We start from the raw sequence: 576,716 nt of genomic DNA on the forward strand, positions 1-576,716 counted from the left end.
CACAAGCACAGAGACTCACACACAAGCACAGAGACACACACAAACACAGAGACACACAAGCACAGAGACACACACAAACACAGAGACGCACAAGCACAGAGACACACACACACACAAGCACAGAGACTCACACACAAGCACAGAGACAGACACACACACACGCACAGACACACACACGCACAGACACACACACGCACAGACACACACGCACAGACACACACACGCACAGAGACAGAGACAAGCACAGAGACAGAGACACACACAAGCACAGAGACACACACAAGCACAGAGACACACACAAGCACAGAGACACACACACACACACACAAGCACAGAGACACACAAACACAGACACACCCACACAAGCACAGAGACACACAAGCACAGAGACACACAAGCACAGAGACACACAAGCACGCACGCGCACAGAGACACACACACGCGCACAGAGACACACACACGCGCACAGAGACACACACGCGCGCACAGACACACACGCGCGCACAGACACACGCGCACAGACACACGCGCACAGACACACGCGCACAGACACGCGCGCACAGACACGCGCGCACAGACACGCACACACAGACACGCACACACAGACACGCACACACAGACACGCACACACAGACACGCACACACAGACACGCACAGAGACAGAGACACACACACAAGCACAGAGATACACACACACAAGCACAGAGACACACACACACAAGCACAGAGACAGAGACACACAAGCACAGAAACACACACACAAGCACAGAGACAGAGACAAGCACAGAGACAGAGACAAGCACAGAGACAAGCACAAGCACAGAAACACACACACAAGCACAGAGACAGAGACAAGCACAGAGACAAGCACAGAGACAAGCACAGAGACAAGCACAGAAACACGCGCACACACACACACAAGCACAGACACACACACAAGCACAGACACACACACAAGCACAGACACACACACAAGCACAGACACACAAGCACAGAGACAGAGACACACACAAACACAGAAACACACCCACACGCGCACAGAGACACACGCGCACAGAGACACATGCACATGCGCACAGAGACACGCACGCACAGAGACAGAGACACACACACAGACACACACACAGAGACACACACCCAAGCACAGAGACACACAAGCACGCACGCGCACAGAGACGCACACACACACGCGCGCACACACACGCGCACACACAGACACGCACACACAGACACGCACAGAGACACACACAAGCACAGAGACACACACACAAGCACAGAGACAAGCACAGAGACAGAAACACACACACAAGCACAGAGACACACACAAGCACAGAGACAAGCACAGAGACAGAGACAAGCACAGAAACACACACACACACAAGCACAGAGACACACACAAGCACAGAGACACACACAAGCACAGAGACACACACGCGCACAGAGACACACGCGCACAGAGACACACGCGCACAGAGACACACGCGCACAGAGACACACGCACATGCGCACAGAGACACGCACGCACAGAGACAGAGACACACACACAAGCACAGAGACAAGCGCAGAGACACAAGCGCAGAGACACACACACAGACACACACACACAGACACACACACACAGACACACAGACACAAGCACAGAGACAGAGACACACACACAAGCACAGAGACACACAAGCACAGAGTCAAGCACAGAGACAGAAACACACACACAAGCACAGAGACAGAGACAAGCACAGAGACACAAGCGCAGAGACACACACACAGACACACACACAGACAAGCACAGAGACGCACAGAGACACACACAGACACACACACACACACAGACACAAGCACAGACAAGCACAGAGACGCACAGAGACACACACGCGCACAGACACACACGCGCGCACAGACACGCGCACACAGACACGCGCACACAGACACGCGCACACAGACACGCGCACACAGACACGCGCACACAGACACGCGCACACAGACACGCACACACAGACACGCACACACAGACACGCACACACAGACACGCACACACAGACACGCACAGAGACAGAGACACACACACAAGCACAGAGACACACACAAGCACAGAGTCAAGCACAGAGACAGAAACACACACACAAGCACAGAGACAGAGACAAGCACAGAGACACAAGCGCAGAGACACAAGCGCAGAGACACAAGCGCAGAGACACACACACACACACACAGACACACAGACACAAGCACACACACACAGACACAAGCACAGACAAGCACAGAGACAGAAACACACACACACAAGCACAGAAACATACACACACAAGCGCAGAGACACAAGCGCAGAGACACACACGCAGACACACACACACACACACACAAGCACAGACACACACACACAAGCACAGACACACACACACAAGCACAGACACACACACACAAGCACAGACACACACACACAAGCACAGACACACACACACACCCACTAGAACACCAATAAACATAGAGGTGTGAAAGGTGTGTTAATGCACAGTCACTGAAAGACAAAGGTCACCTGTAAAGGTTTCTGTACAAGGGTTGATTCCTGCTAGTCTTTTAGATGTTCCAAAATCAGATATCTTGAGTACGCCACTGTAGGTGTTGATCAGGACATTATCACCCTGGTGGGAAGAGAAAAGCAAGAGCAATTGAAGAGGAATCAAACGTAATATGTTTAATGCATTACGTAGATGTTCTCACTCTTAGCATGAACCCAAATGTACCTTGATATCTCTGTGAACTATCTGGTTATCATGGAGGTATTTCAGTCCTTCTAGAATCTGCTTGGTGTAGAAGACAATGGTGGGCTCGTTGTCTTTAAGAGGACCCCACTTTGACCTTAAGAGTGAGGACAAGCTTCCTGTGAAAACAATGAAAAGTGGCTTGTTTTTCTTTTTTGGTTACAGCTCTGTCTGCTCGTGTGTGCACATGTTGCATTCTTACAGACAAACATTCCCTGTACTGCAAAGAGCAATGTGCCAAAGGCACTTCGTGGCAGACAGAAATCCTCCCACACGCACACAGACACTTCAAGAATTTCCGGCCGACCATAAATGTCTGAATTTCCACACACAATGTTAGTGACGTTATTAGAGAGAATAGGGTGGAGCAGCTTTACCGCCTGGCACCTCCTCCATGAAAATCTTGATGAAGCCATCCTCGCTGAGAGAGCCCAGGTACTGCACAATGTTGCGATGCTTCAGTCTCTTGTGCAAGGCGATCTCTTCGTGGAGAGGCTGAGAGTAACTGGCAAACACAAATAGATGCAAAAGTGCATGGAGAGAGAAAAAAACGTAGTTCTAATAGTATTTGCTAGTTGAAAGTAATAACGCTTGATAAACACTTTTAAAAAGTTTAAACAGGCTTCAAACTCTCATGCAGGAAATGAGCAAGCCCTTGAGAACACAAGGTCAAATCTTTTTCCATTTAAACACAAGTGCTGGATAAAAACAAAACAAAACCGTAGATTATATCTAGTCAGTTTAATCAAGCATGCTGCACGATAAAAATGGCAAAAATGATAAACTGAGCATGACCATACGTGCGGTCTTTCTCTGGGATCTCCTTGATGGCGATGCGCACTTGATTACTCAAGTCTCGTCCAGCATACACCACTCCAAACGTTCCTCTCCCCAGCACCACCTTCTCTCCGTTTTCTCCTTTCTCATACATGTACTGGGAGAAATACAGCATCGGAGGTTAAAATGGAAGCTGATATTTTTGTCACAAGATGTTGAGCAGAGACTGGAAACTTTGACATGCATGCTGTGACTGGTCACATAGTGAAACCTGTTCATTGGGAACCTGTCATTTAACGTACCATGATAAATAAATGTTAGCTAATCATCACAGTCATTTCTTTAATTACTTAAGCATGAAATAACATGACAGACCATGAAGGCTGTGTGAAACAACCCTACGTGAAGTGGATTATTTTTGTATAATTACACGTTTTTCCACTTATACAACAATTACAATATGTATTAATGACACACATCATGCATTGTAATTATTTATAGTTACATTTAAATTTTATGGAACATCACTAGAAGTTAGTTGCTATTATTGATATGCTACAGCAGTTATAAACACTCGTCCCCTGGTGAGCCTCCCTTTTTCCCCCTCTCTCTCATTCTCACGCTCTCTCTCAAAAAAATAATAAGACAATACAAGAAGAACTCAATTGCCTCCGCTACCAATTTGTATGCCTGGAATACCTTTAAAATATAATTCAAACAGAAAAGAAGCTATTGAGGAAAACCTATTGTAGACATTTGCCCTTGACCCGGTTTGGATCAATTCCAAAATCGAATCAGTCCATCTGCTGGTTACAGAGATAATTCCACATAAAGCATTAAACCATTTGTTCTTGAAACATCATGCTAACAATAATCTCGGACAGACGGACGATCAACCTGAAAACATAACGCCTCCACCACCTAGTGACGGAGACATAAAAAAAAAACGCAGCTTCGTGTGTTACCGAGAAACTAGACCAGACTCCACAGTCCTGCAGACTTCCTGTTTCAGGAAACTTACTGACTTTTACAAAGCATGGACACACGAGACTCCTTCCATAAATGCAAAATAAACATCTACTCGTGGAAAACACATTTTCTTTGTTGAACAAAACCAAGTTTTTTTTAAAAATATCCATTAATTATTAAGCTTAAATTATGTACAGCATCCGGCATACAAGTCCCTGTGTGTGAGCTGTTACTATAGAAACAAGGACATATTAGAAAGAGCGCATTAACATAAACCTTCGTTCATGTTACAGTCAGAACTACTGTCAGAACCGTCCAGTTGCATAAAAGTAGCCCACACCTTCTGACCAATCTGATTTAAGAATTCAACCTTGCCGTGGCACAATTATGGAAAATCTGGATGAACTGATCATCAGACATCAGATATGTACAAATCTGTATATACACACATTACCCATTCTATTTAATGTATAAAATATCTACTACTATAAACCAGATATTAGTGTTGCCACAATACTGGAATTTCTAACTTCGATACATTGAAAAATATGGATACTCGATACCATTGGACACCATGGGGAACTATTAAGGGCATAAAACATTTGATTTTTATTAAAAGATAAATATAGCAAGGCAATAACATGACAACAAGGTATATTTTTACATTAATAAAAACTTCTTGAGGATGTGCACTTGTTCAAAAGCCTCTGAGATCGTCACATTTAAAAGCCAATAAAGTGCAAGGATAAAACAAAACGATGCAATCTTATGTATTTTCAAATAAAAATGAATATCTTTCACAGAGTATTTTAGGCGCTGTTACCAACCATGTCCTTCAGGTGCTTTGCTAAATTAGCGTTGTTAACACCTTCTGTTAGCACTGCTCTGTAGCAACTCCTGTATATTTGCTTGCTTGTGTCATTCGGCTTTCCGTGTTCATTTGCCTCAAATCTTGAAATATTTCCAAATAGCACTACTGCTGTGCCATCTTTCTAATAGCATAACTAAATGCTATTCAACCAGAGCGAATGAGACGAGAAGACAGCACTGTGAGTGAGTGATAGGAAGCGGGTCTATGTGGGCACTGCGGTGTTGGGTTGAAGAGAGATCGAGAAAGCGCAGTTGGTATCAGTGTATCGATACTGCGGAAAATATTCAGAATTGATGTGTACTGAAAAAAATCTATATTTTTGACAACTCTACCAGCTACATTGTTCACTGCTTCAACTGTAAGGAGATAATGAAATGTTATGAAGGTAGTACTGACCTCCAACAGACCTTCACTCTCCAAGCTGGAGTCGTCCCCTGCACCTTCTCCGTGACTGATCAGAGAGCTCACCAGTTCACAGAATCTGAGTAAAGAAAGTCATACTCGCATGTGCACAATAGAAACCCAAAAAGAGGCATTTAAAAGAAATTACTCATTAACATGATTTACCATGGAAACAACCCTTTTCTAGTTATTGTTTAAATAAGCCAAAAAAGGCTAACACATTTCCATTGAGTTGCACGAGACAGTCAGTGCGTTTACATGGACAACAATAATCCACTATTAACCCGATTAAGACAATACTCTGATTAAGAAACTATCATGTAAACGGCAATTTTTAATTACCTTAATCCGACTAAAGTCATGCTCGAAGTAAACACAAATCGAATTAAGTCATGTGGAGTACTTCTGTTTTAGTCACATTATCGACGTGTATTACAGACATGTAAACACCTTAATCACACTATTAACATCGTGTGAGAGTTTTCACTGCATTTTGCAACAGGACACGACCACACACGGCAGTGCTCAACCGTTTTACGGCGAACAAGAGAGCACGGCTTCATCCCAAACCACATACTTGCCTACTATAGGCCAGTAGTAGACGAAATACATGTATCTCGGCTACTATATAGTAGGTAAGCACACGGTTTGGGACGCAGCCCACGGCTTCAAGCAGTCGTCTATTAGCACGTACAGCATGAAAAATAATTAACCGTTCGTAAAAATTTAAAATAAAAACACACAAAACTGTATACACGGTACCATAACGAAGACGAACTGTATGTTAATACGTGAAATTCTGGAGGGACGTCGGATGGCGTGGCGCGGTGACGTGTGCCTTTAATGACGTGTGCCTTTAATCTAATTATGTGTTATAACACGTAACACGGGTACATGAAATGAGTATTCTAAAAGCGACTCATGTAAACACTTTAATCACATTATTATCTTAGTCAGAGTAAGGTCAATAATTAGATTACTGCTGTCCATGTAAACGTAGTCATTGAAATGAAATCAGGCCAAAGAACACTTTCTAAGAAGAAAGTCTCTTATCACCAAGACATGGCCAAAGTTACAAAGAACAATGCTGGGTGGAATTTTCCTGTTTGATATATTTTGGCTCAATCTTAGAAACAAATTCAACTTTACAGTACAGATCTTGGCCTAAACATACAAGAACAACATTACAGTCTCGACTTGCAGCTTTCTTTGGCACTCACCCTTTGCAGTGCAGATCGCTTGGGAAGCACAGCTGGAAATCATCGGAGTTGTAAAGCACATACAGGAAACAGCTCCGCTCATCAAATTTAGAGACACTAAAAGTGAAACATGACAGATCATGTAATTATATATAATATTACATATTATATATATAAAAAAAAAATTTTTTTTTTTACATTTTTTTTGGTAAATGGCGCACTTATATAGCGCTTTTATCCAAAGCGCTTTACACTGTCTCATTCACCCATTCACACACACACACACACACACACACACACTCACACACCAATGGTAGTAGAGCTGCCATGCAAGGCGCTAACTTGCCATTGGGAGCAACTTGGGGTTCAGAGTCTTGCCCAAGGACACTTCGGCATGTGGAGTCATGCGGGCCGGGAGTTGAACCGCCAACCCTACGATTAATGGACAACTCGCTCTACCACCTGAGCCACAGCCACCCATATATATATATATATTGTATATATGTTGCAAACATGTAGCTAGAAAGAAAGCCACCTACTGCTCTGAATGCTGTTTGGAAAAAAAAAACCCCAAGAGGAATGTACACAATGATGTTGACCTGTAGCCAACATGACTGTCATGCCCCAGTCACAAAAAGGAAACTACAGAAATAGCCAAAAAAAAAAAAAAAAGAAAGAAAGAAAAGAAAGAAGGAAAGAAATCAGGAAATGAACAGTAACCATCTGGGGGAATAAAACAGAGAGAGATTCAGACAGACAGAAACAGGGAGAGAGAGACAGAAAAAGGAAAGAAACAGAGAAAGAGAGACAGAAAAAAAGAGACAGACAGACACACAGACAGAAACAGGAAAGAGAGAGAGAGAGTCAGAGAATGTGCACATGAAAAAATGAATCAGACAGAGAAAGAAAGAAAGAGGCAGAAACAAAAAGGAGAGAGAGAGAGACCCAGGTGTCCATACCTCACTCCACGAATTGCTGATGCAGGGAATGTCCACTCATGTAGGCCTTTCTAAATGTGGCAAGAAATAATTGAACACGAACGAATGAACGCACATGCACTTGCGAATGAACACACACACACCAGCATGCATGCTTACACACATGGTATCTAGTGAGACAGACAATGCAAAGTGTACAAAGCATTTGATATGTATGGCATAATATGGCAGCATGGTGAAACATATTCTAGTCACATAATGAACAAAAGTGTACAATTTCTGAGATGATACAGCCGGTTTATGATTGCTGTCTTGTTCTTGCTTAAGTAACACCCAATAGCATACAATATTCATGTTCAACAACCTATACACAGTGCTGTTCCAGCCTGTTGGGTGTAAACTTCACACTAATGTGTCACGTTACAAACAGTCTAACTAAACCCCAGCTGTGCTAACTGCGATAATCAGGTATACTTTACACACTGACAAGTAAAACCCTCCTCCTTCGATTTCTTAAATTATTTAAACATCCTTTTAATAATTCAGTATTACTGCCAGTGCCGTTCAGATGGAACTGAGGGGAAGTTTAGCAGAGCAGACAAGCGCATGCAGCATGGTGTGTACCTGTAGTGGTGTAACGTGTCTCAGCTGCACGGTGCGGCTCTTGTCCTCCTCACACACGCTCAATAAGCTGGGCTGGAAGATTTTAGTGGGCTCTAGGATCAGTACCTGCAATGACAGCCATTACAGAACTCATTGTCTTTTTTTTTCTTACTGAAGTTGCTGTTCAAGCTTGAGTGGAGAAGAGATCTCGACAAACTTCTGGAACACTTCTCGCCCTACGACTTTGCCTGATTCATCCTGATACATTACTTCTGCTCCAAGCTTCCACGCTCACGATTCGCTTTATGTGATGGTCCCACATAGATACCTTAAAGATGCGAACTTCCCAAATAAACTTCATGGCCAAATCTCACCATTGATTTAATGGATAATCTCTCCATATACTGTAGACTTGTACCTAGGACCTGCTGCTGTAATTAGAAAGACTGTCCTCTGCTCATCCCAGGACTCCTATTAACAATATGTTCAGACTGAACATCTTTTGAACACAATCTGGGGTCTCCCAGAAGAGGGTGAGTTCCCTTTTGGTTCTGGTTCCTCTTCTGGTTTCTTCCTCATGTTGTCTCAGAGTTTTTGCTGCTAGCTTGTACATTGGGGATCTAAATATAAATCTACATCCGGATTTCTGTGAAGCTGCTTTGTGACAATGCATATTGTTAAAAGGACAATACAAATAAATACGATTTAAATGAAGAGATTGAACTCGTACAGGGCAACGTGCTGTAGAAAGAGTAGGTTTGCATGCTTGCACATGAAGCTCCATCCAGAAGTCGACAATTTCCTGTTTTGGGTGTTTCACCTCTGGCGGTTTGGCAAACTGTTTGTATAGAATGTATGTCTCCATGACTGATCCAACATACCTGTAATAAAATCCAGAAAGTACACACCAAGGCAAAAGAGTACACACACGTTAATCCCTGGATGAATGAGTGATAAAGTATTAACTGGACAGGAGTTGTGGCACTCACCACATTGGTGCTTTGAGACGGTAGAGTTTCTCTGAGGCTTCGATTACTTTCTTGTGTTCATTGGCCAGAATACCAGCCCCAAGGTAGAAACCTACATCCCAGTAATCATGCATCTTCTCCAAACTGCCCTTCCTACCGAGCAAACTGCTGAGAGTGACGCCTTTCCCCCGGAACAAAGGAAGTAGGCACAACGTTACACAACAGCTTCAGTTTCAGAGAAATCAGATACCTTTTATGCACAAAATCTGTTATAGTGTCAAAAACCCAAGTGAAGTTTAGAACTAAAAACAATCTTAAACAAGTACACAAACAAGGGAAACGACATCAGGTCAACCGAAACTTTACGGCTTCTCTAAATGGACAAGTTATACATACATGTTATATACAAGCTATATATATATATATATATATATATATATATATATATATATATATATATATATATATATACACACACACACACACGTTACAGACATACCGATCTTTCTCAGCTCAACAGAAGAATCAAATTCATGGCCGGCAGCCATGAGAAGCACCACGTTGTTAATGCCCGAGTGCAGTGAGGGCTCCATTTCAAACGCCTTACCATACCTTGGAATAAACATGTGGACATAAAGAATCAGACAAGACTGAGTTATAACAGCCTTCTGAAGAACAGAGCAGTGTCACAAGATTAGACTACTAACTCATTATGTGCACCATCATTTTCATCACCAACAGAAGGGTCACCAATACTCTGAGATAAGGCTCTCTCCAAACACTTCTACACCTTATCTTAATCAAAGGATGGCTGTCTCCCAAAAAAAAAAAAAAAAAAAAAAAAAACCACCACGCATGCACATGAACAACATGGTGAGCCAAATTATTGTGTTAATTGGTAGGCTCAGTAACACTATCATTTTCCATTCATTTGAGCCGAGAGAAAATTAAAGATTGTAGTCTAACTTATATCGGCAGGGGTCATCAGCTGGAAGACGGTGATCCAGATGTGGACCTGGCAAAGTATTTCAGAGGACCGAACTGAATCCTTGGGAAAACAATACTGTAGTAGAGCTGATAAACATATGAAAAACTGATGGTGGGACCAGAAAGGGCTCATGGGACCAGAGAGTAGCTAAAGGACTGAGGTCATTAGTACAGAAAGGGGAGAGTTTTCATAGACTTCATTAGATTTTACATTATATTTCATTTAAGCGCTCTGGTCTGATTAGCAAACTGACAACATGGCTTGTTTAAAAAGGTTCATGACAAAAACAATATTTAAACATGAGTGGACAGAGTGTGTTTATTCTGTGTATTTAAGCCTGTGTTTATTCTCCCCACATCAAATTCTAAATATATGTGTCGAATGTTGCTAGTAAAAACTGGTAAATTATGCCACCGCTACAAACCACTCATTAATGGTTATGAATTCAAAGCTAGCGGTTTTCACCATTCACTCATGTTAGTTGCTTAATCTGACTTTTGTATAAAAGGAATTTTACAAATTTGAGTTAAACACCCCTGATGTAGGGAGTACAGATGTGAGGCAGATTATGGATAGGGACTGGGTGCAGTTTCTCACCAGTAGCAGGCCTGATCACGGCAGTGTACATCCTTGAGGCCGGAACTCAGGAACATGTCCTTATATATGCGTCCACAGAGACAGTATACGTCTGAGGCCACTGGCTCTCCTGACTGTAGTACGGGCAGAATGACTGATAGGGCTTTCTCACGGTCACCCTGGCGATTCCTCCTGAACAGATTAGTCAAAAGTACATGTTTGATTTAAAAATAGTCCAGATTATGAGTCGTGATTATGACTTCCTAGTGTCACGAGTAAATACAAAGGCTTACCTATTCAGAGCAAATATGTACTGAAACTTGATATTTGGTTGTGTAGCCACTGCACACATGGGCAAGTCATTCAGGGTTTCCACCAGATTGATTATGGACTCGTAATCCTGTAAAGGAGTCCAATATTAAATTACAATCTGCCAGTCACTCATTTTACAAACGGCTGTCACAGTGATTGATTTGTTTGCCAATTACAGGACATAATACAATTTCATTATTTTGCGACACAACTTCATGCATCATTTACTCAGAATCTTGACTTCCAGTTTTATAGCATTAATCCAGAATAGGAAGAATACTGTCTTAGAGTGCTACAATGGGATTAGACGTTAAATATTTTAATCTGTGTGGTGACACTTTATGTTGTGGATGCATGGTTTGTTTACTGACACAGTACCCATCTGGCACATAAAAACAAGACACACAAAATCTTAAAGCAGGCCACCATCACACATATTGGAAACACTTGGCAACAAAAACTTTTAATGGGTACTGGCTGATACTCAGAGCTCTGATATTGATTTTAATATCTAAAAGAGGGACCAGTCCATGCAAAATACAGTAACAAAACCAGGAGTGATGGAAAAAAATATCTTAATATGGTCCAGTCCTCACCAAGCATTTGTAAGCAAGAGAGAGGGGACACAACACATCATAACCAGACTGTAAACCATTTAATATGGTAACAGAGAAAATTAGCACTATATTTCCAGGCACGCACGCACACAGAATTCATGCTTGACCATAGTGTAAAGCCTGACCTGGATATCACGATAAGACAGCAGTAGATTCATCACTATATCAGGGCTAAGCAGCTCCACAGTGTCCAGGCGTTTCTGGATTCGGTTCAGCTCCTGGCTCAGCGATTCCCCACTGAAACGCTCACGTGCCATTCGGATCTCCCGCCGGATTGATTCGTGCACATACTCACTACAAAACAGTTTAAGTGAGTAATTTTATCAGCACTCCAGGATAAAAAGATTGAAAAGAATAAGCAACATGACAAGTAGACTAACAGAGACCTACACTATATGGCCAACAGTTTGTGGACACCTGACAATAGCACTGATATGTGGGACTTTCCCAGACTGTTGCTACAAAGTGGGAAGCACACAATTGTATAGAATGTCTTCGTATGCTGTAATATTACAATTTCCCTTCACTGGAACTAAGAGGACCAAACATGTTCCAGCATGACCATACATCTGTGCAAAAAGTGAGGCTCATGAAGACATGGGTTGCAAAGGTTGGACTGGAAGAACTCGAGCAGCCCTGACCTCAACCCCACTGAACACTTCTGGAACACCAACTGCACCCCATGTCTCCTCATCTAACATCAGTACTCTCAGTGTAGCTGAATGGGCACAAATCCCAAGAGCAACATTCCAAAATCTAGTACAAAGCCCTTTGGAGATTGTTATAGCACCAAAGGGGGAACCAACTCCATATTAAGGGCCATGGTTTTGTAATGGGAAGCTCAACAAACATGTGGGTGTGATAGTCAGGTGTCCACATACTTTCATCCACAGGATCCACAGTATCAACTGCACAGAGAACTACTAATTAGAAGCACATATGGTGTGCTAAGTAAACGGTGGTAAAAAGGTATATAATTTATGATGATGAAGATGACATTGTTTAATAAGAAAATTCTTTTTTTTTGCGTTGCTTTGAATAACTGCTGAGGGCTATGAGTGATCCTATTAACAAAATTATTAAAATCCTATTAAATTTAAAAAAAAAAAACACAACTTGTTACAATACTGTGCAAAAGTCTCGTAACAAAAATGCCATAAAGCAAAGATGCATTCGAATATAATAAGATTAAACATTTTCTAGCTTTCTAACTTTCAAACTTCTATAAAGAGCAGTAAACAGCACTAAATTATGTCAATATTTGTTGTGAAAACTGTTAGCATCAGTAGTCTCGGGTAGATTTTGTGCAGTTTTATAAGGAAATTGGCTAGGAAATTGGCTTTTTGTAAGCATTTTGGAAAATTTGCTACAGTTCATCATGAAACTTTGACTGTCACACAATCAGCATTCTTTTTTTTTGTCTGAAAAGTGGTGTATTACAGAATACGTTCCCTTCTTTACTGACATACAAACAGGTTTTCTGTAACGTTTCATTTTAGCTGGAAAAGTAATGCTTGAATCTAAAATGGGGTTTTTACTGATCTAATAACACAGAAGTCATCAAAGAAACGTCGAAGACAAAATTAACATCGTTAAGTGGTTAAGACTTCTGCACAGTACTGTAGATGAGTTATAACAGTTGTATTGTCACTACAACAGTGTTATGTGGCATTAAATGCAATCGCTGTTGAAAATGCGACATCAGCAGACTGTATCGCGGCAGATGAGCTTAATTAGAATATATAATACAAGCAGGCAACATACAGAGACTTACCCTAAAAATTCATTAAGATAAATGGTACTGTTAATTCTGTGACTTCTTATTCCATAGGAATTATCACAGTTTTGAAAACATCCAGGTCAATTAATGTCACATCACAACATAATTCTTTCACCTGGTCAAGTCCTACTACCCACCTTGCATGGACGTGCACATTATCAAACAGCTTCACCAGCTGCTCCACTAAAGGGGTCAGGAGAGGCTCGATGGTAAAGCTAGGCTGCAGGATCTCGGTGATTCCCCGCATTAGAGTCGCATCACAGGCGAACACCTTTCCTTGAGGTGACACCATGTAAGCAATGAAGGTGTAGCTCCCACACTGCTCCTGTGTAAGACATATGCAATCAATTGATCAATCAATAATGGAATTAATTCATTCGTAAACTTTTGGAATGGAATTTTCATAAACAACTGATCACAATGAATATACCAAAACACTTAATATATGCACTTTCACTCACTGGGTGCACTCAGGTGCTGTTTTATTAGATAAACCAACCATACAGGCAACATTACTGAAAGCAGCCCATCTGTTCCCATACTGCTCCTGAATACGTTGTCCATCGATGGAAGGAGACCATCTGAGGACCATCAATGGCCAGATATTATTTGAGGGCTGTTCACAGAACAGTAGTGACCAACCAAATAGTTTCGAACCAAAAAAAAATCTCCAGTCAACAACGTGAAGGGCTAAAGGACGATTAACAGCGATATGTACATGGAGACAATGAGCTGTTGTGTGCTAAACTAACTCTAACATGGCAAGAGGTGCACAAAATTAAGAAAGGGGGGGAAAAAACAGCTTGTACCAGCAGCACACACTACCATGTCAATGCTGTGCTGAGAATAACTGCCTGGTACTCCTATGCCGAGTCCTTAGCACGGAAACATTCATTTTCAGGAACAGCTTCGGGTTAGAGTCGTGGTGGATCTGAAGCATGTCCCAAACATTTGGCTTGAGTAAAGCAGGAATACATAACGGCCCGGACACCAGTCCATCACAGGTCAACACACACACTCACACCAACGTTAATGTAGCTAATTCTCTTACATGCATGTTATTTTTTGGAGAGTGTGGAGAGTAAAACCAGGAGGAAACTCACACAGACACGGGGAGAGCGAACAAATCTCCACACTCAGAATTAAAAGCATCGAGTTTTGTCGTGAGACAAAGCAGCACTACCTGCACCACCTTACCAGTGATGGATGGAAAATAGGGTCTGAATGGCTAAGGACACATGTTGACTGCAGCCACAATAAGTCACTGTACACCTACAAAGTGAATCTGCAGGGTAGGGGGATCTTACATGAACAGAAAATAATGGCTCCTGCATATACACTAATACATAGCTGAATGTCATTTTTCTCTCCCAGTGCCAAAAAGTTTCACTGAGCCACCCACCGTGAGAAGCTGCAGGTCAGTCTCTTGCTTGTTGCAGTACAATATGATGTTATTGGTCATGCTGAAGCTCTCTCGAACACCCAGGTGATAGAAGAGAGAGGGCTGGCTGAGAGAATCAGTCATCTCAACTATGGCAACATCTGCAGCAACAAGAAAACAGCAGAAAGCAAATAACAGTTTAGTATTTTAGCAATCTTGCGGAATAATGTCAGAAGGCTGTCTGTGTTACAGATAGTGCTATACATTTACACTGAGCACTCATTCTCACACAGCTTTCTGGAAGTTTCTAGTTGTTGAAGCGTGTCTGCACTTGCCTGCGTTGTAGAAAGTATCCAGTGTGTTGGCTGTGGCGTGTGCAATAGACTCAAACGGGACGGTTTGGAGCTCGGCATGGGAATCCGCACACGCTTCCCGAACACACCGCAGAGAAAGATTTTCCTCGCTTTGCTCCACTGAAGCGTCTTCTACCACAACATAGACCACAGACAGCGCGCGGCTGCGGCTCCGCGGTGACGTAACGCTCTTGTTAGCGCTGAGCTCCAGCGCCAGAGCGTCCTGCCATAAACTCCCAGCCGAAACCTGAACAGAGTTTCTCCTTTTCACCTCGTGCAGGCTCATGCGCCTGCGCTCGCTCGTGTACATCGTTTCCTGCGTGTCTCCTACCACGTTAATAGTTCAATCCCATGATTTCCGACGACTTCGCAATTGCATACCTGAACTCCAGCGCGACGCTGTCGGGTAATTACGCAGGTGGTATAGAGTGGGCGTGGCTTCTATGCTCAACTTCGCCTGACGCATGTCTTTCCCCGCCTACTTTCGCTATCGCGTTACTCCAGATGTGGGAGCGCCATCTTTAGTCAATATTTCACTGGAAATTCATTCTGTGACCAAAATACTCGAGAACTCCGGGGTTTTGCAGTACTTGCAGTACACCCACAGAGCTTAGACTGCCGTTTTGGGACACGGTTTGACGAGTTTTCAAGTACTGAGTCTTAGCCTAGAATAAATTGTACAGCTGGTGCAAGGGATTTTACCATTATCTGTCCTTAATGATATCCACTAGACATAACATGCCAACAGTAAGAAGCAACAGTTTACCAGTAGACATCCAGAGGGACCATTACAGTTTCCATTAAAACCAATACAATTCCCATTATAACCATTATAAATTCTTTGTGGTTTCTAAATGGTAAATGGTCTGCACTTATATAGTGCCTTTTAACCTTAGAGGTTCTACAATGTGCTGTTTCTCATTCATACACACACACACACACACCAACCAACAGAGCTGCCATGCAAGGCACTACTAGCCTGCTATCAGGAGCAACTTGGGGTTCAGTGTCTTGCCCAAGGACACTTCGGCATGTGGGCCGGGAATCGAACCAGCAACCCTGTGATTAGTGGAGCGAGAGAGAGAGAGAGAGAGAGAGAGAGAAGCTTTGACACTATCTGGCACCAATGATTATTTTATAAACTTATTGAATGTGACATAGGGGGAAAAATCTATGACCTTATTAAGTCAGCGTACACTGAAAGTAAATACAGAATAAAAATTAACAACAAGTGAACAAAATATCTTCCTCAGGAGCGCAGAGAGAGACAGGGCTGCTGCCCAACATTATTCAACATTTACATAAACGAACTGCCGAGCAATCTGGAGCGATCAGCTGCCCCTGGTCTCACTCTGCAGCTCAAAAATCAAATACCTGCTCTACGCAGATGACCTGGTCCTGCTCTCTCCCGGTGAAAAGGGCCTTCAGCAGAACCTGGACCCACTGGAACAGTACTGCCAGACATGCGCCCTGGCAGGAAACCTCAAAAAGACTTAAATCATGACCTTTCAGAAAATATCCAGATCCCAGGGAACACAACACACATTCACATTCGGAAATAAAATTAGGAAATCTAGGACTAAAAATCATTTCCACAGGCAACTTCAACTCTGCAGTGAATGAACTGAGAGATCAAGCCCACAGGGTGTTTTATGCCATCAAAAGACAATATCCTTTAGAGATTACTGTTAGAATTTGGCTGAAATATAATAATTATAATATAATTATAATTAATATATTAAAATATAATTAAAATATAATAATTATAATCAGTAATTGAGCCAATTGCCCTCTATGGCAGTGAGGTGTGGGTCCAATAACAAATCAAGAATTCACCAAATGGAAAAAACATCCAGTTGAAACCCTGCATACAGAATTCGGATAAAAAATATCCTACAAGTACATCAGCACACAACAAAAAATGCATGCAGGGCAGAATTAGGCAAATATCCACTAACTATAAAAATACAGAAATAAGCAATCAAATTCTGGAAACACCAAAAACTCAGTGACTCCCAATCATATCATCACAAAGCCCTGCAATACCAAGAGCTGATCAAAGCAAACAGCCCCCTCTCTCAGCTGGTCAGAAGCTTTAGCCCTGAAGGATCACCAACAACTACTAACCCCCATACACTGACACTTCAGACCAAAACAACAAAGTCAAACACATCAGATTAGACCAAATTACAATATAAATGAAACAAAACTATGTCACCTTTTTGGAAACCCAAACACAACAACAGAGTAAAATGCAATACTATTTGGCCCTGAAAAAACAGTACACCGTGGCAGACAGTATACAGTGACAGATAAAAAACTGAGAAGCACCTTGACAAGGTACAGAGTGGACACGCCCTAGCAATAGAAACAGGCAGACAGAGGAAAACATGGCTCCCACAGGAAGAAAGGTTGTGCCCACATTGTAACCAAAACACAACAGAGACAGAGCTGCACTTCCTAACAGAAGCCACAAAATACACACACATCTGAGAAATATTCTTCCCCAAATTAAAACACACACAACAAACATTTGACAGTCTACCAAACAGTGAAAAACTCCCCCTCCTACTAGGAGAAGCTAAAGACTGCTGTATATTAGCAGCACAATATATCTCGGCCTGCCACAATATTAGAGACAGTGAGTGATCTGCCTTGCCCTTATGTGTCCTGTAATTGTTGTGATTACTCTTCTTTATTATTATTGTTTTGTATATTTTTTCTTACCTTTATTAGTAAATTCACTTTTACCCTGTAATTTTACACATTTGGTCCTTCTTTTTCACTAATTCTGTATATAGTAAATTTATTTGGTCCTTAATTTGTACATATATGTACATTGTTTGCACTATTTTCTATTTATTTTTTATTTAATCTATTAGTATTTTATTCAGTTTCATTTAATTTTGTTTTGTCTTTTATGTTATTTCTCTTGTGTTTACACTACCCTTCCCTTGTACTTGCTTTGGCAGTACAAATGTACAATTGTTTGTCATGCCAATAAAGCACATAAAAACTGAAAACTGAGAGAGAGAGAGAGAGAGAGAGAGAGAGAGAGAGAGAGAGAATCCAACTGAGCAGCTGAGGGTTAAGAGTCTGTCTAAATGACCCAAGATTTGAAAACACAATCAGCCCAGATCCTTAATCATTGATCCACCACTTCCTCAGGGTAACCGTGTGGTCCTCTGGTGAACCCTCTTTGACATTTTCTCTGTGACATGGGACAAGAGGAATTCTTTTAGGAAGCTAAGATCACTTTTTTTTTTTTTTAAACAACTCTTTCTAAGGGAGGTTGTTTCAGGCTAGAGTCATACAAGTGCCACAAAATTCATAAAAAATGTTGTTGCTGTAAGCTACAGTGATAAGTATAAAGTATGCTTCACTTTTTACGCGTACATTAGTAACAGCGTACAGTACGTGACGCAAATTATGTAATCAGCAGAGTACACGCATACTGTACTCGACGCCCGATTTTTCTAACTGCGTGTACTTTGTATGCGCAGGTCGCACATGTGCATTTAATTATTTTGCTATATTTATTTGTTCCACAAGGTGGCAACAGTGACCCAGGGCTGTTGATTCTCAAGGTAATTGAAGAAAAAACAGAATAAACGGAAGAGACGGAATGAGTGCAGGTTAGAAAGTACACACATTGTATAATTCTAGCCTTAAAGAGTATAAGGATTTGTATATGGGTGCAAATCATGGCAAGAGATTAACCGAGCATTGTTCTTTGTGTTGTTATGATTCTTCTTTCATAACAACAGACCTGTTTTACTGCTCTGTACTGACTCAAGGCCAGGAGGGACAGTGCAAGTTGTCGTAATGCGGATGCGTCAACCATCTGTGTACGCATACATGTCAAATGGAGTATACTGTGAAAGGCTATGCGTGCGACTATGTGCACGCGTGAAAAAACAAAGCATACCAGAGGCTATATATACGGATTGGGCATTCTGTCAATAATACTGGAGGAATGGTGACAAAATCCTGATAACATGAGCCCACATAAACTCAAACAAGGAGACAACAATAAGAATACATCCATGGTTATGTTGAATTTGTTTTTTGTTTTATTTATCAAAGTCTTATCAGTAACCATTTTAAGACATTTAAGAACACAATACATATATATATATATATATATATATATATATATATATATATATGTATATATATATGTATGTATATATAGTAAAGCAAAAAAAAGGTGTTATTTACAATACATATACAGTACATTTTTGGCAGATGTGCCAACTACCTCAATATTTTCTGCCACTCTGAAAAGTAAACTCTTCGTTGTGTGCAATTACATGTGTTTCTCCATAGGTCATAGGTCATTTTAGTCATATTGATACATTCTGAACTACCTCACATATCACATACACACATGCTATTTTTTTTTCAGTCAGATCTGGTAAAAAGGGACTGTTTAAATACATCACAGCTGGGTAACAAGTTGTTTATTTTGTTATCTGTACTTTTTAAAAGTTTACTTAATAGCCTATCAGGTGATTGTTCTTCTTCTTCTTCTTCTTCTTTTTATTATTATTATTATATAACTGTTCCAATGAGCTGGCCATCCTTTTACATGTCCTTGACTGGCCTAATCAGAGTCAGGTTGTGATCTCTGGTGAAAGACTGAAAACTCTTCCTGTGCTCCTCCATAAATCCAATGAAAGAATCACTGGCACAAACCTGCCCTCTCTCCAGGACCTTTACTGTTCCTGAGTGGGAAAATGTAGACACCTCAACACCCAGACCCTTCATATTTGAACTTCTTCCTTGTGTCAAAATAACCAGACACAACAACAGTTTCTTCCCAGTGACGATCATAGTCACTAATGGACATGGGTCTTAAATGACATTTTCAATCTTTAATATGGAATCACTAAAATCACTAAGCAATAAAAGTTAACCTAGTTGTGTGTTCAGGCATACTTGGCCAAGAACACTGAGTCTGATCTCATGATGTATTTATTTATTTATTCATTTATTTATTTTTGTTCCTGGGCAGTATGTGTTATTTCCTAACTGCTTATATGGCTTTTGTTCCCTGCAAACTATGCTTTTGTGACCAGGACATTGGTATTTTAAAATTAACCTATTTATATATTCATTTTATATCGTAATAATCAAAATGAACATGTATTATTCAAAATCTATACAAAAATGACCACAAAAGATTTAGCTGTGAGTAGTTTTTCGAGGTTTACAATTATATTGTAAATCACTTTCACAAAGCAGCCCCCAAATGTAGTCTTCCATCATGTTCTTGCTATAGTGCTGTGAAAAAGTATTTCTTGTTTTTTTGTCTATATCTCATACTAAATAGTTTTAGATCTTCAAATGAAATACAACATAAAACATTTCCAAAGACAATATTTTTGTCCTTGGAAGTGTTTTATGTTGTATTTAATTTGAAGTGGCATTCAAAGTATCGTATATCCTGGTATGCTAGCCTTGCTCCTCTGAGTATGCTCCCATGTTCTCCTTGAATTTATCAAGATGAGCATCAAGGATATGGACTTTTAGAGACATCCTGCAGACTAATGTGTTGTAGTTCTTCACCAGAGTCTCAACCAGCTCCATATAGTTGTTGGCTTTGTGACTGCCCAGGAAGTCCCGAACCACTGTGACAATGCTGTTCCAAGCCACTCCCTCCTTCCTAGTGAGCTCCTTGGGGAATTTCTTGCACTCCAGGACCTTCTTTATCTGTGGGCCGTTGAGGACACCGACTTTGACTTTTGCCTAAGACAACTTAGGAAAGGCTAAATTTCAAAATACCAATGTCCTGGTCACAAAAGTAAATTTTGAGCAGATTAATAGCCATTTCATAAAGGTTTGAGGCATGAGTAATTAGAAAATAACATGTACTTCTGTGGGAAAATACATTTAAGAATTAGTTTGTTTTTTATAATGTGTGTATCAGACTTGGTAGTTTAGATAGGCAACAGTGTCAGCTGTATTACACTGTTAAACAGAGTTGCTAAGTGGAGGTCTCTGCCAGATCCTGTTCACCTTTTTGTGTATCAAACAAGAATGGCTTACTGAAGCTATCACCTTTGGTGTGTGTTGGGTCTTGGTGCCTCGGTACCAGTCATTGAATTGATGATCGTCGTTCATGATTTATTCATTGTCTGAGTCAAATGTAAATATAATGGCTTAGGTGTGGACCTTCTTTTATCCCTATGATAATGAAGTAGTCTGAGTGATATTTACATTTACGGCATTTGGCAGCCGCCATTATCCAGAGCGACTTACATTTGTCTCATTTATACAACTGAGGTTTAAGGGCCTTGCTCAAGGGCCCAGTGGTGGCAGCTTGGCAGTGCTGTGATTTGAACTCATGTCCTTCCAAGCAGTTATCCAACATCTTATCCACTAAGCTACCACTGCCCACTGATATAATAATGTTGATTGGATTAAGGGCTGGTGAAACTCCAGGGTCTGGGGAGGGTTCCTACAACTGCTTACTTACTTTGTACACTTTGTTTACAGTCATCAACTGGGTGCTTTATCTTCTCATGGAAGGACAGCCGCCTAAATATCTTTAAAACTACAATGTATAGCTCATTGTTTTAGACTTGATGACTGCAGCGCAAGACAGCATGTTCTGACCTGTAGACTGATGCTCCTGATGTTCTACAATAAAGAACCCTGCTGAAGCTTTACCCGAGTCTCCTGGTCTTCGCTTCTGAGTTTCCAACACTACCCAGGAACAAAAATTGTGTACCTGGTGTTATCATTAAATTTAAATTTTAAATCTATAATACATTTCAATTATTAATTGTGAATAATAAAAATAACATATGATGAGTTAAGGTTCTATCAGGGGTGCCATTAGCAGGAGGAAAAAAACAGAATCTTAATGTCTTTATGCAAATGAGATAACAAGACCAAGCAAAAGGGATTTTACATTTATTAAACATAACCAGCAAACACACACAAACTTTGGATCAAAATTTACTAGTGATCATGACTTAATACAGATTATATGTTCAGGAAAGATGTGCTCTTGGTATGGCTCACTGAAAAATGCAAAGAGGAGGAATGTGTGTGGGTTATGTATGTAAGTTAGTCAAGAGGAAAGATGGAAAGAATTGGGAAGATTTTAAAGTCCCACGCAGCACAGTCTGTCCTCCCAAGTGCGAAAATATGCAGTCATTTCAGTAAACAAAATATTAAACTCATATGGAAATCATGGAGGTAAAGTGGTAAATGGAGTGATTAGTGTGGAAAAGATCACACACAAGAGACACAGATATCCCATGAGTCAGGGGAGAGTTCACAGCAATACACTAGAATTTCTTTATCTAATCAGTTAACTGATTTAAAGATTTCAACTCGGTGTACTGAACAGTGAGGTTTTATTAGTGCAAGTTGGAGGTGCATCTCACAGCCTCAATTGGTTAAGAAGGTGATGGAGCAAAGCTCAGATGAAATTGCTAAGTGTGATCCGAGGAATGATCCGTCCTTCACGTGGCATTATACGCTCATGCCCACAGTATTATCAACTCCCCATGATCCGCTTCCTGCCCAAAATAGGGTGCTTTCTAAATGTCAACTGAATGAGAACTGGAATATTGTTTTTAAGTACATACAGTGCCCTCCACTAATATTGGCACCCTTGGTAAATATGAGCAAAGAAGACTATAAAAAATGTATCTTTATTGTTTAACCTTTTGATCTTTTGTTAAAAAATACACAAAAATACTCTGCTCTCATGGATATCAAACAAAACACAGGTTTATCCAAAGAAATTATATTTGTTAAATATAGGTACACAACAATTATTGGCACCCTTTTAGTCAATACTTGTGTTCTCCCAGACTTCCATCTACTTATGGAAATACAACATTCTGGGCAAACTTTAAGGAATTATCAGATTACAATAGGAAATTATGATTATCACTTTGATTAACAGCATTTAAATGGAATTTAAACATGAGCCTAATCTCTGTTTGCTGTTTCAAATGAGGAAATAATCACTGATTCATTCAGTTAGTTTTGTTTTGTTGACTATATTTCTCATTGTTAATACAATCTAGGTAAAATATACTGTATATAAATTAAACTATGTCGAGCATAATACACAAGTGTCCAGAGCTTAGAAAGATTATGAAGTGGCATCATGAAATTAATTAATTTCAGGCAGCAGAAAATTTCATACGTTTAAAGGCTTCTTTTTTTTTTTTTTACTGAATCATTTAAGGCATGATCTACTGTCAACCAATCTTTCCATGTTAATAACGCAGATATAAAATACCTTTATGACAGGTTCCACTGGAAAATCATTTAAATAAGATGCTAGTAATATGGGAAATTGGTATTTTATCTTACAAAACCTGATCTAACCGTCTTTTTCTCCTCCTGTAGGAGACCTCCAGTATGTCACAGGCTGTCACCTAAATATCCCTCAGCTGAGAGTGGAGTGAGCTGGCTTTCAAACAGAAATGGGAAAATCAATCAATCCTAATTGGTTGATCCTGTTTTTCACCATAGTTACCGCACAAAAAAATATCTGTCATTCAGTTACATTGTGTGCAATAATTGCACTGTAATACTCACAAAATGTACTATATACAGTATATTATAGTACATCAGCTGTGCTGCGTGTTGTGTTCTGCATTCAAGGTGAAGTTACAACTTGTAATTCCCCACCTGTAACCAGTAAAACCACTGAAAACACCCCCTCAATCTGCAATGTCAACTCTTGTCAAGACTAACTTGGGGTAGTCTTTTCAACTACCAGTTCTTTCCCTGTTTATGGAGTGACATCAAATCAACATGGCCGTGCACTCTGTGAACAGTGTTATTTCAAATTAGTTAATTGGCTTTAGATCAGTTAATATACAGACACAGTACTTGGTTAAATCTATAACATTGACTACACCAATTGCTGTTTTTAGAAGGTTGTCATCAACATTAGAGATATCACTAAAGTTTGCTGGCTAGCTTGTTACTAATGCTACTTGCTATTGTCTGCTGTTGTTGCTGTACTGCACTTTCAGTCCAAAATGGTGCATGAATGTTTATATTAGAAGAGAACCAGTAGCCATTCAAGCCAGTAATTGTAAAAGTGTAGTTAAAGTAACTTTTTATGTGCTTTACATGCTCTGACAGAGCAAAAAAAAAAAAACAATTTTATGGAAGTATTGATTCCAAGACACCCCCCCCCACCACCACTTTTTTTATGTTCTGGGGGGTATTCCAGAAAGAGTTAATGCGTGTGCACAGCGGTTACATAAAGACATTATCAATGGATCACCGATTTCAGGAGTCACCATGGAAACCCAGGGCGAAAAAAAGTGAGCTGCATACATCAGCTATGCAGAGTTAGAGGTTTTAATGCATGTTTGGAGGAATATAAGTCATTTATAAAAGTAACTGCTGCTTCGGACAGAGAGTTGCCGTGGAAAAAAGTAACGGATCGAGTAAATGCGTGAATTTATAAGTTCATACATTTCTGAAATGTTTCCTTTCATTATGATGCTAAATTAAACATTGATCTTATTAGATCCATGCCTTAACATTTAATAGATATGACTTTACGTTTAGCCCTCCATCAATTTCTTAACATTGTACGTAGTACTAATAACATAAAAGGATTTATATTTTATCAGGTGTAATCCTTCTGGACCCAGAAGAACTTGGACCCAAGTCAAAATGAAACACAAAAAAAGATATTTCATAAACTTCCTAAATTGTAACCTCACTACATCTTCAAAGGCAAATTAGAAAAAGTGACATGAAGATGGACATTCTACACGTTCAAAGGCCAGGCTTGAAACTGAATTGCTGAAGCATTGGTTAAAGGTAGACAAAGTATTTGTCTACTGATTATTATTATTCTGTCAATTATTGTTGAATGGTAAAGCAATGAATTCAAATGTCTTTTACAGTTACAGAAAATAAAGAAACAGTGAACCTCAACTGTTCACTCTGTGCATTATTCATTTAATTAGAAATTATTACCACATCTTGTAAGACCCTGCAATCTCTTTGGTTCACGGGGATTCCTCTTGCCATCTTCATCAATGGTTCATCATGGTTCATAGCCAGGGAACGGCACAAAATTGTGTAGGAACCGTTTGAGTGCAAGGCATACTGTATGAACCCTACACACCGTTGCCTTTTCCACATGCTCTGTACCACCCAGGTGGAATATTTTGTACAATAATTAAGCTTTACTTCATGCAAAAACACAAAATGTTCCCCATGCTTGGGTTATTTTTGTAATTTAGGATAGTCTCTGGATCCTACGTGACCCTGACCAGGATACAGTGGTTACTGAAGATGGATGAACAGATGAATGGATTAATGAACAAACGAATAAACTTTGCCAAACGTTTGTTTACCTTTTTCCATCTACGTATTTCTGACTAATAAATAAAAGCCCTTTACAAGTATGTTTTCAGCCCTACACGCCTCTCAACGTTTTTTTTTTCTTTTTGGTTAATTTTATTATGCGCAGTGCAAAACTAAACCTAAACAAATAGCAAACAAATAAAAAGAATTCGGATTTAAACTTGCCAAATGGATTAATCGGTAACCACATTTACATTCACGTTAAATTCCGTTTAAGGTATATAATTCGTGCTGCAGCCATATTCTGAATACAATGTTTATATGCGCACAGGCATTGGAATATTCTTGTATACATGGCTGTTGTAAGTATGCCCGAGTTGCCATTCTTAAATACCTAGCCTACAGCTAAGCATCTGTTAGCACCCATTTCAGTGGATTTTCTGAATATGATGTTTACTAGTGATGTGTCGTTCATGAATAATTCGTTCATATTGAACAAATCTATAATGACTCGGGAACAATGAGTTGTCTTAGAGAGTGATTCATTTCTGGACACACACACACACACACAGAGAGAGAGAGAGAGAGAGAGAGAGAGAGATAGATAGATTTGAATTATGTTCTGCTTTCATTTCGTTCATCAGATTCATTCATTTTGCTGAACAAGATTCAAAGATCCGAGTCAGTAAAATGATCCGAACTTCCCATCACTAATGTTTACATGCGACAAATTTCTGATTAAAACAGACATATTCCAGGGGTGGGAATTAGAATTGGATTGCGGTGATTACGTGACTCAATACTAATCAGAATATTGCCAAAACCCCATTAATATCCGAATACTGATGTGCATGTAAACATATTCAATGTCAAAGTGTCTTTAGGGTCTTGTCCATTTGAACAGAACCCTGTGTTCAAATTGTTTTGGTCCCCTTTGGTTTGGGCAGGTGAGAACACATCAATTACAATCAACTTCAGAACTAAATTCATGCATAGTTCGACTTGCTTTTGGTTCATTTAATTATGTGCAATGTGAAATAAAACTAAACAGACAGCAAACACACACGTTTCGCTCTGATACGGGCTAATACATGTAAAAGCGCTCTTATTATCGGTACATGTACAGGGGTCTCATTCTCTCTCTCCCGCCCTCCCTCTCCTGCAGGCGACCCCGCTCTCCCCTCCTTCACTCCAAACCCACTGCACGCGCACTACAAAATATGGCGGATTAACGTCACATTTGAGGTATTAGCCAAGTTCAAACGAGGTAACTTGCCACGTTTACCTACCCACCTTACTATTATTACAATATTTACAATGTGTAAACATGGCTTTACTACGTTCTCGAGGAAAAATCTCTAAAACGCTAGCTATATGAGTAAACTGGGGATGCTCTAGGTTTGCTAAGCTAGAGCATATATGCATTGCTATTGTTGTTAGCCTAGCTAGGCATCTGTTTTTAGCTAGGCTAGCTCATAGACATTCCCGTTGTTGTTGTTGTTAGCCTAGCTAGCCTACCATCGCTGGTGGACTGGTTTTTGTTAGCCTAGCGCTTAGCTAGCTCATAGAAACGGTTGTTGTTGTTAGCCTAGCCTAGATAAGCGAGATTGTCCTCGAGCGTGTGACGTACCAGCATATATTACTGATGCGCACTGCTCACTGAACCGGATACTTCTGGGTTGCCTAAGGATGTCTTATAAACAGTGTCTCAGTGCAGCGAAAATAATATATATGTAGATATTTTATGGTGTAATTATTTAGTTTGGTAGCCCTGACTGACGAGGTTTAAATCAAACTTACGAGACACGTGACGCTAATAACGTTAGCTGTCTCTTTGGTGCGTGTAGTTCCCATGACTATTTGCGATATGAACGTTTACAATTTTTCCGGGTTTTGATTGTCTTTCCACTATTATCGATTTTTAAACCAATTAATTTGTTTAACTGTTCGTAATAAAAACAGCCAACAAAACGGTTCTTTACTAACAGCTCCTGGGTGCTTGCCCTTTATTGGAGCCAGTCCTGTTAGGTCGACTCCCAAATTGCTCCCTACTCCGTATAATAGTGCACTACACTCGCGTATGAAATAATGCCCCTCGATCCCTATGTAGTGCCCTATGTGTGAAGAGGGCGTCGTTTATGATTTAGCCTTAGTTTAGCTTGCCGCGTCCCAGCAAAATAACGTTGCCGTCTTTCATTTTCTTGGCGGGGAGAGAGAGAAGGAAGGGAAGGGAAGGGAAGTGGAGAGAGAGTGAGCTGGGGAAGGAGGGAGGGAGGGAGGAACTCCGGGCGCCTGTATTTGGACGCCATCCTCAAAAAAGGCGCCCTTCTTTTGAAAGGAAGAGAAAACGGAACTGCAGTGAAGGCACCGTGTTCCTACACACTAATGCAGGACTAAGGTATCGGTGTTCATGTTATTATTGTTTACTACCGGTTATAAGCACATGGTTCTGAACTGTGTCTCATTAGCCATATTAGTTTATGCGATGTATAACGTTTAGACCCTTCACTTGTACTAGCTAGATATTGGATTGACATCATAATTATAGCTCCAACATCATATAATAAAACAAGTGTGCTGTGAATATTGTTCTATTGAGTCAATCTCTGGACTTTTTGGTCCCTTGGCCTTTGCCTGACCCTACACTCTTTACTTCACTTAAATCTAATTCATTATAAAAGGTAGTAGTCTTGGACACACAAATAAGATAATCCTGAACGTTCATCATAAGAAGTCTTGCTTCTGCATGTGATTGATTTCAAGATTATTTCACGTCTGATGTCTTTTTTGTATGTGTGAAACAGGACAATCCAGATATAACTGAATCATGAAAAAACCGGTGCCAGCAAAAGGTAAGGTGTTATGTTTTTTTTAAAAAAAAAATTTTGATTGTGTTTTTTTATACAGAGATGCACCAGTCCCACCCGTTCCATCCTACGCTCACGTTAGAGGTCTGTTTGATTTCTTTAACCCCATGTCCAGTTGCTCGTGCAACTATTATCGTTCGCACCTGTACGTGGTATTTTCCGATGAGATAATTCGGCACTGCTTGTTCAAAACATATACAAGTTTAATCATTTAATCCACTGCGGCCCTGAGCAGACTGAAGCAGTAACTGTGCAATCGAGTCCTCCTGGGAGGTTCGTATTTAATATATAGGAAGTCGTAATTATGACATCCGGTACGTTCGAGTCACCGAGTCACCAGTACCTTCTCTTAATTAACTACAAAAAATACAGCAAGGTTTTTTTTTTTAACTCTCCTTCTAGAAAATGAAGAACGAAGAATGCGCATCAGGTGTGTGTTGCTTTTTTTATGTTTTCAATCAATTTATGAAGCCACTGTCAACTTCAACGTAAACTTTATTGTAAATTTAAAAAAAAACCTGACAGACACATACCCATAAGTAGTGTGGTTTATATTTTACTTTTATTACAAGTAAACATTCAATTTCAACAAATTTACCATCAACTACAGACGTTGTGTTCATTGATTCCACCGTATTTTCTTACTGACACGGCCCCAACTCGAAAATTGGAGTTGAAAGAAAATCCGGAGTTTACCACTCGTAATTATGACTTTGCGGTGGCGTTCCTGCATGTTCAACTCGTAAATACAATCTTTCCGACATGACTTGAACGCACCATAACTGAGGATTAGTGAAGGAATGTCATGTTAAAGAACATGGTCCTTCTTTGTCCCGTGAGATTCATATCTGACCACCAACTCCAGTTCTGCAAGAAAGTAAAAAAAAACAAAAACCAACACCAGCCATTCCTACGACTTCTATTGCCGTGTCCTGCAGGATCCTAGTCCTAATGCACACCTTTAGGTCACATGCAAAAACAAAACAGATCCCGACAGCATAAAATATATAAATGGATTGGATTAGAAAACATTTAGAATCTGATCTGATGTGATCGACTTGATACTGGTGCTCAGTATCAATTCAGTACATCACTAGCCTTTTATACTGTGTACAGTTCAAGAAATCATATAATCATGTGTGTTGGTGTGTTAGACTGAAATATGTCTGATTGTGACTTTTGTCTTTATTAGTTATCGAGTGGAAAGATGGAAGACGGATCAAGCATTCCCGCAGTGGGCGGCCCTCACGGGTTCCCTCACAGTATCAAGGTACCTCAATCATCACAGATTTGCATTTGCTTTAAACTCCATGTCTCCATCAGCTTTATTTCTTTTCTTTCTGCCGTTTTTTTTTACTGACAGCTACCTTATCATAGCTTTATTCTACCAATCAAAAAGACCAGCCGATTTCAGAATTTCTGCTCAAGAATGATGATTGACTCCCATTTGATTTTCAGTTTTAAACTTTACTACCCATGTCTCAGCAATGTAGATTACTTTCTCCACTCCCAGAGCCTCAGCTGAAAGGTATGAGACAGGTCTCAATGCAGTAACATCGAAAACACAGAGTTAGGCTTCTAAGGTTGAAATGTTTTCTGTATTGCTCCTCCTTAGGCCACTTCAGTTGGGATAAGTATTTGAAAGAGACAGGTGCTATAGCTGCTCCGCCCCACTGTTTCAAACAGGTGAGTGTTCTTGCCTTATTCCCAAACAGTTCTAGAGCAGGCTTCAGTATACCAAGTCTAGCAGTTTTGCTGAGAAGTATTTATAGATAGACATCACAGAGCATGCGCATTTAATTATTATTATGTGAAAGCTTGAGGAGTAATGTTGTTGCAGAGAGACTAAGGCAGCGTGTTAATGTTGTGTGCCCTCGCCACAGAGCACTACACCCCCAGTCAATGAGTTCAAGGCAGGAATGAAGCTGGAAGCTCAGGATCCCAGGAACACCACTTCTACTTGCATCGCTACAGTGGTGGGGCTGACCGGCTCACGTCTTCGGCTGCGCCTCGATGGAAGTGACAACAAAAACGACTTCTGGCGCCTGGTGGACTCGTCTGAGATCCAGCCCATCGGTAGCTGCGAGAAGAATGGAGGCATGCTGCAGCCACCCCTGGGTGAGCAGGACCCCTATATTCTCACATGATTATTTATAGATTCAACATTACCAACATTACTTATTTGATATAAGAAATATCCTGTGTTATAAGAAATGGGACTGCACTTTTAAACCATTGCTTGAAGTCAGTGAAATACCATTTGAGTTTTTACTATGAAGGGGTCGAGATCATTAATGTCCACAGCAATTGGGCTAAACTAAACTATAAACTAAAAATAGCAATTGGGCTAAACTAAACAAAACTCGCACCCAACCGAATTAGCAGTACATTGATATGATGCCCCTAGGATAGGCTAGTGTCTACACATAGTAGAGTCTTATTAAGATTAAGATATTTGCAGCTCTAGTACATTTAATAGTTTTATTAAGCATTTTGTCATCTGAAGTATTTGGTGTCCTCTAGATGTCACTACGAACTAAGAATCCAGATCAGGAGTAAAATGCTGGTACACTTTTACCACTGAAAGTGTTCTTTTGGCATTTGTAGCACCAGTACATGTCTGCACAGCATTTCTCATTCATTCATTTAAACATCAATCACCCTTGGGATTTCTGTAAATCATTTTCTGTGTGTGAATGCTTTCTCCAGGGTTCCGTCTGAATGCGTCATCCTGGCCCATGTTCTTACTGAAGACACTCAACGGTGCCGAGATGGCACCAGCACGCATCTTTCACAAGGTATCTGTCTGATCCCATACAACACACACGTTTCTGCTGGTAGGAGAGCCGTATTCTCCTTCTTATAACAGACTGTAAATGTCTTCATAAACTTGTAAAACAAAACCTGTAACAGCATTTGAGCCTGAGGTGTCGATTTACTATTCACTGTTGCACTTAATGTAATATATAATAAGTGCAGATCATTTAATATAGGCAAAGTAGAGAAGACAGTCCTCCTCGTTACAGGCTTTGTACAGATGCTAGAAAATATTTTGATTTTTAGAGTTGTGTTTTCAGAGATTGAAATGTGAAATGGACCAAAAAAGATAGAAAACAACAGCATTTCATTATTTCATGACTATCCTTTTCATAACGTTAAGTTGTTATGATGTTGACTGTAATGTTGGTAGTTAACTTATTGAATCTGATCTTAGCACTGGGTGTAATGCAATTGATAGGCGTCTTCCATATGTTTTAAATTATTACCCTAAATTGTCTTTCCTTGGCTAGACCAGGGACTCTCAAACGTTTTGCAGGCAGGTAGCCCTTTAACTGTTTCTGCAGCAAAGATTTTTTTAATACACATAATCCAACTATCAAATTATTAGGCTTATTATTTAAATGCGTGTATCTTTGGTAATATAGAAGCCATAGAGGAGGAGGAGTTGTTGTTGTTTTTATTCCTGAACATTCCACTGACAGAATACAGTAGTTCTAAGTGGACAGTATTTATAGACCTAGTTGTTTTTGAGTTGTCAGTGTTTGGATTAAATTCAAGTGACAAATGAGACTGGCTAATAACTATAAACACTCAATAGTAAATCAAATGAATAACTATAACAGCACTGCTAATGGTGGGTTGTGAGTTCCACCACCGTAACAGCAAAATAATGTGCATCACTGACCCCAGGCTGTGCATCACAGACCCCTGCGGCGCTAGATAATAAAAGTTACAGAGCAAGGTCTCCCATCACCTACAACTGACTACCCTGTTGAAATTCAGTGAATTAATTATAAGTATTCTCCCATTCTCTCACAGTGGCAGTTGCACTTACACATCGGGATACACACATCTTAAAAAGCTTTACCAAAGTACACACACTTAAGAGAAAGTGATGCCAAACAAAAGTTTGTTTAACCTGGTTCAGATTCCTTGGATGTGCAGCATATTAAGCATGTTGGTTTGTTGTCATACTGGAAAGAGTCTGATTGAAAGTGATGGAAAATACGTTTGATTTTCACTTCAGAACAGATGTACAAATGCAGACTTAACCATTCTGTTTTCTTTTTTCCTCCATAATGATTTTCTTTCTGTCTTTGTCTCTGTTTCCCTGACCCTCTCAGCAGGAACCTGCTTCTCCAGAGCAGAATCATTTCCAGGTGGGGATGAAGCTGGAGGCGGTGGACAGGAAGAACCCTCATTTTATCTGTCCTGCCACAGTGGGGGCACTACGAGGAGTGGAGGTGCTGGTCACCTTCGATGGCTGGAGGGGAGCTTTTGACTATTACTGCCGTTACGACTCCAGAGACATTTTTCCTGTAGGCTGGTGCACTCTCACTGGAGACAACCTTCAGCCGCCTGGCACTAAAGGTCTCCTTTTTATCTATTTCTGTGTGAAAGCAAACCACACACCGATTACATCACTTGCCCACCGTGGCACCGCCCCCACCGTCGTTTTGCCTTTTTATAGTAATAAAAATCATTTAGTTCAGTTAGAGAACAGACGCTGCAATTAAAAACTGAACGCATCTGCTCAATTCAGCATGAGCTGAATGAGTCGCAGCACAGATCAGCAGGAGTCAGATTTCATTTATCACGTGACGAGAGTGAGGCTAGCTGACCGACAACACAATGGCGGAAGATTCGGTTTCAAAAGTTCCATGTTTAATATAAGCGAGTTTGTTATTATACTGTTTTGTAGTTGTTATGGTTTTCATTAATAATAATAATAATAATAATATATTCAAGCAATTGCCACCAGCAAATTGGCGCTAATTCGAAAGCAAAAGTGAAACGCGCACAGCCGCACGGGCATTCAGAAGCAAGGGGGAAACGGATCATAGGATCAGAGCATAGGGTCAGCTATTATATGGCACAACTGGAGCAGATAGGGTTAAGGACCTTGCTCAAGGGTCTAACAGTGGCAGCTTGGCAGTGCTGGGGCTTGAACCCCCAACCTTCTGATCAGTAACCAAGAGCCTTAACCATTGCGCCACCACTGCCCTAGTTCTCATCCTATTTTTCATGGCGGATTGCTTAATTATTCAGCTGGATACGTACCGTAGAAGGAACTGACGGAGTTATGGAAGTTGAATTCAACAATTAGAAACAGCTTCATATTGAAAAGGTTACAGGAGGTGAAACATATGTAACTGGTTTGCTACTGAGCAAAATGACTGAAGCAACAATGGTCAAGGGTTTGTGCAGGCGTTATTGCTTTATGAGCTCTTGGCACCTGCCCAGCTGGCACTGAGGAGCGGCGCTCGGTGCCCAGCAGTGGGCCTCAGGTTGGCGCCTGCTCGCAGAGCGAAGTGAAAAAGTAGGGAAGAGTGAGAGGTTTACTGTTTCATGTGGGTGTAGTTTGCCTTGTCAGAGATGGGAGGAAGAGCAGGAGTGGTCCAGCTCTATGGGTGGGACTGTGGATAAGAGGGTGAAAGGCAGGACACAGGGGGCACTGAGTTCTACCCAGGAGAAAGACAGAGACTCGCGGTTCATGACAAGCAGTGAAAAAAGGAGCTCAGATAAATCTGGGACACTAGCTCATTTTGTGGTAAGTTCTGTGTTTTGTTGGGTGAAAGAGAAAGTGACAGTATATGACAATGTATCAATGCTTCTTTTTTATTTTTTAATTTAACACCTTGGAACGTTGTGCATTTGTGTGTAATAGATAGACATACAATGTGTACTCATACCTCACAGGCCAAGGCAAGCATGGGCCACTCCTACAGTTATAAATCTGACTGGGATAAGTCCAGAACAAACACTGTTATATGTTGCGTGTGTTTATGTGCAGGGTCTTTCCTATGCCTTCTAAGTTTTCAGTCTCAAGTGGGTGTAATCATATAGGTGTCAACGCTGTACACTCAGCGTGGCTGACGTATGCAAATGGTGTTTTGTGTATGTGTGAGAGTGAAAGGGGCCCACGTAAAGGGTTAGAAAGTGGAAAAGGACTGCGAGAGGTTGAAAACTGCAGTATTTTGCCAGCACCAGCGCATGCTCTGTGTCCCTGTGCTGGCACACGGTTGGCACAGGTGTGGTGTGTATACAAGTGTCTCAGCACTCCTGAATTCCATCGCTTGGAAGCGGGGCATCACTTTCTCCTGGCGTTGTTTTGCAAGGGCTTTGTGAAGATCTTGAAACTGAAGGGCAGGAAGGAAGTGTGGGGCCTGTAACACCCTAATCACACACACGCGCTTGCACCTACACAGCAGACCATAGTGCAGACAGCGTATCTCTCTTTTAGTCTGGCTTGTGAACTGGGCTGTCTGTGAAGCTCTCGAGTGCTCCTCAGCTTGTTGTGAACTGCAAAACTGGCTGCCTGCACAGGTGTGTACAAATCTAGCTCCACAGAAGATGAAAGATGTGTGTGGGTTTTTGTGTTGCATTTTTGACCAGCTGTCTTGCTTTTCAGGATTGGATGTTTGTTTATTTATTATTATTATTATTGTTTTAATTTACTGTGCTTTTCATGTAGCACAATAACATTTTATTGTTAATTTCCTTCACAGTAGACACCATTACACTGAATTCTCTCTCTCTCTCTCTCTCTCTCCCCCCCCCCTCTCTTACACACACACTCTCACACACACACTCTCATTCTCTCACACACACACATGCACACACAGTGTGTGTAAGGGGCCATCAGCAACAGGACTATGTTTTTGTTCAGTGGCGTAAACCAAAATGGGTCACCATGGCTCCGAAAACAAAAGCCTTGCCATGTGTATGTTGAACAATGCCTCAGGAGCAGCTGCAACAGTGATTCACTACTATATATTTACCAGGCATGCAGATGGTGTTTATGGACAAAACTTTATATTTAGCTCTCATCAGATCACAGCACATGATTTCTGATTGTAGTTCCAAAATATTTCTGACTTTTTTTTGTATGTTGATCAGTCTACAGTTTTCTGCTGTGAATGTATGTGATGCTGACTGACATGACACAACTTGTCTTAAAACCTGCTGACATTTAATATCTATATATGTACCTGTATATTTAATATCCATATGTACCTGTATATTTAATATCTATTACCTCACTTGTGAATGGCAACAACCAGCTTTCTCTTTGGTGTTCAGAAAGAGATTTTACATATGTGAGAAACAGGAAATGGTCATTATCAGCAATCAGTTCCTGGAAATAGAGCATTTGCAATTTGCAATTCATTTTAGTGGTTCAATGGGATGACAGCAATCTTGATATTTACATTTTCAAGGGAAATTTCTTATCAGAAGGAATTAATAGTTGTTGTTGTTGTTGTTGTTGTTGTTGTTTGTTTGGTAGAGAAAAGCTAAGTTGTTTTTATTGTGCATAGTTGGGAGTTACTTGTGTTTAATGGATTAAAAAAACCCCAGCAACAATACAGTGGTTATTTTATAATATATCCAAATTTTTTCATGACATTTTTAGTAAATAAGAATTCCCACCCACTAGCTAGAACTCCCCTATCACCTGACAGTAACCAACCAGCACGTGGTTCCTTTGTGATACCGCATTAGGCAAGTCACAGCATCTGTTCGAATAGCTGCTCATGCTACATCATAGAGCAGCTGAACTCGCCGAATAAAGTGCTAACTTAATAAGATTAAATGAATGATATTAAATCTACCTCTCCACTTGATAAAACATTTCATAGCACCTAGTCATTCTGGTTATAACATGATTCTTCTCATCTCCTCTTCTCAGTGGGTTTGCCAAGGCCACTGGGTGCTTCAGGTGTGCTACCTGACAGCAGTGTGGAGGGCACAGACATGCACATGCCCCCGGCGCCCATCAGGCCTCCTGCCCAGAAGCGCCGTAAACCTGGACGCAAGAAAAGCAAGCCATCCAGCTCCTGGGCTCAGAAAGATAGCACCTCTACTGAGGTACCCCACACAGATCAGCCTGGAAATGGACCGGAACCTGTGAAAATCCCGAAGAAGAGAGGGCCCAAGCCTGGGAGTAAGGTACTCTAACGACCTTTTAGGATGGAATAATTGCTTTTACTGCTTAACTATAAGAGTTTTCATTCTTAATGCTAATTATTAATTAATTGAGGTCTATCTCTTGTATGGTCACTCCCCAAGTTATGTCAAACACCTCTTTGTGTGTGTCGTAGATGGGTTGGGTTAAGCATGCTGCATGGTTGGAAGGGGCAATGGCAGGTCCTGGCAGACCCAGAGGCCGAACATCAGCTAACTGGACTCAGAAACCGCATCAACAGAATGAGATAGAATCTATCAAGATCCCAAAGAAGAGAGGCCCCAAACCTGGCACCAAGGTTTCAGTCTCACAATTTTCCTTAATGCAGCCCTTTATCACATCAGTTTAAAGAAACAGTTTGTTGTTTTTAGAGACCTCTGCTGCAAGGCAAATTGCAACTTACAATGAAAACTTTGGAAAGAACATTCCTGTTTTACCATACCATCCTGCCCCATCTGTTGAAACTATAAATACTTTGTGACAATATTTGGAACTGAAGTTGTTGTTTTTTTTTGGTTTTTTTTAGGTATCTTACTTACTGTACCTTTAATGGACATTTTGACTATTCGTGTCATGTGAGAATAAGTTCAATATAAATCTGTCAGTAATTGTATTTTGGCATGCATGTGTGCGATCATTTCCATAAACAGAGAAAACAGCGTGTGGCATCTGACCCAGTGCCGACATCCCCCACCAGTAGCACTCCAGAGCCTGACACCAGCTCAGTGCCTCTGGATAACGCCACCATCCCCAGCGCTGCCATGCAGGCTCCAACAGGTACTGACATCCTGCTCAGTCTGACATGTGCCCTGTACTAAAAGTGAATCGATTCCATAGATTCATATCTTTCAGAATTCACTCAAGTACATTTTACACACACAGTACGCTTTCGAGTTAAACAGCGTGGACATTTACACCTGAAGTGTGCACAGTTCAGTTTGTAGCACTACAGTAACCATGTTCCCTCTGGTGTTTGTTCAAATTGAAACTATGTGAAAGTTTTTATTTCCACAGAATGTAGGAGTGAAAATCTTATTTGATTAATGAACTTATCATATACAGTGATCATGCATGCTTTATTATGATGCAGTGGTTAGTACAGATATTTGCACTTTTTCATTTACTAAACCACGTCAAGGAAGCACGGAAGTGAACGCATGGCTCCCCATGTACTTGATGTGGCGAGTGTAAACTGAGAAGCATCACAGAGTGGTTGCTTCTGGTCTAAAATGGGCTTCATATCCAGCTGTTTAGCAGCAGGCATGTATGTAATGTGGAATGTTCTGTCTTACGGCTCTTCCTCTCATTCTGGCTTTGTATGTATGTGTTCCAGTATGTGTGTATCTGAACAAACAGGGGAAGGTGGGTCCTCACTTGGACGCACGGCGCGTGCAGACTCTGCCAGATCACTTTGGGCCTGGACGGGCGTCCTCAGTGCTGCAGCAGTGTGTTCAGGCCTGTGTGGACTGCGCACATAATCAGAGGGTTGTCTTCTCCTGTCTCAAACCAGGTCATGGAGGAGAGCTCATCTCGGGTCAGCACGCACATAAAACTTGATTATGACTTAGATATATAATCATCTTCTGGATGCCTTTCACTCTGCCTCTGTAGGTACTAAGTAATAGTAACTTGCTGACTGACCCCTGACCTCTGCTCTGTTTCCCTGCAGCCCACTTTGAGCAGAAGCAGCACACTCTTACGTTGCCAGCAGTGAACAGTGTGACATATGTGTTGCGCTTCCTGGAGAAGCTCTGCCACAATCTGCGCTGTGAACCACTATTCGGCAACCAGCCAGTGCCCCTGGGAGGAGGTCACTACGACAGCCACAACTACACAGGTCTGCACAGGGCACACAAAATGTCTTTCATTAATAAGAGAATATTTCACAGTGAATGTGCTACTTGTCTATCTGTGTATTTATATACACTACCAATCAAATGTTTAGACACACTCATTTTTCACACTCATTTTATTATGATAAAAATTTTGTATTTTAGCATCTTAAAAGTAGACCCCCTTTTTGCCTAGAATTTCCAGAAATGTATTCTTGGCATTTTCTCAACCAATTTCTTGAGGAATCCCCCTGAGATGATTTTTAAACAGTATTAAAGGAGTTCCCACCTACGCTGGACTCTTATTGGCTGCTTGTCGGAATATTTCGCTCCAAGTCATCCATTTATAAATTATATTTCTTTGTAAATAAAAGGTTAATTTTCTACTGAAAGATATGAATATGTTGGCACAATTATATTTCTGTCTACAAACACCTTCAGATCAAAAGATTTTTAAGCTCATGAGAAACATTTCAGTCGAGTGTCTCCAAACTTTTGACCGGTAGTGTACGTCTTTTCTCGTATGCTACGTGTCAGAGAGGAGGAGCTTTTCAGAGTGTCTCAGTTCAGGACCAGGTCGAGGGGCAAAGAGATTTCTGTCAGACTCCTGCAGCAGCAGCTCCCTGCCACACAAAATGGCTAAAAGCCACTGCCTCTCATCTGAAGGTACTACACTTATTAGGCTGCCTAATCAGGTGCCCTAGGCATGATTCACTAATTGAAAACGTGTGACTTTAAAGATAAAGATTTATTTAATGAAACTTGTTCATTAAAATGCTTTCAAAAAGCTTTTTTTTATTCATTTGGATAATCAAAGATAATCGAAATCCTCCCCATAGCACCCAGAAGATTTTAACTGCTCAGTTTATTATAAACAAAACACTCCTCTTTTGTTGGCTCTCTACTAGCAAACCTGAATATCAAGCGAGATAGTTATGCATCCTGAAAATAGTTATTGTGATGTTGATGTGTGTGTGCAGAGTCTTTTCTGGTGGAGAATGGAGGCGCGGAAAACTTGGAGAAAATGCAACTGTCCCCCAGTAAGCCTCTGAGTTTGCATCTTCACTCCCAGAGCACCATCTCTCCTGGTCAGCTATGTCGCCTTGGCTCTGCAGGTATGAACACACACGTTATGTGTCCCCTTGTTTGCTGTGTAGTAAGTTTGAATCATCCAAACCACAACCCTTATTTAGGATTTAAGATTATAATAATAATAATAATAATAATAATAATAATGATGATTATTTTAAGATACATAATTTAGGTATTTTGTTTCGAAATGATTTGTTTCATCATAGGATTATGCAGATTACATGAGCAATGCACTTTTCAGAGTTTCTGATGATTGCTTCTGAACAGAATGTCTAGTAAAAAAACTTAACTCTGCTGAGGAATAGTGAAGATAGTGCAAACAAATATATGCGTACCTAATCGATGTACTGTATGTGTTTTGGGTACAGGTTCAGAGCGTTTCCTGAACTCCAGAGAGAGCCCTCGGCCCAGTGGGCAGGATCCAAACCTGTGGACGGTGGAGGACGTCATGCACTTCATCAGAGAGCTGGACCCTCAGTTGGGCCCACATGCAGAGCTTTTCCGCAAACATGTATGTATCGCGTTTAGGCACCAGTGTGTTTGTACGTCAATGTGGTTTGAATGTGTTGATTTTGAGTCTCTCCGTTGCATTTGGCCTGTTTCAGGAGATTGACGGAAAGGCTCTGCTTTTACTGCGAAGTGACATGATGATGAAGTACATGGGCCTGAAGCTCGGTCCCGCCCTCAAACTCACCTTCCACATCGATAAGCTGAAACAGGGTCGCTAAGCATGAGAGGCTGACCTTTAACGCCTTCTCTACTCCACCAAGCACATAGCATCGTGGAAACTTAGTCCACTGAAGCTTACTGAAGCATTACTGTCATTACAGTGGTCATTTCTGAGTGTGTGTCATTTTTTTTTTTTTTTTTTTTGTCTGTTACCTGTTTGTGTCTCTTTGTTCTTATTTGTTTTGGTGCCCATTACATGTAGCCCGACCCCCCCTTGTCATGATAGGGTCAGTAAATTAACGCACATCTCTCTCCACAACGTTCAGTGTGTTGCTGTTTTTGCCAGGTCTTGAGCTATGCAGGATCAGAGCAGCATGGACAGTAGGCAGGCCATTTTTAGGCCTCCGTTTTTTTAATACTTTCTTATTTTTATCCTCAGTAGCTGCAATCAAAAAGGGCTTGGATATTTTTTCCTACAGTATTCTTTTAACAGAGATCACACAAACACTAGATCTGTCCCACTGAACTTTGGGACTGGTTCTAATTCATGTCTCACTCTGAGGCACTTTCATATCTAATACTGTACTTTATACATACCTATACACCTAACCTGCAATTAATGCCATGATGAACTGCATCTCGTTTGTATGTGTCTGTGGTTAAATTGTATTTTTTTTTTTTTTTACACATTTTTATACTATATTGTTAGAGTTCATACATTGTGATAAGACTGAAATAAAAATATGAAGTCGTTTGACAGATTTTAAAACTGTGTTCTTGCATCTTGTTTGGTGTTTTGTTCAAGAATGCCATTTCATGACCTGCAGGAAGACTTGAGTACGAGCATATTCAATTCACCATTTTGAAGATGCTCAGCAGTATCACCTATACGTTTAGAGCCAACACAAGGGGGCAGCAAAGCCTTTGTAGTTTCTCAGGATTTCTTTGTCTATCTCAGTGCATAAAATCCCTCACACATTTTCTGCATTAAAGAGCAGCTTTACCAGCCTGTATGCATGTTCCCATGCTAGGTGAACCACAGAAAGACACGTTCCAAAAGAATGCTTCCTTGCAGGCAGAAAACAGGGATGAATTGAATCATTCTGACAGCTCAGGTATATGAAGCTGTTTATAGTGTTTTACTACCTGAACAATACAGGTAACTTAAGTCTGAACCTGTATAGTCCATATACAGATATTTACAAGGTAAATATCTCAGTAGACAATGTTTGTTTTTCCTTTTTGAAGTAATTTTGTTGCCATAGTATTGACTCCACACAGTATAGCATGGTTCTGAAATCTTTACCAAATACACTCTTGTGTAACGCATCTGTTAATGTCATTAGGAATACATAAAACCTTTTTCAGTTTATTTATTTACTAGGCATACTGAAATTACTGCATTTTTATACTAGACTGTTTCCTTTCTGTTGTTGCATGTGTATATAACATTGGGGCAAGTTATGTTACCGCACTTGAATTTTCCTGGAAATTAGTTAATTAATGTAACATTTGTTTTCCGTATCATTCTGCTGGGATGTTCAACTTTTGTTCTGTTAGTTTTGCTGTGATTCAGTGCTGTGCTTTTTTCCCCCCTTCCTTCCTTTTCTTAAACGTCTGTAAGTCTGTAAATACACCCAAAGAACACCATGTAATAAATGTTGGTTAAACTTTGTAATTTTACTTTATAAGTAGCTTCAGATTGTTTGATCACTAACACATTAATACTAATTTCCACAGGGATAACAGGCCCATGTAACTAAGGCAGCCAAAAAAAAAAACCCTCAAACTTTGCCCCTCGCAAATTCTATACATTGCCACATCAATTGCAAAACATCTCAAACCTTTCTATTTAACACATTTGTATTTAAAACGTCCCTAAATAATTATTTCACAGAGGCCCTAAAATGGTCTTGTATTATTAGCTATATTATCAAAAATGCATTTATTCAGTATTTACATTTCAATTCATATTTATCTACCGTACTTACATTATTCTGTTTCTCTGGATTCACCCGATAATTCACTACATCTAATCCTAACCATGACATATGCATGTGTTATTGTCTGTGCATCTACTGTTACCTTTTAAATTCAGCTTACCTACTTAACCTTGAAGAAGATTAATATAATTATTCTAATATATGCTAAATGCCCAACCTCCCAACCTACAGAGCAAAAAAATTATTAATTACGGTGGCAGTTCAAAACACATAAAATCCCATTGCTATGTACACTGCTTCACTGTGAGCGTTCATGAAACTGCGGAACTAATGACCCAATTACCACATCAGTGCAGACGCATTGCTAGATCATATCTTATTTTGACAAACTATTCATGAGAACTGTGTAGTTGGCTTTAACAAGATACATGTAAACAGCCCTCAGATGCTGGATTAGAGAGATAGAAAATACTGTAAATCTCACAACATCCTCACAACAAGAAGGAAGAAACAACTGACAGTTTAACTACTAGCCTAACCCACACAATATACTGTATGTGTGCTCCATAGCATAGTAAATCATGTGCATGAGTGTCACATGATTCATTATTAAGTGCTGGACACACTGCGAGCCTCCTCTGATCAGAAATGTACCACAGTATCCCTGCATCAGAAACTGAGATACAAGGCTGCATATTGTTCTGCCAACATAGCTGTCAAATGTGATTAGCAGAAGAACAAAAGTGAATCATGTCCGAGCTAGGACTGAGACCTGAAGAGACGGAATCAATTAAGTACAGAGAATAATAATAATAATAATAATAATAATAATAATAATAATAATAAAAGGGAAGTCATAAGAAACATGTTGTTGCATGGAGTTACATGTGTTAAGATTAGACGTGGCCCAGTGCAGTGATTAGTATCATGCATTGTCTATAATATATCCGAGTTCCATTTCTCAGATTGAACTAATTGAAGTCCAGCCAAGTCCAGTCTCAAACTCAAACCAACATGTTAATGTCCATATTTTCATCATGTTGAACAGTATTGGGGCAATCCTGCTTTCGTAACATCTGAACATCCACATTTTTTTGCACAAGATGCCCCTGCTAACGTCAGACAAATGTGTTATGCAGTTGTAGAAATGCTGATGATGCTGCACATCACGTCAGTGTTACAGTAATCTCCAGCAGGTGAGACATTAAACCTGCTCAGTCTGGACCGCATTTGTAATTTGGCCACAGTACTCACAAAACATTTGGATTGTGTGTGTATAAAACCTGCTGATCTGCTTTTTCCTAATAGTAAAAAAAAAGTAAAGGTGGCTTGTAATAGTTGAGGAGCTCACTCTTTCTAGCCATGAATGTGTCAGTCAAATTAAGCCACATAGGAGTTTAAAGCCAGTTCCATGGAGACACAGCAGGGTGACACACACTCACACACAACCGCACAAGCAAACAAACCGTGCCACTCCCGCCTCAACCTGTTCTAGCTGGCCAGGCAGAGGTCTGCACTTCACACAGGCAACTGAATAATTTACACATTGCCCTTAACATGAAAGGCGGGCAGCAATAAATGCACAAGTCATAGGGGGGCTAGAATTCAGGCCACGGCACAGGAAGGGGGTGTGAAGGCCTGAATTTAAGCCCCCCTACCAACCTGCGCATTTACTGCTGCCATATGCATTCTGGTCCACACATAAATGACATGGAGACATAAACATTTAAACTGAAAAGATAGTCGTAGGCTTAGCAGTGCTTGTATTGATTATGTGCTGTATCTTATCACTTAGGAAGAGTTACTGGAACATGATGGAAGTTTTTTTCAACAAGATTTGGACGTGATGAGTTTCAGTGATCCATATAACCAATGACGCACGAAAAGATCAGGAAGTCTGGATCTTTCTAAACTCCACACATCAATGTGTGAAATCCCAGTGCGTTGCCAATGCCTAGCACATTTTCATAGAGCAAATGAAGAGCATGTTGATACATGTAGCTAATCCATGCCTAAACATGTATTCTAATAGCAGACACTTTTCTTATGGGAATGTCAAGCTCTTCAGCTGCACTACGAGTTCTCCGACTTGTTTTGCATTGCTAGTTGTAGATACTGACATTTCTATTAAACAATGAAAACAACTGTGACCTTTCGGTGTGGATAATGCGGCAAAAATATCACACTCATGTATTTTCACGATACCCGATTTACACCATAGGTTTTCTAAGCGTGCCAGCAAAACAGTGGGAAAGGCTGTGTAAATACTGTGAAAAGCTCTAAGTACAAGACTATTTATAATTAACAACTACAAAAATAAAAGAAGAAAATGAATTGATAAATACAAAATCATTGATTCTTTTGAAGTAATTGATCATGATGATGATTTTCTATTGTTATATCCACCAGGTCAGTTAAATTAAATCGACAACACTGACGAGATAAAACCTATAAATGCCCATTTATGTTTATTTCCATACAGATTAAGGTCTCTATAGAAAGACTAGAAATGTTTAATGAACGCAAAACAAGACTTTTCTAAAAACTGAAGAAATTGATAGACGTGGAAATCCAAACAGTCAAATTGGTTCCACAGGAAATCATGTTTAAATGCTCTAAACGATTTGCTCATTTATTGATTGCAAAGGCTTGTGCTACTGATGATCACATCAGGCTGAATCATTGGAAGCCATCATATAGCTTATGTAAACAGCAGTGGTTTTATCATTCATTGATTATACCATTAAAATAATCAGTGGTGCTATTAAAATAGTTTTATTTAGTAGTAATTTATACTCAGAGATGCAACCTTGTGGAGTGTCTGGAAATGGCTGTGTTGAGGTATATTAATTTACAGAATAGTAGTCCTTATCTCATTTTACTTATCGAGAAAAGTAGGCGGACGGGGACACCGGGTGACTCAGATGAGATGTACCGCGTACTGCCTGGAAATCAAGCCCTGTGAGACTGCCTGTAAAACCAGAGTGCCATTTGAGGGGTCCCCTATCTGGGATTATGTTCAACTCTGGGTTTAACCCCATGGTGAAATCCCCAGACCATGACCAAAACAAGACCTTCTGAACTTTGTCATTTGTGATCGCACTTTTATTTTTCTGGTTGTTCTGTAACTCTGTCAAGACCTCAGTGTTTCACTGTGGTGGGTTTTCGGTTGTTGATTTAGACTGAGAACGTTGTAAGCACTCACAGGAAGCGTGTATAGCGGTTGTTGTGGGTGGCCCAAGAGAGGCAGGAGAAAGAGAAAAACAGTCACCAGTTAACTGTAAATATGTGCCGTCACACCCTGCAGAGTCTATGTCTAGTCTGGCTCCCATGTCGAAAACCGACACGTGCAAACGTGAACACGAACTATTTCAAGGATAACGATCATGACTATGAACGATCATGATGCACAATAATTACAGCCACTGAAAGCACGGTTGTCTAAGCAATATTACCCAAGCATTACACTGGGCTAAGACAAATGCAGTGTGTAATAAATGTTCACACCCATTTCCTATCTAGCAGACCATTTGTGGCTTGGGTGGGAAGCGGTCATCTAAGATTCTGGATCAACTTGGAGTGGAAAGGCAAGAGCCATTACATAGCCCAGGCAAGCCTTCTCCTAATTCACACACAATCTTGTCTGCAAGTTTCAAATTGCAGTGAGAGGCAAGAATGGCAGCTGAATTCCCCAAAGGTGCAGAAATTGGTGATGCAGCTTTGTACAGAAAACCCCTACCATTCATTCAATTCAAAAGATCAACTCGGGATATTCATTTCTAAACTTCACGCTTTGATTTTAAATGCTTGACCAGAAAGCAATTAACAAATATGTAATAATCAAAGCTCTCAGTCTGAACAATAACCACACATCAGCCAGAGGGTTTTGTTCCATAAATAAAATAGTTTATTATTGCTTAAAATAAATACATTTTCTTCAGACAAAAGCAAGAGAAAAGGCAAAGGACCAGTTGTATCCACCCTGATATCTAGGCAGCCATGAGTGAGGGTCAGCTTGGCTTCCAATTGCCATTCCAGAAAATAAAATGTCAAGCCAGGAAAAGTCAATTATACATAGTAAGACTACTGTATATTTATAGTGTGACAGCATTATAGTTCACGCCTCAAGCACAACACAAATTGGCTGACCTGGGCAGAATAAACATGTTCTAGGGTACTTGATCCAGAAACTGAAAGTTCTATTAAATTAGCTTCAACTTGCCTGCATGTTCTCCTTAGAGAAGCATGTTCATTATAGGCATCTACATAACCTCTGTCCTGCTGTACCCTCACCCCCTTTGAGAAGCAGGAAATGACAAAGGAGCGTTAACGACTTGCCGTTGCAACCCCCTCCAGAAGGTTGAGCAGGACGTGGCCATAAATGGAGCCTGTGGCCATAAACGAAGAGCCTGTGTAATTAAGGTAAGTACAGATTAACCTGGACTGTTCTCACAGACCACCCCACCCCCCACCAAACAAAACACACATACACCATTCGTTGAAAAGTAAAAACATACTACATTATGTGGTAATCTGCTTGGCTATGGGTCACAAAGTCAAGATACACACCCAATGGATCACGTTTGATCAATAGAACAGATAAGTGGGTAGAATGAACAAGATTTAAACCTTTAAAATATGACTAGCATGCGAGAGGATCAGTGCACACTAGAGGCTACCATTTGGTGTCAAGCAGAAGCAGAAGAAGACAGACAATATGGCTTGTGCCTACTTTTTTGTAGATACATCACTCTTGAAATCATGCCTGGACTGAAAAATAAGGAGAAGCTCATTGTTAAAGCCTCTACTACAAAAGGACACAAGATGGAAACTCATGGCCTATTTATTGATTTCAGCAGCATTCTCTGTTATTCCAGTAAATTCAGAGAAGAACATAAAATTAGGCCACAGATAAAGCTTGGCCATCTTTATTAACAAAAGGAGCAAAGCCAAATGTTTAACCCCTCTTACCCTCAAAAGGTCAATGAAACAAATAAATAAAAACTGTGTTGTTTAAGGCAGTTCTACATTTATGATGGCAAAATCCACAGTAGATACTGGAATATATCTATATGGGTTTGCTTGGTACATCTAATGGAGCACATATATAGCTGATCAATCCAGTTAATACTGTTGGTGACCAGTTCATTACAAATAAGAACCTCCCAGTTCAACACCAAACCATAAGACTACAGAGCCTGAAGTTACACATTTTAGAAACCCAAACCCCATCCCCCAATCAAAACTGCAACACAACATCCTGCACAGAACTTCCTCAGCAAAGCTTTGCAATCTACGTTGGTACTGAGTGAACATAAATAAGTTACATGTGAATGCAAAACTGCTAGGAAAACTAGGAGCGCTTCACACTGCACCAAGCTCATAGTTCAGCAATGCTGTTACATTCATGTCTGGAAGGGCAAGAGTATTATTTACTACCCCATCCCAAAAGGGATACAGCTCTGGCTGGAGCTCCACCACTCTTGCCAGTAGTGAACCAGAGAAACATCTGCCCGTTCTTCTCTACTTTGCAGAGACAGTTCTCTCCAAGACTACGAACAGGGTAATTATCACCTCTTACTGCATCGTTCACCCTTTCAGTGTCTCATCCTATACGCCTCAGCAGCTGACAGTGCTGGGCTGCTGTTTGCTGACAAAGTCTGGTAGGAAATCAAACTCGTTCTGTCCCAGAAATAGTTCTGGCAGCTCCTGCACTCTATCCAGTCCCAGCTCCATGACTAACGCTGTGAGAACCTCTTCATCAATCAGGTCAGCATCCATGCCGCTGAGGCCCAGTGCAGGACCACCCATGTGCTGCACGTTGGCCAGCTGAGTCGGACCCATGCGAAACTGAGCTCCGTTTGGCACATGGTGCCCATTCGTAGCACCGAGTGGGTGCCCGTGGTACTGGGTGTTCAGTTTCTGCAGGTGCATGCTGGCCATGAGTTGCTGGGAGTTGAGGCCTCCGGACATGTACTGCTGCTGCTGCTGCTGTTGTTGCTGCTGTTGTCCTTGATGGTGCTGCTGGTGAATATGATGCTGTTGATGCTGCTGACCCTGGTTGTTGTACATCATGTTGGATGACTGCATTTGGTGATGACCCATCGCGCCTCCATTCATCTGCCCATTCATCACCATGTTGGGCCGCTGCATGGCACCCTGATGCCCATAATGCATCATCTGTCCATTGGGCATGGCTCTTAGGCCGGGCTGGGGAGCATGTTGCTGGCCGTTCATGCCCATTCGGTAGCCATGCAGGTTGCCGTTCGCCTGGCCGTGGCTCATGGGCATCATCATGTGCTCTGCGATGGCTTCTCCCTTGCTTGAAACAGAACACAATGTTACATTTTAAAAATGGAATTGTGTCAACAACAATGTAAACAGGAATAGTTGAGGCGTGACTACCACCAACTACTAGTCAACAACAGCAGTAATTAAATGACCAAAGAGAGAGAGGGAGAGTTAATGCATTAAAACACCAGAAACAAACCAAGCACATACTAAAGTGCACTTCCATTGGTGCATACCCAAGAAGACTTAGCCATTGAACAACAAAAGCAAGACTTAACCAGGTGTTGGACAAGGACAATACCAAAACTACAGTGTAGAGACGGATAAACCTGAGCTGTCTTAATAGTCAGAACATTGGTTAACCAACGTAATCCTCTAAGACACTTGATTGTAACAACACACAGATCTGCTAGCTGGCTCCTCAATGTGTGCACCTTTCCCACTGCAGAATAACCAAGGTGTCTCTCTCCTTCTCCAGCTGGCTACCCATGGCTGCTTCTCAAATACAACCTCTCAAAATACCAGCGATGCAAATCCAAACCACTCACACGGACTGATTTTTTTTTTTTAAAAGTAACACTCTTATGGACACGTCTCCTGGTACATTTAGAAGACATAAAGGAACAAGGCAACAAAAGAGAGCAGTTATCTCACTTGGCCTGAGTCCCAGACAAAGAAATGCTTCTCTCTCTCAAATGTGCACGATCGCATGAAAGATCCAAACTCAATAAGAAAATTATATAGGCTTGTGAACGTCAAAATGCAACCCCGTGGTGTGCAGTGAAGAAAGTGAGCACTGGAGCGAACAATAGAGCTGCGTGCTCGTGTCCTTATTCAGCTCTGTGTCTCACAGCCATCAGAAATCTGCTTACCTTTTAAAATACACAAATTTCCCAGCAGCACTGCAAACGAGCCCTGGTTTAGCAAAGCGTAGCCAAACTCCTCGGGATCAGCTTTTATATTCCGAAAAGATTGAGCTTCATAGTCGTCCACGAAGTGAGCGAGTGTGAGTGTGTGTGTGTGTGTGTATATATATATATATATGTCTTTAGTGGGTCGGCTCGAGAATTATATGCGCTTGAGCAACTCGGAGGCAGGCTGAAGCGAAAGGGGCGGGGCCTCTATGTGTCCTTTGTTCCTATTGGCCGTGCTGCAGTGTTATTGTGCGAAGAGTGTTTCAGTGTTTCTTATGAGAAAGCGATTTAGTACTGTAGTACTGACATTTCAGTGTTACTGTTTAAAGTTTTTTTGTTTGTTTGTTTGTTTGTTTTTTACCAGTCACTTAAAAACTTAAAAATCGTTAATTGTGCTAATGGAGGAACATTTGTGAAATCTAACACACTTCAAATAAATTCGTGTATAACAAATTAGTTTGTCTACTCCATGTTGTTCTAAGGGAACTGCAAACTTTCGACTCAACACACAGACAGATAGATAGATAAATAGATAGGTAGATACATAGATACATAGATAGATAGATAAATATGTAGACAGATAGATAGATACATACATATATATATATATATATATATATATATATATATATATATATACACACACACACACACACACATATATATAGATAGATAGATAGACAGACAGATAGACACAGATACATATGTAGACAGATAGATAGATACATAGATAAATATATAGACAGATAGATAGATAGATTGATTGATCGATCTTTTAAAAAGCTTATAGAATCCTATAAAAAGTTTCCAGCGTGTCCCTCTGCATTAACTGTTTAAAGTTATATGAAGAATCCCAAAACTTATTGTTTTGTTAGGAGGTTCGACATATGAGTATGCAGAAGATCTCTTTACCGAAACTTTTGTGAATCTGGCAGGAACTTGTAGCTTGGTTTGGCCTACAAAACCATGTACACACAACTCTACAATAAGATTGCTAAATAGCTACATGCAAAACTGCCACCCCAGTTCTCAGCTATCTCTGACAAGTTTATTATTCCTGTGCAATTCACTGATAATGAAACATATTTAGCTCATGCTGACTGAAATGAACGTTGTAGTGTTGTGGACATTTTGACCAAATTGCTTGAGAAAGTACTTACTTATACTTCTTACCAATACAGAAGTATATGACTCACTATCAGCACCAAAAACAGATGAGATACTCTACAAGCACAACCTTGGCCAATACATAATTAGGTGATACCACCACATGCCTTCAAACCAGGACGTGCCACTAAATCAGTAAATCAGTAGCCAATTCCAATAAGATAACACAAGAGTAAACAGCACAGTTATGTTGCATTCTGAGTTATGTAATGTATATAGATCAGCTGCTATATTCAGTACCATATGCTGCATTTTTGCTTACCTTTTCCTTCAGCAGGAATGCACATGTGTGTGTGCATGTGTGTGAGAGAGAGAGATTGAGAGAGAGAGAGAGAGAGAGAGAGAGAGAGAGAGAGAGAGAATTTAGCAGCTCAGTGGAAGTCAGTGTGACCCACTGGTTTGTGTAGTTTTTGTGAAGTGGGAAAGAGATGTGTGTGTGTGTGTGTGTGTGTGTGTGTGTGTGTGTGTGTGTGTGATTGTGTGTGTGTGTGTGTGTGTGTGTGTGTGTGTGTGTGATTGTGTGTGTGTGTGTGTGTGTGTGTGTGTGTGTGTGTTTGGGAGGTGCTGGTGCTATTCTAGGCCACCGGCTGCAGGAGCAGGACTGACCACTCTCAGACAGTGGCCTCTTCCAACCTTCATAATATGACATACAAACAAAAAATAGTTGCTAGCATTGTTTGAAGGAATGCAGAATAAAGTAAGTAGCTGCTGCGCTTACATGTGATGTCGACTGGTGGCGTTTATCAATTTTATCACACTGACCTTTAAAAAATTGTTGGGGTTTTCTGTCTCATAGATCATGGAATCAACATCCTGGTGTGAGCTTAAAGGCTGACTGTTTACCCAAAGCTCAACATTGGTTAAAAGAGTGACACCCACCTCCAAGGTGCAGTATCTCTCACACACATTAGCATCTGCATTGTGCAGACTTGTGCCATAATTTGCATGACAATCTGTTCAGCCTCTGGTGAAAACCCGGTCGTACAGCAGGGTGTCAATACATGTTCCAACCCATTAAGATTCCAGCATATGTAATCTCATCATATCATGTGTTAGTCTTTTAAACAGAGTTCACAGGCTTAATATCAACTAGATCAAGTTAACTAGCCCTTATGCAGAGGCATGCTAAAGCATGTTAACTGGATACCTCAGCTGTGATAAAGGTAGCTGTAATCAATAAATCCATAAAGCTACAGTTGAATAAATGTGACATGTTACGGTGTGATTCATTTGACCTTTTCCCAAAGAGAAACAGTAAGCAGTGTTCAGTAGCTAGCTCTATAGTATATAGTAACGCTGCGAGCTTAACTACATTTTAGTAGCGTGGCGGTAAAAAGTCTCACCAGGTACTAGCAACAAAACTAGCTAGCTAGATATTTCGATGGATAAGAATAGAACCAAGAACAATATCTGTTGCTTTTTTGATGATTGTTGATAAATGTTAACTGCTTCTTTTCATACAGTTTTGCACTTTAACTGCTTCTTACTAAGAGAAAAAAGGAAAATTGTTTGTGTAATCACTTAGCTGCACAATAAAATGAAAATGTTAGTTGATCTTCATCAGTTTGACAAAGTAACTTTAGTGTATTTACCTTTTTTTAGTAGCTTGTAATGTAAGTAGCTACTTTATCGAAAGCTTACTTTGGTTGTAGCAATTTTAAATCATGAGTAGCTTGTAGCTTGACAAGTTACAAGTGCAAATTAACTTCCCCCAACAATGCTAATAAGTTTAGCCATTTGATTTCTGCTCAGAAAAAATGTTTGGCATTTCTGCAGTGAGCGTACATGAAGAACGTTCTAAGGTCTGGTCCATGGAAAACTAAACAATGGGATATAATTCTTTATTTATCTAGTATTGCAGTCCCCTCCAGGGATTTAAACATAGGCTTACTCTCTATTGACATTTAAATAATATCAACATATGATTATCTAATGAAAAAGGCACTTTTATATCTAACAACATCACACCTTCCCAATGTAACATGTTTATTTTTCAGAGACTGCATGCATGTGTTTGCATTTTGCTTGTTGTGCCATTGACTCTTCTTTAACCCTTTCGACATGCAGTTACACAGAGCAGTACTTGCTCTTTCCCAAGGCTCTCTTTCTTCCTCCCCCACACCTGATTAACAAAGATACCAGAGCGTGGAGGAGGGGCAGACCAACTGCCAACAGGAGCTGCTCAGCACAGCAGACAGGGATAGAACATTCTCTCTCTCTCTTTCTCTCTCTCGCTGGGTGTTTTCATTCTCTATTTCTTTGTGCCACTTTTAATGAAATCTCACTCTCATCTCCACAAACAATAACCCCCAGGTATTAGATTTAGTGTTCATGAATGTCCTTGTCTCACATTTGCATGGGTATGTCTTGTCCTTGACCTACACATCTGTTCTCAGAATCATCCATTGCTACAGTAAATTAAAGTGCAGTCCTGTCACTCTGTGGTTTTAATTCAGTTGAGGAGAAACACTTCTTTCCCATCCCCCGTTTACTGATCTCATTACCCCGGGTTTGTCCACGTAGTTACCTCACACATGACCTCATGGACTCTCTCAGTTGTCCCCCGTTCTAGCATGTTATTGTGAAACGGAGTAGCTCAGCAGAATAGTGCTGGAATGCTGTCGGCTCATGCAGCCATGTTTATGGTAGAGCTAGGAGTAATGGCCCATATTTGTGTTCCTTTCCCTGTTTGGAATGCAGGCATTTCTTTGGCATGTGTCACTACCAGCTGGCCAATAGCATAGAAAGAAAGGAGCAGCAGTACAGGTCACATTGGATTAGGATGGTTCAGTCTGTCGCCAATTCTATCTTTGAATTCCAACTGTATCATTGTTTAGTATCTGCTTTCCATTTGTGTAAATTTGACTTGCATCCATTGCATGTATTGGTTTGTTTGAAGTAATCAGTGTATTGATATAAACATATACAGTGGCAAGAAAAAGTATGTGAACCTTTTGGAATTTCATGGTTTTCCTATATAAATTTGTCATAAAATGTGATCTGATCTTCATCTAAGTCAATGGTATTGACAAATATAATGTGTCTAAAATAATAACACAAAAAAAATTCTGATCTTTCATGTCTTTATTGAGAACAACCAAAAAAAACTTGTGGAAAAAGTATGTGAACTCTTGAGTTACTGACCTAAAAAAAGCTAATTGGAGTCAGGTTTTAGCACACCTGGAGTCTCGTTAATAAAATGAGTTTGGAGGTGTGGACTACAGCTACTTTGACCGATAAAAACCCCTCAAACTTTTGGAGTTTGCTCTGCACAAGAAGCACATGCTTATGTGAGCCATGTCTTGCCAAAAAGAACTTTCAGAGGATCTATGATCAATAATTATTGATTTACATAAAGCTGGCAAGGGTCACAAAGTGATTTCAAAGACTTTAGAAATTCACCAGTCTACAGTTAGGCAAACATTCTACAAATGGAGACACTTTGGGACTGTTGCTACTCTACTAAGAAGTGGGCGCCCAGTTAAAATGACACCAAGAGCACAACAAAGACTTGTCAATGAGGTAAAGAAACAACCCTGAATGACAGACAAAGATTTGAAGGCATCATTGGAACTGGCTAACATCTCTGTTCATGAGTCTACAATATGTAAAACATTGAACAAGCAAGGTATCTACGGCGAAAGAAGCCACTGCTTACTAAAAAGAACATTGCTGCACACCTGAAGTTTGCAAAAGAGCACATTGACACTCCAAAGCGGTATTGGCAAAATGTTTTGTGGACTGATGAAACTAAGATTGAACTATTTGGAAAAACCACACAGCACTACATCTGGCATAGAAAGGGCATGGCATATCATCATGAAAACATCATCCCAACTGTAAAGTATGGTGGAGGAAACATCATGGTTTGGGCCTGCTTTGCTGCATCAGGGCCTGGCCAGCTTGCAGTCATTGAGGGGAAGATGAATTCCCAAGTACATCAGACAATTCTTCAGGATAATGTGAGAATGTCTGTACATCAGCTGAAACTGTGTAGAAGTTGGGTGATGCAACAGGACAACGACCTAAAACACCAGAGCAAGTCCACAACAGAATGGCTTCAGAAAAACAAAATCCGCCTTTTGGAGTGGCCAAGTCAGAGCCCAGACCTCAACCCAATAGAGATGCTATGGAATGACTTGAAGAGAGCCGTACACATGAGACGTCCAAAGAATATGACCGAGCTAAAGCAGTTCTGCCAGGAAGAATGGGCTAAAATTCCTCCTGAACGATGTGCAGGTCTGATCCACAGCTACAGGAAGTGCCTGGTTGAGGTTATTGCTGCCAAGGGGTGTCAACCATTTATTAATTCTAAGGGTTCACTTACTTTTTCCACTGCCATTTTGAATGTTGAATGAGTGTGTTCAATGAAGACATGAGGGATCAGAATTTATTTTGTTTTTATTTTAGACACATTATATTTGTCAATACCCTTGACTTAGATGAAGATCAGATCACATTTTAGGACATATTTATGCAGAAAACCATGAAATTCCAAAAGGTTCACATACTTTTTCTTGCCACTGTAATTAAATTTAGGCATTGCTTTGGTTATGGTATTATTGGTCAACCCATCATGTCCTGCTTCCTCAACATCTCATACTATAGGGTTTGGGAATGTGACATCATGGCACAATCTTATGGGTGATCCCCATTTTGGAATGGATACTCAATCATCTAGTCAGATGACTAGCCTAGCAAGTTGATACAATCCTTTGATTAGCTTTAAAGCAAGATCTAAAAGACAAGTCTGAAAATCCACAATAAAACAGCAATCTCCTTAAGCTCTCACAGTGTACGTGAAAATGTTTGTAGCCTGTAAACAAAGAACTAGCTCTATGAATGATCCCCTAATGCAGCTCAACATGATGTCAGTTGCCGATCGCACGTTTGAGGAACAAGGTACTTTTGCCAAGGATTAGAAACCACCTTGGTCACTCCACCCGTTTCTCGTCTCCTCTCCAAAACTCTTTCCTTTCTGTTATGCAAACATTCACTGACATTACCACCTTCAGATTGTTGTCTACTCCTACACCATGATTCATTAGAAATATCCAGTAGCATCAAGGGAAAACCCCTCAAATTTTATAAAGGTGTCATCATCTTCCTGAAAACATATGCCACTGAAACTATGCTGTAATCTATTAACCATGATTTACTTGAATTACAGTGTAGCATAAATATTGAACAAAAGTGTTGACCTAATTGTAAGAACAGAGTGTTTCTCATGTCTCAATGAAACAACAGCACACCTGCTGAATGTCAGTGAGGTTTCACTCCCCTCTCCCCAATCGGTCAAAACTTTACACAGCCTGGTGCCTTGTGTTGTACTTGTGTTTTATGCCAGTGATAAAGCTTACATAGCCTCTTCATTACAAAATGTAGAACATTACAAAATGTAGTAGAGTACAAAACAGAAAATAAATTCTGGCAAATGCTTTAAAACTGAGTACTTGAATGAAGGTTTCACCCTTATTTCCAGAATATCGTCATCTTGCGTAGCTTGCATTTTCGCTTCCTATAAGTATGTTTTGAGAATGTACTTTTACTTTAACAAACTGCATCACAGCTCGCAAGTGAGCCTACACGCTGGTAAACTGATGATGTTATAGCATTAACCTGATGCTAGAGCTGGACGTAGCTTTACTGCATGATGACTGATGTTGTCGCAGATAAATAGGGTTTATAAATGGTCATGTTACTATGGTTTTTAGAATTCAAGCCCATTCCTACTCCATTATATTATTATTATTATTATTATTATGATTATGATGATGATGGTGATTATTATTATTATTATGTTTTGCCCTCGATAAACACAACCATATTTCTGATGATCAGAGAATGATTTAAGAATCCCTGAGGTAAACCACAGGGCATGTGTCTCAAGGCAGAGACTGTTGGGGAAGGTTGGGTTGGGGTTAGAGGACTCAAAACTACATGACCCACTGGACCTTTTTGCTCAAACATTGTGTAACCCCTCACTTTAACACTACCAGTCAAACGTTTCTGAACACATGGGGTTCAGTATTATTGCCAGAGGCCAGTGAGTCATCAGTGAGCACAGCACATTATGTATTTACTGTAAAACCATCAATTTATAATGAAACTGTCAACTAATGACCAAAGAATTATTTCATGATTCATGATTTCGTGCTTTTTATGATCTAAGACAGCAAAATTGGACCAAAAATCGTACAGCATAAAGCTGGCTTTAGACTGATAAAGATAAAAAATAATTTATCGATGATAAAAGTCATCAAGCTTGTTCCATTAAAAATCATTTATAATATTTCTCCTTTAACTAAACATTCTGTAATAAAATAAACATTACATAGATTATTTAATATGGGCTCATTTATAACCAAAATATAGGTGTTCAGAAACTTTTGAGTGGCAGTGTATATAAACACCTTCTCTTGTGGTTTATCCTGCATTCAGCTGTAAACTCGTAAAGTCACATTGCTTTATCAAATAAACACATTTCTATGTGTTTCTCACACCACCTGCTCCTGCTGCGTTTGTTCTGTGTTTCATCTCCAGCAAATTGCACCACTTCTGCATGATCTTTGCCCTCCTATAGTGCGGATGACAACCACAGCTGTGCAGCCAGTGCGAAGTGGGACGATCCTATGAAGCCGGTGCTTACCTGATATTTACAGTGAAAGTAGATTAATCAGGATGCCTGCTGGGTGACCATGAACCTCAGTGTAAGACAATCTCTCATTCATCCAGGGCATAGTGCCAACAATACTTGAGGTGTGGGATGGGAAAAATTAGTCACAGCACTGTATAGAACAGTGTTATAGTATATTGGTGTGAACTCATAAGCACTGAGAGTGTAAACAGTACATGACTTTAGTTGGGCCAGAATTATGGGAAGCAATATGCGTTGTATAAATAAGACAGAAAGTTAAGACTCAAAACATCGTGTTAAGACACAAAGAGTTTTCACATCACTGGGGCACCAAGGGCACTGACACACCAAGTGTGTACCTTCTATGAAAAATTGTCCTTTAGCACACAGCATAAACTACAGTTGATAGCTGAAAGGTATGTACAGTACATTGTAAATACAGTGCCCTCCACTAATATTGACACCCTTAGTTAATATGAGCAAAGAAGGCTGTGAAAATGGTCTGTATTGTTTAACCTTTTGATCTTTTGTTAAAAAATTTAACGAAAATACTCTGCTCTCATGAATATCAAACAATTGCAAACAAAAACACAGGTTTATAAAAAAATATCTTTGTTAAATATAGGTGTGCAACAATTATTGGCACCCTTGTAGTCAATACTTTGTGCTACCTCCCTTTGCCAAGATAACAGGTCTGAGTCTTCTATTATAATGCCTGATGGGGTTGGAGAATACATGGCAAGAGATCTGAGACAATTCCTCCACACAGAATCTCTCCAGATCCTTCAAATTTTAAGGTCCATGCTGGTGGAATCTCTTCTTCAGTTCACTCCACAGGTTTTCTTTGGGTTTCAAGGCAGGGGACTGGGATGACCATGGCAAGACCTTGATTTTGTGTTCAGTAAAACATTTTTGTGTTGATTTTGATGTATGTTTTGGATCATTGTCCTGCTGCAAGATCCAACCATGGCCCACTTTCAGGCATTCAAGTTTTCATTTAATATCTGTTGATATTTGATAGAGTCCATGATGCCATGTATCCTAACAAAATGTCCAGGTCCTCTGGCAGAAAAACAGCCCCAAAACATTAAAGGGTACTTTTCCATATAGCTACCTCTCTGTGTGCGCCAAAACTACCTCTGCTGTTTATTGCCACAAAGCTCTATTTTGGTTTCATCTGACCATACAACTCCATCCCATTTGAAGTTCCAGTAGTGTCTGGCAAACTGAAGACTCTTGAGTTGTTTTTAGATGAGAGTAGAGGCTTTTTTCTTGAAACCCTTCCAAACAAATTGTGGTGATGTAGGTGACTTCGGATTGTAGTTTTGGAGAGTTTCTGACCCCAGCTAACTTCTGCAATTCTCCAGTTGTGATCCTTGGAGATTTTTGGTCACTCGAACCATCCTCTTCACAGTGCGTTGAGACAATATAGACCCACGTCCAATTCCATTTTGATTCATAACATTTCCATTTGACTGGAACTTCTTAATTATTGCCCTGATGATGGAAATGGGCATTTTCAGTGCTTGTGCTATTTTCTTATAGCCACTTCCCATTTAGTGAAGAACCAACAACCGCACATCACAGCTATATTCCTTGGTCTTACCCATTGTTATGAATGATGAAGGGAATTTGGCCTATGTGTTACCTCATATTTTTACCCCTGTGAAACAGGAAGTCATGGTTGAACAATTTCCTGTTCCCAGTCACCCAGGTGTACTACAATTTTTTAAAATATCAATGGGAATATACTTCAAATATATTTTCTCATATAAATTCATAGGGGTGCCAATAATTGTTGCACACCTATATTTAACAAAGATTTTTTTTTAATATAAACCTATGTTTTGTTTGCAATTGTTTGATATAGATGAGAGCAGGGTATTTTTGTGATTTTTTTTAAACAAAAGATCCAAGGGTTAAACAATAAAGACAATTTTTTTTCACAGCCTTCTTTGTACATATTTACCAAGGGTGCCAATATTAGCGGAGGGCACTGTAACTCTCCATAACAGCAATGGCAGTAGCCTGTATTAGTAATCATAAAAATCATACTGTGACAATACCTTAAAAATTAACTAAATTAAGAAAATTGGCCTGATACTGTCTCTGGTTGATTTGCCATTTTTTCTGGCAAATCTACAGTTTGGTATTTTGCTGATATGTTCTATATCAGTGGATTAAAATCGACCTGATACCGTCTCTGTTTGATATGTTCCATATCAGTACCTGGGCAGTAAGGGAAACCAAATTCAGCACTGAATTCGGGTATTTTGAATTCTAATTCAGGGATCATGATCAAAGCACCATGTGATGGGAAAGTGCTATACTCCTAAACTGGCTTCCTAAGCAGAACAGCCAATCAGAGAACTCTCTCTCGCTGCTGGACTTGGATTCAAAATGTGCAATTAGCTGAAAGGATGCTGACAAGGGCAACCTAATGCCAGTGGTGGAGACACAACCAAAAAAGTACAAGTGATGGCTCCTGACAGATGCTTGGTATGTCAGGGCCCTTGGCCTCACAAAACAGAGATTATCTGAAATATCTTTCTGTTTTCCCCAAATAAATGTCAAAGAGAAACCACCCAATTCCATGTTAGTTGTAAAACCACACTGCAGCTATACTCTGTAATACTGTAACCTTATGTACATTCCATTGAGTTTTACTGAAACTAGAGTATGACTTACATGTTTTCTTCTGTTTTTTTTTGGGGGGGGGGGGGGGGGTTGGTGCATTGTTCAGGCAAATGAGAGTTTCTATAAATAAACTGAGGACTTCCTCTTAGTAAAGCAAAGAACCAGTGACAGGGAAGTGGATGCTGCTGGATGTTCATGTCAGGGGCAGGGGGAGAGTTAAGTGGGAGGAAGAGAGACTTGAGTCTTCATATGGGGATTTTTGCAGTACATTGAGAACGGCAGTTGCTGTTCTCGAAAGTAATCAGTTTTCTTTCTGTTTTTGTTCCTATTTCTCACTTGAATGGACTAAGATGACCAGCATCAAGTTTCAAAGCATTGTGATGTCACTGCTGAAGGCTACTAATGTGATATAACCAAAGAGGAAAATACTGTATAATGAAATATTAAGAAAAATCATATTCATTCAATTACTAAAATAGCCACATATACTATATGTACCCCACACCATGCTTCAGTCCATTCCAAACAGCTGAAAGTTTCATTGAAAGGTCACTTTGTACTATTACCTCAAATTGTCAGATTATATCAACAGCTATCTCAGGACACGGTGACTTTCACTTACAGTTTATAGCTTAGACTTCTCAGTTACTAAACCATACCAAGCTTGCATCAAGTTGAGCACTATGTTTCCCCGCACTCCACGTTGAGGTGATGGAGGTCCCCTTTATTTATGGATTTTGGAGACAGGGCCATCAATCACCCTCTCTCAGTGGCTGCAGGGCAGGAGCCAGTGGATCAATACCCCACCCCCTTGCTGTCAGAAAAGATTTAGTCTTTATCCCAAACTGGCCCAGAATACTGACGGAATCACAAAAAACCTCACAGAAATTCACAGTGCTGTAGAACATCTGAGTGCCAAACTTGCAAACTTATCAATCAGTCACTTCAGTAAAACACAGAGTGTGACATTGTGGTGTGACAACATCTTGTGATTTAGACATATAAAACGATTTTTGGAGTTCATAGTTATACAATTTACTGTTTAAACTATTGTTTAAAACAGAGAACAAGCAGTACTGAGGAAATCGCTAGAGTCAGTCATAAAAACAAAAGTTTAACTTGCTTTCCAGTAAGAATTAGAAAGTAGACAACTGCTTACGGCCTCCACAGCCTGTGACATCGTGAGGATTTTGCTGTTTCGATGAGACTAAGTGGTTTTTCAAAGAATATATTCACTTATGGTTTGCTTAACACAGTAATTTTACTGCAAGCTTTCTAAGTGCTGACATTTGGAAACAAGAAAAGAATATTTCTAGCTTCCCTTAAGATATATTTTTTTGGCCAACGTTTGAAGTAACGCTATCTAACTGAACTGAAACCTGTTGGTTTTGTTCATCTCTGACATGTGTTTTTTTGTGTGTGATGTGTGCCATCGTACAGTTTAATGGCTCAGTGTTCTTCTCTCTGCGTATTTTCCCACTTATGTGAGTTTGTTGACATTAGCATTAAAGAGTTGGAAGTTGGAAGGGTTGGCTGAGAGTGGAGCTGTGCATGAATCTTTTATCATCTCAGCCTAGTTAATAATGAGGTGGCTGCTTTTACTTAATTGGTACTGAGACTGAAGCATAGTCTACAGCATATTGAAGAGCGAGAATGAGACACGAACTGTGAGAGAGTGAGAGAGAGAAAAAAAGAGTGTGAGAAAGAAAACAAAAGATTGATTGTAATGGAGACTGTAATTGTATGTAATCTTCAACCTTGATTTGCTGTGTATTTACTGCAGAATTTTTCATGGTGCAGTCATTCTATGCATGAAACAAGGCCATAACTAGTAGAAGGGGCATTCACTTTTCATTCTTTTATTCATTCAGTCATCTTCTATAACTGTGGGTCAGGATAGAAATGTATACAATGCTTGCCCTGGAACACTGTCCGCAAGGTGAGAATACACACTGAATGGAAATCCTATTCATTGTAGGGCACCATGGGCACATATTTACACACTCACACACATTTACACTCTCATTCACACCTAGGGGCAATTTAGTATGTACATTCCACCTTTAATGGCATTTTCTGCACAGTGGGAGGAAACCCACGCAGACGAGAAGAGAACATGTGAAACTCCATACAGACAGTAACTAAAGCTAAAGATCAAACCAGGAACCCTGGAGCTGTGAGGGAGCAAAACTATATATTGTACCACCATGATGCCAGTAGATAGAAATTGACAGAGAAAATTTGATCAGTACCTTCATACATGCTAAAACGTAAAGATAACTAATTATACTTTTCCTTGTTGTTGGGATGGTACCATCAAGGGTACTCAAGGGTAACATTCAGGCTTTTCACACTTGAAATAGTTAACCATGGGTCATTTGAAATACTGGGTAAATGGAATCCTGGATTATCTTGTTTCATGTTTCAAACTGCTCATAGTTTACCCAGGGTTAACAATTAATCCTGGGTATTCATAATCTGACGTTTCAAACTGTACATTCCTAAACCCTGGTTTAACGTTCTTATTTGCATATTTGCTGTGTCAACAGCCATGACTGAATGAATACAGTGCGTGACTGGTTTAAATAACGTAAAACTTTAAACTTTTGTAATAACCATAATTGTAAAAATAAAACTGTCTCCTTTTCACTCCAACTAACATGTTTTCCGTTATCATTTGTCGTTCCCCCCCCCCCCCCCCCTCAAACGCTGTAACTATTGTTTACACAGCAATCTGGGTTTCTGTGACTGTAGAAAGCACGTGATATGAGGCATGCACTGTTCAATTTCTGATTGGATGTCTGTTGCTAAGCATCTAACCATAACACTTTAACACTTCATCATTTCACATTGCACATGTTTGGCACAGCAATGCAGGGTTAACACCATAAAAGGGCTTCTAACCCTGATTCGGAGCACAGTTTCAAAACCCCAAGTGAAAAGCTGTGCTAACCCAACTTTTAAATTACATGTATGAAACGTTCCTCTACCCGGGGTTAAAACCGGGGTTTAGAACAACTTATTAACAAACTAATTAAATTTACTCATGCACCCTCCTAAAAAAGGGTATCTTAAAGGTACAAAAGATGTATCTCTTGATAGTACCACCTAAGTGACAAGAAAATATACAGTTTAGATTATCTTTGTTTCTGAGAACACCTATACCTGATATATATGGTACCATTGAAGCTAGCAACTAATAATAATTCTCCAGATATACAGTATTGGTATGTATGACTTTTTTATGTTTGTTGCTCCTAATACCTATGGTATTTCTAAACTGGAGTCTTTTTCTCTTTTAACCCCTTAAATTATCTAATTGTATTATTTGTTTATTAATTTAAAGTTATTTCTCAGTGACAACTATACACTGTTTAGTAACTACAGTGAAACTAATAGGAAAGACATATAGTTGAAAGTCCTAGATATAAAGAATAAAGTCTTGATATTGTCAAATCCTGGGAGTGTTAGCCATGCTGCCAAGCTAGCTAGCAAAATAATGTTTTGATGAATATTTGGACCAGACACAGGACTCTGGTGTTAAATGATATTATTCTGTATGTAAACCCATCAATCCATCCATTTTCTATACTGCTTATCCTACACAGGGTCACGGGGAGCCTGGAGCCAATCCCAGGGGACTCAGGGCATAAGGTGGGGGACATCCTGGATGGGGTGCCAACTAATCGCATACACATTCACACACCTATTCACACACCCGTTCACACACTACGGACAATTTAGAGTTGCCAATCAGCCTACAATACTTGTCTTTGGACTGGGGGAGGAAAACTGAGTACCCGGAGGAAACCCCCTAAGCATGGAGAGAACATGCAGACTCTGAGCACACAGGGTGGAGGTGGAAATTGAACCCCCAACCCTGGAGCTGCAAGGCAAACATGCTAAAATGGCAGAAAAATATTTAATATTTCAAATAAAATACCACAATAAACATCACTTAATATGTCCTCTTACTTGATGGAGTAGTTTATGGGGGCATAGCAGGGATATTAGATCAAGCCCTGGCCTGAAATGTTGTTGCCTGTGCCTGTTTGTGAGTTGTGACTCGGGTGTGACCTGAAATCAACGAGGAGCTGCCTCACACACCTGACAGGCTTTTGTCACATAAACACTGCACAAAAGAACAAACCTAGAACTACACTCTTGTGACCCCTCCCACTTCCCTCCTCCCCCAATAACAAAAACTACCGGCCTGCTCTCACGTAAACACATGTAAACACACGTAACGTGGTGTACTGCCTGTGCCATGTGCTTACCTCGTCCATTGTTTTTGTGTGTGTGTGTGTGTGTGTGTGTGCGTGTGTGTGTGTGTGTATATATGTGTGTGTCTGTGTCTTGTGGGGTTGGAAGGCATGCTAGTGAGTGCTTGGCTTCACTTGGCTCCTTCTGACATCTGTGAGTCAATTAGCTGACTAGAAAGAAAACATCCATCCCCCACATCAATCTCTCTCTCTCTCTCTCTCTCTCTCTCTCTCTCTCTCGCTCTCTTTCTCTCTCAGGCTTTTTTCATATCAGGCTTTTTCATTAAAATTAGTATATACCATTAGAGCATTAGTATATAACATAGAGTTTTATACAGTGGGCACACACACACACACAGACACACACGGTCAGTAAGTAGCTACATTCCATGCTCTGTATTCACTCAAAGCTTGTATAAAGTAAAAGCCTTCATAAATGATTATCACCAACAACATAAGGCTTTGGTGCCAATTTATAGTTTGTGGATGCAAACAAAATGGACCATGGTTTGTCTTTCCCACAGAGACACACTCTCCTAATTAGGATGGTTAATTAAATGGGTCCTTCACTGACGCATGGACAACAGCATGAATAAAAACCAGAACCTGCTGTCTGTTCTGTCGCTTCAGGGCTGGCTCTCTGTGTTAGGTCCATATTCATCTTTAAAAATCATGGCATTTTTTTTCTCCTCATGTCTTTTAACCAATGTGTTCATAGTGTATATGTGATTACCATGGACAAGAATGTCTGTGTAGTGAACAGGAAAAGAACAGAAATAAACAACAACGTAAAACTCACGAATAACAAAAGCCTAATGGTAATTCACATATGGGATGTGTTTCTGAAGCATTTTTTTCTGACCCAAGTGAGAGGCAGAGAAAATGTATGACTATATGACATGACTTTTAAAGTACAACACTTCCAATCTACCAGAAAGGTTCAAGTCCTCCTTGGAAGTTTGTATTTATAAGTTAGGAAGTGCATCAGGTGCATCACTTTGTCACTTTGGTCGGAGCAAGATGGCGGTGTACCTTTTCTTAATTAACTACAAAAAATACAGTGTTTTTTAAACTCTACTTTTAGAAAATGAAGAACAAAGAATGCAGCTCATGTGTGTTTTGCTTTTTTTATGTTTTTAATCAGTTTATGAAGCCACTGTCAACTTTATCATTACATATTATATCACAATTGTACAATGATATCATATTTTGTGCAGGAAATTAGCTGTTTCATTGTAAATTAAAAAAAAAAGCCTGACAAAGACATGTTAACCAATTTGACTTTATTTCAATAACTTGCTACTGACACACCCCCAACTCACCGAAAATCGAGTTTCCCACTCATACAGTGAGGGAAAAAAGTATTTGATCCCCTGCTGATTTTGTATGTTTGCCCACTGACAAAGAAATGATCAGTCTATAATTTTAATGGTAGATTTATTTGAACAGTGAGAGAAAGAATAACAACAAAAAAATCCAGAAAAACGCATGTCAAAAATGTTATAAATTGATTTGCATTTTAATGAGGGAAATATGTATTTGACCCCTCTGCAAAACATGACTTAGTACTTGGTGGCAAAACCCTTGTCTGACCTCTGTGATTGCCAACGTTTCTTGTAGTTGGCCACCAGGTTTGCACACATCTCAGGAGGGATTTTGTCCCACTCCTCTTTGCAGATCTTCTCCAAGTCATTAAGGTTTTGAGGCTCCCTCCACAGATTTTCTATGGGATTAAGGTCTGGAGACTGGCTAGGCCACTCCAGGACCTTAACGTGCTTCTTCTTGAGCCACTCCTTTGTTGCCTTGGCCGTGTGTTTTGGGTCATTGTCATGCTGGAATACCCATCCACGACCCATTTTCAATGCCCTGGCTGAGGGAAGGAGGTTCTCATCCAAGATTTGACGGTACATGGCCCCGTCCATCATCCCTTTGATGCGGTGAAGTTGTCCTGTCCCCTTAGCAGAAAAACACCCCCAAAACATAATGTTTCCACCTCCATGTTTGACGGTGGGGATGGTGTTCTTGGGGTCATAGGCAGCATTCCTCCTCCTCCAAACACGGCAAGTTGAGTTGATGCCAAAGAGCTCCATTTTGGTCTCATCTGACCACAACACTTTCACCCAGTTGTCCTCTGAATCATTCAGATGTTCATTGGCAAACTTCAGACGGGCATGTATATGTGCTTTCTTGAGCAGGGGGATCTTGCGGGCGCTGCAGGATTTCAGTCCTTCACGGCGTAGTGTGTTACCAATTGTTTTCTTGGTGACTATGGTCCCAGCTGCCTTGAGATCATTGACAAGATCCTCCCGTGTAGTTCTGGGCTGATTCCTCACTGTTCTCATGATCATTGCAACTCCACGAGGTGAGAACTTGCATGGAGCCCCAGGCCGAGGGAGATTGACAGTTCTTTTGTGTTTCTTCCATTTGCGAATAATCGCACCAACTGTTGTCACCTTCTCACCAAGCTGCTTGGCAATGGTCTTGCAGCCCATTCCAGACTTGTGTAGGTCTACAGTCTTGTCCCTGACATCCTTGGAGAGCTCTTTGGTCTTGGCCATGGTGGAGAGTTTGGAATCTGATTGATTGATTGCTTCTGTGGACAGGTGTCTTTTATACAGGTAACAAGCTGAGATTAGGAGCACTCCCTTTAAGAGTGTGCTCCTAATCTCAGCTCGTTACCTGTATAAAAGACACCTGGGAGCCAGAAATCTTTCTGATTGAGAGGGGGTCAAATACTTATTTCCCTCATTAAAATGCAAATCAATTTATAACATTTTTGACATGCGTTTTTCTGGATTTTCTTGTTGTTATTCTATCTCTCACTGTTCAAATAAACCTACCATTAAAATTACAGACTGATAATTTCTTTGTCAGTGGGCAAACGTACAAAATCAGCAGGGGATCAAATACTTTTTTCCCCTCACTGTAAATACGACTTGTGTGGTGGCGTTCATGTGTGTTCAACTCGTAAATACGATCTTTCTGTTGTGACTTGAATGCACCATTAGAATGGAACAAGGAAATGTCTCACAAAAGCTGTTCATGTGTAGTTTTATTTGTCCAGCACTCAAGCAATATAGTAAAATGGAATTGTTTCCAGTGGGAAAACGTGTCTTATCTCCAAAAAATGAAGATGATTAGAGTTCACTTTAATAATACCATTGAAGAATTCACAAACGCATTCTACATAAATGTGTTTTGCGTAAATGTTTGACTGCCACAACAATTGCCCTTCGAGTTTTTTGTAGTCCTGGGAAATTCTTGTCTGTAGTAATCTTATGTACACTAGAGACGGGGTGGTAAAAAAAAAAGTGTGAGTGTACCTTTTAATGTCTTAAAAGCCAGTTTAAATACACCAATATGAAATATGAATCTTGTATATTAAAAGAAGGCATAATTGTTGTGTTCCATAAGGAGAGGTCACACCAAGATATAATGAGCACCGTTACAACTTCAGGAACATGTTTTCTTTGTGTGTGTGTGTGTGTGTGTGTGTGTGTGTGTGTGTGTGTGAGTGAGTGACCACATGCGCTATATTGAGTAACGCTCCCCCGCTGCAGAGTAGCAGCTCAGGGTGAACACACAGCAGGACCAGGCCACTGCCCACCAGAACACAGGCTGCATCCTGTTTTTTTGCTTCCCCACACCCTGTTGTCATCCTCACTAGGAAACTGTGGGGGAGACTCAATGCAGACAACATGCTGTGACTGCCAAAAGAGTGAGAGGAGGATGCAGAGCAGATTAATGCAATGAAGCTCTTATATTAAACCACCATACTACAGCAGCCATCCAATTTCCCCATCACTCAATAGTGGGCAGGGTTTTTTGTTTTCTTTTTCATGATGTCATAACATCTTGGTCAACAGATGACAGATAAGAAGCAAAAGTTACAACGACAACGCTTTTGTGCTTGATGCTAATCCTCAGCTCAGAGAAGGGATGAAGTATGAGGCAGCGAGATGTTCTGTTATGCTTATTTTCCCTTTCGTTTTAACACCCTCTTTCTGTTCCTCATTTCGACTGCTGTTCAGTGTTGTGTGTTGAGGGTGTGTTTATTTACACAGGAAAAGTATATGGCAGACGGTCAGTGTGGAGAGAATGGACAGGAACAAGAGCAAAGTTATCATCATTTGACTACCATGCTGCACTATCAGGGACACTTCATTAACATTCATTCCTGTGTGCACAATAATGACATTATCACCAGAATGGGCTTCTGCTGCTGATGGCCTTTCCTCCAGCTTCAGGGAACAGCTCGCCCTTGATAACTCACTCAGACTCGTATGCAACGCAACTGAATCAACAGAGAAATTTCCAGGTCTCTGTGTTGTTGTTTTTTTTGTGTGTGTGTGCACTGCGTGCAGTTGTTGCTTCCTGCGATGTTGGTAAATTAGTCATTCGAGTACAAGAGCTAAATGAACATTTCGAGGTCAAAATGAGTTGCACTTGTTGATGCACTTGTTTGTGGGATGAATTGCAGAGGTTTCAAGATTCACAAACACTGACAGGAACCGACCAGCAAGTGACAAAACATTTAACAGTTACACTGCTGTCATCTCAGGATTTGTTAAAACGAGAGAAGACAGAGAACGGTTCCTTGTCTGGGTATTCACGCCCAGAAATAGTTCTGACGCCACATCATGCATGACATGTTTTCTGGATGAAAAATGGAAAGTATAACTCTATTTTATGATTTAGAAATGTACACATTGAAATGAAGTGTAGATTTATTCTGCAACAAGATGACAATCCACAACATATGGCAAAAAAACCCAACTTACTCTGGCTCTTACACCTCTACTCTGCACACTTTGCTTCTCTAGAGCTCAATTATAAATCGTGCATGGTAGTACTACTTGTATTGTTCTCCGCTTGATATATCACTTTGCTTGTATTTCCTCATTTGCAAGTTGCTTTGGATAAAAGCGTCTGCAAAATGAATAAATGTGTTTGATTGTAATGATGTAAATGTAATGATTTGCACTGACTCTGTCACTCTCCCATGACCTGATTTGAAGATGAAAGTGTATTACACCTGACACAATTATGCCAACAATAATGGGGGGAATGGGCAAACTTTTGAAGTGATATAATTTATTATATTATTTATTTATTATTTATTATATTTATTTATTAATATTTATTATATGTATTATATTATATATGCTTTCTTTCTTTCTTTCTTTCTTTATTTATTTATATTATTATTATTATTATTATTATTATTATTATTATTATTATTATTATTATTTGCCTTATGTCTTAACATACACTCTTTGACATATACAAAACCTAACACAATCAATGTCCTATCGCTATAATCTTATTTATTTGTCTTAGGGGTATGTATGCTTTTCCACTTAACTGTATCTACAGGGTGTCCCAAAAGTCTCCATACCTAGGGGACTATGTTTGCCAGCACTATGTCAGTTGTGCCTTTGTCAGAGAATGTTCGTGGCCATCCACTCTTCTCAGTCTTTTTGAATTTGTTAATAAGTTTGGCAACAGTGTTGTGTGTGATGTGCTTTCCATGTTTCTTGTTAAAGGCTTTCTTAAAGGCTATCTGAAAGAAATAATAATAATATAAGCTAAGTATGAAAAATTTTGGAAGACATTTTACTAAAAAAAAAAGTGTTAATTTCCCCTATATATATATATATATATATATATATATATATATATATATATATATATATATATATATATATATATGGAGAGTTTTGGGACACCCTGTATATATTGTACTGACAAGACAAAATTCAGAAAGATCCGTAGGTTAAGGAGCCTCAGACTTCTTGTTTGTGAAGAATGAATTGTCTAGCTTGTAATGCTACATTAACATGTGCACACTTTTGGCGAGTTTGAGATGTCACTCCTGTCTCCCCCTACTTCAGAAGTCTGGATTGGGGAATGAATATTTTGAGTCACATGTTTTTCCCAGGTTGACCGTTGTACATTTGTGTTGGACAGTGTGGAGAATTAGCTTTCTGCAGCCCACATGGACTTTCCTCTTTCTTCACATTACAAATGCTTGTTTGTTCATATTTACAAGAGCTTAACCCTGACTCACGCTGTCGCTGAAAGCCCAGCTTCCCGGTGGCATTTAGGCAGGTTAAATCAACACTGTACGGGGTTAAGCAGCATTGTTATGACCTTTTGGGTCTGTTCCTGCTTTGCCATGTAACACAAACGTCAGCATAATTATTTACTGTCTTGAGACCACAGAATAGCAGAAAGGTGTTTTCTGCTTTCCACAAAATAGCATGAATGATGTCAGATGTACATCTCTGAACCTTGCGATGAATGTGCTAAAGACAAAGCATTGAAGTTGTATGTGAAACAACTATAGGGTTGAGAAAATCATGAACTCTATCTATGTGTTGGCTGTCACTTGTCTGGACAGTGATTTTCATATCAATATTTGAGTAGAAACAAATAATTTATAGACTCAGTGATGAAAGTGAAAGATGCCTGTAGTGTGCCATGCTGCCATTCTCAGCCCTCCAGTGTGTGTGTGTGTGTGTGTGTCAGAGAAAGAGAGAGATTGTTCATCGGTCAGTGTTCATTGTTGATGGGTCGGTCTTCTCTCAGAGCGCTCTCTATCAGATGGGTCCAGGACGTGAGAGTTGTGTAGAAAGAGACATCTGCTGTTTGAAAGAAAGCTCTTATTATTTATGACCATTAAAGCATTGAGAATTTACTGTGTGCAACATATGTATATATGTGTGTGTGTGTGTAGCACATATCACACTTATGTTTTACACCTCCTCAGTCTGTGTGTGCAAAGTATTCACGCAGGAAAAGTCTTTCTTTCTTCCTTATGTCTGTCTGTCATATTTATTATTATACAAGCATTATTATTATACGAGTTGTCTGAGAGGCAGCACGCAGACTACATGAAGCCTCATCATCACCAACATCACCACCAATGTTGTCACCATCGTCATCATCATCGTTATCATCATTTACATCATCATCATCATCATCATCATCATTGTCATCAGTATCATCACCATCATCATCATCACCATCAACACCATCATCGTCGTCGTCATCATCACAATCATCATCACCATCATCATCATCACAATCATCATCATCATCATCACCATCATCATCATCATCATCACAATCATCACCATCACCATCATCATTGTCATCATCACCATCGTCGTCATCATTGTCGTCATCATCATCACCATCAATACAATCATCCTCATCATCATAACCATTGTCATCGTCGTCATCATCACAGATATATAGAGAATTTAGGGAATACTGTATATAGAGAATGTTAAGATTCTAACTGACTAACTGTATTTGCAAAATGTCAGCTAGAACCTTTTTGGTTTGGTTTGAGCATTTAGAGCACTTCTAAATGACACACGCAATACACCATTCTCTGGCAATGCAAAAATGTCTAGAGCACTGATAAGTCATACATAAGCCTGAATTTAGTAATTAATTATGTATGGTAATGTGAATTAATACACAAGTAAAATCTGTGCAGTAATAGCACTGGAAGGGCCACAAAAGGTTTAAGAAGCCCTGACTGACACTGTCAGAGTTGTCTTTGATAAATGTAATATGAAGCATACATTTATTTATTCCCCTGTATTCTGAGCAAGTGTGGCCTTTCTCACATCCTTTACAAATTAACCTGGTCCAGGGATCAATAACACGTTAGCAAATTGGTCAGTAAGATGCATATAATAGCTTAGTGACAATCAGGACTGTTTAGCCAACAGATTAACAGCTTCCTGCCCCACTGACCTTTTAGTCATATACAATATAGTTCTCCCCTTGTTCTTTCAACTCTCTCCCTCTGCCCTCCCCTCCGCTTCTGCCTCCTCCTCCTCTTTTTGTTTCTGACTCATCTGGTTATCTACCAGGTACTCCCTAGAACAGCTTTGGGTCAGAAACACTGCTCATGGTTATCTTCTTACAACCATTTACACATTATAAACAGTAGGCTACAATGGAATAGCCTCCAAAATCCCAAACTCAGAGCCGTCACATCAAAAAAATTCCTCAAGACATTAAAGCAGGCATTCAGAGAAGATAATCAATAGCAACTTATAACATTATATATTCTAATTTGTAAGTGTGTATCCACATCAATGGATAGATATTGATTAATCCATCCATCTATTTTCTATACTGCTTATCCTTCAGGGTCGCAGGGAACCTGGAGCTTATCCCAGGGAGCATTGGGCACAAGGCGGGGTACACCCTGGACAGGGTGCCAATCCATCACAGGGCACAATCACACTCACACACCCATTCATACACTACAGACACTTTGGACATGCCAATCAGCCTACCATTCATGTCTTTGGACTGGGGGAGGAAACCGGAGTACCCGGAGGAAACCCCCGCAGCACGGGGAGAACATGTAAATGCCACATACAAAGGGCAGAGGTGGGAATCAAACCACCAACCCTGGAGGTGTGAGGTGAACGTGCTAACCACTATCTATCTATCTATCTATCTATCTATCTATGTTTTTGTGGCATCACAAGGCATCATAGGCTTACACATACTATGTGTATGTATATGAAATTACCTAAATGTAATAAGAATTGTCTACATCGAATCCTAAATCTATCATTAACCTCAACTTCAGGAATCATACAGAAATGGTTTTATCTTATCTTTAAAAAAAAAAAGAGAAGCAAATGGATTTATAAAAAGCACTTTACAATGTCAGGATTATCTTGCTGGTTCTGACATTGTAGGTTACATCTGTTTTTTCCCCTAAAAAGGACAGGTCATTTTCACCCTTACAATCACACACACACACACACACACACACACACACACACACACACACACACACACACACTTTTGTTTTCCTGCATTTGTTTTCTGTTTATTCTTCAAACAAGAGGAGAAAGAGTGGGAAGGACTGGTGTTAACCTCACAAGCTACAGCCAGGCTTACTTTCAGTTCCACCTGCTGTGGTAAAAACACTGAACTCAAGAGAAAGCCTCAAAGAAAAAACACTGGAGAAAAGACTGAAAGCAGTTGTCCTTTTAAAACTCTTTCAGCGGAGACAAGGGTCACCTCGCTCTGTCTACAGTAACTGAGATAAAAGCTGGTGTCCATCTGTTGCTCTGCTCAGCCTTTTTCTGTCTTTATTGGAAGGTTATATCTGTCACATACCTTACACACCACTAATATTGGCAGCCTTGGTAAATATGAGCAAAGAAGGCTGTGATTAACCTTTTGATCTTTTGTTAAAAAAATTCACAAAAAATGTTCTGCTCTCATGGATATCAAACAATTGCAAACAAACCATAGGTTTATCGAAAAAACTTTGTTAAATATAGGTATATAACAATTATTGGCACCCCTATGAATTCATTTGAGAAAAAATATATTCAAAGTATAGTCCCATTGATATTTTACATTTTATTTGTACACCTGCCAAGTTCCAAAACATAGGCCAAATTCCCTTAGTCATTCATGTTACAATTGGTAAGACCAAGGAATATAGCTGTGATGTGTGGTAAAAAGTTGTTGAGCTTCACAAAATGGGAAGTGGCTATAAGAAATTAGCAAAAGCGTTTAAATTTACCATCAGGGCAATAATTAAGAAGTTCCAGTCAACTGGAAATGTTATGAATCAATATCGAATTGGACGTGGGTGTATATTGTCTCAACACTCTGTGAAGAGGATGGTTCGAGTGGCCAAAAACTCTCCATGGATCACAGCTGGAGAATTGCAGAAGCTAGTTGCGTCTTGGGGTCAGAAAGCCTCTACAACTACAATCCGAAGTCTCCTACATCACCACAAGTTGTTTGGAAGGGTTTCAAGAAAAAAGTCTCTACTCACATCCAAAAACAAACTCAAGCATCTTCAATTTGCCAGACACTACTGGAACTTCAAATGGGATTGGGTTTTATGGTCAGATGAAACCAAAATAGAGCTTTTTGGCAATAAACACCAGAGGTGATTTTGGCGCCCACAGAGAGGTAGCCATGTGGAAAAGTACATGGCTCATGTCCACGGTTAAATATGGTGGTGGCTCTTTAATGTTTTGGGGCTGTTTTTGTGTCAGAGGAACTGGACATTTTGTTAGGATACATGGCATCATGGACTCCATCAAATATCGACAGATATTAAATGAAAACCTGACTGCCTCTGCCAGAAAGCTGGATCTTGGTTGGATCTTCCAGCAGGACAATGATCCAAAACATACATCAAAATCAACACAAAAATGGTTTACTGACCACAAAATCAAGGTCCTGCCATGACCATCCCAGTCCCCTGACTTGAAACCCATAGAAAACCTGTGGGGTGAACTGAAGATATTTGAAGGATCTGGAGAGATTCTGTATGGAGGAAGGGTCTCAGATCCCTTGCCATGTATTCTCCAACCTCATCAGGCATTATAGGAGAAGACTCAGAGCTGTTATCTTGGCAATGGGAGGTAGCACAAAGTATTGACTAAATGGATGCCAGTAATTGTTGCACACCTATATTTATATACACCTATATATATTTTTGATAAACCTGTGTTATGTTTGCAATTGTTTGATATCCATGAGAGCCTTTTTGTAAATATATATATACATATATATATATATATATATATATATATATATATATATATATATATATACAGTCATGTGAAAAAATATTGGCTTTTTAAAAATATTTGGACAAGAAAACATTTGATCCTCTTTGAAACAGTGCCTATTAATAAAGTAGATGCACTCAAATGGCACATAAAATGACACAAAAAACAGATCAGTCACATGGAAAAAGTAAGTACACACCAACATTTATCATACTTTCAAATCGATAAAATTAGAATCAGGTGCCAGTGATAACAACCTGCTTAGGGAGTGCAGGTGGAACCTGTTTTATTTATACTTCTCTCATATCTAGTGTCTGGTGTTCCCTTTGCTATTGAGGTGTGGTGTCATCATGCCAAGATCTAAAGAGTTCTGAAAGCCCTTCAGAAAAAAAAGGCCTTGTTGTGGATGCCTATGCATCTGGCAAGGGATATAAAAAGATCTCCAAATTATTTGAAATACATCATTCCACTGTAAGGAAAACAATCTACAAATGGTGTAGATTTCAAATGACTGTTAATTTGTCCAGGACTGGCCGTTATAGCAAATTCAGTCCAAGAGCAGACCTTGAGCCTTAAACTGTGGCATGGTTGTTGGTGCCAGATGGGCTGGTTTGAGTTTTTCAGAAACTGCTGATCTCCTGGGAGTTTCACATACAACAGTCTCTAGAGTTTACACAGAATGGTGTGAAAAACAAAATACATTGAGTGAGCGACAGTTCTGTCGATAGAAACACCTTGCTCATAAGAGACCTCTCTAATTTCTCTCAGAGGAAAAATGGCCAGATTGGTTCGAGCTGCCAGGAAGGATATAGTTATACAAATAATCAGTCTTTACAACCACACTCTTTCCAAAACATAAAACTTCGACTTGGATGAGCTACAACAACAGAAGACCAAATTGGGTTAAACTCCTGTCAGCCAAGAACAGGAATCTGAGGCTATAATGGGCACAGACTCATCAACACTGGACAGTTGAAGGTTAAATGTTATATTAGGTCTGTCATAGTTAATGTTTAATGTGTAATAAGACTTTTTTTTGTAATTAATGCATGTTCCTAGCCTTGTCCTTCTAGGCTTGTTGCTTTTGCACAGCAGCATGTTATGATTAAATGATGAAGAAAGCTAGACATTGGTGAGTAACCTTAATTACCACATGGTTACAGTGCATTATACTGATGAACACTGGAAAGTGCTAGCTCAAATGTACACACAGATGACATATTACAGTACAAAACAGTTGCTATTTTGCTATGGTTGGCATATCGCTGGCATGATTTTGGTCCACTTGTCCCCTTAGTGGGAACAGTCTCTACAAAACAATACAAATTTATTCTGATTATCACCTTTAGCCTGTAATGAAATATTTCTATCCTGATGGCAGTGGTCGGCAATGCCCCCATTCAGACCATGCCAGGACACAAGGGATCAGGGTATGATTTGAGTATGAAAATCTTTTAAATCATATGCTATGACCTTCAAAGTCATCAGCTCTCAACCAAGCTGAATACCTATGGGAGATTTTAGAATGAAGTTTTAGATAGCACCGTCCATCATCTTAATCAAAACACAAACTGAGGGTACATATGTGGAAGAATGGTACACATGTAGAGTCTATGCCAAGGTGCATTGATGCTGTTCTGAAGATTGTTTATTTTGATTTTTACTTTAATTTGTCATTCGTCTGTCTGTACAAGTATGTCTGAGATCACTGATTACATCCTGATTAAATCCTTGGAAATGTAATTATTCTTACGTGCACTCTGGTTTTCTTCTTCACCATCTTATTTTCTGTTTACTTCACTGACTCACAATTATCATCTAAATCATATAATTCAGCATCAGGTTTTCTTGAGTAGGGTCCTTTTCAGGCAAGTGCATTTCAGTTCAGGTAACTCAGAAAATGCTGTAGCAAGCACTTTAAAATGTTCATTTCATTTTCTGTGTACTTAATCAATCACTTTTGATGTCCCATTTTTATTAATGGCCAAAGCAATAATACTTTGTAGTTTTCATTGAGACTCCTAGACATTTGGAAATGTTATATAGAATGGTATATAGAGTACAAGAGAGTATAAAATGGTTATAATGAACAGACTTTAAATTCATTTATCACAATTAATTCAGTTCATTTCTCTGTAGGATATAGTTATGCAAAATGAAAAAAGCAAACAAACAAACAAACAAACAATTATTGACCTGTCACTGCAGATAACTGATTTTGGGAAACATTCTCTAAAAGGACAGTGAGTAGTTTCATAGCTGTTCATTTTCAGTAAACCATGTCGAAGCAATTTCCCTCAATCTGTTTACATGACCCTCCAGTTCTCTGTTGCCAGACGGCCTGTTGCACTTTGAACCCTAAACCTTGTGCATACACTGCCTGATGTTTGTTTGCTCCTTCAAAACAGCACAGAATAGACGTATTGAAAGTGCAGGCGAGTGCAGCTGAAACGAGGGCCAATATGATTGGCTGGAACAGTGAATCTCCACTTTGTCTTTGCTCCTGCTACACATCCGTCTGATAAGACACAAGAGAAACCAAACACGATTAGAGGCCTGGGTGTTCCTCTGTTAGGGACAGAGGAGAAAAGTGTGTGTGTGTGTGTGTGTGTGTGTGTGTGTGTGTGTGTGTGTGTGTGCGTGTGTGTGCGTGTGTGTGTGCGTGTGTGTGTACTGGAGCCAGTGTTCTTTGTTTTCATAATTCGTTTAGGCAAGGAGGTGCAATTTGCCTACGCACACTGTCCAGTCCATCATAATGGTGGGCAGAATACACTTCAGTCCAGCAGCTCATCTGCTTTTTTACCCTACTGGACATTTGGGTTTGACTATCATGGATTATAGAAATACACCAAGAGCATTCTAACATAAATTATCCAACCCAAATCTTTACAATAACCCCCAGTTTTATAATAAGGGCTGGAGTTCATATCATTGGTCTCTTTGATTATATCTGATTCTAATTTGGCCTAACCACCTACAGTATGTGCTGCATTTGCATATGCATGAACAGTGAAATGAATACATTTCATGGGTTTATATTAGACCTAAAGCTAGTATACAATTACAGACTGGTGACAAATTATAGGACGACCAACATAAAATGTCTTGATGTATTGGGCCCCAATCTCCCAAAGGTGTTATTTGGTTTGAGATCTGGTGACTGTGAAGGCCATAGCATATGATTTACATTATTTTTTTATGCTCATCAAGGATAAAGATGATCAGTTAAATTAACTTTGTACTGATTTTTCTCCCCTCTAAGGAAATAAGTACATTTAAATAGGGAACTAGAATCTTGATTACATAAAATATATAAAAGATATTGAACATTTACTTTCTTTTTTTAATATTTCAAAATTCTAAAAAAACAAAAACAAAAAAAAACCTTCTATTTATTTCCAATTTTAAATGGGGGGAAAATATAACTCTATATATTAAATACTGCATAACTTCAGCCCAGAGAAGAGTTATTCAAACAACAAGTATACAAGATACTGGTTACTTGTTAACTTGTTAACTTGTGTACTACATGGATAATTTCACATCAAAAAATAACAAGCCTCTGTTTGTTCTTGTTCTCTGTTTAACTGTAAGAAGTTCTTATAATGTAAATTGTCATTAAAATACAGGAAAAAATCAGAATCATTTTGCTTTAATTTTCATCCATCATTATATCCTTGTGTTATTATCAGGGCTGGAAATAAGGGTGGGTAGGTCCGATGAGTGAATTTCAAGGGGGGTCGGAGCTCCAGTTAAAACTGATTTCATGAATGTTGTTCATTGACCTTTCATGTGCCTGTCTTGATACTCAAGAAAGCATGTTGTTTTTAGGAGAAATTACATAAGTGTAATGTTATTATATATTATAGAACAAAAACCAAACTCCCCAACTAGAGTCCCCAGTGTATCTCAGCCATTTTCACCACTGGTTATTATATTACTGGTTATATAGGATTAAACAAACTTTTAGAAATAGCTGTTATTTTAATATTATATACTCCTGATATAATGTATTACAGTTCAAACTCATATGGGTTTTCCTGAATACTAGCTTATTCTCTCGTATTTCTGCTGTCGCTATCATATATGATATCCCAATAATCAAAACTGTTATTTTCATTAATTATTACGGCATTACACAACAAAATGTAATTGTTGGAATTCTGATTGTACATATGGCCAACACCATATCTAAATGCAAATGTCATAAATGCAACATGTTATATGTATTGAGTTTACAAGAAGTTAGAAGCTAGACCGCTGAATGCATATGGAACTACAAAATGTCAGCACATGACAAAATGATGGCTATTTATGGTGAACAAAATGAACAGACTCAATATGGACCCTTTGTGTTTAAGACACTACCAGGCTTGAGTTGGGATGACTACTTCATATAAGAAGCTGCTTCTCAGAGAACAGAGAACAGCTTTCCTTGTGTGCAGGCATAACAGCATGACCTGTAGTTGTCAGCTCTGAACTCTCACAAAAAAAATCCAGCATGGAGGTCATTTGACCGCCTTCTTCTCAGAAGCATGGGTATAAACACAGTCTTTGTTCGCAAAACCGATCTGATGGTCATGTGATGGTAGCTTGAGAAGCCAACAGCAGGCCATAGAGACACAGCGGCTATATTTCCACATCCTCTGGAGCTTATTGTGATATCTCACCACCTGGCTATGCAAACACTGTTATTAGGAATGAGCTGCCTGGACAGATGACATCATGATGAGCTACAATGCAGTGCAGGGTCAGAGGAGGTCATCCAGGTGTGATGTCACATAAACACCAGTACGGTACTTTCCCCCTTTGTTATACAGCACCCATGGTACATCATTGCTTAAAAAAAAACAGCTTAGATCAGTGTGGATTTCATACTGGTGTAAGCTGGTTTATGGTGGGTAGTGCTGGTCTGGTCATGGTTTAGCTGATCAAGCAACATGGTCATGCTTGTTCACTAGCAAAACCTAACTAAACTAACTAGTAAAGCTAGTCTTGCTGACTGCTTGCATTATTCCAGTTAGTTAATATAAGCATTTTTTTTTCTAGCAGGGAATTCAAATGTAGTCTTAAGGTTGTTTTACACAGGATTTATCTTAGCTCTAATGTACAAGATGTTCTCAATAATGCCTTGGGCATATTATCTATATAACATATGATGACCTGTCATGCAATAAGATGTCATATTATACAATGAAGATGATCCAACAGTAGACCTGTGATTAAAGCCAATTATGTTTTGCTTGCATCATCAATCAGCGCAATCTGGTCTCATGCGGAAAATGTTTTATATGGATATTTTTTTCTGTCCATTAACATGTTTTGCTTTTGTTTTGCCATTGCCACTACTGTATTTTAGCTCTCCCATGAGTTTTGTGGCTTTCAGACAAGCGTCATAGCAGTGGTTACACTCTGACATTTTGCAACAGAAAAACATTTCTGACACTACCAGAAATTTGTTGCCTTTGTTTTTGATTGCAGCGACACTAAATCAGCCACCTTTTATAACATCACGCATAAAAAGAAACAAAGAATTCTTTTACAATGTGGCATTTTTGTGTGCGACAGCATTTCTTTAAACTTGAAATGCTCCAGATCGTATTCCAAATCCAGCAGAATGAAGTCAAAGGGCATCTCTATCTAGCAATATTGATTTTTTGGGGATAAGTATGACTCTAGACAGTTCATTTCTTTTCATTTGAATTACAGACGATAATAGTATTAATAGTGTAACTGCAGCTTTTACTTCATTTTGGAGAAAACAAGTGACATTTGCTTGGTTCTTATCATTATCAAACTCTAGATTCTCTTACAGATGAAAAAAATTGTCCTGTTTCAACTGTTTTTGACACATTTGACACAACACCTCTGTTTCAAAACCTGACAAATCATATTCAGACACATTTGCAGCAGCACAACTCTGTTGCAAGTGACTAATCAGTTCAATTTCACTTCAAGAGAACCTTGCATAATGTTCAGAGGTGCAGTAATGGCCCATGATGGCTGTCACATTTTTCACTTGCACAGCAGCATTAAGTAGAGAAGGTGGGAACATTGCATGTAGTCACATTAACTGTTCACTGTAAATGAGCTAACGAACTGCCTTCAGCCTTCAGTTCTTTTTTGGGTTCACATTTTAACTGATGTTTCAAATGGGAGATGATGGATATATAAAGCGGATAATATACAGGCTCGTGGCCCACATCCCGCCTCTCAGAGGCCCATGTCGTTTAATCACTTCCCCACATTGTGTGCCAGAGGAAACGGATGGGAAGCGATCCTTTCACATTTCAAAAACAGCCTGTTTGTTTATTTCACTGAATGGCTCCCATGGACATGTAGGTTTTTCTTTGTGTCGAGTTTGTTGTTGTTTTTCTTGCTTTTGAAAGATGTAGAGTGCTATGTGGTGCAGGTTGGGGAATTGATGTCAGTTGTCAACAAGCTACTGATGTATCACAAAATTACAGTGTGTTCTTATTGATTATTTTTAGTGGGTCCTGAGACATATTTTATAGTCACAATCTGTACATATGCAGTCACTTAAAGAAGAAGTGGAATAGAGAATCCTCCGAGAAAGAGGTGTAAGTAATAGGATGTGTAGGATTATTGATCGATGCCATTGATTGTGAGAGCTAAACCCAATAGAAGCAATTTGCCAAGACAGAAACAAAGAGAGTTCAATTGGAAGGAAATCTAAGTCATTACAAGGACTTTGCATAAATATTATGTCTGGGTGGAACTCTTTGCTCAGTGCTTAATCGGGTGAAAGGTGAGGGTAATTGTTTTGACACTGCGGGTCCTATCCAGCTGTAATTCATCCATCAAATCTTATCCTGTACTTTGCTCATGAGACAGAGAGAGAGATCAAATGCTTTTTAGCTTTCTGCTTGTTTAATCTGAATTTGGATAAACGAGTGAATGAAGGGTTTTAGGGTTGGTCCACAAGACCTTTCTTGAATTAACAGATACAAATACTCACATATTCAAATAGTCATGCTGTTTTTTGAATAGATTATATTTAATGATGGGTAGACAAACAGACAGAGGAATTAATAAATGTAAATATAATAGCAATACTCCTCACCCTCATGACCCTGCAGCCTAATCGTTAATCATTACCTATTCACTGACCAGAGACGACAGAATGAGGGAAAAAACAGGTGTGTATGTGTGTGTGTTTGTGCTCTATATATGTCTGTGTGGTGTATGTGTGTATGTGTGCTGGAGTGGTCAAAGTCTGCCTCCTCATCATATCCTATTTCTACCCAAACAAAGGGTTTGTTCAGCTGAGAGAGGGGGTGCGGTGCCTCAGTGGAAGCGCCACAGAGAGAGAGAGAGAGAGAGAGAGGCTGATTTTTTTTTTCTCAAAATTTTTGTATAGTTCAATCAACTTGGAATTTTATTGCTATGACTTTGTATAAATATCCAGCACAAAATTCTCTCTCTCTCTCTCTCTCTCTCTCTCTCTCACACACACACACACACACACACACACACACACACACACACACACACACACTGTATATTGCTTATTTCGTACGTTGCCTGTTGCCCTTCTGGACCTTGATATCATATTTGCACATATGAGTTACTCGTGGAAATTACTCAAGGTGTTATGCCCATCAGAAGTGTAAACACATTCAGATCAGAAAGGGAAAGAGGTCAGAAGTAGAGAATACTGGTTAAAAATAGCAGACAGGCAAACACAAACATATTAATCAGAGATAGTGATGCTCCTGCCCTGTGTCTTAATCCCCAGCAAGTGTGCTCCTGAAACACTTATAATCTGAAAATGTCAGCTTTAAAATTAAGGGATATTTTTTTAATTAAAGCAGTGAATCAATTTAACCCTGAATTATTAATGTCAACCAGGCCCTGTGAAATTACCTGCGAATGTCGAATCTCATTTACTGTGATGTGTTATTAAAGGCAGACATTTTTTTTATGCAGTATGTATTACTAAAGAGGGAGTGTGGTGTAGGTGTAGTATAATTGAGATCTATTGAGATGGTTAACACTTACAGGGCAGAACTGGGTAAACACAGGAAGAGCTTGATTGTGGAGGGACAGAAAGAGTGGCTAAGAAGAAAGGGAGAGAAGGTCGAATGGGACAGGGGCAGGGCATGGCTGTTACTTCTCTACTTGATAGAAGAGAAGTGCTTCAGGCAGGTCACAGCCATGTGTCTATTGTATCAGAGACACAGTCCATGGAGATGCTCCAGACCCAAAAACACAAAACCATATCAGAGCATAGGGCATCTTCCCTGACTCTTTACTGCCAAACTACAAGGGTCTAAACAGCAAGCTAGGTCTACAGGGAGACTCACAATTTTTTCTACAAATACAAAGCCACTTAAAAAAACAAAAAAAAAACAAACAATATACCCAATAGCACAAATGGAAGCACAATAATCATAATTGTTGCCTATGTCTTTTTGTTGTTGAGGTCCAATTACATTAAATTCCTTGCTACAGTGTAAACCCTAATGTGGTCTTTACTTAAACAATCAAGTAGTCATGACTAAACATTACTTAAAATATTGCCTTTTGGACCCCAAAATAAAAAATCTAAGTTTGTTTAAGATTTCAAGTGTTGAATTCAATATCATAATTTATTAAAATAGCTCACTCTGGTCTTTCTTTGATGTGATTGGCCATGCAAGGAATTCCGCCTGGCAACAAGAGAACTAATGTACTGATTGGATAATTGGAAAAGACGGTCCTCTTCGTCTCATCTGTTGCAGGTACAGGTGTAGTGAAGTTCGAAGGTTCATCATGAGTGACTCTGTGTGGGTTTACAAAGAAATGGTAATCATGTAGAGGATGTTTTCCAAATAAAGTTACTTTTTGCTGAAAAGTGTTAATTTCCCCATGTATGGAGACTTTTGGGACACCCTGTATTTCAGTACACTTGAAATGAACACCAGGTTTAGTGAACTTAATTATTTAAGCACACAGGTTCCCTGGTGGACTAGTGGCTAGCATGCAGTGCTCTCACTGCCACAACCCAAGTTCGTTTCCTCTTCAGTAAACTATAAAGTACACTATATCAACGTTAAGTGAACTTAATTATTTACGTACACCATATAAACGCCAAGTTAAGTCAACTTAACGATTTAAGTACAGTCTACATAAGCACTAAATTAAGTTAACTTAATATACAAGGTTTGTGAGACCTCATTACTCAGTCAATTAAGTACAATCAACTTGTTAGGGTTTTCAGTGTAAAATTCCTACAAAGGTCTGGACATGACTATATGGTGACACTAGTTGCCTTTTACTGATTAGTTTATGGCTGCAGTGGTTACGTTTTTTTCCCTAGTGGTGCTTCATGTTACCACTTTGGACTAGCGCCACAAACTCTGAACTGATGAGACACATCTATTTAGAATTTTCCACAGTGAGAATAAATGCATGCTTCTTTGTCCATTTGTCTTTAAACATTCTGTTTTTGTTGTCAATTTTTCTTTGCACAAGCCATGTCAGCAATTTGCTAATCACACTAGAGAGGGTAAATAAACAGAAAAAAAAAGGTTTATGAAAACTCTCCCCTTCCTGAGCTAGTGCCGTAGTTTGTCTATGGTCCAATGAGCTGCCTTCAGCTAAATAATTTATATAATTCATGTTGATTTGATAAGCTACAACAGAGTATGTGCTACAGGAGCTGTGCTGTTTCATGTTTAGAGTCACTGGACAATTTTTCATATAATGATCAGCTCAGCTACAGTGTCTTTTCAAGTGCAGGGTACAGTCCTTTGAAATACTTTGCTGGGTTAGCATCCAGACAGTAGTCCAATATTAATGACCCCTGTCCTAGACACTCAACCATAATCATTTGTATGTATTTTCCTGATGATGAGTCCTTCAAAACATCCTCACGACTTTCCAATGAGTGTATATAAGTGGGACAGTAATGACAGGCTGTACTGCTGTCCTTCTCCCCTTCAGCTATCAGTACCATGATACGATCTCAGTGATCCTAGGCACAGCAATGTGTGTTCAGGTGACGAGTGTGTGACTTACGGCAGCTAGAGGCTAACTTGGCAGTAAGTTTCCCCAGAACCCAAGCTTGAATGATGCCTAATGACTAAACACACAAAGGGAGATAAAAGAAACACCATCCCTGTGAACTATGGGTGTTTCCCCAATACACATTCAAAGACAAGAACTTGCCCAAACAGGAACCAACAAAAGTTTTTGGGGTTTTAGTTATAATTACAGTGTGCAATGATGTGGTTGTCAAGTCCAAGATGGAAGAATTGGTTTGATTAATATTGTTTGCTTAATGGCTAACCATTTTAGATTAGAGGCAATAAAATTTCAGTTAGGCTCATCGACAAAGGGTTATTTCATTGATGACAATGGCCAGACCCCACGATGAAGTGAAAACAACCCAAATTGAAAAAATTGTTGACAAATATATGATGGAAATGAAATAAGAACAAAAGGACAGTAGAGCTCAATTTATTCAGCTGAATATGAATGGATTTGTTGGTAAATTGTTTACAGGCTCATTTACATGATCAGTGTAATGTGGTATTCATGAAAATCCAGTTAGTTGGGAAAAACATTCATATTGCATAAGAGCTTCTGTTTATGTTAATTTTACATGCAAAGTGACTCACTAATGTGAATCATGATTGATAGATTTCAAATTGTATAATGGACACACAACTTTACTAAATAATTGAAAAATGAAACTTATTATGAGCATTTATATTTTTGTCATAAAATCATTGCTTTTGTGAAATTCTGAACTCAACTAAAAATCTCGTATTGTAGCACTACTTGTATTCGTCTCTGCTTGATATGTCGCTTTGCTTGTATTTCCTTGTTTGTAAGTCACTTTGGATAAAAATGCTAAGTGAATAAATTAATACATATAAATGGTTTGTGCAGGTTATGAATTAAAACAACATAAAATTTTTTGACAAGACAAACAGAACCAATATACCAAATTATTCTGTTTGATTTATTGTTTTTCATTCAATCTTTATCTGAGTTTATGATGTACCATTAGTTCCTAATGCAATAAATCTTGAGAAGATACCAAAAACCAAACAAGTGGTACCGGTGATACCACATGACCAATGGAAAAAGCATTGTTCTAATGGTGCCGACAGTTTTAGATCATTTATGTCATGAAGAAACCCAAAAATAAGTAGAAAAATGTAGGTCAAGTGTGTGCATGGTGTCTCATGGTGTTTTGACAAAACATAAGTGATCAGTAGGGTTTGATCATGCTTGACATGGCAGACTAGTGATGATGCAACCATGGTATCTTTTTTCCAAAAACAATGCCCAGCACCTCCCCCACCAGTGTCTGGCTTTCCTGTGTGCCAGCATTGTCAGCTGGGTGTGTCCATTGATGCCGGATTGGTAAAGCAGGTCTGAATGAGGATCGTTGAGCTGCTCCATTGTAAGAGACAGCTGCTTCTCTTGTTGCCGCCCTTCTCTCTGGGGGGAGCAAAGGGCACCGACTGCCAGAAGATTAGGTTTCCTTTTGCATTCAGCCACACTGACACGCTCTCTCCCTCTGGCTGTTGTGTTTCTCAGAATAACATGCTGTTAGAGTAGATGACAAGGCATTAGACTTTGGATTATGAAATTCATAGTGGATTTTTTACTGCAAGGCTCAAACACCAGTGTGCTGGTCTTATTCTGAGTGTGGACTAGTGTAGAGTTTGTGGTATTAGTGTTGGTTTTTGGAGTGACCTTCAAAAAAATCCTCTAGGCCTTGTGTTTTTTGCTATGACAGCTTGGGTCTCCTCAGTCAGAACTAGATGAAGTGGAATAGCACAAGTGGCCAAATTGGGGTATTAGAGCTATTTTAAGACGTGTGTGTCTCTCAGCTCAGATACCAAATATAGATCGCCTACATCACTGTGGCAAACCGAGCACCAATTCTCTGGCCTCAAAATCCACTTATATACATTGTAGAGCAACTCTGTCTGTTTCTTTCAGAAAGGAATTGTTCTGTACTGACATAAGCATTTATTTATACCTCTGTAATTGTGCCTGATAGAATTGTTTATATTAAGGGTGTTTTGGGAACCAGATGTGTAGAAAACTGGTTTATAGGTGGAGTAAAATTCTGTGGAAAACAAGCTGGGTTCTTCTCCAAAGTTATTCACTACTTCCTGTCATTTTGAGCACAATGGACCAGGAGGAAGTGGAAAGGCTCACTGGAGCTTTTCTATCAGTGATGTTTTAGTCGATCAACAGTTCCACCCGAACAACACTGAAAGATTTACTGAAGACAGTACAGTTTCTGGCTGGTCACAATAAGTGATAATATTAGCAGCACATTATTTGTTTTTGTGACATCTGAAAAGCAATCTAACAGTTAAACCGTCTTCGAGTCCTAAACACTATTATTTGGAAACACATCTGAAATACTTAAAATCCATTTCATATTATGCAAGTGGTTTGGCTTCAATGTTATTTCTTAAACATTCCAGTGTGAAGCATTTATTTTGGTATTTATTTTTCTCTTGCAATATACAGTTGCAATCATAATTATTCAACCCCCATTGCCAGTCAGGTTTATTGTCAAAATTTACAGACTTTCAGCTGTTTGTTTGCAGTGAACAAATCAAACAAAAGCAATTGCTTCAAGTGGTTTCCTCAAATTCAACTGAAAATGCAAATTATAATGATTTCTACAGTTTCCAACTTATTCAACCCTCTGAATAGAATCCCTCACAACAGCACAAATATGCAAAACAGGTGTTGTCTCAAGCACACTTGATGCAACTAATCAAGGGCTTCACACATGAAATACCTGAATTGGCTAGGGGTAGAAAATCTATGAAATACCTGGACGGGGCAGAGAAAGGAAGCTATCAACCAGATTTCTGAGAAGGCAGGTTGTGAAAAACTCTCGAGTGACTGCAAAAGACCTGCAGCAAGACTTGGTGGCAATAGGCACTGAGGTTTCAGTGAGCACAGTAAGGCACGTACTAAACACAGAAGGTTTCCATGCTAGAACTCCAAGATGTACACCACTACTGACCCAAATGCACAATAAAAGTTGGCTCAAAATTCATATAAATAAGCCACAGAAGTTATGGGATTCTGTTCTGTGGAGCGATGAAACAAAACTGGAACTTTTCAGCAGGATGGATCAGCAGTACGTCTGGAGGAAGAAGTATGAAGAAAGAACACTCCACAGAAAGTCCACAGTCAAGCATGGTGGTGGCTCTGGGGCTGCTTTGCATCCTCTGGCACTGGGACCTGCAGTGTGTGGAAGGCAAGATGGATTCATTGAAGTATCAAGAAATCATAGGAGAAAACCTCATGGCGTCTGTGAGGAAGCTGAAGCTTGGGCATCATTGGACCTTCCAACAGGACAATGATCCCAAGCATACCTCTAATTCCAGCAAGGCTTGGTTGCAGAAGAAGTCCTGGAAGATTCTACAGGGCCATCACAGTCACCTGAATTGAACCCCGTAGAAAATCTCAGTTAAAAACCCCATATCAACGTATTAAAGATGTTTGCCATGAAGGGGTTGAATAATTGTGAAACTGGAGAAGTCATTAGAAGTTGCATTTTCAGTTGAATTTGGGGAAACCACTTGAAGCATTTGTTGTGTTGAACTATTTCAATTGCTTTTGTTTGATTTGTTCATTGCAAACAGCTGACATTCTGTAAATTTTGACAATAAACCTGATTTACAATGGGGGTTGAATAATTTTGATTGCAACTGTATAGCTGTTATTCGCTCTATAATGAATATCTATATTTTTCTGATTATGAAATCTGTTCATAATTTCTCTAAATTGAGAATTCCTGGTACTGAGATGTGTCCGTGATTAGATTCGAGGCACAACCAGATGTTGATGGCCAGGTGCGAATGCTTCAAAACACATTTAAATGCAGCCATTAACAGGTCTGAGAAATCATCTCCTAATGTTCAGAAATGTGTCTCATTCCTGTGTTGTCGTGTTGATGGTTGTAGCTGTCAACCCTTTCTTAGGCAGAAAAAACATCTGAATACATTGTAAACATCTGGGATGCCAGCTGTAAAGGCAGAAGAAGTAGCTGGTCTTATCTGAATACTGTTGTTAAATACATGTATATACCTTTTAATACTTTGGAAATGAATCTAAGCTCAATGTTGACAACCACTGAAATGTACAACTGGCAGTGTATGATGCATTTATTTTATTAATATGCTGTATATTAGTTCATGTGTCTACACATATGGCATGAGTTTGGAGTTTCCATGAAAGAAAATTAGTGTAAATGGATGAAACTACATCTGGAATGTGGTAAATAAATAAATAAATAAATAAATAAATAAACACACACACACACACACACACACACACACACACACACACAGAGTGCTGAAAATTTGTGAACAATTTTCTGTATTTTTGCATACATTTAACTTGAAATGTGATCAACTCCTAAAACTAGATAAAGAGAATTAAACAAAGAAAGAAATGATAGTTTTTACATTTATTTATTGGGAAAAAAAAGATCCAGGGTCAGGCATTTCAATGAATGGGATGGCAATCAGGCATGAACTTTGTTTCAAAACCGTAAACTCTGGTCTTCACCACGCAGGTTTATGGACGTATGCCATGCCTTGATCAGAGGAGATTCCTGAGGACCTCGGAAAAAGAGTTATTGATGCTCACTAGGCTAGAAAAGGTTACACAACCATTTCTAAAGAGTTTGGTCCCCACCAATCCACTGTGAGGCTGATAATATACAAATGGAGGAAATTCAGCACTACTGTTACTCACCCAAGGAGTGGTCATCCAGCTAAAATCACTTCGAGGGCACAGTGATTCATATTACAGGAAGTCACAAAGAACCCCAGAGTAACATCCAAGAACCTACAGGCCACTCTTGCACTGGGTAATGTCAATGTTATTGAGTCTACCATCAGGCAAACACTGAACAAGAATGGTGTGCATGGCATGATAGCAAAGAGGAAGCCACTACTCTCCAAAAAAACACTGTTGCCCAACTAAAGTTTGCTCAAGACCATGTGGATAAGTCAGAAGACTATTGGAACAATGTTCTATGGACAGATTAATCCAGAATGGAACTTTTTGGTTTAAATGAAAAGCGTTATGTTTAGCAAAAACCAAACATTGCATTCCAACATAAGAACCTCATCTCAACCATGAAGCATGGGAGTGGCAGTATCATGTTTGGGGCTGCTTTGCTGCCTCAGGGTCCAGGATGACTTGCCATTATTGATGGACCTATGAATTCTGGATTGTACCAGCAAATTATACAGGAGAATGTCAGGGTGTCTATCTGTGAAGTCAAGTTTAGCCATAAGTAGGTCATGTAGCCAGACAATGGCCCTAAGCACACAACTGTTCTACAAAGAATGGTTAAAGCAGAAGAAATGTAACATTTTGACATGGCCAAGTCAAAGTGCATAACCCAACGTTGTGAAAGACCTAAAAAGAGCAGTTCATGCAGGGAAACCCACCAATATCAAATATATATATATATATATATATATATATATATATATATATATATATATATATATACGTATAGCATACAGCCTTATTAGTCTTTGTCCTCTTATAGCAGAGTGTGTGTGTATGTTTCAGACATATGGTTAGTCTGCCATGGTGCTCATCAGTGTCGCCTCCGCATTGTGACGCAGCAGTTCTGAGGAGCAGCTGGACTCAGAGAGGAAGAGTGCTTAAACAGGCACCTTTTGTGGATCAGCTGTCTCTGTTGTGGCTTTGTCATTTCATTCGCTCCTCCCAACTCTCAGTGAGGACCACAGACTGGTTTTGACATGCTAATACCAGAATACCAGGACTGTTCCATTCAGCCCAGCTGAAGAGCTGCATGCTTTACATGTGGTGGAGGAGAATGAGGAAGGGAGTGGAAGTGAGAGAACAAAGTGGACAGACAGCAGTCTGAAGTGTGCCACACGGTCAGAGATTATGAAAAAGATCCAGTGTGTTTTTAGCTCATCTCCTTCTGTCTAAAGTCATAGGAATGATTGGTTCAACCTTTTCAAGTGCAGGATTTTAAAACAGGCAGCCTTCCATGTAGCAAATGTCTATTCTGCTAAATGTCACACTAATGGTTTTAAGCAAAATTTCATTCATTACAGTTGATTAGGGCACTTTTGTGAGTAAAGCACATAAGCTCAGTATATTATTAGTCACGCTTGCCTTTATCCATGAGGGGAACAGGAACACTAAAGGACCACCATTTATCTGATATTATTTTGGTGGGGGATTATTCTCACTACAGCATCATGACAGTGTGTATGTAGTTCTGGCAGGAATGTATCTGGTACAGCAGTGTTGCTGGGGTTCTGTATAACCTCAATATCACTGCTTGGTTGAGAACAGACCAGCAATGAAATAATGTGGTGGTCTTGTGCAACAGATGGGCTAAAGTCAGTAATTATATACCTACTACGTGGTTTAATAAATAAGGAATAAAACACACTGGGATGTGTTGTTATAGGAAAATAATCCATGACAGGGTGGTATAATGCCCCACGTGTATTGTTTTTCCTATAGGAGAACATCTCTAAGTGTGTTATTCCTCTTATATTCCACAGTGATTTACCAAAGATTGCAATTTGGCAAATCAAGACTCATTCTATTAAGGCTAAATAATTGTTCTTACTTCCCCATATTAATAATGATATGATTGTCTTTGTTATATAACATGCTTTTACGCTGCTGAAAAAAAAACAAACAAACAATAGAATCCCTCATAGAATGTAATTGTAATGGTTTTAATGGAAACTGCAATGGTCCCTGTGGGTTTTTACTAGTAATTTGTTGCCTACTATTGGTGGCATGTTATGTCTAGTGGATACCATTAAGGACCAATAATGGTAATGGTAATGGCTTTACTGGTTTGATGGCTTGTAATGGTATTAGTAGTGGAAACCATTAGAATTTCTTTGATGGTTTCTATAGATTTTTTTCCAGCAGGGTAATCTCTATATTATTAGATTTAGATTATGCAGATCATCCATCATACACGTCTCTATGAACAAGTTGCTAATGATATCATATTAGAATAATCATTTAAATTACAGACAGCACTATTGTCAGAGATGATGTTATGGAAAATTAATCACCATCTGGCCAATCAGATTCAAGAAATCAACAGCGCTGTGGTATGAAATAGCCATCAATGCACAGATTATTATGAAAAGAAACCAGTGATGTTTAATACGCTCTGGCATCACCTTTTTTGCTGCTTCAATTGTCAAAAGACATTGTGCTAATCAACACTGTTAAATTGCTGTTCAGATGCCTGTCTATCCTAGGGGTAGGTAATTAAGAATTTGTAGGAAAATGATGGAAAGCAAGCTTGACAGTGCCAAATCGCTCTCTGTGGTATGTTTCCAATACGCATACAGTAAATTCACAGCAGGATCTTATTCTTCATAGAAAAAAAAGTCACTATAATTCTTGAAGCACTTTGTAATATTACAGTTATCATGAACAATATAGAACTTAATCAAGCACTCCTGTCTTCTGCTTAGAACTGATAGTGCTTTCATAAAGCTACTCCCTGTACAAATTTAGGTCAAAAGTGCTGCAACTGTTTGAACTTTATTTATTTATTTATTTATTTTTAATCTTTGTTATTTTATTTTGTTATTTTTGGCAGCAGTGAGGTGCTCACAAATACAAATCACACAACCATCTGCCATGTATAAAGCAGAATCCCCAATGTTGAATTAACACCTATAGTGTTTATATAAGTCAGGCTGGACATAGCTTAACGTTGTACTGCAGCTCCTTCTCACTATTCCTCCCTCGTGCTGGTGGCATCTGCTTCTGGGTTACTGCAGGATTAGAGCTTGACAAGAAGGGCGGATGAAACACTGACAGCATGCCGACTTCTCCAGGCCCAGATGGTCGGTCCAGTCATTCTGCGGTTCAAATATCCACCCACACACCCACACACGCACATACAATAGCACAGACACACGTGTATGCTTTGAAAATAACACACAGTGGACTTTATCAGAGTGAATGTGGTATTAGTTAGTTGTTCCCACTTGTCCTTTTGATAGATTTGTGAATCACTCACTCCTACTGAGTACCTGATGGAAAGAAATAATGGGACCCAGGAGCTGCTGCTGATTGATACGAATGGATAGATGAAATGATATTTCATTCTAACAGTAGGTTGCGTTAGTATACTGCTGTAAAATGGTGTAGTAAGATCACTGTGAGAAGAGACGTGCTGGGATGCTTGCGACTGAGAGAAATGTGGGTTGTTTTCCCTGGCTGTGACTCCTACCCGAGCTGAACCGGTCTCTTGGACTTGCACCTGGGCGACAGGTGGTGAGTCAGCAGTGATCCACGGCTCATACTGTTTACAATGTAACTCTGTGTGTGGTGTGGTGTGTGTGTGTGTGTGTGTGTGTGTGTGTGTGTGTGTGTCAGGGTCAGAGAGAGAGCGAGAGAGAGAGAGAGAGAGAGAGAGAGAAAGAGAGTCTTTTGAATACTCAACATAACATCTTTTTTTAAGATACATTTTTGTCTGTAAATATTATCTTGATAATGGTTTAAATTAACAATTTGTAATGCGCTTGCTTTTTTTTTTGGTCATTGTTATGTATTTCAGTATTCAGGGTTTTTTTTAAACAGGATTACAATATTTAGACAAAAACAACATTAGCCTTTTTAACTTGGCAGGACCCTCCACATTCTGGACTATCATAACTGCTCACAATTCATTATTAGCCAGTAAATATTTCATTGTAAAATATGCTTTAAGCCTGATAACTAAATAATAAATGAAAATTTTCATGAGTTTTACCCTTAGATTTCGCAAGACGATACAGCTTTGCCGTTGAAAACAGTCTGTTAGCTGTTGGTAGAAGTGGAAATGAGTTGTGAAATATCCAGGATATCCTTCACACTAACCGTGCCACAACGTCTGTTTATTTGAAGAAAGAAAAACATGAACATGTACATGGTACAGTTTGTTCAGAGCATAAAATGTTGTATTTAAAGAACAACGATAGTGACAAAGAGCCTCTTGTCCAGTAGCTCTCCACCTGAATTGAGTATGGTATGTACTCTAGACATTTTCTGTCACACGACAGAACTGCAGTATATTCACCTGTCTTCATATGTGTCCTTCATAAAATGCGGTGTGAACGGCCACATAAAAAAGTTCTCATTAGGATCAGATCACAAGGCCAAAGGGCACCAGACTACAGCAATCCCCGCTGGACTGATTGCTGATAGTAAATTTTATGTACAAGGCCTCAAATACCCCAATTAACCAATCTCTCTCTCTCTCTCTCTCTCTCTCTCTCTCTCTCACACACACACACACACACACACACACACACAGCAGGACTCCCTTCTACCTATTGAGGCACATGAAAGCCTGGCTTTGCTCACCATCATAATGAACGCAGGGTTTTGTTAGGGCACACAGTACAAACAAGCACCCACATGTTTTCATTTAATTACACAGTTAAATTTGCACAATATTTCCTTTCAATAGACCCTCCACAGCTTTCATAGAGGGGTCTATGTCAGCAAAGAAAAGCGCATTCTTTTGATAATTGTGGGGGGAAAACCAGAGGCACTGCTGAACAGTTTAGGAAACAAAAGACAAAACTGTATTAACTGCTAAATTAAATATAGATATTAATATCATGTAGGAGATTGAGCTTTTGAGGCTATAAATGGACAGATGAAGCTCTCAGCATGATCCAGTGTACTCTTGCTCTCTCTCTCTCTCTCCCTCTCTCTCTCTCTCTCTCTCCCTCTCTCCCTCGTTACCCGCCCCCATAATCAAATTAGGCTTATCCAGGCACAGGGAGGATGCTGGCTGTGCATGGACACACAGTAGACTACACCCTCCAACTGCTGTATTGTTTTCCTAGAAAAGGATGTTGTGGGTGGTGTCTGAGTGCACGGCACTGTACCACTGAATTTTTTCCTTGACAGGTCATTTTTATTTGATTTTAAGTTATATTTATTCCTATATACTGCACTGTTTTGCCATATGTTTTCATACCATACTCATAGCTAAACTGCACATGTTATTATGAGGTATGATGCATAAGCACCAGTCATATACTCAAATAACATACTTTAAAATATCAGTTTATCTATAATCATTAGTTCCTTGTGGTTACGTAATTCCTGTGCAACACAAACCATACTGAGGAGCCATAAGGTCTGAGCACAATGAAACAACAGGAAGTGGGAAGATCAGTTTAATACCAGGTTAAACATCCAGCTAAATCTGAAATTTTGCATGACTCATGGTGCAAGCTCTTTTGATTAGTTATTTTAAGTGATTTTTTTTTTTTTTTGGTTAGAAATATAAGCAATGTCTTCCTATATTACTATGAAATAAACGCATAAAATACATTGAAGTACATTTAGCAAACAAACATACAGTAAGTCTTATAAGCATTTATATCCTACATGTTTGGGCATATAACAACTGGAAGGATATGATTCCGACCCCCAAGACAATCTGTTTCAAGAAAGGACTGATCGTTTTAAAAGTAATGTTTAAAAGCACTCAGTAGTAAAAACAGTGTATTATGCATTTTTAAGGCTTATGCTGGAAACCCGAATTACACCATACAAGATCGTTCTGAACTTTTACATCCCAAATTATACAGGTTAAGAAATGTGAAATCTAAGGGTTGATGATTATTAGCAGATACTTAATAGTAAAAGTTATTAAAAAAATCTGTAAACAGCATGTACAGAATGTCAGTACCAGTTCTGCTTTTGGATAAGGTTAAAGCACCATCTAGCGGACAGACCTGTCATGGTCATCACAGTTGAATATAATAATTTCAGGTCTGGCTATTTTCAATATTATGACTTTATTATAATTGTATTATTACTAGTAACAATGTACAAAATCTACAAATGTATGAACAGCACATAATGGTAGGTAAGTTTACAGTTCTACATGCTTTTTTTGTTGCTTTATCCCATTGAACATGTAATAAATAGAACATGCTGAATATACATATGGAGTACTGCTGGAAAAAAACAACAATAGAATCCATCACAGAAATTCTAATGGTTTCCACTACAAATACCATTATAAACCATAAGTTAATCATTACCATTACCATTATTGGTCCTCAATGGTATCCACTAGACATAACATGCCACCAGTAGAAGGCAACAAATGACCAGTAAAGACTCACAGGGACCATTACAGTTTCCATTAAAACCAATACAATTCACATTATAACCATGAAAATCATTACTATGAGGTTTCTATTTTTTCATATCATATCATACATCCATTTTCTATACCGCTTATCCTACAGGGTCGCAGGGAACCTGGAACCTATCCCAGGGAGCATCGGGCACAAGGCAGGTTACACCCTGGATGGGGTGCCAATCCATCATGGATCAACAATCACATTCACACACCCATTCATACACTATGGACAATTTGGACATGCAAATCAGCCTACCATGCATGTCCTCGATGTCACGTATCATGACGTAACGGAGATAAGGTAGGATGCAAACACAGTGTGAACAGTTTTATTGAGAGACACACAGGCAGTCCATAGTTTCATGTTTCATGTTTAGATTCATAGTCATAGTTCATGTCATGTTTCATGTTTAGGTTCGTTTGTTAAGTTCATGCTGGTTTCTCCGCTACCAGTCCCTCGCTGTTGTTTATGTTTCATGTTTGGTATATCGACCCTGTATCCCGTGACCACGACTTTGATTCCTGCCTTGCCTCGTTTATGCCTGTTTGCCGATCGTCTGAACTTTGCATGTTACTGGATTACGTTTTTGGATCACGTTCTGGATTTACCTGTCTGTGTGTCTCTCAATAAAACTGTTCACACTGCGCTTGCATCCTACCTTATCTCCGTTACGTCACGATACATGACACTCGAGGGAGGAAACAGGAGTACCCAGAGGAAACCGCTGCAGCATGGGGAGAACATGCAAGCTCCGCACACACAGAGCAGGGGCAGGAATCGAACCCCCGACCCTGGAGGTGTGAGGCAAACGTACTAACCACTAAGCCACCATGCGCCCGTATCATATCATCTATTCTATTCTTGTCGTTATTATTATGTTAGTTTGTAGTTATAATACCTAAAAGCTACCTTTGGCGAAAACATTATAGGAATGTTCCTGGTTTGGCAGACTTCCATGACAGAACATTATAGAACATTTTCGGGAAGTTAGTTTGTAGTTGCTAAAAAATACTATAAAAATAACTTTTGTTGAAACTTAAAAGAAAAAAAAAATCACTTATCAAATAACTATAAGAGAATTGTCTGTATTTTAAAGTCATATAAGGTCACCAGAATGTTTCAGGACCAGCACTGACCTTGTTAACCAAAATAGAATGTTCCCAGAACATTATGAAACAGTTTCCAAAAAGAACACACACACACACACACACACACACACACACACACATACACACACACACACACACACACACATACACATAGAGGAGAACCAACAGGCAAGCGTCCTGTGTTTGCTGGGTTTTCTGGTATTAGTGCACCTATTATGCTTCTTCAAATATTACCTTTCATGTAGTGTTATAGAGCTGTTTGTGAACGTAAAAAAGTCTGCAAAGTTTAAAAAATCAAAAAACAAACAGAGTTATTGACTCCCAAAAGAAGGAACCGATTCTGAACAGCTGAAACGAGTCCTTAGTAATTCCAGATCGACTTCCTGTACTAACCTACGTAGGTTTGTAACAAAAAACTCGGATCTGGTCTTCATCCGCCGAGACCAGTCGAGCTGAATCTCGTTATGGTAGTGGGTGTTTCCTTTTTGAAACACGCTGACAGGTAGACCAATCACAACAGATTGGGACATCTGACCAATCAGAGCAGAGTATGCTCTCTGAAAGGAGTTTAGAATGAATCCTTTGGAATGGATCATTTAACGAGTCGTTTGTGACACTGGGGAAGAAAAGGTAATGCTGCAGTTTAAATTATGAGCACATTAAAGTGCTTTTTGACCTTGCATGCATGTAATTCTATTGTATGAGACCTTTAAAACAAAATTAGGCACGTTTCAAAACCATAATAGATGCGCTATATTATTATATAAATTCTATATAATAATATAATATATAATGGGTGAAGCTATGTTTATGTTAATTAAAAAAAAAACCTGCTTCAAAAGTTACATTGTATGAAAAAAAAATACCAGTCCCAAAATTACTGAAATTTATTTATGTTTATTCTTGAATGAGTATTTAAATAACTAACCCCGCGTCAATCATCGTGTTTACGAGTTTGTGTGTGGTCCTCGCGCATGGGCCGTGCTAATATCTTATCTGTATCGCTCCAGTTTTAGTAACAAAAAGGGGCGGAGCTCAGACGTCAAAGGCTGGACCGGAAGTTCATTATGACTGCTGATCTTTAAACACTGTGAATAGGCGTTAACTGATTTGAGCAGTCGATCACTCTCGGTAGAGATTTGTGTATGCATGGATGGCTTTCCTCGGATTACAGTGCACGTGCTGCGGGTCTGTTTCACCTTGCAGGAGAGAGTGATGATGATCTGCTTGTGAAGTGACGCACAGGAACTTTACACAGATATTTATATATATCTATATATCTATATATCTATATATATATATATATATATATATATATATATATATTTGCTCAGGTATAAGGTAAGATCATGGTTATCCCTGCGGTATTGTGCTGTTTTGTTATATAAAGTACAGGTCAGGAGTGCTGCAGTGTTATGCAATCAACAGAAGATCATATGGCATTGATCTGCTGAGCGACTGACAGCGCATCTAGCTGCTCATCGTCAAATGCCTGCGAAGAAGGAGTTAAAGTGGTGGTCCAGGGTTTAAAGATATTTGTTATTTTAACGTCTTATGGGAGATAGAAATGGGAATACCTGGAGGTCTCAGTGTCTTGTGCGTTGTGTAAAGTTGTGATGTAGCGGTGGCCCTTGTGCAGGGGAAATTAGATCATGCTTAAAAGGTCACCAGATGACGAAATTTGCATGCTCGTTGAATCGCCATGATTGTTTGTATACAAAGATGTGTTATACAAACAAGGAAGATTTTCTGAAGAATGGAATAGTAATATGTTTTAATCACAAAAGAATAGAAAATCATATTACAATAGAATATAACAGAATTTTTATCATAATAGAATATAACAGAATGAAGTTTTACCATGATAGAATATAACAGAATAAAGTTTTATCACAGTAGAATAAAATACAGTGGAGTTTTATCACAATAGAATAGAATAGAAGATAATACATTCTAACATTTATTTATTTATTTATTTATTTATGGTTTTTTGTTTGTTTGGTTGTTTTTAGAATGAAGTAATCTTTGGGTACAGCACCGCAAGCTATTTACTTATTTGCCAACTACTATCATTTCTATGAAGAACAAAAGAACAAAAGAAACAAAAACAAGTAAATGGTTTTTGGAAGGAATGACTCTGTTTTTTTATTTAAGGGATAATCCATGGCCGGGTGTGCATTAGACGATTTTAATATACAATGTGGAGGAAAAGAAGCACTCGACACAAAGTGGAGTAGGGATGTGCACTACGACTGATTTCATTGGCGTTTAAACAGAAATTGCGTAACAGACTAGTCAACTGGTCTAAAAGAAAGAAACGCCCAGAAGACGGTCAAAAAACACTATGGGGATCTATCCATTTGAGATCCTTAATTTACGAAACCGAACAGTCAAATCTCATACTGAATGCCACTGAAAAATAGGTCATATATATGCGATGTGGTTGCCTTGCATTATGGTCATTGTACATTAGGCTGTCATCAAAAAAAAAAAAACAAGCATTCACTTAATCAACGTTTGCCAATATAGACATATTTATTCAAATCAACTGAATCAATAGGCAGTGGAATTGTTATATGTTAGTTTGACATAGCATAGCCTACACAAAACTTTTCCATTTTCTTCTGTCAAAATACTCCCACACCTTGCTCGTCTTTCCAGTGGACATGTCTCTAAGCCATGAGTGACCGGGAGAAAACGCATGCAAGGTCTGAGGTGAAATTAAATTTTTTTCGTTTTTCGCTCCAGATAGCACTTTTCAAAATAATGTATTACTTTTCAAATGTGACGTTAATGTGACAGTAATTTGAACGTAGCCTTTGTAAAAATATAAAGCAAAACATAAATGTGTAAAAAAAATAAAAAAATGTATGTAACCGACTAGTATTTCCAATGTCAACTAGCAGCAGCAGAACCGTTTAGTCGACTAGTCTCGCACATCGCTACTGCAGACTGCATTAAAATTGTGTAATGTACACAAATTTACATTGTGATTTTGATTATTACATTTGATTATCCTGCTTATACCGTGGTCACTTGCCAGCGTTGACAAGTTAAAGCTGCCACTGATGATACAACCTGCAAAACCCTGACAGCTTATACACAAAACTGCCTTAACATGAGTGAGAATTCCTTCTGATATATTTATTAAAATAAACATAGATATAGTAATATCACAAGGTTTTTAAAAGGTTGTTGTCTTGCATCACTCTTTCTCATTACATATACAGAAGAAGCTCTAGATGTCATATGTGAAATCAACTGTTTTCTTTCTGTCCAGGTTTTGCCTGAATTATGAAGTACATCTTGGTCACTGGTGGTGTTATATCTGGAATTGGTAAAGGTATTATTGCCAGCAGTGTGGGAACAATCCTCAAATCCTGCGGCCTCCATGTCACCGCCATCAAGATCGATCCTTACATTAATATTGACGCAGGCACATTCTCTCCCTATGAGCACGGTGAGTTTATCTGCACGCAGTCGAGTCAAGCGTTGCCTTACTTTGTGTACTGCCTTTCAGCATCACACACAATGTTGTTGTCTTTCAGGTGAAGTGTTTGTGCTGGATGATGGTGGTGAAGTTGATCTGGATTTGGGAAACTACGAACGCTTTCTGGATATCCGGCTAACCAAAGACAACAACCTGACTACTGGGAAGATTTATCAGTCTGTTATTACGAAAGAGAGGAGAGGGGATTATCTTGGCAAAACTGTGCAAGGTGTGTCTCATTAATAGTTCACATGGTGTTATTCTTGTCTTTCCAGTATAGAAACATCAGTAGAAAGCATGCAATGCAAGCAGGAAATTATTGTTGTGTATATATTTTTGTTGTTGTTGTCGTTTGTTTGTTTAAGCCTATCTAGTTTGGAGCAGTAATTTTCTTCTCTTGCCTTCAAATATTATGAGCATTCTGCTCTCTGAGACTCTCTGCTGAAGTTCAATTATACAGTACATAGTAGTTAAGGAACAAATAAAACATTATGGGCATGCTGTTAAAGGAAAGACATGGTGCTGTGGTGCTTTTACTATCCTGCAGTCGATTATGGTCCAATATCAACACATCCCGAAGTGTTTTATTCCTCTTATACCACAGCAGTTTGCCAACGATGCCACTTTTGAAACCATTTTAATGAACAACACATTGTGCTTCTTTAACTGTCTGTAGTTGCATTTAATGTTGTGGGATGCCAGTGACACAATTTAGTTCCTGTCATCACTTACTTTATAACAGCTATAAACAGTCATCCCCTCATCAGCCTCTGTCTTGAAGTTCATAAGACAAATAAAGATGCAGATGTTCATGTTCCCAACAAACTGGAACGTGCAAAGTTGTCCATCCTGAAGGAAAACTTACCGACCGTTACATAGAGCTGTCAGATGAGACGCTATATGTCTTCTATACATGTTAAATAAACTTCTTATATAAAGCTTCAACATATTCAATTCATTTTTATAAAATATCAGTGATTAAACTTTTTTCTTTGCTAAATAATAAGACCATTTTTAAACAATATTTTTTTATTAGCCTTAGATTATGTGGAGCATCTGCCATACAATTACTGTGAATGAACTGTTAGTATAGAAATGATATATGTGGTATAATCCGTGGAACAGCATATTAAATTTTTACAGAAGTCCTAAGAGGCCATGCATTTTTATTTTTACCTTTTTACATTTTTATTTGTTGTTTTCTCGTGATCTTGACATAACAAAAAGCATTTTTTTTCACGACATAATTTTATCATGGGGAAATCTTGCATCTTGCACATGCATGTTGACCTGACAGCCTCCTTTTCAAGTGTCGGACACTAATCGTCAATCACTGTCAGACATAGAGCTATATCAGCTTGAGTGAGTCCCCGATCAAAGCAAAAACTAATTTGTCCATCCATGACGCTGTGCGATTGTGCTAAACTTTTGCTGCCTCCAGAACTATAAAATCAACATGTTGTTGTGTCGAGCGCACAGATAAAAGTAAGTCGAGATCACGAGGAAACAAGAAAGAAAAATAATAATAATGCATGACCTCTTAGGGCTTCCGTAAAATACTGCATTTCTATGGATTTGTTTTTCTTAAGGATTGCTTCCTTTTGGATTATAGAAATAAAATAAATATTGCTTTTGCAGTCTTGTGATTAAGACACAGCCAGGTTGCAAAAAGTCACATGAATCAAACAGGTTTTTTCAGTGTTCCCTTCAGCAGTATTCAAATAAATATTCTAACAATCAAACGAGTTTGATGTACTGCAGAGATGCCTGAGTGAGAGTTCAGTGAGGGTGATGCAAATCACATGCAATGATGTACACGAATATAAATGTTCAAAAAGCAAAAACTTTTCAAGGATTTCTCATAACTGTGCCGTTGGATTGTAGTGGTTTGACCTGTGCTGTTTCTCCCAGTGGTACCACACATCACCGATGCCATTCAGGAATGGGTTATGCAGCAAGCCAAAGTGTCAGTGGACGATGATGGGGTTGAGCCACAAGTCTGTGTCATAGAGGTGCAACTCTTACAGCCATGTTGACTAAATTCATAATGATGCTAGTTTATCTTTGTGCTGTTTACCTTGAACAGGTATTTGCTTGTGTGTCACAGTTAGGAGGCACCGTTGGAGACATTGAAAGCATGCCTTTCATAGAAGCATTCAGGCAGTTCCAGTTCAAAGTGAAACGTGAGAACTTCTGCAACATTCATGTCAGTCTTGTTCCACAGGTAGGAGACAACCCACACAACAGTCATGCCATTTATTTACCTGCATGCTTTGCAGCATTTACATTCACAGTGTTTTGCTCACTGATGTTTCAATGAAACTGTTGATGTTGCTTAAATATTAATAATAATAATAATAATAATAATAATAATAATAGGTTTATCTTTTTTCAGCCCAGTACTACAGGAGAGCAGAAGACTAAACCCACACAAAACAGTGTGCGAGAGCTCCGTGGTCTGGGCCTGTCACCTGATCTGGTTAGGCAAATCTGGTCTCTTTATTTGTTATGAACAAATCCCAACATTTGCATATAGAGTCCTATCCTAAAGTATTGGAATACAAAGGCCGATTCTTTTGTTTTCACTATACACTGAAGACATTTGGGTTTGAGCTCAGAAGATAAATATGAGATGATAGATCAGAATTTCAGCTTTTATTTTCTGATATTAATATCTAGATGTGTTAAACAGCTTAGAGCGTGGCACCTTTGGTGGCAGACCACCCAATTTTTAGGTGAGCAAAGTCTGATCCATTGGCTCATATTCATCTTTTGATCGTGAACCCATATATACATATATATATATATGAAGGCACCAATGATAAAACAATCAGAGTCACATTGTGCTTGAATTCCAGAATTTGAATATAAAAGTTCAAAACCTTCTTATGTCATAATAGTTGAGAACAGAGAATACTTGATGATATGTTCACTATACCCATTCATAGTCTTTATGAAGACACCAAAAGTTATCAGCCATTATTGTTTACATTGTGTTCATTGAAGCATGAAAAAATGCTTGTGCGGACTCTGATCTTTCTTTCGTGGGTATTCACAGTAATACAGTGATGAACTTATACTAATTTATTCAACTGAACATCATCAACATCACGTGAATACTGAAAACTCACAGAATATACATTATACATCAATCTCAACTTGAACATTATCCACAATTCTGTGATTTACAGGGAGTTCTTTTTCTGCCTTACTTCCATGTGTCTGTCTCTTCTTTGGTTTATCAGTCTGTTGAGGATACTCATCCATGTTGTTTGATCTAGTACTGAAGTTTGCGGAGAGCAATTACTAATGAGATATGTTGAAGAAATTCGACAGTAAGTTGAAATTCACTCAACTGGGCGTCCGCCATTACTCAAAGCCTATTGGCTGATTTCAGTCATGTGACTGGACTGTGATCATTTTCTCACAGTAGGCTATAGACTCTGATCATTTTTCCATAGCATGGCTTTATTTTAAATGGAAAATTCTGTGACCCTGATCTTTCTAACATACAAGTACAATTATGAGATCATTCTTCAATGCTCAATCAACAGCCGTGGATGCACAGCTCCAAAAATACTGTTTTGTGACTCTGAACGTTTTTTCATTGTGTTCTTCATATATTATATATCGCAAACCCATTATATCTATATCATATTATGTATATGGGGCCGTGCTGTTCAAATACTTTTGGAGGGGACTGTATTAATTTGCAAATGGTTGCTTTATAATAATGTGGGGATTTATATACTATTAATTCAGGAAGACATTCTATGCAAAAGGTTATGCTGTTATAGGAAAAACATCAATGACTGCATATAAAAGTGCGTACAGACTTCAGTGTCGTCCAGTCAGAGACTTGAGTTACAACATCATGTCAAGATTTTATGTACTTGATTGAATATACCAGAGCTACATTTTTGCCACTGTCTAATCGGGATTATTACCACTCCTTTGCTAATACGCTTCTATTTCTTTAGATCGTTTGCCGATGTTCTACACCCCTGGAAGCTGCAGTGAAAGAGAAGATCTCTATGTTTTGTCATGTAGAGCCAGAGCAGGTACCTGCACATGACTAACAGTGAGCTACAATTGAGAAATATTACTAATCTGAGATCACGTTGACTATTTTATCGACTCACATCTACGCAGAAAGCGATAAACACCCCTAATCTATATCCTCTACCTTCGTTTACTTTTAGGTCATCTGCATACATGATGTGTCCTCAGTCTATAAAGTTCCACTACTCATGGAGGATCAGGGAATGGTGGATTTTTTTTGCAGATGGCTGAACCTGCCCATTGAGACAAAACCCCGCAGGATGCTCACCAAATGGAAAGAAATGTCAGATAGGTCAGGATCTCTGCTTCTCCTTCATGTTATTCTCTAAAGCCACAAAAAATTACTTCAGGAAATTTTTAACATTTGATGTGTGTTCTGTTGAATTGGTATGTTTTTGACAGAACTAACCGCCTTTTGGAAAGCACATCGATCGCATTAGTTGGAAAGTACACCAAATTTTCAGACTCCTACGCATCAGTGATTAAAGCACTGGAACATTCAGCCCTTGCAATCAACTACAAGCTAGAGGTGAAAGTAAGATGTGCTCTTGATTAATGACTCCACTTACAGTATGATTAATTTATGCCCGTCAATGCTGCTATGGATATTTCATTTAGATATATACTGCTATCTAGCTTGGCCACATGTTTCCCTGTGAAGATATTTTTTACACTCCTGGGCAAAAAAAAAACGGGCCAATGGTCTTAACGACAAACCATTGGTCAGAAAATGAGCAAGAATTAAATAAAGGCACTCCTGAGACCTCTTGTGCCACCATTTACTTTTTGCTGCAGTGAAATGTTTGGGGGGGTGAAGCTAAAACAGGGAAAGTCACTTATACAGTCTTCTTGTACGCAAAGGTAAAATCATGATAATGATTAAAATGTTTGATGTAAAATTCAAACTAATACATGTCTGAGTGTACAATGTAAAAAAAAATGACATTAATAAAATGAAATTTAAAAAAAAAATAATAATAAAAAGCTGTCCGCAAGTTTACCCACAAAGCTTAAACTTTTAAAGAATTCTAAGGGAAAAGCTATCTCATACTAAGTGGGAAACTTTATCCATCCATCCATCCATCCATCTTCTACCGCTTACTCCTTCAGGGTCGCGGGGGAACCTGGAGCCAATCCCAGGGAGCATCGGGCACAAGGTGGGGTACACCCTGGACAGGGTGCCAATCCATCGCAGGGCACATGGGAAACTTTATCTGTTTGTTTAATTCTTGCTAATTTCCTGACCTATGATTTGTTGTTAAGACCAAGAAAAGTGTAATAATTTGCCAGTTTGGGCTTGGCCCATTTTTTTTTGCCCAGGAGTGCATATATTTACTTTCTTTGTTCTAGTACATTTCAGAAATGTTCCTCTGTTTCAGTACATAGACTCTGCATATCTGGAGCAGAGCACAGAGCAGGAAGACCCGGTGAAGTATCACGAGGCCTGGCAGAAGCTCTGCAGTGCTGAGTGAGCGCAGTGACAACTAACACATGGTTGTACACAAGTGGTCCAACCCTGTTCCTGGGGACCTACCTCAGTGAAGATTTTAGCTCCAACCATAATCGTGTCCACCTGACCATCTTAACATTACCGTAAGATGTTCTTGTTCAGCTAAAAAAGGTGTGTTAGATTTTGGTTGGGGATGAAACCTGCAGGAAGGTAGAGCTCAAGGAAGAGGGTTAGTGACCACTGCTATACACCCTGTTGTCACTGTATAATATCAATGATTTGTAGTGCAGCTCTAGCTGTGGCACAGGGCTGTACAGTCTTGTACTGAAAAGGCCAGTGTGAGTACAGGATTTCATTCCTACCAAGCAGAAGTCACACCTGGTTGTGTTAAACAGGCGGAATCAAGTGTGAAAATCTGATTCTACACCCTTGCTGTAGCAGATATGAAGATATGAATTAAGTTATACAGCTTGATTGGGAAAATGCTGTAAGTACTGTAAAAGATATTTCACAGATGAATAATTTGCCACTACACTTTTTACATCTGAATTTCTACAGGATGTCCAAAAAGTGTCCATACATAGGGGAAATTAACAATTTTTAGCTAAATGTAATTTTATTTACAAAATATCCTCTACATGATTGCCAATTCAGTGTAAACACACACAGAGTCGTCTCCCCACTCATGATGAACTCGTGTTAACATTTCTGGTGTTATGCATGTAATTGCATGTCCATCACAACCTTGTGACAGCTTCCTGATTCAGCCATGAGAATGATCCATATGTTCTTCTTTTGTCAAAGGCATTCTTAAAGGCTATCTGAAAAACATATCTAATATGAACTAAGTATGAAAAATTGTGGAAGACATTTTGCTAAAAAAGTGTTCATTTCCCTTATGTATGGAGACTTTAGGGACCCCCTGTTTAGCAGGATTTCCTGTTTTGAACAGAACACCAAAATCATTTATATGCCATTGCCTATGAAGCAGAAAATAGTTCTACATTATTGTTTTCACTTCTATGTTGGAAAAACACCATTCTTTTATTGGATGTTCTTCAATGCATTTAACTGGCCTAATTATAGACTGTTTAAATATGTCTAATTCTAACATTGCTTTTGACTGTTTATTTCCTCTTCCAGTGGTGTTTTGGTACCAGGAGGCTTTGGGGTACGAGGCACTGAGGGAAAGATTCATGCTATTAACTGGGCAAGGAAACAGAAAAAGCCCTTTTTAGGTAAAAGGACAGGAGTTTAGATTGCCTTATTTCAGTATGGCATTTATTCTAAAGCTTGTGTCCCACAATGTTTTTAATATGTGGTTTGCAGGTGTTTGTCTGGGCATGCAGCTCGCTGTCTGTGAATTTGCTCGCAATGTACTTGGCTGGAAAGGTAAGCTGCATGAGAGGTTCTCTGTAACTGTTTTAAACCAGTTTGGGGTTATTCTTTGTCAGTTCTCATTCATATTGTGTCTTTGTACAGATGCCAACTCTACTGAATTCGATCCTGACACAAAGTACCCTGTAGTAAGCAACCTTTTGATAAACATTTTGTGATGAAATATATAGTAATACATTGCTGTGTTATTACAATACTGGCCCTAAAGTGCTTAGTGTTGTTAATAAGGATACTGACTGTGCATCTCTAAAGAATCCCTCTGACATGTTCATGTAGGTGATTGAAATGCCAGAACATAATCCGGGACAAATGGGTGGCACTATGAGATTGGGGAAAAGGCGAACCATCTTCAAAGGCACCTCAAGTATTCTCAGTACGTTACTGGGGATGATTTGTCATAAAGTACTGAACTGTTTTAATGCTGTCTTTACAGTGTTTGGTTATTACAAAAATGATTATTGAACAATATTCAGTGATGCTGTTGATTTAAATAAATTTCCAGTCTTTTGACATTGTAGGAAAATTGTATGGAGATGTTGAATATGTTGAGGAACGACACAGACATCGTTTTGAGGTAGGTATTTATATAAATACAATGAAATGTATCATCCATTTGTGCTTGGACAGTCTGTTATTTGCTTACATTTGTTCTTGGGCACTTTTTGCTTCAGGTGAATCCAGAGCTAAAACACCATTTGGAGGAAAAAGGCCTCCGTTTTGTGGGCCAGGACCAGGAGGGTGAACGAATGGAAATCATTGAAATGGCAGGTTGGTGATGGTACAATATTTTATCTCCTCTGAAAGATATAAGTTTGGATTACATCTTCGTCTTTTGTCTTGGCAGATCATGCTTACTTTGTGGGAGTGCAGTACCATCCGGAGTTCACCTCTCGCCCCATTAAGCCTTCCCCACCCTACTTTGGCCTGCTTTTAGCAGCTGCAGGAAAACTACAGAACTACCTGCTCAAAGGGTGCAGACTTTCACCACGGTAAACCCAACCACTGACATCTTGTATTTAATTCATTCAACTGTCTGTTGAGAACTTTCATCAAACAGCCGTCCTTTAGGTGCAACGAACAAATAAATGGAAACTGATGTGCAGAATGTGTTGCTGTTTGAACGATTTTCTGAGAAATTTTCTCCTCTCTCTTGTCTCAGAGACACATACAGTGACCACAGTGGCAGTAGTTCTCCTGATTTGGAGCTCTCTGAACTCAAATTCCCATCACTCGCATAGAAGGGATATGCTCACACACAGTGGACAAGCACAAAGGGAAATGAAAAGCTTTTTACTTTTATCTTTACCTGAAGACAAATCCTGTCATCATGTCAGCATTATTATTTATACTGATTGTACTATTGATCATTTTGTATGAGAGTCGAAGAGACCTATTACCGTTTAATGGCGTTAATGTTTTATGCAATCACTACAGCAGAACACAAAATGAATAAATGAACTCAAATACAAGATTTAAATGACCATTTATAGAGTGTTGGGGTCTAGAGAAATATTTATATGTGTAGAAAAGTATTTTGCATGTGGAAAGATAACATAAACTGTCAGGGATTAATAATACATGTTGCATCTTTAAATAAACAATACAAAATGTTTATATTGCCATAATAAACTAGAAATGGTGCTATAAGTCCTATTTAAAAGCCTATTTCTGTATCACTCATTAGTGCATCATTTACCCCTTTTTTATTATACGATTCCGTGCTCAATTTTAAAGGACTAATCTATATACAAAAGAAAATGTCTGCATAGTATCAAAAGCACATATTTGCACACATCTGTATGAGGTACCATTTTTAAAGCTTGGAAGCTTGTCAGTACTTACTGTTAGAATGACTTCATTTACACTCACCAGCCATAACATTTACATCACCTGCCTAATATTGTGTAGGTCCCCCTTGTGAAGCCAAAACAGCTCTGATCCATCGTGGCATGGACTCCACAAGACCTCTGAAGGTGTGCTGTGGTATCAGACACCAATACGTTAGCAGCAGATCCTTTAAGTCTTGTAAGATGCGAGGTAGGGCCTCCATGGAGCTGACTTGTTTGTCCAGTACATCCCACAGATGGTCAATCAAATTGAGATCTGGGGAATTTGGAGGCCAAGTCAACACCTTGGACTCTGTCATGCTCCTCAAACCACAGCATGGTTTGGCCATGGCTGATTGGTGTATATGTTGCAGAACACTGAAAAGGCTAAGTGCTGCCTGGTGAAATTAGAGCTCTGGAAATCTGGGAGTTACTGAAACGTACTAGAGCTTATATCTTTTATTAATAAGTAAACTCTCGTAGGAGAATTTAAAAATATAAGGAAATATAGCAGATATTGGGTTGCTCAATAAACTATTTACAGATCTTGAAAATCATTCACTTTGTTAATTTTTTTTTGTATTCTTTAGTCATTTACTGGTTGCTGCTATGTTAATACATCTATAAAATACAATATATGTACGGACTACTGTTCAATTGAATAAAAATTTTATTTGTAAAGAGCTTGTAACAATAGACACTTGCGTTTACATGGACAACAATAATCCACTCTTAATCCGATTAAGACCATATTTTGATTAAGATACTACCATGTAAACAGCCATTTTTACTTACCTTAATCTAATTAAGGTCATAATAGAAGTAAGCAATAATCGAATTAAGACAGGTGGAGTACTCCTCTTTTAGTCGCATTATGGACGTGTATTACAGACATGTAAACACGTTAATCACATTATGAAACTCGTGTGAGAGTTTTCACCGCATTTTGCGACAGGAAACGATCACACACACGGCAGTTTTACGTTTTACGGCGAACAAGAGAGTTCGGCCGCGTCCCAAATCGCATACTTGCCTACTATAGGCCTGCAGTGGGGAAAAATACATGTATCTCGGCTACTATATAGATGGTAATTACGCGATTTGGGACGCAGGCCACGGCTTCAAGCAGTTGTCTGTTTGCACGTATAGCATGACAAATAATTAACTGCACTTAAAGCGTTCGTAAAAAATAAAATAAAAACACCCAAAACTGTATACGGTACCATAACGTAGACGAACTGTATGTTGATACGTGAAATTCTTGATGGACGTCGGACGGCGTGGCGCGGTGACGTAATGACGCGGGCTGTTAATCTAAGTATGTTCTAAAACATGTAGAACGGGAACATGACAGGGGTATTATAAAAGCGAAATACACCTTAATGTAAACACCTTAATCACATTATTATCTTAATCAGAGTAAGGTAAATAATTAAATAAATAAATAATGCTGTCTATGTAAACGTAGTCAGAAGTGTCACAAAGCAGCTGTAGAGAAATCTGGATGCAAATTTAGATCCCTAATGAACAAACTGCTTGAGGAGACATGAAACCTTTAGAGGAACCAGACTCAAAAGGGAATCTGTCCTCTTCTGGGTGAGGACAGATAGTGGGGATAATTATGAATCATGCCTATATAACAAATGCCAAACTAAGCCTGTTAAAGGATGTGAGTCCTGGGATGAGCACAGGACAGTCTTTATCATTACAGCAGCAGTGGGATTACACAAACGTGAAATTGGGGTGTAAACTGTTTTTGGGACATTAGAAATAATATGCAAGTTTTAAAAAAATGCAAACATGGTGTGTATCAGTGTCCAAAATAAGCACATAGTGCATACAAGCGTTACTAATGATAGCATGATTTTTGTTGTCGATAATAAAACCCATGATAAATAGAGTAAGCACTAGTACTCATAAACATAATAATAAAGGGAAAACATATATTCCAGTCGTCAGTGTTTATGTTTATGTAATGACAATGCATGTTTCTTATAATGGAACTTGTTCAGTTTGTTTCTCGTCCAGAGACTTTTATGTTGTAATGTCACATTTCCGCTGATCAGTCTCTTGTCACTGTGTTTAATACCGCCTTGATTAGCTGCATAGCTAATGGGGGGGCTCTATATTTGCTAGACCTTATTTTGGACCATTTAATAGTACAGTTCCACAGAAGATGGAGAAATAATACCAGGCTTTTAATATAAGGTAAAGTATTTATACGATATTGCATTTAAAACATATCCTGCGCGCTGTATACAACATTAGCAACATTAGCTGTTGGCGAAATGCTGTTGTTTAGCTAGCTAGGTTCAAAGTGGACTAGCACACAGGCTAATATTTAGGCAAACGTAAACATGGAGAAAGTGTCGAAGAATATATATGTACAGTAACTTGTAAGAGCTGTAGACATGGACAGAAACGTTAGCTCGTGGTAATATTGGCCATTGGTCTGTACTGCTAGACGTCTAGATATCTGGTCGGAAAATATTATCTAACGGTGCTTAATGTAGACGCGGTGACCTGAGCTGCTAGAGGAAATTTGGATGCTGTGAGTTACGTTTTATATATATTGTTTTAGTTAAGTGGAAATTAATTAGCTATCGTTTTACAAATGATGATAACCTAGCGGTTGTTCGCCATTTGTGAGTTAATTATGTCCATTTTAATTGAGGAGATTAAAATTGATAGGCATTTCTATATTATGCTTTGCCACACTTGGTAACGTGAAGCCAGACCTTGTAGCAAACAGTGGCTACTACTGTAGTTAGAAACTGGTAAATGATAACATTTCTGTTTGTTCGTGGCTGCAGTATTCCTCAATCCCATGATGCCCTGCGCGCTACATTTCCAGTGAGGAGTAAACAGTTGACAGAAACATGACGAGATATAAAACATAGAGACTGCGTCCGAAATCGCATACTGTGACAGTACGTACTAATGAGTGTGTGTGTGTGTGTATATGTATATTATGACTACAATCCAGGACATACTAGATCCGCCATGTTAGCGTTGTCATGTGACGTCATCATAAACACACAAATCTTAAACAAGTTCACAATTTATTCGAGTATTGTTAATCAAGTTCTGTTTAATTAAGATTTAATACTTAAAAAGAGCCGACGCTGCCTTTTTTTCCTGAGCTCGTCCGCACCAGTCCCGTTGCTTTGTGGGATTGTTTGACTCGCATAGTGCCCATCGGTTGCATACTGCAAATTCTCACCAGAAGCAGTACACCATCCGGGTATTTCTCACCTACTGTTTCTCACATACTTTTCACCTACTATATAGTAGGTAAGTATGCGGTTTCGGACGCAGCCATCGTTAAAAAGAGGTAACATTGTCAAACACTCTACCGCTGAAAGGCGGAAGGATAGGAAAACGTACAAAAGCGGTCCAAGGCCAAAAGTATGTAGACACCTGACCATCTCACACACACGTGTAGGTGTTCCCCAAACTTTTGACACAAAGCTGGAAGCACACAGTTGTATAGGATGACTTTTTATGCTGTAGCTTTTTCATTTCCCTTCACTGGAACTAATGGCGCTTTTCCACTGCGTGGTACGATTCGACTCTGCTCTGCTTGCTTTTTGGGGGATTTCCACTGTGGATAGTACCTGGTACTATCTACAACTCGGTCAGGGTTTCAAGCAAGCCAAGCCGATACTAAATGTGACGTCAAAACCCTGCAGGTCTCCGATTGGTCAGAGAGAATAGTCACTATCAGTGTCACTGGATTTGCGACACCCAACATCGAACCCGCTAGTTTTAAAGTTAGTTAGCGACAGCGATGGCAGTATCATTTGTTCACACGACTTTCGAATTGTAAAAACAGAAATGGCTGTGCTCAAAACCACGCTGTGGTCAATAAGCGAGGTGCAGACATTCCTCTGGTTAGGAGCCGAGGAGAGGATCCAGCGAGAGCTAGATGGAGCGATGCAAAACTAAAAAAGTCGATCAGGAAGTATTTCAGCTCTTGGCCGCACACGGCTACCACCGGACCTACCAACAGTGTAGGGAAAAGTAAAAAAAATTTTTAAAAATCTTAAAAGTGACTACAGAACCATCAAGGACCACAACAGCCGGAGTGATTCAAACAGAAGAAATTGGAAGTGGTTCAACTAAATGGACGCTACCTATGGCGATAGATGATATGGCGAGCAATGGGAGGCAGATTGCCCTGGACTTGGCCACGGTGTTGTTGGAGTCCGTGATGGAGGATGGTACGTTTTGTTACGGCAGAAACTAGTTCCAGCAGGACTGTTCTCCTGCAAACATGGTGAGGTCCATGAAAACCTGGTTTACCAAAGTTGGTGTAGCACAACTCTAGTAGCCTGCACCGAGCCTTAACCTAAACCCCACTGAAAACCTTTCGGATGAACTGCGATGGTGACTGTATGCCAGGGTTCCTCGCTGGATCTCACTAATGCAACTGGATGGCAAATCCCCACAATCTAGTGGAAGGCCTTCATAGAAGAGTGGATGCTGTTAGCAATTTTAACCAGCTTTGAAATGGGATGCTCAACAAGCACGTATGGGTCTGATGGTCAGGTGTCCACATACTTTTGGCCACATGGTGTACCACAGTTGCAAAGTTAGATGGCTTCTGATACAGACATTGGACCGTTATATTTATGGCCAAAGCCTGAAGTGTCCGTCCTACCAAACAGCTATATACAGGAGCTCCAGACCTACTGTAATACGCTCTTGCTGTGCACTCATATTTACACTCAATCCAGGACTTAATTTGGAAAACATGATGCACCAGAACACCAACTGAGAGATGATCCAACAAGAGGACAGGGAGGGAAATGTTCAGAACAGCAGGTCTTACCAAAGTACGTTATGACACGAACAACATAACGCAACTATAACAACCTGAGATCAATGACAAAAAAAAAGACCTTGCCCAATAACCCAGATTACTCCACAACACAGTGCTGTCATCTGTGCAATTTAGAAATCCAAACATGCCCATATGGCACACGGTTGAATTTTGTGAGTAGTAGGCCAACAGAAATGACAACATAGTCAGCTGCCTTCTTTAGCTATGTGCATGATGTGTGATCAAATGAGACCATGTCACTGAAACATGAGCATGCCATGATTACTATCTTCCAGTTGGAAATGAGCAGATTGTATTTTTGGAAGGGCGTTAAGACTTAATGGATTATTGATTGTTCATTTTTCAAAAAGAATATAGTATTCTTACTAAGGGGAAAAAAATCTGCAGAGGTGCCTGATCAATGTAAAATAAGTTTGGGAAAGCAAGCACTCCAAATTTGAGAGGGACCAGAATGTGATCTGGCGCAAATTACTGACAGTACTTCGTCTTATAAAAATTGACACCATGACACCTAAATGTTATAGACCTATTAAGACATTGATGTTTTGCTGTATGCTCCACTGACACTTACGGGAGATTAATAGAGAGGGCATTGGCACTGTGCTTCCTTAAGCGGTTTAAAATCATAAATACACAAGTGTCGTTTCACTCTAGCTCATTCCCAGAAGTCCTCAGTGACATCTAGTGGAAAACAAAACCCAACTAAAACCATCCACACTTCTGTGACTCCATGAGAAGTTCTGCACACATGAACATGTTGAGCTATGATTTGTAATCACATCTCCTTGCTATTACAGACAGCTTGTAAAGAATCAGTGATGCTGCTTTACAGTGTGTTATTTCAGGTTGTTAGATTGGAATAATTCCTACTCCTTCATGTCAACACAGTAATCATTATGTGTTTATTTATTTATTTTTAATTATTATTATATATTTTTAACAGTTTTAAACACAGCCTGACAGGAGGCTCCTGACTGATAGCCTTTCCTCAGCACAGAATGAATCAATATCAACAGCAGCCTGGCCGGTCCAACCTTTACAGCGCTGTGAAAACTGAGAGCTCGTCAACTCCGCCCCTCGCCACCAACATGGCCAATAACACTGCCGTTCCAGGGAAAGGCCTAGGAACCCCAGGGCCTGCTGGGAGAGTGAGTCCTGAGGGAACTCAGGTGAGGCTGTCCACACCCCAGAAAACCACGAAGACAGTTTTGTAATGTCGCAGTTCCAGTTGTTCCTGCCACTCTTATATTTCATTTGTCTCTAAAGGTCACGGCAGGTCTACATCAATAGAGCTGCTGATTTTATATGATTTTTTTTTCTCTTCCAATGTGTCTACCCTCATAATAGACTCAAACATTTCGCTGCTTATTGGAGGCTAAATGATGTGTGTGTGTAGTCACTCGTGCATGGGTCAGTTCTTTAGTGTTCCCAAACCCATGGACCACAATTAATCATTGCATGACTTCGTCTCATAAAAATTGTGATGAGATATGGGGAATTCTGTATGAGTAAGCAAAGTGTGAGTTGTAAATGGTCTGCACTTATATGGAGCCTTTTAACCTTAGCGGTTCTACAAAGTGCTTTACACTGTTTCTCATTCTCTCTCTCTCAAACACACACACACCAGTGCAAGGTGCTAGCCTGCCATATGGAGCAACTTGGAGTTCAGTGTCTTGCCCAAGGGCACTTCGGCATGTGGAGTAGACAACCCGCTCTACCACTTGATCCACAGCCACCTTGATTGTGATTTCATTGTCCAAATAATAGACAATCTTGGAAAAACATGAACTGTAAAAATACGTGAACTTTATTTAGGTTCCAGCTTTAGTTTCCAATCTGTTTTACTTTAAGAAAAGTTCTGGCTCATACAAAAAGCTTACATCTCACCACATTTCAGTATGAGCCTGATCCAGATGTATAACTACTCTGTGCTTTGCAGGTGCTCAGTAAGAAAAAACTGCAGGACCTTGTGCGGGAAATTGACCCCAATGAGCAGCTCGATGAAGATGTTGAGGAGGTAATTCATCACTCTACTCCCTAGATGAGTATTCTGCACCTAGGTCTCTTCGATCATCAAATCAGTTACTTCTGTCTGTTCCTTGTTCGTGCGTCTGTAGTTGCGGCCCCCAGGTTGTGGAACGCACTTCCATTTGTTGTTGGGTCTTCCTCATTGGCCATATTTAAATCTAGATTGAAGACACAATGTTGTTTGAGATGTATAGGGGTTTTTATTTGTATGTTTTACAATGTTTTATTAGTTTGTTCTTTTAACACTTTGAAAATTCTATTTAATTCTGGTATTAATGCATTTTTATTTTTTTTATTGTACAGCACTTTGGTTACAACATTTGTTGTTTTTGAATTTGCTTTATAAATAAACGTGAAGTAGTTTAAACTGAATAGACAGGCTTATGTGAATGGAGAGGAGATGCATTTGTGGTGTTGTTTATTTTAGTTTATTTTCATATAAATAGAAATCTTTTTAGAAATCTGTGTACAAAAAGTGGCTTTGTACAATATATTGAAATACCAATCTAAAATTTTTACTGCTTCATGTCAGGTGTTCAGATTGTACCATTGTCACAAGTATATTTTCCTACATGACCTTTCAATAAGGCTTGTTGATTTGGGACACAATCCTCTCCCTTTGTCTTTTCTCTCAGATGTTGCTACAAGTTGCTGATGATTTTATAGAGAGTGTCGTGACCGCGGCCTGTCAGCTTGCCCGCCACCGCAAGTCTAACACTCTAGAAGTAAAGGATGTGCAGTTGCACCTTGGTGAGTCCTTTAAAAAAAAATTATTTATTTTAACAACGTTGCTCTTTTTTTGTGACTCATGCTTCCAAATCTTGGATATATGAAATATTTCTAATCTGTTCAAATCATGTCTGAGAGTCTTCATTTAGTTCTTAGTTTTTCTACACCATTTAGTTATTACACAACATCTCGAAACAAAATCTTCTGTTTGACATCAACATGCATATTTAGGTCATAAATAAATGAAAGGAATAGGCTGTTAATACTGTAGTGAAAAAAAAAACCTTTGTAATTGGGTAATATTTTTGACTGCAGTGAATCTGACTTAGATTTTCAAAAGGACAATTTCAGTCTTTTGAGTGAAATAATAGAGTAATTAAGCAAAGTTCAGCATGTGTTGTGTCATGGCTTTATTGGTGTGTATTTGAGGGAAGTGCATTTTGCAGTGTTCTACCATACGGACAGCACTGACAATGAGCAATGTGTGCAGGCAACATATGACTGAAACCAAAAGTACAATAGGAGCAGTCTGAAAACTAAAATGGAATCACAACTAGAGTAAAGAAATTGATTGCCATGGATACCCAGTCTTTCTCTGTTGTTTAGGATGTCACATTGAGCATATAGCTTTTGGTTATGAAAGCTTACTGCAAGTTACTTCCAGCTTCTTTAATTGGCATTAAATCAATTTAAAGAATGTTTGGTGTCTTCCAGTAGATAAGTGTCGTGGAATCCAAACTCGGCATCAGCTGATCATGCTTAATAGCTTTCAGCAATCGGTTTTGACTCGCAGAACTCTGGTGTTTCTCCAGTGTTGGAGATTGTGGTTGGTTCTAAACTTGTGCTGCATAAGCACAAAGTAAACACAGAATGTAATCCACAATAGCTGTGATTGTGAGGTTTACACTGCTTAAGCACTGTTTCTGTGCTGTGACTCTACAGAGCGTCAGTGGAACATGTGGATCCCTGGCTTTGGCTCCGATGAAATCCGACCGTACAAAAAGGCGTGTACTACAGAAGCACACAAACAGGTCAGTCTTCATGCTTTCAGATCTTCCACGCAGAATACAGATCTTGAACAAATTGGTAATTTTGCATAATGTCTTTTGTTCTTCTAGAGAATGGCACTGATCCGCAAGACGACCAAAAAATAGGAAGAATGCAGAAGATTGACATTTCTCTTGCTCTTTTTTTTTGCTCTGTGGGTTTTGACTCTGAGGATATTTTTTTTTTTTTTTTTGAAAATCAGGCTGATAGATGTGCTGGTATCAGCCAACTGCTTCTAGTGTTTCACCTTTTTCAGATGTCAGAATCACTTGCCCAAACTGTTAACTGTAACTTGTGTTTCGTTCTTTGTCTGATGCTGATGATGATTACTATACTGTCATAAGCCTAAATGTTATAATGGATCTCAAATGCTGCATAAAACATGATTACTGGATCAGCCCACTGTCGCCATTCATTCCACTATGAAGGTGTGTAGTGGTAAAGAGTGCTTCTGGGCACATGGTTAACTATTTAACTATTCCCAAGTTAAATGTCTGTGATGTGTCCAGAGATCATTTATTAATTTGGTCATTGTTTAGAAAGGAAACATAATGAAGGTGGTGGCAGAAGAAGAATAATTATGCACAGTTAACATAGTGATTGCTTGCTTCAGGTATTTTTGACTTTGAAATTTTTGCTACGTGTGTGATTACTTATCCGCCCTCTTAACGGCTCACTAAGTATGTCAAATTAAGGTGCTATTATCTGCTTCTTCAGTAAATCCAGTTAGATTTTAATTGTCCAATGCAGTAATTCTGTAACAACAAAACATGTTCAGTTGAACAGATACTCGAGTAGCCTTTTGCAATATGTGGGTTGCATTGCAATTTAAATTCTATCAAAAATTGCTATTAAGTTCTAGCTAACTTAGCTAGGTTTTCATCATGGCTATTATTATCATTATTATTAAATATAACATTTTAGTTTGCTTGGGCAAGTGAATGTTAATATGCATTACTGCAGTATAGGTTGCAAAGATGCTTATTATTTGATTGATGGTAGTTGTGCTTGTCATGGTGGTGTATAGAGGCTTTCTGTATTGGAGCTGTATTATGTTCCTTCAGGGACTTCACATATGCAGTACTTTTCTTAGTACTTAAGTAACATTTGGTCTTTTGCAGTTTTGCCCATTAGAGTAATTGTTCTACACATTTGATTTGCTTTGTTGAGAAAAGTACCCACCCAGGGCATGTAGTCACACATGGCATGTGTTTTTTGCAGTGTTTGTAGTATGTAGTCCTAATGTAGGATTTGTTTCACAGTACTGCAGTCATAGTGTAGCCAAACATTATCACAGAATTGTCCGAAGCCTTATGTTAATGGGGTTGGGATGGGTTTTTTTGTTTGTTTTTTGTTTTTTTTTTGTTTGTTTTTTTGTTTTTTGGGGGGGGGGGGGGGGGTTTGTGTGGTTTGTCTGTTTTTGTTTTTCCAAAAAAAAAAATAAAATTATTTGATTATCTACACATTTCCCATACATGCATGACAAAGCTATATATATATATATATATATATATATATATAATATAAATATGACGTTTTAACCTTTTGGAAAAATGTGATATTAGCAAAGACATATCTAGTCCTACACATGGTTGGGATACATGTAAGTCATCTATTGTCTATTGTGTAAATTTTATAAAAACTGAAACTAGTACACTTGAAATTAATATTAGTATTATATTGTTTTGCAAAGCAAAAAGGGGTAAAATGGAAATTCAAGAGCAGAGAGAGATTGAAGCAAAGATGCTGTGTTGACAAGTGACTAAACACATGAGTGAAGCAAGTTTTCAGTGATATACATTGAGCAAGAACACATCTGGACATCATAAGCAGGAAGGAACAGGTGTGTGTGTGATGAAGATGCATAAATCATGTTGGATGCACAAAAACAAATTGAGTTAATGTAACTCAATTCATTCATGTGGAACCAATGTACACATCTGAGTAAATTTAGTAAGCTTTTTTTCATTGTAGATGTAGTTTAAATTAGGCCCCAAATTGGTTCTGATATAAAAATATGGGGAATAAATAACAAGTGTGGGTAAGAGATTTTTGTTTGGAGCTGGAATATAGAACAATGTGATTTACTTTATATCATCACTTAGTGAATCGAAGTTCACAGCAGGTTTTTAATAGAATAGATTCTTTTTCAGTCACAAATTTGGATTATGCAAATTCTAACACTAATTTCTCAGTTTAAGCTATTGTCTTGGTAAAATCCATTAAAACACAATTATACACAGAGAAGGAAGTAAAAATATCAGGAAGTATGTGCAACACATTACATTGCCATATCACAGCTCCAGCTTGGATCCTGAGCTCAAGTTCCTTGTGTGGAGTTTCCCAGGTTCTTCCCATGTCCGTGTGAGTTTCCCCTCCAGATTCTTTGGTTTTCTCCCACCTCCCAAAAACTTGCTGCTATATGGACTGGTTACCCTAATTTGCCTTAGGTGTGAATGAGTGTGTGAATGTGTGGCTGTCTTGTCCTTCAATGGACTGGTGTCTCATTCAGGGTGTATCTTACGCCCAGGCCCTGGATCCACCACAACCCTGACCATGATAAAGCAGTTTACTGAAGATGAATGAATGAGTTTATACTGTAGTTATTGGGTTAATAAAATGCTTAATGTGAGACCTTGAATGTGTGACCATAAGTAAAAGATTATTTTGTAGCTATGATGAGTTTAAATTTGAGTTATGTGAAGGAGAAGCCGACTGTAAAACAAGAAATAGCAGTAAAGCCATTGTAAGAGCAAACACAATATAATCCAGGATTTGTGAAGATTGCATTATGATGTTTGTCACTGCTTCCTTTGTTTGTATGGTGAGATTGTGAGCCATCGCCTAGCAATGACACAATTAACTCAGTCCTCAAATTAACTGCCAGCAAATGCTGATATTTTTATGAATAATGCAATACAAATCAGCATGTTGATCTACAGCTTTTGCCAATATGAATCTTGATTCAATAACTGCAATTTTAGCAACAAAAGATGACTAGTTCGGTGATACAGGACAGGTTAGATTTGCTGTTGGTACATCTAATGTGCTACATATCCATGAGTTCATAATTTCATGTGACGTCCAATGATTTTCATTGTTTTGTACATGAAAAGAAAAAAAATCTTCACTGAATATACTGAAAATACTGGAGCTCCCTGTTTAGGTGTTTTCCATGGAACTCCCTTTAGCATGGGCGTCCGTCTTCATAATTGAAGTCCATAATTTAAATAATAAAATCTTTATTCATAATAAGTGTACATGTGTATACCTCTAGATAGGTATCACCTTTTTCACAAACAGGGCCATAGTTTTTTGCAACATTCGTACAGTCAGTAAATAATCACCTAGACACACCCACCCTCTTACAACTGCCCAACCAGTATAACAGCAATGGCTTTTACAGTGACTGCTGCCATCAATAACTGTTAAAACAACAGTGCAACATGTAACCTGTGACCTTTTGAATGATGATATACTTGACAGAGTCCTGTAGTGTCTCTGAGTGTGTCTCAAGCAGTTCCCTAGTTCAGTACATCGTGAATCAGTATATCGTGTACATGAGTTTGGGCACTGGTAAGGACCCTGGCTCACTACACACTGGGACACTGATAACTGCATTTCTGGGGACATGATTACGTACTTGTGTTGTAAAACGTCACCAAAAATGTCAAACTTACAAATATTTAAGTTTTATATGTAGAGTCATCAAGCAGAATTATTGACAAGCTAGTGGATTTTTTTTTTTTTTAATTATTAAACACTTAAAAGTCGTTAGACTCAAACAAACCATTTACAGAACATCAAATAAAGTTAAAAATCGTTAACATAAGTAATCATTTGAGAGCTCCATCAACGATACTTACATTTGTAGACGGAAGTTGGCTGAGAGTTTGTCCCCCATCTTTTTCGAGCTGAGAAGCAGGAACATAGTGAGAGTCGATTCTCCATGGTTTTTGTTGTGCATTGAGACATTTTTTAGGAAGTTCCAGTGCACCGGAACGTTTTTGCAGTTGAAACTGCTCTTAAAATGGCCGACTGCCTGATCAGTGCCGTGACTAGTGAACTAGGGAGCTGGTTGAGATGCACTGTGTCCTCTGTGTTTGAAATGTAAAAAAAAAATAAAAGGCAAGGTTCATGGCTTTTAACTGTGAGAATGGAGTTTTCAATTTGTACAGGCTTTCACATTAGACAGACTTTTAAATTAATGATCCTTGGACTGACATGACTCCACTGCACACAGTTTAAGGAGGCAATCAGCCAGTAATAATATCTTCTACCAACTCTTTGCCCATCTGTCTGTATGTGTGTGCCAGATTTTCAAAATGTAAACCCTCCTAAAGAGTTCTCATCTCTTTAGCACGTCTGTGACTTGCATGAATTGTTTTAAATGGTTGCACTATTTTACTTTTGAGGAAGTCAACAGAGGAAGAGGGAACAAAAAGAAGTGGAAAAAGGAAGCAGGAAGTTAACTAATGGATGTAAGGCAAAAAGCAATGTAATAGATCACCAACTTCATTATTTATTTTTGGCAAGATAGCCTTATATAGGAGTCAGTGTTTGGGTTGGAGCATAAAATAAATATTCTATCACCCTTTTCTGCAGTTAGCTTGTCCTTCTAATATTACGTAAATTATTTCATTCATTTATTCAGTAATATTTATTCATTTATTCTGAACAGGGTTGTGGTGGATCTGGTGTCTCTCACAGGAACACTAGTCATGAGGTGGAAATATGGCAAATTGTGCACACCCACACACTCATGGACATTTAGGGATAATTTAGAACCACCAAATCCAGTACCTTGTAGTAATTCAGTACTACATCCATCCTTTTTCTATACCGCTTATCCTGCACAGGGTCACAGGGAGCCTGGAGCCTATCCCAGGGGACTCGGGCACAGTCGCCCACACACACACACACACCCATTATATATTTAAGATTTTGACCTAAATTTACGAATAACTTTTATCTATTTTTACCAGTTAAGACTGGACACCAGAAAAATGTGGCTGATACACTATATGGCCATAAGTATGTGGATGCCTAACCAAGACCCCCATGTTGCCCACATGATTGTACAGAATGTCTTTCCATGCTGTAGTATTAGGATTTCCCTTCACTGGAACTAAGGGACCTGTTCCAGCATGACACATACTTTTGGCCATATAGTTAATATTAGAGTGCTTGAGGTAATATACGTTACTAATAACTTTTTGCTTCTATCTGTAGTGATTAGCAAATAAAATGCCTCAAACAAACACTCCCTTTGCTGATCACTACAAATAGAAGTATTCTATTCTATAGAATAGAATAGTAGTGTCCATAACAAAGAAAATAAAATGTAAGGGACCTACATTTAATATAATGTAATGTGAAAGAACCATATAAGCCAAATTTGATAAGGCAAGAGTTGATCACCTCCAGATCAACTCTGAAGGCAAGAAACAATTACGTCAAAAGTGGGATGGATCTGAAGCACACAGAGTCTGATTGAATAATTTATCATTCTTATTATTACGATTCAGAAATATCTTGGTTAGATATAAAATACATTTTTAAAAAATCTATTCTTAAGCAGAAACATTATGCAAATGCACTGAGGAAAAACGCTGAGCTGAGATTTGTCTTTTGGAATTTTTATTGTAAGATATACAGTATGTATCCCAAAGTGTCTTACCAAAATATGAAAAGGACAATGCTAATATGGCTGTAATGCAGCAGAGAGACAATGCAACAGCTGTGTACCCTGAAACAGAGTCTGGACAACACCCCAGTTAAATAACTAATTACCCAAAATGAGACCTAGGAATTATAGGCTTCTATTTGACAATTATGTGATTTTAAGATACTGAGCCATGTTTTGATTTTCAATAAAGCCAAAGTAGATACAACTTTACAACCATATATTTTTATACTTAAATATTTTCATGTAATGCCTCTCCGTATATATGACATATTTATAACATTATCTCAGATATGCTTCACGATCTAGTATCAGGTAAACTTCTATCTTGTAAACTTCCTATATCTAAATCAAGCAAAGAAAATGCACATCCATCTGTAAAAAGTATAAAACATATAATAAAAAAAAGGAAATTCTGCTTTTTTAAGGGTAAATTTTGCTCCACATTGCTATTGTAATTTTAAGGAATTTTCTGTTCCTGCTAGAAATATGTCAAAACAGCAGATTTCATAGCTCCTGTAAGATCTCATTCCTTCAGAAAGGAAATCAAACTGGTGAAATCAGGTGTTTAGGGAATAATGCTTGATGGTGATACTTAGTAAGTATCAGCATCAGGTCACCATATTGATAATAGTCTCTTAGAGGAATCTTTAGACATTGGACATCAATGATGCAATGTTCCCTTTATAGTATAATTAATAGACAGTTTGTAAGGGGCTAACAGCAGCGTTTTTTCTCCTTTGTTTGCTCACTTTCTTGGAGACTCTGTAATTGTTGTGCTTGTAGGGCTGAACTCTTTATTCCATCCCAGCCCTCTCTCAGCTTCACCTCTCCACTTTGCAGCCCCTGGTAGATTCGCCGTGTCAGTACCTCAAAGCACATTTGGATATTCTGGCCCGTTTTGGCCGAAGCTTCTACATATGTTGTTCCGAGCTGAGCAGCCAGCTTCTCAGCCTCCTCTTTGGAAACAGTGCGCTCTCCGTCCAACTCACGGTCGCTCTTATGGCCCACCAGCACGAAGATCATGGCATGAGGCATGACATGCTCGCACACTTCTGCATACCAGTCTCTCACATGCTCAAACGAGGCGCGGTTCCCTATGTCGAACACCAACAGGCCTCCAACTGAGTTCCGGTAGTAGGAGCGTGTCACTGACCTACAACAGGAATAGTGGTAATGTAATAGCAGATACTGTACATTAGTTATATTTTGAGTGTATGAGGGCTTTAAAACCTCTTGTAACATTTGCTATCTCTTGTAACATTTGCTTGTGTTCCCCTGGAAATACCACTGGTTTGTAACATTCTTTTTTCTTTTTCCCTCATAATTACAGTAAGACAGAAGTTAATTACAGTCAGAACAGCACCCTTAAGCAATTATACAGTTGCAAAAATGCACTTGGTAATCTTTGGTAATTATCTGGTTTTCTGCATAAATACACTGTATTGCCAAAAGTATGTGAACACTTGACCAATCATGGTCGTATGTTCTTGTTGAACATCCCATTATAGATTTAGTCTCCCTTTGCAGCTATAATAACATCCACTTTTCTGAGAGGGCTTTCCACTAGATTTTGGTCAGGTGCCACTAGAGTTCTTCCACACCAGCCTTGGCAAACCATGTTTTCATAACCCTTGCTTTGTGCACAGGGGCATTGTCATGCTGGAACATGTTTGGGCCTCTTAATTCCAGTAGAAAGACATTCTAGACAATTGTGCTTTAAATTTTGTGGAAGCAGCTATGTAAGAAGTTGGGGAAGAACAGTTGGGGAAGAAGGTCATGGTTAGGTTTCTACATACCTTTGGTCATATAGTGTATCTCCTAAAATGTGATCTCACTCAATAAAAAGAAATGTCTTATTTAATAAGAAATATGCATCATAGGATTCACAAGCAACTGTAGTTTTTCAAAATTTTTTGGGTAAAGAGTTGATTTTCTCAGGTAGTATTAGTTTCCTATAATCAGGTCCTTTTTTGTATATAAATCTCGACATGTAAAAGGTCTGCGCTTTGCACATACAGTACTTATTTATCTTGGGTGTTGAGATGATTGAGGCGTTTAGATTAAATGTCCCATTTGTGGAACATTAGCATTATATTATGACACAAATATGCTTGCAGATCAGTATCTTGATGCTCTTAATACACTTACCTTCACTGACCACATTAATAGGTGTACATGTACCCTTTCTTATTCATACAGTTATCCAATTAGTTATTCATGTGGCAGCAGAACAATGGCAGATATAGGTCTAGAGCTTCAGTTAATGTTCACATCAAACATCAGAATGGGGAACAAATGTGATCTCAGTGACCATGGAATGGATGTTTGTCGCCACCATTCTGTGTAAACTCCCATCAGCCAGCTCTACCCATCTTTCATACAACAGCTACCAACCAAGGAGTGTGAACGCTAACATGTGCTTCAAGCCAATGACATCTTTCTGAACTGCTGCATCACTGTGATTGACAGGAGAGAGAGTATGCCATCCCTCCCACCAAGACAGCATGGTCAGTAGTGGCCCCTGATCACTAATGGCTTTGGCATTTTGACTAAAGCTTTTGACCTGCATGATTGCATATTGCGCTGCTGCCACATGATTGGCTGATTGGATAATTGCATGAATGTACAGGTGTAAATGTGTTCCTAATAAAGTGAATGGTAAATGTATTTTGGTGTGGTTTAAACTATGACACAAAATTAACTCAGTAGCTTGAGTGTAAAATGGAATTGTAAGCAAAAAGCACAAAACATATATTATGAATGTACATGTTTCCAAATGTTTGTAACTGGAATTGGAGTATTGTGTGAGCCGAAAGAAAAACTGCATCATTTGCATTTCTGCTGTCTCACAAACATGGGGTTAGGCAAATGTGGCCAGTTTTGATCTTTGTACTGTTAGTGCATCTGGTCTTTAAAAATGTATGTTTTTTCTGCAACTAATCTAAGAAACTGCTTTGCTACCTCCCTTAAAACCATAAATCAATAAGATTAACATTCCAACATTCCAAGTCTGGGCCAAGACTGCACAAGTAGAACATTTAGAAAAGGAAATAATTCACGAACAGGATAGCAAGAATCCCCAGAATATCAATTAACAATAAAATACATTAATCGTCACTGTGCTATACCTGAACCTCTCCTGTCCAGCTGTGTCCCAGAATTGGAGTTTGATCATCATACCAGGCTCCACCTCCAGGAAATGCACGTAGAAGTCCACTCCAACCGTCTCGTTAATACACTCCAGGAACTGGTCCTCCGTGTAACGCTTCAGCATGGATGACTTGCCCACCGTAGAGTCGCCAAGCATGATGATGCGGAACTGATACTGCCACAGTGTCAGATCCATGACTTCTGTAGGCCTAAGAAGATCTTATCACAGCAGACCTCCACAGCCAAGACTCACAAATTCAACAGTCTCAGTACTAAGTTGCAGGATAGTGTTTCTGCTGGAAGTCCAATGAAGCTTTCACGTTACACATTATCAGTCCAAAGACTGAAGTCCATAGCTATCGCGAGAGCTAACTCCTGACTCTCTTAAAGTCAGGTTTGAGTAATAATGCCGTGTAGAGTAGCTGAGCCGGTGCAGGGGAGGAACCTCCCTGTTCTGATGTGCTTTATCATTGTTGCTTGCTCATACTTGTTAGAGGGAGTGGTTTGGGAGAGAAGCAGAGTTTCTTTAGTGTGCCAGAGGGAAGGACCAAGTAATTTCATATCAGGACATGCCCAGTATTTCCTGTTGAGTCCTGCTCATTACATTACTCATACTCATTACTCATGTAGGCATGGAGAGAAATGATCTCGATTTAGAGTAGTGCTCAGCAGTAATAAAATGTTTACTCCCACTCCCATTCAGGTAATGTTATTGTGCTGTCTAATACATTTTGAGGTTGTTAAACTACATAATTCTTTTACTCCCCCCTTTAATTTGTGCTCAAATGAAGCATTCCAAACAGGAGTTGGACTTCAACTGCACTCCCTCCCTTAGGACACAAACAGGAGGGACTTGCAACAAAATTAAAGTGTTACACTTTGTTCATTGTTATTCTCAGATTCTTCTGTAGTACACATGGGGTCAGAAAAGGACGTGTGCTGAGTTTTGCCAGTGTAAATAATTTACATCAGCTTATAAGCACCAGTGAAGCAGCAAAACATTACCTGTGAAACAAATAGGAAGTCGGGATATCAGTAAACTCAGAGCGTTGACAGTTTTATGGAAGAAAGCTCGGACAGATTTGCAACAACTATTCATACTTTTTCAAAAGGCTCACCATTTGTTACTTCCTATCCTTCAAAAAGCTTTGGCAGTTCTTGACCCCATCCCCCTCCCAAAACCTGCCACAGCTCTAATATTAAACAGTATAAACATTGTACAGAGGCACAAATAAGGTTGGCGCAACAAACACAGAGAACAATAAGTGCTTTTAGGAGGTTAACAGCGACCATACAGAAGCACAGAGCTTTTAAAGTAAACACTGGACATCATCAATAAAGGTTTAATCCAAAACCTAAATAGTTGTAGAGCAATAGGGGTTTCCTACCAAGGAGGTTTTCTTTATGAAGCTAAAATGTATGCAAAAAATTATATATATATATATATATATATATATATATATATATATATATATATATATATATATATATATATATATATATATATATGAAAAATAAAAACCCTTGTACAACCTTCTTTCCCAAAGCTGGGTAATATGATAAGGTGGGCACAGTGAAAAAAATAATAATCTTTTCATTCTGAGTCTAAACGAACCTACAACTATGTCTACATGTCTGCATGAAGTCCAGGAAACTCAGTGAACCCAACTACAGATGGAGCCATGCCAAGAGCTGATATGAGGTAATATTATAGCATCTTTTTGGTAGGCCGGAGGTGGATAAAGTATTACAGTAAATAATATAATTACTCATATTCTTTTAATTAGACTACTATTTTACTTGGGTGGCAGGCACAGTAGACTCCGGTACAGTAGACACTTCACTTCTGGAGTGAATTCTCTCGCTTTTGCCCAGTGTTCCTGGGATAGGCTCCAGATCCATCATGACCCTGACCAAAATTCAGCATGGTTACTAAAGACATATGAATGTATGAATGAATGAATGAATGTTGGTCTAGTTATTAGTATGATTTGCTTTATTTTAATGCAAAAATATACATCTATTTAAATATTTACGAACTGTTTTTATTTAGTGTACTGTTTATGTTCTAAAATATATCCAATGCAAAATTAAGACAGCAAATAAATTTTTCTTGTTACATAATCAGACTTCATTTAGTGGCTATTTTTCATAACATCCACAGGGTGGAGGCACATCTCTATTCCTCACTAAGTCTATCTGTTATGTGTGGTTGATTTGAAATCTGTGCAATTCTTAATAGATAAGAAGTAGTACCTTTTACATATACTATATTAATAACATCTGAATTTGGGGCTACACTGCATTCAGGGATTCTTAGTAATAGGTTTTGTTTTCCTCTTATTTGTGAGCTATAGTTTGTGATATACAGTATAGTTACATATAGGAGGAACTGGTTCTTTCCTTCATTCCAAGTTCAGTCTAAGTACAGCAGTGTTATGGGTGAGGTAACTAAGCACAGATCTAATAATATAGCTGATGACCAGTGGTGGTCAATATACTTAGAAATTATACTTAAATGAAAGCAAAAATAATTAGTCAAAATCTTAATTAAAAGTATCCATCCAAAAAAGTTGTAACATTTAAATGTACTTGTCACGTCAGGGATTTGAAACGGATGCAAATGCAGACTACAAGTGAAACGTTTAATAAAGTATCCAACAAAGCACAACACAAGATGTATAAGATGAGCATAACGTGATGGGGACTCTATATATATATATATATACATATATACACACCCACACACACCCCAGTGCTAATGAGCTAAATATATGATGGGAAACGTAGTGTTTAGTCCTTCTCCAATTTTACATGACAGTACTCAAGTATGCAAAAGGTAGAAAATAAATGTTTTTAAACTGATGAAATTAAGTTAAAGTCATGTTTTTTGTGAAAAGTAACTTTTTTTACTTGACTAAAACTGTTAGATGATTTTTCATTTTAAAGCAGCTACACCATTTTGCTTGAAAACATCATTCACATCTCTATAAGTTCATCATGCAATCTCTGGAATATTTACCATTAGCTTGAATTTGACTTGCTGTCTAGCCAATTACCCTAGCTACTGGAATCAATGCTAGTCTAACTTGCTATTAACAAAAAAAAAAAAAAAAAAACCCAAATTAACTTAGTTAGCTAATGTTAACAACTTAGCTAAACCTACCTCAGCATCCATCCATCCAGTTTCTGTACTGCTTATCATACACGGAGACGCTGGGAGCCTGGCGCCTATCCCAGGGAACTCGGGGCACAAGGTGGAGGACACCCTGGATGGGGTGCCAACCCATCACAGGACACAATCGCACATACACTCACACACTACGGACAATTTGGATATGCCAACCAGCCTACACCACGTGTTTAAACTGGGGGAGTTTCATCCTCAACTTCCACACTGAAATCTGGTGGATTATCCCTCATTAAAACACACACAATTAGCTACAGTGTTAACTATGTTGCATAGGTCACCACAGATGACAAATTGGCACAGGTTTTTTTTTTCTTTTTTCATTTATTTATGAACCTGATTGGATGCTAAATGAAGTTGGCTGGATGAGAGAAGAAGAGACCTTTGAAATTTGTAACAAGTACTTTGAAGGCCTACATGTAAGGAGTAAAAAGTAATGTTTTTTTCTTGGAAATGTAATTAAGTAAGCGTGCAAGTAGTCAATTTAAATCATTCTTAATTAAAGCATAAATGCGGCCAACACTACACGATTCGAAGTAAGTTCCACCCCTGCTGATGAACAAATCCATTTTCACTCCTTTGAGTATCACGATAAATAAGGCAGATACTGTTCTCTATAAAAAGTACTATAACTTTATTTTTTCAACAGTAAAACAGCTGCTTTGTACCTCAGCATACTGGTGTACCATAAGCACATACAGTATGCACTTTCTGTATATTAATATTAGCCTCTATTAAAAAAATCACTCATATAAATACACAAAAAAGGTCAGTGGTCCATCATAGAATCCAAATCCTTAATTTCATATAAAACAGTCATTAATCAATAACAAATACAGTGGTACTGCACCCATAATACAAAAATCTAGTTCACTGTTATACAATTTATCATTTTAACATATCATTAAAGGTGCTTTGGATATACAACGCTGCTTTTTCAGGCTGAATTAATCAAATATTTAAAACTGACCAAAAATCCATAACAGGTAAAAACTGTAGTTACAGTGCATGGCACTGACTGTATTCCTCTACAGCTATGTCTCTTATACCCTCATAGTCATTAATAAACTATAAGGCATTATAGAGAGGTGCTTGTGGTAGGAATGAAGGAGAAATGAATCCATAGACTGGGTCACTGTGCACCTCCATCTAACAAAGTTGTATAAAAAAAATGAAGATTTATTTTGTTCATTTCTAAATGATAACAATAATAATAAATACAGTATATACTTGTGCATGGTCCAACTGACTATATCTGCATCTCACAGGAGCCAACAGTGGATTTATTTATGTCTCACAGTAGCCTGGAAACGTTTAAAATTTACAGTTGAAAACTGCAAACATGACCTTCACTGATAAGATTTACAGCTGAGTGTTCAGCGCTCAAAGGGGCTCGTGATACGTATGCTGCACTACCGAATCTACAGGCTGGGGTTGTGTGTAGTTTGCTGTGCAATTGATTAAAGGAATGCAATATCCGTTGGAAAGGCGTCGGTGAGCAGGGCAATCGTATTGTAAAGCACTAGGAGCTGTGTGAAGGTGAGAGAGGTTCTGCAGAGTCTTTAGATGTGTGATGATGGAGGGATTGAGGACTGGCTCGTTGAATGGTGTGGCGTATTCTGGCTCGAGCCGCAGGGGCTCAGCGTATTCAGGAAGTTGATTTGGTGTGTCATAATGGTTAATGGAAAAGGGAACAGTGTAGCCCTCATCCAGAGGTGGTCGGAAGGTGACACCCACTTTCTGTCCACCTGCGAGAACATCAGGCTCAGCATAGTCTGGCAAAAAAATAATGTAAGTATTGTGGTCTTACAGAGAAATGTGCAGTTCTTAAATTACTGGGGTGCAACATCATGAAAACCATTTGAATATTAATTTTAATTATTAAACTTAATTAGTGTCAAATATACTGTATATTCTGATAGAATCAATGTATATGTATGCAAAAGTATACACATAATTATTTGGGTCTAGTAGAAAGACCATAAACAGAAGGCAACTGGACTTACGTTACAATCTGGAAGCAGTTTCATGTCATAGGAAAGGCTTTATTAGCACGACCTTAATTGATCGAGTGATGAGTGACTTATTACTACTAGACATTTCAAATCACCTGAATGACAGTGACTGTTCATACAAGTGCTCTGTGTTAACAGTTTATAAGGTACACATACACTACCAGTCAAAGGTTTGGACACAATAGATACTACAGTGAGGGAAAAAAGTATTTGATCCCCTGCTGATTTTGTATGTTTGCCCACTGACAAAGAAATGATCATTCTATAATTTTAATGGTAGATTTATTTGAACAGTGAGAGACAGAATAACAACAAAAAAAATCAGAAAAACACGTGTCAAAAATGTTATAAATTGATTTGCATTTTAATGAGGGAAATAAGTATTGGACCCCTCTGCAAAACATGACTTAGTACTTGGTGGCAAAACCCTTGTTGGCAATCAGAGAGGTCAGACGTTTCTTGTAGTTGGCCACCAGGTTTGCACACATCTCAGGAGGGATTTTGTCCCACTCCTCTTTGCAGATCTTCTCCAAGTCATTAAGGTTTCGAGGCTGACGTTTGGCAACTCGAACCTTCAGCTCCCTCCACAGATTTTCTATGGGATTAAGGTCTGGAGACTGGCTAGGCCACTCCAGGACCTTAATGTGCTTCTTCTTGAGCCACTCCTTTGTTGCCTTGGCCGTGTGTTTTGGGTCACTGTCATGCTGGAATACCCATCCACGACCCATTTTCAATGCCCTGGCTGAGGGAAGGAGGTTCTCACCCAAGATTTGACGGTACATGGCCCCGTCCATCGTCCCTTTGATGCGGTGAAGTTGTCCTGTCCCCTTAGCAGAAAAACACCCCCAAAGCATATTGTTTCCACCTCAGTATTTGATGGTGGGGATGGTGTTCTTGGGGTCATAGGCAGCATTCCTCCTCCTCCAAACACGGCGAGTTGAGTTGATGCCAAAGAGCTCCATTTTGGTCTCATCTGACCACAATACTTTCACCCAGTTGTCCTCTGAATCATTCAGATGTTCACTGGCAAACTTCAGACGGACATGTATATGTGCTTTCTTGAGCAGGGGGACCTTGCGGGCGCTGCAGGATTTCAGTCCTTCACGGCGTAGTGTGTTACCAATTGTTTTCTTGGTGACTATGGTCCCAGCTGCCTTGAGATCATTGACAAGATCCTCCCGTGTAGTTCTGGGCTGATTCCTCACTGTTCTCATGATCATTGCAACTCCACGAAGTGAGATCTGGCATCATCTTGCATGATCTTCCAGGCCGAGGGAGATTGACAGTTCTTTTGTGTTTCTTCCATTTGCGAATAATCGCACCAACTGTTGTCACCTTCTCAACAAGCTGCTTGGCAATGGTCTTGTAGCCCATTCCAGACTTGTGTAGGTCTACAATCTTGTCCTTGACATCCTTGGAGAGCTCTTTGGTCTTGGCCATGGTGGAGAGTTTGGAATCTGATTGATTGATTGCTTCTGTGGACAGGTGTCTTTTATACAGGTAACAAACTGAGATTAGGAGCACTCCCTTTAAGAGTGTGCTCCTAATCTCAGCTTGTTACCTGTATAAAAGACACCTGGGAGCCAGAAATCTTTCTGATTGAGAGGGGGTCAAATACTTATTTCCCTCATTAAAATGCAAATCAATTTATAACATTTTTGACATGTGTTTTTATGGATTTTCTTGTTGTTATTCTGTCTCTCACTGTTCAAATAAATCTACCATTAAAATTATAGACTGATCATTTCTTTGTCAGTGGGCAAATAGACAGGGGGCTATAACGCTGCTAGCCTAGCCCATTTATACCAGCCACCCTGGTCCCTATGCATGTCTTAATCTCTATTATTCAGTACACTGGAGGAATTCCAATTGGGTGAATCTGCTTTAATTAGAATGACTGTAAAGGGAGTCTGATTGTCTTGACCCTCTGTCCTATTTGTGACTGAAGGCCTCACTGTAGAGTTCTTTAGCCTGAGGGAGTGGGGTGGTGGTGGTGGACATGAGCACTGCTCTAGCATAAGTGCCCCTCATTTGGGCACAAATTACAGAGACCCTTTCACAGAGGCTCAGCAGACTAAAGAAAGGCACATTTATGCTGCTTTTGGGTGACTGAAAGGGAGGGTAAGAGAGAGAAAGAGTGAAAGAGCGAAAGAGAAGAATGCACTCTGGCCTTCTCTTGAGTTTGTCTGGCTGAAAGGAACAGAAGGGTCATGCTCACTCCCTGACCTGCTGCTGCTGCAGCCACCCTGAACTTACTCTTTCATCATACTGTGTCGTGTGGAAGAACTTTTGTGCCCTACAGCTTCAGCTTAACAATCATTGTCAAGCATTTTATTGATCCATGTTATCTCTATGAATTACTACATTAATACTTTAGTGGATCTTTTCCCTGGAGTATGGAAGGCAATAAATCACACTGGCTGACTTTTATTGCAAATCAGATGTCGTTAGTTCTACATTTATGAGAATAATCCATGCCTCAGATAAGTGTTTAATATGCTAACAAGTTAAATTACTAGCAAACGTGTTTTTGTCACATGACTGTTCACAGACTGATCTTAAATGTTTAGAGAAGCTTCTAATTCTGAGGCAAAAGCAATCTTAAGCTCATCTGAAAACACTAGTGCATCTCACCATTGAGAGGAGGGTTAGGCAGGCTGTCATGGATGCTCCTAGCCAGAGGGCAGGACACAAGCTCTGATTCTGTATATGGCAGTTTTTTCCCATGGACATCCTGACAGCCTGACAATCACAAGAGTCAAAAGCACTTAACTAGAAAATACAGCCGCATGAAAACAAGCCTGGCATGTCAAGCATACATTATCAAACACTGTATCCAGGGCCCACCTGTGTCAAGGCAACACTTCTTCATGTGCACACCCTTTTTCCTGAAAACAAGAGTTTTAATTGAAAAACTGGTGTTAATTAACTGAAAATGAGTTGTTATAAATGACAGTTCTGCACATCCTATATTGTGAGACAAACACATTTTGAAACGTACCTTCTCCTCCACAACATTCCTGCCAACAGACACCACACACACAGTGCCACACCTAGAACCACACCCACCACCAATATCACTGGATGGTTGGAAGCTATAAGGAAAAAGACTTGTTTGTGATTTTCATCTTTACAGATCTTCATAATAATGTAATAATAATACAACATAATAAGCAGAATGAAGAACATAACAACAGGAGCTCTGCTTGCCTTTCTTCATGTTTAACAAATAACTCCGCTTACTGATTCTGTCACAACGGTTAGATACACTAAGGAGACATTAAATGTTGGACAAAATAGGTGTAACAGGACTGATCTGAATGCAGTGACCATGATACTCTGTTATACCATTTATATCAGCCTTGTAAATTCCACTGAAATACAAATGAACCCTTTTGAGTGACCAACGATTGAAATGTTTTTTTTTTGCTATTTGACAGATATAAGCCGATGTTCCACTGATTTGCTTACCTTTCTAGATGTTGTGTAATCATGGGGCAGCTCTTCCTCTGTGCCAATTAACTCCACAGAGTTATTATTACACTAAGTGGTCAAAAATTGGAACTGAAACAGGCACTAAAAGAGCCACAATGGGGCAGGAATCATGGGGCGGATCCTGTCATGGGCGAGATGGGTCCTGAGTTGCCCAGGGCAGGGGCATGGGGCACCCACACAATAATGTACTGACATGAATGCACAGTCACTCTTCTATTGCTCATCTGCACACCAGTGATGTATCTGTATCAGGCATTTCACTCTGTTAGCATGGATGTCCTGTACTGCCTTCCTCATTGTCAGGTGGATTTAATTTTGTGTGTCCACTGCTTTAAAATCCCAGAAACTGATGGTAAGTGCAGATTTCCATTCTTCATTCTTGTAACTACATACTTTGCCTATTATTTTCACTGCAGTTACTCAATAATTCATAGCTGGGAGTTTAAGGAATTAAGATCTATTGTGCATACTTAATTACTTGTTAACTGCCTTTTATGCCTATTACTGACGTTTAAAAATGCCATGTCAATGCAGTAGGAATCAGGAAGTGTTTAAACTTACTTTGGCTTGAGCTTATGACCACAGGACTCTCGGTGGAGAACTCATTCAGCAGCATGGTTTCTGTGGGAACTGGCTTCACCATGCTGGATCCTGAGGAGAGGATTGACTGAACTAATAAGTATGGCATTCAGGAAACTAAGCAGACTCAATGGAATGCTGTACACCATGTAATTATCAGCTCTGAAAGAAATCTGTTTTAAAATTCCTAGGCCTTATTGCCTTTGTGCTGTACTCATATAGAAGAAACTCAGACAAGTAATTTGTAAACAGCTTCATGAAGAAGAAACACAAAGCAAAGGCTAGGTGTGAGTAGAGAGATGGTGCCTCACCACCTGCGTTGGATCGGGGTCGAAACCCAGATAATGGACAGCCAAGCACTTGCATCTGTACAGAGACTCTGCCGTGCCATCTCTGGGGCCAGATCTGGAGGTAACGGGCTGTTATTGGGGGAAACAGGCTGTTGAGAGCTATTGTGTGGCCATCAGAAGAGGCTTCAAACACCTGCACACAAAGAAGAAAAAAGTCCAGTAGTACACTTTGATTAAAAAATAAAGAATGTACAACTGATATTGTGTGTTTTCATGGTACAGAATGTAAAATTGGTATTTTATATGAAGGTACCTTTTTCTCTTTGCTGGTTGCTTCCTTGTATATTTTCCATGTTTTGTGGTCTTTGCTATACTTGATTGTGTAAGTCTCAATGAAAGAGTTTGACAGCCCCTCTGTTATTATTCCTGGAAAAATCATTTATACCATCAACCCAGTGCCCAACAGACAGGTATTACTGGTTCATCTTAACATTCTGTAGTTCAGCCTATTGTATGTCCACAAGTCAAAGAGAGACCTACTGACAAAAGAGACAACTCAATGACATACACTCAAAAGGCATTTAAAGGAAGACGGATATACGAGAATACATTGCTTCTTGCCTCCTGACCTGTGATGCTGCTCCGATTAAAGAGCTCCAGCTCTAGCCATGGCTGCTGATCCTCAGTGCTGGTGTGCCACTTTACAAACTGGCCTCTCGAGTCCCCATTTTCTGGAATCCAGTTCAGTCTGTCCACATCCACCGACATGGAGGACGCATTAAAGGGCATAACTGCTAACAGGCTGTCACATGCTATTACATGGAGCATGGGAGGGAAATTTACTTAGCAAAACAAGCTGTCATTTCTCACATTATGAGTCAATGAATAAGTAAACAGTGCAGATGTGTGCACACCATGTTTATACACTGAAAATGTACAATTGTCTCATGGGTAATGATGATACATACTATGTAAGTATCAAACAGTATTTGTAACTACATATTAGTTACCCTATAATTATGTATATAGTGTTATGTCATTGGTCATACTACTACTCCCACTGGCATAGAAGTGAATTTTCCCACACAAACCTGTGGTGATTAAACCAGTGATGTTTATTAAAGGTGTAGCTATTCACAGCATCAGTATTACATACTTCTAATAACTGCATGCAGCACTGGATTTACCTTTGAGGAAGACTAGTCTCTTATCTGACAATGACCCTCTGTGAGGAAAGAAGAGATTTTCTGGATGAGAGAGGGATTTTCACATTGCTCAAATTGTACACTCAAACAGCTGAGCAACTATACATTCGCTACCACAGCGGTGAAATGATAATAAGTATGGATGGAAATTTGCTTGCATGGTGGGTACTTTTAGCAGGTCTCCTGCAGGGAGTGTCTGTGTGCTTAGTTGACAGAGTGGCACACTCACGTTCTGGACAGAACTCCATTAGCAAAACTTGATTCATACAGTGTGATGCCTCTCTGCTGGGTCACATTAATTATGCCTCCCAGGCTGTCTGATATGACCCCCGCATGGACTGCAGCTTTGCACAGCACGGATGTCTACAAAACACACAACACAGGAATTACATTATACATAGGCCTGTGATCATGACGAAAGCACCAAAATATAGCATAAGTTTCAGCATAATATATATGGTATTTCTGGCATTTTTCATCTGGCAGCCCAAAATGGTGTTTTGATGCTAGGCTCAGCAAAGGCTATTCTTCCTATGGCAGCTGAAAAAAATTAAATCTCCCACAGGCACTACTGGTCCAATTCTACACAGCTAGTCCATCCTGACCTCTGTCATAATTGTCTGCTTTGGTGCTGCTTCTGCTCAGTTCAAGGGCAAACTTCAGCACAAAATTCTTCTTCCCACAGGCAGTAGCTCTCATTAACAGCTCTGAATATGACCTCTCTGCCACACTTGTGTATTTTCACTGTAAAATTGGGAAATTCTTTTAATAGTGCACACATAGTTTTATATACCTCATATATTTAGTTAGTTCAGGGCATTTGTACACCCACTGTCCACTTTAATAGGAACAACTGTGCACCTGTTCTTTCATGCAATTAGCAAATCAAGTGGCAGCAACACAATGCATAAAATCGTACAGCTAAATTGTCAAGGGCTTTACATAATGTTCACTTCAAATAGAAGAATGAGGAAAAATGTGTCTCAGTGATTTCGACCATGTCATAATTTTTGGTGCTAGGGCTGGGTGATATGACAAAAGATATCATATTGTGATACTTGAGGACATTTCTACAATATGCAATGCCTATCACAGTATATAATCTGGCTAACAAACTGTCTGCAAAACAGCATTAAAATACACACAAATAAACCCCCAAAAAACGTTAAACTGAGTTTGACGATATTTTTCTTTAATGGCTACAAAGACAAAAAAGATTAAGTAAAACAAAAAACATTATGTCAAATCAATGGCATCCATTCAGTACCATTTAATTTATAATTATGAAAAACATAAAAAATACATCACCATACCAACGATATCATTGAAAACTCTATTGCATAATCATTTATCATTTATCATATATCGATATTATATCGATATATTGCCCAGCCCTGGTTGGTCTCTAGGATTTTTATACACAACAGTCTCTAGACCACAAAATGGTACAAAAACCATAAAAACACCCAGTGAGCTGCAGTTTTGCTGGTGGAAAAATCTTGTTGGTGAAAGAGGTCAGAGGAGAATGGCCAGACTGGTTTGAGCTGACAGGAAGGCTACAGTAACTCAAATAACCTCTCTTTACATGAACTGTGAGGTGGATGGGCATCAGGCTCCACTCCTGTCAGCCACAAACAGGAATTTGAGGCTACAGTGGCCACAGGTTCTCCAAAATTAGACAGTTGAAGATTGTAAAAACATTGACTGGGTGCTTAACTTACATCCATGTACTGTACCTCCATCCTTGTAAAAGCTCCCATTCTCCATAAAAATTTATGCATGCTCTGATGGCTCGATGCAGTGACAATTTGATAATGACATGTGATTAGTTTTCACTGAGGTAACATAACCATCTGGCTGGAAAAAAACCCAAATGTGTTTTCATTCTACTCCAGCTCCTTGTCTCAATAAGTCTGTTATTTAATTAGTTTTGTTATAGATTTTATTGATTCTGTCTACGGTTTGTTCTTATTTGCTACAGATAAAATGTCAGCTGTATTTGTTTGGCTGGGTGACATAGCATATTTATGTTAAATTGGCAGACAACCAGGGAACTAGAACGGGATTTATTTTGCATTTGAAGTAAAAAAACAACAATTTGGCATTGTGTCTGTGCTTATAGGAGACCTCAGCAAGCAGTAACACAAGCACCGAATTTTGGACCAAAGTGGGTTTGAAAATACAACCACTCCTGTGGATTTCAAATTCCGCCCCCCCGCTGAGCTGCAACATTCGCAACGGCACAAGTATTGCAATTTCTCAACATGAAAATAAAAACTGAATACAAATATGCGAAAAATGCGAAAAAATATCTTATACCCTAACAAATTATAATAACACACCAACATTATACCAGAACTTTAGCCGATACTCTAGTTAGTAAAATCCAGTCATCGCTCACTTATTGTAGTGCTCAAGGATTGTCATCACACAATATCTTAATAATGATTTTGCCCATACAGGTGATAAGGTTTAACAAATAGAGGGCTTACATCTCTGTAGCCTTGCCCATGCTGACCCCAGATTTCCCCTGCCACATCCTTGCAGCCCCCAGGACAAAACACACTGGAAAACAGGTGGGATATGTTTAGTACAAAAAAACATGTGCATGTGCACATCTGCAATCATTGCACATCTATAAATAAATAATGTAAATAATACTAAGGAACAGAATTCTAAAAGGATCAGTTTATGCTGTTTGTAGACAGAATGTGAAAGCCAAAGACATATATGATAGAGCTGGTATGTTTTTTGTTTTATTTTGGGTTTTTTAAATCGCTTCTAAGAAAGACAGAAAAAAGGAAAGAAAAGAAGAAAACTTTAAATAAATAAAATTTTTTAAAAAGACAGGGGAGAGAAAATAAAAAATTATGGGAGAATAAAAAAAAAAGACAAATTTGAAATTTTGAAAAGTGTGGAACGGCCTCCTACCTGATCTGCAGGGAGGTGAAGTGGCTTCCTCTGTGAAGACATGATATGAGGTCTGGGGAAAAGGAAATGGAAGCTGCATCAATCACAGAGCCACAGAATAAATCTGCTTAAATGTAAACAAAATATCCCACATGCTTACTCATATATACAAACTCCCTCAATTTGTGCTGATGATTGTGTACACTTGTGTAATGATTAGGGTGTAAGCATGTGATCTCTGTATACAGACTTAAAGGCATTTATGTGGGTGTGAGTGTGAGCCCAGTGTCTGAACACAGTGTGACGCAGTCAATCGGCGCTGTCTGGGTTATGGCCTTGGCTCCAGATGTGATTTAAACAAACAAACAATTAACAGGAAGTCATGTGCTCATGTCACAGAACACAGAGTGCTCTACACTTTTTTCTGTGTGTAAACATTATTGGTTCTGTCCTTGGACACCTGACCATTTTTGACTGAAGATGTGAGTTTGATGTTTAACTGAATGTAAAACAACTTTGGGAATTAGCTGCAAACTAATTTTCATTTCATAGAACTATGGGGAATAACTGATAAACTGAGCTATCTGTCATGTCAGTGTGGCGATGTGATGGTTAACCTGCCATGCTGTGTGCACTGCAGAAGAGGAAGAAGTGGAGGAGGAGGGGAACATTACTATTCCCCAGTTCCCCATGTGTGGCCACTTTCAAAGGCCTGTGTCTCTCTATTCAGGTTAGGAGAGGAGGCCTGCTGGTCTGCTTACAGAGCAAACAATCTTTAGCTCAGCAAAGCAGGACAGCCACATTCCAATATGTTAACCTCACTCTCACACACACAAAGACGCATATATCTGTGCCTCACAGATCGTTTTACAGCCTCATAGTGTTAGCCTACTCGACCATAAGCATTTTGCACCTTTTTAGCCCAGCATGCAGTTGTAATGTTATAGTATAGTATTCTTTTGGCAATATGTCCCTAAGGAAGGATGAATGACAAGACATTATATACATTGAAAGAAGTAACACTCTAAACATCTCAAGTATTCATGAATTTGAATTGTATCATAAAACTGTCCATAAAACATTAGGCAACACTTTCATATTCCATTTTGTGATGAAACTTTCTGTGAGATAACATTTAGATGTTTAATCTACTTCAGACAGCCTGGTTCCAATATCTGAAGAGTTCTGACTCAGGATGTTTTGCAAATTCTCAATTATCCTGTTACTTATGTCTTAACAAGAGTATTATCCACAAACCACCAAAAAAACATCTGTAAACCAAAATAAATGATATGTTGGGATTGAATGAAAAATTCAGAATAAAAAAATCTTCAGAAACATACTGAAATATAATAAAAAGCAAACAGCAACAAGTTTTTCTTTGTTTCTCTGTAGACCATTCATCTGACCGTAGCTCTAGTTTAGTGTGGAATACAGGCAGCTGGAAAGAAGCAAGCACAGTGTCTATTCTAGTCCTATACACAATATGCAGTACATATTCTTGTATATTTCTCATACATAATGATCAGACATGAAAAAAAACTTTCAATCCATCCCTTGGATGAAAATGACTCAAAATGAAATAAATAATATAAAATCTAATTAAAAAATCCAAAACTCTAACCTTATTCATTCACTTATCCTAAGTTACCACATATACCAGGATAATTGGCTACAAATGAAACTTATGTATTATTTAAAAACGTTTTAAAAAGATTTAAAAACCATAAAAACAATGTGATACTCCACTCCAATATGCAACTGGATGACCTCATAAAAATGATTAAAAAAGGGAGGGAGGTCATTTTGTGGGACAAAAATCACACTAACTTTGTTAAAAATTAACCTCCTGCCTATGGAATCACATAGGCAGCCTAAAGATCACCATGACATTACTGTGGCTGGTACCACATAGAAACCACAAGGATGGCTGGGAATGTTCATCCTTGCATAGCCTTGGGACTGCAATTGCTAAGAATAGTTTGCACACAAGTTTCCATCACTGAGTAGTTAATAATTTCAGGTCAATACAATAGACATTAAGTTATAACTATAATGAATTCAGAAATGACTATATAATATACAGTTATAGAAGAGAAATTATTTATAATCACACTATCTGGTCTCACCCAGATGAAGATGGGTTCCCTTTTGAGTCTGGTTGCTCTCAAAGTTTTTCCTCATGTCGTCTCAGGGAGTTTTTCCTTGCCACTGTCGCCTCTGGCTCACTCATTAGGGATACATTTATAAATGTATAATCTATATCCGTAATTTATATATTTCTGTAAAGCTACTTTGTGACAATGTCAATTGTTACAAGTGCTATACAAATACAATTTAACTGAATTAACTTAGCATCTTCCTGATTATCTGAGAAAGGATGGCTTTCATCTCTCTTTCATCTCATGTTTAGGGTAAAATGGCTCACAGAATATCTGACATCATTTGTACGCTTTTCCATCTACAAGCTTTAGAATCTTGATGGTTGAAATCCGGTATCCACACTTCTGTGTATACATGCATATGTTTCTGACAGCAAAGCAAACTTATAAACACTGTAGCACAATGCATCTACTGAAAAAGGTCACAGTATTGCATCTTAAAAAGTTATTTGAATATTTAATCATCAAATTTTGTTTGGCCATTTGCAGTGTCATGCAAACAGTCTCTTCATACGAAAGCAGGATGTTTTTGTCCATATTTGGTAACAAAAAGTGCCAGGTAAACATCTGGCTTATAATATTTGGGTAAAAGGTTTCTGGCTATTGCTGTAAACCAGTAAGAGAACATTACTTCAGATCCACTGTAGAACACTGTTGTAAAACATTGACATTTAATATTTACACTGTGAAATATTAACTGTGTGGTTCTGAGAGTGGTTATAAAGTATGTGAGAAGATTATGACGATCACAGCTTGCAGAAAAGTTCAGCGTGTGGTACCTGGGTGTTGGTTGGTTGAGTAGGACAGCAGGAAGCCTCGTCCGGACCGGTGAGTGCTGGACACAAAGTGCACTGTCACTTCACTACTGTTCACCAACATGTTCTTGTCTGAGGCAGCCAGCTGCCCACACAGAGGTCCTGTATAACACACACAAACACACACACACACACACACAAGCATGAACAACTGTTTTTCAGAATGCTTACCAATTAGTTACACACACACACACTTGCAAATACACATCTCAGCTAATCCACTGTATCAGGCAACTTCAAAAACACAAAACATAGGGTTGTGAGGAATGCATTTCAGAGAGAAGCTGGCATAATTACTGACTCATACTAACAGTGCTAACAGAACATGTCTCTCAGTACTTGAATCACACAGAAACATACAAGCCTCAGGGCTTCCTAGACCTGCACAATCACATACTCCAGTGCTGCTAAAAATGGCACAGACTGTTTCACACGCAAATGCATATCCTGAAGTACCTCTGAGAGATATAGTAGGCCCCAGGGAGCCTGGATTCCTCATGCAAAATCTCATCACTTGCCCCTGCGCAATGTATGTGTGTGTGAGTGTACTTGTAAAGAGAGTCACTATCGTGTATCTTCTGTTGAGAGGTATGCGAGCTGCTTGTGTAGGCACAGGGCTTGGCTGGAGCTGGAGAGCACCACAAGAAAGGCCGCCTGGAATTTGCCAATAACAACAACACAATAAGTGGTATAACTATAGAGTACTAGCACCTCAGTACCTGTGGTGAACAAACTGGACTTTAGCTTATCCTCAGGCTGAGAACTTATCTGAAGGAATGTGTATGCCATATCCGTAAACTGTTTTCATGCCCAAACATGATCACTGTGGATTAATTTTATTCAGCTGCATGGATATCTTTTAACCATGATTAATGAGTGTGGAAGCATTCAGGTATTTCTCATTAGGCCTCATTTGTCAAGCTGGATACGAACACATTTATTTGTAAATCATTCACGGAAGCACTGACACAAAATAATATGGTGTTAATGAAAATCCAGTTACTTCAGAAAAACTCTTGAGTTTGTGAAAAATTTCCATGTAAGGAGACTCACTAGCATGAATCCCGATTTAAGACTTAAAATTTTATCACTGGTGTGAGTTACTGCAATTTTATATACGGATTAATCTGACAAGTTTCAATAACTTCACTTGCACACAATGTCAATTTCATGTCATTTCATATTAATGACCTAAACGCAAACAATCCAAAACAAATGAATCCATCCATCCATCCATTTTCTGTACTGCTTATCCTGCACAGGGTCATAGGGGAGCCTGGAGCCTATCCCAGGGAACTCAGGTCACAAGGCGAGGGACACCCTGGACGGTGTCAACCTATCGCAGGGTACAATCGCACACACACTCACACACAATGGACAATTTGGAAATGCCAATCAGCCTACAACGCATGTCTTTGGACTGGGGGAGGAAACCGGAGTACCTGGAGGAAAACCCGAAGCAGGCGGAGAACATGAAAACTGAAACCCCCAACTGAGGGGGTTCAAGGCAAACTTGCTAACAACAATGCCCGGAGTTTGCATGTTCTCCCTGTGCTTCGGGGGTTTCCTCTGGGTACTCTTTAAAACACATTTAAACCCAACTTTACTAAAACATTGATAAATGAGGCCCATTGCATGTAGACAAACTTAGTTAGCTGTAGGTAGAGCAGTAAGCATCAGAGAAATTCTAACATACATGGAACCTCCTGCAAAAGTGGAACCTAATAGTTCTGCATTTAATTTTGCTCCAGTGCATTGCGGATGCTGCTGTATAAAAATGAGAACATGAACTCCTTACCCAAGTTGATGCCTTTATTTTTGTCGGTGATGGTAAGAGAGCCAGCTTTGCAGTCCTTGCTCCACTCCAGGTCAAAATCCCCAAAGGTAAGGTGCAATGTGTATCTTGTCGGCACGTTCAGGCTCCACACACACTGCGTGTGGTTGGGGTAAGTGCCGGGGTAGTTCCGTGAGGCCACGGTGCCACTCATGGGACTCAGGCTTGTGTGTCCACACCCATCACCTGCAGTGGAAACAACAGTCAAAACTAAATAGTGCTGGGAAAATACGTTCACTCCTCTTTTGCATTTTAAACTCATTTTTTCCCTTATTCAATACATATTGGCTTAATTACAAGACATAATTACAGCACGACTAGTGCCGCAAAAAAATTGGACAAACAAAAAGCAGTCTTGTGGAACAGATGCTTTCAAAATGCTAATAACTTGAACTTGTAGAGGTCTTGTTTATTCAATTTGAATGATCATTCATTTATAAACAATAGCCATGAATATCAATAATATAAATGTTACAGATGTCTCTATTTTGTTTTCTGTGGTGGAAAGATATACTTTCATCTAGTATTTATTCCCGAAGTAGTGCTATTTATATCTCTCACCAAACTACCAGTAAGAGGTGGATATAGTGTAGTGGCAGTGTTAATAACACACTGTTAGTAATGCTCAGGTGGTAGGTTTCATCCATAGCATTGCATTGATGGGCTGGCATAAGAACTGTGAAAATGGCTGGGCATTGCAAGCATGACAGCTGACTCCTGTGTGGAACCAGAGTCTGCCAAGTTCCCTTGAGTTTGTCACACTCCAGGGGGTTTTCGGTTTACATTTCTATTAAAACGATAATTACAGTGAGTCCTTGTTAATGATAGCGTTTGCTTGAAGGTGAATAGGGAGTTCCAGCAAGCAAACTTTTTCAGGGCAAATCCTAGGAACTATGTGTGTATGTGTGTGTGAATTGTGCATGTTTATTACTTAAGTGTATATACAAATGTGGAGTTCCAAGCTTATTATATGAAATGCTAATTCCTTCACCAAGTCTCAAACAGGACAAGTCTCTTTTACAGTTTTCATTCTTCAACCCACGCTGATATTCCCACATGGCTTTATGACTACACAGGGTAGGTTCCAGTGACCCATTGCATTCTAAGTTTGATGTAAGCATCATTAGAAACCCTTTGTTGCTATGAATAAGTCTATATCATTGGCACAGGAAAACAAACACACATTTGTGGTCAGACAGTTAATGTCCCTCATTTCAAGTAGTTCAGCAGTCTAAGAGTGTGATTCACCGTGGCCAAAGGGCCGAACGTATGGTTTGGCTCAGAGTCTCATACAATGGACCTGGATGGTATATTTTTAGACCTTTTTTTTCCACGATGAAGGTCCATGATGAGGTGAGCTTGTGTGTTAAAGTTCCGTTTCCACATCCCACCATTGACTCTATCTTAAACGGTTAGCCACTCATTTGTTTTTCCCTTCCCACAAACCTCCCCTGAGATTCCCTGGAAATACCAGTGCCATGGGCTGTGGTCATGGAGTGGTTATATTTTCCACCAACCAAGTGAAAGATGAGGAATTCCGATTGTTGTAGATCTTTAGAAGTTTTAGAAGATCTTTGTGTTGCTGTAGTTTACAAAGTTCTCAAGTTATATGTTCTTTTTCTTCCTGGTCTGTCTCTAGCATCATAGTCTCATTATGAAGATTACTCTTCCTGTTATAAAGCAGTGGGGAACTGGGAACAGCTGGGACTTGAACTTTCTGCTGTAATTACTTCTAGGAACCCCAGGCATGCTGAGATAAGTTTGTGTGTGTTTCAGTTTGCGGTGCTTCCTTGCCTTTAACGTAGATTAATATTAGCAATTTCAAGAAATTAAACCGTTTGCTATATCAGTGTTTTTTTATGTTAATGAAGCAAAATGTTTTATGCCTTTTTTTTCATCATCATCATCATCATCATCACCATAATGAATGAGATGACTCATATAAAAGCTGCAATGGATTAAATGGGCCATGCACATTTCTCCAGATAAATGAATCTCATATTTTTCAAAGAAATCACTTCAAAGTCAAGTCAAAGGCTAACCAAAACAGGAACACTAAATTTCAGTAGGGCATCACACGCTGTCAGGGAACATGTCATTTTTATTTTCACCTTAGTGTTGTGGGCACGTCCGCGCAGGCCTGTCAGGATATTCAGCTGTTTAGGCTGTCACCTTCATAATACCTTTCTGTCCATCATGTTGTGACAGCAAATTCACCTCAGGAGTTGGTCTTTTCTGTTCTTTATGTTGCCTAATTCTAATGACTCGTAAAATCTCTGTGGCTTGTTAGAACATATGAGTCATGTAAATTAATAACCCTAGCATCAGTCAGCTTCCTCTGTGATGATGATGCTGGAATCCAGAGGTTTGCTCCCTGCTGTGTAGACACAGTACACAGAGACCTGGCGAGTGAGTGTGTTTATCCAATAATCCTTAACTCCTCAGCCTGTGGATGTGACCACAGTGATTCACTGACCCCACTCATGTTGAGACAAACTGGTGTGTGTGAGGGATGATTCTCATCTCACAGATGAGACCGAAGTTCAGACGATCCATTACAAACCTGAATGAGTTTCACGTCACAGAATCATCGCTAGATGATAGAGCAAGCATTATAATGAACACTCTCTCACTCTAACGGTTATTAATCTTACTGCAGATGCTTTTGGGAAACTGGGGTGTGATGTGTCTGTGATGGCCTACTGACCTCTAAAGATCATGTTCACACTCTGTGTTACTTGCAGTCAGACTGAATATACAAATAACTCATTTATAACATGGGTGGGGATTTTAGAAAGCAAACTAAAAACAAGAAATGGGTGTTCAAATGCATTATTCGCTGATCTCACAAGATGCACCAAGATGCAGAAAAAAACCCAAAGAAACATGCAGAAAAGAAAAAAAGACCTTCACGTAGGCTACAGGGAAAAAAAAAACCCTCACATGCAGAAAAGTGAAACAAGGTTTGCACTCTGCATAGTTCTTTATGTCACACACATTCCTGATCCTATTTCATGGAGAAGCTTTCTTTCCAAATTATGTCAACTCTGCTGGAAATAAAACAACAACCCCAAACACTAGAAACCATCACAGTTCCACTACAAATACCATTAAATATCTGCAAATAACCATTAAAACCATTACCCTTATTGGTCCTTAATGGTATCCACTAGACATAACATGCCACTAATAGGAGGCAACAGATTACCAGTACTGAGCCACAGGGATCATTACAGTTCCCATGAAAACCAATACAATTCAGATTATAACCAAATAATTATATGAGGGTTTCTGTTGTTTGTTTTCAGCAGGGAATGCACTGATGACGTATCGAAATATTAATTCGGAATATTAATAAATATCTGTACAATATTTTGTGGGTAATATAAGGTGAATGAACATACCTTCCTGACCGTAGACCAGCAAAACCGTGTGAACGCTGAACACAGACCAAAGTGCAGTAAACACTCGGGCAGCATCCCAGATGAATCCCAGCTTTGCCTTCATGGTTTTCTCACATTGTACGGAAACTTTCACACTCCAAAAATTCTGTCATCCCTCGGTAACGGATCTAAAAATTATAAACTGCTGCAGTATTTCTCACTTCCTCTGACTGTGTGTGTGTGTGTGTGTGTGTGTGTGTGTGAGAGAGAGAGAGAGAGAGAGAGAGAGAGAACAGTATGGGTTGGGCATGAAGAACAGAGCTCACTGTTAACTCTCTCACTGGCTTCAAGAAGTGTCACCTACACTGATTATTAGACATCCCCAAATGATGGCAAACCCTAACAGTTTTTTTTTTCTTTCACTTTTAAATTAATAAAATAGAATGGCGTAGAAACTACTTAACTTAGCCTACTTAAATTTTATTGTGTATGGAGAAGTAGCACACAGAGGTTTAACATACAGCAGCTGCGAACTAAACTGGGAGATCAGCCATATTATTACAGGAGAAAGATCAAAACATGGTTATTTATAGTTATTATTTGCGTTTCTCCATCCAAACCCACCTTGAGCAGCGATTTAGATCATAGCAAATAAAACAGGAAGTGGTTATATACAGGAACAGACTTATTCAAACACAAAGTTTCACGTTTCTGTGTAAAACAAACACAGAAGATGATACACCGCCATCCGCCGGTGTAATATGCAAACATGGAAGCTTCGATGCACATAAAACACCGGAGCCTATTAATACAACACACAATGTTTATAGAATTAATTTCTGCTTTATTTAGCATCATGGGATTTACATTATTGCGTCACGTTTTGTTTTGTACGGGTTAGTTAGTACTGCAGAAAATAAATAAATAAATAAATAAATAACTGCGAGTTACGCAAGTAGCGTAAGTGCAGCCAAACGCTTGCGCTAGTATATACCAGTGGGTTTTCAAAGTGGGGGCCGCCAGGGGGCGCCCGGGGGCCCTCAACAATTTGGTGTGAAAAATAAATACATGATTTGTTATATATATGCATTACTATAACATGTTATTTGTAACAATACATATCAAAATCACATTTGCTATACCTAACTTTCTAATTGCTAAACAGACAAAACATCAACGTAAAAAAGGGGGATATATTCAGAAGTCTGTATTTTTAATGTGTTTTGAAGTCATCTTGCAAAAGGGGGCCTCGGTCAAATGTTAATACCATTTGGGGGGCCTTGCCCTGGAAAAGTTTGGGAACCCCTGGTATATACATATATACACAATACTGTACAAAAGTGTTAGGCACATGCAAAGAAATGCTGTTGAGAAAAGATGCCTTCAAAATAATGAAATTAAATGTTTCTACATTTAAAAAAAATACCGTAAAGAGCAGTAAACAGTAGTAAATGAAACAAAGTCAATATTTGGTGTGACAAAAAAATAAAAATAAAAATAGTAGTCTCTGGTTCAATTAGTGCAGTTTTATAAGGAAATGAGCTGTAAGTTTTATTGAGCATCTTGCAGAACCAGACACAGTTCTTCTGGAGACTTTGACTGTCACACTGGCTTCTTATTTTTGCAGCAAAACCCAGCACCCTTCATTGTGTTTTTTGTCTGAAAAATGTCTCATACGTAATACACTGCTTTCTTTACTGACATACAAACATTTTTCTGTAGCATTTATAACGTTTGGAAATCTAAAATGCTTTTTTGTGTTAACAATGTAGAAGTCATAAAATAAAAATCTATACCAAAGTTTGTAGTAAAAACAACAGGCTGCCTAAGACTTTTGCACAGTACCACAGTATATATAAAACATATCATTAAAACTACCTGTATAATATTGAGTAGGTCCCTCTTGTGCCACCAAAACAGCTCTGATCTGTCAAGGCATGGACTCCACAAGACCTCTGAAGGTGTGCTGTGGATTCTGGCACGAAGACAACAGATCCTTTAAAGTGATAGTTCACCCAAAAATTGAAATTCTGTCATCAATTACTCACCAATCACTCACTCGAGAACTGAGAAACAAGGTCAAAAACATGAAACAAAACGAGAAACAAGGAACAACTGCTGCGTAAAGAGAATACACTCAATACTACGCACTGTGCAAAGAGACACGAGGGGTTTAAATGACAAACGTAATCAGAGGTGAAACACAGGACAGCTGAAACCAATGATACACACCTATGGGAAAAGACCAATGACAAGACAGTGGCGGAGACGGGACAAAAACCATAACAAAAGCACATGTAAAAAGTAAACGAAGTCAATATCACTGAAGACCCAAAAGTGTGCATTCGCTAAGAGCTCACGCATCGTCTCATGCTTCGAGCTCACGCATCGAACTTTAATGATTTAAATTCAGTTTGAATTAAATTGAATTAAATTCAGTTTAAATTAAATTAAAGATTTCACCTCCTTAAGGGGCTGCAATTGCCCTGGTAATGTTCTAGTTACAGAGTGTCTGTTTTGGAAATTCCCAGTACAAATGAAGTTGCATGAACTGTACTGTACATGTGGCCTTTCTCTAAAATGACAAATTAATAGGGTAATTCTATGGTGCTGTGACACATTTGTAACATAAATCTGGTTGGAAATGCACATTATTGAGGTGCATCTCACATGACTAGTTTTTAATCTATTATTAACCTATGTTGCCCTCTATAGGGCAAATGAAAACATTTGTTGACGCAAGTGTAGAATTACTGAAGCACTTCTGGCTTTCCCAATTCCTTTAATTGCTAAAATAATATTATTAATAATATATAGATAAACAAATGAATAAATCTACAAACTTGAATATTGAACTTTACATTTTATATTTTATGTTTTATTTGATATTCTTTCAAATCGACATTAACCTATAAGTGATCCAGATATTTTTGTGTACTGCTATTTCAGAGAGGTCCTCGGAGAGTCCTCACTGTGTCATCTGAAAACAAGGATGCATAGCACTCTCATTCAGAAAAGACTAACACACTAACAATTTTCCATGTACACACTGACATTCTGGATAATGGTGACATTCAGGCTCTTGTTTTAGTATATCATTGTAATCAACACATATTCTCTGTTTGGGTGTAAAGTCACAGGGCATGTCACACTGCTTAAAATTTCAGTACCTACAATATAAAATGCTTCCGATGTCCCTGTCTTCATGTCAGATGGGGACATTATCATCCTGGAAGAGATCTGTTCATGTTTCATCATAGTAGAAAGGTGAGACAGGGTCTGTGGACGTGGAATAAAGGAGAATGTCATCTGCGGCATACTCAGGGCAATCATACAGTATGTCATTGCTGACCAAATCAAACATTGTGCTGAGACATAAAATATTAAACACACTTCTAACTAACAAAAGTCTATCTGTTTTGAGTTTATCATTTTTCTGCAGGAAGCACTGGAATGGGAAATGAGAAACTGGATAATTTTGGTCATTTAAAGGTCAGATACCAGACTGAGTGAATATAAATCATATTCTGCATGTTGAACAGATGAGCCATTCGGAGAAGTTATGAACTGAATTATTTGATAAAGATATTTGTTGAATATTCTAGCTTCCAGTATAGGGTTGAAAATGGCTTCAGTGAGAGCAGAATAAGAAGATGAAGACATATTTCAAAAAATGAGATTTTGCTCCATGTTTCATAAACAAAAAAATGAAAGAAAGGAGAGAGGTTAGTTGCTTCATATATTGCAATGTGCATTTCCCAAAATCATCATGGCCATAAAATAAACAGATAGAGACAGCATCATCTTTCTACTTCCCTGTAATGATTCAGAGAAACTCAGCAAATGTTGATTCATCATCATATAAAGTTTGTCCATATAAATGACTACACACAAATAAAGTATATAGGTATCATTCAATTTCTGTAAATCGAATTATTTCATTTTGAAATACAGACAAAGCAAGAGTACCTGAGGATCACTACTTGAAACCAGATGACTCAATTCTAATCCATTTGCAAGATACACAAACAACCTGGGACTAACTGATACAGTGCTGTGAAAAAGAATTTAAAATTCTGATTTCTTCTCTTTTTGTGTATATCTCATACTGAATTGTTTCATAAATTAAAATAAAATCTAAGATAAAACAAAGGCAACCTGAGTAAACACAAAATACAGTTTTTAAATGCTAATGTTATTTATCGAAGCAAAACAATTATCCAATACCATCTGGGCCTGTGTGAAAATGTATTTGCCCCCGTAGTTACTAATTCCCCAAATCTATGAAACTGCATTCATAATGTTGTTCAGCTGGACAAGACGCAATCAGGCCTGATTACTGCAAACCCTGTTCAATCAAATCAACACTTAAAAAGAACTTTTTCAACAGCATACAGTTGGCTAAAAGGTCTTACCCAGTAACACACTATGCCAAAATTGAAAGACTTTCCAGAAATGATGAAGAAGAAGGTGATTGAAATACATCAGTCTGGGAAGGGTTACAAAGCTATTTCAAAGGCTCTGGGCCCCAAAGAACCACAATGAGAGCCATTATCTTTTACAATAGTACAGTTTTACATCACTATTACAGTAATGAACCTTCCCAGAAGTGGCTGTCCTTCCAAAATTCCTGTTCATGACTCCATTATCAAAAAATCACTGGGAAAAAATGGCACCCATGGAAGAGTGGCGAGGTGATAACCACTGCTAACCCATAAGAACATTAAGGCTTGTCTGAATTTTGCCAAAACACACCTTTTGGGAGAATGCTCTGGCATAAACAAAACACAGAATTTCACAAAAAGAACATCATACCTATGGTCAAGCATGGTGTTGGCAGTGTGATGGTGTGGGGATGCTTTGCTCCTTTAGGGCCTGGGCAACTTGCAATAATTGACGGAAACATGAATTCTGCTCTCTACCAGAAAATCCTAAAGGAGAATGTCCGGTCTTTAGTCCGTAAGTTGAAACTCAAGCGCAACTGGATTATGCAGCAAGACAATGATCCAAAGCATAGGCGTAAGTCCACCTCTGAATGGCTCAAAAAAAGTACAATTAAAGTTTTGGAGTAGCCTAGTCAAAGTCCTGACTTTAAGGCAGGACCTTAAACGAGCAGTTCATGCTCGAAAACCTTCTAGTGTCCCTGAAGTAAAGCAGTTCTGCAAAGAAGAGTGGGCCAAAATTCCACCACATTGCTGTGAAAGGCTGATCTCCAGTTATCAGAAGCATTTGGTTGCAGTTATTGGTGCTAAATGTGGCACAACCAGTTCTTAAGTTTGAGGATGCAATTAGTTTTTCACATGGGTGATAGGTGTTGGATAACTTTTTTTTTGCTTTAATAACAACAATAAAAATAAAAAAGTATATTGTGTGTTTACTCAGGTTTCCTTTGTTTTATGTTGTATTTTGTCAGAAGAAATCAAATACTTTTTCACAGCACTGTACATAGGACTAGATAAAAAGCACATGATATTGTGGGAAAAGTGCTGGACAATGTGAATCATAAATTGGTTGTTAACATAAGCTACTGAATATTCGACTCTAAATGTAAGCTAACAATACACTACCCTAAAAATGCACTAAAATATACATAAAATACTATGTTGTTGCTTTATGCACTATTAGTCATCACTTAGTGAAGTAACAAAAAAATGGAAAGACATAAGCACTGACAGCACTTAAAAAAAGATTTTAATATAATGGAGGTAGTGAAGATAAGATGTTAGTGTACCATAGCACATTTAAAATTTATTCTCAGACACTGATTCAGAAACATCCTTAACAGAAGCTTCTTTTTCTTCTCAGGTGTTCTCTTTCAGAAAAAAAGAATTAATTATACATTGATTATATGCATGACATGGTTTACATTTTCTCTAGCTTTCACTCTAAAACCCTTGTCATACCTTGTTTTTATTACTGATGACTCTAAGGCTGTTTACAAAATGACACGCTGCATACAAGTCATCTGTAAGTAACAAAACTGAGCTTCACTAACTAGTAAACAAGATAAATATAACAAACATTAGACTAGTCGAGTTGGAAGTAACAAGTATAAGCCAAGCTCTGTTACAAACAAACTACACTACTTTTTATTTCACTTACATATACTTACACCTTACACCAATATTTTTAAGAGAATGGAAGATGGACCTTTTTTGGCACCCAATTCAAAGGGGTATTAGGAAACATGATAAAATGACTTGCACATTAAACCGTACATCTCAAGTGACTCATACTGCAACCAGCAGAGAGGTAACAATAGACACTGAAGGTACATCGGATCAAACAACAAAGCACTGCCTTGGTTTGAATTTCAAAAAATCAATATTAAAGTGTAAAACCTAATGGACTACAAGTACTCCACAAAAGCAGTGTGTCTTATACAAGGACAAACCTACATTTTTAATTTAGGAAAGTAATCCAAGTTAAAAGCTGTATACTGGGATTTTAAAATATCTGATCTCTATGCACTGCATCTGTAGTGCAACTGCAACTGCCACATACAATAATTGCAACATGTTTGCCTGTACTGAGAAAAGAACAGAAAACATTACATACTTGAGTTTACTTAAAACTCTTACAAGAGCTGTTAGTATCGAGTTTTTTTCCCCCAACACTCCAATCATGGATTAATGGACAAAGTACTAAGAAATTCTACATGAGTGACACACAATCTTACTCAATTCATAGTGGAAGATTAAAATTTACTTAAGTAATTGTTAAAAAAAGGTGCTATTTTAAAATGTACTCAAAAATTAAAAAGCAAAAAGTAAACGTTTTTAAATGATCAAATTAGATTAATGTCATGTTTTCATGTGAAAAGTAACATTTATTACTTTTCTAAAACTCTTAGAAGATCCAAAACCATGGGCATTAATATGGAGTTAGTTCCCCCTTCGCTGTTATAATAACCTCCATAACTTGGTCTGGGCATTAGGGGCTGTAGCCATGAAGATTTTCTCCTCAGCCATGAATAATTCTCCACTTGGAGTGGTTTGTCACTACATAACTGAACATCAGTAAAAGAAGACGGCAGTGTTGTGATTTTTACCAATAAAGAGATGGAAACTGAAACACTAACATCCTCTCATGCCGAGCAGGACAACAAGGTGTGTAAATGAGTTCCAGTTTACGTGAACATGATATGAGCAGAGCATAAGGACAGCTAACATACTCTGCATGGCACTGTAGCAGCTAAACCTATACAATGATAGCTTAGTTGTGCCTCTCCTTGGATAGAAACACCAAACTAGCCTAGTCCCGAGTTAGATAGCCAAAACGTTTTATATTTTATCAGTCTGGTAGTCCTGCACAAAGTGATCGCTACCTGAGGCAAGTTTTATGATATATCCAACATTTTGTCCAATTTTCAAATTTTAAGCAATTAGCCCTCACATGCAAGAAAAAAAAATCTGCATGGAAACAGTCTATTAAAAATTAGTCTATTTTAAAAGATATATTTTCATTTTCAAAAAGGTTTTGATGGAGAAGAACGTCTGGGTTACACATGTAACCCTGTTCCCTGAGAAGGGAATGAGATGTTGCGTTTAGTATAACACTATAACACTGGGTCACGCGTGAGAGGCGCTTCCCAAAGTGTTATGCTAAACGCAACATCGAAGTTCCCTTTGAAAGGGAACGTCTGGGTTACGCATGTAACTCTGTTCCCTGAGAAGGGAACTTCGAAGTTGCGTTTAGCATAACACTATGGGAAGCGCCTCTCGCGCGTGACCCATAGTGTTATGCTAAACGCAACGTCGAAGTTCCCTTTGAAAGGGAATCTGGGCTCATCCCTGTATAATTAACATTCCAGCTAATGCCACTGATAACCAACATTTTTTTAGGAAGGCTTTCCACTAGATTTTGGAGCATGGCTGTGGGGATTTGCTCATTCAGCCACAAGAGCATTAGTGAGGTCAAGCACTGATGTCAGGAGAGGAGGCCTGGCATGAAGGTGGTTTTCCAGTTAATCTCAAAGGTGTTCAGTGGTGTTGAGGTCAGTGCTCTGCGCAGGCCACTTGAGTGCTTCCAAACCAAACTTGGCAAACCATGTCATCATAAACCTCACTTTGTTCTCAGGGGCATGGTCATGCTGGAACAGATTTAGGCCTCTTAGCTCCAGTGAAGTGAAATATTAATGCTACCGAATACAAAGACATTCTAGACAATTGTTTGTTTCCAAGTTTGTGGCCACAGATTGGTGAAGATCCACATATGTGTGTTATGGTCAGGTGTCCACATACTTTTGGCCACATTTTCCACTCCTGGCTGTATGTGTGTCATCCTGGTTGTATGTGTGTATATCCATTCCTCCACTGGCCTATGCTGCTCTGGCTCTCCTTAAGCAGAGCTACTATGATATGCTTTATAGAACAGTAGTTCCAAAACTGCAGGCCGTGAAGCATAGCCAGTATGTCTATTTTTCGTATTTTGTTATAGTAGTGGAAATCGCATCCCAACATTATCAAAGTTGTTATATTCATTATTGTTTATATTATTGTTTATTATTATGTTATTATTGTATTATAGTTTTTATAGTTATTAGTCAGTTTGTCTGTTCATGTGAATTGGGTTCAAAACAAACTTCAATAACTCAAAACAAGCAGCCCTATAAATAATGCCAACTTAGACCAGTTCAAGAATAAAAAGCTCTCTAGCTCTAGTAAACAGCCTTGTTATTATTGTCCACATTGTATAATAAGTTTAATATATGAATAGTTGGATTACGAGGGTTTTGTGAAATGTAATTTTACAGTTAAATTGTCCCAGGCTGCAAAACAAGTTTGAGAACCGCTGCTATAGAGGAACAATGACATTTACATTCCAACCTGTAGGTGATGATGGCACATAAGGAGGGAATAGGTAGATGATGTACATTATCTGCCACATGCAAAAAAAAGTCTTTCTTTGTCTACTGAGCTTGATGATCAATTTTGACCTATTTGTGACTTGCTTTGCCTTAGTTTCATTAGTATTATTTTCTCTGCATTAATTATGATAATACAGTATGCCATGATTTACTATAAGGATGGATAAGCAACAACAACATCTTGGAGCAACGTTAACACTGTATTTTTAAACACATGCTAAGCTATTTATACTCCTCAGTAACCTTGTGTGTTTGTCTCTTCTCTCAAGTGCACACATACACACAATATTGAATTTGAGGTGCAAGGTTGCTCAACATAATCCTTGCCTTTTTCAAATCGAATAAAATTGAGTGCACTCCGACGACCATTTATCTTGTCTGGATAAATAAGTTAATCTGTAATCGGGAGTCCCACAGCAGAGCTCAAATGTATTTCTGCAAGAGAGTGCATCTGTCTCTCTCTCTGTTTAATGTGATACAGACACCCCAGTGGTCACAAGAGTAACCTAAACGAATGATGAACCACAGTACAGTACTTCACAAAAGTGGTGATTGAATTGGCTGTCTGTGTGAATGTTGGCTGGGGTGATATCTTAATTTCTGCAGCCTTGCTCCATGACCTGCTGAAATAATGTATTTGCATAACACTGCAGTGTCAGCAAAGTAAAAGCATGCATCTCTGTAACCCTGTTCCTCAAAAATAGAAAAGTGTTGTTGTTTTTTAAATATAGTTTTCTTTATATAGTTACAAATGTACAGCTCTGCCAATGGACTGTTTCAAGATATTTTTGGTGAAACTTCTAAATGTTTAATGGGGATAACACAAACAGAGACCAGTACAAACATCAATGTTTGTATATTATTTGACTGTTATTTGGTTGCCTCCATGTGACTTGCCTTGACTTATTTGGGGTGGGGGTGGGGTGGGGGGTATATGGGATATGTGACACTTGTACAAATGGCCGTGGCATCGTTGGGGTCTCCTTGTAACTTCTGATAGCCTGATGAAAGGGCGAATGCTTCTTTTGTTGTGCCCCATGAGCCCCTGAATATCTGACCGTTTTTTTTTTTACCTCGTGAGGACATTTGCCTGGTCCCGAAAAGTAGGTCAGGCCAGGGGATATTTGAGGAAAAAACTGTTCAGCACAAGGTAAAATTAAATTAATATCAGAAATGTGAACGTATTAGTGCTGGACTATCTGCAGTTGCCGTCCTGGCTGTAGGGCATGACTGTACAATAGGTGGCTGAGTTCACATTCAAATCAGCTGCAGGTGCCTATTCAGGAATCAGAAGGTAGCCTCCTGTGTGCTATATTCTAAAAAGATTAGCCTAAACCCAGGCCACCTTTGACCATGTGTAAAAATGTTAATATTTCCTCACTTCTGAACTGGCTGTTTAAAAGCTTCTCAATAAAGGTCTGATAACGGAACAAGATGAACTGTGATCTTGTACAGAGGCAGGTGCTTGGCTGGGTGATAACTTCATTGTCCTTAAACTCACAACATGGCATTCAAAAGGGTAAGTCATGGCACCACATTGTTTAGGGAATGCAGAATACCTTTTTATTTTAATTCCTTGGTTTTTAATCAACTGGCATTTCTATAGTGGCTTTATCGTTGCTCTAGTTCCTAATACTCAAGGGATTTGGTGAAAAACAATTCCATGCCTACAATAGTATAGTGAATATTAAATCATATATTGTAAGCTAGATAGATGACACGGTGGCTTCGTGGTTAGCACGTTTGCCTCACACCTCTGGGGTTGGGGGTTGGAATCCCACTTCCGCCCTGTGTGCGCAGTTTGCATGTTCTCCCTGTGCTTCAGGGGGCTTCCTCCGGGTACTCTGGTTTCCTCCCCCAGTCTAAATACATGCATTGTAGGCCGATTGGCATTTCCAAATTGTCTGTAGTGTATGAATGTGTATGTGATTGTACCCCCCATCCAGGGTATCCCCAGCCTTGTGCCCCAAGTTCCCTGGGATAGTCTCCAGGCTCCCTGCGACCCTGTGTATGATAAGAGGTACAGAATATGGATTGATGGATGGATAGGCTAGATACTTCCAAAATGGTTCTTCAAGGTTTCTTTTGATAGCTAAGGGTTTTTCGCTTCATAAATGTTTCCTACTCAGAACACTCGCTGAATGGGAAACAACTAAGGACTTCATTAGAGGGACGAACTGAAGAATGTTTAGATGTAACTTTTTAACTGCTGGAATCTTCATATACTATGTACACTATGGCATGTTAATATGTTTTGGGGCAGCATGGTGGCACAGTGCATAGCGTTGCTGCCTTACAGCTCCTGGGTCCTCGGTTTGATCCAGAGCTTGGATTACAGTTAGTAGTGCTTCCCAGTTTCTTTCCTCCCACATCACAAAAAACATGCCAGTTCATTCATCAAGAACAGCTTCATCCTCGTCAGGGTCACCGCGAATTCGTCGTCCTATCTGAGAACACTAGGTGTGAGGCAGAGAGTCAATCACAGGGGACGATTCACACACACATTCACACTTCCAGGCAATTTACCAAAGCTAATCCTCCTACATGCATGGGAAAGCAGCAGAACCTGGAGGAAACCAATGAGGAGAACATTCAGAGCTCAGTGGAGAAAACCTTTCAATGAGGAATTAGTAACGGTGTGTACCTTTACTTTTAATTGAATTTTTCCACACACCATTGCTTGAGCATCTTGAGTTCTGTTTAAGGATTGCCACATGCCATGTATCCCAGTTTTTATAAGACATCACTAGCCTGTGTGATAAAAATGCACTCCTTTTCCTTCTGACTAAAGAGTCATGTTTGATGTTGGCAGAGGTCTTGTGCAGACGGTTATAATAAATTCTCCAGTGCGCCACACGGAGGCGTTAATGGCCTGCCTCATGCCGCACATACCGAGACGGCAGAAAGTCCGCTGGCGGAGAAACAGTCCAGGTTTGAACTGTTTATGCGGACGCCAGTCTTAACGCGCTCACTTGGTGCGACTCTGCGCTCAGCTTCGCTCTGAAACTCGTGGATCGATGGCCGGGAGTCTGCAGCCGACACATCAGCTCTACCGGACCTTCTCGCATGATCTGCGCCTGTTTCCCGAACTGGACTAAAAATAAAGAAGCGGAAAATGAAGGCGTGTGCGATTATCCTGATTCTGGTCGTGCACATTCACGCCGACAGCGTAGAGGGACCTACAGGTAAAGTCCCGGCTGTGGACTGCGCACTTTCGAAAAGTTGCTCTTCTGTTTGCAGGTGAAGGAGCCAGAGCAGTACAGTGGTCCTCCATTTAGTCCCACAATGCTTTGGGTTGTTTTCAACATTGTGCCGAACTTTTGGGGGCAGCCTGGGGGAAGTGAAGTCAGTCTGCAGTCAGAGTGTAGAGGTGTGTGATTAAAAAATCCTTGCGGATACAGAATTCCTCGCGTGCGCTGTTGTTGTTGTTGTTGTTGTTGTTGTTTTGTTCGGTAAAATTAAGATTTTTTTAAGGTAGTGGCATGTAATAAAGGTGCACTATATCAGCGGCAATGGACGAGGGTGATACCAGTCGGAATCTCTCTCTCTCTCTCTGTCTCTCTGTCTCTCTATTTATTTATTTATTTTTTAAGCTAGCCTACAGAAGTCCTTACGTGAAAAAAACGGAGACTTTTTTCTATTTCCGTGTCAGCTTTTAATGTGTTATTAGTTCTCATTTGGTGTTGTGGACTGGCTCATGTTCTAGATTATTATTATTATTATTATTATTATTATTATTATTAATGTATACTGAGTAAAATGGTTTATACGATTTGCTATAGTGATCCCCCCCCCAATAATTCCAAATATATCAGGATAAACTTTGTTGAACTTGAACTTTATACAGTTTATTATAACAGTGTTTAATTCGCATTGTTGTTTCACGCAAAACATTTTCTAAAGCGAAATGAACGACTCTCGGTCTTCCGTGTAAAACCTGGAGAATTCAAGGTTACTGCTCCAGTACCGGACGTTATTTCTGTGCTAGTGTGCAAATGTTGTGCTTTATTATGGCTCAGATTGTCCTGTTTGTCTTTCTGTATAAAGTGTAGCTGCTCAGTTGTGCTTAAACAGCTGTGGAATTGAAACCCTTGGCGCGTGACGCCAAAACTGATTAACGCGCTAAGTCGGAAATAGCTATCAAAATTATAAGTCTCAATTATAGCTCTAGTAAGAGCTATTACTACAGGTTTACTCATTTGGCTGACGTTTTTTATCCAAAGCGACTTATAATTGAGGCAGGATACAACTGAGCTGTTGAGGGATGAAAGGTTTTGCTTGGCAATGCTGGGATTTGAGCTCACAACCTTACTATCAGTATCCTGTTAACCAGTGAGCTAGCCTTCTCAACTAACAGGTGAGCTCCGAGATATAGATGCTACACAGACTGAGTGAAAAGTGAGCTGTTCATTAATCCCGCAAAATAATGTAACCAACTAATTAACTAAACAAACAAATAAATAAACCAATAAATAAACAATGTCTCCCATAGAATTCGGAATCTGCTCAGTTCAGCTTCTCAAAATTGTGGAAACCACAAACAAAATGTAAAATGGTCTGCACTTATATAGCACTTTTATCCAAAGCACTTTACATTGTGTCTCATTCACCCATTCTCACACACACACACACACACACACACACACACACACACACACACCAATGGTAGCAGAGCTGCCATGCAAGGCGCTATCTTGCCATCGGGAGCAACTTGGGGTTCAGTGTCTTGCCCAAGGACACTTTGGCATGTGGAGTCATGTAGGCTGGGAAACAAACCGCCAACCCTACGATTAGTGGACAACCTGCTCTACCACCTGAGCCACAGCCGCCCTGCTCTCACAGCCGCTCTAATAAAATGTCTGCATGTTATTAGATGTTTGTAGCTGCTCGCAACACTTTTGGCCTCCTTTACACCTACAGTAGTTGTGTCTTGCATTAAATTATATATTGATTATTCACATAAAATGCAGCTGTAAATTCACCCAACACTTTTCAAACATTTCAATCTGAATCCAAAACCACTTCACAAGGTCTGAGACACATTTTAATCCATATTCATGTAAATGCTTTGATAATCAAACTCCTTCCATTGAATACATTACATAATTACACACATGGACCATGGCGTTAAACATTTTAAAAACACCACAGAAAAGTGTGCTTTTTTCCCCATGCAGTACAAAACAACTGTAAACAAGGGGCCACACAGGAAATTGATGCTTGAGAGTAATGAGCTGATTTGCATATTAATGCATAATACAGCACTGGGATTTCAATCTAGTGAACCAGAGAGGTTTTTGACTACTAGTGTTAATGCATTTTATTAAACTCTTATTAGGCTCCAGGCCAGGCGCAGGACTATTGTGAATAGGTGCAAAGGAAACACAAAACATCCCTGGATGTTTTCTGAGAATATGTTTACTTTATAGCTACACCAAGCTACATTAGTACAGACCTTTGTGTGCTATCTCTAGAGAGAAGTGCTGTACAGCTCATAACACGTTTCCCACTTGGCCACAAAGCTTATAGTTGGTCTCGCCTGAGCAACTTGACAAACAGTCATGATTCGTCTGAGGAGGTTATCGATTTTCAGTTAGCAAAATGGCTTCCATTTAGCAAGCTGTCAAACCTCAGTGGTCTGTGTGTGTGTGTGTGTGTGTGTGTTGCTGGGTGGGACTGTTCCGATTGTAATTTGAACATCCTATCCTATTAACATCTCTAACACCCAGATCCTCACTTGTTGCTTTGTTATGGTGTAATCCACTTGTACTGTATGCGCTTGCTATTTCTGTCTAGGTGTTTTGTGTGGTCTGTGCTAACATGATCTCAAATTAGGCTGATACTGTCATTTGTCTCTCTCGTCAACATACTCCCTGAAGACCAGTGATAATTCCATCTAAGATTTAGTATCATAATGAATTGAATCTTCCTGATCATACTTCTGTAAGTTGCTCTGGATAAGGGTGTCTGCCAAATGACATAAATGTAAATAACTCTATTGTTATTAGGTTCATGTTCAACTATTACGATGTAATGACTGCAGTGACCCTTGAGCAATGATAAATGAAAATGCTTTATATATAAAAAGAAAAAACAGAAAAGAAAAATATGAAGAGAAAAGAAAAAAATGAAAAAAACTTTTTGTCTTCCACAGTTTTCATGATGGACAATCTGATATATGTTTGAAATATAAAGAAAGCACTTTTTGCACTAATAGGTAGCCCACTAAAATGCTTTTACACAGCGTTTTTCTGTAAATTCTGAATTTCAGTGGGATCACAAATTACCCCACTCATCTTCTTCTGGTATGAAGGACTTTTTATTCATCCACAATTCTCCTCACTGTGGCCAAAGATGCTGGCGTAATCCTCTTCGTCATACAACAATACAAAATCATCTGGGTGAACGTGGGCTGTAATGAGGGGAATGAACCACATCATTAAGATGAATAATGTGAATTATGAAAATAATTAAAACCCATGAAGATAATTAAAAGCATTTGGATGGAACAGTGAGACAGTGCATGGGCCATGCAAGCACTGTCTGAGGTTTGCACGACAAGGGGTCTTTTTAATCTGCTTTTGTGACAGCAGCATATGAACAAACACTTTGCATCTGTGAAAGTCTATTATGATTAGCTGAGTCTCACCTGTCATCAGTCTGAAATCTCAGGAAAAAAATAGTAAACAGTATTTTGCCGAGTGAAAATTATGGACCTCAGAATTGCACGGTTATTGTTTCAATTCCTGCAGGCTTATGCGTAAAATCTTTTATAAGTTATTAACTTTTATCTGTATATAACTTTTAAAGTTTTAAAACAGTTAATTTTCTCCCTTAGGCAGTTGAATGTTGTGTTATCCATCATCAGACTCATGTTATATTGTTGTTTCCAGAGGGGACTTCATTTAGTTGTAGTCTTAAATCTGTGGTTTATTTGATGTTGTATTTGTCATCGTGTGGTACGCTTTTCAGGATCTGTTTTGTATATTCAAGGATAAAATTATGAAAATTCTAGAGGGAGCAGATGGATGGCTCAAGGACATGAAAGAAAACTGTTTGCATACTTCTTAAATTTGGTTGTCCCAATCCTCAGAAGGAACAACATGCACACCCACAGGCCATCTGTCCTTCTCAATACAAGGTCACATTTTTCAAATGGTATTGTAAGTGGAAGTGTGACATCACGTGATTCGTTAAGGGAAAGGCATCCTGTGGTTGTTTGCTCAGGAGGCTGCTGTTGCACCGTCTACATGCAGGCACATGTACAGAGAAAAAGCTTTGTGTGAATGGCCATGGGACAAAGCTGGTGGGATTTCCTGGATGGATGACATGATGCCAACTCTGCATGTCTAAACCTCTACACAGACAGAATGACGCCCAGGGGTGGAGTAGGATTCCATGGGCCGGCTTAGAAGTTAACACCAAAGGCATAAAGATGTCACATGAAAAGCAGAGCCATCTGTCTGATGTCACATGCAGCTTCTTTTTCTAATTGTAGAGTACCTTTAGAAAGAGTGATAAGTGCAGGGTGATTTGTATTGTTTTCGCCTTTAATCTTTAATAACTGCCTGTTATTGTTACCTCTGAATTTCCCTGCACAGGGTGAGCTGTGATGACCTTACTTTTGTTTATCTTCTAGCATTCATACCTGCTGTTGCTGCCAGAGTAACAAATGAGCAGTGTCAGAAAGAGTTTGAAAGCAGCAGCTGAGAAAGGCTGCACTATAACATCTGAAGGAGTCCATCTCCTGCCGACAGTGTTTTCTTTGGACTGCTCTTGGGAGGGGAACGGGGACAGCCAGAGGGCTGTTGTTTTTTTTCTCCCAAATAGCAGTTCAACACTGAGTCACCTCTGATGGGAAAGGAGTGAAAATTACATGAGTGACCGGGACCTGGCCTTTCTTTATTGTCTGCGGAACGATTGGTTAATTCCTCTGTGATTTATTGATGGTTTTGAAAAGCAGTTCCGTTTTGAGAGGCCCTTATGGAAAACCGTTTCAGAGGGTTGCACGAGAGGAATGAAGGCTGCTGCTTGGATGAAGACATTGAATTTTTTTTTTTGCTCACAGTAGACCAACATGACATTTGGAGTGTTTTGCTTGCTCTGAAATCCTCAAAACCCAGAGCACTTTATTATAGCAGGAGAGCTGAGGTGGACTAGGCTGTGTACACTGACTTTTTTCTCAGCTCAGATCAATGTTAATGTGCAGCACCGTGGAGTTCTACCAGTTCCCGGCTGTGTTCAAAGAGCAGCTTTAAATCAAACATTACCATTTGTGCTTTAGAAATTGGATTCCTCTCCATTATTTATGATTTGAATGCTGCTTGCCACAGGTCTGCTGGGTTTTTTTGTGTGGCTATTTTCCATTCTTGTTTAACTATTGCTTAGTTAGCTTACCTATTTACCTTAACACAATTTGGACTATTTACATAGTATTTGCTGAAATGCTGAGTAAATCTGTACAGTAGAAATTGAAAGTAAAGATTGAAATAAATTCAAATGAATGTTTGCAAAGTAGGTTTTGGCCATATGACCAAATTATTATATGACTATATTTTTCACATTATTGAAGGCATTAATTTCCCAAAACAACTTACATGAAAAATGATTGACATAAGGACAGAAACTCTGGTTGTAGCTTCAGGTGAGGCACAAGCCACTAACATCTGCCTTTTCAAATATTCTCCAGATAATAAATCTTGTCTGTCTGCTGTGGGATTTTTTTCTCACTGGTTTCGCATGATGTCTTTTTCATACGCACTATCTGCCTGTTACCTCAGTTCTTCCTCCCCAAAAAGTGATTTGTTAAACTAATAAGACAACATGCCAGTGTTTTTCTTTATTTAAAGTTGACCTTTTCTGCTTTCTCTTGCTTGCACACACATAGTCCCAAGCTGGATAGAAGCGTCTGCTAAATTAATAAAATGTAAAATGTAAGTTTAACGTTCCAGATTCACCAAAGTAAATCTAAAGCACAACAAGAAGATCATTATGGTTTTAATAACTCTAAATATGTAGTAAAGTGTTACACACAGGGGAACACACACAGTCTCATTAATCATGAAGCTATCATTGTGGGGAGAACAGTTTATGAACATAGACTTTAATGGCCAATTTGAAGCATAACAGTGTTTAATAAAATACAGATTTGCTAAAATCAACAAATATGACATGATGGACATCTTTTCTCAAAATTCATTCTGTCTTTTTTAATATTTTGTTAAATAACTGGTATAATACTGTTGTACCATTGCACCACTACTGGGGTTATTGACCCAGAAGTTCTTTGTTGCTGTGACATAACACTGATTTGGTCTGTTAGTGTACAACTATATTGGGCTATGAATTTGTTCACATTAAGTTTTCATAGCAAATTCTTTGACAGTTTTGCAAAGAGCAATTTTTAATATGTAATGGAAAAATACTGTTGCATTGGAGAAATGCATAGCTTTATGTGAGTCAATAGTGGTCTATAATGTATACTGGTATGCCTTGTCTGTGTTCTGCTACCAGAAGCATGAGGGTATGAGGGCCAGCAGCAACAAGTGCTGTGCTGCAGGTTTTTTATGCTTCTTCAGCCATTGTTCCTAGCCTGGTCTTTCATGTAGACAGCATATCATTTCGCAAAACAAGTATGAGGGTCTGTAAGAAAATCCTTTGAGGGTTATGAGATAATTGCAAATTATATGCTTCGTTGTATTGCGGTCTCCTCAATGGTAACCAGGGAATAGTAAAAGAACAGCCTCTCAACCCTCTCAAGCTCTCAGTCCAGAGAAGTGTATATCTTTAAAAAAAAAAAAAACCCTTTGTTTCTCTATTAAAAAATGAAAACAAATATTAAAATATAATTTCTTTTAGTAGGTTATTTTTAGTTGCATGGCTTGCAACTTAAAGGCCCTTTCACACTTAGCGCAACGTGATAAAGTGAAGTAAATCTCAGACGAACGGTGCTTTCACACCGAGCGCAAAACGATTGATCGCCTTTAGCTAATTCATGCCTGCAAGATAGGTGGTGCTGACAGAGAATGCATTTAACGCCTGCACACTAGTTGGTGCAACCCACTATTCAGCAGATCGGCCTAAATTCTTTGACCACCAAGAAGAAGAATCACTTAATTGTTGGTGTATAGCACCACAGCACAAACTGTTAAGAAGCTGTTAGAAGCACAGAAACTAACATTTCTTATTTTATGTGTATTCTACCCAGAAAGGGAGGCAGAAAGTTTTTTGTGTTTTTTGAACACACCACCAAGATGATTTTAGTATGAATGAAATAAAGTGAAATATAATGCAATAACACAGTAGTGGGACAAAACCCATTTATTTGTGTAAGGTAAATAAAAAAATAAAAATAAAATAAAAGTTTTTAAAATCTAAAAGTATAAAATATAAGATATATGTATATATAGATGAAAGAACAATAAAAGTAAGAATTATAAGAATAAAGGGGATTACACTTATACACTATATCTAAAAAAAAAACCCTTTTTCCTCATGTTTTTGTAGTCATTGTGACTTTTATCAAAAAGTTCTCTGCTCTTAGACACCAATGATAACAAGAACTCAATATCCATTCTTGTCTCTCTTCCAGAATACTTTTCTTCGGTTTCTGTGCAGAAACCTTTTGTGCAGCAGCGGCTCCGGGCACGTGATCTAAAGCTCAAATCTAATTGGATGACCCGTTTGGACACACTGGTCGAAATAAAATCTTGCTTTGTTGCTCCGTGACTGATTGTGCCTGGTGTGAATAGCTCCATAGGGATCTGTTGTTTCGATTAAAGAGCGTCATCGCGTCATATATACTTTTTCTGTGGTGTTTCCATGGTCATAAAGTGTAGCCTTTGTGTCTCCTTTGACTATATATAGTATATTTGTGCAGTTATTTATGATTAAGGTCATTCTTTTTAAATGAGTAAGTACCAGAGCCTAGAGAGGAACAAGGATCATATTCTTATTTATCCTATTTCATATATAGTATGTAGCACAGTCACCCGTTCCCCCCTCCAGTGAAACTCATCCTGGTCCAATGCTTGAAATCAGTTATAATTTTCCTTGTTTGTTTTTGAGTCCGTGAATTAGATGAATAATTTTTGACCAAATAACTGCTTGGGCATGAAAGGCCTGTCTATTGAGAGTACTTTAATGCACAGTGAAGTGTTCCTGAGCCTTTCTCTCACTGGGCTGTATATAACTGTTATGGGTGTTCACATAAAGTTCAATTTATGACTGAATGAATTTGCTAACCTGCATCACCCTGACCTTTCAGATCCTGTTTTATGGCTACGCAAAATGGAAAAAGGTCTTTATGGAGTCAAGGGTTAGCATTGTGTGTAGGTGTGCAACAGGGATCTCAAGAGTGTGACTTTGTGTGTGTGTGTGTGTGTGTGTGTGTGTGTGTGCGTGTGTGCCTTGTAATGGATAGAAGAGTACAGAAATCATGCATGTGAACTCACTGGCCATGGATATGTCATGCATGTTGTATTTATGGTCCCTGGGGGCCCAAGGGAGTGTTAAACGTACTGTCTGCCCATTCTGCCACCATCAGGTTGGAGGATTTACAGCATTCCTGACCTCATCTTCTACCCCTCTGTGGCCTCATAGTCTATCTCTCACTGCTCCAAGCTCAGCAGAGATTAATGTCTTATATTGATCCCTTCACCCTGGGGAATCCATTCCAGTAAGATTTCATCAAACCTGTGTCCGCTTTGAGCAATGCCTCCTTGATATAAGAGCGGCAATACAGGGCATCTGAGAAGGTCAGTTCTAATCTCACTGTCAACTGTGAGAAACAGACAAGACAAGCTACATTGTGCTTTGGGGCAAAATACACTTTGTCAAAAGTTTTACAAAATGTTCAAAATGCAAAAAATCTACAGAATTAATCAGAGTTATTTTAATGGAAACAATGTCCCATAAGCATACAGTATTTGTAACAATAACCAAAAAACATGTAAACTACATTTATTCATTCATCTTCAGTAACTTCTTTATCTGGATCTGGAACCTATCCCAGGAACACTGTGTGTGAGGCAGGAATACACCCTAGGTGAGTTGCCAGTCTAACACAAGGCACCATGCACATGCATTCATATGCTCCTTCACACCTGGGGCAACATAACATAGCCAATCCACCTACTAGCATGTTGTTGTTTTTTTATTTTACAGTGGGAGGAAACCTAGAGAATGCCCACATGAACATGCACAGAAACACCAGGCAGACAGAAACCCAAGCTCAGGATGAATTTAAACTGGAGCATTTAAACTCAATGTTCATTTTACAGGCACTTTTCAGAGATCCACTTTTCAATCCAAATTCTCCCAGGGAATTTGATTGGGCTTGGGTTGGGTGACTAGGCAGGCAATTCTGTAGGCAGCACTGCTCTGAAAACAGCTTTGAGCTGTCTTTCAGATCATTACTTTAAAACCTCTCCCCAAAAAAGGCAAGGGTCCCTAAACATGTAGAGACAATAGTACATTTTGCAACGTTTCATTGTCAACATAGTGACATGCAGCAGTCAATTTGTTTCTTTTTAAAATCTTTTTCAAGCCTTTAGAAATCTGGGCCCCCATCCCCAAGCTAGTCCCCTGGTAGGGATCCACATGGTAACCAGTGACAGCTCTTTCAACACTTTTGTCAGAATACCAGCCACTCTTTTTTGTCCGACTCAGACGCCCACATTCCTGTTTGCTGAAGAATTGCTACTTCTCTTTTCTCTTACAAGAAGCAATAACAAAGAAGTCATAAGGTATGAATAAACCATTCTGAATATTTGTGAGAAAGGATCTGGTTCAAACATCTATGACTAGATCACATTACATCAAATGGTTGTCATTATTTAGTTGAAAGTTTTAGTTACAGTTTAGCAGTACATGTCACTCACTGGAGTGCGATGGGAGTTTCACACAGCCACTCGGAAAAGGTAATTAACATTAAAGCGCACCTATTATGGTTTTGAAACGTGTCTAATTTTATTTTAAAGGTCTCATACAATAGATTTACATGCATCCAAGGTCAAAAAGCACTTTAATGTGCTCATAATTTAAATCGTAGCATTACCTTTTCTTCCCCAGTGTCACAAACGATTCGTTCAATGATCTGTTCTAAACGATTCATTCTAAAACTCCTCCTTTCAGAGAGCATACTCTGCTCTGATTGGTCAGATGTCCCAGTCTGTTGTGATTGGTCTACCTCTGTCAGTATCTTTCAAAAAGGAAACACCCAATACCATAACGAGCTTCAGCTCAGTCTGTTTGCAAGCAGCCGATGAAGACCAGATCCGGGTTTTTTGTTACAAACCTACATGGGTTAGTACAGGAAGTAAGTCTAGAATTACTAACGACTTGATTCAGCTGTTCAAAATCGGTTTCTTCTTTTGGAAGTCAATAACCCCATTTGTCGTGCACTTTGATTTTTGAATCTTTGATGACTTTTTTACATTCACAAACAGCTCTATAACACACTTCATGAAAGGTAATATTTGAAAAACCATAATAGGTGCATTTTAAGAAGCCTTAAAGGCCCAATAACATAAATAAATTGAGACATTGATTTTGTAAAACCATGCACTGGATTTTAATGTGACCTTCGGGGAATAAATTCAAGAATGAATATACAATTTGGGACATTTAACATATCACACTAAAATCCCTTGGGGATACATGAGGTGGGGTGGTGTGAATACACTTATCTGGAAATCTGCTCAGCGGTACAGTAGGTTTACAGATCCACCTGAGTCATTCTCACCCCCTGAAGCTTGGACGGGAGTCTGGAGTTGTGCCAAAGCTCCCAGCTTTCTCTTAATGCAGCAGATGAGTCATTTCCGAACCCAAACCCCCAGAAGCTCCTATTCCCTAATCAGAGTGGAAAGCAGCCACTGACTCTACAAGCAGAAAGTGAGTCTGCAAGACAGATGCTCTGGGACGTACTTCTCACCTTATAGTTGGACGGCTGTTCTCACACATGGTTTATTTTTAGCCCATTTAACTGCTAGCTTCTTTGTACCTCTGGATCTGCTGATATATTCTACATATTGGTGCATTGTTAAAATATCATGGGAGACTTCACTGTGCCTCTGGTAAGCTTAAATATTTCTCTGTTAACAGAAAGGGAAGGTCAGCACAGGTCTTCCCCAGTGATTCCAGCACAGTGTTTGAAAACCAGAATTTGGTTCCAATCCTAATCTTATGTGCCTTATACAAATGAGCAGTCTACTTGCTTAGATTAGAGTTTTATTACAAGATCGATCTGCACAAGCAGGCCTGGTGATCACTGCACTTGGTTCTGAGACCATGTGCTTGCGTCAGCTGTTTGACTTGTTGGACACAATGATACAAAAAACACTTCATGAGCCATAATAGCTTCTCTTCTCTTCACATCAAATCAATGCTTATGCGTTTTTTTCCACGTCAGTGGATATATGGAATGGTAAGCTGGGCTAGCTGCTTCATTAGGCAAATGTCCTCTAGGCGGCTGGGCATCATTCAACCCGTTATCACATCACTTTCATTAAGACATTACGAGCAAGTGAGGAAGCCAGAGGTGTGTAGCACTGCTCTCAGCCTTGTAACTCATTAAATGAATTATAGCTACCTGTTTCTGCAGCCTATTTCAACGGATTCCCACACAACGCTTGAAATTTACTGTTTCTTCTTCCACTTATTTTCCATCCCTCTGCCATTTTTATATCTCATGTCAGACGAATAGGTCTAATCTGCCGATTACTTTCTCTCTTCCAATCTCATTCTCTCACTCTTTTCTCTCTTGTCACTCTTGTATCATTCTCTTTCTTTTTGTCCCTTGAATCCTCACTTGCTTTCACCTTTCTTCTCACTTCTCTTTCTCTCTCTGTGTGTGGGTGACTTTGGGCTGGAATGACAGCTGCTCTTGACAGGTTATGGCATGACTGCACCAGGTGTCAGCTGGGAGTATTTTGCTCCAGCACACCTCTTCTTCACACCTGCCTGTTCTACCTGAGCTGCTCTCTCTTGTCATCTAACTGTCTGTGTGAGGATAGTGGAGTGACCCCTTTCTCCATGCACCTGTGGGATCTTTCTCTTAAAAGGGCTTTTCATGTAGATTTGGTACTCCTGTGTGTTCAGGGACATACTGTGAAACTGTACAGCTATATATTAATCACAGCATTAATCACTATATATGAACTAAGAAGCTAAGCTTCTTTTTTTTTCTTCTTATTTGCCACTACTCCTCTGTAACCTTGACTCCATTGTGAAGTAGGAGACTCTTTTTGAATGAGCAACAGTGTACTATATTGTACAGTCCAATTTATATTTTCTGAAAAACAAATAGCCAGTTCCTTGTTGTTTGCACAGAAAACTTATGTGCAATGTATGTATGTGCAATACCATAGGTGAAGGTGCCTCCATTCTAAGCAGTGGTCACCAACCCTCTTAATGGTTGAAACCTTTCTGCAGGTTTCATCAGCCAAAAGCTAACACACCTGTTTTACTTGATCAAGAACTTCTTAAGGCAATGATTAGATGGTCAGGTTGGCATGATTATGGTTGGAGCTATAGTTTTCAGGAAGGTAGATCTCCAGGAAGAGTGTTGGCGACCTCTGACTTAAAGTATATTTGCTCAGTATGTGTGCTGTTTAGACCATTTAATACATGATATAATGTGAAACGTCATTAGGTGCACATAATCTGTAGTTCCACTAGGGCTGGGCGGTACAGCTAAAAAATGTATCACGATATAATGTTTCATATCAATCGGTATTGATAATTATTGATCAATTTGAATCTTTTTTAAACAAAGACCAATGGAAAAAAAATATTGAATTTAACCACTGTATTTTTAATTTACCCACTTCTTAAGGCAAACAAATCATTTTAGTTTTAACAGTCAAAAACGATTTAGAAATTAAACAAATATCTCATATCTTTATATCTTATATGAAGATGAAATAAATAAGTGTTAAAAAAACTCTTGAACTTAATAAATAAAATGTTACAAAATGTGTGCAATGTAAAAGTGTAAACTTAGAACAATCAAGGCAAACTTTAAGGGAGATCAACATCGCATTATAGCACAGAATGTGACTCCTGGTGCTCTTGTTTGTGCGCAGCCTGTTAGCATACTTAGCCTAGCCTCGTATAAAACTTCCACTTCAATACTTACTTTCAGATAACACTGTGCTGAGGTCCATGTCTGACGAGTCGAACTCCTGCTCTGAGGACACTCACTGTCCTCCCCAGAGCCGACATTTCAACAGAAAATACAAAAAGCGGCAAAATGTCACATTTCTTCCTTGCCTGCTGTTCAGAGTCACACGCACTGCACATGTGCGGAGCACTGCACATGTGCACTACAAGTGTCTCACAGCTTGTTTATCCGTACTTGGCTGGGAAGTTTTTTTGTTTTTTTTTTTGCAAATAAACTGTTCTGATGTTGGTTAGACAAAAAGAACCCAAAACAAAAACTGCCCCACTGGTGAGCTGACATGTCTTTTTTTATTCACAATCTCTTCTGAAGGCACGGAACTCATTTTCACATGTATTCGTGTGTTCTGATGTCACATGACGATAACGCAACTGAACCCCACAGATTCGCAACTTGTTATTGGCTGTTTGCTTGTCACTCTTATCACACTCCTTTATCAAGGCATATGATAGGCTGCTTATGATCCAGGGACGGCGCATGCTTGTGGGTCATTCATGCAAACAAACTTCGTGTCTGTTTACATTTTATCGAGCATTATACCGAACATTTTTTCAATCGTTACTGGTAAAGGTGTACCATCGATAAATACCAATACTATTTTATCTCCCAGCCCTAGGTTCCACTTAAATCTTGCCCTAGCATATCCATCACATATGCTAACATGACCTGTAGAAAGTCCATTAATTAATCATCTGCCATATTTAGGCCTGCACAGATAAAAGAGGTTGTTGATTATATATTGAATAATGGCTGAGGTTGTGCTTGAAATCCAGTATTCCTCATCATTCTCTCACTCTTTGACTCTTAATGCCTCTTCACTCCTACTTCATTCTTAATTCTGTGCATGCTTCTGTTAGTGATCTCTCCCACATACCTTCCAAATGACATCGATGGAAAGTCTGCCAACACTTACTTGGCACACTAGGTAGACATTGACCAAGAAATCAAAACCTGACATGAAGGATTAGATGTGTTGGGTCTAAGTTACATAAATCCAATAATTGAAAGACTTAGGTGATTGTGAATTGCACAAGCTTAGGTGTTGGCAGACAGAGAGCAGCAGGCTATTGATCTGAATACTACAGCTTCTCAGAAAGAGCTTATTGCTTCCTTCAGAGTTTCACTCCCTCAATTCCAAGGTCCTAGTAGGTCTCTCCTCCCTTTTTCATCATCTGTGCAAATCAGCTGGAGAGACCCTTTCTTCTCTGTTGTGTTATTTTCGCCCCCTTTTCACAGTTTTATTCTAGTGGCCTCCATGCGCATAGGGCTGCAACAAATGTTTCTAATAAAATGGACAAATTTGATAATGAAACTAATTTAAAAATGGTAACGGCATCATGGTGGTTCAGTGTGTAACATTTCCGCCTCAAAACTACTGGGTCCTTGGTTTGATCGTGAGCTTAGGTTACTATCTATGTGGAGTTTCCTCTGGGTACTTCAGTTTCCTCTCACCTCCCAATAACATGTTGGTAAGTGGATTATTTCTGCAAAATTGGTTGTTGGTTATAACACCGTAATTCAATAATCATTTAGGATTTGTTTGTTACCTTTGTGACATTTTATGATTTAATCAAGCATTTAGTCTGTCTTATCTATTGTTTGGCATGAGTAATTTGTTATACAGTCTGCTGTAAACAAGTTCATTGTTTGAACAGCTTGATTAAGGATATGATTTAGGCCCTTTATTTAGATGTAACGGGGTGATGTCCCACAGAAGAGCCTTTAATATCATCAGTATTCGACTGCTGGTTTTCTTTTATTAACAAATCAGTAAAATAAACTATGTTGTACTATAAAGCCTTGAGCTTTTCTTATCCTTACAGAATATTCAAGTATTCAGGCCATTTATTCAGAAACCCAAATAATCGATAGTTGCAGCTTTAATGCTCCACTACACTGCTGCTGTCAGCACACAGTATTTGGCAGACATCCATAATGCATATGCATTCAGTGAGATCCTTTCTTTCTTTCCCTCTCTGGATCTGGGAAGCACTCAGTTCTAATCAGGATGAAGACTGGTAGGCAATCCTGGACTTTTTTCTCTCTACCTGCACTAATGCAGCAATTCTCAGAGAGTGTTTCACCCTATTCACTCATCTTTTACAACAGAGACATGTGTAAACTCTGCCCTCCAGCATTTTAGATCAGTGGCTGCTCAGTTTTGGTCTCTTAAGGATCAAGTTTGATTTTTTTTTTCCCTCTATTATTGTAGCATCTGGCTGTCTCTGCATTTCACCCAGCAGTGTGGAAGGATGAATGAGCATAAAGTAGGACTGTAGCTACAGGAATGTTTAAGGGGCACAACTCCAAATGGTTCTTGATTTGAGCCAAAAAAAGAACAGATCTGTGGCATATGCCACTGTAATGCAAAGCATAATTGAAAAGATCTTATTAGTAAAATGTAATTTGTCTTGCCATCAAGTGTAGCTGCTCCATACTTTCAAGCAACTGACCGTAGCAAGTTAGCTCAGGGTATTAGTTCTTTTATAACATAGTACCTCGCTACCTAGCATAATAACTAACAAGTAGTCATGGCGAGCAGTTTAATTTGGTGTTGTTTAAAAAAAAAGGCCACAAAAGGGAAAGCAATTAGCAAATATGGACAGACATTTACTAAAATAATTGCAAATTTTAGCAGTCAAAATAGACCTATATGCCTAGTGCTGCACAAGGTATGTCTATGCAGTTAAATGCAAGGACAGTAAAGCAATCATGTTGTAAGTAAAATGTAAAGCTGTTTTTATTGTACTTGTCATCTTCACCATATTGAGGTCTCTGAGACAGAATGCCTGTTAGATGCTTTCCTGTTTATAACCAGCACGCCTCTTAACATTTAATCCATGCCACTAGTGTGAAAACAAAAAAGAAATTTCTTTGGCTTAATAGGTTGTGAAGTGCGAAAGCTCGAGTGTGGCTCTTGGTACTTCCCACAGCAAATCTGGAGAAGAGCCAGTTTTTCTTATTCCTGTGCCTGGTGGTGAGGCAATAACTTATTAGTGGCTCATCTTAACAAAAATCCATATGAATGTGCAGCACCCTGGTAAGACACACTGAGCAAAATTTTTTTTAGCAAGGATTAAAGACTGTACTTTCGGTTGCCCTTTTGTAGGCATCTGTTTATCTGCCTAAAATATTATATGGTTTCAGACTTTAATTTGGTGCTAAATACAAAAGGATTCTGTGGAGCCCAATCTAGAAGGAGCAGCGATTGCTAAATGGTTAGTTGTGAAAGCATAAAATAAACTCTTGTGAAACTTCTGTAGTCTGTGCAAAGCAATGTATAGGTAGTCTATATCCTGAGCCAGCTTATCTCTTTTATAATACATTAGCTGGTCATCCTGTCTAATTAAGAATGGACTTAAGCCAGAATTAGGTGGGGAAATAGGCAGTTGAGAAGCAAAAGGGTAAGGCATTACTGAGAGACTGGTATTTGTATTCTTAGAGCGTTTCCAGACCTGTAGATCTGTGCTTTGTTCCGAAATGGGGACATAAATTGTTGCAATGTTAAATTTTCTCCTTGTAAGTAAACTGTCCTCTCATTGGTCAGACTGCACCTGTTTATGTTCCGGGGTTCTGCTCAAAGCGGTGTAGGGATTTTAGCCAGCGGTGGGCGGAGCACAGACACACAGGAGGCTGTTTCAAGGTTATGGGAGATTTATTGAAGGGAATCGGTGAGCGGGGGTGCGCGTGTGGGTGCATGTGTGGGTGTGGGTGTGTGGGTTGAAGGGCGATCGGGTGGTGAAGGGTCTCAGCCGTCGGCGGTTACAGCCAAGGGGGCGGGGCGGAGCCGTCACTCGCGTCGGAGTCACCTGAAACCCGAAAAAACACACAACAGTGGTTAGCAAACAGGCACGCGTCGGCAAAGCTGCATAAACATGCCAGAGAATTGCGCACATGCTCGGAGATACTTCTCTCTCTCTGCGAGTGGAATATCGCCCTTTTATACTCTCCCCTCGCTTGCTGGATGGTGGAATTCTTCCATACGGTGCACCATTCACGAGCCGTGGGTGTGTCGGCGGCCCCGCCCTGCCGCCACGTGCTCTCTGGATGTCCAAAACATTTGGTGGCGCTGAAGCGGAACTGTCTCTTCTGCGCCACTGTGGCAGTCGCGCGAGGAGCGATCTTTGTTTCCTGTGTGCCGGCTACCGGCCTGGCGCCACAGTACAACCCCCCCCCCCCCCAGCTCCGAGCCTGCTGCTGCCGCGTGTCGGGCCCACAGGGCGTCCCGTCTTGAGAGGCCATCTGCATTTCTGTGTTGGGTCCCTGCCCGGTGCTCGACCTGGAATGAGAAATCTTGTAGGTCTGTGAGAGGACCGCGCCCAGCCCGGTTTCTGACGCATCTGTGTGCACGGCGAACGGGAGGGCGAAGTCCGGGTTACGTAGTACAGGGGCGCTGGTGAGGGCTTCCTTCAGGTCCTGGAATGCTCGCTCTGCGTCTGCAGACCATTTCACCTGGTCCGGCTGGCCCTTCTTTGTGAGATCTGACAGGGGGGAGGCTAGAGAGGCACGTACCTGTTTTTTTGTCGAAGGTCGAGGATAACCCTTTACTGCCTCAATTTTCTTCGCTTGTGGCTTGAGTAAGCCCCGGCCAATACGGTACCTGAGGTACTGTGCCTCAGTCAGCCCCAAGTGGCACTTTTTGGGGTTGGCTGTCAGCCCGGCCTTCCGGAGCTCCTTCAGGACTTCCCCCAGGTGGAACAGGTGGTCCGACCAGGTGGAGGAGTGAATAACCACATCGTTCAGGTAGGCGGCTGCAAAGGCGCGGTGGGGTCGCAGGACAATGTCCATCAGCCTCTGGAATGTCTCAGGAGCTCCATGTAGACCAAAGGGGAGGACCCGGTATTGCCAGTGGCCATTCGCCGTGCTGAAGGCTGTTTTCGGTCTCGCCTCTGGGGCCAGCGCCACTTGCCAGTACCCCTTTGTTAGGTCCAGGGTGGAGATGAAATGAGCCCTCCCCAATCGCTCCACTAGGTCGTCCACCTGGGGGAGAGGATAACTGTCAAACTCCAAGACCTGGTTTAGCTTCCGAAAGTCATTACAGAGGCGCATACTTCCATCGGGCTTTGGTATGACTACGATAGGGCTGGACCAGGGACTGTTGGACTCCTCTATGATGTTGTCCCGCAGCATCCGGCTGACCTCCTCCTCGATAGCCCTATGGCGGGCCTCCGGGACCTGATAGGGCCGCTGCCGCACCACCACTCCCGGCTGAGTCTTGATTTCATGCTGCACCAGCTGCGTCATGCCTGGGGAGGTAGAAAAAACATCGGTAAATTGCCCTACTAACTCTGTCAGCTCCTGCTTCTGGGCAGGGGTGAGTTCTTCGCCCAGTTGGTCTAAGTTGCCTTGGTCGTGATCTGTGTCTAGGGCCGCAAACGCAGACAGTACCGGTTCTGGCTCTATCCACCTTTTCAGCAGGTTTATGTGGTACGTTTGTGTGTCTGCTCGCTTACCGGGCTGCTGCAGGCGATAATTCATGGTACCTCTCCTCTCAAGGACCGTATATGGGCCCCGCCAGCGAGCAAGGAATTTGCAGGAGCTGCTGGGCACTAGCAGGTGTACCCGATCACCAGGTTGGAACTCATGGGGTTGCGTTGGACGGTTGTACACTCGTTTCTGTTCCTCCTGGGTGGCTCTCATATGTTCCTGGACGATCGGGGCCACTCGGTCGATCTTCGAATCGGTGAGCGGGGGTGCGCGTGTGGGTGCCTGTGTGGGTGTGTGTGTGTGGGTTGAAGGGCGATCGGGTGGTGAAGGGTCTCAGCCGTCGGCGGTTACAGCCAAGGGGGCGGGGCGGAGCCGTCACTCGCGTCAGAGTCACCTGAAACCCGAAAAAACACACAACAGTGGTTAGCAAACAGGCACGCGTCGGCAAAGCTGCATAAACACGCCAGTGAATTGCGCACATGCTCGGAGATACTTCTCTCTCTCTGCGAGTGGAATATCGCCCTTTTATACTCTCCCCTCGCTTGCTGGATGGTGGAATTCTTCCGTACGGTGCACCATTCATGAGCCGTGGGTGTGTCGGTGGCCCCGCCCCGCCACCACGTGCTCTCTGGATGTCCAAAACATTTGGTGGCGCTGAAGCGGAACTGTCTCTTCTGCGCCACTGTGGCAGTTGCGCGAGGAGTGATCTTTGTTTCCTGTGCGCCGGCTACCGGCCTGGCGCCACAGCGGTCATCCATCAAGATGGATCGACAGCAGCTCCGCAAGCTTATTGTGGCTTTCTTTATGGCTGTGGTTATTATAATTAATCAGTTTGATTAGGAATTTATGTTCCACTTGAGACACTGGCTAAACACCTTCTAAACCTCTGTGTTTTTATGCGTTTTTGAAAGTTGTTCAGAAATATGTTAGTCAGACCAAATTTAAACTTTTACCTCATCTTTGTTCCAAGTTAAACCATGATTCATGTTATGAGCCATTGGTATAACAAACATGCTTTTTACCTAACGCAGTTCCCAACATGCATTGCTATACAGGTTTGTTGATCCCTTGGGTTGGATTGCTTTCTCACCACTACAGAGTTTTGGTGTGGATCTCAGCGTGCTTACCGTGTTCACATATTTTTAAACGAACTGAATCAAGGGAGATTATGCACCTTAGATACAGGTACATGACATTATTGGACATTACAACTGAGCAAAATAAAGCCCTGTGTACCAAGACAGTGAGCTCAGAAGCATGAAGAAAGGAGCTTATGTTCTCCAGCAACGTTTGTTTTCTTTCTAATCATCTAAGCTTCTTTCCTTATTTGCTATTTGTCTGCAAACTTGCAAATGCCATTCAGTTAAACTGAGCTATATGTACATTTTATTGTATGTACATGTACATTTTATTATATGCAACGAGGAAGACACACCCACACCGAGGAAGACACACCCACACATACTATAGTTTAGGCTGTGAAGTACTTAATATCTTCATTAATTTGTGAATGGTGGTGGAGCTCTGGGGTTTCTGGATCTCCTGGTTGAAGCAGACTGAAAACGTTGAGCTCAACAGACTATGTGACATCAGAAATCCTCTTTCGTCTTTTCCCAAGGCCTTTTTTTCTATCTCACATTGACAGTGCCGAGGTCAAACTCAGACACTCAGTCTTAGCTGAGCTCTTTGTTCCCCTGTCATGTATCCTTTAAGAAAACAGTTGCCAAGGTCAGCTGTGCTCAAGCTTATAAATGTTCCCTATCCTCTCTGCAGTTGTTTTCATTTTTAAAATAAGTGCAACATAATACCCATGACCAGTGTGCAGTATATATTTCTTTCCACTGAAACACCTATGTAGGTTTGACAGCAAGTATCAACCAATATCAAATTCAAAATTCCTAAAAAGCAAGGAGTCATTTATAGTGTCATGTTAAAATAATAATATTACAGGATGAGAATTATAAGAAAGATACAGAGAGAATTAAATATATTTTTAATAAAATGGTAAAACAGTTTGGCCCAGATTTACTACTATGCATGTTGCAGGTGATTTACCAAGAATAAATGCATGAATAAAATTATGTACAGTATATAATAGAGGGAAAGAAACAATATGTAAATGAGGTTTACATCTTTTCAAAGGTTTAAATGCTGTTAATTGCTCCCAATTATGTCTATTTATAGTCTAAATATAAATTTACATTACTGTAAGAAATAATGGCTCTCATGCAAGAGGAGAAACTGCTGATCGGGCTAGAGAGTTACTGCTATATTTGTTTCTGTGTTCATCTGTTGTAAATGACAGATCATATTGCATGAGGATCTTTGGTAGAACAGTTGGTGGCTGAAAGAACGTTCAAAGTGTTGCCACGTATCATTGCAAAAAGAAATAGATATTGATTTGAATGACTTTTGTCTATCTTTGGCATTCTGTTGCTTGAAAATACGTTGCCTGACTATATTAAAGTAGTTTATTCCAAATAATTGAACGGTGGAGCAGCATGTGCTATACACTCAATAATTACTAATGAGTGAGAGAAAATGTTTTTTTTAAATACATCAGTTCAGTAATTCAGTCCATCTTAGTGTTTTATAAGCAACCTTATTTTATTTCAGCAGACTATCGTCTTTGTTGGTGATGGTTGGATATTGTCTTGTGCTCTGTACTGTTGCCATACAGTGTGCAAATATTAAGAAATGCTATGACAGACTGAACCTGTACTTTTAATTCACCTGAGCTGACTACTAATGCAACAGTTTGTTGGCTTTAATGTTACTAATAGCGAGCAAACTCATAGAATAATTAGCATTCAAGAATTCAAAGGAAAAGAAGATATTTTACCAGCTTTATCAAGCTTATTTCTCTCATTCATTTGTTACTGTTGCTGTGCCACTCCCCTTCTGTGTTTTCTCTCTCTCTCTCTCTCTCTCTCTCTCTCTCTCTCTCTCTCTCTCTCTCCCTTCCCCTGAGCCTCAGCTGTGTTCATACCACAGTCAAATTAGAAACTAGGCATGCTAATTTCTGGGGAATAAATAAATAAATAAATAAAAATGATTTATTTTTTAATTGGGATGAAATGTACTGTATTTTCGGTTGTGAAATACCTTGGCGCAGTGTGAAAGTATTATTGGTTTTGCTTGGGTTTGACACACATATTTTTAATAAATCTAATTAGTCCTTTGTGTAGTTAACCCTTTCTCCCAGTACGCTGGCGTTCCATTGTTCCGGCGGAATGGAAATCGGCTTATCTGTCATTTTCAGTCAGGATAAACAAATTAATTATTTTATTACTGCAAGTCTGTTATAAGATTAGTCATGAGAGTGTTGGGTTTCTGTATGTAGAGTATCGTGATTGGGTTTAGCTGCTGGTGAGCAGGGTGATGGAAAAGGGGAGAGGTGTGAGTGCCTTGATGGGCAAACAATTCACACTTCTCCATAATAACATTGGTACAGAGATAAAACAGACAGCACAGTTAAAGCTTTGTTGATAGTAAAACACTGTATGCAACTGCCATAACAACATTTTAACATTTGAACCTAGTAGACTAGGTTAAAAAGAAATACGTATGAAAAGCTGCACATTCTTAAAGCCCTGAGTGTTTACTTTCATATGGGCCATTAACCACAGCTGTCGGATCTGATATCTCAAATAAATTCACTGCTGAACACAGACACATCCAAAACATGTGGAAATTCCATTTTTTAGCCTCTTGTAAAGAGTTAAACTTGAGTTTTCCTGAGAGTGTAGCTTTATGGAGCTAAGGATCTCTCTGAAGAAAATGTGTGACAGTGAGAGTTTTTTTTCTTTCCAGAGAACTTTCTTTTGCTGAAAGCTTTCTATTGGTTTGACCTCCAGGAAACTATCACACGGTGGCACTATTTTTAAGCACAGAAAAGCAAAGTTGATTATACTCATGCTTAATAATAGAATTGCAGGTTTAGTGTTGAGACCTTTACAAACAATATTCAGACTGTGAAAATTTCAGAAAGGCTTTAGTCCTGTCATCACTGAGGCACCATTAAACTGAACATGTCCGCACAGGAAGCAAATGGATGCATACTCCATTGGCCCTGGATTTGTGCAGGTTTATACTACAGGGTTAGGGTGTCGGTGAGAGGTTCTTATTCAGTGGTGAGGCCTTGGGGCTTGGGATTATTCTGGTCCAGTGAACCCGTGCGGCCTGAGGATTTTAGACAGGGTTCCGGTGCCTAGCATTCACCATATAAATAGAGAGCAGAAGACCACATAATCCCTTCATTATGCATGTGAGATTGAGAGTGTGTGAGGTGAGGAGGCCTGCCCACATTTTTTCATGTGCATGTCTCTTTGATGAAAAAAAATGTGTAAGTGTATTTTGTTTTGTCTCTGCCATAGCTCTTGCAGTGCCACACATGACATCATTATTCAGCTGCACACCTCTGCCTCTAGGCAGTTTTTAGAGATGTATGAGTGCGTGGATTTGTGTGTGTGTTTACCTCTGGCAGACAGGTTCCCAGGTTGATAATTTAGGTCCTCAGAAAACAGATAGTATAAGAGTTGTAGTTGTCTGCCATAGGGACAGAGAAAGCCTGCAGAGTGTGTGCGAGGCCTGGTGCAGAAATTTCATAGCACTCCTAGGAGCAGGCACAGGGTATAACTTCATTAGCAAGCTGAAGCCTCACATTAACTTGATTGCACTAATAAATTTATTGTGCCGGTGACATAGGTTCCCTGAACATTTCTCATATTGACTGTTTTTTTAAAAATTCTATTTGCATATCTTCAGGTGCAATCTATGTTTTTGAGAAAGATTTAAATAGCTTTTGGCAGGTATTTTTTTTAATAATAAGATGTGGTATGCATGGTGCATGTAGATGACAGGGTCTCCAGGGGCTTAAGTGCATTGCTGTATTATACAGGAAGGAATCTAAAATAGCGTACCGCAATTTGATTGAATTAATTAAATTATTTATTTTATTTCTCTTTGTGTGCGCACTCATTTTTTTATAGAGATAATGTATCACTGATAAACATAAGCAGGAAATAAACATAGATACAAACCACAGACATTTTAAGCTTTCCACTATATGGAGAAGAATAATGTGTGGATGATTTTTTATTTTATTTTAAGAGATTATGACTGGGATTATAAAGAAGGCTGAACACCTTTTAATGTAGTTCAGGATTATGTATTGTATGCAGTGTGTGTGTGTGTGTGTGTGTGTTTATGCACATGTGCATGGGTTGGGACGCAGCCTGTCTGGAACATCTGATACCTGTAATCGGTAAAGCTGGAGATTTCAAGTAATATAAGTAATGAACACCTATATGTGAACATTTGAATTTCTACTTCCACACTTCCCCACCCCACAGGCTTTTTTGGCATTTCCTGTAGCCAATCCTCTCCAGTCAGAGCAGATAGATGTATATTAGCTGAGATTTCCTTTGTAAATGCTTCAATGACTAGTGTTTATTAACTGGTACAGCAAAATGGGACTGAGGTCACTTTTATCATGTTGTACATTTGCACTGTTCTTGTACTATCTTAATAACAAGGTCATATTATAAGCAATTCTCTAGTGACTTCATCAGTTAAAACATATCCTTTAAGATGAGTTTAAACCGCATCAGCAGTCATGTTCACTACTTGACCTTGGCCTTGAGGATGAGCTGCATATTAATGAATGGACCTTGTGTTTGGTCCACATATTTCTCCAGTATAATCTTTGTTTTCTCCCTGTTTCTTCTTTTAGCTGCTACAAGGTGATGCAAGTTTACTACATCCACCTACCCTGAACTGTACAGTATCTAGACACATTGTCCATTTGATCAGTTATGCCAACTGTTGCATGTATATAATTGCTGGATGTATCTGTTTCTACCTTGTCTACAAATTGTAAGGGACCAGAACATGACCGGCACTAATCAGATTTTATTTCGGTCGGGGATGATTCTTAGAACAGCAGTGACACTGACATAGCATTTTTTTTATTGGGCTTTGGTATATTATGACAGCAGGTTCACCAGTGGACTATTGGCTAGCATGCGGTGGTCTCACCCGGGACACCCAGGAGTCCCAATCAGGGAAACAATCCTAGCCACTGGAGGTTTGCACAATCTGGTGTGCTCTCAGTGCTGGTCCCAAGCCCAGAAAATGGGGAGGGTTTCATCAGGAAGGGCATCCAGCAGAAAACAAGTGCCAGAATCAAAATATATGGATGGGTGATCCACTGTGGCGACCCCAAAAGGGAGCAGCTGAAAGAGGGGAAAAAAGGAATTTTATGACAGCATACAAAGTCCTCCCTTATACAGAATATAGATCCTTGTTTATAAGAAAAGGGAGTCTTATATGATAATATCTGATAATAGTAATGGCATATTATGCATGTGGTGCTACATTTGTATCATAGACAGAAATTTTAACACTGCATATACTTATTTGCTGTTATATAAGACTCATAAAGACTATAGCTTTTTTCATGCATGACTTGTGGTAGTCATCTAGTTGACTAGTTTCTGACTGCTGTTGGCTGGAGACTTTTGATTGGAAGTCTGTTCTCAAGTTAGCAGTAACATTGAGGTGTTTTGAAACCCCAGCAGAGCTGAATACACTCTTACCAGCACAACACACTACCATGTTAGTGCTATTATCAGGGCAGCAGTGGTCCTTTTACATTGGAGAGAGTATAGGAGGATGAGATTTAGTTACAACTGGCTACAGTCTACTTACAAAGTGTACCTATATATTAGACATTACTTTACATTACATGTACATTACATTACATTACATACAGGAAACTCAGAGTGTGTAGAATACAGTGGGGAAAATATGTATTGGACGCGTCAACATTTTTTTCAGTAAATAGATTTCCAATGAGGTTATTCATATGAAATTTTCAACAGACATCAGTATTAACTCAAGAAATCCGGAAATATAAAGAATTCACAACATTAAAGTAAATAAATAAAGGTATGTGTAGTAAAGTGGAATGACACAGGAAAGAAGTATTGAACACGCTAAGAAAAAGCAGTTCTCCAAGGCAAGGTAAGGCAAGGAACCAACTGAAATCCATAAGTAGTTAGAAAGTAATTATACTTTCTATTTTTGTGCAAATTAATATCAGCTGGGTCAGTAAATTGATGGTCTATAAAAAGGCTTTACCAAGGTGTCACACAAGAAACATCTCATGATGGGTAAAACCAAAGAGCTCTCCCAAGTTCTTCGCAACCTTATTGTTGCCAAACATACTGATGGAATCAGATACAGATGTATTTCAAAGCTTCTGAATCTTCCAGTAAGCACCATTAGGGACATTATCCGCAAGTGAAAGCAACATCACTCCGTCATCAACTGGCCATGCACAGAAGCTCCTCGCAAGATTTCTGACCAGGGAGTCAGAAGAATAGTCAGAAGAGTAGCCCAAGAGCCAAGGACCACTCGGAAAGAGCTCCAGAAACACTTGGAGGCAGCAGGTGCCATCGTCACAGAGAAAACTATAGCCAATGCACTCCAGTGCTCATGCTCACCCCGCAAGACTCCATTACTAAAGAAAAGGCATGTCAAAGATTGCTACAACTCATTTAGACAAGCCTATGAAATACTGGGAGAGTGTAGTCTGGTCAGATGAGAGCAAAATTAAACTTTTTGGCTGTCATACTATGCACCATGTTTGGAGAAGAAATGGCACTGCACATCACCCTAAAAACACTATACCAGAGTGAAGTTTGGAGGTGGAAGCTGTAAGGCTGTTTTTCATCGCATGGTAGTGGCAGACTTCATATAATTGTAGGAACGATGAGTGGATCCCTTTACTGGGAGATTCTTGAGAAGAATCTGCTGCCATCCACCAGGATGATGAAGATGAGAGGTGGGTGGACCTTCCAGCAGGACAGCAATCCAATGCATACAGCAAAGGAAACTCTCAATTGGTTTCAGAGAAAAAAAAAATCAAAGTGTTAGAATGGCCCAGTCAACCACCTGACTTAAATCCAATTGAACAAGATTTAAAGACAATATCTTTAGAAGAATGGGCCAAAATCACACCTGAATACTGCGGCCGATTAATTTCTTCATACAGGAAGCGTCTTGAAGCTGTCATTTCAAACAAAGGCTTCTCCACTAAGTATTAAATAAATTTCAGTTAGCGTGTTCAATACTTTTTTCCTGTGTCATTCTGCTTTATTACACATGACTTAATTTATGGACTTTAATGTTATGAATTCTTTATATTTCCAGATTTCTTGAGTTAATACTGATGTCTGGTGAAAATTTCATGTGAATAGCCTCATTGGAAATATATTTACTGAAAAAAATCTTGAAGCGTTCAATACATATTTCCCCCACTGTATATGAATGAACCCATTGGCCCAAGGTGCTTACTTAAATGCTTGCCAGACTGTAAATGAAGTGATATTGTGAAGTGATAGTGACCTCCAAAACACCCACACCATCACACCTCTACCAGTTCTCCTCCATTCAGTGTCCTCCTCATTCTAGTCCTGATGAAAGGTCAGCGAAAAGGAATTGCAGTCAGTCTGACAGAAGTAGCAAAATTAACAATAAAGCAGGCAAAAACAGTAGAGGACATAATGACGAAGTTATTCTAGATGATTTCTGAGCCATGCAGCTAATAGACTTGTTGACTGTCATGGCTGTTCTAGCCTCTATTTTTAAGTCTAAACCAGACTAAACCTAATGCAAACCAAGTTGCCTGGCAACACTCTCTGGAAGACACATAGCTGGAGCCCTTGATCTGTCCAGTGTCTCCCCGGGAGGTCTGAGCTGACATTAAACATGTGCTTAATTATTATCTTCTGCCAAGGAGATGGAACCATTCCTTCAGTGCAAACGTTTGGCTATGGCCATCTAACTCATGCTGGCTCATAGCAACAGGCATGGATTTAACATTAACAGAGGCAGATGTACATTTCCTGTATGAGTAATTGTCAAATTCTGGACTTTTTCTAGATTGACTGGAATGGTGGAAGGTATATTAGCACAAAGGAGACACTAGTACATATTTCTAATATTCTGTTGCGCAACAACGACAAAGGATGTATTTGCGTTTAAATTTCACTTGTTGCAAAACTGCTGCTCATACAGCTGTGGAGTTGCAGTGAGTGGGTGTTCAGACAGTTTTAAGGCTGGTTTATCCTTCCATCATAAATTTGACTGAACAGAGCACGGCCTCTGCGATCAAAAGGGTAGTTATAAAAATTTTCATGTGCATGTCACAATAATTGATTTTTACTGTGCAGCACTTATGCAAATGTAGCTCTGACAAACAGAAATTAGGCTTCACATAGAGCTACTATAATACCACATGCAAAATGAAGACAATGGGCTGGTGAGGATATAGTATATTTGAAGTTGTATGGTCTATTCAATATGATATTAAGAACATGAAGTATTTTTTTGGAATAGCATCTCTTTATCGCTCATTATAAAGGTACATTTGTCCTCTGGTGTGTCTAATTGAAGTTTAAGTTTATGACGGTTTATGACTGCACTCACCAACACACACCTGCTTTCTGTTTAGGATGGGGAAGCTGATACTGAATTACACACATTTATTCACATTACATGTAATCGCACATAGCTATCTATTTGGCATAATTAAAAAAAAAAAAAACAATACAAGTGAAATGAAATAAAGCACACAGTGAGAGCTGGAAGGAGCAGTTGAAATCATGGTGGTGTGTGGCTCACTGTTCAGTGTCAGTGCACAGGAACCCTTCACTGTAGCAGCGTGTCATTGGAAGAGCTTGGTTATGGCACGGTGGACCTCAAGCAGCAGTGAGCAGATCACAGACAGACCTTCCTTTCTGCCTATATCTTTTTGTATTTCTCACATTCCTTTGAACATTTTAGTAATCAAATATTCAGTACTGTTGCATCATCTGTTTATAAATCCTGTCTTTTTAACAATTTAGATTACAGAACAAACACATAAAACATGTCTGACAATCACATAAAGGTTTTGTTGCACTTTAAATTTTTGACAGCTACATTTGTCAAGGGTTTTAAATTCAATATAAATCCTGAATTTCTGAATGCTCAAAGCAATATGCACAGTTGTGCTTTCCCTGGATTAACACACCTGATTCAACATTAAACTCATTAGCCAACTTTTCAAGAGTTGTAGTGAGGGCCAGATGCATTAAGGTGTTTTGACTAGTCATTGATTGCAATTTATCTCCATTCTTTGCAAAAAAAAAAAAAAAGGTGTGGTTTATGCAAAACTAAAAGTGTACCATGCATGTGGCAGTGCTGAGGAGATTTAGAACCTGAGCGACACCCCTCATTTTCATTCATTCATTCATCTTCAGTAGCCACTTTATACTGGTCAAGTTTGCAGTGGATCTGGTGTGTATTCTGGGAACACTGAGTGTAAGGCTGGAATACACCCTTGATGGGACGCCAGACTATCACAGGACACACATTAATACACTCATTCACAACTAAGGGCATTTTAGAGTCACCGGTCTACCTACTGGACCCAGAAGAAACCCACATGGACATGGGGAGAGCATGTAAAACTCCACACGGACAGTTACCCGAGCTCAGGATCAAACTAGAGACCCAGAGCTTTAAGTATTCTCACTGCAATCATGCCATCTTAGCAAGTGAAAATATCTTGCATATAGCAGCATAGCTAAAAATGCTTGATTTCTGCTGCTGCTTTTTTCAAAATGTTGCTTTTTTGCAGACTACTACTTGAATTGGCGAAATTACAATTGCACAACATTGTTTTGCACGGTCTTTCGCAATGATGTTTGTTGGTAAATGTGACCTTTTAGCTATAAGCTTGTTCGACACACGTGAATGAAAGAGGGGCTTTGGCTGAATGTGCATAACATGTCTTGGCCCAAATCTGTGAAAAATCTGTGGTAATTAAAAAAAATTTTTAATGCTCTTCTGAATATTGCAGAGTTTGCTTGATTTTGCGTTCATTTCTGCGATCGCATAATAATTATAAGCATTTATTTATTCTAATTTTAAGAATTTCTTTCTAGAAAGAAGCAGCGTTATCTGAAAATGTAAAGCTTGAAATCAGTAAAAGCATGTAAAAACAAGCTGAATAATCTTATAATTGACTATATAATCATAAAAATAATTATAATCATTATATAATAATCTCATAACAAGAAATATTAGATAACCACCTATATTCAAAATATTTTCACTTGCTAAGATATCACTTTTTTTTCCAGGTGTAAGAAGTAGTAAAACCTTAATAATTAAGTATGAGATAGAATAAGTATGATGCTAAATTTCAAATTCACTACCTAAAGCTATGAAGTCAGTATTAGGAATGATAAGGCATCATGCAGTCAGCAGGATATATTATGAACCTGTGAGTTATCCAGTAATCTTTGGGTTTATTTTAAGCTAGCAATCATTTACTTTACATTCAGCTGAGTGCGACATTAATTTGGACAGGTTATCTAAGTAATGCATGTATCTAGGTGTATCATATACCCTGCTGGCCTGCAAATATACTGAGCAGAATCATTTTCATCCAGCTGTGATAAATGCATGTAATTTCTTTTTTTTTTCAGGCCCCTCATGTCAAGAAATTTGATCTAGATCTGTGTCCATGAATATTGAATATTTGCCTATTCCAATGTCAGCGGTTAGTCCTATGAAATGTATTTGCTCAGCAAGTCTATTTTTCTTTTATAATATACTGGAAAAGTGGAATGTAATTGAAAACAGAAATATTAAACTACAGCACCAGTCTTTAGCTACAGTATCTCACAAAAGTGAGTACACCCCTCACATTTTTGTAAATATTTGATTATAACTTTTAATGTGACAACACTGAAGAAATGACACTTTGCTACAATGTAAAGTAGTGAGTGTACAGCTTGTGTAACAGTGTAAATTTGCTGTCCCCTCAAAATAACTCAACACACAGCCATTAATGTCTAAACCGCTGGCAACAAAAGTGAGTACACCCCTAAGTGAAAATGTCCAAATTGGGCCCAAAGTGTCAATATTTTGTGTGGCCACCATTATTTTCCAGCACTGCCTTAACCCTCTTGGGCATGGAGTTCACCAGAGCTTCACAGGTTGCCACTGGAGTCCTCTTCCACTCCTCCATGATGACATCACGGAGCTGGTGGATGTTAGAGACCTTGTGCTCCTCCACCTTCCGTTTGAGGATGCCCCACAGATGCTCAATAGGGTTTAGGTCTGGAGACATGCTTGGCCAGTCCATCACCTTCACCCTCAGCTTCTTTAGCAAGGCAGTGGTCGTCATGGAGGTGTGTTTGGGGTCGTTATCATGCTGGAATACTGCATACTGATCATGCTCTGCTTCAGTATGTCACAGTACATGTTGGCATTCATGGTTCCCTCAATGAACTGTAACTCCCCAGTGCTGGCAGCACTCATGCAGCCCCAGACCATGACACTCCCACCACCATGCTTGACTGTAGGCAATACACACTTGTCTTTGTACTCCTCACCTGGTTACCGCCAGACACGCTTGACACCATCTGAACCAAATAAGTTTATCTTGGTCTCATCAGACCACAGGACATGGTTCCAGTAATCCATGTCCTTAGTCTGCTTGTCTTCAGCAAACTGTTTGCGGGCTTTCTTGTGCATCATCTTTAGAAGAGGCTTCGTTCTGGGACGACAGCCATGCAGACCAATTTGATGCAGTGTGCGGCGTATGGTCTGAGCACTGACAGGCTGAGCCCCCACCCCTTCAACCTCTGCAGCAATGCTGGCAGCACTCATATGTCTATTTCCCAAAGACAACCTCTGGATATGATGCTAAGCATGTGCACTCAACTTCTTTGGTCGACCATGGCGAGGCCTGTTCTTGATTGGAACCTGTCCTGTTAAACTGCTGTATGGTCTTGGCCACCATGCTGCAGCCCAGTGTCAGGGTCTTGGCAATCTTCTTATAGCCTAGGCCATCTTTATGTAGAGCAACAATTCTTTTTTTCAGATCCTCAGAGAGTTCTTTGCCATGGGGTGCCATGTTGAACTTCCAGTGACCAGTATGAGGGAGTGTGAGAGCGATGACACCAAATTTAACACACCTGCTCCCCATTCACACCCGAGACCTTGTAACACTAACAAGTCACATGACACCGGGGAGGGAAAATGGCTAATTGGGCCCAATTTGGACATTTTCGCTTAGGGGTGTACTCAATTTTGTTGCCAACAGTTTAGACATTAATGGCTGTGTGTTGAGTTATTTTGAGGGGACAGCAAATTTACACTGTTACACAAGCTGTACACTCACTACTTTACATTGTAGAAAAGTGTCATTTCTTCAGTGTTGTCACATGAAAAGATATAATCAAATATTTACAAAAATGTGAGGGTTGTACCCACTTTTGTGAGATACTGTACATACAGTAATTAGCCTACAACAGTGAGGTAGAGAGACACAGAGCGTACTCTCATGTTGATACTTTTATTAATTAATTATAATCATTTTGTGCAGCATAATTTTAACATCACTCCATACATTTTTCATTTACTCTGCAAAAAAACTGTCCGCTGGCATATTAAATCATTTGTCTCCCCTCCTCCTGCATGTCTTCACTCCTCCCTTGTGCTTACTTTCCTGGAATCATCTTTCTGGCCTCTGGGTCTGGCGTCTGTTGTCATCATTTCTAGATGAATGACAGAGTGCCTACAGGAAAAGGCATATGGCTGTACAGCAGTGACTGATTAGCTGCCTCCTATATTGTCTACCATGGCAAGGTATGTGTAAGTGTGTTAAGACTAAGATGCTTCCTACTTATTATTTTGAAACATCACTCTTGCGTTATCTGTCTTGACAGAGCTTGTTTGTCATGGCAAGACCTGCTGGAAACCACCCCCCTCCCCTGAAGCAGGTCCAATCAGCCCTCAGTAGAGTGGCATGGCCATCAGAGCTCAGTGTGTCTCCACCCAGCAGGGCATCAATCAACAGCAGTTCGACACGTGCCACTGCTGTGGGCATTGAGGTTACCAGCTCAATTCTTATTCACATGTCTCTGATGGAGCTTGAGCTTTCATCAGTCCTCATCACACAACTACATGTGTTTAGCAACTAAAAAAATGCTGTGCAATGTAGAAAACATGACAAATAGGAAGATCAGATAATATAAAGAAAGTTCCAATCCAAACGATGGCATGGCCATCAGTGACTGAGAGTCCAAGAAAGCATAAATGACCGTGTTGTGTGGGTGTATAGGACGTTCCTGTTTCAGTTTTTTGCTTATCACAGCACTTGCCATTGGTAGGTGTATTTGAGCAAGCACATATTAGGTCTCATCCTGAAAGATTTAGTAGCTGTTGTATGATTATGAGAGAAAATATGGGAATAGTGGAGACTCACTGAGCAGGTGGGAATTGATTATAAATAATTTAGGAGGAAAAAGGGTAAATACATAAAAAAAATGTAAAGGGCATTTAACATGTACAATGGTAAGTAAAACCTTTCTTTTTGCAGCCAGTGACCCCTCACACAGTGAACAAAACCCTTTTATCACAGTTCAGATTCAATTTGTTTGAAAAAATAATAGAGGAAATGTGTATCATTAAATATAAAAATGTTTGATATATATATATATATATATATATATATATATATATATATTTTTTTTTTTAAGCTTTCTGGTAGAGGCAGACAGGTTTTCATTTAATATCTGTTGATATTTGATAGTGTCCATGATGCCATGTATCCTAACAAAATGTCCAGGTCCTCTGGCAGAAAAACAGCCCCAAAACATTAAAGAGCCACCACCATATTTAACCGTGGACATGAGGTACTTTTCCATATGGCTACCTCTCTGCGTGCGCCATAACCACCACTTTTATTGTGTTTATTGTTTATTGGTTTCATCTGACCATAGAACCTGATCCCATTTGAAGTTACAGTAGTGTTTCGCAAACTGAAGATGCTTGAGTTTATTTTTGGATGAGAGTAGAGGCTTTTTTCTTGAAACCTTTCCAAACAACTTGTGGTGATGTAGGACTCTTCGGATTGTAGTTTTGGAGACTTTCTGACCCCAAGACGCAACTCACTTCTGCAATTCTCCAGCTGTGATCCTTGGAGATTTTTTGGCCACTCGAACCATCCTCTTCACAGTGCGTTGAGACAATATAGACACACGTCCAATTCCAGGTTCATTCATAACATTTCCATTTGACTGGAACTTCTTAATTATTGCCCTGATAATGGAAATGGGCATTTTCAATGCTTTTGCTATTTTCTTATAGCCACTTCCCATTTTGTGAAGCTCAGCAACCTTTTGCCACACATCACAGCGATATTCCTTGGCCTTACCCATTGTTATAAATGACTAAGGGAATTTGGCCTATGTGTTACCTCATATTTATATAAGTCATGCTTGAACAATTTCCTGTTCCTAGTCACCCAGGTGTACTAAAAAAAGTAAAATATCAATGGGAATATACTTCAAATATATTTTTCTCATATAAACTCAGGGGTGCCAATAATTGTGGCTCACATATATATATATATATATATATATATATATATATATATATATATATATAGTTTAAAAGTTAAACAATAATTTGTTAAACAAAAAATTTCCACAGCCTTCTTTGCTCATATTTACCAAAGTTGCCAATATTAGTTGGGGGCACTGTATGCATATACATTAGATATAGTAGATATATCTATCTACTATCCTTTTAGTATAGGTTGTTATGGATGTTATTTAGTAATCCTAGGTGTAAGCCTAATTGACTAGTCACTGAAATTAAACTGGATAAGTATAATTAAGTGTAAATAGATAGATTACTCTTAAGGGATTTGTTTTGGTGCATTATTAACAGTTTTTTGTGTAGGATTTTTTTACACTGAGAAGATTCACATCAGTGACAGCTTTAAGTTATCTTCTGCCCTCTGACCACAGTCTGTCTTAGGAAGTTGTATTTCTGCAGCTTGTGGAATGAATCAGATGAGTCAATATCATTCTCACCATGTTGCAGCTCTGCAGAACACCAGGGAGTCCTCCACATGCACAGCCTCTATCATTGGCTTATTAAGAGAGGCGCTTGTCTCCTATTGATCCACCAGGCTGCTGCATCACTCTGTGTTATTACCTTCATGCCTCTTGTCCTTCACTGCCTCCCACCCTGCTCACCCAAACATCCAGTGCGCTGGCGCTGATTCAGGAAATTAACTGAACACGCATAGTAAAGTTTGTAGATACAATTTACCATGTCATTTTAAGAACTGTTCACTCAAGAGTATCTCAGAATACAGAAGGAATTTATGAATTTCTTCACTAAAATCAGTACCTGACTATTCTGAGGTGTTTTAAGATGGTGAAGGATGCCCACAGGTACCTGTTTGTCACATCAGCTCCGTCATCATGGAAAATGCTGCTTAATGGGAGATGATATAAATTGATGTAATAGGCCTGCCCTCCTGCTTGTATCTCTCAGGATCACTATGTGTGATTGACAGGTGGGAAAAGTCTGCCAAGTGCTCAGTGGCTCCTCATGGACTTTGATAGAGCTGTCTTGGGTGAGAACAGCTTTCTTTTATTTAACAGGGCCATCTTGGTGAGAGAGATATGGCCTATGGTCCTCTTTAGCACTGTGGATGGACATCTCAAATCATAAAAGCTGTCTGCCACGGTATTTCATGTTCTTTTGGGATATGACTTTTTTGCTGTTTTGGGCCAGTGGCTGATGTTTTTTTGTGTTTTGGGTTCTATGGCTATTGTTTATTTTGTTTTGTTTTGGCCCCGTGACTGATCTTTTTTATTGTTTTGGGTTTATGGCTAATATTTGTTTTTGTTGTTTTGGCCCTATGGATAATGTTCTTGCTGTTGTTTTGACCCTAAAGCTCCTGTTTTTTGTTGTTGTTTTGGCCCTATAGATGATGTTTTTGTTTTGTGGTTGTTGGTTTAGGCCTACAACACATTTGTTTTGCTGTTTTGGCCCTATGGCTGTTTTTGTTTGTTTGTTTTGGGTTTACAGCTCTTTTTTTGGCCCTATGGATGATGTTTTTGGATATTGTTGATGTTTTGGGCCTATGGCTAAAGTTGTTTGTTATTTTGCCCCTATTTGGCTCATTTCCGTCTTTTTTTTTTTATTTAACTGTTTTAGATGAATATCTCACTTATCAGATATGCCCTTTCTCAAATTTGATTAATAGGACATGATGGTGTTGTGTCTTAAAAATGCATCTAGCAAAAGTGTGTTCTGCCTCACTACTCCCTTTTATGCTCTGTAAAGTGTTTGCTTTAATTGTCTTTTAGAACTGACTGCATTTGGGTTTTTTTCCCCTGCCGTTTAATTAATGGGATGTTAGGGTGTTAGAGCAACGTGTGGAAGTTGAACATCTCCTTGGTGTGACTTACAATGACACTCACAGCTGGGTGAAAGTGGATTAGGGCCCGTTTACACGACAACGTTTTCAACTAAAAAATGTAAACCTTTTATGCATTTTGGCTCTTTGATTACATGACAACAGTGTTTTGGGGTGGGTTTCAAAGTGCACGTTTTTGAAAACAATGCCATTATCGCCTCCATGTAAACATACAAAAACTAGACTGTCATGACGATGACGTCATGCGCACATGTATTACGTGTTCAGTCTGTAGGCATGCGTGCGAGTAGTTCAAAACAACGCGTGAGACATTTAAAACTACAGGACTCTGTGCTGCTCAGGATTTTGAGTTTATTAATGCTTCTCCAGCAAACTTGTAGTTTGCCCTCAAATGTCATGGTAGGTGGTATCATGGAGTGCTTCGTTTAAAAGGAAAAGTAAACCTTTGAATGAGTGTGTGGTGTAGTAGGAGTGGAAGAATGAGTACCCTGATGCTGAGCTGTGTTTGCTGGCCTAATAATTCTCAAAGTACACAACTTGCAACCGAAGTATCAGTTCTTGTGACATCCCTAGCTACAGCATACAAAGACATTCTAGACAATTGTGTGCTTACAACTTTAGTAGTAAGGTGTCCACAAACCTTTGGCCTTATAGAATATGTTATATGCTTACTGCATTAACATTTGTTTTGTTTGGCCAGGTGTTTTTCATGTTTATTGATTATTTTTCAAATTCACCACCCTTAGAATTATGGATTTTGCCTGCCCAAATTTGTTGTGATGTGATAATAAAAGTATAAATCAAATTCTAAAACCATACATACCGTAATGTGAACAAGTATTTACCCTCATCCTGATTTCTTCTGTTTTTGTGTGTCTGTGTGTGTGTGTGTATATATATATATATATATATATATATATATATATATATATATATATAACAAATAAAACAAAATCTGACATAAAACAAAGACAATCTCAATAAACACAGTTTTTAAATGATAATGTTATTTATTGAAGCAAAATAAGTATCCAATACCAACTGGGCCTGTGTAAAAATGTATTTGCCCTCGTAGTTACTAATTCCCCAAATTTATGAAACTACATTCATAATGTGGTTCAGCTGGAGTAGACGCAACCAGGCCTGAATACTGCAAACCCTGTTCAATCAAATCAACACTTAAATAGAACTTTTTCAACAGCATGAAGTTGGTTAAAAGGTCTTACCCAGTAACACACTATGCCAAAATTGAATGGAATTCCAGAAATGATGAGGAATAAGTTACATAGTATGGGAAGGGTTATAAAGCTATTACAGATGCTCTGAGACTCCAAAGAAACACAATGAGAGCCATTATCTCCAGATAGAAAAGCTTGGCACAGAAGAACATTAAGCCTTGTCTGAATTTTGCCAAAACACAACTTGTTGATCCTCAAACCTTTTGGGAGAATGCTCTATGGACTGATGAGTCGAAAAATGGACGATAGGGGACCCGTTACTTCTAGCATAAACCAAACACAGAATTCCACAAAAAGAACATCATACCAATGGTCAAGCATGGTGGTGGCAGTGTGATGCTTCGCTGCTTCAGGGCCCGGGTAACCTGAAATATTTGAGGGAAACATGAATTCTGCTCTCTACCAGAAAATTATAAAGGAGAATGTCTGGTCTTTAGTCCGTAAATTGAAACTCAAGAGCATCTGGATTATGCAGCAAGACAATGATTCGAAGCATAGGCGTAAGTTTTAGTCCTAGAAGTAAGTGGAAGACTGATCTCCAGTTATCAGAAGCGTTTAGTTGATAGTTGCAGTTATTACTGCTAAAGGTGGCACAAGCAGATTTTAAGTTTAAGGGGGCAATTACCATTTCACATGGGTGATTGGTGTTGGATAACTTTTTTTGCTTCAAAAAAAAAATTAAAATAAATAAAAACTGTGTGTTTATTCAGGTTGCCTTTTTTATGTTGTATTTTGTTTGAGGATCTAAAACATATGGGTTACGCATGTAACCCTGTTCCATGAGAAGGGAACGAGACGTTGAGTTTAGCATAACACTATGGGAAGCGCCTCTCGTGTGTGACCGGTATTTGAAGCTTGTGTAAAATCATGCCTATTTATAGGCCTGCCATGATCAGGTGACGTGGCAATTGAGCGTGTCGCGTGATATAAATATGGTACCTGTGAACCGCGCCATCAGCCTCTATTATCTGAAGCGATGACGCAATTCACAGGCCTGCCCTGATTTGACAAAGCTACGCAATGTCTCGTTCCCTTCTCAGGGAACAGGGTTACATGCGTAACCCAGACGTTCCCTTTCAAAGGGAACTTCGACGTTGCGTTTAGCATAACACTATGGGAATGAGAATACCCACTCCGTCATACCGAGGGTACGGCCTGTTCAAAAAGACCCAAGCCCGAGGGTCACTGCAAGACACTCAAGCCTGGGGTGGAATGAACATCCAGGCGGTAATAATGAATGAATATGTGTGGCGTAGACCACCCTGCAGCAGCACACACATCCTGTAAGGATACCCCTTTGGACAAAGCCTTCACGGAGGCGACCGCCCTAGTGGAATGAGCCCTTATGCCCAGAGGCGTAGCGAGACTGCGCGCCTCATAAGCAATCGAGATTGCTTCCACTATCCAATTAGAGATGCGGTGCTTTGACACAGCATCACCCCTACTGTCGCCGCCAAAGCAGACCAGCGGCTGCTCCAACTTACGACACTGGCCGGAGCTGTGGACGTAAGTACAGAGAGTCCTTACTGGACACAGCAGGTGCATTCTCTCTTGTTCCAGTGTGGGGAATGGAGGAGGGCAGAAAACCTGCAACACCACAGGGTGGGCAGCTGATGTAGGCACCTTAGGAATATAATCCGGCATAGGATACAGGGAGGCCTTGGCTAATCCAGGGGCAAAGTCAAGGCAGGAAGGGGCAACAGAGAGAGCTTGTAGGTCTCCTACTCGCTTGAGAGATGTCAGGGCCAGCAGAAGAGCTACCTTTAGAGTCAGAAACTTCTCAGAGGCTGACCCTAAGGGCTCAAATGGGGTCCCTGACAGACCTTCCAGGACCACAGAAAGGTCCCAGGAAGGTATGCGCGGTCTGCAGATGGGCCTCAGCCATCTGACACCACACATGAACCTCGAAGTTAGAGGATGTTGCCCCACAGAGGCTCCATCAACAGGGGCATGGCTGACTGAAATGGCAGCCACATAAACCCTGATTGTAGAAGGAGCCCACCCCGCTGAGAAATGTTCTTGTAAGAACTCCAGCACTGTAGCTATTGCGCAGTTCACTGGGTCTACAGTGGAGCCCTGCGGATGGGAATCTCCCAAGGAGTGCCATCTCACAGGGATATTATCTCTCAGATCCAAATTCGAGCTGGGCAATAAGGTGCTACTAGCAGCAGACATAGACTGTCTTGGCGAACTCTCGCTAGAACTTGTGGGAGCAGAGCAATGGGGAGAACAGCGTACAGATGTGACCTCGGCCACATATGCACCATGGCGTCCAGCCCTAATTGTGCGGGAGGAGTGAGGGCGAACCACAGCGGGCCGTGTCGTGTGTTGTCTCCTCGGAGGCAAACACATGCAATCCCGCTTGGCCAAACCTCGCCATATGGACTCTACCACTTGTGGATGGAGCCACCCTGCTCCAGATGAGGGCCACACCAGAGACCATGAGCTGGACAGCTGTCTAAGACTGCGCTCCAACCCGTGAGGGAGGTGTCTGTCATTACCGTCTTGCACTAAGGAAACACCCCTAGAGTGTGACCCAAGGCTAGAACCTGGGACACTCAAATTCTCAGATCACGAAGGCATCGCCGCGTGACACTGATTACTCTCAGAGGTTTTGTCCTTGGACGAAACCCCCAACTTCTCAGCCACCACTGAACGGTCTCCTGTGCAATAGGCCCATAAGCGCCAATAGTCACCCAAGATCCAGCTTTATCTTGTTCAGTGTTGATAGGATTGATCCTACGCTTGTTGGGGATAGAAACGCCCTCATCGTAGTAGAATCCTTATAACCCCTAGAAAAGTTGTCCTCTGCACTGGGGAAAGCATACTTTTCTGAAATTCAACCTGAGCCCCCAGCTCTTCATGTGGGTGAGAACAGCATCTCGATGTTGAACCGCCAGTTCCCTGGATCGCGCTAGAATTAACCAGTTGTCCAGGTAGTTTAGTACACGGATGCCCTGGAGTCACAATTGAGCCAGAGTGACATCCATGCACTTTGTGAAGGTGCGAGGGGATAAAGCTAGCGATATTTCTATGTGGAAATATGCACCTTTTAGATCTATCGTCACAAACCAGTCCTCAAACTGAATCTGTGGAACGATAAGTTTGGGTGTCAGCATCTTGAACCTGTATGTCCGAAGAGTACAGTTCAGATGACGCAGATCTAAAATTGGCCGCATACTCCTATTTTTTGCGGACCAGGAAATAACGGCTGTAAAAACCTCCCTCCCTCAGGGAACGGGGTACATGTTCTATGGCCCCTTTGTCCAAGAGGGATCTTACTTCCTGCGCTAACGTCGGGCTCTGGTCTGTGCTGACTACTGTGGTGAGCACACCTCTGAACCGGGGGGGTCGCGCTATAAACTGGACCCGGTAACCCTTTTCTACGGTAGACAGAACCCATGGAGACACATTTGGCAGTAGTTTCCACGCTGCCAGATGGTCTTTTAGTGATGTTAACTATTCCACATTCTATTGGAGGGAAAGCATCAGATTTTCGTTGCCCTGTGACAGCTTGCTGACCAGAGAACACTGAAAACTTGGGGACTGCCTTGGCTAGGGGAGGCCCTATAGTAGCACTGGGGGCTACCTGTCCTAACAACCTCATGTCCCCTGATACGTCCCTCCATGGCCCCTCAGGACCGCTCTTCTTTGCCTGCTTGGTCTTTATGACCATTCTCAGATCAGGCCTAGTAGCAGACCGTGACCATTGCAGCCCGGTTCCCCTGGCTGTCTGCAGGGGTTGGCCGGCTGCCATACTCGCTTTCTTGGTCTCCCTCACACTAGTACTGGCCCGGGCTCCACTCGTGGATGCCCGGGTGAGCTCAAGACAACAGGGAAGGAACTGGCTTAATGCCGCCATATGTCGAGCTCACTCAGCAGGTCTGCTTGGTAGGTCTGCAACACTGTCATTGTCTTCAGTGACCCACAAGCAAGACTACTACTGCATAGGCCTTGCCCACCAATGCCACGGTGGCCTTACACGGTGGTTTAGATGGCAAAGCCGGCCCCCCTAATTACCTGGCGTCGATGGAGAGAGGTAGCTCTCAAGCGCCTCCTCCATCTTCAGCATAGCTAAATAGCCATGCCGTTCATTCCCCACAATGGCCGAATTATCCAACATCATGGGATTATAAATACGGCTTATGCATGGTTTTCCCCCAGAAGCCTGATATTTTGTCATGCACTTCTGGAAGAAAGGGGAGTTTCTGCAGTGTGAGGGATTTACTTTCACTTGGGAGAAAAAGGCTCATCTAGCCTTAGTAATCACTTCACACAGCTCTTTATATGCTGCTCTCAGTTTTTAGCACATCCTTCTGGCTCCTCGGAGTCAGAGAGGAATTATTACTATTACTTTTGTGTGTGTGTTTTTTTCCACTGTTTTTTTTTTTTTTTGGTTTTCCATAGCGGAAGGAGGAGTCACGACGCGAACTCCAGAATCCCGCGGACAGCCGAACCCGGAAGACAGAGCAAGAGATAGAGCAGCGCTCGTCTCCGGCTCCTCTTCCGGATCCATAAGAGATCCCCCAATCCTGAGATGGCTAGCTGCTTTGGCAGCAGCCGGCCCAAATCCGCAGGCTCTGAAACCCAACTCGCTTCGGCTTCCGAGAAGAGCGCGAGTCGTGAGCCGAGCTGCTTAATGTAGGCATTACCATGCGCAGCCTCTCGAGGCTGCCATCGCATGCTACACTCTAAACACTTGACCCAAAAAGTGTGTACTAGTCCCCGTGATGAAACTAGAGCAAGCCGTAGCACACTTCCTGAATTCTCTCATTCATATTTTTCTCTCTCGCTCATTCCTTTTTTTTCTCTTTTTTTAAAGGGATAGAAAAGTTCTGAGATTTGAGAAAAGATAGCGAGGAAATGAAGCGTCTTTTTGTTTCTTTACACAAACAACTGACATGCAGTCTTTCGCTGAAGATAATAAAGGCTGATGGCACGGTTCACAGGTGCCATATTTATATCATGTGACACGCTTAATTGCCACGTCACCTGATCATGGCAGGCCTATAAATAGGCATGATTTTACACAAGCTTCACATACCGGTCATGTGCGAGAGGCGCTTCCCATAGTGTTATGCTAAACACAACGTCGAAGTTCCCTTTGAAAGGAAACTATTTAATGTGAGATATACACAAAAACAGAAGAAATCAAAAATACTTTTTTTTACAGCACTGTACATAACTTACAAACTACCAAGAGTTCTCAACTATCAGCAGTTTGTTTCAACATGCTGTACAGTGCTATCCGGATGCTCATCTCTCTTCCCATCGACTCGGTTTCTTTAGGCCTTTGTTCCTCCTCACAGCCCATACTGGTGGTAGACGTCCCTATAAATAGAGACGGGCTCATTTTTCTTCCTCTCAATCTGCAGTGTTTCAGTTTTGTATTTCATTCCCCTGGCCACCGTCTTGCATGCAGCTTAAAAAAGAGGATTAATACTGTGTAATTTTAATCAGGAAGCACAAGTGCTGCTAACGAATGCAGCTTGAGAGTAGAGCAGCAATTTTGGCTTGTTTTCCTTTTCTTAGATTTAGAGCGTCGGACTGAAATGCATCTCGTTCTATTCATGCATGAAGACGTGTTATACCCCGCCACCCCTTTCACCCCCCAAAGTCATCTGCAAATCATTTATAAATAAATGAAAAGACGTGATTAATTACTTGGCTTTTCTGCTCACAAATATTTTGGCTTTCCCAACAGCGTTTCGCTTTTTGAATATTTGTCTATGATTGCAAGTGCTCTTGAAGATTTATGCTTATAGCTAGCAGCCTTGTTTATGCTACATTGATTAATACTACTGCTGCATTTGACTTAAAAGAAGTAACCTCAGCTTTATTTCTCTTTTTTTATCAACATACACATTCTTTTAGATTCTTTGCGAGGGGATTTCATATTAAGCTTCAGACATTAGACTTGCAAAGAAGCAGAACAGAACTTTGATCAGGTATCAGATATATTTTACAAATGCCAGAAAGTCTTCTTTTCCTTCCTTACAAAACTTTCTTTCATAGGCTAAGGGAGCCACTTATATGGCGCAGTGACAGAGGATAGTCGTTGTTTGTGAGGCTTTCACCAGGACTTGAGTTAAACCATGATGTCCCAAGTTGGCTAAGAGAGTGCTGATATAAACAGGTCTAGACAAACACCTGGAAATATATCATATTACAGCCGTCATCCCTTTCTGTTAGGCTTTCTGTTAGGCAAACATAAACCTGCCAAGTCACTGTTTTTTCCATGGGCTATAACTATGTATTCATAACCTTTGCTTCTTTATAGTATAAACATGGTTGGAGACAGTTAGTAGAAGGGAAGTAATCAGATATTCCCAGGTTATTTGGACTGTAAATCAGATATTATAATCACTTCTGAAACTGTTAGGTAAAAGAGAAATTTAGAGCAATATCTATATCCAAGACATTAGGCCTATTCAGATTGTTTTTCATAGAGTGTCTCTGGGAATTTAGTCCCATGCATGTTTGTCATGTCAGTCATTTTTATGGACTGTGGGTGCATGTGATGTATTTTACTTTTCTGTAAAATATTCCATATAATACAGTCCCCTCTGAAACTATTGGAATGGCAAGGTCAATTCATTTCTTTGTTCTATACACCAAAGACATTTGGGCTTGAGATCAAAAGATGGATATGAGAGGAGAGTTTAGGATTTTAGCATTTATTTCCTGGTATTTACATCTAGGTGTGTTAAACAACATAAAACATTTTCCCAATTTTAGGGGATCAAATGTTTAAGAACAGATAAGTGTAAGAACAGATAAGTCTTGAAGTAAATTTAAGTAAATAAGACTTAATATTTGGTTGCACATCCCTTGCTTGCAATAACTTCATTAAGCCTGTGACTCACTGACATCCCCAAACTGTTAAATTCTTCTTTTGTGATGCTTTTCAAGGCATTTATAGCAGCCTTTCTCCCTTCAGTCTCCTCTTCAGGAAGTGAAATGTTGCTCAATTGGGTTAAGGTCTGGTGATTGACTTTGTCAAAGTTAAACTTTCCACTTTCCCCCAGATCAAGTCCTTTGTTGAGTTGGCAGTGTGTTTTGGATCATTGTCTTGCTGTATGATAAAGTTATTCCCAATTAATTTGGACCCATTTCTCTGTGGATTGGCAGACAAAATGTTCCTGTAAACTTCTGAATGAATTCTGCTGCTACAATCATGAGTTACATCATCGATAAAGATTAGTGAGCTTTTTCCAGAAGCAGCCATGCAAGCCCAAGCCATTACACTAGCTCCACCAGGTTTCACAGATGAGCTTGTTTGTTTTGGATCATAAGCAGATATTCTTTCTCCACACTTTGTCCTTTCCATTACTTTGGTAGAGGTTAAACTTGGTTCCAAGACTTTTGCGGCTTGTCTGTATTTCTTTGAGAACTCTAATCTGGCTTTCTGATTCTTACTGCTGATGAGTGGTTTGCATCTTGTGGTATGGCCTCTTTATATTTTTGCTCTATAATTTTGTGGATTGTGATACCTTCACCCCTGCCCTGTGGAGGATGTTGGTGATGTCACTGACTCTTGTTTTGGGTTTTTTTTTTTTTCCACAGCTCTCACAATGTTTCTGTCATCAGCTGTTGTTATTTTCCTGTGCCCACCCATTTGGTGTCTGTTTCTCAGTATACCAGTGGTTTCTTTCTTTTTCAAGACATTCCAAATTCTTTGTGTAATGCCTCTAATTGATTTTTTTCTTTTCTTCCCAGCTTAAAAATGGCTTGCTTTTCTCCCATAGACAGCTCACTGATCTCCATATTGGCTTATCTGTTTTAACACCAATTCCAATCTTCACAGGTGAAACTAAAGGCTAAAACTAAGAGTAGATGTTCAGCACTATTTGTTGTTTAGATAATCCATCTAACAGTACACACCTGGGTAACAAGAAATGCCTGTCAGTCAATTGTTCCAATATTTTTGCTTGCCTACAAATTGGGAGGTCTGATACAAAGTATGCTATGTACTATGTCATTTAACACATCTATATATAAATACCAGAAATCTGACATTCTAAACTGTCGTCTTATATTCATCATTTGCTCTCAAACCTAAATGTCTTCAGTCTACAGCAAAAAGAAAATGCATTGACCTTGCTGTTCCAATAGTTTTGGAGAGGTCTGTATATTTTCTGTCCGAAATGATGTCTGTAAAGACTCCATTATATACTGTGGGAAAATACAGTAGGTCTTGTGCTTTTTCTCAGTATAAACACACTTCAGGAAGTGTTCTTTTCTGTCACTTCCCAGCAAAACCAAAATAAAACCAAGTACTGGCCGATTTTATGAGCTGACATTTCAGGAGGTTTTAGGTAAGTTTCGAACACAGGTAAAGTCATGTTATGGTCATGTGGCCTACTAATGATCAATGATTATGATGCTACTTGACAAGTGGTTATAATAAAGGTCAAAACAACCAGTTTGTATTAAAATTAGGTGTATACACTATAGTTTGGCTTGTCACTGTCATGTTTGTGATTTATACAGAGATTGCTTATCCATGCGAATCTATCATAATCGTTGAAATTTTATTCTTTATGTATTTATTTATGTACATGCACTTGTTTTTAAATGAATATGATTCCTTGAACCCACATTTTTAGATGTGGATCAGGCATGCCATTGATATACTGTACGCATAACTAATTAATTATATAAAATAAGAGTGTAAGAAATTGACTTTTTCAGGCCTTTTGACACTTGGTCTAAATATGCAGGAATGGTCAATGTATTATGAAAATTGTTTTTCATAATCAGACTGTTGCAAAAATGGGTAGGAGGATAAAACCGATCAAACATAGAACACAGATTCAAACACAGAATGCCAAGTTCACCATTTTAACTTTCTAATGTTTGCACATCGTCTCAGTAATTTAATTAGATGAGACATTTAGAAATAGTATTAACTTTAGCCAGTTAGTGATAACGCAATGGACATCACATAGTAGCTAAAATAACAGTTTCCTTGCTGTGAAATGTTTTTTATTATAGATAACTTTCCATCAGATTTGCTGGTAGGAATAAAAAAAGCCTATATGTGTGAATATAAACACATTCATACTAAAGCCATCTGACATTTGACTGTGGACAAAGAGCAGTGAATGTAGCTTGTTTGGGTTATCAGATTAACCTGCTTCCTGTTTTCATGTGAGATAAGACATGGTGAATATTTGCCCAGGATCACATATTTTTGTTGTTGTTTTCACTTTTTCTCATGTACTGCTCCGTAGAGCTCTGTGCCATCTGTTGTTGTGTAGCTTCTGTAAAAGAGGCTAGTGGCGGGGTGACAGGGACACCTGGGGTTCTTGTAAAGTATCCAGGCCTTTTCCGGGGGGTAGTCACTAGCACAGTGTAGCCACTGTCAGGCCCCTTTCCTGTTCTGGCATGCAGGCCAAAGTCACCCTTTATCTAGAGGTGACCCCCTCTTGCAGAAGTTATGAATCACCCTCTTAATCTGGCCAGACAGAGAGTCCTTCCACAGTCGGAGAGGTGGACTCCTGCGCCGTGTCATCCACTAACAGATGGCATAAATCTTACTCTTAAATGGCGCATTAAGTATTAATCATTCTCAGCCGTGTTGCTGTCACGCTAGCCTGCGAAAAAAGCTGTGGGTGTGCAAAGTGTGATTAATGGACTCAGAGCTCTGCAGAGCCATGCTCTTGGCCCCCTACTCCCACAACAATGGTCCAAAGAGGAAGCTGACCTCTGAGAGGTAGACAGATGGATCATACTGGGTAATTAGCCATGCGAACTTTCTCCTGTTCGTTCTGAGATGGGCTCCTGGAGTTAGATGCAGTCATGTTGCAAACAAGACGGCTCTCCCGAGTATGACTAGAGAGAATAGAGAGGCTCTGAAATTAGAGTTTTTAATGCTTGTGAGTCACTGAAATTCATTGATGATTTGTATAACAAAAGTGCCTTTTATTGTTTCACACATTGATTCTGTTTTATTTTATTATTATTATTTTTTCTTTTTTCACATATTGCTGCTAAGTGATGTACAGTGTGAAAAGAACCCCCCAGTGGTTTCCCTGCTGTTAGGTAATTAATTAATGGTAGGATGTCTCCAGTCATGGCTGGACATGCAGACCATTTTGGCACTACTTATCAGCTTACTGTTAGAGTCTAGCTACGTTGAGTTTTCCACAAAGTAATTTGTGTTGATGAACAAAGAAGTGGCTTTCTTCCCTAAAGCATGTGAAAGGCACAAGGATGAAGTTGAAAATGTTTTTCCTTAGATAAATAAAAACAAGGTTTACACTTGCTCACAACTCTGTGACAGAATTGGCTAATTATTGCATGATGGGTTAGAATGTTTCATTCCTGTATGTACAGTTAACATTATATTAAATAAAGATCAACAAACATTTACAGACATGGACCATGAATAAACAAGCTGTGTTTATAACATCTTTATGGCTGTCTAGTTGGATAATCACTCTATCTTTTAAAGAGTTATGGGGTGGTTGGGATGGCTTTGTTATCAACTGGCAGTGGTCGTTTGGGCTCTGCACTACTGATCAGAAGGTTGTGAGTTTGAATCCTGGTACTGCCAAGCTGTCACTACACGTTACCCTCATTGATTCAAGCAAAACTGGTAGGAACTTACTGAAACCTTGTAGTGTTCAAAACATTTGCTCAAGGAATTGGTGTATGCTGTACGGGACATCTCAGGGAACAGGTGCATTCTTGTTACAGACAGATATGGGTCACTTGCGGTTACAAATGTGAACCGTCATGATCCAATCTGAGCAAAAAATCGGAAATGCGCAAAGAAGCTTGTAATGTGACTGTAGCCTCTGTTACTTTCCAAACCAGTGTGTGTTTGTGTGTGTTTGTGTGTATGGCCTATGCCTATGCTCTGATGTTAATTTGAGATGAGTGGGCAGTGTGGCTCTGCCATCCTCAGCATGTCCCTTAGCCCTGTGCCTCCTTAGACAATGTGATGAAAACCACCAGACATAATTATGTTGTCTGAGTGAATCAGCAGAGAGACGCCTTCATCCCCATCGAAGCGCCACGGCCAGACCACTACACATTTCCTCCCGAGCGCCATTATTGAAATCAAGCCATGCTCTGTCAGATCCACTGTTGGTGGATGTGTTGGTGCTTGTGATCCATTAAAAAAGTTGAAGCCTTTTTTGCGATTCTTTTTGTCTTTTTTTTTTTTTTGCCCAGGAATTGCTTATGACATTTTGCCTACTAAAAATTTATTACAGAAATCTAAGATTGTTCTCAGTTCAGACAGTGTTTCTTTCAGTGTTGCTCAGGGGAAGCCTTGATACATTTTTATTAAGCCTTATGATTTCATGCTAGACTGAATAATCCTTTCTGGGTGCACTCATAGTAGGTTTGAGTTCAAATTACTTTTTTGACATCCATTTTTTTTTAGACAGCCAAGAGTGAATTAATGGATATAGAATGTAAGCATAATAAGCATACTGAGTTAAAATAAGATAATAATAATGTAATATAATGGTTATTACAATTGTTTTGATAATCAAAACTCACTCAAGGAAACCATATAACATTTTAAGCTTAGGTGGTTTGACACTTCTTTACATGGCTTCTTGCTTAAACACATGGAGCTGAATTTATAATAGGCATTAATAGTGAGAATAATAAGCTTTAAATATAAACTTCCTTTTAAGGCAGGGCGCATTCCAGAAAGAAAGTTTGAAAAAGCATAATTCTGAAGGGAATTCAAATTCGACGTTCAAATTCATCTGGAATAAGCTGCAACACCATGTGTGGTTGTGGAGAGCTTTGGTAAGGTAACAAATTTATTGGAATGTTTCATTTGCTTGATAGTTTGTATTTTCTGATCACCATAGATTTCATGCTGAGTAATTATGTTTTAGTTCCAGTTTGTAGGCAACAGGAATAAAGCACAGGTGAAATTATGGAGGGGCAACCTACCACTTAGCTCACACATTCTTTGGAAATATTTCATGTTTCCAATAATGGCCGATTTATTTTCTTAGCAAGGAAGAAATATCTGGGGGGGGGGAACCCCCAACATCAAACAACACTAATGGCTGCCATTTTTTTCTTCATGCCTTAGCATATATTGTCAGTGAAAAACGTAAAATAAATAAATAAATAAATAAATAAATAAGGATTATTTTTTTAGGTTTCATGATCTGTGTTAATGATGCTAGATGCATTTCTGAAACTTACTGGAACAGCTGATAAATACTAATCAAGACAAAGCATCTAAATTCCCAGCCTGCAGCTACATATGTAATAATTAGTATGTGTGTATCCCTGTTTTCACTGATGTATTGAGCATCTCTCAGGGGAGCAATGAGTTATATACAGATCCTCAGCCGAGGTAATGACAGCCTCTTCCTCTTTACTTGTTGCACATGCTGCTAATTGTCTCTCAACATAGGGTGAAATATTTATGAAGGGGTGAAAAGAACAAGCAGTCCTATAATTTAGATACATCCTAACAGTATCCGCAACATTTTCCCTATAAGAAACTCTGATTGTGTTTGATTTAACTGTAGGATGCTGAGGGTCAGATTGGACCCATGTACTGTCATGTGCTGTGCCTGTTTTAATGAAATGGGCAGTTCATGACTAGGTCTGATGCTGATGAAGGGAGTTGCTTTTATGTAGAAATGGCCTAACGCAGGGCATGTGATGGCATTGGGTTTAATGCACAGCGACAGGTTTGAGAGCATGCTGTAATAGCCAGAGAAATTCAGATTCCATCTGAATTCACCTTAGGTATGTGGGATGAGGTTAGAAACCACTGCCATGCTGTAATTGGATAAAATAGATTGTAGGGGGTTCTCAAGTCATGTCTGATTAGGGAGTTTGATTTGAACTGTTAAGTACCTGTTAAATAATGTCTAGGCCTGACTTTACAGATCTATTGAGTACCCAGAGAGAATTATTAGAATTATTAGTTTAGTATCTTGAATGAGGAGAAAGAAATATTGATGTGAAAGTACATTGGAACAGAACTTTCCGTGTTTACCTGATCAAGGCTTTCTGCCTAGAGGTGATTTTTAGGCAGAAAGCCTTGATCAGGTAAACACCGATAGTTCTCTTCCAATGTACAACAAGTGCAATGAATTTTCCAGGCATACAGCAAATATTCAAGAGCCCAAGGTCAGTCATAAATGTCTTTTCGTATAGAGAGGCCCTCTATAAATGAGTGTATTTCCATGACCTTCCATTGACAGAGCAGTGAAGGAGTGTTATTAATTCTTACAGCAGTGTACTTTCAGACACCTGTCTAGAAAACTTACAATCAACAGAATAAAGACTCATTCCCTATTAACTAGATGTGATAAAAAAATAAAAAAAAAAGATAACAGTGTCATGAGGAAAGGAAAAAGCGCTAGTGTACTCTCATTTGACCTAATATAATAAGGCCTCAGGGCCTGTTAAACCAATTTACTCTTCAACTCACATTAACAGCAAGTGGCTTAATCTGTAGTACAATTTCCAAGTCTAAGTGGTGATCCAAGTCTTAACATACCTCTTTTAAGAATGTTCAGTGGTCTAGTACAAAAGCAAAACATTTATAGCTAAAAGTCTTCTCAACAATTGTAACTATCTATTTCCCATTACTTTCACATCAATATTTCTTTCTCCTTATTCAAGATACTATGGGGCGGCTGTGGCTCAGGTGGTAGAGCAGGTTGTCCATTAATCGTAGGGTTGGCAGTTCAATTCCCGGCCCACATGACTCCACATGCCGAAGTGTCCTTGGGCAAGACACTGAACCCCAAGTTGCTCCCGATCGCAAGTTAGTGCCTTGCACGGCAGCTCTGCTACCATTGGTGTGTGAATGGGTGAATGAGACACAGTGTAAAGCGCTTTGGATAAAAGCGCTATATAAGTGCGCCATTTACCATTTAGATGATAGTGGACTGAAAGCTATTCAATTCTATCTTCTTACAATAACTTGTGCCATCACTTTATTTTTTTATTTTATTATATATTTTTTGCAATCTGCTAGTCTAAAAGATTATTCTTGTGATGAAAATTTCATTAAAGATTTTCTTCCACCAGAGAATAAAACTAAAATCGGGTGCAGTTATGATAAATGACTGGGCTTAACACTAACTAGGATAGGAGTATTTGAGATATTTCATTACTGCTCAGACTGTACATAATTCCTGCTCAATTAAAAATGGCAACGTAATTAAACTATCTGCCTCACGGCTCCCAATAGGAAGTGACTTTTATTATCTCCATGGCAAGCCATTGCTAATTTTGCTTGCGTTTAAAAGCCCAGCACATGCTCTACTGCAGTCTAAAGCCATCAATGAGGATGCAAAGAAAGATGAATTATCTGGGGATTGGAAAAGAAAAGGAACATGCAATCTATTTGTCACTTTGTAGCTAATAACACTCTGCATCTATTGCTGCTCTCTTCTTGTGTCTCAGAGGACGGCTGTAGGAGAAAAAGCTGCAAGGTGCAGAAAGAGGTCCAGTCTTTTAACTGTCTGTGTAAATCCCAACATTCAGCATACAAGAAGCCAGACTGTTTCCTGCTGTGAAGAAATCCCAGGGAACAGCGCAATGAAGAAAAGACTGGCTTTGGAGAAAGGGAGAGTTAAGTGGGGGCTAAGGGTGATTAGTCATGTCCTTGATGGAATGTCTTGAGTCTGGCTGAGGTTGACTGGGACAGCTCCCTGCTAGGATAGGAATGCACAGTTCAGTTCTGTTAAAACAGTTATTTAGTTAGAAACCAGCTGTAAAGCACAAGGTAGACTCATTAGCAGATAAAGCAGCTCAGATCACTGGGCCAACAGGGTTTTGTGTCATTTTTGCTTTCAGACCTATGCCACCAGTTAACCCCATGGCTGAAACAAACAGACAGTGGTGGATTTGCTAACGCCTTAATAAATCCTCTGAGGTGATATCTACACATCTGTACATGGAATATGATTTATGTGACGTACAGGGAAACTGTAGAAAATATGGTAAGTGATCAAAGGTCTTTTTGTGTTACGAGCCACTGGAGACATTTTACCCTTAATATATTCAAAGGCATTGACTTTGGGATAAAAATAAAACAGTAAGTGTCTACCATTAGAACAATGATTTCAGTAACAGATGGCAAAGAGCACTTACAGGATGTGCTCACCTGTTCCCAGTCAAGGTTTAGTTACCGAGTCACAGTCAGTAACATGGAGCATATGGCCACTCTTCATACTTTAATTACCCAATAAAACCCCCAAAATAAAAGCTCTAGCACACCACACTGCTCATGCCGGACCTCTTGGTTTATTGCCTTGGCTGTGCTGATGTAGAATTTGTTTTCTGCCATATAAACAGCTCCAAGGCTTCTGTGGCTGAGGTCTCAATGGCCTGCTGGCATCTCTGAACATGACCTTGACTGCTCTGATAGAAATGAGAGAAAGAAAGGGTCTGATAAAAGTAAACCATAAGGGAGGGACCAGCTTTGCTGCACTGTTTGTCAACATCAATGCAAAGCTGACTCTCCAACGAGGCTCCTTTGAAGTGGGGAAGTATGTCCTGGAGTGAGCCCACACCCTAGGTGTTTCTGCTCTCACCAGAGGCGCTTCTAATTAGCTTTTGAATTGTGGGTGGCACTGCATTTCACCCTTTGCACTTTCTATGGCAGGCACAGCAGACCTCAAACACTGCCACCTGCTGGCTGCATGACATTAAGCAGCTGTATCTGCTCTTGCTATGTCACTCTTTTCTTTTCACTATTTTCTTGTGCTTCATTTTTTTTTTCTACCTACTGCTCTTTCACTTCACCTGCCTAATTTAACCACATTCAGTCTCTCTCTGTAGCCTGACTGGCATATCAAAATGTGTGACAGAGCTGGCTTACCTCGTTGTGTTGGCAGGGAGGAATGCCTGAACCTTAATCGGCAGACTGTTGTGGCGTATTAGTGCCACCTTTCTTCCTCATTACTATGCAGATGACATCTTTCCACTATTCAAGCTCATTTCCTAACGAGTCTCTTTTTATATAAATATTGTGCATGCAAATTTAGATGTGTACCAAAGCTCTATCTAGGAGCAAATGCACTATCATTAGTGGTTAGCTATAAAATATGTCTAGTGATTCATGGCACATTTTTCTATTTTCTGTGCTGTGCTGATTATTAGGAGAATTTCTCTAAATAGTGTAATAAAGCGACTTATTTCAAGGGACATAAACCAGAGAAGCACACAAAATGTATCATGTCCAAGCAAATATCCCCCTATTGCACATGAATTGTACATTAAACATAGTGAAATGCTTAATAGGTCCTAACCCATAAAAGTGAGAAATTTCTCTCTCTTTAATATCTTTTCAAATGAACATTTCCAACAAATTGAGGTTGTAGGTACCTCTCTCTTTCTCCTCTCTCATAATGAATTAGGAGTGTTGGAAATGGCTCTTCAAAAAGATGTGAGTGCTTGTGTGGCAAAATGCATTAAAATATCCTTTTTGGTAAGTGTACAGCACTCAACTTCACATGGCTGCTATAGTCCTTCTGTCTATTCCACTGACTCATGGGTGGCATTTAGCTGCATCCTTCACAGCCTCTGTCTCTTTTAGGGACCTTTAAGTAGCTATTCCAGTGAAGCTTCTTGAGAACAAATACTTATTTTCCTCTCTTTTTGTCAATTAACTTTTATTTTACCAATACGAACCTGGCCAAGGAGCAGATATTTACAGGTGCATCTCAAAAAATTAAAATATTGTGGAAAAGTTATTATTTTTTTTCCGAAATTTAATTAAAAACGTGGAACTTTCATTATATTCTAGATTCATTACACATAAAGTGAAATATTTCAAACCTTTTTATGTTTTAATCTTGATGATTACATCTTACAGTTCATGGAAATCAAAAATCCAGTAACACAAAATATTAGGATAAAGAATTTATAATACAGAAATTTCCACCTTCTGAAAAGTATGTTAATTTATGCACTCAATATTTGTTCGGGACTCTTTTTTGATTCCGCATGATTTATTGGATCAGTGCGGCGTGGTATGGAGGCGATCAGCCTGTGGCACTGCTGAGGTGTTATGGAAGCCCAGGATGCTTTGATAGCGGCCTTCGGCTCGTCTGTATTGTTGGGTCTGGTGCCTCTCATAGATTCCCTATGGGGTTCAGGTCAGACGAGTTGGCTGGCCAATCAAGCACAGTAATACCATGGTCAGCAAACCAGTTACTAGTAGTTTTGGCACTGTGGGCAGGTGCCAAGTCCTGCTGGAAAAGGAAATCAGCATCTCCATAAAGCTTGTCAGCAGATGGAAGCATGAAGTGCTCGAAAATCTCCTGGTAGACGCTGTATTTACTCTCGACTTGAGAAAACATAGTGGACCAACACCAGCAGATGACATGGCACCCCAAATCATCACTGACTGTGAAAACCTCACACTGGACTTCAAGCAACTTGGATTCTGTTCCTCTCCACTCTTCATCCAGACTCTGGGTCCTTGATGTCCCAATTAAATGCAAAATTTACTTTCATCTGAAAATTGATTGTGGTTGTGTGTACTGAACCAGACTGACAGATTAAAGGCTCAAAAAACCTTTGCAGGTGTTTTGAGTTAATTTGCTGATTAGAGCTCTTCTCAAGTTGACATTTCTGTATTGTAAATTCTTTATTCTAATATTTTGAGATAATGGATTTTTGATTTCCACAAGCTTCAAAAAGTCTTGAAATATTTCACTTTATGTGTAATGAACCTAGAATATATGAAAGTTCCACTTTTTGAATTAATTTACGGGAAAAAATTTTACTTTTCGATATTCTAATTTTTGAGATGCACCTATATACAGGGGCAGTAAGCTGAATAATAGTCATATTGTGTAGGCTAAGTTCACTTCCAGGATATGTCTAGCATAGCATCTAAAGCTAGTGGCAATGCTTTGCATAACAGTGACTACCTATCACTGTACTTTGGCATTCTCTCCCTCTCTGCAGTCTCCTTTTATTTCTTTCACATTTCCAGCTCTACCCATGTCTCTGTCTTTGTTATACCTTGTGTTGCTGTGAGGTTTCAGAGCAAGTCTGGAGTTTGGAGACGGAGCAAGTGGATGTGATGTGTGCATATATTGCTGAAGGCTGCTTATTTGGTTTCACTTTGACTGCTTCTGAGCTGACAGAGCATATGCAAACAGATACGTGTGATTTCAGAGCGCTTGCTCTCATCTCTCCAGCTGTCCATCTCAGGGGTTCTGTTTGGAAATCTAAGGGTGCTTTTAGTCGCCTCTGCTGAGAATTGCTCACAATGCTTGCATTTGAAGTAAGAAGAAGCACAGTCGCAACATATAGGGAATGCACACACAGACACAAACATGCACTAAATACAAACTAGAATTGTGATGTGCAGTGTTAATACATACAGAGCATGAAATAGCTGTAAACCTGGATTCATATAATATATCATCATGTTCAAAATACATAGCATGAGTACACTTGCATTCCTTCCTTTGTAGACAGCATTTTAGAGAGCATTCACATACTCAAAAAACAAAAGTTCTCATTTGGAAGAGTCTTGAGGGCTACATGTACAAATGTTTGTGCATGTATTTCTCAAGCTAGCTAATGTAAAATGCATAGTTATATTAACCTAATTCTAGCTATACTAGTAAGCTGTGCTACTAAAGGGAGCATATTTACAGTATGTTCCCAGGGTCCTATGATCTCCAGATTTCTATGGTATATAATGAACTCATGGAGATTTAAAGCTGGAGTTAGGCTTCAGCATAAGTGAGAGTTGGGTCACGTTCATACTTTTACGACCTTTTACTGTGTTGTATAGGCTACAGTTGTCACGTATCGAGGTTGAGCCAGAAGCAAGTGCAGTTAATGACATTTATTGAAACAAACGTACTAAGAAACAAAGACAGTAAGACAACGTGGAATAACACTGTGGCATGAAACAAAACACCAAGACATAAACAACCAGAGTCTAGGACAACGAAAGCCAAGCAAACAGTGCAGACAAGGACCACACACACACACACACACACACACACACACACACACACACACACACACACGTGCTCATTAACCAAACGTGAGTCAGGTGCAGGTGGTCATGTGACAGCTAGTGCAGTGGCTGATGGGAAGTGGAGTCCAGAGTTTCTTGATACATGACAGAACCCTCCCCCAAGGGCGCTACTCCCGGAGCGCCCAAAATTATACGTCCTCCATCTGGTGGTCCTGGTCCCCTGGGCAAAATGTCCCCAGCAGAACCAGGAGGCCGAGCGGCTTCCACAACGGCACAGGGAGGCTGAGATACTTCCTCAGCTGAACAGGGAGGCTGAGCGACAACCACAGCTGAACAGGGAGGCTGAGCGACAACCACAGCTGAACAGGGAGGCTGAGGCTCTGAGGTCACCAGGTGAACCTTGGTCATGGGCGGAGCTTGGGTGGCCATGTCAGCAGGCTGGGGCGTGAGCAGAACTTGGCTGTGCGTGTCAGCAGGCTGGGGCGTGAGCAGAACTTGGCTGTGCGTGTCAGCAGGCTGGGGCGTGAGCAGAACTTGGCTGTGCGTGTCAGCAGGCTGGGGCGTGAGCAGAACTTGGCTGTGCGTGTCAGCAGGCTGGGGCGTGAGCAGAACTTGGCTGTGCGTGTCAGCAGGCTGGGGCGTGAGCAGAACTTGGCTGTGCGTGTCAGCAGGCTGGGGCGTGAGCAGAACTTGGCTGTGCGTGTCAGCAGGCTGGGGCGTGAGCAGAACTTGGCTGTGCGTGTCAGCAGGCTGGGGCGTGAGCAGAACTTGGTGGGTCAGGTCATCAGACGGGAACATGAGCAGAGCTTGGTTGTTTGTTTCAGCAAACTCTGGCTTTGGCAGAACTTGTGTGGTCGTGTCGGTAGTCTTGGGCATGGGCTGAACTTGGGCGACCGGGTCGGTAGACTTGGGCGTGGACAGAACTTGGTCGTTAGGCTTGGGCATGGGCTGAACTTGGGCGACCGGGTCGGTAGACTTGGGCGTGGACAGAACTTGGTCGTTAGGCTTAGATATTAGCGGAGCTTGGTCACCTGGATCAGCAGGCTTGGACGTGACCTCAGAGACTGGAGACTTGACTTGGACCTCAGAGACTGGAGACTTGACTCGGACCTCAGCCGGGCAGGGAGGCAGAGCGACGACCTCGGCCGGGCAGGCGGGCTGAGCGACGTCCTCGGCCGGACAGGGGGGCTGAGCGACGTCCTCGGCCGGACAGGGGGGCTGAGCGACGTCCTCGGCCGGACAGGGGGGCTGAGCGACGTCCTCGGCCGGACAGGGGGGCTGAGCGACGTCCTCGGCCGGACAGGGGGGCTGAGCGACGTCCTCGGCCGGACAGGGGGGCTGAGCGACGTCCTCGGCCGGACAGGGGGGCTGAGCGACGTCCTCGGCCGGACAGGGGGGCTGAGCGACGTCCTCGGCCGGACAGGGGGGCTGAGCGACGTCCTCGGCCGGACAGGGGGGCTGAGCGACGTCCACGGCCGAACAGGGGGGCTGAGCGACGTCCACGGCTGAACAGGGGGCTAAATGACGACCTCAGCTGAACAGGAAGGCTGAGCGAGAGCCATAATAGGGGAGAGAGGGTGGGAGTTGGTCTCCGCCCTGACCACAGACTCCTCCTCCTGTCAGCATGGCATGGTGTAGTCCTTAATGAACGCCGGGTGTGGCCTGGTGCATGGTCTGTCCAGCTGCGGCAGGCCTAGCATGCGGTTATTCTGGGCGAGGAGTTCATCTGTCCTTCTTCCCTGCTCCAATAGTCCTCTATACCACTCCGCATATGCTGCAAACCAGGCGTCCATCTTGGCGATCTGCTGCTTCTGATAGTGGGTCTTTCGTTCTGTCACGTATCGAGGTTGAGCCAGAAGCAAGTGCAGTTAATGACATTTATTGAAACAAACGTACTAAGAAACAAAGACACTAAGACAACATGGAATAACACTGTGGCATGAAACAAAACACCAAGACATAAACAACCAGAGTCTAGGACAACGAAAGCCAAGCAAACAGTGCAGACAAGGACTATATATACACACACGAGTGCTTATTAACCAAACGTGAGTCAGGTGCAGGTGGTCATGTGACAGCTAGTGCAGTGCAGTGGCTGATGGGAAGTGGAGTCCAGAGTTTCTTGATACATGACAACAGTATGGTACAGTATTTCTTCAGTTTAGTGTATACATTTCACTATTTTTCATGCATAGAGTTGAACTGTATGAATATAGCTATTTTTTACAGCCGCACGAATAAGGGTTCAACATGTGCAAGCTGGTTAATTTTCCAAGTTCATAACTTTCATAAATTTCATGTTGTTATTCATTTAAATGTATATTTGGTGTTTAACGTTAAAATGTAATAAAGTTAATAGGGCCCTGGGAAAATGAGTCCTGACTACATAAATCCTTTGGAAAAGTGTACTTATTGTGTTTTAACAGAATATTGAACTGCAGAACATAGGACCCTGGGAACATAGTAATGACCCTTTTTCACATGCTTTCACAAGGAATATCAAGCATCTCCAACCTATCACAGCACTTGCTAGCTTTGAAAATAACAACATGAAATCAGTCACTGCTGATTTTTTATTTGACAAAATAACAAAAATAATATAACAATGTTACATTTTTATTACTATTAACTTATTCCGTTATTTTATCTCCTTGTCACACTTTCGCTTGTTTTGAAAACCGTCCCTTTGTGCCACTTGGTGGTAATTTTACATGTCTCATGACTTTCACATGTAACTAGTTTGTTTTTGCCGCCGTGGCCTTGCGGCGGTGGTACAGTACATGTGATGGTAATAGACATTCTGGTTGACTACCTACTGTAGGACCCTGGGAACATAGGAATAACCCCGTGTTAAATACCTAGCTAGCTGACTAACATAGCTAAGATAATATAACTTTACATGTTACATCAGCTAGCTCGAGGACTACATGTACAAATGTAAGTGAACCATTTGTAATGTGTTTTCAAGCTAGCTAACATAACATGCATGGTTATCTTATCCTAATATTAGCTATGTTAGTTACCCAGCTAGGCATTCAGTAGCATAGCCTTTCCCTTGTCTCCTACATGAGATATTTGTGCATGATTGAACATTCCTCAACACAGTGCCGTGGATATGAGCCATTAACATTCATCATGAGCAGTCTTTGTCCCTTCGACACAGAAAAGTGTAGAAATGTGTACGTGTATGCAAATGTGCATGTTGTGTGAATGTGTAGGCTGCGTCACCTGCGGGCTAACTGGCTTCTGTAATTCCAACTCATCAAGTAAATCTGTTTCCATGCTGATAGCGGATTGGCCCTCCACCGCTGGAGCACCACTTAACTGCAGGGCTCATAGAGGAAGAGAGGAAGCTAATTAAAACAGATTCGGTCTGGACATATTTTTACTGGAGGCAGTCAAACATCCATGCCAAATATGTCAAGCGTGAAATTCTGGGCTAGGTGGCCCATTTGAGTAAAGACAGGCAACAGTAGTGCTGTGAACATTTTGATCCAGATGTTTTTAGTTTCATATAAAATGAGGTACTAGCTGATCAGCTGTAGTACAGATTATTTATTTATTTATTTATTTATTTGTCAGATATTAGTGCTATAAACTGTCCAATCTGCACCACCAGACTTGCTGCTGAATTCTGCTCCACTGCATTTATACTCTTCTCTTGAAGAGTGAGGTGATATGGGATGAGCTGTTGTTTCAGCTCCATTGCACCACCACAAATTTTCTTTTCCACAGTGACTTTAATTAGCTTCATTTGAGGGTGAAAGAACATGAGGCGTTCTCTGTTCTACAGGCTGGTGCTGCCATGGCTGTTGCTCACACTCGAGTGCTGATTGCTGTAGTGTTCTGCCCCTGCTGCTAATACAAATAACCCCCCCCCCACACACACACAAAATGCAAACTTACACAAAGCGTTAACAAATTTTACATTGTGAAGTTTTCTCTTCTTTCATCTATAGGCAGATTGTTATTACATGTCACTTATACCACAGCACTGCTAAAAGCTCGATTCAGATTGGTCAAAAGGTGTTGTTCTAATAAGTTATCGTTTCCAAAGCAATGGTTTCCTGGATGCTCCATATAGATGCATTAAAAATGCTGTAATTGTTCATGTGGTGAAGCTTTCTCTGATGAGAAGTTTAACATTTTTGGAAGGACTACCCAGTGTCAGTACTTTGTAAGAGTCAAAGGTAAAGCTGTAACTTTAAGTTTCCCAACACAGGAATGACTTCAGGACTGTGGGCTTTGTTGTTTCTTGGTAGCTGCATTTTTTAATGTCTTATTATCTTCAAGTTAGAGCAATTTCCACAACACGTATGTAAATGTAATAAGAAGTGTGAAGTGTTGTTCATTAATTAATTAAAGACTTATATATGTTGGTAAATTGCTGTGGTAGAAGAGGGATAATGTTGTGTTCACGCCATGTTGTAATTACTAGATGACAACCCAGACATTCTACTCAGAGCTGTTCACGTCCTCGGACTTGGAATTCTGGGTTTCTAAAAACGGCAAAAAATCCAACTCTGTGCTAGCTAGATGAAATGGTATTGTAAGTCTTTCATTTATTTTCATTTTCATATCTTGCATTTTAAGACATTAATAATAGTCAGTTATACTAATTAGCACACTGAGATATTACAAGATAACTACTTAACTACATTTTACTGCTGAAGCTGGTGCCATTTTGAGTGTTTCCAGTTTATAAGTTGTAGGTACAAGTTTTACGACTATGTGAATGATTTTTACAAGTCGGAATCTCATTATTACGACATGGCATAAATGCAGCTTAAAACACTTCAGGACAGTCTGTTATTTGAAAGTACACAACTTTGGCCCACATTACACCACCCCGTTCATTATTATTCTATAACAGTAAGCCCCATCATGTTATATTCCTTACATAATAAGCATTATGTAATCTAATGCATTTGATTGCTTTGCAAAACAACATGCATGATATTAAACTAATAGCTATAAACTTCCCTTATTTGATAGCAGTATGTCTTGGCTGATCGACTATATATAGGGTCAGTTTATATATATGGGTTTTTTGCCCAAAACTACTTCTTGCAACATTGGACAACATTAAGTCTTTAAAGTGGGAAGATAAATTTTCATATAGAAAGTGATATGCTGGATACATGCAGGGTATACATACAAGGGTTTTCACATGATTAATACTATTTCCTACTTAGTATAATAATAGTGAAGGCACCAATGCAAAAATTATGTATTGATCAAAAAGCATTGAGCAACTCAAAACCTAGTAGCCTTGATGATGGACAAATATAAAATATAGAATAAAAAGAGCTTAGCTAGACAAACTTACAAAAGTTGTATATGACTTTTGACTATTTAAGAGTACAACAGATGGCAGATGATGGTTGATAGTGAAGGCTAATGTGAGTGCCACTAATGTATTAAGGGAAGACATAAGGGAAGAGTGCAAGTTAACACTGTGCTATTCTGAAAATAGATAGATCAGTGCTTCCCTGACATTAGGATGACTTGCTATCAAGCCTAATTGCCTTGGTAGGAAACACTGAGGCACCGAAGCACAGCACAAGTGTTTTAGTTTATTACTGAAAGTGCAGTTTTATTTAGCCAAAATGTCATGCAAAGCATAGAGGTTATTGGCCATAATGACTAGAAATTTATTAAGTGTCTGCCTTTCTGCTACTGCTTCCAATGAATCCTACTATAGATGGGTTTATTGAGATTTTTTGTGGCACCTTGCTAATGCTTTTACTCCAATACACCCCGCATGGATTAGCTATGACAGAAAAAACGTAGAATAAATGTGCACCAAAAGACATTAATCTCTTTAAAAGATGGAGGTGGTTCTGGTACATTCTCTACCATATCATTGTTATTCAAGTGCACCTCTATATCCATGCCCTCGCCATAAACCTCCTGAATTCAACATCACCTCCTTAAGCTGGATTTACACTACATGATTTTTCAGCCTGATTTTACTGTCACACACAAAAATCACGCATCATAAAAGAATTCTTTATTCATGAGTCTTAGAACACGAAATGTGGTGTACCATTGTGTCTAGCAGTCTCAGAAAGGTTTTCTTAAAATCTCACTGTGTGACCAGTTCTAGAAAGCACGTGACTGATAGGAGGACAACATAGGATGACAAAATAATCAAAATGCTAAATGAAATTTGAGCAAGCAATCATTTAAAATACTGACTTGCAAAGCTACCATGTATGGTAATACCCAGCCAGCTCCATCAAACCCCTTCAGGTGATTCAGAATGGAGCAGCATGTCTTGTTTTCAACCAGCCCAAAAGGACCCATGTCACAGCCTCTTTGTCTCTCTCCACTGGCTTCCTGTAGCTGCCTACATCAAATTCAAGACCTTGTCTGGAACAGCACCCCTAACTCAACACTCTCCTTCAGGCTTATGGTCCCTCCTGCAATATGTGATCAGTTAACGGCTGGTGCTTGATAGTGCCTACTTAGCGAGACCCTTTCCTTCAGTTGTAGAATGAACTTCCAACTTCAATCTGGACAGCAGAATCCATCAACATCTTCAAAAAGTATTTTCAAAAAGGGCTAAAGACCCGCCTCTTACATAAACACTTAACTAACCCCTAACTTAACTAACACCCCCCCCCCCCCCGCCACCCTAGCACTCAATTAAAATTCTTGTATGGTAGCACTACAGTACATGTATTGTTCTCTGCTTGATATATCGTTTTGCGATGAAAAAGTATTTGCCCCATCCTGATTTTTTCAGGTTTTTTTTTGTATATTTCATACTACATTGTTTCAGAAATTAAAACAAAATCTCAGCTAAAACAAAGGCAACCTGAGTAAACTCAAAATACAGTTTTTAAATGATAATGTTATTTATTGAAGCAAAAAATTTAGCCAGTACTAACTGGGCCTGTGTGAAAATGTATTTGCCCCCATAGTTACTAATTCCCCAAATCTATGAAACTGCAAACCCTATTATCTCCAAATGGAAAAACTCGGCACAGCACCTACTCATCCAGGAAGTCATAAAAGACCCAAGGACAACATCAAAGGACCTACAGGCCTCTCTTGCATCAATAAAGAAAGTCACTGGGCAAAAATGGCATTTATGGAAGAGTGGCGAGGTGAAAACCATTGCTAACCCAGAAGAACATTAAGGCTCACCTGTATTTTTCCAAAACACACCTTGATGAGCCTCAAACCCTATGGGAGAATGTTCTGTGGACTGATGAGTCGAAAGTTGAACTGATCGCCAGACAGGGGTCCCGTTACATTTGGTGTAAACCAAACACAGAATTCCACAAAAAGAACATCATACTGTCAAGCATGATGGTGGATGTGTGATAGTGTGGGGATGCTTTGCTGCTTCAGGGCCTGGGCAACTTGCAATAATTGAGGGAAACGTGTTCTGCTCTCTACCAGAAAATCCTAAAGGAGAATGTCCGGTCTTCACTCCGTAAGTTGAATCTCAAGCGCAACTAGATTATGCAGCAAGACAGTGATCCAAAGCGTAGGAGTAAATCTTAGTCCTAGAAATAAGTGAAAGACTGATCTCCAGTTATCGGAAGTGTTTAGTTGCAGTTATTGCTGCTAAAGGTGTCACAATCACCTTAAGTTTAAGTGTTTTTCTCATGGGTGATAGGTGTTGGATAACTGTTTTTGCTTCAATAAAAAAATATCATAAAAACTGTATTGTGTGTTTACTCAGGTTGCCTTTGTTTTATGTTGTATTTTGTTTGAAGATCTAAAACTATTTTGTATGAGATATACACAAAAACAGGAAATCAGGGAAATACTTTTTCAAAGCACTGTATTAACTCATTTGTATGTTTCTTTGGATAAAAGCATCTGCTAAGTGAATAAATGTAAAATGTAAATGTAATAGACAAAAAAAAATCCTTAAAATGTTTAAAAACTTTCCATGTTGTCCTCTTTTATCCAGCCACAAATGACTCCAAACTCTTCTTCTTGACCCTTTAATACATGTTTTCTGTAGGCATAACATTGCTACTTTTATACCAAGGGCTTGCTTTCTGTTTATGTGAACCCATGTTATCACACAGTCTGTTATAGATTTTATTGCCATCATCTCATACAGTGTGACATGTAATAATTATAAAAAAACTGCTAAAATCACTTAGTTTAAAACAGGCTTTACTTTAACTGTGGCTGGTTCAATTTCTACCACTTAATAAGTCTTTCACAAGACCCCAGAGTCATACTGTATTTCAAACTGTCAGAAATTTCTGCATATGACATGAATCAAACTTTAATCTAAAATTGACAGTAGACAGTTTGGTTTCCTTGGCTCACAGCTATGCCACAAATTCACACAAATTCATGATATGATAGATTCACCCTCTGGAATTAGCCATAGCTGATAAAGCAACATAGGTTACACAATGTTGATTTCATTGGGGAAGTTAAGTAACATACTCCTCACAGTGCTACCTATTTTTTTCTCAAATGGGTGTCCATCTTTTCAGCACATAGATAACAGCATTGTCCACTTTAATGCCATCAAGTGACCATCTAGACCATCCAGATTCCTTTATGTATGGTGCTGGAGCCACTGATAAAATGTCATTCAAGGCTTTTGTTGGCCGTTTCTTGGGGGCTTCAATCACACAAGAAATTTTCCACATGACATATGACAGCAGAAGTACACAACTTCAGCACCTTTGGATTATCGGCATTAGGGCCTGCAGCTTTGCCTTGTCTGAGTGTTTTTAGCTCCTTACTCACTTAGTGTATGAAGTGTGTTAGTCTGGAGTGGCAAAGATAGACATAGGCTCTTGATACCAGTATATTTAAGCAAATGCACTGGTGGCTTATCACATGTTAATATGTGCTAGGAAATTGGGAGTGTAACATCAAGTGTTAGGAACTCTCATCAAGTGTTAGGAACTGAGTCAGTGATTGCATCAAGGGAGGATGAGGTAGCTTAGCATATCCATGCACATATAGTCATGACCAGAAGATGATGAGTGGACAGGGAGCCTCTGTGAAAGCTGGTTTAACTCATTTGTCCATGTACAGCTGTATCTACTGATTTGTGACTGGGCTGGGTATAACCAGTGATGTTCTTCAGGCCCCTCCACATTTCCCTGGTGTTTACTTTTAACAGCTTTCTATAATCCTGCATGGCCTGACTTTATTTATCCTGACTTTAAACCTGCTTAATTTCCTACTTATTGATTTCCTTTATTTCCCCTAAATTAAAACTACCTTTTGGGAGGACATTGAAATTCATGTTTTGTTTGTTTTGGAAATAAAATAATAGGTTATTTATAACTTTCTTAGAAACACAGTTTAGTCATGAAGCATAAGGTTTCATTTCAAAATGTCTTTAAAATCATTAAAAACATATTCACTAAGATTCACTACAGTATGCATTCATTAACCTGTCATCTATATTATAAAGCAATGTTCCCTCCGTATATAAGGAGAGTGAGGTTTTTTAAACTTAAGATTTGCATTAACATTAATTAATATTAATTTACAGTATGCTTTTACTTAATTTTTATTTATTTATGTTGGTCTGAAAGCCTGAAAATGGCCAAATGTCACACTGAAGTGTATCAAAGTACAATAAATTACATAAATCATTTTGGGTGATGATGAGAATTAGAAATGATTTATTTTTCTCTCCTACAGTTATAATAAACACGATATTTAAATGGCTCCAGCAGTTTGATCCCTGTTGCCAGAGTAGGCAGGATAACTATTGACTATTGTAATCATTTTGGGCTGTTCAAATGGCTTTATAGTTTCTAATAGATGTAATTCGTTACAGTCACATTTCTGGGCTGAATTGCCGTAAACTGTGGTGGGGTCTAAACAACAATTTGGACATTCAGTCTGGCAACTCTGAAGCATTTTCACCCATGCATGCATTCTATTTTCTGGCACTGACCGGTTCCTTTTTAGAGCATTATTACTTTAGATTAAAGCATACCTTATGTTGGTTGTTTCTGATGCAGTCTCCATAGGCTTAGAAGCTAAAAGCCAGGGAAAGGTTCCTGGGCCCTGCACAGCAGTGCAAACTTGAGCTCCAGCAGCAGGTGTGTTGGAGAGCTTGCCTCTCTCTGGACTTGAGCCGCTATCTTTTCAGCCTCACATCCTCTCACTTAGTATTCCAGCAACCTGCCTGCATGCTGACTGCTGTTCTTCCCCAAAACCCAAACAGCCTTTTCATACAGGGATGCACTCTCCTGGGCTACTCCAGTTTCTCCCTCGCGTGTTGCTTACCTTCACTCAAAACTAGCAAGGTGAATACAGCACAGCTCATTTTTTTGTAATGGCTTTGTTTAACATTGCAGTGGTACCCACTTGGCATGTTTTGAAAGAGGAACCTGTATGATGAGGAGAGAACAGTGAGACACACTCATCCCAGAGCTAACAGAGTTCGTCTGTGTGCGACTCTTGGCTCGGCCTGTGTGCAGCAATTCTAATGAGACACGTTCAGGTGCTATCCAAAGTCTGAGCAATGTCACTTCCTTCCAGCTGTAGTAATGTGTGATTGCACTAGGAACTAAAAGAAATGGAGAAAAGAAATAGGATTGTGTAGGTATCCTGCTCAACCCTCGCATTATTCTGGTGCAAGTGGAATGTTCTCGCAGTTTATTTCCTCCTTGTCTCTCAGACACTGTAATTTATTCAATCATGAATTATTATGAGTCAGGTTTTAAAAAAATAGCCTCTCAGTCTGATGGGAGCAGGTGATCTCAGCAAGAGAGCTATTATAGGGGGCTTAATAATAAGAAACCATTCACATGCTTTTGAGGTCTTTTTTTTATGAGCAGCAGCACTTGTAACCCTTATATGCATATTAAGTGTAGTAGTGAAAATGAAAATTAACAAGGTGTTAATGTTGGGAGTGTATGTGCATGTAAGGAATAGGAAATCAGCATATAATAACTCAGAGGTGCTGCACTAGGTTTTGCAAGCGTCCTTCCCCATAGTGAAGTGCTTATTTGAAGAAAGTTTATGGAATAACATACCACTGAGCTGAAGAAAGGTGAATAAATCCTATGTAAATCTGGGATTATCAGGGATTCGCTAACAATGCTGAATATAAATCGCAGCGTTCAATGCAAGCGCTCAATTAAATGCCAAAGCAAAAGTAAATCTTTTTGGGAGCACAAATTAATTTGAGGAGCCACATTTTGCGGAAAACTGTCTCTGTAATGAAGGCAGTAATAGCCCAAGATAAAACATGAAATAGGAGATACGTATATTTGGACACACTTTAAACATCTCTTGGCAAGGTAGAAATAACCCAGAGCTGTTTGACAAATCACCACCTTTCATGCTACCTCAGCAGATGATTCATACTTTTGATTCTCAGACAACTTTTTACTTATCTCATGCTGCTCCTCTCTTACTATTCCTGCCCTGCCAGCTTTGCTGGCCTATCTATAAGACCACAGAATTTATTTTGCTGGCTGTATTTTGTGCTCTAGATTTATTTAACAGACGATTCCCAGCAGAGGCATGGACATGCTCTTAAATGTGTATCTTAGCTTGTGGATTCAGGGTTCAGTTTTCAAAATTTTAGATATGTGGCTTAGTGGTTAGCACATTTGCCTCACACCTCCAGGGTTGCGGGTTTGAATCCCAGCTCCGCCATGTGTGCATGGAGTTTGCGTGTTCTCCCCATGCTTTGGGGGTTTCCTCTGGGTGCAACTGTTTCCTCCCCCAGTCCAAAGATATGCGCCGTAGGCTGACTGAAATCTCTAAATTGTCGTTAGTGTGCGATTGTGTCATGCGATGTCCAGGGTGTCTTCTGTCCCGAGTCACCTGGGATGGACTCTAGGCTCCCTCATGACCCTGTGTAGGATAAGCGGTACAGAAAATGGATGGAAAATTTATTTTTCTTAAAAAATTATTTTTCTTAAATTATGTTTTATTCGTTGATACCTACATAGTCTGAGTTACTAGATTACTATGTGTTAAGCTGGCAACTCTGTATAAAATTGTCTTTACCCAAACAGTATGAAGTCTGTTATGGCAAAATGAATAAACATAAGCTGGACGAAAGGGCACATATTTATCTATATGTTCCTGATGTAGTTTGATATTAAAGTCAAGAAAAAAGGCCAAAATATTAAACTAACTGTATTTTACTTTAATAATAATCCAGAAATGAACTGCACGAACTGGCAGAATCTCAAATCTGATGTTGCACCTTGAACTCTATTGTACATAGCTGAGCGAAATTAAAATGTAATTATTTCTTGGAGAGGGTCATGCCTGACATCAGGGACTGTTAGACAAGACAACGTTGAAGATGAAGCATTGGCTGCATTCCTGTTCATGTTGCCTGGACCCTGATTAGTGGTAAAAAGATTGCTTTTTTTATTAAAAAGATTGCCTTGTTAGGACATAGAGAAGCATGTCTTAGTTATGTATTCCTGGAATGGATTTATATCCCACTCTTTGTATCTGTGTTTGTTATCATTTAAACACATTCCCCGTGCTGGTTAACACCTGATCTTTGACATCTCTGCGGTGCATTTATGTAACAACACCATAGAGAAGGTCATGAATTGAACTTACAGGTACAGGTCATTCTCTATATATCTCTTTCACACACATACACGTTTGTCTTACTATCCTTGTGAAGACTTCCTTTGACGTAATTAATAATGAAGTTAATTAATGCTATGCCTACACCTAAATCTATTCTTAGCCTTAACCTTAGTAACCAAAAAGAAACGTTCTTGCTCTTTTAGTTTTTGGCTTTTTTAGAGGACGAGAAAAATGTCTCCACAAGTTCAAAACTGTCAGATATTCCTATCCTTGTGGACTCATTGCCAATTATATGATTTGAAGCTAATCATTAGTGAACTCATAATGAAGTTTATACATAAATTTAAACAAACTCTGGAGCTCTCATAGGATATGAACATTTTTCAGAATTAATAGGATTTTCATGATTGCAAAATTTACTGTGTAAATGCTTCTGCAGATGATTTACAAATACAATTGTTTGTATCAAGAATGGCAAATGAGGCCCAATGTTGGTAAAATTAATTCCACATATGTATAGAACAGGACAGATTTTACTCCTTGCAATTAAAATGCATAAATTCTTGGACCCAGTCCCATTCTTTATAGGTATGGCAACCCAAATGTATAAATATCAAACAATGATGTTGCAGCACAGTGGCATAAAGGAGAATGTTGCTGTCTCATAACTCCAAGGTCCCTGGTTTGAGCCTGAGCTTGGGTAACACTCTGTGTTTTTTCCATTTCCTCTCCATGTTTTTCTTTTGATTTGTGACTCTAATTTGCCCCAGGTGTGAATGTGTGTGTGTGTGTGTGTGTGTGTGTGTGTGCGAGCATGAGCATGATGCCCTTTGATGGGCTGGTTTTCCATCCATTGTGTATTCATGCCTTGCCCTGTGTTCCTTTGACAGACCAGTATGTAGCAGTTATGGAACAGGAATGAATGAATTAATGATCATTTAAGGGGTAACTAGTGGATTTGAAGGGTAACTGCTTGTGGTTTGAAGAGGAAAACATAGGTGCATGAGGGTACTGATGAAGCTCTTCTATCTGAAGTGCAAAAAGAGCTATTTTTGAAAGTGTACATTGGTGAGAAACGGTTAACAGCCATATAAAAAAAATACACAGATTTTTGGTTTGTGGTGTGAAATACACATAACAGTGGGTTTCATTGGTTTTGAATCGAAATATACATGGCATATTTATGTAGAAGGAACTGAAGTAACTTGACAGTCTGTTTTAGTGATGGATGGAGAAAATGATTAAGAAGCGTTGAAACACTCTGTTTATGTTGAATGTAGTGTTAAACTCAGTCTGACGTGAAGCGATTTCTCAGTGGCACTAGTTGTCTATCAAAAAGCTTAGCTAAAATTGCTATTACAGTAATCTAATGTAAAGGATTTCATATGGTGGCAATAATCAGATAGTCAGCAGTGAGGGTCTTGATGTTATGATTGTGGGAATGATCATACTTTAAAATTGCCTTAAAAAGTGATAAAATGTCTGTTAGCTGGTTTATACTGCAGATTACTATGACATATAGTGGGGGCCAAAAGTCTGAGAACAGAGAAATTTTGTTGTTAATGTTTTTTAAAATGTTAAAAACTTTAAACTATTCAAAATTAAAACAATGAAAAAGAAACATTCAGTATTCAAGAATTGTTAGTCATTGTTTAAATTTAAGCAAATTTGTGACATTTGTAACTCCTTTGTACAAAATATCAGATATTCCTTGAGATTTATCTCTCCTACTGAGTAATGTGTTCAAACGACACTCCCATGGTTTTGCTCTAACACAAGGTTTCCATAATCAGGTGCAATTGTGTTCCATCATCGGGTTTGATACAAAATTGGTGAGTCCATGCCAGCTCGAGTGCAAACTGCTATTATAGCAAAAGGGAGACATACCAAATACTAAGAAATTTCCAAATTCATATAAAATATTCTATTAACTTTTCACTGGTTACTGCTGATAATATAATTTGTAATTAAACATTTTGTATTAAATTTGTATAAAGCATGCAATTTAGAAGCATTTCCACTATAGTGGTCTCAGACTTTTGGCCCCTACTGTACATGTTAATACATAAACATAAAAACATACTTAAATGTAATTAAATGTAATTATACCACAGTGCTATTGAATTCTTGAATCTGATTGGTCCAAAGGTGTTAAAAAACCAAAATAGAGCTTTTTGGCAATGAACACTGGAGGTGGTTTTGGCGCACACAGAGAGGTAGCTATATGGAAAAGTACTTCATGTCCATGGTTAATTATGATGGTGGCTCTTTAATGTTTTGGGGCTGTCCAGAGGACCTGGACATTTTGTTAGGATACATGACATCATGGACTCTATCAAATATCAACAGATATTAAATGAAAACCTGATTGCCTTTGACAGAAAGCATAAAATGGGCCATGGTTGGATCTTCCAGCAGGACAATGATCCAAAAAATACATCAAAATCAACAAAAAACTGGTTTACTGACCGCATAATCAAGGTCCTGCCATGGCCATCCCAGTCCCCTGACATGAAAACCATTGAAATCCTGTGGGGTGAACTGAAGAGAAGAGTCCACCAGCATGGACCTTGAAATTTGAAGGATCTGGAGAGATTCTTTATGGAGGAATGGTCTCAGATCCCTTGCCATGTATTCTCCAACCTCATCAGGCATTATAGGATAAGACTCAGAGCTGTTAACTTGGCAAAGGGAGCACAAAGTATGACTAAAAGGGTGCCAATAATTGTTGCATACTTATATTTAACATTTAAGACTTTTTTTTTTGATAAACCTGTGTTGTGTTTGCAATTGTTTGATATCCATGAGTGCAGAGTATTTTTGTGAATTTTTTTAACAAAAGATCCAAAGGTTAAACAATAAAGACAATTTTTCACAGCCTTCTTTGTTCATATTTATCAAGGGTGCCAAAATTAGTGGAGAGCACTGTATGAATAAATGGCATTGTACAGTTTGTGTGTTGGGAGCTGCATAGCTCCTGTGCCCGCCCTCACTTGGGTGAGTTGAAGTGCAGGAGCGTACACGATGCAGTGGGCTGTGGAGGAAGCTGAGTGTACGGTTACTTTCATGCCCTGAGGTCAGATGTGCGTACGATTATCAACAGAAATAAGCTATTTGCTGTACTTTAGCAGCTCTTAGTGTATTACAGTTTTAATACTCTGGTAGATTTGTGTGTGTGGGTATTCTAAAGAGACATGTTAATCTTCATTATATCTGATATAATCAGAGTACATCAGATTATATTTGACAATACCAACTTCACACTAAATTAGCATATTACCTCACATAATGCCTCTGGACAATAGGTTTTATATTTCCTATTTTTATGTCATATAGTTATCTTTTTTCAATATGGCACACTGCTTAAACATTGTTGTTAATTTATTTATTATTTATCCTTTATTTTCTACTGAGGTAGAAAGTGCAAACTAAGAATTTCATTGTACAAGGAAATAAAGTTCTTGACAATAAAGTTTTTGAATCTGAATGTTGAATTCAGCCTGCCACCTCTTGTACTGCAGCCACAGAGTAACGTCAAAGGTATAGTCTGATGAAATCTAATCCAAAATAAGACACATATTGCTGCTGAATTTGTCTTCTGTGCTGCCGACCTGCAGTAAGACAGATTCTCATAAGAATGTCCTTTGTGTTGTTGTGCACATTCTGTACACAAGAAATTCTTGGTGAAATGAAAACCAAATGAATAATAATTACCTTGAAACAGTCTTGGCTGAATAAAAAGTTTAATGGCATGAGGTAGAAACCTCACGCATGAAGTAGTGTTCCCACTATTTATGAATTTATTTAACAACTGTGGATCCTCGATGGAGACTAATAGTCGCTCTCTCTCTCTCTCTCTCTCTCTCTCTCTAGCAGCAGGCTGTACGTTTGATGAGGACTCTGACCCCAGCCTGTGTGAGTTCAGCCAGGGAGAGGAGGATGATTTTGATTGGCAGCTTTTCCGCACCCACACCTTACTTCACAGCACCCCTGATCTCCTGCATGGTAAGTTTATTCCACCATTCAGTACCCCCCCTTCCCCCCAATTTTTATGTGCTTTTTTGGCATGACAAACAATTGTACACTTGTATTGCCAAAGCAAGTACAAGGGAAGGGTAGTGTAAACACAAGAGAAATAAAATAAAACTGAATAAAACACTAATAGATTAAATAATTTTAAAAAATAGTGCAAACAATGTAGAGCTGCAACAACTAATCAATAAAATCGATAATAATCTATTATGAAAATCATTGTCAACGAATCTCATTATCGATTAGTTGGTCTGCGTGCGGTATGGGGCACATTTACACATTACGTTACTTCTGTTCCGAAAACACGCTTCGGAGAGTAAATACTAAAGTTGTGTCCCAGATGACGCACTATACACTTATACTGTGTACTCCACCCTCTAGTGTATGAATTTTAGAAAGGTAATATCGTCTCAAAAGGAAAACAACCGCTTTCTAGTCAATGGCGCATGACATGATACGCATGTAATGTGACTCCACTAGCAAACACCCAGAGTCACGATGACTTTCTTCAGTTTACTGTTTATGTAAACGTTGCCTTTTATAAAAAGTATTGCATAAATACTATTATATAATATAAACTTACATATTAGTTTATATTATATATAAGTATTTATGCATTATTTTTATGGATGCACAAAAAGTACTGAATTAAACTAAAGTCCTAAATTAATAATATATATTCTGGTGTGTGTCTGTGTGCATTGGGTTCTTTTCAGTCTTATATAATTGGACAAACAGTTGTGTAAAATTTTAGTCTGAAGTTTATATTTGTAACACTCCGTTTGTGGATTTTATTTTAAATAAACTGGAAAAATGGTACTGTAAGTCTGCCCCCCCATTCCGATTAAGCGAAAAATAATCGGCCAACTAATCGATTATGAACATAATTGTTAGTTGCAGCCCTAAAACAATATACATAATTATACAAATTAAGGGCAAAATAAATTTACTATAGAAAGAATAATTGAAAAAAAGAAGGACAAAATGTGTAAAATTACAGGATAAAAGTGAATTTACTAATAAAGGTAAGAAAAAATATAAAACAATAACACTTAAGAAGAGTAATCAAAACAATTACAGGACACATAAGGGCAAGGCAGATCACTCACTTTCTCTAATATTGTGGCAGGCTGAGATATATTGTGCTGCTAATATACAGCAGTCTTTATCTTCTCCTAGTAGGAGGGGGAGTTTTTCACTGTTTGATAGATTGTCAAATGTTTGGTGTGTGTGTTTCATTTTGGGGAAGAAAAAAAATTCTCATTCTAATTCTACCAGTCTGTTTCACACTGCGTGGCTCCATCTGTGTGAGCGGATGAGCTGGAACTTGTGTCTGATTCAGACCTTTCTTAGTTTTGCCACACTTGCAGACTGTTTAAACTCAGCTTTTGCTTTAGATTATAGATTACAGGCTACTGATAGCATGCACCCATTAAGAGGCAGCATATGTGTTGTTCACTTGTGTTTGTTTTCCCACAACATGGGGTATTCTGGGAGCATGCAGCTCTGTAGAGAAGTGCTGCTGTCAAAATGGACAGAGTTCCACTGGCATGGGAACGGGCACCTCATTAGGAATGTACGACTCCATGCAAATCAACCTTGGGATGCCTGTCGTGCATAATTCATCAGCCGTAATCAAGCAAGCAGCTTCCAGTTCCTGTTTGCATTTCCACATACATATGTTCACCAAATCTGTAAGGCCGCAGAGTGTACTGATACTAGATGCACACAAACGCACACCTACACACTAGTGCACATACACACACTAATACACACCACAGGTCCTGAAAACAAGCTTGGGGAGTAATGGAATACATGTAAAGGCATTACGTAATCAGGATACAAAAAACTGGTAACTGTAATCCGTTATAGTTACTGTAAAAAAAACCAAAGTAATCAGATTACAGGTACATTTTGTAAAAATGGGAATACTATCAGGATTATAATTTTTTTCATTTAAAACCAAAGAAATTAATCTTTTGAAATGAAATATAGACAGCTGCCTGATTATAGTTCTGCTTCTCTCTTGCCAGTCATGGCTCATATGAGCAACTTCCTGGTGCATGCAAAAATAAATTTTGTGCAAAGTTATTTTGGAATTAACACAAATTGTTCTCTGAAATGCTTTGGTTAGGGTGACCACAGGGTGACTCTTTTTCCTGGACATGTCCTCTTTTTCGGACCTTAAAAAAACGTCTAAATTTGAGAAAATGTCCGGGATTCGGCTTTCGAGTCATTATGACTTGCTTTTGGTCTAATACTGTAACGTGTGCGCGTGTTTGCATTGCTTTAACCCCTCTCTGTAATTCCCGTCTTCTTGTACACCAATTGGTCGATTGTAAAAGGCTTGCAGGAACTATTGGCCAAATTCTTCCTCTCAACCATTAGCCTTCTCTCAGCGAACGCATGAAGATGAAGCGCTGTTGTATATAGCATCAACATAGCAGCAAATGACAGCTGTCCTGAGTCAAAACAATGCCCATGGCCGTATAAGGTAATTTTTAATTTTATGTTATCACATTGCTTCGTATTACATGGACATTCAAATGTGTAAATGATGGCAGAAGGTCTACTCGTGGCATCTAATATTTGATTTTATTTCATGGACTTTCAAAAGACTGTAGGAAAAATGTAAAATGTGGGCAGAGTGAAACCAATTTAATGTGTGTGTGTGTGTGTGTGTATATATATATATATACACACATACACACACAAACACACACACACACACACACACACACATATATATATATACATAAAATATATATGTACATATATAAATATTTGATTATATCTTTTCATGTGACACCACTGAAGAAATTACACTTTGCTACAATGTAAAGTAGCGAATGTACTGCTTGTGTAACAGTGTAAATTTTCTGTCCCCTCAAAATAACTCAACACACAGCCATTAATGTCTAAACCGCTGGCAACAAAAGTGAGTACACCCCTAAGTGAAAATGTATAAATTGGGCCCAATTAGCCATTTTCCTCCCCGGTGTCACGTGGCTTCTTAGTGTTAGAATGTCTCAGGTGTCAATGGTGAGCAGGTGTGTTAAATTTGGTGTCATCGCTCTCACGCTCCCTCATACTGGTCACTGGAAGTTCAACATGGCACCTCATGGCAAAGAACTCTCTGAGAATCTGAAAAAAAGAATTGTTGCTCTACATAGAGATGGCCTAGGCTATAAGAAGACCATACAGTGGTTTAACAGGACAGGTTCCACTCAGAACAGGCCTTACCATGGTTGACCAAAGAAGTTGAGTGCACATGCTCAGCGTCATATCCAGAGGTTGTGTTTGGAAAACAGACGTATGAGTGCTGTCAGCATTGCTCGCAGAGGTTGAAGGGGTGGGTGGTCAGCCTGACAGTGCTCAGACCATATGCCGCACACTGCATTAAATTGGTCTGCATGGCTGTCATCCCAGAAGGAAGCCTCTTCTAAAGATGATGCACAAGAAAGCCCGCAAACAGTTTGCTGAAGACAAGCAGACTAATGACATGGATTACTGGATTCATGTCCTGTGGTCTGATGAGACCAAGATAAACTTATTTGGTTCAGATGGTGTCAAGCGTGTGTGGCGGCAACCAGGTGAGGAGTACAAAGACAAGTGTGTCTTGCCTACATTCAAGCATGGTGGTGGGAGTGTCATGGTCTGGGGCTGCATGAGTGCTGCCGGCAGTGGGGAGCTACAGTTCATTGAAGGAAACATGAATGCCAACATGTACTGTGACATACTGAAGCAGAGCATGATCCCCTCCCTTCGGAGACTGGGCCGCAGGGCAGTATTCCAGCATGATGACCTTGCTAAAGAAGCTGAGGGTGAAGGTGATGGACTGGCCAAGCATGTCTCCAGACCTAAACCCTATTGAGCATCTGTGGGGCATCGTCAAACGGAAGGTGGAGGAGCACAAGGTCTCTAACGTCCACCAGCTCCGTGATGTCGTCATGGAGCAGTGGAAGAGGACTCCAGTGGCAACCTGTGAAGCTCTGGTGAACTCCATGCCCAAGAGGGTTTAGGCAGTGCTGGAAAATAATGGTGGCCACACAAAATATTGACACTTTGGGCCCAATTTGGACATTTTCACTTAGGGGTGTACTCACTTTTGTTGCCATCGGTTTAGACATTAATGGCTGTGTGTTGAGTTATTTTGAGGGGACAGCAAATTTACACTGTTATACAAGCTGTATACTCACTACTTTACATTGTATCAAAGTGTCATTTCTTCAGTGTTGTCACATGAAAAGATATAATCAGATATTTACAAAAATGTGCGAAGTGTACTCACTTTTGTGAGATACTGTGTGTGTGTGTGTGTGTGTGTGTGTATATATATATATATATATATATATATATATATATATATATAAAAAGGGGCGCATGGTGGCTTAGTGGTTAGCATGTTCGCCTCACATGTCCGGGGTTCGAGTCCCTCCGGGGCCACGTGTGTGCGGAGTTTGCATGTTCTCCCCGTGCTGCGGGGGTTTCCTCCGGGTACTCTGGTTTCCTCCCCCAGTCCAAAGACATGCATGGTAGGCTGATTGGCGTGTCTAAAGTGTCCGTAGTGTATGAATGGATGTGTGAGTGTGTATGTGATTGTTGCCCTGCGATGGACTGGCACCCTGTCCAGGGTGTACCCCGCCTTGTGCCCGATGCTTCCTGGGATAGGCTCCAGGTTCCCCGTGACCCTGAAGAAGGAGTAAGCGGTAGAAGATGGATGGATGGATGGATGGAGATATATATATGATGCTAATAGTGTGTCTTTTTCAGTGTATCTGCATTCATAATAACACTGTTTTGAACACTATTATTTTAGATCATTTTGCCTTTTTCTTGACATTATTTATGTATGTGGCCTTGAAGTAATACAAAAGTAATCAGGTTACATTACTTTCATATTGTGATACTTAGATCATGTTACTGATTAAATTTTTTATGAAATAATCTGTAACTGTAACGGAATAAAATTTTAAAAGCAACCCTCTCGACCCTGCCTGAAAAAACATCTATTACACTACATGTTCTCATCATGGGCACCTCTTGAGCCTTTGAGAGCCCAATGTTAGACAGCATTTATTAGAAAGCTGGTCTTTACCTTGACAAATTAATGTGCTGCTCAAAGAGTTTGGCTTTACCCAGAAGGAGGCATGATGCTGAGAGACGTGAGTGATGTTCTTAGAGCCACTTGTAACGAGAAACACTCTTAATCTGATGCACCTGCTTGGAATTGCAAAATCAAAACAAAGTGGTGAGTGCGTAATTGTGATTATGTGGTAGTCAGTCATACATTATTTAGAGGAAGAAAAGAAAAGAGATGATTAGAGATTGAATGCTAATGAGACTTTGACAAGATAGATAATGAGATAGATAAACAAGCACATAAGGTTTTCAGCAGTAAAACATGACACACTGCAGTTAGATACAGAGGCTCGCTGAAAAAAAAGCCTGCCTTCTGGGAATTGAGAATCAAAACACCATTACACGAAAGGTCAATTACTATGAAAGGCAATAGCAGGAGAGGCTGAAAGGGTACTTCTGTTTAAATAAAGCCCAGTGCTTAGGAAGACGTGGGACTAATGCTGTCTCTGTATGTATACACACACACGTACACGCACAGATGAAATATTCTGCCTCAAACTTGCAAAATGATTCGGATATGTAAAAAGGACTGTCTGAATATATGCTAGTGCTCCATAACCATGCTAATAATAATCATGCTCCTCACACAGATCCCTATCCACTGTCATAGTAGCTGTGCAGTAATGAATATTTTTCCCATTGGGTTTAATTAAAGCCAGTGGCCCCTGACAGTCTCCATGTTTGGAAACCACTGATACGCGGTTTATCATGAAGCAGCGAATTAGGATATGATAGCAGGGAATGGCAAGTACTATCAGACAGAATGTGAATACAAATAGAAATTGATATCCCCCTTTTTCCTCCTGTTCAGTTCTGCCAAGAGTGATCTAGAACATTGTTCTGTTTTTTTCATTTGCAGTGCCTTCAGCTGTGTCATTCCATTATGCACATTGTAATTAAGAAAGCATATTGCACTTCATATTTATGTGCAATATGCTTATTTACTTATTTACAATGTACAATAAGACAGGCCCTTGTACTTATCACTTGCTGCTGTGTTGTTCTGACACTGATGCTTACTTACAGTTTGATTACAGAGTGCAGTAGGCCAATTTCATGCTACTTATCAGTTGTGTTACTCACTGCTGTCACATTGCAGCATTATGATACCTTATCTTTGGTGTGTTTTTGTGTGTGTGTGTGTGTGTGTGTGTGTGTGGATTGCACTTTTTGTATAGACATCATTAACGAGTATGTGACATCATATTGCTAGGATGTGTTCTATTATATGTCGTATGTTATATAGAGGCACAGTGACACCTCACAGCTCCATGGTTCCTGCTTCGACCTTGCGCTCAGATTACTGCCTGTGCTGACTTTCACAGTTCTCACTGTCTCCGTGTGGGTTTTCTCTTGTCTCCCAAAAACATGCTGTTAGGTTAGGATTGGCAATGCTAAATTGCCCCGAGGTGTGAATGAGAGTGTGAATGAGTGGCACAGGCAGCCCATTCAGAGAGTATTCCCACCTGCTGTCCAGGAGGCTCCATATACACCATAACCATAATCAGGATAAAGAGGTTACTTTGGATGAATGTTGTTGTATGTATGTTGAAGGTTCATATGTGGTTCATAAAAGGTTCAAAAAGTGGTTTTGCAAAGGCCTGCCTTTGCCAGCAGCATGTGCTTATTTTCTAGCTTTATATTGTGCTTATTTTCTAGCTTTAGCTAGCTTATAACTTATAGCTTATTCACACCACACTTCCCATGTCATACCTTGCTGCCTTCTTATGCCCCTGGGATATCTACTATAGTCCTATCAGTTAAATACCAGGCGATTATGAGTAAATAATGCTTACTGGATAAGGCTGTTTGTAGTAGGACTGTTTTAACTGCTTAGCTTATGCCCTGTGAAGAGGCAAACCTTGAAACGATAGCCTGAGTATGTCTCTAGAGAGAATTTAAGATTTGTTATCTGAGGGAGCAAGAGAGCTAGCAGGAAAGCGGAGAATTTAATAGGATTTTTGAGCATTAGGCACCCTCTGTTTACAGTCCCTTCAATTTCCCTTCTGAAATGAGCATGGTTCCCAGGGCAGGCAGGAATGAGCCGATCTGGAGAGCGGGGGTTAAATGGTAAACACAGCTCAGATCCTGCTCTTGAGCTGTGTGTCTGTGGTGAGTTGAGTAATCTACAAAATTTGTAAGGGTGTCCCTCTGGTGGGACAGAGAAAATAACATGTTACTTTGTCCTGAATCTCAGGTGGCCATGGCACTGAACACATGCAGAGCCGCTAATAATGGTCTGGAAATGTCGAGGCATGCTGAATGAGAGCTGATGAAATGCAGGATTCTCTGCTTACCGCAAAGGGTTTCCTTGTAGAATTTATTTTGCAACTATGTTTGTCTGCTTTCAGATCTCGGGTGCATAATTGATTTGATATGCTTGTCCGAACTGATTTGCACATCACTTTACCCTGAAGTGAGCCTTGCTGTATGTGAACAGTCTGTGAGTAAAACTGTTGGATAACTAATAGAAAATTAACATTTCACTGTGAGGCAGAAGAGATGCACAAATCTGCTCAAATCAAATAGCTTGGTCTTAATTGGTCATGCCCTTGCTGAAGAAGGCCCCTGGGCGAGCCACTGATCTCTTTGCTAATCTTTCTCATACATAACGAGATTCTCAAAGTTATGACACCCAAGGCCATAGTATTCTACAGGCATGTTCTCTTATAAGTGTCCTCTGTCTGAGGAACTGGTGGGAGTTGTGCAGGTCTTTATTACCTGGCTCATACCAAACAGCAGCTCTGTGCCCCAGCTGTACATTAACTGCACATCGGTGCTCCAGCATCATTCATCTCTAACACAAGAGAGCCAAAGAGCCAATAAGATGGAGGAAGACTACAGTAAGGCACATCTGGTGGAGTTCTAGGGTCATTACCAAATATATCCTGAAGAGAGATCCAGGTTGCAACTGCCTGCCTTGGTCTGCCTTTTTCAGTTTCTGGTCTCTCCTAAATTGATAATCTTTTGGCTAATTTGTGAATAGGGTTTGGAATAGGGTTCACCCATTTTTAGTGGCTAATGTTAATCCGGTTTAGGTTGTTGTTAAAAAGACAGGTATTTAACACGTAATTTAGCTGTCATAGAAATAAGGCTGGGAATGAAGAGCCTGAACTGGCGATACAGAGGATTTACCTCTGTAATTCTGTAACAAATGGATCTACACAACGTGTAGAGCCTGGCCAGATAAGCCCTCATTATGTGAAATGATTGTTCTACAGGCTCCATAATTATACATCCTGTTCATTTGAACCTCACATTACTGGGGACAATCCAGGGAAATAAATAAACCCATTCAGGCAATGAAAAATCCTCTGGTAATGAATTAAAGGAGTCAGTAATCTTATGTAAGAGAGCAACAATTCATTTGATAATCAGCAGAGAGTGCTGAGAATAAAAAGTACAAAATCAAAAGCAATGTCACTATCTGTATCTGTATTTGTTTAATGCTATAAATATCTTTATCTGTATTCGGAGTACAACCTGAAATGGGTGTGGTGTAAAGCTGATTTTTTTTTATATGACCCCCTACAGCTATGCCCCTGGAAACACTGGAAAAACCCCAGAGGTAGAAATGCCAACACTGTCAGCATGGTCTGTGAATTTTAGATATAGCAGTTCCTCAACTTCATATCACTCAAGAGAGTGCGTGGGGGTGTTTTTAATATAGCTTATGGGGTTATTATTTTTGTTTGAACCTGCCTGTGATATTGTTTCTATTCCCCAAAATATGAACATACTAGTAGCCTAATTAAAACCATCAACCAATGACCAGGCAGCTAATAAGGATGAATGAATGAATGAACGTTGTACATTCATGTTAATGAGTGTGGGCTTTGTTTGTCCCCTCAGCTTCATATTTGAACACTCACTTGCATTACCATGAAAATAAAAATCTACTTTTTGCGCAACATTTTGTTGCATCCTGTGGGATCCCAATCCCGATTCACATTTCTACACTCAAACAGATGCCCTGTGAAGTTTTCCAACAAGCAAAAGAAAAATAAAACAATGTAAATATGTGTAATTGTCATTCTCTGAGACTACATTTTTCAGTAGTAAAGGTTTCCTACATTTGACCCTAGTGGCACATCAGCTTTATGCAAGTGAGTGTATTCAGTTGCCATAGTGGTGGGTCCCAATTGATAGCATCGAACTCAGCCAAATCAATTTCTCCAACATGCAAGCTGTGGCATGTCACCCTACTCACACTGAAAATGATTAATCAATTATACTTCTTTCACATCCAGTCTTGCAGAAATTGGATTAAAACTGTAAGCTTCTTCTTCTCTTTGATCCTTTCATCTGATCTATAGTAAATTTGATTTGTCATCACTGTCCTTGCCCCAGAGGTCTTTAGCCCGTACATCTCTTTTACATAATGGAATCTGTACTTCACATTGGCATTACAGAAAACCGTATGACTTATATCTGTATTGTGGAGCATGAAACCCACTGATTAAAGCCTGTATAAGATCAAAGTCTATCCAGTATTGTTATTAAATATACAGTGCTCTCCACTAATATTGACACCCTTGGTAAATATGAGCAAAGAAGACTGTGAGAAATTGTCTTTTTTGTTTAACCTTTTGATCTTCTGTTTAAAAAATCACAAAAAATACTCTGCTCTCATAGATATCAAACAATTGCAAACAAAATAATAATTTTTTGTTAAATATAGGTGTGCAACAATTATTGGCACCCTTGTAGTCCATACTTTGTGCTCCCTTTGCCAAGATAACAGCTCTGAGACTTCTCCTATAATGCCTGATGAGGTTGGAGAATACATGGCAAGGGATCTGAGACCATTCCTCCATACAGAATCTCTCCAGATCCTTCAAATTTTGAGGTCCATGCTGGTGGACTCTTCTCTTCAGTTCACCCCACAGGATTTCAATGGTTTTCAAGTCAGGGGACTGGGATGGTCATGGCAGGACCTTGATTTTGTGGTCAGTAAACCATTTTTGTGTTGATTTTGATGTATGTTTTGGATCATTGTCCTACTGGAAGATCCAACCACAACCCATTTTAAGCTTTCTGGCAGAGGCAGTCAGGTTTTCATTTAATATCTGTTGATATTTGCTAGAGTCCATGATGCCATGTATCCTAACAAAATGTCCAGGTCCTCTGGCAGAAAAACAGCCCCAAAAGATTACACAACACAAAAACCACCACATATTTAACTGTGGGCATGAGGTACTTTTCCACATGGCTACTTCTCTGTGTGCACCAAAACCACCTCCTGTGTTTATTGCCAAAAAGCTCTTGTCATGAAATCAGTAAGGGAACACTGAACTACAGTTCCCAACAGCCATTGCACCAGTCACATGATCACCTGCACCTGATTCACGTTCCTGGTAATTAGCACTCTTGTATATAGTCGCAGTTTGCATTGCACTCTTTGTCTCACGTTAGTCTTTCTTTGTCTATCTATTTTGCTGCCATGTCAGTTTGTCTGTTGCACTTTGTTTGTTTGTTTGTTTGTTTGTTTGTTTGTTAAAACTGTAAATTCTGCATTTGCATCTGTCTCTATCTTGAAATGTGATAGCTCTATTTTGGTTTCATATGACCATAGAACCTGATCCTATTTGAAGTTCCAGTAGTGTCTGGCAAATTGAAGACACTTGAGTTTGTTTTTGGATGAGAGTAGAGGCTTTTTTCTTGAAACCCTTCCAAACAAATTGTGGTGAATAGGTTGCTTCAGATTATAGTTTTGGAGACTTTCCGACCTCAATATACAACTAAAATATGCAATTTTCCAGCTGTGATCGTTGGAGATTTTTTGGCCACTCAAACCATCCTCTTCAGTGTGTTGAGAGAATATAGACTCGCATCCAATTCTTGGTTAATTTTTGTCCAGTTGACTGGAACTTCTTAATTATTGCCCTGATAATGGAAATGTTAATTTTCAATGCTTGTTCTATTTTAGTATAGCCACTTCCCATTTTGTGAGGCTCAACAACCTTTTGCTGCACATCACAGCTGTATTCCTTGGTCTTAGCCATTGTTATAAATGACTAAGGGAATTTTCCCTATGTGTTACCTCATATTTATATCCCTGTGAAACAGGAAGTCATGGTTGAACAATTTCCTGTTCCTAGTCACCCAGGTGTACAAATTTTTTAAAAATATCATTGGGAATATACTTTTCTCATATGATTTCATAGGGGTGCCAATAATTGTTGCACACCTGTATTTAACAAAGATTTTTTTTTTACCAAAATTTACCAAGGGTGCCAATATTAGTGGAGGGCAATATATGTGTATCTAGCTAAAGATCCAGTGTTCTGGTGTCTTTTCTGAATTCACAGAGATGGATAGAATGATATGTGTTTTGGTGCAAAACCAGAAAGCACAGAATAGTCTGTCCATCTGCAACCTGAGGGAACATGATGCAGCTCTCATTTCCATCACATCTTCCTCCTTGCCTGGAGTACACTGTAAATAACAGATAAAAAGATTAATGATCACTGTTTTTAGTCTGCCTGGCTATACAGGGTACACATTGTTTTCCCCCTGCAAAGAAATGTAATATAAAGCCAGCTTGTTTGTCCTGCAAAGAACTTGGTGAGATAAAAACTGACATGGATGTAAATTTTTGGAGTGCCATAGGGATGCTGAGTGAAATGAGGAAGTAAGTGGCTGTGTAAATCCAGCTGGCCAGAGCAGATCCAAAGCTAATGGAAGGTAGCAAGCATGAAGTACAGTAAGGGGAAAAAAGTATTTGATGCCCTGCTGATTTTGTACGTTTGCCCACTGACAAAGAAATGATCAGTCTATAATTTTAATGGTAGATTTATTTGAACAGTGAGAGACAGAATAACAACAAGAAAATCCAGTAAAAACGCATGTCAAAAATGTTATAAATTGATTTGCATTTTAATGAGGGAAATAAGTATTTGACCCCCTCTCAGTCAGAAAGATTTCTGGCTCCCAGGTGTCTTTTGTACAGGTAACGAGCTGAGATTAGGAGCACACTCTTAAAGGGAGTGCTTCTAATCTCAGCTTGTTACCTGTATAAAAGACACCTGTCCACAGAAGCAATCAATCAATCAGATTCCAAACTCTCCACCATGGCCAAGACCAAAGAGCTCTCCAAGGATGTCAGGGACAAGATTGTAGACCTACACAAGTCTGGAATGGGCTACAAGACCATTGCCAAGTGAGAAGGTGACAACAGTTGGTGCGATTATTCGCAAATGGAAGAAACACAAAAGAACTGTCAATCTCCCTCGGCCTGGGGCTCCATGCAAGATCTCACCTCGTGGAGTTGCAATGATCATGAGAACAGTGAGGAATCAGCCCAGAACTACACGGGAGGATCTTGTCAATGATCTCAAGGCAGCTGGGACCATAGTCACCAAGAAAACAATTGGTAACACACTACGCCGTGAAGGACTGAAATCCTGCAGCGCCCGCAAGGTCCCTCTGCTCAAGAAAGCACATATACATGCCCGTCTGAAGTTTGCCAATGAACATCTGAATGATTCAGAGGACAACTGGGTGAAAGTGTTGTGGTCAGATGAGACCAAAATGGAGCTCTTTGGCATCAACTCAACTCGCCGTGTTTGGAGGAGGAGGAATGCTGCCTATGATCCCAAGAACACCATCCCCACCGTCAAATATGGAGGTGGAAATATTATGCTTTGGGGGTGTTTTTCTGCTAAGGGGACAGGACAACTTCACCGCATCAAAGGGACGATGGACGGGGCCATGTACCGTCAAATCTTGGGTGAGAACCTCCTTCCCTCAGCCAGGGCATTGAAAATGGGTCGTGGATGGGTATTCCAGCATGACAATGACCCAAAACACACGGCCAAGGCAACAAAGGAGTGGCTCAAGAAGAAGCACATTAAGGTCCTGGAGTGGCCTAGCCAGTCTCCAGACCTTAATCCCATAGAAAATCTGTGGAGGGAGCTGAAGGTTCGAGTTGGCAAACGTCAGCCTCGAAACCTTAATGACTTGGAGAAGATCTGCAAAGAGGAGTGGGACAAAATCCCTCCTGAGATGTGTGCAAACCTGGTGGCCAACTACAAGAAACGTCTGACCTCTGTGATTGCCAACAAGGGTTTTGCCACCAAGTACTAAGTCATGTTTTGCAGAGGGGTCAAATACATATTTCCCTCATTAAAATGCAAATCAATTTATAACATTTTTGACATGCATTTTTCTGGATTTTTTTTGTTGTTATTCTGTCTCTCACTGTTCAAATAAATCTACCATTAAAATTATAGAATGATCATTTCTTTGTCAGTGGGCAAACGTACAAAATCAGCAGGGGATCAAATACTTTTTTCCCTCACTGTAACATGCTAAGGTTGGACAACTGCTTAATTGCAGAAGTTCATATATACACAGCGTGTGGTGCTTTAAATAAATAAGCAGTAAGATAATAGAAGAAACTACAGATAGTAATACAACTGTTGGTGCCACGGTGGTGCAGTGGGTAGTGTTGCTGCCTCACAATTCCAGGGTCCACAGTTAAAACTTGTTTTCTGTGTGATATTTTGCGGTTCATCCCATGTCCAGGTGGGTTTTCTCTGTGTTCTCCGGTTTTCTCCTACCAACCAAAATACGCTATTAGGTGGATTGGTGACTCTGAATTGGCCCATGTGTGTGTGTGTGTGTGTGTGTGTGTGTGTGTGTGTGTGTGTGGTGCCCTGTGATGGGCTGGACATCCCACCCAGGGTGTATTTCCCAGTGTTCTGTGGATAATCTCTGGGATTTACCATGATCTTGACCAGAAAAACGTGGTTACCAAACGTGAGTGAGCACTCATTTTATTTGCTTGTAAAGACAAATACCACACTTGAGGTTAAAATAAAATCTGATAAATTAGACAATTACCCCTTGTTGCCTGGAAACAAAGCTGTACATAAATAAGATTATTTTATTCCATTAGCCTGACCAGATTTTAATTTTATATTTGTTTTTTACTGTTTGCCACAGTAAAATATTGATATATTGAAATGATTAAAATTTTGAAGCACAAATTGGTAGTCCAAAAGCAATTGTTGATCAGCCTGTGTGCAAAATGCTAGATTGTATTCCATTTTGTTTCGATCCTGTTTTTGCTTTGCTCATTAATAAGTTATAATAAGTCAAAATATCATTAGAACATTTTATTAGACATATTAGAGTGTGAAATTAAAGATAATGCAATTTTCTTTTGCTGAGTGAAACTAACTGCGTTGCTTATATGATGTATCGCTCTGGTCAGATCATTAAAAAGCCACACTGGTCAGTTTATTAGAACTGAAATAAAAGCAATACTTGTAAAGAGCAGCAATTTATCTGTATTGTAGGTTCTGACATTGTCATGTAGGAGTGTGTAATCTTGTCACTGTGTCAGCATGGGAGAGTGGGGCAAGGGCTGAGGTGTAGTTGCTTGTTGTAGCTCTTTTTAATCTGGTTCTTGAATTCACTGAGCTTCTTTATTGTGACTGACTCATTTTTTAATACTGTTTGAAGTTAAAACAGGAAAAAAGACCCCACAGAGGCGTGACATTAGGCAAGTGGGCACAATGCTAATGCCGGCTTTCTCTGGCAGCAGCTCCGTGTAATTAACATCCCTTTGGGCTGGTAATGAAAGTTCTTTATGAATGAGTTTGTCTGTTTAACAAGAAAATTACAAACTTTATGTGCTGGGCCTTCTGGGTCACCTTGACCACAGCACAAGTCATCACAGACAGACGGTTTATTGTGATGGGAGAGGAATGGCAGAAAAAGATGAAAGTAAGAGAATTCATGTTTATGGCTTTGCTTCATTGCTGAGCTTTATCCTCAGGAAAAATGGCTGTGGCCCATGTTTGTGTTGTCATGCTAGCTTAGCTGCTCAGTGAGCCAGGGGACGCTGGATAACCCCAGTATTTTCCCCCTCTCTTTTGCTTCATCTCTCTCTCTCTCTTTCTCTTCTTTATAAAGCTTGCAAGCTCTTGCAGTGATGCAGAACAGATCACAAAGCCATCACCAGATCTGAAATTCTACCAGCAGACAATGTGCTGTGTTAAGTCTCTGGCCCCAGAGCTGGGAGAAGCTGGATGTAATTGATTTCTCACATGAATTCTCAGCATATATATATTTTGGAATACTCAGAAACAACATGAAGCAAAACATGAAATGTTGGTTGTTAGATTTGTAGGAAGCACTGTATGCATATTATGTATTTTGTAATTAAACAGAAATGTCTTGGCAAAGCGCAGCAATTTCATGTTACCGTCCCCTCTGAAACTATTGTGACAGATCATTTGTTTGCGCTATACACTAAAGAACTTTGGGTTTAAGATCAAAAGATGGATATGAGAAGAGAGTTTAGGATTTCAGCTTTTATTTCCTGGTATTTACATGTAATAATAATAATGAGTCTTTATTTATATCATATACATATGCACAGTGAAATTATATTCTTCGCATACTCCAGCATGTCAGGAAGTTTCGGTCAGAGCGCAGGGTCAGCCATGATACAGCGCCCCTGGAGCAGAGAGGGTTAAGGGCCTTGCTCAAGGGCCCAACAGTGGCAGCTTTGCAGTGCTGGGGCTTGAACCCCTGATCTTCTGATCAGTAACCCAGAGCTTTAACCATCAATCTACCACTGCCCCCCAGTAGGTGTTGGTGTGTTAAACAACATAAAACATAGAACATTTTGTATCAGACCACCCAATTTTTAGGTGAGCAAAAGTATAGGAACACATAAATCCTGAAGTAAATTAAAGTAAATAACATTTAATATTTGGTTGTATATCCCTTGCTAACTGCATCAAGCCTGTCACTTATTGACGTCACCAAATTGTTGTTTTCCACTTTTGTACCGCAGCCTCTCTCAGTTGTTGTTTGTTGTGGGGGGTTCCTCCCTTCAGTCTCCTCTTCAGGAGGTTAAATGCTGCTCAATTGGGTTAAGGTCTGGTGATTGATTTGGCCAGTCTAAAACCTTCCATTTTTCCCCCAGATGACGTGCTTTGTTGAGTTGGCAGTATGTTTTGGATCATTGTCTTGCTGTATGATAAAGTTCCTGACTATTGATTTGGATGAATTTCTCTGTAAATTGACAGACAGAATGTTCCTGAAAACTTCTGAATTCATTCTGCTGCTACAGTTATGAGTTACATCATCAATAAAGATTAGTGAGCTTGTTGCAGAAGTAGTCATGCAAGCCCAAGTCATGACACTACCTCCACCATGTTTCACAGATGAGCTTGATTGTGTTGGGTCATGAGTAGATCCTTTCTTTCTCCACACTTTGTCCTTTGCATCACTTTGGTAGAGGTTAATCTTGGTTCCAGAACTTTTATGACTCATCTCTATATTTCTTGGCGAATTCCAATCTGGCTTTCCAATTGTTACTGCTGATGAGTGGTTTGCATCTTGTGCTATGGCTTCTTTATATTTCTACTCTTGAAGTCTTCTTCGAATGGTGGATTGTGACATACCTTCACCCCTGCCCTGTGGAGGTTGTTAGTGATGTCACTGACTGTTGTTTTTAGGTTTTTCTTAACAGTTCTCACAATGTTTTTGTCATCGCCTGTTGTTGTTATTCTTGGCCAACCCATTTGGTGTCTGTTGCTCAGAACACCAGTGGTATATTTCTTTTTCAAGACATTCCAAATTGTTGTACTGGCTATGCCCAATGTTTGTGCAATGCCTCTGATTTTCCCTCTTTTCTCAGCTTCAAAATGGCTTGCTTTTATCCCATAGACAGCTCTCTGATCTTCATGTTGGCCTATCCTTTTTAACAAGTACAGTCTTCACAGGTGAAACTGAAGGCTAAAACCTTTGTTCAGAGCTATTTATTTTTTAAATAATCAATCTAACAGGGCACACCTGGGTAACAAGAAACACCTGCCAGTCACATGTTCCAATATTTTTGCTCAAATATAGGTGGTCTGATACAAAATGTGCTACGCTCTGTGTTGTTTAACACATTTACATAAAAATACCAGGACATAATAGCTGAAATTTTATACTCTCTTCCCATATTCATTGTTTGTTCTCGAACCCAAATGTCTCAAATATCTACAGCACAAATCAATAAATTTGCCTTGCCATTCGAGTAGTTTCAGATGGAACTGTACATCATGGCTATTATTTACAGTAGTCATGCATGCTTTGAAGTTTAACTATGTTTATGAGTCCTTATAGAATCCTATAAAATCAGTAGTAGATATGAAAACTTTGATGAAAAAGCAATGATTTTAGCTGCAGTTGAAATAAGGGCAACCATTCTAGGAACTGCTGACTTGGCTGTGTTTAGTCAGTGAAAATGATGTTGCTTTACAGCTCCAAGGCTGGGTTTTTAATCAGAGGTCGAGCTGTTTGCTCTGGGGCTTTGTTGCTGTGACCGCTCGCAGTGGGGCTACAGCTCCATCCATTTAGAGCCCATGCCATCTGTGCTGTGATTCAGTGTCCTGCTTCAACCCGCAGCTCAGGCACACAGCACGCTCAGATACTGCATATAGGCTGTAGGCAGTGAGCCACTTAGTATAGATCTCAAACACACCCACACAAACCTCCCAGACTATTTGTATATAACATTATTACATGACATTTATTAAGTTAGAGGTTGAAAAAACAGACTTCTCAATTCAGTGGCAGCACCAGGAATACTGTTTTTTTTAGCTTTAGATTATTTGGATTACATAACATATTAGTGTGAAACACATATTGGAAAAACAGTTGCAATAAAGCCTATCTGTGATCCTAATCACCCATTATTGATAATATATCAACTGACAGTTTCTGACAAAAAATGAACTGATTGACAGTGTTTTTGGTTCTGATTGATTTCCACCAGCCAAAAATGTGCTGCAAATATGTCGACATTTCATTTCTCAGAGCAACACTAGACCAAACTCTTGCTTTTTATTTAACTGGTTTAATATATATTTTTTAAATTAGGCTAAGGTGGCATGGTGACAGAGTGGGTAGCATTGCTGCCTCATAGCTCCTGGGTCCCCAGTTTGATTCTGATCTTGGGGTGTGCTTTGCATATTCTTCCATATCTGTGTGAGCTTCCTCTGGGTTCACCCTTTTCCCCGCTTGCCTTCCATAAACATGCTGATAAGGGAATTGGTGTCTCTAAATTGTCCCTAGGTGTGAATGAGGGTGTGAATATGTGTGTATGGTGCTGACCAGGTGTATGGTGCTTTAACCTGGTCAACCCTCACCAGGTTAAAGCACTTACTGACGATGAATTAAGTTTTTGAATTCACCTTTAAAGATGTGTTTAAATTAATTTAATAGGACTTTTACAATTCAGGGATGCTATGGGAGCATAATCCAGGGCTAGCACCAGTGAACCTGCTTGGGGCTGCCAGTGCCCCAGAGGGATCTGAGATTAAATTCACATTACCTGGAATCTACATTGGGCATTTTGTCAAGGTATGTAGTATAAAAAGTCTATAAGGAATGCTGAATTTAAGAGCAAACGCCATCTTGCCCATCAGCTATTTCCAGTGCTTCCTGCTTGAAGACATCTCTCATGTGTCATGATTCCAAAAGGAACCATTCAACTGCAGAGCAATTAGCTCTTTTTCATTCCCTCATTACCAAATCAAGATAAGAAGAAGGCCAAATTGTGCTGGCATGAGGCAGTACAGGATCAAGGATTGATAAAGTACATTTTCCAGCCTTTCTTGGGGGTGGACTTGCTGTCTTTTGCTGATTTGCACTGTTTCTCCTGGCTTCTCATGTGTTCATTGTTCTTCTCAGGTGCAATCTATTTGCTTAGGAATTACCTTAATATCCCAGGTTGCACTCGACTTGCTGTCACCGTAATTGATATATACACATGGCTGCTGTGTGGGGTCATTTGCATATAATTGCATTAACTGATATGATAATGAATGTGGTGGGCCTAATGCAAAGCAAAAGCCCGACTGCAGATGGATGACTGTTCAGAAGAATCACAGTCAAGCAATCCATTATAGCTTGGAGAGATTTTCTGCTGTATGCACTGGTGCCCAGCACACCTGAGGACATTTTACAGAGGCAGTAACATAAACACTGTCCCTTCCGTTTATATAGCCTTTTTCTGATTTTAATTACTGGGCCAATATCCATAATGTCTGGGGGCACGGTGGCTTAGTGGTTAGCACGATTGCCTCACACCTCCTGGGTTGGGGGTTCAAATCCTGCCTCCATCCTGTGTGTGGGGAGTTTGCATATTCTCCCTGTGCTTCAGGGGGGTTTCCTCCCCAATCCAAAGACAAGTGTTGTAGGCTGCTTGGCATTTCCAAATTGTCTGTAGTGTGTGCGTGTGTCCTGAGTATGTGTGTGTCCCATGATTTGGTTGGCACCTTGGTTGGCCTTGTTCCCTGAGTTTCCTGGAATAGTTGTCCAGGCTCCCTGTGACCCTCTGTAGAATAAGTGGTACAGAAAATGGATGGATGGATTTATGACCACCTGAAAATTTTTCTTCATCTTATGCAACTACCAAATAATTAAAACACACTGCAACACTCTTTATTTCTTAAATCTGATTGGTCAGAAGGTCTGACAATAGTGCCAGCTATAATTCAAACAATTTACATTTTCTATCTATTGGGGGGCAGTGGTGGCTTAGGGGTTAAGGCTCTGGGTTACTGATCGCAAGGTCGGGGGTCAGGGTTCAAGCCCCGATGCTGCCAAGCTACCACTGTTGGACCCTTGAGCAAGGCCCTTAACCCTCTCTGCTCCAGGGATGCTGTATCATGGCTGACCCTGCATTCCCGCCCCCAGCTTCCTGGCATGGTGGGGTATGCAAAGAAAAGAATTACACTGTGTTGTAATGTATATGTGACCAATAAAGACTCATTATCATAACATGTAGTTTCTATAGCAACAGCTCATATAATCCCACATAATCTAAGCCTAATAATAAATTAATAACTAAATTCTAAGAAAAATATTAAAATAAAAGTTTTCTGTAAGGAGAGCATTTATGGAAGGAGTCTCTAGTGTTGTAATGATCTGTAGGTTCCCTTTCAAAGGGAACTTCAACGTTATGTTTAGCATAACACTATCGGGAGCGCCTCTTGTGTGCGACCAGCATCTGAAGCTTGTGTAAAATCATGCCTATTTACAGTGCATCCGGAAAGTATTCACGGTGCTTCACTTTTCCCACATTTTGTGATGTTACAGCGTTATTCCAAAATGGATTAAATTCATTATTTTCCTCAAAATTCTACAAACAATACCCCATAATGACAACATGAAAGAAGTTTGTTTGAAATCTTTGCAAATTTATTAAAAATAAAAAACAAAAAAAGCACATTAACATAAGTATTCATAGCCTTTGCCATGACACTCAAAATTGAGCTCAGGTGCATCCTGTTTCCACTGATCATTCTTGAGATGTTTCTACAACTCGATTGGAGTCCACCTGTGGTAAACTCAGTTGATTGGACATGAGTTGGAAAGGCACCCACCTGTCTATATAAGGTCCCACAGTTAACAATGCATGTCAGAGCACAAACCAAGCCATGAAGTCCAAGGAATTGTCTGCAGACCTCTGAGACAGGATTGTGTTGAGGCAAAGATCTGGGGAAGGGTACAGAAACATTTCTGCTTCATTGAAGGTCCCAATGAGCAAAGTGGCCTCCATCATCCGTAAATGGAAGAAGTCTGGAACCAGCAGGACCCTTCCTAGAGCTGGCTGCCTGGCCAAACTGAGCGATCGGGGGAGAAGGGCCTTAGTTGGGGAGATGACCAAAAACCCGATGGTCACTCTGACAGAGCTCCAGCGTGTCTCTGTGGAGAGAGGAGAACCTTCCAGAAGAACAAGCATCTCTGCAGAACTCCATCAATCAGGCCTGAATGGTAGAGTGGCCAGATGGAAGCCACTACTCAGTAAAAGGCACATGACAGCCCACTTGGAGTTTGCCAAAAGGCACCTGATTGAACTCTTTGGCCTGAATGGCAAGCGTCATGTCTGGAGGAAACCAGGCACCACTCATCACCTGGCCAATACCATCCCTACAGTGAAGCATGGTGGTGGCAGCATCATGCTGTGGGGATGTTTTTCAGTGGCAGGAACTGGGAGACTAGTCAGCATTGAGGAAAAAAATAATGCAGCAATGTACAGAGACATCCTTGATGAAAACCTGCTCCAGAGCGCTCTGGACCTCAGACTGGGGCGAAGGTTCATCTTCCAACAGGACAACAACCCTAAGCACACAGCCAAGATAACAAAGGAGTGGCTACAGGACAACTCTGTGAATGTCCTTGAGTGGCCCAGCCAGAGCCCAGACTTGAACCCAACTGAATATCTCTGGAGAGATCTGAAAATGGCTGTGCACTGACGCTCCCCATCCAACCTGATGGAGCTTGAGAGGTCCTGCAAAGAAGAATGGGAGAAACTGCCCAAAAATAGGTGTGCCAAGCTTGTAACATCATTCTCAAAAAGACTTGAGGATGTAATTGGTGCCAAAGGTGCTTTAACAAAGTATTGAGCAAAGGCTGTGAATACTTATGTACATGTGCTTTTTTTGTTGTTTTTTTATTTTTAATAAATTGCAAAGATATCAAACAAACTTCTTTCATGTTGTCATTATGGGGTATTGTTTGTAGAATTTTGAGGAAAATAATGAATTTAATCCATTTTGGAATAAGGCTGTAACGTCATAAAACGTGGGAAAAGTGAAGCGCTGTGAGTACTTTCCGGATGCACTGTATAGGTCTGCCATGATCAGGCGATGTGGCAATTAAGCACGTCGTGTGATATAAATATGGCACCTGTGAACCGCGCCATCAGCCTTTATTATCTTCAGCAAAAGACTTCATATCAGTTGTTTGTATAAAGAAGCGAAAAGACGCTTAATTTCCTTGTTATCTTTTCTCAAAATCTCAGAACTTTTCTATCCCTTTAAAAAAAGAGAAGAAAAAAAAGGAATGAGCGAGAGAGAAAAATGAGTGAGTATTCAGGAAGTGTGTTATGGCTTGCTCCCGTTTCATTACGGGGAATAGTGCACACTTTCTGGGTGAAGTGTCTAGGGGTGTAGCATGTGATGGCAGCCTTGAGAGGCTGCGCATGGTAATGCCTACATTAAGCAGCTTGGCTTGTGACTCGCGCTCTTCCCAGAAGCCGAAGCGAGTTGGGTTTCAGAGTCTCGAGGATCTGGGCCGGCCGCTGCCAAGGCAGCTAGCTGTCTCAGGTTCGGGGGATCTCTTATGGATCCGGAAGAGGAGCCGGAGATGAGCGCTGCTCTATCTCTTGCTCTGTCTTCTGGGTTTGGCTCTCCGCTGGATTTTGGAGCTCGCGTCACGACTCATCCTTCTGCTATGGAAAGCCAAAAGGGGGGAAAAAAACACACTCAAAAATAATAGTAATAATTCCTCTCTGACTCCTCTCTGAGGAGCCAGGGGGATATGCTAAAAACTGAGGGCAGCATATAAAGAGCTGCTTGAAGTGATTACTAAGGCTGGATGAGCCTTTTTCTCCCCAGTGAAAGTAAATCCCTCACACTGCAGAAACTCCCCTTTCTTCCAGAAGTGCATGACAAAATATCAGGCTTCTGGGGGAAAACCATGCATAAGCCGAATTTATAACCCCACGATGTTGGATTATTCGGCCTTTGTGGGGAATGAACGGCATGGCTATTTAGCTATGCTGAAGGTGGAGGAGGCTTTTGCGAGCTACCTCTCTCCATCGACGGCAGGTAATTAGGGGGACCGGCTTTGCCATCCAAGCCACCGTGTAAGGCCAGTGTGGCATTGGTGGGCAAGGCCTATGTGGTAGTAGTCTTGCTTTTGGGTCACTGCAGACAATGACAGGGTTGCAGGCCTACCAAGCAGACCTTCTGAGTGAGCTCGACATATGGCGGCATTCAGCCAGTTCCTTCCCTGTTGTCTCGAGTTTGCCCGGGCGTCCATGAGTGGAGCCCGGGCCAGCACTAGTGCGAGTGATACCCAGAGGGTGAGTATGGCAGCCTGTCAACCCCCGCAGACAGCCAGGGGAACTGGGCGGCCACAGTCGCGGTCTGCTACTAGGCCTGATCTGAGAATGGTCATAAAGGCCAAGCAGGCAAAGAAGAGCGGTCCTCAGGGGCCATGCAGGGACGTATTAGGGGACATGAGGTTGCTAGGTCAGGTAGCCCCCAGTGCTACTGTAGGGCCTCCCCTAGCCAAGGCGGTCCCCAAGTTTTCAGTGTTCTCTGGTCGGCGAGCTGTCACAGGGCAATGAAAATCTGATGCTTTCCCTCCAATAGAATGTGTCATAGTTAATGTCACTAAAAGACCATCTGGCAGCGTGGAAACTACTGCAAAATGTGACTCCATGGGTTCTGTCTACCATAGAAAAGGTTTACCAGGTCCAGTTTATAGCTCAACCCCCCCGGTTCAGAGGTGTGCTCACCACAGTAGTCAGCACAGACCAGAGCCCGATGTTAGCGCAGGAATTAAGATCCCTCTTGGACAAAGGGGCCATAGAACATGTACCCCGTTCCCTGAGGGAGGGAGGTTTTTACAGCTGTTATTTCCTGGTCCGCAAAAAATAGGAGTATGCGGCCAATTTTAGATCTGCGTCATCTGAACTGTACTCTTCGGACATAAAGGTTCAAGAGCTGACACCCAAACTTATTGTTCCACAGATTCAGTTTGAGGACTGGTTTGTGACAATAGATCTAAAAGGTGCATATTTCCACATAGAAATATCACTAGCTTTATCCCCTTGCCCCTTAATAAAGTGCATGGATATCACTCTGGCTCCATTGTGACTCCAGGGCATCTGTGTACTAAACTACCTGGATGACTGGTTAATTCTAGCATGATCCAGGGAACTGGCGGTTCAACATCGAGATGTTGTTCTCACCCATATGAAGAGCTTGGGGCTCAGGTTGAACCTCAGAAAAGTATGCTTTCTTGAGTGTAGTGGACAACTTTTCTAGGGGTTATAAGGATTCTACTACGATGAGGGCGTTTCTATCCCCAACATGCGTAGGGTCAATCCTATCAACACTGAGCAAGATGAAGCTGGATCTTGGGAGACTATTGGCGCTTATGGGCCTATTGCACAGGAGACTGTTCAGTGGTGGCTGAGAAGTTGGGGGTTTCATCCCAGGACGAAACCTTTGAGAATAATCAGTGTCACGCGGCGAAGCCTACGTGCTCTGAGAATTTTATGTGTCCCCGGTTTCTAGCCTTGGGTCACACTCTAGGGGTGTCTCCTTAGCGCAAGACAGTAATGACAAACCTCCCTCACGGGCTGGAGCACAGTCTTAGACAGCTGTCCAGATCACAGTCTCTGGTTCGGCCCTCATCTGGAGCGGCATATAAATTGCCTAGAAATGTGGGTCATATTTCTAGCACTGAAATTCCTTCTTCCTCAATTGATCGGTCACCATGTGTTTACAGACAACACACCGGTGGTCTCATATATTGACGACCGGAGAGGATTATGTCCATGCCCCCTGTTCAGGCAGGCGCAACTAATTCTTCTCTGGGCAGAAGAAAGTTTGTCAGTGAGTGCAACGTACATTAAAGCTCCCACAAGTTCTAGCGAGAGTTCGCCATGACAGTCTATGTCTGCTGCTAGTAGCACCTTATTGGCCAGCTCGTATATGGTTCTCAGAGATAATATCCCTGCTAGATGGCACTCCTTGGGAGATTCCCATCTGCAGGGATCCACTGTAGACCCAGTGAACTGCGCAATAGCTACAGTGCTGGAGTTCTTACAAGAACATTTCTCAGCGGGGTGGGCTCCATCTACAATCAGGGTTTACGTGGCCGCCATTTCGGCCAGCCATGCCCCTGTTGATGGAGCCTCTGTGGGGCAACATCCTCTAACCTCGAGGTTCATGCATGGTGTCAGGTGGCTGAGGCCGGTCTGCAGGACGCGCATACCTTCCTGGAACCTTTCTGTGGTCCTGGAAGGTCTGTCAGGGGCCCCATTTGAGCCCTTAGAGTCAGCCTCTGGGAAGCTTCTGACTCTAAAGGTAGCTCTTCTGCTGGCCTTGACATCTCTCAAGCGAGTAGGAGATCTACAAGCTCTCTCTGTTGCCCCTTCCTGCCTTGACTTTGCCCCTGGATTAGCCAAGGCCTTCCTGTATCCAATGCCGGATTATATTCCTAAGGTGCCTACATCGGCTGCCCACCCTGTGGTGTTGCAGGCTTTTTGCCCTTCTCCATTCCCCACACTGGAATAAGAGAGAATGCACCTGCTGTGTCCAGTAAGGGCTCTCTGTACTTACGTCCACCGCTCCAGCCAGTGGCGTAAGTTGGAGCAGCTGCTGGTCTGCTTTGGCGGCAACAGTAGAGGTGATGCTGTGTCAAAGCAGCGCATCTCTAATTGGGTAGTGAAGGCAATCTCTATTGCTTATGAGGTGCGCGGTCTTGCTACGCCCCTGGGCGTAAGGGCTCATTCCACTAGGGCGGTCGCCTCCGCAAAGGCTTTGTCCAAAGGGGTATCCTTACAGGATGGTCTATGCCACACACATTCATTTGTTATTACAGCCTAGGTATTCATTCCACCCCAGGCTCGAGTGTCTTGCAGTGACCCTCGGGCTTGGGTCTTTTTGAACAGGCCGTACCCTCGGTATGACAGAGTGGGTATTCTCGTTCCCATAGTGTTATGCTAAATGCAACATCGAAGTTCCCTTTGAAATGGAACGTCTGGGTTACGCATGTAACCCTGTTCCCTGAGAAGGGAACGAGACATTGCATAGCTTTGTTATACCAGAGCAGGCCTGTGAATTGCGTCTTCGCTTCAGATAATAGAGGCTGATGGCGCAGTTCACAGGTGCCATATTTATATCACTTGACGCGCTTGATTGCCACGTCACCTGATCATGGCAGGCCTATAAATAGGCATGATTTTACACAAGTTTCAGATGCCAGTCGGGTGCGAGAGGCGCTCCCCATGTTATGCTAAACGCACCGTTTCGTTCCCTTCTCAGGGAACAGGGTTACATGTGTAACCCAGACGTTTTCCATCACAGGAAAGTCCTCAGGATATAGGCGTTTGCACTTTCCAGTTTCTTGGTAACATGACAAGCTTTTTTGTTTTATTAACTTCCAGCGCAAGAAAAAAGAGAGGCTAGTGAGGAAACAACTGTTTATAGCTGTTATAACATAATTGATAATGTCACGTAATTTGAGGTTGAGACGGATGCAAGTGCAGATAAAGCTTTATTGAAGAGAGGCAGGAAGAAAAATCCAAAACGTGAAACGTAGCGTGGTCAAAAACAGGCAATTGGTCAGACGATCGGCAAATGGGCATAAACAAGGCTAAACAGGAATTGAGAAACAAGAACAAGAACAGGATAAAAACCACGAAACAAAGGACGAGGATCAAAGGCTTGGTACATTACTGAATGCAAACGATACTTCGCGATGAACAAAGACTCAATGCCACTGAGCTCGAGCTTCGAGCTTGTGCTTCAGGTTTCAGAGTGCACTGCGTTCTACAGCGCTATTAACTTGTCCTACGGATGTTCCACGACATTAAGTGTAACTAAAAACAGCTGAAAAGCACATGTCTTTTATTAATTAGCAAATTGTAATCTTTTGCAAATTGCTGTGGTATAAGTGGAAGAAAACACTTCAGAATATGCTTTTATTGGAAAACAATCCAAAATAATCACAGTACCCTATTGTGGATCATTTTCCTATAACAGCATGACCCATGTTTTATTTCTTACTTACAAAATGGCTGCTGAAGGACTGTTGGGAATATACAGTATGCACTCATTCTACATCAGTCCATGATGTCACTAATATATGTAAGTAATTAGTTGCTGTGTAAAACTCACTTTAACAGGAGTGATATGTCTGCTTCTATAGAGTTTAATACTATTTCTGCTCACTTAGCATGCTTGCTTGATCTTGCTTATATAAACAAAACTTTCTATTAAAGAGCAATCAAAGCCATTTATGCAGTAGACCTGCTGCATTTTCATTCTGGCTTTTCAGTAATGTAAGCTCTGCTCGCTCCATGGCACGAGTGAACGTGTGAAAGATTAATTTGAGAGATGCAGAGTAGTATTTGACACACCTGCACTTTCTCAAAAACATACAGAAGTTTGAACTAAAGGAGCTGAAACAGCAGTGCAGAGCGTGTTGAAAATGTAGTGAGAAATCGGAGGGTGGATCAGGGGAGACGAACAAAAAGAGGAAATGAAAATTCCGATACACATCCAGTTTTTAAATAGACCTCAAACATTAGTTCATTTACATTTGCATTTATGTTTAAGTCATTCAGCAGGCTCTCTATTCCATGACCAATTGCAAAAACTGTGCGTGATCCATTACAAAATGTTTTGATTTTCTGCTCCCATTTGTAATCACTGATTATATCCATGAGTAGTCTTTAATGCACAAAAGTCAACCTGTCATGTCTAACAAAGTAAAGCCAGGATGTGATGGGTATGCATTGAGAATGAAAGCAAATGGGTATGAGAGAAAGCAATTGTGAATATCAAGATCTTATTCAGTAATTGGCCTCTTCTCTTCCATTTTTTCATAGTCCAGCACTCAGTGATATCCTTATTACACTGAATCACCTTCTTCCACCATTCATCCCTCTGATCCACACCTCCGTCTGAAATAACAGTGTGTGAATACAGCTAGATACAGATAGTTAGAGAGAAAGGCAAAGATTAGGCAAATCTGAGAAACTGAGTGGGTAAATGAGAGACATACAGAGGAAACAGAAGAGAAGGGATGATTTTAGTAAGACCCGAGCTGTAACAGAAGAAGGAGATACATGTGTGCTGAAGATCAAGGATTGGACACTGAAAGAGAGGCAGGCTGTTTTAGGAATGTGAGAGTTAAAGGGATTGTGAAAAGAAAGGACTCTTCGTGGGATAAAATGTAAAGTCCGAAGTGTGAAACACTTAAAAAAAATTACCCATTATTTTTCTACACACACACACACACACAGACACACACACACATTTATACATCGCTTAGATGGTTATGATTCCACTGATGAGATTGGAAACCACTTAGCTATGGTCTTGTGTTTATTATACAGTGAAATACTTGGGGTGTGATGTGTATACGAATCCTTCTTTGTTTCAAGTATATTCCTCTTCTTTTACAAAATAAAAATCGTTTGACATTTGCTTGTTAGCCTGGTCCCATCTGAAATTCCTCCAAGGAATGTCCAAAAAAATCTTCAAAAACCTTTTTCATTCCCAACCTCAAAACGCAGCTCTACTGTGATGCCAGCAGTATGTTGCAGCCTCATCAGTGTGTGTTGTATGAGGGATGGCTCTCAAAGGAGGCTAGCTCAAACACCCTAGACTGCTACTACAAATGACTACTGGGGATTTTCCAGCTGTAGCTGTCTGATGCCATCTACCCAGGCTGAAGCACTGCTAATCCAACAAGCTGTGAACTCGTGTGGAATAGAAATAATGGCATACACTCCACAACCAGTAAAACCAGCAACAGAGATAGCAATTACTCACCCTAATGAAATACATACACTTCTGGGCAAAAAAGGACAAAGCCCAAAATGGTAAACTATAAAGCTTTTAATTATCTTAACAACAAATCATTGGTCAGAAAATGAGCAAGAATTAAACAAATGCACTATGCTCATTGTTCGGGGAAATGCTAGAAACAGGGAAAGTCACTTAAGCCACTTTTCCACTGCACGGTATGGCACGACTCGGCTCGCTTTACTTTTCTGAGCTTGCTTTTCCACTGCAGTTTAGTGCCGCCTCAATGTGGCCACCATCCTACACTCGCCTTCACATAGGAATAAAGTTGTATTATCGAAACCCTGTACAAATACATGGTCAGGCCATATTCCAAATGCCTTTCCTGTTCCCTGAACATGGACCCTATTAAGGATGTAAAATAGCGTTCTAGAACCTGCTAACCTACCTGCTCGATATGACTAAGTTAGATTCAGCCGTGACAGGAATGACTTCGATAAATGCCTGTTTGGAAATCAGTAACAAGCGAGATGTAAAAATCTCAGACACAAACCTTACATAATTTTCAATGAATAGAATATTACCATATGCAAAGTATGTATTAAATTACACATTTATTCAGGCAAAATACAGAACCACTCGTTAAGGAGAATTCCCTTCTCCCTCCGAGTGTGGCTCACATTTGGTATCGGCTCGGCCCACTTGGAACCTCGACTGTGGTGGTACTAAATAAAGTATCAGGTAATATCCACAGTGGAAACCCTCTAAAAAGCGAGCAGAATCGAGTCGAGCCATACCGTACAGTGGAAAAGTGCCATAATATAGTCTTCTTGTATGCAAAAGTAAAATCATGATAATGATTACAATGTTTGATGTAAAATTCAAACTAACACATGTCTGGGTGTACAAAATTAAAATAAAGTAAAAATAAATGAAAAGCTGTCTGCAAGTCTACTCAAGGCTTAAATATTTAAGTACATCAAAGGGAAAAGCTATCCCATACTAAGTTACATTATCTGCTTGTTTAATTCTTGCTAATTTCCTGACCAATTATATGTTGTTAAGATCATTAAAAGCATAATATTTTGCCATTTTAGGCTTGGCCTATTTTTTTGCCCAGGAGTGTAGTAGTTAACAAAAAAAGTAGTTAACTCAAATGGAAAATGCATGATGATATTCAGAGTAAATTACTAAAGGAAGCAAAATGAAATACCTGTTAAGAGTTGCTTCCTCCTCAGTAGGGCTGGGCAGTATAATGATAGAATCTCATGGTAAATTGCACAATACAGTTACGCAGATATCACAGTATATTTTAATAACTTTAAAAAAATTACAAACTCTGATCTGAGGTTAACGTTTTGTATTGAATTGTTAGATGCTAACATTTTGTTACAGATGTGAATTATTTCCTTCTCAGTGTTCAACAGTTTATTTTTTAGAAATTAAATAAAACTATAATTCAGATACTAACTCAGATTTATTTAAGGTCATTGTATTTCTTTTTCCATTCAAGCGTTGTTTAAGAATGTTGTCCCTGAAAACTTCCAGAAGCTCCTTCACCTACACCATGTATTGCTACTTGAGTGAAATGTTCCCAACCAATGTCATCGTCTTTTACAGTGGCACCAGGTACAGTTTGCATGGGAACATTTTTTGTAGCATTTGTATGTAGAAATTTATTTCTTTTTATGTAGCATTTACATATGCAAGATGTACTATAGATACAGTCATGTGAAATAAGTACACCCCATGGAAATTGTTGGCTTTTTTTTTTCTTTCTTTTTTTTTTTTTTTTACATATTTAGACAAGCAAACATTTGATCATCTTTGAAACAGTACCTATTAATGAGGTTAATATACTTCAACAAAACCACAAGGAAAATTAGCTTTTCTTGCATGTACTGCCAGTTTCAAATCCCCCCACAACATTTCAATGGGATTCAAATCTAGGCTTTGACTAGGCCATTCCATAACCCTCCCTTTCTTCTTTTTTAGCCATTCCTTGGTGGATTTGCTAACGTGCTTAGGATTTTATCCTGTTGAAAGTTCCACTTTCGGTTCAACGTCAACTTTCGGACAGATGTCCTCACAGTATCTTCAAGCACTCTTTGATATGATGCAGAATTCATAGTTGAATCAATGAATGCAAGCTGTCCAGTCCCTGAGGCAACAAAGCAACCCCAAACCATAACATTGTATGTGCTTCACAGTTGGTATGAGGTGCTTCGCCTGAAAAACTGTCTTTGGTCTGCACCAAATATGTCTGTTGTTACTGTGGCCAAATAACTCTAACGTTCATTCCTCTGTCCAGAGCACATTATTCCAAAAGGCCTGGTCTTTGCCTATATGCTTATTAGCAAACTGTAGTTTTGCAAAGGCTTTTTCCTGGCAGGTCAAATTTGTGCACTCTCTTTCTGATTGTAGAAGCATGCACTTTGACACCAACAGTTGCAAAACTTACCAGCAGATCCTTTCATGAAATTTTGGGGTTCTTGGAGACTTCTTTTTGCATCAGACGGTCTGCTCTTGAGCTGAATTTGCTGGGTTGGCCAGTCCTGGACAAATTGGCAGTCGTTTTAACAGTGGAACATCTTTACAGTGGAATGGTGTATTCCAAACAATTTGGAGATCTTTTTAAATCTCTTGCCAGACTTATAGGCATCCACGACCTTTTTTCTGGAGGCCTTACAGAACTCTTTAGATCTTTCATGATGACACCACACACCTCAATAGCAAAGAGAACACCAGACACTTGATATGAGAGTGGTATCAATACGACAGGTTCCACCTCCACTCCCTAAGCAGATTCTAATCACTGGCACACAATCTTGATAACCTGATTCTAATTTTATGGATTTGAAGGTGTGATATATGTAGGGGTGTATTTACTTTTTACATGTGACTGATTTTTTTTTTTTTTTTATTAATTTAAATTGTGAAAATTACTACAAAATATGAATTTTATATGTCATTTGATGGAGTGCATCACCTTTTTTAATAGGCACTGTTTCAAAGAGGATTAAATGTTTGCTTGTCCAAATATGTAAAAAACAACAACAACAACAAAAACAACAATTTCCATGGGGTGTATTAATTTTGTTCACATGACTGTATATGATGGATAGATATATGCACTGAAAATATATTAAATAACAAAAACAAAAAAGTGTCTATATATATTTATTTACCTTGCCTGTATATAATAATACATAAAATTTATTGCAGAAATATTCACTTCTAGTTAAGTGGATACATTTATTTGGTAAATTTTGGCATGGAAATGCATTAAAACTTGCATCAAATTGAGTGCCATGATGCAGTATGATTTGCAGTTGTTAAGATGCCAATATTTGCAGGGAGTGCAGATGCATATACAGATCAACACTTTATAAAGGCGTCCGTGTGCACAAACACATTTTTCATGGCCTTGGGTAATACCATTCAGTATGGGTGTGATGAAAATGGCATCAATTTTATGACAATGTCATTGACACTTCCGTTATGAGTTATGAGCAGTGCTGCAGAGGGAGCAGCTGTAGCCCCATCACCTTGCTGGGAGTCATAGCCTAGAAAAGGATCTACAGCTACTGCTTACACAAAAGTATGTGTTTATTTGTACATAACTTTAAGAGAACTTCCTGCTTTTTTACCTTAGAAGGATTTTGAGGCACACATGGTGTGTTGAGTGGTCATGCTTCAAATTATGAAGAAAGCTAAATAAAAAAACAGTAAGTGCACTGAAAAGGAAATTATGTCTTCCTAGTAGGGATGTCACGAGAACCGATACTTCAGTACCAAGTTGGTACCAACATTCTTAAAACGTGATGGTACTTTTTTTTCTGAACCGATTCTAATGGAGGTACCGTTGTTGTAATTCTTCCGGACCTGATGTGGTCAGCAAATACACGCAAGTGTTTTAGTCGGTCCACAAGTGGTGAAGAAGAAGAAGAAGAACGCCTACAAGCACACGGCAAAAACTACAGAAGATTAGCTTAGCTTAACAAGTTTAGCTCCGCCCAGACTCATTGTGTGGAAAAGAGAGGAAAGCTAGTATCGGTTTCATTCATTTCAAACAAAGCGAGGAAACACCTGGAATTTGGCGAAGCACCTGAAAGACGGTCCTATATTATGTTTGTTTGAGGCAGCTGGCATTGTTGCCGTGAAACCAGATAACGTTATGCTCCATGTAATGTTAGCGATAGCCTGTTATTTGTTAACGACGCTAACACATTGCAGTGTTACAAACTACCTCCGAATGGGCCACCATGCATCGCCATTCAGCCCGTGTCCTGTCAGCTAAATGTAACCTAATGTCAGTAATAATTATTCAGTGTTCATGCTTTTAATAAATTTTTTTGGCCTGCCACCATATGAGTGAATTTAAACTAATGCTTGCATTCTGAGTATAAGGTGTGTGTGTGTGTGTGTGTGTGTGTGTGCGCGCGTGTCTGTGTGCATGCATGTGTGCGCACGTGCGTCTGTGTGCGTGTGTGCCTGCGCGTTTAGGAGTGCACCTCCACTCATTGTCAGACAGTGTTTGATAACTAAAAAACCCGCCCCCCCCTTTGCCAGTATCAGCCAGAGGAGGATGGCCTCCAGGAGTTTTTTATTTTATTTTTTTAATTTTATTTTTATACCACACCGTGGTATCGACTTTGGTATCGAGTATCGTGTACTTTTGGTGGTATCGGTACCAACTGCTAGATTTTTGGTATCGTGACATCCCTAGTTCCTAGGACACTCCACATTGTTAATGGTGTAGTATGCTTTTAAGGGGCTGTGAGCTGATTAAATGTAATAACATCAAACAACATTGTTGTCTTGTTGCCTTGTTAAATGCATCATGAAGGTTTCTCCTTTGAGTTGTTCTCCCTCCATTTTGAGTTCGAAACAGAAGCTTCTGTTTTGTCCTCTTCTGTCCCTCATATTCTTTGACTGTGCATAGTTTATGGATTGTTTAGAATTAAGTATTCCTGACAAACCTGCACCATTTGCACATCACTTTAGTGCTAAAGAACATGAGCACAGTTAGTACATTGCATTTAGCAATACACACTGGGCCCTCTGGGCACACTAGTATAGAGAGGCTCTTTCCTGTCTTTGTTTCCCTCTCCTTCTTTTGCCCTGTCTCTCTCTCTCTCTATCTCTCGGTCCCCATTTTCCAAATAGTTGTTGACTAGATACGACACTGTCTTTTGTTGCTCTGTTTTGGGTCATTACAATCGCCTGCTCCGCTTTGCTAATCAGAGCCCTGGGAGTTAAACTCAGACTGTTGTAAACTCTGCAGCAGATGCTCAACTCAGCCCTGCTGCCTCTTTATAGCCCACACAGCCCCTAATGTTTGTGAAGGGTCATTGCATAGAATCCAGAAGCTGTCCCACACCCCTTAGAACCGGTCTCAGAGCCCCTGTGTGACTTCTGACTTCCACAGTAAGGTCAGAAAGGTAGTGGCAAACTACAGAAACTCAGTCCCATACTCTGTGGATGCTAGCTGTCTCCATACATACTGCAGCATCTGCTGTTTTGAAACAATGTAGTCTGTAGGATTTGCTAAATTTCTCTGTAACTGAAAAGCTGATAAACTCATTTGTTGTCTCTCAGATAGATTACTTTAATGCCCTTTTAGCTGGAGTTTCTAAATCCACACTTAATAAGCTCCGGTATGTACAAAAGTCTGCCGCTAGGATCCTGACTGGAACCAGGACATGCAATCATATTACTCCTAATTTGGAGTCCTTGCACTGGCTTCCGTGTCGATTTTAAAATTATGATGCTCACATACAAAGCATTAAATGGTTTGTCTTCTCATTATTTATTTGCATTGTTAATCCCTTACACCCCAAATCGCAGACTACGCTCCTCACAGTCTAATTTGTTGAATGTTCCACAAACCCGCTTAAGATCTATGTGTGAGAGGGCTTTTTCTGTCTATGTTCCTACCCTTTGGAACTCTCTTCCACTTGAACTTAGGGAAGCTCAGACCTATGATATTTTTAAAGCTCAACTCAAGACATACTTTTGTAAACTAGCATTTGCTTGTTGATGTTTATTTTTATTTTTTATTCATTGTGCTATGTACTGCTTATTTTGTGTACAGTGCTTTGAGAAGCTGCTTTTAAAGATGTTCTATCACCCATCCATCCATCCATCTTCTACCGCTTACTCCTTCTTCAGGGTCGCGGGGGAACCTGGAGCCTATCCCAGGGAGCATCGGGCACAAGGTGGGGTACACTCTGGACAGGGTGCCAGTCCATCGCAGGGCACACTCACATACACACTCACACACCCATTCATACACTACGGACACTTTAGACACACCAATCAGCCTACCATGCATGTCTTTGCACTGGGGGAGGAAACCGGAGTACCCGGAGGAAACCTTCGCAGCATGGGGAGAACATGCAAACTCCGCACACACACGGCCCTGGCAGGAATCGAACCCCGGGCCCTGGAGGTCTGAGGCGAACGTGCTAACCACTGCTAACCACATAATATTATTATTATTATTATTATTATTATTATTATTATTATTATTATCTGACTTAGTTAAGGTACAATAAAACTGAGAACACGACCACACTTGTTCCCTTACCAGATGCTTGGCCTGATTTACATTGTTAGAGGTCTGAGCTGATCTGCTATCTTCTGCAGTAATCTGAAATGAAGATAACTGGAATTTATTGGCAGAACATTCCATACAATTAATTAGAAAACAAGCACTTTGTGCTTTGTTTGGACATGATATAAAAAGTCTAAGACCTCCATGCCAATACTCTGCATATGTGCGATATAACACTATAACATTTTACGTGCTTAAAATACTCCTAGACATTGATATATGGAGAGAATCTGTGAGTGTGAATATCCTTGTAAGAGAACCTTATATAGGATATACAGATGAGGTACAACTGAAGCAAAAACTAACATCAAATGTCTTAGTGAGGTTTTGGGTCACCATGAATTGCCAGAATAGCTTCAGTGTCTCTTGGCACGGATTCTACATTAGTGTTTTGGTGATGGGGTGCTGTGAATGGGGCATCTTCATCCTGGAAGAGAACACACCCATCAGGATAGAAATGTTTAATTTCATGAGTCCTTAATAACACATGATGCCATGTCTATATTATCTCAGTTGTAAAATATTTTAACATGCTTTAATATTATTGTGAGACATAAAATATAAAATCACTTTGATCATTAGTATGATCAGTCTCTATTCTCACCTAGATATTACCTGAGGTAAAAGTCACAGCACTTAAACTGTTACCTATTCACACTTACATTGTTGAGGAAATAACTGCTGAATAATTCAGTAAGTTCTGTTGGTTAAATGTTCCAGGTTTTTATTAAAACATTCACTAAAAACCAAACAAAACAAAAAACTCAACTACATGTATATAAGAGTTCTCTGTTCCCTTTCAAATGGAACTCAACATTGCGTGAGCTTCACACTGTGGCGCGCGACTGGTATCTGAAGTCTGTGTGAAATCACGCCTATTTATAGGCCTGCTGTGGTCAGGTGGTGTGGCATTTTGCCATTGCGTGATTATAAAACGGCGCCTGTGGCATGGGTGTCCATGGCATGGGTAATTGCACATCTGTGAGGGCACCATTAATGCAGAAATATATGTACACATTTTGGAGCAACATATGCTGCCATCCAGAGCAGGACAACATCAAACCACATTCTGCCTGGATTACAAGCACATGGTTGCGTAAGCAGAGAGTGCAGGTGAGAGCATGGCCTGCCTGCAGTCCTGACCTGTCTCTGATTGAGAATCTGTGGTGCATTATGAAGTGCAAAATAAGGCAACGTAGGCCCCGTACAGTTGCGCAGCTGAAGAAATGCATAATGGATGAATGGGGGAAAATTCCGCTTGCTAAACTTAACCAACTGGTGTCTTCAGTGCCCAAACGCTTAATAAGTGTTATTAAAAGAAAAGGTGATGTTACACAGTGGTAAACATTCGACTGTCCCAACTTTTTTGGAGTGTGTTGCAATCATCAGATTTGAAATGAGTATATATTTTCAAAAATAAATTAAATTCACAAAGTAAAACATCAAATAATGTGTTAATAATGTCTTTTCAATATAAGTACAGGGTGAATTGAATTTTCAAATAACTCTTTTTGTTGTTGTTGTTTTTTTTTGCATTTTCCATACTGTCCCAAGTTTTTCGGAATTGGGGTTATACATTACAATAAACTCTGAAGGTCCCTCCTTAGGAATCAGACTTGAATGCCTTTTTTATAAAGACAAGAAAATAGTGTTTTATGGTCACACAGTCACTGACACTGATGTAAAAAAAGAACAATTATTGCAACTTAATAATGAACAGATGGACTAAGCAAACAAAGTATGCCAGCAATTTCATGTAGAATCTGCTGTTCACTGTCTGATTTTGTAAACAAAAGAAAATACATGAGCTCAGGGCTGTTAACTAAGGTAGTGAAAAAAATATGAAACAAACATCCAAGAACTTGTTTGTCCCAGCTCAGCTTTATTAAAATTCAGTTACAATTTAATATTAAGAAATATGCTTTTTTAGAATTATTCGTACTTGACCTACATTTATAACTAAGCCTGTCTGATACTGTAGCCATATTTATTCAACAAAAATGGAGTTAAAAAAAAATCAAAGTGTCACTGGTTATTCCCTTCGGAATTGAAAGTGTTGAAGGGCTCTTTGAAGTAGGCGTTTTATCCCTTCAGTCTGGAATGACCCTACAAATGTCTGACTTAGCTGGTAACCCCTTGAAACACCCTATGTAGGGTTCATCACCTCCGAATGGACTGCAGAGACTCTCACGCACATAGAATTTCATCTGTAGAATGAATGAAGCTATGAGAATATCTTGTGTCTGTATAAGGCAGTGTTCATACTTGACACATGACGATGCGTGTGGACAAAGCGAGTTGCATTGTTCACAAGCTCACCTGTGTACCTTAAATTTCAGGGATTAAAAATGATCACAAATTATTTGATTTAATTTGTAAAACATTTCTTTTTATACTGGAGTCAGTCTCACTTTAGGGAAGATTCATCCCTCCCATTCAGCCAAGCTATTGTGCACATTTCAGTTCTGAAGAGTTTTATTCCTCAGGATGGAAGGAGATAAAAAACTCAGACCTTCACTGCAAAGCAAGGATTTCATAAAGCACTCATAGATGTGGCAGATGTGTTAGGTACTCATTTTATTTTGAATAGGGCAGAGCTGCTGAGATATCATTCAGTGAGTTTACTAATCATGTATAATTAGTGAGTGTCCCTGCACAATCCCACACTGCCACAATTTTCAGCGTTCAATTCAGTGCTGATTTCACATAATACATTTTAAATACACAGATTAAAACAAAATTGTCTGTAATTTTCAAAGGACAAAAATAAGTGATACATGAAGGAAATTTTTTTCTGGTAGTTTTGCATGTAATATTAACATGCTAAGCATGAACCCTTCTGATATGACTGTAATTTACCTCATACACTGTATCACTGTCTTCTGTGGTTGTGTTGCTCCTAGCCTACAGTTGTTTTTATATTAATAGGTTGTTATGTACATGTGTATAATTGCCTGATAATGATTAGGCTAACAATAGCCGGTTAAAGTTTTCATTAGAAGGACATGTAACTACATAAAATGGCTTATTCAGATTGGATTGCTCATTGCTCATAGCCTAACGAATGTTCCACTCATGGTCACTGGTAAAACAAAGTTCGCTCTGCTCACATACTCTGGCCAATGGCATTCAACATGGAAAAAAGCAGGTGTGGATATTTCCGGTTGAAGAGCAATAAATTATTATGCGGAAATATGAGGAATTTAAACCTACACTAACCGCAAAAAAATGACACTATTGAAGCTGCCAAAGCTTGGGAAAATTGCTGATTGTGTGAATGCATAAGCTTACTTTTATAGGCTCACAATGAGAATAAATGGATTGGAAACTTATAACGTCAACATATTTCATGTAATTTCATTTAATATAAATGTACATTTTAAAATTAAATATTAATAAAATAAATATCAATTTGTGAAAATATATTAGGGCAGGAATAATGCCACCACATGCAAATATATACTACTTGCAAAAAGAACCACAAAGCAATGCATTAATTCTCCGGGATAGTAAGAGCATGGCTTTGGCGTGTCAGGTGGTAATCGGGAAAAGCCAACACAAGCACTAAAGGATTAACTTTGATCTGTCAGATTTATCTCACTTTTCTCAGAACTGATTGGTCCAAGTTGGGTTTGAGTTTTCTTACCCAGAACGTAAGCAGTGTAGTGTAAATTACCATGGCGGTGAAACCCTCTAAAAACCAATCCGCCTTGTTGAGATCGAAAAACCAGAGTTTGCTCAAGCTAAACACGGGTAGCCACTGAAGCCAGCTTCGTGCAACAGGCTTTTGTTGGCTGTAAAATACAGATAAGCAATATCTCTGTCTATATGGGTAATTTGAAATGGCGACACAGCATCTCAGATATCACCACGATATGGATTTCTTAACAGCAGAACTGAATATTGCCTGAAAATGTCTGTTTTCCACAATGTTTGCTCCCAGTTTAATCGCTGGCAGTTACTCATGTAGCATGTCACTCCTTTATTACAGACAGCACCAGCAGTCTCTTAGGGTGAAGGTCAACATACGCTTTCTTTGGTGTGTTTAGAAATTCTGTCATCATGCTTTTTATTAGTGGCCATTCAGGCTTGACAGGCGTCTTATGGGATCCCAGGCAACAGATGGTGCATGGCATAGCTGGGACATAACTGTGCATGAAAACTGCTACGCGATACTGTTTTTGTAGAAGCATCCTCAGGAACAGAATATAGAGCCTCTTTCTCATTAAATAGGTTAAAAATAAAATTAAGTGTGCCACATGTGGAAAACATCCTAAAATGTTTACATTTTTTCCTTATATGTGAGCAATAGAGGCTAGGAGGCTAACACTTTGGTCTTCTGATCTGAGGGTAATAAGTTCATGTCCTGGAATCACCAAGCTACCTTGGACCCTTTAGCAAGGCCCTTGATCGTCTCTGCTGCAGTGCTGCCAGACCAGGATTTACACAGTGCTCTGACCCCAGCTACCTAATAAGTTGGGAAATGTGAAGAAAAGAGCTTTGCTGTACTGTATGTGTATTTGACATTAAATTATACACATTAAATGAGCAGTCATATGCTCTAAGTACCCAAATCAAATTTTGTTGGGTTCTATATTACAACCCCAATTCCCAACATATGCTGCCATCCAGAGCAGGACAACTCCAAACCACATTCTGCTCAGGTGGTTCCGTAAGCAGAGAGTGTGGGTGCTAGCATGGCCTGAGTGCAGTCCAGACCTGTATCCGATTGAGAATGTGTGGTGCATTATGAAGCGCAAAATAAGGCAATGAAGGCCCCGTGCAGTTGCACAGCTGAAGAAATACATAATGGATGAATGGGGGAAAATTCAGCTTTCTAGACTTAACCAACTGGTGTCTTCAGTTCCCAAATGCTTAATAAGTGTTATTAAAGGAAAAGGTGATGTTACACAGTGGTAAACATTCAACTGTCCCAACTTTTTTGGAGTGTGTTGCAGTCATCAGACTTGAAATGAGTGTATATTTTCAAAAATAAATTAAATTCACAAAGTAAAACATCAAATAATGTGTTAATAATGTGTTTTCAATATTGTACAGGGTGAACTGAATTTTCACATGACTTTTCTTTTTTGCATTTTCCATACAAACAGCAGTATAACACTGGCATAAGACAGACTTCTTTTTTTTTATTTGTATGTTTGACTCGAATTTGTCATTGTTTCCAATTTGCCAATGCTCTATGACTTAATTTTAGCACATACTGTACAGGACTAACATCTATAACTCAAATTCCACTGCATTTTGCATAACCTCATACTGTTCAGATAGAATATGTATGAGAGTTGGTCTGCACTGGAAATGAAACCTGCATAATCATCTGCCCAAGTTATTTCCTGCTCCAATATTAGCCAGCTCCTTATCTAGTGCAGAGGCTTGCATGATCCCCCTCCACGTCCTCCCTCCTGAGCTGTTGGCTGTAGACATGGCAGGATTGAAGGGAGGACTGGGAGGCAGGAGCTGTTCCTTAAAACTCCTACTAGCATAGCTCTGAGAGCGAAGGAGCCTCAGCCCATTAACATGTTTTCCTGCAGGGCTTATCTGTTCTCTCCAAAGGAGCAGATGAAGGACTGTACAGAAGGAGAACGACAAGTTTAAAATTTGTGTTTCCCCTGAGAGGAGTTGACAGGCTAGGCTGAGTGATATCTTAGCGCATGAGGGAGGTATGACTGTGTCACAGCAATGTGTTGTCGAGGTAAGATGATATCAAGCAGATTTATTATCCAGTCATATTGATGAGGTGCTTGCCCAAAGGTTTTCTCACAGTGTTAATTAGAAAACATACTGTGGTTCTTTCCTGGAGGATTTTCTGATATTTTTCATATCATATTTCTGATATTTCAAATCACTGATATTTCTCAAGACATAATACATATTACATATTTATAATTAATCTTGGAAAAAAAAAGGATTATACTTTTTACAACCCCAATTCCAAAAAAGTTGGGACAGTATGGAAAATGCAAAAACCCCCCAAACAAACAGGATTCTACTGTGCTATTGTCCATCTCAGATGAGACAGCCCAGAGAAGTCGGCGGCTCTTCTGGGTAGTGTTGATGTATGGCTTCTGCTTTGCATAGTAAAGCCTTAACTTGCATCTGTGGATGCAGCGGCGAATGGTGTTGACATGATAAAATTTTACCAAAGTATTCTTAAGCCAATGTCAGGATATCCATTACAGACTCATGATGGTTTTTAAGACAGTGATGTCTGAGGGATCGGAGATCTCGCGCATTCAGAAGTGGCTTTTGGCCTTGCCCTTTACGCACCGAAATTTGACCGGATATCTTGAATGTTTTAATTATATTGTGCACTGTAGAAGGTGAAATGCCCAAAATCCTACTGATATGTCATTGGGGAATGTTGTTCTCAAATTTTTGGATAATTCGCTGATGCATCTGTTGGCAGGTTGGCGATCCTCGACCCATCCTTACTCTTGAAGGACTAGGCCTTTTTTGGAGGCTACTTAGATATTATGATTAGACGATTGCCCCACCTGTTTCACCTTCCTATTTCTTATTTAATTTCTCACATCGCTATTAGTCCTAAATTGCCCCTGTCCAAACTTTTTTGGAATGTGTTGCATACATTGATTTCAAAATAAACATTTACCTTAAAAAAACTGCAATTGATTAGGTAAAACATCAAATATCTTGTCTTTATATGTTTCTGTTTAAATACAAGTTTTTATTAGCATTTTCCATACTGTCCCAACTTTTTCAGAATTGGGGTTGTATAAATTGTGCTGGCCTGCATGTATTGAACCCTTAAGGGTAGAAGATACATTTATGAAAATGTTTCATCTGTTTCATAATAGACTAAATTGTACAATGCCTGTTAGATGTCACTGACTACGTTTACATGGACAGCAGTAATCTAATTATTGACCTTACTCTGAGTAAGATAATAATGTGATTAAGGTGTTTACATGAGTCGCTTTTAGAGTACTCCTGTCATGTTCCCATTTTACATGTTATAGAACATAATTAGATTAACAGCACACGTCATTACGTCACCGCGCCACGCCGTCCGACGTCCATCCAGAATTTCACGTATCAACATACAGTTCGTCTTCGTTATGGTACCGTATACAGTTTTGGGTGTTTTTATTTATTTTTTTTACGAACGCTTTAAGTGCAGTTAATTATTTGTCATGCTATACGTGCTAATAGACGACTGCTTGAAGCCGTGGGTTGTGTCCCAAATCGCGTAGTTACCGTCTATATAGTAGCCGAGATACATGTATTTTTCCCCACTACAGGCCTATAGTAGGAAAGTATGCGATTTGGGACACAGCCGAACTCTCTGGTTCACCGTAAAACGTAAAACTGGCATGTGTGATCGTGTCCTGTCGCAAAATGCGGTGAAAACTCCCACACGACGTTCATAATGTGATTAAGGTGTTTACATGTCACTACTACACGTCCATAATGCGACTAAAACAGGAGTACTCCACCTGTCTTAATTAGATTATTGCTTACTTCGATTATGACCTTAATTAGATTAAGGTAAGTAAAAATTGCTGTTTACATGGTAGTTTCTTAATTAGAGTATGGTCTTAATCAGATTAAGAGTGGATTATTGTTGTCCATGTAAACGCAGCTACTGTCTTTGACCTTGTTCTGCAAGTCATAGTTGAGGGTCTGGTGCAGAATGAATGTTAGTAGGAGCTTTTCCTCAGACAGAGTTGAGAGCTTTCTGTCCTGAACCTTTTGTAATTAATTCCCGTAAGGCACAGCAAAGATTTCAGTCAAGGGGGGGCCCTGAGACTAGTGTCTACTCAGAGACATAACAAGAATGAGAGGAAGAGCGTAAAATGGAATAAAGAGAGTTCCCTCTCTACTAGGCATGAGACAGAAATTTGTTGTCTCGAATACTGCGATACAAAATACTGATGAGTTGAATTTGTTCTATGAGGTGTTTCACAATATTTCTGTTTAATATTCATTATGAGCGCTACCCCTTCTTGCACACTAGACAGAAATTAATTTTGGTGGGATGGGGCAATATAAAATAATGATTGTTTTTCTCATCCATACAATTAAATTGATAAGTGTGACATGCTCATGCATTTCAGGTAGGTGTCAGACAGCAGTAGGACTGGTCATGACAAATTTGTTATTTAATTATCTAGAGCACAATCTACCAAAAAACAATATTTCCATATTTAAAACATTTCAATGGAACTGTCATAAAGGAATTTTGTGGTAAAGATTAAAATAATATATTAATAGGGGACAATTACACCTTATATGATACTGTATCTACTCATGGAGCTACTTTTGTTTTGGCTAGTAGCTTTCAAATGAAATGGGAAAATTGCATCATCCCAATTTTCTTATCCTGTTTCTTATGACAGCAGCTCGTATCCAATAAAATGTGATAAAACAAAGGAATGCATTAATAAAAAAAAACTTGTATTATAATAAGTAAATCTTATTACCTAATGAGCATACACTTTAGCAGTTTCTGTTTCTTTTTCCTATAGAATATACAATGTCCTCCAATAATATTGGCACCCTTGGTCAATATATAGCAAAGAAGGCTGTGAAAATTTGTCTTTATTGTTTAACATTTTGATCTTTTGTTAAAAAAAAATCACAAAAAATACTCTCATGGATATCAAACAATTGTAAACAAAACACAGGTTTATAAAAAATATATTTGTTAAATATAGGTGTGCAACAATTATTGGCAACCTTTTAGTAAATACTTAGTGCTACCTCCCTTTACATAACAGCCAAGATAACAGCTCTGAGTCTTCTCCTATAATGGCTGATAAGGTTGGAGAATACATGGCAAGGGATCTGAGACCATTCCTCCATACAGAATCTCTCCAGATCCTTCAAATGTTCAGGTCCATGCTGGGGGTCTCTCATCTTCAGTTCACCTCTATGGGTTTCAAGTGAGGGGACTGGGATGCCCATGGCCGGACCTTGATTTTGTGGTCAGTAAACCATTTTTGTGTTGATTTTCAAGTACGTTTTGGATCATTGTGGATCCAACCACGGCATTCTGGCAGAGGCAGTCAGGTTTTCATTTAATATCGGTTGATATTTGATAGAGTCCCTGATGCCATGTATCCTAACAAAATGTCCAGGTTCTCTGGGAGAAAAACAGCCCCAAACATTCAAGAGCCACCACCATATTTAACTGTGGACATGGGGGCCTTTTCCATCTGTGCCAAAACCACCTCTGGTGTTTATTGCCAAAAAGCTCTCTTTTGGTTTGATCTGACCATAGAACCCGATCCTGAGTTTGTTTTTGGATGAGAGTAGAGGCTTTTTTTCTTGAAACCCTTCCGAACAACTTGTGGTGATATAGGTGACTTTGGATTGTAATTTTGGAGACTTTCTGACCCCAAGACGCAACTAACTTCTCCAGCTGTGATCCTTGGAGATTTTTTGGCCACTCTAACCATTCTCTTCACAGTACATTGAGACAATATAGACACATGTCCAATTCCAGGTTGATTCATAACATTTCCATCTGGCTGGAACTTCTTAATTATTGCCCTGATGGTGGAAATGGGCATTTTCAGTGCTTGTGCTGTTTTCTTATTGCCACGTTCAATTATGTGAATCTCAACAACCTTGTGCCGTGCATCACATCTATAACCCTTGGTCTTACCCATTGCTATGAATGACTAAGGGAATTTGGCCTATGTGTTACCTCATTATACCCCTGTGAAACAAGAAGTCATGGTTGAACAATTTCCTGTTCCTAGTCACTCAGGTGAACAGGTGAACTAAAAAAATTTAAAATATCAATGGGAATATACTTCAAATATAGTTTTCTCATAAGGGTGCCAATAATTATTGCACACCTATATTTAAAAAAACTATTTTCTTTATAAACCTGTGTTGTGTTTGTAATTGTTTGATATCCACGAGAGTACTTAAATTTTTTACAGTCTTCTTTGCTTATATTTACCTAGGGTGCCAATATTAGTGGAGGGTAGTGTGTGTGTGTGTGTGTGTGTGTGTATGCACTGGTTTGATTAGTTGTCATTACAAAACAAATGTATTAATATTTAAAATGGAAAGTTTTGTGTCAATATCATCTTGTGTAAATATTGTCTCACCAAACCTGTATCAGGATATATCTTGTGTTGTGACTTTAGTGTATCATCTCATTCGTTTGGGTCCATAAGTATTTGGACAGTGGCACAGTTTTCGTAATTTTGCCTCTGTACACCAACACAATGGATTTGAAATGAAGCAATCAAGATGTGATTGGAATGTAAACTGTCCTCAGTGCAGAATATTGCTGTCTTGGACCGCTCCACAACTCCCTCTATATCAGTCTGGCTTAAAGATTTAATCTTCTTTTTAAAACTTGAAAAAATCAAGTATAACATCAGAGGCAGTGGTGAATCATGTTTTGAAAAATGCAGCAATTTATTACCTACTTCAATGATTTACACACCCTGGAGGTGGATTGCGGGAAGGTATAATACTAATCTCTTTACTCTAGGTTTTTGGGTTTTTTTCTTCTTATTGTATGTAGTTGAGCCTTTTCAGATGTCTTTTGGTTTTGGCTGGGATTATTGTGTCAGGATCGGGCAGGGTGGGGTTTGTTGGATGGGGAGTTATAATATGTAAAATGTCCAATAAAAATTCTATGAACATAAAAATAATTAATTAGATAAATAAATGTTAAAAAAAATAAATAAAAAAGAAATGTAGACTTTCAGCTTTAATTCAAGGGGTTTAATTGCATTAACTGTTTATTAATTACAGTAAGTTTTTTTTACAGAGTCCCTCCATTTTCACAGGCTCAAAAGTAACTGGACAAACTAACATAATTATAAATATAATACAAATACTTGGATGCAAATCAATCACTGACTGCCTGATGTCTGGAATCCATTGACATCACCGAATGCTGAGTTTCCTCCCTTGAGATGCTTTGCCAGGCCTTTGTGCAGCCACCTTCAGTTGCTGCTTGTTTGTGGGTCTTTCTACTTTCAGTTTAAGAATATTCCATTTCTTTGCATTAAGAGGCTCTTGGGTTTCTTTTGCAATATGTTTTGGGTCATTAACCATCTGTACTGGGAAGCGCCATCCTATCAGTTTTGCCCTATTTGACTGAATCTGAGCAGAAAGTATAGCTTTATATGCTTCAGAATTCATCCTGTTACAGTGACCCAGTTCCACTGGCAGCCATATATGCCCATGCCATAACACATCCTCCACCATGTTTGACAGATGATGTGGTATGCTTTGGATCATGAGCTCTTCCTTTTCCTTCTCTTTACTCTTATCTTCCCATCATCCTGATACAAGTTAATCTTGGTTTCATCTGTCCAAAGAATCTTGTTGCAGAACTGGTCAGGCTTTTTATTTTGTAGATTTTGTCTAGCAAAGTATAATCAGACCTTTCTGTTCTTGAGTGTTACCAGTGATTTGCATCTTGAGGTAAACCATCTGTATTTGCATTCATGTTAAAATTCAACTGTTGGAATCAACTTCAGATGTTTTATCTCCTTAATTTGTAATGAAATAATGGGGAAACATGCCACTCCTGGCCACGTAACTGCTTATCAGTCAATTGTTCAATTACTTTTGAGCCTGTGAACATGGAGGGACTATGTAAAAATGGCTGTAATTCCTTAACAGTTAAAGCAATATTATTGTTAAGCCATTTGATTAAAGCTGAAAGTCTACACATCAATCACATCTTGATTGCTTCATTTTAAATCTATTGTGGTGGTGTACAGAGGCAAAATCACAAAAATTGGGTTACTGTCCAAATACTTATGGACCGACTGTGCCTACTCTCTACCGTGTAATTTTCAGTTGTGTGTTTGATGATGTGGCTGGAATACTAAGGCCAGGCATGAGATGCTGTTTCTGTATGGCACCATGCTGAACTCAAGGACATGTCTGATGCAGCAGTATTTCAGCCAGGGCAAGAACTAATTCACTCAGAGCTGAAATGGTGATCTTAATCAGGTTAGAAAAAAGCACAAGCTCTGCTTATGCTTAAAAATTAAATTTAAAAAATGGATAATGCTTCAACTGCAGATTTTGAGCTATTATTTTTGTATTTTCCTGCTGGTAAAGTGAAGTTAAAACAGGAACTAAAACTAATGAGAGGTGACTGTTCTCCAGTTTTTTTCATGGAGCCTAAAGACTCCCACATAAGGTACAAAAAAGACCCTGACCAAAATCTGGTGACTCGGCCACCCATCCTAGTCAGGCTCACCCTATAATGGTGATGTCGAGCTGTCTTGCAGGCTCACCACCTCTAAGATGAAGGGTAAGGTTCAGGTGCAATGCCAGTCAGGTGACAGACAGTTTGGGTATTAAAACACTACATTGGTATTTTTGATCTAGCCTCATTTAATAATAACCAAAATGTACAGTATAATAATGACATACCCTAATGGCATACACTAAAATTAGTGTAGTCACATTAACTCAGTGAGAATTCTTTTTTACCCTCTCATCAATTTGCCTGATGTGGTTAGTGCACTGTGATGTGTATCTCCTTCCTAAGTGTATGTGTCTGATCTGGAGGCTGAGCTCAAGGTTGTGGGTGAGGAGTCTGTCAAAATGATGAGTGAGACTAATTGAGAGGAAGCAGCATCGTCTGGGGGGGGGATTGACAGTTAATCATGTCATGTTAAGGTCTTGAGCAGGGGAAACCACTACCTCCTGTTCCAGCGTGCCTCCTGAGAACTTCTCCACCTCTGCCCCTCTCAGCTCTCTGCAGCCCCTCAACATCTGAGTGAGATGTATGTCATCTATATGATAGCTTTACCTGGCATCCACCCTTATGTCAGGCATTGGCTTGTTCCTTTTACCTGTGTACAAGATTATAACAGATTCAGATAACAGATTCTTACAGTCTACATGGGGCAGTTCTGTTTAATTAATAAAATGGATGTAAAGGATCAACCAGGAAAACTTGAAACAGGACTTCTCTATAGTTTGCAAGCAGAATTAACAGCAAGGTAAATATATTTGGAAGAGTTTCTAAATCCTGTAGAATTAAGCTCCCATAGCTTCATTGAACAAAAAACTTGTTTCCAGCCTTCAACTGTCCTGTTTTGGTAAGCCTGTGTCCACTGCAGCCTCAGCTTCTTGCTGACAGAAGTGGAACCCAACATGGTCTTCTGCTGTTGTAGCCCATCCACCTCAAGGTTCGATGTGCATTCTGAGATGCTTTTCTGCTCACCACAATTGTACAGAGTGGTTATCTGTAGCCTTTCTGTCAGCTCAAACCAGTCTACCATTTTCTGTTCACTTCTCTCATCAATAAGGTATTTCCTTCTGCAGAACTGCCATTCACTGGATGTTTTCTCTTTATTGCACCATTCTGAGGAAACTCTAGAGACTGTTGTACATGAAAATCCCAAGAGATCAACAGTTATAAAAATATTCAAACCAGCCTGTCTGGCAAGAACAATCATGCCATAGTCAAAATCACATTCTTTCCCCACATTTTTTCCCCATTCTGACGGTTGATCCGCAGCCATTGTCCTGTATCTTCATGATTTTATGTATTGCACTGCTGCCACATGATTGGCTGATTAGATAATTCCATGAAAGTGTAGGTGTATAGGTGTTGCTAATAAAGTGCCCAGTGAGTGTACATTTTTTGTATTTTTGTTGTATTTTGTTGTTTTTCTACTCTTTTTTAATTTTTCTCTACTTTTTTGTCTTTGTTAACTGTTGGACTTTGGGCACATTGCACCAAGCACAGGACCTTACAGAAAATGAAATTGCCATTTTCCATCACCCATCAGTTGTTTATTTAACCAGTGTGCTGACTAAATAATACTGTTTTCATTCATATGAAAGTCAAAGCACATTTATGTACAATACACCAATACAGAAGTACTGATTTTTCCATAGGGTTGAGCCTTTTTTCTCATTGCTGTATACTTGTGGCTGGGTTGTCTGAACACCAATATCGATCCAGTACATAATTGTGGCTTTACACTAAGTAAAACTCTAACCACGATCAAGGTCATTAGTACATTGGTAATGAAAAGATCATTGGTGATAAAAAAAAGCTAAGAAAAAAAGAAAAAGAATACAGGTGAATAAGCTAATTTTCAGTGATTTATGGCACATTTCCTCTCTTAAGCATCAGAAAGAAAGAGCATTAAGTGCCTATGTTTATATGCTTCTTGTTGAATGCCTTATTATATGCCTCATGTATCATTATTGATTTTAATTCCAATGATATTTGCCCCAAGCTATATGATTAAATTATTGCACTATAGTGACTCAGCAGGGTCCTTAAAGCCAGCTAATGTCTTTGAATTGTGTAGAGAATGGGCTGTTTCCCAATTAAATAAATAAAGCTTTATGAGCACTTAAATGGCTGTAACTGTGAAACCATGTTTTGAAAGAAGGGATCTGAAAAAGCACACGCATTGTTATGATACAAATACTGAAACATATAGACATAAATAATGCATTTATACTGATCAATTTTTCATTATTCACAAACCCCTACGTAGTATTTAATCTGATTGAGTTAATCAAGCCTTCAATCAAGCATCCAGATGTAAGAATGTGAAAAATATGACTAATATAACACAATGACAGTGAACTGTCTCAGTTAAAACATATATAAAAAGATAGTTTACATTTTAAAGTCATTTTACTTTGTGCGGAAGTTCCCTAGGGAACTAGGGAAACACAATCTATTGTTTGTTTGATAATCATTGCCATAGTGGTTTTTCCCATTCCTGAGTTTTCAGACTGGAAATAATCTTTTGTGTTTATATGAAACAAATGAAAGTGGACACAGAATCCAAAATATTAGCTCCTTGATTCTTTTGGCACAGGGCCTTCATGGCTTACAGTCTATGTCTTATTTGTATCTTATTTGTAAACATTATTAATGTTCTCTTTATAAAACACTGGCATGGCAATGGTTATATATTTTAAATAACAGCACCTTTTAAATAGTAATCTATGTACATATAGACAGTGTATTTTATATATATGTGTATATATATATATGTGTGTGTGTGTGTGTGTGTGTAGAGAGCAATAGAGAGAGAGATATCGATGTATCGGCCAATAAAGGCTATTTTTCACGCTATAGTTTAAAAACATCCGATGATCAGGGCCGATAATATCCTGTCAATCAAAAGAGGGCGGGAAAACACATCGATTTCGTTCTGTGTGTAAAGATGTCTCTTGTGTGGAATGATGACAAAACTGCAGTTTGAAAGCTCTGTAATCTCTGCACCGCAAAAATTTTATACCGGGACGCTGCAGCAGTGAAGTGGGAGTTTCGGAGTCATACTTATTTCCCCCACTGTATATGTTTCTGCCAGAAGAGTAAAACTAAATCCAAATCAGCTATCAATAGTAGAACTTGCCTGTGATTGCCATACTGAATATGATATTTGTTTAAATAGACTACATTTCTGTTTCTACCAGCAATGAGTTTATCATGGTGAATTTATAAAATAACTTTACAGCATACAGGCTATACAGTTTACATACAGGCTAGACAGCTAGCAGTCATGCTTAATCTGTCATTGCACTCTTGTCCTTGTAGAACAGAAGTATAAAGCTTCACTGAATTGATACATGCAACACTGCCTCCAAATTAGGCAAAAATGCCTAGCTCAGAGGAGTCGGATATACAGTATGTTCGCCTTATATTTAGTAATTTTTCTACAGTAACTCCTTTATCCCTGTCAGGATTGTGGTGGATCTGGAACCTGTTTTGGGAACAGCAGGTAAATGTGGCCTATAATGCTGCTGACCTAAATAGCTCCCTCTTTTTAATGGATGGCAGAGGTAGCGACCATCCACTTGTTAAGTCTGACATCATGCGTGATGTCAAAAATTTCCAGGTCCAAACCATCCTTCAGATCCGAAAAGCGAACAGCAACAGTTGACGTCTAAAGATTATATTAATCACTGCACCTCCTCTCTGTATGCTGACTCGTTGTTCTTGCTGATGAGACCCACCATGGTCATGTCATCGGCGAACTTGATGATGTGATTGGAGCCGTGCCTTGCTGCACAGTTATGAGTCAGTAGAGTGAACAGCAGTGGACTGAGCACACAGTCCTGAGGGGCCCCCGTGCTCAGCGTGGTGGTGCTGGAGATGCTGTTCCCAATTTGGACTGATTGAGGTCTCCCAGTGAGGAAGTCCAGGATCGAGTTGAGGATGGAGGTGTTCAGGCCCAGTAGGTTCAGCTTTCCAATTAGGTGCTGAGGAATGATTGTGTTGAATGCTGAACTAGAGTCTTTGAACAGCATTTGAACGTAGGTGTTGTTCTTGTCCAGGTGGGTGAGGGCCAGATGTAGGATGGTGGCGATGGCATCATATGTTGAGAGATTAGTGCGATATGCAAACTGCAATGGGTCCAGTGAGGTGGGCAGCAGGGTCTTGATATGCCTCATGATGAGCCTCTCGAAGCACTTCATGATGATGGATGTGAGTGCAACGGGACGGTATTCATTGAGGCAGGACGCTGAAGACTTATTCAGCACAGGGACAATGGTGGTAGCCTTGAAGCACGTTGGAACGATGGCACTGCTCAGGGAGATGTGGAAGATGTCAGTGAAAACATCTGCTAGCTGGTCTGCACATCCTCTGAGCACTCTGCCAGGAATGTTGTCCAGTCCAGCAGCCTTCCGTGGGTTGACTCTGCGTAGAGTTTTTCTCACATAAACCGTGGTTAGACACAGCACCTGGTCGTTGGGAGGAGGGGTGGTCTTCCTCGCCGCCACGACATTCTGCGCCTCAAACCAAGGTGCCAATTGATGGTCAGTCAGTGAGGTACAGCACCTACAAGTGCCCAATCAGAAAGGACAAGTGCCATTATATGTCAGCTTTTTTGATTTGGGTGGAGAAAAATGTGTCCCACACTGCCGTGGAATGTGTGAGAAAGAGGGCGAAGACACAGAAAATGGATGAAATTTCAGCCAAGAGAGTGTCTGAGATGACACTATCAACAACACGGGGTTAATAATTAATTTGCAGTTGATGCTAATGTTGTAGCATGGTTTGGATTATTTGCTTAACACTATGTGGTTTAAAGCCATTATATTATGCGAAGATGAATCATGTTTATAAAACGCTTCTAAAATACATTCATGGTGTGCTATAATACTACAGAAAATTCATGATCCTAAGATTTATAGTTTTTTTGGACACAGATCTATTCAAACAACAAGGGACACATCACTGTGGCATGTTGAAAATACGAATGTCAGCCAGCACAGTAGAAGCTTGGACCCGGAAACAGTATTAACGGAAGATCATTATGTCATGACTTAAGCGGATAACTTGGACAATGCATGATAATATCATTGTACTTCTTTCTAGCATGATATGTATAATGATATTACATATTGTTTCTGGACACTAAGTCACACATATGGAATGTGGACAGTCCTGTAGTCCTTACATGGCAACTAAATGAGTTGATGTAAGATTAGAGCAAAAACACAGAATATAATGGAGATTTGCAGTACACAAATGCATACTTCAAATATATACCACCACAATATCAGCAATTTTTTCATGACAGATGAGAAGAGTGTTCTTTTTAGCAAGGCCAGAACACATGACATGCCCTCTTTGCTTGTCCTCACTGCGATGCCCCTGCAAGCTAATACCATGAAGCTTGGAGGATTGTTGAAAGGTCAAATTGTGCGGGATGCGGCAGTCTCTGACTCCTGCCTCTGGCAACAGGAATTGCACAGACAGCAGCTCCAGATAAAGGCTTATCTGCCTCTAGCTCTGGAGGACACTTGCTATGTCACGACAGTTCCATCTCTGTTTTTATTCCCCCCTTATCGAGGATTTGATTCCATGCTGCTGTGGGCCTCCTCATTCTTCATTCTTGTTCTCTAATCTTATTGCTTTTTTTTTTTCTTGAGGGTGATGTAGTGGTTGGGGCTAAACAAAATTCAGACAAGAGTTCTCACTTGTTCTCTGTTTTCTACCTGAGGACCCTCTTGCAAGGCAGAAGAGTGTGTCCCCTGAGGCTGGAGAGTAATTGCACGTAGCCTGTCATTTCTGAGATAAAGAGCTGGGGTGCTGTCAGCAGGATGCCTTATTGCTGAAGATGTCTCATTTTCTCAGGGACAGATCAGTGCATGTAGTCAGCACTGCTGTAGACAATGTTTGAGGTTTTATTTGTTATCATATTCAGGGAGCAGTTTTGCAGTACTCCTGAGTGCTTTGATGTGTGGCAGTGTGTCCCACATGCACACACCGTCCAGAATTCACTGCAGATGTATCTGCAGCCTTGCAGGTCCACAGTGGCTGGCACCTGCGTTTTCTGTCTATTTGAGCAATATGAGGACAGACGCTCTCAGCGTGGGACTTGCTTCTGTCTGCTCTGGAAGACCATTACTGAGGCTTTGTGTTTTTAATGGACACACATTCCACAGAGAGGAGAACAAGTGAGGAATAAAATCCAAGGAGAGAGAAAGAAAGAAAAAAAGACAGAAAGAATGGAAGAGAAGAAGAGTATGGTATGCAGATGGGCTGGTTTGTAGTTAGGGCTCAGGTGAGTGAGATGAAAAATGAAGAATCTGATAGATAGTGAGATTTAAAAAAGAGACCATGTGAGATATAGGAAAAGAGAGGGTGCATGATGGAGTGTGCTGAGAAGGTGAGGATAGAGATTACACACACCTCGGGCTATGTGTTAGAAGCAGGAGATGGAAGAGTGTCGGTCTATGCCGCACATATACCACAGTAGAGATGAAAATAGATTTTTGCAATAGAAGAAGACTTCTATTCACCATTGCTAATTCAACGCACGTGCGTGTGCGCTGATTTGCGTCCATGCACTTACGTACTGTATGTGTGTAAGTGTATACTCAATGTTTTGATGGTGAAGCTTATAGGAAATATTCTTATATTGATATATATTTATAGATTATATTTATATAATATTATTAAGGCAACACTTATAGGGGATTGTTGTGTGGGACATTTTATGACACTCATTTGTACTTCTTTACACAAACTTTATCTTTAAATTCATTCATTCATCTTCAGTAACAGTTTTATACTCTTCAGGGTCACACTGGATCCATAAGGTGGGAATATACCCTGGATAAGTCACCACTCCATCACAGGGCACCATGCACACACACACACACACACACACACACACACACACACACACACTATGAGGTGACAATGCTTCCCACTGCACCACTGTGCTGCCTAGATTTAAATTAAATATTTTATTTTCAAAACATTCTCATTTCTCATTTCACAACATTTCTCTTTGCTTACTGGCATTATGTTTGGGCTTGTCTGCAGTCATACAGTTTAGTAACAGTCAAATAATTTTAAGTGCAAAATGTGTATTTCTCGCTGTATATGTGTTGTGTGTGTGTGTGTGTGTGTGTGTGTGTGCTTGGTGCACTGTGATGGAGTGGTGACCTATCCAGGGTATATTCCTGGATAGGAATAATAATCCTAATCATGAAAATATTTAAACAGTACATGAAGAATTCATTTTTCAAATCTCCCTGGCTTTTCAGGCAGCAGTTAATAAATTTCATATTTGGTGTGTTAGGGCCATTCCATTGTCTAATGAGCAGCTTTCCCACGTCGTCATGCTCAATATAACATCACATTAAGAAGTCTTGTAATTGCATTTTATAAAATAATTGCAAAGGAATGATTGGTAATAATGCTTTCGTCTAATAGAACAATAGTGTGTTTGATTGAATGGCTGAAGCCATTCATGCAAGTGATGAAAGAAAACAAAATGCAGTAAGTTATATTATTGCTTCATGAATGCCCTTGGGTTTAAATGCTAAACAAGTGCCAAATTAACAAGTGGATTTTGCAAATATTATGGATATTTTTTTTATTTAGATTTGCTCTGGAAATATACCACCTACATGACAAACAGACCAAAAAATATGATGGTAGTACTGGATTATGATGAAATATCCATATGTACATTTCCCAGCTTTTCCAGAAGTTCACACAGAGGGAAGCAGCATCTTCTAGCCATGAGCCTCGGATGCATTAACTTCCCCCAATGTGTTTTTATATATATATCCTCACACATTTATTACTAGATAAAACCCTTGCATGTGCAGGTCGGTTATGAGCCACATTACTGCAGAATGGGTGTTTGAACCTTTTAGAATGCAGGGCACACCTGCACTCATTGTAGTGTGTGTGTGTGTGTGTGTATGAGAAGAGAGAGTGAGCCAGACAGACAACATGATTTATGCCACCAGCCTATTCATATCACCACAGTGGATATGTGTGTTGAGCTCAGAACTCTGTGAAGCACTACTCTGATTGAGGGAATGAAAACCACTATGTTTGAATCAGAGAAGGTTGAAATGTGGGAAGATAAAAAAGTAAAAGATTGAAACTCTACTTCCTGATGTATGTGTCCAGGTGTGTATGGTAGTGTGGTGTGACTAGGGATGTCACGATACCAAAAATCTTGTAGTCAGTACCGATACCACCAAAAGTACTCGATACTCGATACCAAAGTCGATACCACGGTGTGGTTAAAAAAAAAAAATACAAATAAAAATACATTTTAAAATAAAATTAAAAACTCCTGGAGGACATCCTCCTCTGGCTGATACTGGAAAAGAGAGAGAGAGAGAGAGAGAGAGGGCTATTTTAGTTATCAAACAATGTCTGACAATGACTAATAACAAGTGTTAAAAATAACAACCACTCCTAAATGTGCACACACACACACACACACGCACACACACACACACACACGGACACATACACCCCTTATACTCTGAATGCAAGCATTAGTTTAAATTCACTGATATGTGGCGGGCCAAAAAGATTTATGAAAAGGATGAACATCTGAATAATTATTAGTGACATTACTACATTTAGCTGATAGGACACGGGCTGAATGACGATGCATGGTGGCCCATTAGGAGGTAGTTTATAACATTGGAATGTGTTAGCGTCGTTAACAAATAACAGGCTATCACTAACATTACATGGAGCATAACGTTAGCTGGTTTCACGGCCACAATACCAGCTGCCTCAAACAAACATAATATAGGACCGTCTTTCAGGAGCTTCGCCAAATTTCAGGTGTTTCCTCGCTTTGTTTGAAATGAACGATAGCAGCGGTTGCACACTGGCAACCGGCTACCTTTCCTCTCAACAAGCTTTCCTCTCTTTTCCACTCAATGAGTCTGGGCGGCGCTAAACTTGTTAAGCTAAGCTAATCTTCTGTAGTTTTTCCGTGTGCTTTCCGAAGGCGTTCTTCTTCTTCTTCACCACTTGTGGACCGATAAAACACTTGCGCATATTTGCTGCCCCCTTCAGGTCCAGAAGAATTGCAACCTCGGTACCGTTTATTGCAATTACTTACGATACCGCAGAAAAACAAGTACCGTCACATTTTAAGAATGTTGGTACCGACTTGGTACCGAAGTATCGGTTCTTGTGACATGTCTAGGTGTGACACAATGGCACTATCTGCATCTGTATTTGTTCAGTGGGCCAAATATTTGCATCAGTATTTGTATTCAGATTTAAACCAGAAATGGGCATGGTCTACACAGGAACTGTTTTTTTTTTATGTGAACCGTCCCACTATGCTCCAGAAACGCTGGAAAACACTGAAAAAACGTCTGGGTTACGCATGTAACCCTGTTCCCTGAGAAGGGAACGAGACGTTGCGTTAGCACAATGCTATGGGAAGGGTTAGGGTTAGGGTTAGGCCATACCGAGGGTATGGCCTGTTCAAAAAGACCCAAGCCCGAGGGTCACTGCAAGACACTCGAGCTCAGGGTGGAATGAATATCCAGGCTGTAATATCGAATGAATGGGTGTGGCGTAGACCACCCCGCAGCAGCACACACATCCTGTAAGGATACCCCTTTGGACAAAGCCTTCGAAGGGGCGACCCCACCTAGTGGAATGAGCCCTTATGCCCAGAGGTGTAGCAAGACTGCGCGCCTCATAAGCGATAGAAATTGCTTCCACTATCCAATTGGAGATGCGCTGCTTCGACACAGCATCACCTCTACTGTTGCCGCCAAAGCAGACCAGCAGGTGCTCCGACTTATGCCACTGGCCGGAGCGGTGGACATAAGTACAGAGAGCCCTTACTGGACACAGCAGGTGCGTTCTCTCTTGTTCCGGTGTGAGGAATGCAGGAGGGCAGAAAGCCTGCAACACTACAGGCTGGGCAGCAGATGTAGGTACTTTAGGAATATAATCTGGCCTAGGATACAGGTAGGCCTTGGCTAATGCTGTAGATCTCCTACTCGCTTGAGAGATGTCAGGGCCAGCAGAAGAGCCACCTTTAGAGTCAGAAACTTCTCAGAGCCTGGCTCTAAGGGCTCAATTGGGGCCCCTGACAGACCTTCCAGGACCACAGAAAGGTCCCAGGAAGGTATGCGCGGCCTGCAGATGGGCCTCAGCCGCCTGACACCACGCATAAACCTCAAAGCTAGAGGATGTTGCCCCACAGCGGTTCCATCAACAAGGGCAGCCACGTAATCCCTAATTGTAGAAGGAGCCATCCCCGCTGAGAAATGTACTTGTAAACTCCAGGACTGTAGCTATTGCGCAGTTCACTGGGTCTACCTGATGTTCCTCACACCACAAGACAAAAAGTCGCCACTAGAGCGAATACAAGTGCCTTGTGGATGCTACTCTAGCATTTAACATAGTCTCTACAACCTCAGTTGTGAGACCAGAATCTATGAGCTGGTGCCCCTCAGGGGCCAGACCCACAGTTTCCATAGTTCCAACCAAGGGTGATAAATCAGCCCTCCGGCTTGAGACAGGAGATCCCTGTGGATGGGAATCTCCCAAGGAGTGTCATCTAGCAGGGATATTATCTCTGAGAATCATATTCGAGCTGGCCAGTAAGGTGCTACTAGCAGCAGATGTGGTAATTTTCAAAACAACAACATGTCTTTCCTAAACCAGGGAACAGTTCTTTATAGGTATCCACCTAATAATTTTTTTTTTTTATCAGATCTACGGTAGTTTTTTGGTTTGTTACATGCTAGAAAGATCAGAAAAGTTCACCGAAAGCACTATCAAAATCTACTGCAAGCTACGATGTAGTGCTGCTCCTACTCTAAATGTATAAACAGACAGACAGACAGACAGATAGATAGATAGATAACGTCGGCTGGGAAGAAATGGTCACTTTTCTCCACAGGCTCCACTTCTGTCTATTAAAGCAGTTCAATGTGCTTTTAAAAAGCCTTAGAAATGACGTAGAAATGTTCAATAAACAATAGGATGCAGGAAAAGTGGGTATTTATTCTTAACAAATATATGCTTGGCCTTTATGTAATTGGCCGAGTGGCTTTCATATGGTTTTTCACCATCTCCAGTTCAAGTACAGGAAGAACTCAGCACAGTAAGGCCAGGCAGCAAACAACTGTTTTTCTTGAGTGGACATAAAAAAACCTTGTGCATGTGTGTTTGTGGAGGGAGAGAATATATTGAGCCAGTAGTTAGGCAATGATGACCTTCAACGAAAAAAAGCAGCAAAAGAGCAGCTTGGAGAAAGAGAAGCAAGAGCTCTCAAGGACATTGAGAGCTGACAAACCACACAAACAGGAAGGGTACAGAATGCAGCAAAGCATTTCAAAGTGTTTCCTCACAACACTTTAGTTTTCGTAAATCATAGACTGTGTACAATATCTTATTGACGATAGTTGAAGAGTGGAGCCAAAATGTATCCTACACCCTCTAACATCAGGGAGCAATACAATATGTGACTTCTCCCAAACCCATGGTTGCAGGCAGCAAAATAACATGTCAGAATCACATGTCACATGTTACGTGTCAATCAACCAGCATCTTTCTCCCAGTATTTTTCTGTATGAAAAATACATTTTATAGAAGTGAATAGGTGATGTTTATCAGGGCGTGATTGATAAGCATGAGTTGAATGATCTGAATCCATTCATGGACATGAAAGCACTTCCATTACCTGACTGCTTTAAACACAGACCACAGCACAGTAACCTTCTCCATCATTTGACAGTATATGGTATACTGTATATCTTCAGTGAAGAGTTGTATGGTTACAAATGGAATTTGAAAGCGTAGGCTGTTGCATTAGCATAATCATGCGGATGCAGGATTCTTTTCTTCTAGTTTTAGCCACCACCATTATTATTGGTATTAATCTGCATGCTGCATTCACATACATTTCCAGTTAATGGCTTTCAGCAGATGTTTTATTCTTAATTTGCTTGTACATTGGATTTCATTGTATTATTATAGTAAAGCATTTCAACTTCTCTAAACAGTATCATTTCATGCAGATTGTAGCCTAATTAACCTTTATTATTGCAGAGGTGGTAAGTAAGAGCGTACAATTACGGTTTACAAATATCTCTACTTTACTTGAATTTTCTTTCACTATATTTTTATTATAAAGTAGCAGGAACTCTATAATCCGCATGTTTTAAAGCTATAATGTGATTTCATTAGGGTTCTTTCACAAATTTCCATGTTTCATTTGTGCTTAGAAGTTTGTATGTGCACACCAAAAAAAGCAAATATGAGTTTTATTTTCTGAAACATATTCTCTGATCATGATTGGTTTATCTAGGCCAGTCTGTTTCTGTACTGTTCACCAAATAGAGGGGAAAAAATCTCGTCATGCACATATAAAACTCAAGCTAGTTTGTATAATTAAAGTGATCCGCTGTCAAAAATAATAATAATGCTAATAATAATAATAATGCTAATAATAATAATAATAATAATGTTTCTTTATAACACAGGCAGGAAAAAAGTAACAGAACATAAGCTTTACAAACAAAACTTCTAGATAAAAATAGTTTAGTTACTGTTACTGCACATCTCATCTTTCAACAGTTCTTTGCTGAAAAGGTTTACTAATGTTATGAATTTAAACATGTATTTTCTAGAGTATTTTATAGACATTTATTTGCACTTTTAATTGAGCACTTTTAATGACACATAGTAGTTCTAGCATCGCTGACTAAGGTCTTCACTTCGGGAGCTGGCGTACTGTATGATGAGTTTATAGTGCTAATCATATATTTGTACATAATAATAATAATAATAATAATAATAATAATATGTTAGAATGTGGACACACTGGCCCACCTCCTATATCTAATTTGCAGAATCAGACTCAGGTTTTCAACTGTTGTGACAATGCAAACAAGGTGGTGACTTATGTGTTCATAATGACACAGTTTGTATTAGTGTGTGACACAGTGTGTCTACTCTTCCTCTTCCTGACTCTACTAACTTGGTATCAGTGTCTTCTTAAGGTTTTACTTCCCTTTACTTCCTACCTCCTTCCCCTTCATTCTCTTTTATCTCTGAGATAGTGCTCTTCCCGTGCTCTGGATGAATGATGATGGAGCCGCACTTACTCTTAATCTCCTTATATATATTTCTACGCCCTTGATAGGGCCAGCATGGGATGGACCAGACGTTATCAGATTTCACAAGCCTCCAAGGCATAATTTGCCAAAGGTCACTTGATGTTTGATTTCTTCACTAGACTTTATTGGTGAATGAGGGCATCTGCTTGATGAGGTGACTAGTCAAAGGTTACACACAGATGGCGTCCAACAAAAATGTCATCCAGGCAGAAAGGACAGCTGAACTTATTGAGCAGATCAGCCTGAGGACTTCTGTGCTCATGCTGGAGCTGTTGGTTTGGAGAAATTATTCTCATAACTGTATTTTTTTGAAAGAAAAAAAAAGAAACGAATACAGAAGAAAGTAAGCTTGTGAGTTCACTGCAGTAATAACAAATAAGTAGGACACGATTTTGTTTTATTAATGATACTGTCTGAGAAGTTCTCGCTGGCAGAGACAAGTCCATGTCCTAGTAAACCTTTGCTCACCATGGAAATATAATAATATTCTGGAGTTATGTAATACATTAAAAGATCAGCTTGTTACTGAAAATGTATGACCACTAATGTCTAAAGAGCTGCATATTGTTCTATCCAGGTTTTGCACACCACTGAGGCATGAGGACGTAAAAAGTCAGAGCTGTAGAATTAGGACATATATTTCAGCCATTACTTTTATAGAACTGAAAGTAGCTTATGTACACATACTTTAGCTCTTATAAGCTATTGTGTAGCTTATCCAGAACTTGATTATTGTTTCTTTCTGTATGTCGGAATAATGGATTTTATCAGACAGAATTAATAAATCCCGATTTCAACGACTGATGGATTATTTGCAAAATAAAAGATCAGGATTACTCATTTGCATTTGAACATTTGCTCATTTGCAGTCGAACATTTGTTAAACTCCAGAATGACCCCACTAATCTTAAATACAATAAATATAACTTTTAATTAGAATCAACATTCAGAATTAAATGTTTTGTGTCAGGAAATTGAAGGAGTCCAACACTGCTTGGTCATTTCAGTCAGATAATAGACTCCTTTTGAAATAGACAGGCTAGTATGTGTTTGAGGTCAGTCCGTGATTGAATGTTTGTGTATATATATATATATAGATATAGATATATAGATAAATATATATATATATATATATATATATATATATATATATATATATATATATATATATATATATATATATATATATATTATATTATATTATTACATAAACTCAGTATTACAGTAATCCAATTGATTTGTTTTTAATTTCATGGCTATCATTTATAGATGATGTGCTGTTGTGTATGAATTGTGTAAGAAAAACTTACATTGAAGAGTGGTTGGAAGAAGCTAGCTAGAAAAGCTTACTTATTGACAGATAATATACTTTTAAAACTTTCTAAAAACGACAACAAAAGCCCAGCAACAACATGGCTATACTGTGCTATCTCGTCTTTGTCAGATCTGATTCTGTAAGCCTTACATATATAACAGCATTGCTATTTTGATTTTTCTCCCCTCTTGGGTGTACAGTACATTGAATTTACAGGCTGTCAAGCTTGAAATAATGTGGCAAAATGTGTTTCATTCCCTTTCATGCCTCTATACACAGTGTGTGGCTGTTAGTACAAAAATACCCAACATGCACTACCCGTTCTATTGAAGAAGATATTTAGTTTAAATTCACTCTTTGGTAAGACAGCATCTAAGAAGTTCTTAATGCAGTGCACATTCATTCAGCTGTATCTGATGGATCAGTCCTTGTGGTAGCTGTTCATATTTAATTTTTTCACAGTGTTAAATGCAGGACTGCTTGGAGGTCACTCACAGCATGAGCAGAACCAGCAGGTGTGGTTGCCATCACTGTCAGACCTTTAGTCTCATTCTGTTCATACTAAAGAAGAGCTACATCATCCAAAAAGCACTGTGTGAGAAAAGCACACTTAGCTAGTAAGGTTTTAGACATCTTTTGACAGAAAGGCATTTTTTACCACAGGGGTTGTAAAACTGGTTTCCTAGTCCGAGTGCACACTACATGATGTTCACAATCTCAAAATTGCTGACCCTTTCAAACTACACTACTTAAATCGTGTGTGATCAGTTGTTTGGCATTATAGAGGTGTGCACACTACACAATCATTCTCAGATGAGGTGTACACACTACATGATCTTTCACTGGGACAGATCTCTGCCAAAGTACGCATGATCCCCAATTTCTACTTTTTCACGATAATATACATGAGAGCTCTCTATCATGTGACTTTGCACAAGTACATTTTGTGCAGAAACATGAAAAGAGAAAAATAAGAGAAAATGTCGAGGAAATATTGGTTGAGGAGACCTGGGCAGTGTATAGTGAAAAGACATATAGCTAATTTTATATTGTGTGCCAGCAAGAATCATGTCATGTTTGTTTTTATTTTTGCTGTTCCTAACAAACATTTGGGCAAGCAATATTATTGTGCTTACATTTTGCCCTCGCCCTACTGGACAAATAGGAGGACAATAAATTGGATTCAAGGATCAGCTGTGCATGACAGCAGAGGAATTTGATTTCCTCTTGGGCTTTTGGTGGCTCTTTCTCATCACTGCACTTGCGACTAGTTGTAGAGGGGCTCATACGATTACACGATTCATCACCGGCAAAGTCATAAGTCTCTGCGATAAGTCTCAAGACTGAGAAAATCATGTCGCTGAACCAATCACACTACACAAGCCAAACACCAAAATTACTTGCCGACTGGGATATCAGGGCTAAAAATGTGTCGGCTTTACCCAACTTTAGTGCCCTCCACTAATATTGGCACCCTTGGTAAATATGAGCTAAGAAGGCTGTGAAAAATAGTCTTTATTGTTTAACCTTTCGATCATTTGTTCAACCAATTCATAAAAATGCTCTGCTCTCCTGGGGGGGGGGGGGGTCATATCACTATATGGTGTGTGTATGTGTGTGTGTGTGTATATATATATATATATATACATATATATATATATATATATATATATATATATATATATAATAATATAATATATAATATATATATAAAATAATATATATATATAAAAAATTAAATGAGACTTTATTTTAGCACTTCTGTCAGTGAAACAACTCAATACAGCCTTGATGTGTCATGTTGCTGCAATGAGAAACAGCCTGAGGTCACTGTGGGATACGATATTGTGACTGAGAGGAGAAGAAGTGGATAATAAAGAGATGGAGTAAAACATGGTCGCATGTTTCTCAGGCGAATAAGTTATTTATTTTACAAGTGTAGTATACCACAAGCCTATAAAACTTTGAAAGAAATATCAGTAGGATGGTAATCTATATAATATATTAAAAATCTAAATACTAAATAAAATAAAAATGCAGTTGGGTGACATGCCTGGAGATGGCTTCTGAGATTTGTAGTGTTTGCCACTTGTTTTTTCCCCACAAAGCCGACATATGGTTCACATATGTCACATATCCAAATTTATTGGTTCACCTCACTTGTTAGGCAAACAAATCCAAAATGTTCCCAGATCGCCGATGTAACATTTGGTTTCCCAACAAGATCCATCGCAGCAGAAGAACCCGAAGAGAAATTGCCGAATTCACCTGACTGGATTTTGCCACGCTCAAACAAACTCGCACCAAGCTAACAGACAACACCATATACAGCGTTTCATTATGATTACGTATTTTATGCATTAACATAAAATCTCCCGCTATATGGTAGGCTATAGATTCAAATGATTATTGCAACTGTTATTATTATTACACTTGTATACAAAACATTGTACTTTGTACTTGTCATAGTGCCCACTCAAGCAGAAACATTAACGTGGCGTGTGATGTGACACTACCGCAGATGGCACTCCACCACCACGGTGGCAAACTACCACCTCGTTGGTGCGGTTGTCATGGCCAACGTCACAGCCCTATCCATGATGCCATGTATCCTAACAAAATGTCCAGGTCCTCTAGCAGAAAAACATTAAAGAGCCACCACCATATTTAACTGTGGGCATGAGGTACTTTTCCATATGGCTACCTCTCTGTGTGTACCAAAACTACCTCTGGTGTTTATTGCCAAAAAGCTCTATTTTGGTTTCATCTGACCATAGAACCCGTAGAACCCGATCCCATTTGAAGTTCCAGTAGTGTCTGGCAAACTGAAGACACTTCAGTTTGTTTTTGGATGAGAGTAGAGGCTTTTTTCTTGAAACCCTTCCAAACAGCTTGTGGTGATGTAGGTGACTTCAGATTGTAGTTTTGGAGACTTTCTGACCCCAAGATGCAACTAGCTTCTGCAATTCTCCAGCTGTGATCCTTGGAGATTTTTTGGCCACTCGAACCATCCTCTTCTCAGTGCGTTGAGACAATATAGACACACATCAGGAAAATGTATGTTTACATTTTGTTACTCTTGCTCTTAAATTTTGCAAGCACATTACAATTCATGCTGTTTTTACTGATATTTGTGAAATAAACACAGGTTTCTGGAGCATCTGTAACATGTCTTATTTTTCTTTATTATTAAATTTGACAAATTAAATTACTTTATTAATATTATAATTAAATTTGCTTTTTGCCTTGTAATAAGGTCTTGCTATGTTTCATATTTCTTCCATGAATCACCCTGAAGTCACTGGAGGGATAACAGTCTTCAGCACTGCGGTCCTAAACACAAGTGGTTTCCTAGCAAGCTTCAGTTAATCTTGTTAGTCTGTGTACATTTGAAGGGTGTTTGGGTCAGTGTGTCCTGATTAGAGAAGGGAGAACTATAGCTCTATGCCTTGTTGTGTGTATGTGTGTGTGTATGTGTGTGTGTGTGTTAGTATTTCCATTAGGTATGTATCCCATAATAATAATAATAATAATAATAATAATAATAATTTATGGATATAGTACTTTTTATTTTAAAGCAAATCTCAAAGTGCTTTGTATAAAGACAGTAATTTCAGTGTTTGCTGGTGCATGTTTGTGTATATGAACATGTAGATGTGTGTATGGTTCATTGGTAATTACTCACACATATCTTCTTGAAGATGGACTGCTATCCTCAATGCCCCACTGTCCTCTGTGTGTAATCAGCATGTCACTCTAATTAACCGTGAGGAAAGTACTGGACCGTGTGTGTGTGTGTGTTTGTGTATGTGTGTGTGTGTGTGTGTGTTTGTGTGTGTGTGTCCTTCCCTTAGGAATATATTTAGTATCATTTCTCTGCTGGTTGATGTGACAGTGGTATTTAGAAGCCTGCCTTTGCCCCCAAACCCAGAAACTTAAATACCGTTGTTTGAAAGACATTTATTTTTCTGTTCCACATTTTGATTCTCTCTCCTTTTTTTGAGGAATATGAAGAAAGATGCCAAATTCCTTGAACTTATCTAAGCAAAAAAACTGCAAACAGATATACAAATATATAAACAAGGGTTTTGAAACGTGGGAATGGGAAAACGGCAGTTGGTTGTATCAGTGAAAACTACACAAGCATGCCAGACATGCTTCACAGTAAATCTGAAAATCACTGTTCCCCCCACGTCCCTTTGTTCTCTGGGAACTAAACAAAAATACAAACGTGTGCCTGTTTTTGTGCCTTTCTTTCTTACACACACTTTAATGTGAAGTGTACCTCATTTGAAGTGTTTGAACTGTTTTTTTTTTCCAGAAGATATGCATATTCAGAGCACTTGACTTACAAAGCTTCTGGTTTATGATATATTGAGGAGGGAAAACCTCAGCATGTTCACCTTGAGTCATTACTCTTCCTGTCCATAAATGATCTAAACTCTACTCCATTAGATGAAGCTTCTAAATTACCATACACATTTGCATAACTCTTGCACAGTATGTGTTGACACTAATAGCAGTTTTCTGTAATTGACTCTCACAGTGTCATGTTCCTTTTACTCCAGGCTCCTACATGATAGTAAACTCATCCCAGCATGCTGCTGGCCAGAGAGCTCAGCTGTTGCTGCAGACGCTCAGCGAGAATGACACACACTGCGTCCAGTTCAGCTATTTCCTGTATAGCCGGGACGGACACAGCCCTGGGGCACTGCGAGCATACGTGCGGGTGAACGGCGGGCCACTGGGCATGGCTGTGTGGAACATCTCAGGCTCACAGGGGCGTCAGTGGTATCAGGTGGAGCTGGCAGTCAGCACCTTTTGGCCCAATGAATATCAGGTAAGAGGAAGTCTAGCTCTGGGGGAAGGGTTCATGGTTGAGGTCCTGAATAAGGTGAATGTCTATTAGTAGTACATCACCGTGACTGGACCTGTGTTACAATGTCACAAAATGTTTCTCTGCTCATGTGAGTTGAACTGTTGAAGCTCCTTGGCTGAGTGGCAGAATGTTAAAGATAAGTCAACAGTATTTACCATAACCTTGGCTGAAAGCCTTCGCAATAAACACCGTGTATTGTTCTGTTCAGTATATGGCAATGTATGTCCTTTTTTCTTTCCTTCAACCTGTTTCTTCTGATTTAATCCACTTTATTTTCAAACATGCAGGCAAATTATAGGCCATAATTCTTTCTTTATTTATTTTCCCATTTGATTTGCTTGCCGTATAACAGTGGTAGTTACAGTGAACAAGACACTAACACTTAGTGATGTCATACTACACTTCCATAATATTTACATATATGAAGTAATCTGGGTGTTTATGATGCCATGTATTATTTTTAGTTTCACTCAATTTCCTGAATATGCATCATTTATGACGTAGTTTATTTTCACCTATTTTTCCTAAATTATGTATTTATTTTTATGCCTCCGCCAAGGTGGCATGGAGACATTACGGTTGTCTGTGGGTCTGTGCGTCTGCCCAAAATTCTTGTTAGCACAATATTTAAAGAATGAGTGGCTGAATGTTTGAAGGATGTATATGGAATTTTCATTGTAACCAGATGAACTGCAGATGAACTGATTCAGTTTTGGAATTGATCCAAACAATTCACAACAAGATCACATGTCTGAAATACTCTTTCTTCAATTGTTTTCTTCCTTTTTAAACTATATTGTATTTAAGACATACAGATTAGTAACAAGAAGGATTCGACTAGAGGCATCCCTGTCTATTTTATTTATTTATTTATTTATTTTTAATACAAATGACTTCATTTCTCATTGTAAATTGACATTATCAAGTAAAATGGTGGTATCCAGTGTTGTTAACTGTATTGGAAACAAGTGTTGTGTTGTGAACAATATAGCCAGTATGATGAGAAGTGGCTGACCAGAAGTGAAAACGAAAATATCTCAAGCAGACCAAGTCCATCAGTATACCAAAAATAAGCTGGTAGCAATGCAGTTATAAAAATCTATATTACAATTACAATGTCAAGACGCAAAAGCTATTGCAGTGCTTCTGTTGCCGTCTCATGGCAGGTCTGAATGCTAGATGGAGAATTTTTTTGTTTGATTCTCTTTTAATACTATTTTAAAGTAACCAATTTTGACCTGAATGGGGTCACTTTGGCTAAAAGAAAATAAATGAATCACTGATACAGCAATCTAGTTTGACTTCTGAGACAATCGCTTCTCATGATGTATGTTGGAAGTATAATTATGAAGATTTACAAGTGTTTTTGATCAGTTATTTATTTTTGTACCTATATGACAACAAATACCACCAATGATTGGATAATAAGTTTTATTCACCCTTCCACTTTTCATAGTTGGCTCCTGGTGAGAATTCTGCCATAATACTGAGTCTTTTATATGTAATACTATGCTACACAATAATATATTACATGGCAATTAATGTACAGTATTAACAGTTTGTTTTATTGCAGAATTCTTCTTTAATATATGTCACAAAATGTCACAAAAATGTGCATCTGTGCGGCCATTGTGAGATCAGTGTTGCTTTAATAGGTCATTTCATTGACTGCAATGATGGTGACCTACTGAACTAGTTTTGCATGTCTGTATATTCTGCAATTAAGTCCAAATAGAGCACCACTAATTACTCAAAGGCATCAGCTTTGCCCTCAGTCTCAGCTTTCCACAACACAGTGTTGGGGTGACACTCTTGTTAATCACACCCATGCACACTTTAATTGGAATTGACTCAGTGTGCAATCTGTGCACGTCTGTAAGTCTGCATGCTTCAGGCCATGGACAGGTTTAGGTCATGCACTGGGGGAATAGAGTTAGTATAGATGTTATGATAGATATGTTTAAATATTAGTAAGAGGGCTTAACACTAGGATGAAAATTATTACAAACGTTATTAAAAAACACTTGTAACCACAGTGGTTAGAACAACACAATCAGCCAAAGACTGTAATAATGCATAATTATTTTGCAGCGCTATATAATGTGGTAATTAATTTTTATAGCACCACATCTCTGACAGTAGTTCTGACTGTAATTCAGATGATAGTTTTATATTAATGTGTATGTTTTAATACATCATTTTTTCTATTGGTCCAAAGTGTATGAATGGGTGTGTGAATGTGTATGTGAGTGTGCCCTGCGATGGATTGGCACCCTGTAGAGGGTGTACCCTGCCTTGTGCCCGATGCTCCCTGGGATAGGCTCCAGGTTTCCCGTGACCCTGAAGAAAGGATAAGCGGTATAGAAGATGGATGGATAGATGGATCTTTTCTATTGTTACAACTCATTTACAGAAACGGCAAGACAGTCCACATAATCTAAATCAAATAATAAACTGATAAAGAAAAGTATTGTTTTTTACCAAAGAAATTGTTTAATCATTGATATGGAGAACCTTTCTGTAAGAAGATTTTTTACTAATATACTATTTACAGAAGGTGTCTGTGCTTTGTGGTGTTCAATAAGAATAAGAGAGACTGGAGAGTCCTTCGGACTAAATAGTTTTCTAGTCTCTCAGTGATATGACAAACTGTAATTTTTTAAATTAATTGAGAGAAAGAGAGGCTGGTGCGGCAACAATTGATTATAGCTGTTATGTTGTAAGTGATAACAGGAACTAATTTGTTTGCAGGTGTTCCACAATTATAAATGGTTAAAAACCACAGTGTGCCATTCATTAATAAATAAAAAATTATAATAATTTACAAATGGTGGTATAAGAGGGATAAAACAACATCACACCCTGTTTATTTCTAACATAATATTTGGGAAACTTTCTAATTACGTTCCACTATTGCACCCGCCAAATACCTGGTTATTTCATCTGTAGCACTACCATATTTGCGCTAAACCGATGCTTATAAAATGCCTAAATTGGACAGCTTCTGCTTTGCCTCCATCCTATACAGTAATGTGTGTTTGGCACTCTTGGCAATGCCCTATAGGACTTCTTGGGCTGGAAGTGGGCGACCAGTTCGGTTTGGGATTCATCCATAAATTTCTCCTTTCTGCAAACTCTGCGCAGCTGTCAAAAAGCAATTACCTTGAATAGTGTGTGTTTCTATCAAGAACTTCAATCCCTCTGACTTAATTAACTTCCACATAGCAGGGTAAAGATATGACCTTCATGTGTAAATAATAGCCCACTCATAGTGGTGAAAGGTGCCCAAAGCATTTTATACGTCAATGAGGGGCATCAAGCTTCAGAATTATTGAGATCACGCACTCGCACATCAGACAAACTCTGATTGACAGCATAGACCCAGCAGCACAAACACACTTAAACACACTAAATATGCAAAAGTACAATTTACACTGCATGACTGAAATTTAGAATCTAGAATTAAACCTAGAAATTTCCCATTCTGTTTCCACACTGTATATAATATGCATTTTTGCCCCATATCCATCTGTTGGAGGATCCTCTATTCCACTTCTCACTGAGATCTCATTAAAACTCTGAATTAGTAAACTGATATGCGAGACTGAGTGGGTGAAGTGCGAGAGATTGTGCTACATTATTGCATGTAACATGATGAGGAGCAACCAGTGCATGAATTATGCTTGCAAGTGGCCTGATGAGTTTGATCTTATCTCCAATTACACCGTAGCACACTGACTCAGGATCTGGGTGGGATTAAAACCCACACAGGCTGAGTAACACTGTTTATTCTAGAGAATGTGTGCAGAGACCATGTGAATGATCAGTCATTCATTCATCTGACAAAACCCTTGGTTTGGTTTGGGGAAATGCAAAAGGGAAATGAAAAGGTTCCCTTAATTCGGGTGTTTGCTGGAACCACTGAGATTTTATTCAAACTCTGTGAAAGAATATAACACTTGGGAGCCAGATCCAGTAGGAGTCTTTTTGTTTTCTGGTAATTGTGGTCAGAATTCCAGACAATACAGAAAACAGGTAGGCAAGGTTAACAGATGTGTATCTAGATTTCTTGTTTTTAACAACGGAAAAACAAGGTCAGTATCAGAAACACTGAAAGCAAGAGACTAGAAACCAGGACAGTAGAAACACAGCATAGAATCACAAATAATTCATGGAAAAACTTTAGTGTATGGAACACTACAGGGTCTATATTGTGTACACTGGCATCTTTGATATCTTATATATCTTCAATATAAACAATGATAAAGGTAACAGAACACACTCAGTTGAGAACAGTAACCAGAAGGAGGGGTCAGGGTGTGGGTGGAGTCAGAACAGTGTCTTTCTTTCTACTTGTTCTCTTTGCTCCAATCGTAATAATCAGAAAAACATCGAACCTGTGTTTGTGTTTATGGGACTGAATATGCGTACTGTGATTTTTACTGATGTTATACTAAGACTGAAGTGTGTGCGTATGTCTGTCTTTGTACCTGTCAGAGCTTAAAAAAGACCTGGTGACAATGTGAGTTCTTGTTGGGACTACTGAGGGACAATAAAAAATGCAGCACAGGCTTTTAAAACTTTGATTGGATGGGATAAATGAAATATTTATTTATTTAACAAAAACACAGCCTATTTTCTGTGCAAGAGTTTATGCTATATGAAAATCTATGCTTTTTTTCATTGCTATAGGAAACCATTAATTAATTTTAATGCTGTTTTTATATAAAACATGCGTGTTGTATATTAAAAATATATATATTTGTGATAGACACAAAACTCTCTAGCTGCCAGACACTGGCTCATTCTGTTCTCAGCATTTTCATTTTATTATGTATTTTATGGGCGTGATATAGTCTATGCCTAGTTTCCTTAATATTAAAGAAGATTATTACCGCATTAACTGTTTTGGGAATCCAACATCTACTTAGAATCGCTATTGTAATCACAAATGTCCAAAAAACAGCTTGTACAGTTTGTGACTTACTGCATGGGTTGAAACCTTGAAATGTAAGAAATACAGTAGAATATTTGAAAATCACTTTTTTAAAACAGTTTTTTTTTTTTTTTTTTTAAATGGAACATTTTTAATACACTAAATTATAGCTGTTAATTACACCAGAAAATCAAGGAGAGTCAAAGAAAGCTGTAACCACCTCAGGGAACATAACAGTTATAAGGTGGTAAATTAATTGTAACAGAATGCAGGTTATTGTTCATCTGAATGTTAACTTGCTAGCTAGCCTACTGTGCATATTACAATTGACAATGGCCATGTAATTTGCTTCAAGATTATTCAAATTGCTCGTTGAGATGATTTTGATTCATTTGGTCTGTAAGACTGTGTGTCTCTGTGTGTAATACCATATGAAAAGGTTAGCTGAATATGTAGGTGGCCTTCGTTTTGAGAGAGCTCTTCTAGGAACAAAGGAAAATAATTCCATCCTGCCTCTTCCAAGAAAAAAGATATTTGAAATGTATCAGTGGAAAGCTATATCCATCTACTGCTGCTAATTTGGCAAGAAATCTTTAGTTGGCTTTCATCAAATATGTGCAGAGAGAGAGAGTGAGTGTGTGTGTGTGTGGGGGGGGGGGACTTCACTTCTTCTTGGGTGACTCTTTTTTATAGTGTAATATTGGTCTCTTTTACCCTCTTAATACTGTTTGTTTACTTTCTCTTTCTCCTGACATTTTTCATGCCTGTTTGTTGGGGCATGATGACATTTTATAACATCTCAGCTGTGTATGATGTATGCATACAATTTTCCCACCAAATTCAACCCTCTGACCCAAGGCTTACTGTGAATTAGTATTACAGCACTGTCTTTTTTCATTATTAAAAACAAAACATCAAAAATTCCTACATAGTTTCAAAATTGTTTTAGAAAAGAAAGAATGAAAGAATAACACCGTGAATAAAAACAAAACAAAACAAAACAAAAAACAATAATCATAGGCCCAAAATTAAACCTAACAAGTCTGCCCGCACCCTGACTTTCAAACAATAGTACAAGTTTACTCAGTGCAGGCATATTTCATTCATATAATTATACATTCTCCTCTGAAACTATTGGAATGGCAAGGCCAATTCATTTGTTTTTGCTGTAGACATTTGAGGCATTTGAGTCTGAGATCAAACAATGAATATGAGAAGAGAGTTTAGAATTTTAGCTTTTATTTCCTGGTATTTATATGTAGATGTGTTAATCGATATAGAACATAGCAAATTTTGTATCAGACCACCCAGTTTGTAGGCGAGCAAAAATATTGGAACACGTGACTGATAGGTGTTTTTTTGTTACCCAGGTGTGTCATGTTATATTGATTGTTTAAACAGTAAATAGCTCTGAACATCTACTCTTGGTTTTAGCCTTCAATTTCACCTATGAAGACTGCTTTTGTTGTTAAAAAGGATGCGCTAACATGAAGATCAGAGAGCTGTCTATGTGAGAAAAGCAAACCATTTTGAAGCTGAGAAAATCCAAATTAATCAGTAGGATCTTTATCGTACAGCAAGACAATGATCCAAAACACACTGCCAACTCAACAAAGTTCTTTGCTATTTTCCTGCATCAACCTTGATTTCTGCAAGTGCCTGCCTCCTAATACTCAGTTCACAGAAAGAGAAACAGTGAGAGAGAATAAAATATAAAGTCAGCTTACTTATTAGCAAAGCATAATGAATAAAGAATTAAGCCAAATTCCCTGAATTCCATCTGCTATCAAACCCTGTGTCTCAGCCAGCAAATGAATAAAGCATCGATGAAAGAGGTTGAGAAGAGTTCTGCCTCCACAGGTGTCCTCTCAGCACTGCGGTCAAAAATCGCTAGAGGCTTTTAGTGCTAAGGCGTGTGACTTTAAATATTAACAGGTGTTGGTTTCAGCATCCAGACTATTCCCAGTGGATCTGAAGTGATAGTTCAGGATAAAGAGGTCCGCCGATGTCAGGAGGAAATGAGAAAGCTGTCAGCGGGAGTCTGTCAGTAAACCTGCAGGTGATTGCCACCTCTCATAGAGAAAGGTTGTGCTAAAACAGAGATGCCTGCCAGTTACCGCATGTCTAACACTAGCTGTGTCATAAAATCCACACCTCTGCACATGCTTTCTAATTGCTTATTTATTAAACATTGTCATTTTCATATATAGCCAGCATATATCTGTCACATTTCTTTGAATTACCAATTACTTTCATATTTAGTCACTTAGCTGGCACTCTTATCCAGTGTGCAATAAAAATTTGCAAGATGTGCAAACAGCTGTGACACAGCATCTACTGAAGGATTCATGACCTGACAGAAATATAATTTTAAACCTAAGTGCATAAATAGTACAAAAGGAAATCAGTCATGAAACAAACAATTTCAAAAACTTAAGTAAATAAAATACTAATAAATTGAAAACCAGGGTGTAATATAAGAGGCAAGTGAAGAGAGAATAGTGTGTTAATTGATATGCTGTTATGTGGAACACAGAGACGAGGGGACCCAAATGCAGAACACAGACACAGGACTGAAGGTTAACAGGATTTATTGAAGGGTAGTGGAAACTGGGGTGAATGGGAAAGGAGTGTGATAATGAGCAGTCAGGGTCAGGATTCAAACTCAGGTCCACCATGTGTGAGAGGAGTGCACAGCTGATGCTGGAAGAGAGAGCAGACTGAGCGTGAGCAGGTTAGTGTGTTGTCGAGGCCGGGGCTCAAACTTGGGTTGGCAGCATGAGAGCTGAGTGCAGAGCACGAGATCCACGGGGAAGGCAATGTGAGCACTGAACCTGGAACACGAAGAGAAACAGACAGGATAAGCACAGGGAAACTGGGCATAACCGAAAACAAACATGAGGAAAGCCAGAAGTGTGCGGCACTGGCACTGGAGCAATCTGGAAATGAGTGGCTGACCGGAGCTTATAAATGCTGCAGAATGTGTGAGTAGATGAGAACCAGGTGCTATCAAACTTCAATCAGATTGATTGGGGGGGGGGGGGTTAACTAGAGTGCTACATCCACACACACAGGTACACACACACAGACATGAGGGAGAGAGAACACTGGAACACAGGGAAGTAGGTGGGATCTGGCCGGGCTACTTTCATATATCTGTCTGAAACAGAATCCTTTTACACAAATACATGGGATCATGATTTTTGATACAGTCTGACATGTCTGTGATGGTATGGTTAGAATGTGAGAAGCCTCACTGTCTGGGATGATAAAATGGGCTTCCATCCATATTCATTCAATGGGTGATGGCACATTGCTTTTATCGCTGTTTATGAGAACATCAATGGAGGCACAAGTGTAAACCTGGAGATAGAGAGTAATGAGAGAGAGAGACAGAGAGAGAGAGAGAGAGAGAATCACCTTGAACTTAAAATATTTGATTTTTAAACTTTTGCCTGTCTGCTATGATCAGCTCTGTATTTTTGCTATTATTGCTGAAGGTGCATGAGAGCCGTATTATCAAATATTAAAGATGTTATCAGGCCTGCCAAGACTGCTAAAGAGAGTTGGATTCTCAAGTGTTTGCCTTACTCATTTTTTTCTTTTCTGAACCTGTATTCATTTACTATCTCTTTCTTCTCCTCTACATCAGTCCTTTTCAGCTCCATGATTACATTCATAACAGTGCTTCATACTCATAAAAGTTTTAATTGTATTAGTAACAGCACTAACAAAAGCTCTGGTAAGTTGTGTCAAAACACAGTAAGCATGACTGACTAAACAATAAAACAGTATTAATGACTCTATAGCAATATAAAGCAGAACGTAAATGTGACAATGATGCAATTTTCTTTATTTGTGCATTAAAATGGTGAAAGAAGGAAGTAAAATTCTCAGAAGGAAGTATAATTAGTTTAAATGTAAATGAGAAACAACATGACTTGGAAATGTATCAGTCTGTTTGATTGTGCTTGTTGTGCAGCTTTCTAAGAGTAAGTGTGCAGCAGGTTTGTCTCTCATTTGTCTTAACCTTTGACACCAAAACTGATCCTACCTAGTAAACTTTAACATGAAGTTCAAAGTGTCAGGCTGGTTACTCCTGATCTAGGTTAATTTTCTGCCTTTAATATCCTAATGAATGTTAATGATATACAGCAATCAGCCATAACATTAAAGCCACCTGCTTACTATTGTGTAGGCCCTCCTCGTGCCTTCAAAACAGCCTTGACCCATCAAGGTATGGACTCCAAAAGACCTTTGGTGTGCTGTGGTATCTGGCACCAAGATGTTAGCAGCAGATCCTATAAGTCCTGTAAGTTGTGAGGTACGGTACATCTCACAGATGCTAGATTGGACTGAGATCTGGAGAATTTGGAGGCCAAGTCAACACCTTGAATTCTTTGTCATGTTCATCAAACCATTCATGTCAGGTACATGTCAAAGCAACATCCCATGAATGCTAGGACCCACGGTTTCCCAGCAGAACATTGCCCAGAGCATCACACTGCTTTAGCCAGCTTGCCTGTTTCCCATAGTGCATCCTGGTGCCATCTCTTCCCCAGGTAAGCAGCGCACACACACCTGGCCATCCACATGATGTAAAAGAAAATGTGATTCATCAGACAGGCGGCCACCTTCCACTGCTCCATGGTCCAGTTCTGATGCTCACGTGCACATTGTAGGCTCTTTTGGCAGTGGACAGGGGTCAGCATGGGCACTCTGACCAGTCTGTGAGTACGCAGCAAGTTGTGATGCACTGTGTGTTCTAACACCTTTCTATAATAGCCAGCATTAACTTTTTCAGCAATTTGTGCTACAGTAGCTCTTATATGGGATCAAACCAGACAGGCTAGCCTTCGCTCCCCACTCACATCTATGAGCTTTGGGCGCCCATGATCCTGTCACCAATTCACCAGTTGTCCATCCTTGGACCACCATTGGTAGGTACTAACCACTGCATACCAGGAACTCCCCACAAGACCTTTTGGAGATGCTCTGATCCAGTCGTCTAGCCATGACAATTTGGCCTTTGTCAAAGTATCTCAGATCCTTACACTTTCTACATCCTTGCCCATTTTTTCTGCTTCAAGCATATCAACTTCGAGAACTGACTGTTCACTTGCTGCCTATTATATCCCACCATCCCACCCTTGTCAGGTGCCATTGTAACAAGATAATCAGTGTTATTCACTTCATCTGTCAGTGGTTTTAATGTCATGGCTGATCAGTGTAGAAACCGAATGTGATTAGGATTGAAATACTTTACAAATGTAGACCAAAGCCATGCTAACTGAGAGCACAGGTCTCTAGGCATCTTTTCCCGCCTGCCCTTCCAAGTGTGTATTCCTATAAAGAAAGTATGCACTTTCTTCTGATAACACTTCTCTCATCCCCCTCTCACTCTCTCAGCCTGTCTCCAAATGTGCTGTAATGTGTATATACACAGAGTGACAGTGAAGGTGCAGATAAAAGAGTAGTATTGTATCTGTTCCTCTGCTACATTTTAAACCCAGACCTTCTCCTTTTTACCAATTTTTTTCCATCAGTTCCTCTGCCTACTGCTTTCAGTAATTTAACAGTCTGGTCTTAGCAACCCGTCTTTCTGTCCATGTCTCTCTTATACACTAACGTTCACAAAAATTGTTTTAATTTTTTACAAGGTATTTGCATTCCTTTCTAAAGTGCAGTGTGTCCCAAAAGTCTCCATATATAGGGGACTATGTTTACCAGCACCATATCGTTTGTGCCTTCATCACTGGATGTTCGTGGATGTCCACTTATCAGGTAGTCCGCAACACTTCCAATCTTTTTGAATTTGCTCTAGTACCCAGTTTGATCGAATTTGATCGAGTACCCTATATAGATGTTTCTTTATTTATATATATATATATATATATAATATACACACACACACACACACACACACACACACACACACATATATATATATATATATATATATATATATATATATACATATATATATATATATACACATATATATGTATGTACAAGAAACGTCCTCTCACATTCAACTGCTTTTGTTTCCAGCAAATATCTTAACATGTGTAAATATTTGTATTAACATAAAAACATTCAACAACTGAGACATAAACTGAACAAGTTTCACAGACATTTGAAAACCAGAAATTGAATAACAAAGGGAGGGGGTGTCAATATCAAAAGTAACAGTCAGTATCTGGTGGCCACCAGCTGCTTTAAGTACTACAGTGCATCTCATCCTCATGGACTGCACCAGATTTGTCAGTTCCTGCTGTGTGATGTTATCCCACTCTTCCACCAAGGCATGGGGGGGGACACATGGTTACATGTAATTTTCCACAGCAAGGACGATCAGCTGTCCTTCCTGTCTTCCTGTAGCACTGTCTAAGGGGACTTACATTACAGACATTGCAGTTTATTGCCCTGGCCACATCTGCAGTCCTCATGCCTCAGTGCAGCAGGCCTGTGGCATGTTCACTCAGGTGAGCAGGAACCCTAGGCATCTTTCTTCTGGTGTTTTTCAGAGTCAGTAGAAATGTCTCTTTATTGTCCTACGAGCAGCTGTGGCTCAGGTGGTAGAACGGGTATTGTCCACTAATCGTAGGGTTGGCGGTTTGATTCCTGGACCACGCGATTCCACATACTGAAGTGTCCTTGGGCAAGACACTGAACCCCAAGTTGCTCCCGATGGCAAGTTAGCACGTTGCATGGCAGCTCTGCTACCATTGGTGTGTGAGTGTATGTGTGAATGGGTGAATGAGACACAGTGTAAAGCGCTTTGGATAAAAGCACTATATAAGTGCAGACCATTTAGCATTTATGTTATTGTAACTGTGACCTTAACTGCCGGTAAACTGTTGTGTCTTAAGGACTGTTTCACAAAGGTATGTGCAATGATTGTTTATGGTTCACTGAACAAGCATGAAAAACATTGTTTAAACCCTTTCCAATAAAGATCTGTAAAGCTTATTTGGATTTTACAAATTATCTTTAAAATACAGTCTCCTGAAAAAGGGATGTTTCTTTTTTGCTGAGTATATTCAGATATACTGTATATGATATCTGTATGTGTTATAAATGGTCTGATGGATAAATATTTGGTGCCTGTTTTCAGCTGCATTCTACATGAAAAATATTACGTTGTATACAAAACTACCTTAAACACACGGTTTATGCGCCATGCACATGGCAACATGCCAAGTGTGCTGCATGCAAATAGTAGGAACTCAGTGCAAAAATAGGAAGTGCTGCTGAGTACATTTTCCAGTTGTGTGTACATTTCACAGTAGTCATTTTGCCACATGAGTTTGTCCATCTCCCTAAAACAGGTGTAATTAGTGCCATGCTTGTTGCTTAGATTTTTTATTTTTTTTCATTCTCATAGGTTTTTATTATTCATCATCATATTCATTTTTTGAATGAAGAATATCCATGAGGAAAAAAAAATTATTTAATTAAGAGAATTATTGAATGATTGAATCAAGATTATTCAGGAAATCTGTTTAATATTGCTTTTCCATTGGGCTGCTTTTGTCATGCATATCTGGCAATACTACATACTTCTTAAATTCATATTCTTTTTTGGTGTGTTTGAAATAACACAGGCCTGCACAGCTTGATCATTCCAGGCTAAGTACAATGCATGCAGGTTAGAATTTTTGTCTGAACTGCTTTTCACAGACTGCATGAGCTCAGTTTCGACTTGGTGACAAAAGTCCTGATTGGCTAGATGTTCTTCTGCAAACCTTGCTGGTATTTTTAGTGCAAAAAAGGGCTTCATATTTATTACTATTATTTAATAATTAATAATTATTACTAATAAATGCCTACACAGTGCTGAAAAAGTATTTGCCTGATTTCTTCTGTTTTTGTGTATATGTCATACTAAATAGTTTTAGATCTTCAAACGAAATACAACGTAAAACAAGGGCAACTTGAGTGAACACACAATACAGTTTTTATTTGGCAAAATTCAGATGAGCCTTAATGTTCTTCTGGATTAGCAGTGGTTTTCACCTCACCACTCTTCCAGTGATGCCACTTTTGCCCATTGTCTTTCTGATAGTGGAGTCATGAACAGTGACCTTTACTGAGGTAAGAGAGGCCTGTAGGTCCTTTGATGTTGTCCTTGGCTCTTTTGTGACTTACTGGATGAGTCGTTGCTGTGCTCTTGGAGGAATTTTGGAAGGTCGGCCACTTCTGGGGAGGTTCACTACCATGCAGAGTTTTTCCATTTGGAGATAATTGCTCTCACTGTGGTCCTTTGGAGTCCCAGAGCCTTTGAAATAGCTTTGTAACCCTTTGTAACCCAGAACGATGCATTTCAATCACCTTCTTCCTCATCATTTCTGGAATCTCTTTCAACTTAAGGCATAGAGTGTTACTGGGTAAGATCTTTTAACCAACTTCATGCTGTTGAAAAAGATCTATTTAAGTGTTGATTTGATTGAACAGGGTTTGCAGTAATCAGGCCTGGTTGTGTCTAGTCCAGCTGTACCCCATTATGTAGTTTCACAGATTTGGGGAATTAGTAACTACAGGGGCAAATACATTTTCACACAGGCCCAGTTGGTAGTGGATAACTTTTTTGCTTCAATAATAACGTTATCATTTTAAAACTGTATTTTGTGTTAAGACAGGTTGCCTTTGTTTTATCTTAGATTTTGTTTTAATGTCTGAAATAATTTAGTATGAGATATACACAAATACAGAAGAAATCAGGATGGGGCAAATACTCAAAAGTACTGGCAGTAAGAAAAATAAGAATCACTTCATATAGACAAGCATTGAATAAAAAATAACTGTTTGTGGTTAATATTCTCAGTAAAATCTCAGTAAAAGAAAATTATTCATTCATGTTCATTTAAATACTTAAAATGTACTTTAATTAGTTGATGTGTATTGTGTATTTCTGCAATATGTGCCATGGCTCATGCTTGTAGCTGGTGGCAGCACATTAATTGGAAAAAAAAAACTGATCAACTTGATGGCTGTCTTTTCATCTCCCAGAGCCACAGCTGAAATCAAAACTACTGTAGCTAACATTTAAAAACAACAAGACTTTTCAAATCATTACACATAGAAGACACAGTTAACCATAAGAAAAGAGAAATAGTTTAATTACACACTATAAGAAATAGCTTATTTTGTGCAGTCTTTTTATTAATATAAAACCAACTAAATTATTAAAAATAATGGTAAATCAGCCCTATTAATTACCTCCACATCAGTGATTGCTGGTCATGATACTGAAAGTAAGAGCAAAAAAAATAAATAAACCACTTATCAGCAACCTTTACTATTATGAAACCATTATGGTTGAGTCTTATAGCGCAGGGTCTCATCATAGGAAAAATACTATTATGCGTCCACATAAGAACACATATTCAGTTATTGAAAGGCAGGCAGAACCCTTCATGCTTCCGAATTTAATTTAATGGTCAAATGTTTCAAGAACAGCATGAAATGTAAACAGAAAAGCTGCACTTGCTGTTAGTCAATGTATACAATATTTGTGTTTCTACATTTGTCCATTTATGAAATACATACTTTGATTGGACAATGTATGCTTAATCTTTTTGTTTCTAGTTTCTCCTATAGAGGCATTTAAAAAAAATCAATGATCAATAACACCCACTTTTGTATACCAAATGCACCTGATGAATCACTACTAGCTTATGGATGTGTGAAGTGGGCTTTAATAAATTTGCCAAAATCTAACACCAAATTCATGGAGTGTTTCATTGAGTGTAATCACCTGACATGACGGTCAATGATATGCTGCATAAATATATAGTCGGGGCTAGAAAGAAATCAACCTGAAGGCAGAGTGTGGGTCTCCGCGCGGCCAGGGAGAGGAGCGTGGGTCTCCGCGCGGCCAGGGAGAGGAGCGTGGGTCTCCTCGAAGCAGGAGGGGGGAACGATGTTCGCCATGGAGCAGGAAGGCTGAGCGACAACCTCAGCCGAGCGGGGAGGCTGAGCGACGACCACAGCCGAGCGGGGAGGCTGAGCGACGACCACAGCCGAGCGGGGAGGCTGAGCGACGTCCACAGCCGAGCGGGGAGGCTGAGCGACGTCCACAGCCGAGCGGGGAGGCTGAGCGACGTCCACAGCCGAGCGGGGAGGTCTGAGCGACGTCCACAGCCGAGCGGGGAGGCTGAGCGACGTCCACAGCCGAGCGGGGAGGCTGAGCGCCGACCACAGCCGAACGGGAAGGCTGAGCGACGTCCGCAGCCGAGCAGGAAGGTTGCAGCTCTGGAGTTGAGATCTCCTCGTAGATCTCAGGCTGGGGCTCTGAGGTCACCAGGTGAACCCTGGGCATGGGCAGAACTTGGGCGGCCGTGTCGGTAGACTCGGGCGTGAGCAGAACCTGGCTGTGCGTGTCGGCAGACTCGGGCGTGAGCAGAACCTGGCTGTGCGTGTCGGCAGACTCGGGCGTGAGCAGAACCTGGCTGTGAGTGTCGGCAGACTCGGGCGTGAGCAGAACCTGGCTGTGCGTGTCGGCAGACTCGGGCGTGAGCAGAACCTGGCTGTGCGTGTCGGCAGACACGGGCTTTGGCAGAACTTGGGCCACCGGGTCGGTAGACTTGGGTGTGGGCTGAACTTGGGCGACCGGGTCGGTAGATTCGGGCTTGAGCAGAACGTGGTCGGCTGTGTTGTTGGACTTGGGCGTGAGCAGAACTTGGTCGGCCGTATCAGTAGACTTGGGTGTGACATCAGGAACTTGAGACTTGACTTGGATTTCAGAGACTGGAGACTTGACTTGGACTCCGACCTCAGGGACTTGAGACTTGACTTGGATTTCAGAGACTGGAGGCTTGACTTGGACTCCAGAGACTAGAGACTTGACTTGGACTTGGACCTCAGGGACTTGGTTGTCCGTGTTAACATCAACTTGGTGGCTCATCCGCTCATAATGCATGTGGAATGGAAGATCAGCACTGTTCGCCACATTAACTCCCTTCAACAGCTCATCCAAGTTGTAGCTCTGCCCTGGTTCTCCAGACTCCCTCAGAAACAGGTCCGAAAACTGCCTACTGTCCTCCAGTACCCGGGGTCTCATGGCTGCTACTCACTATGCCCACTTGCGAGCTGGGCCAAAAAATCGGAACATCATGAACTTAATCCATTGTCTCTCCCTTGGCTTCGGGTCAAACAGGCTTGAGAAGTAACTCTGGCAGTCTATCATAAAATAGTCCGGATAACCAAAGAAGCCATCATACCGATCAGGAAGGTCCATGAAAGTCCATTGCAAGAACTGCATAGAATCCAAGACGGGGATGATTGGCGTGGACCTCCGGGTTCTGCATTCTCTTCGTTCTCGTGCTGCATCCATGATGGGCAGAATATTCTGTCACGTATCGTGACGTAACGGAGATAAGGTAGGATGCAAGCGCAGTGTGAACAGTTTTATTGAGAGACACACAGGCAGGTAAATCCAGAACGTGATCCAAAAACGTAATCCAGTAACATGCAAAGTTCAGACGATCGGCAAACAGGCATAAACGAGGCAAGGCAGGAATCAAAGTCGTGGTCACGGGATACAGGGTCGATATACCAAACATGAAACATAAACAACAGCAAGGGACTGGTAGCGGAGAAACCAGCGTGAACTTAACAAACGAACCTAAACATGAAACATAACATGAACTATGACTATGAATCTAAACATGAAACTATGGACTGACTGTGGTTATCTATCGTAAGGACTCTAAACTAATCTACTATAACTCATTCAATATTCCGCGTTGTGTGCTGGGAGGCGCGCCGTATTTATACAAACATAATCAGCGTTGTAATTGCTGACGGCTGAGGGCAATTCAGACACACATGAAACAATAGCCAATGACAGAACGGGGAGGAGACATGACAGAAACATAAACAAATGCACGTGTCGAAATGTCACGATTGTCCACAAGGGAAAAGCAGGTGCTCGTGCACCTGCTCGTGCACGCGCACTCACATGCTCCACAGCGCGCTGCTTAAAGGGGAACTCGTGACAGTCATACAGTACATGTATTTTTGTTTACAGCAGTTGGTGGTTGCTTTGTTCTTGGATTCACAAAAGTCAAAACAAATCCACTTCAAGCCATTTGCTAACAGCAAATGAGAAGTGAACCTTATCTTTCTGTTTTTTTCTCCTTTCAAACAGAGGTAGGGCTTGGCCCTGCTAAACCATTTATACCAACTGGTTCTGCTCCACACATTTTCCTTGGTCTGGCATCAGAGTCTTCATTATTAGCACATTTATCTTATTATTAAAATTTGCATTTCTTTGTTAGTCCCAAGCTTTTCCAACAGCTCTGTAATTGACTATTTCACAACAGCTTATACATTTAGAAGCTGGTCCCAAAATAAGATATATCTTTAGTAAATTAAACATTAATGTTAGACACATTGCATGTATCTGAACCGTGGTGTTCAGAGGAAAAAGTCAGAGATGGAGTCACATTAGAACAATTAAATGAGTAACTCTTTTGGCACTTGCTCCAATCTTTAGCTGTGTAGGCCTCCTGTAAAGCTTTTCATTACCCAGATAATCTAAAGCTGACTTCATGGCTCTGACCACTTTTTGCCCAGCCAGCTGGCTAAGCTACATCTCTGCTCAAAGCCTCCCTACCACCCATCCTTCTTTTCAACTCAGCCAAGTTTCTCATCCTTCCTCAGTGGTCTCTCTAGCTCATGGAGGTTTTCTCAAGCTGCATCTGGAATTGTTCAAGGATCCATTAGCTTACTTTAAATCTACTTAACAATCATGGCAGAGTTACCAAGAACCAGGCCCAGAAGAGAAAAGATAAATGTTCTTATAAACATTGAAGTTGAATAAAGCTGTGCATGTCTGATACATGGAAAAATGGTAACGTTTACTAATTGCTCCCAGGGTCGCTCAGTGGATAAGGGCTCGCAAGCATGCCCAGAAGAGAATGAGTTCAAGTCACATGACTTGTGTGAGCCTGAAGCTGGATGACTGAAGTTTTCTAGCCTGTTCTATCCTGCCTGTGTCCCATGAGCAAGGAGCTTAAATCCTAACTACCCCAGGAGTGTTCAAGAGGCTTAACCTGTACTTCCATTCAAAAATGGAAAAAATACAATGTCAGTGAATGGTCAATGAATGGTCTGTAGCTTGATAGCTTGTATCTTATTTCTAACATTAATTACCATGACAAATCTACCAATTACTAAAGAATACCTTTACTAATTTATTCAAAAATACTTATTGTAAAAGAGCTACTGCTTGTGATATCCCACTAAGATGTTTTATTAACCTACTAATTAATACACATGCAAAATTATTTATTATCTCATATGCAGATAAAAGCAAGCTTAAATGAAGATGGACACCAGTCAGTGAGGTTCTATACTGTATGTTTATAAGAATGTTGGAAAGACAAAACATTCATCAGTTTGCAGCTTTGGCTTCAGTGCACACTGGGAACAGAGAAATTAAACTTGGCTTTCTGAGCTTGCTCCTGCATTGGCACTTCCACTGACTTTCTGGATCTGGTGTTCCGTCTTTATTCATCTCTTTGTCCTCCCTCTTACTCTTCTGGGCAATGCAGTCCATTTCACTGCATGCTGGTATGGCTGTGGTTCAAGCCACGGTCAGGGTTGTGGTTTTGATGCTCTGTGGTGAAGCTGGGGCTTCCTTCCAGGCACATGAACATCTCAGGCTTAATGCAGAGGAAATCTGGAGAGGAGCAGACCATTTCTGAGGTATAGAGACTGGCAGGATTAATTTCCTTTCATTGTTGCATATGTATTAGTTTTGGTTTGTCACGTGAGCTTGTGATAAACCACAATTCTATATATGTGAAATAAAAAAAGTGTCTTTATTATAGAGGAAATTATCTCTCTTTTATTTTCATTTTGGATACCATTTAAAAAAAACATTTAAAAAGCACTTTAAAAATCACACTTTTCCTCTGCAAATTAGAGTATGTCACGTTCAGATGGCATGGACCAAGCATCTAGTGACACAATTCTTATGCCAAAAGAATTATGCTTGCATGATTTGCTATTGTTACAAAAAAGAATGTCACGTGTGCATAATTCACATATAAAATTTACACATTTGTTTGTTTTGTTGTTGTTTTTTTTACAGAAAATTTTATTAATTTTTACGTGAGATTTTTAAATATGTAGGGCCTATGGGTTTATTTTTCTAACATGAATTTTTATTTATTTATTTATTTATATTAAACGTGATTGTATATTGTCCCCATGATGTCACATATGTGAGTTTACATGTGCAATCTTAGGGCAAGCAATGTTAAAATGGACTTTCACATGTTTTTCACAATAATAGCATAATAGCATTTGAAATATGTGTTTTGTTTTGTTTTTGTAAGGGTCAGTAGTCTTATACTGTGACACCAATTTGCAAAAAATGACAAAGTTCAGTTGCTCTTTTGGCTGCAGAGCTAAGGGACTTTATTGTTGAAAATCTTTCCCTATTAAAGTTCATTCCAGTTGAATATAAAGTGTTCAAATAACCGTTTTAAAATGACCCAGAGCTTCTGCTCAGCCAGCACAAAGTAAACAGCAACAACAAAAAAAAGTCTTTCGGTGGCAGGGATTATGAGAAACAATAACTTTGATGGTGTGCGTGGACAGCCTCATTGTCTAGCTCAGGGAGAGCAAACAACAGCCCTACCCCCTCCATGCCCATCTGTAATAACATCTCATCATCGCTGTCATACGCACCATATCGATTTGATTTCATTGTGCTGCGCTGGCTGTCCTTCGTGTCTGGATAGTGTGGAGCCTCTCTCTGGTCCCCAGAGACCTGTGTCTCTTCCACTCGCATTATGAGCGAGTGCATGTTTGTGTATGTGTCATGAGCTGAATGAGAACCTTGCATCATACTGCGCATAGAGCGCTCCTGATGAGACCATTATTTCTTTATTTCTTTCAGGCCTCGGGGACCCTTAAAAGAGTCAATGCCTATTCTTCCTCTCTCTCTGGTTCTCAGTATGAGACAGTCAGGGTTTAGTTTCCTTGAGTGCAGCAGATAAATGAGAGCTGTATTTTTTTTTCCTGCTGGTTAGCCTTTGCAACAGCTATCAATTACTTGTTTGACTTTTTTTTTGCTCACATTTATTGCAATGGATCACTTCAACACTGCAATTAGTTGCATTAAATGAAATAGAGGATTATTTGAGCAATAAATATTTATAATATTTGAGCTATGTGAATTAATGGAGCCTCATTGCAGTTCTTGTTTGTATTGTTTTCATGTGGTTTTGTGGATTTTTTTTATTTGAAAGAAAAGATCTTTACAATATTTTCCTCTGTTTAGGTATTGCTGGAGGCGACTGTAGACCGTTGGGGCTATATTGCCGTGGACAACATCTTGCTGCTGAACTATCCTTGCTGTAAGTAGCACAGCCGTGGTCAGTGTGTGTGAGTGTGAATGAGGAAGAGGATAAGTTCAATGCTAAGAGGCGATTTTCACATTGCGCATTTCATTTACTGTTGTAGCCTTCCCGGGCACAGCCGGTCCTTCTCTTTGAGATGAGGAGATGTAATCTTCTGCCCCTTTTCGGAAATCATCAGCAAGAAACCTATTAATGTCCCTATGCAATGCTCTTGGATTTTAGCTCCACCCTAATACGTGGTTTGTGAGGAATAAAGGAATACAGTCTATAATGTGCTTTTCCAAGAGTCAAATTAGAACACTATTTGCTTCTTTTAGAGTTTCACTTTTTAATCTTTAACTAGTGTAATTTAGCTATTTATCTTGTATTTATCATAGAATAATGTGCTGTATGTCTTTTTTCTCTGTGTATGCAAGATGTGTATATTTGTGTTCTGCTTACTTTCTTGTTAGCAGAATCCTGTTGTTCCTCAGTGGGCTCAGATAGCTTGTGGACTTTGGAGATCATACAGGGCAAGATCAGAGCAGTGAGCTCTAGCTGTGAGGGAGTGTGTGATGTGTTCTCTTCATGGGAGCAAAGAAGGTCTTAAATACAGAGCATGGAGATGCAGCATAACCATAAGGAAAATAGGCTATTGCATCCCGTGGTTGTAAACTATCTTAAGAACGCTTGTCAATATTAGTGCTTTATGGATTTACATAATAAAATTGTTATTTAAATGATAAAACACAAGACTAGGAATGAAACTGCTAAATGTAAAAAAGAATTATAAAATATATACTTCTGTTACAACAATTCTGAGAACTAATTTAGATCTAAAATAATTTACAGCAGAAATAATCCTGGAAATACTACAGACAAGTAATGCAGTTAAAAAAATTTGCTTCTTGCACATTGCACGTTTACTGATTGGAAGAGGTGCAGTGTACATAGTTAAATTTTTGTTGTTATTTAGATGTCACATTTAGCTAGTATTTAGAGTTCACACAGCTGCTTGGTTACTCATATGCCAATTTACACTCCTTCTGTAAACAGGCATGTATTATTATTATTATTATTATTATTATTATTATTATTATATGATGTGGTATGTATTAATTAAGTATTAAGAAATTCAATAATTGATATTATATGAACATTTATTTTTTATACTATATAACTATTCATCATATTCATTATATGTGTAAATTCCCTGAACTACTGTAATTTCATGCAATTTTCATACATTCCATACATTTTTGTACATTTTTAATAACTACATCACTGTACAACTACTGATAGAGTATACTGTATATACTCCCATGTGTAGCTCTGGTTGCTGCTCAGTGCTGAATATGTGGTCTGTCAGGGGGGTGAGATGCTGGCTTGGTGTTAACAAGCCAGCTGATGGCCTCAAAGGGACATCTGAGAGCCTGCAGCTTCGTTAAATGGCACTAATACTTATTCATTTTTAAACAGTGCTGACAAACTGCTTTTAGGTGGTGATGAAGTCGAATTCTAAACAATGAAAACACCAGATGCAGTGGTCAAGGAAGCCGTTCATGGCAAAGCCTTTCACCTCCCGCTCTTCCACCCACATCCCCGCCTCCTCCATTTCCTACGGGCAGCAGATGGCATCATTTGAACCCCACAGTGCCCATTAAATAATTAAGACTCTCATCAGGACCTCAGCACATTGTTGAGCATGGCATCATGCCAGGTTGTGGAAATTTGGCACAAGCTGTCTAAAAGGAAAGGAAGTGAAAAAAAAAGAATATAACATGCAGTCAGAACTTGCAATTCCAGACAAGGTGATAAGCAGGCGTGACGTTCCTGATGTCTTCTCTACACCAGTACCTGAACACAAAATTTTAAAATGCCAACAACACTGCATGGGAGAAAACACAATTTTAAAAAAATAATTAAGATGTAGATGAGAACTCGTATGGATATTGTGTCTTAGCACAGAATGAGTTTCTGTCCTGTTCAAACAAATCTCTGCCTAAAATACTGATAATAAAATGTCCTTTAGACACAGAAACTGGCTGCTGTTTCTATTTCCTTTTATTCAGACTTTTTTTCATGCTTGTGTGCCTATTGATAGCAGACAAAGAAACATGAATTATAAATCAAACATAATAGACCAGTGTTTTCACAAGACGCTGGGCCTCCCGCCGGTTACAAATGCTGTAGCCATGTCACCCGCCTGTTTGTACAAACAAATTCCTGGAATCATCTTCATACCCTGTCAGAAAGCAACAGCCAAATAAATAAACTTTTTATTCTGTCTCTTTTTGTTTCCCAGCCAGTTCTCCTGTGCTATGTCTGATTTATTTAGCATACCCCCTAGTCATATTCAGTACAGACTGCAGTAACCCATAGCATTGGATCAGGAGGTAGGTGGACAAATTAATGACATAGTTAATCGCAGTGTTCAGGGTGTAAAAACACACACCGCGAATCACCTCAGCTAACTGTAACTTACTCAATGAAATGAAAAGGACCCAAAAACTCTGTTATTGCAGCCTTTCTTGCTTTAAAATGTAAAAACCTGCATTAAAATGTCTTTAACTCTATTCAAATGTACATCTGAAACATATTAGTTATACATGAATAAAGTGAATGTATGTAAAATGTATGCAGCTCATGCCCCATATTTTTTTATTATGCACAGCATTATTTGTTAAATGTTGATTTAATGTATTCAAAAAGCATTTCTGTCTCATCGGGGAACTGAATCTTATTAATCACAGTGAGTCACAGTGAATGAAACAAAAATGGGTATACAAATGAATAATTGTGGATTTATGTTTTGAATGTTATAGCTGAAAGTTATTACTAAGACTTAAAACGAAATAGACCAAAAAAAAAAAAAAAAAAAGATTGACGCATCAAAGGTATTATTTTGTACTAACATTTTAAACTATAAATCTAATAGCTCATACTTTGGCATTCTCACCTATTTATCTTGGGCAGCCAAACTGGAGAATATCAAAATGTCTTGCTAAAAACTTTTTTTTATATTAAAATTGAAATAACAGTAGGTTAGATAAGTCGTGTTGCCTGCTTTAAACCAGTGCGCGTGATAAACCAGCCCACTGGGTAAAGTAGCATTTATGCCACACGTTGACGTTGGTTTTACTGGACAAATGTTTAGAAATGGATTAGTTGGCAATGGATTAGTTGGCAGACAGATAATTGGATCACCTAATCTCTGCTCTCTCTCTGTGCGTTCCTTTAGATAAAGCCCCTCATTTCTCTCGCCTGGGGGATGTGGAGGTCAACGCTGGACAGAACGCCACCTTCCAGTGTGTGGCAGCAGGAAGAGCATCAGAGGCAGAGAAGTTTTTACTGGAAGTGAGTATCAGCATGGGGTCTTTTGTTCATCTGTGGTACACGTAGATTGTCACTGTGGATTTGTCAATAAAAATTCTGCACCAGAGACCGGAATCACTGGTTTAATTGATCATTTATGTATTCATGCTGTTTATTTCAAGCCCATAGATATTCTCAGAGCAGTTTATAGAGTTCTGTTTATTTGCTGGGCCACATGCAGGGTTGTATTCAAAATTCAGTTACGCATGTAAGATGAGGAGTTTATACCAAAATTGCGCACATCAGTATTCAGATATCTTGTTTTCTTTACAGGAGAGTGCATCGAATTAACCAAAACACTGGCGTGCATTTTTTTTATTCACCAACTCAAAATAGTGATTCAAAAGCATGATAAAATAGCCTACATCCCACACTCACATTACAGTTTCATGACCTTGATTAGTTAAATTTGCAGTGATTCATTTGATAATCAAGACTAGGACTATTCATCCAGTGATATAGTCACAGTATATTGGACTCCTATTAGGTGTTTATTTCTCATTCATATATTATCATATTTGTCTTTTTTTATATATCTTATTCCAGTTGTCTGCATTTTCGATCCCTGATTTTGTTTTAACTTACTTGTGTTTTATGGTGCAAGCACTAATGAAAAAACACAACTTAGACACTTCTACTCAACCCACAGGTGATTTAATTAATCTGAATGGGGAGCTCAGAAAATCGACTTAAAGAGCTGCAGAACTGTTCTAGCAATAGGAGTAACTTCCCCCTAAATACACTGATCAAGATTTACAACTGTCATATTATCATATTGTTTGTCAGTGGTCATAAACTGTCTGTGTGATAACTAATATAATATAATATAATATGGGGGTCATGGTGGATTAGTGGTTAGCACATTTGGCTGGCACATCCAGGGTTGGGGGGAAGAATCCCGCCTCCGCCCCTTGTGCACAGAGTTTGCATCCTCTCCCCGTGCTTCGGGGGCTTCCTCCAGGTACTCTGGTTTCCTCCCACAGTCCAAAGACATGCGTTGTAAGCTGATGCGTTTTCCTGCCTTGTGCCCCGAGTTCCCTGTGATAGGCTCCAGGCTCCCTGCAACCCTGCGTTGGATAAGCAGTACAGAAATGGATGGCTGGATGGATATTATATAAGTGTTAGTACTCTGACACCAAATACCAAATCTCCTCTCATTGGGAGCTAGGAGAAAATAGATTCAGTCAAAAATGAAATCAAATTTATGATGATATTACATTTCAAGGACAAGGATGAATGCTTGTGGTTACATGTTGTCATTTAGCACATTAAACACTTTCAAGGTCTCTGAAATCTGCACTGCTAATGCAGTGGGAGGCACATGGCTCCCCTACACCACTACCATAACATTTCTCTTGCAAACCTAGTTTGTGTTTTTGCTTTAATCATAAAAACCATGCTGACTTCTGTCAAACAAATGGACTGCTTTGTCGGCTATACTGCAATTAGCCCACACAGATCCATTCATCTCACCATTTATCCTTCCTCATTGCTGCTAATTTAATGAGTGATGTGATTGTGAGGTAAAACAGAGAAAGATAATAGTGATCCCTCAAAGCCTGATGCTTGATGTGGGCCTTGTAATTACCGTGACTATAACCAGTATCATAACATCAGTTTTGTTTGTGAGGGTTCAAGGCCTGGATTGTGTGGTGTTCTGCACATATAGCGAGAGCCTGAATACTCAAACCCTTCGATAAACAAACACAGTGAAACGTTCAGTGAGATACTCTGATCCACAAACACACTCTAGTTGTCCAGAAGAGTGATTCCTCTTTATAGAGGGGAAAGTGGAAATTGACTATACAGAAGGCTTCTATTCACACACAGGAACACAGTTTTATTATGTGAATGACAGGGATAAGGGATGCTTTCACTGAGCCTCATATAACCATTCCTCCCATATGACTGCGGTTCATTCCTCGCTTCATTTAATACTTTCTGATGTTGATCGGATTCAGTCTTGCAGATATGACATAGTTATCCTGAGCTATTTTCTATGCCTTACTCAACTCTATAGCTCAAAAGATAACACTTATAACGCTTCCCCAAGAGAAAACCTAATCAAATAAAAGTTAATGTTTTTTTTCATGCATGAAATGTGATTTCTTTCTTACAAATATTAAGTTGAGTTATCATTAGGTATGGTCAAACCTATTATCTGATTTATTTTAAAATGGTCAAACTTGTATATAATATAATCATATTATTTCATTATAATTCCATGCATAACCCTTTCCTCTAAGGTTATGCGCATGACAGTTCATTGGGCTGTTTTTTATTTTATTATTATTTTTTTTTTCTTGTCAGCCTGGTCTCACTGTGTCCTGATATTACAGGAATATAGAAACAGCAGGCCTGTTAGCTGACTGTGAGCTTCTGTGCAGAGACATTTTATGGCCTCAGTGTTTATACAGATATTTAAATGATAATGCATGTCTGTGTCCGTTGTTGCTGGATAATAACATGTTTACTCATCCCTTTTATCCACTCTAGCGGCACAATGGCGAGGTGTCCTCAGGTGGCTCAGTCAAGCACCTGGGCCGCAATCGTTTTTCAGTGTCCTTCCAGCTGGAGGACGTCCAGAGGCCTGAGCAGGACCTCTACCGCTGTGTTACCCAGTTGTCCAGAGGCTCTGGTGTTTCTAACTTTGCTGAACTCATTGTAAAAGGTAAGGATCTTTCTTTCTTTCATGCGTTCTTGCTTTTCATCCTTCCTTCCATCATATTCTTTTGTCATATAATTACTTGAATAGTCAGCCACAAATTATTTCACGTGGCTAAAGACAAAGCTACACATTGTGAGGTGCAGTTTTTTTTTTTTTTATGATTGTAATAAATGCATATTTGTTGATGACATGATGATGGAGGGGTTAACATCTACATATTAACATCTACAATACAAGTGTAATACTGTAGCATATCATGTACATTGCTAGAGTATGGATAATGCAGACAGTATTTAATTACTGTGTTTATGTAGAACTTGCTCTGGATCTATTTAAAAGGAAGGTTTCGGAGAAAATAAAATTAAGTGTATACATGTGTGTGTGTGTGTATATATATATATATACACAGTCAGCCAGTACATATTTGGTGGGTTGCTGTTATTATTTTAGATCTTAATGTCCGCTTTTAGGCTAGCTAGCAGATGATATACGTGTGACCCGCAATTTGCATCACATAACTCAACAGGGAAATGTATAATTATTCATGTCAGTAAACAAGTAAGGTGATCAAATCCCATTTGCACAGAGATCTGTGATGTTCAGTAATAGCAGTTGGTCATGAAACCCCCAGTATTAAATATACAGTAGTACTGGTGTTGTGAATTAGTCTAGGTGAAATGCACTGTGATTGCAGTCAACATGTTCAGTACAACCTGACTTAAACTGTTACACTGCCTCATTAATTATGTTAAAAACAGAGTATTTAAATTGTCAGATGAAGCTCCGTACTGGAGTCCTGCATGCAGAATGGGTTCTGCTGATAAGTAGGTTAAGTGTTTAATAAGCTTGCAGATCTTACTGATCTTCTTGCTAGAAATAAGAAATAATCACAGAAGAGAAGTGATCATGCTAATTAAAAAAGTATTTTATAGCTTTTTTAATCAATTTATTGAATATAATCTATGTAATGCTAGTCAATTACTAGAAAAGGTCATTTGATGCAGTCATAATATTATTACATTTCACTTCTTAGAGCCCAGTGTACTGTCATTTTAACATATTATTAAATTGGCATAGGCAGTGTAACTTTATATTAGGTAGGTACAGGCTAGAAAGACATTTATCTAAATATGCTGCTGTATGATAATACTCTAGAGGTGGTAACAGTTCCTTGTATTGCAAGTAAAAAATCTCAACTCTTGACATCGAAGTACCAGGTCAATTACCAATGAAGTAATGTTATGTCTTTTTTATTTACAAGGTCAAACTTTGACAGACTCCCAGACTCACTGACTTTAGTGTGTATTAAAAGAGTGGCTGAAGGGTACATCATATTCAGGTTAGCATTTTCCAAATCTGCTTTCTATAATGTCAGGCTCTATGTTAAGGATGGTGATATGTGGAAACTTATATCAAAGTCTTAGCTAACTTAAGATTTTGTCAAAGTCCTGGATTGCTAGGTTGCATCATCATGATGATTCAGTCTGCCCACGAAAATTATCATTCAAAACAGGAGGCAAACCACTTATAATGCTAACCAATAACCATAGGCTGTCAGGTCAGGATTCAATGAGCAGTAGTTTCTGATCCCCAGCTCCTCTCTGATCCCTAAATGGGGAAAAGGCAAGAGTGAAATAAGGACAGGGATGGCTCGAGCTTACGCCCCTTCTGTGTACCATGCCTACTCATGTCTCTAAACACTCTGATGGAGTCTGTGAGGCGCCACCAGTCCTCATTGATAGATTTAGCAAAGGTGCCTGAAAACAAAGGTTTATTAAACCCTCTGGCTGTTGCCATAAATGTAGCATTAAACCCTCCCAAAATGGAAGAGAATTAGAGCTAGGTATGTGCTGAAACAAGTGAAGGCTGGGGTACATTTTGTGTGTGTGTGTGTGTGTGTGTGTGTGTGTGTGTGTGTGAATATTTATGTAATGCAGGCTTTTAATATAATGCATAAATTATCATCTAATACATATAATTTTACAGGAATTCAATGAATTTCTAATCTTTTTTTTTATTTTGTTGATGGGCTTATTATTATGAACATGCTAAAATATACAGTAATGTGCAAATATTAGGCCATCTGATTTATCTTGGAAACAACTCTTAATTTGCTTGAAAAACAATGAATAAAAAGCATCAATTGACTATTTAAAATAATTACAAAGGCCAGAATGTCTTGAGCTCTTCTAAAGTATTTGGACTTACTATTTAAATATTTAAAAAAATAATGACAGATTTACTGTAACATTTAACACTGTGATAATGAATGGGTATTTAAATTAGTATGTAATTGATTGCCTTAGATTGGAGGTGGATTAATCTTATCTATGAAGGGGTGGTGTAGAAGGAGGTTTTCTTTTCAGCCAAGCAGAAGCCATAACTGATGAGGGAAAGATCTGACCCTTTAGCTGTATCTCATTTAGGAGCTCGAGTTAGATCTTGACAGTGTTCATAGTGTGGTCGAGTATTCATTGTTATACAGAAAGCAATTTCATCTTCTTTAATTTTCCCAGAAATACAGTACGCTGAAGCAAAAGTGTTTTTTAAAAAATATCTGCATTCATTATTTCAATGATTTTCACCCAATTACCTACATGATTGTGCGAAATGCACCACCGGATCATGATATACCAGTGCCTTCATAACCCAAAATTCTCAAACCTGTACTCATCATTACATAGCACATGCTGTCTTTCCTGGTGCCCTAAAAAACCATTTCTATAAGAATTATTAGTGTGTTTTAAATTAAAGTGGGTTTTATATATACATTTCACTTTTACTGGATTTCTTTTTGCTCTATAATGAAATTATAGTTAACTATTGTTAAAGACTATTGTTTAGGATATTTCACAGTTATTTTCCTTCATTCCTTTAATAATTTGAATACTGCATGTTGAAAATACTATTTAGTAGGTTATTGCTCTGTCATATGTGTGATATGTGTGATTAAAAATAGTATAACTGCTGTTTTCAATACATGAGGCACACTAATTGTACACTAATTGTAATTAGTGTATAGGTAAAACTACTAGCTGTTATTCTGTGAAGTATTTTGCTGATATGATTTGGGTCCACTTTTCCCCTTAGAACAGAGATGTTCAAACTGGGGGGCATGGAAGAGTTGGAATTGCATATGGCCTTGGGTGAGGGGTGAGATGGAAAATACTAATAAATAAATAAATAAATAAATGTATCAGACTTTCCAACCTATATACATTTTGCATAGCAGCTCTGCATATTAACATCCAGTATGCTGGAACACAAAAATGAGAGTAGTCTTCATTTTTCCCCAGAAAAAACAGCAGATGAGCCAATCAACTTATAAATGTCAGGTAAATAACGAAAAAAGACTAAAACTACGGTTCCCACCAGCCACTGCACCTAGTCAAATGTCTGGTTCACCTGATTCACGTTTGTCTCAGTAGCGCATATGTATAAATAGTCAGATTCTGCACTGCACAGATTGTCTTGCATTGTTTTGGTTTATCCTTCTGTCTCATGTTATTCTAGTCCTGGTTCTTGTAAGTCTTGATTTATGTTTTCTTTGTACTTCAATAAAACATGTGAACTTATATTCTGTATCTGCATCCGACCTTACCTCTGTGACATGACAGAACGCAAGACCAAGCAACGGATGCAGCAGAAAGGGAAAGGGAAAAATGGAGGTGGGAGAAGGAGGGGAAATTCTCCTTAATTAAAGCCAATCTGGAATGGCTCGACATGATGTACGCCATCGGGGGGTATATCAAAAAGGAGCCTTCCATCCAGGCTGGAACCATCTCCCACCCTCCCTCCCCTACTGTGGATCTTGTGCAGCCTGCCGAGTTGACGGAGAACGTTTAGCCTTCCTGCTCATTTGAGCTAGCTGTTCAGCGAGGACACCGCTCAGTCTCCCTAAAGATGTTGCTCCACCTCGCGGTGTGGCCAGGAGCTCCACTTTTCTTCCCTGCTCTGCCTCGGACATCACTACGCCAGGCTCCGCTTCGGACATCGCTCCGCTTTCCTACTCCACTGAGGATGTCGCTCAGACTTCCTGCTTGGTTGAGGACATCGTTCTGCCATCCTGCTCGGCTGAGGACGTCGCTCTACCATCCTGCTCGGCTGAGGATGTCACCTCCATGCTCCCCTTCCTGTCCACAGAGGACATCTCTCCCCCCTCATGCTTCATGGGGAGCATCTCTCCCCCCTCAGGCATCGCAGAGAACTTCGTTCCCCCCTCTGGCCTCACTGAGAACTTTGCTCCCCCCTCTGGCCTCGTGGAGAACTTCGCCCCCCCTCTGGTCTCATGGAGTACTTCGCTCCTCCCTCTGGCCTCACGGAGAACTTTGCCCCTCTAGCTTCATGGTGAATGTCGCTTCCTCCTCAGGCTCCGCCTTGAGCTTCATTCCTCCTGCTGGCTGTGCAGTAGCTGTCGCTCCGCACTCGAGCCAGGCCGGGGATAGAGCCGTGGGAAGAGACCGTCCCACACCTGAACCTCAGAGAGCACATCAAGTGTCCTCTGTCCAGTCCTGCAAGGGATGAGTGACAATGGAACTTTAAAGTGCTTAGGGACATCTGGTCTGGTGGTCCGGGATCCCCTCCTGAACAAATTATGCGCGGCTCCCAACGGGAGGGGGGTATCTATCGTAAATAGTAGAAAAGATTAAAACTACGATTCCCATCAGCCATTGCACCTAGTCACTTGTTTGGTTCACCTGATTCATGTTTGACTCCTTAGCACGTATGTATAAATAGTCATGTTCTGCACTGCACGGGTTGTCTTGCGTCGTTTTGGTTTATCCTTCTGTCTCACATTATTCTAGTCCTGGTTCTTGTAAGTCTTGTTATATGTTTTGTTTGTACTTCATTGAAACATTTAACTTATATTCTGCATTTGCATCCATCCTTACCTATTTGATGTGACAATGAATCTGGAGTGATTGTCAGTTGCGTAGATGTCTTACGTTAGTAACGTTTCAGCTGGTTCCCTTTTTTGACAGTTTTTAACACAGCTGCTTTAGAGGATAGTCAATTCAGATCAGTTCAGAGTTATTCTGACTGTTTACCTTCATCCTGTGGTGAAACTTTAGTATATCCTGGTGGGAGTGGGCTCTTCCCAGATGACAATGCTCCCATCCACAAAGCACAAGTGCTCACTGAATTGTTTGAGTATGAAAATTATGTAAATTATATGCTATGACCTTCACATTCACCAGACCTCAAATTTGTTAAACACCTGTGAGAGATTTTTGACTGATGTGTCATGCAGTGCTCCTCCCCCACCATTTTCACAACACCACAAAAGAATGGTTCATCAATCCAGTACAGTTGCAGAGTCTATGCCAAGGTGCACTGAAGCTGTTCTGGTGGCTCGTAATGGCCCAACACCTTACTAATATACTTTATGTTGGCTTGTCATATATTTTGTCACCATTTCGACCATGTACCTGGTAATTAGTTTCAACTAATAAGTGACTATCAGGGATAGGTGTTGATGCAGGAATTTAACCCAAACATTCAATAGCTGGGTTAACTCAGTAGGGTTTTTCACTGCACTTAACTACGTGATATCATTGTTCTAAACCCTTTTTTTCACCGGGGGAAGAGGAACATTTCACACTTATAATTTAGAAGTGGGGTTAGCACTGCTTTTTACCCGGGGTTATGAAACCCTGCTCTGAAACAGGGTTAGCACCACTATTGCTGTGTTGTTAACCCTGCACTTTGCCAAACATGTACAGTGTGAAAGGATGAGGTGTTAAAATGTTATGGCTAGATGCTTAGCAACAGACAACCAATAAGAAATTGAACAGTGTGTGCCCCATATCATGTGCTTTCTACAGTCACAGAAACCCAGCACATTTCGTAAAAAGTAGTTGCAGCGTTTGAGGGAAACATTACAAAATAATGTCAAATGGTGACGGAAAATGTGTCAATTGGAGCGAAGAGGAGACAGTTTTATTTTTACAGTTATGGTCAGAAAAATCATTTATCCAATCATGGTTGTTGACACAGCAAATATGCAAATAAGAACAGTAACAAGGGTTTAGGAATGTACAGTGTGAAACTTCAGATTATGAATGCCCAAGATTAATTGTTAACCCTGAGTAAAATATGAGCAGTGTGAAACGTGAAACAAGATAATCCAGGACTCTGTTTACCCGGGGTTTCAAATGACCCAGGGTAAACAGATGAATGGGAAAGCTCTTCTAGCCAGCTCACGGGATATCACTAACTTTCTGGAAAATGAAAGGAATTCTTGTTATTTACAAACAAACAAATAAATCAATATTGTGCATTATAATGATATGTAATGTTCACATACCAGATAAATATCTATCCTAAGAATATTGCTATGTACTTTAAATCAGAAATAATTTGACATTTTTTGAACAAATTATCTCAATCCCTTCTTTAAGTGTATAGTAATAGTATAATATTCCTGCCATGATAAGTGGTAACTTGAACTCCACTCATGGCTCACATCTGTACTGTGTAAAACAGTTTAGGACATGGCTGCTTTCCCTCAGCAGCAGGTTGCTGATGGGCTCTCTGATGGGGCTGACTTGGACAGGAGGTCCAATTTAAAATGCATCACTGCGCCTAAATTAAGCACAACAGATTGGCCTGGTGGGACAGGTTGAAAGAACTGTGCCTGCATGTTTGAGAGTCAGGCTGTATTTTCAACCTTATGTGGCAATGCTCTTTATTTTTATGTTTGGATTCTAGTGCTCATGCTTCTACATGCCATTCACAATCCCATCAGTGACAGGCTGACAACACATTCAGAATGCTAACAAGAGGCTAATCATCCTTTCAATTAGTTTGATTCTCATTTTATATTTCATTATTACTAAATTAAAGTATTGATTATGCACCAGCAATACTAAAGCATAGCAGCTAAAATGAATGAAAATTGTGCACATTCAGACCAGCTTGTGTATATAAATAAAATAAACTTTTTAAAATATATATATTGTTCCCCATAACATAATGTCATACATTAGGTCTCACCACCTACAGTAGGTGAAGTTTCTTAGGATGAAACCAAAATCCTTGCCTGTACAAACACACCATGTGCAAACCAACACCGGATAGAAGTATATCCCAGGCTGGCTTTTATTTCAGCTTTTGATATGAGAGTGATGTGAAAAATATTGAATTAATATTATTTTCAGACCAGCCTGACTGACTATAAGCTGACTTTATTGCTTCTCTGCTTTTCCCTGGAGGAGTTCTACATGTATCATGAGGTGCAAAGGGTCTTACAGTGCTAGGAGTGCATTGGAGAGAAGTACTCTGGGACAGTCAACACAGAACACACCCACGGATTAATGACAGAAACCACAGCACTGAGATTTCTCTACTACTCTATCATCTGAGAGTCCTTTCAACCTTAATGCGTACTTGTCTCATTAATAGTTCAGTAGTTTAAATCGCTGCAATGGCCTAGTCAGATGGCAGCCTTTAAATATAAATGAAGGCCCGGATGCTCTTACATTATAAAAAAAAGTGAAAGATTATTCTCTATGATAGATGTGTAGATTCCCCATGGTTTCTCCGGAAAGCTGATGTGTGCAACTCTCCTTGCGTAGCATGTTTTTTTTTTCATACCCTATCATTATCTCCTAATGCTAAGTTAACATGCTATTTGATCCCATAGCCTCAGAGTCTTTCTGTGACTTAGTTGGTATGCCCTCTGAATCTTGGTGGACAAATCAGAATGTTTATAATCATAAAAATGGTACTTTTTTCAGCGATCTGTACTTCTGGGCAGGTAACTCGCATCTATCCAGTCACCAGCAGAAGTAGCTTGTGTTAAGTAACAGTAAATACAAATGTAAGAGATTAAATCAAAAACATTAGTGATTTAATGGCGAAATGTTGCTGTTTTTGGGGTTGCAGTGACAAAAGCACAGTAGCACACAATGATTAGGTTCAAGTTCTTTCAATTTTCCAGCCTTTTTGCAGATTTCTTTGAATGATGTCTTTTTCACTATGCACTACCTACCTGGCCAATATTGTTATAAAGTAAGTAGCTATTACGTCAGTGATAAACACATAAGATCCTGATAATTATGAAGTGATCAATGTGAGATAACAATTTTAAAAACAGACTTTAATGTCAAATTTATATAGTAACAATTTTAATAGAACAACGGTTTGTTAATATCAACAAAAATAACATTAGCTGCATCTGTTTAACTGTAAATATGATATGGTACACAATATTTGAGTATTTTAATATATAATCTGCAGATCACTGAAAGCATTCTGTTTTTCCAATGTCATGGTTAAATAACTCATAATACAGATACACCAATTCAGAGTTATCCACCAAGAAGTATAGGCCAAAACAAACCAGTAGCCTAAATTAAGCCACCATGACCAAGCATTTACTATGGATGAACTAATGAATGCTCTAAATACATAATTCATTTTCACTTAATGAATGTTGTCTTTCTTTGTCCTACGAGCTTCATATCTGACTGCCCACTTGTACTCGCATGACTTTTCTCTTGCAAGATCCTGATACACATCTCTTGTTTCAAGCAGATTTCATGTGAACCTTTCTGGCAAGCTTTCTAAAAACAAATGCATCTCATGTTCATATCTATATTTGTATTTGTTTAGGACACGTTATCTGACATTTCAAATAATGAATGAGTGAGTGAATATATGACTATATCCCTAATACAACTATAAATTAGTCCAATAACCAACTTCTTGCATGTTTTGTTTTTGCAGTTCCCCCCTCTCCCATTGCTCCACCCCAGCTGCTGAGAGCGGGTTCCACATACTTGATCATCCAGCTCAACACCAACTCCATCTTGGGTGATGGGCCTATCATTCGCAGAGAGATCGAGTACCGAGCAAGCCATGCTCCTTGGTCTGAGATCAATGGCGTGAACATGCTCACCTACAAGCTCTGGCACCTGGATCCAGACACCGAGTACCACATTAGTGTACTGCTTACCAGGCCTGGAGAAGGTGGCACTGGACCCCCCGGACCCCCTCTTATCAGCAGAACTAAATGTGCTGGTCAGTATCTAGAGTATTTTACTTACTACTTACTACTTCACTTAGCTTGGATAAGTGCCGAAAAGCTGAGTAGTGCCCACTGGGGTTTCATACTACATTTTAGAAAGTCGAACAAACAATTGTCAAAACAGATATGGTTTTACATGTAGCTTTGCCTTGCACAGCACGTTTTTGTTCTTCCTTTCAAGTAGTCAGAAAGTTATGAATAAGTAGAAAGTGCCTGTTTTCACTTGGTGATGAAAGGTCTTAAATGCAGTTCAGGTCTTCTGTCTCTGTCATGTTGGTCACTGGCTAGGTTGTAATGGTTTCTGTGACCTTTGCCACCTTTTCACGTAGCACTGCCCTTTCCATTATTTCCCACCCCAGCAAAGCATTCCATCTTACTCTAAAATCTGCTACCATGTAGCACACCCTTCAAGCCTGCTGCTGTACCCAGAGACATACTATTTGTCAGTGAGTGAAGAGTAGGGAGGAAAAAGGGGTAGTGAAGAGAGGTGTGAAAATGTAAAAAAAAATTGAGGGTTTTATAGAAGAGGTGCCCATTATCACTTCTGGAGGTCCGGCACATTTTGGTGATTTCCATGCTCAAAAACATCTCATTGTAATTGAACTCACCTGTTAAATACCAGGTTTAGTTAGTGTGTTAGAAGAGGCAAATCACTAAATTGTACTCTACTCTGCCATTCAGGATTGGGGTTGACAGGTCTGTTTTTTTTTTCTTTTTTCTTTTTTTTTCCTTTACAGCTGAAGTTGTTGCATCTATACTCAACATCCACTTTATTAGGAACATTTGTACACCTGCACTTTCATGCAGTTATCTAATCAACCAGTCATGTGGCAGCAGCACAATTCAAAACATCATGCAGATACAGGTCACAAGCTTCAGTTAATGGCGATCAAAAGATCAGAATGGCGAAAAAAAATGTGATCTCAATTACTTTTACTGTGGTATGGTTTTTGGTGCCAGATGGGCTGATTTGAGTATTTTAGGATCTGCTGATCTCCTGAGATTTTCAACTGTGGGCACAGGCTCACCCAAACTGGACAGTTGCTTTTCTTCTCACCACGGTTGTAAAGAATGTTTATTTGAGTTACTGTCAGCTCAGACCAGTCTGGTCATTCTCCTCTGATCTCACTCATCAACAAGGTGTTTCAGCCTGCAGAACACACAAGTGTTTTTTTTTGTTTGTTTTTCACACCATTTTGTGTAAACTCTAGAGACTGTTGTGTGTAAAAATCCCAGAAGATCAGCAGTTTCTGAAATTCTGAACATTAACTGAAGCTCTTGACCTGTATATGCATGATTTTTTGCATTGCACTGCTGCCACATTATTGGCTAATTAGATAACTGCTTGAATGTGCATGTGTACTGGTATTCCTAATGAAGTGGAAAGTCACCTAAAATAATGTCACCTGAAAATGGTGGTCCACTTAAGAATGGTCATCTGGGGTAGTCTCTCCAAGTGAATTATAATGTGTGTGTGAGTGTGTGTGTGTTATATTTGTGAAAGGTATCCACTCCAGGGAGTGAGGATTGAAAAAATGTGATTGGTTCAACTTGTCATGGGGATACTGCATAGCGCTTGCATTAAGGATATCACAACAAAACACATGTCTATGGACAGCCTACATAGCTACAAATCTGAGAAATTTGCATTGTTCTCGGATGCTCCTCCATGAGTACATGCCAGGCAGCCAACAATAACTGCTGTTCAACCAGTGAATGCTGTGATGTGGACTGAATTAACGTCCATTTTGAGGGAAAAAAAATGCACACACAGGAGAGATGCCACAAATAATTTTGTGTCCATCGTCAACCCTTGGTGGACACTCAGTTATTCTGGCCAAGTGTAAAAATGCCTTTAGAGTTTCAAACCAGTGGAAGGAATGAAAATAACCTGTGAAAGAGAAAGAAAAACATTTACAGTGTGTTCATTTTTGCTTTTACATTAAGTTGTAATTTAATCTTATTTGGAAATGGCATTTCTGTGTGACATCCACAGTGGTGCCTGGCTGCACATGAATATTGGTACCGTTAAAGCTGCTGTCATGTTTGCTCAACTGTTGAAAGCATCATTTAGTTTCAGTATAGGCACATCATTGATAGTGAAATTAAGCTTTCCATACTCTATGCATTCTCGCCCGTTCGTATTCTGCAGTCTGCTGAAATTGAGTGGAGGATATAATTGACTGCAGGACTGAAGAGTGCGATTGGGAACAATGCAGTGAGCACACGAGGCTTTGATTTGTTTGGCATGCCGTGAATGTACAAACACACATGCACACACACGCACGGCCATGCACACACACACACACAAACAATGGGGTCTCATATGAGGTTACTCAATGCCCAGATTAGCTGCAACCCGAAAGTGGGCTCAAGAGGTCTTGAGCTGAAACAGAAACAGTTTGGGTAGTTTTTGATAATAATAGCATAGTGCATGCTAAAGGGGAGGTTGACAATACATTCAGAATGCCAATAAGTGAATACTCTTAATTCATAACCCAATAAGATTTACCTCAAATAATGCAAATGCTAGTGAAGCGATGAATTTCCAGTTTGGTAATGGTATTCACTGTATTTAAGCTCCAGGTGATTCGATACTAGAATTAAATTTTTAAAGCCCAAAATCTATACACTAAAAGTCAGTTTATTTCACATTTACACTATACAGCATGAGAAAAGTACTCAAAGTCCTCAGTCAAACTCGATTTTTTTTTTTTTCCACCCAGAGTGGCGATGCTTCACCCTTAGTCTTCCTGTGCTTCCTGTGGTCAGTGCCCATGGATGCTCCTTCTAGAGATATTGACTCATCTGTCTTTATAAACTAAATGAGCCCTGACTTTTATTACATTGGAAATTGTAATCACTTTTTTCAGCTCCTCTCAGTCTGCTCAAAATGGCCTCCTGTACCGTATCTACACAGGAACATTATTAGCTTGTGTCCAGCCTCACTGTGTCATCTCATTGGAATAGTGTGAAATGTTCACTGATGGCACCCAAAGACAGCCTATTAGTTTGTTTCATTGTATGGCTTGGAATATGAACGTTCAGCTGAGATGGTCTGTCTCCTCCGAGCGGCTTGTTAACAATTTTTACTGCCAGCTTTTCGGATGCTCCTGAGACCCTGGAGCGAATCCTCCCCCTAAAACAAGGGGAAAAAAGTGAAGTGATGACATGAGTGTCTTGTTTCTGGCTGGTTTCCTACCTCTCCCTGGTGGGAAGCTCACAGCAGTGACAGAAGGGAGGAAAGAAATATTCTTTTCACAGATGGACCTCCTGCTGTGGCTGCTGGGTCACTGAAGACCTCAGACCAAACAGAAAATGCCGCATCTTTGCTCCATAGCACAACATTACTCTGTTACAATGTGATTGCTCAGCATTAAACTGAATGATGACAGAAACTCAATGTTCTCTTTCATCATATAAATTACATTTTCACAGGATAATGATATATTACTATAATTGGGTGTTTTAATATGGATCTTCTCAGTCTGTCTTTTTCAATTCTTTATGTGAAAGCAAAACCGTGGTTAGTTGTGCCTTAGTTTTATCTTTTATCCTTTAGTGATTACAATTCTGTATCGCAAAGACACTACTTACAATCTCACACAGTGATAGCTAGATCTTCAATTACATCCTACATTGCACCATCTGATCAGAAACTCACCAAGCTTCCCCATGTAGCAACATTACCTAGAGTAATAAGGCGGTAACTCACTCATTTGGAGTCCCAGCTGCCCCGGGGCTATCAGTATGTTGCTTGAGGCCCTTGGCTACCCCTACTGTGTTCTGTCCCATTTCAGAGTGATGCCAAGGAGTGGGTGCCTACAGCGCAATCTGGCAGGATGACAAAGCCTCTAAACTAGGTTAAGGGAAGTGGAGTGACACAGTAGTGCACCTTGAGACCCTCAGTGAGCACTGTGCACACGCTGAGTTTGCGTTTTCAAGCAAAAAAATGAGCCAGGAGTACCTGATGTGTTTGCTTTTAATTAACAGTCAATAGCCAATTAAAACAATCAACACGATTTGCTTGTATTTAGTCCTTTTTTGTTGTATTTTCTTTGATTTTTTTTTTTCAATCATGTTTTAGCTCTGATTTGCTGAAGGCACACAAAAGAAGGAAGAGAATGTAATGAAGTCAATACAAAGCAATTCAAATGAACCTCTGGGAAAATGCAGGGCATTCAAACCTAACTGATGGAAACAGAATGATTGAGACCTGTAATTCATTATTTTTAAAAAATGAAGAAAAAATTGTACCTTCCGGCAGAAACCTTACAACGGTAGTGCATTCATGCTGTCCTCTGCAACTGCTTCTCTCTCAAGACTATAGCCACTGTCTCATCTCCACTAAAAGAACAAAGGAATACAATCCATTATGTGGAATATTGTTTGACAGAATGTATTGACTGTGTTAATATTAGAGCAAGACAAATGTGTTCATTGATGGTGTGCAGCATACCTTTGGCTTTTTTTATTCAGGAAAAGTGCAGGGACCGTGGTCTATAAGACAGTGTCTCTCATTCTATGTCTCCTTATCTACTGCTGTGTGGGCTAAAGGCAAGTCTAAAAAAGTAACTGTTCCTGTCGCTGCAGCCAAATGAGGGCAGCATTAACCTGGCAGAAGCTGTGCATAAGCAGTGCCATTCTAAAAATAAATGGCTGGTCAGAGTGACCCGGTATTAGCAATAACTGGCCAAATTGGACACCATAAGAAGGGGGTTGAATTTTTGTTACTGCATAGTCGCTGATACAATAAAATACAGGGACACTTCATTCTCACTGTGACATAAAGGCAGGAAATAGTGAGCACGAGAGAGACTAAAGAGACAGCCTGTCATTACAATAAGTTGCACACTTGGTAGCAGGAAAGCAGTTCTGGCTACAGCAGTGCCCCCTAAAGGTAATGCACAAGCTACCAAACGATGCTTATTGATAGATTCTCTGTAAATTTGTGGTAATTTGAGATAACGGTAGTAGCTCAAAGACATTGCGCAAACTGGAAATTCTATCTCTTGACCTTTTTTCCTCTTTATGTCTCTTTCTCAGAACCCATGCGAGCACTGCGTGACCTGAGGGCTTCAGAGATTCAAGCTCGGCAGCTCATCCTGCAGTGGGAACCTCTGGCCTTTAACCTCACACGCTGCCACACCTATTCTGTCTCGCTGTGCTACCGCTACGCCATAGCAGGGGGCACCGGCGGTGCTGGGCACAACACCACCATCAGAGAGTGCCTAGCAGTGGAGCGCAACACCTCACGCTTCACCCTTCGAGACCTGCCACCCTACCACAGCATCCATGTGCGCCTTGCCCTTGCCAACACTGAAGGCAAGAAGGAGGGGAAAGAGGTCATGTTCCAGACAGAGGAGGACAGTGAGTAATGCTGCTCTTGTTAGTAGTAGAATGGATATGCTAGGCATTAGATTAATTACACATGCATACTGTAATGTAGAATGCACTTCCAAGTTTCCAGTGGTTTTGGCTAGCTTATTTTCAGCAGAAGATTTGGGCTGGCAGTCTGACTTGTCTTCATTCATGTCTGGATGTGTGTCTAGAGAAAAGTCTGAGTAAAAAACAATTCTCTTTGAACCAGTCAGCATAAAAAATTAGTGAAATATTAATTGTTCTTGCGAGCCTCAGAGGGGAGGTAGAAGGGAGAAACTTTGTGCTTATTCATGCATTATGACTGGGCACAGTAGTACTCAGAGTCCAGGACAAAGGACAATCAATTTTCCCATTAGGGAAAAAACAAAGGAAAAAAAAACAAACAAACACATTTAGTGTTTATTTGTGTGTATGTGTTGCATTGTATTTGTATGAGTGTGTATGTGAAAGTGAGGTACAGGATTCAGTTACTGTATTAACACTCAAAAAGGCCTCAATCAGTGGTTCTTCTTTATATCCTTTCTCATCAAAAGTGATGGATTCAGTTCATATGAGTGAGAGGGTCAGTTTTTTTTTCACCTCCCCAATATTCTTTTTCTCTCTGTTTCTCTCTCTCGAGTCTTGAGCCATAAATAATCGAGAGAGAGAGAGAGAGAGAGAGAGCATTCAATTTGCTCAGTGTTAATGAGTTCATGCTAATACTGATAGACTAAATAGAGAGCCTTGTTATCAGCTGTAAATGTTGCATTGTGTGTTAGTCAAGCTTTTTGTTGCCATTTGTGGCAGCTCTATATACATAAGTGGCACATTGCCTCATGTCTCTGAATCATAATTGCTTCCATTCACTGTAAACCAGCCTTGACCAGTGTCAGTTTTTTCTTTTTCTGGATAGCTTGTTTATCTGAAGTTACAGACACGTTGTCATTGTCATTTCTTTTATGCTGATAGAAATTGTGTATATGTACTAATTTTCTGATAATGTCTAGTAGTCACTAGTAATCTTTTGAGAGTTATAAGAGGATCTAGACCACACAGGATTAAAAGTCACTCCTTTCTGTCGAGGGCTGATATTCTTCATTGAGTTACATCTTGTTTTCCTGCTTTCTGGTTGACCGCTGCTCTTCTTATAAAGCTCAATGCCTTTTATTACTACTACTGTGTGACAAATCAATATCATGGCAATTAACCATCAGCCAATAAATAAGTTTTGGCCCTGACCTGCTAGACCAGGGGTATTCAACTAAAATTACAGAATGACAACAATAGTTAGCTTTTAATGCTTAACCATAAATGATTATTATGGCTGTAAATAAGACAATTTTAAGTGATTATTTTTGTTTTGTAATGGTGCTTCATGTTACCATTTTGACACACGGAGAATAAATACATACTTTTTTAGTCCAGTTATCTTTAAACATTCTGTTCTCATCATTTCATCATTGTTTATTGTTGTTGTCTTTGAAAAGGTCATGTTATCAGTTCACTAATCAGACCAGAGAGGGCAAATCAAATTAAAAATATTTGAAAGTCTGTGAAAACTCTCCTTTCTGACCTAATGCCTCTAGTCCTGCAGCTATAGTCTCTGGTTTATTGAGCTGTTTTCATCTAAATAATTGATATAAATGCATGTGATTGGTTAAGACGCAACAGAGAATTTGCTACAGAAGCCGCTTTCATGTTTAGAAAACTAGAGTTGTTGAACTACAGCCAGTGTTTTTTTCACATGCTTATGTGCTTGACTAAGTATTTTTCAAGTACTTGGTTCAGTCTGCTGAAACAGTTTGCTGGGTCCACATCTGGAACGCAGTCTGCCAGGTGAAGACCCCTTGGTTATAGTCAGCCCAGATGGACTCAAATGAACAATGTAAGTGTGTAGGAGTTTGCTGTTTTAATAATAGCCTGATACTAATCTCTCTCTCTCTCTCTCTCTCTCTCTCTCTCTCTCTCTCTCTCTCTCTCTCACTCACTAATCTTCCATAGTTCCTGGAGGAATCACCCCAGAGTCTTTAACCTTCACCCCGTTGGATGACATGGTCTTTCTAAAGTGGGAGGAGCCAGTGGAGCCTAATGGTATCATTACTCAGTATGAGGTATCTGCTTTATGTATCTGTCACATATTCTTATTATCTAGTGGCATGAACCTTTACTATAAGTGTCAGATAGAGAGGCTGACAATAATGACACACTCTTTGCTGTACAGTACAGTCTGTTGTAACTTTAAATGAGTGGCACTCATTTTTGAACTTTTTCTTTAGCTACGTGATTAACTGGCTACTAGACAGTGCTCTCAGAATCAAGTTGAAAAGTTGATCACTCAGATGATTCCCAAATTTCAATATGAATTTTTTTTTTCTTAATACAAGTTTTAAGTATCGAACAGTACTTGGGGCCTCATTTATCAACCATGCATAGTCATAGTTTTGTGCGTAAAACCATGTTTACGCACGTTTTTATACATTGAACAGGACCGATTGTGCTTTGCTTATGTGTCAGGATCATATTACGCTCACTCCTAACCATGCATATGCAAGAACCCAAAGAAATGTGTTATAGCAGGTAAACTTTTTTAGTTTAACTTTTTTAAACATATCCAGCAGTCTACAAAATGTATATTCATGATTTAAAACTTTTCACACTTTTACGTGCAGAAAACACTTGCCACTGGTTATGCAGCTTTACACACAGACTTTTAAATTGAAGTGTTGAAACTCACCCCTAAAGCAGCATATCATATTTTTCAGAATTTCATTGGCTATATGATGCGCCAGTCATCAACACAATCAGTTGCAATAGGCTCGAGCTTTTCACAAAGGAATGATGGAAGGCACTTCCATTCATCATGGACTGTCATTGGCTGTTGAAGGCTATAGACAGGACATGGACGCTCCTATTGGTTCAAATGAGGTGTCAATCGAAAGGTCAGACTCCAGAGGCCGTTTGGAACTCAAGAGATAAGGAATATTCACAAGTGAACAGAAGTTATAACTGAGAATATGTGAAAGATTAGGCACATCTGCCGGTAATTTGAAATGATGCAGCAACAGTCTGTGGGTATTTACTGATATAATAATATTTTGGACTAAATATTTTTATATGATTGGATTTTGGACCTTTGCCAATATAACAAGACTGTTTTCGTCGGGATGTTGTCAATCTTAGCTTTCCAAAGATATATTGCATGAGTGGCTACATAAATACAGAGGCTGTATACATAACATAGTTTTGCACTAAACAATGCGACGGCCTGACAGTGGGCCGTTGGAATTTTTAACTGATACAACCGCTCAAAATGGGATTTATTTTAAAAAGGCATTTTACTTAATGCTGTTTTCTTAACAATAAATTTGTAATACAAGTAACATAATTTTATTGACATCAGTAACTAATCAAATTATATAAATTTTAAATTTAAAGGGTCATGAAACCTCCCTCTTTCTGCTCAAGTCTACCTCTCAATGTTTTTGAAAAATACAGCTTAAATGGGTGCGGATGGCTGTGCGTAGAAGGGAGGGGGAGTGGGCGTGGCAGGGAAAGGTGGGGAGGAAGAGGGGGTGAGCCTTCAGAACACTCACAATAAAGACGGATAGTGACAAAGTTTGCAGATGAGGCAGAGGACTTCTCGCCTCCTGAAACCCCAGGGCTAAATGGAGACCCAATTGATAGCAATAGATACTCTTCCCTTCAACACGGTCTCTCGTTGTATAGTTTTGCACGCGATGGCCCACGGAGCTTTAATATTATATATATGATGTTATATTATATATTTTATGTACAGTTTTTATATTTTATTATATAGTTTTCCTTGACCTCGAGGCAGCGCGGATGGGAGAAGTGTCGGAATGGTAGCAGCTAGTAGGCTTGAGCTTTTCACGAATAAAAGGGGGAGTGCTGTTCCCTTCAATGCGGACTCTCGTTGCATAGTTTTGCACGCGACGGCCTGCGGAACTTTAAGTGGTTTAATTAGCTCAAAAGGCAAGTAAAACTGTCATGGTTAAAAATTAGACAAATACCTCATTTGAAGGGGTGGAAAAGTCCTCGGGACTGAGTACATCATTGTGTAGACGCAAACTGCTTTCATGAGCAAGTACGAAGTCCACCTTTGTCCATTTCTCATAGCTCTCCCAAATAAGCACACTTGAACTCTACTACGTCTGTAGGAAATCACCACATGCTGTCATGAATAATTAAGAGGATAGGATCATCTCATAGGATAAGAACATGTAGGCTCATGAATAATTATGAGACACTGACATGTCATTGAAGTACTATAGTACATTGCCATGTCACTGCCTGTGACGTGAGACAGGACGAGATTTTATACCAGGAAGACGAAAATAGCGGAAAAAAACTCTAAATTAACCAGTTTTCTCCTACAATTAAAATTAACGAATGCTAAGATTGCCTTTTATGATGTGCGACATGAACACCTCTGTTAAAATCTCAGAAAATGTAGTTTAGTGTTTCATAATGCGTGACATTACTGTGATATCAGAAAAAGTAATTAGAATACAGTAACACATTTCTTTGTTACTTTGTAATATGTTATACCAAACTCTGCAGGTGACACATGGAATGTAAAGTAAAATCGTATAAAAGGAATGTTTAAAGATTGATTGGGATTCTGCCTTGTTTGAAGTTTTAGCCCCTGCAACTGTGGGGAGGGAATTAATTTTTCCTGGAAAATCTGTGCTGAGAGTGAGGAGTAGATCATCAGTTGATTTGTTTGCCCAGTGCAGTTTTAGTTGATCTCTATTCTAGGGCTTTTAGCTACAGGTATATTTCAAAGAGAAATTGGAGACTGTACAGGCATTTCCAAACCAACTACGAGTTGAATAATCACATCATACCTTTATTCATATCGCTTACACAGCAATACATTACATTTCCAAAACCATGGAAAAGACAGCAAAAATGACAAATTGAGAAATGAGAGTTTCTAAATGTAATTGGAAATAGAATGCATACCTGCACACATAGAATGCACATAGACAGACTTTAATTCATTGTCAGTGAAGTTCATCTCATTAGATCTTTTGGCATGTTCCATGTTGTCTGAAACAAGCAGCACCATGAGCAGGCTAAAGTGCTTTTTAAAGGGAAGTTATTTACCATATATGGCGGTTTGAGGGTGTTTCTTTATGCAAATGAGTGGCCGTGCACGAGCACATCAATTTAGATTATGTGGGATTTTTCAATGACCACTGTGTACAGCTGTGCGTACGGACGTGTGATAAATAACAATTTTCTTCTGCGTATGGGCGGGTCTTTTGCACACATTTATTACTTATTTTACGCACATGTTGATAAGTGATGCTGATCCAACACTAACACATTAATAACCAAGCCAATTCTCTACAAGCTTAGTCAAGCTACATAAAACCTCAGTGGGGTGAAGCTGGCATGCTTTAGGACAGTCAGTCTGTCCTAAACGCAAGATCTGTGATCCCTTCTCCTTACCTCTTCTCACCAGTTCTTACATTTGTGTAGATAAGGAAAGAGCACATCTGGAAAGTGTGTATGTGGGTGTGTATTTCTGCCTGTTGGGGAAAGAGGTGTGGATGGTTGATTTTCCATGCTTGCTGCATGCCCCAAGCACAAATATAACATTCCCTGTGCTGTTACACTCACATTTAGATCCCTTATACCTAAACTCAGAATCTGCAGACTATCTGACTGACGTTTGCTGCAGTTTGCTGCTCAATTCATCATTAAAATAAGTTTAAAACGTGTCAGCAGCTAACCATAACTACTCAAGGACAAAACCTTAGGCAGTAGGACAATTGGATAGTAAAAGATCTCATAGACTTTCATAGGATAGTCTTCCATTTTCTTCCACGGTTGTCCTGAGTGTGGTTGACAGATTGGTGAGCTATTTTAATAAATGACGTCTGCCACATGCTCCCATGTGAATTGGTATAGTTCTTGGTTATTAAATGGGCTATCTCTTGGAGTTGTTATGGTCTGTATGCTGATGTGGTCTGTTTCAAATCAGTGATTGCGGCCTGGCTGTGCAATCTGTCTGCGGTTTTAGAGTCTCAAGAGCAGCTCTTCTCTAATTGGTCCCTATTGTACCAACTAAGCTGAGTGTAAGCAACAGAATCTTCTCTATTCTAAAGGTGGTTCTCTATTTTCTAAGATTATTAAGGGGTTATGTAAGGAATAAAGCACAATGGATCGTGCTGTTATAGGAAAACTAGGTGTGATGCAGCCCAACGAAGCAGATTCATATCACAAAGGTGATTCTTTTCCTATAACAGCATGTCTCAATTGCGTTTTATTCTTCTTATTCCACAGCAATTTGCCATCATTTGCAAATTTGATTTTAATTAAATAATCACATCATGCTTCTAATGTTGCAGGACATCCATGAGACAATAGTTTGTTCCTGTTTCTATTTACATTAAAGCAGCTATAAGCAGTTGGTTTTTTTTTTCCTTGAAAAAAGTACAGCTCGTCACTTTTCCAAGAAATTACAAAGCCATCTGTCCTGTAGGCTTTCCCTTGGTGGAAAACCTAAAGGAACATCTCAACCTTTGAGAATTGGAAAGTGCTGACACTGAATACTTATTCCAAAAATGCTAAATTAATCTTCTCCTAGAAAACTTCACCATTACAATGATTACATGTTTTAAAAATGTGAAGTGTCTGCTATACAGGTCCTTGTGAGGGAATTCCCCCTCACGTCTTATGCAGAAGCGCTCAATGCGCCAATGCAGCTCAGTTCACTCAGCGTGTGCTTCCGCATAATCATGACTGTTTTACCGCCTGTGCCTTGCGAAGCCGTTTTGTTTAGTGTCTCATTTCTCGAATTCGCGATCTTGTTTTTGTTTCCTAGTACATGTTTTTGGATTGCCCTCGATATAGCTGTTCATCGCTTGCCTGATCCCTGCCTGTTTATTGTTGCCGATTATGATTAACGTTTTAGATTGTCTGCCTTATCTCCTATGAAGTTTTTTACTGCACTCGCATCTATCTCTCCTCACAGTTCATGATACTGTTACAATAGAAATGATAATGTGGATAAGCTAGCACATTAATATAACCCTTGCAGTAAGTGCTACTTTCAGAAAGTTTTATGGAACGTTTATAGAAAATTAATCAACATCTTCTGACCAATTAGAATCAAGCATTCAACAGTGCTATGGTATAAATAAAATAAAACAAACAAATTTATGTGTTTATGATTTCCTGAGCTCAGAACTGTTTTTAGAAATTCAGCGACAGAGTCTGCCAGTTATGTAGCAGATGTTATAAAGTACAGGAGCAGCAGGAAAATATATCCCAGATGATTATACTTTAACTTTTTGCAAATTTTAGTGTAGTCTCTAGTTGAACAGCCAGTTGTGGTCTCCTACAGCCAGCATCTGCCCCCCTGCTCTTCTGTTCCAGGATTTTTTTCTCCTCAATATGATTGTAGCAGCTGCATCAGTATCACCCCTCTTGCCTCCTCACAGCTATGTAGCTATCTCAATCTGTCCCCACAACTGCAACAGTGCTGTCTCAGCTCTCCGTCTGCCAGCTGCTAATTTCAGTGAAGTTAGTGTTTTTGGCCCAGATGAAGTTGACAGAAGTTTGCTAGTCACTTTTTCCTGTTGGATTTCACCTCTTCTGTCAGGTGTTTGTCTCTCCCATGCAGTTTTCACCAATCATGTCACTTGGACTTACCTTGCCTTGCTAACTGCACCCTCTCTATTCTCAAGTCCGCTAGGCTCAGCATCTCTCAATGTCGTCTTAAGGAGGTTATTAAGTGGGATTTGTGGCTTGACATATAAAGTGGAGGCTGGGGCAATTTTTTTAGTGATTTTTTTGGTGATTTTTCCTCTAGCAAGGAGAGGAAGTGCAAGAGAAAGAAAGACAGAGAAAGAGAGAGGGCAGAGCTTTATATTGCACTAGGAGAAATCCTCTCTTATTGCTCTCAGATTACGCCATCGACCACTTTTCTCAGAGCCCCACTGAGCGGAAGTGCAGGCTCTCAGAGATGGCAGGTCATCCCACTGCTATCATCTATACCTTCTATATAGGAATGACAAAAAGGGGCTGCATGTGGAGACATTGAGCATCTTGAAATTCTCTACCCACACTTATCAGGCGCTCATGGGTATCTAGTGGCTCTCCGTGCTAATCTTCACAAGCCCTTGGTCTCAATCAAAGAAGTGATGAATGGGAATAGCAATATTGATCATAACCAGTCTTACATTGTTCATACTACACCACTGCACGCCATGTTCTTTCAGGATTAATAATAATAATAATAATAATAATAAATATAGCTGCAAGCAGCAATTATCAGGGCTCAAACCATTTATGGCCCTTAAAGACGTTAAAAGATATTACTTGATATTGTGCAATTCTATAAGCACCTAAATCAAAGAAAAACAAATATCATTTTAAGAAATATCGGCCTTCATTAAGCTTGTAGCTAATAGCTGCTGAACATTGCCTGACCAATGGTGGCCATGTTTTTCAAGATTCACAGTTGTCCTCGTATATGCTGATTGGACCTTGGACAAGGACAATTCTTGCAAGATTTATTTATCAAGTCTATTGGACCAATGGTTCCACATTTGCTCCCAATTTCATATTTTGTTATGTTATAGTGCCACCAACTGGTCACAATCAATATTTTTTTAGAATTGTCCTCAGATTGAACCCATACATAAGTATCCCAAGCGTGGTGAAAATATCTCAATCTGTTCAAGAGTTGTAGCCATTTACGCAAAAATGGCCACGCCTACTTCCTGTGTTTTCGCATACCGTAGCTACCTCAAGTGGAAAGTTAAAAGAAATTTTGATAACTTTTGATAGTGAGCCTCCATAGATTCTTTTGGCACTGGTTTGGTCCCAATCGGACGAAAAACCTAGCACTAGTTCGCAAAAGTAGGTTTTACAAAAAATCCAAGATGTCGGAAAAATTTTTATAGACGGAAATGAAATCGGAGATATACGTTTTGTTCGTCTGGTCCCAAGGATTACATAGATATAGACACTTGAGACACTGTGACAAATGGTTCAAAAGTTATGGCCATTTTTATAAACATGCTCACTATAGCGCCATTATCTGGCCGATCGGGTCAAAACGTTGTATTGCTGTAGTACTCTGGGGTACTACCTTCCCTCAAAATTTCAGCTCTCTACGACTTATGGTTTGGTCTGCACGATCAGTTTTAAAAATAAAAAAAATAATAAAAATCCTTACAATTACGATAAGGTTTCAGCCCTTCGGGCTTGAACCCCTAATAATAATAATAATAATAATAATAATAATAATAATAATAATAATAATTATATTTGTATTGTAACCTCAAAAGTGTACTAAAAATGTGCACCTAAAATAACATAATATAGGCTAAAGTAGGAATAGAATTTTTTTTAGATTATATTAATACTTGAAATAAGGAGACTATGAATCAGAAAATCGCAATTTGTTATTAAATATGATGTTTGTTTATATTACTGGGGCCCAGCCGGCATTACAATTCATCCCAAAGGAGTTGAGTACGGTTGAGGTCAGGGCTCTGTGCAGGCCTCTTGATTTCTTCCACTCCAGCTTTGGCACTTCATTGGGCTTGCTTTGTGTACAGGGGCACTGTCTTGCTGGAACGGGTTTGTGCTGTGCCCCTTAGTTCCAGCGAAGGGAAACTGTAATGCTTCAGCATACAAAGACATTCTGTACAATCGTGTGCTTCCAACTTTGTGGCAACAGTTTGGTTCACATATGGGTGTGATGGTCAGGTGTGTACAGACTTTGGGCCATATAGTGTACAGTGGCAAGAAAAAGTATGTGAACCTTTTGGAATTTCATGGTTTTCTGCATAAATGTGTCATAAAATGTTATCTGATCTTCATCTAAGTCAAGGGTGTTGACAAATATGATGTGCCTAAAATAAAAACACAAAATAAATTCTGATCCCTCATGTCTTTATTGAACACACTCATTCAACATTCAAAATGGCAGTGGAAAAAGTAACTGAACCCTTAGAATTAATAACTGGTTGACCCCCCCTTGACAGCAATAACATCAACCAGGCGCTTCCTGTAGATGTGGATCAGACCTGCACATCATTCAGGAGGAATTTTAGCCCATTCTACCTGGCAGAACCACTTTAGCTCGGTCATATTCTTTGGACGTCTCATGTGCATGGCTCTCTTCAAGTCATTCCATGGCATCTCTATTGGGTTGAGGTCTAGGCTCTGACTTGGCCTCTCCAAAAGGTGTATTTTGTTTTTCTGAAGCCATTTCAGAATAGCAACAGTCCCAAAGTGTCTCCATTTGTAAAATGTTTGCCAAACTGTTTCTAAAGTCTTTAAAATCACTTTGTAACCCTTGCCAGCTTTATGTAAATCAACAATTCTTGATCGTAGATCCTCTGAAAGCTCTTTTTGGCAAGGCATGGCTCATATAAGCGTGTGCTTCTTGTGCAGAAAAAACTCCAAATTTTTGGGGGGTTTTTATCAGTCAAAGTAGCTGTAGTCCACACCTCCAAACTCATTTTCTTAAAGAAACTCCAGGTGTGCTAAAACCTGACTCCAATGAACTTTTTTCAGGTCATTAACTCAAGGGTTCACATAGTTTTTAGGTTTTTTTGGTTGTTCTCAATTAAGACATGAAAGATCAGAATTTTTTGCGTTATTATTTTAGACACATTATATTTATCAATACCCTTGACTTAGATGAAGATCAGATCACATTTTATGACAAATTTATGCAGAAAACCATGAAATTCCAAAAGGTTCACATACTTTTTCTTGCCACTGTATATAATAAGTTAAAATATGAAAACTTTAGACTTTATCACATATACGATTATAGAATGTACAAGTAGTTAATACAAATGACAAACAAGTACAAAAACAGTTTTGTGCAAATTTTAGCTATAACATTCTGCACCAGCTACAGTCTGTCATTTAGCTTTCACCAACAGAAAAAGCATTACAGTAATCATGTCTGCCAGTGATAAATGCAAGGGTCAGTGTCTCAGTACCACAAAGTGTCAAGTTGATAAAAGGCAGCCTTTGTGACATTATTAAGAAAATGATCAGCCTTCTACACAGATATAGATCAAAACCAACACTACCAATACCTTTGTGTTAGTAGTTTCTGGCCAAAATTTCAGGTTTATGCAAATTGACATTACTCGATCAAGTCTATAATCCTGGTGAATTATAAACCAAGCGCATTATTGCACCAGAGTTGTGAAGGACTATAGAGATTTTAGAGACTGTAGAGATCTATAACAGTGTGTCATATCAATTCAATTCAATTTTATTTTATTTGTATAGCGCTTTTAAGAATGGACATTGTCTCAAAGCAGCTTTACAGAAACATATAAACACAGGATACAGATTTTAAGTGTCTGAATTTATCCCTAATGAGCAAGACGGGGATGAGGAAAAACTCCCTAAGATGATAAGAGGAAGAAACCTTGAGAGGAACCAGACTCAAAAGGGGACCCATCCTCATCTGGGTAACAACAGATAGTGTGAAAGTAAAGGGAAATTCATTATGGTTTTTATATGAAGTCTGTTCCCTTTCAAAGTGAACTTCACGTTGCGTTTAGCATAACACTGTCCTCGCGCGTGACCGGCATCTGAAGCTTGTGTAAAATCATGCCTATTTATAGGCCTGCCGTGATCAGGTGACGTGGCAATTAAGCCATCTTGGCCGGCCACTGCTCTATCTCTTGCTCTGTCTTCCGGGTCCGCCTCTCCGCTGGATTTTGGAGCTCATGTCGCAACTCCTCCTTTCACTATGCAAAGCCAAAAATAAAAATAAAAATTTATAATAATTCCTCTCTGAGTCCGAGGAGCCAGAAGGGTGTGCTAAAAACTGAGAGCAGCATATAAAGAGCTGCTTGAAGTGATTACTAAGGCTGGATGAGCTTTTTTCTCCCCAGTGAAAGTAAATCCCTCACACTGCAGAAAATTCCCAATTTTTTCCAGAAGTTACTGACAAAATATCAGGCTTCTGTGGGAAAACCATGCATAAGCCGTATTTATAACCCCACAATGTTGGATTAGTCGGCCATTGTGGGGAATGAACGGCATGGCTATTTAACTATACTGAAGGTGGAGGAGACGCTTGCAAGATACCTTTCTCCATCGACGGCAGGTAATTAAGGGGGCCAGCTTTGCCATCCAAGCCATGTAAGGCCACCGTGGCATTGGTGGGCAAGGCCTATGCAGTAGTGGGTCTTGCTTGTGGGTCACTGCAGACAATGACAGGTAGTGTTGCAGGCCTACCAAGCAGACCTGCTGAGTGAGCTCGACATACGGCGGCATTCAGCCAGTTCCTTCCCTGTTGTGTCGAATTCACCCGGGCATCCACAAGTGGAGCCCGGGCCAGCGCTAGTGCGAGGGAGACACAGAAGGCGAGTACGGCAGCCTGCCAACCCACACAGATAGCCAGGGGAACCGGGTGGCCACAGTCACGGCCTGCTACTAGGCCTGATCTGAGAATGGTCATAAAGGCCAAGCAGACAAAGAGGAATGGTCCTGAGGGGATGTGGAGGGACGTATCAGGGGACATGAGGTTGTTTGGGCAGTTAGCCCCCAGTGCTACTGTAGTGCCTCCCCTAGCCAAGGCTGTCCCAAGTTTTCAGTGTTCTCTGGTCAGCAAGCTGTCACAGGGCAACGAAAATCTGATGCTTTCCCTCCAATAGAATGTGGAATAGTTAACATCACTAAAAGACCGTCTGGCAGCATGGAAACTACTGCCAAATGTGTCTCCATGGGTTCTGTCTACCATAGAAAAGGGTTACTGGGTCCAGTTCAGAGCTCGACCCCCCCCAGTTCAGAGGTGTTCTCACCACAGTAGTCAGCACAGAGCAGAGCCCAATGTTAGCGCAGGAAGTAAGATCCCTCTTGGACAAAGGGGCCATAGAACATGTACCCCATTCCCTGAGGGAGGGAGGTTTTGACAGCTGTGATTTCCTGGTCTGCAAAAAATAGAAGAGTATGCGGCCAATTTTAGATCTGCGTCATCTGAACTGTACTCTTCGGACATACAGGTTCAAGACGCTGACACCCAAACTTATCGTTCCACAGATTCAGTTTGAGGACTGGTTTGTGACGATAGATCTAAATGATCTATCAAGATCGGGTTCTTCCCTTCGGGCTAGCTTTATCCCCTCACACCTTCACAAAGTGCATGGATGTCATTCTGGCTCCATTGTGACCCCAGGGCATCTAAACTACCTGGATGACTGGTTAATTCTAGCACGATCCAGGGAACTGGCAGGTCAACAACAAGGAGATGTTCTTGCCCACATGAACAGCTTGGGGCTCAGGTTGAACCTCAGAAAAGTATGCTTTCTCCAGTGCAGTGGACAACTTTTCTAGGGGTTATAAGGATTCTACTACGATGAGGGCGTTTCTATCTCCAACATGTGTAGGGGTCAATTCTTCTCTGAGCAGAGGGAAAGTTTTGTCAGTGAGTGCAATGTACATTCTGGGCAACTGGAATGTGGGGGAAGACATCCTGTTGAGGCAGGCACTGAGGCCCAGGGATTGGTGGCTCCATCCACAAGTGGTGGAGTCCATAGAGAGGAAGTTTGGCCAAGCGGGAGTGGATGTGTTTGCCTCTGAGGAGACAACACACTGCCCACTGTGGTTCACCCTCACTCCTCCCACACGATTAGGGCTGGATGTCATGGTGCACATGTGGCCAAGGTCACATCTGTACGCTTTCCCCCGATTGCACCAGTTCTAGCGAGAGTTTGCTGAGACGGTCTACGTCTGCTGCTAGTAGCACCTTATTGGCCAGCTCGAATATGGTTCTCAGAGATAATATCCCTGCTAGATGGCACTCCTTGGGAGATTCCCATACACAGGGATCTACTGTCTCAAGCCGGAGGGCTGATTTATCACCCTCAGCCAGAACTATGGAAACTGTGGGTCTGGCCCCTGAGGGGCACCAGCTCATAGATTTTGGTCTCACAACAGAGGTTGTAGAGACCATGTTGAACACTAGAGCACTATCCACACGTAACTTGTATGCGCTCAAGTGGCGGCTTTTTTTCTTGTGGTGTGAGGAACGCCAGCTAGACCAGTGAACTGTGCAATAGCTACAGTCCTGGAGTTCTTACAAGGACATTTCTCAGCGGGGTGGGCTCCTTCTACAATCAGGGTTTACGTGGCCGCCATTTCAGCCAGCCACACCCCTGTTGATGGAGCCTCTGTGGGGCAACATCCTCTAACTAAGGTTTACGCATGGTGTCAGGCGGCTGAGGCCCATCTGCAGGCCGCGCATACCTTCCTGGGACCTTTCTGTGGTCCTGGAAGGTCTGTCAGGGGCCCCATTTAGGCCCTTAGAGTCAGCCTCTGAGAAGCTTCTGACTCTAAAGGTAGCTCTTCTGCTGGCCCTGACATCTCTCAAGCGAATAGGAGATCTATAAGCTCTCTCTGTTGCCCCTTCCTGCCTTGACTTTACCCCTGGATTAGCCAAGGCCATCCTGTATCCTAGGCCAGATTATATTCCTAAAGTGCCTACATCTGCTGCCCAACCTGTGGTGTTGCAGGCTTTCTGTCCTCCTCCGTTCCTCACACTGAAATAAGAGAGAATGCACCTGCTATGTCCAGTAAGGGCTCTCTGTACTTACGTCCACCACTCCAGCCAGTGTAAGTTGCGTAAGTCGGAGCAGCTGCTGGTCTGCTTTGGCAGCAACAGTAGAGGTGATGCTGTGTCAAAGCAGCACATCTCTAATTGGATAGTGGAAGCAATTTCTATCGCTTATGAAGCGCGCGGTCTCGCTATGTCTCTGGATAAGGGCTCATTCCACTAGGGGGGTTGTCGCCTCAAAGGCTTCGTCCAACGGGTTATCCTTACAGGATGTGTGTGCTGCTGCAGGGTGGTCTATGCAACACATATTCATTCGATATTACAGCCTGGATATTCATTCCACCCCGGGCTCAAGTGTCTTGCAGTGACCCTTGCGCTTGGGTCTTTTTGAATAGGCCATACCCTTGGTATGACGGAGTGGGTATTCTCGTTCCCATAGTGTTATGCTAAACGCAACATGGAGTTCCCTTTGAAAGGGAAAGTCTGGGTTACGCATGTAACCCTGTTCCCTGAGAAGGGAACGAGACATTGCGTAGCTTTGTCATATGAGGGCAGGCCTGTGAATTGCATCTTCACGTCAGATAATAGAGGCTGATGGTGCGGTGGCATATATGTATCACGCGATGCGCTTAATTGACACGTCACCTGATCATGGCAGGTCTATAAATAGGCATGATTTTACACAAGCTTCAGTTGCCGGTCGCGCACGAGGGCGCTCCCATAGGGTTATGCTAAATGCAATGTCTTGTTCCCTTCTCAGGGAACAGGGTTACATGCATAACCCAGACGTTTTGTTGAACTAACCCACTGTTCACTAAAAGAGACTTGAGTGCAAAGTTGTATGTGGAAATTGCAGTCCTAAGGCCATAGCAGCAACCATAGTTCCAGCACCACAGTGCAACTGTTCATGTGAAATTGAGGTACAAAACCATTTCCATGGTAGTTCAAGTGGCACCATCCTCAGCAATCTCCAGGCTGCACTGCTTGGGGTCATCCTCAGTATCAGAATGTAGCCTCCAGTTGATGAGAGCTCCAAACAGAGGTAGGGCATCAGGATGTATCAAGCAGCTCCGGAGAGCAGAAAGGGTCAGGATCACTGGCATCTCAAAAATATCATAAGCTCGACAGAAGGAGAGAGGGTCATCTGCTTAACTATGGTAGTTAACTTCATGGTATGTAATCAGGGGGATCACTGTCTGTAAAGTATATGTTCTAAATACTTAGTTAAGTAACCATCCATCCATTTTCCGTTCCGCTTATCCTTACTGGGTTGCGGGGAACCTGGAGCCTATCCCAGGGAGCATGGGGCACGTGATGGGCGACACCCTGGACGAGGTGCCAGTCCATCGCAGGCCACGTTAGGTAACCAATAAAGCATTATTTATGTTTGAAACCAGAACATGAGCATAACATAGAAAGTTCAGCTAAAGGTAATGTAGGTAATACTGAAATAAACATTCATAAAATTTGGAAGTGGAATGATGCATGGTAAGCAGTAGAGCTTGCTGTAGACTGTAATCTACTGAAATGCTGTATATTGCCTTTTGCATTAATTATATTGTATTTGTATAGAACTTATAACAATAAACATTGTCACAAAGAAGCATTACAACCGCAATTCCAAAAAAGTTGGGATTCTGTGTAAAATGTAAATAAAAACAGAATGCAGTGATTTGCAAATCCCATAAACCTATGTTATTCACAACAGAACATAGAAAGCATATCAAATGTTTAAACTTAGTAAATGTACCATTTTAAGAACAAAATAAGGTAATTTAGAATTTTATGGCCACAACACATCTAAAAAAAAAAGTTGTGATGGGGGCAACAAAAGTCTGGAAAAGTAAGAGTTACTAAAAAGAAACAGCTGGTGGTTAATTGGTAAAAAGAGTATCTTAGAGAGAGAGAGTCTTTCAGAAGTAAAGATGGACAGAGTTTCACCAAACTGCGAAAAACTGCATCTACAATTTGTGGAACAATTTCAAAATAATGTTCCTCAATATAAAATTGCGAAGACTGAATATCTCATCATCTACAGTACATAATATAATGAAAACATTCCGAGAATCTGGAGAAATCTCTGTGCACAAGGGACAAGGGTGAAAATCGATATTGCATGCCCGTGATCTTCGGGCCCTCAGGCAGCACTGCATTAAAAACAGTCATGATTCTGTAATGGAAATAATTGTATGGGCTCAGAAACACCTCCAGAACTCATTTTCTGTGAACACAGTTCACCGTGCCATCCACAAATGCTGGTTAAAATGATCATGCAAAGAAGAAGCCATATGTGAACATGATGCAGAAACACCGACATCTTCTCTGGCCCAAAGCGCATTTAAAATGGACTGAGGCAAAGTGGAACACTGTTCTGTGGTCAGACGAATCAGAAATTTTAATTCTTTTTAGAAACCATGGATGCCACATCCTCTAAACTAAAGCGGAGTGGGACCATCTGGCTTTTTATCAGAGCTCAGTTCAAAAGACTGCATCTCTGATGGTATGGGGGTGCATTAGTGCCTATGGAATGGGTAGCTGGTACATCTAGAAAGGCACCATCAATGCTGAAAGGTATATACAGGTTTTAGTGCAACATATGTTTTCCATCCAGATTCCATCACATCTTTACTTCTGAGAGACTCAGCCTCGCTAAGATACTCTTTTTATACCCAATCATGTTACTGACCTGTTACCAATTAACCTAATTACATGCAAAATGTTCCTCCAGCTGTTTCCTTTCAGTAACACTTATTTTCCAGCCTTTTGTTGCCCCGTCCCAACTTTTTTGAGACGTGTTGTGGTGATGAAATTAAAAATTACCTTATTTTTTCCTTAAATGGTACATTTCCTAAGTTTAAACATTTGGTATGTTTTCTGTGTTATATTGTGAATAACATATGGGTTTATGAGATTTGCGAATCATGGCATTCTGTTTTTATTTACATTTTACACAGCATGCCAACTTTTTTGGAATTGGGGAATTGTTTAATCCAGATTAAACAATTTAGATCCCTAATGACAGTGGCAAAAAAAAATTCCCTGAACCAGTCATCTTCTAGGTGACTCTGGATAGCGGGATTATAAATTATTGCTCCTTCACAACTGTAAACTATGAAGTCAAACAGTATTAAGTGTGTTGAAATGATGTTCAGTTTGAGCATACTGTGACTACGAGTCCAGGTATAAGCAGTTCCTAGGTACAAATCCAGATTATCCAAACATAATAAGTTCTACAAGTCAGTAATAAGCAAGACCCCAAAATGCTAATCATAGCATGGCTTGGCTCCTTTCATAAGCATGGTCCAGAGTCAACCAGAGATCACATCTGTCAGTGTTGCTAATAATGAGATAAATCAGGTAACAGTAAAGAGATGCAGGGGAAGAGCTGACACGTATACAAATAGCTCTCAATACCTGTTTGAGTACTGATCAGTGATTGCACAGAGTACATAGTATACATCATTGAAGTGTCTTCAATGTTTGTCATTTCAGATTAGCTACCAAAGCATTGAGTCATCTGACCCTGGAATCAATGTGCCAGGTCCACGGCGCACTGTATCCAAGCTGAGGAATGAAACATACCACATGTTCTCCAACTTACATCCAGGTACCACTTACCTCATCTCAGTACGGGCACGAACTGCCAAAGGTTTTGGCCAGACAGCCCTCACCGAGATCACCACCAACATCTCAGGTATGAAATAAACATGTGTGTGTGTGTAGGTGGGTGTGTATGTGTGGGGGGGCATACCTTGACATGTAATAAGTCAGCTCTATAAGAGCTGCATTATAATTCATGAGCTGTGTTTGATAGAAATTCAGTGCATGTAGATAATTGTGTGTGTTCATACACAATTGAGTATATGCAATGTCACAGTGGCATTGATGTATGTATGCATGTCAACTTAGCAAAGTCTCTTCAGCTGCTCCAAAGTGAACAGCATCTTCAGCAACATTTTCTCTGTACTCAAAAGCACTGACACCCTTGTCATCTCTTCAACACAAAGGAGCCTTACACACTAACACACTGAACAGTACCATATGCTCCAAACAACTGGGCATGACTACAGTCCCACCACTGTTTCTTATATTTTACTCATAACAGTATGCCTCACTTCTGTTTGTAGAAAGCATGATAAAATACCATATGGGAATGTTTAGAGTGTGTTTTGAAGTATATTACAGTGAGGATTTTCAGATAGTTTAATTATGGATTTACAGAGACTAGAACTATGGCGTTTGGTATAAAGAGATGGAAAAAGGGGACAAGCACTGAATATGCTTCAGCTTTCAGAAAGCTACCTAACAGAGTTTAGATAGACTAAAGGTTCTATTTTTGTGCACGCGCAAATGTAATTTAGTGATACATTATATAGATAAAAGTAAGTCGACACCTGACTATCACAAACTTATGTGCTTGTTGAACATCCCTCTTCATGGACATTAATATGGAGTTGGCTTGCCTTCACTGTTATAATATCCTCCACTCTTCTGGGAAGGCTTTCCACTAGATTTTGGAGTGTGGGTATGGGTATTTGCTCATTCAGCCATAAGAGCATGAGTGTAGTCAGGCACTGATGTTGGGTGAGGAGGCCTGGCACATAGTCTGCATTCCAGTTTATCCCAGAGGTGTTCAGTGGGGTTGAGGACAGGGCTCTGTGCAGACCACTTGAGTTCTCTCACACCAACATCAGCAAGCCATGTCGTTATGGACCTCACTTTGTGCACAGGGACATTGTCATGAAGGAACAGGTGTGGACACAGGACCATTAGTTCCAGTGAAAGGAATCAATGCCAACAGTTTGGGGAAGGCAGTGCTACAACACAGAGACATTCTAGACAATTGTTTGCTTCAAAGTTTGGTTAAGACTCACAAATGGGTGTGATGGTGAGGTCTCCACATACTTTTAGCCAAATAGTGTATAATCCCAACATGTTGCTGCTTTGAGTTCTGGCCTGGTTTTTACAACCTTGTTTTACTTGTCACCACATTTCAACATACAGTGGCAAGAAAAAGTATGTGAACCTTTTGCACTTTTGCATACTTTTTCCATTGCCATTTTGAATGAGTGCATTCAATAAAGACATGAGGGATCAGAATTTATTTTGTGTTATTATTTTAGGCACATTATATTTGTCAATACCCTTGACTTAGATGAAGATCAGATCACATTTTATGACAAATTTATGCAGAAAACCATGAAATTCCAAAAGGTTCACATACTTTTTCTTGCCACTGTAAATAACCTACTTCACCCAACTGCTAGCTAAATACATGCCCCTCTGAAAGTATTGCCACAGCAAGGTAAATTATGTTGTTTTTGCTATACATTAAAGACATTTGGGTTTATGATCAAAAAATGAATATGAGACAATAGATCAGAATTTCAGCTTCATTTACTCATATGTAAATCTAGGTGTGTTAAACAACATAGAACATGGCACCTTTTGTTTGAATCCACCCATTTTTTCAAGTGAGCAAAAATATTGGAACATGTGGCTGATAAGAGTTTCTTGCTGCCCAGGTGTACCCCGTTAAATTGATTGTTTAAATAATTAATAGCTCTGAATGTCTACTCATGGTTTGGGTCCTAAATTTTGCCTGTGAAGATTGCGGTTAAAAAGAACACCATCTTTATTTGTAATAAATGAGAAAAAGCAACTATATTGTAGTGACTAAATGTGAATTAAATGGTACCATTAGTGATCTTATGTGTGATCTTTGAAAACCTGTTGGATGACACTGTGGCAAAATTCTGGAAACCAGCAATGACGAAAAATCCGATATTGACCAAAACTTTTTGCCAGTAATATACATTGAAATCTATACGTTAAGGAAATAAATATATTTTGCCAAAAACAACATTTCTAATCTTGGGTATCTTGCTGCAAAGATCATTTGTCATAATAAGCCAATTTAACAAAAACACTGGTAAAAACAGATAGTCTGCCTAAAGATAAACCTAAAACCTAACTATCTCAGTTACTTTTTTTATTAAATTGAAGGATAGGTACATGGAAAGTAGTGAGTGTACAGCTTGTGTAACAGTGTAAATTTGCTGTCCCCTCAAAATAACTCAACACACAGCAATTAATGTCTAAACCGCTGGCAACAAAAGTGAGTACACCCCTAAGTTAAAATGTCCAAATTGGGCCCAATTAACCATTTTCCCTCCCCGGTGTCATGTGACTTGTTAGCGTTACAAGGTCTCTGATGTGAATGGGGAGCAGGTGTGTTAAATTTGGTGTCATCGCTCTCACACTCCCTCATACTGGTCACTGGAAGTTCAACATGGCACCTCATGGCAAAGACATACGTCTGATCCATTCAGTTGATAGTCAGACATTGGCTGTTAAATTTGTAGAATGCTCTCAAAACAGAGAAGAACGCTGCCTGAATGAACTAATAAACGGATTTAAATAACAAAAAATTTAGTCAGCAGAAAAGATCTGACTAAATTAATCGGTGATTATTTCCCCACCAATGCACAAACAGTAATCAGTGGAGTGAAAAGACAACACCGAGCCTTGTGTTTAAATGCCGCTATTGACTTGGGGTGATGAGACAGAGATTGAAGTGAATAATGCTGATAGCCAAAGCAATACCTCATTTCTCATTGTAAACTTATAATTCTTAAACATTTGGCAGCAATGTTGTTTTTCCATAAGTAGTTTATGTTATAAATAAACTGGTAGGTAGTGCATCTTCCAGTGGAATTGGAATATATTTTAAATATATGCTTTTGGGGGTAACTAGACTTTAATATGCTTATGTGCAAATAAGACACCAATTTCAGTTCACAAAATATTGAAATTTCATAATTATACATATTTTTTTTATGTTATAATTTGACCATGTGAAGGGTTTGGTGTGGTATCAGACCTGGATGAATGTTCTCTGTGTCCTCTGTATATTCCTTGCAACTACTGTATGTGTGTAATCATTAGTCCCTGTAATTGTACAACTGAATGGACGCTGGTGTGTTGAATGAGTCAGTGCTATTAGGGACCTCACTTTAATTGAACCCTGCATGCACTGTGATTTTACCAGCATCCCTTATAATACCATAATCATTGATTTCTCAGTAATTGTTTGCCTTTCCTCCCCTTCTCTCACTGACTCTGACAAATTTCCTGGCACTATTTGCCTTTTAATTGCACTCAGTATCCTAGACAACCAGCAGGGCCATGTTTGAAGAGGAGAGTCAGGGTAATAAAGAAGGAATAAGGTGTTGTTTATGACTAGCTAACAAGGATTGAGGTAAGTAGGTGTAGGCTATTGCAGGTGTTGATTTACTTGTGAATTAGAAAATGAAGGAGGCTTATCATCAGTTTAAAATAAAACAAGCTTGTTTCTAAATTGACCACACAAATGGTTTTGATTATTACATCTCTGTCGACTTTTGTAGCCCTTGCTTAGTTCATGATTAACCGGTATGACACATTCAGGTAAAAAGAAAAACAACAAAAACTACTACTACTACATGAAATTTAGCTGTGATTCATGTTCTTTTAATATCTTTCTTTCCTTTCTTTCTTCTTCTTTCTCTTCCTATATGAAGCACCCACCTTTGACTATGGAGACATGCCATCTCCACTGAGTGAGACAGAGAGCACTATAACTGTGCTGCTGCGTCCCGCCCAAGGCCGTGGTGCCCCAGTCAGGTGCGCTTGATATCACTGTTGTATGTTTTACAGATGCATCCAATTATAGTTACACTTTTGATCGTTATAAATACATTGGTACGTTATACATACTATCCAAGCTGGTGTGGCACCACACAATCTTTTTTCCTTGAGTGGCATAATATTGAGGATTACTTGATTACTTAGCATCTTCGTAATCTGGTTACCTTCAATTGCTTTTCAACTATTTATTGAACACCAAGACCATTGGCATTAGTCAATTTGAGGCCCTTATTTGTAAAACCATTCGTGCTTGTTTGAGTTGTGCTGATATATCATGGCTACAGTGAATTGCTACTGTGTTGATATAAAATTAGCGTGGATATTAAATCTGTTAATACTGATGACTCACTCTGCTCTGCTCCTCAGTATGTATCAGGTAGTTGTGGAGGAGGAGAGTGGGAGGAAGTTGAAGAGAGAGCTGGGGATGCAGGAATGTTTTCCCGTTCCCACCTCTCATGGTGAGGCACAGGCACGTGGCGCTCCACACTACTACACAGCTGAACTGCCCCCCAGCAGCCTGGCTGAGGCCATACCCTTTACTGTGGGGGACAACCACACCTACAATGGCTACTGGAACAGCCCACTAGACCCCAGGAAAAACTACCTCATCTACTTCCAGGCCATGAGCAACTTCCGAGGGGTGAGTAATCAGCCTCTATTTGAAATTTTCAGGACATTTTTAATAGTCATTTGCTTGGAGTCACAACAACTGGCAGTTAGCTTTAACATTATTATTATTTTGAAATTTTGATTCCACAACTTTATACGTGACCCTAAATTTTGGCTTACTTTGATGATTATCTTCGTCTGTATACATTATGCTTCTGTAGGAAATTACTGCAAATGAAGGAACATTGTTGATCTTTTTAGTTGAATACAAGTATGTACAGAAAACACAAATAACTATATACAGTGCCCTCCACTAATTTTGACACCCTTGGTAAATATGAGCAAAGAACGCTGTGAAAGTGTCTTTATTGTTAAACTTTTGATCTTTTTTTAAAAACAATTCACAAAACTTAAAAATACTCTGCTCTCATGGATATCAAACAATTGCAAACAAAACAAAGGCTTATCAAAAAATATCTGTTAAATTTAGGTATACAACAATTATTGGCACTATTTTAGTCAATACTTTGTGATATCTCCCTTTGCAAAGATAACAGCTCTGATAACAGTCTTCTCCTATAATGCCTGATGAGGTTGGAGAATACATGGCATGGGATCTGAGACCATTCCTCCATACAGAATCTCTCCAGATCCTTCAAATTTCGAGGTCCACTCTCTTTTGTTCACCCCACAAATTTTCTATGGGTTTCAAGTCAGGGGACTGGGATGACCATGGCAGGACCTTGATTTTGGGGTCAGTAAACCATTTGTGTTGATTTTGATGTATGTTTTGGATCATTGTTCTGCTGGAAGATCCAACCACGGCCCATTTTAAGCATTCTGGCAGAGGCAGTCAGATTTTCATTTAATATCTGTTGATATTTGAGTCCATGATGCTGCGTATCCTAACTGTCATGTCATAGCAAACCAGTGACTACCTTTCCCATCCTGCACTGCGGCCTACAAACATGGACTGCAATTCCCAGGTCACTCATTCATTCTAATCATGCACACCTGCATCCAATCTCACACGCACTCACAAACAGACATAAAAGAGACTGTTTGAACACTAGTCTTTGCGAAGTATTGAGTGTTATCACCATACTAAGCATTTGTTCCTTGTTCCTTGTTTTGATTCATGTTCATTGATCTAGTTTCTTGTTACTTGTTCTCACTTCTTGCCTTGCCTAGTTTATGCCTGTTTGTAGATCGCCTGACCCATTGCCTGTTTTTTTGACCATGCTATTGTCTCATGATTTGGATGTGTGCCTGCCTCTCTTTATTAAAAGCCTTTTTCTGCATTAGCATCCACCCTAACCTTCATTACGTGGAATACATGACACTAACAAAATGTCCATTTCCTCTGGCAGAAAAATAGCCCCAAAACCACCATATTTTACAATGGCCATGAGATTATTTATTTATATATATATATATATATATATATATATATATCAGTATCTCACAAAAGTGAGTACACCAGTCACATTTTTGTAAATATTCGATTATATCTTTTCATGTGACAACACTGAAGAAATGACACTTTGCTACAATGTAAAGTGGTGAGTGTACAGCTTGTATAACAGTATAAATTTGCTGTCCCCTCAAAATAACTCAACACACAGCCATTAATGTCTAAACTGCTGGCAACAAAAGTGAGTACACCTCTAAGTGAAAATGTCCAAATTGGACCCAAAGTGTCAATATTTTGTGTGGCCACCATTATTTTCCAGCACTGCCTTAACCCTCTTGGGCATGGAGTTCACCAGAGCTTCAAAGGTTGCCACTGGAGTCCTCTTCCACTCCTCCATGACAACATCAGGGAGCTGGTGGATGTTAGAGACCTTGTGCTCTTCCATCTTCCATTTGAGGATGCCCCACAGATGTTCAATAGGGTTTAGTCCATCACCTTCACCCTCAGTTTCTTTAGCAAGGCAGTGGTCGTCTTGGAGGTGTGTTTGGGGTCGTTATCATGCTGGAATACTGCCCTACGGCCCAGTCTCCGAAGGGAGGGGATCATGCTTTGCTTCAGTATGTCACAGTACATGTTGGCATTCATGGTTCCCTCAATGAACTGTAGCTCCCCAGTGCCGGCAGCACTCGTGCAGCCCCAGACCATGACACTCCCACCACCATGCTTGACTATAGGCAAGACACACTTGTCTTTGCACTCCTCACCTGGTTGCCGCCACACACACCTGACACCATCTGAACCAAATAAGTTAATCTTGGTCTCATCAGACCACAGGACGTGATTCCAGTAATCCATGTCCTTAGTCTGCTTGTCTTCAGCAGACTGTTTGTGGGCTTTCTTGTGCATCATCTTTAGAAGAGGCTTCCTTCTGGGACTACAGCCATGCAGACCAATTTGATGCAGTTTGCGTCGTATGGTCTGAGCACTGCCAGACTGACCCCCCATCCCTTCAGCCTCTGCAGCAATGCTGGCAGCAATCATACGTCTATTTCCGAAAGACAACCTGTGGATATGACGCGGAGCATGTGCACTCAACTTCTTTGGTCAACCATGGCGAGGCCTGTTCTGAGTGGAACCTGTCCTGTTAAACTGCTGTATGGTCTTGGCCACCGTGCTACAGCTCAGTGTCAGGGTCTTGGCAATCTTCAGGGCAAGGCCCCCCAAATGGCATTAACATTTGACCGAGGCCCCCCTTTTGCAAGATGTCTTTAAAACACATTAAAAATGCAGACTTCTGAATATTTATCACTTTTTTATTAATAATTACATCTTACATCTTTACATTACATTAGATTAGGAATTGATTGTGTGTGTGTGTGGTTGTCTGAGAGTGAGAATTTATTTTTCACACCAAATGGTCGAGGCCCCCCGGGCGCCCCCTGGAGGCCCCCACTTTGAAAACCACTGGCTTAGGCCATCTTTATGTAGAGCAGCAATTCTTTTTTTCAAATCCTCAGAGAGTTCTTTGCCATGAGGTGCCATGTTGAACTTCCAGTGACCAGTATGAGGGAGTGTGAGAGCGATGACACCAAATTTAACACACCTGCTCCCCATTCACATCAGAGACCTTGTAACACTAACAAGTCACATGACACTGGGGAGGGAAAATGGTTAATTGGGCCCAATTTGGACATTTTAACTTAGGGGTGTACTCACTTTTGTTGCCAGCGGTTTAGACATTAATAGCTGTGTGTTGAGTTATTTTGAGGGGACAGCAAATTTACACTGTTACACAAGCTGTACACTCACTACTTTACATTGTAGCAAAGTGTCATTTCTTCAGTGTTGTCGCATTAAAAGTTATAATCAAATATTTAGAAAAATGTGAGGGGTGTACTCACTTTTGTGAGATACTGTATATTAATGTAGCTATTTTTCATGAAGGGTGCCAATTGTTATGGAGGGCACTGTATAGTTCATGAATCTGTCCTTAGCTAAATGTATATTAATTACTAGATCTCTAGTATACCAAAGGAATTTGGGAAAAAAATAATTGGTTCTGAGATTAAATCCTGCAAACACATACATACCTATTAATAAGTCCACAAGATTTGTTTTATAAAGCCATAATTCATGTACATGCTCAAATTAAATGTACTTCTATATTTCAAGTGTCTGAGTTGTTGATATAAGATCAGATCCCCTCCTGTGCATTTTGTCATATTTACTGAGACATGAAAAATGAATACTAATAGTTTTTCATGTCTCATCACTCTGAGGACTTGGATGCAGACAACCCCTCGTGTGTAAGGGCAGACTTTATAGCCGAGTATGGAAGAAAGAATTCTGTAAAATTCCCACAGTCAGTAAATCTGTGATAAGCTGAGAATTACAAAGGCATTGCTCCACAGCTTTCCTGTCCTCGCTTCCACTCTTAACATTCGCACAAGTTGATGTGACATTAAAAGCTCATGGTTGGAGCTGGCTTTGAATGTGAGGACAATATAAGCTGTGAGTGCCAGGCTTCTATTGTTCAGGCTGTATTTAACCAAAATACAATAGATCCCATACTCCCAGTGGTCAGTCACCATTTTTAGAGCATCCCAGCTCTCAGGCATGGACCACTGCGTCTGCATAATTGGGCACAGGTGCAGCTGATCAGAAATAGATAATTGGCAGTTTATGCTATTAGTCAGGCCTAAATTGGCAAGAGGAATGTGATTTATCATGTAAGATATTTGTTGCTAAAATTAGGGCTGGACAGATGGGCCTTGGTGGCGGCCTAAGAAGCATTGCTTACCAACTTTTAGAGAAGTTTATAGTTTGGTGCATTTCGTGAGTGTGGCAAAATAAAAGCCACACATTGGTGAGGCTTACTCTGCAACCTACACAGTTGGATTAATCAAATGAATTGGATTAAAGCCTCACCAGCGGGCAGGATTAGCATTTGCTATGACTGGAATCATGCCTAGAGAGAGCGAGGACCATCACTCTGACACCTGCCCACCACCAAATCAACTCACTGAGCATCCTCTAGAGCCCTAATCAGTCTGTCTGCCCCCTCTGAAACCCAAGTCTCTTGCAGCTCTCTCACACACAAGCCCTCTCTCTCACGTTAGTCTAATTCTCTAATTACCCTCAGAGCTTATGACAAACACCAGAGAAACCGTTCCAGTGACATCCAGCACTGCCAAGGTAACCCAGAACTTCCTCAAGCATTGTACAAATGAAGACAAACTGTGACTGTTAATCCTGTCCCCTTATGCTGACATTTACTGTTCAGAACTTTGTGTAAGTTGGGTTGTCATTTGAATTTATGACCATTAGACCATGTAGGACAAGATGCTGTGCCTCTGTAGCTGTCTGAGACTGAGGCTTCTTGCCACCATTACTGGATCATGCTCATTACTCACCTGGAGCACATACAAATATGCCATTACACATTGGTGATACATGGCAAAATGGCAATGTGGAGGCTCTTTTAATACTTTATTTTGATTTGATGCCAGTCAGCGTGTGTCATCCTGAAAGAGACGTGCTGACATTTAGTAGAAGGTTATCGCTGTGGCTCAGCACCTGGATGTCTGGCTCTACTCTATTTGTGAGTTTGGACAGCAACATTATATAGTAGGATTTTGGTCCCTTGGGCTGTTTTACTCTTGTCTGATTGAAAATGTATGTGACAGCTCAACTATAATAGAACCCACCCTCAGTTTTACTTTGCAGCGTAGCCACTTTGAGGGTGAACTGCTGTGCTGTAGCTTCGCTCAGTTCCAGTGATTTACACCCCTGACCTTTACCTAAGTACTCATTTCTCTTTGCCAAGATTTTATGCTCCAGTAATTGCTGTAAAGTCTGGCACTTACAGTTGAAAACTGTTGGGGTGTAGAAGGGGGAGCCAATGCTTAGCATTACTGTTCACCAGTGTGAGTCTTTCTCTGATTTTGTATTAGTGTTTCCCTTCATTTTCCTTTTGTCACTTTCTACACAACAGTGGCTTTGAAACTTGGCAGTGGCATAAGAAGCATCTGCTCAGTTGTCAGCCATTATTTCTGAGAATCATCTGATGTTGCTGCTGTTATACCACTTTCCTGACTTGATAGATCTAATTTGAAAGATGTTTGATTACAGACTCATCAAAATAGAGGGACTGCTCATCTTCTTTATGTGCTCTTATTCTTTAGTCTGTCACCTAGTTGACAGTAAAACCAGGACTTGTGCTGTCTTTCTCAAGCGTGCACATAAATACAGTTTGACTCTTTGAGGGTGGCTGTATTCAAAGAGATGACCACTGATTGTGTGCATGTGTGCATGTGTGTGAGATCTCCCACCAAGCAACTTCTGTCCCTCAATCTTTCACTCACTAATTACTTCCTCTCTTTTTCACTTTCCAATCTCTGCCATGTCAAGATGGATGGCCTGAGCAGAAATCTATCATCTCTCTCTCTTGCTCTCTCACTCTGTCTTCACTGAACTGAGTGTGTGCTTTCTAATAAGTTCTCCCTTCCAGCCTTGTTAAATATAGTTCTCATAATTCATTTACTTAGGCTGAATTTGCTGACAGATCCCGTTTTGCAGTCACGGGTATGACTGTTCCAGTGAATTTTTATTAAGTGGGAAAAGTAGGCTAAAGCTTTGTGACTGCGCTCATGTGATCAAAGTTGTCTCTGTCCTGTTGCACAATGACTGCGTTTAATGACATCCTCCAGTGGTGGTTCCATGCTGTCAAGGTTATATATCCTAGGCATTCACTATGAGGATAGACTTTGCTGAAACACAGCAGGTTTTAGTAGGCTATGGTAACTCTGCACTAGGTGACCAGGCAATGTTGTTTCCAATCTGCAACATTAATGTGTTTTGCATTCTAAAATGGTTTTTTGCTCACCACGATTATAAATAGTGGTTATTTGAGTTACCAGTGGGAGGAAACTGGAGATGAGTTAAGGACCAGGGATTATGGAGCTATGAGGTTGTAATGGTACCCGCTCCATCACTATGCCTCCCTGGGTTAGATATAGGTGTAGGCATAGCATTAATTAGCTTATGTCACTCGAAGGTCCTCACAAGGAAAGTAAGTGTGTGTGTGTCTGTGTGTGCGTGTCTGTGAGAAAGAGAGAGAGAGAGAGAGAGAGAGAGAGAGAGAGAGCGAGAGTGCGCATGCCCATCTGTGCCTGTGTTTATATGTGTGTGTGTGTGTGTGTGTGTGTTTATGAGAGAGGAAAGTCTGAGTGTAGCATTAAAGAGAGGTTTTAGGGTTGAGGCAGTTTGAATGGATTTTCAATTATAAAGAAGAAAAAAGAAATTGAACCAGTTTGAAAAGGAGGGTCTCATTCTTTTATGCCTGGAGAAATTTGCATAATTGTCCTGTAATGCCTGAATTAGCATCTGTAAATCTTAATTTGATAATACATCTCCTTGTCGAGGTGGCGGGCCAGAATTAGATTGTAAGCTTGGATCTCATTAGTGTTATTTGACGAAGGTCCTTTTCATAATACCCCAATGGCATCAGCCCAGATTTCGGGGAAATGAATTTCCTCTTGGAATTTGTTTGCCGATAAAGCTATTTCTCTAAGTTATCTGCAGTTTTGCTGACTTTCTTTGCAGTACTTCTCGTTATCTTTTCAGCATACATGTGCGCACACACAGCATGCACATGCACACGCAAACAATGATGCAGGCATCTTTATGTAATGAGAGCACTACTGAGTTTTAATGCATTTTAAGTTGAGTTTCTTGCTCCTGTCTCTTGTCCAGTTGACAGAAATCGCAGTATTGCCATCCTGCTTTATGGAGCAAGGCACTGTGGTTAAATGATCTCTGTCTCTCTTTTCCTTTAGGAAACAAGAATAAACTGCATCCGAATTGCCCGTAAAGGTGAGTGTTGAAATAGTTTTTTTTCCTCAATCCTAAACTATGTTAAGCCAGGCTTGGACATTAGAATGCTGCAGGCAAGTGCATGAGTGGCTGATCCCTGCTTAAACCTGACTAGAGAGAATTAATCTTAAAAGTATGTAACTAAAGAAAAATATCTGTTTCTCTGGGCTAAAACCTTCATTTTTAATCCTCCATTCATTGGATACATTTTTTTTTTTAAATTTTATTTTTAAAGGGCTTTAACATTTTATAAACACTTACACTATTTATGGACGTGTATGAAATGTGTGTGTGTGTGTGTGTGTGTGTGTGTGTATATATATATTAGTATGTGTGTGTGTGCCATTTTCTAGTGTTTAGAGTTTTTAAACTACATATGTAACATAATCCACTAACAACATTAGTTACATATTTGTTACATATTTATAGCATATTTGTATTCGATCATGCAAACATTTTAAAACTTTGTCTGCTACCATCTGTTCAGGGCATAGAAGTGTTTTTTTTTATTTTGTTGATGATTTGATGCCACATGTGTATTACAGACACAGATTTCAAATTCAGTTGATTAGGTTTATGTCCATTGATGTCCTTGATCAAAGCATGACATTCGTTCACTAAGTGTGGAAAGTACACTTAGCTTGCAAGATGTTAGAAGTCTTTAGCCTGTCTCCCACCACACTCACCCCCCCATTTTCTTCTTAGTATGGTGACCTGCCAGTTCCCACCCACCAGCTAGCTCGCTCCCGTCATATGACGGCTACTAACCAGGGACAGTGAAGACTAACATGCACTTCCTCCAAGATATGTGAAGCCAGCTAGCTGCATCTTTTCTGATTGCTGCTCATGTTGCATCACTGGGCTCTGAGGAAAGAGTTATCTGCCCTCTTCCACATACTCACAGAGGCCCATGATTGGCTATTATTGCTGATAGTTGTAGGTGAGAGAGAGTACACCACCTCTCCCATCTTAGCTTCCCATGGATGGCTGTGGCATTGTTGGAATCTCTAGACCTTTCTCTTACACCACTCAGGAGCCATTCCACCACATTTGTTAAACTGGCTTCTTATCCAACATGATATTTGAAAAACCCAATTTTGCTTGTAAAACAATTTTTTGTGAAAATACAGTATTTTGGCAATTTGACAGAATTCAGTCACACCAACACCTGATGGGTTTTCCCAGATAACCAGATGTATGGATAACCAAAACATCTTAACATGCTCCTTGTTACAGGTGTGTGTGTGTGTGTGTGTGTGTGTGTGTGTGTGTGTGTGTGTGTGTGTGTGTATGTTTTGTTTCACATTTATAAAAATAAAAAAACAAAAAAATTATACTTTTTTTAGTTTAGCCTTTTTACAACCAGGTTAAATGACGGAATCATTTCTGAAATAATTCAGAAGTTTCATTTTGGAAAAACAGACATACACATGCAGATGCCTGTAGACACACATGAGCCAAAATGGCAGAAAACAACTGAGGAGCAAAGGTCAGTCTTTCATCATGTTTGTTATTTGTGCTACCAAGGTGCCAGCAGCCCATATCAAACCCTGATTCTCAGTAGTGGCCAGACTCACATGCTCAAACAATCCAGGAAAATTCCAGAGAGATCAGCACGAGTGAGCCCTTCCCAACATAACACCTGCAGCCATCAAAATGACCTGTCAAAGAAACCCCACCAAACATGAAAACATCAGGAGGAATGAATGCCCATCCAGATAACAACAAAGGCCACCGCTAGCCCCTATTGAGCGCTGTCACAGATCAGCACTGGTGGTGCTGGTATTTATAGCTCTCAGCTCTTTCTCAGCCTGCACTGAGCCTTGTGGCTAAATTGACTTTGAAAGGATAGGATGAGAAGGGAGGGTTTTCTTTGACTGAGTAATGAAGGTGGAAAGAAGCTTTCAGAGCATGAAGCCATAAGCTGAGAGCAGCCATTTTGGAACTGTCTCATTCTGCATCTGCTATACACATACACACAGATGGGCTATGATTAATCACACCTCAACATATTTGTGAACAAAATGCTCTTTCCTTTTCTACCTGAGCTTTAGCAAGACAAGCCATTAACAATTAACTAAATAACTGTAACTAAATAAAAAAATAAAAAAATCATGGACCCCTGTGTTGCCTAGATTGCACTTTAAGGACCACTAAGCTACATGACAAAGTAACAGATTGGTTAGAAGAGTAATATTGAATCCTACTACACAAATTTTCATATTTTGCACAGGATGTTTGTGCCTTGGCTAAAATATAGCACAACTATTGAAAAACACAAACTAGGCCAAGTAGTGGGGTGTGGGGTGTTAGGGGGCTACTGGTTCATCATACAAGCAGCAGTGATAAGAGTATTGATCGATTGTTGTGCTGTTTCTGAATGTGCCCAGCACTCTAGCAGCAATTGTACACATTATTTGCGCAGGCTCTGCCTCTTACACATGATGATACAGAGTAATTGTTACACAGGCTGCAGCCCTTGGCTTCTCTTCTTTGCACTCACGTATTATATGATTGCACTGCCAAATTGCCAAATAATAGATACAGCAAGAGCATATTGCTTTTTACATTCATCACCACTGTTTTTTTTTGACATTTCATTTGTTGCTTTTCAGCCAATTTTAACAGTCAAACACTGAGTCTTTTGTTGTCACTGTGGCTGAATTAAAATAATTTACAGGTCACAATACCATGAGTAGTTCAGTTCAGACATTCTGCTTCCTCTGCTTGCATAAATAAAATGCGGATCTCTTTTCTGCAATGTAAGTTTACTATAAGCGAAAAACAAAACTAAATTGTGTGTGTTAGTATAACGTTCTCCTGAATAACATTGCCATCATTTTGTGAGGAATGGATGTGAGGAGAGCCTGCATTTCTCAATATCATTTTGACATATGTTTCTGACAAATAACATAAAATAGCCCAGCCTGCAGCTGTGTGAGTTTACTGCAGTGTTCAGTCATTTCCAGTCATGAATTTTATGATTCAAGTTAAATGATGCATATCCATATGCATGCAGAACTAAAAAAAATCAGTCTCAGGAATAAAATGTAACTATATAGCATTGAACTGAATAGTATTGTGTTGTATTTATTCATGTTGTATCAAATTGACTTTTGATGTTTTAGACACTCTACTGTGAATGACTACTATTTAAAATGTCCTCATTTTCTCAACTGCAAATAAATTCATAAATTCAAGTTAAAAATTATACCCAATAGGCCATTTTGTTCCATCTGTCATATAAATCTAGGGAGGTGTGTGTGTGTGCCGCCCCATAATGTTCTCGGAGCGTTGTAAAATTGCACAGGCTTGCACAACCAAGCAGCCAGAGCACCCATTTCAACATGCAGGTGACAGTTTAATTAACAGTCCCTTGGCAGTCTTCACACAACAATAGACTCATTTCTTCTCTAAGTACCAATTTCCATTTTTGGGGCACTCAGCATGTGCTCGCATTAATCTTGTAACAAATTTCATGCTCGTGTTGGACTTTTTATTCAAGAAGAAAATGTGGCAGCAAAAACAAAAATCTGATTGGATCCACTGCAAACTTTAATGGATGTTTTCCAGTTATTGTTTTTTCCTTACACACTGTTTTATTAGCTGTTAATATCTTGCTTGGTGATGCTTGCAGATGAGGAAGAGAAGTGATAACAAATGGCAATGTGTAGCTGTCACAGGAGACAGGAGAGTGTTTCTCAAAAAGGCCATGGGTATTAGATCGAGTGTAACGTGCCTTATTCCTCTCACCACTGTCCCAGATTACTCCAGCCACACACTTGTATTTTTAGCTATGGCCTTGTGCAGTGCTTTGAAACAGACCTCGTTCCTCAGGCCCAAACTGACTTTCCCTCAGCATATAATCTTTCAGGCTACTGTGGTTTCAAAAAAATAATAACAGCTGGTCTATTCACAACGAAATTCTTTGCATAAGTGCAGAGTATTTAAGACTATGAGTAAAATAACCAGCTGTTAGAGTGGCAAATCTTTTCTTCAAGTGTCTGGCATTTTATTATCTATCTATCTATCTATCTATCTATCTATCTATCTATCTATCTAACTATCTATCTATATATCTATCTAATCATAAAAAGGGGGCTTTAGAGTGGCTTTTTTTAAACTGTTTCAAGTGAATGTGTAAGTAGATTCAATAAAATTTTTCAATTCCATTTTATTTCTATAGCACCTTTTTACAATGGACATTGTCTCAAAGCAGCTTTACAGAAACATATAAACACAGGATACAGATTTTAAGTGTGTGAATGTATCCCTATTGTGCAAGCTGGTGGCGACGGTGGCAAGGAAAAACTCTCTAAGATGATATGAGGAAGAAACCTTGAGAGGAACCAGACTCAGAAGGGAACCCATCCTCATCTGGGTAACAACAGATAGTGTGAAAGTAAAAGAAAGTTCATTATGTTTTTTACATGAAGTCTTTGTTGAACTAGTCCACTGTTCACCAAAAGAGACCTGAGTGCAAAATTGTTTGTGGTAATTGCAGTCCCAAGGCCATAGCAGCAACCGTAGTCCCAGCAACCACAATGAGAATGTCCATGTGGAATTGAGGTCCAAAACCATTTTATAGTACTTCAAGCTGTACCATCCTAAGCTGGCGGTAACCTCCAGTTGATGAGCGCTCCATCCAGAGGTAGGGCATCCAGATGGATCTGGCAGGTCTGGAGTGCAGAAAGGGTCAGGATCACTGGCATCTCCATAATATCATGTGTGGCTCGACAAAAGCAGAGAGGGAGAGATCATTGGGTATGCTTACTATCATGTGATGGATAAGACTGTACTTTGTTTAAAAGAAAGTCTATTCATGGTAAGCTTCAGCCTACATATTTTCTTAGTTTATTTATCAGTTTAGTTTGATACACAGGATATAAATGCCTTGTGTCAGCTTGCAAAGGGGAATAAAAGAAACTGTTATCAGATTGCAGTAAAATATTGTTTTTGATGTATTGTTGCAAAATGCAAAGATGTACTGTCTGCAGGATTGGATGACAACTCTTTTTTTTTTTATTTTTTTTTTATAACAATTATATTGCTTTCATTCTAGCCTGGGGTCTAGGTATCATAAGTTCTGCAGATCACTGTAGAATATGGATGCCAATCTAGTGTCTATCCATTACATTTTAAATAATCATAAAATACAAATTAAACAATAATGACCTCACACCACATGTGAGGGAGAAGCCTGCATAGTAGTGTTTGGCAGGTGATATTAAGGTTATTTGTAAGACTTTTAAGATATTCAGGGGTGTAGCTCGGGGTGTGCAGGGAAACTGTCCCCTTGCCTTTGAGCTTTGCTACTTTAATTTGATGGGAATGTAAATCATAGCATGGCATAATGATGATAATTAAAAAATATATATATTAATAATGATGATGTAATAGGGTTTCACACTTTATAGTCAATTGTTTTCATGTCAAAATTAGAAACTATGTCAACAAAATCAGCTGCACTTGTTAACTGGTTGTACATTTAAGCATTAAATCAAAATGTTTTTTATATTTAAGTTTCACTAGATAATGTGTCTTTGAGAATCAGAAGATATCATGATTTAATTTTTCTATTATGATGATAATGATTATTATTGTTGTTGTTGTTACATTAATAAACTAACTAATGTATGCATTATTCTATTAATTAATGAAATCATTTATTATTAATAATATCAGGTAAATCAAATGGTACAGTTTCCACATTTTTGACACACATAAAAGAAAATCCTATTTTAACCCCTGTCATTGATCCATCCTGCCTTATCTGGAAAGCCCATATTTTTTGTGAAGGACTCAAAAAGGCATATATTAAAGAGTTGACCTTCTTTAACCTTCACTATGAATGTGGGGAAAAAAGGGAATTGAATACATGCTTTTCACTGAAAGCACCACCCTGCCTGGGCTGTTCGCTGTCTCAAGTGCAAATGGGTTAATTTGTTGTAGGCTTCACTGTATATGGACACATGCTCTTTGCTTACTCTTCAGTCACACAGCGTCCTAGTCTTGTGTGACTGAGCATAAGGGAAATAGCTTCCCATGGGCACATGTGATGTGAAGTGACCTCTGCCGCATCGCTGTCAATGCAGATGGGTGAAAATAGTCATTTGGGTGTAGCCAATGTGTTTGTGCTGGAGGAGGTGTGCTCCTGCTGTTTCAGGCTACAGATGGATAACTTCTAAATTAAGAGATTGAAATAGGATTTTTTTCCAGACACATTTTTTTTCTGGTTTTTTATACTATTTGCATGTGTGAGGATTTCATTCCAGCATTTCATATACAAATGTTTTCCATATATTCTTGAATGTGTGAATGTGTGTGTGTGCATTCTGCAGCGGCCTGTAAGGACCTCCGGCGGGCTATGGAGGTGACACAGCACTCGGAGGAGATGGGGCTGATTCTGGGAATCTGTGCAGGGGGGCTGGTGGTCCTTATTCTGTTACTAGGAGCCATAATCATTATCATTAAGAAAGGGTAAGGATCACATGCAACTTCTAAAACACACACATTGCATGTTGTGCTTTACCATAAATGACCATAAACCACGAGTGGCTGCAATGTGTGTGTGTGCAACTTATGAACATCAAATTACAATTATCACTTGCGTTTTTAGATACAGATACATTTCTTTTCATCATATAATTTTCAGATTGAAACTGGGTTGGTCACTTTTGTAGGAAATCCAGGGTTACATAAATCACATAGTAATGCTACAACTGTAACTAAAAACAGAATTAGTTTTCTGTCTCCAGTCTCCCAAAAGGCAGCAGAGCTGCCGCACAGGGCTTTCATCTTCTGAGATTGCCTGGGTGTGAAATGTTTAATTAAAAAGAGGTGCATTTCAATTACTCACTTAATTAGGCCCGGTCTGACATTAGTCTGACCCAGAAACGAGCTGATAATTGGGCGGGAAAAGGTGTGCTTTTGGAGATAATTAGTATTGTTCTCTAAAGGTCCCCATATTAAGGTGCTTATGAGAGAAAAAGCATTTTAAAAGCTAATTTTAGCATGAGTCTTCCATCATTTTCAGATGATGGAAAATAAATGGCATAAGCTTCTTCGTAGGTCTATGAATCCCCAGGATTATTACCTGTCAGATTAACATTATATCATTGTAGGCTAGTTTGCAAACTGAAATGTAGATGAGTGGCTTAAATTACTGGTGAAGAGAAGACTATGATCTAGATCAGTGTCCACCAGCACTGTTCCTGAAGCTGTGTTGTCTATAGAATTCCAGTCCAACAGGACTGATCTGGTTGAGGTGTATAGCAGTGGCAGTGATATAGTTTGGAGGATTATAGATCTGGAGACCAATGTGCCTCTGTGGCTGGCATTTGGATGGTTCATTAAAAGCTAACAAGGTAGCATATGTGATTTTGGTTATATCTGCTTTGGCTACCATTCTTTTTCTGTCACTGCTGAGGTTTAGCATATGTCACATTGCTGGCGTGGCCAAAGCAAGCTTCTGACAGCATGGCATTCTTCACACTAATCAGAGCACTGGCAATGCTTGCATCTCATGTCGCCTCTTTCTTATTCTCTTTCTTTCTTTCTTTCTTTCTTTCCTTCTCCCTCTCTGTCTTGCTCTCCTGTTTCTTCTCCTCTCCAGAAGGGACTACTACTCTTACTCTTACTATCCGTAAGTGGCTTTTCCTCCATTGCACACCATCATTTCCCATTGTGTTAGCAAGCACTGTTCAGAGAGCACTTCAGTGGCATAACAATCTCTCTCCCCTCTTTTTTGCTGTTCTTTTCCTTTCTCTCTGTTTCTGTTACCAGTAGGAAGCCTGTGAACATGAATAAGACTCCCATTACGTACAGGCAGGAGAAGAGTCATATGATGGGCTCAATGGAGCGCAGCTTTGCAGACCAGAGCACCCTGCAGGAGGATGAGAGGATGGCTCTGTCCTTTATGGATGCCCACACCTGCAGTACCCGGAGTGAGATATACACACACACACACACACACTCACAAACACTTGTACATACATATACTTGTCATAAATGAAAAGCACATGAGCACAAGAAGTATGCATAACATATCTGCTGACAAATTGTATTTCCTGTATAAAGAGCATTATTCACGCAGTGGCATGAGTGGCGCATCTATATATGGCTTCAACATTCCCACTGTGAGCTACTGCATACTCACGTACATTTGTCATGCATCTTACGACCCCAGAATCACAATGTGGAAAAACATCATGCCCAATTTCACTCAGGTAGCACATACAGCCTGTTTAGTGCTGAGCTCAAGAGTTCACTGACCAACACTTGAGTGAATACTACTCAGTGGTTTACCATTTCCATTCTGCTCAACCAGGATAGGCAGCAGATTTGTATTAATGACTCATTTCTCCTACATCACCCCTGCAGGAGTCCAGGCCTTAAACTATGAATTCTCTCCATGGACCACTAAGCACCTTTTACACACACATCATAACAGGAGAGGAGAGGAGAAGTGCTGAGCTCAAAGGCTGCTGAAATATATTTCAAGCAAAATTAGAATATGTGCCTTGTGATTCAAGGCTGTCTTTTTTATAATTTCAATGCTGGGAAAACTATACAAGATGGAAAATGGGGCAAAATAGAAATAATTCATTGGGCCCAAGTGTCTGATTCAAGGAATGATTAATAGATGATGTTCAAAGAAGAAATTCTCTTGATCAAAATGAAGCTTTAATGGCATGTCTCAAAGCTGTCTCGCTTACTCTCCCAAGCACTGCTGCATATCTGGGTTTTACTATACTTGCTTGCTAATTTATTACTACACCCAGCTAAAAGACTTTATAAAGTTACTCACACGCATATTAATTAATAGATAATTACACAGAAGCTAAAACAAAATAAATGGCAGGGGTTTTAAATTATTATGGCCCTTATCATTATTTACTACTTAGTGTAGAGTAGTGAGGTATGCATGTGTGTATATTTCTGAATGTTTCTCTTCAGGTGATCCACGCAGCTCCATGAATGAGTCAAGCAGCCTGCTTGGTGGATCACCTCGGAGGCATTGTGGCAGTAAAGGTTCTCCGTACCACACTGGCCAGCTTCACCCTGCTGTACGTGTAGCTGACCTGCTGCAACACATCAACCAGATGAAGACGGCAGAGGGCTACGGATTCAAACAGGAGTATGAAGTGAGTGAAACAGATTTTCAGAAAGCAAATCACATATCAAAATGACTTGAGATTAGGCTTGTGCAATGTACCAGTTTGATCATCCCTACTTGATCCTATACTCCCATGATATAACTGCAGGGTGCTAATATGAGTTATCACTCAAAAATACACCAAAGGAGCAGTCTTTTTCTCCTCAATATAATCTGGAGATGAGCCAGTAGACATATGAATCTGGGATGAAATTGTGCATGTGTTTTGAACTTTCTGATATTAACTGACACTGCCTAGAATTCCTGCCCCCTTCACCCAATCTCACATGCATCTCACATGCTTCCAACTCACAGGATGTTCTCACTGTCAAGGTATGTAGACTATGTTTTGAGTTCATTAATCTGAAATAGAATCAATGTACATTTGACTTATCCAAAATTAGATAAGTATATAGATAATATCATCAATATTTATTAGGGATAACACTGAAAACTGAAGGCTGAAAAAGGTCAAAACAAAAAGAGAAAGGGCCAAAAAAGGATTGGCTTGCAATGTGTCAATTCAGAGACTTAGATTAATGATGATTATAATTATGAAGTAATTAAATAAGCTTTTTTTGCTCCCCAGCACCTGTCAGCACAGATATACTCAGCAAAAAAAGAAATGTCCTCTCACATTCAACTGCATTTATTTTCAGCAATTTTCTTAACATGTGTAAATATTTGAATTAACACAAAAATATTCACCAACTGAGACATAAACTGAACAAGTTTCACAGACATTTGACGAACAGAAATGGAATATTGAGTCCCTGAACAAAGGGGGTATCGATATCAACAGTAACAGTCAGTATCTGGTGTGTCTGGCCACCAGCTGCTTTAAGTAATACAGTGCATCTCATCCTCATGGACTGCACCAGATTTGTCAGTTCTTGCTGTGAGATGTAACTCCACTCTTCCACCAAGGCATTTGCAAGTTCTTGATCACGTCTGGGGGACACACGGTTACATGTAATTTTCCATTGCAAGGACGATCAGCTGCTCTTCCTGTTTCCCTGTAGCACTGTCTTAGGTGACTTACATTACAGACATTGCAGTTTATTGCTCTGGCCACATCTGCAGTCTTCATGCCTCCCTGCAGCAGGTCTATGGCATGTTGACGCAGGTGAGCAGGAACCCTAGACATCTTTCTTCTGGTGTTTTTCAGAGTCAGTATAAAGGCTCCTTTAGTGTCCTAAGTTATTGTAACTATGACCTTAATTGCCTACCTCTGAAAACTGTCTTAAGGACAATAATTGTTTATGGTTCATTGAACAAGCATGAAAAACATTGTTTAAACCCTGTCCAATAAAGATCTGTAAAGCTTATTTGGATTTTTTAAAATTATCTTTAAAATACAGTCTCCTGAAAAAGGGACATTTCTTTTTTTGCTGAGTAAATATTCAAACACTTTGAGCAATTTTTGTCATTGCCACTGCCGCTAAGCAGTTCCCAACTGCACAGCTAATATATTTTTGACTTCCTGTACTCTCCATATGAGAAATGGTAGGAATGCTCATATTTCAGTCTTTTTTATGCCATCAGTCCTGAATGAATAGATCGTTAAGCACATTTTTTAATTGCTAATTGCAAGCTGGGAAAAATCTATATTGCATTTATAAGCCTACCTCAGATGCTTCAGTGACACTTGCCTTCACATCAGGATTAAGCTAAATCTGATACAAAGAACAACTAATGGCAAGGCTGAGAGAGAAGGCTAACCTTCCAAAGTATTTATAAATATCTCATGGCCGTCCCAACAGATTTCTTCTATTAATTAACAGAGCTTGAACTGCACTTGTACTTAATATCGTGTCAGCAGCTCCACTGAGGGATATTAATAAACTGTCAGTGTTGGAGTGGATGGCAGTGTTCATGGCAGCAGATGTCTAGTTGCAAGAGCTGTAGCCTTGTGGGAGCTTGGTGTCAGTCATCTGTTCGGAGCAAAGGTGTTTTGTTATACTGGACCGTGGTGTAATACAAGCACCCTGCTCCTCAGGCTGAACATACACTAACACACTTCGCACCCTCACTGGTCCCACACTTACTGGTATACTGCAATGACATATGAATGATTTAACACTTGCAATATTTAACAGATAACAGATTATAAGGTTGTAATTGGAAAATCCATTGGTTAGTTGATACTATATTCATGCTGATTTACTGAGTGTGTCTCTGCTTATAGGAATAAGAATGAGTAGATGTGATGTTTATTTCATTGGATAAAACAGGTGTATTGAACTAAAATTTGTAAAAGTCCAGTGACACAAAATTCCTTGCTTAAAGGTCTGGATAAACAGCTAACCTGAGTGAATGGAGACAACAGATCAATTTAAATAAATTTACATGATTGGTTAAAGTTGCACACAGCTTCTGCTACATAAGCTGCACTGGGACATATTTTAGAAAATTTGTATAGTAGAAATTCACTCCTCAACTACACTTTTTTTTTTCATAAAATTATCAGCCCTGCATCAGTTTTTTTTTTTTTTTTTTTTTTTTTTTTTTAATACCAAATCTGGACCACAGTCTACCAGTGGACAGGGTCTTGATTTAAAATCTTTATATTACTATCTATTACTAGTCCTGGAAGATGCCCAATTGCTTAGAATTTTCACATTTATACATAATTAGAATTTTTTTATAGGTTAGGTAATGAGGTTAATATAATGTGGTAGCGTCTCATCTTTTTTTTTTCACGCAAAACTCTTTTTTTTACTTCTCCACCCCTTCTATCCACCTCTGCCTCTGAATCAGATTTGAATACACTTTTATTCATCAACATGTGTTATGTGCATCAGAATTACAGCTCACATGATGCTTCCTAATATATAGAAGTACGTTTGTGTAGACACCGATGATTTTAGATTTTAACATAGAATGCATAAGTGGTGTCATGGTGGTGCAGTGGGTAGCAGCTGAACAGCTGCAGGGTCCCCGGTTCTATCCTGAGTGTGGGTTACTGTCTGTGTGGATTCACTTCAACTAAAGTATGTATGATTCATTTCTAGTCCCAGATATTAATTCATTCATTCATTCATTCATTCATTCATTCATTCACTGATCTTTAGTAAGCACTTTATCATGGTCAGGGTTGGATCCAGGAAAATACCCCGGTTAGGAGATGCTAGTCCATCGAATGGCTCCATACACACACAAATTCATACACTCAAAAAACCTGCACACACAGTAGCACAATCTCATGATTAAACTGGGAACCCTGGAGCTGTGTGGTGCCAACACTACCTGCTGTCCCACCATGCAACCCCTTTAAAAACCTGTTTTTACCAGAGTTGAACTCAAGTTAGTTAAGGTTGGGTTAATGTCTCTAGTTACACTCTGTTAGTTAAGTTTATATTAATCCAATTTAAAGTAGTGGTTTATTGAGCTTTTTTATGTGGCTCTGAATGCTTTGAGTATGTACTTTTGAAAAGTCATTAGCGCACACGAACAATGGCTTATTTTCTGAAAACTTCCTGTGTCTTGCCAGTAATTGAGGTAGTAATGGGCTGACTCACTGTGAATAAGGGTACAGATGATGCGTTTTGCTGTGAGTCTTACCTAAACTCATGCTTGACAAAAGGTTATGAAGGGCCACATCAGCTAATTAATCCTTGGTAATTACTATTGTTTATCGTTATAATAATAACCAAATAAATATAAAATAAAATGCATTCTAAAATTGTATGATGTTTTCTATGTTGTACCCGTAGTATCTAATATTGTTCTCTCATAGAATCTAGCATCGGGATGAAAGTACACTTGAAATCTTTGTTATAGTAAATACAGAGCAATTTAAAAATAATTACACAAATTTCAGTGGTCCATTGGGCTTTTACTGGGCTGCACATGTGCTTTGGTAAAATTGTTACTTCAAGCACTCTCCTCCTCAGAGATGTATTTGTATGAAATGCAGGCTATTCTGTCCTTGATGTCAGCACCTCTGTGCAGTGAGCATACCCATATCATCCATTCCCTATGAAGCTGTGCTTGTAGGCTCATTAAACTTGGGTGAATCTGACTAGATCCGAGATCAATATCCTGCACTCAGTGTGTATATATGTGTTTATGAGTTTGTTTGAGCTTAGTATTTTGTGGACCTCATAATGGGAACAGATGAAAAAGAGGGCAAAAGTTTGAGCCTGACCCCAACACCAGCTCATAAACCATATTTCCCAGTGGAAGGGAAACAGTGAGTATTGATCTAGTTCATGATAAAAGGATAAGGTGATCATTGGCAGTGATAGGGGGCTAGGAAGAGGGAGGGCAGTAGGGTAGGATGGATGGCCAGACAGACAGATAGAGGGAGGGAGGGAGGCAGGGAGTGAGAGAGAGACTTGAATTTTGATGGAGAGAAAGAGTGACTTGAACCTGATTATACACAAACTCAGTGTTTCATCTAGGTCAAGGTTAAGATGTGTGAACTGTTCATTGATTGTTTCATACTAGAACAGAAGAGGAGGACATTTCAGTATGCTTTACATTGATGCCATTAATTGAAGTGTCAAGCTATATGAAATGCATTGATTTATAGCATATTAATGATATCAAAAGTGTTCTATTTGATTTCTAATGAAATTAAAAAGACGTTTTTAGGTTCATGCTATTTTAAGCTAATTCAGAAAAGGATTTTCACGGTAACAAATAAGTTAGATTTTTAAATTAAAGCTTCCATACTTGGTATTAAATAACCCAGTAACTCTCATTTAAACAAATTTGTTTTGAATATTGGTTCATCCTTTGTAGAATAAATTAATTACATTTAATGATTTTGAGGTTTTATAACCTTAGATTAATTGATAACTTTTAGATCAAACTAAAATGACATTTGTAACTGATTATAAGATTATATTCATAACAGAATATGGTTTGGAAGTCACATCTTTCCTCATCAATTGTGGCAGCAATTCTCTAGCTCATTGCAGCTGGAGGATGTAGATGATAAATACTAAAAAAAACTTTTAATTTGGGCATGAAGAGTCAAAGCAGCTCCACTACAGATCTGTCATTGACTATACCATAATGCCCGTTGTTTGCTCTACAGTTAGCTTTCCGTTTCATTTATTCAGTGCTAGTAAACAGTACTCTCTTGGCATGTGGCATGTTTGTGTGCTTGGCAGCACGAAGGAGCCGAGTCATGAGTGCAGAACTAGCTGTAAAGACAAGGTAGCAGTGTGTTATCCTAGTCTTTGTTACTTGTCAGGGTGTTTTAGAAATTGGTTGGGATTTGTGGGGAGAGAATGAGAGAGTGAGGGAGAGAGAGAGAGAGAGAAACCTTTTTAAAGTCTACACTGCTTCTCACTGAATGACAGTGTAGTGATTTCTCAGGCTACAAATTCTCCACTTTTCCTTTGGTATTTTTCAATACCACTATGAGGGATAGAGCATGCTGGGTTGTTCACAGGGGGACTATGGCTAATGAGCGTTTATTTTAGAGCATTGCCATGGCAACACAGGAGGTACTGACAGGCATGAAGAAGAAAATGTGATTTTTATGACATTATAGATTGTGTTCTTTTTTCTCTCTCTTGGTCTCCCATGTCAAAGGAAGAAATTTCATTTTTGGAAGCTTTTTGAGGATATTTTCCCAAAGGCCTAGCTTGGTCCATTGCAAATTTTCGTACTCCACAGACACTAATGCTTAGAACTACTTTCAACAGTTTGAATACATTTTTGTGAAACTCAGACTAAAAAGACATCAAACCTCTATCAAGCAGCTTAGTCATTTTTACATGCACATTTATATGTAAGACAAATATGCCTGTTTATTTTTTTTGTTTGCCCTAGAGCTTCTTTGAAGGCTGGGACGTCACAAAGAAGAAGGATAAAACGAAGGGAAGACACGATACTCTAATGGACTGTGAGCCATGTTTTTTTTTTTTTTTTTAACAGTTTAGTAACAAACATAATTGTTAAATTGTTAAGCATGGGGAAATAAATATTGTATTTTTGTTACAGAAACATTTGGAACAACCCTTTATTAATGATTTATGTTTTTAAATGTCTTCAGTTATAGTCTCATGTTGCTTGCAAGAGATGTATTATTGTTTAATGTAATGAATGTTTAATTGGTGTGTTTGTGCGCACATGCACATTTTAGATGATCGTCATCGTGTGAAGCTGCACCCACTCCTTGGGGATCCGAACTCCGACTACATTAATGCCAATTACATTGATGTGAGTCCTCAGTTTTACCTCTCTCCAGAAACAATTCCACTGTTTTTGTTCTTATCTGCCTCCCCTTGAGTCCGTTCAATAACTGGATCAGCTGTCCCATTCTCTCTCCCTGCTCTTTTCTAAGCTATTGAAGACATTATTTCCAGACAGAGATCACAATCGTTGTGTCCCTCCAGAGAAAGATTTGAGCTTGATCTTTAGGTGGTTTGCTGCTTAGCTTCATACATCCTCTGCAACACTGATTGTGGGTCTAGCAAATCTCCTTTGGTAAAGATCATTGTCAAATATGTTGTTTAGGTAACCCGAGGTAATGATTGTTTATAGCTGCTCTAACATAAGTGACAAAATATTAACTGTAACTACAAACAGTTAAAAGCAAGATGTGTCATTCATTAATACATTTAAAATTTTAATAATTGGCAAACCGCTATTTTATATGTGGAATAAATAAAAACTTCTGGACATGCTGTTTTAGAAAAATAATCAGTGATAATTTGTTGTGGCCCAAAACGAGTGCTTACATAAACCATTCAATATCACATCTTTTTTTCACTTCTTGTCATAGACTTCTCTTAATCCCTGGGGAATTTCATTTGCAGACTTGCACAACATCTCACTGCTCACCTTGACTGCCTTTATATTTAGACTAGAAAATGTGCTGTTTCTTTGTGTCATCCTTTTCTGTAGTCTGTGTCAGAGTCCTACATTGCAAGTTACTTTTTGGCCCAAATGTTGTAACAGCATCCATTTAAAGTAGCCTGAGTTCAAAAAAAAAAAAAAAAAAAAAAAAAAAAAAAAAAAAGGCAAGCAGACATATGTATGCAAGTGCTTTATGAAACCATTTGTAATTATTTTCCTCTGATTTTACTATAATCAATACTTTATTCCCAGATGCTCTCTGGCCCTTCAGTATGCATTACTTTATGAAAGATTGGAATAGTTAATCTTTGCCATAATTAATTCACTGAACTAATTACACTAAAACATGTTGAAATAGAAATGGAATGAACAGTCAAAAACCATCAAAAGAACAAGCAGCAGGGAAGGATTATTATTTGATTTTAAAAACTGCATTTGTTACTGTCCATTTGCACAAAGGTTTTATATTAAAGTAAAAATAAAACCTGGAGCACACCCAGATTAGGGAACCAGTATGCTTGGTCATTATCCAGAGCTGAGAATCGCTAAGGGTGCAGATAAAGTGCTGGAGCTGACGGTATGTGCTGGTGTTCTTGTTGTTATGTTTTGTTTTGGTTAAATGGGGAGTATGAAGAGGCTTTTGAAGAGTGTGTTAAGGTGAGTTTAGGCCCTTTTATTTAGATTCCCATCATGATGATGGTGGCCATTAAGCCACAGGGCACACAGGTCTAGGTTTTGTTAGCTCTATACACAGCTTATTTGAGGGATTTTACCCAGTGTTCTTAGAGTGAGTTTCCTCCAAAATTGCCAAGATATAAAATTATCATTTTGTAGCAGGGCAAATGGTCATTTTTAGAAGTCATAGCTTACAGATTTTGACTTTAAGGCTTAAGGGAGTACACTTTTAGTGTGAGGCAGCATGTTAAAGGGGTCATATGATGCTTTTTAATGTTCTGCTTTTCCTTTAGTGTGTAATGTATCTGTTTGTACATGTATAAGATCTGCAAGTTACAAAGCTTATAGTCTCCCACAATGTGTTTTATTCTATCTAACAGAGAACACTGCCTCAGACCTGCCTAAAATCAATCGAAGTCCACATATTACTTCACTAAACATCTGTGTCACAATCTGAAACTCAGAATAATGGTGCCATAATTTAAAAAAAATTAATTAATTTAATTTCTTTAAACTGTATTTTATGTTGTCACTTCAGGACATAAAGTTGTTACAATTTGAAGATGACAAATGAAACCGTTATAACATTGTATCTGAAAGGTTAGAGAGTTACAGAATAAAAACTTGCCACTGTGAAACGTTCTGCTGAAGTCGTGCTTGCAAAGTTGGTTTTGATTGATCTGCTTGATCATCTGCATTTTCAGAATCTGACTTGGGCCCAAACTGATATGGTAAAACCAATGACATTATTAACTGTGTTTATAATTACTTGAGAAGCCTTGGAAGCTGAAGCTTGTGATTATGGGGTGTTACATTTCCGACACACGCTTGAGGTTTTTGGCCAATCACAACGCAATTGGTCAGATGGCCAATTAGAGCACTCTAGGCTTTTTGGAAGGAGGGGCTTTGGAGAAACCAGAGCTCAATCAGAGCATTTCAGACAGACTGGGAATAGAGGTATTGCAATAATGTATAGTATGTGAAAAATAATGTGTTTTTGAACATTAAAGCATGTTAACCTATTTTATTACCCCCAATAAACAAAATATTGAACTTTTAAAAGCATCATATGGCCCCTTTAAATTGGTATTTATGTTCTTTATTAGTACACACATTGAACACACACCAACTCTATTCTCATTCATATGCTCATACAAGTATATACACATCCATTTCTAATGTTGTATGTTAACACTTTCTTTCTGTCTCTCTCTTACTTTCTTGTTGTCTCTCTCCATTTGTGCCTTTCTCTGTTTTCAGTTTCCTTTGTGTAATCTGACAGTCCTCCTCTTCCCACAGCTCTTTCAGCTTCTCATTAACTAGTCTCTGGCTTCTCTTTTTCTACCCCTTCTCCCCACCTCTACGAGTTTGGACCCTGTAGATTCGGATAAACAGGGAAGTAAGTACCTTGCTGCTCTTTCTTCTCTCTTCCTCCTTTCCTCCCTTTCCATTCTTCCCACTCACTCTCACTTTACACTCTTTGTGTTAAAAGGTGGAATGCATCCATTAACAGTTGATACCAAATAAATCACATAAAACATCCATGTGAACATTCATGCTCTCTGTCTTTCCACCCATATATCCACCTCTAAAAGAGCGCGAGCTCCTGGACTTATGTTCTGCACAAAACCTTTTCTGTATATGCTCTCACTATTTATGATGTGAAGACATTCTGACAAACAGAGCAGATTATATTGAAACATTTCTTCTTTACATGCTCTCTCTTCACAGCATTTTTAATGGGTAAATAAAGGAGAACTCTTAAATTCTGTAAATATCATAATCTCTGAAAACGTTTGTTTTATTACTCTTTAATCACTATTATTGCCACAGACCAACAAAATTATACAGAACATATAATTAAATTAGGAAATCTAAATCTTTTGGAGCGTATTACTAGTCGCTCTCAGATCCTGATCAGACTCATTTGATAATTTTATTAAACCCATTACGCCTATAGAGAGTGCTAGCATTAACTGCAAAGCATATATATATTGTGCCCTTAATGAAAAGATTTGGCCTTTTCTGATAAGATTAAATCTGTGTTCCAATTAAACCTATTATATTTAATAATACATATTTTTCAGTTCACTTGTAGCTATTGCTTGGTTGAATTTTCATATTTTAAATTATTTGAAATAAGACCTGTAATAATTTAGACCTGTGTTTGGGATTACATTATTTATTATTATTTTATTATTTTGGGGGGGATACACATTATTTATACTTTTTTGGCTAGTTCATCTGTACCAGTAAAGAACAGCTATAAAAAAGAACAAGTAGTAGACACTTGGTTTTACTGGCATTGACAGATTCAGGATGAGGAAATTAAAGAAAAACAGTCAATGTCGGCCTAATGCTAACGCAGTGTGGGAACATTTTTTTGTGTAGTTTCTGGATTGTTCTTTCCACGTTAGCTTCCAGATAAAGTACATGAAAGCAGGACATGTGCTATAATGTAATCTCTCTTTCTGTACTAACATTGGCTGTAACATAAGACTGTTGTACTCCCATACCACTTAGTGCTCTGTAAAAAAAAAATCCTACTGTTCAGTCAAATGTAATATAAAATTGTTTCATATACCTTCATGGCTCCCTCCAAGGTCCACAAACCTGATCTAACAGAACATTATGCCAAGAGACAGAATGTGAAGGCTCCCTAAAAGAAATTCTCTTTCTTTCTGCTGTCTCCTATTCTGAGTCTGTTTGAATAAGTGCATGGATAATGGTTAAATTCTGAAGTTATCTGTAAACCCAGCTACAAAAGTTGTGTTTCCATTATTTGAGTTATTGTCTGTTTAGTGAAAACATATCAAATTCACAGCAACATTTCCAAATAGCTCTGTAACAAAAGACTGCTTGTGACAAACTGCTTGCTTTGCAGTATACAGCACATTTCAAGTGACTCTCAGGGCTTTTTCAGACTTGGTCAATTTTGTCCACACCCAGGACCAATTCTGGGCTTGTTTGGGGGAGGGGCTCATAATCTCAGGTTTGCTTTCACATAGAGGAATTTCTTCCGAACCATGGATCAATTGAGCAGTTCCATATATCACATTTGTGAATGCATATTTTTGCAAAATGGTAGGCAGTAGGTTTATCCATTTTTTCCCCTTTGCACCAGCAATCAAGTGTTGAAGCACAGCTCTCATGGCATCTTGCAGGTATACTGCACAAGCTGTTTTTATATAAGAGAATTTTTAGTCATCCAGGCATGATACATGTGTGAGCTAATTACAGTGATCCAGTCCTCAAAAGTCTGGCTCTATACATCAGTAAGGCTTTCAATTTCTTCTGCTGACCATAAAACAACCATATCCTGCCATCACAAAACTTGAAACAGGAAGGAATGTGACAAGTTGAACCAATCACGGTACCCGTTGTGCAGCGTCAAGAGCAGATAGCTTTAACATATGATGTGGACTGCACCACGTTTCAGTGGAATTAAGCCCCAGATTACCGTTTTCAAGAGGACAAAGATCTAGACCACTCCAGGGCTCAAAAACAGCTTTCACACTTCACCAAACATGCCAAACTCTTGAGGCAAATAGGAAAAAAAGCAAGTGTGAAAATGACCTCAGTCTCTACCACTACCGAACATGGTGGATATCTGCCATGAGTGTGAATATATTTTATATGTGGGTTTGGGATATTTTGGAGTGTTTTGAAAACACTGTAGATGGATTTACAGTAGTTGGAGGCTTATTTTGGAACACTAAAGTGAGAATTGACTTTACACCTCACATATGAGCCATTGAAACATTATGCTGTACATTAGAGAGGACAGTACTTAAGGTTGGGTCATTGATTGATTACCACTTGAACAAGGAAGGAAAGCAGATCAAGAAAGAGACAGAAATGGATGGGCGGGGAAGTGGAAGGTACAGTGTAAGAGACAGGTGCTGTTCTTGCTTTGGCTGTGGTACAGATGGCATTCTCAGCATGTCCACTTGCTTCTGTTTCAGGGCTACCATCGATCCAACCACTTCATTGCCACACAGGGTGAGTATCTCTGCACACCCTCGAATGAGCCATCAATGCATCCGTGTCAGTATGTGTGTGTTCTTGTGAATTAGTATGGTGTGTAAAGCCCATCCAATCCCTATGGGTGAAAGTAAGTCTTTCTCAAGCTCTGTGCTAGTCTGACTGAGTTTGTGGGATGATGCACATTCTGACTGAAGTTAATGGCTGCTGAGCTGTGGTACAGTAATTATAGCTGTAAATGTTATGTAGGGCAGTGTGAAGGGAGACAGGCCTGCAGAGCAAGCTATCACTGCCCGCTGTTTTCGAGTCCTCCACCATCTCGCTCTGCACAACACCTGTGAGCCCCTGGACAAGGGCCTAGACACTGTGGGTGTTTGTGCATACCTCTGTGTGTGTGTGTGTGTGTGTGTGTGTGTGTGTGTGTGAGAGAGAGAGAGAGAGAGAGAGAAGTGTGGCACTCTAGTGTGCTCCAGCCACTCTAGTGTATGAGGTCTCTCACAACCCCTTGATCAAAGTCACTCAAGGTTTCCCTCTGCTCTTCTTCTCCTTATATTTCAAACTGCACTAAATAAATCATTGTCTGCATGTGGCATGTGTGTCTTCCCCTGTTAAATTTCCAGGCACACTTGGTAAGGGAAATTTGCTTTCTCTCCTAGCCAGCCACATCCTTTGCTGATGTTCTAAACTGGTCTTCTGTCAGCAAAATGGGCTGTTATTGAATTACTACCTGTGAAGTGCTGGATTACAGAATTGCCTTATAACACACAATGACACTTTAAAAATGAAGCTTGCTGTCCAGAGCACTCTCATATGTGTGTGTGTGTGTGTGTGTATGCAGGGCCCAAGCAGGAGACAGTGTACGATTTCTGGAGGATGGTGTGGCAGGAGAACTGCTTCAGCATTGTTATGATTACCAAGCTTGTGGAGGTGGGCAGGGTATGTTGTGGCATCTTTTTAAACTTGATTAATCCATACTAATACAAAAAACAAGCAGCACACAACTTATTATTATTATTATTATTATTATTATTATTATTAACAACAACAATAATAATATGAATAATAATAATAATAGCCTATGTGTAAGCGCTCACTGGGGCCAAGTAAAGGTCCATTTGCAGGATGTTTATTACTAGATATGATAGTGTCAGAACAATCAATGTCGGCACCAGAAAAGCTTGAGAAGGCAGACAATGCTAAGACACAATCCAAATCATATTCTAGAAACAGGGCATGGTCACAATACTAGAAATCAGAGGTAGCATCAAACCAAAAGGGCAAGGCAAAAGGCAGAGACAAATTAATTAGCCTGGGACATACACAAAATGACTATCCAATATAATGACTCATAATGTGTGTGTTAGTCTGTTTTCTGTTTAGTAGGGGAAATGATGAAAATAAGTAAGGAACTAGTTAAAAATTTGGTTCAAGACATTCTCTTGCAAACTGGAGGGGAAATGTCTGGGCCAGATGTAGCATTATGTAAACTGTGTACTCCCTCTGTAAACTGAGTTTGTATGTCTACAGGAATGCATGGCGTATACTTGTCTCTTTACATGATTCCAATATTAGACTACAAACAAAGCCTAACAATGGAAAAAAAAAAGATGTTTAGTATAAACAGTTTGAAACAACAGTTTGAAACAGTGGTTTGGGTATGTTGGTTTAGGAGATCATTTAAATTCAAACAAATATGCCATTAAAATTAATTGAAACCTAATCCATAGTTTTGCAGATTATCACATGAAAATTCCTTTGTTTAAACAAATATGAGAAACCCAACATGTGTTACTGTGTGTGATTGTTTAAAATCATGGAACTGTTTGGTGTTTTGCATAATAGACAATAGCCTTAATGTCTAGCTATAATGCCAACTCATGTCTGCTCTCATCCAGTGCATTTGATGTTATTGTTTTGTTCCCTTCACTCTGTATCAAGGTTAGATCATCTCAGCAATTCAGACATAATGCTCCTCCATTTACCGCAGCACACACAGATCACTTCTTTCAGGCTGCAAATCACTGCTGGCAGAACATTCTTAAATGACTAGCCTTGTGTTATTATGAAATTGGGATTCTGTTATGCCAAATGGCTTTTGTCGTATGTGATAAAACCTGTTAAAGCCAGGCAAGGAATGATGCCGGAAGCTCTGTATTGGCGGTGACACTTATTACAACTTATGTTATGACCACATGGTAGAAAAAAAACCCATCAGCACTTATGAATTGGGTGATTCAGGTTTTTAGATGTTGTTAGTTATTCTGACTGGAAGGTCATAATGACTGTATGGTGCTGTTTTAATCTATAAGCTGTTTCATTTTAATTAAAATTAATGCTATGTTATGACACTACTGGCAAGAGTAAAAAAAATTCAGCGTTTGTGTCCAGTTGTCCATTTTTTCTCCCCAGTGTACTATCCTGTATTGTTCATGAAATAAATGCATCTCTTCCTGGTGGGTTTGAGTCCATCTAAAATGCGTTTGATGTGTGTGTTGTGTGTGAGCAGGTTAAGTGCTATAAGTACTGGCCTGATGACACAGAGATGTATGGAGACATTAAGATCAGCCTGCTGAAGACAGAAACTCTGGCTGAATATGCAGTACGCACCTTCTCCTTAGAGAGGGTGAGTATGACAATCTCTACAATACACTACACAGACAACAAAGCAGATCCAGGGTAGGAGCTTATGTATGCTGTTTGTGTTCTTTAAGCAATTTGCACTTGGACCCTAAGAATACATTCCCTATTGTATTATTTCATTAAACTCAAACATTACAGTACACACCATAAAAAATAAAAAACTACTGAATGACAGTGATACCAGACATACTGTAGGTTGTGTGATATACTGTATATATCAGAAATAAGTGCTGAGTACATGAAGTAAGCAGTGAGATATCAGTAATGCAGATTGGATTTGTATCCAAAAGCTCACGTGGCTCTGGAAGAAGTGAGAGCAGTGTCACCATCAAATTGGATGAACTGATAATTAGAATGGTCAGTTTAGCAGTACTGCATATAGAGTATAAAAAGAAACAGGAGTCAAATACAGTCTTTCAGGAAGCTAACATTTTTAATGTAAGTGGCTTATGAGCGACACATTTTTTGTTGATTTGTGTTAAAAAATTTAATAATCCATTAAACCAGTTGGTGCTCCTGATAGAATTTCGCCATCTGAAATCACAAGTTGACAGTATAATACACTATACGGCCAAAAGTAATACACTATATGGCCTAAGCCCTTAGCTGCTATAACATGCTCCAGTCTTCTAGGAAGTCTTCCACTAGATTTTGGAACATGGCTGTGGGGATATGTACACATTAAACCACAAGAGCATTGATCGGACACTGATGTCGGGTGAGAAGACCTGGCATGCGTTTCAGTTCATCTCAAAGGTGTTCATTGGGGTTGAGGTCCAGGCGTTGTGCAGGCCACTCGAGTTCTTCCACACCAACTTTGGCAAACCATGTCTTCATGGAGCTCATTTTGTGCACAGGGGCATTGTCATGCTGGAACATGTTTTGATTAGGTTCATTAGTTCAAGTGAAGGGATAGCTTAATGCCACAGTATACAAATACATTCTAGACAATTGTGTGCTTCCAACTTTGTGGCAACAGTTTGGGGAAGGTCCACATATGGGTGTGTGGACAGGTGTCCACATACTTTTGACCATATACTGTGCCATGTCCATTCTGAAAGACTGGAGGGATGTCCCTGCTATGATGTTCTACATAATGATCCTTTCCAGACTTATCATTCCCAGTGTGGTCAGTCTAGTGTGTAGGCGCTTATGTGGATGGATTTTGTGTTGTTTCTGTAAGACTGAGTACTGTAAATCCTAAAACAACCATAACAGCAGACCACTCTGTGAAGGGCAGCACAACTGGTCAATCCAGCTAATTTATTGATTGTTGGAGGCTCTGAGTTCATCTTGTACTTATGCTTGGGGCAAGAGCTACCTCAAGCTTTATGGTGTCTCCATAAATGTGTATAAAATGTGTACAGTTGGGTAAAAAGTTATTTTATTAATTGTCTACATGTATTTATTGTCAGCACACCTACCATCCATCTGACACTTTTACATAGCTTCTTTGATAGTCAATTTGGTATCTTATTAATGTCCTTTTTTCCTCTGCAGATTCTTTAAAATTAAACACACCCCAGGGTGTATTGTTAGAAAAGCTGGTAATTTGTTTTTGTAGGATTATATTGTCAGTGCAGAATGTGATGTATTAGGATATTATGTCCATTTTGTTGCTGAGATAAGTAGCACATTCCAGTTTGTACAAACCAAACTGCTCTCGGGCATAGTGATGCTGAAACCAGTGCAGGGTTTCACTCATATGCTCTCACATGCAGAATGTTTTATGCCATGATAGAGCCAGTTAAAGGAATGTTGAAATCAGTTGATCCAAGTGTAAGCGCCTGGAATAGAGCTATAGCACGTATCCAAGGATTTATTTATGTGACTGGAATAAATAGACTTCTGATGCTAATTCTTCAGAACTTTTACCGTCTGGTGTCTGCTGAAGGAATTTAGAGTCTACTGACATAGAATCAAGCTGATTAAAGTTGAGTAACTGATTAACATATAGAGCTATACAGAATGATAGTACAGGAATTACATTTGGCAGGATTATTTATATCATGTAAAATAGTTGTCACAGAAGGCAATAAAATGTATTTGATCCTTTTACATTTTTAAGTCATAAGGCCTCTCTGCTCACTGCATGTTTTCTAGCATTTCCTGTTGGGTCTTCCTAGAAATTTGCCTGCCCATGTGGAGAGACTGGCATGGCCTTAAGTTTAGTATAGACTAGTTACTGTATATATTTTCTCTTGACAAAATGAATAATCCCAATAAGAGAGGCTAATCTCAGCATTAAATACATTCTTGTGGGGAAAGAGAAAATTGAGGCAAATGTCTGTGCATGCACTTTTTTAAGTATAACCATGATTTAAGTGTGTCCAAGGAGCCCAACCACACATTCTATAAAGAGAAAACACTTCAGAAAGTACAAACACTAAAATTCACAATTGCACTGTAATATTGTATATGATTTGTATTATCGATCTACAGTCAGCTCTGAAATTATCGGTACCCTTCCAGAAAATGAGTAAAATCAATATATAAAATGAATAATACATTCAGTGAGTAATATTTTAAACTTAACCATATTGAAGGACACTTGTGGGATCTTGGACCACTTCTCTATGCATATATCATAGCTCCTCTTTGATTCAGACCGCAGGTTTTCACTGGGGTTTAAATGCAGAGACTGTGAGGACCATTGTAGAAAATGGATTTTGTGTTCCTAAAGCCATTTATTTCTGTGCTGAAATATCCAGCTAAGTCCAAGTACAAATCCGGCAGAGCTAACAGATTTTGTGCAGAAATACTCTGGTACTTAGCACAATTTACAATGCCATCAGACTTCATAAAAGCCCCTGGACCAAAACAGCCCAGATGCATCAATGACCCACCAACATATTTTACAGCAGATTTCAGCAAAAGAGTGAATTTGGTCCTACAGAATGTGACTACAAACATTTATGCTTAATTATATTTTTAACAGTTTACAGTGAATTGCATACCCCCCCCCCCCCCTTATATGTCCATAATATTGGGACATATTGTTAAAAATTATTAAGCATAAATGTTTTTTTTGGGGGGGAGGGGGGGGGGGTATTGTTTGCAATTATTGTGATATTGTTTGCAAAAGCATTTACAAATAAAAAACATAGTTTCAAATTGATAGCATACAGTGCTGTGAAAAAGTATTTGCACCATCCTGATTTCTTCTGTTTTTGTGTATATCACATACTAAATAATTTTAGATCTTCAAACGAAATACAACATAAAACAAAGGCAACATGAGTAAACACACAATATAGTTTTTATTCATGTATTTTTATTATTGAAGCAAAAAAAAGTTATCCAACACCTATCACCCATCTGAATTTGATTGAACAGGGTTTGCAGTAATCAGGCCTGGTTGCGTCTAGTCCAGCTTAACCCCATTATGAATGCAGTTTCATAGATTTGGGGAATTAGTAACTACGAGGACAAATACATTTTCACACAGGCCCAGTTGGTATTGGATACCTTTTTTGTTTCAATAAATAACAATCATTTAAAAACTATATTTTGTGTTTACTCATTTTGTTCTATCTTAGATTTTATTTTAATTTCTGAAACAATTTAGAATTAGATATACACAAAAACAGAAGAAATCAGCAAATACTTTTTCACATCACTGTAAGTATTCACCCCTGTTGCCATGATACCCCTAAATTAGTCCTGGTGCCATTAGTTGCCACCTGTGTACAAATAAGCTTTTACACGTTAAATAAGTGTTAAATACATCTGTTCCTAGAAGACACTAGATTTTTTAGAGAGCAAACAGCAGTATGTAGACCATGGAGCTAGCAAAACAAGTCCGGAGGTTCTGGAAATGTATCAATCAGGGTTTGGTTATAAATATAATATCCCAAATTTTGGTCATCCCTTGAAGCATCATTAAATTCATTAATAGAAAATGCAAAGAATATGCCAGAACTGTGAGTATGCCTAGAGGAGGCTGTTCACCAAATGTCAGTGATCAGGTAAGGAGTAAAGGCATTAGTCAGAAAAGCAACCAAGAGGCTGTATGTATTTTTATATTTATTATCTGACTTTTGCAGGTCAACAACAATGTATTTTTTGCTGTCTTACTCATTTTTCCCATGGTGATGGTGAATGAGTTTGTCTGTCTACCTATCTACAGAAGAACCACGATCCTATCCCACACTAAACACACACTAAAGTGTGCACGCACACATGTGCAGGCTTTCCGTACCTGCAGCTATGACAGGACTGAGGGCTGGATAGAAGTGAATATAGAGGAATTAACTGAGTTTAGCAAATCTTCATCTTCTCTGACTCGCTCCCTACCTTATGCTGCTGTGTGTAGGTACAGAGTTATAGAGGACTTTGATGTGTGCTGTACGAGCACACATTGGGTCTGTATGTCAATCAGAGTGACTGAGAGGTGTGTATGTGACAGCAGCACAAAGAGAGCATTACTGCGTCACTGTCACACAGCACTTCTGTTTATTTAAATTGGCTGGGATTGGGTATGGCTATTGAGAGTAATGATGTACTTACTGGCCACACCCACAAATATGCCTCTAAGTTTATAATTTCATCTCTGAGCCCTAATTTTCCACATTGTGTATAATCAATCAGATTTAAAGCAGAGATAGATAACTGTGCTCTATGAGGAGATCTCAGAGTTCATCACTAGAACAAATTCTTTAGGTTTGCGTATATTACATTTTGTAAACAAGATTTTAATGACAAAAAGGTAGTAAACACACACTCCAATTAGTGCAATGTAGAATGTAACCTGTTCTATATTACATTGGGTTATATAACATATATACCTACTATGCATATTACAATGAATAATATAAATATTTGGTCCTAATTACAGAATAATAATGTTGTACTGTATAATGTTGTGTTTGTCTCAGTAAGACATGATTTTGACCTTAAACTTCAAATTTCTTTAGCAATATTGATATAGGACTATTACTGAACAATGCACTGGCAGTATACTACTCTGCAATATACTACACTCTATAGTCATATTAGTATTAAATTAATTTTAAATTGTCTGCTTTCATGTTACATTGTATTTTGACAGCAAAAAAAAAAAAACAACAACATCTACCTCTCCATATTTTCTATCTCCCAATTATTTCAGGATTAAAGGAAAGTGCTTGTTTTTAAAGGGAGTGGTGAAAAAAAACATCTCTAACACATCACTTAGATGTGTTACTCAGATGCAAGAACTACATGCAAGTCATTTTATTAATCTCAATGGGCTGCTCAGAAAATCAATTGTAACTACCCATGTTGTTCGAGTCTGTATTTTGAGAAATTTCTTGTGTAAATATTGCCTTTGTGCTATGCGTTTTCAGAGGGGTTACTCAGCTAAGCATGAGGTGCAGCAGTTCCACTTTATGTCATGGCCAGAGCATGGAGTTCCATACCATGCCACAGGCCTGCTGGCCTTCATCCGCCGTGTCAAAGCCTCTACACCAGCTGATGCTGGCCCTGTGGTGGTCCACTGCAGGTACACAATTACCTGTTTGTCACAACATGCTCAGCATTATACTCGTGCTTAGCACACATACTGTGGTGACCTTGACCTGGGCAATTCTTTGGATAGAGAGAAATTTCTGTAACTCTACCACACATAGCAGTTCAAGTTTTGGAAAAATGTTAATGTGACAACATCATACAATCTGCTGATGTGTAAAGGAAAGGTATGTATTTAGTAATGCATCACTGCTAAACTCTGTTTGTGTGCATGTTGCAGTATGGGAGCTGGTAGGACAGGCTGCTACATTGTGCTGGATGTCATGTTGGACATGGCGGAGTGTGAGGGAGTGGTGGACATCTACAACTGTGTAAAAACTCTCTGTTCCCGCCGCATCAACATGATCCAGACAGAGGTCACACACACACACACACACACACACACACACACACACACACACACACACACACACACACACAAGGAAAAAGGTTCTTGTCATGTTTAAGCAGTGAATAATCAGTGTTCGGCTTTAGAGCATGTGAAACGTTCATGTAAATTGAACGTTTACAAACCCAATGACAAAAACCTTCACTGCATCCATCTACCTTGTGCATGCATGTCTTTCTTTAGACCACTCTCTATTTACATATCCAAACTTTATTATGTAAATCCAACATTTATTTGTTTTTTTGTTTTTTTTACATTTGTAAACATTTAGTAGACTCTTTCATTTGATCAATTCTGAAAGTATCTTTGTTTAGAACAATTTGTCTTCATGCATACTCATGCAATTTGGCTGCATGTAGCAAATGTTTCCTTTACTAAGAAGTTACTGTAGAATCATTCTGTCCAACAGCATTTATTAACTTTAATCAGGCTATATATTGCAAGCAGTTTTTACTGTCCGTATACCCACTTTTACACTTTCTCTCTTTCTCTTTTCCTCTCTGTTGCAGGAGCAGTACATATTCATTCATGATGCCATCCTGGAAGCATGCCTATGTGGAGAGACAGCTATACCAGTGAACGAGTTTGCGCTCACATATAAGGAGTTGCTAAGGGTTGACTCCCAGAGCAACTCCTCACAGCTACGAGAAGAGTTCCAGGTCAGCAAAATGCTTTATGTATCCTCAAAACCAGAGTGCCCCCAATTTACCTTGTAGATGACCTTAGTATGGCACACAGGCTTCTTTCTGCATTTTAAGATATAGTTAATTAGAAAATTATTATATTATGTTAATATATTAAATTAAATATAAATTATTGTAAACAGAACAATTTCACTGATAAAAAGTCATTTCCTATGTAGTGAGTAAATATAGTGCGTATGAAGTCTTTTGGCCTAAATGTATGTAGTATGCTTAAATTAAAAAAATAAATCTGAAAAATTATTAATATAAAAAAATCTGAAATACTATCTGTGTGTTCTATGAAATAGCATAATACAGCATTTGTGCTATTATACTTGCACACCCTGTCTTTGGAGGGTTAAAATGATATGCTCATTAATGTTCAAATGCTTAAAATACTGCATTTTTTAAATACAACTTTTAAAGGGATTTGATGTTGTTAATATGCACTAAATTCAGACATTAGCCTGTATGCTAATATTCATCGATCAAATACAATCAAAGTGAGATTAATCAAACAAGTGGAAATCACTGCTCAGTGATGCTGCATTTTTTAATACTCAACAACCCGCCCAGTTATTCCTTGAGGACAGCCCCAAGAGGTGTCCTGAGAATTTAAATTTGTGTTAGCTTTTTTATTGATACTCACTATTACAAGCCACATGTTAAGTAAGGCAAACTTCAAATGAAGACTAAAGACCTAACTTGGTAGAAAAGTGTTATATTGACTTTAAAAAAAATCTCCCTTGTCTTCTGTGCTTTCTTTAATGTTGTACTGATCCCTTCCAGTAGTCTTTTAGCTAAATGGTATTCTCATTCCCTGACCTAGAGAGCTAGAATTTTTCAAAGCACTTCTATAAGGCCACTCTGTATAAGGACAGTCTACTAAATGCTGTAACTATCAATGTAAATAAGGGAGCCATAGTTAGATTATCATTCGTCTGCTGTAAATTAGAGATGATACACAATGACTTATTTCACTATTTGGTGATGGTTTTTCTCTTTTAAGTCTCCCCACTTCCCACATTTTCTTTCACTTACCATCTCGGGCAGTTTTGGGGTTTTTTCTTGTCACTGTTGGGCTCAATAGGGGATGTCTAATATAAAAAGCACTATATAAACAGAACTGAATGTTTGCACTTCAATGATGATGTAGCCTGCAACAAGTGCATGTGTAAAGAGATAACAGGACAGCTATTTGGTTCATTACTAATGCATGCAATTGCATATTCATTTTATACTAGTGGGCTGTGTTTTATGTGCATTGCAGTGTAGAATGGTAAATGCTCAATGTCCAAGCTTTTGTAAAAGGTACAAGGTGGCTGATTTGCTAGGAAATTATTGTTCAGAGCTTTGATCCAAGAACTCATTCATAATGATTCACCAATATTTGTGAAAATTGTCCATGCACTTTGCAATCATATCTGAGCCTGAGCTGAAATCTGCAGTCTGCAGATGGGTATTTATATAACATTTACACAAAGAGCAGAAATATAAATAATTTGAAGAATTCTGCTAAGCACATGTTTGTGGAACTCGCTTTTGTACTGCCTAATAATGTCTCATACATTTAGCTTTTAGTGACTTGCACATAGACACACAATAACACTATATATATATATATATATATATATATATATATATATATATATATATATTTGTCTCTCTATGGCTTTCCGAAAGGCAGCTCAAATCTGATTTTTTGGAATATCTAACTTTCTTTTTTCTACATTATCTGAATTTCTTTTTTTCTGCATTTTCTACCATCTGACTTTTTTTTTCCAAATCAGATTCAAGTCACATTCATGTGTGGTTGCAATTCTGATTTTAAATCAGATTTTGGGACATATTTAGGTTTTCAAGGGCATAAAAATCACATTCAAATTCTTAAGATATAATCTTCTGCTTCTAATCATGCGGATAAAATGAGAGAATGTGACTACAATCCAAACAGACACATCTATTTTGTTTACTTATAATTTTGTGACAAGGAGGAAGGAGGGCCCAGGATCTGAGGATGCACACCTCACCAAACGTGCATTTCCCAATGCCTCCCCTTGAACCAAGCATAGGTGAATTGAGGTCTGGTTACAGCCCAAATCCACCAATGCGTGGCATGTACCCCCCTGAACACTCACTGGAATGTGGTACGTCCCGGCTTGATCGGGGGCAGCCTGTGGCATGTTTGGGATCTGGACCAACACTCCCACCTCCATCATGTGGTATCGGTTCTGGAAATGCCCAGGCTCCCTGCAATGGCAGCACACTGGCCCAGGCATTACTCCCACACCTGCGGGCTCGGATTCACCCACCTGGGAGAGAGAGGTGACAGACACAAGGGAAGAGGGAGGAGGAGGGAAAGTATGGGTTTGGGGCACAGGTTTGAGGGGAATTGGCCCCAATCTCTGTGGTGCAGGGACGAGGAAAGGATGGGAAGGAGGGTGAGAGAGAAAGAGAGGAAGACGGGAGGGGGTTGGCTGCCCCCGGATATGCCGCCAGTGGTCCTCGGCCAGCTGGCCACCTCGTTGAGCGATGGTGGACAGTGGCACTGGTTCCACTCCACTGTCCCTTCCGGAAGTCGGGCATCGAACTGCTCCAGCACCACAAGGTTGATCACATCCTCGGCATCGTGTCCCTCAGCCAGCAACCAGAAGTGTCCAGGAGCTTCTGGACAAATGCAAATGGGCAGCTGAGCTCACGGAAGGTCAGCGACCGGAAGTGCTGACAGTGCTGTTCTGTGGTCTGGCAGACGTGCTGCAAAATCATCCGTTTCAGGTCCGGGTACTCCAGCATGTTGGCGATCAGTAGGTGCTGGGCCGCGAGCTGGGCTTAGCTGGACAGGAGCGGCAACAGACGGGCTGCCCACTGACTCTTGAGCCAGCCCCACACCACCACAAAGTGCTCATACAGCTCCAAAAAGGCCTCTGGGTCGTCCTGCTGTCCCATCTTGGTAAGGGTGAGGTGGGGCTGGAAAACCAGCCTGCTGCCTCAGGCCCTGTTTGATCTGCTGTTCTTGGTCATTGCACAGCTGGAGGAGGGCTTCATGTTGGGTCTGGTTTAGGCTGGCGAGGGACATGAAGAGGTTTGCCAGCGGTGAGGACTCCATGACGGTGTCTTTCTCCGAATCCTGGGCTTTGGCACCACTGTAAAGACAGGAAAGGAGGAGGCGGGAACAGGTTTAATGTAAAAGTAATATTTAATCATAAACAGAACATAAAACACAACAGAAACATACCAACAGAACTCAAACATACAGCACAAATGCATCTCTCTCTGCAAGAGACAGCAAGAGGGAGAGAGAGCAGAGAGAAAAACAAAACTGGTTGCCTGGTCACCAGACACGCTGTTATCTGGTCCTCGGCCCGCTGGGATCGATCCCCCACAACGCTGGGCGATGGCACTAGACTTCCTGGCGGGCAACTACGGCTCCTCCCTATTTCAGGCGGATGTCAGCCGCACCTCCACCTCCCTGGTGGATGGCAGCGGGTCCTCCGACTCACGGCAGACAGCAGCAACTCCTCCTTCATCCATGGCAACCGCTCCAGCACCACCGCCTCTTTAGTGCCGCAATCCTCTCACAGTGGCGAGGGCTCTCCGACAGCACGTCCCTCTTCCTTCCCGGGTTTCGGCACCACTGTAACACTTCAAAGACAGGCAAGGAGGAGGCGAGAACTGGCTGAATGTAAATGTAATATTTAATCATAAACAGAACATAAAACGCTACAGAAACACACAAACAGTACTCAAACATAAAGCACATGTGCATCTCCCTCTCTCCCCTGGCACTTCCAGCTGCTTTAACTCTCTCTCCCGCTGATTAGATCACTCAGTGCCAGGTGTGCATCCTTACAGCCTGGCCCCTCCCTCCTTCTCGTCACAAATTTGTAATGTGAACATTATGAGGACCATAAAAAAATACATTTAAATTTTACTTGCTATGTGAACAAAATGCATGAGGGTGAACTGCAGAAAGTCAGCTACTGAGTTACAGAATGTTACATTTTCTGTAGATAAAAATCATTGTCATGTTAATGCAAGGAACAACATTATTTGTGTCCAGAATGGTGGACAGTGTTGTATGCAATTCTAAACTATTTGTGAAGCTGTACAGTATTGAGAGGACAGTCAAACAGCTGATTTTGACACTGTTAATGTCTCAAATTTATTCTGGCCTGAAGACTTATTATTGCCTGATATACATGACACCTTTTTCATTTTTATGATGAGCAACAGACTCTTTGTGCAAATTGCACATCTAGAATTAACCGTAGACCTTTTATGAGGTTTCTTGGGCAGGAAATAAGGATGTCACAGCACACAGCTGACCAAAATAAACTGAGCATCCAATTACTTTGTTGTCAGTATGAATTTTCCAATAACTTATGGTCCCTCATATAAAACAGTAAGGAATATTTGCTGTAAAGTTAATGTTCATGTGAAAGTGTGCTCAAATGCCTTTGAAGAGAGAATGATTTAAGGCTTGGGGTTGGTTAATTATACTATTAATATTATACTGTAGATATTTTCCAGATTGTAGTACATAAACAGGTAAGAGCACTTGCCAAATCTTTGTTAGGCTTTTACCAATTTCACTTCAGGGAATAACGCTGGTGCTTATATACTATCACTTCTTACAATGCAGAAATCTAGATTGACATTTAAGAACACAAACACTACTAATGTTTTTTTAATTTTTTAAATTTTTTTATGCAGCCCTAAAAATCAGTACTCCTCGCTGTTCTCTCCATTTATCTCTAAAAGTGCATCTTGCATTATTATACTCCATATGAATTATAGTGCAATTATCACTGTGTGCTTTCTGACTCTAATAGAGGGGACAGGCACAGGAACGTGTTGGATAAGAGGACTGACTACTGTTTGATGGCAGGGTGTTGTACATGCTTTGATCCAATAATGCTATCTCTCTGGCACTCACACTGGCATCGTCCATATCACTCTGAATTTGTGCACATGTTTTGCTGTGCAGTTGGTGAATTTATTTCATTACATAGGTTTTCTATTAATATTTTCTTGTATTTACACTGTTCATGGAGAGTAGAGTATTGCTTTCTCCACATCAACAGCAGGCAGGAATTTGCACACAGACCCTAGGTAAGCAGTGTTCCCATTTTAGTGGTACATTTTCTGATGAAATCGTAACGTTCCTATTCATTATGTATGAAGCTGGCCTGATTTCCAGTTTTTGTTCAATAATTTCAGCTGTGCTGTTTATGAGTGAAGTGAAATGCTTTTTAAAGTCAAATCAGAAAGCTGCAGTTAGCGTGAGGCCCCATCTGCAGAGGCCAGATGCACGATGCGGCTTGTGTGAAGTGTAAATCAAGCTAATCGCCCCAGTGGCAATGAGCTGCTCTCATCCCCTCTGTATTGCTGCTTTTCCCATCAAGGTTGTGCTTTCTTTTTCATTTTCATTTCTTTTCTTTCTCCGCCCTCATTGTCTTTTAGCTCTTAGTCTATGTGTTTCCCCATGTGCACATCTAGCCATCTTCATTTTTCCTCTCCATATTTTATTATCACTGCTGTTCCCCATCTCTGTACTTTCCTCTCCCAGACATATTAATCATTTATTTTCAATTCTCTGCCATCAAAAAAAAAAAAAAAACGCAAATTCACAAACCTGTCAGACAAAGATGAACCAAAGTCATGAACAAATGAATTCATACACAGTAGAATTTGTCAGAGGGTACAGTATACTGTACCTGTGCGGTTGATGTGAGTGCTTGTGTCCCTCTGCAGACGTTGAACTCTGTAACACCTCACCTGGATGTGGAGGAGTGCAGCATCGCACTATTACCACGGAACCGTGAGAGGAATCGCAGCATGGATGTTTTGCCGCCAGACCGTGCTCTTGCTTTCCTGGTTACCACAGAGGGTGATAGTAACAACTACATCAATGCTGCTCTCACTGACAGCTTCCATCGGCCAGCAGCCTTCATAGTGACGCCCCATCCTCTGCCTGGCACAACCACTGACTTCTGGAGGCTGGTGTTTGACTATGGATGCACCTCCATTGTCATGCTCAACCAGCTGAACCAGTCAAACTCTGCCTGGGTGAGTTCCTCTAACATGGCAATACTGAGAAGGATGCACCACCTTTAAGGAAGCACGGGCATTAGGCTACATGCATGAGTCTCAGAGTCTGCTGAGGCTCAATTCATTCTGAATTCCAGCCTGTAAGGAGTTACCCCTCCCTCTCACCTTCTCTGTTTTCATATTTTACTTAGTTTTAAATGAGCTATTTATAATCATATATCTTTTAACATTCTAATGTTTTGAATGATGATCTGTTGTCATTTATTCTTTTACTGACATCTATTATTTAACTATTTTATATAATTTTAATTTTGTAAAGCACTTTCATTAATAATAATAATAATAATAATAATTATTATTATTATTATTATTGTTGTTGTCGTTGTTATTAATGCATCATTTTTTTCCCCTTTCACAATTCCCATGGTGATCTACAACATGTGCTCACGGTTGTTTTGCTTTCTGTTATAGTCCTGTTTCCGCCCCTGTCCTCACTGCTTTGTTACCCAAATGTGTTCACCTGTTCTGTGTTAGTCCTTGATTGGAATGTCAGGTAAACCCTGTTGTGTCAGTGCATTGTCACAAAGTCTTGTGCTTGTGCTTTTCTATCACTAAGTCACATAAAGTGCATATTAACTTTAGGCACGTTTGTCCTGTCTCTCACTACCAACTACATAATGAAATACAAACCCAATTGGTGGAGTGTTTAAGACCTGCTCTCATCTGACTAAAATGTTGTTAGGGGTTTTACTCCTGCTCCAGATGGAGTTTTGCTTTGTTTGCTCTAATTGCTAGAGTCTTAGCATGCTCACTTGCTCCATTGTCTTCTAGTATTAGTGTGTGTTCTTACTGAGCCATTTGCTTTGTGTCATTCAGTCTCCCATTCACTTCATTTTACATTTGAATGGCTTAAGGCTTATAGCCTTCTCTTGCTTTCTTTCTTCATCTCTGTTTTTTATACTGTATCTCGTTCTCCCTTTCCTACATTGTTTTTGCCTCCAAGTCACACTCTTTCTTCTGTTTCTTTGGCTATTTCCCCCTTGCTCAGTTCCTTTCCCTCTGTATCATTCTTCCTTCATCCCTTTCTCTCTGCAGTCCTTTTGTATTAATAGTTGCTTCTTTGGTTGCCAGTATCACAATTTTAATACTATTCAGTCTCTGAGGACAGTAATCCATGTATTATCTCTCTTTCTACTCTGTCATCTCATTAAGACCTGTCTACCCCTCCTTTCTCTCTCTTTCTGTCTCATTCACTGTGTCTCATTAGACTACAAGCCCTACAGGCATTTGAATACTTTTTCAACTGCTTATTGTACTATTTATTGGCCTGATGCTTCTGAAATTTCTTCTGTGACAGAAATGATTTGCTGTTTCTCTCTTTCTGTTCTGTTCTGTTTCTCTCTATCTGTTCTAGATATGACTCTAAAGCATTTTGCTTGAGTGGCACTTGACCTTCAAAAAACAATTCCTCTCTACAAATAGATTCTAGACGCTTGTCAAAAATTGTTTTGTTTTGTGTCCTCTTTTATTCTTTGTCTCTTCTTTCTCTTTCTCTGAAGCCTTGTGTGCAGTATTGGCCCGAGCCTGGTCTCCAGCAATATGGCCCCATGCAGGTAGAGTTTCTCTCCATGTCTGCTGATGAGGATATCATCACGCGTCTGTTCCGGGTTACAAATGTGTCACGGGTGAGTCTCAACCTATAGACACTGTACACACATGCTCATGTAAATGTCACAAATATGTAGCTTAAAAAAAACAAAAAAGGGACTTGTTAATGGTTCTTTATGAGATTTCATGAAAATAACTATGAGTGCTTGATATAAGCCGTGGCACTGGCATTGCAGTAAAATTTGTTCATATCTCTTCCGGTTGCTTTTTTTACACCAATAAATAAGACAAAATGGTAGAAAAACCTCATCATGTTTGCTTCATCTGAACTTTCCACTTGAGAAAATATTGATTAATGTAATAATTGCACGAAAATGAACAATTCATTCATCAATGATTAGACTGTAATTACCCACAGATATTATTTCATATTTACCTTGGGAAGCGCATCTACAATGGCTATAATATGTTCTAAATAAACATTTTTCATGCCTACCATGAGCCACGCAGAAGCAAGCACAAAATCCACAAAAGGTCAAACTTTTCAATATGCCCCAGCTCATCACTGAGAAAGAGACTATCTTCTTCTGTTTTCCCAGGGGCACATCATAGCGCTCTCCATCCAGCGGGTGTATTATAGATACTCTTTCTGTATTTCCTGCCTGAAGTGTTCGTAAACCATACCGTTTTTACCGAGGCTATAATATGGTAAATGAGAAACAGGAAGTGCAGTGAATAACAAAAAAGTAATTGGCATGGCCCTCAACACAGACAAAATAGATAGTGAGCAAGCATGCACATATGGTATGAATTTGTCAGGAAGATGTAAAAGGGGTGGTGAGAATCTTTGTGTGTGTGTTTGTTTGTGTGATATAGAAGGTGGGATAAGGAATAGGTCAGTCTGGAGTTGTCCATTGTCTGTCAGAGCCTTTCTAACTGTCTGAATGACAAGCGCCAGATTAGTGACACACCTTGTCATGTGATACAGTATATCTGGCTGTCATCCTCTACACCTCCAGACATCTCACAATGTCACACCAGCTTAGAGACAGACCACTACTCAGCCTTCGAGGGCCAGATGTACAAGGCTTTTTGTGTTTGTTTTTCAGTTGATATACATTTCCATGTAGAAATACAGTTTGGGAGGATTGCACGGAAAGTGGAATGTCAGCACAAGAAATGGCTGGAGAAGTCAAGTCTAGTTGATTTACGTATTTTATTTGATGTGCTAAGTATTCCGAAATTAGCGGTAGACAATTTTGCCTATTTTATCCTCTTCCCCAAGCTAGGTGGAAATGTTTCTACACTAAATGCCATGTATGTTCCTCAGAGCAGTAGGCCTATGAGCATTGTTACAGTTACAGTATCTCACAAAAGTGAGTACACACCTCACATTTTTGTAAATATTTGATTATATCTTTTAATGTGACAACACTGAAGAAATGACACTTTGCTGCAATGTAAAGTAGTGAGTCTACAGCTTGTGTAACAGTGTAAATTTGCTGTCCCCTCAAAATAACTCAACACACAGCCATTAATGTCTAAACCGCTGGCAACAAAAGTGAGTACACCCCTAAGTGAAAATGTCTAAATTGGGCCCAAAGTGTCAATATTTTGTGTGGTCACCAATATTTTCCAGCACTGCCTTAACCCTCTTGGGCATTTAGTTCACCAGAGCTTCACAGGTTGCCACTGGAGTCCTCTTCCACTCCTCCATGACAACATCACGGATCTGGTGGATGTTAGAGACCTTGTACTCCTCCACCTTCCGTTTGAGGATGCCCCACAGATGCTCAATAGGGTTTAGGTCTGGAGACATGCTTGGCCAGTCCATCACCTTCACCCTCAGCTTCTTTCTCAAGGCAGCGGTTTAGACATTAATGGCTGTGTGTTGAGTTATTTTGAGGGGACAGCAAATTTACACTGTTACACAAGCTGTACACTCACTACTTTACATTGTAGCAAAGTGTCATTTCTTCAGTGTTGTCACATGAAAAAATATAATCAAGTATTTACAAAAATGTGAGGGGTATACTCACTTTTGTGAGATACTGTACATTTATATAGCGCTTTTCTGGTGGGTGGGGTCAGGGCTTGTTGCTAGGTGCATGTTTGCCATTGATATGTTTTAACTGCCAAAATGGATTTTTTTTCTATTCTAGTGACCACGATTTATTTATGACAAAATGTGTTATAATATGACACTGTTTCAGTCAAACTATGTGTTATAATACTGCTTCTCCATTGTAAGTAATTATGTAGATCGGACATCAAATTCAGTACAGCTGGCAAGGAACTGCAAACAAAACTGTATTTATTGACATTGCTAGTTTTCAAATGTTACAGAACCTGCATTCAACCACATAAAAATAGAATACAGTCTTAATTACACATTTTTGTAAACTAAAAAAAAAAAACAAGGAGATTATTCTGTACCCAGCTGTCATAAAACCTGTCAGTTGTATTAATTTCCCACACACAGTTTACTGCTTCTGACACAAGAGTCTTCATATAATAAGAACTTCATTTATTAACAGATTTCTTCCCTACTGAACTTGCATTTCTTTTAAGGTCCCAAGCTTTTTGATGACTCTGTGGTTGAAGATTTCCACCATTTTACAGTGGCTTTTAAACTGCAATTTGCACCACTCACAGAGTGCACTTAGTAAATGGTCCTAGGTGCAGTTTACATCATGAGTTACAGCCACAGAAAATTGAATGTTAATGTCAGACATATTAAAAAAGCATTTTAGGACCACACTGAGTCACGGTCTTGCTCTGTACCTCCTCATATACATACATACAGTCACACTTCCCAGTACACATACTTTGCATTTCCTCTTGTTTGTTTGTTTTTCTTTTTTACCTTAGAAAAGCTTGAAGCAAAAATGAATGGCCAAATAGGTACTTTCATTGTACCCTTAAAGGCACAAAGGCAGTGTTTTAGGCCCTAAAATGTACCTAAAATGTAGGTACATTCACCTGGTGACTAAGGATAGACACCCACAGGACAGACAGTTTTTACACATACTTAATATATACATGTGTGAAGCTAATAGGAACTTCCACTTTGCAGTGTCTAGAATAAGTACTGCCTTTCTGCCTTTTTTGTCTTATCTAACCTCCTCTCTTTGTTACAAAATTGCTGAAACTGTTTTTCCATCAGCTCGTTGAAGAATAGTCAGTGTGCCCATATTGATGGGCTAGGTTTCCAGTGGTAGGATCTTGGGGTGCCACAATTAATACCGCTTGTGTTTTGGGGCAGAGGACAGAGTAAATCAGAGCTTGTGTGTCTTTCTCCAGCGTTGTTCTTCCCTACAGACTCATTCATCACAGCTCACACCCTGCTGACTCTGCATTCCCGGGAGCTGTACATGGGAAATAGCTCTGGGCTCCTGTATACATACTCATAAAATGACCCACAAATTTATAAGAGATGATATATTACAGCCCATTTCTCTTGTCTATGGTTAGCTACAGGAGGGTCATCTGGTGGTGTGCCAGTTCCAGTTCCTGCGCTGGTCAGCGTATCGTGATGTTCCTGACTCCAAGAAGGCCTTCCTTAACCTGCTTGCCCATGTGCAGAAGTGGCAAAGAGAATGTGGCGATGGTCGCACTGTGGTCCACTGCCTGTGAGTAACACACATGCACACACGGGGTTTGCTGTGAACAGCTTCTACTTTTCAATTGTAATGGGACCAGCTAGTTACTAAAACACACATACACACATAGTTATTGTCATAAAACATCAAACAGAAATTCCTTCCACATGCACACATGCAGTCAAGGTACTCACATATGAATATAAACAAATGTCCCTGGGGAGAAAGAGTTGTTTGCGCCTACAGGCATGTGCTACTTTTCATCCTCTGCTCAGAAAAGCAGGGGGAAAGAGATTATGGAGATGAAATCAATTATGTTCTAATACAGAATACAGTAGCCTCCCTCAGCAGTGTATCCAGAGCTGCCAAGACTATGACTGTGATTGATTACACCACCATCATCTCATCTGTCTACAACCGCACCTCTAGTCTTTTCTACTAGTCTACTGAATACTGTTTGTTCAGGACATTTGGATAGAAATGCAAGATGCCAAATGGAAAAAGGATCTTGGCAGTCACTGATTTAAATCATCTCAGTGCATACATACAGTACATGTTATTATGCTTACTGCAATCTTGTGTAATCATACACTGCATGCATATCTGTATGTTTTACATTTGCTATATATTTTTGTTGGTGTGCACAGTAATGGAGGTGGGCGTAGTGGCACATTTTGTGCATGTACTATTCTGATGGAGATGATCCAGTACCAGAGCATGGTGGATGTGTTCTATGCCGCTAAAACACTGCGAAACGCCAAACCCAACATGGTGGAGTCACTGGTAGGTGACAGAACCCGTGAGACTGAGCAAACTCAGCAGACTTCTTAATCACTATCAACTTTTACCTTGTTAAATAAGAGCAAATATGTTTAATTCACTTATCCACAAGTTAGGGAAAATGAAAAAAAGTATAACATAAAATATTAGATTTTTCTTTTACCAGATTTACTGTTATTTGCGGCACAACACTGACTCATCAATATTTTCTGTGTGTGTAACTCCCCTAGGAGCAGTACCGCTTCTGTTATGACCTGGTGATGGAATATTTGGAGTGCATGGACCTCAGATAGCAACATATCTCAACTGTCCTCTAAGTACAGAGGAGGACTGCTGGCAGACTCACTTTCTTTATTCTCTCTATCGCTGAGCTCTCTTTCCATCTCTCTCCCTTTCTCTTTTGTCAGCTCGCTCACACCAAAACTCTTTCCTAGGAGGGGAAGAACAGAAAATAAACATGTGAGCAGAACCTTTCGCCTTTTCGCCCCGGAATGTCTAGATGTGGTGGACCATCCATCTCCTAGTTGTTTGTGGTTTAGTGTTGTTTTGTCAGCATCTTTTCCCCTCCTGTTGTCCCCTGAGCTGTGAGCAATCCACTCAAAATAACTCAAAGCCAACCCAGATACCCAGAGTGCGAGTGTGTTTTGACTTCACTTCCTGAGAGTATGACCAGTGTTCTGTTCCATACTGTGCTGGGAATGCTCAAAGACAGGAAGTGTCCCTAGTTGGCTGGACTGAGGAAAAGAAAGGTGTGTTGCTTGGATGTGTTCTCCGTATGTGCAGTACAGTACACTAGAGTGAGACATCTGAGCCATGGCATGTAAGATCAAGAAGGGGCAAACACACACACACAAGCAAACACGAAAACACTCTCTCCGTTACCTGAACATTGAATCTGCAGCCAGCTCTTCATTACTTCAGTTAACAGTGCATCACTATGGCTGCTTCTTCACTAAAGAGCCTTGGACATCCATTTTATAATAAGGTGTCTGGACTGCATTATACAATCCTAGTATTGTACCTGGTTGGACCATCTATAATTGGACCAATAAGAATGCATCATATTGGTCTATGAGTACACAAAGACAGAGTCTGTTATTTCCTGCAATACAAAATTCAATGTCACTGATTATAAAGAGAGCTGTCATAAATTTGATGGCTTTAATATTCTGCACTGGCTCAATTTTTCTTTTGCTTTTCTCACTTGTACATAGAATTAACGTCTGCAGATGTTCTGTTTGACGTCTAAGGCGCTAATCTATCTTATGTATGCAGAGGGAGTGCATTAATAGTCAGTATCAGACAAAATGTGGTTTACAGGTTGACTCTGACATTTGCCCTCAAATAGCTGAATAAGAGAAGCGCTACTGGAGATTTACAGTTGCATTAAGAGGCTGCAACAAGGGCAAACCTAAACTCGAAAGACAGGGGTAGATTGATACATGGGAAGTCAACAAGTGTTGACTTCTAACCATTTATCTTCACTCTGACATGTATTTGTCAATTGGTTACTGTTTAGCAGTGTTGTGGACCTTTGGCTAAATATGGCTGTCTAAGTGTTCAACTGATGCAGCATCTTGGACTTAAGATATGTTAAAATATCCCTTTAATTTGCAGTTTCAGCAGGTGACCCTGCTGACCCACTTCACCATCCATCCATCCATACATATATACATACATATTGTACAGTCTGAATACAAATATTGATTTCTAATTATTATTTCCAATGGTTATTTCCAATTTCAAACAATAAATAAAATTAATGTATATTATTCTTCAATTTATCTACTGCTTATATGGTAATGAGAGGAGCATGTCTCATTGTGCACAAGCATCGCTTGAGCATTATAGTCTAGAAATTGTACCCCCATATTAAAGCCATATTAAATATCAATGAGACTCATGCTGGGTAAGTGTATTTTAGGAAGGTCAGTTTAAAAAAAAAGTCACAAATCCTTGCTGAAAAATCTATTTTAATCTGATCAGTTACCAGCTGCCAGATGTAGGCCAAGCTCATGAAACTGATAGGCCACCTTTGCCAGCTGAAATGTTATTTCAGATTCTTTATTTGCTTCATTAATTTAGTCGATGAGTAAATGTTTGAGATTTTCTAATTGCCTTACTGTTGAGTTATTTCCCTAATATTCCAATGTAGTATTAATAGGGGTGACTCAGAAACTCAGTTTCCTTCTTAACATCATTTTCCAGCTGGCGAAGATGGTGTACCAGTTTGACCCGCTCGAGTCTGTGTTTTGGCAACCGGTAGCTGGTTAGATCAAGCTGGATTTTTCAGCAGGAATGTGGGAGAATAAAACTCTAAAATCATACAGCCAGACATCTATATCTACATGAATTGTACTGCTTTTTAATGCCATGGAATATCAGTAAGCTGTAGTTTGATAGTTGTTCGTGCAAAATCAGGTAATGTGGGAAAATGAAATAGGTAAAGTAATATTTGCAATGTAACTGCTTTCCCACAGCATTATTAAAGCACACAATTTGTTGCACAACTCTGATTGTGTAGAGCCACAGCTGAAGCCAAATCCATCTGAACTAGAATAGATTGTCCACTTCTGGTAACTATATGAAATCTAGTACTATGCTTTAGTACTATTGTACTTCATATATGTACAGGCTACATACAGATGAAAATGAAAATATTGTTAGTAATCCCACAGCATGTTATAATGTCAATTTGACTTGGTTTGTAAATCATTTCCGAAAACATTTGAGATGTCGTTTTAAAATTATATTGGCATTAATAAGAGCATAGGGTAATCTAGACACTGTAAGATTCCATTCAAATCAATAGGATGATTAACACGAACACTTTCAATTGCTCTATTCTGCATTAACCATCAATATCAGATTCAAGCCCCATTTAACAAGTGGTATGTTTGGACACATCTGTCTCATTATCCTAAAAAAGTGGTAAGGAGAGTAGTAAATGTCGCATTAATTTAATAGACAATAGATAAATGATTAAAGATACTAGAATCAATAAAATAGGAAAAGTCAGAAGTTGAAAATATAGGGGGTAGTAAATGATAAATGAACAAATAATATCAGTTTAATTTTTCATTTATTTTATTGACTGACTGTTTATAATCAGAATTCTTTATTCACTATCATTAATTCTAATATACATTTATATAGCCTAATACAATATACATACTGTATAATGATCGATTTAATTCACACACATTTCCATAACATACAACCCAATCTCATCTGAAAATCACACACCTCTCAAATAATTCTCTAACTGCAGAGCTGCTAAACATGTCATATTGGAGATTCATCAGGTTAATTGTCATAAAAAACACACACAAGATTTTAGTGCAGCTGCTTTGCCAGTTTTATAGCTGTGCATATGTCATTCCAGATGTTGAGCTTCTGAGTGACGGTCTCTCTAGCCAATGGCATCCAGCACAGTCCAGAATTCCAAGCCAACAAGCTGGTTTAGAGAGTCAAGGGAATCCACTGAATGGTCTGACAGATGGAACAGTTTATAATAGGAAAGAGTTATTGAGGGCTGATCCAGAGAATTTCAATAAACTGTATATTCTTTTACTACCCTGAACTTTGTGAGAAAGTGCCTGGACCCTCATACTGGAAAAGAAGATTATGTGTACATATGGATGTATATTTGTTAATGTGAATAGTATGTGAATAAACCAATACATGCTTGGCCACATTTAAAAGTAAATACTAAAAAAGTTGAATGTATTGTACTGTACAGTATATTACCTTTTGATTCATTAATGTGCCACCAAATTATATGATGCATATATCGCCTGCTGTGGAGCTCAAACAAGAGCCACCTAAAGCCCCTCCATGAAACCCACCTATAGTCATCCCAGACAGCATAACACTGAATTCTTTCATTCTGTCTCTCATGCAGTATTAGAGACATATTTTCCATTTCATTTGTTCTTTTGTACAGCATGTTGTTCAATGGTCCAGTGTGCTTATTCAGACAGCGTGGAAAAACAGTGGACTTTTGCCATCTAGTCTGATATGGAAACAGCCTTTGGGCAGTTTTTTCCATGTTGTTATAATTCTTTTTCTTCTTTTTGTAAGTGTTTGTGTATGGTGCTGAATGGACTGAAAAGAATATTGTGTTTTTGACCATGTATTTGTGGGTTTGCAGTGGGACATGGAAGCTGACATGACACACAGATTTGGGGGTTGGAGGGGTTTTTTGTCTTTAAAAGAAGATGAATAAAAGATTCTACAATGGACATTACTTATGTAGTTGATGGTTTTATATATATATATTTTAAATAGCTGTAATTTACGTTTTTATTAACATTTGTATTTGGAATTAATTTGACACAGATAATAATCACAGCTATATATATTGCCTCTCACGTCAGAACCAGCTCTGTAGGACATATGTCATGAATGTCCTGCATGGAAAGAAACAGTGGGTGAGGGCTGTGCTTGTATTATGAATATGCCCATGACCTACTGTAGAACAAGACTTTCTGTAAAAGATTTTTTTATCCTCTCTCCACCTTTCTTCTATTCCTCCTCTGCTGTGGCTACCAGCCGTAACACATGCAGATTTCCCCCCTCTGTGCACACAGTAATCTGTAGCCATTGTGTGTATGAATAATTGAGTAGGCCTGCAAAGTGATCCAGTGTTTAAGGGGAACAACTTGCCTGATTAATTAGAGAACAAGACTCCCTCTGTCAGCTTCCTCTAACACTTCCAGAGCACAAGTCTCCCAATTTTCTTCTGTTCACATTCTATAAAGGACTTAAAGATCTTATTTGACCATTCTTTGATCCAGCTTTCAGGTTTTGAATCTCTTTTTAGAGCCTTGAAATAACAAAGACAGTAATGTGGCATTGTAGTTTGTTTATTCACATCTGAATTAATCTGTGAAATTGTGACACTCTGATGTGAAAATGTGTGAGACTGCCAAAAAATGAACAGGGGAAAAAAAAATTGTATTCTGCAACGTGCATTGTTTGCATTCTCTTATAAGTTTAGAGATGCAGTTTCATGCATGTGAAAATTAATGATTGCAACAAATAAACCAGTAATCAGCTGTAGGGTATAAGAAGGAATTAGAAGTGTGATAGCAATCCATTCTTGATGACATAGTGACACATGAGATCAGCAGACAGCCTCTTTCTACTCATGCTTTCTTTTTTGTGCTCTTTTAGACACCCTGCTAATCAGCATTTGCAGATCCTAATCTCTCACCTTGGAGAGGTCATAGCCATTGGCTCCCATCTTTCATCCTGTCTCTGCTTTCATGCAGCTATTCTTTTCTCTCTTCTCAATAGCAAATTTCTGTCACTATTCTGTAGAGTAAGTGTATCAGTGCAAGACAAATATGTATGTGTATGCAACTTGCTGAATGTGTGCACATACTGTTCCAACACAAACATGCACATGCACTGAGCAAACCCTTTGGTGTTCAGGAGATCTGGGTAGCTGCTGGTGCATGGATCAGGTAGAAGGTTTTTTGGCACTGCAGTTCGGTGCACAGTAAAGCAGAAAAGCCAAATGGCTGGATGTTCCTGTGCAGGTCATCAGTTCTGCAGCTGCCCAAATGCACCTCTTATCTGGACCGTGTGTGCGTGGGCTGAGGAAACATCCTGTTCCAGCCTGCACAAAGCTGAGGTGCTGATATTGCCATGTAGAGGACACATGAATGAATTCCTTTCCATCTTTTTTCTTTTCATTTATCAGTTTTTCCTCCCAACCTGTTACAGCGAAATGGTTCACTGTGTGAGCTTTAGACCTGGACCATCTGTTTTGTTTCTTTATCTGGTAAAGATATGCTTGACTCACCTGATGCTTTCGAGGTTTTACTTCATGCATATGAAACTGCCTGGAAAGAGTTTTCCTGGAAAACTTTTTCAAGTTTTGCAAAAAAAAAAAAAAGTCTATGGAATTTCTGAAACATTGGATAAAGAACAAATTTTTGTAGACATTTGGCAAAATTCTATATCTGTTTTTTTTTTTTTTTTTACATATTTTCCTCCATTGTTTATAGGATTAAATAGAAACTAAGAAGCTGGCTTGAGATAATTGTTTCAGTAGCATGGCTAGTTATTATTTAGTTACAGTTACTAATTAAGAAATTACCTAAATAATTACTAATTAACTAACTAATTAGTTAGTTACAGACATGTACTAACTTCCTGACATGTTGGGGTATGTGAAGAAAAGAATTTCACTGTGTGTATGTCCATCCATCCATCCATCTTCTACCGCTTACTCCTTCTTCAGGGTCGCGGGGGAATCTGGAGCCTATCCCAGGGAGCATCGGGCACAAGGCGGGGTACACCCTAGACAGTCCATCGCAGGGCACAATCACATACACACTCACACACTACAGGCAGTTTCGCCACGCCAATCAGCCTACCTGGGGGAGGAAACCGGAGTATCCGGAGGAAACCCCCGCAGCCCGGGGAGAATATGCTTACTCTGCACACACATGGCCCCGGCAGGAATCGAACCCCGGACCCTGGAGGTGTGAGGCGATGATGTAGCCAAATCAGGGATGGAGATTATTAGGCAGCCATGATAGATAAGGGCCATTGGGGGTATTTTGCCAGAACACCAGGGGTTATACCACTACTCTTTACGAGAAGTGTCCTGAGATTTTTAATGACCCCAGAGAGTCAGGACCTCAGTTTTATGTTCATCTGAAAGACAGTGCTATTTTCCTATCACTATACTGGAGCAATGCGCCCCACACAGACCACAGGATGAGCACCCCCCTGATGGCCTCCCTAATACCACTTCCAGCAGCAACCTTAGTTTTCCCCAGAAGGTCTCCCATCCAAATACTGGCCACACTCAACTATGCTTAGAACTGCAGGTTGATATGGCTTTGGATACACACTTACTGAGCATTTTATTATACTAATACTGGGTATAGCCTCCCTTGCTCTCAAAACAGCCTCAATACCTCATGGCATGGATTCCACAAGATGTTCGAAACGTTCCTTTGAGATTCTGGTCCATATTGACATAATTGCATCACACAATTCTTACAGATTTTTCAGGTGCACGTTCATGCTGCAAATCTGTGAGCCTGTGCCCATGAGAGCCTCAGTTTTCTGTTCTTGGCTGACAGAAGTGGAACCCAACATGGTCTTTTGCTGTTGTAGCCAATCTGCCTCAAGCATCAATGTGTTTTACATTCTGACATGCTTTTCAGTTCAACACAATTGTACAGAGTGTTTATCTGAGTTACTGTAGCTTTTCTGTCAGCTACAACCAGTCTAGCCATTCTCCGTTGACCTCTCTCATCAACTAGGCATTTCCATCTGTAGAACTGCCACTCACTGGATGTTTTTCTCTATTGCACCATTTGAGTAAACTCTAGAGACTGTTGTGTATGAAAATTCCAGGAGATTAGCAATTATAGATATACTCAAAGAAGCCCATCTGACACCAACAATTTTGCACAGTCAAAATCACTGATATCCCATTTTCTCCCATTCTGATGGTTGATATGAACATTACCTGAGCCTGCTGGCCCATATCTGCATGATTTATGCATTTCACTGCTGCCACATGATTGCCTGATTAGATAATTGCATGAATGAGTAGGTGTGCGGGTGTTCCTAATAAAGTGTTTGGTAAGTGTAAACATGCATTATATTTCTATCATCATTTATAAATATTAAAAGACCAGACATTTTCATATACATTTACAATTACAGCATTTGGCAGACTCCCTTATCCAGAGTAACTTACAGAAGTGCTTTTGCTCAAGCTAGTTCACTAGGTCAGGTACTAAGAATACTATCAGTCTTAAAACCATGTCAAGGAAGTTAGTACAGTATGAAAAGAAATTTTCCCCCCAAAAAATAGATAAACAAAGTGCTAGGTGAAGGGAGAGGTCTTGAGTCTTTGAAGACAGACAAGAGGAGTTCATTTCACCATCTGGGTACCAGGACAAAGAATGACCTTGATGCTGACCTTGATGAACCTAATGCACCTGAGTGGCCTCTGTGGATAGAAATGTCTGGATCCTCCTGATGTTATAAAGGAGAAACGGTAACACTTTCTATGAAGCCCATGCTTACAATGAATTATAGCCCTATTTATAATTATTTATAAGCAAGTATTACTGCTCTATAAACATATTTATAATGACACAAAGACCAATACTTCGTTATAATAACAATTATAGCTACATTTATATTATTGTTATAATTATAAGTCATACACTTGCTTTTCAATGCCAACGCTCATAATGCACCAATTTATAAGTATTAATTAGTCAGTCTTATGGTACCATTAATGTATTCATAAAAATGCAGGCTGCATTTTTATAATGTTATTATATTGTAGTTATAATGACTTATTAGTAATGCAGATTTATTTCTATGTCCAATAAGTGAATTATTTTATATGGTTGTTTATAGTGGTGTTGTGCTGCCTTATAAATACTAATTGTAAGTTAAAATATGCTACAATATTATAACATTATAAAAATGCATCTTGCATTTTTATGACTACATTAATGGAACCACAAGACTGACTAATTAATACTTATAAATTGGTGTATAATGCATTATGAGCATGGACATTGAAAAAGCTAGTGTATCACTTATAAGTAATTATAACAATAATAGAAATGTAGCTTTATGTGTTGTTATAAATATGTTTATAGAGCATTAATACTTGCTTATAAATAATTATAAATGGGGCTATAATTCATTATAAGCATGGCTTCATAGAAAGTGTTACTGGAGAAATCTGCAGTTTAGCTGGTTGAGGCAAGAATAGTTGGTTGTCCAGGACTATCCCAGAGTTACAGTCCATGATGTGATGTCTTCCAGATATGCTGAGATCCAAAAATATGAGTGTCTCAGAAAGGAAAGGAGAGAATATATGTGTAGGAGATAGCATATGACCTCACTGTGAGAGTGGGTATAGATTAAGAACAGAAGAGGACCTAACGTTGAGCTTTGTTGCACACTAGTGGAGAGTCTGTATTTAGCAGATGTGGATCCCTTCCATATCACCTGATATGACAAATCCATGCAGGTAGGAACCATTTTCAAAAGCCATTTTGGAATGACGAAATATTCGCCTATTATTTAGCTGGTCTATATCTTTCTAAGAAATACAGTGGGGTCCAACATTCTGAGACAACGATTTGATTTGATTTAATTTAATACTTGAAATAAACATATAGTTTTCTAATTTTGAAAAATGTAAAATGAAAGGTTGTTCAATATTCAGTGTAAGAACATTTGTGATATAGACCATATTAACATCTTGGTATAAAAGGATATATTTTCCTTGGAGCTTATCCTTTCCATTAAAGCACATTTTAATATGTATATTAGACACTTTAATCTGTATATTAGAAAAGTATGTCACATATAAAGAAATAATATGGTGGTCATACCATGTGAAAACATGGCATATCTCAGCATTTGTAGCTGTAAGTTTTGTCCTGAGCATAGTATTTGCCAATAGGTGATAGAAACAATTCCTATTTCTTACTTATGCAGGAATATATATTAAGATATACTTGTGTGTCACTTCACAGAAAAATTGTTAATTATTTGCACATGTATTCTATGCAGTTTTTTTAAACAACCATTGCTTTATTCTGTATCTCAATCAGCAGAACAGACTTATGAGTTGTGGAAGCCTTCATTATTTGCCTATATCCACTCCCTGTGACCTAGATTAATTTTGGAGATGATAAAACCCACTTGTCATCTAAATCAGGGGCTGACTAATTTCCCTGACTGAATGCATAAATGTAAGACTGTTGAAATTTTTACATTTCTTCCCTGATCTGGTTGCATGTAATCCACGATCATTAATTAATCAAGACACCAGATAAGCACTTTGCTGGTGGTGCCCCACTTTTTTTGAAAATGATGAATAAGAAGTTAAATGGGCCTGGTCAGGGTAGTTTGCTGAAATCATGGGACAAAGGTCATGATTGTTGTTTGTGCTCACAGATCTCATGGGGTTCCCTGTGCACTGCTGTGCCAATCAAAAGTTTGTTAAATGCTAATTACAGAAGTTCGAAGCATTAGCAGTGGAACAGCCAACAGTCATGACCTTTTCCTGTTAGTTCAGCCACTGATTACATTCCATTCTGGCATTAAAATCAGTAAGCAATTCAAGATGATCAAATGGAGGATTGGTGGTATTATTTGTGCCCCCTTCAGTGGGCTTCACAGAGGCAGATGGTGGTGAAATAAGGCATGGATGGACTTAAATGACACAGTGTGTTTTCAAAGAGTAGCAAGAGAAAGACCATAAAGTGTATAGATTTCCTTTTAATTACTGCCTTAATTAACTAATCTTGACAAGAACCTCACAATGATTACATATAAAACATGTAATTTATAATTAAACTGTAATCTTGCAATGATGCAGTTTTGCAGAAACATGTACAACCATTTTGTCTTGTATTTTGATATGCACATGTTCATACACTATGAGCATGGCCCAATGTTTGTGGACACATCACACGCATATGTGCTTTAAGAACATCTCAATCTAGATGAGACCCTTTTGATGTTAATAATAACTTCCACTCTACTGGGAAGGCTTTCAACTAGATTTTGGAGCATGGCTGTGGGAATTTGCCTATTCAACCACAAGGGTGATGTCAGGCACTAATGTTGGGTGAGGAGGACTGGGAAGTAGTTCGCTTTACAATGAATGCCAAACATGTTCAGTGGGGTTGTGGTCAGGGCTGTGTACAGGCCACTAAAGTTCTTCCACTCCAACCTTGTCTCCATGCACATTACTTTTTGTGCAGTGGCATTGTCATGCTGGAACACATTTAGGCCTCTTAATTTCGGTGAAGGGAAATTGTAATTCTACAGCATGCAAAGACATCACATACACCACGTATGGGTGTGATGGTCAGGTGTCCACAAACCTTTTGTGATGTATTGTATGTATACCATGTGTCCTAGTTATTATTTAGTTTGGTTTCTCGAATCACCTGGTATTGATCCTTTTTGGACTATTTGAATATAATATTTTGCTGTGCACTGCTGTGCCAATTTAAAGTTAGTTAATAACAAATTAAGAAAGTTTTTTTTTTTTTAAAGCACACAACACTGACAAGCATGAATGGCAGTAAGTGGGCTGTATTTGAGTAGGCTGTAAAACATTAAGAACACAAAATTATTGATTATTGTTCACTAATTGTTAAATAATGTGGTGGATGTGCCTTTATTCAGTTACATAGTTTCATGTGTAGTGATGTTTTATTGACAATATAAATCATGTGGGTGAGGGTGTGGGTTCACTTTCCCATAATTAGGCTTTAGGTTTATGGCCTTTAAGCTTTCTGAAACATAAACAAGTCAATAAAATATATATTAAAAAGACACCTTAACTGGAAAGATAAAGAACAATAGTAAATGAAATAGACAGTATTTGTTCCAAATGTTTAAATCAACCATGGAAGAAAGATGGCACTTACAGTACACTATGAAGAGTAACATAATGTATTAACTAATAGAGCTTTAAAAATATGTTTTCTTAGTCTGTCTCCATATATCATGATTTTCAAACATAACATTAAAAGTTGTACCCCATTATTTACCAGATGTTAATTTCAAACAAAAGAAAACTGCTACTCAGTGGTTTAACTCCTGCTTGCATAAGAATCAGATGTCTCTGTACCGCAGATCCTAAAACCTGTCAGGAATGTATTGTATAACTGCTTAACTATTTGAGATAGTAACAATATATCCTTAGCCTCTGATATATTGTTGCTGATTCTTCTACATCTAAACTGACCACAAGTATACAGCCACAACCACAACCCTAAGGATGAACGGCCAGCCCATCACTACCCTCTTAGATTCAGGGAGCACTGTCACCCTGGTCTGCCCGACAGCCCTAGGCCCGCTGCCCGAACCTATGGGTGTCCTCTCAGTGTCTTGCATTCACAGAGACATCCGGGAGGTCCCTGCCATGGAAGTTTTGGTCTACTCACAGCTGGCAACTGGCCGCTACTCATTGGCCTGATTCCAGAGCTTCCAGTGCCGTTACTGCTTGGTCAGGACTGGCCAGGGTTCTCCAAGCCATCAGCCAAGAAGCACTGCTGCCAACGGCAGAAGAAGAGCCCAGCCACCAGAAATCGAGTCCGGCCAGCTTGCATGGTCCAGAAAGATGGGGACGCTGCGGGATGAGCCCTCTCAGGTGAGACACTCATACCATCTAACCATCTAACCCTGTCTCCTCTGTGTTTCACCAGGTTGCTCAGGAGGGGAACCTAGGGTGCGAACAGAAGGAGGATGACTGACTGAGGCACTGCTGGGGCCAGGTGCGTCTGATCGATGGGGCGACTAACACCCAGAGCAGCATCTCCCCACCATCTACTTCCTAGTGTCCAACGGCCACCTATACTTCTATGCAGAGTGCTGGGAAAAACCTTGCAACCTCCTGGTCACCCCCTGTTCCAAGATGCAGCTCCTGATGCACCTGGGCCACAAAAACTGGGACCCCTCCTTCCCTACATCCTGTTCGCCATCCGGGAAACACCACAGGCATCCACGGGGTTCATGCCTTTTGAACCTCAGGTGGCAACCTCGAGGACTGTTGGATGTGTCACAAGAAGCCTGGGAAGAACAGCGCTCTCCATTCTGGTCCCTGGTCGACTATGTGCAAGAAATTCAGGAGTGGATCAACCAGACCAGCAGCAGGCCTACAACCGCCTGGCCCAGCCCCAAGAACACCACCAGGAGCTGACTGAGGAGTTTAACATGACATCAAAACACCACCGGGGTGTCAAACTATTGAGGAGGAAGTTAGCTTCATGCTACAGGATGGAATCATTGAGGAGTCTACCAGTTACTGGTCCAGCCCCATCGTGGTGGTCCCAAAGCCTGACGGAAGCTCCTGCCTTTGCAACGACTTCCAGAGGCTCAACCAGGTATTGGAGTTTGACAGCTACTCCCTTCCCTGAGTCAACAACCTGATAGAGCATTTGGGGAAAGCACGGTTCATCTCCACCCTGGACCTCACTAAGGTCTACTGGAGGGTCACCTTGGCACCAGAAGCAAAAGCTTTAACCACCTTCAGCACTACTAACAGCCACTGGCAGTACCAGGTTCTCCCTTTTGGCCTCCACAGAGCGCTAGCAACCTTTCAATGCCTAATGGACATTTTCCTGAGCCCACACCACCGGTTTGCAGCTGCATATCTGGACAATGTCGTCATTCACTCCTCCACCTGGGCCAATTACCTCTGGGAAGTCCTCAAAAGCCTCCAGGAATGCTGGGCTGATGGTCAACCCAAAAAAAATGCCACCTAGGGATAACAGAAGCACAGTACCTGGGATACCACATCAGCCAGGGGCTGCTGAAGACACAGGAAAAGAAGCTAAAGGCAGTGAAATAGTACTCCCGACCCACATCAAAACAGGTATGTGCCTTTCTGGGGCTGGCGGGGTACTACAGATGATTTGTTTTACTTCTCCTCTCTAGCTTGCCCCTCTCAGACCTTAACAAGAAAGGCCAACCGGACCGGGTGCGGTGGACCATGGAAGCAGAGCAGACATTCCAGACCCTCAAGCAAGCCCTCATCAGCTCGCCTGCCCTATGGAATCCAGAATTCTCACTACCTTTCACAGTACACACGGATGCTTCAGAGACAGGGCTTGGGGTCATCCTATCCCAAACCTTCAATGGTGAAGAGCAACATTGTATGTCATGTATGTCAGCAGGAAACTAACTCCAGCTGAACAGAAATATGTCACCATGGAACAAGAAGCCCTCGCAATAATGTGGGCCATAGAGGAACTCCGGCACTATCTGGCAGGGTGACATTTCACCCTGGACCACGGCCCCCTGCAGTGGATGGCCTGGGCCAAAGACACCAACGCCAGGGTGACACGGTGGTTCCTCTCATTTCAGGACTTCTCGTTCCAGGTCCAGCACCAGACAGGGTCCCAACATGGAAATGCTGATGGCCTGTCAAGAAGGTATGCCCAACTCACACCGGCAGTAAGCTTGGAGCTGGGGGGGGGGGGTACTGTGATGATGGGTCTGCAGCCCACACACACACACACACACACACACACACACACACACAACATGTATCGTGCTCCTCACGCAATTGCTGACGGTGTCCGTTCAGCACCCCGGTTGTTTTTGATAGCAAGAGCACACATGGCTGTAAGGCAGGGCGGCATAAACACACATGGCTGGCAGTGCATGATTGGTGCGGCTTCTCTTCACCAGCTGAGAGAAGTGCTATAAAAGGGCGCAGCAGACACAGAGGGGTGAATTTGTTCTCCCAGCACACACTTCTCGTCTTTTTCTCTCTTGCCTCTAGATGCAGACAACGATGATGGAGAAGGAGACTGCAGAGGAGAAACTCCCCAGCTGCACTGTGTCTCCCACCGGCACCCTCGGCGTCCGCCAAGCCTCCCGGGTCCCACCTCATGACTGCTCCAGCCTGTCTGTTGCACCCCACACTGGGATGACAGCAACCTTCATCCACACACTCAGTACCTCTTCACATGCACCAGCATATAAATAAAGATTTCACCTTTTTGCACCACCTAGGGTTAGGGTTTTATATGCTTGTTGCCATGGCTATATTCCAGAATGGTGAATTAGTATCTGGATATATGGATTAATTTATATTGGTGGTTAAATTTGTAATTAACATAAATGTGATTTTATATACAGTCATGTGAAAAAAATAAGTACACCCCATGCAAATTGTTGGCTTAATTGGCATATTTGAACAAGCAAACATTTGATCCTTTTTGAAACACTGCTTATTAATAAAGTTGGCACATAAAATTGACTTTTTTTTTAGTAATTTTCACAATTTAAATTAACAAAAAAACAGATCAATCACATGGAAAAAGTAAGTACACCCCTACATTTATCACACCTTTAAATCCATAAAATTAGAATCAAGTGTACAAGATTGGGTGCCAGTGATTAGAACCTGCTTAGCAAGTGCAGGTGGAACCTGTCTTATTTATACCATATCTAGTGTCTAGTGTTCCCTTTCCTGTGGAGGTGTGTGGTGTCATCATGCCAAGATCTAAAGAGTTATGTAAGTCCTTCAGAAAAAAGGTTGTGGATGCCTATGTGTCTGGGCAGGGAATTAAAAAAATATATATTAAATACATCATTCCAATGTAAGGAAAATCATCTACAAATGGCACAGATTTCAAATGACTGCCAATTTGTCCAGGAATGGTCATTGCAGCAAATTTGGCCCAAGATCCGAAAAAGCCTGGATTTGAATCCCATTAAAATGTTGTGGGGGGGATTTGAAACGGGCTGTACATGCAAGAAAACCCTCAAACATCTTGGAACTGAAAGAATATTGCATGGAAGAGTGGTCCAAATTCCAGCAAGACTGGTGAACAATTATGCAAAATGCAGACAATAAGTTATTTATGCTAAAGGGGGCAATACTAGCTTCTGAGGCCAAGGGTATACTTACTTTTTTTCCACAGAAGAATATTACATCTATTGATATTTCTGTTAGTTAAATGGTTGAAAAAGCTAGTTTTCCTTGTGGTTTTGTTGATGTATATCATCTTTATTAATAGGCATTGTTTCAAAGATGATCAAATGTTTGCTTGTCCAAATATGTCAAAATCCAACAATTTACATGGGGTGTACTTATTTTTATTACATGACTGTACATCAACAATGTTTATGTGAAGGATACCTATATTGGGCCTTTTGAACATGTTCATAAACAATGAATAAAATACTTTATAAAACAATTCTGGATACTTTATGTGAAGTAAATGTTTTTTTCTGTCACGTATTCCTCGTAATGAAAATAGGATGGATGCAACTGCAGATAAGAGTTTAATGAGAGAGAGACAGGCAGACAAAGCCAAAACATGAGACAGTAGCGAGGTCAAAAAACAGGCAAAGGGTCAGGTGATTGGCAAACAGACATAAACAGGGCAAGGTTATAATCAAGAATGAGAAACGAGAATATGATCAAGAACCATGAAACAAAACGAGGAACGGGGTATAATTGCTTGGTACAGTGGTAACACTAATACTTCGTAAGGTCATGGTGTTCAAAAGTCTCTTTTATAGCGTGGAGTGAGTGAGTGTGAGATTGGCAACAAGTGTGTGTGATTAGAATTCCGGAGAAGGTGAACGTGTGTGTGTGAAGTGTAGTCCCTAAGCGCCAAAGTACACTCCCTCCCCCAGCGGTCCTGACCCTCTGGGCAAAATGTCAGCAGACTCGAGCGTGAGCAGAACCTGGTTGGTCGTGATGTCGGCTCCAGGCGTGAGCAGAACCTGGTTGGTCGTGACGTCGGCTCCAGGCGTGAGCAGAACCTGGTGGTCGTGATGTCGGCCCGAGGCGTGAGCAGAACCGGATTGGTCATGACATCAGCTCGAGGCGTGAGCAGAACCTGGTTGGTTGTGGCGTTGGCTCGAGGCGTGAGCAGAACCGGGTTGGTCATGATGTCGACTTCAGGCGTGAGCAGAACCTGGTTGGTCGTGACGTCGGCTTCAGACGTGAGCTGAACCTGGTTGGTCGTGATGTCGGCTTCAGGCGTGAGCCGAACCTGGTTGGTCATGACGTCGGCTTCAGGCGTGAGCCGAACCTGGTTGGTCGTGACGTCGGCTTCAGGCGTGAGCCGAACCTGGTTGGTCGTGACATCGATTTCAGGCATGAGGAGAACTTGGTTGGTCATGTCAACAGAATGGGGCATGAGCATAACTTGGTTGGTCGTGGCGTCGGTTTCAACCTGGGAAGAGCTTGGGTTGGTCGTCTTTTCGACCTGGGACAGGAACTTGGCGTGAGCAGAGCTCTCTCTTCGACCTCAGACATGAACTTGGCTTGGGAGGCAGTCTCTTCGACCTCAGACAGGAGCCCGGCTTGAGAGGTCGCCTCTTCGACCTCGGACAGGAGCTTGGCTTGAGAGGTCATCTCTTCGACCTCAGACATGAACTTGTCTTGGGAGGCCGTCTCTTCGACCTCGGACATGAACTGGGCTTGAGAAGTCGTCTCTTCGACCTCACACGGGAATATGGCTTGGGAGGTCACCTCGTTGACCTCAGACAGGAACATGGCTTGGGAGGTCACCTCATTGACCTCTAGCAGGAAATTGACATTCTGCTGGAGCTCTGGAGATGAGACAGCCTCGTGGGTCTCATGCTGGAGCTCTGGGGATGAGACCGCCTGGTGGGTCTCATGTTGGAACTCTGGGGATGAGACCGCCTGGTGGGTCTCATGCTGGAGCTCTGGGGATGAGACCGCCTCATGGGTCTCTTGCTGGAGCTCTGGGAATGAGACCGCCTCATGGGTCTCATGCTGGAGCGGGTCTCATGTTGGAGCTTTGCAGGTGAGACCACTTCGTGGGTCTCAGGTAGGAGCTCTGGGGATGAGGTCGCCACGTTGACCTCTGGCTGGAGCTCTGCTGCTGAGACCACATAGTGGGTCTTAGGCAGGAGCTTTGGGGAGGAGGTCACCAAGTTTGCCTGCTCATAATAGGTGGTGAACACCATGCTAGGTTTATCTATGAGGCAGGCCTTCCCCAAACACTGCTCCAGTTTGGGGGCATACTCTGGACTCCTAAACTCCTTTATTAATAGTCCCACAAAATGAGTTACGTTGTGCAGACCCTTGGAATCTGTACGGGCCAGACGCACCGCCCACTGGCAGGCTTGGCCAATGACTCGGGAGAGTATGAACCCTAGTCACTGCCTCTGGTCAGGCATGCGCCAGGCTCAAAAAATGCAATAGGCAGTCAAACAAAAAATACTCAGGGTAGCCAAAAAATCCATCATATGTCTCTGGGGATCCATGGCAACCCATTGAGGAAGCTTGACAGAGTTGAGTCTTGGTAGGGTGTTCCTTATTACCTTGGCACGATGTCTCCTCCTTCTTACTGCTTTATCCATGGTGAGGCAAAGTATTCTGTCATGAATTCCTCATAATGAAGGTAGGACAGATGCAAATGCAGATAAGAGTTTAATGAGAGAGAGACAGACAGACAAATCCAAAACACGAGACAATAGCGAGGTCAAAAAACAGGCAAAGGGTCAGGCGATTGGCAAACAGGCATAAACAGGGCAAGGCTAGAATCAAGAACGAGAAACGAGAATAAGATCAAGAATCATGAAACAAAATGAGGAACAGTGTATAATCGCTTGGTACAGTGGTAACACTAATACTTCACAAAGTCATGGTGTTCAAAAAGTCTCTTTTATAGAGTGGAGTGTATGAGTGTGAGATTGGCAACAGGTGTGTGAAAGTTACTATTTTCTCATTGCTAACAACATATTTAGAAAGTATTGAGAGAGGTTTTGTAAAGTGTCCCCCTGTCATCTTACCTTTCTTGGATGTGTATTTTGTGTATCTACTTCATATAGGAGCATGAAATTTAATGATCTTCCCCAGTGATGGTGGTGCATTTGCATTCAAAAACATTATAAACCACCATTTCAATACCACCACACTTATTCACAAAATCAATATGCCATCCAAATGAATGTGAATGAATGAATTAATTGTATTGCCCCCAAAATAAAGTGGTTATCAAAGTTGCACTTATAATTGCACTATATATACACCTTCTACAGAGTGTCATGAATGTACTGAATATAAAAGCAAACTAATGGTCAGCAGGATACAGATAAAATAAATTACAATAACAATCTTGATCAGTTGACCCAAAATGATAATTGAGGCTTATTCTGTTTTCTCTCTTTCATGTAAAGACAAAGTCACATAAAACCTATCACCTTACAAGCTTTTATAAATTCTCTAACACTGCTTTATAAGATTCATTAAATGTTTATGAATAAACATAAAATAAATAAACAAAACCATTTTGGGGTTTATTTAAAGGGTTTATCAATAAATGAAGGGTTGCAAAATACCTTAAAGTATGTTTGCACCGTTTTTATATTTTATAAGTATTGATCAGTACATCTGTCAGAAATCTAACAAGAGTGCACTTAGCATGGTAACGTATGACAGTATAGAACAGTTTATTTATTATTTGTGACATGGTTATGTCAGGCTTAAGATACCACATTTAAGTGTAACCTTTTTTCATATATGAGGTCCTGATAAGTATACAGTAAAAATATTTACTGAACATTTTACATTACAATGCTGGCAGCACTGTTGCCGGTAAAATACTGCAAACTGACTAGATATTATGCAATGAAATAACAGTAATGTACTATTATTGTAACTTTTCTAAATTATGCTTAATGAATAATAGTTTACTTGCAAATGCTGAAAATAATTGAAAATAATTTACTATAAAAATGTATCTACAAAATAGATCTACTATACAACTTACATTCTGTTCCATTGCACTGAATAATGTGCCGTCAAATATTTAATCAAATACTATTTTTTAAATTATTATTATTATTTACATACAGTATATTTACATCCAGTGAGGGGAGTATTTGTATAAGTAATTCACCGAGATTGATACTTGCAATGGCAACCTGTAAGTACATTTCTTGCCACATTTATTTCTAGAACTTTATGTAACCTTTACATACAGTATATTTTTTAATACAGTCTGCAAATACTTTTTCCCTATAAGTTGTGTTGGTTAAACACATTATGATTATAAATGCACCCTTTTTTTTTTTTTTTTTAACACATATTTATGAGTAAAAGCCTAAACAAGTGTGTGTAAATTTGAAGTGGACATATGCACTGTAAGTGTCCAAATAATTATTTCCCCTGACTTTATATTTTTATTTACATTGACTACTTCCAAATACATGTCCTTTGATTTTAAATGACAAGACTCACTAATTGAACATGTTAGAGCACACATAGTGGTCATGAACTCAATTAGCTCATTAGCTCAAAGGATCTTAGTTGGTGGATGTTACGACAATGTGTTATCCCAAAATGGCAAATATATTCCTAAGAGCTGACATGTCAGTTGTTTCAGACCAATACGAATAGGAAAGAGCAAGGAACTGTAGAATACATATTTGAATACATACTAGAGTCAACCTAAATAGGATAAGATAATTAATAGGTTAGACTCAGTTAAGTAGTCTGGGAACAGGGAATGATGCAAATACACACCATGAAATCCTGAACACAAACTAGCAGCCATCTGTGTCCCTGGATTGTTTCCATTTTTATAGCTTATGATTTTTATAAAGCTATATTAAAATGCTTGAAGATTACTTTTAGGAAACCAATTGCCTTATTTGTTTTAAGAAATGAGACATCGTCTGTTTACTGAATGGCAAGAGAGCTGCTTAATGTAGTCTGTAGGGTATTTTCTTTTTTAGTGCATAGTGCTCGCACAATTGCCACTAGCATGAAGCATTACTGATATAAGCATCAAGAGACAGATTTAACTGAAGCTTTAAAGTTTATGTTTAGAGCTTGGGTGGTCTCATGAGGACAGTGCCATGGATGAAATAATTGAGCTTCCCTGCTAAACTGCACAGAAGTTCCTATCTTTGCTGAGCCTGGAACATCTCTGCATTCTGTAGCCTGCCTGTGTCTTCAGCTGCCCTGGGTTTGATGTTAATAAGAATAAATGAGCAGGAAATGGATATAATGACGAGGTTTAAATTTTTGTCTGTTGTGAATGTTTTCCTCACATGAATTAGGCCGTAGGCAAAGATGCGTATTAACAACACAAAGGGTGCATTGCTTGATTGAGCAACTAAGGATGGATACAATCTATAATACACTATATGGCCAAAGATATGTGGACACCTGACCAATCACACCCATATGTGATTTTTGAGCATCCCATTCCAATTGTATTCCCCCTTTTGCTATTATTACACACACTCATCTGGGAAGGCTTACCTCTAGTTTTTGGAGTGTTTTCATTCAGGCACAAGAGAATTAGTGAGGTCAGGCACTGATGTCAGGTGAGGAGGTCTGGCACACAGTCAGTGTTTCAATTCATCCCAAAAGTGTTCAGTGGGATTGAGGTCAGGGCTTTGTGCAGGTCACTCGAGTTCTTCCACATCAACCTTGGAATACAATGTCTTTGTCACTTTGTGCACATGGGGAACAGGCTTGGGCTGCATAGTTCCACCGAAGCATACAAATACATACTAATGGTGTGCATAAAAGTTTGTGGCAACAGTTTGGTGAAGGCTCACATATGGATGTGATGGTCATATAGTGTATAATAAATAAAAAATAGGCTATTGCTGTTTTTTGCTCAGTAGCACTTCTCTCAAGCTGGTGTGATGTAGGCCATAAATATAGTTCAAGCAGCAAAACCTTGTAAGTTGGTAAATTCAGGCTTTGTCACATTGGCTATATTTGGCAAATGTTAATTGGAAAAGCCTGTCTGATAAGCATGACTATATGATTATAAGAGCTATAGCCCAAATGTCAAATGTCCATCCACCTCTCACTTTCTTATCCTGTATCATACCTTTACTCACTCATGTACCTACAGAAACGAAACTCTCTTCAGCTTTTACATCACAACACTTAGTCTACAATGTAAATGCCACAAATGCACTAAGTTAGTGGGTCTCAAAGTGAGCTGTGCGAGTAGCATTGATGAGGCAGAGGGAGATAAAAGGGGAGCATAAATGGCGTGAGAAATGAAGTGGACTGTAGTGGGGAATGCTAGATTGTTAAAAAAGAGAATAAAAGATGTAACGAAATATAGAAAAACTGACAAAAACTTTCGTTCTGCCCAGAGAAGAATTAGTTGCACCTGTCTGAACAGGGGGCACTAACATAACCCTCCCTGGTGGTTGATAAATGAGACCAGCACTGTGTTGTCTGTCACAACTAATACATGGTGACCTCTTAATTCAGGAAGAAAGAATTTCAGTGCTAGATATGGCCTGCATTTCTAGGCAATTTATATGCCACTCCAGAGACCATTAGCTGGACAGCCGTCTAAGACCGCACCGCAGCCCATGAGAGAGGCGTCTACCATTATGGTCTTGCAATAAGGAGATGCCCTGAGAGTGTGACCTGAGGCTAGAAACCGGGGACACCTCAAAATTTTAAGTGCACGTAGGCATCGCTGTGTGGCACTGATTACCCTCATGGGTTCCGTCCTCGGATTAACCCCCCTGACTTTTAAGCTACCACTGAAATGGTCTCATGTGCAATAGGCCCAACAGTATGAAATAAGCTGCTGCTGCCATAAGCCCCAACAGTCTCTCGCTGAGACTGGAGAGGATGCCCAAACCCAGCTTTATCTTGCTTAATGCTGATAGGATTGACCTTATGTGAGCCCCAAGCTCCTCATGTGGGCAAGAACAACATCTCGATGTTGAAGCACCAGTTCCCTGGATCGCTCTAGAATTAACCACTCATCCAGGTAGTTTAGTACATGGATGCTCTGGAGTCACAATAGAGCCAGAGCAGCATCCATGCACTTTGTGAAGGTGCGAGGGGATAAAGCTAGTCGATATGATATTGGTAAGCATTGCCTCCAAACATGAACCTCAGGAACTTCCTGTGACTGGGCAATATTTCAATGTAGAAATATGCATCTTTTAGATCTATCATCACAAACCAGTCCTCAAACTGAATCTGTGGAATGATATGTTTGAGCATCAGCATCTTGAACCTGTATGTCCGACGAGTATGGTTCACATCTAAAATTGCCCGCATACTCCCATCTTTTTTTTGAACCAGGAAATAATGGCTTTAAAAACCTCACTCCATCAGGGAATGGGGTACATGTTCCATGGCCCGTTTGTACAAGAGGGATCTTACTTCCTGTGCTATTGTCGGGCTCTGCTCTGTACTGACTACTGTGAAGAACACACCTCTGAACCTGTGGGGGGGGGGTGGTATGTCGAGCTCTGAACTGGACCCGGTAACCTTTTTCTATGGTGGACAGAACCCATGGAGACACATTAGGCAGTACTTTCCACGCTGCCAGTTGGTCTTTTAGTGATGTTAACTCTTCCACATTCAGTTGGAGGGAAAGCATAAATTTCTTGCCATCGATGGAGAGAGGTAGCTTGCAAGGTAGCTTTATATGCTTGAGAGCTGCTCTCAGTTTTTTGGTGCAATGGCACCCCCCTCTGGCTCCTTGGAGTCAGAGAGGGTGGGTTGGTTTTCCATAGTTGAAGGAGGAGTCAACATGAGCTCCAAAATCTGGCAGAGAGCCAGAGCCAGAAAACAGAGTAAGAGATAGAGCAGAGCTCATCTCTGGCTCCTCTTCCAGATCTATATGGGATCCCTAGGACCTCGGCAGCAGCCGGCCCAGATCTGAAACCTAGCTCCCTTCAGCCAAGAAGAAAGTGAGCTGCAAGCAGTGTTGCCTGATTTTAAAGCACTCACAATGCGCGCAGTCAGCCTCCTTAAGGGCCGCTGTGGCATCCTCCATCCCCAGACACTTCACACAGAATGTGTATAACCCCCCAACTCCCGAGTTCAGAAAATTTGCCAGGTGGAACAAACAAACACACAAGCCAATGATAGTGGAATATATTTCTAGTATAGTTATAGGCCTACTGTACTTTTATCAGAATCTGAATTATGTTTTATTTAGCAAAGTATGTATATATTTTACACATTTTTCTTAGTGCATTGTTCAAATAACATAAATATAGGAATATATATATTAAGAAGTTATTTCTAAAAAATTACTAAATATTTAGTATGTGAAAAAAACATGCTGTTTGGTATGATTAGGTCTAAATGTTTCTAGAGTTGATCATTGCCACAGCTTGTATACTGTTTAAATTCATATTTTTACTGTGCCAATTCATGTTCCATGCTAGCACTTTTGTTTAGTTAATTTTCTCTCCCCAGTAAAATCATCAAATGTCATTAATTGTGAACCTTTTTATTCTTATTTGTAGAGAGAGATTTTTTTCGATTAGCAAAAGGGGGCTTGACTGAACACCTGCACTAAGCTATGCATGGTAGTATAAAACATTGTGGTTTTACCATCTGCATGTTTAAAAATGTGCAAATATAATAACATGCAAAAAAAGATACAAGTTTATTTACTAATGGAAGATATAATAGCACATATTAAGCCTCATTTTTCAAGCTTGATATGATTTTATTTATTCATTACAATAATTACTCAAGATCTTTGGTATTTATGAAAATCCCATAATTTTAGGGAAAAAAACATTCATATCCTACTTGTGCTCCTGGGTGTGTGTAAATTTACACATGAAAAGACTAATTTAAGTGATAATTGATCCACTTTAAACCATATATTTTGCATATCCTTTAAAAAATGGATTAAGCTGTTATTGCTTATTTATTTACATTTACAGCATTTAGTAGACACCCTTATTCATAGTGACTTACAGAAATGCTTTGTAGTCTCTATGAGAATCATGCTAGTTTGTGGTAAGCTACGCCATTTAGCTAAAACCCAGTATTTCAATTACATGCACAAATGTAATGAAAATGTGAAATTTAATTAACATTTAATTTACATATGAAAATAAATTAAGAAAAACAAGCCAATACAAATCCATAAATTGAGACAAATAAGATCTGTCAGTAGTTATAACATAGACTTTCTGTCAAAATGTCAGATTGATTTATGACCCCCATGTCACCCTGACTGACAGGTATGTGTGCCATGTAATTTATGACTCCTGGTAACTCTGATGTGTATGTGCGACCTTCCTGTCTCCTGACTGTCTGGGCAGTTTCCAGATGTCCCGGATGTTTACGATGTATTTATGTTAATGGTTTTAAGGGTGATGTTTAAAATGGAGTCAATCACGCCGGTCAGTATCAAACCATACAACTGTGTTACCGTATTTGTGGTATAAGGGAATCTTCATTTCTCAAATTACTTTCATGGCAAGTTTTGTTTATTTTGAACCATAAGCATACTTCAAGAGAAGATATTAGATATGCATGCCTTAGATAATGCCTCTCTGAGGACCATGTTCCCAAGTTAAAGTAGAACTCCTAAACATTAGATCAGCACAATTACTCTTGTATAGAATGTCGGGGTTACGTATGTAACCCTGTTCCCTGAGAAGGGAACAAGACGTTACATTGAGCATAACAGTATGGGAAGCGCCTTGCGCGCATAACCGGTATCTGAAGCTTGTGTAAAATCATGCCTCTACTTATAGGCCTGCCATGATCAAGTGACGTGGCAATTAAACGCGTCACATGATATATATATGGCATCTGTGAACCACGCCGCCAGCCTCTATTATCTGAAGCGAAGGCACAATTCACAGGCCTGCCCTGGTATGACAAAGCTATGCAACGTCTCGTTCCCTTCTCAGGGAACAAGGTTACATGCGTAACCCCGACTTTCCCTTTCAAAGGGAACTTCGACATTGCATTTAGCATAACAGTATGGGAACGGGAATACCCACTCGGTCATACCGAGGGTACGGCCTGTTCAAAAAGACCCAAGCCCAAGGTCACTGCAAGACACTCGAGCCCGGGGTGGAATGAATATCCAGGCTGTAATAATGGATGAATGTGTGTGGCATAGACCATCCTGCAGCAGCACACACATCCTGCAAGGATACCCCTTTGGACAAAGCCTTCGAGGAGGCGACCGCCCTAGTGGAATGAGCCCTTATGCCCAGAGGCGTGGTGAGACTGCGCGCCTTGTTAGCCATAGAGATTGCTTCCCCTATCCAATTAGAGATGCGCTGCTTTGACACAGCATCACCTTTACTGTCGCCGCCAAAGCAGACCAGCGGCTGCTCCGACTTACGCCACTGGCCGGAGCGGTGGACGTAAGTACAGAGAGCACTTACTGGACACAGCAGGTGCATCCTCTCTTGTTCCGGTGTGAGGAACGGAGGAGGGCAGGAAGCCTGCAACACCACAGGGTGGGCAGCCGATGTAGGCACTTTAGGAATATAATCCGGCCTAGCATACAGGAAGGCCTTGACTAATCCAGCGGCAAAGTCAAGGCAGGAAGGGGCAACAGAGAGAGCTTGTAGATCTCCCACTCGCTTGAGAGATGTCAGGGCCAGTAGAAGAGCTACCTTTAGAGGCAGAAGCTTCTCAGAGGCTGACTCTAAGGGCTCAAATGGGGCCCCTGACAGACCTTCCAAGACCACAGAAAGGTCCCAGGAAGGTATGCATGGCCTGTAGATGGGCCTCAGCCGTCTGACACCACGCATGAACCTCGAAGTTAGAGGATGTTACCCCACAGAGGCTCCATCAACAGGGGCGTGGCTGGCCGAAACGGTGGCCACGTAAACCCTTATTGTAGAAAGAGCCAACCCTGCTGAGAAACGTTCTTGTAAGAACTCCAGGACTGTAGCTATTGCGCAGTTCACTGGGTCTAGCTGACGTTCCTCACACCACAAGACAAAAAGCCGCCACTTCAGCGCATACATTTTCCTTGTGGATGGTGCGCTAGCGTTTAACATGGTCTCTACAACCGCAGTTGTGAGACCAGAATCTATGAGCTGGTGCCCCTCAGGGGCCAGACCCACAGTTTCCATAGTTCTGGCCGAGGGTGATAAATCCACCCTCCGGCTTGAGACAGTAGATCCCTGCATATGGGAATCTCCCAAGGAGTGCCGTCGAGCAGGGAAATTATCTCCGAGAACCATATTTGAGGTGGCCAATAAGGTGCTACTAGCAGCAGACGTAGACGGTCTTGGCGAACTCTAGCTAAAACTTGTGGGAGCAGAGCGATCGAGGGAAAGCATATAGACATGACCTCGGCCACATGTGCACCATGGCGTCCAGCCCCACTGGTGCGGGAGGAGTGAGGGCGAACCACAGTGGGCAGTGTGTTGTCTCCTCAGAGGTGAACACATCCACTTCCCCTTGTCCGAACCTCCACCATATGGACTCCACCACTTGTGGATGGCGCCTCCAGGGTCTCAGCCCCTGCCTCGACAGGATGTCTGCCCCTACATTCCGGCTGCCCGGAATGTACATTGCACTCACTGACAAGAACTTTCCCTCTGCCCAGAGAAGCATTAGTTTCGCCTGCCTGAACAGGGGGCGTGAATGTAACCCTCCCTGGTGGTTGATATATGAGACCACCGCTGTGTTGTCTGACACAACTAGCACATGGTGACCTCTCAACTGAGGAAGAAAAATTTCAGTGCTAGGAATACAGCCCGCATCTCTAGGCGATTTATATGCCACTCCAGATGAGGGCCGCTCCAAAGACCGTGAGCTGGACAGCCATTTAAGACTGCACCCCAGCCCGTGAGGGACGCGTCTGTCATTACCATCTTGCGGTAAGGAGACGCCACTAGGGTGTGACCCAAGGACAGAAACTGCGGGCACCTCCAAATACTCAGAGCACGTAGGCATCGCCGCGTGACACTGATTACTCTCACAGGTTTCATCCTCGGATGAAACCCCCGACTTTTCAGCCACCACTGATACGGTCTCATGTGCAATAGGCCCAATGGTATAATGTTAAGGCCCAACAGTCTCTCGTATAGACTGGAGGGGATGCCCAGACCTAGCTTTATCTTGCTCAAAGTTGATAGGATTGATCCTACACGTGTTGGGGATAGAAACACCCTCATCGTAGTAGAATCCCATATAACACCTAGAAAAGTTGTCCTCTGCACTGGAGAAAGCATACTTTTCTTGAGGTTCAACCTGAGCCCCAAGCTCCTCATGTGGGCGAGAACAACATCTCGATGTTGAACCACCTGTTCCCTGGATCATGCTAGAATTAACCAGTCGTCCAGGTAGTTTAGTACACAGATGCCCTGGAGTCGCAAGGGAGCCAGAGCAGCATCCATGCACTTTGTGAAGGTGCGAGTGGATAAAGCTAGCCCGAAGGGAAGAACCCAAAATTGGTATGTGTCGTCTCCAAACGCAAACCTCAGGAACTTCCTGTGACTGGGCAATATCCCTATGTGGAAATATGCATCTTTCAGATCTATTGTCACAAACCAGTCCTCGGACTGAATCTGTGGCACGATAAGTTTGAGCATCAGCATCTTGAACCTGTATTCTGAAGAGTACGGTTCAGATGACGCAGATCTAAAATTGGCCGCATACTCCCATGTTTTTTGCGGACCAGGAAATAACGGCTGTAAAAACCTCCCTCCCTTAGGGAACGGGGTACATGTTCTATGGCCCCTTTGTCCAAGAGGGATCTTACTTCCTGCGCTAACGTCGGGCTCTGGTCTGTGCTGACTACTGTGGTGAGCACATCTCTGAACCGGGGGTGTCGAGCTATAAACTGGACCCGGTAACCCTTTTCTACGGTAGACAGAACCCATGGAGACACATTTGGCAGTAGTTTCCACGCTGCCCGATGGTCTTTTAGTGACGTTAACTATTTCACATTCTATTGGAGGGAAAGCACCTGATTTTCATTGCCCTGTGACAGCTCGCTGACCAGAGAACACTGAAAACTTGGGGACCGCCTTGGCTAGGGGAGGCCCTACAGTAGCACTGGGGGCTACCTGCCCTAACAACCTCATGTCCCCTGATGCGTCCCTCCACGGCCCATCAGGACCGCTCTTCTTTGCTTGATTGGCCTTTATGACCATTCTAAGATCAGGCCTAGTAGCAGACCGTGACTGTGGCTGCCCTATTCCCCTGGCTGTCTGAGGGGACTGACATACTCGCCTTCTGGGTCTCCCTCACACTAGTGCTGGCCCGGGCTCCACTCGTGGATGCCTGGGTGAGCTCGAGACAACAGGGAAAGAACTGGCTTTTTTGAATGCCACCATATGTCGAGCTCACTCAGCAGGTCTGCTTGGTAGGCCTGCAACACTATCATTGTCTGCAGTGACCCACAAGAAAGACTACTACTGCATAGGCTTGCCCACCAATGCCACAGTGGCCTTACATGGTGGTTTGGATGGCAAAACCGGTCCCCCTAATTACCTGCCATCGATGGAGAGAGGTAGCTTGCAAGCGCCTCCTCCACCTTCAGCATAGCTAAATAGCCATGCCGTTCATTCCCCACAGTGGCCGAATAATCCAACAACGTGGGGTTATAAATATGGCTTATGCATGGTTTTCCCCCAGAAGCCTGATATTTTGTCATGCACTTCTGGAAGAAAGGGGAGTTTCTGTAGTGTGAGGGATTTACTTTCACTGGGGAGAAAAAGGCTAATTGAGCCTTAGTAATCACTTCAAGCAGCTCTTTATATGCTGCACTCAGTTTTTAGCACATCCTTCTGGCTCCTCGGAGTCAGAGAGGAATTATGACTATTATTTTTGTGTGGGGGTTTTTTTTCCCCACTTTTTTTTCCTCTCCTTTTTGGCTTTCCATAGCAGAAGGAGGAGTCGCGACGTGAGTTCCAAAATCCAGCGGAGACCCGAACCCGAAAGACAGAGCAAGAGATAGAGCAGTGCTCGTCTCCGGCTCCTCTTCCGGATCCATAAGAGATCCCCCAAACCTGAGACGGCTAGCTACCTCGGCAGCGGCCGGCCCAGATCCGCGAGGCTCTAAAACCCAACTCGCTTCAGCTTCCGAGAAGAGCGCGAGTCGCGAGCCGAGCTGCTTAATGTAGGCATTACCATGCGCAGCCACTCGAGGCTGCCATCGCATGCTACACTCCTAAACACCCACCCAGAAAGTGTGCGCTATTCCCCGTGATGAATCGGGGGCAAGGCGTAACACACTTTCTGAATTCTTTCTCGCTCATTACTTCCCTCTCTTTTCTTTTCTTTTCTTTTTTTTCTAAAAAAGGGATAGAAAAGTTTAGAAATTCTGAGAAAATATAGAGTAGAAATTAAGCGTTTTTTGTCACACAAACAACAGACATGCAGTCTCGCTGAAGACAATAAGGCTGGCGGCGTGGTTCACAGGTGCCATATATATATCATACGATGCGCTTAATTGCCACGTCACCTGATCATGGCAGGCCTATAAGTAGAGGCATGATTTTACACAAGCTTCAGATAAAGGTCATGCGCGCAGGGTGCTTCCCATACTGTTATGCTAAATGCAACGTCGAAGTTCCCTTTGAAAGGGAACAACAGCATCATACAGCATTGAGGGATTGTAGAATTTTATACACTTCACAATGGTTTTATTAAGAATGTAATTGACTAGTGTTTCAATAATTTCACAAATGACAGTCTGGTCATTTCTTGACAACATGATTACACATAAATCAGTTACATACGTTCACATATACATTATGTCCACAATTCTTATACAATTGCCACATTCTGTCACCAGGTCTATGTCCAGGAATTTTTCTGATAGTTGCACAAATTGGATCGACAGTATTAATACACAAATGCATAATATCTGTCCATTCATTTGACATGCCTCTTACAACAACCATCTTCTCTTGAAGTATGCTTACTGTTCAAAATAACAAAACTTGCCATAAAAGTAATTTGAAAAATAAAGATTAATTTATACCACAAATACGGTAACATAGTTGTATGGTTTGATACTGACCGGCATAATTGTCTCAGTTTTAAACATCACATTTGTGCTGCATTGTGTGGATAAACAGTGGAAAATCAGGGCTCACCATTAAAATCATTAACATAAACACATTGTAAACATTTGGGACATCTGACGACTGCCCAGACAGTCAGGAGACAGGATGGTCATACATACATATCAAACAGGATTACCAGGGGTCATACATTACATGGCACACATACCTGTCAGTCAGGGTGACATGGGGGGTCAGAAATCTGACATTTTGACAGAAAGTGTATGTTATAACCACTCCTGTCAGTTAATTAAAACAAACAAAAAAAATCCACTTTAATACAGGAGGCTGGTCTGGTCTGTGCATATATGGCTCAGCTGACAGAAGATTCAGCACACACTGTGCCAAAGGACGTTTAGAGCCCACTATGTTGTTTTTTAGAAGTAAAGCTGGCTTATCAGTCACTTCTGTTTGCCATGGCATCTTCTTTAATAAATGCTGTGCAACAAAGACAACAGTTGCTGAGAACAATATCAACATAACACTTTCCCTGTATGATGTGCTTGGTGTCTATTATCACCTGGGTACAGTACAGATCTTTTCCCCCTTTCAGTTTCATGTCAAACCATTTTTTTCAACTCCGTGAGATTCACTGTTGTAATATTATATCATCAATTTGAGCTCTACTAAAATAAACCTGCACATGTTTTTTTTCTCTCTAAGACCACAGTTACACAACTAATAGGTCCTATTGTTCAGCCTTGCAATGCTATTGGATAGTAGATTTTGTAAATAGACCTGTTCACCTGGCCATGAACTCACACAACCTGTGAACTTACCTTGACGCACATCATCTTGTTTTACTGGACTGGATAAATCAACATTCAAGCAAGTAAAATGCCTAAAATATTTTTTCTGTGATTAATATAATATGTCTAGATCATGCAGATATTAAGGTACTGTTGAATGCATTGATCATATTAGATTTTGAGCTTGTTATGTCAATGTTGTAATTTTACAACACTGGGTGAAAGGATAGCAAAATTTGCCTCTGCACCTTGCACATTACATGGATGCATTGTACTTCTCACCTGTTCCATGTGAAAAAAAAAATACTAATAGAAACATACTGTTTTTGATCACTCACAAGTTTTAAATGTCTTCTTTTTTTTTTTTTTTTACCATTTTGAGTTTCAATCAAAATTTTATTATTATTAAATGATAAGTTCAATTTGAATTAAGATATAAATTGTTTATTTGATAATTAGAAAGTATTTGTGTAGCAATATTTGAAACTATCTGTGTCTTGTCATTTAAAAAAAAATACTTAACTGGTCCTGTTTTCTTTTCTGGGCTTTGCTTGTTTGCCCAAATATCTGCTTGCTGCATGAGGGACAGGTGATAATGTTCTGGATTGTGGGGGGTATAAGTGCTATTAGCATGATAAGAAGATGACACAATAGGCTAGCCAGTCAGTATTGTGTGAATTCTGTGGAATGTGTGAATGCTTTAAAACGTGTAATTATGATTGGGATTAATTTGCATTAAGATTATTTAGCCCATTTGATGATTATGTAGACATCACAGCAACAAAAACAAGTCATTCAAGAACACAAACCATGCCCTGTGACAGGTATTGCTGGCCTTACATCGTGGGTGCCTATAACAAATTCATGGGAGGTGTCGATTTGTTGGACTCATTTGCAGCAAAATATAAGATTCATTTGAAATTGCACCACTGGTAGATTTACATCTTCTTGCACATCATCATCCTAGACATGGTCAATGCCTGGCTTCTGTATAAACATGACTGCAAAGCACTGAATGTTACTCAGAAAGAGATACTAAACAGAAGACAGTTTCAGGCCCAGTTAGCATCCACTCTCATCCTGGTCAGCATAACTCCCATAAAACGAAAGAGAGGGTGACCATCTTCAAGCAATGGGAGCCCAATTCCACAGACAGAGAGCCCATTGAATGCCATGAAGAGACCATCCACAGATAATGGGAGTGCCATTCAAATAGCATCATAGCCAAAAAGTCAACTGTACGCTCACCAACAGATATATGCAAGGACGTGTATGGACATTTCCCTGTAAAAACAGAGGACGCTTCAGACACTGTGGTAAAGGCTATACCAACACGCTTTGCAGCAAGTGCAACGTCAGAGGACAAGAACTGCCTTTGGGACTATCATAATTGAACATGGCTATGAATTTTTCATTCAGTTCATCAGGTTTTTTAAATACAATCTGAACATATTTTTAGAATAAATAATTTTGAATAAAAATTATTCACCCTCTCTTTCGTTTTATGGGAGTTATTTCCTGGTCTGCAAAAAAGACTGGAGTATGTGGCCAATTTTAGATCTGACTCATCTGAACCGTACTCTTTGGACATACAGGTTCAAGATGTTGACGCTCAAACTTATCATTCAACAGATTCAATTTGAGGATTGGTTTGGGATGATAGATCTAAAAGACGCATATTTCCACATATAAATATTGTCCAGTCATAGGAAGTTCCTGAGGTTCGCATTTGGAGGCAACATGTATGAATATCGAGTTCTTCCCTTCAGTCTAGCTTTATCCCTGTGCAACTTCATAAAGTGGCTCTGGCTCCAGGCAATACAGACAATACAGTGATGGTCTCATATATCAACCACCAGGGAGAATTACGTTCAGGCCCACTGTTCAGGCAGGCTCAACTAACTCTTCTCTAGGTGGATGCAAAGTTTTGTCATTGAGTACAATGTACACTTCGGGCAACTGGAATGTTGGGAAGACATACTGTTGAGGTAGGAGCTGAGGCCCGGGGATTGGAGGCTCCATCCACAAGTGGTGGAGTCCATATGGTGGAGGTTTGGCCAAGCAGAAGTGGATGTGTCTGCCCGCTGTGGTTCACCTTCACTCCTCCCGCACCATTAGGACTGGACGCCATGGTCCACACGTGGCCGAGATTATGTCTGTACGCATTTCCCCTGACCACTCTGCTCCCACAAGTTCTAGCGACGGTTTGGCAAGACTGTCTAGGTCTGCTGCTAGTAGCACCTTATTGGCCAGTGTGAATACGGCTCTCAGAGATAATATTTCTGAAGGACAGCACTCCCTGGGAGATTCCTGTTGGCAGGGATCTATTGTCTCAAGCCAGAGGGTTGAGTTATGACCCTTGGTCAGAACTATGGAAACTGTAGGTCTGGCCCCTGATGGACACCGGCTCATAGATCCTGGTCTCTCAACTGAGGTTGTAGAGATCATCTTGTAAGCTAGAGCACCATCCACGAGAAAATTGTATAGGTTCAAGTAACAACTTTTTGTCTTGTGGTGTGAGGAATGTCTGGTAGACCCAGTAAAGTGCGCAATAGCTACAGTCCTGGATTTCTTACAGGAATGTTTCTCAGCAGAGTTGGTCCCTTCAACAATCAGGTCTACATGGCCTCCATTCTGGCCAGCCACACCCGTATTGATGGAGCCTCTGTGGGGCAGCATCCTCTAACATTGTGGTTTATGCATGGCGTGAGGCAGCTGAGGCCCATCTGCAGACCTTCCTGGGACCTTTCTGTGGTCTTGGAAGGTCTGTCAGGCACCCCATTTGAGCCTTTAGAGTCAGCCTCAGAGAAGCTTCTGAATCTAAAGGTAGCTCTTTTGCTGGTCCTGACATCTCTCAAGCGAGTAGGAGATCTGCAAGATCTCTCTGTTGACCCTTCTTACCTTGACTTTGCCCCTGGATTAGCCAAGGCTAATATCCTAGGCTGGTGTATATTCCTAAAGTGCCTATCTCTGCTGTCCAGCCAGTAGTGTTGCAGACTTTCTTCCCTCCTCCGTTCCTTACACTCTGCATACTTACATCCACCACCCTGGCCAGTGGCATTATTCAGAGCAGTTGCTGGTCTGCTTTGGCAGTGACAGTAGAGGTGATGCTGTGTCAAAGCAGTGCATCTCTAATTGGATAGTGGAAGCAATCTCTATTGCTTTTGAGGTGCGCAGTCTCGCTACGCCTTTGGGCATAAGGGCTCATTCCACTAGGGGGGCTGCCTCCTCGAAGGCTTTATCTAAAGGGGTACCCTTAGAGGATGCGTGTGCTGCAGTGGGATGGTCTATGCTACACACATTCATTCGGCATTACAGTTTGGACATGGATTCCACCCTGGGCTTGAGGGTCTTGCAGCGAACCTCAGGCACAGACCTTTTTGGACAGACCATATCCTCAGTATGACGGAGTGGGTTTACTAGTTCCCACAGCGTTAAGCTCACACAACATTGAGTTCCCTTTGAAAGGGAACATCTGGGTTACACATGTAACACTGTTCCCTGAGAAGGGAATGATACTTTGTGTAGCTTTGTTATACTGGGGTATGCTTGTAAATTGTGTCTTTTGGTTTACTGGCACGTTTATAGTCACACGACGTGCGAAATGCCATGTCACCTGACCATAGCAAGCCTATAAATTGCCTTGATTTTACAGACTTCAGATACTGGTCATGTGCAAAGGCGCTCCCACAGCATTAAGCAATGTCTTATTCCCTTCTCAGGGAACAGGGTAACCCAGATGTTTTTAATTTTTGCAACTCAAAAATTTTCATTTTCTGCCCACTTCTCTATCAGCTCTGCTTTTTAAGGCAACATCAGAGCACAGGAGGTTATGCCACTGTTTGGGGTTTTGGCTGTGAGATATTGAGCTGCTTTTAGGCTCTTGTTGATCCACTCACATGGCAGGGAAAAAGCAATTCAACTGTGAGGCTACAGTGAATCCATTTCTGTCAGGTCCACCCTCCAATCAGCTCGACCTTCTGCTTTCCGGATTTGCTGAAAAGTTGATTCTCAAGCATGGATCAGTACCAACTGTTTGAGATCCAGCTTCATATCTAGAAGATGTAAGTATAACACTTTATATTTTGTGAGCAGATTCCATGGCTAATGCGGCTAAAGTTACCAATGTCTCTGATTATATTCACAGAGACCAGAAATATGTCTTCATTTTATTTTTGACCTGAAAACGCTTACTGTCTGTATAATTCCTAACTGCACCTTTAGTATGCACAATACATTAAGGTAATTGTCTTATTGAAAACTGTGTATGTTCTGTGCAAATCATTTTACACCAGACTGCTTTGTGAATGAGTTTGTTTCCACGGCGCATGTTGTTGCCGTAGTATCTGAAGCAGGAGCTGTTCTATTTCAGAAAGGGGCAGGGAGCAGCAACTCATTGGCATTTAAAGGGGCACACACAAAAACAGCGTGTTTTTGCTTCCACTCAAAAATGGGCATTTACAGCATGGTGTAATAAATCATCCGTGGGTTATTTTGAGCTGAAACTTCACAGGCACATTCTGGGGACAGTCTTAAAGTAAATTTAAGTAAATAACATTTAATATTTGGTTACATATCCCTGGCTTGCAATAACTGCATCAAGTCAGTGATCCACTGACATCACCAAACTGTTGCATTTCTCTTTTGTGATGCTTTTCTAGGCTTGTACTGCAGCTTCTTTCAGTTGTTGTTTGTTTTGGTGGGTGTATATACTGTATACATACACATACTCAGCAAAAAAAAATTCCAGCAAATTTCTTAACATGTGTAAATATTTGTATTAACATAAAAACATTCAACAACTGAGATATAAACTGAACAGGTTTCACAGATATTTGATGAACAGAATTGGAATAATGAGTCCCTGAACAAAGGGGGGGGGGGGGTCAATTTCAAAAGTAACAGTCAGTGGCCACCAGCTACTTTAAGTAATACATTGCATCTCATCCTCATGGACTGCACCAGATTTGTCAGTTCTTGCTGTGAGATGTTACCCCACTCTTCCACCAAGGCATTTGCAAGTTCTCAATCACTTCTGGGGGGCTACTGTCTCCATGTAGAGACACCTTAGGCATCTTACATTATAGACATTGCAGTGTATTGCTCTGGCTACATCTGCAGTCCTCATGCCTCCCTGCAGCAGGCCTATTGTATGTTCACGCAGGTGAGCAGGCACCCTAGGCATCTTTCTTCTGGTGTTTTTCAGAGTCAGTGGAAAGGTCTCTTTAGTGTCCTAAGTTATTGTAACTGTGACCTTAATTGCCTACCGCCTGTTAATTGTTGTGTCTTAAGCACTGTTCCACAGGTGCATGTGCAATATTTTTTTATGGTTTGTGACCAAGCATGAATAACATTGTTTAAACTCTTTCCAATAAATATTTGTAAATCATAGCGACATCCTATTCTCCAAAACTTTGAATAGCATCCTCAAATTGCTTTCTGTTTCCCATATGGTGACTGGGACATATTGCTCATTTCTTTCTCTGCCAAGTCGGGGCCCTCCTTAGTGCTTTTGCTTTCAAATAATGCACATTTCCTGCCAACTAACTGATTAGAGGAGCTTGTAGCATATGCATTGCTAATGATGTTTAATGGCACACTATTGACACCACACACCATCTATGTAGAGCCTACTAATTTAGCTGGAGTGGTTATATGCAATACACAATGCACATTTTATTTCTTAACAATTGGGTCTATCCAGCCCCCCCCCCCAAAATAAAATAAAATAAAACAAATTCACACTATAGCAAGTTAGTTGCCAAAAATTAACATAAATTGCACTAATGCAGAGAGTGTCTGAATCTCTTGTAAGGCAAAAATGGGCAACAGCATTGTGCTCACTGCCCAGGAATAGGCCATTTAAAGGATGATGGGTTTGACTCGGGCATCCCCTTCATTAAAAATTGAAACAGTCCCAAGTCCCTCAGTCTAAACTGCTTGCTGGTTCAGGTCTAGTCATGACACACAACCGCAGAAAACTGCTTGACTTACTTTCTAGACAAATCAGCCACTTGACAGGATATATGGCTCAACTGCTTGTGCTTGTCAACAAAGCTCACTCACACCCAAGCTCTTTGCCTTATGTTGTGGCTAATATCCTGAATCATAAGCAGGCTGATTTTGGCCACATGCCTATTGATGCAGTCACACCAGATGAAGCACTGTGCCCAGCTATATGCTGCCCAAGTGCTCAGTGCAGACATATTGTATGTGGAATGCACTGATGTGGAGATGGTTGCTTGGACGAGCGCAGATTTGTGAACAGAGGGCGGAGCAGGAGAAGGCGAGTGGTAAGGAGGCTAAAGAGGGAAAGGGACTTACCTTGAGAGGGGAGAGAGACCACAATGCCAAGAGTGAGGTGGAGTGTGTGTGAATATATATCCAGATATATTTTGTATGAGAAATTGCAAAAGAACATTAAACCTGAAAAAACGCAATAAAGAGCCTTAGTGTTAAGCCTGCCTCTGTCGTCCTTCTCCTTGTCTGACTTTAAAACCTGTCACAACTGTCTATCTAAGCAATATCTAAGCTGCTGCGAGCATTGGATCAGTCCATCTAATCTGCAGATATTGAACTGGATGTACAAAGTGTTCCTAACAGAAGCAGTGCAGTTGTGCAGTGCAATGCCCCATTGGAGAGAGAAATAATCACCACAGGAGTACTGGGGACATGTGCTCCCCTGGACTAATCAACCAGCTGGATGCCCTTGCCCATGATTGGACTCACCAATTGTTATACTTTTTACATATATATTTGTATTTATTTCAACAATAGACATTGTTACAAAGCAGTTTTACAGAAATTTGGATATAGATCTAGCTAATCAGCATGCCAGGCAACACTAGGAAGGAAAAACTCCCTGAGGTGATACCTTGAGAAGAAACACTCAAAATGGATCCCATGCTCTTCTGGGTGACACTAGACAATGGGATTTGGATCATTACAGTAAGTAAACATTTTTATAGAGAAAATCCCAACAGTATTACATGTGTTAAAGTGATACAGAATGATCATATAATAATTTTTTTATGATCACAGCAAAAGTTAGAAGCATAAATCTGCAGTATCTAAATGAGATTATCCACTGCAGCAGGAACTTGTAATAAACTTAAACTTGCTTAGACTGTTTTTGGGAAGTGCAAGTCTTTAGGGTATTCATGTGAAATTATTCTCAGCAGCAGGATGTTAGTTGTAAGAAAGCTCTGAGCAAGCTGAAGAAAATGGAGGAGTAGAGCAGGAGTAGGGCAACATAATGAATCAGATAGGTCAAAAAGTTGAGGAAAGTCACAACAGGAGAAAGGTGCCAGTCTCTGACACCAGCATCACATCACGCAGCAGGAGAAAACAAGCAGCTTGACAAACAAAGAAAATAGATTACTAGACCATGGTAAGCGCATACAGTGGTGTAAAGTTCAGCTCTGAGCATAACTAAAAGGGAGAGCCAGACAGGAAGAGCCATGTAACACAGCCATGTAACAAGGGTACCCTGGGACATCAGTGTTCTACCACTCCAGCAGCAACAATCCAGAGTTATGGCATGAGTGTGTGTGTGTGTGTGTGTGTGTGTGGATATGACAGCATTTAGACATCGCAATTTACCAAAATGCTATATGCCCATGAACCCAGATCTGCAACCTTACCTAAAATAAGAACCTATCCTCCTCTTTTCTTTGCCTTTCCTCCTCTACCCTTCTTCCCATACAGTAGAGGATTAGGATTCAACACCTAGTTCAGCTTGTGGACCCCAATTGCCCAGGATTTGAACTTTTTTTTATTACTAAAGACACATAATTTGGATTCTGATTTTAATTCAGAGCTAAAGTGAAATTTGAAGTCTCTTCATTTAGGTATTTCCATTTTTTCATTTAGGTATTTGTCACTGTGGTTATAACCTATAGCCAGTATCAGTCCACAGAGAGACAAGATCATCCAGGAAAATCTAATGAAATGAATGTACTAGGAAACTAGTTATCTGGCAAAACAAAAAGGAGACCAGAAACACAACTTATAATTGAGAAATGACAGTTACAAGATTAAAGAACATAGACAAAATATATATTCTCTAACAAGACATCATGAGTACAGTGAAAAGTAAATAGGAATGTACAAAAGTAAATAAGAGCAAGGGAAGTTCTGTTATGCCAACATTACCTTCTCAGAAGTGGGATGTTTGGGATGGTAATTGACACACAGTTAGTTTAGCAAAAACTGCAATGAGACATGGGAAACTATAATCTTTGGCAACAGTTCATGGAAAATACTGTGTTGAAGAGAGTTCCTGTCCAAATCCAAGGGTAAATGTCTAAATGCCAATCATGCTACACTTGTGTGACAGTCACCTGCAGGACATATCAAAATGATATGGCGTGCCTGACAAACAGTGTAAGTAAATCATAGACTGTATTCCAGTTAAATTTTGAGAAACCACATTAGTGTGTAAGGTGAGGAAAAGAATTTGGCACATCTGATAGGTGGTGACTTAAGGTGGTTATAAGAATTAGCATGCCATATACTACAGTTAGACTGATGGTAGGATTCATGGATTGTAATTTGTTGCTATAAAAACACTACCAGAGGGAATTGTTAACAGGAACTTGAGAATTAACTTTTTCCACAATGATTTTAGTAGGATATAGGAATTAAAAAATGCTAGGTTCTCAGTTTGGATTTAACAGGGCCTTTGTTTTTGAAAGTGAGGTGAGATGTAGAATGTGATTTATATCAATAAAAAAAGAAATACTTTTTGAGAAATATGGCTTAACTAACAGGTAGCACAGAGTGGTTACGATCTGACAAGTACATTTTCCCTGTCTGTCACTTCCCAAATACAGTGGATATAAAAGACTCTACACACACCTGTGAAAATGGCAAGTTCTATTTCATTTCTACTGACCGCAAGAGGTGGTGCTTTCAGCACCTGGATGTCCATCATGTGTATGTGCAGGTTGAGTGTTTATATCAACAAAGTCACCTGTGACCTGGGTGACGTGTGCCTTTTGTACTAAAGGCACGTTCACCCTGGAAACAACCTCTAGGTAAACCACCGCTGGTGGTCTTGTTACCCGAAGTAGGGTTGGAGCTACGAACTTTCGTCCTCCAAATTACTGCGGTTAGCCTTTTTTGTGATTATTTAACTTCAGATAGTACACTATCCAGCAAGACGTAAGTGACTCTGCCATCAACGCCATTTAGAAGTGGGCACGCTCTAATTCACGCTCCAATTCAGTTTGTGATCAGTTTGGTGTTTCTCGCTTTCACGCTGGTACAACACTAAATACTTGAGGTCGGGTTGGAATCCCCTCCTGTAGTTTTATGTTTATACGTATCGTGGAGTTATTCCCCACAAATTTGGTTGTTTAATTTTTTGAAAGTGCGCTGTTGGTAAGCAGCTCAACCCGATTGAGCTTCATTGAATTGTTTTTCATCCCCGTGATTTAGTTCGTGAATTTACTTAATTATTGGCTATAATGTGAGCGTGTATTCGCTCTTAACTGCACCATATTGCATCACAGTGTATAGTGATCATAGAGTGATAATTCCCCAATATTGTTATCGTTTAATTCTCATAATTGACTCGTTGTGGTAGGACAGGCTACACAACACCTCTGATTGGGGTTGACTGAAACGGGTGATTGCTTTCGTCCTCGTGATTTTGTTCTTGAATTTATTTAAATATTGGCTACAGTGTGAGCGTGTTCGATCTTAACTGCACCATATTGCATCGCAGTGCATAGTTATCACAGAGGGATCATTTCCAATATTGCTATTGTTTAATTCTCATAATTGACTCGTTGTGGTAGGAGAGGCTACACAACGCACCCTGAAGGGGGTGATCAAAACGGATGATTGTTTTTCGACCTGTGATTTAGTTTGTGGATTTCTTTAATTATCTGCAGAGATACGACAAAGTATATATATTTCTTTCTTTGTGCTCAATTATCACCTGGAAAAGTGGTCACACACGGAAAACCATGTGGATAGTAATTACTGCTGGTACCCATGTTTATGACATGTATTGATTGCCTGGCCCCTCTGGAACTAGAGGATGGCCATGAGTGATGTCCCTCTTGGCTGGGGGTTGACCACATAAGAGAAGGATTGATGGAGATGGCATGGATGAACTGCAGCTCCATGAGCTTAGCAGCACGGGCAGCCAGGCTGGCCCAGCTAGAGGGCAGGTTGGGCACTCAACCGCATCCTACACAGGCCATGTCTCCCAGCTCTCAAAAGCGCTGTAATACCAATTCGGGAGGGGGCCCTGGTAAGGGAAACGTAGAACGGTAGATCCCCTAGCCCAGAAGGTAAACACCTTGGCTTCTGAATTTGCAGAGATTAAGTCTCTGCTCCTTAATCTGTAACCACCCAGTGCACAGCCTGCTAGTGGTCCTGCTGCAGCTGCACTGCAGTCTCCTTCCAGGGTGCTGCCTCCAATATTGTTACCATGTTTTGAGACCCAGAAGGAGGATACACTCTCCACTGGGGCCTTGGAGAGCCTAGTTATCGGGGGAGGTTATGACGAGGAGGGGGCAGGGGAGAGCTCCCATTTATCTCATCCCAATTTGCAGGGGACAAGCCACAGAACACTGAAGGGCTCGGAGACCAGTCAGACATCAGTCAGGCCTGTGGTAAAAATGGCCGTGGCACGTCTGGGGTTAGATGCAGCACCTTTCCAGGTGACTCCTCAGAGTGCCTTTTTCAGGAAGACCTCTCAGTCCGCCGCTCTCTGTGCCCCACCCTCAGCTCCATATATCGAGGAGCTGCAGAGGTGCTGGGCAGACCCCAGACATTTCTCTCATCTACCGACAGACTGTAGAGCAGTAGCTAATATGCAGGATGCATCCGACCATGGCCTTGACCACATGTCCAATATAGAGCCGGCTGTTGCCGCCCTTGTGCTATCACCTGATGAAGCACTTCAGCCCGATGCATGCTGCCACCGGCCACAGTGCCAGCTGACATATGACTTCATTGTGAGAAGCTATGACACAGCAGCACGTATGGGACTTATTGGGAATTCCATGTCACACTTTATGCTGGCCCTGTCCCAGATTGCAGGCTTCGGAGGTTGACCCTTCTGCCCAGAGCCTGAGTGACGCCTCTGTGCAGGCATTCGCCTATTTGACCAGGGAGTTGGGGAGGCTAATGTCTTATGGCTGACCCAGTCTCCACTTTTGGAGCTCTGCAGGAGAGCCATATACTCTCTCCCTGTTATTCCTGGGGAACTGTTCAGCCCGGCTGCACAGCAAGCCCTGGAGCGCAGCATACAGGTTACAAAGGCCCGGCAACAGTTTGCTAGTCTGCGTCGTGTACACTCAACTATACAGAGACCCTCTAGGGCAACAAATACGGCTCAGTACATACCACAGCTAATTATCCAGCCGAGAACATGACACCCAGAAAGGTTTCATCAGCCAACCTCCACCCAGCCCCCTTGCTTGGCACAGCAAGGCCAGACTTTGGGCCGTCATCCCTCCAGAAATTATAAGTGGTGAAGGGGTAGACAATGACTGTACCACTCCCACGGTCTGGTGCTTCACCAGCCAGGAGCTCAGATGCTGGGAAGTGCTTACGTTAGACCCCTGGGTTATATCAACCCTGTCACAGGGCTACAACATTAAATTCAGACGTCGACCGCCGAGGTTCCAGGGAGTCAAAATGACCTTAGTCAAGGACTCAAACAAGGCTCTGGCCCTATACCAGGATGTCTGGGCTCTCCTGAAGAAGGGTGCCATCAAGTAATTAGACAGCACTTTACAGAACAGTGGATTCTATTCCACTTATTGTATTATCGCAAAGAAAGATAGTGGATTTCCCCCCATACTGGATTTAAGACCTCTGAACACATGCCTCAAGGTTTTCAAGTTCCACATGCTACGTACAGTGGATGTGCCACAAGGCATCAGGCAGAACGATTGGTTTACAACCATTGACCTGAAAAACGCATATTTTCACTTTCCAATCGCACCCCAGCATAGGCAATTCCTCCATTTTGCCTTCGAGGGAAGGGCTTACCAGTTTTGTGTGGTCCCATTTGGGATCTCAATGGTGCCAAGGGTCTTCACCAGGTGTGTAGCAGCGGCACTATCTAAATTACAGGCAGGGGGATGCAAATTTTCCCATACCTGGACGACTGGTTGATCTGTTCCCAGTCAAGGGTAGATGCCCTCAGAGAATCAGCATTGCTTATCTCCCATGTTACTAAGCTGGGGCTTACAGTGAATTATGGAGAGTTCTCTGATGCCCAGTCAGTGAAGACTGTTTATTGGCATCCAGTTGGACTCAAAGTTGATGATGGCTACCCCCTCTCAACGGCGAGTCAACAACATCCTCCAGCTGATCAGTCACTTCAGAAGAGGCAGGGCTCTGGACCTCAAAGCATTTGAGACTGCTAGGTATGCTCACAGCAGCCTCATCGGTGGTCCCTTTGGGCCTTCTGTCAATATGGTCTCTCCAGATCTGGATGAATGACCTCGGCTTGCATCCCACTCAACACAGGCACAAGCCGGTCAGAGTCACTGCCAGTTGCCTAAGGTGCCTGTGTCCATGGAGGAGAAGAACCTATTTTACCCAGGGGGTTCCCTTAGGCTGGCACAGCCCCCACCCTGGCAAATGGAAGCTGCACCCTGAAGTAGTGCAAACGATCTGGCACAGATAGTGCACAGATATGGCAGGGCAGAAGTGGACCTTTTTGCCTCACTGTCCTCTTTGGTTTTCACTGGGAGAACCAACAAGCCCCTTGGGCCAAGATGCACTGGCCCATGCATGGCCAAATCGACTGCTGTATGCTTTCCCTACACTACCGTTAATACTGCCCTCCCTACACAGTATCCTCAGGGGGAATCACAAGGTGCTGCTAGTAGCCCCCAGGAAGGGTGTGGTTCCTAATATTACACAAATTACTGTACAGGGAGCCTTGGTGTCTCCTTGTGGGGAGGGATCTCCTCTCACAGCTGTAGGGTCGAATCTGGCACCCAAACCCATTCTGGCTGCAACTTTGGGTCTGGCCTCTGAAGGGCCAGAGCCATTACTAAGGCTGTGTGATCCAGCAGTTGTACAGACCATCCACAACTCCCGTGCACCTTCCACCAATGCGTTGTACTCTAACAGATGGAAGCTCTTTTCTGAGTGGTACCAAGCACAAAATCAGGAACCAACATGCTGTTCCATACCGGTAATCCTCAACTTTCTCCAGTCCCATGTTGATGGAGGCCTTGCAGCCTGGACCATCAAGGTATACATAGCTGCCATCTCAGCCATGCATAATAGAGTAGGTGGCATGACGATTGGGTCCCACACCCTTGTGACCCACTTTCTTAAAGGTGCTCAATGACTGAGACCTCCTCAATGAAACCCAGTATCCTCTTGGGACTTGCCTCTCATTTTAGAGGCAATGTGTTAGTTCCCATTTGAACCTCTAGAGAGGTCAGAATTGAGGTGGCTGTCTATGAAAACACCTTTCTTCTTAGCCATGGCATCAGCTAGACGAGTAGGTGAGTTGCACGCCTTAATAGTAAGCCAAGAGTGCCTACACTGGAGTTCGGAGAACACGGGTAACTTTATGGCCAAACCCTTCATTTCTCCTGAAGACATTTTCTTCGTCTTATATGGACCAGCCCCTCAGTCTGTCAGTTTTTCAGCTCCCAACTCAGTAGGATGAGCAGGGATCAAGTGCGAGCCTGTTGTGCCCAGTGCGAGCACTAAAGTGTTATATCCAAATGAGTGCCTAATTCCAGCTGTTAGATTCACTGTTTGTCTGCCATACGGGGCATAGGCGAGGTCAGGCTTTGTCCAAACAGCATCTGTCAAAATGGATTGTAGATGCTATTGTTTATGCCTATAAGGGCAGGGGTCTCTGGATCCCTCCTCAGGTTTGAAGTCACACAACCAGGAGTGTGTCTACTTCATGAGCAGCCCTATGAGGGGTCCCTCTTTCAGATATTTGTGCAGCTGCATCATGGGCATCAAGCTGCACATTTGCAAGATATTATAGGGTGAATGTGATCTCGCACAACCCAGTGGCTACAGCCATTTTTTCGCCGGCTTCACAGCTGTTGTTAAGAGGCATGTAGAACTTCCTTGTGACCTTGTTGGTATTACTCATCCAGGTGCTGAAAGCACCACCTCTGGCAGTCATTAGAAATGAAATAGAACGATGGTTACTTAAGTAACCGCGGTTCTATGAATTTCGATGACCTCCAGAGCTTGGCAGTCACTCGGAAGATTCGCGAGAAGATTGCCAAGAGGTCGTTTCCGGGGTGAACGTGCCTTTAGTACTGGGGCAAAAGGCACACGTCACCCAGGTCACAGGTGACTTTGTTGATATAAACACTCGACCTGCACGTACATGTGACGGACATCCAGGTGCTGAAAGCACCGCCTCTAAATGTGAATTTACAATGTATAACAATTAAGTGAAAAGGAAACAAACTTTTTAGGGAAAAATATGAAAAATAAAAAAAGTTACAATAACCTAGTTTCATAAGTGTGCACACCCTCTTATAATGGGAGATGTGGCTATGTTAAGAATGAACACATCACATGCAATCTCATATTCAAAAGTAATTATCATACAGTTGTCAGTGATGAAATTACTCTGATTAACCCCAAATAAATACCAGCTGTTTCTGTAGGATCTTCTTGATTTCATCTGACAGCTGAAGCCATGGTCTGCAAAGTACTGACAAAGCCAGAGTCTCCCTGTCAAAATGAATTGATCAGGAGAGGGGTACAAACATAAGATGTACCATTGAACACCCTGAAGGCCATCAGAAGAACAGGATGTCCCTCCAAATTTACAAAAGGACAAGACAAAAACTTACCAGGGAGGCTGCCAAGAGACCTATGGCAACATTAAAGGAGCTGCAGGAATGTCTGACAAGTACTGATTATTCTCTGAATGTGACAACAATCTCTCATATTGTTCACATGCCGGGGCTATGGGGTAGGGTGGCTAGACAGAATTCTTTTCTCACAAAAAAACCTCCAAGCCCAACTAAATCACCTAAAACCATGTGTCAAAACATGTTATGGTCTGATTAGACCATTTCCAAGAGGTATAATAATTCCAAAATTCCAAAGCATATGTTTGGTGCAAAAAAGCACATCATGAAAAGAACACCATACCCACAAGCTATCTAAAAAACACATATTTTCCACATCTGTTCAGATGATGCATTATTATTATTGTTTTCTGTCATTAGATGGATCAGCATTCAAGGTGTAATGTTGAATATTTAGGATAATTCAGACAGACTCTTGTAAAATGAGTCTTATCATATCGTATCTGTGACATATATGACAGCTGGCATATGTTTTGGCTGATGAACGCTGTATGGCTTAACAGAATTTATGGCAAATATCAGCAATGCTATGTTACTACATGGAAGGAATCAAGATAATTTCTGCCTCATAACCTCCCTAAAGGGCTCTACAAGGTCTATGGTGGATGCAATAGGCGATAAAATGACTCGCCTCACACGGTACAGACATAAAGAGAGGGAAACAGAGAAGAGACAGATGACAAGGAAAGAGTTTGAGAGGAACACTTGTCAGTTAAAAGCTGTTTGAGAGGTTGAGTCTGCCAGTCTAAATGATGTGAACAACCTCATTTTCAGCACAAGAAAAGTGGGCTCTTCTACTCTATATGAGTGCCAAGGCAAAGGACTCCATCACTGCTAAGTGCAAAGTACACTAATCATAACTAACAAGACTAAAAAGGAAGAAGAATAAAAATAAGTAGATTGGCATATCCTGTTAGAAACATACTTCTGCCACAATTGTGATACAAAAATGGCAACCATTTAATTACTCCACAATATGATCAGGAATCCTGTTTCAGGTTAAATTAGTGTTAACCACATGTGTTTACTTATAGACTTCCTACTTGTAATTATCAACTAATCAAATATATTGTATGCACCAAAGACATTTGTGGGAGAGCTAAACAATGGTTTTGGTCACAGGGCCATTCATGATTAATTTTCAGAAAGGACAGAAACTGGTTGTATTCAGGTCCAAAACTCTACAAGGGTTGGAATTATTATGGAATTATTATATCACTATCTTCACTATCTATAAAGCTATTTGAGGAGATTTTGGAAATTTCTGCAAATCTGTGATCAGTGGAATAAGTGAATGTTAAAACATTCATTAAGGAATAATTCCCAGGATCTTCATGATTCATTTCTTTGATCAAACATTGTTTTGTTGGAAGCATTTGAGTGTTGAAGCACTGATGACTTTAATATTACCCAAACAAACAGGATTTTATTTCATATATCCAGGCTATAGGACTTTTTTTTTTTTTTTTTTTTACAAACCAAAGTGTGCAAGTGACAAGGGTTATCCAAATATTATTCTTAAAATTAGACTTAAATTTCATGGTGGGAAGAGCATTCTCAAAGTCACAGCAATGCAATGCATAAAATCATGCAGACACTAGCCAGCCGCTTTGGAAAATGTTCACATCAACCATCAAAATGGGGAAAAATGTGATCTCAGTGATTTTGACCAGGGCATAATTTTTGGTGCCAGATGTGCTGGTTTGAGTATTTGTGTAACTGCTAATCTTCATGGATTTTCACGCTAAACAGTCTCTAGAGTTTACTCAGAATGGTGCCATAAAGAATAAGCATCCAGTGAGCAGCAGTTCTGCAGATGGAAATGCCTTGTTGATGAGGGAGGTCAATGGAGAATGGCCAGAGTGATTTGAGCTGACAGAAATGCTACAGGAACTCTGATAACCACTCTGTACAGTTGTGGTCTGCAGAAAGGTATCTCAGAATGCACAAAAAGTCAAACCTTGAAGAACAACAGCAGAAAACACATCAGATTCCAATTATGTCAGCCAAGAACATAATGCTGAGGTTGCAGTGGGCACAGGCTCACCTGTACCTAATGAATCTCAATTTCTGTTGAGGGACACAGATGGTAAAGTCAGAATTTGGTGCCATCAGCATGAATCCATGGACCTAACTTGTGAACAATCCAGGCTGGTGGAGGTGGTGTAATGGTATGGGGAATGTTATCATGGCACACTTTGGGCCCATTAATATCAATCAATCATTGCTTGAATGTCACAGCCTATTTGAGTATTATTGCTGACCATGGCCATAATTTACCCATCTTCTAATGTCTACTTCCAACATCATAATGCACCATGCAGCAAAGCCAAAATCATCTCAGACTGGTTTCATGAACATGGCTATTAGTTCAATATTCTTCAGTCCACTAGAACACCACAACACAAGTGCCAAGTGTGTGTATATACAAGTACAAGATGGTGGTTAAAGGCTCTGGGTTACTGATCAGAAGGTCAGGAGTTCTAGCCCCAGCACTGCCAAGCTACCACTGTTGGGCCATTGGGCAAGGCCCTTAACCCTCAATTGCTCAGTTGTATAAATGAGATACATGTAAGTCGCTCTGGATAAGGGCATAAATGTAATGTAATTGTAAATGTTAGTGTTAACAAGAACTGAAATCAGTGACAGACAGAGACACACACACACACTTTAACATGCAGCTCCCAAAACACATCTGGTACCTCTTGTGTAAGTGCATCAGCGAAGACCCAGATTACTGATAATTGCCTCCTATTGCCAAAGTTATCTTTTTAGCTATAAACATAGACCAGACGATTCACATGGCTAGCAACAGTTCTAAGAGACTGTCAGCAAATCAGTCAATTTGAAGGCTGCTACTGGAGCAGGTGTCTCGGAGACTGTTAACAGATGTGCCAATGGGGGTACCTGTGGATATGACAGAACACAGGTATCACACTGGAGGGAACAGTGGAACTGATTAACCAGGCCTCAGAGTTGAACATCAATGGGTCTGAACTAAATAAATTGTATTTTTTAAGAGATTAGAAGGGGCCCACAGAAACTGCATTTGCAGTCCAGATCTTCAGTGAACAATTTAGTGAATTAATAAAATATTAATAATAAAATAATTAGAAATAGAAGATACATGGATTAATATCATCAAAATGACTAAATTCATGTCTCAAATCCTTTACCTGCATTTCCTTTCTAGTATTTTATTTTACAGAAGACAAAAAACTTTTATTATGATCTTTTGCAGTAACACTGAATGTGTAATTCTCACCAATATCTAAGTTTTATAAATAATATGTATAAGAATTATGTGTCTGGTGTGCTTATAATGACTTCTTTTAAATACATTCTATTTAGCTATTAATGCTGCTAGAAACTGAAGGTGACCTATTCAAGAATGTGTAACAGATATGCTAAATAGTCCTGAAAGCTAATTGAATAATCTCAAGATGATTGCATAAATGCATAGTCACATATTTTTAGGTAAACCCTTTTATTGTGCAGCTAGGAATGAATTCCTTTTCATATAATGTGTTATTTGTTCATGAAAATAATTAAGTAGAAAATTTCAGCATTTAATTAGTGTTATTTATCATTCCCTGACACTGAAACGAAGAATTCTCTTTTCTTTGATTTGAGAGGACTGTTATTATTCTGTCAGCAGCCTGTACAGTGGAAATCTTACTGTAGAAATTATAGACTATTCTACCTAAAGGACAGCATACTAGAGCTGAGCAACATACAATCAACTAAAAAGGGCTATTATGTAATATCCTTAAGTAGTGCAAAATTATTGACACTCACATGCTTAAGTTTTTTGATGCCTCGTCTATGAATAATAACAAAGGTAAGCTTCTTTCCAAGTGACTTGGGTGTATGGTCATAATCGTGTTGAAAGATCTATTGATGGCCAATAGTTACCTCTAAGTCTACCATGTTTTGGGTTAAAATATTCTACATGTGCACAACATCATATTTGGTCAAAAGCAGTAACAAACGTTCACACAGTGCAATTTTAATCTGGATTTATCTAAAACATTATTTATGTATATAATAATTGTGTCATCCTGTATGTTGTTGAGTAACATTTCTTTTCCCCATACACAATTAAAACCAACCCAACTATCACTGAAAAGAGCTTTGTGTTTTTGTATTAATTTTTGCAAAATAACAATATTAAAATATTTCCAAGTGTGCAGCTAAGACATTTATTTTCAAATAATTTGTTATGCTGTATTACTTTTTCACACAGTAAATGAGTAAATTCCTTACTTTTCACTATTTGGAATATAGAGAATGAATTGTACACAGACAATTAATCACTCAGAACTAGAAAGAGTGACAGAGAAGCTCATTATTCAATTTGGAGTAATTATGGCATTTTGTATAGAGATGTCTCTCTTTTCATTCTAGATGTAGCATGGAATTGATAAACTACATAATGTTTTAATAATTACAAAGAATTTGTGAGACTGAATGTGACTACATTTTTCCTGGTTATTATTATAACACAATAACTTAACAAATATAGAACTATTAAGCATTATATTTTTGACCCCATTATATGACCTCACGCTAAAGTAAGTTAGATTAAGTGGAGACATGACCTAACTGTCTGAGATTATGGGTGTTAAACTTATTCTTGTGAGCTAAATATTAACGATAAAGTGCTGCCCTTTTAGTACAGACTATTAAATTTGATACATAAAACAAACCATTACATTATTTATATCTCAAGAACACATGCTTAAACTGTACATAAAACTAGAGATGCACTGATACTAAATTTCTCAGCCGATACCAATAACCGATACAGATAGTTCTGCCTTTTATACCTTCTTATAAATTAATAATTATTAATTCCACAATTCTGAAAGAAATGTAAATAAAAACTTTATTCTCTCCATTTCAGCAAGTTGTTTCACAGTAACTGGTCTCATAAACAGAAAACACATTACTCAAATTAACATTAACACATTAACTACATTCGGAAGATTAAACTAAGATTCCTTAACTTATTGAATGTTATTAATTCATATTAACATTGAATGAATTCTAAAAAACAAACAACAACAACAACAAAAAAAAAAACAACCTCCTGTTAGGCTCACATTCACTCATCACAAACAAAAGCATTTCTACTTCATCAGTGACATAAAACTGGTAATATATAATATAAACGTTTTTACATATTAAAATTAACTGGATATGAAATATACTACTCTACAAATATATTTTTCTGTGCAATATATACTTTTTTTGTCAACTCATCTTCATTTAAATCTTTCATCAGTGTACTGGTGATTTAATTCAACATGAGCAGCTCAAGCAGTGCGGGAAAAAAAAAAGACTCTATGCCGAAACTCCCGCTTCACTGCTGCTCACTTGCGGTGTAAAATTTTAGCAGTTCAGAGATTACAGAGCTTACAAACTGCAGTTTTGTCATCATTCCACAAAAGAGGCATCTTCTTTACACGTAGCACGAAATCAGTGTGTTTTCCCGCCCTCTTTTGATTGACAGGATATAATCGGCCCTGATCATCAGATGTTTTTAAACTATCGTCCGATAGCCGATAGCATGAAAAATAGCCTTTACATCGGTGCATCTCTATATAAAACCCATTTAACATTTTTTTTCTGCTTTTATCAGAAACATTTACTTTTATCAAACATTTCAGAGTTCACACCTGAAGACAAAGCTTGCACCTGATAGGAGTTTGGCTATCAAGAAACAATCAGGGCACCTGGACCTTATATTAGTTGCCTTTTATATTTCACCAGGTCAGTGCAAACTGAGGGTTCCTTTTGTGCATTATCAGCACATTGTGTGTATCCTGACTCATCAGAAATCAAGATTCAATGACCTGGATCAGGAGCGCAACCCTGCCCCTGATGAGTGAGGGTGAAATGACAAAACAATTTAGACTATAATGCTTCAGTCCAAGTGATATTTCGCCCAACAACAGAGAGAACAGGAGAAGTAGAGATAAAGGGTTAGTTTAATACTACCTAAAGCCAGCAATATATTAGCACTCACAGACCATGGCATACAATTCTCAAAGAACTTGTTAAGATGCTTAAATAATATGCGATGTTTGCAGCATCCACTCAACATTTACTAGGCTATCTTAGTAAGACTTTACAAAAAGCTTCTTTAGTAACGTAGTAACTAGTATGAAAGGACAAATCATCAACAAATGTAGTAACTATTTGAAATGAATAATGCAATAAGCTTCATTACTAATGAATGAACATGAGAAGTCACTTCTTTACCTGGTAGTTAACATCAGATAAAGTACATTATACCACAGAGCAGTTGAAGTCTTGAATCTGATTAGTCAGAAGTAGTAAATTATCTTTGTATAACAGTAGACTCGGAAAGTAGTTGAGTGATAGGTTTATATAACTGCACTCGTTCTAATACGTTATTGTTTCTAAAGTAACAGCTCATACACAGAAACTTGTATGGCAGATGCTTCACATAATATATAAATATAACATAATAAACATGTAGTTGTTTAACAAAGAGAAAAGTATAATTGTTGATGTGTTGAAGTTTTTTGTTAAGATTTTTTCTTAACATTAATGGAAAGAGTCTCAGGTGTCAGCACTTTGTAACAGTCATAGTGCTTTGCAAAGTTTAACAGCTTGGAAAAGTTTTCAGGACAGAGGATTATGCTTTCCAGTTTCTTGTAAATGACGAGCTGTGTTTGAGAGAGATAGAAAAAGAGAAAAGGAGATGCTAGTGGGGGAACGACAGTTTATTGGTGCTATAACTTGTCTAGCAGATGTTCCAGAACATTAAATCTAACTATAAACCATTAAAAAGTGCAGCATGCTGTTCTTTAATAAATTAAACATTATAATAATTAGCAAATCACTGTGGAATAACACACTCTTGATAATACTGTAATTTTTTACTTCATGCATCATGAGCAGTGTCAGGAAGCAGGTACAGACACAAGTGCAGGTCTTCCATGTTTATTGAAACCGTGGCAAACAAAACAGAGATGTAATCCAAAAGGCAGCGTCAATAATCAGGCATTTGAATAAGAAAACCAGAACTATATCAAAACCAGGGAGATAATCAGTAATTCAAAGGCTTGGTATTGACTGGTACAAAATGACACACAGCATATAGTTCACAACGATCCGAAGTTAGCCCATATGGCATCATGCAGTACACAAAGTGATAAATGCCATCTTCCAATCATCTCCCTCCCTGATGCACACCAAATTGCACGCACATCGAGTGTTGTGAAGATTCTTGCTTCATGGAGCTGTTCTAGTGCTGCCAATACTAGTGGCAGGGGATAACACTATTTGACCAGGACTTGGCTCAGGCCCCGGTAGTCAGTGCATGCTCTTAGTCCGCCCCCTTTTTTCTCCACATAGAAGAACCCAGCAGAGGTAGCTGATGTGAAGGGGCAGATGTACTCCTGTTTGAGGGCCACCTCAACATATTGCTCCATGGCTTGTGTTTCCTTAGTAGACAGGGCGTAGATATGGTTGCACAAGGGCACAGCTCCTAGGTCGTCATAGGGGCTATGAGGAGGGAGGCCACTAGCTTTTGAGGCCACCTGATGCTCTTGTTACTATTGGGGTATGCGAACGTATTTTGTCTAATGTATGTGTGCTTTGTGTAAATATTGTTACAGGGCATTGTCAGACAATTTTTTATTTTATTGGACATTGGGAATTTTTAATGGTCAAAAACTGGTATTTACTCACTAACAGTAATTCTGGATTACACACACCTGGACTCTATTACAATCACATCGCACTCAGTTAAAAAAATGATTCTCAGTTCTCTCCATCATTCAAATTAAAATTTAAATTTTATGTGTGTGTGACCATACTGAGTTGCCCAGCTCCTCCATGAAGCCCCTCCACACTCATTATGTCTTCTGGGATGCCAAAGAACTGGAACACATGCTCTAACACAATTTTGGCCGTTTAAGGCCAGTGGCAGTTCAGGAAGTGGAAACCGGCATACGGTCTTGGAAAACTGGCTCACAATCCCCATGATAACAGTTTTTTTTCTGAGATGGTAGAAGGTCAGTTATGAAATCTATGGCAAGGTGCAACCATGGTCTTTGGGGTGTTGGCAGCAGGACGAGCTTGCCTGTGGGCAGTGTACATAGTACTTTGGCTTTAGCACAAACTCTTATGAAACAGCGATAGAAATTGTCAAAGTCCAGGAAACATTGTAGTTACTTAATTGTGGTGGGTACGGGCCAGTTTGTTACAGCTGGGACCATGTCCTGGTCCATAAGCACCCCGTCTGGTCCTACGATGTAACCTAGAAAAGGCCATCTTGCGCACATGGAACTCACATTTTTCTCCCTTTACAGAACCCTCTTGACATGCTGGATGTGAGTGGTCTCATCAGGGGAATAAATCAGAACGTCATCGATAGAGGCAAAGACATAACCCCCAACATCTGCTGTAGCATCTTGTTGATAAGACACTAAAATACTGCTGATGCTGAAGATAGCCCATATGGCATTATGCAGTACTCAAAGTGAGCAGGGGTGGTGCTTAAGGCCATTTTCCACTCATTTCCCTCACGGATGTGTACAAGATTGAAGGCTCTTTGTAGATCGAGTTTCATGAATATTTTGGCTTTACAGCTAGGGTTCTAGGGTGGCTGGACCATTGGCAGGGGATAGCAATACTTTAGCCCATGTTAGTCAATGCATGGTTGAAGCCCACCTCCTTTCTTCTCTACCAAGAAGAATCTGGCGAGGTCAAGGGGCATATATACCCCTGTTTGACAGTTTCCTCAATGTATTACTCCATAGCTTGTGTCTTCTTGGCAGATAAATACAAAGAGGTGGTGTAGCGCCAATCAGCAAACCAATACCATAGGGCCAATGAGGAGGAAGGCCACTGGCCTTAGCATTGCTAAATAACTCGCTGTACACCTGGTATTCTGGAGGTCTGATCATTTGGGCTGTGGTTTCTGGGCTTTCGATAGAGGTGGAAACCACCTAGACTGAGTGTACAATGTGCAGACCAGCACATGGTTTCACATTCCTTCTTTTAAAACCCCAGCATCGCCAGGATTGCTGACATAGAGGATAATTAGTTTGGTGCCTTGGGTTACTGACCCTGCTCCGATGGGTCCTCTGTCCAGTGCCTGGATTTTTAAGGGATGTTGCAGTGGTAGAAAGGGCAGCTGGAGTTTCTCAGTGAGGGTGTCATCGATGAAATTCCCCACCACCAGAGTCAATCAGTGCTAAAACAGAATAGAGATTTCCTAAGTGTGTGATCTGAACTGGAAGTATAAAATTGTTGTGAGAGAAGAAATTGGCAGGATTCACTGTGGTGGAGTGAGACTTGGAGACTGCTTGCTCAGCAGGGGGCTGTGTAACATTGGTGGAGAATCAAAAGGAGCATTGGGCAATTTGTTGTTGGGGGTTGCTGCAGTAAAATCATAGTCTCTCTTTGTGATGCCATAGGTGTCCCACATCAACAAGATTCATCTGGCCAAGTTGCATGGGTTATGTGGCCTGGAGTTTAGAAACAGGAATGGCACCTTCACAGCTCGGCAGTTTTTGATCAGGCAGTCATGTCAGATGGACTTGCCATTCAAAGCGTCAGTGGTTATCTGGTTGTTGCAACATGCCAGTTAGGTGAGCAGGTCAGCCCTTGACTATAGACGACCTTGAGGGCTGGCTCATTTCGGCCACTACCTGCCTCCAATGTGCAGGAGAGCATACTCTGCAGCACTCTGGGTACATTGTTTGAGAGCTATGAGTTGCTCACCAGTCTCTTTGCCCTTAGGTGAATGGTGTAACACTTGCTGGAAAAGCCCTAAGAAGCCATCATAGAAGACTGTATGCTCTCCTCCTTGGTTACAGATAGCCATCGCCCATGCTAGCACTTTAATGAACTGGGTGACTTTGGTGCTGTCTAGGACAACCTCTTGATCAGCAAAGTACAGTGAGCACTACAGTATGAAACCCTTGCAGCCTGCTGGGCTGCCGGTATACTTCTCAGGGCAAGCGATGAGTGGAGATGCAGATGGAGAGGCAGCTGGTGGTGGAACTGGTGTTGCTGGAGTGATGGCTCAGAGCTGTGAGGTCAGCATGTCGATCTGCTGTTGCTCTCTTATGAAGCAGCCCTGTGTGGCTAGTGCATGGCACCTCTCATCATTACCTGCTACATCCATGGAAATATGAAGTATTCTGTCAGGAAGCAGGTATGGATGCAAGTGCGGGCCTTCAATATTTATTGAACTGGTGGCAAACAAAACAGAGATGTAATCCAAAAGGAAGAATCAATAATCAGGCATGGGTGAGAGCAATGAACAAACAACATAAACTAAACTAGGCAGGATCAAAAACAAGATAACCAGAACTAGATCAAAACCAGGGAGATAATCAGTAATTCAAAGGCTTGGTATTGACTTTTACAAAATGACACAGCATATACTTCGCAATGATGGAGAGAACTGAGAGTCCTTTTGACCTGTCAGTGTGATGTGGTTGTATGAGTCCAGGTGTGTGTAATCAGTAATCTGGTGAGTAGGAACATGAGAGAGTCTGGGTGTTGTAGTAATCAGTGGCCATGTTTGTAGGTCACATGGTTTTGTGAAGTGCAAAGTGTAGTTGGATGCTGACTCCAGCGTCGACATGACAAGCAGCCAATAAACATAAACCTATTGTTGGAAACAGTAGCGTAAAATTACAGAAAAAACTTAGCAACCAACTTGTAATAGATTACTTGTAATTAATGAAAAATATTATCAATAAATCAAAGCTATTTAAGTAGGTCAAGTCTTATTACACAAATGTACTAGCTTTCCAAATGGAGCATAGGGTTTGATGACAAAGTAGGTATCCTTATACATGTTTCATTTAGAAGCAAACATTCTATGAATCGGAAACTATAATGTTAACAATTTATTCTTTCATTTTTAATGTCTACACCTACACTAAGAGTACACAGGAAGTTTGGTTTGACATTATTATTAGGGGTCAAGCCCCGAAGAGGCGAAGACCCCTATTGTTTTTGTTACTTTTCTTCTTTTTCTTCTTCTTCTTCTACTTCTTCTTCTTCTTCTTCTTCTACTTATTCTTCTTCTTCTATTTCTTCTGTGCTGGAAGTCTATGGCAGCCCATAGAACCGCTTATGGGAAAGTTATGAAATTTGGAGTCTCTAACTCAATCCCTCTAGCACCACCAACTGTTCAAAGTTGCACTCACATGTTTATGTTAATAACTTTTGAACTGCAAGCCATAGAAACAAAATTCTCCCCTGTTTCCTTGGCTCAAGATGATTCAATGCACCCTGTGATGTCATTTTCTGTCATGAAAATTTTTTGAATTTTCTGAAAAACCTACTTTTTCAAACTCGTCTTAGGCTGTTTGTCCAATTTGCAGGAAAATTGGTGTGCATTATCTAGAGCCACTTAAGACAAAAAGTTATTCACAGAATTTTGATAAACCATGCCGTTTTTGAATGGCACTTCAACAAACTCAATGGCGAGCATGCCAAAATGGACGTGAGCATATATCTCAGTAACCCTTTAACGGATTGTGAAGAAACTTGGTATGTGTCATCAACATTAGGCCCTGAGGTTAGTTGCAGAGTTTTGGAATTAATATGTCAGCCATTTTGAATTCAGTCATAAAATGCTGTATTTTATGAATGACTTTGCATGTCGAAACTCTGTATGTGTCTTTGGCACCATGCGCTGAAGGGCTAAAAAAGTTTTAGGACAGCGCAACCTTGTGATCAAATATTATAGGGCTATTTATAAAAATGCTAATAGCTATTGACTCCTTTTGCCTACTGTCATGAGCCTGGTCTTGATACATTCCTTGGTTCATGCCGAAAGCAAATAAACCAAATATGTCATGGTTGAGCAAACTTCCTGTCTGCTATTTTTAAATGTTTTGAAAACCTACTTTTACAAACTCCTCCTAGAGCGTTTGTCCCATTTGCATGAAAATTGGCATGCATCATCTTTAGTGCATCCGGAAAGTATTCACAGCACTTCACTTTTTCCACATTTTGTTATTTTACAGCCTTATTCCAAAATGTATTCAATTAATTATTTTCCTCAAAATTCTACAAACAATACCCCATAATGACAATGTGAAAGAAGTTTGTTTGAAATCTTTGCAAATTTATTAAAAATAGAAAACAAAAAAAGCACATGTACATAAGTATTCACAGCCTTTGCTCAATACTTTGTTGAAGCACCTTTGGCACCAATTACAGCCACACGTCTTTTTGAGCATGATGCTACAAGCTTGGCACACCTATTTTTGTGCAGTTTCTCCCATTCTTCTTTGCAGGACCTCTCCAGCTCCATCAGGTTGGATGGGGAGCGTCGGTACACAGCCATTTTCAGATCTCTCCAGAGATGTTCAATCGGGTTCAAGTCTGGGCTCTGGCTGGGCCACTCAAGGACATTCACAGAGTTGTCCTGTAGCTACTCCTTTGTTATATTGGCTGTGTGCTTAGGGTCATTGTCCTGTTGGAAGATGAACCTTCACCCCAGTCTGAGGTCCAGAGCGCTCTGGAGCAGGTTTTCATCAAGGATGTCTCTGTACATTGCTGCATTCATTTTTCCCTCGATCCTGACTAGTCTCCCAGTTCCTGCCGCTAAAAAACATCCCCACCGCATAATGTTGCCACCACCATGCTTCACTGTAGGGATGGTATTGGCCAGGTGATGAGTTGTGCCTGGTTTCCTCTAGACATGACGCTTGCCATTCAGGCCAAAGAGTTCAATCTTTGTTTCACCAGACCAGAGAATTTTGTTTCTCATGGTCTGAGAGTCTTCCAGGCGGGCTGTCATGTGCCTTTTACTGAGGAGTGGCTTCCGTCTGGCCACTCTACCATACAGGCCTGATTGGTGGAGTGCTGCAGAGATGGTTGTTCTTCTGTAAGGTTCTCTGGAAGGTGTGTGCCTTTCCAAATCATGTCCAATCAACTGAATTTACCACAGGTGGACTCAAATCAAGTTGTAGAACCATCTCAAGGATGACCAATGGAAACAGGATGCACCTGAGCTCAATTTTGAGTGTCATGGCAAAGGCTGTGAATACTTATGTACATGTGCTTTTTTTGTTTTTTATTTTTAATAAATTTGCAAAGATTTCAAACAAACTTCTTTCACATTGTCATTATGGGGTATTGTTTGTAGAATTTTGAGGAAGATAATGAACTTAATCCATTTTGGAATAAGGCTGTAAAATAACAAAATGTGGAAAAAGTGAAGTGCTTTTTTGAATACTTTCCGGACGCAATGTAGAGGCACTCATGACAAAAATTATTCACAGAATTTTGATAAACCATATTGTTTTCGAATGGCGCTACAATGAATTTGAAGAATGTGCAAAATTGAACTTGAGGCTGCATCTCCGCAACGCTTTGAGGGATTGTGATGAAACTTGGGATGTTGTTGCCCTTAGGCCCTGAGGGTACCTGTAGAGTTTCAGCACACTGCCCCCTACTGGTCATGAGATAGCAAAAATGGCATTTTTGGTTTATAACTTTTGAATGTTTTCCTGCATGATAACCATCATGCCCAGATGCTACTTGAGCGGTTTCAGAACAGCAGTACATACTGGACAAAATATCTAGGAAGTAGTTACTTTTAGTTAGTTTTAAAATAAATGTTATTTTATGATTGGAAATTTACTTTTTCTAACTGCTCATACACTGTTCATCGCAGTCTAACCAAAAACATGTCACACTTTTGCTGCTCATGGTGCTGATAATTGGCTTGACCCCGGTATTGCTGCTATTATTATTATTATTATTATTATTATTAATTAGAAATTGATTCCACCCACCCCTAGTACACAAACACATACATACAATTGCACATGCACCTTGCACAATTGCAATTGCGCACATCCTGTCTTTTTGTTTGTCCTACTGACTGTCCTACTTATTGTCTTACTATACCACTTGCTTAATTTACAATTGTTTAAATTATTAAACTATACAACTATTTTCTATTTATGTGTCTGTTTTATATTGTGGCTTTATGTTGTTGTCTGAAAAACGCAGGGAATACCATTATACTCTCACTGTTTTGAACAGCAATCAAATAAAGTATGTAAGGGAAACCACCTGTTGGTCCAATGACTGTATCCAACAGCATGGCTGAAGGCTTCTTACATGTTACTGTGTTTCTTTTATGTAATAGGTTAACATTTGAATTAACAATTTGTCAACATTTAATATGATCCACTTTTTACTTTATCTCCAAATATGAATTGTTCTATATATTAAATATATATATATATATATATATATATATATATATATATATATATATATATATATATATATTACAATTCCAATCTCTGTAATTAAATTTATCTTGACATCCTATTTAACCCTTTACTTATATTGTGCTCATTCATTCGGATTCAATGTTGCTCAGAGTCTCATTCCGGCCATGTACACGGATCTCACGGTCACAAACTAACCAGTCTTGGTCATTAGACAGAGGTAATTGTCCAATCCTATTTAGATGGCTGCCCATGCTTACCCTTTTTCTAAAAAGTACTTTCTTTAGTCCCCATAGATCTGTACACACTTAATTAGAATAACATTATCTCTTGTCAGAGGTCATGATCACTAATATCAGAACAAGTCGACCAATTTTACTTTTCTATAATAGTAGTTTTGTATAATCATTCCATGGTTTCCCATGTACACTTAATTAGAATAATATTACAATTACAAGAGGTTAAGGCTTACCCTATTTAGATTGGTCAATCAACACTATGTTCTAAATGGAAATTCCTTTTAGCCTTTACAGTTTAAGTACACTTAACTAAAGCCAAGTTGTTAGCCTGGACTCTAAAATCTCAGTTGGCATGCCCCAATGCTCCACCTAAACCTGGATTTTAGCCTGTACTAACCTGGTCACTTATTTGCGGTAACATGGACTTAAAGTAATCTACTAGAGACAATCATTTCAGGGTAGATCAGAAAAAATTCAAATGTAACAATTTATTAACCAGGTAGTTTCAGTAATAATTCTTAAGCCAATTCAAAAGATAACCGGTAGTGATAATAATATAAAAACATCACATAAAACACAAACAAGAGAATTAGAGATGTTTACCTGGCATTGAAACTACACACAACAGTTGTGCAGGAGATCTGACTAGAGATTCCTGAATCTTTTGTCAGCTCTCCCTAAATACCCAGATACGCTGTAGGTCCACCAAATGGTGTTCTTTGTTATTATTATTGGAATTTGGGCCCATTATTCAGGTCAGTTGGCATTTCTGTTTGAATGGGTCTTTGATGTCTGTGGAAGGATGTACCTTATTTACATACAGGAGGTGATTTGTGTGAGGGGCTCTGTGAAGGTATGCTTTCAACTGCATGCAAAATTTCTTACATTTTTTAATGGTGGTTTGAACTGCTGCTGAGGGAATGAGACAATTTTTCCAGATGCACTGAGACCTTTTGAATGATACTAAACATGTATAGTCAGCTTCTTATTCACATTAAACATACTATCTAATGCATATAGACATTTGGTGAGTTTAAGGTGATCTCAACACGGGGGGGTGGGGTGGGGGGGGGGTGAAGAGAGCGAAGGGAGCACTGTGGAAGAACAATAGTGAGATGTGATCTTCCAGTCTCTACTGAGTGTGATGTGTTATCTCAGATGAAGTTGGTAATTCTGTGGGAGAGAGTTCAAATGTTAATTTTCACAAGAATCCTTTGTGTTCTCAGAGAGTAGTTCTCTCCAGGTTCAGACATCTTGGCACCAGTCTTACAAGTACAATAAAGTCTTCTTCTTCTTCTAGTAGGTAATATTGTAGCTAATCCAATGTCCATTTTGTCACCAAATATTCCATTGCAATTTTCATTCCTCATTTCATGTGGAAGGAGCTTCCTGTTGATGTAAAGGACCAGTTTCTCATCACCACTGTCACCCTGTGCAAGGACAGCTCCAATCCTAATGCCTTACGCATGCACCTTGACAAGGAATCGCTTCTGGATGTCTGGGGCCTGGCGAACAAGAAAGGAACATAAACACTCCTTCAAAGCATTAAAGGCTGTTTCACATTCATTTGACCACTGGACCATGTTGCTTGTCGGCTTTTTTCTGTTAACTCAGCTAGGAGAGCAGCAACTGTGGCACATTGTTGTAAAAATCATCTGTATCAGCCTACCATACCCAGAAAAGTCTTCACCTGAGTTATGGTCTTAGGCATGAGACTTTCTCTGAGGTTGCAATTCCTTCCTTTTTCCAAGCTGGTAGCCTTATTAGACACCTTATTTCCTCCTCGGCTTATTCACATTTATGGACATTCAGCATCAAATCAGCTGCTTGGATTTTCCCCAGCACTTGTTGAATATGCTTATGTTGTAAATGTGTATTCTTTCAAGGTATGACTGAAGATTTACTACATGATCCTTATTTGCAGCACAACAGTCCCCACAGTCCTGGAGCACACAATCCATTAGTGTTTGAAAGGTAGCTAGGGCCCCATGAAGCCCGAATGACATGACCAGGAACTGGAACAGGCCCAAGGGTGTGAGGAATATGGTGTAGGTTTTGGACTTCTCCTCTAAAGGGCACCTTCCAATACCCTTTACCCAGATCAAGAGTGGTGAAAAATTGGCATGCCCAATCTTCTCCAGGAGGTCACCTATGCAAGTCATTGGGTAAGCATCAAACTGAGAAACTGGATCTAACAGTAATCAAAACACACCCATAAAGAGCCGTCTGTCTTAGGAACAATCACAATCAGGCCACTCCATTCACTGGCCGATGGTTCAATGACTCCCAATGCCGTCGTAACTTGCACCTCTTGTTTAAGAGCACCCACGAACCTCTCAGGCACTTGGTATGGTGGTTGTCGAACTTGCTGGTGGCTCAGATTCAGGTGAATGGTGTGTTGTAGGGTAGTTGTTACACCTAGTCTCTAATTAAAAAGGTCTGGGCACTCATCCAGAACTTGCTTTAGGTCTGCTCAACTTTCTTCACTCAGATGTGACAGTTTCCCCTTGGCTAGTCCAGACCATGCCTCCTTGATCTCCGGTTCATCTTCTTCCTCCAGGGATCAAGCAAAAAGGACAGGTGTGAGCTTCTTTTTCCAGCTGTTCCTTCCAGGCCCTGAGAAGATTAATATGATAGACCTGGTAGGTTGTTGGTCCCATCTTGCACTCCACAGTGTAGGGGCCTTGTCACTTGGCAAGCAACTTATCAGTTGAAGAAGGTAAAATGACCTTATAACCTGGTTGGAATTTCCTACTCCTTGCCTGTTGATCATACCACCATTTTTGCCTCTGCTGTGCCTGTCGCAGATTCTCCTCAGCCAACTGGTGATATTTCTCCAGGCGCTCCCGTATCTGTAAAACAAACTCAATACCTACAATACTCTTATCAGGCATTGTCTCTGACACTTCTCCCTCCCAAGTACACTTCACCAAGTCCAGTGGACCCCTGACTGCCCATGCATACAGTAACTCAAACAAAGAAAACCCCATGGACGCTTGGGGAACGTCCCTAGGAGCAACGAGTAAGAATGGTAACCATTTGTCCCAGACTTCTGGATAATTGGCATGAGGGTTTTTTGAACCTCATTTGTAAGTCACTTTGGGAAAAAAGCGTCTGCTAAATGAATAAATGTAAATGTAAATGAACCATTCCACCAACCCATCGGTTTGTGGATGGTAGGACATTTTTCTGAGAGCCTTGATACCCAACTGACAGTAGACTGGTCTCATCCATCTGAATGTGAAGTTCCTCACCTGGTTTGGAATACCCAGTCTGGAAAACAGCTAGAACAGGGCACTTTCTTTGTAGTGGTTATGTAGCATAGTGGCTCAGGAAATCTAGTGGCGTAGTTGTATATTACAAGGATGTAATGATACCCTGCACTGCTCTTCTCCAGTGGACCAACTATGTCCCTTGCGATTCTCTGGAATGGAATATTTATCACAGGTAGTGGATGAAGAGGTACATGTTCAGACCGATGAAGAGAGGGAACACCTCCTTTGGTGATTGTGTGATGGCAGGGCAGGACAGACATTCAAATCTTCACTTGCATCAGAGGACTGTGTCCCCAGACTGCTTCTATTCTCAGGCACCCCATCAAATCCAGCAAGGTGGGAACAACTCATTCAAGGATAACATCACATGGCAGATTTAGTAACACAATGGCACTTAGCAAGTACTTCTGTCCTTGAAACTCTAGAGTCAGCTCAGACTGAGTATATTGACTTTTGGGTATCCATAGTCAGTAGTGTTCAATGGAACATGGCATTCTTTAATCAATAAGTGTAACAGCACTGCCAGAGTCTAAAATGGCCATCACGGTATTCCCATTAACCCTCGCAGTTTGTTGTAGAGGCCCAGTCCATTGGATAGGAGGTAGCTTTGCAGCTTCCTCCCTTGAGACATAGCAATACTCTGTCATTGCTGGCTTCTTAAGGGGACACACTGATGCCCACTTATGCTTATGTTGTTGGCAGTAATAACATAAGTCTTTTAATCTTCCTTTCAATCAGGCCTATCTCCAAACCACTGTTCCAGTTGCTTCCCCTTGGGTAGGACAGTGCTGCTGCTCTGGTTGGGACACCTTTATGTGCATTGAGGTACTGTAGTGCAAGTTTGGATACAGATATACCATCCTCAGGCTCATGTTCCCTTACCCAGGTCCTGACATACGTGAGTAGAACGTGCAATAATTGCTTTGAAAAGAGACAGTCTCTCAGTCCTCCTAAAAAAAAGTCACAGATGCAAAGAGTCCTTCAGACACCTCCCAGAGATTAATTTATTGTACAGTGTCCAAAATCCAAAAGATTGTGAGAATAACAAACAAAAAAATACTTTGTAAAAATAAAGATAAATATTTACAAGAAATCACTTTCTTTGTCTATTGGTGGCTGTGACTCACAATACAGAGGTTCTCACAATGTCACAACCAATGCTCAAGTGACCCTCCCTTCAGTTATCAGTCAGAGTAATATAGTGCTTCTCCTCCCTGGAAGAGTCCATATAAACAGGCTTTTGGAGTAAGGGAATACGTGTGCACCTATGTAGCCATCTAATGCTACCCCACAAACTCAACTAACGTGTTTGAGTGATGGAGTGGTGAGGTTCTTTGTCACGGCTGCAAAGGTGCACCCCATATTATAATAAAGAAATCCAGGGCAATCAGTGTGCATCCATTCATGCTGGTAATTTTACTTATAGGTTGGTGTCTAAAAGGATATATTTCATAGTGTCTAAACTATTGCTGGGCTAAGAAAGGCTTTTGTGTGCTTGACAATTAGTAAACAGTCTTGACATTTATTAAAACGTCAATTCAATTGACTACCTTAAGTTACTGGTTTTCAAATTGAAATGCACTATTTTTTCTGCTAAACAAAAGATTTATACAGGACAAATTGTAATGTGGCTTAATACAACTGGGCCTCTTAAGTAGTCATTTAATACTTGGAATATAATACTTTGAATTTGCCCTAAACTTATGTTCCTACTATTTTTCAAAGCACACTATTGCATGAGGGATCAGATCCTTCTGACCATAAGGAAGCTTAAAATGGAAAAATATGGAAATTTATGTGGCCATTATGCTATGACAACATTAAAGGAGACTGCTGTTGCTGGAGGCTATGGAAGATTGCTCCTTGACCTCTCCAATAGAGATGTCAGCCTGTCAGATGTATTTAGCTGCCCATTTCACCTTATGTACCCACAGCCCAGTCACGCATGACTCCAACGTTTCCTATTATACCTCCTTGAGTCCACATAGCTAACACCCTAACACAGGTCAAAAAAAGCATACATAAATTTTTAGAGGCATGTAACAACATGCATGTCGATTCTTGGTGTAGTGTGTCTGCACTATATCTTCAGGCAGTATAGGCAAATTATATATATATATATACAAACTGTATTTGTGTATGTATGTGTGTGTGTATATATATATATATATATATATATATATATATATATACACACACACACACACATACATACACAAATACAGTGGAGGAACAAGTATTGAACACGTCAACATTTTTTTCAGTAAATATATCTCCAATGAGGCTATTCACATGAAATTTTCACCAGACTTTGGTATTAACTCAAGATATCCACACATATAAAGAAATCCTAACATTAAAGTCCATAAATTAAGTTATGTATAATAAAGAGGAATGACACAAGAAAAAAGTATTGAACACGCTAACTGAAATTTATTTAATACTTAGTGGAGAAGCCTTTGTTTGTAATGACAGCTTCAAAACACTTCCTGAATGAAGAAATTAATTGGCTACAGTATTCAGGTATGAGTTTGGCCCATTCTTCTAAACATATTGTCTTTAAATCTTGTTCAATTGGATTCAAGTCAGGTGATTGACTGGGCCATTCTAACACCTTGATCAAAACACCTTGAGTAATCTTGCGAGGAGCTCCTGTGTGTGGCCGGTTGATGACGGAGTGATGTTGCTTCCACTTGCAGATAACAGCCCCATTGGTGCTTACTGGAAGATTCAGAAGTTTTGAAATACGCCTGTATTCCATAAATATGTTTCACAAGTATAAGGTTGCAAAGGTCTTGGGAGAGCTCTTTGCTTTTACCCATCATGAGATGTTTCTTGTGTGACACCTTGGTAATGAAATTTATAGACCATCAATATACTAACCCAGCTGATATTAATTTGCACAGATAGGAGGTATAATTACTTTATAACTGCTTACCGATTTCAGCTGATTCCTTGCCTTACCTTGCCTTGGAAAACTGAATTTTCTTAGCATGTTCAATACTTTTTTCCTATGTCATTCCACTTTATTACACATAACTTTATTTATGGAATTTAGTGTTGTGAATTCTTTATATTTGCAGATTTCTTGAGTTAATACTGATGTCTGGTGAAAATTTCATGTGAATAACCTCAATGGAAATATATTTTCTGAAATAAATGTTGACACGTTCAATACTTATTTCCCCCACTCTCTGTGTGTGCGTGTGTATGTATGTATGTATGTATGTGTGTGTGTATATATATGTATGTATGTATGTATGTATGTATGTATGTATGTATGTGTGTATATGTGTGTATGTGTATGTGTGTGTGTGTGTGTGTGTGTATATACAGATATATATATTGTCGCGACGGACCGACAGCCGATGCACAAGATACTAAAATCGCTCCTCCCCCGACTGCTGCACTGGCGTTGAAGCGACAGCCCTGCTTCAATGTTTTGGACAGTCGGAAAGAATGTGGCGGTGGGGCGGAGCCACCGACACACCCTCGGCCGATGAATGGCGCGCCGCACGGGAGAATTCCACCATCCAGCAGATGAGGGGAGAGTATAAAAGGCCGCTCTTCTGCTCGACAAGGAAGAGACCTCTCATGGGACATGTGCGCGTGGCTTTCCGCCACTTAGTATGGTTGGTGTTGCGTGAATTGTCTAATTGGCAATTGGCATAATTCACCACATGCTGTCACGCCCACACACACTCGCACTCACTCATACCCTCCAGAACGTTATAAATAAAAAAACCTCACTTGACAACATTACAACGGCCTCCCGTGTGTCTGTGCTCCACCCACCACTGGCTAATTTGCCTACACTGGTGGAGGATGCGGGCATGAGCACAGACCCACCCATCTTAAAAAAAAAAGAAAAATTTTTTTTTTTTCCTGTTCCCTTTGGGCCCCTTTTTTCCCCCCTTTTTTGTATTAGAGTCCACACTCTACACCGCCAAAAAAAAAAGGGAGAAATTTTTTTGGACATAAATAAAAATGGACCCCACGCTGCAGTGCTTTCTGGAGGCAAATCTCCAGCAGCAGACCGTGATGCAGCAGCTCGCGCACAGACTACAGGCCGCGACCCAGGAACTAGTGGCCCTGCGAAGGGCGAAGGCCTTCCCGCTGCGAAGATTGGGACAGCGATGAGTGGCCATGCATCCTCAGCCCGCTGCTCTCTGGGGAGGCGCGCACGGCCTACTATGCCCTCTCTCCAGAGGAAGCAGCTAACTATGGAGAGGTGAAGAAGGAGATCCTGGCATGGTGTGGGCAAACGCCCCACCAAGCAGCGGCGGAATTTCATCGATGGAACTATCAGCCAGGGGCTGGACCACACAGGCAGATGAACACCCTGTTGCGCATAACCAAAAGGTGGCTTCAACCCGACATATACACTGCCACCGAGGTGGCAGAAAAGGTGGCCATGAACCAATTTTTAAGGGCTTTGCCACCATCAGAATGCCAGATCGTGGGGGTGCATGCACCAGGGACGCGCAAGGAACTCCTAGCCACCCTGGAGCGCACTTTGGCCACCCTGGAACTCGGACGGGAAGGACGGCGGTCCCGCAGTCCGCCCAGGGTATTCCTGCCCCACCGGCCCAACTGCCAGCGCTACCCTCGGGGGGTAGGACCCTCTGAAGCCCACCCGCCTATGGGATGCCCAGAGTCGAGCCCATGCCGACGGAGCCGGACCCGGGTCCAACCAAGAAGGCCCAAAAACAATGGTTGGCGGGGTGCGCCCTCCACACGCCGAACCCGCCAAGAGCCCCTCCCTGATGGTGTGGGTCGAGGGGAGCCCGGTCACCGCCCTGCTGGACTCCGGGTGTACCGTGACCCTCACCCGGCCAACAATCCTGCCAAGAGAACTCGGCCGGGATGGGACCATCACCGTAACCTGCGTCCATGGGGATACCAGGGGAGTCCCAGCGACCGAGGTCCAGATCCAGGGTAAAGCAGGCACCTGGCCACTCCTAGTCAGCATTATCCCCGACCTCCCAGTGCCGCTGCTTCTCGGAACAGACTGAACAGGGTTCCCGGCCAGCCCAGCTCCAAAATCCAGCAGGGCACCTCAGCACACGAAGGAGACATGAGCCCAGCAGGCCTACTTGGCACAAGACGAGGGGGATGCCACAGCAGAAGGTAATCCACACACACACCCTAACCCAATATCGTCTGTGTTCCAACAGGTGAACCATCAGGGGAATTTTGGGCGGGAGCAGAAGGAGGATGACCACCTGAAACACTGCTCGGCCCATGTGTGGCAGATAGAAGGGGTCGACCAGAACCCTACCCAGAGGCTCCCCTCCTCCTACTTCCTCATTTGGGGTGGTCTCCTATACCAACGGGCCTGCCGCCGAGGGGAGATTGTGGACGGGAGATCGTGGACCTCCTGGTAGTGACCAAGACACAAACACTGATGCACCTGGCCCACACCCATCAACTCGGTGGCCACTCGGGAGCACGAAACACCCTGGAAAAGCTAAAGGAATGCTTTGTCTGGCCAGAGATGGACGCAGAAGTCCGGGGCTTCTGCCAACAGTGCCCCCAGTGCCAGCGCACCACCCCACGGAGGCCCGAGCCTGAGGGGGAAGTGATGTTCCCCATGAAGCTAGAGGGGGAGGGATGCTCTCCGTGAGGCCAGAGGGAGGAGCGAAGTTCTCCGTAAGGCCAGAGGGAGGAGTGAGGTTCTCCGCGAGTCCAGAGGGGGTTGCGATGCTCTCCATGAAGCATGAGGGGGGAACGATGTCCTCTGTGGAGCAGGAAGGAGCGACATACGGCGCGCGCAAAGAAAAGGAGCGATGTCTTCAGCGGAGAATGGAGGCAGAGCGGCGTCCTCAGCGGACAGGATGGCAGAGCAATGTCCTCAGCCAAGCAGGAAGGCAGAGCAATGACCTCAACCGAGCAGGAAGGCAACACAATGTCCTCAGTGGAGTAGGAAGGCGGGGCGATGTCCAAAGCAGATCCTGGTGTAGTGACGTCCGAGGCAGAGTAGGGAAGAAAAGCAGAGCTCTTGGCTGCACCGTGAGGCGGAGCAATGTTTTCAGCTGAACAGGGAGACTGACTGGTGTCCTCAGCTGAACAGGGATGCTGGGCGCCATCCTCAGACGAGCTGGGAGGCTGAACAACGTTCCCGTCGACATGGCAGGCTGGATGAGATCTACAGTGCGGGAGGGAGGGTGAGTGATGGTTCCAGCCTGGTTGGAAGGCTCCTCCTTGACATATCCTATGATGGAGTACATCATGTCGAGCCACTCCAGGTTGGCTTGAATGAGGGAGAATTCCCCCTTGTTCTCCCACCTCGGCTTTTCCCTCTCATACAGGGCCTCTTAAACTAAAAAAAAAAAAATCTGCTGCATCCATGTTAGGGGCTTGCTTTCTGTCCCGATTTAGCGGCGGAGACGGATGCAAGTGCAGATAAATGTTTAATAATAATCCACACAAACACAAAAGCTAGAAACACGTGGCAAACACACACACACACACACACACACACACACACACACACACACACACATAGGTATATAGTGCTCTTTAACTAGAATGTGATTCAGGTGGTCATGTGACCGTGTTGTAGTGCAGTGGCTGCTGGGATTTTTAGTCCAGAGTAGCCTCTGGGATATCCCTGACAGTTGTGTCTTAAGTGAATGTAAACAGTTGGAGGAAATAATTTGAGGTGTGTCAGTACAGTATATTGTACAGTATATTGGATCTGTGCATTAGGACTTAAAGTTACAGCAGTCTAATAAACCTGCTGTGTCATTAATGTTAATCAAACAACAAAAGACAAATAAAAAAATCATTCACTCACTCGACTGAATAACTTCAGTAAATTTAATAAGCATACATTGAAGGCATACATGTCATACATTGAAATCTGTTTTATTTTACATTTAACTTGCTTTATTCAATTTCTGTAGTATTTCTTACTTGAATACTACTGATTTGCCTGAGAAAACTTATTGTTATCATGAAATAAGAATGTAGTCTTATCGCCTACCCCTAAACATTAGCATTTGTTGTCTTGTCGTCAGTTCCAGTCTTGAATTTCACATAAAATGTGAAATGTACTGCTGATAAGGATTTTTAAATTTTTTTTTATTTTAGGAATCAAAATGAAAAAAAGTTCAAAGAACAGGGCTGTGTTCAGAAATGAGTTTCTTGTCATTCATAGACAGAATAAAAGTAGTAATAAAGCATGAAGCTTGTTGTTATGACATGCTGCTAAATGTAACTCTACTCTGTACTCTGTCTCTCAGCCTATATAACTGTGTGTGTGTGTGTGTGTGGGGGGGGGGTTAATTAACAAAACAGGTTAATTTGTATTTTCATACACTTGTAATATAATAAAAGTTCTTCATATACCTCTATATCCATTTTTTTCTTTGAAACAATTTTTTAAACTAGTTGAGGTACTGATGGCATTAAATAAGAATATTAAAAGGCAATGGCAAGCTGTAATAGTGGTATTTTTGGTTCTATTTATGTTGCCATTTGTTTGTGAAGGTTAAAATATTAATTTAACAGCTGAGTGTTGAGTTTACAATTGCAGTTTCAAATCTTTTTTAAGTTTAATTACTTTCTGGACTCAACTCGGTCATTAAGGATTCGGACATGAGTCCGACTCGGCCATTTTGGACTTGGACTCGATTGGTTAAGGATTTGGTCTCGACTTGAACTCAACAAAGGTGGATTCGGACCAAACACTATTATGCACATAATGAGGTCCATAAAGACATGGTTTGGCAAGGTTGGTGTGGAAGAATTCAAGTGACCTGCTCAGAGCCCTGACCTCAACCCCACTGAACACCTTTTGGGATGAATTGGTACCCTGACTGCAGCCCAGGCCTTCTCGTCAACATTAGTGCCCGATCTGACTAATGCTAAATCTAGTTCAAAAAGCACATACAAGTGTGATGGTCAGGTGTCCATAAACATTTGGCCATATAGAGTATGTTTTTCAAAAATTTTGCAAGTATTTAGACATTGTTTAATAGTTAATAATATATTAACAATATGATATACTGTATAACTGTATATAACAACATATAATATTGTTTTGACATATGAATCCAAAATCACGCTCTTGCGCTCTCTCTCTTTCTCTCTCTCTAACACACACACACACACACACACACACACACACACACACACCCTTCTAGACACAGGAGCCACATGATGCTTGAAGGCAGGACAGTCTATTTTCTCCCTACCAAAGCTTGATTAGATAAATTCTCCATATACCAAAGCAGGTTCATTAGAAAGTAGTCTAAAAGGTGTTACATACTATAGAAATTACCTTGGACTGTGATTCATATGTCAAAACAAGTCTCACTCAATCACTCACTCACTGACTCACTCAAACATCTCCATATATTGCAGAGCAGCGAATCACTTCAAACATGTGGCCATTAAATAAAATAGGCTGAAATTATATCTGAAATCCATATTCTTCTCTTGCCACCAAAGACATCACTTGAAACTGCAGGTGACAGTTTCAGCAATTTAGTTTAGTTCCTTTTAGAACATCCCTTCTCACTTTATATGTCTTTCCCTGCAATTTATTCTTTCAAGCACTCATGTTGAATACTAACTCTATTCTTTCCATCAGTGACTTCATCTGAAAATGCTTCTAGTACTTTACAAAATTATGTGCATAATAATGGTTTTGCCTGTTTTGGAGAGCTACCATTTGATCTTGTGCAAGACAATGGGCTCTTCAGGCTTATTTTAAGTAATTCCTCTGAAGACCATCTCTGGACTGTACATTTATAAGGCAGGTAATGTATGACTGCATATTAATGTCTTAGACTTTGTGCTTTTACAAAACCCAATTCCAAAAAAGTTGGGACACTGTGTGAAATGTAAATAAAAACAGAATGCAGTGATTTGTAAATCTCATAAACCCATATGTTATTCACAATAAAACAGAAATCATATCAATTTGGTACCGGTATATACAGGTTTTAGAGCAAGATATGCTTCCATCCAGATTCCATCCCATTTTTAATTCTGAGAGATTCTGCCTCTCTAAGATACGCTTTTTATACGCAATCATGTTACTGACCTGTTACTGACTTGTTAACTGTTCCTCCAGTTGTTTCATTTTAGTAACACTCACTTTTCCAGCCTTTTGTTGCCCTGTCTCTACTTTTTTGAGACCTGTTGCGGCCATCAAATTCAAAATTGCCTTATTTTTTTTCTAAAAATGGTACATTTACTCAGTTTAAACATTTGTTATGTTTTCTATGTTCTACTGTGAATAACATGGGTTTATAAGATTTGCAAATCATTGCTTTCTGATTTGATTTACATTTTACACAGCATCCCAACCTTTTTGGAATTGGGGTTATACTTCCACCATGGATTAAGAAAACCACATAAAATAGTGAGTGTGACTTTAATTCATTTCTTTATCTTTAGTATCTGCTATGTCCTGGTCACTGTCACAGTATATCTGGAACATTGGGCCTGGATTTCATTCACACCTAAGGGGAATTTCACATAGCCAATCCACCTACTGAAATGTACTGTAGGTGGCAAACTCACACAAACATGGCTAGACCATGTAAAACTCCACACAGAAAGTAGCTCAGGACTGAACCTTGGAACCTGTGAGGTGGCAAAAATTTATGTGACTTTTTACTGACAATATTAGGCCACATTTTTAAAAACAGCTGTTTGTATCAATCAGAGGCCCATTGATATCAATCCATGTGCTGGTATTGCCATTCTAAATGTTTATTTTATAGCAGACAGACATATATGGTCAAGTCATAGTTACTGTAAATTCACTAGCATTGAGAATAGATGTCTCTGTAGAATTGGCTTTCCCCTGAAAGGTGTATTAGCTTCAACAAGCTAATAAAGCAGTCTGATCACATAAAGATAGGGTAGGGATAATACAAAAGCATATAAAATCCACATAGTTTCTTAGTTTGTTAAAGTACTCTAGTGTTGTGTTTACTAAAAATGAGAGAATGCAAATGTAAATGAGAGAGCCTGTTGCAATTACTTTTATCGTAGCCTCGGGAGATTTGAAAATTCCATTAAATATTCTCTTCCTCTTATTCCCATTTTGATGATTAGCACTTTTATTATATAACCTAGAATGACTTTACAGCTATCTTTCCTGCTTTCTGTCCTTCACTTTTCCTCCACAAAAGCAATACAGTCATTTATAGAAGATGAGGATCATCAACAAAGGCTTAATTGTCCAAATGACATTCACTGAAATGCATTTATAAGTAATTTCGGAAACATTTAACTTCAGGACTTAAGCTAAAATATTATGACTTTTAATAGAAATATTAATAAATGCTTATTTGAAGTAAGTGATATCTAGGGTACTAAATTTATCCTAAAAACTGCTACGTTGCTTCTATGTAATTTCTTAAATTAAAATGAAACCTTTTAAACCTAGGTGATTTTTATCAACACATTTCTTGTCTAATCTACCTTGATGATTTCATTTCATGGTCAGTATCACATTACTCCAGTAATACCGCAGAGCCATAAACTGTTATGCTGTGCAATTAACTGTGGGAATTTACAGCCTAAATCTAATTAAGGACAGCAGTGCTGCATTACATTCACATTTGACTGATGAATTAGTCTGCACTGTACAGTAATGGGAATGGGAGTCACTGAGAGAATGTGCACATCATTAAAATAGCAGCATTCATCTTTAGCAGCTGTGACGGTGGGCCTGCAGCACACGCACCTTGGACACACAAAGCTCCTAACACAAATGCCGGCAATGCACTGAAGGACACGCAGGTTGTAAACAAACAGAGCGCATGGCTACAGGGTGGGGTGGCCAAAGTACACACGTCTGGCAGGAGATGAGTGCAACGGCAGGTACTCATCGTCTAGGAGACTTCGGAAGAGTATAAAAGGATGCTGCAGATGCGGGAAGGTGAGCAAGTCCTTTCTTATGTGTGGGACTGATGCTGGCTCTCGCGTGCTGGCCACCACAGTATCCGACAACCACAACGCTCTCCAGCCTCCTCGCGCTACCCAACGGCGCCCATGCACCTCTTCCACGGCCCTGGGCACCACCCCAACACTGCGGCCGCCCACAAGCCGTGCCTCTTGCCAGGAAGGCTACAACCTCTCCCCACACCACTCCTCCCCACACACACACACACCCTACCACCCTGACTAAAAATAAAAGAGCACTTTTTCCCCATGTCAGCCTCTATGTCTGTGTTCCACCCTGCCTCGCAAAACATTAGTGATACACCTCAGTCTCATTTGCAGATCCTGCCAGAATCTTATAGCCAATTGATTTCATTTAATTTCTCAGATCACAAAATCACTTTGCATAGCCTTGATATTATATCCCCCCTCCCCTCCTAAGTGTTTCTAATTCTATATATACAGTATATTTTTAAGGTGCCGTGTCCTAGTTCCTAACAACACAGCCAATCAGGGAGATTGAAGGGTATCATACAATGCATATAAAGTCTGCTGTTTCACATGCTTTATGTAAAAAATAATGTTTGTCTAAAAAGGTAAGGGGAGAACACCATCCACCCTCTCCTTGCTGTAAGAGCTACAGAGCAGAATTTCTTATAGCCTGCTGCTTATGCAAATATCAGTAATAAATTCTTGTAATTTTTTAACAGGTTATTTAATGTACTGTTATTCTAATAGTACTACAGTATATGACTCTGTGGCACAGTGTGCCATAGCTTCTGAAATATTAGCTGTAAATTTCAGAGGGCATACTTAGTAGAAAAGGAATGGACACAGTACAGTTCCAAAGGTGTTTTTAACCTGAAAGACAGTTAGTAATGGTATATGGTCCCACATATATATATTTTTTTTTTACCTGAAAAGGACTACTGAGGACAGGCAGTAAATCTAACATGTGATCACCTGGTTTAAAGATTTGAAACCCAGCCTTGCAATTAAATAAACACTGCATTTTACACCAGGAGTTCTCCAACTTCTTCTGCACTGCAGCTCAAGCTTGATACAATCTAAATCAAAACCCATTAACATAGTACAGCACATTCTCCAGATGCTCAATAGTAGACAACTCATCCCCTAAAACAGCAGTTGGTCCATGATATTCATTGACAAACACCAATAGATTAGGGCTAAAACCTGTACTCTCCTGAGCAACTACACAAATGTCCAATAGCAGTTATGAAAGCTCTCCAGGACCTGGCATTGTGGATGATACACAATGAAAATGAGATGCTTAGCGTTAGGCTGCTGCAAAGCCTTGAAGAACTAGACATAACCTTGTATAAACTTGGGAATACAAAAGCAGACAAAGTCTGTTAAAGCTCTAAATAAAACATTCATGGTTATGGATTTCAATGGATAAGCTGTAGGACAGTGAGTAGATTAACACAATAGTAGGCAAATAGCAGCCTGTAGCAAACGTCCTGCCTTTCATGCTGTAATGGTGGCGGCTCCCAGGAAAAACAATTTAAAATCAATAATTAAATTAATTGACCTAAATAAAATTGTTTGGGCAGCAGACAGGAGAAAGCCTGTCAAAATTATAAAAACCCAGATAAGTCGAAACGCCGCCAGTTACATAGATTCAAAATAACTTTTTTAAGTACCAGTCTTGACAGCGTCTTTGAATTATTAGTTTAATAATTAGTTTGAGCGGTCGAGGGCTGTCTGAGTGGAATGCCTTATCTTTCCTTGTTATCATCTCTGCTGCCTCGTTCGAACCTACACCCACATCACGGACAGTGATCTTTCATTATTTATTTATTTATTTACTGATTGATTGATTGATTGATTTTATTAAAACAAATCAAAACATTGAACATGCTTTTAAGCTCTAAAATAAGCCTTAAATAAAATTATTGCAGATAATATTGCGTTTCTCTTGACTTTATTTACATATGTGACCTTGAAATAATCCAAAAATAATTAGATTACATTACTTTCATATTGTGATACTTGGATTACATTACTGATTAATTTTAATCAGTGATTATGAAGTAATTTGTAACTGTAATGAAGAACATTTTTAAAGTAAACCTCCCAACCTTGTCCATCATGCAGCAAGACAATGATCCAAAATACACTGGCAACACAAAAATCGAATTGAACAACTGGAAGATTTAAGGCTGGCCAAGTCAATCACCACACCTTAAACCAGTTGAGCATGCATTTCACCTTCTGAAGAGGAGACTGAGGGAGGATGCAACAATTTGGTGATGTCAGTGGGTAGTCGGCTTGATGCAGCTATTGAAAGTAAGGGATATGCAACCAAATATTAAGTATTATTTACTTTAGTTTAATTTAGGACTATCTGTTCCAATACTTTTGCTCATTTAAACATTGTGTGGTCTGCCACCAAAGGTGCCATGTTCTAAGTTGTTTAACAGATCTATATGTAAATATCATGAAATTAATATTTTCTGGATGTTCCAGTATGTGCATAAACAAGCTCCAGTTACTTTGCAATGCAACAGACAGGGTCCTAACTGGAACCAGAAGATTTGACCACATCACCCCTATCTTATCCTCACTTCACTGGCTCCCAGTAAAATATTACTCTCTCTCTCTCTCTCTCTCTCTCTCTCTCTCTCTCTCTCTCTATGTGCATTACACGTTACTCCTGTCAGATCCCTGGTGCCTCCTTCATCAGAGAATCATTCACTGCTGCTAAAGTTCGATAAAGTTCGGCATGAGATTGCTGTGGATGATACCACACAAAACCCTAAGAATGGCTCTGGATATTCTTACTTGGATAGGCTAAAGGCTACACTTGCTAAAAATAGCTGATGCTTAAGTCCCAATACTTTAACGGTGGATAAAGTCACTTTAATACGATAGACTTAAAGTTAAAACTCCAATGAATTAAAAATTACTATGATGCTCATACTCAGTCCTTTCAACATGCATAGCATTGCATGACTCTATAGTATACAGTTGTGGATGAGTAATGACTCATAGTTGTACTATCCAGTGCTATCAAGATTGCTTCCTCATGTCATCTCAGTTAGTTTCCCTTGGCACCACTGCCTCTGGCTTGCTCATTAGGGACAAATTAAAATTTATATCTGGATTTCTGTAAAGCATTTTTCTGACAATGTCCATTGTTAAAAGCACTATATAAAAATGTAATTGAATTGAACTTTCAGGTCATTTGCTATTTCATTTGTTTTGTTTTCTCATTGCACATAATTAAACAAATCAAAGAAGGAGAAGGAAAAACATTGTCTGAGGGGTATGTAGGGCTGAAAACACATGCATAAAAATTGGTCATTCATTGATCAGAAATATGACAATAGAAAAAAAGCATACCAACCTTTGTGTAGTGTGTGTATAAATCCTAAAAATCAGCTGAGCACACAGATCATGGAGCCATGCTCTATGTATTATATAATAATAGAAATAACTAGTTTAAAACATTCTGTGTATCACATTCACTATTCTCTTTTGGATCATTTCTCCAAATGTCCAGAACAAAACACACTTCTGCATGCTGTCTTCAATTTACTTCAGAAGTAGGTCAGAACTTGGAATGTGAAAAGTGTAGTGGAATGTTGACTCTAAGTATTCAGTCATATGATTGAGTTCTATGGGGTCAGATGGTGAACCAATCAAGGTTGACAACTCTAGGAGATGGAGCTGCCATACCACACTGTGACAGAGTTTGTCAGGATGATCTCAATGGTGCAGTGATAGAAACTTTTTAAGATCTGAGGAGACAGGTGAACTTTCTTCAGTGTTGAGTCTTCCTAACCAGAATTGAAGTGTTATGATGCCAGGACAGGTCCTTAGAGATGTGGACACCCAGGAACTTGAAGCTGGAGACACTTCAATCCTCTTGATATACTGTAGATGGAGAGTGTCTGCTGCTTTTAGATTTCCAGAAGTCCACAATTTGGCCATCTTGGTGTTGATTGTGAGGTTGTTGGTGGAACACCATGCTGCTAGGCTTTGGATCACTTCCATGTCTGCCGACTTATCATTGTTGCTGATATGACCTACCATTGTGGTAAAACATAATATCCTCTGATTGACAAATTGTCCGGTACAAAACATCAGCATTGGTATAAAATGGGCTTTTGTTTGATAAGCGGTATGGAAGACTCTTTCAGGAAATATTTGCAATATCTGTGAAGAATTTAATTCTTTTTTTTAGCCCCAGTTACAAATATAGCCCAGGTGTTGAAACATCTGGTAGTCATATTTTCAGTGTTGTTTCCCTTGGGACAAATATATCAAAATGTATCATAGATAATTAATTCAATTTATTATTTATTTTTATAATTCTCACTTTCAAGATTATTACAAATTTCAAAACAAGTAGTAGGTGCGCTACTTTAAGAATTCTGGCATCCAACCTAAAATTCTTTTCATCAATCTGACAGGACATACAATAATGTATGTGCTTTCAGGACCAAGTTCTCCAAAGTAATATGAGGACCATCCATGGCTGACTTAAACTTAGTGACTTTTCTGATATGGTATTGCTTGTGGATATTTGAACAACTCACACAATTCAGTTCTTATTCTAATACCATTTTTAAAAACAGAGCTCTACCATAGAAGGGAATTTATTATTCTCAGTAACAACCCTTTTGATTCAGCCTGGGTACCCAAATTTGCACAGAGAGATCACTATGTTGTTAATTTTACAGTTCAACCCTGACCTTGAGGTAAGGAAAACAGGTCAATATGAACTTAATGTGACTCATATGCATTCTGTTCCTCATCTACAAAATGCTACAAGCTAATGGCTTACTTTGTCCTCTCTATCAATACATTTACCCTCAGGCAAAAATAAATCTATCTAAACAAAGGCAGCATTGTATGTGTGACTGTAAATGATCAGTTGAGAGCAGAGAGTGTCTGGAGGGAGCATTTGGATGAATTCAGGCAATGTGGAAAGCATGCAGTATCTATGACCACAGTACAAATTCAAAGACACCATAATAATTAATTATTATACATTTATATTATAAATTATATATTAGTATATCAAGAAAGTCTCACACTTGAATCTGTAACAATTTGCATGAGTCAACTGATGCTAAAAGTCAATGTTAGTAAGGTTAGCCTTCAGACATTGTGTAATGAAATTAAACCCCAAACTCGTTTATTCAAATTCAGATGAATTTCTAATATTCAAAAACTTAAACAAGAAACAACAAAAAAAAATATTACCTATATCAAAATGATTAACGCTGTTTTATTAAATTCTGAGAGAAAGCATTGCCCATGAAACATTCAATTAATTAATTAATTAATTAATTAATTAATTAATTAATTAATTAATTAATTATTAATAATAATAATTTATTCTGCCTGTTCGAATATTGTAGATTTGTTAAAAGTCTATTGCTTTCCAAAAGTTCAGTTGATACAACAAATTTTGCACCAAAGTAAAGTTAATTCTCACTTATTTACAATTTAGAATTTACAATTTACAAGCACCTTCACTCCAATATATCTCTGCATTTTGAAGGAAAAATTAGCTGTTTAGATCGAAATGTTTGCATCCTCCACCACTGTATGTAGGGAAAATTAGCTGTTTAGATTAAGCTGTTGTGTTCTCCACCATCATATGTAAGGAAAGTCTAGATATTTAGATTAAGTTACCTGCATTCTCCACCAAATATGTAGGAGAGACTAGCAAATCAGCTCTGAAGGGGAAATTTGGCTAATTTAGCATTTCTGATCAACTATCCATCCAGCACAAAGTTAAAATGAGTGTATTTATTAATTATGCATTCAATATTACCTTCGTGGCCACCGGCAATAATATCCTAAATATAGTGAAACATTATTTTAAGAGCATTGTAGCAAGATCGGCAATTCAAGGCAGTAGACTACAAAGCAATAAGACACGTATCTAAGAAGCTTTATGAAAATATTCTACTATACAGAAACTAATCTAACACGAACACACACACACACACACACACACACACACACACACACAAAAAAACACCTAAACAGGGGTCAAATGGCTTACAACAGAGTGAATGAAGTTCTGAGTTTCTAGTACTGTATGTTATTTCAGAGACCAGACCACTGATGAATAACCATCGCAGGAATCCCCTTAACATGACGTAACAAGGAAATCCCCTCAAAAAGGCAAGCACAGTACCTCCAGAATCTACCTAAACTGGTACATATAATATTATGTTTAAAGTCCTTCTAAAAGAATTTAAGGTAAATTAATAAGTTGATGGTTCATTCAGGTCATGGTCTGTGAAATAACATACAGTACTAGGAACTCGGAACTTCTTTCACTCTGTTGAAAGCCTTTTTCACCCCTGTTTAGGTGTTTGTGTGTGCGTGCGTGCATGCGTGTTTGTGTGTGGTAGGGATGTCACGATACCAAAAATCTAGTAGTCGGTATTGATACCACCAAAAGTACACGATACTCGATACCAAAGTCGATACCACGGTGTGGTTTAAAAAAAAATATAAAAAGAAAAAAAAATTTTAAAAGAAAATTACAAACTCCTGGAGGACATCCTCCTCTGGCTGATACTGGCAAAAATAGAGAGTGAGAGAGAGATATTTTAGTTATCAAACACTGTCTGATAATGACTAATAATACAGTGCTAATAACAAGTTCTAAGGTGCACTCCTAAATGTGCACTCACACACACACACACACACACACACACACACACACACACACACCTTATACTCTGAATGCAAGAATTAGTTTAAATTCACTGATATGGTGGCAGGCCAAAAAGATTTATTAAAAGCATTAACATTTGAATAATTATTTGTGACATTAGGCTACATTTTGCTGACAGGACACAGGCTGAATGGCGATGTATGGTGGCCCATCAGGAGGTAGTTTACAGTGAGGAAGTTTGCCAATGAACATCTGAATGATTCAGAGGACAACTGGGTGAAAGTGTTGTGGTCAGATGAGACCAAAATGGAGCTCTTTGGCATCAACTCAACTCGCTGTGTTTGGAGGAGGAGGAATGCTGCCTATGACCCCAAGAACACCATCCCCACCGTCAAACATGGAGGTGGAAACATTATGCTTTGGGGGTGTTTTTCTGTTAAGGGGACAGGACAACTTCACCGCATCAAAGGGACAATGGACGGGGCCATGTACCGTCAAATCTTGGGAGAGAACCTCCTTCCCTCAGCCAGGGCATTGAAAATGGGTCGTGGATGGGTATTCCAGAATGACAATGACCCAAAACACACGGCCAAGGCAACAAAGGAGTGGCTCAAGAAGAAGCACATTAAGGTCCTGGAGTGGCCTAGCCAGTCTCCAGACCTTAATCCCATAGAAAATCTGTGGAGGGAGCTGAAGGTTCGAGTTGCCAAACGTCAGCCTCGAAACCTTAATGACTTGGAGAAGATCTGTAAAGAAGAGTGGAACAAAATCCCTCCTGAGATGTGTGCAAACCTGGCGGCCAACTCCAAGAAACGTCTGACCTCTGTGATTGCCAACAAGGGTTTTGCCACCAAGTACTAAGTCATGTTTTGCAGAGGGGTCAAATACATATTTCCCTCATTAAAATGCAAATCAATTTATAACATTTTTGACGCGTTTTTCTGGATTTTTTTTTTGTTGTTATTCTGTCTCTCACTGTTCAAATAAATCTACCATTAAAATTATAGACTGATCATTTCTTAGTCAGTGGCCAAACGTACAAAATCAGCAGGGGATCAAATACTTTTTTCCCCTCACTGTATAACATTGCAATGCGTTAGCGTCGTTAACAAATAACTGGCTATCACAAACATTACATGGACCATAACATTAGCTGGTTTCATGGCCACAATGCCAGCTTCCTCAAACAAACATATTATAGTCTTTCAGGTGCTTCACCAAATTCCTGGTGTTTCCTCACTTTGTCTGAAATGAACGATAGCATCGGTAGCTTTCCTCTCTTTTCCTCTCAACGAGTCGGGGCGGAGCTAAACTTGTTAAGCTAAGCTAATCTTCTGTAGTGTTTCTCGTGTGCTTGTAGGCGTTCTTCTTCTTTACCACTTGTGGACTGACTAAAACACTTGCACGTATTTGCTGCCCCCTTCAGTTCCGGAAGAATTGCAACCTCAGTAGCTTCGTTACCAATGGTACCTACGCTACTGCAGAAAAACAAGTACTGTCACGTTTTAAGAATGTTGGTACCGACTTGGTACTGACGTATCGGTTCTCGTGACATCCCTAGTGTGTGGCCACGGAGGTAATATCTAATGCATAATTAATAAATTAACACTCATTTCAACTTATCACTGGATGAATAGTTGATCAGAAATACTAAATTAACCAAATTTCCCCTTCCGAACTGATCTGCTATTCTCTCCTACATATTTGGTGGAGAATACAGGTAACTTAATCTAAACATCTAAATTTTATTCACATTTAATAGTGGAGAACACAACAGCACAAATAAACAGCTAATTTTCCCTACAATTTCCTCATTATAACTCATAATATTCTAATTTTCTGAAAATTGTGATGGACATCATGATTCATTTTGCTAAATCAGACACTTAAAAGGATGTCTGTTTTCCATCTGTTTATTCCTTCTTTTTTTTGTCCACCTGTGAGAGACTGGGCTCTCAATACACCCTCTGTCTCTGTCTGTCTGTCTTTCTCTCTGGTTTATGGCTTATCAGGAAGCTGCAGCTGTGACTGGACTGTCCTCAGAGACTATCAGGGCACAAGGCAAGTTGGCAATGGATGTCAGCTTTTCATTTCTCTAATTTCATTTTATTTATTCCTCCCTCCCTCCAGCAATCCATTCTGATTTCATTTTAAAACCGTCTCCCTGTAGGAGCAAATATATCATCATCTTTGTGGAAACTATGAAGAATCAGAAAAAAATGAAGCAACATCCAGCCCTCATTACCACACCTTTCCCTCATTTGCTATTCTTAGGCCAAGTCATGGAAAATAAACCAGTGTGCATGATCTGTGATACATGGTACAATTTTAAATGTCTCCCTTGGTAATACAACATTCTACACTTTACCTCATAATCAAATTATTACCACAGCTAAAGATTTGAGAAAGAATTTCAAGGTTTTACATCTTTGTTCCTGTGCACATTCATGAAAAAAAGGTTATGTACTCAAATACAGGCAAATTATGACTATAAGGCATTATAATACCAATATATTTTACATTCCCTTTTAAATATACCATCACTGAGAACTTTATTAGGAACACTACAGTATACAAAGAGTTGATAGGGCCTCCATTTGCCCTCAAATCAGCCTCAATTCTTCATGGCATGGATTCCACAAGATGTCGGAAAAATTCTTTTGAGATTCTGGTCCATGTTGACATGATTGCATCATCCAAGTCTTGCATATTTTTCAAGTGCATTTTCATGCTGCGAATCTCTCGTTCCCTTCCATAGGTTCACTATATCCTGCGTCATTATCTAATGCTATGGGAACACCCTCCAGGTGTGGTGATGTCTGAAGCCCATATTGAATTACGCCAATCCATTGGCTGATGGCACTAGTGCCCCCCCTCCAAGGCATCATGTCATCTGTGCCATAAAAGGGACATGCCTACGCCATCTCACATAGACTTCTTTCACTTCAGGTAAACAATTTATTTGCCCATGTTAGGAGTTTGTATTCCAGCGACTCATTTGGAACAGAGATTTTCTCATTTGGAACAGATGATTTTCTTCACTCTGAGTGGACACAGTGTCTTTCTGCAGGTGCATGGCTCTGTGTCCTCTCTTTCTGAGCAGGGACACTTATGATAAGTTTGTTTGGGTTTTCGCCATGTGGAAACCACACTAAAGGGATTTTCTAGCTGCACGCACTGAGATCATTTTAAAATGAAAGTACTTTGCTCACTGCTCTCTTTTTTCTCAAAGGGAAGAAAACATCTCCGGCTTCCCCCATTGCTTAGGGTCTACAGCTGTCGAGATACTGCATGAGCCTGTGTCCTGGGGATCCGAGGTAGCGCTCGAAGCCATGGAACGAGAGCAGCCAGATTTAGTGCTGGCTCTCTCCATTTCCCCGGATTTATTTCCAAGCCTGGAAGTTCGCAAAGTGATCTCTTTCGGCTTGGATGAGGATGAGGACCTGCTCATCTCTTGCCATCCTCAGTGACTTCCTGAGGGGCGGCTGTGGCTCAAGTGGTAGAGCGGGTTGTCCACTAATCATAGTTTTGGCAGCCCACATGGCTCCACATGCCGAAGTCTCCTTGGGCAAGACTCTGATCCCTAAGTTGCTCCCGATGGCAAACTAGCACCTTGCATGGCAGCTCTGCTACCATTGGTGTGTGTGTGTGTGTGAATGAGAAACAGTGTAAGCTTCGTAGAACTGCTAAGGTTAATAAAGCATGATATAAGTACAGACCATTTACCATTTCTGGAAGCCACAGCCTACTCTGCCATCTAAGTCCTGTAGGTTTTCTTCAACTTTGATTGGTAAGTCATATTTAAGGCTACTGGCCAGGCTGCACACCACAGTGGTTCAACAGGTGTACCAGGCCAAAATCCTGAAAGAGATGGACGAGTGCGCTGGTTTAACCACTGAGGCAGTGAAGGAGGACCACTGGCTTGGCACTCAGACCTATCAAGTATACGGCGGGATAGATAGAAGCTGAGAGACACGTGTGGTTGACTCTCACTGATATCAAGGACTAGGAGAAAGCTTTCCGCCTGGATGGGCCTATTTTGCAACGAGGTTAATTCCATCGTCAAGAGGTACCGTATGGTGAAGCAGCAGTCAGCAACATTTAAGCAGTTGATTCCTCTGCAAGCTCAAGAGCTGTCAATGAGCGCTAACTGTTACAGCTTGAATTCCCTGCAATGCCCTTATGAGGGGCTGAAGAGTGATGGCGTGGCTCAGGCGCCTCCTCTGGGAGATTGGGGCCCTCGGCCATGCATGGTGGCATGACAATGGCTAAAGCCCAGAGACCTTCGGCCAAAGGCCATCGCTAACCTACTGGTTTTAAAGTGGAGGGTAGGCTCCCTCACAGGGGACGGCATCAGACCACTGAGGCTTATTTGCAGCAACCCTGGCTGCTCTCTCAATTCTCCATTGTCAGTTTTGCAGTGTCTCGCACTCACCTACTGCAAATAGCAGTTTCTCACCTGTACTCTGCACATTATGGCTTTTGGAGTACATGAGCTAGGTCATGGCCTGTACAGTGACGGTGCCATGATTTCGACAGGTCACGCCCCCATGCCCCCATGTCATATGCTAGGCCCCCCATGTCAAATTAGTTTCTTCTTCCCCTTGTTTCTTGCATAGTGCCAGGGGACTTAGATCCTCCCCGCCCTGTGTGGTGGAGGGCATTTCATGCGCCCCATCCGGGGCCAGACTCCCCCACTCACAGGTTTCGACCACAAAATGCATAACACCTTTCAGCTCATTTGGCAGCATGGTGACTTCTGCTGAATGTGTTCTGCTGGGTTCTTTGAACTATAAAGAGCGGATATGTCATTCAGTTTTGACGCTGTCTGCCTCACTTCAACGGAGTGCCACCCTTAGTGGGCAGCTGTCAGGAGGCCCCAGTATTGCTGCGAGAAATCTGCTCCCTGCTGGAGAAAGGGGCCATAGAGGAGGTGCCCTGTCCACAGGTGGACTCAGGCTTCTACAGCTATTTTCTAGTGCCAAAAAAGGACGGCAGCCTGCACCCAATTCTATACCTGTGTCTACTGAACTTTACTCTCAGAAAGTGCAGCTTCAGGATGTTGACACTGAAACACATTATGACCCAGGTTCGTCCAGGGGACTGGTTCATCAATAAAGATTTCAAAGATGCCTATTTTTACATTCAGATTTTGTGGAAGCACAGGAATTTCTTCAGTTTTTCCTTTGAGGGAAAGGCTTACCAGTTTATGGTTCTTCCCTTTGGCCTGGCTTTAGCCCCTTGACCATTCATGAAGTGCATTGATGCAGCCCTGGCCCTGCTGCAGCTCCAGGGCATCTGTGTGCTGAATTATCTTGATGATTGGATCAAATTGGTGCAATCGGAAACCTTGGTGGTTTGGCACAGAGATATTGTCCTCTACCACTGAGAACAGCTTGGTTTGAGGATAAATTTTCAAAAGAGCGTCTTGTTGCCGACGTGGCAGACCATTTTTCTGGGGGTGGACCTGAATACATGCACAATGCAAGCGCCCCTGTCTTCTACTTGTGTTCATTCATTTTGCCACTGCCTGAATCAGTTCATGGTGGAGCAAAACATCTCTGTGAGCATGTCTCGCAGGCTATTGGGCCTCATGGGTGCAGCTTCACTAGTCGTTCCAATGGGCTTGCTCCTCATGAGGCAATGATTGGGCCCAAAGTGTGCCAAGAAAAGATTCCCCATACCATTACACCTCATCCACCAGCCTGGACTGTTGACACAAGGAAGGTTGGGTCCATGGATTCTGACCCTACCATCTGTGTGCCTGAGCAGAAATGGAGATTCATCAGACCAGGCTACATTTTTCCAGTCTTCAACTGTCCCATTTTGATGAGCCTGTTTCCACTGCATCCTCAACTTTCTGTTCTTGGCTGACAAAATTGGAACCCGTGGACCTTTCAACAGGATAATGATCATAAGCACACCAGCAAATTCATCAAGGAATGGCTCAAAAAGGAGAAATGGAACGTTATGGAATGGCCTGATCAAAGCCTGGATTTTAATCCCATTGAAATGTTGTGGGGGATTTAAAATGGGCAGCACATGCAAGAAAACCCTCAAACATCTTGCAACTGAAAGAATATTGCATGGAAGAGTGGTCAGAATTTCCAGCAAACCTGGTGAACAATTATGCAAAACGCCTACACAAAGTTATTTCTGCTAAAGGGGTCAATACTAGCTTCTGAGGCCAAGGGTGTACTTACTTTTTCCACAGAGGAATATCACATCTTTTGATATTTCTGTTGAGTAAATAATTGAAAAAGCTATTGTTTCCTTGTGGTTTTGTTCAATTATATCGATTTCATTGCTAGGCACTGTTTCAAAGATGATCAAATGTTTGCTTGTCCAAATATGTCAAAAAAGCCAACAATTTCCATGGGGTGTATTTATACATGGGGTATAATTGTGAATTACTGGAGAATAATTAAAACCTTATCAAAACAGCTACGTAGAAAGCTAAACTACCAAAATGAATGTTTGTTTTTTTTCTAGAAAAGGTTTTTGTTCTATTAAAAGGTTAAACAAGTATGTTATGGATAATTTAGTTTAGCTTTGATAATTAAGAAATCTATTGTTTGTTGATGGTTAATGCCATTAAGATAGAAGGATGAACCTCTTAACATTAAAAGTCAGTCTGACAGTCTGCTATTGACATCTGACCAGGAGGTCTGGACTGGGCTGCAGAACCAGAGGCAGAAGAAATAATCATCTGTTGCACCTTTACCATCTATATTAAGTAGGTATATTTGTATAGCATTAATAAAGTTATATACAGTATTTTACACAGATATAATTCTTATGAGAGTTGTTTAAGTGTGTCATGACTTCCCCTTTAAGCAGCGTGCTGCCGAGCATGTGAGTGCACGCCGCCGAGCATGGTGCGCGAGCACCAGCTTTTTCGACCGTAGAGTCGTAGTTTAGAGTCCTTTCCATAGTTAACCATAGTCATAGTTCATGTCATGTTTCATGTTTAGATTAGTTTGTTTAGTTCACGCTGGTTTCTCCGCTCCCAGTTCATAGTCATAGCTTATGTTTCATGTTTTGTATATCGACGCTGTTTTCCGTGACCACGACCTTGATTCCTGCCTAGCTCTGTGTAAGCCTGTTTGCAGATCGTCTGAACTTTGCATGCTACTGGATTACATTTCTGGATTACGTTTTGGATTACTGTTTGGATTTACCTGCTTGCGTGTCTCTCAATAAAACTGTTTAACTTGCGATTGCATCCTACCATATCTCAGTTACCTCACGAAACATGACAAAATATTCTGCCTAAACATGGATGCAGCAGGAGAACGGAGAAAACACAGAACCCGTAATTCGACGCCAACTGTCCCCGCTATGGACTCAGTCCAATTCCCACAACGGACATTTATGGAGCTTCCTGATCCATTTGACAGATTTTTCAGTGCCCCGGAATATTTTCCGGTAGACTGTCAACTTCTATTTCTCCAGCCTGTTAGACCCTAAACCAGAGGAGAAGCAATGGTTCTGATTCATGTGGTCCCAGTTCTTTGGACCGGCCCGTCAGTGGGTGCAGCTCCAATTGGATAAGCACTGTAGGAACCTGGACAGTGTAGAACAGTTTGTGGGGGAGTTCATGATGCGGTTCGGGAGTCCGGAGGCGAGGGTCGAGCTAGAACAACTTTTGGGGTGGGTAAGTCTGGCAGGCAAACCTGCCCTGCCGTTTACCCACTACTACAGGCAAAGTCATGCAGATCCCCAGCCGGAGGTTAAATGGCGACCTCAGAGCTCGAACCTGAGACGCATGAGGTGGGCTCACCTGCTGAGCTCCAGTTAGAGGTCAACAGGGAGGCCCCAGCATCAGAGCCCCAGCTGGGGGTTAACATGGCGACCTCAGAGCTTGAACCTGAGACCCACGAGGTGGGCTCACCTGCCGAGCTCCAGCTAGAGGTCAACAGGGAGGCCCCAGCATCAGAGCTCCAGCCTGAGGTTCAGGAGGGGGTCTCAGCTCCACAGATCCACTGTAAAGCCCTGCTCAAGCCCAAGACTACTGACACGACCGACCAAGTTCTGCTCAAGCCCAAGTCTACTGACACGGCCGACCACGTTCTGCTCAAGCCCGAGTCTTCCGACACGGCCGACCACGTTCTGCTCAAGCCCGCGTCTACCAACACGCCGACCAGGTTCTGCTCAAGCCTGAGTCTACCGACACAGCCGACCAGGTTCTGTTCACGTCCAAGTCAGCCGACACGACCGACCAAGCCCTGCTCACGTCCGAGTCAGCCAACATGGACAAACAAGCTCTGCTCACGTCCCAGTCTGCTGACATGACCAGCCAAGTTCAGCCTGCAGGCTCCGCTGAGTACGTCACTCTGCTTTCCTGCTCAGTCGAGGATGTCACTCCGCTTTCCTGCTCAGCCGAGGACGTCACTCCGCTTTCCTGCTCAGCCGAGGACGTCACTCCGCTTTCCTGCTCAGCCGAGGACGTCACTCCGCTTTCCTGCTCAGCCGAGGACGTCACTCCGCTTTACTGCTCAGCCGAGGACGTCACTCTGCTTTCCTGCTCAGCCGAGGACGTCACTCCGCTTTCCTGTTCTGCTGGGAACTTCGCTCCACTTTCCTGTTCCACTGCAGATGTCTCTCTGTTTCCCTGCACTGCTGCGTATGTCGCTCTGTTTCCCTGCACTGCTGCGTATGTCACTCTGCCCTCCTGTTCAGCCGAGGACGTCGCTCTGCCCTTCTGTTCAGCCAAGGACGTCGCTCTGCCCTCCTGTTCCGCCGAGGACGTCGCTCTGCCCTCCTGTTCCGCCGAGGACGTCGCTCTGCTTTCCTGTTCCGCCGAGGACGTCGCTCTGCTTTCCTGTTCCGCCGAGGACGTCGCTCTGCTTTCCTGTTCCGCCAAGGACGTCGCTATGCCTTCATGCACTGCCGAGGACGTCGCTCTGCTTTCTTGCTCTGCTGTGAACATCGCTCTGCTTCCCTGCTCCACCGAGGTATGACATGCTGTGTATGTCACTCTGCTTTTTTGTTTCGCCAAGAACGCCGTGCGGTCTCCTGGCTCTGCTTGGGACATTCTGCCCAGGGGGCCGGGGCCGCCAATGGAGATGGATGTTTCATGGCACTCTGGGAGGAGTGCCCTTGGGGGGGTTCTGTCATGACTTCCCCTTTAAGCAGCGTGCTGCCGAGCATGTGAGTGCATGCTGCCGAACATGGTGCGCGAGCACCTACTTTTTCGTTGTTGACAATCGTGCCATTTGGACATGTGCATTTGTTATGTTTCTGTTATGTCTCCGCCCTATTCTGTCATTGGCTATTGTTTCACGTGGGTCTGAATTACCCTCAGCAGTCAGCTATTAGGACGCTGATTATGTTTATATATATATCGCGCGCCTCCCAGCACATGGCGCGGAATATTAGAATAGATATAGTATAGTAGATTAGTGATTAGTTTAGAGTCCTTTCCATAGTTAACCATAGTCATAGTTCATGTCATGTTTCATGTTTAGATTCGTTTGTTTAGTTCACGCTGGTTTCTCCGCTCCCAGTTCATAGTCATAGCTTATGTTTCATGTTTTGTATATCGACCCTGTTTTCCGTGACCACGACCTTGATTCCTGCCTAGCCCTGTGTAAGCCTGTTTGCCGATCGTCTGAACTTTGCATGCTACTGGATTACGTTTGTGGATTACGTTTTGGATTACTGTTTGGATTTACCTGCCTGCGTGTCTCTCAATAAAACTGTTTAACCTGCGATTGCATCCTACCTTATCTCCGTTACGTCACGAAACGTGACAAAGTGGAACATTTTAATACTTGAATGTAATGTTTCTTTTATCTGATAATTGTCCTTTTTAATTTCTAATTTTATTTTTAGTTGCCAATAATTCTAATCACCACTCCCCAGCAAGTGTAGAATGTATGGTAAGTTGATTAAGCAATAGCTGGTTCAAACATAAATAAAACAAATACAACCCCAAATATCTGCAAAATCATTATATAATGATCATTTTTTAATTTTCTTTAAACAGCAGTGTCATACTTAATATGGAAGAAAAATTACTGGACCAAACAACAACAAAAAAAATGATTTTATATATATATATATATATATATATATATATATATATATATATATATATATATATATACACACACAGTATCTCACAAAAGTGAGTACACCCCTCACATTTTTGTAAATATTTGATTATATCTTTTCATGCGACAACACTGAAGAAATGATACTTTGCTACAATGTAGTGTAGTGAGTGTAGTGAGTGTAGTGTAGTGTACAGCTTGTATAACAATGTAAATTTGCTGTCCCCTCAAAATAACTCAACACACAGCCTTTAATGTCTAAACCGATGGCAACAAAAGTGAGTACACCCCTAAGTGAAAATGTCCAAATTGGGCCCAAAGTGTCAATATTTTGTGTGGCCACCATTATTTTCCAGCACTGCCTTAACCCTCTTGGGCATGGAGTTCACCAGAGCTTCACAGGTTGCCACTGGAGTCCTCTTCCACTCCTCCATGACGACATCACGGAGCTGGAGGATGTTAGAGAACTTGTGCTCCTCCACCTTCCATTTGAGATTGCCCCACAGATACTCAATAGGGTTTAGGTCTGGAGACATGCTTGGTCAGTCCATCACCTTCACCCTCAGCTTCTTTAGCAAGGTTATCATGCTGGAATACTGCCCTGTGGCCCAGTCTCCGAAGGGAGAGGATAATGCTCTGCTTCAGTATGTCACAGTACATGTTGGCATTCACGGTTCCCTCAATGAACTGTAGCTCTCCAGTGCTGGCAGCACTCATGCAGCCCCAGACCATGACACTCCCACCACCATGCTTGACTGTAGGCAAGACACACTTGTCTTTGTACTTACCTGGTTGCCGCCACACACGCTTGACACCATCTGAACCAAATAAGTTTATCTTGGTCTCATCAGACCACAGGACATGGTTCCAGTAACCCATGTCCTTAGTCTGCTTGTCTTCAGCAAACTGTTTGCGGGTTTCTTGTGCATCATCTTTAGAAAAGGCTTCCTTCTGGGACGACAGCCATGCAGACCAATTTGATGCAGTGTACGGTGTATGTTCTGAGCACTGACAGGCTGACCCCCCACCCCTTCAACCTCTGCAGCAATGCTGACAGCACTCATACGTCTATTTCCCAAACACAACCTCTGGATATGCACGCTAAGCATGTGCACTCAACTTCTTTGGTCGACCATGGCGAGGTGTGTTCTGAGTGGAACCTGTCCTGTTAAACCGCTGTATGGTCGTGGCCACCGTGCTGCAGCTCAGTGTCAAGGTCTTGGCAATCTTCTTATAGCCTAGGCCATCTTTATGTAGAGCAACAATTATTTTTTTCAGATTCTCAGAGAGTTCTTTGCCATGAGGTGCCATGTTGAACTTCCAATGACCAGTATGAGGGAGTGTGAGAGCTACATGAGTGTGAGAGCTATATATATATATATATATATATATACACACACACACACAATTTAACTGAAGGACAGCAGGCAATAAAGTAGCTAAAGAAGGGCTAAAAAGAAGAAGCAAACAACAACATATAGCAACTTACCATGTGAAAACTACTTAATGTGTTTCCCTAAAGTCACACAAGTAAAAAATTTGGTCGTACCTAAAATGTTTTCATGTGTCATGTCAATACCAGAATTGGCATCCAACTACAACACCTGTAACACCACATGGCCTACAAACATGGCCATCCATGTTTGTAGGCCAACACACACACACACACAGTGTTCCAACTCATCTAATTACAGATCACAGACACCTAGACTCAATCAAACCACCACAGTATAAAAGGACTCTCATTTCATTCACGCAATGCAGAGTGTTTGTGCTGTGTTTTTGTACCAGTTGTTACAACACAATTTATTTTGTCATAGTCTGTTAAAAAGAATAAATAATAATCTTCTGGTTTTCTTGTTTTTACTCTTTGACAAGGCCAGTTTAGGTGGTTTGCACATTGCCTGACCATTGCCTGTTCTTTGAGCTTGTTTTTGTCTCACATTTTGGCTCTGTCTGCAAGCTTTATAAAGCTGATGTTGCATCAGTATTTGCTGCCTGGCAACATGCTTGTTTGCTGATCATAGTAGCAAATCTTATTTGAAGATTTCTGCTTGTATAACCTATGTTATAGTAGCAGAGTGTATTTAATAAGATGAATATTTAAAATGCTTTAAAAAGCCTCATGTGCCCCTGAGGCCTGTTTCATGAAACAAGTTAAACAAACTGAGTTGCAGAGTACATTTTGAGTTGACAAAACCAAACAAATCTAACCTGGGACAATTAAGGTTATCAAGTTTCATGACGCTGACTATAAACTTTCTCAGTCAACCCAGGTTTTAACCCAGAATCAAGGTTTATTCAACATGCGCGTGCATATAAAAGCCAGACCTTTGCAGCAAACAGCCAATAGCGTTCAACATGCAAAGAAGCAGGTGTGCATACTTCCGGTTGAAGAGTAAGAACTTATTTTGCGGAAATATGAGAAATTTAAACCTACACTAACCGCAAAAAGCAACACTGTTGCGACTGTCAAAGCTCAGGAAAATTGCTGATTATGTAAATGTGTAAGCTTACTATTATAGGCTTACAATGAGAAAAAACAGATTGAAAACTTATAACCCCAACATATTTCATGTAATTTTGTTGAATATAAATGTAACTTTTTCAAGAAACTTTTAATAAAATAAATATAAATTTGTGAAAATATATTAGGACAGGAATAATGGCACCACATACAAATATTTACTACTCGCAAAGAATAGCAAATTCAATACATACAGTTTGCAGTACAGGAAGAGATTTAGCTTCTGCATGTCAGATTTTTAATGTGCGGCTCAAGAAGCTGGCCAAGATAAACTATACCACCTGCAGAAACTATCTTTCGTACAGATGGTCATCTGGAAAAGCCAGGGGATTGTGTCTGTCCTTAAAAATTATTTTCCTTCGAAGTGCACTACTTATTATTTGCACTCAGAGCTACATAGGATTCCCACAAATGGTGAAGCCTTTGCTATAAACACTAAAGGGTTAACTTGCATGTGTCAGATTTATATCACTTTGCTCACCGCTGATTAGTTCAAGTTGGGTTTAAGTTTTCTTACCCAAAATAAAACCTGCTCCGGAGCAGGTTAGCTGTGTCGTGTAAGTTACCATGGCAGTGAAACCCACTAAAAAACCCAATCTACCTTGTTGAGAACGAAAAAACAAACTAAACTCAAACTAAATGCAAACTTACCTGGGTAGCCACCAAAACCGGCTTCGTGAAACAGGCCTCTGGATTGCTCATGCAAGAAATAGGTAGGCAAATTCATCAGTGATGGATACCATTTCCACAGTTGCATTCGGTTAGTCTTGACTGAGAGGAATAAATTATTCTCTTGAATTGTGTATGATAGATGCTTGTGCAAGACATATAGTACTGTGCAAAACACACATGCAAAGAAATGCTATACAGCTAAGATGCCTTCAAACATAATCAAATTAAATGTTTCTATATTTAAAAATACTATAAAGGGCAGTAAACAGAAAAATTAAACAAAGTCAATATTTGTTGTGTCGACATTTTGATTAAAATTTTTTTTTATTAGTAGTCTCAGGTACAATTTGTGCAGTTTTATCTTGCAGAACCAGTCACAGCTCTTCTGGAGACTTTCACACTTGCTTCTCATTTTTGCAGCACAACCCAGCAGCCTTCATTATATTTTTGTCTGAAAAGTATTCTCTTACATAATATGCTGCTTTCTTTACTAACATACAAAATTTTTCTGTAACATTTAAGTTTATGCTGGAAAACTAATGTTTGGAAATCTAAAATGTTTTGTACTAACTCAATTATGTAGAAGTCATAAAATAAAAATCTATAACAAAGTCTGCATAAAAAAATATAGGGTGCCTGTTACAGCCCAGTCCAGGTCTGACTCGCCACACAAAACACATAAATAAAGAATCAATCCCGGATGAGCCCCCAAACCTGTTACGGCCCAGTCTAGGTTAGGCCGTACAGAGTAACCAGCTCGGGATTCAATGGAATTGACCTTTAAAAAATGAGGGAGCCAGGAATAACACAAATAGAGTTGTTCAAAAAACTTGTGATATATTGTAACACACAATTATATACCTATAACTGTACAAATGAACCAAACCAGGCATAATTTCAGGATGGGCCAAGGCCAAAATAAGAAACAAAAAGAATTCTATTGTTAGGTAGCTAGCTTACCTAAAAGGAAAATAACAAAGAAAATACAAGTACTTCCCTAACTACCTAAGCCAAAAACAGAGACAAAAGGACCCTCTCCCAAAAGAAATGGCAGCCACACCCCTACTGCCGGTGAACCAAGTGAACATATATACAATGCTGAATAGAATGCACATAAACAGGTACAACCAAACTCAAAGTCAAAAACCAGGCAAAAGTCAAAACCAGAACAGCAGTCACAATATAGCATACAAGCAGCACAACCAAACAAACACTCTCTAAACACCAACACATGTAACCACCTCCAACATCCCACCCCATTTTCACTCCTCTTTATATACGGTCATCAATCAGTGATGTCATCCTGGGAGGCAGGAGCAAGGCAGGCTAGGGCAGGCTGGAAACTCTGGGAGGGAGTTCGGACCTGCACGCAAAATATGGCACAGCACAAAAAAAAAAACCCTTCCCATCCCAAAGATAGCGGGTTGTAACAGTGCCTAAGACTTTTGCACAGTACTGTATATGTCCTATTAGTATTTATTTATTTTGCTTTATCATTCCTTTACATTTATTTATCTTAGCCAGTCCACCTACATGTTTTTGTGAGGTGAGATATAATGGAGAAACCAGAGGACATGGGGTCAGCATGCACAGAAACTTCACACTGTCACCCAAGGTCAAGATCAAACCTGGGACCCAGGAGCTGTGAGATGGCTCACAGGTTCCCAAAGTTCCCAAGCAAGCAGCTTGAATTTTGTACAAGAAAACTGGAAATCTGTGAATGAGCAGCATTAATTGAGTGTTCACATGTATTTTGTATAAGAACAGTAGAAATTTAGAGAGGAAGGAATCCTTTGCATTGAATAAACTGTTGCATTCTCAACTTTGGCAGTAAAATAAAGCCACACAAAATTTCTACTATGATGCACAAAGTGATGCACTGAGCCTGTCTTTTGTAAAGTTGGCAATATCCGACCAGAATCCCCAGACATTTTTTAGCCTAATAAAGGGAATAGATAAATGGATGGGCTGTGCTTCTTCTAGCTTCTTGCAACAAGTTATTTGGGCAGCTTTTGTCCCCAAGGTAGGTTTCTGCTTCATTGCCTAGAACATAGTCTTTAAAAAATAATAATAATAAATTCTAGGGTAATGGTTCTCTATATTATAAATAGACTGTTGGCAAAGATAATAAATTTATTTTATGAAAGCAAAAACAAAATGATTCACTCTTTTCTGTATCTACACGTGAATACACTCAAATTGGAGCTATAAAAATAGCTTAAGTGAAACAGTATATTTAATGTGTATCATCATGATTGCAGGCTCTATGGAATTAAACGTTTATTTTTTAATAGCTTGGTGTGATTTAGTGCATATATTTCATATTCAAGTAAAGTTACAACCATTATATACACTATACAATCATCCAATTTTTTGGTCTCATTTTCAAAGGATTATTTTTGTCAATGCAGATGGAAAATTATGTGATTCTCTCTGTTCTGTGCAGGCATGGGTAAATCAGCATCAGTGACTCGGCTGTGGATGAACTTTCATTACTTCAGTGTTTAGCCTGCTTCCACTCCAGTCTGTGGCTGTGCTTTCTACTGAGATACAGTATATGAAAATTTTAACAAGTCCTGTCTCCTTATCACACTCCAACACTGATACTCCTCAGAGACCCATGCTGCACTAAATCAAGGAAATCCCTTGTTCTCACTGGGACCCAGAATTAAAAAATAGTCTGATTAAATATTCAAAGAGAGTTGCAACAGAGAGCAAGAAAAATAAGTAATTGTTGAGATTACAGGCCAGAATGGAATGGAAATGGAATGGGAAATCATATCTGGTGCTTTCAATTTGCCTGCATGTTCCTGAGTATTTAATGTATTATGCTGCATTTGTTATTTTACTGGAACTGTAATTTTGAAAACGGATCTTGTTTTACATTTGTCATATCTGTAATTGTGAACTGGGTTAAGAAATCGCTAAATGCGTTTAAAAGAGAGTTGTTAAACCTGCCATGTAAAATTAAGTCAAACCATGAACACGCACCTGAAGACCCATGCTAAAAACATCTCTAGGGTTCACCCTGGAGTCTCCCTATCATGTGTTGCTCATTTTTGATTATTACTGCATTACCGTTTCATTCCTTGTATGCAGAGCCATTTTTCTGACCAGGAAGATTAAATGTAAAATAGATAGGTAAAGTTCGCCATGATAAACTTTGATGCTGGCTTGAGAAAGCAAGCCTGAAAGATAGATAGAGTGCCAATGGTTATAGAGCTGATTAGATAGATAGATAGATAGATAGATAGATAGAGTTGGATGGATAGATGGGTGGGTGAATAGATAGATAGAGAGGCAGATGGATAGATAGACTGTCAGATAGATAGATAGATAGATAGATAGATAGATAGATAGATAGAAGATTTTAAGACTCTTAGACAGATAGATTGCTATGTGGTTGCTAGGGCATTCTGTGTGGCTGCAGGGGCATTGCTAGGCATTTTCTAGGGTGTTATAGGTGGTTACTATGTGGTTGCTAGGGTGTTGTGGTAAGTTGGTAAGGTGCTATGGGTGGTTGCTAGGCATTTGTTATGGCGTTATGGGTGGTTGTTAAGGTACTCTGGGTGGTTGCCAGGCTGTTGATAGGGTGCTAATATTTTGAGATACTGGATTTTTGATTTCCATGAGCTTTATTGCATTATATTGTCACTTATTGTCTTGCAATTATTATTTTTGTAATTCTTGTACATTTTTGTAATTTCTGCACACATGTACACTTTTGTTTACATAGCAGTGATGTATCTACTGTATTCCTGTCTTGTTTGTAATCTGCAGGAGAGCATTCAAGAAAGTTTTTCATTATACTTTGTACACAGTATTTGTACAAAAACGACCTTGACATTGATATTTGAGTTGGCCAGATCACCCTTAATAACACCCTCCAGGAGGCAGTCATAGCTGTGTCAGTCAACAATCAACAGAAGACTTCACCAGAGTCAATACAGTGGGTTTACTATAAGATGTAAACCTTTGGTAAGCCTAAAAATCAGGTAAACCAGATTAGAGTTTGCCAAAAACATCTCCTAAAAAAGACTGTACAGTTCTGAAACAACATCCTATACAAAGATGAGACAAAGGTCAACTTATACCAGAATGACAGGAAGAGAAGAGTATGGAGAAGGGAGGAAACTGCTCATGATCCGAAGTATACCACCTCATCTTATGCCATGGGCATGCGTATCTGCCAGTGGAACTGGTTCCCTTGTATTATTGATGATGTGACTGCTGACAGAAGTGTCAGGATGAACTGTGAAGTGCATATGGCTATATTATCTGCTCAGATTTACCCAAATGCTTCAAAACCTTTTGAATAATGCTTCACAGGGCAGCTGGGCAGTGACCCGAAGCATATTTTGAAGGCAACCCATGAAGGCAAAGAAGTGGCATGTTCTGCATTGGCCTGCAAGTCAATCACCTGACCTGAATCTAAATGAGCTTGTATTACACTTGCTGAAGGCAGAACTGCCCCAAGAACAAGCAGGGATTGAATACAGCTGTAGTAAAGGCCTGGCAGAGCATCACTAGGGCATCTGGTGATGTCTATGGGTTCCAGACCTATATAAAAGTGTTGCAATTCCTACACGGTTCACCAGATTTACATGTAAATACCCTTAAATTAAAACTGAAAGTCTGTACTCGCATACATTATTTAATGCAAACTCCAATATACTGTGGTAGCCAGCTACAGTATAATAATACAATTTTGTAATAATAATAATAATAATACTACAAGTTTGTAAATGTCCAAATATACTCTGCAAAAAAATAAACAACCCTTTTTCAAGAGACTGTATTTTAAAGATAATTTTCTAAAATCCAAATAAGCTTTACAGATGTTTATTAGAAAAGGTTTAAACAATGTTTTTCATGCTTGTTCAATAAACCATAAGCAATTTTTATTGCACATACACCTGTGGAACAGTCCTTAAGACATTAGCAGTTTACAGGCGGTAGGCAATTAAGGTCACGATTAAAAATAACTTAGGGCACTAAAGAGACCTTTCTACTGACTCTGAAAAACACCAGAAGAAAGATGATTAGGGTTCCTGCTCACCTGCATGAACATGCCATAGGCCTGCTGCAGGGAGGCATGAGGACTGCCGACGTGGACAGAGCAATAAACTGCAATATAAGATGCCTAAGACAGTGCTACAGGGAGACAGGAAGGACAGCTGATCATCCTCACGGTGGAAAATTACATGTAACCATGTCCCCCACCAGACGTGATCGAGAACTTGCAAATGAATTGGTGGAAGAGTGGGGTAACATCTCATAGCAAGAACTAACAAATCTGGTGCAGTCCATGAGGGTGAGATGCTCTGTAGTACTTAAAGCAGCTGGTGGCCACACTAGATGCTGACTGTTACGTTTGATATCGACCCCCAACACCCCCCCCCCCCCCCCCCCTTTGCTCAGTGACTCATTATTCCATTTCTGTTCGTCAGATGTCTGTGAAAAATGTTCTGTTCTGTTTAGGTCTCAGTTGAATGTTTTTATATTAATACAAATGTTAAGAAATTTGCTGGAAATTAAAGCAGTTGAATGTGAGAGGACTCTTTTTTGCTGAGTATACTTATGGACTTGAAAATTCATTAACTCTATCTCCTTAAGACCTCTTCAATACATTCTCATTGAATATGTGGGGGGTTTTGTTTGTTTTTAAAGTTTCATTATTGCATTTAATTTTTTCTGTCATCAGTATAGCTTTCTACTCTGAGTATATCATACTTTTGCTTTTAGAAATAACCCTATTACTCTCCATCACTGACTAATTTTGTAGATAGCAAATTTTGCTTCTGCATAGCCACCGTGTGTTCCACCCTCTTAAGCATGTACTGTGTGACATTCCCAAGTGGAGGGAAACATTTATCCCAAATTTAGTAAATCCAACTACACTACCCTGGGTGAGAACCATGGAAATACTCCCAAATAAAAGGCACACAAGTTCTACCAATCGGGGCAAGGAACATGAGAGTGACACGAGTATGAATATAAAAATTATATTTTATTATGACACTTAATCATTAAAACTTAACATACAAGTATAAAATTGCTCTCCCATGAAGCACAAGGATTTTTTGAAACTAAGCACTACGAACAAGGCAGGCCAGCTACAGCTCGGGAGGTCATCCAAACCCATTGCAAGTCACACCAAAATCATCAAGCACTACCTACACCATAAGGAAGTTGTTGTATTGGCACACTGGGCACGTTGTGAAGCACACACCACCGAATAAATGCAGCTAGCCTCCCCTGTGCCACCAAGACTCACTGGCTCCTGGAGAGAAAGAAGACACCGGTTAACCCAAAATTACACAAACACTAAACAATAAACAAAAAGAAACAAATTACAGACACCATGGGGTGGTGGCTAGATCACCCAAACCCATTAACACCACCACATGAAATAGAGGCAGTTAACAGCACCTAAGCAGAACCAGAATTATGGTAGACAGTACAAATGAAAAATATAGCAACTATAGCATGGAGACAGTAAGGCTTAACATACACCCTCTCAATAGTAAGGTGGTTGTGTGGAACAAACCTGAAACAGGTGTGAGGCTGGAAAACACTAATTTACCGCCTCTGAGACTACATGTGGTTACAAAACATAAACCAGACATACATCCAAAACTAAAGTAAAACAAAACACTGAAGTAGAGCAAAACAAAATCAGGTAAAGCAAGACAGATCGGGTGAAACAAAACAGTAAGTAAAACAAAACAGCAGCGGCGTCACATGTAGCGTCTTCGGCTAGGGATTTGTTTTAGAGAAGACTTAGATGCTCAACTCCCCACTCTCACCTTAACACAAAGATCAGAGTGTCAACCTAAACCTACCAAGTCCTAATGTGAAAAAGGGAGAGATGCACTTACCATTGGGTTGAACAAAACACCAGACGCGAAGTGGTATGATTACTCACAGGTACCGGGGCTCGACATACATCTACATATCATTCAGCCACTGGCTAAATGTTGCGATCACTGAACACGATCTCCGGCACCAACTTGCCACAATGCACGCGCCACCAGCGCCACATTAGCCTTGAAACGTTCACCTCATTACACCGTGAGTAAAGCCTGAACGTGCCTGAATGGAAATGGGAACCGGAAATGTCAGGGGAGTAAGGAACTCTGAATCACCAAGACACCTATGCGCCTACCAAAATAAGGGTCCTGAAATAGTCGGGTAGCTCCCACCCTATTGGTCTGACGAAGCCATACCCCGAGCAGAACCAATAGGATAGTTCAATCGCTTACCCTGCCACAACTGGAAAACATGTTTCTGGAAAAACAAACAAACAAACACATAATATGTAATTGTTCTTCTCACATCATCAGTGTACCATAATGGTATTTGCATGTTTTTAAATGTCTTGAGGTCCAAAAGGCAGCACATACTAGCAATGACTCCGATATTATAACACGACTCAATCACAATGCTTCAACTCCTTCTTACAACCATGTGTTTCTAAGTGTGTGTGGAGTATGAGTATTTTCCACTGTTTCATTTTGCATTTGCCATCTCACTGCTTGTCATATGCAGGAAGCAGTGGCAAAGCAGCAGCATTACTGCACATACATTATTCACCAGGCAAAGGCTAATAGCTCAGTTGGAGTTGCTGACACTGAGGTTTTATTTCCAGCCTTTTGATTTTTCATTCCAAATTTAAGGCACTGACAGAAGCAGTTGTACACACATACACACACACACCCACACACACCATGTCCACCTACATAGAAGGTGCAGTAAGTCTCAATATTTGGTCAGGCTCATTATGGCATACACACTGTTCTCAACAGCCTGGAAAACCTTTGTAGCTAAAACTGTATGTTTTATTTTTTATTTATTTATTTTATTTTTTATCACTGGCCTTCATCAGAGCATATAGTGGTACTTGAAAGTCGGTGAACCATTTAGAATTTTCTATATTTTTGCATAAATATAACCTTAAACATCATCAAATTTTCACACAAGTTCTCAAAGTAGACAAAGAGAACCCAATTAAACAAATGAGAAAAATTTTTATGAGTGGCATAATGTGAGTGGCAAAAGTATGTGAACCTTTGCTTTCAGTATCTGGTGTGACCCCCTTGTGCAGCAATAACTGCAGCTAAAAAATTCTGGTAACTGTTGATCAGTACTGCACATTGACACATTGTTTTTTAATGTTGCTTTGCGTCCTGGATTTTGCATTTTTGGATTTTGTCTCTGTATTGTTGTTTTCTTATCGTCTGACTTTCTACCTGTCCCTGATTGAGTTTGCCTCACATTTTGGATTTGTTTGCCAGATTCATTAAAGGGGTCATGACATGATTTTTAATGTTTTCCTTCTGTTTGGGCGTATAATGTATCTGTTTGTGCATGTATAAGCTCTGCAAAGTCCCGAAACTCTTACTTTCCCGCAAAGGGATTTATACTATCTAACAGAGAACACTCCTCCAGACCTGCCTGAAATGTAGTGTTTGGAGTCCAGATTTACTTCCGTAAATTCTCTACATCACAGCGTGAACTTTCAGCATAATCCCACCCAAAGGCAGCCACGAAGAAAGAAGGCGAGGCTTCAGTGAATTCAGGCACCATGTCTTAGAGGCGCTGTGTGTTTCGGTGCGAAAGCAAAACCTCTTTTTTTAGCCTTCCGAAAATGGAGGAAATTAGGAATCAGTGATTATTGTTTATTTATAATACTTTTTCGGAAGGAGGGGCTTTGTAGAAATTGGAGCGTTTTAGGCAGCCTGGGAATAGAGGTACTTCAATAATGTACAGTATTTGACAAATAATGCATTTTTTGAACATTTAAAGCATGTTAACCTATTCTCTTACAACCAATAAACAACATAATTAATATTTTAAAATGTTTAAAAATCATGATATGACCCCTTTAAACTTTTAAACTGCAATTGTGTCCATCTCCGACTCCATTGCATGACAATAAACTTTTTTACTTTCATTGAAATTATTAAATGTCATTTTCTCCCTTTTCACTTTTGGGGGTTTTGGAATTGATTTTAAAATGCTAAAACTTTACTTTTGGTTGAGATACATGCAAAAGAGAAACATGATTCAGTCCAGGAAGTCTGTAGTTTTCAGAACTATGTATATAGACTCACAATTTGACTATGTGACATATGCTGTTTTGAAAAACTATTCTATTTTTTTTAATTGATGGGTAGTTATTTTTGTTACTTTCATTTCATTTTTACAGCCAGACACAATATGTCCACACAAGTGGCTGACACTGCAGTTCTTTTATTTATTTATTTTGAGTGATTATAAACAGTTGACTCAATTTGTGTGTTTGTTACAGCATACATAAGTGCATTTCCTAGGTTTTACTTACTCCACTCCCTCTGTGACCCTTGCGAATTCTCAGTTTCGCCAAAATATGTTTATTGCATTCCTATGGAAGCATTAGAAATATGCCAATTCCTTCAATTTACAATATTTAATTTTCATAAAATCTAATACCAAAGGAGAGAACATTTTGAACTTCTTGCCATGAAGGCCTCGGGGAATATGACACATGGATGTGAGAGGTGTTTTCCTGCTGGGTCCATATTTGATCTGTTTTTCACATTGTGTTTTGTTTAAGTACAGACCCAGTCTAGGTAATCCTGTTACACTCTCATTCCATGAAGGTAATTCTGCTGTCCTTCTGCAACTAAGGCATCTCTTCCACATCACTTTCATTTAAAATCTATTCTGTGGCCTTAGGTGAGCTACCACCTTTAAGGCCACTCCATACTGTGAGTAATTTCTCTGTCCTCACATGCCAATATAATTCAGCTAATTCAATGACTGTACAGTAAATACAGCTCTAATGCAGAAACTTTTTCTTTTTTTAATTCAGTAGTACTGTACTAATGGACTTGTTTCAGGAGTTTATTGTGCACAAATCACCAGCAAACATACGCCAAAATACAGTCCAAAAAGCAGACAACAAACAATCCAAATGTAAGTTAAGTAAAAGGCAGACAGGAACAAGGGATATTTTAAAAATTAATCTGTGAACAGTCCAAAGTCAAATACTGTATCCTTCTCAGTCAGTGATGTAGTTCATGCATTGGCCTTGATGTTTGAAATCCAGTAGCATCTATAGTAAATACACTAGACTGAATTTCCTGTTCAGTTAGCACAGGGACATTTGTTGCCCAGACCTGATTCTTGTGCTCCAGGGATGACTGTATCCATGGAAAGAAGAAGAGATTTTACAAGTAATTGTAAGCTGTATAATAGAGGATTCATTTGCCTAAGGATATTAAAGAGACCAATTAAATCTGGACATTTTTAATGTAGCCTGAGCCGGAGGTCCCTTATGGACAGCCAGACCATCTGGGCTGGGCATAGTTGTGAATGTTGTCTTCTGTCTGCCTGTGCTTTCAATCTGTAGTAGGCCTCTGTAGATGGATATGGACTCCCAGGTGTGCTTGCTTTGGCACATCCAATTACCTACTCCTGGCACATAGGTTCTAACCTGGGATGTGCCTGGATAACATAAAACAGACTGTAAGGGTCTCACTGCTGTGGATGTGTGTATTAGAGTATTCTGAGCATAACCTGATCAGGACAGGAACTAACTGTTGTGTGTTACTACAATATGAGGAAAAAAAAAATCAGGTACTGTTGTAGTATGAAAGATGAGAGATAACCAGGGTTGAGAGGGTTACTTTAAAAATGTATTCTGTTACAGGTACAAATTACTTCAGAAAAAAATTTAATCAGTAATGCAATCCAAATATCACAATATGAATGTAATGTAATCTGATTATTTTTGGATTACTTCAAGGTCACATATGTAAATAAAGACAAGAGAAAAGCAATATGGTCTAAAATACTTTTGACCACCAGTAAGTTAGCGTTCATCACTATTTAGCATTAATGCTGCTGAAAATGCCTAACTGAGTTTGTGATATTTAGGCAGGGAGCTCTCGAAAATGTATTCATTGGAAAACAGTAACTCAACAAGTGATAATTAACTTTACCTATTCCGACGACTTCAAAAGTGAATATCTCTCCACCAATAGTTGGTATGTGGTGGGGGTTCTGGTGTACTATGGCTGCCGTCCCATCATCCAGGATGCTACAAACTGGTGGTGGTTGAGGAGACTTCCCTCCCCATACAATGTAAAGCGCTTTGAATGCTTAGAAAAGCGCTATATAAATCTAAGGAATTATTATTATTTATTATTATCATCATCATGTACTGCTTCTCCAGTGTTAGCGTTACACTACTAGTGTCATGTGTTTATGTTGGCTGTGAAATATTGACTGAGGTTATTCTATAATTCTCTGGGTCTGCATCTTATGAGGCTCCGAGTTACGGTTAGGTAGGTGTATTATGTCACCTATCACAGTAGGGGAGAGTGATGCTATGTAGACGCTCACCTGAGTTGATAACATTACTTTAGCATACAGATAGTGGTAATGTTAGACATTCCCATTACCTTTTTGAAAGTTAACGATAACGTAGCATTACAGCTATTCACCGTGATATAATACTGAGAGTGGGTTAATGTTAACTACATTTAGCAAGTGTTTTGGACAAGGCAAGCTGTAGTAATTAGCATTAGGCGGAGGGGTTAGGTCCATGTTTCTTCATGCATTCAGTGAATGATAATGCTGGTTAACAGGTACAGACAGTCAGTGGCTAACAGAACTTAGCTAGCACAGTAATGTCAAGGTCAAAAGAGAGGACAGGGTTTAGGTTGTAATGCTTTCCACTTTCCACTTTCTGTAATGTTGGTTGACTTAATTAGGTTGTGCAAAAAAAATAAATGGTGGTGAGGTGCTAAAAGGTATGTATATATATATATTCACCAATTAGCTAGATTTTCCTGGTGAGTCTACATGGAGGTCACATTTCCAAAATGCCTTTGGGCTTCAACTGAGAAATTGCGTTACAGAATCCCAAATTGTGAAGCTCAAAGGCATTTGTCCATATTTTGTAGCTAACAACTAACCAACACTCTTTTAGCTAATTTATAGCTTTTCAAATGGAAGGGAGTGGGACTCCTGTTTTCCCAGATGGCAGGGAGATTTGTAAGAAGATGCATCAACTCCAGTTCTTACATCTGTCAAATGTTTAAATGATTTTAATAAATGTCACCTGAATTAAATGCAATTGTTTGTTTATTTTGTGAGCATTTTAGAATTTTAGCATACAAACAAATTGCATAATAGGATAATTGTAGGGTAAAAAGTATCAACAAAAAATCTCTGTGTTGTTTAGTGCTATTTTTTTAACACACAGCATGTGTTAAATGTACTAATACACTGATTGTGTTGAAAGCAACATAAAATGTGTTGTCCTTAACTAGACGCGCAGGTGTGTGAAAAATTAACACGTGGTGTGTTATTTTTAACACATTTGTTTTAAGAGTGCAATGGTGTACTAACAACCAGACATGGAACCAGTTGGCCAAGGAAAACAACATCAGCTGATGACAGGAACATTGTGAGAGCTGTGAAGAAACTCCAAAAAATAATAATTAGTGACATCACCAACATCCTTCAAACAGCAGGGATGAAGGATGTTTTTTGAGTGCAGAAATATAGAGGCCATACCACAAGATACAAACCACTCATCAGCAGTAAAAATCGAAAAGCCAAATTGGAATTTGCAAAGAAATACTGAGATGAGCCAGAAAAGTTCTGGGACCAAGAGTAACCTCTACAAAAGTGATGGAATGGGCAAATTGTGGAGAAAGAACGTATCTGCTCATGATCCAAAACATACAAGCTCATGGGTCAAGCACAATGGAGTTAGTGTTATGGCTTGGGCTTGCATGGCTCCTTCTGGATCAGGCTCACTAAACTTTATTGATGATGGAACTCATGATGGTAGCCAGGCTTGGAGAGTAGCTGGAAACTGTAATCAGGATACAAGAAACTGGTAACTGTAATCTGTTAGAGTTACATCAAAAAACAAAGTAATCAGATTACAGGTAAAAAAAATTTGTAAAAAAAAAAAAAAAAAAGGGAATAAGACAATATAGACAGCTGCTTGATTATAGTTCTGGTTCTCTCTTGCCAGTTGTGGCTCACATGAGCAACCTCCTGGTGCATGCACAAATAAATTTGTGCAAAGTTAATTTTGTAGAAATTAACGCAAATTGCGTCTACATTTGGGAAAATGTCCGGGATTCGACTTTAGTTTCATTATGATGTGCTTATGGTCTAATCCTGCATCATGTGTACGCATTACTTTAACCTCTCTCTGTAATTCCCACTTTCTCTCACACCAATTGGTCAATTATAAAAGTCTTGCAGCAAATATTGGCCAAATTTCTGCCTCTCATCCATTAGCTTACTCTCATTTAACACACAAAGGCAAAGTGCTGTTGTGTACAGTGTCAAACAGCTGTCAATAGCAGCAAATGACAGCTGTCCTGAGTCGAAACAATGCCTATGGCCATATAAAGTCATTTTTAATTTCATGTTTTCACATTGCTTCGTATTACATGGCCATTCAAATGTGTAAATGATGGCAGAAGGTGAACTCATGCCATCTGATATTTTATTTTATTCCATGGACATTCAAAAGAATGTGGGAAAAAATGTAAAACATGGGCAGAGTGAAACCAATTTTACAGTATCTCACAAAAGTGAGTACACCCCTCACATTTTTGTAAATATTTGATTAAATCTTTTCATGTGACAACACTGAAGAAATGACACTTTGCTACGATGTAAAGTAGTGTAAAGGGGTGTACTCACTTTTGTTGCCAGCAGTTTAGACATTAATGGCTGTGTGTTGAGTTATTTTGAGGTAACAGCAAATTTACACTGTTATACAAGCTGTACACTCACTACTTTATATTGTAGCAAAGTGTCATTTCTTCAGTGTTGTCACATTAAAAGATATAATCAAATATTTACAAAAATGTGAGGGGTGTACTCACTTTTGTGAGATACTGTATTTATATATATTTATGTGATGCTAATAGTGTGTCTTTTTCAATGTAATGAAGTCTGCATTCATAGTAACACTGTTTTGAACGCTATTAAGACACCCCAACCACCCACCCAAAAAAGTTGTCGTCTTTTTTGAAAACCAAATAATATGGTTTAATATGGTCATCCTAACTTTTGTGATGTAATGTTACCTGCATCAGGGTCCGTGATCATTTATTTATTTATTTATTTTCTTAAAACAAATCCAAACATTTGAACATGTTTTTAAGCTCCAAAATAAGCTCTAAATAAAAGTAGTTTAGATCATATTGTTTTTCTCCTGACTTTATTTACATATGTGACCTTGAAGTAATCCAAAAATAATCAGATTGCATTACTTTCATATTGTGATACTTGGATTATGTTACTGATTACATTTTTTATGAAGTAATTTGTAACTATAACTGAATACATTTTTAAGTTAACCCTCCCAACCCTGATGGTGGTAGAATGAATTCAGAAATCTACAGAAAAAATCTGTCTGCCAATTTACAGAGAAATGCATCCAATCTAATTGGGAGGAAGGACTTCATCAAGGTACAAATGTGGAAGGTTTTAGATTAGCCAAGTCAATCACCAGACCAAATCCAACTGAGCATGCATTTCACCTCCTGAAGATGAGACTGAATGGAGAACCATAAAAAAAAAAAAGAAAAAAAGCTGCATTACAAGTCTGGAAAAGCACCATAAAAGAAGAATGCAACAGTCTGGACATGTCAATGGGTTGCCGGCTTGATGCAGCTATTACAAGCAAGGGACATGCAACCAAATATTAAGTGTTATTTACTTTCATTTACTTTAAGACTATCTGTTTCAATACTTTTGTTCACATAAAAATTTGGTGCTCTGCCAGCAAATGTGCCATGTTCTAAGTTGTTAAACAAGTCTAGATGTAAATATCAGGAAATGAATGTTCTGATTCATCATCTCATATTCATCTTTTGATCTTTTTTTTTTTTTATCTGAAATTTGTTTGTGAACTTCATGAATCTCTATAAATCCTTGAGTGTGTGGAGTGTTGGATACCTGGTGGCTGTCACAACTTTTCAGCCCAGAAGAAAAACCTTATAAATCTTTTTCTAGACATCTGAGCACCTGAGACATGGACAACATGTTGTTCTGATGAGAAATACATCAAAATATCATTCATGTTGAAAATTGCTCTCATATGTACAATTTTTCAAAGGACGTCATTAACAAAAGCCAGAGGGGGTTTTGCCCAAGACGATAAGACATAGCCTAATATTCAAGGTGCCTGTATGTGTTGATAACTGTTTTGTTGTTGTTGTTGTTGCTGTTTTTACCTGCCCCTTGTGGAATACAAATTAAATTATATGCACTATGGGCAGTGATAAGCAGAATATATAGTAACTAACTTCAAACCTGCATACTATCTGAGGTTCATTCATTCATTTATTCATTCAAAAACATTTGTGATGAATGGTCTAAGCAAAATAACTGCTCCTATTATACTGTATGTTCCTCCTTGATCTTGGAGTTTTGGTTTTGATAAAGAGTATGCTCTGCTATGCAATTGGTGAGGTGTCTCCTAAAGGATCATTATTGCAGTCTCAGGCTCATTAAAATTAATCAACATTTGCTGTAATGCTATTTTTTCCAACTCCACTTTTTACTCTATATAAATTGTTCCACCATACATGTGCAGTACCATGCCACTTATTAGCAACACATCCATTAATCGGACACACAGCACAATCAATCAAAATCATTCAAAAACCTAGAATTCATAAATATGAGACTAGTTCTCCATTACAAATATATCTCCATCTATCTTTCACTGATAAGCACAATGATATAAGTTGGAACTGGTATTGTTGGTGTCTGACAGCTTGGACATGTTTCCTTTCTATTGCTCTGGATTAAGGATAGAGGTTATAACTAGAAAGGAGAGAATGGGGAGGGGAGGTATCTGACCCACATTGTCAAAGATAAAACAGAGAATGATATGGCCAAATGGCAGGGAGAAAGAATATGGGGAATTATCTGGAATTCCCAGGATTTTAGATTTACTTTGAATGCCTGCCAGGAGCAAACAAGACATCAATCTATTCTTGGCTGCTGAAACGAGTCATAGCCTTACAACCTTTTAGCATTTTGGGTTTAGCCGGAATAGTATAGGATGGGATTTTCCTCTGATGCTAGAAAGACACCCACTTAGGTCCTAGAGGGAATTAAAAGTGAAATTATATAGCAGTGTTTCCCACAGATCTGTACTTCAATGTACTTTGACGGTGGTTAGAGAATGGTGGGAGGGGTTGTCAATTTCATACATATATATATTTTTTAAAGAGATAGGTTTGATACTGTATATCTTATCCCCTGTTTCACCTTAACTCTACTGGGGAATATTACTTCACCTCCTACTCTCAGCTCTCTCGCACATCTCTCAGTTCTCCTGTCTCACTGACTGACTGCTGGACCTGGCAATACAAACATTTACTTGCATTTTCTCACATTAATATGAGAAAACATTATTGTTTCACATCAAATTTATATTTACATAAAATTGGGGTTACTTGTTGCATTTACTTTTACATTTATTCAGACATTTATTCATTTTTTTGTTCTATATATATTTTATATATATATATATATATATATATATATATATATATATATATATATATATATAAACATACAATATGTTTCCATGAGAAATCACAGAACTCTTGCAAAAAAAAAAAATATTATAGAAACAAAACTGCAAATTCATCAGTGTCTTTTGCTCCTGAAAGTAGAATTAGTTGCTACATAAAGAATTCATGTGTGTACATTAAAGTGGTTTGTTTTACCAAGCATGGTAATGGGGCGGCTGTAGTCCTGCTGCAAAAACAGTTGTTCCAACTCCAATAAAAATCGAAACCCTGTGATTTTATCCACACTGCACTGGCTCCCAGTGAAATCCTGCAATGATTCTAAAATACTACAATTGACCTATAAATTACTAAACCGTCTCGCGCCACAGTATCTAAGTGAACTTTTGGTTTTCTATGATCCGCCACGCCTACTTAGATCGAAAGGTGCAGCCTATTTGTCGGTACCTCAGATAGCGAAGGCTACAGCAGGGGGAAGAGCTTTCTCTTATAAAGCCCCACAGTTATGGAACAGCCTTCCAATTAGTGTTCGAGACTCAGACACAGTCTCAGTATTTAAGTCTAGGCTTAAAACATATGTTTATTCAAACTTTCCATGAGTAGACTTTCTTTTACACAAAGCACAGTCTTACCTAACAATCTCTCCCTCTCTTTTACCTCCCTCTCCTTCTCTCCTTCTGTCGAGCCACACATGATTTTATGGAGATGCTAGTGATCCTGATTCGGATGCCCTACCTCTGGATGGAGCTCTCATCAACTCCAATTCCACATGGACATTCTCACAGTGTTTGCTGGGACTACGGTTGCTACTATGGCCCTGGGACTGCAATTACAACATGCAGTTTTGCACTCGGGTCTCCTTTGAACAGTGGACTAGTTCAATAAACAGGCTTAATATAAAAACCATAGTGAACTTTCCTTTGCTTTTACACTATCCTTTGTTACCCAGATGAAGATGGGTTTCCTTCTGAGCCTGGTTCCTCGCAAGGTTTCTTCCTCTTACCATCTTAGGGAGTTTTTCCTTCCTTCCTTTCCTTCCTCCGTCACCACCGGCTTGCTCAGTTGAGATTAATCCACACACTTAAAATTTGTATCCTGTGTTTTTATATTTCTGTAAAGCTGCTTGGAGACAATGAATGTTGTAAAAAGCACTATACAAATAAAATTGTATTGAATTGAATTGTGAAATTTCTAAGTGTTACAGAGGAGTTAAAATAGACATCATGAACCTTATTTGATCACATACAGTGGTAATTCATGTTTATAATAATCTAACGATTAGTACATATATTTGCATGTTAAACTAAACAAGTGCAGGAAAGCATGTAAATGAACGTGTAATGAATAGTGTAACTAATTGCGGCATGCTGTGTGCACTACTTTTCTCCATGTCTTTGCAGCACTGCGGTGCTCTTCCCCTCCCCGTCCCTCTTCCTCCCTTCCTCTCTCTCCCCAATGCTGAACCTGAGCTTCTTCGGTGTAACTGTGTTATTTTCACAAGCTGGATTAAAAAAATAAAATGTGTATTTTATAAAATAATAATAATATATTTTATAAAATAAATTTTTTTATAGCACAAAATATGGTTGTAGGGCTGTCAATTTACCTGGACGGGTGCCCATACATCACCTAAGCTTGAGGAAACACTGTACATGCATGCTTTTAGAAGGCATATTTCTCTATCAGACATAATTGCCATAAGATAGACACCCTTGGTTCTCTGACATTTTCTTACCCAACAAAAGAGGAGCACAAACCTAAGAAGCATATGCCATTAACATTTAGCTAAAATTCGTAGATATCCAACCTTAGCAGCTTACAAAACACATGTTAATTGTTGTCAAAAGTCAGTTTCACTTTTAGTTGAAATAAAAGTCCTGTTTTTGTGTCTCACACATGTATTACATTTTTTTTACTCTTAGTATTGATCAGTGCTCTTCTTCACCAGGGTTGTGTCTTTTCTATATTTGGAGATCAATCTTTCTCCTTCCTGTCACTTTCATTTGGTCAGCTCCAGTAATTTTGAAGTTTGACAAGTGAGCCAGTTGAGTGAGTCTATCATTCGACCTTTGCAAATCTCCATTCTCCTCCTCGTTCTGTTTTTCTCTCTCTTTTTTTCTCTGTCACTTTGTGTGTTTGCAGAAGCAATGGTTCATTACACAGCTGTGTTAAACAGCATGCATACATATACAGTGGGGTCCAAATGGCTGAGACCACAAGCGAAAATGCTTCTATTTTGCATTAATTTATAATTTAATACAACAATTTTACAACATTACAATTATATAAATTATATTAATGACAACAACTTGAGTGAAAAGTAGAATCTTTGAAATATTTACTTGAATTGCAGATAAAGCTCTTATTTGCACTTGCATCCGTACTAACCTCCCTATACATGACATGATGACTGCAACACTCCAAAATAGTTGGGACAGTCGACTGTTTACCACTGTGTAACATCACCTTCTCTTTTTATATCACTATATTATTAATCGCTTGGGAACTGAAGACATCAGTTGGTTAAGTTTAGCAAACGGAATTTTCACCCATTCACCCATTATGTATTTCTTCAGCTGCGCAACTGTATGGGGCCTTCATTGCCTTCATTGCCTTCATTTGCGCTTCAGAATGTGCCACACATTCTCAATCGGAGACAGGTCAGCACTGCAGGCAGGCCATGGCACCCACACTCTCTGCTTACTCAACCATGCGTTTGAAATCCAGGCAGAATGTGGTTTGACGTTGCTGCCATCCAGAGCAGGACATATGTTGCTCCAAAATGTGTACATATCTTTTTGCATTAATGGTGCCCTCTCTGATGTGCAAGTTACCCATGCCATGGGCACTGACACACCCCCTTACCATGATAGACGATGGATTTTGGACTTAACACTGATAACAGCTTGGATGGTCCTTTTTTCTCTTTGGCCCGGAGAACACGACACCTGTTTTGTCCAAAAACTATTTGAAATGTTGACTTGTCGGACCACAAAACGCGATTCCACTGTGCTACTCTCCATCCCAGATGAGACCGAGCCCAGAGATGTTGGCAGCGCTTCTAGACACTGTTGATGTATGGCTTCTGCTTTGCATAGTAAAGCCTTAACTTGCATCTGTGGATGCAGGGGTAAATGGTGCTGATTGACAAAGGTTTACCAAAGCTCATGAAGGTTTTTAAGACCATGACATCTGAAGGATCGGAGATCAGGAGCATTCAGAGGGAGTTTTCAGCCTTGCCCTTTACGCACCGAGATATGATCAGATTCCTTAATCTTTTAATTATATTGTGCACTGTAGAAGGTGAAATGCCCAAAATCCTAACGATTTATCTTTGGGGAAATTTGTTCTCAAAGTGATGGATTATTGTCTGCCGTCTGTTGGCAGATTGACAAGCTCCAACCCATCCTTGCACTTGAAAGAGCCCTTTTTGGAGGCTCCTTATATACTGTGATTAGACAATTGCCTCACCTGTTTCACATCACCTTCTTATTTCAACTTGTCACAGTGCTATTAGTCCTAGATTGACCCTGTCCCAACTTTTTTGGAACGTGTTGCATGTATCAATTTCAAAATAAGTATTTACCTTCAAAAAACTATGCAGTTGATTAGGTAACACATCAAATACCTTGTCTTTATGAGTTTTTTTTGTCAAAGTACATTTACAAATCATTTCTCTTTGGTTTTTATTAGCATTTTCCATAATGTCCCAACTTCTTCAGAATTGGGGTTGTATGTATTTATTTTTACAGAAACAGGATGAATATTAGGTTAATAATGACCAAAAGCATAGCACAACTAACTGATTTATCATTTATTATTTAATCACATTTGATTATATGGAAGAGGAGGTAGGCAAAAAGAAAAGTCAGTCTTAAGACAGGTCAGGCTCCATTGGCTATCCAGGCCTGATCATAAGTATGAATTTATTTCCAGATCAGCTGTTGTAGATAGTGATCAAATGGCCTGAAATAGAATAGATTTATTATATTGTCATTGTCAAACTGGGAGACATCATCACCTTGCAAATCGCATCAGGCCGAGCTGTTACCTTTTCACTGTGGACATATGAAAATGAAAGGACAGGTTTATTTATGAACAGGTTGATGGGAATCACCTGATCACTGAAAATTGCATCATGACTGAATAAATGGTAAATGGTCTGCACTTATATAGCGCTTTTTTAGTAGTTCTATAAAGTGCTTTACACTGGTTCTCATTCACCCATTCACACACCAATGGTAGCAGAGCTGCCATACAAGGCGCTAGCCCAAGGACATTTCAGCATGTGGAGTCATGTGGGCAGGGAATTGAACTGCCAACAACTCTACAATTAGCGGACAAACCCACTCTACCACTGAGCCACAGCTGCCCACAATAGTGCTTTAAATTGAAATTTTTTTTTAATTTAACAGATATATATTGTATTTTCAGGTGGTCACTGGGATGGCCAATGATATTTCAGGCATGGCCAATGTGATGAAAGAAAGAAAGTGTGAATATGTCAGTTTTATTCTCCAGTGAATCATAGTTTCTCTGTGATTTGAGTGTTGTACATCTGTTGTTTTCGAATGCATGTTGTTCCCTTTCAAAGGGAACTTCGACGTTGCGTTTAGCATAACACTATGGGGAGCACTTCTCGCGTGTGACCGGCATCTGAAGCTTGTGTAAAATCATGCCTATTTATAGGTCTGCCATGATCAGGTGACGTGGCAATTAAGCGCATCGTGTGATATAAATATGGCACTTGTGAACCGCGCCATCAGCCTTTATTATCTTCAGTGAAAGACTGCATGTCAGTTGTTTGTGTAAAGAAACAAAAAGGCGCTTCATTTCCTCACTATCTTTTCTCAAAATTGCAGAACTTTTTTATACCTTTAAAAAAAAAAGAGAGAAAAAAAGGAATGAGCGAGAGAGAAAAATATGAGTGAGAGAATTCAGGAAGTGTGTTACGGCTTGCTCCCGTTTCATCACGGGGAATAGTGTACACTTTCTTGGTGAAGTGTCTAGGGATGTAGCATGTGATGGCAACCTCAAGAGGCTGCGCATGGTAATGCCTACATTAAGCAGCTCGGCTCGCGACTCACGCTCTTCTCGGAAGCCGAAGCGAGTTGGGTTTCAGAGTCTCGAGGATCTGGGCTGGCTGCTGCCAAGGCAGCTAGTCGTCTCAGGTTCAGGGGATCTCTTATGGATCCAGAAGAGGAGCCGGAGACGAGCACTGCTCTATCTCTTGCTCTGTCTACCGGGTTGGGATGTCTGCTGGATTTTTGAGCTCGCGTCGCGACTCCTCCTTCTGCTATGGAAAGCCAAAGGGACACACACATGCACACAAAAATATTAGTAATAATTCCTCTCTGACACCGAGGAGCCAGAAGGATGTGCTAAAAACTGAATGCATCATATAAAGAGCTGCTTGAAGTGATTACTAAGGCTGGATGAGCCTTTTTCTCCCCAGTGAAAGTAAATCCCTCACACTGCAGAAACTCCCCTTTCTTCCAGAAGTGCATGACAAAATATCAGGCTTCTGGGGGAAAACCATGCATAAGTCGTATTTATAACCCCACAATGTTGGTTATTCGGCCATTGTGGTGAATGAACGGCATGGCTATTTAGCTATGCTGAAGGTGGAGGAGGCGCTTGCGAGCTACCTCTCTCCATCGACGGCAGGTAATTAGGGGGGCTGGCTTTGCCATCCAATCCACCGTGTAAGGCCACTGTGGCATTGGTGGGCAAGGCCTATGCAGTAGTAGTCTTTCTTGTGGGTCACTGTAGACAATGACAGTGTTGCAAGCCTACCAAGCAGACCTGCTGAGTGAGCTCAACATATGGTGGCATTCAGCCAGTTCCTTCCCTGTTGTCTCGAGCTCACCCAGGCATCCGCGAGTGGAGCCCGGGCCAGCAATAGTGCGAGGGAGACCCAGAAGGCGAGTATGGCAGCCCGCCAACCCCCGCAGACAGCCAGGGGAACCAAGAGGCCACAGTCGTGGCCTGCTAAAGGCCAAGCAGGCAAAGAAGAGCGGTCCTGAGGGGCTGTGGAGGGATGTATCAGGGGACATGAGGTTGTTAGGGCAATTAGCCCCCAGTGCTACTGTAGGGCCTCCCCTAGCCAAGGCGGTCCCCAAGTTTTCAGTGTTCTCTGGTCAGTGAGCTGTCACAGGGCAACGAAAATCTGATGTTTTCCCTCCAATAGAATGTGGAATAGTTAATGTCACAAAAAGACCATCTGGAAGTGTGGAAACTACTGCCAAATGTGTCTCCATGGGTTCTGTCTATCGTAGAAAAGGGTTACCGGGTCCAGTTTATAGCTCGACCCCACCGGTTCAGAGGTGTGCTCACCACAGTAGTCAGCACAGACCAGAGCCCGACGTTAGCGCAGGAAGTAAGATCCCTCTTGGACAAAGGAGCCATAGAACATGTAGCTCGTTCCCTGATGGAGGGAGGTTTTTTCAGCCGTTATTTCCTGGTCCGCAATAAATAGGAGTATGCGGCCAATTTTAGATCTGCGTCATCTGAACTGTACTCTTCGGACATACAGGTTCAAGATGTTTTATGCCCAAACTTATGTTCCACAGATTCAGTTTGAGGACTGGTTTGTGACGATAGATCTAAAAGGTGCATATTTCCACATAGAAATATCGCCAGCTTTATCCCCTCGCACCTTCACAAAGTGCATGGATGTGACTCTGGCTCCATTGTGACTCCAGGGCATCCGTGTACTAAACTACCTGGATCTTGGGAGACTATTGGCACTTGTGGGCCTATTGCACAGGATACTGTTCAGTGGTGGCTGAGAAGTTGGGGGTTTTGTCCAAGGAAACCCATGGTGATGCCTACGGCAGACGCAACTAATTCTTCTGTGGGCAGAAGGAAAGTTTGTCAGTGAGCGCAATGTACATTCTGGGAATATGGGGGCAGACATCCTGTTGAGGCAGGGGCTGAGGCCCAGGAATTGGTGGCTCCATCCACAAGTGGTGGAGTCCACATTGCGAGGTTTGGCCAAGTGGGACTGCATGTGTTTGTCTCCGAGGAGACAACACACGGCTCGCTGTGGTTCGCTCTCACTCCTCCCACACAATTAGGGCTGGACGCCATGGTGCACATGTGGCCGAGGTCACATCTGTACGCTGTTCCCCCATCGCTCTGCTCCCACAAGTTCTAGCGAGAGTTTGCCAAGACAGTCTATGTCTTCTGCTAGTTGCACCTTATTGGCCAGCTCGAATATGGTTCTGAGAGATAATATCCCTGCTAGATGGCACTCCTTGGGAGAGTCCCATGAGCAGGGATTCACTGTAGACCCACTGAACTGTGCAATAGCTACAGTCCTGGAGTTCTTACAAGAACATTTCTCAGCGGGGTAGGCTCCTTCTACAATCAGGGTTTATGTGGCCACCATTTTGGCCAGCCACGCCCCTGTTGATGGAGCCTCTGTGGGGCAACATCCTCTAACTTCGAGCTTTATGTGAGGTGTCAGGCGGCTGAGGCCCATCTGCAGGCCACGCATACCTTCCTGGGACCTTTCTGTGGTCCTGGAAGGTCTGTCAGGGACCCCATTTGAGCCCTTAGACTCAGCCTCTGAGAAGCTTCTGACTCTAAAGGTAGCTCTTCTGCTGGCCCTGACATCTCTCAAGCGAGTAGTAGACCTACAAGCTCTCCCTGTTGCCCCTTCCTGCCTTGACTTTGCCCCTGGATTAGCCAAGGCCTTCCTGTATCCTATGCTGGATTATATTCCTAAAGTGCCTACCATGTGTTGTTGCAGGCTTTCTGCCCTCCTCCATTCCCCACACTGGAACAAGAGAGAATGCACCTGCCATGTCCAGTAAGGGCTCTCTGTACTTACGTCCACCGCTCCGGCCAGTGGCGTAAGTTGGAGCAGCTGCTTGTCTGCTTTGGCGGCGACAGTAGATGTGATGCTGTGTCAAAGCAGCGCATCTCTAATTGGATAGTGGAAGCAATCTCGATTGCTTATGAGGTGCGCGGTCTCGCTACGCCTCTGGTCATAAAGGCTCATTCCACTAGGGTGGTCAACTCCGCGAAGGCTTTGTCCAAAGGGGTATCCTTACAAGATGTGTGTGCTGCTGCAGGGTGGTCTACGCCACACACATTCATTCATTATTACAGCCTGGATATTCATTCCACCCCGAGCTCGAGTGTCTTGCAGTGACCCTCGGGCTTGGGTCTTTTTGAACAGGCCGTACCCTCGGTATGACCGAGTGGGTATTCTCATTCCCATAGTGTTATGCTAAATGCAATGTTGAAGTTCCCTTTGAAAGGGAACATCTTGGTTATGCATGTAACCCTGTTCCCTGAGAAGGGAACGAGAATTTGCATAGCTTTGTCATACCAAGGCAGGCCTGTGAATTGCGTCTTCGCTTCAGATAATAGAGGCTGATGGTGTGGTTCACAGGTGCCATATTTATATCACATGACGCGCTTAATTACCACGTCACCTGATCATGGCAGGCCTATAAATAGGCATGATTTTACACAAGCTTCAGATGCCGGTCACGCATGAGAGGCGCTCCCCATAGTGTTATGCTAAACTCAACGTCTCGTTCCCTTCTCAGGGAACAGGGTTACATGCGTAACCCAGACGTTTTCCATACTGAGCAATGAAAAGATCTGTATGCTGCTGGAAAGAAGGCATTATGCAAATGTATTTCAGAAACATGGCAAATATTTACCCACTCAGTAGATTTTAAGGGTCAGTTCCTAATTGTGTTTCACTACGCATAAAGTCTCTATTCCATTATTGTTTATGTGCCTTGATGTTTAAAATCATATGTAGATTTGGTACTTAATGGACTATGTTCAGGTGTGCATTTTATTCATGCCTACAATGATGAAGATGCAGATGACATAAAATTGACTGTGTCAGCATATTGTGTAAGAAAATACTCTTTTTATAAACTTTTATAGGCCTCTTTTTAATAATCATTTTTAAAGACATTTTTTCTGAATGCAATCTTAAAATTGTCTGTTCATAAGTATCTGTTTACATGGGAACAGATTATCACTAAAGAAATATCACCTCTGGCCTATGCTATTGTAGCAGACTTGCATCTGCCTTCCAAAGGACTCAAACCAGGGGCTACAGACGGGATCACTTCATCTTTTTATTGACTCTGAAAGACATTACAAGACACTACATGTAAATTCCTGTTGTACATCAGCATCTACACATTCACTACACACAATATTGGTGGGGGAGAGCAAAGAGAGAAAAAAAAAGCATGTCCTGCCTCGTCAGCACCTGGCAGTGGTCTAAGCTGTATTTCAAACATTAACATAAATGTGTATTTAACATTGTTCAAATTATCTTTGATAGAAAACATAAAGGGGGAACATAGATATTACAATATAAATTTACAGGCAAAATAAAGATTTTATAAACCGATTGGTTGCATGTTTCTTCCAATGCAAAACACCATCTTCATATATACATATCAATGTAATAATAATTTTTAATCATTTTCATATCAGTCCATACTTCATATGAGGCAGATATGCGAATGTCACTGTTAGATCAATCATGACATTCACATTGGACTCTTTAGTAATAACTACACAAATATTATAATAATAATCATTCGACATCACTCAGCAATATACGTAGCTATATGGTGTTGCGGGTCTTGAACATGAAAAAAAATATACAAAAGCATAAACTCTATTTTGCATTATAAACCAAATTGTTCCCTGACTACACAGCCAAGATAGCCCGGGCCTGGGCTGCATTTAACGAGGTTCGGCGTCAACTTCGTGGTATTGAGGGCGCTCGCTATGGAATACTTCACCCAGCTCGGCTTCGCATTACATTTAACGATGTTCAGAAGGACTTTATTTCAGCGGAGGAAGCAGGAGACTATGTTACACTCTTGATATCGGGGTGAACTGCATCACCTACACAGCAGAGTCTTTTTCGCTCTTCTATTATTTTTATTTTTTGCACTCGGCCTTCCACCTCTACAGAATTCGGATTTTTATTGAAGATATCGTCGTTGCATTACTTCGCCTAGATTTTGTGGACTTACTCCTCTTAAAATTTACTTCTGTATTAATGTGCTTCTCTGTTTTGATGCTCTGACTGGGTTAGAGTTTCTGTTTATTTCATTTTATTAGTGTTATCTCCTCGGCTTTACATGCTACACTGTTATATTATTTGTTACAAGTCTTTAAAAGGTAAGGACATTATATTTATTATTGTGTGCAGACTGTTTATCAGTCTTGGTAATTTTGTTGGTTAGTTCAGCTTACTCTCCGAGTTGTTTTCACATTGTGGACAATGTTCGGTTTTTGTAGGATACACTGCTGTCTCATTTGTTTATGGAGACTTTGGGTGTGTGGGTGTTTGGTGGATTGTGAGAGTAAGCAGAACATGCCAATGCTTTGAAGGATGTAATGTTATTTAATTGCGAATCTGTTTTTAAAGGATTTAAACCTAACATGGTGAACAAATTATATTATAGAATACAGGCAATTTTACTGGGGTTATCTCATACAGTGTAGCAAGTAATAATCTGGAAAGACCTTTGTAATATCACAGTCTAAAACTGGATTGAATCACTGGATTGGTAAATGAATCACATGCAAATGAATCATACGTAAATGAATCACATGAAAATGTATCACTTGAATATGAATCACATGAAAATGAATATCATGTAAATGAATCACATGTAAATGAATCACATGTAAATGAATCACATGTAAATGAATCACATGTAAATGAACCATATGAAAATGAATAAATAATTACAGACAATAAAATAACACGTACATAAACCAAATTGTATGTGAACCAGATCCCTTCTATTCTGTGCAAGGAAAACTGAACATACTTAAAAGACATGGGACACTTCAAGTAAATTCTTGTTGTACATCAGCATCTACCCCTTCACTACACACTGAGCATAAAATGCTAATTAGTTAGCACCACCTGCGTCCGGCGATAAATCACATAAAACTCATTCAACTGTAACCAACTCAGAGAAATCAACATATAAAACCACTCAGAACATACTTCAATTACTAATTTGTGAACTTAGAATTGATTAACAATATTGGAGGGGGAGAATAAAGAGCAAAAAAAATCCTGCCTAGTCAGCATCTAGCAGTGGACTGAGGCTGACGCAACTCCCGCACCCGATAACAACACAGTGTGCATCATGCGTGTTACCCAATTAACTGGGAAAGTGACAAAAGAAAGTTGGCCAGGTTCTCTAATGTCTACTTGCTAAAAGAAATGTCTTAAACACTACTTCAAAAATACTTTGAATGACCACCACTTTAATTTTACCCCAGATTAATGTCTTGAAGTGGGTTGGGGTGGGGTGGGGGGGATTGATAATACTGAACTAAGATATTCTAGGTCTTGAAAGACTGAACATTGGGCTGTGCAGTAAGGCACTCTGAGCAATATTTTTGGATCAGTCTGTTCGTTGGCTTCACTAGTCTGACAACCCTTGTCTTGACTAGGTGGATTAGTTCCAACAAGGGTTGGGCCACATCTTTGTGAACCTCACCAGATTTTGCTGGCTCCTCCACAAGGAGGAGGAGCCACTCTCCAGCACCTAAATCATAGTTTGCACTCTCCAGCACGTAAATCATAGTTTTCAAGCTCAGAGTTCTGATCCACATCCTTATTTTCACAATCGCTCTCTGGTTCAGCTAGGACTTGGTCAGCTCTTGGCACAGGACTTGAATCTTTGAACTCTTCACTCTCCAATGGGCTTAATGGACAGGCCGGAGTATGGGCTGTTACATTAACCTTGTCGGCATGGCCAGCATTTCCTAATTGCACCGAAGTTGTGTCGGTCATAGATTCATCATCCTCACAGTCAGACTCAACAAAAACTGGCTCTGAACATTCATCTTCCTCCACAAGAGGCAAGAAAATGGCTTGCAGCAGCAAGTTTCTGTGAACCATCTTTTCTGCGCTGGTTCAGGTGTTTCTCAAGCGGTAAGTATGGCACTTCCATCCATTCACACACCAATGGTAGCAGAGCCCATTGACCATGCTCACCCTTGTTAGCAATCAGTACATGGTCTCTTCTTGTTATAGTGCTCAGCTTGTCATTTTTGGCTCATGGAAGTGTTGGCCTGGGCAAGCAACATTTCTTCCCTAATATCATCCTTCATCCTTTTTACGTACTGATTGTAGTCGGTGATATTGTTATCCTAATCCACACTTTGGAACATTATGTCCACTGGCAACCTAGGGTCCATCCATACATGAGGTAAAATGGGGTTAATCCAGTTGACTCATGGGCTGTGCAATTGTAAGCAAAAGTCAGGATTTGCAACATTTGTGGCCAGGTCTGTTTGGCTCTTGGAGGAAAGGCTCTTATCATATTTCCCAGGCTACGATTGAATCTATCAACGTATCCGTTTCCCATCGGATGATAGGCCGTGGTCCTCGACTTCCTTACTCCAGCAATCTGCAACAACTCTTGGATTATTTTTCGTAAAGTGGTCTGTCACCACTGACACATCCACACTTTTGCCAGTGGAATCTTCAGCCGACCAGAAGTCTATACAGACCATTACCAGTGGTCTAGTAGTATGGATACATTCTAGCGGGGCTCTTCCTTCTGGTTCAGAGGTCTTACTAACCACACAGCACTTACCAGAAACAATGTTATGCCTTGACCCTGATGACCGGCTTCTGGTCATTCTTTAGTCTCCCCTTTGCAAACTTGTGAAACAACCACCCCTATGCCATCGAATGAGGGATGCGTAGAGAGGATAAATGGTTGGCTGAAGTCAGGGTTGGCCAACACTACAGAATTCAAGAGAGCTGACTTAAGCTTTTGAAAGGATAGGATACATTCTGTGGTCCAATCCTTTGGACTGAGTTTTCTAAAGACAGTGCCACCTTTCAAGCAACCTGTTTTCTCCTTGGCTGCAGCTGTCAACATGAAGAGTGGCTTAGCAATATTGGAGCAGTTTGCGATGAAACATTGATAATACACGACCATACCCAAGAAAGACTTTTTTTGGGGAGGATGAGACCCCATCATCCATCATAAGATCCTTTTCAGTGATGGCGGCAATGGCTACAATTTTGTCGAGGTCAGTCACTACACCATGTGCATCTACAATGTGACCAAGAAATCTGACACTCCTCCTAAGTAGATAGCATTTCTTTGGAGCTAGTTTCTCAAAGACCATCTCCAACCTCTTCAAAGCCTTTTCCTCGTTGGGAGCTACCACCAAGAGATCATCCATGTAGCATAGTAAGGTAAGAAAGTTCTGGTCACCAAATATATTCATCATACACCGCATGAAGCTTGCTGGGCTGTTGCACAACCCCTGTGGGAGACGTTTTAATTCATATAGCCCCAAAGGCATGGTAAATGCTGTGATTTCTTGTCCTCTTCACACATGGAGATGTTATAAAATCCAGATGTAAGGTCCATCACACTGAGTATTGCATTTCCCTCCAGGGCAGCGAGACAGTCTGCTTGGTGAGGAAGAGGGTGCACATCTAGCAGTGGTCTGAGGCTGATGCAACTTCCGCACTTGATAACAACACAGTGTGCATCATTGATAAGTGCCTCACCTAATTGAACACCTTGCATTGTAGTTCCCATCAAAAATAGTGTTGTATAACCCACACAGAGATTTGGAATGCATGTTTAAGTTAAACACTAAGGTTTTGGGAGGTTCATAACAGAGGCACACAGCAGCAGAATAAAATAAATAAATACATATAATTAGTTTTATGAACCAGTTTACACTATTCTACATACTGTATATGCTATAATTCCATAAGAAATATTGGTCCAAGCCATTACCTTGTCTGCACCTGTAGGATCCTGCTCTGAGTAGTTGGGAATAGCCTTTCCTTTTGTAAATTTTCTGTGGTAGTTGTTTTTGTATTCATGTGATCATGTGTCTGGAGTATAAACTACTGTATACAGACAGATGAGGAAAAATACTTTGAGAATTGCACACCGAAATTGTCAATGTGCAATATGAACAAGCTATCCATCAAAGCTACAGGACAGCTGTTATATAACCATTTGAAAAAGAAAATAGACATCTGATAAACCTGACAAAAATGTCACCCAGCCTTTGTGACTACCTGACATTAGAGCTAAAATGGCTTTTTCAAAAGCCTGGTTCAAAAGCTTGGTTTTGGTGTATTGTGCTTCAGATGCACTTATCATTCAAATTATGAACTTTTTAAAGGTTTTGTCCGGAGATAGTGAGTCTTAATCTTGACAATACCAATAAGGAACTTGTAGACAGGAGTTTGAGAAAGTGTCACTGACTCTGGTCTCTGAATGGGATGGATGGCCTGTTTCTCTCTCTGTTTATTTTCCAGCGAATCACAGCTGTAACTGGCATGTGAATAGGGCAAACAACTCCAATCTCATAGGTTGGGTATATTGACAGGCTTTATTTGAAAAAAGTAATACACATTATTGGCAGGGCATTTTACTATTAATTAATGATAGTAATACTGGCAATGTTTCTTTATTATTAATAATATTCATAGACATTAATGCAGAATTAAGCATTATTAACAGTTAAAATGAGTTGATTAACTATTAATAAATATAGTAATTATAAACGTTTCCATATTCATGAAAAATATAAATATTAGTTACTGTGACTTAAAAAATGGATTGATAAGAAATAAGCATTGCTTAGTTATTTACTTATGTCTATGATCTTTATTTGAAAGTTGTTATTTTTATTAATGATATTTTTTGTGATAGAGACACTTTTTTTGCTTAAGAATTGTTTAAAGTATTAGATATCCAGAATTCACTTTGCAATGTGTTACTTAAACATGATTCGCCATTACTCATTTATTATAATTTTTGTGCCTTGTAATTACTTAATGAATATAAAACTTTATTCTTCTGTATCCTTTATTGTAACATATATATCAGTTTGTTAATACCTCATTAATCTATAAGTGATTAATAAACATTAATTAAAACTCAGCCATCCTTACAGGGGTGTGTTGACTTTTTATATCAACTGTATGCTTTCTCTAATACTGCCAGAAAGAGTGGCAAAGATTTGCTACTGTCCCAGAAATTGTTCTTCATACCTCTTGCAAGCCTCGTCTTAGCATCACCTCATTTGAATTCCATGCTTAAACTGTTATGTCTCCCATTAATATTCTTATTATTGTTTTCTTCCCACATGCGCCCTTGGACACTTCATAGAGAGGTCCACTTCGCACTGGACCTCATTTCCTTGGAGATTTTAATTTAGCGCCATTCCTCCTACTTCCTACATTTCTTGTGCTTTTTTGACCTGACCTTCAAGAACTGTTCTCCAGCATACAAGGGATAAAACATTCTAGACCTGTCCTTCTGCTGATCTTCCTTACCTTTAGACATCAGTGTAGAACCTGCTCCACTTTTCAGATCACTACTTTGTCTTTTACACCCTTGACCTTATGCAACTCACTTGCTAGCTTCCAGAATGCTAACAATCCCACCACATCCAGATTTCTTTCACTACCACTTTAATCACGTGCATATTCACTACATGACCAAAAGTATGTGGACAGCTGACCATCATACCCCTATCTGCTTGTTGAAAATTACAATCCAAAACCATGGACATTAATATGGGCTTGATCCCCCAACACACACACACACACACACACACACACACACTTTTCCCCCATTTTTTACATCCATTACCCTTCTTTGCTATTCCAGACCAAGGAAGTAACCCTGCTCCTTGGCTGCTAGACATTCTAATCTCCTCTAATATTGTTCTTTTCTATGTACCATCTGTCCACTCTACCCCATTTCTTCTACAGATCTTCACACTCTCTGAGTACCCAAAGATGAGAAGCATAAGGTAGCCTATATGTAACCATGCATACTGGATGGACCAATTATGTTTTTGCCAATTATGGCCACTGGGAAAGTCAAGGAGAGGAGTAACCATCTCAAATTTGTGAAAAAGAAAAAAAAGGTTTTTCAGTTAAACGTCACAATAAAATTGTCCAGCACAAGAAGCGCATTCTGTACTTCAGGAGTTACCAGCAGTCTTCAACGAAAGACTACACCCCTCTTCACTAAGCACCTAACCAAGCATGAAAAAAAGACCATCCACTTCCCAGCTGGATTTTGTTTGCTTCATCACTACTGGGCTGTTGATTGTAGCAAGCTACAATGCGCTCCAATCAAAAAAAGCACCCATGAAGTGATGGGAATGGAGACTGCTGGCACGCTGTATGTACGTAAGAAAAGTCAATATATAGGCATACTGTATGTTCTATGAAAGTGGTTGTGAACCCTATTTATGGTTCCTAATAGTGGCCTTTCCATTGTGGGACAAGTCTGGTATTTGAATTTTGTTCCAGAGTTATTTGTCCAGTGCTCAGCAGTACCAGTGAAAGCATGAAGACTTTAATTAAGGTTGCCTTGGCAAAACTGAAGCTGGATCCTTCACTTGATACAGCTGATTAGATGCCTAATCCATTTCATGTGAGTGACTGGGGTTTCCACAATTTATTATTTTCATTAAGGAGGTCTTATGGACTTTCAAAAGCACACTGAAGCTGTGATCTGATAATAATCTGATATACAGTTGTAATCAAAATTATTCAACTCCCATTGCAAATCAGGTTTATTGTCAAAAATTACAGACTTTCAGCTTTTTGCAATGAACAAATCAAACAAAAGCAATTAAAATAGTTCAAAACAACAAATGCTTCAAGTGGTTTCCCCAAATTCAACTGAAAATGCAACTTATAATGACTTCTCCCGTTTCAAATTTATTTAACCCCTTCATGGCAAGCATCTTTAGTACTTAGCAGAGCACCCATTTGCTTTTATGACCTGCTACAAAGGAGATGCATAGCCAGACAAACCAATCTTAGCCCATTCCTCATGAGCAATGGCCTCCAGTTCAGTAATATTCTCGGGTTTGCGTGCTGCAACCGCCTTCTTCAAATCCCACCAGGTGACTGTGATGGCCCTGTAGAATCTTCCAATACGTCTTCTGCAACCAAGCTTGGTGGAATTTGATCCAATGACAATGACGATCCAAGATCCAATGACGCCCAAGCTTCAGCTTCCTCACAGGATGATGTTTGAATCACGTGCATATTTCCTGAACATTGGTTGACAGCATGATGTTTTCTCCTAGGATTTCCTGCTACTTCAATGAATCCATCTTACCTTCCACATGCTGTAGATTTCCAGTGCCAGAGGATACAAAGCAGCCCCAGAGCATCACCGAGCCACCACCATGCTTGACTGTGGACAGAGTGTTCTTTCTTCATACTTCTTCCTCCAGACATATCGCTGATCCATCGTGCCGAAAAGTTCCAGCTTTGTTTCATCGCTCCACAGAACAGAATCCCAAAACTTCCGTGGCTTATTTATGTGATTTTGAGCCAACTTTTCTGGTGCTTTTGGGTCAGTCATGGTGTACGTCTTGGAGTTCTGCCATGGAAACCTTCTGCATTTAGTATGTGCCTTAGTGTGCTCACTGAAACCTCAGTGCCTGTTGCCACCAAGTCTTGCTGCAGGTCTTTTGCAGTGACTCAAGGGTTTTTCCACAACATATCTTCTCAGAAATCTGGTTGCAGTCATTGATAGCTTCCTTTCTCTTCCCCATCCAGGTATTTCTTGTGTTTTATGACCCTAGCCAGTTCAGGTATTTCATGTGTTACAGCTCAAGCACACATGGTGTAACTAATGAAGCCTTGATTAGCTGCATCAGGTGTGCTTGAGACAACACCTGATTTGTATATTTGTGCTGTTGTGAGGGATTCTGTTCAGGGGGTTGAATCATTTTTAAAATGGAGAAATCGTTATAGGTTGCATTTTCAGTTTAATTTGGGGAAACCCCTTGAAGCATTTGTTGTCTTGAACTATTTCAATTGCTTTTGTTTGATTTGTTCACTGCAAACAACTGAAAGTCTGCAAATTTTGACAATAAACCTGATTTGTAATGGGGGTTGAATAATTTTGATTGCAACTGTATGCTGGCTTCAAAGGCAGATACAGTGACCTCATAATAGTCCATTCTGATGAAGGCTTTGTGTATTAAGTCATACAGCTCCATATTAAAGAACTGGCATGCTGATTTGCAAAGTGTATGATACTTTGGTGAATGTGAGTTGCATCTTGATGCAGTGGACACAGAGATCATTTATCCAGCACTCTAAACTATAAAAGCCATATAATGGGGTGCAGTAAATCACTGTTTCTGTTAAAGCAAATGTGAAGGCATGTTTCCTATATCTACTGCCACTGTCAGGGAACACAAAGGTGGTTTCATGCCAGAGCAGGACATGAATATACCTTTAGAGCAAGATTCAATGCTAATCATACAAGATATGATGCAAGTGGTGAACAAACATGATTGCTTTGTGACCATAGATTTAAAAGATTCATATTTCCATATTTTAATTATCTGGAGTGAAGTACCAGTCTTTCCCTTTGACATTTGGCTGTGGTGTGGACAATCCCAACAACAGGTGACAAGTAAGACAGAGATTCTGTTGATCTCACATGTGAAAGCTTTTCTATGTTAATTTTCTGTGATAATAGAGAACTTGTGTTTGGGTGCCAATTGTACCTGCAATATAATTGACTGTGAGAGCTACTTTGATGTATAAACAGATTAGCAACCATGTTCTTTAAAAACTCAATTACAGTATCTAAAGACACTGAGGTACAGGTCTTCAGTTAATATCTCAAATGTCTACAAATGACTAGTTGGATCTAAGTGTGTGTAAGTGTATGGACAGCGGCATGCCTCATTAGATTTGTAACTACATCTTATTGTGCCCTTATAATTTAAGTAGCTATGTAATTTAATGGGAAGAAATCAATTAATAATACACTCATTTTGTATGTGGGTATGCAGTTTACTTTGTCTGCTCATAAACTGTGCTGCACTGATTTTTGTTTATTTCCTTTCCTCCATGACAAGCTACTTGCCCTCATTCTCCTCCCGGTTTCCACAGTAATGCTGAGGACTAAAGAATAATCACCTAACAGTATTTCTAGGTTCTGGAGCTACTTCTATGACTATACTTAGGAGATAAATATGATTTTGAGGAACTGTGGAAGGGTGTTCATGCAGAATGACTTGCATTAAAGTTTGTTGTTTAGGCAAATAATATCAACCTATTAGCATCAGATTGCTAAAGATTTTCATATAGGTTGTGGTTAGTAACTTGACAATAGAGCAAAACAATCATGTCATGGTGCATGCCAGTATTGTTAAGGTTTCAGGATTTGAGATGATGGAATATTGGAAGAGTAAGATTTGTTGAAGGCAGCATTTCTATTTTAATTCCTCAATCATGTTCATCCATATTTCGTTGGGATCTCATTTCTCCTATAGCCCTTGCTTTGAAACACGTTCACATGCACTTCTATGCTAACTGATAGAACTGTACACTAACACAAACTGCATATCCTCCTGGTAATTTTTTCCCCCCCCCCCCGCTAACTTCAAGCTCCACTACCCTGATCTCTACAGTGCTCAACAGGACTGATGTGAGCTGCAGATAAATGCCAAATGCCAATGCCATTCTCAGCAGTTCCAGTCCTGATAAGCCTGATAGTCAAGAGGACTTCAGTGTGATAGGGCCTCTCAGCAAGCTCAAAGAGATGGCTTATCTGATACACTGAGTGCTGATTGTGAGCTGCGTTAGAGTGGGACACATCCAGACTGATTCAGTACTCTGTAGATATTATACCTCTTCCCTGGCACAGATACCTGCCTTATCTCCACCACACCATATCATAAAAATATTCAGGCCATGTATTCTCCAACCTCATCAGAAGATTCAGAGCTGTTTTCTTGGCAAAGGGAGCTAGCACAAAGTATTGACTAAAAGCTTGCCAATAATTGTTGCACACCTGTATTTAACAATTTATATATATATATATATATATATATATATATATATATATATATATATATATATATATATATATACCTGTGTTGTGTTTGCAATTGTTTGATATTCATGAGAGCAGAGTATTTTTGTGATTTTTTTTTAACAAAACATCAAAAGGTTTAACAGTAATGACCAGTTTTCACACCATTCTTTGCTCATATTTACAAAGGGTGCCAATATTAGTGGAGGGCACTCTATGTTAATAAATAAATGAACACCCTTGCATTTTCTCAGGTGTGGTGGGAGCTCCCCCACTTTGACTTTGTAGTATGAATGGCAGGTAGATATGGGCTCTGGTAGGCTATTATAATTAAAAATATATGAAAAATTATAGCATGTCATAATAGTGCTAAAATGATGGTATAATACATCTTCACACTGCTTTATATAGTGAAACTTTAATTTAAAATGTGTAAAATTTTCTTTTGAGGCAATTGTTAAAGTTTATGTTCATTTAAAACTGCTGTGTTAAATGTGTTGATTTTGCTAGTTTAAAGGTGTCATGTGTTCCTGCCTGCAAAGAATTAAGTGATATTTTGATTTTCATTCGAAAATCTAGTAAATTTTCATTCAGGTAAACTGAAACTGGCTGCAGAAAAGTAGTGAGTTAAAGTAAACCCTGATGCTGCTGCCGTTTTGCTTTCACAGCTGTTTTGTTACTTGTGCTTTTTGTTTTCTTTTTCTTCTTTTGAACTGCGCTTTGGCCACTTTTGGAGGATTTGTCTGTTGCTTTAGTGCAAATACAGCTAATCTTATTTTTTTTCCTCTACTCTGTGCTGTGGCTAATGGAGTGGCTTCCATTGTTCTTTCCTTTTGCGTTTTGATCATTTTTATTTTGTATTTCAATGATCTGCTCGTTTCTTTTTGTTATTATTGATTGTGAATTTATTTGTTTGTTTTGCTGTCATAAGTTATTGACATTGGCCAGTTTATATATTTTTTATTATTTTGTGTTTGAGGTAATGTTTTGTTTTTTTTGTTTTTTTTACTGTGATTAATGTGCATGTTTGTGTGTGTGTGTGTGTGTGTGTGTTTGTGTGTGTGTGTGTGTGTGGGGGGGGGTGTTATTTATTTACTGTGATTAATATGTGTGTATGGTTGTTGTTTTTTAGGAGCTGATGGGCCCCAGGTTACTGAGGCTTTGGAGGTGGGAGTTTCCTCACTGAGTGTTGTATCCTTACTGCTGCACCAACTCTCTCGTGGTGTGTGTGTGTGTGTGTGTGCGTGTGTGCGTGTGTGCGTGTGTGTGTGTGTGTGTGTGTGTGTGTGGTGTTTTTTTTTATTATTTACTGTGATTAATATGTGTGTATGTTTGGGGGGTTTTTTAGGAGCTGATGGGCCACAGGTTACTGAGTGGGAGTTTCCTCACTGAGTGTTGTATCCTTACTGCTGCACCAACTCTCTCGTGGTGTGAGTGTGGTTGTGTGGAGTGCAGTGGTGTTCGGGCACCCATTATGTCACAGCTAGCCTACCCGGCTTCTGGTAAGCTTCAGATGTGTGTTGTCATTGTTTCTTGGTTGTTTTTGTTTTGGTTGGTGGATAAGCCAGCAGTGATAGACCAAGTTTATTGAATGATTTATGATTTTATTTTTTATTTTCAATAAAGGAATTATTTTTGTATGAGTTCCCACGTTTTACTGTGCCAATCTTTGGTAACTTACCTGTGTCCTTGTTTTCCCTGGGGTATTTTCCCACGGTGGCATAGTCTGTAAAATTAGAGCAAATTCCATTATATGGGTTTCCCTCCACTTCTAGTATGCCACACCTGTCTGGATTTTTCTCCTAGTAGAACACTGATGGTAACAGCAGCTCTCAACTGATCTCACTGAAAATCAATGATTGATGGTCATTTTCAATAATAACTGTTACAAAATGTTTATGCATCGAGCAAAACAGTGCTCAGTTCTTAATAGAAGCAAAGGGACCATTGGAAACATGAAAAAATAAAATGCAAATCTTCAAGATAGTATGGTTCTGAGGTTTTGAAAGTTCATAAAAATAGAACCAAGTCAGTGTTTTTACTGTAATTTCTTTCTGGCTCATTATGACTAGTAGCAATGATGGACTACGCAGATGCAATTTATATACAAATATTTCAAACAGATTTTTATGCAGTAAATGAATCACAGCTCTGAAGCATTTCAATGAATATAACAGCATGTATTAATAATACTTTGTGAAGTAAATTGAAAAAATATATATAAACATTTATTTTATAAATAAATTTTATTTGCCATAAAATCCAGAGCTCAAGTCCTATAAGTACACCTCTACTCAGCATCACAAACTTTAGTATTCTGTTCTTCTGTAGTGTTCAAATACTGGTATTTTTGTCCAGTAAGGCTAATCTAAGTGTTAATTTTAAAAGGTCTAAAAATTCTGAGTTTGATGATTTCCCTTGACTCTCTCAGGGATTATCCTTCAAGAAGTGTTGTAGAACATGATGAAAGGATGCTATGAGATGGACACCTTTCCTATCAGCTCAAAAACTGAACAGGCTTTTTTTTTTACACTTCACCTGAGATTTCATACAAGAGAGAAATATATCTCATGTTTTCATGTCTTTGTAGAGTACTCACGGTATGATGGACTTTCTAAGACTGCATTCTATGTCCTTTGATACAAGCTTTTATCTTTATATGACTTAAAAATTTTACAGCTTAGGTTTGATCCACATTTCCTTGGCTTGGCAAGGGTTGGATGTTGCTATTTTGAGCAACATAAATCCTTCACTGCTCTCTTGTCCCTCCCTGCTATCTGCCCTCTTCCTTATTATTGGATTTCACAGTGACTTATGACTTTAATTATAAAATACAGTGTAAATATTATCCTAATTTGCTCTTGTGTTTGTTATGAAAATGCACTCATGTTTAGCTGGCAGCTCTTACCTTTATTCTTGTTTTGTGTGTGTGTGTGTGTGTGTGTGTGTGTGTGTGTGTGTGTGTGCGTGCGCGTGCGTGTGTGTGTGTGTGTATTCTAGATTTAGGCCCTAGTTTACTAAACATACTAAAGCAGGACTCAAAAACATGATCTGATAACAAAGCAAACACTGCACTGCTACACCACCTAGGAACTTGTTAATTCATACTAAAAGAACAACAAAAAATTCTCTCTTGATATTTTATTGAATCATTAATTTTTTCAAGTGTTGGCTGAACAGCTGCACAGTTCAGTCAAGTTAAAATGATATTTGAGTAAAATGAAATTGAAATCTCTTCTCCAAATACTGTTTCAAATGCGGCATAAAAATCTGAACATAATGATATACTGGATTATTACTTGATCACATAAAAATCTAATGAATAATTTAATGTGGACTTTAAATAAGTAGACCTGAGTATTCAACATACTCAAATACCTTTTATACCCGTATTACTTCATCTAAAAAAAATCTTATAGTTTATTAATGTACGTTTATTTATGTATATTTACAAATGGTAGCATATAAAAAGCATACTACTGTAATTCTCTCCAAATATCCTTAGAGATCATAGCATATAAAAAAGAAACTGTTCATCTCTCTTGTAGTAAATTGTTATATGTTTATATTTTAATGAATTTGACAAATTATCATATTGGCAGATCTGAGAACAATGTGTGACTGTTTAGATGTCTACTGAACTCTGAGGACTGAGATTACTGAGGTGTTTTGTCTCAAGAAGAAAAATAGATTTAAGCAGACATCTCCATATTCGTTCTGTTTCATCTTATTGCTGTCTAGGAGAATCTATAATAAGGCGATCTATTTAAAAAATATCTTTTTCCGTTATGTGTTAGCAAAATAATAAAAATAATCACAGACACACATCCAATACCAAATGCATTTAAAGAGTGTTTAAAAAAAATATTCACATAACTCCTTATTAACCTAAATTCACACTTGTTTGCACAGTTTTATTCATTTATTTTAACCTCTTACTGCCTTTAGTAGGGTTTATACTTAAGTATCATGTTCAGTTCCCTCTTCTGGGAGTTTTTTGAGAAGAATCAGCACATGTAAAAGAATTCATTTACATATTGTTTTCACATCAACTTAATACGGGACACAATCGACACAATTATTCTTTGTTTAACACCTGCAACATGCCAGATGTTTTTATTGTACAACTGATTGTATTACACACATAAATTAGTACACATTATTTTAGACTGTACTAAATCAGAGCCTTTGAGATTCCCATTTTGGCTTTGTTACCCTGTTTCTGTATTGTGACTATGGATTTAAATTATATGAAGATATATTATTGTCTGTAGTGATAAATCTTGCAAGGTTATCTCATTCAGAGAGAGACAATGAAACAGTTGTTAGATAAGTAGTCTGCTAACTAGCTCCTGGGCACTTGACAATACACTTATAAAACACTGATATACGAAAGGTGTACAGTACTGTGTATGCATAACTAAATTTACCATTCCAATTTTAATTTAACATTACTAATTTAGCTTGTTTTTGCTTTTATTTTTTATATTAAACCACACAAAACATATGGTATACACAAGCTCTCTCTCCAAGATCTGTGCATCTGGCAAACTGCTACAAGATACAAATTCAATTCACCCTGTACTAAACTGAAAACACATTATTAACACATTATTTGATGTTTTACTTTGTGAATTTAATTTATTTTTGAAAATATACACTCATTTCAAATCTGATGACTGCAACACACTCAAAAAAAGTTGGGACAATAGACTGTTTATCACTGTGTACCATCACCTATTCTTTTAATAACACTTTGGGCACTGAAGACATCAGTTGGTTAAGTTTAGCAAGTGGAATTTTCCCCCATTCATCCATTATGCATTTCTTCAGCTGCGCAACTGTACGGGGCCTTCGTTGCCTTATTTTGCGCTTCATATTGCACCACACATTCTCAATCGGAGACAGATCAGGACCGCAGGAAGGCCATGCTAGCACCCACACTCTCTGCTTATGCAACCATGCGCTTGTAATCTGGGCAGAATGTGGTTTGGCATTGTCCTGCTCTGGATCGCAGCATATGTTGCTCCAAAATGTGTACATATATTTCTGCATTAATGGTGCCCTCACAGATCCTTTTCCTCTTTGGCCCGGAAAACATGACGGCTATTTTGTCCAAAAACTCTCCATCTCAGATAAGACCAAGCCCAGAGAAGTCAGCAGAGCTTCTGGACAGTCTTGATGTATGGCTTCTGCTTAGCATAGTACATTCTTGCATCTGTGGATGCAGTGGTGAATGGTGTTATCTGATAAAAGTTTACCAAAGTATTCCCAAGCCCATGTCAGGATATCCACAGACTCATGACTGTTTTTAAGACAGCGACCAGAGTTGGTCACTGCCATTTTAAATTTATGTAAATTTATTACAGTTACTGATGTCAATAAAATTACATTACTTGCGTAACTGAACATCAGGAAAAGAAGACAGCCTATAATTTTATATCTTCAGTGAACAGAGGTGAGTCCAATCAGACAGGGTTTACAGGAAAATATGTGGAAATACTCATGTCTTATTGGCTGACAGCTCTAAATTCTGCTAAACACTAGCTCACACAATCAGTGTGAGGAAAAATGGATATATGCTGATTTTTTTTTAACCAGTAAAGGGATTGAAACTAAAACACTAACATCCTCTGATGCTGACCAGGAAAACAAGGTGTGCAAATGTCTATATGAGTTCCAGTTTACGTGAACATGATATGAGCAAAACAGATCATGTACTTTGCATGGCTCTGTAGCAGCTAAACTCATAATGATAGCTTAGTTGTGCCTCCCTTTGGCTAGCGACACCAAACTAGCCTACTTACAAAAGTTTTATATTTTATTGGTCTGGTAGTTCTACAAACAGTGACAACACCCGAGGCAAGTTTTATGATAAATCCAACTTTTTCTGATCATGTCATACATTGACATGCGCTAAAATTATTGAAAGAACTATGAGTTTTACTTTGTAGTGTATTTCTGTAGGTTTGAGAGGTTTTGAAAGTAACGTGGAAGTAAAGTAATTAGTAATCTGATTACTTTTTACATGCAGTAATCACTAATGTAATCAAATTACAATTTTAAAGTAGTAATTAGTCGTCTGTAGTGGATTACTTTTTTGAGTTACTTACATACAACTGTCTGAGGGATCAGAGATCACGTGCATTCAAGTGGTTTTCAGCCTTGCCCTTTATGCACCAAGATTTGACCAGATTCCTTGAATCTCTTAATTATATTGTGCACTGTAGAAGGTGAAATGCCCCAAATTCTACTGATTTGTCTTCGGGCAATGTTGTTCTCAAAGTGTTGGATTATTCGCTGACGCATCTGTTGGCAGATTGGTGAGCCTCAACCCATCCTTGCTCTTGAAGGACTAGGCCTTTTTTGGAGGCTCCTTATATACTATGATTAGACAATTGCCTCACCTGTTTCACATCACCTTCTTATTTCAACTTGTCACATCCCTATTAGTCCTAAATTGTCCCTTCAAAATAAATGTTTATCTTCCAAAAATCTATGCAGTTGATTAGTTAAAACATCTGGGTTAAGCATGTAACCCTGTTCCCTGTGAAGGGAACGAGACGTTGGGTTTAGCATAACACTATGGGGAGCGCCTCTCACGTGACCGGCATCTGAAGCTTGTGAAAATCATGCCTATATATAGGCCTGCCATGATCAGGTGATGTGGCAATTAAGCACGTCACGTGATATAAATATGGCACCTGTGAACCATCAGCCATCAGCCTCTATTATCTGAAGCGAAGATGCAATTCACAGGCCTGCCCTGGTATGACAAAGCTACGCAACGTCTTGTTCCCTTCTCAGGAAGCAGGGTTACATGTGTAACCCAGACATTCCCTTTCAAAGGGAACTCGACGTTGCATTTTGCATAACAGTATGGGAACGAGAATACACACTCCGTCATACTGAGGGTACGGCCTGTTCAAAAAGACCCAAGCCCGAGGGTCACTGCAAGACACTCGAGCTCGGGGTGGAATGAATATCCAGGCTGTAATAACGAATGAATGTGTGTGGCATAGACCACCCTGCAGCAGCACAAACATCCTGTAAGGATACCCCTTTGGACAAAGCCTTCAAGGAGGCGACTGCCCTAGTGGAATGAGCCCCTATGCCGAGAGGCATAGCGAGACCGCGTGCCTCATAAGCAATAGAGATTGCTTCCACTATCCAGTTAGAGATGTGCTGCTTTGACACAGCATCACCTCTACTTTCACAGCCAAAGCAGACAAGCAGCTGCTCCGACTTACGCCACTGGCCGGAGCTGTAGACATAAGTACAGAGAGCCCTTACTGGACACAGCAGGTGCATCCTCTCTTGTTCCGGTGTGAGGAACGGTGGAGGGCAGAAAGCCTGCAAAACCACAGGGTGAGTAACCGATGTAGGCACCTTAGGAATATAATCCGGCCTAGGATACAGGAAGGCCTTGGCTAATCCAGGGGCAATGTCAAGGCAGGAAGGGGCAAAAGAAAGAGCTTGTTGATCTCCTACTCGCGTGAGAGATCTCAGGGCCAGCCTTTAGAGTCAGAAGCTTCTCAGAGGCTGACTCTGAGGGCTCAAATGGGGCCCCTGACAGACCTTCCAGCACCACAGAAAGGTCCCAGGAAGGTATGCGTGGCCTGCAGATGGGCCTCAGCCACCTGACACCATGCATGAACCTCGAAGTTAGAGGATGTTGCCCCACAGAGGCTCCATCAACATGGGCGTGGCTGGCCGAAATGGCAGCCACATAAACCCTGATTGTAGAAGGAGCCCACCCCGCTGAGAAACATTCTTGTAAGAACTCCAGGACTGTAGCTATTGCACAGTTCACTGGGTCTACAGTGGATCCCTGCGGATGGGAATCTCCCAAGGAGTGCCTTCTAGCAGTGATATTATCTCTAAGAACCATATTCAAGCTGGCCAATAAGATGCTACTAGCAGCAGACACAGACTGTCTTTGCGAACTCTCGCTAGAACTTGTGGGAGCAGAGCGATCGGGGGAAAAGCTTATAGATGTGACCTCGGCCACAAGTGCACCATGGTGTCCAGCCCTAATTGTGCGGGATGGGTGAGGGTGAACCATAGCGGGCCGTGTGTTGTCTCCTCGGAGGCTAACACATGCAGTGCTGCTTGGCCAATCCTCCACCATATGGACCCCACCACTTGTGGATGGAGCCACCAATCCCTGGGCCTCAGCCCCTGCCTCAACAGGATGTCTGCCCCCATATTCCAGTTACCCAGAATGTACATTGAACTCACTGCCAAAACATTCCCTCTGCCCAGAGAAGAATTAGTTGCGCCTGCCTGAACAGGGGGCGCACACATAATCCTCCCTGGTGGTCAATATGTGAGACCATCGCTGTGTTGTCTGTAAACACATGGTGACCTGTCAATTGAGGAAGAAGGTATTTCAGTGCTAGAAATATGGCCCACATTTCTGGGCAATTTATATGCCGCTCCAGATGAGGGCCGCTCCAGAAACCGTGAGCTGGACAGCTGTCTAAGACCATGCTCCAATCTGTGAGAGAGGTGTCTGTCATTACTTTACTTGCTCTATGGAGACACCCCTGGAGTGCGACCCAAGGCTAGAAACTGGGGACACTCACATTCTCAGAGCACGTAGGCATCACGCGTGACACTGATTACTCTCAGAGGTTTCGTCCTTGGAGGAAGCCCCCCAACTTCTCAGCCACCACTGGACAGTCTCCTGTGCAATAGGCCCAATGGTATGACGTTGGCTGCTCATAAGCTCCAATAGTCTCCCATAGAGACTGGAGGGGATGCCAAGATCCAGCTTTATCTTGCTCAATGTTGATAGGATTGACCCTGCGCATTTTGGGGATAGAACGCCTTCATCGTAGTAGTATCCTTATAACCCCTAGAAAAATTGTCCACTGCACTAGAGGAAGCATACTTTTCTGAGGTTTAACCTGAGCTCCAAGCTCTTCATGCGGGTGAGAACATCTCGATGCGGAACCGCCAGTTCCCTGGATCATGATAGAATTAACCAGTTGTCCAGGTAGTTTAGTACACGAATGCCCTGGAGTCACAATGGGGCCAGAATGACATCCATGCACTTTGTGAACAGGCGAGGAGATAAAGCTAGCAGGTGTTGGCGGGCTGCCATACTAACCTTCTGTGTCTCTCTCGCACTAGTGCTGGCCCAGGCTCCACTCGTGGATGCCCGGGTGAACTCGACACAACAGGGAAGGAACTGGCCGAATGCCGCCATATGTTGAGCTCGCTCAGCAGGTCTGCTTGGTAGGCCTGCAACACTGTCATTTTTTTGCAGTGACCCACAAGCAAGACTACTACTGCATAGGCCTTGCCCACCAATGCTACGGTGGCTTGGATGGCAAAGCTGGCCCGCCTAATTACCTGCCGTCGATGGATAGAGGTAGCTCGCAAGCGCCTCCTCCACCTTCAGCATAGCTAAATAGCCATTCCCCATAATGGCCGAATAATCCAACATCGTGGGGTTATAAATACGGCTTATGCATGGTTTTCCCCCAGAAGCCTGATATTTTGTCATGCACTTCTGGAAGAAAGGGGAGTTTTCTGCAGTGTGAGGGATTTACTTTCACTGGGGAGAAAAAAGCTCATCCAGCCTTATTAATCACTTCAAGCAGCTCTTTATATGCTGCTCTCATTTTTTAGCAAATCCTTCTGGCTCCTCGGAGTCAGAGAGAAATGATTGCTATTATTTCGTGTGTGTGTGTGTTTCCTCTCTCTCTCTCTCTCTCTCTTCCCCTTTTGGCTTTCCATAGCGGAAAGAGGAGTTGCGACGCCAGCTCCAAAATCCAGCGAAGAGCCGGACCCGGAAGACAGAGAAATAGATAGAGCAGCGCTAGACACTTCACACTAAAAGTGTGCACTATTCCCAGTTATGAAACGGGAGCAAGCGTAACACACTTCCTGAACTCTCACGCATATTTTTCTCTCTCGCTCATTCCTTTTTTTTTTCCTCTCCTCTTTTTTTAATGGGATAGAAAAATCCAGAGATTTTGAGAAAAGATAGAGAGGAAATGAAGCGTCTTTTTGTTTCTTTACACAAACAACCGACATGCAGTCTCGCTGAAGATAATAAGGCTTTAATTGCCACGTCACCTGATCAGGGCAGGTCTATAAATAGGCATGATCTCACATAAGCTTCAGATGCCGGTCGCGCGCGAGGGGCGCTCCCAAAGTGTTATGCCAAACGCAGTGTGGAGTTTCCTTTGAAAGGGAATTTGATACAGTGGTTGTGAAATTGCACTGAGCATTATGGTGAATATGTAAAGCATATGTTGTAAATAATATATACAAATATAAAGTACAGTGGGGGAAATAAGTATTGAAGACATCAACATTTTGTTTCAGTAAATATATTTCCAATGAGGCTGTTCACATGGAATTTTCACCAGACTTTGGTATTAACTCAAGAAATCCACACATATAAAGAAATCCAAACATTAAAGTCCATAAATAAAGTTGTGTGTAATAAAGTGGAATGACAAGAAAAAAAGCACTGAACACGCTAACTGAAATTTATTTAATTCTTAGAGGAGAAGCCTTTGTTTGTTTGTAATGACAGCTTCAAGGCGCTTCCTGTATGAAGAAATTAATTGGCTACAGTATTCTGGTGAGATTTTGGCCCATTCTTCTAAACATACTGTCTTTAAATCTTGTTCAGTTAGAATCAAGTCAGGTGATTGACTGGGTTATTATAACACCTTGATTTTTTTTTTCTCTGAAACCGATTGAGAGTTTCCTTTGCTGTATGCTTTGGAATGTTGTCCTGCTGGAAGGTACACCCACGTCTCATCTTCATGATCCTGGTGGATGGCAGCAGATTCTTCTCAAGAATCTTCTGGTAAAGGGCTCCATTCATCATTCCTTCAATTATATGAAGTCTGCCAGTACCATGCGATGAAAAACAGCCTCACACCATGATGCTTCTACCTCCAAGCTTCACTGTTGGTATAGTGTTTTAAAGGTGATGTGCATTGCCATTTCTTCTCCAAACATGGTGTGTAGTATGACAACCAAAAAGTTAAATTTTGCTATCATCTGACCAGACTACACTCTCCCAGTATTTCATAGGCTTGTCCAAATGAGTTCTAGCAAACTTTAAAAGAGCTACAACATGCCTTTTCTTTAGTAATGGAGTCTTGCGGAGTGAGCATGAGCAGTGGAGTGCATTGACTATTGTTTTCTCTGTGACGATTGTACCCGCTGCCTCCAAGTGTTTCTGAAGGTCTTTCTGAGTGGTCCTTGGCTCTTGGGCTACTCTTCTGCATATTTTTCTGACTCCCTGGTCAGAAATTTTGTGAGGAGCTTCTGTGCATGGCTGGTTGATGACGGCATGATGTTGCATCCACTTGCGGATAATGGCCCCAATGGTGCTTACTGGAGGATTCAGAAGTTTTGAAGTATGTCTGTATCTGATTCCATCAATATGTTTCACAACAATAAGGTTGCGAAGATATTGGGAGAGCTCTTTGCTTTTACCCCCAAGTTTCTTGTGTGACACCTTGGTAACGAAAAGCCTTTTTATAGACCATCAATTTACTAACCCAGCTGATATTAATTTGCACAGATACGGGGTATAATTACTTATGGATTTCAGCTGGTTTCTTGCCTTAACTTGCCTTGGAGAGCTGCTTTTTCTTAGCATGTTCAAGACTTCTTTCCTGTGTCGTTCCACTTTATTACACATAACTTTATTTATGGACTTTAATGTTGTGAATTCTTTATATTTCCGGATTTCTTGTGTTCATACTGATGTCTGGTGAAAATTTCATGTGAATAGCCTCATTGGAAATATATTTACTGAAAAAAAATGTTGACAGCTTCCATACTTATTTCCCCCAGTGTATATGTAGTTTTACTACATATACCACCATACAATGGTTCCTTACTTTTCAGACACCCTGTACATGAATAACTTATTTAAAGCTATTTGCAAGTCATCAGACATCACACATAGTACATGACTTAACCTCAACTGATTGCTTGCTTATTTCTTTTTCCTCACATCAAGTTTTTGTTTTTCAAGAACTTCTTGCCTATTACACAGCTACTATCTCTTTTCATTACATTTTGCTCCATCTCAGAGAGTATGGCAGCTCTAATAAATGAATGGAAGAACATATCTCTAAGAAAATAGCAGGCAAGACATTGGCCAAGAAAGGGAAGAGACACAGAAAGCAGCAGCTGTGGCTGCAAAAAGGGAAGAAATTCAATTTCTGTGTCTGATGTTTAAGGCCCCTAAGGCTGCTCACTCTTGAAGCAACTTGTTGCTGTGTCTGATGTGGATGTTGCAGGAAAACAATCCCACTAATAGATGTTTCTGTGCTTTTCTTACCAGAAGACAAACAGAATGATGGAGAGATGCGAGACGCTATGCACATTTAATCAGGCAGACAGAGTGCTTAGATCTTTTCCTTTGCCCTCAGCGCTCTACCATCTGGGCTTGCTTGTCAGAGCCTCACCCCTGTGCCGAGAGAATGATAATTGGCATCATATGCTTGTGACATGATGAAACATTATCATAACTGCTGAGCCATTATCCATGGTGTCAGAAGCAGGACACCAATAATTAGCTATATATCAAACTTGACATAACAACAGCAAAAGTATGACAATAATAATAATAAGTCTAAATAGAGTTATGAAATGGCTATGAAAGACCAAGCCTGAAACCCCACCTCCTTCATCTAATCCCAATCTCTCATTTTTGTTTCAAGTGACAAAGTTTTTGTTCCCACAAATGACTTATTAACATATGTCTCTTCACTGATGGGCCATGCTGTCTGACAAAAAAAATCTACTTAGAACACAAGCACAAGTTCTCAGAGTTTCCAAATTCATTTCTCATACCATTATCAGTTGTAGGTAAGGGTTGCATTTACAAAATTCCATGTCTGTAGCTTTGACTCTTTCTAGCTATTCAATTTGCACAGTAGTTTAGTCTTCTCTAAATGTCGGACTTCACTTAAATAATTGGAGTAAGATCGCTACAGTTGGCACTCCATATGCTAAAAAAAAGAGTTTGCAGCTGGAACCAGTACCAGTTGTAATACCAGTCAGTGGTCATGGCCCACAGACACAGCATCTACTAAATACTAAATCCCCAGTATATAAGCGTAACCCCCATTGTGAAGCCTCGAAACAGAACACTGCAGTTGTGTATGTTGTGAGCTGTGTTTTACTAATGGTCACCTATGCTGTGTTTTACCTTTGACCTTTGGCCTGATGGTACCAAGACTACTTTATATTTAAGCACCACTGCGTGTGGATTCTCACACTATTACATCATTCAAGATTGATTTAGTGTTAACTAACATCCATCCATTTTCCATCCATTTATCCTACACAGGGTTGTGGGGAGCCTGGAGCCTATCCCAGGGGACTCAAGATACAAGACACCCATCGCACAATCATGCACACACATTCACACACTTTAGACAATTTGGAAATAAAGCTGGCAATGCATGTCTTTGGACTGGGGGAGGAAATTGGAGTACCTGAGGACAGCATGGGGAGAACATACAAATTCCAGAATTCCAGAATTTCCAGAATGCAGCTGCAAGAGTCCTTACAAGAACCAGAAGATACAATCACATCACCCCATCTTATCCACACTGCATTGGCTCCCAGTGAAATCACGCATTAATTATAAAATACTATTACTTACCTATAAAGCACTAAACGGTCTCACGCCGCAGTATCTAAGCGAACTTTTGGTCTTTTATGATCCGTCACGCCTACTTAGATCAAAAGGGGCAGGCTCGAATAGCGAAGGCTACAGCAGGGGGAAGAGCTTTCTCTTATAAAGCCACACAGTTATGGAATAGCCTTCCAATTAGTGTTCAAGACTCAGACACAGTCTCAGTCTTTAAGTCTAGGCTTAAAATGTATTTGTTTACTCAAGCTTACCATGAGTAGACTTTCTTTTACACAAAGCACAGACTTACCTAACAATCTCTCCCTCTCTTTACCTCCCTCTCCCTCTCTCCTTCTGTCGAGCCACACATGATTTTATGGAGATGCTAGTGATCCTGATCCTTTATGCTCTCCGGACCTGCCTGATCCGTTCGAATGCCCTACCTATGGATGGAGCTCTCATCAACTCCAATTCAAGATGGACTTTCTCACTGTGGTTGCTGGGACTACGGGTGCAACTTTGACCCTGGGACTGCAGTTACAACATGCAGTTTTGCACTCGGGTCTCCTTTGAACAGTGGACTAGTTCAACAAATAGACTGCATATAAAACCATAATGAACTTTTACACTATCCGTTGTTACCCAGATGAGGATGGGTTCCCTTCTGAGTCTGGTTCCTGTCATGGTTTCTTCCTCTTAAAATCTTAGGGAGTTTTTCCTTGCCACCGTTGCCACCGGCTTGCTGAATTGGGATAAATTCAAACATTTAAAATCTGTAAACCGTGTTTATATGTTTCTGTAAAGCTGCTTTGAGACAATGACCATTGTAAAAAGCGTTATACAAATAAAATTGAATTGAATTGAATTGAAAACTCTGCCCACAAAGGGCAGAGGTGTCAATCGAACCCCCAACTCTGTAGGTGTAATGCAAACGTGCTAACCGCTAAGCCACCGTGCCCCCCTTGTATGTGTGTGTTTTCTTGTGCTAAGTCACAAGTAAGTTACAGAGATGTAAACTCACACTGTTATATAGGCGATTACTGAAAGCTATTTTTTATTTCCCCAGACAAAATCTAATGCTTGTTATTTTTGTTCTAGCTTACTTACAAATCATTTACAGAACTGTCAGTTCTTGGACTGCATGCTTTGTCAAAAGTATAACTGTTATGTTACACTTACAAATACAGCGACTTGTCTACCAAAAGAGTGAGAAGATTATATTTTCTTTTAAATATTTCACAATGGCTAAGGAAGGAAAAAATGAGACCACAGCGGTGCTGTAATGGGGCTTATCTCACTAAAGGATTAGTGTTCAGCAAAGCAAAAACAGTTCTTTGCTATAGTCACATTTTCTTTAATGAATTTGCAAGATACTGTATATTAAAACTTTATTTGCATTTGTTGGAAGGGTAAAAAACAAAGCATCTAGTGCAAGAACATGCACAGCAGGCTGCACAGGAAAGGTGTCATATTCTGTGTAAAACCCTACATATTAACCATATACAGTGCTGTGAAAAAGTATTTGCCTCTTGATTTCTTCTGTTTTTGTGTATATCTCATACTAAGTAGTTTTAGATCTTCAAATGAAATACAACATAAAACAAAGGCAACCTGAGTAAACACACAACACAGTTTTTATTTATTTATCTTTACTGAAGCAAAAAAAAGTTATCCAAGAACTATCACGCATGTGAAAACTAAATTGCCCCATAAAATTAAAATCTGGTTGTGCCATCTTTAGCAGCAATAACTGCAACCAAACACAGTCTTTTACAATCAGTCTTTTACTTACTTCTAGGACTAGGACTTACTCCTATGCTTTGGATCATTGTCTTGCTGCATAATCCAGTTGCGCCTGAGTTTCAATTTATGGACTGAAGACCGGACATTCTCCTTTAGGATTTTCTGGTAGAGGTCAAAATTACTGTTTCCCTCAATTATTGCAAGTTTCTCAGGCCCTGAATCAGTAAAGCATCCCCACAACATCACATTTCCACAACCAAGCTTGACCGTACATACAGTATGATGTTCTTTTTTGTGGAATTCTGTGTTTGGTTTATGACAGATACTGTAATGGGACTCCTGTCTTCTAAACAGTTACACTTTTAACTCATCTGTCCTCAGAACAATCTACCAAAATGTTTGAGGATCATCAAGGTGTGTTTAGGCAAAATTCCAACAAGGCTTAATGTTCTTCTGGGTTAGCAGTGGTTTTCACCTCACCACTCTTCAATGGATGTCATTTTTGCCCAGCATCTTTCTGATAGTGGAGTCATGAACAGAAACCTTTATTGATGCAAGAGAGGCCTGTAGGTCCTTTGGTGTTGTCCTTGGCTCTTTTGTGACTTGCTGGATGACTATTTGCTGTGCTTTTGCAGGAACTTTGGAAGGCTGGCCACTTCTGGGAAGGTTCACTACTGTGCGAAGTTTTTCCATTTGGAGATAATGGCTCTCACTGTGGTTCTTTGGCATCCCAAACCTTTGAAATAGCTTTGTAACCCTTCCAAGACTGATGTATTTCAATCACCTTATTCCTCATCATTTCTGGAATTTCTTTTGATTTTCACATAATGTGTTACTGGATAAGACCTTTTAACCAATCATGCTGTTCTATTTAAATGTCGATTTGATTGAACAGGGTTTGCAGTAATCAGTCCTGGTTGCGTCTTTTCTAGCTGAACCCCATTATGAATGCAGTTTCATAAATCGGGAATTTGTAACTATGGTGGCAAATGCATTTTCACACAGGCCCAGTTGGTATTGGATAATGTTTTTTCTTCATTAAATAACATCATTTAAAAACTGTATTTTGTGTTTACTCAGGTTTTTGTTTTATCTTAGATTTTGTTTTAATTTCTGAAACAATTTAGTATGAGATATACACAAAATTAGCAGAAATCAGGATAGGGCCAAGAATTTTTCACAGCACTGCACATATTAGTCATGTATAATGTGTCTAGATGCCTATACTATCCAGTGGTCAACACAATACAATTTAAAAATTTATCTTAAAAACCTCATTGTGAACAAAGCTATTGTTTGTACAGAATGTATAAGTGCACCTAAAAAAAAAAATCAATATTTTGGAAAAGTTCATTTTTTCCCGTAATTTAATTCAAAAGTGGAACTTCCATATATTTATTTTATTATTTTATTCATAGATTAATTTATATTCATTTATATTTATTCATCTATTAAATTTATATATTTTATTCATAGATTCATTACACATAAAGTGAAATATTTCAACCCTTTTTTTAGTTTAAATCTTGATTATTTCGGCTTACAGCTCATGGAAATCAAAATCCAGTATCTCAAAATATTAGAATGAACTTTTCCATGATATTCTAATTTTTTTAGATGCACCTGTAGGTTGTATGTAACTTAAGTGGGTTATAAACAATTGAGAAACGAAATGCAAAGGGTTTCAAATGATTGTTAATTGCTAAGAGATCAGATTTTAGCCTGAGCACAAGTATCCTTCCACGCTGTGAGCACAGCACTCAGCTCTAAGCCACACAGAACATGAAGCCCTGTGGATTAGTCCCACTCAGTCAGCTCCACCAAGACAGCTGCTGATCTCTGACCTAAGCCAAGCACTCCTGCAGTGAAAAGACAGCTAATGACTCATGGACAAAGACAGTGAAGGCACTGTGGATAAAGAATAATAATAAAAATCAGAATCACATTCATATTAACACATACTCCAGAGGTTGGATAGATAGATCAATAGATAGACAGACGGAACAAAACTACTGCTCTTTAAACTGCTGCATGTCATTACTTTTCATTGCTTTCTATTTTATAAAAGGTTTTCACAATAAAGACAAGTTGTTAATTTGAGTAATGGTGGTGTTTGTGTGATTCTCAATAGTTTTAAGCATACAGTGCCATCAAAAAGTATTTGCCCCCTTCTGATTATTATTTTATTTTATTTATTTTTTTGGCCACATTACATTATTCATATACATTATCATGGTTTCAAATACTCATAACGATCATTTCATTTGTTGTAGGAAAAAGGTTATGCAAAAACTATATACATACAACAACTATATAAACCATGGGGGAAAAAAAAGAAGAAGTAGTCCCCTTAAAATTAATAACTGATTGCACCACCTTTAGCAGCAACAACTGCAACCAAATGCTTCCAGTAACTAGAGATCAGTCTTTCATATCACTGTGGAGGAATTTTGGCTCACTCTTCTTTGCAGAATTGTTTTAATTCAGCCACATTATCAGGATTTTGAGCATGAACTGTCAGTTCAGCCATTCAGAATTGGACATAGCTTCAGCTCATGGATTTTAGGAAGCAGAATTCATGGTTAGATTAATTATGGCAGGCCCTGAAGCAGCAAAGAACACCACCACCATATTTGACTGTTGGTGCGATGCTCTTATTGTGGAATGCTGTGGTATCTTTATACCAGATTAAACAGAACCCATGTCTTCCAAGTTCCACTTTCAACCCATCACTCCCCAGAAAATTATCCCAAAAAGCAATCAGGGTGTTTTTGGCAAATGTGAGACACACCTTTTATTTTCCTCTTTGTTACAACTTTGTTGGTTGGCAGTAGTTTTCGCCTTACAACTCATATTTTTTATGTATATATTTTTTTTCTTAGTGTATTTCTAATAGGGGAATCATGAATGCTGAGCAAGGACTTCAGCTCTTTAGTATCATCTGGTTCTTTTGTGACTTCCTAGATTAGTGGTCAGTGTCCTCTTGGAGGAATTTTGGTAGGCTGGCCACATCTAGGGGGAATCATCACTGTTTCACATTTTCTTCATTTGGAGAGAATGGCTCACACTGGGGTTACTGGAGTTCCACTGCCTTGGAAATGGCTTCGTAACCATTTCTAGATTGTTATATTTCAATAACCTTCTTTCTTATCTGTTTTATTTCTTCAAATCACAACATAGTGTGATCACCTGTGTGAAACTTTCCCCCAGGGCCAGCTACTTTCCCTTCAATACATGAAGTGGTCATTACAAAACTGTATTTTGCATTTACTGTGGTTGTGTATGTCTTTGATTACATTTTGTTTGAAGATCTGATCTTTTGTGTGTGTGTGTGTGTGTGTGTGTGTGTGTGTGTGTGTGTGTGTGTGTGTGTGTGTGCGTGCGTGCGTGCGTGCGTGTGTGAATTTGGGCATATGACTTTGGCAGTAAAACATTGCCATTATGTTATTATAATTGTTCCATGCCAGGACAATGTCCTTTTGAACAGTGGTTTGTTCTGCAGCATGTGAAAATAATGGTTGAAATATTGTTTTTGCAGAATACAAAAATTAATCAGTTGTTTCATATTAAGAAGATGGGAAAAAAACACTGCCCAAATATTATGTTTAATTCAAAGGACACTTAGGCCCTATTCCAATTAAAATGATCAAAAGCTTTTAATACATTGAAAACCCTTTGCTTTTATCTGTGGTACGAATAAACCAAGCTTTAATAGCAAGACAATCTTAAAACAGATTTTCATTAATAAGACATTTAGGATTTCTTTTAGGATTATTGTTCACATCTGAATAAAGTGTATACAGCAATACAAAACAAATCCAGCATAATCCAGCGTTTACTGTCAATAGCAGTTACAACTTTCACAAAGTTGATTTTAGCTGATGCTAGAATGCCCTCTATTGCAGGAGGCTACAGAATGGTATATGTGCTTGTTAGCATAAAATTAGTATTTTGTAGCTAGAAACTATGCCTGTACCTCAAGTGGAAGAACTCAAGTGAAAAAACTGAACAATACCCCAGGTTTACAACAACTGCCTACTAAGTTTCACATTGACTACAGTGGCCTGCTTATGGCATTTAAAATTCTAAATGGTTTAGCTCTAATGGGCCTTGCTGATTTCCTGAAGCAGTATAGCCTAGTGCCTGAGCAATTTGCTCAGCTGAGGCAGGTCAACATTTAATTCTAAGGATTAGCCACAGCTCAGCTGATGGATGAAGCATTTCTTACATTACACCTGTGTTCCAGAGAATATTAGGAACACCAGTTCAATAGTAGTTTAAAATCCAGACTAAAAACATGCGTTAATCAATCGGTTCATGTAAATGGCGTACTTATATAGCACTTTTATCCAAAGCGCTTTACACTGTGTCTCATTCACCCATACACACCAATGGTAGCAGAGCTGCCATACAAGGCACTAACTTGCCATCAGGAGCAACTTGGGGTTTGGTGTCTTGCCCAAGGACACTTCAGCATGTGGAGTCATGTGGGCCAGGAATCGAACCGCCAACCCTATGATTAGTGGACAACCCGCTCTACCAACTGAGCCACAGCTGCCCACATGTGCCCAGATGTGCCATGCACCATCATAAATATTTTATCTTTTAAGTCATTTGAAATCAATATGAAAAGATGTATAATTTTTTTTTTGTATATAATAATAAGAATACTACTACTACTACTTATTATTGTTGTTGTTGTTAGTAGTAGTAGTCGTAGTAGTAGTACCAGTAGTCATTATTATTATTATTATTATTATTATTATTATTATTATTATTATTATTATTATTATTATTATTATTATTATTATTATTATTATTATTATTATTATTATTATGATGATGATGATGATGATGATGTCTCAGACGGGGCATCTCCTAACACTTATCCTCCCAAACTGGTATCTGTAATGCAATATGATAAGATGTAAGATCAGACCAAAATAATAGAATGAGAATTGATAAAGATTTATTTGGAAAAAAAATCTATAAAAGAAATGAGCAAAAAAAAAAGCACAAGCTGTGTGGTCTTACAGCCATCCCTGTATAACATTCCCATGCACTCAAGTTCAATTCAACTATTATTCAAGTAGCTTGTTATGTATAAACAGGACACTTTTGGCACACTAATCTTGTCCATGTTTCCTCTGGCTATAGTATCTATGCAGGGAAAATATGATAGAACACAGCAGATGGGTTGTTTTTCCTCTCTGTTACACTCTGCTTCTCTCTGAGAGCTGCTGAATGTGGAACCACACTCCAGCTCCAGTTAGGCAGCATATGTAAGCTCTGTTGGGAAAACTAAACAAGGCAATCAATCAATACAACCCATGAGACATGCTTCATTCTCTGAAATAGTTCAAAAACTCTTCTGATGTTGGAAATTAGGATTTACTGTACAGGCAACACAATACATAACACCTAACAGAAAGAGAAATGTCAAATCAATAAATGGTGAAGTTTTTTTTTTAATGATTTTGTGGCTTTTGAATAATGGGAGCTACCCACATAAGGTCACTAGCACAGACTCTCAGATGGTTTGTTGTGTGTGCTACACAGTCCCATTCTGCCAGGCTTTGAGAGATTATTTGGCTGCAGAGCTATGTTATCTTCTCCCCTCAAATGCCTTTATGCTCTTTAGAGCACAGAGTAAACTTATCCTTATTTTTCAGATTTGTGGAGGAGGATTTCAAAAGACTGACACACAGATTTACAGATGCCGTAGATCAGCAAGAGAAGGTTCACTGCTCATCTGATTGTTGATTGCTCAACATTGTGTATGCACATAAATGCAAATGCAAACATGACAGTTCTGAGGCTAAGGAAATATTTAAAATAAGCCCTTAGCCCATACAACACAAAACATGATAGTCTTACTTTCAACAACTAAAGCTGGATTTCCAGATTAACTGGAAATTTAACTTTTAACTTCCTGACATCTGGATATGAGAGTCAGCTCAGTTGATCTTAACCTGTGTATTTATTGTCAGGCTGCAAAGTCCTCTGGTCATGGGCAATAGAGACCTGAGACTGCAGAACTTCACATTTAATCAGAGACAGCTTTGCCGATAGGGCAGTTCATTAATGTCATTAACTTAAGCCTACATCACCAGAGGCTGAAAAATTATGCTACATTGATTGGAAGTAATTATTATTGATTTTAAATAATCTAGTGGAACAAGTGCAGCCAACAACAACATCATAGATGCTGATGAAGATTGAATGTCTCAGTATGCTATTAGAGAGCTAGAAAAATTGTATATTGTTGTTGGTTAATTCTGGTAAATAATTTGTAGTGTGATTGCACAGACTGAGTTATCATTCTGAGGGAGCAGAAGTACTTTACTGAAAAGGTTCAAATTATATAGCATATAGAATCATAGACTTTTTTAAGGGCTATATAGTACATTTCATGTTGAGAATAAGAACTGCTTTATAACTGCTTTATTTCTATTCTGTGACATTCTACATGGTCAAGAGCAAGTTACAAAATATGCTGCAATTTTTTGGATCTTTGTTTTTGCTTCTTTAAAAAAAAATTAAAACTAAACACATGTTAATGTCTTTGAATTATTTAAGGAAAATTATTTACAAGCTATACAAAATCTATACAAATGTTTGTCTTCATTTTGCTTGTGGGTGATTCAGATCACTTGTTATCTCAATTCCAATGGTTAATTACTTGAAAAAATCAAAACCCATTCCCAGATCTGATCTTGAACAAAGTTAATTTCATTTCAAGAACCAGGTCCCACTGTCGGCATACAGTATAGAGCTAGACTGGCGCGTGGGTAGATATTACACTTAATTTAATTGACTAGCTGGGCAGATGTTGACACTGACAGGGAGCGAGACAACCATTAATCCTTTCTAACAAAAAGACTGGGTTGAGTACAACAATAGGAGGACCAGTTCATCGTGAAGAAATTTCATATATCGAAATATATTAATAAATCAATTTATTCTGCCAGCAGAACAGTCACAGAAGCTTTTACATCTGTTCAGTTACAAATTCTGTCCATATTATTTTAGAGGACTTTAAATGTGCTAAATTACCCTAATCATGTATTAATTATATAACAACACTGGAGTTTAATTTAAAATTTAAAAAAGCAGTACATATAATTTCTCTCTTTTTTCTAATGAGATATGTTTAACGTATTCTATCACTTAATTTTCTTCATAATTTTCATGGTAATGTTCAAAACTCATAAAACTGCCCAGGCAATTATGATTCCTGTTGCAGTATTAACTCTTCCGAGCTGTTCTAAAGACTGACAGGCTGGAAATAAGTTCATAATTGAATGCCACAGTGGAATACTTCAAGTGAGAGGAGATAACCTTAACGTCGCTGCTCAGCTTTCAATTATTCACAAGTAAAAATGTGAGTGGGATCAATTATTAATGAACACAAATAGCATTTCAGAATTGTATATTAAAATGTATTACAATGAAACAATAATGGGATGCAATTATTGCTTTGCATGAGCAATTTATACTTACAAACGCATTTCTGTCAAGGTCCCTTTTTCAATTTTGATGTACTCAGTATCTGTGCACTGGGTTTGTGTAGTGCATTTGGACTGTGCCTTGCATCATTAAAAATAAAAAAAAACAGTTCTTATTAAAATGATATCTGATTGTTTCAACCCCAGTATTTATGTTCAGATTTATAAATTGGAATAATTGAAATGTGCTAAAACTAATTAAAAAGTAATAAAGAAAATGCCTTTTACAGGTATAGTCATAAAGAAAAGTCCAAGTGCATTAATATGAAATTCATTTCCCCTTTGCTGCTAGAACAGCCTCCTGAGAAGGCTTTCCACCAGATTTTGGAACGTTGCTGTGGGGATTTGGGCACTGTTGTCCAGCAAGAAGGCTTGGCGTGAGGTTTCTGTCTATGGAAAAGCACCACTTTACAAGGTCATGTCTCTGTAAATATGTATACTACAGTATAAAAAAAGTGTCAATACAGTGCTAGAGACTGCTGACCTAAAATGTTTCCTCAGAGATCTGATGTAATACCACAATGTGAACTTTCTACTGTAATGTACACTCACTGAACATTTTATTATGAACACCTGCACTCCTACACCTTCATGCAGTTATTAAATCAGCCAATCGTGTGGCAGCAGCACACCACATAAAATGTATGCAGATGCAGGTAAAGAACTTTAGTTCATGGTTACATCAGAGTGGCACAAAGTTTAACTAACTTCGTGGCATGGTTGTTGGTGCCAGATGGGCTAGTTTGCTGTTGAACTGCTGATCTCCTGGGATTTTCACTCACAACAGTCTCTAGAGTTTACACAGAAGAGAAAAGCTTCTTGAAATGCACAACATGTCAAACTTGGAGGCGGTTGGGCCTCAACAACAGAAGACCATACTGAGTTTCTACTCCTGTCAGCCAAGAACAGAAATTTGAGGCTGTAGTGGGCATAGGTTCACCTAAACTGGACAGATTAAGACATTTCTAAAAACCTGGTTTGATTTGATATGCAAATAGTAATGTCAGAATTTCGTATTAACAACATGAATCCATGGACCCAACCTACCTTGTGTCAACATTTCAGGCTGCTGCTGGTAGTGTAATGGTTTGGAGAATGTTCTTGGCACACACTGGCTCCTTAATACCAGTGAAGCATTGGTTGAAAGCCACAGCCTATCTGAGAATCCTATCTAATCCTGTCATACCTGAATCAGAACAGGAGATTTGCAGCATGAATGTGTGGATAACAAATCGGTAATAGTGTCAACAGGGATCAGAATCTTAAAGCAATTTTTCCAACACCCTTTGGAATCCATGTCAAGAACAATTGAGGCTGTTACCTAACTGAGAGCATGTTTCCTAAAATTAGATAGTGTGATATGCTCTGTAACACACACACACACACACACACACACACACACACACACATATATATATATATATATATATTAGTGTGTGTGTGTGAGAGAGATTATGTTTTTAACCCCACTCTCATGTTCAGTCAACCATCTAACTCTTTTGCACTTTTATAATTTACCTATTCCTGACACTAGACCAGCACATTGCTTACCAAGCTGTTTCTTTTTTAAACAGTGCCTTCAGCAATGCACTGCTCAGCCATTTAAAAAAAAAAAAAAAAAAAAAAAAAAAAGAATATAGTATTGTATCTTCTTGTGTTTTTTTGGTGTTTTTCTCTAGACACCCTTGCAACACATTCTATCTGTGAGTATGCTTTTGTTTTGCAACAATGAAACTATTAAAGTGGATCCAAAATGGATCTCCTGAAAGACATTTTGCACTTGAATGTAATCAGTCTATGGCATAAAAAACTGCATGAAAAACACTTCAGTGGGAGTGGGAGTCAAGGTTAGAGGGAGGATGTAGACAATGGAAAAGAATGTCATATATGTGTTTCTGGCTTTCATGGAGTGTTCCGCTTCAGGCACTTGTCATACTTGTACAACTGAGCATCAATCAGATAGCCACTGCAGTGTCTACAGGCCACACTAACATTGTCCAGAGTGTCAAATGTTTCACTTAAGTTTCTCAATGTCAAAACAGGGTTGGCTTTAGTGTTTAGTGTTTAGGTAAGTGTATCTTACCCTAGATATCCACAAACAAAAAGTAATATGGTATGTCATTTACCACTTTAGCTAGCTCTGATTCTGAAGCCAGACAGAAATACAATGAAATGTAATAATTAGAGAGATCAAATGGTTCAAGATGCAGTTTTTTATGGAGCAGAAAGTTTTAAAAACTTTAGAACATTGCCCAAGCTGAGTGTTGTATTAATTTTACCAGTCCCTTATTTATATGTCATATACATATGTACATAAAAGACGTGTCACATTTTCCCCAAATAATGTAGTTAATGTAGCCTGGTAGTTTTAAAAGTGGAGTTTCATTATTTGCCTAAATACATCCAGATGATACCATTTCCTGATTTACTAGTTCAGTCCCTAAACCTTCAAATTCAGTCTGACTTAATTTTCAGTACATTCTCAGTACATTCCTCCTCCACCTGTGTGCACGTAGTTTGCATGCTCTCCCCATGAGAGCATATATGTATGTATGTATGTATATATATATATATATGTATATATATATATATATATATATATATATATATATATATATATATATATATATAATTTTAATTCTTAGTTGATTTATTTTGCCTCTGTGTGCATTTAAATTCCTGCATACTTTATAATGGAATTATAAAAGAAGATGGAGAATGGGCCTTTGACATTTTTATCGTGTTTATACTGTTGAACAGGATCCAAGTAATTAACCAAATAAATCTTGTAGTCAGTTTACACTGCTGGCAATTTGAACAGCTCCACACCTATTGATCTCTGGTCCCTTTCTGGCTCAGCATCATTGACTAGGAATAACTGAAATTGAGATATCTTGTGTTTATATCCCTTTTGAATAAAGACTCAATAGAATACCATATCATGGGCTGGGGTGCTCATCATGGAAGGATTGCATACAAGATGGAAAAAAACTTATAGAAACAAGTAGTTTGATGTCCTGTCACTTGAGAATATCACACTGTAATTGTAACCTTCAGAGTGGCAGAGGATTTGGGCAGAGGACTGCACATTAACCCTTGCTGAGGAATCCAGTCCAACTCAGCAGACATATCAATACTTTATACACAGTATGTTTATTCCTTCACCTTACTACAGTCTGATTACTAGCTAGCAATTTGTACACACCAGCTTTTCTGTTTCTGCTACAAGTCCTACTATCAGCTTCACACTCCTAAAATTCACTCTGAGCATCCCAGTCGATTTAAAGGCTCGATATGGTCGACAGTGATACATGGCAAGCAGGTCCCTAGAGCATAAAGGAATAATTAAGAAAAAGCAAGCTCCCAGAAAGAAATCTCTAGGCATGTTCATCTTTCAGCAGTCATTTCATTATTTTCCATTATTTGCCCTGTGCTTGGACAGTGGATAGTGGTCATGCATCCCTGTTCAGTTCTCCTCCCCCTGATAATGTACAGAGATGGATGGGTGAATATAGGTAGACAGAAAGTGGCAGAATAAGCTGACATTCAACAGCATTTGCTTTGACAAATACATTTCTTAATTTTTACAGATGCCAAATGGATTTGTGTGACAGAACTTACTGAACCACTGAATGAGTAAACACACACAAAACAACTGTGTACCAGGTGCCAAAGAACTTCAAACAAATAATTATAGAAAGTTATAGCTATCTTAAAATCAGTATAAATTCCTTAAGAAATTTTAATATTGATAGGATGTTCCACGTGTGTAAACACACTATTTGTGTGATGACTCTTTTAGTATGTAAGGTAAGAAAGTTTAAAGTTAGGTTGAGGTTTTAAGGTTTAAGTTTTTTTACTGTTTGATATTTATTAATAATTTCTTGTTGGAGGGCATGCTGAAACAATTTTTGTTTAACAATTTTACAGATTTCAAAATACAGTTCCTTCACAACCTTCAATAAAAAGAAATAAAAAATCAGACCTTTTTCACAACAATGTCAGAAAACTTCTGCCTTTCCACAAAGCAGTGTATATATACTTCCGTTTTACCTTACCTTACTGTAGTACCAAGGGTGGCGCAACTAACATTCCACTTTTGACAACAAACCAGTTTTCTTACTGCTAACATTAAACATTCTGGAGGGAGAAACATCTTATATAAAATTTACCAATGTATGTATTCATCATATCCTACAAGATGAAGGAGAAGCAGTGTGTGCTCGGACATCTACCTGCAGCAAAAGCACAAGTGCTAATTAGCTTAGCTTAGCTTAGCTTATGGCCTAATTGCTCTGTTTATATGACCAAGTTATGACTTCAGTAAACTGCTCACTATTATGATGATATATTGATTGCAATAACATTTTAAAATAAGAAAATTCCAGTGAATCAGTGGTGATGAAATATCTTTTCCATCTAAGGTTAGTAGTTCAACCCTGTCCAGGGTGTACCCCGCCTTGTGCCCAATGCTTCCTGGGATAGGCTCCAGGTTCCCCGCGACCCTGAAGAAGGAGTAAGCGGTAGAAGATGGATGGATGGATGGATGGTTAGTAGTTCATTGTATGGTCTGTGCTGTCAAAGCCCAGTAGTATAATTAAGCAATATTGCATGAGCAAGAGTGCTGTTGTAGTGAATATTGCCTACAGCCAAATCACAGCCATGCTGATATTTACTACAGCAGCACGATTGTAAGTGTGATATTATATTTATACAAGAGTTTTATAAACAAGAAATTTAGATTGAGTAACTGACATTTCAGGCACAATATGGCCATATATTTGTTTATTTTTGCTCTGCTAAAGTAAATCCTGAAGAAGCCACAGCTGGGGAACATTTTGTATTGCCGTGCAGCACACAGACTCACTGAGAGTCCGTCAGCTAGCTGGCTAGCTTGCTACTCGTTGGACCCACATTTATTTGTACATTCCTGTTAAAGTCAAAAGTTATATTTATGTATCGTTTGCCATGTACACTGATAATGTTGCTAACTCAACTATAGCAACGCTTTCAGAATATCACTAGAAGTAGATTTTTTGTGCAAATGCACCAGTGCTGTTATATTAAATATTAACACTCTTGGAATGCTACTCATCCAATCAAATTAGTGGACTGGAACTAACTGTAGTATAAAAAAATAATAATCTGAGCACAGATGGGATATTATCCATACATGCACTGCAATGGACTGGCATCCCATCCATGCTGAACTAGTGTTAACCTCTTCAGTTAAAACTATGAGTGAATGAATGAATAAATTAATGAATTAATGAATTAATAATTAATTAATCAGTTTTTAAAAACATGCATACATTTGAACATCCACAACCTTCCTTATCCTTTAGCCTTTTGACTATCTTCACGTGACCTCTAGTCAATCTCCTATCTCTGCTCACAGTCACCTAATTATGAATGACACACATCTGTTTGCAATCAGACTGCTCCCTTTAAATTATCCGGACTAACAAGATCATTTTTTGTTGCTTACTGCATTCTGTCTATGATGATTCTGGGCATTTGTTCTCTCTATTTTGTTTAGTGTTTTGACCATAGCCTTCTTCATGTTTGCTGATTTAGTCCTATCTAGTTTCCCTACCCTTACAAAAAAGAAGTTTATTCAAGTTTGCTATTAGTATACTTCTTTTAAACTGAAAAGAAGAGAGTATACTTTCAGTCTTCATTTTATATATATATATATATATATATATATATATATATATATATATATATATATATATATATATATAAATAAGTAGCAAGTTACTAGTTACTTCGGATATGATTATAATGTAGGGGAAATCCTGAATCTCAGATTACATGGAGAACTGTAAGTCCCACCTCTTGTTGAAAGTCTGTCTGTTCTGTTTATATTATATAAAACCTGGGTTCAAGATGAAGCAGCGTATCCCAATTTTGTGATGGGTACAATAACACAGAACCTGTCATTTTCAACACAAAATCAAATCATACACACCAAAAACAAAAATTTTCCCAACAGTTGACTGTCTTTATTTTTTACAACATGATAGCAACACAAACTTGTCAGCATCTGCATTTAAACAAGACAACAGAGAACAACAAAAAAAGATTTTTCTGTGTGTGTGTGTGTCCTGACATGCTCGTTTCTTCCCCCTCTCTAGGTCTCAGCCACTAAAAAATTGAGAGGTTGTTGCGTCCGCATTCAGACCACTGCAGTGTATTACGAGACTCGTGACCTCATTATACATGATATAAACTAATTATTAAAGCAAGATATATTCATTAACATTTAACAGTAATGGAGGAACGCCACCAAATATAGCAAAGTAAAAATAAATTTCTGTGATTAAATATTTACTTGAATGAGTATAAGTATGGCCAGTTAAACTTACTCTTAAAAGTAAATTATTTTCAAAAAGTTACTAAAGTAAATGTAACGAATTAAATGTAGTGTATTATTAAAAAAGTACTACCCACCTCTGCTGACAAGTATACAGAAAAGGCTAAGTATTTGGTTTATACTTGTACTTAATCTTTTGATTGAGATATAGACTACTCAAGAAAGGTATAATTAAGTATTCTATTATACTTGGCTTGTAGTTGTGTGTACTCTTTTGATAGAGTAGCCTAGTAAATACTTTTTTTTTTCACACAGGTAGTACTCCAGTACATGTTTTACATACTATCTTATACACTTACATGTTCAAGTTTATAGTAACAATTCAGCTTTGGGGTGGTATAGCTTAGAGTAAATACATGTACATGGGTGGAACTAAACTTGATCTTTTTGTACAGAGTGCTCTTAACCCACACAGAAACAGATAAACATTTGGCTGATTTTATTGACACTTCTTCCAAGGTATGACAGTATTGTAATAGACTTGATTCATACTGGCTTCTATTATAAGCCATTACCAGAATACCTCACAGTGCTGAGCATTGCTTAGCCCTTTTGATTCTTAATTGAATTTGCATTTCTACTTCATGACAAGAAAGAGCAAGATATAAGGAAATAAGTACAATGTTGAAAAAAGGAAACATAAAGAAAATAGATTATTTTAAAAAATACAATTTTCAATAATGAATATTAAATATTGAACTGTTTCTACACAGTAAACAGTCCTAGATAGTACCATTTATAGTTGACATAAATAGCAAGCAAGTGACCTCTTATCTCTGAGCCTGCTCCAGTCCATCGCACAAAATGAAATCCATTTAGTGCAGTGTTAAGAGTCTGTAATGTCTAAGTGTAGCCATGTTTCTGTAAGGATCATAAAAATGCTTCCCAGTATTCCAGCTGACTCTTTACATGTGCAGAGGTCTCATCCAAGGGCCTCGGCATACCAATTGTCAGAAGATTTAAAAGGTTGTCAGAAGATTTAAAACTACTCTTCCTTGTGATGCATACTTTTACCTCAGCCTTTGTTACTTTTTCTTTTCTTTTTTGTAGAAAGTCCATATTAGTCTGTGTTGTTTTGGCATGCCTAATTTACATTTACAGTGATCTTACATGTTTAGTTCCTGTGTGTAGTCAGTCCACAACATAGTCACATAACTGCAATTTTAAAAAAGATTTGTAATTTATGAGTTGTGACCTGTAAGTTGGGAAAGTCCACACTTTTTATAACTTGAAAAGTGAAAAGTTACAAAATATGAATGACAGACCAAGGGCAAGGATAGTGTTCATGTCTTCATTCAGTCTTACATTAGGATTTCAAGAACAAACACACTATTTTCATACTGATGCAAGTATTATTTACTGATTACCACTACTGTGTTACTATTTTTGAAATTAGAGGCAAGCCCATTTTTTTCACTTTAGCATACTGTTGCTATTTTCATGGTCAAAAATTAATGAGTGGAGCAGTGTGAAAGGAAGTGTGACATTTTTGAAGTGTGAAATTTGCCAACCCATTTTGGTTAAAAAATGCGAGACTCCCTCATCGTGCAGAAGCAGGGACAAACAAGTCTTCAAGTGCAGCCTTGTCCCATTTCTTACAACTTGGTTTCATGGATTTTAACTTTTTATATCATCCTAAATAGGCCCCAAAACTAAATACACACCAACTCACTTTCAGTAACTGCTTATCCTGGTCAGGGTCATGGTGCATCCAGAGCTTATGCTGGGAACACTTGGCATGAAACAGGAATACACCCTGGATGGGATGACAGTCACACACACACACACACACACACACACACACACACACACACACTCACATCTAGGGGCAAATTATCTTAGCCAATCCACCTATGTATGTGTTTCAAAGGAAACCAGAGAACCTGGAGGAAACCCATGTGGACATTTACCCTAACTTAATCCAGAATTAATTCTTTTATCTGTAACAAATAAAAACAAACGACTCAATTGTGGCTACTAAAGGCCAACTCACACAAAATGCTTTTGAGAAGCATCTTTTGGTCACGTACTGTAGAAGCTTGTATATTAACTGCAGTTTAAATCTAGACCATAATAACACTCACCAATTTGTTTTTACATGTGTAAGTGGAGGACTGCACAGAAATCCACCCAAATCCACTAGAAGTCTAAATGTTATGTTAATAATAATAAATTTATTTACATAAATAGTCAGCAATATATGAAAGAATACCAATAGAAAGTTTTGCACTTCATAGGTCAGATTCCTTCTCCTGAATTTTTGCTGCACTTTCATATTCTCTCTTGCATGACCTTCTTTTCATGCTTATTTATGCTCACGGTCAAAAGATGATCTCAATATCCCTGAAAGACCACATAACTGCAAAGCTGAAATTTTAACCAATCATCTCATATTCATATTTGATCCCAAACCTAAATGTCTCCAGTGTATTGCAAAACCAAAATAGTGTCCTTGCCATTCCAGGGGACTGTACATGTACAGACTTATTGAAAAACAGATGAGGCAGAGGTTATATTCTGTAAAGGAAATAATTTTCTACCAGTTAAACATGCATTTGCTTGCAATGTGATCAGACTTTGCTTTGCTTGCAAAGTGACCGAAAGAACTAGATCTCTGGTACAAGCGGCCGAAATGGGTTCTCAGGAGGGTGGCTGGCCTCTCCCTTAGAAATAGGATGAGAAGCTCGGTTATCCAAGAGGAACTCAGAGTAGAGCCGCTGCTCCTTTGCGTTGAAAGGAGCCAGTTGAGGTGGTTTGGGCACCTGGTAAGGATGCCCCCTGGGCGCCTCCCTAGGGAGGTGTTCCAGGCATGTCCAGCTGGGAGACCTCGGGGAAGACCCAGGACCAGGTGGAGAGATTATATCTCCACACTGGCCTGGGAATGCCTCGGGATCCCCCGGTCAGAGCTGGTTAATGTGGCTTGGGAAAGGGAAGTTTGGGGTCCCCTGCTGGAGCTGCTGCCCCCGCAACCCGATAATGGCTAAGCGGTTGAGGATGGATGGATGGTGATCAGACTTACTCATGAGCATTCAGTTTCATTGATAAAACACAAAAAGAGACTTTGACATTTATTATATAGTAATTCTTGTACTATTTAAATTCAAGTGTAGACGTCATAATATAGCCTGAGTCCTGTATATATTGTATTGTTATTTACCCTGTATAGGGTGCCAACCCATCGCAGGGCAGTAATATAAATCTGTATGTAAAATCTATTCCTGTGTCATTAGAAAAACACCACTGTGCTGTACTACACACTTGGTCAGGATGGATTGAGAAAAGCTGATTTGATTTAGATTTTGCAGCTTAACCACTATTTACTAATAATAAAGTGTTGACTCAGCACCACCACCTGTTACCACCTGCACCGATATTCCCAAAGGCACCAAAAAAAATTGCAATACAAACGTATACATTGTTTTTGTGTGTTAGCTGTGAGCACAAAAATAGACCCCTGACTTGAAAGCCATCAGTTTAGACCTCTTGTACTCTTCCTGTAACCAGTGATGAACAAATGCGCTTTGCCATTATTACTCATTATCTGATCTACTGTCAAGTTTCTTTCTCCTCTGCTGAATATGTAAATGGCTCATTATTCTGACAACAGAACTACTGATGAGTGAGGCAGTTTTCCCCTCTGACACATTATTAGATATTAACACCATTCATGCTTGGCTTGTAACTTTTCTCATTTCACTTTTTAAAGGTGAGGTGAACATGTGTTGTGTATTTCACACAGACTAATTAATTCTTAGAGTTCTAGTGATTAAGGAAACAAAAAAGCAGCCAAGGTCAGACCCTCATGACTTGATGCAGAACGATGACACCATAGGATGGTTTTGTTTAGACAGCTCTTGAAAAAAGATGATGTCGA

The 576,716-nt window shown here is 39.8% G+C and overlaps 8 protein-coding genes across 30 annotated transcripts in view; 4 read left to right on the forward strand and 4 right to left on the reverse strand.

Annotated features, from left to right (window-relative positions):
* Positions 1 to 16,266, reverse strand: part of si:ch211-1i11.3 (mitogen-activated protein kinase kinase kinase 5) — a 32,002-nt gene extending 15,736 nt beyond the window's left edge. For 2 of the 3 annotated variants that reach the window (XM_053632258.1, XM_053632252.1), the window contains exons 1-17: positions 15,476 to 16,266; positions 15,162 to 15,301; positions 13,897 to 14,084; positions 12,105 to 12,273; positions 11,344 to 11,450; positions 11,072 to 11,242; positions 9,986 to 10,098; positions 9,508 to 9,667; positions 9,249 to 9,399; positions 8,540 to 8,644; positions 7,937 to 7,986; positions 6,999 to 7,094; positions 5,773 to 5,857; positions 3,560 to 3,693; positions 3,137 to 3,264; positions 2,742 to 2,878; positions 2,534 to 2,639 (exon numbers count right to left, since the gene is read on the reverse strand). In XM_053632258.1, coding sequence (XP_053488233.1) covers positions 2,534 to 2,639; positions 2,742 to 2,878; positions 3,137 to 3,264; positions 3,560 to 3,693; positions 5,773 to 5,857; positions 6,999 to 7,094; positions 7,937 to 7,986; positions 8,540 to 8,644; positions 9,249 to 9,399; positions 9,508 to 9,667; positions 9,986 to 10,098; positions 11,072 to 11,242; positions 11,344 to 11,450; positions 12,105 to 12,273; positions 13,897 to 14,084; positions 15,162 to 15,301; positions 15,476 to 15,803 — 2,368 coding nt within the window. In that variant the 5' untranslated portion in view covers positions 15,804 to 16,266. Of the gene's footprint in view, positions 1 to 2,533; positions 2,640 to 2,741; positions 2,879 to 3,136; positions 3,265 to 3,559; positions 3,694 to 5,772; positions 5,858 to 6,998; positions 7,095 to 7,936; positions 7,987 to 8,539; positions 8,645 to 9,248; positions 9,400 to 9,507; positions 9,668 to 9,985; positions 10,099 to 11,071; positions 11,243 to 11,343; positions 11,451 to 12,104; positions 12,274 to 13,896; positions 14,085 to 14,220; positions 14,341 to 15,161; positions 15,302 to 15,475 lie in introns of those variants that run through there. The other variant, XM_053632268.1, reaches the window with a different exon arrangement.
* Positions 16,267 to 26,557: 10,291 nt separating this feature from the next.
* LOC128612282 (polycomb protein SCMH1) lies at positions 26,558 to 41,842 on the forward strand. Of its 11 annotated transcripts, XM_053632289.1 has the most exons (19): positions 26,563 to 27,071; positions 28,143 to 28,202; positions 28,609 to 28,656; positions 29,074 to 29,101; positions 29,864 to 29,941; positions 30,157 to 30,199; positions 30,287 to 30,357; positions 30,555 to 30,789; positions 31,381 to 31,469; positions 32,796 to 33,042; positions 36,362 to 36,621; positions 36,774 to 36,935; positions 37,288 to 37,414; positions 37,971 to 38,171; positions 38,307 to 38,474; positions 39,007 to 39,135; positions 39,450 to 39,584; positions 39,930 to 40,072; positions 40,167 to 41,842. In XM_053632289.1, exons 5-19 carry the CDS (start codon positions 29,879 to 29,881, stop codon positions 40,287 to 40,289), a joined length of 2,196 nt encoding a protein of 731 aa, XP_053488264.1. In that variant the 5' UTR covers positions 26,563 to 27,071; positions 28,143 to 28,202; positions 28,609 to 28,656; positions 29,074 to 29,101; positions 29,864 to 29,878; the 3' UTR covers positions 40,290 to 41,842. The 11 variants fall into 11 exon arrangements, with proteins under 11 accessions (XP_053488340.1, XP_053488298.1, XP_053488264.1 ...); XM_053632323.1 differs by having other exon boundaries at positions 26,562 to 28,202; positions 32,799 to 33,042; XM_053632365.1 differs by lacking the exon at positions 39,007 to 39,135 and having other exon boundaries at positions 26,558 to 28,202.
* Positions 41,843 to 47,000: 5,158 nt separating this feature from the next.
* Positions 47,001 to 49,508, reverse strand: cited4b (Cbp/p300-interacting transactivator, with Glu/Asp-rich carboxy-terminal domain, 4b). 2 transcript variants are annotated; one of them, XM_053632388.1, is made up of 2 exons: positions 49,337 to 49,508; positions 47,001 to 48,491 (listed from the first exon to the last, which is right to left on the reverse strand). In XM_053632388.1, exon 2 carries the CDS (start codon positions 48,468 to 48,470, stop codon positions 47,793 to 47,795), a length of 678 nt encoding a protein of 225 aa, XP_053488363.1. In that variant the 5' UTR covers positions 48,471 to 48,491; positions 49,337 to 49,508; the 3' UTR covers positions 47,001 to 47,792. The 2 variants fall into 2 exon arrangements, with proteins under 2 accessions (XP_053488363.1, XP_053488354.1); XM_053632379.1 differs by having other exon boundaries at positions 47,001 to 48,495; positions 49,337 to 49,507.
* A 41,864-nt stretch (positions 49,509 to 91,372) lies between these two features.
* ctps1b (CTP synthase 1b) lies at positions 91,373 to 109,020 on the forward strand. 2 transcript variants are annotated; one of them, XM_053632408.1, is made up of 18 exons: positions 91,373 to 92,985; positions 100,254 to 100,433; positions 100,522 to 100,692; positions 102,375 to 102,475; positions 102,571 to 102,687; positions 102,859 to 102,942; positions 104,444 to 104,524; positions 104,666 to 104,817; positions 104,928 to 105,060; positions 105,905 to 105,993; positions 107,119 to 107,213; positions 107,305 to 107,367; positions 107,458 to 107,501; positions 107,650 to 107,746; positions 107,892 to 107,947; positions 108,045 to 108,141; positions 108,218 to 108,362; positions 108,533 to 109,020. In XM_053632408.1, the coding sequence occupies exons 2-18, from the start codon at positions 100,268 to 100,270 to the stop codon at positions 108,609 to 108,611; spliced, it is 1,770 nt and encodes a 589-aa protein (XP_053488383.1). In that variant the 5' UTR covers positions 91,373 to 92,985; positions 100,254 to 100,267; the 3' UTR covers positions 108,612 to 109,020. The 2 variants fall into 2 exon arrangements, with proteins under 2 accessions (XP_053488383.1, XP_053488374.1); XM_053632399.1 differs by lacking the exon at positions 91,373 to 92,985 and adding an exon at positions 99,182 to 100,095.
* Positions 109,021 to 110,341: 1,321 nt separating this feature from the next.
* On the forward strand, positions 110,342 to 118,243 carry taf12 (TAF12 RNA polymerase II, TATA box binding protein (TBP)-associated factor). 3 transcript variants are annotated; one of them, XM_053632444.1, is made up of 7 exons: positions 111,263 to 111,407; positions 112,013 to 112,129; positions 114,989 to 115,214; positions 115,985 to 116,062; positions 116,709 to 116,823; positions 117,745 to 117,833; positions 117,921 to 118,243. In XM_053632444.1, exons 3-7 carry the CDS (start codon positions 115,044 to 115,046, stop codon positions 117,954 to 117,956), a joined length of 489 nt encoding a protein of 162 aa, XP_053488419.1. In that variant the 5' UTR covers positions 111,263 to 111,407; positions 112,013 to 112,129; positions 114,989 to 115,043; the 3' UTR covers positions 117,957 to 118,243. The 3 variants fall into 3 exon arrangements, with proteins under 3 accessions (XP_053488429.1, XP_053488410.1, XP_053488419.1); XM_053632454.1 differs by lacking the exons at positions 111,263 to 111,407; positions 112,013 to 112,129 and adding an exon at positions 110,342 to 110,517; XM_053632435.1 differs by lacking the exon at positions 112,013 to 112,129 and having other exon boundaries at positions 111,250 to 111,407.
* A 5,086-nt stretch (positions 118,244 to 123,329) lies between these two features.
* Positions 123,330 to 127,903, reverse strand: rab42b (RAB42, member RAS oncogene family). The gene is made up of 2 exons (XM_053632421.1): positions 126,667 to 127,903; positions 123,330 to 124,691 (listed from the first exon to the last, which is right to left on the reverse strand). The coding sequence occupies exons 1-2, from the start codon at positions 126,882 to 126,884 to the stop codon at positions 124,253 to 124,255; spliced, it is 657 nt and encodes a 218-aa protein (XP_053488396.1). The 5' UTR covers positions 126,885 to 127,903; the 3' UTR covers positions 123,330 to 124,252.
* Positions 127,904 to 129,133: 1,230 nt separating this feature from the next.
* On the reverse strand, positions 129,134 to 148,831 carry si:dkey-34d22.1 (discoidin, CUB and LCCL domain-containing protein 1). Its single transcript, XM_053632466.1, has 15 exons — positions 148,588 to 148,831; positions 145,148 to 145,369; positions 143,314 to 143,451; positions 140,394 to 140,445; positions 139,955 to 140,027; positions 137,692 to 137,825; positions 137,445 to 137,482; positions 136,887 to 137,069; positions 136,571 to 136,683; positions 136,279 to 136,450; positions 135,950 to 136,039; positions 134,895 to 134,988; positions 134,741 to 134,781; positions 134,528 to 134,635; positions 129,134 to 131,653 (listed from the first exon to the last, which is right to left on the reverse strand). Exons 1-15 carry the CDS (start codon positions 148,688 to 148,690, stop codon positions 131,262 to 131,264), a joined length of 1,953 nt encoding a protein of 650 aa, XP_053488441.1. The 5' UTR covers positions 148,691 to 148,831; the 3' UTR covers positions 129,134 to 131,261.
* An 11,464-nt stretch (positions 148,832 to 160,295) lies between these two features.
* On the forward strand, positions 160,296 to 416,845 carry ptprub (protein tyrosine phosphatase receptor type Ub). 7 transcript variants are annotated; one of them, XM_053632520.1, is made up of 31 exons: positions 160,532 to 160,620; positions 192,669 to 192,755; positions 192,836 to 193,000; positions 232,954 to 233,082; positions 299,497 to 299,768; positions 320,045 to 320,120; positions 323,344 to 323,459; positions 325,974 to 326,148; positions 334,876 to 335,169; positions 340,223 to 340,546; positions 342,539 to 342,648; positions 358,608 to 358,809; positions 362,678 to 362,780; positions 363,171 to 363,444; positions 370,665 to 370,701; positions 377,043 to 377,181; positions 378,487 to 378,647; positions 379,660 to 379,847; positions 385,649 to 385,721; positions 385,962 to 386,038; positions 391,318 to 391,354; positions 392,175 to 392,272; positions 393,843 to 393,959; positions 399,304 to 399,458; positions 399,705 to 399,840; positions 400,382 to 400,531; positions 406,310 to 406,624; positions 408,166 to 408,291; positions 411,689 to 411,846; positions 412,464 to 412,599; positions 412,827 to 416,845. In XM_053632520.1, exons 5-31 carry the CDS (start codon positions 299,505 to 299,507, stop codon positions 412,887 to 412,889), a joined length of 4,104 nt encoding a protein of 1,367 aa, XP_053488495.1. In that variant the 5' UTR covers positions 160,532 to 160,620; positions 192,669 to 192,755; positions 192,836 to 193,000; positions 232,954 to 233,082; positions 299,497 to 299,504; the 3' UTR covers positions 412,890 to 416,845. The 7 variants fall into 7 exon arrangements, with proteins under 7 accessions (XP_053488487.1, XP_053488480.1, XP_053488462.1 ...); XM_053632529.1 differs by having other exon boundaries at positions 192,669 to 193,000; XM_053632512.1 differs by lacking the exons at positions 192,669 to 192,755; positions 192,836 to 193,000 and having other exon boundaries at positions 160,296 to 160,620; positions 232,951 to 233,082; positions 378,490 to 378,647; positions 392,175 to 392,263.
* The last annotated feature ends 159,871 nt before the right edge of the window (positions 416,846 to 576,716 follow it).

This window comes from Ictalurus furcatus, chromosome 1, assembly GCF_023375685.1.
Source record: "Ictalurus furcatus strain D&B chromosome 1, Billie_1.0, whole genome shotgun sequence".
In the NCBI taxonomy this organism is placed as follows: domain Eukaryota; kingdom Metazoa; phylum Chordata; class Actinopteri; order Siluriformes; family Ictaluridae; genus Ictalurus; species Ictalurus furcatus.

What these genes read in the sequence shown, in the direction of transcription:
- LOC128612282 (XM_053632281.1), top strand. Translation starts at nt 29,879, where the DNA reads ATGGAAGACGGATCAAGCATTCCCGCAGTGGGCGGCCCTCACGGGTTC. An exon ending in CGCCCCACTGTTTCAAACAG is followed by an intron (nt 30,358 to 30,554) that starts GTGAGTGTTCTT and finishes CCCTCGCCACAG; the next exon opens with AGCACTACACCCCCAGTCAA. An exon ending in CAGCACGCATCTTTCACAAG is followed by an intron (nt 31,470 to 32,795) that starts GTATCTGTCTGA and finishes TGACCCTCTCAG; the next exon opens with CAGGAACCTGCTTCTCCAGA.
- cited4b (XM_053632388.1), bottom strand. Translation starts at nt 48,470, where the DNA reads ATGATGATGCCCATGAGCCACGGCCAGGCGAACGGCAACCTGCATGGC.
- ctps1b (XM_053632408.1), top strand. Translation starts at nt 100,268, where the DNA reads ATGAAGTACATCTTGGTCACTGGTGGTGTTATATCTGGAATTGGTAAA. An exon ending in CAATGTACTTGGCTGGAAAG is followed by an intron (nt 107,368 to 107,457) that starts GTAAGCTGCATG and finishes GTCTTTGTACAG; the next exon opens with ATGCCAACTCTACTGAATTC. An exon ending in GGAAATCATTGAAATGGCAG is followed by an intron (nt 108,142 to 108,217) that starts GTTGGTGATGGT and finishes TTGTCTTGGCAG; the next exon opens with ATCATGCTTACTTTGTGGGA.
- taf12 (XM_053632454.1), top strand. Translation starts at nt 115,044, where the DNA reads ATGAATCAATATCAACAGCAGCCTGGCCGGTCCAACCTTTACAGCGCT. An exon ending in TCGATGAAGATGTTGAGGAG is followed by an intron (nt 116,063 to 116,708) that starts GTAATTCATCAC and finishes CTTTTCTCTCAG; the next exon opens with ATGTTGCTACAAGTTGCTGA. An exon ending in GGATGTGCAGTTGCACCTTG is followed by an intron (nt 116,824 to 117,744) that starts GTGAGTCCTTTA and finishes GTGACTCTACAG; the next exon opens with AGCGTCAGTGGAACATGTGG.
- rab42b (XM_053632421.1), bottom strand. Translation starts at nt 126,884, where the DNA reads ATGGATCTGACACTGTGGCAGTATCAGTTCCGCATCATCATGCTTGGC. An exon ending in GCTGGACAGGAGAGGTTCAG is followed by an intron (nt 124,692 to 126,666) that starts GTATAGCACAGT and finishes TTCCTGTTGTAG; the next exon opens with GTCAGTGACACGCTCCTACT.
- si:dkey-34d22.1 (XM_053632466.1), bottom strand. Translation starts at nt 148,690, where the DNA reads ATGAAGGCAAAGCTGGGATTCATCTGGGATGCTGCCCGAGTGTTTACT. An exon ending in TTCACCTCCCTGCAGATCAG is followed by an intron (nt 140,028 to 140,393) that starts GTAGGAGGCCGT and finishes CCTGTTTTCCAG; the next exon opens with TGTGTTTTGTCCTGGGGGCT. An exon ending in TAATCGGAGCAGCATCACAG is followed by an intron (nt 136,684 to 136,886) that starts GTCAGGAGGCAA and finishes TGATTTTTCCAG; the next exon opens with GAATAATAACAGAGGGGCTG.
- ptprub (XM_053632479.1), top strand. Translation starts at nt 160,551, where the DNA reads ATGAAGGCGTGTGCGATTATCCTGATTCTGGTCGTGCACATTCACGCC. An exon ending in CAGCAGAACTAAATGTGCTG is followed by an intron (nt 335,170 to 340,222) that starts GTCAGTATCTAG and finishes TCTCTTTCTCAG; the next exon opens with AACCCATGCGAGCACTGCGT. An exon ending in CCACTTCATTGCCACACAGG is followed by an intron (nt 391,355 to 392,174) that starts GTGAGTATCTCT and finishes GTGTGTATGCAG; the next exon opens with GGCCCAAGCAGGAGACAGTG.